Below are 576,716 nucleotides of genomic sequence, written 5' to 3'. Positions count from 1 at the left end.
GGCGTTGGCGTTTTTTCTGTTGCTGGCCTCCGGTAGAAATCAGAGACAATGAAAATGAGGTAGAGCGCCGACAGAAAGTGGAAATTTTTTATCGACCATTTCAAGCAAAAGTGTTTTTTCCCTTTTTCCATCGTTGGCTCTTTTTACGAAATACACCGATTCGAATCGTCCATCTGTCCCACGAATTTCACAAACATTGTTTCAACAGGAGAATCGATCTTCGACTTGGACCAGTTAGCTTTTCTGTCAGCTTGAAAGATACAGAATGATATCCTGGTACGGAATGAGGTCGGTTTGGTATATACTCGCGTGAAACGGGTAAACTCTTGAGCAACAAGTAGCGTACTCGAAGCTTCCATAGAGTCGATCCTTGTTCTAAATGCGACTCGTTGACGGATATTGAACCTATTAGTAACAATCGATCGCTTTCCATGCGACATGATACTCGCGTTATATCGTCAACAGAAAATCCCGCACTTTATCAGCAGGAATGCAAATTTGTAAAAAATGTTTCAAAACTATGCACTTGTGCACGTAATACGTAAATATATGCTATACATAATACAAATATCAAAACGATATGACGATAAATGCAAAACCACTTACATACGCATCATATTATAGACGCAATCGCGCTACTGATCGCTAGTAAAATATGTATTTTCAAAACAACGAACGAATCTCTGTGTATCGAGGAGCGCGGTATTTCCCCTTCTGATGGGTGACTAATCGATCACTGACGAGAGATTTTTAGTAATTGACGCGAATTTGGTGAGGTAGATAACGCGGTATATAGCGTACAGCGTGATTATCGAATAGCGAGTGACAATGAATTTAAATGTATGTACATAGAACGTTCATGAGCCAGTTTTCAGATAAATCAATCTCTGTTCGGTGTAAATCGCGTTCCGCCACCGCAAGTGTTTGTTTGCAATAACGAATAACGCGGAAACATCGATGGACTCGTATTTGTAGATGTAGGTACGCGTACACATAGATATAGTGGTTATTTTCCACGTTTAAATATTTATCCGTACATAAAATTTATTAGAAACCTCGCACGTATGATACGACGTGTTAATAATAATCGGAACGCTTTGATTTCGCACTGCGATTTCGTCGACCATCGATGGTAAATAATTCTGCGTGTTTAATTTCGTTCGTCCATGGTGCGCGAGAGTTTGGTAAACAACACAGGAATATAGTGTTCTCGGAGTTTCACCCAATCGATCGAGCAGGTGACGCGATACGCGGCAAGATCGTATCGAAGTCCCAGTTGTACCGGTGTTGTTGTATTATATACGAGACGTATGAGGATTAACCGGGACATCGATAAGGGAACGTATGCGTAGAAGTGTAGGCGTACGCGACTCGCATCCCCCTAGACTTCATCCTGTTAGGGACTTTATATAGAACTCTATTCCAGGTACGATAACAGTTGGCGATAGGCGCCCGGTTGCTCGTTGCTCGTTGCAAGGCGACGCGCATTTCCGTCTACGTCTACGGTCCGTGTTTTCATTCGGTAAATGGACGGGCGCATTGTTTCACGGTGCAACGGAGTGCAACGCGGAGCATCGCGGATGAATGGAGCCGCGAATCGTCTGAAAGCCCTTTTTTGTTTCGTGGCCCGCATACATGCATCTCGTGAACGCATCCTCCGTTTCAGATACCGGAGAACACAAACTCTTGGCCACTGTTGATTTTTCTCCGTTTTCTCTTTTATCCGTACTCGCCTGTTTCCATGAATTCCGGTTTAATTTTATACTGCCTCTCTGCACTACGTTATCTCATAGTCGCAACCAAACTTGAAACCCTTCATCCTCCTTCTTTACATACTCCTTTGCGAGTAATTTTCTTCAAAAAGAGAGCCGGCGTCTCGACTCTACGAACTAACAGGATGATTACGTGCGTGAGTAAGTGCCGTATATTAAATAAGAGGATACAGCTTCTGGCCAATGTTTATTTGTTGCTCGTTTTATTCGCGTTTCTCCTCTCTTTTCTCTTTAACGAAGTATATTCTTACGTATCCTATAGAGAAATCAACATCTTAGCAAATCTCCCTTTCGTTGTTACAGTTATTTCATTGTTACGCCATCGTACTCTTTTCTCATCGTTCTATCATCGTTCTCCTTCGGCGTTACTTCGCTTTCCTTTTGAGACTGCTTTTGCAGCTGCATCTCGAATCTCGACGTGTTAATAGAACGAGAAACGAAAGCAGTAGATGGATCTTCGGAGTTGATCGAAGCGTTGACGACGAAAAGGACTAACGTAGCGCCGATCGTAAGCGAAATTTATTTCAATGGTAGACGATATCAACTATTTTTAGACTGATATCGCGTTGATTTTTCGCCAACTAGAGAGTCTGAGAAAAATGCACCGTCAGGTTATATTAATCTATGTTCGTGTTTCGCTTTTTGTTTCCTCGTTGCTTCGTCATCGTGCTTCTCTGCCATCTCACCATTTCCTTCCTCCGACGCGGTCTAATTGCGCTTCCGTGCTACATGGTGCGAACGGGCTAAATGGGTCGAAAGAGAAGAATAGAATAGAAAGGAGCAGCTCGAACGGATTCGTCTAACTGGGAGAAATAAGCTAAATGTTAAACGAAGATACGAGAATGATAGCTTGGCCATCAACTGCCGCGTTTAAATAATTGATTACATTTCCCAGGTTGCAAAGTGCAAATGCGTTGTTCGGCTGAATAAAAATCGCCTAGGGGGAGGGGGGAGGGGCGATCGATTCCACTCGTTACTTTCAAAGCTTCCGCCACGGCTTCTGTATTATCGTCGGTCGTTACTATCGTCGATATCAATCTTTTTGTTGGTTTCCTTTGGAATGTGAAATTCTCATTGGTGCGGGCAATTCGACGAAAACAGGCCGAAAGTACCGGGAAGGAAAATTCCGATAAAGATGAAATATATCGTGATTCGCCGTAAAATACACGGCGGCGACTGCGAAGAATCTTTCTCTTTTCGTGGCCGGCGGAATGAATAAGCGTTACGAAAAAGGAAGCGGTTTTATCGTGCGCTGCGATACGTTTCGTTCACAGGCGCGGCTGAGAGACGAGAGAGAATATTCGTCGTTCTGACCAGCAGAGAGAAGAACCGCCAAAGGCGAACGTACGTAGTGGTCTTGTATAAAACAATCGCACGAGGACGTATGTCAAGCCACTCTCTGGTGTTCAACCGCTCTTTCTTTACCTCGATTATGGCGAGTAGACGAACTACCTCCCTCAAGCATTCTTTATCTTCCCGCTTCTTTCCTCTTTTCTTCGTGGTGCAAGGCTCAATTGCGGGGAACAGTACGCGATTCTCTATATCTAAAGAAGGGGTCGAACGAAAGAGAAAGAGCACAGCTGTTTTTAGTAGCGAGTCCTCCTTACCGCTTCCACTAATGCGTTTCTATATTGTACGAATAATAAAGCTGTATTACCACGGTAACCCTTAGCGTAACGATACTGCTGGGTAAAACGTGCCCAAGAAAGTAGATCTCTGATAAACGCGAACGTACAGGAGATTCAGAGTCTTTTCTATTTACGTTTCATCGAGCGTAGACGTAATCGAGCTTTGAAAACGAACATAAACGTTCGTTACACGGCTTTTAGCCACCTACAAATCGTTCCACTCTGCTGCTGTGAAATTTATTTTAATTTACCTCTTATCCAAGTTTGGAAGGCGAATAGAAAAAGAAAAAAGAAATATGGTAGAAAAAGATCGTTCGACCGTCTAACGATAGACAAACGGATAAGCAGAGATTATCTTTTTACCTTTCGTTTTGTCCAACCGAGAATCGTCTTTTTCCCTTACAATTAGTCCTAACCTCAGCGTTATCCAAATCCCAGAATCTGAGATCGAGGTTTTGTAGGAGAAGCGGGCGTCCATATATTCACTGGGATTGGCAATTATTAGCTCATTTAGGCAAATCGTTGGATCGTAGTCAAGTTTTTATCTGTCATAGTTCAGCTTCGTCTTTTCGGTTCTATGTCGTTTTTCAGTCGTTTGGATTATAAAGAACTAACAATCAATTTTAATTTATTCGTTTCATGCATTTACGGTTGCTGACCGTTTCCTGGAAGTTGGATAAAGCTAGTTAGAATCAAGCTGATTTTCGTTGCTAATGCCGGACTCGTCCGAGGCGTGGACCACTTAGCTTTACGATACCTTCGTCTAACGAAATTTCGCTATTAAGTTTTTCTGTTTCCCTGTTTCTCATCGGTAAACAATCGATACGAAATCGTGCTTGGAATATTGATACAGATAACGAATGCAAGAAGAGAACGGGAATAAATATCAGAAGAAAAGTAAATAAGGACAATTATCGTGGGGACGAGTGTATAATACCGACGTGGCAAGTTCGGTTCTCGCTGGTACGATAATCAGCTTATTGTTAGTATCGCATTTACGAAATCCCAGTAGATTTACGGTAAATTTATAAAACGAAATTCAATCGTTGGAATGAGAATTTAATTATGCAGGTATTTGAAACGTAAAACCTTCTATGATCAATGAACTTTTATATCCTTGTTAACGAGCGGTATGTACGCGAAACGGCATTCGCAACAAAGAACGATGCTGAAATGTTGCTAATATCGTTTCTCTTGTAATTCGATACTTTTCCGCTGAAGTATTCCACGCATCGAGTCACGAATCAAAGGGAAACTCGACTCGTCGACTCATGCGCGGATAAAGTTGTGCGAGGTTTGTATAAATCCCAAGAGTAGTTTGGTCTGTATGAAAGATATGTAGCTTGTCTGTTCGTTTACCATTCCATGGAGAATTTCGAGGTAACGACGATTTCCTGTCGATATCGTACGGTTACGGGCCGGGCATCGCAAACGAGCAAACAACTATCGAAGCACTGCTATCGATATTCTGTCGGCGAGAGAAAGGCACGCCAATATCCGGAGGATATTCCTCTAGCCAAGTCGCGCTCTTGGTGACGACGAAGCTTGATCTTCGCTTTGCGTGTTCGCATCGCGCTTTCACTCACGATACGAGTATACGTGCGAATTTCAACGAGAGGCGCGCGACGCTATCACGATACTGTAGCACTGTACGATGTTGTAACGAACGCCGCAGTTGATAAAGCTCCGTTACTAGAAAGCTTGCCGTGAATATCTCCTTACTTTACTCAGACGACCTTATTCAAGTTGGAAACTTTGACGGCTACGAGCAAAAATCGAACATCGTTAAAAAAGTCAAAGAGGAAACTCGAAAGTACAATCAATAGCTTTAGATACCGTAGTGTTGGGTTTGTCCTTATGTCGAACCTCGGTGCTTTTGTCCAGTCATATTAATTGTGACATACGATACGAGGCCTATGAAGTAGCAGGATAGATCGTATCGAGTTTCTAGTAAAAGCGATATCTTTCACCATCGAGCTTTCTCGTGTATCCCAGCAACGAAAAATGTTCGCCTCCTCGGTCTTTTAATAATCGACGACAGAACTACATCATGGCCCATTTATTCTTACTTCGTCATTACCATTTCATTTGGTTTTCGGTCGGCTAAAAATGTACGTCGGTCAGGGATCGACGAGATAACACGATTCAATGCGATAACCGTGTGATTCTAAATTATATCGAAGGTATTTAAATCGCGCAGAAAGGTGAGAATGGATAACTCCGATCGATTGGCGTACGTCGGTGGTCTAACGGTGCAGCAACCGCAGTGGCAATACCGACGATAATAGCAAATCCACGAATGCTCTGTATAGAGTGACCAGCAATGGCCGGTAGTAGCAGGAACCCTGGCACCAGCTTTATTGTTAGCAGGTCTATGTATGCGGCCGGGTTCCAGCCCCTCGGCTCTTGTCGCGTTTGCGGCAAAATGTACCCCCGTTGCTGTATTCGAGTCGACACGCTGGTTGTAAGCAGGCTGGCTACGCGCGGACGCGTGCATGTGACGTTATGTACACAACTGGATGCTAGTTTTTGTTCCTCCCTTGGTTTCGAAAAATATCTCGTACATGCTTGTAAACAATTTAGGAGGCAAGGACTGCTGAAAGCGATGTTGCGGCGATGTATCGGCGAAAGGAAAAATTATATCGTGAAAAGTTGAGGAAGAGCGAAAAACACGAGGAGTACGGGACATTGGTTGTCTAGCTACTTTTGCCAAGGGAGTCGGTCCAACTCGTGAAATTTTACATTCGACTCCCTCGAAGAGCCGGAACATCCAATCTCAGAATTGCACATGTTGATAAGCATCGAATCTTCATGGCGATGCTTGCGTTTTACGCGTAGTGGTTTCTCGTTGCACCGTGAGAATATATACATAGAATTAGTACAAATATTCTAAATGAAAAGTTTCATCCAACGATATATCCTTTTTGGTGCACATCAGATTTCGAACACAAATGTCATATCTGGCGGCAGCCAATTGAATGATGCGTGTCTTTCATTGATATGCCAGAGTGGAGAATGGGCATACGAAGAATTAAGAAGAACAGGGTAGTTGAGCCAATGAACGAGTACGCGGTTTCGTTTATTTGTCAATTTGAAACGGTTTTCTGTCGACAGTGCGGAATAATTTACCGTTGGCCGGTCTCGTGACATCGCCTTTTGCTCGTCGTTCTTTCCTTTCCTTCGGCGCATGTGTAAAAGCGAACGGATCGTAGTGCGACTTTTCGACATCGGTAATGATACGGATGTACCGGGTTCACACAAATACCATTGCTTAAGGTCCATTTCGATATCGAATGAAATCGATTGCGCGTATCGTTGGTGTACACGGGCATACCTTGGAATGAGAGCTGGCTTTATCGACGTAAAAGGCTCGGTATTAAATTTCACAAGACTCTGTCTAGAATTTAATGAGGTGTTTCTGCGCGATGCTCGAAGGCAGAAATTCGATGTAACGTGTATAATAGCGTATATACAGAGACGGACAAGAGAGTAGCGAGAAGAGGCAACCGTGTAAATACATAGTCGGACGAGGTGGTTCTAGCATGGAAGATCGAGAGGGGCTATCTTTTTGTTAGAGGACCGACCACTTTATCGATCTCCTGTCGAACCACACACAAGATCCCTCATTCTCGGCGAATCGAACGACTGCCGAGGGATTAGGAGGAGAAAGATGGAACAGGGTTGTGTTACGTGTCACGTGATCGTACGCGGAGAAGGCGGAGAGTCCAAGGTCTGCAAGAATGTTCGGAGGAAATAAGAAGGGACGAAGTAAAGGCACGAAACGAGAGTACCAAGAGAAGATTCATCGTTGGCAGGCTGCCGTAGTTTTTCTTTGCGGTGAGACTTCCTTGCTATCGGATATCCTTTCTGGTCTCCGTTTTGAAGCTCTTCCAATATCGGTCATGCCGCGTGAATCGAACTTTTTCACCGTCCGGACGATGGTTTCTCGTTCGCGATTTAATTGGTTTTCTTTCAATGGGCGTTCATCGATCGTTCCATCGATTTAACGACGGTAATTAGTTGATTCGATTACTCGTGTTTCGCTGTTACACTTAGGAAGCAGTTGGCGCGTCTCCGTACAGCACACGAATTTCTCCGGACCACGAAAGAGGATCGAAAATTCGAGCAGGTATTCGACAGATCGGTAGGACGCAAGTGTTTTCTGGAAGCGGTGAGGATCGGTAGATGGGAACGTAGAGTAGCGCGGCGTCGCGTCGCGTCGTCTCAAAACTACTTAGCAACTTCCGAAGGCTCTCTCGGTATCGACGTTGAAGAGTTAATTTTAACTTTATCTCGGTCGAGTTTGAGGCCTTCCCTCTTCGGAACCGCCACGGAATACGCCGTTATATATGTGCTGGCAGAAGTGGTGAATAGGAGAGCCAAGACAGTGTTCATAAGTTTCATATAATATCAGCTAGACCGTCCAAAAGAGATAAGTCATCGCAACGAAACGTGCCAGACGAAATAGTGGCCGAAAGGGAGGCCAGGCTTTTTTTTTAAGTTATTCAGGACATCGTTAAACATTTCGATATCCGATACTTTGATACGGGAAAGGACATTCGCACGTCACTCGAAGAGTCGTTGCGTGAATCTTTGAAGCTTGACTAGCGCGGCTAGTGTGAACATGCCAGTCGAAATCGTTTCGTTTCGTTTCCGAACGAAAGCGGATTTCAGCTTTTGACGCAAAATGTAATACGACACAGAGGAGTGTACCTTATGGAACGCAAACATTGGATTTACGCGTTTAGAAAACTTCGATTCAAATTTGTCATCGGATACAGTTTAGAAAAGTACAGCGCGAGAGGTTCGCGCAGATTTAACCAGCGTAGTTATAAAATATAGTTTAACTATAGAGTGTTATAGAGTTTTTATACAGTACATATACAGTACCACTGCGAAATACATGCAGATCTTCTCATATGCTTCGAGTAGAGAAATTGTAGATAGTGGTGTTACTGTTATAAAAAGAAAAATTCCTTAGAAGGAATGGGAACGGAGTTTATCGAAGGGAATGCGCATTTTCTATATGTGTGGGAAGGAAGGGGAACTGGAATATAGATGCAGAGAGAGGTCGCTAGCTGAGAATTCCAAATCTGTTGGCGGGAAGAGTGATTGATTGACGAAAATTACTGACAGATTGATGGAAATTAATGGAAACCGCCTGTGAAAATTAATGGCTCGACTCTCGTGGATCACGGGAAAGTTAAAATGCCACTCGATTCGCGTGCACGTATAAATCCACCACTCGGTTCGTATGACGCAGATATCAGTATGTGCGTGTAAGTATGATTAAATTTATGTGCGGCTGCAAAGTATCGGAGTTAACGATCCGCTGGTCAAAACGAAAATCTACCAGAATTTGCTCCCGATTAAAGTGCGTTTCCTCTGATATACCATGTCGCTATCGCTAGCATTATCGTTACGAATTAGTTCGTAATTCCTTTGAAACATCCAAATGTTGTCGTAATGACTCGTGCATCACGAGTTTTCGGCCCGGCGTCCATATACCTGCATATCGTGTTGTGATCAAGGGCAAGCGCTGATTTAGAAATTCATAACAGTTCGCGTAATTACGAAATACGTAGCTACGCGTTTCAAAATGAGAGAACACGGCATACTGCGAAATTAAATACGGTACGATGTATACCGATTCCCCGGTGTGTCGTCGTTTATACTTGTAAATTTATCGATGGAGTACACCGGTCTAAACGATCAGCAAATGCTTTTTCTAACTACGGCAACGATCTATTTCCCTGAGACTGTACGATTTTTTTTAATTTTTCACCGATTTAACATTTCGTATCAAATGATCGCGTAAAGTTCCAACTTTGGCAGCTGTAAAGTACGTCGCAAGAATGTTTCGCATGTGCCCTAATTTTACGATTATGTCTTTATCTTAAAATCGTGCGAAAGTGTTTCACAGGTGTCGCCTGGTTCGTTTTCATATTCTTCTGTTGTGAGTAAGAAGGACAATAATATTGAAATAACAATATTTAATCACGAAGGATTTCTGTCGTAAAAACATCTCGAAGTTATTCTTTAGAGTTATTGATTTTTCAAAGTCGAAAGTATCGGGAAATTAAAAAGTTCCTAGGAGACTTGTTCGTTTTCCATCTTCTCAATAAAGATCACCGAGGACAAAGCGCACCGACTTCTCGCCTTGTTGCCTGACTCGACCTTTGCGGATCAAGGTAAAGGGATGACGCGGCCAAAGTCTGAAAAGCGCGCTAATACCAACTAACGAAACGACTCGTTAACCGCTTGACTAAAAAAGAGGGATAAATGGCTATCCTATCTGGAAACGAGTAGAAGTAAGGGTCGAATTTCCCGATACGAGTGGGTGGATTTCCGATCATTCCGTCTCTTTTAATATTGCAATGGTCAGCATGATTTGACACAATACGCGCAAAATATTTTTCCAAATATTTTTATGCGTGCACGTTGTAAAGTTTGTCGATAACGAACCATTATATATGCTTCTATATATAAAAATTGGTACTGCGATACACGTGTATATAGGTCGAAATCAAGCTATTGCTCCGTTGCGCGTGCGTATCAATTCAGCGAGTTAAGTCAATTTGGTGATTTGTTCGCAAACAAGCAACCTTTTTAAATCGGATAAAGCGAGAACTTTCTGGTACAGAAATTCTCGATGGCTATAAATTTTTGAAACTATCGAATTTGAAATTAAACTGGCACGCCTCGGTACAGTATGGCGTAGGATGAATTAATTTTCACCGTGAGTTGGAAGACCAGGCTGGTTATACATATGTATAGTTGAGGGGACAGGCTGGTAGAGGCACTGGAGAAGTAGTAAGGGAGCATAACTTGAAAGGACTGGAACTACAACGGGAACGTCGAATGTCGCTCGGAATGAAAATTGGTATAGACGTCGTTCGCTTGCACTAGTCCATATTGTATGACACCGCGAAATTCAGATGATTTATTACGTAATATCACAGCTACGCTCGGAGATCCCGATTTCCTCCTCCGCAATTTCGCCGCCACAGCTTCGCTACGCTATATCCCCCTACCGTGATCTCGCAGATTCCTCTTCTCCCCTGGTCGTTCTACCTTTCTATCGGCATGGCGCTACACTTGGAGACCGTCCAATTGAAAATTTGACTTTAAAAAGGATTTATCGACTAGAACGAGATGCTCGCGCTTCTATTCGTATACGATCAACTTATCGCGATAGCTTCGAAAATAATTTAGAAACTGGCGTCTATCACGCGCCAGTTTCGTTTCTCATCGATTTAATTTCCTTGCGATATTATTGGGGAACTTGGAAAGCGCGAGGAAGATGGCTGGAGGCGTGGCGCACAGAGCTGCGCGAAACGTTAACGAGGATCGAGCGAGATCAAAGATTAGCAGAGTCGGTAGATTCGACTTGGAAACATTTCGTCAGGGTTGCAGCTGAAGCGAGATGTTCACCCGTTCGCACCAACGAAACTGAAGAACATCTTCCAATTTTCGTCTGGATGTGATGTAGGTCTTAGCCCTTGGAAGCTGGGATGCTCGATACGTGACGGCATTATAGATTTTGTGCGCGAAAAAGGTCGAGTACAGTTACGGAATGATAACATTTTCAACGACGGTCGATCTCAGGATTCTCTCTGTCCTTTTTTTGTTTTGGATATAGCGAGCCAGCAGTAGCAACGTGCTCGCAGCTGTTCGCTCACACTATAGTGGTTTACTTTTTCGCCTTCTGACGATTAGAGATGGACACGGTAGTGGGATGATTCGCCTTCTAATTTATAGATATATACGTACGTACGTATCAATCGTCTTCAGCGTCTTGTTACACAAAGGGTAATAAGAGTTCCGAATTAATTTGAGTAATAGTAAACATGCCATTTGCAAAGGAATATTTCATATTACGTTCTACTTGGAGAATATTAGAATATTGCGGTAGAATATTATTCCGAAGCAAACGGTTACGCAAATAGAAAGGAAAACGCATAGATTTCTTGTGTAAAGATGCGGAATTTTGTGCCAACGGTTTTCGCAGACCAGGTCGGCACGACCCTTGTGAAACATTTAAACTGCGACCTTCTGTTCCTTCAGTTGCGAGTTTCAAAGATTTCTTCAATTTCGCTGAGTGAAATCGGTAATTTTAATTTTTCTATAACTAAATTATAGAAAATTTATCGACGTCGCAAGTTAAGCTATATACACGTGTACTTTACTCGAGGGATAACGATAAATTGACGTCACGATGCATCAACTTTGTCGAGATTTTTTAAATTTTTGCTCGTATCGTGATCGCTTCAAAGTTAACGTATCACGATCCATCGAGTTTATTACCAAACCAAAATTGAAACCGTGTCGTATCGATTAAAAGCGAACTTCTCTTCTGTTTGTTTCGAACGTACGAATCCTGTCCGACAAACCTTCGCTTATTCTTCTGAAAATATTCGTCTTGGATAGCTTCGATCGTTGCGGTTCCATTTTGCGATATTTTTCATCGAGCTTAAATTTCAAACTCATTTAAGCGCCAATTAAAAATATTCAACGGACGTTTTTCTGGAAAATATTATGTCGCCCAGCTTTTCACAAATTAGATCTCGTGTTACAGTCTCGCACATTTCATTCTAGTTAAAACTAGGAAGATAATATGTATATGTACGTGTAAGTACAGGCACAGCTGTTTCTTATTATCTGTAAGTTAAGTCTCACCATAGCGGTACATTTCCAGAGTATCGTTAGTTACATATCAGCGGTTTAGGATTGCGGCCTTACATACTCTGCCGCATAGATTGCTTCGTAAAGTAATTTTACAGCTGTAACTATACGATGCAGCGGCGAAACAGACGTAGCTACTTGTCAGATGCAACGAAGATATGCAAACACAATATGGAATTGGAGTTACGGACGAAAAACAATAAAATTAAATAGAAGGTAATCGTATTTGCTACCGTTCTAGCTTTTACATTACTGGTAGAACGTACTCTTCGTTGTATCATCCCTGTTGGATAATTTGAAAAAGAGTGATTTGTTATTTATAAACCGAAGAAAGAAAAAATAACAGATTTATGTAATTGCCACTATAGAATGGCATTGCTGAAATTCAAAACGCTTAAATCGCTTCGCACTTACCTGAAGTACAATATGCCTCTGTGTAAACTATTCACGCGCAAATATATTGCACCACATCGTGACTTATACTTCATTTGCTAGGCTAAAGATTAACGGCCATTAGTCAATATTAGCTTTTAATTAGCATACGCTCCTGCTTCTTTAATTACGTTGCATTTTGATAGCAATTTCTTCGCTATCGCGAGCGCAAGCGTTTGCCTTGAAAATACGTTTTTTCAATTTTTATTCTATTACAGAATAGTAGCGACTGTAATTAAGCGGCAATGTTGTAATAACTTTGATTTATGTTCTTTTTTTGCGCGAGGGAAAGTTTTGAAGGAAACTTTTTGAATTTCGCATCGCAATCTATCCGGTCGAAGCGTGTTCGTGCTTTTAAATAGTAGAGTTAACGTATGGAGATGTAAAAAAATTCCTGCCAATTTGATTAAATTTCACGTTTTTTAAATTTCAAGTATCTCGCTCAAAAGTGAAAGCTAACAAGTTGGGATTAGCTTCGTTGAACGTCTTCTTCGTTGCCGCTGACATCTTCGATGAAACTCGAAAACTTTCTCAACGTCATTTACTTCGCTTCTATTCACGCTTCTAAAGTAATCAGCTAGATTACCGGGGCATCGTTCAATCCTCTGTCGAATTCCACGTCTTCTTTCTCCGACGACGTTTCATGGATTCCTGGTAACCGTAACTGACAGCATTAACGATCAACGTCATAGCGCATAAAATTCATCAATAGCGCGTCTCTGTTCTTAACTCGATAATCGAAACTGCTATTGTTAAGGGTGCCAGTATCGAGATCATTGGAATAAAAGGGAGCAATTGCGCGATATGTATAGAATCACATCTACCAAAGATCCGTAAATCGTATCGCAGTGGCAGGTGATCTCGCGTTTGCTGGAATTCGTTGTTGCGCAACGACGTGACGGTATGCTGGGCGAGAAGAATGTCGGCTCGTAGACAATGAGTCGGATCGAAAACAGAGCATCGTGTATTCTCAACGGTAAACTCGCGAAAAGGTTATACGTACGTGTTTTACCACGAGAGAAGCAACCGAACGTTGTCACAGAGAGATTTACTCGCGTGCCGTATGCCGCACAAGTTTTCTAATTAAGTATACCTAATGAGGAAACGCGCTGCTTCGCAGCTCGTGTAAATGGCAAAGACTGCATCCTCGACTCAGCTCGGCTGCGCGTTACACCACTGCATACAAACCGCCACCATTTGTGGCAATACTGGTGGAAACTGACGAACTTGTGTTTGCTTATGGCGCGAGCGACATGGCATGGCGTACCATCGAGATGAATGAGACAACGAAAGGGTAAGAAAGTGCTACAATGTCAGAGGAATGTAAGCTGTGTACGCAAAACTGACAATGTCAGATAGTGGTATACATGTATCATTATGGAGTGTGTATACAGATGGGTAACACGAGAACACACATACGGTGAAAATAATTTGTCAATGACGCAAAGAAAAATACATACATCGTGTAAAGTCTGAGTCGACCACGTTACATTGACGTTATGGGCAATTTTTTGGAAAGTGTAGTTTTACGAACGCAGGCTTGCTCGCGATAGAATTGAATTTCACAAGCTGCCAGAAAAGAAGTTCAGCGGAAAGGGAACTTCCTGAGATGATAGTATGCACAGCGATCTCCGCTGTTCTTTAGCTGTAAACGTTGCCAACGAAAACTTTATCTTTATTAACTCTCGCTCCAATCCACTCGCACTCTATTTTCGTTTAGTTGGATTTTCGGTTGTCCCGACATGTTTCTTAAACTAAGGGAATAACGTCGGGGATTAAACTTGATTATAACTTTGGAAAAAGGAACGAGACCAACAGCTTTTGATTGGCTCGAAGTTTCGCTAAAGGAAAGTCAATTTTGTCAGAACGTATATATTATATTATGTTCGGTAACATTACAAATTGCGTATGAGGCCCGTCTCTTGACGATGATAGTACACGCGTTCAAAGCCTGCACGACGCCCTTTTTCGTTCTAATTTTCGGGGAGTGTAGTTTTGCTTTCTTTAGATGGACGAGAATCGTGGTAATTCGTGCGGCTTATCGTTCGGTCTCGGTCGTTACGTAGAAAATCTCACAAGTTTGCTTGACGTTTCGTAGTTACCAAGCACGCGAGGACCGGTTATCGTTCGACGTGTTCCAACAATTGCGACTACAATTAAAGGCTGAATTTCACTGGTTTTCTGATCGTTAATCCAATACCCGGAACGCGACTGGGAAGCGGCCGATGAACATGTCGCGCTATATCGACGCATTTCGGGGTTTTATCGACAATTAAGATAAGGATCGTTGAGGTGCGCTATGTGTGTACATTTAACGATGTTCTATCATTTCATTCTGAACGCTCTCCGGTCCAATTAAAATGGCAATTCACCGAGCTACCCATTGCCTACAATGCCCATTGAGTCATCGTTTACCGATGGCTATGCTTCTATTGCTTTCCTTTCTTGTTATTTCTTTTTTTTTTTGAACATATTCTTAGAGCGTTTAATGGGAGAAGAGATTAGCCGGCGCGTGAAAGCAAGAAATCGATGTTTAACTCGGCTGGAAATTAATTACGCGTTTCGCCAATAACATTAGCGGTTTCCGTCAGGTACACGAACCACGTAAATAATGAAATTACGGCTGCTGCAAGCGTGAGTTGGAGATTTATAACGCGTCAGGGGTCGTAAATTTTCACGCAGGCAGAAGAAAGACACGATTTTGGCAAAGATTTCTCGGGATGAGGTCAAAGGTCAGAAAATTCTATCGATCCAAGACACTTCTGGTTTAAAAGTATTTGATGACGCGCGTTTTCAACTGCAATTGGAATCCGTCTGAAGGAACGTGAACATTGAAGAGATGAGGGCTTTGAGCGAAATGAAAAAAGTTTGTAACTAGATTACGTGCTTAACGAGGAGATTGACGCGTATTGTTCGCTCCATTAAGTTCATTCGGAGCGGTTTGTCGGATTTGTTAATTCTGTCCTCACGATGACAACCACTTCTTTGACTCGTCTTTCGCCCTTTAGCTTACTACCTCACGCCATTGCCACTGCCATTGTTACCGATTGCGTTTATCGAAGGAAACTAGATCATCAAGAATTCTACGAGTTTACTCGTATTTGACATTTAACCCGCGTAATTTGTGCAAGACTCATTTACAAGTTTAACGAGAGGAGGCTGCCTGGTGCGCGTGCAAAGACCGTCGAACTTCTCTTTGCCGTATTCTGTTGATTAGGAAAATTTGGCGTCCAAATTTCCTGGTTGTGGACCAAATTCCTTTGATCTCCCTTTCAACTGTCACGCGTGTTCTTTTTCATTTTTCTCGCGAATCGCAACTTGAAGCATGAGAAGCGAAGCTTCCGTCGAGTTGGAGGACGAGTTTATCGATCAAGAATAGTACTAAATAAATGATCAAAATTCTCTTCTTTATCTCGACGTCGACACAGCGTTGGACCGTAGATTTTTCGATTCAACGAAGCGCGTCGAAGTTTCTGGAAATCTCATTCGACGGACGGAGTTACGCGACATCTACGACGGATACTAGACTTCGACGTCTTATAATAAAAGTTACGTGTGTTCGTTTTGTACAGCGTCCACGTACGTGGGATCAGATCGACGAGGTTTCGTTGGTCGTAAGACGAGAAATTCTTTCGCCGTTAAAAACGTCGAAGTTTCCACTTCTCTTCATGGAAATCAACTTTACGCCTTATGCCTTTCCACGTCCACGTGTCTTGTCCAAATCATATTTCTATCTGCGTGGATAGCGATCCACTCTTCTTTTCATTATCTGGCATAAAAAACTTGGTTCATACTGAATTTAATTTCACTATGGGTCTCGCCATCGAGAAAGATGTGTCCATTTGTCGAGAAAAGGTACATATTTGACGTTTTACAGAAAGAACAGACTTCCGTGATAGGAGAGCAGATCGAAAAAAGATCTTTTCTCGATAGAAATTCTCGCGAACGTATTGTTCCACTTTCACTTTCGTTGGTTCATCTCGGTTTTCGTGGCTGCTTCTAATGCCAATTCCATCGAGGGTTGAGCTACGCCCCGACGATTCGAATAACGCCGAGTCTAGCGCGCATGGTTAGATTCGTGCCGATGGTGCTGACACTCGGCTGCACCATCGTGTCGGCAGTTCTCTATCCGGTTTAATTTCACCTTCGAACGAACAGATGGAAAAGAAGTCGATGAGAGGTGAGAAAAAAAGAAAGAGAAAGAGCCGAGAAAAGATAGACCGCGTATCCGAACTTACATGGCATGGCAGCCAGACAATGCACACACAGAGAACCTGTTTCACCCTGTTATTTCCCCGTAATTCTACCACTTATTTTGATAATGAGATGTCATCGAATGAACAATCACGACCGACTTTGAGTTTTCCTTTTTCCTTTGTAGGTGTTGAAAATCGTTGCTGTTACTTGACAGAATCGCTGCACGGTGTCGCAAGCTGGCGAGGAAAATATTTCTCCGTTGTATTCTCGGATCTCGTGAAATATAAATCCCTTTTATCCGCGGGCACATAAAGAAGTGTGTGTTTTTCACGAGTAAACGAAAGTTTGCCGTGGTACTCGGCTGCCGACAAGCGAAACCTTAATATTCGCCGGGACCGAAATTATATTCGCGATTGCAGCACATTCTCGGTCTTCTTCTGGTAAATTGCACAAGCTGCGCTGCGTGTCTCTCAATGGATAAAAACTAATTGGCTACGACCCTCTTGCTGTGCACGAGAGAACATTATTTTGGAAATTCAGCTTTCTGTCATGATTAAATGGGAAGTTAGACGTTTGTTTAACGAGATGGCCGGTGTTTCGATAAGTTGCTACGAAATTACGATCTCTCGGCGGAACCGTAAACACTCTGAGCTAAAAATTCCCACGAAACGGAATAACATGGAACGGTATAAAATGGAAAACAGGCAAGCTATCAAACTTTCGTTTGAGTTTCGGTTTAGTGGTCTTACTATGACGCCTGGACTAATGAGAATGCCAGAGCATTCGGAATGCAAGTACACATCGGCAAGATGGTCCATGTTCGCGTCGATTCGAAGCTTGTTTAGGTTCGGTAAACAAACGCGCAGTTACACCACGATTAAATCATCGCGCCAGATGCTTAAGCGGTGTCCACGCTACGTCCCTACGTCGCGCTCGGTCGCGCTGCACGAGCCCAGCAGCATCGATTTATCGATTTCCTCTCTTTCGAATCGTTTATGATGCGCTGTAACGAAAGGACAGCGAAAGAAATGTCGCATTTCGCTGTACTTTACTTTGATTATGGACGATCCTTTGTTTCTCATGAATGGCCGTCGTATTGGAAAGGAAAGCTGTCCGAACCTGAACGACCATTCAAATTATCCGCCGACAGTTTTACGGTCGTGTAATCGCATTAAATCGTTTATTCGTTTATTCGAAAAACGAATGCTTCTCGCTCCATGATTGTCGTCCGTGATACGAACAAGAGAACAAACACAACGCGATGTACAATTTCGAGAGAATGCATTAAACGTGCCAAGAAGAATATTCTCAACGATAGGAAACGTATGAAATGACGCGAAGAATACAAGGGCGCAGATATACAAGATTTATCAGAGAACTGCAACAAGTTGTTCATTGTGCCATTTGAACGAGCAGATTATATCTTCATCGTTGTTGTATTAATTTTTATAGCGTCAATTTAAAAACCTTTGATTATTCTTATCAAACCTTTGATCATCTTAGCTCACTTTATAACTTCTATTTCCGCTTTTGCATATCGTTGTAAATTCTAGTATTATGCTGCAAGGTATTTGTGTTACGTTATAAGATCGTAATTTGAAAGTAAAATCACGGAGTTTTGAAAGAAAACATTTGTTTAAAAGATAAGTAGTTAAGGGAAACATTTTGGTACATTGAATTTGATTTTACGAACGTTAAATTTAAACGTTAAATTTCGTCACACCGAGCTCCGGGCCTTTCTCGCATTATTCCGACACATAGAACCTTTCTTTTCTCGTTCCTTCACTCTCGCGAGGAGAAAGGGGCGTAGCGTCCGAGGTGGTCATTATACGACGGATATTTCGTTTCTTCTTTCAAAGAAGCAAGGAAGTGCATTAGTCAAAGGTTGCGAGACGGTTCGAGAGCTCGTTTCCTTTCAGCAAGCGCATTAATAACAATTAATAAGTTTCACGCATTATGTCCTTTTTTAGTAATTATGATCGCTAATTATCACCGTGTTAGCTTCTGTCTTATTCCCAAGAAGAAATGCGTATCATAGACGCGTCCAAATAACAAACAACGATAATAAAGCGTAAATTGTCAGATTTCAATATGCATTATTACGTATTATTACGCATGTATACGCGCATTTGCGATGCAAACGACGATACGAAATAATTCCCAGGCTTGGTTGTCATTAGAAGAAAGCGAATGAAACGAGACAAATTTAACGAATGTTACAAATAGTACGAATTTCAGTCCTTTATATGTCTCTTTGCGATGCAAAAGGATGCAATATACATAATTCGACACGGAATAAAATACTACAGAGTTATAAGAGTAAAAAATTCGTGTAAGAGGCCGCGTGTCGTAAAAAAAAGAGAGAAAGGAAACGGAGGGTTGCTATTTCTTTGACTCACGTTATAATTATTTCGCTCCATATTCGCCGTAGGCTACTTTCACGTTCCATCAGCACTTTCATGCAACTTGGGCCTTGAAGAAGATAATTTAGCAATGACACGAAGCGTCGACACGCAAAGAAACGGGTAAAGGGACATCACGCGAGAAGGTAAAGATAGATGCAAAGAGAGAGGAATTGATAAAATAGGGAAAAGGGAGTAAGTGCGAGGAAAAAGAAGATGGAAAAGGGAGAAAATAGTGAACGAACTGCGAACCTTGAAAAGCGAAGTAATTAGCAAGAATGCCCTAGTAAATGTTACTGCCTCTTGGAAACAGAAATTCTCGCTGCGAGCCAGAGCTTGTCCTTTTATCTTGTCTGTGAATATTCTAATGAATAGTCGGGGAATTTCTCCGATGCATTGCCAATCGATATTAACAGAGGTACTGGAAGATGGAACGCGAGAAATCTCGAGTATGATGGGTCGTGTTCGCTCGATCGAAATACTTCCGCCTTCGTATTTTCGATACCTCCGTAATATTTAATGCGCTTGTTCGAATAAATGGTAGTAGCTTTCGTTGTCTCGTGAGAGTACGCTTCAACTTCACCGCGCAAGACAAATTCAAATAATCATTCTGGCATGAAATGTTTCGTATTCCCTAGAAAAAAGATCGGAAGCCTGATGAGGAGGGGTTTATATTTGACAAGGTATTCGTATTCGCGAGATTGTTCTCCTAAAAGATTCAACGTTTCAAGCTGCGCACCAAAATCACGTGCACAGACGTTCGTCGGGTTAACTCGGTTTGTTGAATGTAGCCGAATGTATGAAATTTCAGAGACGCTCTCCAGTTCAAGAGATTGAATTGATTCTTGAAATTCGTAGAATTCTCAATAGAGATAGCATTGGAATGTCGATCAAATACTATTTTCAGCGGAGCAAATTGAATTTGTCGATAATCGAATTAGTAAGCTCGAAGTTAATCGAATCCAAAACGTATTGCCATTAGTAATTTGTCATCGAATACGAATCAATCTCGTTCGGTCAAAGCGAGAAGACGTAAGAAACGTTCCTTGTCGTGCATCAAAATGACAAAAACAATCGTTAAAAACGATCGTGGCAAACAATGAACTATAATTTTGTCTTCTACTTCGTGGTTTCGCTGGAACATCAAGACTACGAATAATTACGAAACTGGCGTTCTTCCTTCGCTAATTCGTAGGTAAAGGCATTGACCGAACAATAATGAACGCGCGAAGCTCTTTTCGATTTCCTTCAAACAGTTAGTTTATGGTCCTGCTTGTATGAGTTACTTCGTATACCTGCAAAGTTTCTTAAAGGATTTTTCTTTTACATTCGAGATTCCTGAATATTCGATTGAAATACTTACTAAACGAAAAATCAAATATATATAAATCCGAGATTTTCATACTGCTGTTACATAGCGCGGTAGAAAATTTATACGGAATAAACGGCTTAGATCGTAAAAAATATTAATGAATTCGCATTAATGAATTTATACGTGGTTTTGCGTTTGGTATGATTGTAATATGTAACGTGTCTTTCGCAGTGACGCATACGCTTATTATTACGTTGCCATGTGCAAACAATTATTTGCCACCAAATATTTGGCAGACCAACTTCACCTCGTTTCTTCCACAAGTGTACTTAAGCAAACACGTATTTACTTAAACGCATTAATTAACGCAAACACGTCATAATCATTCTGTGATATTACGTTGTTTAATTTTTGTCACGTCTTTTAAAGGAAAAAGTTTTCTTTTCGTCGACATATGCTGAAACGGTGGACCGAGGTAGAAATTACGTTCAAATCAATCTTTCTAAAATTGAACGGCAAATCGATTCGTATCTATATCGAATCAGCCAACACACTTGGAAAATTTGATAACAAGTAAAATTCGTAGATCAGAATGGTACACATAGTCATGACATAGTTGAACACTGATGCGAAGATAGATACAGCCCATTTAATTAAACGCCACGGTGATTGCCGGTTAATCGCAACGTCAATTTGAAGAGCGCATTGTTAAGATTATAATGACGAGGAAGCTGCGTGGTAGATGGAGTATGATTTCTATTCATCGCAGATTTCACACGTAATATTGAACAATACCATTATTCGTTAGGGGTTTCATGTATACTGCTATCATAAATCGTAACAGATAGTATATGCTTGGAAAGAAGCCGGTGGTTTTTAGATGTATCGCGGAAATGTTTTCTGTGGTGAATAACGGTTAACTGATTTTCGCAAACAGGATAGAAGGAGCAACGGTATGTTACGAGGAAGAATGAAAATGACATCGAAAATAAAGACGTTGCTCGTGCAACCTCGTACTCCCATTTCTCTGATCTCTTAACTGTCCGAACTTTCACGTAAATTTCTGCATTTTAGTATTTGCATTGGAAGCAACGCCTAATATATGTTAATATGTGTTTCACGAAAACATACAAAATCAGACGATTTTTACATAATGCTCAGCTGAAAAGGGAATGCGATGTGAATAAAACGCGGAGAATACGTCGGAGAATAAAAGCAGTTGCACAGGCTCGTCCTTTCTGGTTAAACGCGGTAGCAGCGGCTGCGTAGATACTAGTCGCAGTGACAATGCGGATTATGGTCGTGTATGTTGATTCGAATCCCTCGAATCGTATGGAAAGAGCAGTAATAATGCCGATTGGTTTTCTATCGTTGTCTCTCACTGTAGGCCTATGCTCGTACTTTTCTATGTAGTAGAAATGTCATATTGCGTGCGCTTCCGTATGCGTTTTTCCATTGGCTGAAAAAATTCGAAAGAAGGAAATCGTATTGTGGTAGCAACCCTATTAATTTGAATAAAAAGTCATTGGACCTGTGTGATCCATCGACGTCCTTCGTCGCGTTTCTAAAGAAGGACATAATACAATCCATATGACAATTTGGAATAATTAAAAACGTGAAAGATCAAAGTAACGCATGACGCAGGAAGCGTGTGAAGCCTTAGAATATTCCTGCAGGGATACGCGGTAAGAATATAGAAGGATAAAGATCCTTCTATATTCCGTAATTTGTTTTGAGTACCGTAATGTTGAAATTTTTATTCGACATAGCGATGAAAGTCGATAAAAATACTGCCGCAACGAAAAAGCGATTCTGAAAATTTGCATACTGTTGTTTACGGAACAAAAAGGGAGGAAGTCGTTAAAAATATTCGGGCATCCGCGTTCCAATAAAATATTGCAATATTGTACGGACAGAAATGAAAAATAATAGATCGCGAGACTGATAATCGTTCGAAAATTAATACATATATCAGATAATGAGAATCAGACAGCGAGAAACGGAACGTAACTTAAGATTTATTTATACTCTCGCTGGAACGTGCAAGATTTACGAATTGGATCTTGCATGTTGTTGCTTACAGATAGGATGGAGGAAAGTGCCGATTCCCTGAAATTAACGTATACCCGAGAGGCAACGATAAATCACGTTGTTGCATGGAACCTCTGTATCCTGAATCTCGGTGAGAATTATCTAGGGTATTTTAGCGTATTACTTAATACACTAACGAATTACAAAGCATTAGGTTTATTTGTAGTCTCGCCAGGCGATAGAAAGGTTCGAACTGTGTCGACAAGCGAATTGATAGAAATCCGAGAAGATAAGGATCCGAAAGATTAATCGTGGCTCTTCTGATGGACGTTAAAAAGCAAACGTATCGTCGTTTATCGCGCGATTAATAGGACGAGAGAATTGGAAACCAGGACGCAGAGGTGAATGATCATTGAACTGGCGCAAAAGCGGCCCAATCGACATATAGCGCGTCGCCGTAGCGAGATCGATGTATCTTCTTGCTCGCGTAATCCATCAATCGGCCGCTGAAGACAATGGACAGATACCCTTCGTATTAGCTTCCTATCTCCAATACGGCCCTTTCTTCGGTATTATAACGTCACTCAGGATTTCCGGGTCGTTTCATCGCTATCCGGTCGATGATAATCCTCACCCATTACGCATGCAGAGGTTCCTTTCAGTTCTATGTTGTGCTCTTTCTCTCTCTCTCTCTCTCTCTCTGTCTTCGTGTTTCAAACACCTGCTCGACTCTCAACGTCGACAAGTCTCTGTGTCTTCTATCTGTTCAGTATCCTCTTTGTTGTTTTCTCAAAGATTGCTGACGAGTTCCTATAGATGCGCACGTGTCTCTAAACCGATTCACTTTTACAGCCAGCCTGTACAATTATATTACGTATGCAACATTGCAATTTGCATCTGTTCTGCGCGTACAGTTTCTCGAGTAGAAATAGTCGGTACATGCTGAAGCAAGGAGAATACTTATCGGCACATGACCAACGACCGACCAGTTACGTTACTACAGACATTACGTTTCTTGTTAGCATTTGCACGCTTAACCTGCTAATCTCTTAGTCTATTACTTTATTCTCCACCTCTCTTAGACTTCTATTTTTTGCCTCTCTAGTTTTATGGCTTGCCTAAATTTTTTCTTCGTCATTCTTTACGCTTTAGGTTATTCGAGTGGTCTTTTGCTCTTTTAGCCAGCGCTCGCCATTACCGTCGGTTTTTTCTCGCCTTACAATGACTATTTAACAAGACATTTTCTCGAGTGTCGTTTGCCAGAGTATTTACCATCCTGAAGCTACCAGTTAAAACTTCCACTTAGAGAATATTCTTTTGCATGGCAGAGAGTTTGCACGGCAGAGATCTTCGAAACCAAACTCCGTCGTTGTAATCGCTTACACGAACACCACTTACAAACTCCAAACCATGAAGTCCTATGATGTACTCGTACGGGGTTAATCGTTGCGTGGTTAACAATACGTTTACCCGAAATGCCTTAGAGTCTATTTACTGGCAATGGGCTCGTATCATGAAATATTCCAAGAATGCTTTCGCTCTTATGGTTCAGGAAGGAGAGAGAGAATAGACGCAATCTAAGTTTGGACCAGCACGAGCTAAGGAAAAGTCCCCTGTTAACTGTTTGGCTTTACGAGAACGGTGTTGGCTCTTATCCGGAATTTCCGAGCGTTCATTCGATTTTTGGAAAACACTCGTTTCAAGCGTGTTAACAGCGAGTGTCGTGTTATAGTTAAAAATTGTTTCGACGGCAGTGAATCGCGAAACATCGCTAGCAATAGATCATCGATTCTTCGAGCCTGAATGTACAGGAATTTTGACTCGGTAATTCGATCTTAATTAGAAGCACGGTAGGGTGAGCATTTCCAAGCGATCATTCCGATGTCTGTCCTTTAAGCAATTTCTGTAATTAAATAATTCCAAGCGAGCTGTATGTCGAAGAGTAATAACCGGATTTCAAACGCTACTAATTATTAATTGAGCCACTGACAGCTAATTAACAACGTGTCGAATGATTCAACGATGTCAGTCTTAAATTCGACGATTAACTCCTCAATTTCCAAGAATTTCCTTGCGTAACTATCTGAGACAATCGGTGTAGCCGTAAAGCGAAAGAGCCGCTTGAAAACAGCCAAGAGGCGAAAGAGATGAAAAAGTAGTAGAATTCGTCACGGTAGACGCGCGTATACACGCGGCATGAATTCAGACGAATGAAATAGTGGACTCGTAATGTTGGCCACAGAACGAGGGAGCCTGAAATTACAACGTAGATTCGTTGTCGTTGCCTCGAAACGACTGGGGAGGCGGAAAAAGCGCTAAAGAATAAAGAGGAAAGGGAAGAAGGAGACACGACACCAGTTAGCTACTACGCGTACGTAAATGGTGTAGGAACAAGAAGCCGGTGTGACTGCAGCTAACCAGACGAAGAAAAAAAAGAAAGGAGAAGTGCAGAAGAGCTAAGCACTCCATTTAATCTACCGTGTTGCATAAATGCATAATCTCCGCAACCTCAAACCGGCAGGTAACAGATGCTTCTTCCCGCTTTGGTGTCTCGTTTCTGAACTTAGTCGTGTCTGCGGTTTACGTTGTTCAAAAGAAGATTCGTTAAAAGGCGAAGAGACCGTCAAAGAAATCTGCTTCATACGCCCCGTCACCTTTGTACGAAACGTCTGTCCCTGCTCCGTTTTTATATTCCACAGTGTAGTAACAGTTTAAAATATCTTTAATTTAAACGGTTTTAGAAATACTCCTGTCGTTATTTCAATAAAATTCATAAAACGATAAAGAACGTTATATCGTCGTCTTCCGTTATTTCGGCGACGAATTTCTGATTCACCCTTCGAGCTACGATTTCTCGCATGATATCTCGATAAGGTAATTCGCGTGAAACGTTATTATACCGAACTCCCAGCAGTCCATCGTACACCAGCAATGCTCGATGTCGATGCTGTTCACGTTGGACCGATTTCGAGTAATGACGCATTAAGTTCTCCCATTGTCAATAATTAGGACAATGCGCTCTGTGATAATCCAATAACGTTCACTCAATTACGCGCAAGATCCCTTAATCTACTATTTGTGGTTATCATGCGATCGCGACGAACACGAGAAACCGTCGATCTTCGATGGCTGCGAAATCTACTGCTCTTTGTGTTTATCTTTTGCATGCAGAACATCTTCTTAGTATAATACCCAAATAAATTGTAATTCGTATTTGGACGTGTAACGACTATACCAATTCTGCAACGAACATTATTGCGTTTGTGGATCTCCATCATTATCCTGAATCGTAACTAACTAAAGCACGGTGTTTCGTAGAATCGACGAGAGAGAGAGGGAGGGAGAGAGAGAGAGAGAGAGAGAAAGCGAGCGCACGCGAGATTGCGAGAAACCCGTACTGGGCTAGTTGCAGGTCAATTTAATCCTGGACGGTAGTTCGAGTCCACTTAAGCACCTGGTAAATAGATTCCGATCGAGTAGTACCTATCCTGGATCCCTGCAGACATTCGATTCTCTCCGCTCTACTCTCGACCACTCGCTCTTATACTCCCGCTATCCTTCTCTCTTCTCAAACTATCTATCTGGAATTGTCCGCCATCGGCCCTACCTCGCCGTCTCCTTTCTTTCGCGTTTATCCTGTACTCGTTAAAGACAAAACGAAGAGTATTTCGAGTACAGTCGAGTTAGCATTCAAATCAATATCCATTCATCCTCGCCGACTCGATAATTCTGCTCGGTTATCTGAAATAAAGTCGATATAATCACAGGGAGAAAAAGGGCTGATAGCTCAACGGCGTGATTCAGACGCGATTCGAAATGAAAGGAAATCGAGAAAACAGAGTGGTGGAACGTTGTACGGGGCGAGCACTAATGTCCGTCCTTCATGATTTAACTTGAGAGTATTTTTTCTTGTCCAATGTATGTGCGATTCGCGATCTTTTCAACAGCGCGCGCTCGTAAAAGATATTTCTATTTTGAAATAAATGTAACGACTAACCGGATATTCAGCGTAAACGCTAAGATGGATAAAGGATAACTTAGAAGTTAGTCGATGCTTTGATCTTTATTTATATAGGAATAAAGCAAGAGGGAGAAACAAAACATTGACCTATTCTCGTTGATTGAGAAAACCTTCATGGTAATTGCCATACGTGCAAGCGTGCAACTATTTAGAACCAAGTTGAATAATTTCTATAGAAATTTGCGACTTTCGTTAACATTTTAATTACTAATGAAAAGCTTTTAATTAATAGAGCTATTTGTACGGAACATTATTATTAATATTATTAGTTGAGCTTTTGTGGAAATTTGCGTAATCCGAATTACTTTTGCAGCTATTAATGCTTGCTCTGCGATGTTGAAAATTTTAACGAATACTTCTCTCGATGATAAATCGATGCGTGTTAGTTCTAGTGAAAACTTAATCGATATTTTACAACCGAGGAAATGTAGAACGACGTAGAACGAAGTAGAATTTACGAATGAGCGTTCATAAAAGAAATTGAGCGTAAGATAGAAAGAGTTCCGTGCTTTGGTGAAACGTCCGTCACCAGGACGGATAAAAATCTTGCGAACGAAAAGCGATGGCATGATTCGATTGGACGACAGCTGCCAGCCGACGCGACTTCTCTCTAACGATAATTACGTTTGCGTCAACGTGCGATTCTTTTTCGCGACGCGGTTCCCCCGAGGGTACGTCGATCGGGTGCGGTCGTGCCGTTGTCGTCGTCGTCTTCGTTCTCGTCGTCGTCGCGTCGTCGTCGTCAAAAATAGCCACGTAATTGACCGATTTCTCGTAAACTACTGACATGTCAAGCCTGAAGCATATTTTGCTATTTTCTGGTTCGTTACGTCCACCTCTCGATAAATTTTCGTGCAACACACGTGACTTTCATGGCTGTTAGTTTTTCGCTTCGATTCATTACTCCGATGAATAATGACGACGTTAGACAGATCAGTTCGCTGTTCTTTTTACAACACGTGTTCAAAGGATATCGACGTATTTCAAATCTGAAAAAGATTTCCTTGTAAACAGCTGTATCTGAAAGAGTTTATTTCTTTGACGTCGCTCCGAAGATGATCGGACATACACATATCGATTAGTGCACAGTGACTGCACATGCATTCACTGCCACGTAGGTGGCAGCCGCGCGATAATACAAAGGCGACATCTCCTTGATGACACGCCCATGTTGCGGCGACGACCACCGAAACTATCCAGAGGAATCGAAGGATTCGCAGAGTATCAGCAATCAAAAGTTTACTTACGGAGGGGTAACGCGAGGCTGCGGATAATCTCAACTTTCCTCGACAGGAAAAATTCTGAGATTAAAATTTAATTAACATCGTAACGCCTCGTCGGATCGTAGATGAAGCGTAATTAAAGAGCAACAATGGGACGAAACGGTCTACTGGCAAGTATTGCGAAATGGCAGTTTTAGAATGTCAAACGCATAATGAAAAGTACCTATTCTGCAACGAATTTAGCGAAACATTTGGAAGAACGTGACAAATACGAAAGCAATAGGGTTCTTTAAAAAAAGAAAGAACGTGAATGTATCTCGATACGGATTCCAGGAAGGAAAGGCAGGGGCGTTTAAACTCCACTTTGGGTTCTTTCGGTGACCCTTGGTGTGCTGCATCGAGTTAAAGCAAGGAAATCGTGAGAGTTACGATTGCCACGGATAAATAAATGCAACGGAGTGTCTGTGCACACGATGGACTTCGAAACGGAACTCCTTCCACCGATCCTACCGGTTTCTCCATTCCTTTGTTTCTCAGGCTTGTTTATCGAGACATTGGATGGCAGAGGGCCGACTCTCTAACTTTGCTTCTTTTCTATCCGTTTTTCTCTGACGCGGCGCAGCGCGCGGGAGGAATGTTTCTTCAGATCGTCGCATTTTTCTTCCGTCTCGGTTACATCGGTCGTGCTCTTCTCTCCTATCCTCCTCATTCCCTGTCTTTTTCCTTTTACGTTCCTTTCTCCGATTCCTATACACTCTTTGTTGTTTTCGTTGCACCGGATGTACCACAGTTCACAATCACTCTCCGACTTCTTTCATTCGTTCTCTGATTATTGATCTTACTCTTTCCACCTTCTTTCGTTCTGTTCACGAGACTCTGAGCCGAAGGTGTTCGCAACGAGTCACTATTTTTCACTTCTCGAGTCTTCTTTCGTCTGCTTCTGCTTTTCATATAATCAAATTAGATTCCAAAATAATGCAGGAATATTTCGGTTGCACGTTTCACAGGAAAAATGCAGCGCCAGCCAATCTCTTTCAACTGTGTTTCCGTATCTTATGAATTTCCGAAAAATTCTTGAACGAGTTTTCTATATTTTAAACTTACGAACTTCTAAAGGCAATACGACTTCGGTTAATTGCGAATTTCGTCGTATTATTTCATTGTCCGCGTTTGGGACAATCCGAGCATTCCAAATTTCTAAAGGCAATAGCTGTCAATCGCAGCCGCGTGTCTCTCGATCTATGAATACGGACGTAGCGAGGTAGCTCAATATTTGCGAAAATGTTCGCTCGGTATATTTTAGTTCGGCCGTGCGGTTTTGCACAAGAGGCTCGTAATCCCGTGCACACACATGCCTTACTGTCTTCAGCGAGGTACTCGCAAGTTCAATCGATATCAATGGAATCTTCACGGCCATCAAATATTCCGAATAATTGGATTAGGCGAGCCGAGAATCCTTGCGAAAAGATTCTTCCGTTTTGTCTCAAACGTTTATATGATGCACAGTGCTGTTCGTGCTAGCCGATTTCCATTGTAAATTGTCAGAGTGCTGAAAAGTTTTGCATACTTGACGAGCGATTCCTGCTTCCACCTGACACAATTTCGCTTATGGATATGTGTTCGATATGTGTGAACATCGAAAAAAAGAAAAAAATAGTAATAGTATACGAGTCTGCGATAGAACTTAGTCTTACGACAGGTGTTTTTATCGTAATTAATGCCTTGGAGTGCTGATACGTACAATCATTTTGATGTGTTTAATTATTAATTAGAGAGCCAGGATCATCTTTCATCTGGTCAAGCGTAGATACATTACGTCTGTCGTACTAATACTTGGCGCAATTTGATAAACGATCTCGATAAAGTTACTCGATCACTTCGAGATATCGCAGTTAGATAGACGGCTGGTTGAATTTATTCTACAGGTGGAAATAGATATATCACAAAAATATTCTTCCAGTTTCTTTCCGTGTTTCCAACACCCTCGTCCATCTTTCGTGCCCGTGCTTCATTTCATTCCCGCCTCAGATAGAAACGATAACGTGAATCACGACGATTGATGTTTCCTTTTGATGTTCCTTATAGTTTGCTCGAGCCGATCCCTATGCCAATTTTCGATGTCAATCTATTTATATTTCGGCGATAATGTAAAATATTTATATAGCCACAAGCACGCGATCTTCCCAATTCTTCTGCATATTCAAAAGTTTCATCAACGAAACTCGATAGCCTTGCTGAATTTACCGCACGAAAATCATCAAACTTTGCGTGTAGAAATTTATCTTCACCAAACGACGTAAATCCTATCCATCTGCTTTCGAGCTGAATAATTCTCGCTGACGCGTTTATAATTAGAAATCCTCACGAGAGAAACTAATCGGTCCTTTGATGTAAAGAATCCTTTTAAAACTTTAACGAACGCTAGCTGCGCTCCTTCAAATACGGCTACGAGCTAACGATTTATACTTCGATACTATGGGATTCGATATTCTTCGTTGACAAATCACCGGATCGGCCGAACTTTCCCAAACTCCGTTCAAGCAAACGAACGAGGACACTACTGGCACTGGTCAATTGGAAACTGATCTCGTACGTTGCTTCTTGTAGCTAGAAAGTAGGATCACGATTGATATAGGTATCTGTTTTAGAAAAAGTGGCTGCCTCGTTTTCTACCGAGAGTGTAAAAAGGCCCAAAACGGCAGAAGAAAGATAATTCTTTTTGTTCGATTTAATCAAATCCATGGAATAGTTTTTTTTTTTTTTACATCGGAGAATCGATAGTTTTATCAGAAAAGAGCCTTAACAATTGAATCGTGAGTAATGTAAAGACGTTGCGTTTAATAAGATATCAGAGACTGAGAGGAAACTAAACGCGAAAGCAGTAGAAAACACGGTAATAATTTTTGAAATAATACGTGCTTTTTCTTAGTCGAATGACAATTTGACAAGCTGTTTCGCGGTTTCGGTGTACTTATTCTCCGATTCTGTGGCTCTCGAACATGAGAATTTACGATTCTACGAATTTACGACCTTTCAATTTCTAACGTTTTACGTTTCTTATTCTAAATTCACGTTGTCCTGCACACTCGTTCGTCTCTTTCGTTATCTTTATTAATTAAAAGCCAGAAGGAAGATGTAACGGAAGAAAAGTCGAAAAGAAAAAAGGACCATTAAGGATCTAATATATAACAATAATAACGATGTAAACGAAACATCGGAAAAAGCAACCAGAGCTTCGCTCGAATTTCCATTCCGATTTGATTTATTTGCGACGTTGTTAGCAGAGAGACTAATATTGTGCAATGTACATATATGTTTTAAGTCTATCGACGAATTCTAGATAGTTTTTACGTATGCACGTTCGTTATTGATATTTTTTAGCGAAAACGCGGTGCTCGATGCTCCGATGATTCGTTTACGCAACAGGAAACAGAAAGCGTTGGAGATGGGTCGTTAGAGAAAGTTAACGAAAAAAGATCAATTTTTCATGCAGCACCGATTGTGCGTTGGAAATCCGGAACACCGTTTCACTGGACGCGATTTTCCTAATATCGTTGACGACAAACAGCTTTCCATCGTTTCGATCTTTCGTCTTGAGACATATTTACCTCGATACCTTTTTATTAATGTCGAAAATTGTTGGCTTTAATTGTTTGTATGAATCGTTGATTACGGCATTAGCGAGGCTCGCAAGGTACGAAAGCGTCTTTTGTCTATGAGAAGAAACGGGCAACGAACGAGAAGCAAATGGTTAGACTGTCGTCGCAGCAAGTGAAGTTGGCCGACAATGAATCGGTCTGCCTGAAAAACGGAATTACTTATTCACAAGACCGAGAAGCCCTTCCTTGAGACAAGAAATCGGTAGCAAGGTTGGTGGCAACGGTCCTGGGATAAAAGTCTCTCGGACCAAAGAGCAGCCAGCAGGAGAGCACTTGGCTCTCGTCCAATGTTTGTTGACTGGAAATTTAGCAGCCGGCGATTGTTTTGGCTAGGTGCCATTATATCGTACGTGGAACGCGAATCACGCGACAAGGAGTCGCGTAATGTGGCCACGCCGCCGTCGCGTCGTGCAACTGATGCGACGGAAAACCGGTTATTTACCATCTTCACCCGCCTTTAATAACGATTCAAGCGTTATCCTTGCAACGGCTTGGAATATCCTGACGTTGGTCAAACGCATTTTACGAAGCATAGATCTCAATAAGATCGAGATTCGTTCGTTCGGGAAAGAACGGAAGAGAAAATAGAAGAAACATCTTCGTTGTTAGCTTTATTTCTCTCTGATTCGATTGGAACTCGCTTGATCTCGTGCATCGTTTTCGATCGCTTTGTATTTGAACGATTATCATCGTTGGAACGGACATTGCGTCACGTTGAAGCGAAGCTCGTTCTTTCAGATCATTGTCTCTTTTTCCTCGCAGCTCGATGAATACCATGGGAGCGAGCTCGTACCGATGAATTTCACCATAAATAATAAGAACACTGGGGGAAGACGGCGTCTGTCGGTATTAGAGATCGTACGAGGCGAAGAATAATGGCGGGAAAGAATGGAGGAGAGTAGAAAATGAACGAGCGAGCTTATAGAAGTAGATGTAGGTGCGAAGAGGGGCAAGGGGAAGGTTCGCCCGTACTGATTTCTATTTGACTTGCCGCTTCGGTCCTTTTTACCGACCAGCCCTCCGTATACGTTGTGTGCCTTGCCTTTTGAACAAGAAACAGGGGAAAATAATTCGTTGGATGGATCTCTGCAAGTGCTCCCTTTGCACTTCTTGCGTGAACTCGCGATATCGTCACTTTTAATTACTTTCGTCTGCATTTGTTATCTTTTGCACGAACGCGTACCAACTCTAACGTCCTTTGTAGCGTCAGATTAAAATCACACCTTCTTCGCCTTTCATAAGACAATATCTTTCAGTTCCTTGTTCAAAGCGCCCTTTGCGCTCGCTATCGAGTTACCGAATGGTCCCTTTGGTAAATTGAAATCCATTAGTAATTTACCAAGGTTGTATGTGCTTCGCGTCACAAGCTTCGATGTAGCAAATCTTCATGAACTGGAGTTCTCTCGGATGTTGCTGGATGATTATACAAATAGTTGGGATAATGCAAGAGTAACAGTGGCAGAAGTAACACACGCAAGCGAATTGGAACAAAATCTCTCGTCGGCGCGGCATAGCGCGGTACGAGGGTGCGATTAAGCTTCGTCCTCGTTGGCGTGTAGCTACACATCTCGTCGATTCGCTTTACTGCGAGTTAACGTGTGCGAGCGGTACGTTCCAAGCAAATATTTACTTTTCGCGAGCGAGACGGAGAAAGAAGGGCTTGCTCGTTAAACAAACCAGTCGGTTGGTAATGAGTAGGTACGTTCCGCTTAAATTTTCGCGTAACATTTTTAACGAACGTCCAGTAAACGCGTCGTCTCTGGCGAAACATCGCGTCGTTCAGCTATTCGAGACGATCGATAGAAGATAGGCGAACGGTTCCGCTGGCTCGAGATCCTTTGTCAAAATTAGGGCATAGACAACTCACGAATGCAGTAAGACGACAATTATATCGAGCGAATATTCCGCAACATATTGGAGATTCCTGCTAATCCAATGCGCATGTTGGGACATACGTCAGTATCGGTTGATGTACCGTGACTGTTACTCCACGCGTATCCTCGCGTTTAGTCGTGTACATTTGTACACGCATGTACGGCGCGCGTGCCTACGTGGAACGCATCTGTGGCATTTCCGTTGTTCTCGTTACGCTGGTAGCAGTTGCTTGTAAATGTGCGTAACTACCGTTTGTACGGACCTGGTGTAACTGCCTTTCCATTAAGACGCGTTCCATCGAATATTTCGATGTGCACTTATTTTCATATAGGAGACTAGACTGTATACGATTTATTTAATAATTTATTTTTGGAATCTTCGGTTGCGCTGTAAATCGAACGTATTCTTATTATGATTATTATAATTCGTTGCGTGGAGAACAACAGAGTCCTTATTGCTTCTCTAACAATGAACAGTTAAGAATTATAAAAATACAGTAGCAAAATACTTAAAAGTTTTCAGAAGTTTTACATAAAAGAGGAACAACATTTACATAAGCGTGTGAGAAGTGGTCTACCTGAACAGGTCTGAATTGTAATATCAGACGTAGTAACGTTTATTGGTTAAACAAACAGATCCGTTTCGTTCGGGATAATGTTTGATCGTACAGTGGCCGTTGCTAAACCTTACACGTCGAACGTGGAATTGGAAATTTCGCGAGCCGTCGTGCTTTGTGCTGTTCCATAACGATCAATGGTACAGCATATCAATACGTAAATGGTGTAGCACTTACTGCACAGCGTACCACTTTTGAGACTCGGAATATATGCTTTTCTAATAATGAAGTCCCGTCGATGTTTCCAGAAAATTCAGGTCAATTGATAGCGTCCCTAGGATCGACTGAAATTTCCACTCCACTCCATTTTACGATTATTCCATTTCGTTCTGCCAAATGTACCAAGTATACAAGAGATCTTGGGATCTTTACGTTGCTTCGACTTTACGACGAAGTTTAAGAATTTACAGGACCTCGATATCGCCCGTTTTCATTTTGTAAATTGTATTCACCGACCATTATCAATTATCTAATAATCAAATTAATCGTTACGAAAGAATTTCGATTCGGCTGTCAGTTTCGCTTCTCAAATAGTAATTGCTTCGATTTATCGTCGTACGTTAGCAAATCAAGTGTAAAAGCACGCGATGCGACCTATAGAAACCATTTTTCCAACTTACATGAAAATCCTCGTTAAGCTCGATATCGCGTGACGTAAGTTATCGAGGAGGTCTTTGTCTTGCTACGTAAGAAACTTCAATGGTAAAAATAACGAAAGATTTTAGAAAAATTGTTGAAAAATAGAATGTAAACGGAAGTTCATAATGCGTTTCATATTGATCGTGTCATATTTTTATACAACCTGAAACTGCGGTAAGAAACAATACTTTAAATAACTTGCTTCTTAACATAGAATTTCTTTCGCACGAAGCTAACCTCGCGGGACGTATCTCTACTTTCCACCGATATGATGGAAATTGCCAGAAAAGTTTTTCCCTCCGGACAGACCTAAAACAGTCACGTTTTGACTACGCTATAAAATTATCAAATCGAAACAGATATCCACGTATATACGTATATTTGAAAAACTCGCTCGTTTTAGCGGATGGCGTTATTTGAAAAGTCAGCATATTCATTCAAATTTGTAATAAATTGTAAACTGCGTCAATTTACCAAATGTGATACTGAAGCGAACAGTGCTATATCAATTCGAAAAAGTTATTTTCGAGTGACGTTATATCACGCGTCAATATGAAATCAAATCGAATTAAAGCGATCGAATAGAGATATTTTTCGTTCCTCCTGAAATGATGCAGTGAAATGCACATACATAAATATTAATGTACGAGAGTAAACGAATCTTATGAAAACTAAATATCTATGCGCGTTATATCCAGAAATGTCGAAAGCACGAAAAACATCCATAAAAGCTGTGCCGAGAAAAACTACCGGTTTATTGATAGAAGATAACGAGGGCAAACGAGCTAGAAGGGGATAAAGTAAAAAGATTGCCGGAATACACGAAAAGACAAAATGATATACGAAAAACAAAAGGAACAGAAACACAGAATGCAGAGAAATAATATTCGCAATATATAAAGGATATTAATTCTATCTGGTCAGACATTAGGAGCGTAGCGTTGAACAAACACGAAACACCAACTGGATTAACATATCAATAATGTAACGGAGAATATTTGTATTGGAAAGTGGCGAATGACAACGAATGATTTTGGTTGAACTGAATTAAACTGTTTATTGTGAATTGAAGGCTTTACGCGTATTATGATTTGCAGAATGATGGGGGAATGGAAAGCCTATGGTGTGTGATTGTTACAGAATTGATAGAGTCGAACATTTTATATCTGTTATTGGTTTACAGAACGGTGGGAATGGAATGTGTGTTATGTGTGTGTCTGGTTACGATATTACAATGTTTAGTTAATTTAATTATGAAATTTGCGCGTAACGAAATTAACCATAAAATAGAAATTTCGTCAAACTACTTTCACGCCTCGTATACGTCTGTTAATGCTGTCATCTGCAGATAAATTTACCACTTTTGACATACTGTCCGACTGCTCGAGAAAGTTCCTTTAATTTCTGTACTTCTTCCATCCACTTTGAGAGTTACGGTATCGTTTCGCTCATGTTGCACCAAACTGATCGAGATTGACGTCGTGTTCGACGCGAGTTTTCGAGCACAGCTGTTACTGTAATAATTTTGGAGTTCAATGTTCGAACGTAGCGCGTCCGTGTTACGTCTTATTTTTTTTTTATCGTAGGACATGATACGACACCCGAGAAAATCTAGCAATATTGTAATTTCATGATTCAACATCGGATAACTTCTTTAAATTCGCTTCTAATTTCTACATTCGTTTCTGATCAACGCTTTCTGCCGTTGTTATGATTTTCTTAGCGAAAACTTTTCGATGTTTTCGTTTAATTAAATTAACTGCGATGAGAGTTAAGGAACGTTGATATCACAGTTAACCGAACACCGTGGTTGGTCATACCTCCACCAACTTGTTAAGGTTTCCTTAACCAGTTCTACATGATAGGGTTTAACAATTTATTAATATGTAGAAAGAAAAGGAGGTTAAAATAATATTGGAAATTTATCGTTGGTTAAGGGCGGTCCGGATTCGCCTTTATGCATACTCCTGATCCTAGGCTACACAGTGTTGGTATAAATCTTGAAAAAATTGCTAGTCGTAATGAAGCCACGGCGAAATCCCCTTTATAAAGATGATATTACAGAAGGACGATCTATGCAACTTTTCTAATCGAGTCTTTTCATACGTTCTCTTTCTTCGTGCGTGGGATAAGCGTATTTAATTCGGGCTAACCCTAGCCCCACCTCGGTCCGTATTGTATTTCAGAGAACACGAGGCTGGCTTGTGATAATATAAAGCTTGACGTCTCTGCCGTCGTGGTGCTTTCGCACACAAAGAGCTCTGGATTTACGTGGCAGCCTTGATTTACCTGATGGTCAGGAATAGAGGTACCGAGCCAATCACGTCGCGCTCTTATCGAGAAAAGCAAATTGCTACTGGTCGGTCCTACTCGCTATAGCGTACCTAATTATGGAACGTAATTACCTCCGGGTAAATCAATTAACATCCAGATCGGCAGATACCGCACCTATTCTTGACATATTTACGCAACAAGGGCCCCGGTTTTTTCCCTTCTCAATTTGTTAATGAATCACACCGATAAAACGAGAGGATCGTGCCTCCTCAAGCGGCCAATTATTTCTAACCTACATTTACTCGGTAATTATATGGATATGTACTGGCCTAAACTGGCTCATGCGTTTCTCATATGCATTCGGTATTAAAGACACTATCGTCTCTTCTTTGGTCGTTTTTCTTTTCGTTCGAATCACGGTGTAATTAATTTAGCCACTGCTCTGTCACTGCTGCGATTGTAACATGGTAAATAGAGGACATCGGAGAAATACTCCCATGGTGCGTAAACCGACGGTCTGTCAGCTGTCAGTTGTTGCTAACCAACGTTTGTCAACCGATGTCAACGGAATATCAGAGAAGAGCACCGACGAAATACATATGGTTTCTGGAACCTTGACAACTGAATCGTACGCATAGTATCCTTAGACTTGTTAACCTCGATTTATGGTTTTCAATATCACAATGAAGTGTATATATATATAATAGCTTGGAATCTCGAAGAACAATTATAGCGATGGTAACGGAACTAGGTCTTGAAGAAAATCTGCTTCCGACGTCTCCTTAATTAATGACTCGATGAATACAGATAAAGTAATGAACTTTCCACGACCGAGTTATTCTTTGGTACATCGTAGAAACGAGATTATTACCGTTTGACGTGGACAACGGTGTAACGTTTAATTGCAAAAATATTACGTAATACCAAGGACTCGGCGTAAGTTTCGAACGTTATCGTAATGGATACGGGTAGCACGAATTGGCTCGGCAAATTTCCCAGCAAATTAAGTTACACAGTTTTGGTAGAAACCGGTAGTTGCGCATTCCGTATGGAAATATCCTTTATCCATGGCACGATGGTGTTTTTACTATTAGCAGCTGCACTGGACACGGAAAGAATGGTGTACCACAACGAGACGTCGCTTCATACGACGATGCAGGACGAAAATCGTCGAGTGGCGTAGTCACCAATACATCCTTTCGGTCGGAAATGTCATTTCCCGCGGAAAAACATCTTTTCCGTAGCTAATGGGAGCTGCGACCGTGGCGACGGCATGATCTTGATGGCCGTTCGTGAAATGAGAAAAACGGCGGCCGGAGAAAAGGAAACTAGAACTACTGACCACGTAAAAAGCGTTCCTCTGAAAAATCAGTTTGCCAGTGCATGGAAAGTTAGGTTACTAAGAGTAATCTTGGATTTAATCGGCTAAATTTTTCATCAATTGGCTCAACTTTTGAGTAGATAAGACAACAGGATTGAAGAGGAACGGGCCGATCTGTCGAACAAATAGCAAGGGAAGTGAATGTAGCGTCCTTATCAATTAATTTCGTAGGAAAAGTGTAGCGTAGTAGCTACACAACTCGAGCTGTTGCGCTGTAAACGATCGTGTTAGAGAAATTCTCTTTATCTATATAAACGAGTAAATTTACATAATCCTGTCTATTGCACTTTCCTATCTAGATGATGCGTACCGGTAGAACAACACAAATCTTTTATTCGATTTGTTATTGTAGCTACGTGCGTGAACATTATTTTCAATATAACAGCGTTGTATGTGGCGTTAGTAACGATAAATGGACGCAAGTGAACGAAAGAGATTAAAATTGACGTTTTCCTAATAAATTCTTCGATCGAATTTATCGATGCTCTTGCGAGCACCGAGCTTTCGCGGTTCACCGAAACAGTATGGTACCTACGTGTAACGTCGATTGACTTTCTTGCAATTTCTTTGAAATTTTCTCGATACGTTGATTTTTGCCCACACGCGATTAAATGTTTAGAACGCCTAGCTTTACCGAAATGGAGATATTCATCTTCAAAGTTGAAAGTTTTAACACGTTCACTGCGATACGAGACATATAGACCCCGTAATGAACCTTTCTTCTGCGTGGCCTCCTTTTCACTGAACTTTCTCTATTTGCGAATCTGATATTTCCATCATTTTTTTTTCACATCTCTCAACGAAATAAACACTAATTGAGTCTTTGTAGGCTAAAGTAGCGCAACACGGTGAAAATCCTACGGTATTTATTTGTCCCCTAGTGTTACGAGAATGTAACGATTTGTTACGCGGTCTTTATCTGTCTCGTATCGCTAAGAATGAAACAGTGCTACCAGTTATAAATTCATTATTCCGACTGCAGAAAAAGACCATTGTATACCTGTTACATTTATTAATTGGTTTGAAATAAACATCATATATTTCGCAAATCTTTCAAATACGAAAGTGCAATGTGAAATATACGTCGAGATGAATACGGGGTTCCGCTAATCCCGTGCTGCCAAATAGGAAAGTACAATACGATTGAACAACCAAAATTGCTACGGGACACTGTCGCCCCAAGTAGGAAACTTCATCACGGAATTTATTTGTCCCGTACTGTCAAATAGAAAGACGCTGATCAAATGACCTTTTGATTAATTAGAGGAGAATCGTTCCTACAAAGCTGTTTCAAAGCTAGTACGTTGTGTAGAGTGGCTAAAATAGTCCTTTCTTTCTACAGAATTCAACTCTGATCTTATTGCTCCTGAATAAAAGTAACGCGAAACGTGTAATATCGGTGTCCAAAAAATGTATGGCAGTACGTTCTAATGTAAAGTTGCCGGTGTTTCCATTTCTGAATTTGTTAGTGTTACTTTTTTCGTTAGTGTGCGCGCGTAGGAAGTACAATCAAGTTTCTTCCTAAAGAGAGAGAGAGAGTCTCAAACATACGCGAAGAATATGGTTTTCGAGTCTCAGCACGGTTTCCTTCTGAAAGATATCTTCGCGCTATGAATACGTCAACGGCATCGTGGGACAGTACCGGGGTGAAAATAAATTAAGTGAAAATTCGTCGTGAGAACTATTAACTCTTGTTAATCCTTGGTAGAATTACTCCGGTTCGGAATTCGAAAGTTGCGCGTGTTAGGTGTAGAGAGCGTCGAAGCTGCTCGATATTTCCAAGTATAATTTATTGCCTTCCGGCAAAACTACCGGTGGCCTCGTTTCCTGCCGTGCTCACGATAAGGGACAAAAATTATTCAAATCCCAAACGGATTTTGTTCCAGCCCCGTGGCCGCCAAGAGACTGCTTCACCCCGAGTGTAACTTGATACGCGTCGCTGTGATGCTCGTTTGTTCCCTTATAATATTTATCAATCACCCTACGGTCATTTTCTCATGGATTTATCTTTTTCTGACTGTTACCCACCGAACTAACGTCGCGTATTCCGCGATTTATTTAATGTCCATTAAACACGGATTAATAATTGCGCTGGCTGGGAATCATTTTGTAAACGAGGCTGCGTGTTGTGTCCATTGTGAGATACTGCGACAGAGGATCTCGTTGAAATAACTATACGACAAAAAAGGATGATCCTTGTCTAAACTTTTTGATCGATGAAATGTAATCGTTGACCATGAACCTCGTCTCGTTTATCTCAATTTCGTAGCCACTTCCTTTTAATTACCGCTTCATTTTCGTCGCGTTTTTAATTATAACTTCGTCTAAACCGGGAACTCGAGTTATAGCGAGTTAAAAGTTTTCGTACCGCTTTTTTCATAATTTCGTTTGTTCGTTATTTCCTGTTTAATGAGTTCGCTTATTGTTGAAACACGTTAATGACTTTAAGGTTGTATTTGGCGAGAATAATTCGTCTGTGAGTATTAGCGTGCTTTACGATGCATCGTATTTTTGGGTAAAAATTTTTTCGCGAGCTTCCGCAAGTGACGTTGAAAACTATAATGTTTTTCACATTTATTCATGGTTATTCCGAAAACAATGAAAATTGGATTATGATGGACGCTGATCCTGTACGATACACAACCTGCTGTACTGATATAGCTATCGTGTACAAACGGTCAATCGAAAATCAAACGGCTTTGAGTCTGCCACTGAAATATCGATGCGTGTGTTTCGAGCACAATCTTTTTTTGCTATTGATTACGATCGAACTTTGATTTTTTCGAAGCTGTTGCATAAATTTGATCGCTAAAGTCCTGTTATCAACGCTTTACGTTTCGATATGTTTTAAAACAATTAGATTAAAACAATTGGTTCGTTTTTATAAAACGATTAAGTCACCATGAATAAAGATAAAAATAACCAGCTTGTACTGTAGTTGAAATTTAGTAAAATATGTGCATTGCAAAGAAGTAAAGAGAAAGATCCTACATTTGGATAGAATCGAAGGAGATAGAGAGCGTGAAAGAAAAAAGAAAATTCAGCAATTCACTCTTTTAATTAATGCATTTTAAAGATAAAACTTTCGACGAACAAAGATATTCTCAAACAGTTTCACGTCGCGTGGCAACACTCGACTGGAAGATTTTCCGCTTAAGGCAAAGGGTTTTGCGCTTACATAAGGTGACACGGTTGCTCGTCCGTCTGATCTTCTCTCCCGCTTTTCTCAGGGTTATGTAGCCCCAAGAAGTTTGCCGGCAATTAACAAACGATCATTGCGTTGTTAACGTGAACGCGTGACAACGAAGTCCCCTCTTACGCGTGGCTGGTAATTATCATTATCATTGATAACATCGAGTTGGTCAAACAAAACGCGAATTATAGATAAGAGGTATTTACTGTCAAAATTTACACACAGAAATCCTATGAATGCAATAACATCACACTCGTACATGTAACGTAAATTTGGTACGGTCTATATTAAATAAAGGATAAGGATAACAAGGGGAGGAATGTGTAAAAAATGAATAAGTAAATTAACATCGCATGATTTTAGATGTAAAATTTAAATATATTACATTAATATATACTAATGAATATTATTATGATAATAGCGATATTATTCTAAAAAAAAGGTATGATTTACTCGAGTTAAAGTTAGGTTGGATCGAGCCAGTGTTTCGTTTCTATGGAGGTCTAAATAATCTGTTGATGATCGAGGTTGCCCAATAATGAAAATCTATCCAGTAGTTGTTATAATTGCATATTAATCTATTGTAATTAAAAGCTCTATAAGCATGGTAGATGGTCGATATATCAGAATCAGGGAATTTAGTTATATGAACGATTCAGGGGGTTGCAGATTTGGGCAATTTTAGTTGAAGTATAAATGAGAAACAACTATTTGAGAGAATGTATTTCGAACATTTATTTTAAATACTGTTATTTGAAAATAAAAGCACTATCGATTCGTTCGAAATAGTAGCAATTTCAGATAATGAATTATTTCATTGTTTTTTTATTTTAAATTTCATAAGAGAAATAATGCTCAGAATATGTAACAAAAATATTTTATTTTCAGAAATCTTTGCAGTAATTTGCTTTACGCAAAACTCTCTCTTCAAAAAAAGCTCGCACGTGAGAGGTTCTTGCCTCAGTCCGTCTAATATTGTCGCGAAAGAAAATAATATCGTCCCACTGGTGCGGAAGATGGAAGAGAGGAGTTATTTTTCAGAAAAATGTCTCCTATTATCGGATAATCATTTAACGTGGACAAAACGGTACTTTTATCTTGCAAAAATGTTAATGCATTTATTTCCTCTTGTCCTTGAATAATAAACGTGGAATTGATTGCTGTCTCATCTTCGACAAATTCGAAATCGTCATGTATCTGCGATTATTGAGTAGAATTGGTAATTTCTTCGTGTTAATGCTTTGCTGCCATGATCTTATTAATGAAAATTATGCGTAGTAAAGCTCTGTTTTTCATTTACCACTTCTGATAGCCAACGCCCTTTAAACCTAGAATTGGTTTCGAAAAACAGAAACTTTCTGAATCTTTCATTCTTGTGCTAGGTGCGTCTAAAATTGGATAAGTTTGCCGAATTGAATAATTGTTTTGAAATTTTAATTTATTAATTTATTGGTGAAGATATAGAAGACATGGGATTAAATATTTATAATACATGTCTAGTATTTTCAGCCTGAACTTTATCTAGAGCAGTCGAAAGAGGACACAAAGGAATTGATAATTCATCCAAGTGAAATAAATCTCTCTTTGTGAATTTATATAAGGTATCTAATGTTTCATATAACAAAAGAATGTTCTCCTTATTAGCTACTATTTGAGATAATCAATCGTCCAATACCATCTTGTTGCTCTTGGTCGGCTAAATATTATTCCCGTTTTCTCTTTAATAATGTCACAAGTTTTAGAACGAAATAACAAATTCCAAAGTTGAACACATTTTTCTAGTACGCCACACAGTACATGGAAATTCTTGAAATTGGAATAATTTCTTGTTTGAAAAAATTCGCGTCAGTCGCTATTGTAACAGTTTTAGAAAAAATCTTGTTATATAAAACGCGAATTTCTTGCAATTTCTGAGCGATACGATCAAACAAACGCGTGCTTTTGATGCGACGGCATGACAAAGCCAATGATCTTCTTTCATATGTATCCTCGTCAATCCAATGAGCTGGGATTCCGAAAAATCGCCAATGTTTCGAAGATCAAATATCAATTGTAGTACAAACGTATCCTACGTTGTGCAATGCTTTTGTAACATTAGTAACTGGTACGTTACGTACATCTATTGTCTTCCAGAACAATGTTCTACGACTGAAGATCGAACTGAGATTCATATTTTTAAATATGGTTCAGAAATTTTTCATTTTCTATAATATCCAAAGACAGAAAAGAGTCAATAATAGAATCTACGATGTCCTGTTCGAACTCTTGTCGACAATATGATAGTTTACGAGAAGACGTAGAAACAATATTTTTAGATGTAGAGGAGGATGTGTTTACTCCGTCAACTGTTTCCTTTGAGGATTTTAGTTCTTGATATTCAATAAAATTATTGAGTTCCTCTCCTCCACGTACTCTTTTTGAGTGGGACCAAAAAGATCTCTTAACTTTCATTCCTTTTCTTGTACACTTTTTACAAATAGCAGTTACAGTTCCATTTATGTTTGTTTCTTCGGGTATTACTTGAAAAGATGTTCCGTCTACAAGAGGCTGCCGTTCTGCCACGCGTGTTATTTCATACAGATGAGAATCTGATTCATCCTCTAGAGGAAGAGTGTTTTCCACTAAAAGAAAAGAAGTTTCCTTCTTCTTGAATTTTATTTGATATAACACGTATTACACATAGACCGTCTTAAATTAGTGTACAAATTATTACAATTGATTGTTCCATAGTTATGATTCAACAACTGAATTCAACTGATTCAACAATTTCAGACATTACAATAATATTGTAAGTAAGTAAGCAAAAGTAACTGAAATTGCAAAACCGGGGTTTGCAGCATTGTATGGAGCGAACAAGAAACCAAAGAGTGTGAATGTACGAGATGTTCGGCTACAGGTGTCAGGGAATTTAAGGGGTGATTCTTAAAATCGAAATAAGGCGAAAATCAAGATTATTATCGTCAATTAAAAATCGGTCAAAATACTCTTGCACACTAGCGAACCTCCTTACATAAACGAAAGGAGGTCAGCCTAAGTGGTGGGGCGCATTGTGATCGTCAATTCGAACGACAGATGGTCGGCAGCTTACCTCGTACAAGTCATAGAAAAGAAGACCATGGTATTCATAGACGTAAACGACCCCGCACGACGTTTTGCAAAAGAAATGGTAGAATGAATATTAAACCTGCTTACTCATGGAAATCCATAAGAGATTTGGATGGAATTTTTTAATTCTGGAATACTCCATTCTTATTTATACTTTACTAAATACCAAAAGTACTCGTTAATTGATTACACTTCTAAATTAATATCCGAATTATATTTCACTAATGTAATATACTATAAATACATTGATATTAACACCTAGTCAGGATCGGAGCCAATTAGCTCATATTACTTGCCATATAATTAATAATTACACCGATTACATCGAATTATTACCGATTACACAGTTAATTGCTTTACTGTATAGTGATACAATTAGTAATTATATTTCAAATAATGCCTATTGTCCAGGTCTCACCACGAGGAGGTGCTGCGAATGGAGACCCACCCTATCCGCGACCCATCCATCCTCCTTTTACGCAAAAAGTTTAAAATTTATTTATCATCAAATAAATACTCTTTTTGATGTTTGTTTGCATAATGTTCAAAGCAAACAGCAAAAGGAGCTTTACGAAGAAAAACCGACGCAAAAGCTAGAAACCTGACTAGGCTTTATGAAAATTTGAAATCTAAAAATTAAACTAAATATTAATCTAATTGTAATTCTACAATTACCTAACCCCAACCTAATCTCAACCTCATCCCCAATCTAATTGTAATTCTACAATTAAATTAAGATTTAGCGGGGCACTTCTTTATATATGGATTAAAATTTTCGACTTTTACTGTCGTGTAAGCGAAGACTAATTGATTATGATATAAAATTGTATGGAGTACGAGTTCTCCTGCCCTGATGCCACAAAAGACCGCGAAACAAATTCAATCTGCGAATGCTTAAAATTCTATAAAATATGTATAATTACTCCCTGATTGGTATAAGGTTCAAACATTATTTCGTAATATTAGCTTCTTTCTTTTGTTCACTTGCATCATTTCTCTCATTACTATGGAGCATGTATATTTAAAATGCTCCAATATATAACTGAAATGTATTTTCTGTAAATTGATAAATCTGAAACAAACTCATTTACTGGATTTGGTATATATGAAATAAACAGGCATCTCTAAAGCGAGAACATTTTATACATGAAAAATAAACTAGTAATAACGGTCAATTATATATCAAATTACTATTGATATCAAATTATTATTAATTAAATTTTAGCAAAAATAGAGAATCATTTGTGTGTTTTTAATCGAAACTAAGGTTACTTTGAAAACAAGAATTTTCAGTAATTGATTTTAAAGTGAATTAAAGCTTGAAAATTTCATTTGAAATAACTAAGATGAGAGAAGACTCGATTATTATAAAATCACTTGCTTTGTCTTTTAATTTTTAACAGTATCCGTTATTTCCTACAACAACATAATGACTTGTAACATAGTGAACCGAAAGATATGCGCATAAATCATTTTTTGCAGAATTTTTGCTACAAACATGACGATGATCGCGAATGAACTTTTGTTTCATGCAAATGAAATTCGAATATTTTTAAAATTCTACATCACTGTTAAAAGATTGAAGTGAAAATATCGCGGTCGAAAAAATTCTAAAAGTTATGGTTCTAAGAACGAACAATCACCAGCACTAATTCCAATTGCAATGAATTAAATTTTAAAAAATACTTCAAGCCTTCATAGCAACATTAAGATATTTCATTATAATACTTTGTTGCGCATGAAATCGCTCACAATTTCATACATGTATATATATATATATATTATACATTCGTAACAAAGTTCTGTATTTTAGCAATAATGGTAACGTTAACGTTGGCAAAGGAATATGTTTTATAGCAGTATTTTCAATAATAAACGTAGTAAAAAGGGGTGCATTAATAAGGGGCGTATTAATAAGGGGGCCTGAAAATGAAACAAAGCGGTAGTCAGAAGGGCTACTAAAATTCAATCGTCTTCCACTCTATATAAACCAGATCAACAAACCGTGAGTGGAACGGAATATTCTTGTTTCGCAACGCTAATTTACTACTAATATTTATGAAGCAAAAAGTTCTCAAAATAAAACGCGACGAGTGCTTCGTTATATGCGATATCAATTAATCTACTATCGAAAAAAAAGAAAAGTCTTGAAAATTCCCGAAATTTGATACGCAACGCTGATGCACTCGTATTTAAGCAAGACGCAACACTCATAGCGAGAGATCGAAGTGCAACCATTTAAGAGGTTGCTGATGAACGATCACACTTGTACAGCTCTTGCAGCTGTATCGTGTGATCTAGGAACAGTGTCCGACAAATACAGTCGGAGGGGTTGAGGATTTCGTAAACGCAACTCTACTTAACAAAATGCGATCATTCACTAGCGCAACGCTAAAGGGAGAAATTAGTAGAAATCTCGATGGAATAATATCGCAACGCTAGTTTTTACAGTGAATTCAATGAAAATTGCTTTTTACTATATGAAAAAGTTACTTTAAATATTCTGGTATTGCTACTTGCAATATTATAAAATTAATTAAAAGCTAACATTTTTATAATCTAATTTTAAACAATAGAAGGCAGGATAAATATGTCTGATATGTATAGTTCTATACAGAATTTTAAAACTTCGTAATTAAAATTGCAAAAGACAATCGCGATAGAGTAATTCGCAACTCTAAAGCAAACGCGATTATCATTTTATCGCAACTCTAATTCAAATCGTAATCATTTTCTCGCCGCACTAACGAAAAGCCGCGATGTTATTTCGCAACTCTAATACAACCAGTAATCAATCTGTCGCAACACTAAGAAGAAAAATCGCGATTTTCCCATTGGGACGATGGACCGATATATACATCGGTTAAAAAAACAAAAACTACTACTACTACTACCTAAACTACTAAAAGTGAGCATAGTGACAAAATAGTAACAATAATGGCTTCCTATGCTCTGGATGACCCAGAAGATGGAAAGCCATTAGTAGTTGCCCTCTTGAGTAACAACAGTGATCGTTGCTCACTCGCATGTGCGTTCTAGAGCAATAAACGTTCGTTCCGAGCCCAATCGCGATCGCGATCGCGAAATTCGAAAAATTGAAAGTCAAAACCAGAGACCAGATAGTTTTATTGTATTTTAATGTTAAGACTTTAAGACTTTATTTCAATTAAAAAGAACATTTACAGCTTTCTAAATTATCAATCATTCTTATTTTATAATTAACAATATTTCAAACAAAATATAATAAATAGAACAAATTGAAATACAGTATATAAAACTATTTTCATTCTTGAACTTCTGGAGAGGCTTTATCCTCTTGAAGGAGGCACTGACTACAATACCGAAATTCAAATTTGAATTTTCAAATTTGAATATTCAAATTTTCAAATCTTCAAAAATTCAAATTTTCAAATTTTCAAAAATTCAAATTTTCAAATTTTCAAAAATTCAAATTTTCAAATTTGAATTTTCAAATCTTCAAATTTTTAAATTTGAATTTTCATATTTGAATTTTCAAATTTTCAAATTTTCAAATATGAATTTTCAAAATTTCAAATTTGAATTTTCAAATTTGAATTTTCAAATTTTCAAATATGAATTTTCAAATTTTCAAATTTGAATTTTCAAATTTTCAAATTTGAATTTTCAAATTTTCAAATTTGAATTTTCAAATTTTCAAATTTGAATTTTCAAATTTGAATTTTCAAATTTTCAAATTTGAATTTTCAAATTTTCAAATTTGAATTTTCAAATTTTCAAATTTGAATTTTCAAATTTTCAAATTTGAATTTTCAAATTTTCAAATTTGAATTTTCAAATTTGAATTTTCAAATTTGAATTTTCAAATTTTCAAATTTGAATTTTCAAATTTGAATTTTCAAATTTTCAAATTTGAATTTTCACATTTTCAAATTTGAATTTTCAAATTTTCAAATTTGAATTTTCACATTTTCAAATTTGAATTTTCAAATTTTCAAATTTGAATTTTCAAATTTCCAAACTTTCAAATTTGAATTTTCAAATTTGAATATTCAAATTTTCAAATTTGAATTTTGAAATTTGAATTTCTAAATTTTCAAATTTGAATTTTCAAATTTTCAAATTTTCAAATTTTCAAAAATTCAAATTTTCAAAAATAATAGACTACGTTACCACCACCGCTTACGTTATGATCGACGAACAAGGACTCTAATATCGCGTACAAATTTAATTGATAAAATTTCATTACTTTCCCGTGTGATTATTCGATCTGATTCGATCAAAAATATCGAGATTTTAAAATATTGAAATGAAACTATTGCGTAGCAAACACTGACTCTACAACCGCATTGCGTGCGGTCACAAATATTCCCTGAAAATAAAGCTGTTCAGAGGTGGCGGTGGGGAGGGGTGGAAAAGAAGCGAAACGTCGTTCCGACAACTTTCTTCTTTTTCCTATCGAACTTTTATTTAGAAAATACTGCTATTCTTTTACACTTAAAAATTATCATTAAGAAATTGGAACAAGTTTGAAAAATATCATTTATTTGAAAATTGTGAGATATTTCTCGATCAAATGCGAGCGAACAAATGCTTACGAATACTGTGAATGTTATGTAATCGTTTGCAAGAATTACACTGCACGCAATTAGAATATATACTGCGAATTTTCGCTATTCGAAAACGAAATATACATTCCATTCATACACTATAGTCGCGTGTTATAAATATTGGAAAATATTTGCATCCAAAATTCTGTTCGCGGCATTTGGAGATACAAACCGGACTGCTGCGTAGTTCTTAGCTTGGTATCGTTTTCCAAAAAATAATCAGATGATTAATCTTTGGTAAACGATGCCAATTACCAGGTCTCACCACGGGGAGGTGACTACGCAAGAGACCCGCCCATGGCTTATTTAACATTACACATTGTTCTCGACATTCAACCTATTGGCAGAATGTCGAGTTCCGACTCTACTTGACCATGGGCCTGCGTATAGAAATAGTTGTTTCGTAGCCTAACTGCGAAACACATATCTCCAACGCAGCACTTACATGAATCTCTACAAACGTAGAACGAAACATACATAACGCGACATCTATCTCCCACACAACGATTACATAGATCCGTACAAATATTGTACAATAATTGGCATCCCTATTGGCAGCATTCGGTATCAAAGACACATTTATCTAACTTGGAACGAATGAAAGAAAATAAAGCTAACGAACGAACTAACAAACTTACGCGATGTACCCCCGTGCAGCGGATAACCCGAAGGATTAGCGGAAAGCCCAAGTATTGACCATAACTCGATTCCTGTTTCGCCGTTCGAAACTTATACGAGTCGCGGTCGATGCCGCCGACCGATGATGCCAGTGATCCGCTGGTGATCCAGCCGTGGATCCAGCACAGGCCGGCAACTTAACACACTCCAACTGAACATGTGGAACCCGGGGAGGGGCCACTGAACAGGATTACGAAGGCAGAGGCCTCAACTGAACAGTGGGGCCCACCCCTGTGGAGGGGCCGCTGAACAGGATTACGAAGGCATGATCTTCAACTGAACAGTGGGGCCCACCCCCGCGGGCCCGAACAGGATTACGGAGGACGTGAAATTACAGGTCCCTGCCCGAGTACCGAAGTACCAATCGGACAGGAGTGCAGATCCACGACTGAATCCCCCACAGATTCGCAAGCATCAGCGGCGCGACGACAACTCCCGCGATTCGGTGCGAACGTCGAGCAGTCGTCGAACAGTCACCAAGACTGAGGTGTGCTTGGGCCGCCTTACGAATCCGAAGAGTTGTCCAGTGCACGTTGACCCGCACGTACCCGGAATACGCGCGAGCGAGTACGTCACGCGACAGTTTGAAACAACTGAGCGATCGCGAACTGACAAATCGCGGGTACAATTTTTCGTTCCAAGATGGATAGGTATCGTTGTACAGAATGAGCTAACAATGCATTTAACATAGATATCTATCTTAAGATTAATTAAGCCTAAAACGCACGCATCCCACGGTGTCCAACGTTGTCCAACGTCGTCCAACGTTGTCCAACGGTGTCCAACGGTGTCCAACGGTGTCCAACGGTGTCCAACGGTGACCTACGGTGCAGCCCAGTCTGGATCATCCAAAATTCTGTTCGCGGCATTTGGAGATACAAACCGGACTGCTGCGTAGTTCTTAGCTTGGTATCGTTTTCCAAAAAATAATCAGATGATTAATCTTTGGTAAACGATGCCAATTACCAGGTCTCACCACGGGGAGGTGACTACGCAAGAGACCCGCCCATGGCTTATTTAACATTACACATTGTTCTCGACATTCAACCTATTGGCAGAATGTCGAGTTCCGACTCTACTTGACCATGGGCCTGCGTATAGAAATAGTTGTTTCGTAGCCTAACTGCGAAACACATATCTCCAACGCAGCACTTACATGAATCTTTACAAACGTAGAACGAAACATACATAACGCGACATCTATCTCCCACACAACGATTACATAGATCCGTACAAATATTGTACAATAATTGGCATCCCTATTGGCAGCATTCGGTATCAAAGACACATTTATCTAACTTGGAACGAATGAAAGAAAATAAAGCTAACGAACGAACTAACAAACTTACGCGATGTACCCCCGTGCAGCGGATAACCCGAAGGATTAGCGGAAAGCCCAAGTATTGACCATAACTCGATTCCTGTTTCGCCGTTCGAAACTTATACGAGTCGCGGTCGATGCCGCCGACCGATGATGCCAGTGATCCGCTGGTGATCCAGCCGTGGATCCAGCACAGGCCGGCAACTTAACACACTCCAACTGAACATGTGGAACCCGGGGAGGGGCCACTGAACAGGATTACGAAGGCAGAGGCCTCAACTGAACAGTGGGGCCCACCCCTGTGGAGGGGCCGCTGAACAGGATTACGAAGGCATGATCTTCAACTGAACAGTGGGGCCCACCCCCGCGGGCCCGAACAGGATTACGGAGGACGTGAAATTACAGGTCCCTGCCCGAGTACCGAAGTACCAATCGGACAGGAGTGCAGATCCACGACTGAATCCCCCACAGATTCGCAAGCATCAGCGGCGCGACGACAACTCCCGCGATTCGGTGCGAACGTCGAGCAGTCGTCGAACAGTCACCAAGACTGAGGTGTGCTTGGGCCGCCTTACGAATCCGAAGAGTTGTCCAGTGCACGTTGACCCGCACGTACCCGGAATACGCGCGAGCGAGTACGTCACGCGACAGTTTGAAACAACTGAGCGATCGCGAACTGACAAATCGCGGGTACAATTTTTCGTTCCAAGATGGATAGGTATCGTTGTACAGAATGAGCTAACAATGCATTTAACATAGATATCTATCTTAAGATTAATTAAGCCTAAAACGCACGCATCCCACGGTGTCCAACGTTGTCCAACGTCGTCCAACGTTGTCCAACGGTGTCCAACGGTGTCCAACGGTGTCCAACGGTGTCCAACGGTGACCTACGGTGCAGCCCAGTCTGGATCATCCAAAATTCTGTTCGCGGCATTTGGAGATACAAACCGGACTGCTGCGTAGTTCTTAGCTTGGTATCGTTTTCCAAAAAATAATCAGATGATTAATCTTTGGTAAACGATGCCAATTACCAGGTCTCACCACGGGGAGGTGACTACGCAAGAGACCCGCCCATGGCTTATTTAACATTACACATTGTTCTCGACATTCAACCTATTGGCAGAATGTCGAGTTCCGACTCTACTTGACCATGGGCCTGCGTATAGAAATAGTTGTTTCGTAGCCTAACTGCGAAACACATATCTCCAACGCAGCACTTACATGAATCTTTACAAACGTAGAACGAAACATACATAACGCGACATCTATCTCCCACACAACGATTACATAGATCCGTACAAATATTGTACAATAATTGGCATCCCTATTGGCAGCATTCGGTATCAAAGACACATTTATCTAACTTGGAACGAATGAAAGAAAATAAAGCTAACGAACGAACTAACAAACTTACGCGATGTACCCCCGTGCAGCGGATAACCCGAAGGATTAGCGGAAAGCCCAAGTATTGACCATAACTCGATTCCTGTTTCGCCGTTCGAAACTTATACGAGTCGCGGTCGATGCCGCCGACCGATGATGCCAGTGATCCGCTGGTGATCCAGCCGTGGATCCAGCACAGGCCGGCAACTTAACACACTCCAACTGAACATGTGGAACCCGGGGAGGGGCCACTGAACAGGATTACGAAGGCAGAGGCCTCAACTGAACAGTGGGGCCCACCCCTGTGGAGGGGCCGCTGAACAGGATTACGAAGGCATGATCTTCAACTGAACAGTGGGGCCCACCCCCGCGGGCCCGAACAGGATTACGGAGGACGTGAAATTACAGGTCCCTGCCCGAGTACCGAAGTACCAATCGGACAGGAGTGCAGATCCACGACTGAATCCCCCACAGATTCGCAAGCATCAGCGGCGCGACGACAACTCCCGCGATTCGGTGCGAACGTCGAGCAGTCGTCGAACAGTCACCAAGACTGAGGTGTGCTTGGGCCGCCTTACGAATCCGAAGAGTTGTCCAGTGCACGTTGACCCGCACGTACCCGGAATACGCGCGAGCGAGTACGTCACGCGACAGTTTGAAACAACTGAGCGATCGCGAACTGACAAATCGCGGGTACAATTTTTCGTTCCAAGATGGATAGGTATCGTTGTACAGAATGAGCTAACAATGCATTTAACATAGATATCTATCTTAAGATTAATTAAGCCTAAAACGCACGCATCCCACGGTGTCCAACGTTGTCCAACGTCGTCCAACGTTGTCCAACGGTGTCCAACGGTGTCCAACGGTGTCCAACGGTGTCCAACGGTGACCTACGGTGCAGCCCAGTCTGGATCATCCAAAATTCTGTTCGCGGCATTTGGAGATACAAACCGGACTGCTGCGTAGTTCTTAGCTTGGTATCGTTTTCCAAAAAATAATCAGATGATTAATCTTTGGTAAACGATGCCAATTACCAGGTCTCACCACGGGGAGGTGACTACGCAAGAGACCCGCCCATGGCTTATTTAACATTACACATTGTTCTCGACATTCAACCTATTGGCAGAATGTCGAGTTCCGACTCTACTTGACCATGGGCCTGCGTATAGAAATAGTTGTTTCGTAGCCTAACTGCGAAACACATATCTCCAACGCAGCACTTACATGAATCTTTACAAACGTAGAACGAAACATACATAACGCGACATCTATCTCCCACACAACGATTACATAGATCCGTACAAATATTGTACAATAATTGGCATCCCTATTGGCAGCATTCGGTATCAAAGACACATTTATCTAACTTGGAACGAATGAAAGAAAATAAAGCTAACGAACGAACTAACAAACTTACGCGATGTACCCCCGTGCAGCGGATAACCCGAAGGATTAGCGGAAAGCCCAAGTATTGACCATAACTCGATTCCTGTTTCGCCGTTCGAAACTTATACGAGTCGCGGTCGATGCCGCCGACCGATGATGCCAGTGATCCGCTGGTGATCCAGCCGTGGATCCAGCACAGGCCGGCAACTTAACACACTCCAACTGAACATGTGGAACCCGGGGAGGGGCCACTGAACAGGATTACGAAGGCAGAGGCCTCAACTGAACAGTGGGGCCCACCCCTGTGGAGGGGCCGCTGAACAGGATTACGAAGGCATGATCTTCAACTGAACAGTGGGGCCCACCCCCGCGGGCCCGAACAGGATTACGGAGGACGTGAAATTACAGGTCCCTGCCCGAGTACCGAAGTACCAATCGGACAGGAGTGCAGATCCACGACTGAATCCCCCACAGATTCGCAAGCATCAGCGGCGCGACGACAACTCCCGCGATTCGGTGCGAACGTCGAGCAGTCGTCGAACAGTCACCAAGACTGAGGTGTGCTTGGGCCGCCTTACGAATCCGAAGAGTTGTCCAGTGCACGTTGACCCGCACGTACCCGGAATACGCGCGAGCGAGTACGTCACGCGACAGTTTGAAACAACTGAGCGATCGCGAACTGACAAATCGCGGGTACAATTTTTCGTTCCAAGATGGATAGGTATCGTTGTACAGAATGAGCTAACAATGCATTTAACATAGATATCTATCTTAAGATTAATTAAGCCTAAAACGCACGCATCCCACGGTGTCCAACGTTGTCCAACGTCGTCCAACGTTGTCCAACGGTGTCCAACGGTGTCCAACGGTGTCCAACGGTGTCCAACGGTGACCTACGGTGCAGCCCAGTCTGGATCATCCAAAATTCTGTTCGCGGCATTTGGAGATACAAACCGGACTGCTGCGTAGTTCTTAGCTTGGTATCGTTTTCCAAAAAATAATCAGATGATTAATCTTTGGTAAACGATGCCAATTACCAGGTCTCACCACGGGGAGGTGACTACGCAAGAGACCCGCCCATGGCTTATTTAACATTACACATTGTTCTCGACATTCAACCTATTGGCAGAATGTCGAGTTCCGACTCTACTTGACCATGGGCCTGCGTATAGAAATAGTTGTTTCGTAGCCTAACTGCGAAACACATATCTCCAACGCAGCACTTACATGAATCTTTACAAACGTAGAACGAAACATACATAACGCGACATCTATCTCCCACACAACGATTACATAGATCCGTACAAATATTGTACAATAATTGGCATCCCTATTGGCAGCATTCGGTATCAAAGACACATTTATCTAACTTGGAACGAATGAAAGAAAATAAAGCTAACGAACGAACTAACAAACTTACGCGATGTACCCCCGTGCAGCGGATAACCCGAAGGATTAGCGGAAAGCCCAAGTATTGACCATAACTCGATTCCTGTTTCGCCGTTCGAAACTTATACGAGTCGCGGTCGATGCCGCCGACCGATGATGCCAGTGATCCGCTGGTGATCCAGCCGTGGATCCAGCACAGGCCGGCAACTTAACACACTCCAACTGAACATGTGGAACCCGGGGAGGGGCCACTGAACAGGATTACGAAGGCAGAGGCCTCAACTGAACAGTGGGGCCCACCCCTGTGGAGGGGCCGCTGAACAGGATTACGAAGGCATGATCTTCAACTGAACAGTGGGGCCCACCCCCGCGGGCCCGAACAGGATTACGGAGGACGTGAAATTACAGGTCCCTGCCCGAGTACCGAAGTACCAATCGGACAGGAGTGCAGATCCACGACTGAATCCCCCACAGATTCGCAAGCATCAGCGGCGCGACGACAACTCCCGCGATTCGGTGCGAACGTCGAGCAGTCGTCGAACAGTCACCAAGACTGAGGTGTGCTTGGGCCGCCTTACGAATCCGAAGAGTTGTCCAGTGCACGTTGACCCGCACGTACCCGGAATACGCGCGAGCGAGTACGTCACGCGACAGTTTGAAACAACTGAGCGATCGCGAACTGACAAATCGCGGGTACAATTTTTCGTTCCAAGATGGATAGGTATCGTTGTACAGAATGAGCTAACAATGCATTTAACATAGATATCTATCTTAAGATTAATTAAGCCTAAAACGCACGCATCCCACGGTGTCCAACGTTGTCCAACGTCGTCCAACGTTGTCCAACGGTGTCCAACGGTGTCCAACGGTGTCCAACGGTGTCCAACGGTGACCTACGGTGCAGCCCAGTCTGGATCATCCAAAATTCTGTTCGCGGCATTTGGAGATACAAACCGGACTGCTGCGTAGTTCTTAGCTTGGTATCGTTTTCCAAAAAATAATCAGATGATTAATCTTTGGTAAACGATGCCAATTACCAGGTCTCACCACGGGGAGGTGACTACGCAAGAGACCCGCCCATGGCTTATTTAACATTACACATTGTTCTCGACATTCAACCTATTGGCAGAATGTCGAGTTCCGACTCTACTTGACCATGGGCCTGCGTATAGAAATAGTTGTTTCGTAGCCTAACTGCGAAACACATATCTCCAACGCAGCACTTACATGAATCTTTACAAACGTAGAACGAAACATACATAACGCGACATCTATCTCCCACACAACGATTACATAGATCCGTACAAATATTGTACAATAATTGGCATCCCTATTGGCAGCATTCGGTATCAAAGACACATTTATCTAACTTGGAACGAATGAAAGAAAATAAAGCTAACGAACGAACTAACAAACTTACGCGATGTACCCCCGTGCAGCGGATAACCCGAAGGATTAGCGGAAAGCCCAAGTATTGACCATAACTCGATTCCTGTTTCGCCGTTCGAAACTTATACGAGTCGCGGTCGATGCCGCCGACCGATGATGCCAGTGATCCGCTGGTGATCCAGCCGTGGATCCAGCACAGGCCGGCAACTTAACACACTCCAACTGAACATGTGGAACCCGGGGAGGGGCCACTGAACAGGATTACGAAGGCAGAGGCCTCAACTGAACAGTGGGGCCCACCCCTGTGGAGGGGCCGCTGAACAGGATTACGAAGGCATGATCTTCAACTGAACAGTGGGGCCCACCCCCGCGGGCCCGAACAGGATTACGGAGGACGTGAAATTACAGGTCCCTGCCCGAGTACCGAAGTACCAATCGGACAGGAGTGCAGATCCACGACTGAATCCCCCACAGATTCGCAAGCATCAGCGGCGCGACGACAACTCCCGCGATTCGGTGCGAACGTCGAGCAGTCGTCGAACAGTCACCAAGACTGAGGTGTGCTTGGGCCGCCTTACGAATCCGAAGAGTTGTCCAGTGCACGTTGACCCGCACGTACCCGGAATACGCGCGAGCGAGTACGTCACGCGACAGTTTGAAACAACTGAGCGATCGCGAACTGACAAATCGCGGGTACAATTTTTCGTTCCAAGATGGATAGGTATCGTTGTACGGAATGAGCTAACAATGCATTTAACATAGATATCTATCTTAAGATTAATTAAGCCTAAAACGCACGCATCCCACGGTGTCCAACGTTGTCCAACGTCGTCCAACGTTGTCCAACGGTGTCCAACGGTGTCCAACGGTGTCCAACGGTGTCCAACGGTGACCTACGGTGCAGCCCAGTCTGGATCATCCAAAATTCTGTTCGCGGCATTTGGAGATACAAACCGGACTGCTGCGTAGTTCTTAGCTTGGTATCGTTTTCCAAAAAATAATCAGATGATTAATCTTTGGTAAACGATGCCAATTACCAGGTCTCACCACGGGGAGGTGACTACGCAAGAGACCCGCCCATGGCTTATTTAACATTACACATTGTTCTCGACATTCAACCTATTGGCAGAATGTCGAGTTCCGACTCTACTTGACCATGGGCCTGCGTATAGAAATAGTTGTTTCGTAGCCTAACTGCGAAACACATATCTCCAACGCAGCACTTACATGAATCTTTACAAACGTAGAACGAAACATACATAACGCGACATCTATCTCCCACACAACGATTACATAGATCCGTACAAATATTGTACAATAATTGGCATCCCTATTGGCAGCATTCGGTATCAAAGACACATTTATCTAACTTGGAACGAATGAAAGAAAATAAAGCTAACGAACGAACTAACAAACTTACGCGATGTACCCCCGTGCAGCGGATAACCCGAAGGATTAGCGGAAAGCCCAAGTATTGACCATAACTCGATTCCTGTTTCGCCGTTCGAAACTTATACGAGTCGCGGTCGATGCCGCCGACCGATGATGCCAGTGATCCGCTGGTGATCCAGCCGTGGATCCAGCACAGGCCGGCAACTTAACACACTCCAACTGAACATGTGGAACCCGGGGAGGGGCCACTGAACAGGATTACGAAGGCAGAGGCCTCAACTGAACAGTGGGGCCCACCCCTGTGGAGGGGCCGCTGAACAGGATTACGAAGGCATGATCTTCAACTGAACAGTGGGGCCCACCCCCGCGGGCCCGAACAGGATTACGGAGGACGTGAAATTACAGGTCCCTGCCCGAGTACCGAAGTACCAATCGGACAGGAGTGCAGATCCACGACTGAATCCCCCACAGATTCGCAAGCATCAGCGGCGCGACGACAACTCCCGCGATTCGGTGCGAACGTCGAGCAGTCGTCGAACAGTCACCAAGACTGAGGTGTGCTTGGGCCGCCTTACGAATCCGAAGAGTTGTCCAGTGCACGTTGACCCGCACGTACCCGGAATACGCGCGAGCGAGTACGTCACGCGACAGTTTGAAACAATTGAGCGATCGCGAACTGACAAATCGCGGGTACAATTTTTCGTTCCAAGATGGATAGGTATCGTTGTACAGAATGAGCTAACAATGCATTTAACATAGATATCTATCTTAAGATTAATTAAGCCTAAAACGCACGCATCCCACGGTGTCCAACGTTGTCCAACGTCGTCCAACGTTGTCCAACGGTGTCCAACGGTGTCCAACGGTGTCCAACGGTGTCCAACGGTGACCTACGGTGCAGCCCAGTCTGGATCATCCAAAATTCTGTTCGCGGCATTTGGAGATACAAACCGGACTGCTGCGTAGTTCTTAGCTTGGTATCGTTTTCCAAAAAATAATCAGATGATTAATCTTTGGTAAACGATGCCAATTACCAGTTCTCACCACGGGGAGGTGACTACGCAAGAGACCCGCCCATGGCTTATTTAACATTACACATTGTTCTCGACATTCAACCTATTGGCAGAATGTCGAGTTCCGACTCTACTTGACCATGGGCCTGCGTATAGAAATAGTTGTTTCGTAGCCTAACTGCGAAACACATATCTCCAACGCAGCACTTACATGAATCTTTACAAACGTAGAACGAAACATACATAACGCGACATCTATCTCCCACACAACGATTACATAGATCCGTACAAATATTGTACAATAATTGGCATCCCTATTGGCAGCATTCGGTATCAAAGACACATTTATCTAACTTGGAACGAATGAAAGAAAATAAAGCTAACGAACGAACTAACAAACTTACGCGATGTACCCCCGTGCAGCGGATAACCCGAAGGATTAGCGGAAAGCCCAAGTATTGACCATAACTCGATTCCTGTTTCGCCGTTCGAAACTTATACGAGTCGCGGTCGATGCCGCCGACCGATGATGCCAGTGATCCGCTGGTGATCCAGCCGTGGATCCAGCACAGGCCGGCAACTTAACACACTCCAACTGAACATGTGGAACCCGGGGAGGGGCCACTGAACAGGATTACGAAGGCAGAGGCCTCAACTGAACAGTGGGGCCCACCCCTGTGGAGGGGCCGCTGAACAGGATTACGAAGGCATGATCTTCAACTGAACAGTGGGGCCCACCCCCGCGGGCCCGAACAGGATTACGGAGGACGTGAAATTACAGGACCCTGCCCGAGTACCGAAGTACCAATCGGACAGGAGTGCAGATCCACGACTGAATCCCCCACAGATTCGCAAGCATCAGCGGCGCGACGACAACTCCCGCGATTCGGTGCGAACGTCGAGCAGTCGTCGAACAGTCACCAAGACTGAGGTGTGCTTGGGCCGCCTTACGAATCCGAAGAGTTGTCCAGTGCACGTTGACCCGCACGTACCCGGAATACGCGCGAGCGAGTACGTCACGCGACAGTTTGAAACAACTGAGCGATCGCGAACTGACAAATCGCGGGTACAATTTTTCGTTCCAAGATGGATAGGTATCGTTGTACAGAATGAGCTAACAATGCATTTAACATAGATATCTATCTTAAGATTAATTAAGCCTAAAACGCACGCATCCCACGGTGTCCAACGTTGTCCAACGTCGTCCAACGTTGTCCAACGGTGTCCAACGGTGTCCAACGGTGTCCAACGGTGTCCAACGGTGACCTACGGTGCAGCCCAGTCTGGATCATCCAAAATTCTGTTCGCGGCATTTGGAGATACAAACCGGACTGCTGCGTAGTTCTTAGCTTGGTATCGTTTTCCAAAAAATAATCAGATGATTAATCTTTGGTAAACGATGCCAATTACCAGGTCTCACCACGGGGAGGTGACTACGCAAGAGACCCGCCCATGGCTTATTTAACATTACACATTGTTCTCGACATTCAACCTATTGGCAGAATGTCGAGTTCCGACTCTACTTGACCATGGGCCTGCGTATAGAAATAGTTGTTTCGTAGCCTAACTGCGAAACACATATCTCCAACGCAGCACTTACATGAATCTTTACAAACGTAGAACGAAACATACATAACGCGACATCTATCTCCCACACAACGATTACATAGATCCGTACAAATATTGTACAATAATTGGCATCCCTATTGGCAGCATTCGGTATCAAAGACACATTTATCTAACTTGGAACGAATGAAAGAAAATAAAGCTAACGAACGAACTAACAAACTTACGCGATGTACCCCCGTGCAGCGGATAACCCGAAGGATTAGCGGAAAGCCCAAGTATTGACCATAACTCGATTCCTGTTTCGCCGTTCGAAACTTATACGAGTCGCGGTCGATGCCGCCGACCGATGATGCCAGTGATCCGCTGGTGATCCAGCCGTGGATCCAGCACAGGCCGGCAACTTAACACACTCCAACTGAACATGTGGAACCCGGGGAGGGGCCACTGAACAGGATTACGAAGGCAGAGGCCTCAACTGAACAGTGGGGCCCACCCCTGTGGAGGGGCCGCTGAACAGGATTACGAAGGCATGATCTTCAACTGAACAGTGGGGCCCACCCCCGCGGGCCCGAACAGGATTACGGAGGACGTGAAATTACAGGTCCCTGCCCGAGTACCGAAGTACCAATCGGACAGGAGTGCAGATCCACGACTGAATCCCCCACAGATTCGCAAGCATCAGCGGCGCGACGACAACTCCCGCGATTCGGTGCGAACGTCGAGCAGTCGTCGAACAGTCACCAAGACTGAGGTGTGCTTGGGCCGCCTTACGAATCCGAAGAGTTGTCCAGTGCACGTTGACCCGCACGTACCCGGAATACGCGCGAGCGAGTACGTCACGCGACAGTTTGAAACAACTGAGCGATCGCGAACTGACAAATCGCGGGTACAATTTTTCGTTCCAAGATGGATAGGTATCGTTGTACAGAATGAGCTAACAATGCATTTAACATAGATATCTATCTTAAGATTAATTAAGCCTAAAACGCACGCATCCCACGGTGTCCAACGTTGTCCAACGTCGTCCAACGTTGTCCAACGGTGTCCAACGGTGTCCAACGGTGTCCAACGGTGTCCAACGGTGACCTACGGTGCAGCCCAGTCTGGATCATCCAAAATTCTGTTCGCGGCATTTGGAGATACAAACCGGACTGCTGCGTAGTTCTTAGCTTGGTATCGTTTTCCAAAAAATAATCAGATGATTAATCTTTGGTAAACGATGCCAATTACCAGGTCTCACCACGGGGAGGTGACTACGCAAGAGACCCGCCCATGGCTTATTTAACATTACACATTGTTCTCGACATTCAACCTATTGGCAGAATGTCGAGTTCCGACTCTACTTGACCATGGGCCTGCGTATAGAAATAGTTGTTTCGTAGCCTAACTGCGAAACACATATCTCCAACGCAGCACTTACATGAATCTTTACAAACGTAGAACGAAACATACATAACGCGACATCTATCTCCCACACAACGATTACATAGATCCGTACAAATATTGTACAATAATTGGCATCCCTATTGGCAGCATTCGGTATCAAAGACACATTTATCTAACTTGGAACGAATGAAAGAAAATAAAGCTAACGAACGAACTAACAAACTTACGCGATGTACCCCCGTGCAGCGGATAACCCGAAGGATTAGCGGAAAGCCCAAGTATTGACCATAACTCGATTCCTGTTTCGCCGTTCGAAACTTATACGAGTCGCGGTCGATGCCGCCGACCGATGATGCCAGTGATCCGCTGGTGATCCAGCCGTGGATCCAGCACAGGCCGGCAACTTAACACACTCCAACTGAACATGTGGAACCCGGGGAGGGGCCACTGAACAGGATTACGAAGGCAGAGGCCTCAACTGAACAGTGGGGCCCACCCCTGTGGAGGGGCCGCTGAACAGGATTACGAAGGCATGATCTTCAACTGAACAGTGGGGCCCACCCCCGCGGGCCCGAACAGGATTACGGAGGACGTGAAATTACAGGTCCCTGCCCGAGTACCGAAGTACCAATCGGACAGGAGTGCAGATCCACGACTGAATCCCCCACAGATTCGCAAGCATCAGCGGCGCGACGACAACTCCCGCGATTCGGTGCGAACGTCGAGCAGTCGTCGAACAGTCACCAAGACTGAGGTGTGCTTGGGCCGCCTTACGAATCCGAAGAGTTGTCCAGTGCACGTTGACCCGCACGTACCCGGAATACGCGCGAGCGAGTACGTCACGCGACAGTTTGAAACAACTGAGCGATCGCGAACTGACAAATCGCGGGTACAATTTTTCGTTCCAAGATGGATAGGTATCGTTGTACAGAATGAGCTAACAATGCATTTAACATAGATATCTATCTTAAGATTAATTAAGCCTAAAACGCACGCATCCCACGGTGTCCAACGTTGTCCAACGTCGTCCAACGTTGTCCAACGGTGTCCAACGGTGTCCAACGGTGTCCAACGGTGTCCAACGGTGACCTACGGTGCAGCCCAGTCTGGATCATCCAAAATTCTGTTCGCGGCATTTGGAGATACAAACCGGACTGCTGCGTAGTTCTTAGCTTGGTATCGTTTTCCAAAAAATAATCAGATGATTAATCTTTGGTAAACGATGCCAATTACCAGGTCTCACCACGGGGAGGTGACTACGCAAGAGACCCGCCCATGGCTTATTTAACATTACACATTGTTCTCGACATTCAACCTATTGGCAGAATGTCGAGTTCCGACTCTACTTGACCATGGGCCTGCGTATAGAAATAGTTGTTTCGTAGCCTAACTGCGAAACACATATCTCCAACGCAGCACTTACATGAATCTTTACAAACGTAGAACGAAACATACATAACGCGACATCTATCTCCCACACAACGATTACATAGATCCGTACAAATATTGTACAATAATTGGCATCCCTATTGGCAGCATTCGGTATCAAAGACACATTTATCTAACTTGGAACGAATGAAAGAAAATAAAGCTAACGAACGAACTAACAAACTTACGCGATGTACCCCCGTGCAGCGGATAACCCGAAGGATTAGCGGAAAGCCCAAGTATTGACCATAACTCGATTCCTGTTTCGCCGTTCGAAACTTATACGAGTCGCGGTCGATGCCGCCGACCGATGATGTCAGTGATCCGCTGGTGATCCAGCCGTGGATCCAGCACAGGCCGGCAACTTAACACACTCCAACTGAACATGTGGAACCCGGGGAGGGGCCACTGAACAGGATTACGAAGGCAGAGGCCTCAACTGAACAGTGGGGCCCACCCCTGTGGAGGGGCCGCTGAACAGGATTACGAAGGCATGATCTTCAACTGAACAGTGGGGCCCACCCCCGCGGGCCCGAACAGGATTACGGAGGACGTGAAATTACAGGTCCCTGCCCGAGTACCGAAGTACCAATCGGACAGGAGTGCAGATCCACGACTGAATCCCCCACAGATTCGCAAGCATCAGCGGCGCGACGACAACTCCCGCGATTCGGTGCGAACGTCGAGCAGTCGTCGAACAGTCACCAAGACTGAGGTGTGCTTGGGCCGCCTTACGAATCCGAAGAGTTGTCCAGTGCACGTTGACCCGCACGTACCCGGAATACGCGCGAGCGAGTACGTCACGCGACAGTTTGAAACAACTGAGCGATCGCGAACTGACAAATCGCGGGTACAATTTTTCGTTCCAAGATGGATAGGTATCGTTGTACAGAATGAGCTAACAATGCATTTAACATAGATATCTATCTTAAGATTAATTAAGCCTAAAACGCACGCATCCCACGGTGTCCAACGTTGTCCAACGTCGTCCAACGTTGTCCAACGGTGTCCAACGGTGTCCAACGGTGTCCAACGGTGACCTACGGTGCAGCCCAGTCTGGATCATCCAAAATTCTGTTCGCGGCATTTGGAGATACAAACCGGACTGCTGCGTAGTTCTTAGCTTGGTATCGTTTTCCAAAAAATAATCAGATGATTAATCTTTGGTAAACGATGCCAATTACCAGGTCTCACCACGGGGAGGTGACTACGCAAGAGACCCGCCCATGGCTTATTTAACATTACACATTGTTCTCGACATTCAACCTATTGGCAGAATGTCGAGTTCCGACTCTACTTGACCATGGGCCTGCGTATAGAAATAGTTGTTTCGTAGCCTAACTGCGAAACACATATTTCCAACGCAGCACTTACATGAATCTTTACAAACGTAGAACGAAACATACATAACGCGACATCTATCTCCCACACAACGATTACATAGATCCGTACAAATATTGTACAATAATTGGCATCCCTATTGGCAGCATTCGGTATCAAAGACACATTTATCTAACTTGGAACGAATGAAAGAAAATAAAGCTAACGAACGAACTAACAAACTTACGCGATGTACCCCCGTGCAGCGGATAACCCGAAGGATTAGCGGAAAGCCCAAGTATTGACCATAACTCGATTCCTGTTTCGCCGTTCGAAACTTATACGAGTCGCGGTCGATGCCGCCGACCGATGATGCCAGTGATCCGCTGGTGATCCAGCCGTGGATCCAGCACAGGCCGGCAACTTAACACACTCCAACTGAACATGTGGAACCCGGGGAGGGGCCACTGAACAGGATTACGAAGGCAGAGGCCTCAACTGAACAGTGGGGCCCACCCCTGTGGAGGGGCCGCTGAACAGGATTACGAAGGCATGATCTTCAACTGAACAGTGGGGCCCACCCCCGCGGGCCCGAACAGGATTACGGAGGACGTGAAATTACAGGTCCCTGCCCGAGTACCGAAGTACCAATCGGACAGGAGTGCAGATCCACGACTGAATCCCCCACAGATTCGCAAGCATCAGCGGCGCGACGACAACTCCCGCGATTCGGTGCGAACGTCGAGCAGTCGTCGAACAGTCACCAAGACTGAGGTGTGCTTGGGCCGCCTTACGAATCCGAAGAGTTGTCCAGTGCACGTTGACCCGCACGTACCCGGAATACGCGCGAGCGAGTACGTCACGCGACAGTTTGAAACAACTGAGCGATCGCGAACTGACAAATCGCGGGTACAATTTTTCGTTCCAAGATGGATAGGTATCGTTGTACAGAATGAGCTAACAATGCATTTAACATAGATATCTATCTTAAGATTAATTAAGCCTAAAACGCACGCATCCCACGGTGTCCAACGTCGTCCAACGTTGTCCAATGGTGTCCAACGGTGTCCAACGGTGTCCAACGGTGTCCAACGGTGACCTACGGTGCAGCCCAGTCTGGATCATCCAAAATTCTGTTCGCGGCATTTGGAGATACAAACCGGACTGCTGCGTAGTTCTTAGCTTGGTATCGTTTTCCAAAAAATAATCAGATGATTAATCTTTGGTAAACGATGCCAATTACCAGGTCTCACCACGGGGAGGTGACTACGCAAGAGACCCGCCCATGGCTTATTTAACATTACACATTGTTCTCGACATTCTGCCAATAGGTTGAATGTCGAGTTCCGACTCTACTTGACCATGGGCCTGCGTATAGAAATAGTTGTTTCGTAGCCTAACTGCGAAACACATATCTCCAACGCAGCACTTACATGAATCTTTACAAACGTAGAACGAAACATACATAACGCGACATCTATCTCCCACACAACGATTACATAGATCCGTACAAATATTGTACAATAATTGGCATCCCTATTGGCAGCATTCGGTATCAAAGACACATTTATCTAACTTGGAACGAATGAAAGAAAATAAAGCTAACGAACGAACTAACAAACTTACGCGATGTACCCCCGTGCAGCGGATAACCCGAAGGATTAGCGGAAAGCCCAAGTATTGACCATAACTCGATTCCTGTTTCGCCGTTCGAAACTTATACGAGTCGCGGTCGATGCCGCCGACCGATGATGCCAGTGATCCGCTGGTGATCCAGCCGTGGATCCAGCACAGGCCGGCAACTTAACACACTCCAACTGAACATGTGGAACCCGGGGAGGGGCCACTGAACAGGATTACGAAGGCAGAGGCCTCAACTGAACAGTGGGGCCCACCCCTGTGGAGGGGCCGCTGAACAGGATTACGAAGGCATGATCTTCAACTGAACAGTGGGGCCCACCCCCGCGGGCCCGAACAGGATTACGGAGGACGTGAAATTACAGGTCCCTGCCCGAGTACCGAAGTACCAATCGGACAGGAGTGCAGATCCACGACTGAATCCCCCACAGATTCGCAAGCATCAGCGGCGCGACGACAACTCCCGCGATTCGGTGCGAACGTCGAGCAGTCGTCGAACAGTCACCAAGACTGAGGTGTGCTTGGGCCGCCTTACGAATCCGAAGAGTTGTCCAGTGCACGTTGACCCGCACGTACCCGGAATACGCGCGAGCGAGTACGTCACGCGACAGTTTGAAACAACTGAGCGATCGCGAACTGACAAATCGCGGGTACAATTTTTCGTTCCAAGATGGATAGGTATCGTTGTACAGAATGAGCTAACAATGCATTTAACATAGATATCTATCTTAAGATTAATTAAGCCTAAAACGCACGCATCCCACGGTGTCCAACGTTGTCCCACGTTGTCCCACGTTGTCCCACGTTGTCCCACGTTGTCCCACGTTGTCCCACGTTGTCCCACGTTGTCCCACGTTGTCCCACGTTGTCCCACGTTGTCCCACGTTGTCCCACGTTGTCCCACGTTGTCCCACGTTGTCGCACGTTGTCCCACGTTGTCCCACGTTGTCGCACGTTGTCGCACGTTGTCCCACGTTGTCCCACGTTGTCCCACGTTGTCGCACGTTGTCGCACGTTGTCCCACGTTGTCCCACGTTGTCCCACGTTGTCCCACGTTGTCCCACGTTGTCCCACGTTGTCCCACGTTGTCCCACGTTGTCCCACGTTGTCCCACGTTGTCCCACGTTGTCGCACGTTGTCGCACGTTGTCCCACGTTGTCCCACGTTGTCCCACGTTGTCCCACGTTGTCCCACGTTGTCCCACGTTGTCCCACGTTGTCCCACGTTGTCCCACGTTGTCCCACGTTGTCCCACGTTGTCCCACGTTGTCCCACGTTGTCGCACGTTGTCGCACGTTGTCGCACGTTGTCCCACGTTGTCCCACGTTGTCCCACGTTGTCCCACGTTGTCCCACGTTGTCCCACGTTGTCGCACGTTGTCCCACGTTGTCCCACGTTGTCCCACGTTGTCCCACGTTGTCCCACGTTTCCCACGTTTCCCACGTTGTCCAACGTTGTCCCACGGTGTCCAGCGATGTCCAACGGTGCAGCCCAGTCTGGATCATCCAAAATTCTTTTCGCGGCTTTTGGAGATCCACACTGAACCAATGGTGTCCCACGTTGCAGTCCAGTGTAGACCATCCAAAATTCTTTTCGCGTCTTTTGGTGATCTACACTGGACCAACGGTGTTCCACGATTTCCAACGGCGTCCCACGGTGTCCAACGGCGTCCCACGGTGTCCAACGCCGTCCAACGGTGTCCAACGGCGTCCCACGGTGTCCAACGGCGTCCACGGTGTCCAACGGCGTCCACGGTGTCCAACGGCGTCCCACGGTGTCCAACGGCGTTCTACGTTGCAGTCCAGTTTAGATTATCCAAAATTCTCTTCGTGGCTTTTCGTAATCCAAAGTGGACTGTATTAGCGTGATTCTGAGCTTGGTATCGAATTATTGTGCAATGTTTGTATTTATCAATGTAGTCGTTTTCTAAAAATTAATCAACTGATTAATCTGCGAAAACAATTACATCGATCAGTACAAACATCGTACAATAATTTGCATCCGTACTGGCAACATTCGGTATCAAAGATACATTTGTCTAACTTGGAACGGATGAAGGAATCTGAAACTATTGACACTCCATATACATTGGAGTCTCGCAAAAGGGACATACGACTCGTTGTACTAAACTTATGAAGATATCGAAAAAGTTATATACTCCAACGTGTCCACAATATGCTTCTTTTAAACATGGGAAAACAGGAAGAAGCCTGAACAATCAGACTCGTTGTACTAAACTTATGAAGATATCGAAAAAGTTATATACTCCAACGTGTCCACAATATGCTTCTTTTAAAAATGGGAAAACAGGAAGAAGCCTGAACAATCAGACAATAAAAAAAAATCATTTGGGTATCTAGCATGGATATTTAATATGCTGTGAAATGTTCATATATGTAATTGAAATGTATTTTCTGTAAATTGATAATTCTGAAATAAACTCATTTACTGGATTTGGTATATGAGAGAAACAGGCATGTTTAAAACGAGAACATTTTATACATGAAAAATGAACTACTAATAATGGTCAATTATAAATCAAATTACTATTAATTAAATTTTAGCAAATATACAGAATCATTTGTATCTTTTTAATCGAAACTAGGGTTACTTTGAAAACAAGTATTTTAAGTAATTGAATTTAAATTGAATTAAAAATTGAAAAATTCATTTGGAATAACTAAGATGAGAGAAGCCCCGATTATTATAAAATCACTTGCTTTGTTTTTTAACTTTTAACAGTATCTGTTATTTTCTTCAACAACGTAGTGACTTGCAACATAGTGAACCGAAAGATACGCACATAAATCATTTTGTGTAGAATTTTTGTTACAAACGAACAACGATCGAATGAACTTTTGTTTCATGCAAATGAAATTCGAATATTTATAAATTTCTACATTACTGTTAAAAGATTGAAGTGAAAATATCGCGGTCGAAAAAATTCTAAAAGTTATGGTTCTAAGAACGAACAATCACCAGCACTAATTCCAATTGCAATGAATTAAATTTTAAAAAATACTTCAAGCCTTCATAGCAACATTAAGATATTTCATTATAATACTTTGTTGCGCATGAAATCGCTCACAATTTCATACATGTATATATATATATATATTATACATTCGTAATAAAGTTCTGTATTTTAGCAGGCATGGTAACGTTAACGCTGACAAAGGAATATGTCTTATAGCAGTATTTTCAGTAATAAACGTAGTAATAAGGGGCGCATTAATAAGGGGCGCTGAAAAAGAAACAAAGCAGTAGCCAGAAGGGCTACTAAAATTCAATCGTCTTCCACTCTATATAAACCCGATCAACACGCCGAGAGTGGAACTGAATATTCTTGTTTCGCAACACTAATTTACTACTAATATTTATGAAGCAGAAAATTCTCAAAATCAAACGCGACGAGTGCTTCGTTATATCTGCAATATCAATTAATCTACCATTAAAAAAAAAAAAGAAAAATCTGAAAATTCCCGATATCTGATACGCAACGCTAATAAGTATAAATCTACGCACTCGTATTTAAGCAAGACGCAACACTCATAGCGAGAGATCGCAGTGCAACCATTTAGGAGGTTGCAGATGAACGATCACACTTGTACAGCTCTTTAGGCCGTACGTGTGATCCAGTAGCAGTGTCCGACAAATGCAGTCGGAGGGTTTGGGCAGTTTGTGAACGCAACTCTACTTAACAAAACGCGATCATTCATTATCGCAACGCTAACAGGAAAAATAAATAGAACTCGCGATGGAACAATGTCGCAACGCTAATTATTAAAGTGAATTTAATGAAAATTACTATTTACTATTTGAAAAAGCTACTTTAAATATCCTAGTATCGCTACTTAAACAGAAAAACAGAAAAAATTCTAAAAATTGCAAAAGACAATCGCGATATCGTAATTCGCAACTCTAAAACAAACGCGATTATCATTTTATCGCAACTCTAATTCAAACCGTAATCATTCTCTCGCCACACTAATGAAAAATAGCAATATTATTTCGTAACTCTAATACAACCCGTAATTAACTTGTCGCAACACTAATAAGAAAAATCGCGATTTGCCCAATGGGACGATGGACCGATATATACATCGGCCAAAAAAACAAAGACTACTACTACTACTACTACTACTACTACTACTACTACTAATACTAAAATCGAGCATAGTGACAAAGTAGTAACAATAATGACTTCCCATGCTCTGGATGACCCAGAGGATGGGGAGCCATTAGTAGTTGCCCTCTTGAGTGGCAGTTTGCCGGGCCTCTTCAGCATATAGCCTCTTCTTTCTTCAGGCGCAATGCCCGCTGAAACTTAAATCTAAGCTCGAGACTTCTAAATCGCAAACAAAAAAAAAAAACTTATAAAATAAAAATATAAACCGCGGAAGCTGATGGAAGTGCATATGGACTGACCAACGATCACAACAGTGATCGTTGCTCACTCGCATGTGCGTGCTCGAGCAATAAACGTTCGTTTCGAGCCCATTCGCGACCGCGACCGCGAAATTCGAAAAATTGAAAGGCAAAACCAGAGACGAGTGCATGCTCTACTCGTGCCAGTTTCACCGTCGATTTTTCAAATTAGATTTCCAGAAACAGGTTGGTCACACGAAAACGCGCCTACCCGACCAGAGACTGTGCCAACCTGCCCGGCCCTACCTACTTATAATTAACAGACATACCAGAAAGTATACTACCTATCCTACCTAGCGCTATATTTAAAAAATGGCAAAACAGGCACACCAACACACTCACTCCACGGTTCTCACACATAACACCCGGGCGCAAAGGTCCTACACTAGAGAGGACGTCCCGGGACGCCTCCGACACCCGAGCTTAATACAACATGCACACTCTAAGGTACGTACCTTTTTCCTGAAATCGACTGACGAAGGCTAGTGACCATTGCGTAAAACGTGATAAAACACGTCTGAGGAAATGATATCGTTAAAATAAATGTAAGTAAACTTGGAATTATAATTGTAATTTACGGCAATATTAAAAGCGTGGTTACACTTAATCGCGTGGATCATATTATCACAAATTGTGATTGTATCGAGACGATTGAATCGATATATGTCTCGACATTTTTAATATTTGAAGTTTTAACGAATGAGAAAAAGCGACGCAATTCCACGGCCTAACAACACACACACATAATGTGGAAAATACGTCGTGCACGATACACTAACACATCGTCAGTCGCTGAGAAATGATTACATTACTTAATTCTAGACCATCGTGCCCAATGTCTTTTTCCCATTCAAGTAGCACCTGGGCACGTGAATGAGATCCTGACAATGGGCACGGAAAGGGTTAAACCTGAAAATCCTGATCTAAAAAGATGATTAGTTGGTGTAATTTTTATTTAACGGACTAACGTTCTTTGAGTTTATATTTTACTACTTTGCATCTGATTAAATTTACTTTATTAATTTAATAGTAACTAAGTAACTCTACTTTATTAATTTAATAAATTAGAACAACATTTTAATATTGCAAAAAAGGTAGCGTTAATAGAAAAGAGATTAAGATTCAATCAAATGGAACAATTGACTCTAAATATATTGCTAAGAAAGAAATACTCTCAGGCGATCTCTTTATCAAAGCATATACTCGAAAGTGCAGAAGTAATGTTCAAAATTATTGCTTTGATTAAAAAATCTGCCTGTCGCGAAGTGTCTTCTTGCACGTAAAATTTCGCACATTTTTGTACGGGAAAAAATGAATTTTGACTCATATTTTAAATTCTAACCGAAATGAAATAAACGAACGTGACTTAATATTGTCACGATTAATTCATTGCTTAAGATCAAGTATATTTATATCAAACAGGTATATTCGTGTAGATATTTGCCATTTGCAAATATTCATACAAAATATTAACATGCACATTTATAAATAACACGAATATATTCTCAAGTGTATATGTTTAAAGTAATTATTAAAAAACTAATTATTATAATCGCGCTGTACAAGAAGACCTATCCTAAACTAATAAATTTAAAAAAACAGTGTTACTACTCACGGGTATAAAAAATACCCGCGGTCACTATGCTCGCAAAAATTTCTACGTAGTACAACCGGTCACCCGTGCCGATTCGGACCTTTCATCCTACGACATGATTGAGTGACCGGAGGAACAAAAATGCATGCGACTCACCGTTCGAAGCGGAGAAACAGAAGACGTACCATGGATGCTGCGGATAATCAGGGAGACTAACATCAGGCAGGAATCGTGTAAGGTCCAGTGTTGGAAATGGAGGTTGCGAACAATCTGTTACAGAACAAAACACGATGAGTGATTGCTGATTATTTAAAAAGTTGAAGATAATGAAAAATGAAGGTTTATTAACTTTAGTAACATTAGTAGTAATAAAGATTGAAATTCTAATAAACTTTGATAAGTATAAAGACTAAAACTCTAATATGAAAGTCTAAAATATAAAAATCAAGAATCTAATGATTTTTTAAATATGTTAGTCATTTGTTTCATAATTCGGTATTAAGATTTTAACTCTTATTTTACTTCAATGAAAGAATAACCTGAGAAAATGCTAAACTCCCAAATTTTCAATCGGATTGTGTCTATTAATTGTTAGTCGTTAAAGAAAAATATACAGAATAGACATAATTGAAGTACGATATGCAAAGTTACTTACATTTTTGGCTTTTGAGTGACCATTGGTGCATTCCCAAAGAAGACAAAGAAGTTGAAGCTGTGATATGTCTATAACAAAACATAAAATATCATTAATATCGTTAATACACAATAAAAAACATGGAACTTTAGCAATTCAGTGATTTTTTATACGTATCGGACAGCTTTATTGCACTTTAACGTTAAGACTTTAAGACTTTATTTCAATTAAAGAGAACATTTACAGCTTTTTAAATTATCAATCATTCTTATTTTATAATTAACAATATTTCAAACAAAATATAATAAATAGAACAAATTGAAATACAATATATAAAACTACTTACATTCTTGAGTTCCAGGAGAGGCTTTATCCTCTTGAGGGAGGCACTGACTCTAATACCGAAAACGAATATTCGAAACAATAAATATAAAAAAAAAAATAAAAAAATAAAAGACTACGTTACCACGACCGCTTAAATTATGATCGACGAACAAGGACTCTAATATCGCGTACAAATTTAATTGATAAAATTTTATTACTTTCGCGTGTGATTATTTGATCGAATTTAATAAAAAATATCGTGATTTTAAAAAATTGAAAAGAGACTATTGCGTAGCAAACACTGACTCTACAACCGCATTGCGCGCGGTCACAAATATTCTCTGAAAATAAAATTGTTTAAGGGCGGGGGGTAGGGTGGGGTGGAAAAGAAGCGAAACGTCGTTTCGACAATTTCCTTCTTTTTCCTATCGAACGTTTATTTAGAAAATACTGCTATTCTTTTACACTTAAAAATTATTATTAAGAAATTGGAACAAGTTTGAAAAATATTATTTATTTGAAAATTGTGAGATATTTCTCGATCAAATGCGAGCGAACAAATGCTTACGAATACAGTGAATGCAATGCAATCGTTTGCAAGAGTTATACTGTACGCAATTAGAATATATACTGTGAATTTTCGTTATTAGAATACGAAATATATATTCTACTAATACATTATAGTCGCGTGTTATAAATATTGGAAAATATTTGCAAGAATTCAAAAGTTCGCCACTAAATATATTTAAAGAATATTGCACAAACGCTCGCGAAACCTTGTTTCGAGGTATTTCAATCTAACAGTAACTATTACTAATTTATTTAATCGTCTTTACGTTAATCTTAGTACTCCAAATAATTAAGAAATTATCTATTATGAAATATGTATCAAATATATTTTAAAATAAATATAAATTGTATATCAAATAAATTCATCGGATTGATCATTTAATTGACCATACAAATTTATCGAATTGATCATTAATAGTCTTTGCGTACATATGTTAATTTTCCTGTTACTTTTATATTATCTCTATTATCGATAAATAACTTGCAAAAAAATAACTAGAATTTAGAACAAATGCAGTATCGTTCGCGATCTTTCAAAAGAATCAATGGACTCACGCGACGCACTCCTGTGCACAAAATAACTGCAATATTCAAAGGAAAAGAATAGGTTTTTATATCTCGTTCCAAGTCAGATAAGTATCATTGTACAGAATGGGCTCAGAATGGATTCGACATAGTCAAGACATATCCCACGGTGTCCCACGGCGTCCCACGGCGTCCCACGGTGTCCAACGGTGTCCCACGGTGCAGTCCAGTCTGGATCATCCAAAATTCTTTTGACGGCTTTTGGAGATCCAAACCGGACTGGTGCGTAGTTCTTAGCTTGGTATCGTTTTCCAAAGATTAATCAACTGATCAATTTTTGGAAAACGATACCAATTACCAGGTCTCACCACGAGGAGGTGACTACGCAAGAGACCCTCCGATGAGTTATTGAACATTACACATTGATCTCAACGTTCAACCTATTTTCAAGAATGTCGAATTCTGACTTTATTTGTCCATAGGCCTGCGTAAAGAGATAGTTATTTCATAGCCTAACCGCGAAACACCTATCTCCTACGCAGCAGTTACACGAATCTTTACAAACGTAAAAGAAAGTATACACAACGCAACATCCATCTCCCACACAACGATTACATTGATCAGTACAAACATCGTACAATAATTCGTAACTTTACTGGGGCAGCATTTGGTATCAAAGACGTATTTGTCTAACTTGGAACGAGAGCAAGAAAATGAAGCTACTGACACTGCATATACCATTTCTTGTCTTGTAAAAAGGATATGCGAGTCGTTGTACGAAGCTGTTTAACATTCTATTTTCGCGAGATTAAATATTTGAAGATATCGAAGAGAAACTCTAATATGACCGCAATGAGCTTCCCTTAAAAATGGGTAAAGAAGAAGAAGCCTGAACAGTCAGACGATGAAAGAAAAATCGCGACGTGCCCGGAACGAACGAGATCGCGATCTCTCGAAGAACGAACAAACCTACACGACGAATCACAGTCGATGGCACCGGCCGATGATGCCAGTGATCCAGCATCTAGGCTTGGAACTTAACACAATCCAACTGAACAAGCAGCGCCCGGGGTGGGACCGCTGAACAGAATTACGAAGGCAAAGCTCCACTAAAGAGTGGGGTTCACCCCCGCGGGGCCACTCGAACAGAATTACGAAGGACGCGAAATTGCAGGTCCCTGTCCGAGTACCGAAGTACCAATCGGACAGGACTGCAGATTCGCAAGCATCACCGGTGTGACGACAACTCCCGCGATCCGACGCAAACGTCGAGCAGTCGTCGAGCTATCATAGAACAGTCACGAAGGCAGAGGTGTCCCTGGGGAGACTTACGAATCCAAAGAGTTGTCCAGTGCATGTTGACCTTCACACACCCGGAATACGCGCGAACGAGTACGCCACGTGACAGTTTGAAAGAACTGAGCGGTCGCGAACCGATAAATCGCGAGGACAATTTTTCATGTGTGGTAAACGAGGGAATCAAGAGAGAAGAAATTTTCATTTTTCGTTCCAAGATGGTTATGTGTTGTTGTACAGAATGGGTTTATAATGCACTTAATTTATCTTACGACTAATTAAGGCTAAAATGCACGGATCCCACGGTGTCCCACGGTGTCTCACGGTGCCCCCGTAAGGGGTATTAGTCCTATCTATATCACCAAACAGTTTTGAATAATCCAGACTAGACTATATTAAAGTAGTTTTTAGCTTGATATAATTTTTTAAATAGTAATACTCGGAAATATTAATATATATAGTTTTCCATTAGCAATCTAATCCTAATATTAAAATTAACGTTACATTAATTTTCTAATATTCAGAATAGTGTTTGTGTATCATTATCTAGAAAAATGATACCAATTATCGGGACTCACCACGGGGAGGTAACTGCGCTCAGGTACCATTTACGTAAAGAGTTTTTAAACATCGGGAGCAGAAAACGTAAAATTATTTTATAGCAAAGAAGTAGCGTGTATTGAAATTTATTAATTACAATAGGTATAATATATGAATCCATATAATCATATTTGAGCATTAAACTTACCATCGAAGGAACCAAATCACGCTATTTAGCAATTGTAGCACGCATGCATGATGAGATCTCGTTACCTTCGATCAAATTGCAATTGCTTCCTTAATTCCATGAATACGGTGATGATTCGGCTTTGAGCGGACACGAAGAATTATATTCCATCCATAGACGCTCGACAGATACACTTTGCGTTGCCACTGACTTTATCTCAAATTGTTAAATAGAAAATTAAATACTGTATTTAAAATTAAAAAATAAGATTGAATAGAATTAAAATACCATCTCACAGACTTCAAGCATTTCGTTAATACGACATAAAATAAAATAAATCATTAATTCAATCGTTACGAATTGATGGCATTGATTTAAATGTATAGTAGAATTCCTTCTGACTAATGGTATAATTGTTAAAAATTAATGAAGTAATTCTTTTACCATAATAATAGATTGTTATAAATGAATAGCATAACTATTATGAATTATCAGTTTATTTGTTATAAATTAATGGTTTAAATGTTATAATGTAATAGTTTAACTATTGTAGATTAATGGCTTAAATGTTACAAATTACAAGCTCAAATGTTGTCAATTAATAGTTTAATTGTAGTTAATTAATAATTTAAATGTTATAAATTAACGGCTTAAATGTTATAAAGTAGTAGTTTAAATATTGTTTATTAATAGCTTAAATGTTGTTAATTAATAATTTAAATGTTGTTAATTAGTAGTTTAAATATTGTTATATAATAGTTTAAATGTTGTTGATTAATAGTATAAACATTGTTAATTAAGAGCATAAATGTTGTTAATTAATAATTTAAATGTTGTTGATTAATAGCTTAAACATTGTTAATTAATAGTTTGATTGCTGTTAATTAAGAGCATAAATGTTGTTGATCAATAGTTTAAACATTGTTAGTTAACAGTTAAATTGTTGTTAATTAATAACTTTGATGTTATAAATAAGTATTTTAAATGTTGTAGGTTAATGGTTTAAACGTTATAAATTAATATTTCAAATGTTGCCAATTAATAGTTTAAATATTGTTAATTAAGAGCTTAGATGTTGTTGATTAAAAGCTTAAATATTGTTAATTAATAGTTTAATTGTTGTTAATTAATAATTTAAATGTTATAAATTAACGGCTTAAATGTTATAAAGTAGTAGTTTAAATATTGTTTATTAATAGCTTAAATGTAGTTAATTAATAATTTAAATGTTGTTAATTAGTAGTTTAAATATTATTATATAATAGTTTAAATGTTGTTGATTAATAGTATAAACATTGTTATTAAGAGCATAAATGTTGTTAATTAATAATTTAAATGTTGTTGATTAATAGTGTAAACATTGTTAATTAATAGTTTAATGGTTGTTAATTAAGAGCATAAATGTTGTTGGTTAATAGTTTAAACATTGTTAGTTAACAATTTAATTGTTGTTAATTAATAATTTTAATGTTATAAAGTGGTATTTTAAATGATGTAGGTTAATGGTTTAAACGTTATAAATTAATATTTCAAATGTTGCCAATTAATAGTTTAAATATTGTTAATTAAGAGCTTAGATGTTATTGATTAATAGCTTAAATATTGTTAATTAATAGTTTAATTGTAGGTAATTAATAATTCAAATGTTATAAATTAACGGCTTAAATATTATAAAGTAGTAATGTAAATATTGTTAATTAAGAGCATAAATGTTGTTAATTAGTAATTTAAATGTTGTTGATTAATAGCTTAAATATTGTTAATTAATAGTTTAATTGTAGTTAATTAATAATTTAAATGTTATAAATTAACGGCTTAAATGTTATAAAGTAGTAGTTTAAATATTGTTTATTAATAGTTTAAATGTTGTTAATTAATAATTTAAATGTTATTAATTAGTAGTTTAAATATTGTTAAATAATTGTTTAATTGTTGTTAATTAATAGTTTAAATTTTGTTAATTAATAATCTAAATGTTGTTGATTAATAGTTTTATTGTTATTAAGTAATAATTTAAATGTTATAAAGTGATACCTTGAATGTTGTAAGTTATTGGTTTAAACGTAATAATTTAATTCGTAAAAGTTTTTTCTCGATCTTCACAGTACCAGGGACCACGCACAAATGAGCTCGCGCGCGAGTTCTGTGTTCTTTATATACCTGATGGCATGCACTTGACAAGGTGATGGAAGGTGAATCGAACGGTAACGGTTTGCTGGTGTCATCTTTTTCATTATAACGTAACCAAATTTATTAATTTTATAATTTTTATTATAAATTGACGCCTTCAACAATTTATTACAATAAACATTTCTATAATTGTAATAGTTTTTACAAGCTAAATCTAAATTCACACTACCGTGATACTAGTTTTTCATTTAGTACTATATTAATTAATTAATATTAATAATAATCTAATTAATTAAAGTCGAAAAGGTCTATTTAAACTTTTCGGTATATGTCCAGTTTTCAACAGTTTCCTACAAAGAATCGAACATCTATTGTAATTTATTGTATCTTTTGTGGACATTTGCGGAGTGGACAATCGCAGTTCTCTTCGTTCGTGTAAAGAGGTTTGCTCGTGTACAGTTATATTTAGACCAAGTTTTAATAACCAAAATCCAAAGCCGAAAACACAATTCTTTTATTCTTGATTTTCGTCTTATTTCGGTGTGAAGAATCACTTTTTAAATTACGTTGAAACAGTAGCTAAACACGCTGTATAATCGAAACTCAGACTTGCTTATCCGATATAATTTCGAAGAACAATTTCACAATTATTTCAAATAATTCTGAAATAAAATGACGTTATTCGAAATAATATTGCAGGTTTAAGAATGAAATTAAATAATGTGTTATCTGTAAAGAACTTCCCAGATCTTGGTCCAATAATTCCGAGTCAACTTCGGCATGAATAAGTCAATGCATATCAATTCTGCCATATTGTATAAGGTTTGATTGCTTATATACTTTTTTATAGGAGAAGAGATGATCCTATGTCCGTTTAGGTATGCTCTCGAAAATTTCCTCTTGAATACTCTTATACGTTCCATGAAGCTAGATGGAGCATTATAGCAAGCAAGGAAAGCGTAAGATATGATAGATCTTATAAGCATCTTATAACGAAATAGTATAACCTTTTTGTTTGAGTTTCTGACGTGAAACTATCTTTTATTTGCAGAGAATGCTTTTTTCGGCTTTATCTAGCTGTGTTTTAATATCGTTAGAAAAATTTAAATTGAAATTCGCATAAAATCCGAAGTAAGCAAACACAAATTACATTCTTTCTACCGCCAGCAAAAATGATTATTTCACGTTACCAGATGAAATTGGAGACAGTGTTTGCGTCTGTTTGAATTTCAAGCCTTCCCATGTGATATCGTACTCGTACTTTGCGAAACCGTGCGTTTCTGCGACGTACAAACACGGCAGCGTGACGGTTTATTCGAGCGGCTTTGCGAGGTACGCGTGGATATGCTACGATTTACGTAAGCATGCATTTTCCAGAATTCATTCGAACAGCAATGCCATTTCATCTTCATTTACTTCCCTGTAAATTAGTTGCAACTTGAGAAGTCGAAGATCCTTCTCAAAGATTTTCATGGACTGGAAGCTTGAACGAGCAGAGTACACAATGGAACGAGAAACACGAGTAAATATACTTCTTCTTCGTTTCCCGAGTATATGTCGTATTTTCGAAAACTTCAGCAGCACAAATTTCCAGACGTTTTATTTAAGATCTCTTAAAATATTCTTCTTCTTCGCTTAATCGAATTCTAATACGTTACAGTCGTTCCGCGAGAACCCTTACATGAATGAAGTTATTAGAGGGAAGGTAAGGGTTACCCGAATAGAAGAATTTGCTCGATTTAACGATTGTAATGTTCCCTTTACAACGGCAAAGAGACTTGTTTCGTATCCGAATTAATATTGAATAAAGCTATGTCTTTTAATGGCGATGATGGAGGTAGGAGGTTTAGCTTGATCGTATCTATGCTTGTGTGATTCGCAGCGTAGAAAATAAATGTTGAAGAAGAAATCGTTTGATATGCAATTTGATTGCAGAAGAAAAAGTACAATGGTATTGGGAAGAAAAATAACAACTACATTCCAGACGACTGAACTAAAGAGCGAAGCAGCAAAGTTTTAAAGCAACAAATTTCAACATTTTTTCGGCAAATATATTTTTAATAAATCCTCCATTCTAAATCACGTTTACGCTGTTTTCAGATCGGTAATTTTACAGACTTTCTTTATAAAAATGCATCACGCGTGTAACTACGGTGATAGAAAGTTTATCATTGAGTCGTACGTGATAAATGAGAAACTTATACGTGTCTCTAACTCGCCTAGAGAAGGCTAATGATAGGTAGCGGATTCTACGATTACAAGGCAAGAACTGGCTTATACTCGACCGCAATTGTCTTTTATAGAAACAAGGTCGATGAAACTCGGGTCTTTGAAGCTTTTTTCGATCAAGCTTTTTCTCGTTGGAAGGAATTATTTATTTCTTTGATAATGAACTAGATACGGATGATGTACATCTTATAAACAATTTCTGTAGCGGAACTTCGACTTCGGGGAAATTAAGATTGCAACTGATATCGATTTATTTAAACGAATACTCGAACGCTTCGTTCGAAGGAGCGACGATTTCGTCTCTAGAGCTCTGTATACGGTTCGGTAACGTCTGTTTTATGTAACGATTTCATCGACATAGAAAATCCGTGGCGTCGTAGAAGTCGCCGTATTTCAAAGAGCCAGCCAAACGGTGTTACGATTCGTAACTTCGTCGTCCCTTACCAGAACGAGATATATATGTTTTAAGTGTCATCATTCTCGTATTACTTTCCGATATGTAGCAGCGAAACAACGAACTTCTGTCAAAACCATCACAGGAATGAACATCTTCAATATCGTATAGCTCAGTTAACTTTTTGCTGCAGCTAATTTGCATCGACGTTAATGCACAGAGTGTTGCAGTATTGGTAGGGTAACTGCATTAGCTTGCATTTTGGAAATACGATACAATTGCATGGAAATACAAGGGAAATACGATACGATACTCGAGTGACTTGTAATGATTTTTGAATTATTCGCGGTCCCTTTGCAGGGGCAGTTCTATAAAAGTTATCGAAATCGAGCGCAGAGATTTTCGAATATAGAATGACCGTAATAATGACCATTGTTCCGCGATGTATTAATATGGAAAATCAATTCGTTGGACAATATCGATGACGAGCATTGATGAACGAACGAAAGAAAGATCCGTGATACGAATGGATTTATGATTCGATACTTTATCTAACTTAATCGTGACATTTATGAAGCGAATGACGTTTCTCTTTAAATGAATCGCATGCTCGACACCTCTAACACCAGTTGCCATCAGGTGGAACTGGTGACACTCTTTATTTTTGCTAATTTTCCGCGAAATGTTACGACCGAGTCATTCCCGAGCCAGATCCTTAATCCTGATAAATGGAAAAATGACCTCGCTGTGTCTCGAGCGGGCTCGTTTTTCCGACTGTTGCAGACCCGTTAATAAATTTGTGTTTACGATGTCTGACCAGTCGCGGGCTCGGGTATTTTTGTCTCTGGCTATCTCACAGTTACCCTTTGGTTACCCCTCTGAAACACATAAATATTCCGCTGCCGGGGTTACGGTCTCGGTATTAACCAATCTCTGCGTTCCACGCAATCTCGAGCCACGTGTTCCACGGATTAGGACAGCCTAATCGCATTTCCGAATAATATATTACGTACCTTTAAACAAGCAGCGTCTGTACGTGAAACGAATATTCTCCTTCATTCTTGCCCTAGTACATCATCCCCTATCGCGAAAAAAGAGAATTCTTCTTCTCTAATTTTTTATCTGCCGGACATACGGGAAATCAAACTATTTTCTACGGAGCGGATACAGAAGTAAAGATTTGTCCATCCAGGTGACACTTCTATTCTATTTCGTAGAGGAATCATCGAAATGAGGATGACGTAGGGATATAAATTCGTATCTGATTCGCGCGGGTTCGATCAGGAAACGATCGCCTTCGTTTCGCTTTGATACAAAGACACGGATATGATAAAGAATGGCTTCCATCCGACGACGTGCTGTGGAAGATCGATCAAAGCTAAGCAGATGAAATTTTTCATCGATGTCTTCTGAATACGAAAACGAGGTCGAAATCATGGGTCCACCGAAGAAGCTTTGTTACGTTTATTTTATCGTTTGCTCTCCCAATCATTCTTCTTTAACGATCCTTCTTCCTTATTCTCTCTATTTTAAATTCCATCCTCTGGTGTAACACGCGCAACACTATTCACTGATCCGTTATCCGTGCTTGTTACCAAGAGAAGCAACCTTATTCTTTATCTTTTATATACGAATTTATACATTATATACATTAGTTCGTAACATTCCCTCAGCCAGAAGTTCCACAACATATTTCAAACACGCTAGATCCTCTTCGATGAAATACAATTACACGATTCCTTTAAATTCCTTTAAAAAGAAAGATAAATACACGAGTACTATACGTACAAATACGATTAATAGAGTGTGGTATGGCAATGCGAATATTTCGGTATATGCGTATGTACGAAAGCCTGGTAGGAACGCTTCTCAACGTAATGTAGGGACAAATCGCGCAACTGTACGTCTACCACGAGGTTGCCGCGCTACCATTGTAATCTGAAGTTGTGCACGAGGGTGGAGACGACGATGGGGACTAGACGTCTCGTATTAACCCACCAACAATGCAAGGGATACGAATGGTTAGCGTAATTTGCTAGTGTCGAAATTCGCGACTGTACAGTCTCTAGGCGTTTTACCCTTCCTTTCTGTCCCGTCGAGAACCGCTACCACTACAGACCCAACGATACGGTTTCCCTTTCGATTTTCGCATGCTCGTGTCTCGTTTCGTACAACGTGATTCAACCCTACCGTGCTAACGTACGATCTTCTATCGGTGCATATAGAAGGCAAGACACTGGTACGGTGAATTAAATTTCGCACGTGAGTTGGAATGTTCGCGGTCGTGTAAAATATCCATCGCACGGAAAAGAAGCAAGAGGCTAATTTAAAATGCGGTTGTAATATTTAATCGTGCGACGCGCTCAGTGGTCTCTGACGATACTCGCAACCATTGTAATTCGAAATCCTTCAAGCTAAACTCTGCGCTTCGCATTAACTGTCAAGCCTTAGGGCTGAGTAGTTGCAGCAATTTCGTACTGCAGGAATTTGCAGCAGCTTCTACCGCGAGATACTCGCGTAGAATATCCGTTAAGTTTTCGAGGAATTTGAATTATCCACAGGATATCCTGGCTGTGGATACCAACTTTTCGATTCCTGTAATTATATGGCATCGAAGCTTCCCCTTTGTACAGCGACTCCGGCAGCTTTCCGACCACAACTGTTTTGTTATCCCCGGTTCTATCATTCGAACACTTTTCAACTTTTCTCGATATACAGGAATACGTGGAAATTCACCAGGTATTACGTAGTTTTGTTAAACGTTACACGAGCAGGTTTAAGCGAAAGCGATGCGACCGGGAACGTTGGTGAACTCGTTAATTTTAATCCACGATATCTGATTTAGAGGCTTATGTGAATAAACGCTGTCATCTGATTTAAATACGTTCCGGGAATGCTTCAACGGCGTCAAAGAAACATTGCTATACATATATCGCTTAAATGTCCACGTTTATATTCCGACTCGCATCATCCGCTTCTTCTTGATCCTAATGCATTTACTACCTATTTTCTCTTTTCTAGACCACGTGCTACCTAATTTATCGAACTATAACTCTTCTTCTACTTCGTTTTCGTTATTAACTCATTTATTACTTTTCTCTTTTACTTTCTCTTTTGCCACATTACTCTATGACTTTGTACGATTGGTTTTATCTATTTTTATATTATTTTATTATGTTGTTTGTATGTTAAACTGAATTAAATTAGCTGGACAAAGTTGCGGTAAACGCTAATTACGTTGAAATCAAAAAGTAAGTGGACTGTAATGTCGTCTACGTAATTTTACTTAGTCGCAGCTCTGAAAACTTTCGTTGAAACGATCACGCCTGCTGGAGAGTCAATTAAAAGTCAACAAGATAGCGGGGAAAAGTTTCTTTAGGTATTTCTCAAACACGAACCGATAAGCGTCGCACGACGAGCAGACACGGATCGTAATTTTGTCATGGATTTAACACGTTGCTTCCGCGTAGAAAATGTCGAAAGGAAAACAGATTGTCCGGTTTAATAAAATTAAAAATTATACTTATCGTCGAAATACGTAATCGAAATACGTTGTTAGTGTAACTGCATAAACGACCGACGATAGATTAGAAAAGAAAGTATCGAAAACCATACCTTGTTACCATTTCCATTCAAACACGTGGGAATTGTCTCAAGTGACAAATAAAGTTCCGGCGAACGCTTAAAGCTTTTAGGAAGAGAAAACAAAACGCCGGTATAACCGAGAAGTTGTTCGGTAGTACCGGAACTTATCAAGGCAATAACCGAAGCGAAAGGAGTACGTGTTTGGTTTACACTCGCACGAATGTAGTAAAAAGTGTTTCTCGCGATCCTCCTTGCTTTTACTCCTTCGACTCTCGAAAAGAAACAACACCGGATTGTGAACTATCGCTACGTCTTTCCTCGAGGTTGGCTGAACTTTGACGGAATGCGATATAACTCCAACGACGATCATGAACGTGAACACGCACCAGGTCTTTTCTTCCTTTATTTAACCGAAAATGGTCGATAACACCTTCTCCAGAAGCTTTTGGATTTGGCAAACGAGCGCGTTTACTATCGTTAAGGTGAATGCCATGGGGTGATTTATCCTCTTTACTTTGTCACGACACCGACCAAATCTCTCGTGGGTGGGAGGCCAGGAACCGACAAGAAACGGAGTAAAACGAATCGTCCGCCTTACAGGATCCTCTTATCCTTAGCAGCAGTGCGAGGACAGATTGAAAAGTTCTCGTTGGCAGAGTTTATCCCTCTCTTGCTCTGTCGTTGGCACGAAAATTCGTCGCGCCGATCGAATTGATTACCGCGTATCTTCCCTTAATCGCATTAGACATTATTCCTTCCTGGGTTAACGAGTTAGGTGAGAGCGATCAGAGGATGAGAAGGAAGTCTCGGGGAAACGCATCGAAATCTCTAGAAAGATTTATTTCAGCAACTCGGCACGCGATTGTCGTTGTTGCGATAATAACGAGACAACCCCGGATCTTGGCCAGGACAAAGCTACAGCGACAAGAACCATTAAATACACCGGCCACCAGGTAACCGACTAAAGAGTAAAAGTACAATAGATAGGCGACAATTTTATGTAAAGAGTGGTTTAACGAATGGCATTGTTATCATTTCGAGATGAAAAATTGTGGAAGCTCTCAAAGCGAATAGTGGTTCGGGGGAGTGGAGCGGGGTGAGAAACCGTGGGACAGAAATGAAAAGCGTGAGAAGAAGCGGGCACCTGCTGTGTGGGTAAATCAATAGCTTCTTCGCAAAGAATGGAGAAAAAGATGTCTGAATAAGTACTCGTGGTTTCTTTGTCCGCTCGATTATTCGTCCAGCGTCGATTCAATGGAACGCGACTTTAATAAACCGATCTTGAAGATTCTTGAATTAATACTTCTCGCCTCGTTTTAATCTTTAGATCGAGCCTTTCCCTGTCGAGTTTGCTCTCTCGTTTTACATACTTAGTAAAATCAAACCTCGTAAAAACGTCCAATACGAGTGAAATGTAAAAAGGTTTGCTCGTTCGTTCGATTCATTGTTTTATTTCTGGTATTTTTCTCGTGCCAGATAAGCCGAATATTAATGAATTTATATTTTTCCTATTTCAAAGGAGGAAATGTTTCAAGTTAAACACGCGTATTTTAAACACTTTAGTAAATTGCTGATGCGTAACTATGGAATATTTTTCTACGGTGCAGTAACTTTTACGAAATTATTATTATGCGTGCTGCTTTTAGTTTCGAATAAAATCGAGTACGATATTTAGAACGTACAAATTTATTCATTTCTGTTTTTAGCAACCCTAAATAACGAATAAGGTTAACAAAAATATTCTAGCGAACAACGTTTTGCAAACGCATAAACCATTTAAAAATTGTTATCTGGTATGCACACTATCACTGCTACACGATGAAAAAGATCGTCGTATCAAATCTCGATCGTATATTATAAATATCGGTATTTTTCCACCAAAATCTGACGCGCGACCGATACTGTTTTTTTTATAATTTATAGCGTGTTCCATTCGTTTTATTCGCGTTGCTCCTTTCCTTTGAAGACTACGAATCGAAAAAGAAAAAAAAAGGAATTGGTGAGTGGATATTCAAATTCGATTTGTTTGTATTATATCATATTTCCCTCCGATGAATCGTTTCAGTCGCTTTGAGTCGTTTAATTATAATATAGATTTCTTGATTATCGTTTATTATCGTTGATATTCTTCTAACTTAATCGAAACCAAAGGAAACGTTGTCTTTAATAATTTGTTGTAATTCTTGAATTTTATCATTGTGAAAAGATAACAGACTATTCGACTAGAGTATATACAAATTCTTCAGAAACATTTTCTTCGATTTATTTGTTAGTGTTGTTATTAAACCCTTTTTACGAAGCCCTTTTTTGCGTTTATGTTAGTACGGTGTAACTTACCATGCGATCTACTCTCTGTTATTTATCGCGGGAAGAAACAAGAAACGTAAATTGGAAGGGTTCACTCGATTCGAGGAAAAACTCCATGTGCCTTTTCCAAGGAAATGTTTATGCGTGTTTTTTTTTTTTTTTTTTTTTTTTTTAATGAGCGAACAACGTTCGCGTAGAATATTCCAAAATGTGGTTTGAGAAAGAAGCAAAGAATAATTTGTGTAACGTTGGTTATGCCACGCGATATGGAGCTATATAGGTACATATTTCGAATGAAAAAGTGCAATATTTTGCTGGATAACGTCGCCATCATTTGTACCTGTTGAAGCAATTTCGTGTACACCGAACGTTACCAGGACAGCGCTTACGATTGCTAGCCATTTCTATTGTCTTAAACTTCGACTTTTACTGCGACTTTATGTCTCTCGCTGGAAGACGTTCCGTTGTCGGAAGAATTTTTAACGATGTCACTTATATCCTAAAATAACAGAAAGGTAGGACAAGAGTTTGATAGTGACATCCGTCACTTTGTTTTTTAATGGTCCCTTTTTTATAGGACGAGTAACGATCAAGCACGAAATAAGCAATAACGCCGATATCAACATCGAGAATTCTAGTCGAAGAGAAATAGCGGCACCTCGTTGAAACCAGGCAAAAAGGAGGATGCAGAAAAAGGACGGAGAATAGAAAGAAGAGAAAGGTCCAAGCGAGAGGGTAAAAGGAGAAAAAGGTAAAAAAAAAGTATAAAAGGAAGTCGAAGGCAGAGGAAAGGAGAGAGAAGAAGGGCGGATAAAGAGAGCATAGGGAAGAGGGGTTTCACAGGCATCTCGTCAAAAAAGATGAAGTCACCGTGGTTTTGGGGCGGCACTGAGAAGAGGGGTGGGTGAGTTCTTTAAGGTAGGAGGCATGCGCGGCGTCCGGGGGTGCAGGACGCCGTCAGGGGGTTAGTCGCTTGCCAACAACACGACGCGCCGCTCGTGTATCGCGATCGTTCGACTCCATTTGCCGCGCACTGTCCTTTCGGCTTCTCCTTTGCTCGCGTCTCCTCGCTTTCGCGCATTCATCGACGCGTCGAGCGTTGTACGTGATCGCGGTACACTCGAACGCGGGATCTCCAGTTCCGCGCTCGTCCTTTTCCATCATCTTACGTGAAACAGCCAGTCGAAAGTTTGCTTCGAGTGCACAGACATTAAGGAAAAGTTTCCATTCGATAGTGCTAGGTGTTCTCTGTCGTCCGCTGTATTCTCTCACGTAGCGAGATACTCTTTATCGTTTCTTCGAAAGTGTTCCTGTAACAGTTACGAGTTTCTTAGGAGGTATTATGTGAAGATGAGAATCCAGATGGAAAGGTCGAGGACTTTGGGAACAGATATCCGTTACGAAGTACGGGAGCTTGCTTTTCCTTGAACTTGTGCTTCTGAAAAGCGTAGCCACCGTCAACGAACGTTGGCAATTGTTTGACACAATGCGCGGATCGAGGTGAACTTTCGCGGGAAGAAAGTGCGAGTGGACTAAGGTGGTTGCGGAATTTTGTCGAAATCTTTCCGGTCGAGGATCAAGTTTTATGGTTTTACACGGCGCCGATGCGCTTTTCTGCCCAATAAAACAGTGCTGTGATACAAGTGGCCTAAACCTTGCCACAAGAGTACTGCAACGTGTTACCGCCACTGCAGTGAATGACGCGAAAAAGTGTACGTAACTCCGATCGGCCTCGTGTAAGATAGCATCTCGTTGCTTTTTGGATCTTACACGTTACCAACGAGCAAGATAAACCAGGTATCTCTTTTTCTATTTCTAATTCAACCGAATACTACTATACTTGTACTTGTAATTTGATGTTTCTCGTTATATTCGTATTAGGAGAATCAGCGATGAAAGCGTCGCAACACGTTGATAATTTGTTAAGTATATTCAACGGTTTGATAGATCGTTGAAATTGAAACCCTTTAATACAATTCAAATGACAGCTATTTCCTCGAAAGGACAGGAATTGATTTAAGTGATTTCATCCAAAGGAGATTGAAATCGTATCGCGATGCGAACAACTTAACTGAGTAGTTATATACAAGGGTATACGCACGTAATAGGTTAGTAATACGTTCGTTATAAAGCGAATATACCATGGATACTTATACGCGCGGCTAACTCGTGCAAATGCATTATGTAATACAGGCATACATTGAAACTAATTAGATAACTTTGTTTTCCGTTTAACAATGAAATTGCTATATTACCTAGTAGAACGTGTGCTGCACACGGAACATCGATGCATGGGTTAAGCTCGTTGGTTTTGTAATTTAATTTCGAAATCCCGCTCCAGGCTAGGATACTAAAGCACAACTAGAGAAACGGAGATAACGTTTCTACATAGAAAACATAAGGCAAGTTATCAGAGATTCTACACGAATTTTCACGCTGAATAAGCAATTCGTCCTATTCGCTGAATAAGCAGAACTTTTGGAAATTTACGCATATAAATATCCGAGGGAATTTCTTTAACGGCGAAATTGGCGAAAATTCGAAAAACGGGAAATGTCGAAAAACGACTTGCTTGCGAGTTCTTGCAATTTTCCAGCGATGGATAATATTTGCGTTACGTCAAAAATATAAAATCGGGGCTTCAACGATTTCGTTAAAAATGCAAAAAAATTGATAACGTGTCGAGAGATAATTGTTTTTATTTTTCGCATCGTGCAACAGTGTCCATCAACGTTGATATCGATATCAGCAGGCATCGTGCGTCTTCTTTCTCGCTCGGATTAAATGAGTGACATTCCGTGCATTTAGTGCCCGATTTAATTGAAATTGAAACGGTATTTCGTACATCGTATTGTGCTTACATGGCGATGTGCTTTCCGTAATGGTCGATTTTATTTCGGCATGGCCGATAAATACTATAATTTCGGGCCCTGCCGCCGCAATTACCGTGAAACGTTAGGAGGAACACTCACGATACAATTTCGTACGAAATGTTGCCGTAATTCTTCGTTGAAGTAATTGGAGAGGGGAGTTGGCAGTTTCTAAGGGAAAGATTCATTTGATACCGGCATTCCGCAGCATCACCGGTATTATAATTTTGGAAGAAAAACGACAACCACATACAGAAGATTTTGAATAACAACGATTCATCTTCATTCCTGAAGTATAATTTTGGCAATTGCTTTTTATCGATCGGCCAGGTCAGATTACTTCGAAATACATGCTATGTCCACGTTGGCGAACATTGGAGATACTGTTTCGTGCTATGTACTGGTTCATGCAATAGCTAAAGAACGGATTAGGCCGATCGGTGTACGGCCACTTCAGAACCGATCAATCATGGAGGATTTTTATCGTTTGCCTATCTGAAGTTTTGTCGTTCGAATCATTATGCAAATACGATTTTCTTCGCGCGTGCATTGCCGTGGAATTTAATTAATAAACACGAAACTATTTCGTATTGGTCGGATGAGCTCGTTCGTTTTATTGGATCATCGCTTCTGCTAGAATATTAATACCCTATCTATGACTACTTTCATGACGTAAAAATTTTTTTACGCTGAGAGAGATTTTTTAACATCGATTCTATCGTTTGGCTTATGTTACGGGACATAAAATATTTCCTTTTTTGATACTTGATTTTTACAGCGTTGAATAATCAACGTATCGACGATCGATCGTATTAATGAATGTACATACATCGCTCTGAATAATTGTTCGTTAATTACTGCATTCCTGTGCCATGCAATATTAATGTAGCTATTACTGTAGAAACGTTTCGGTAAAGGTTGACTCGTTGCTCTTTCATTCGGAAAAATTCATCGAACAATTTAAATGAAGTTGTCAACGAAATGACAATAACTGCTATTGTGTGGCTAGCATGCAATTAACGTATTAATTAAATGTAGAAATTGCTGGGACGTTTAATAATTGCCACTTCTGTATTATTATCGGCTGGATAATAATCGTACGAAATTTTGCAACGTAACTACGTCCAAATGAAATTAATATAACAGATGATACGTAAAACTTTGCGAAAGCAATGTGAAAAGCGAGATGACGGAATAAAAGCAAGGAAAACGGATACTTAGTCATCTCCGATGATGTCGATGTCGGAACTCGTGTCGACGTGATTGAGGGAGAAAGCGATGGACGTTGGATAATTAATTACTTTGATTGCTATTAGAGAAGAGAATCACGTAGGCTGCTGCTTCATTCAGCAAACCGATCGTCCTATGCATTTGGTCACGTTGTTAATTGCCATTTCATTTATGTGTGGTTTCATCGGGATTTCCGCAAAAAGAAGGAAGAAGGAACCTTGTGGATAATAGTCGTCCGAAAGACTTCGTTGATAAGAAGGTTAAAGTTTCCATTAGAAAAATGTTTTCATCGTGAATGACTCGACCGGCAGGGCCATTTGTTAAAGAGGCGTAATAAAAAGACGATGTTTTTCATTTTCTTTTTGGTTCTGATCGTGAGTGCTGTTTTGTCACGAGAACGCGATCCGGAGGTGTCGATCGTAACAAAAAATTCGATTTCATCCGACGTTGACACCTGAGAGCCGATAATGATAGATGATTCCCTTCGGTCGGCTCTTCTTTCATCCATGAAAATACTAGCAGACGTTCAGCCAGCGCAGCCATCTAATGGAGATCGGCTGACAGGAATTTTTCTAATGGCTTTTCTTTTTTTATACATACCTTGCGAAAATTACGGTTGAACACTGATATCATCGTGTTTCCCCTGTTTTAGCCAGCAAATTTGTCGGACGTATGGAATTACGTTATTCCTAATAGGTCACCGAGTTTTATCCGGTTTTGTGGATATTCGGCTGGTCGTGTAATTGGACACAGATGCCGTGGTGGCTTTCTGAAAACGTAGATACGCGCAATATGTACATACGTATAGATAGGAATGTACACATGAGCCGGAATAATCAAGCGAGCTTTGCGTTTTATTTTGCCCGCTGTAACATGCGCGAGGCGTATCGAGGCGCCGCGCCACGCCGGATAAAAATTATTCTCTATTAATAGTAATAGTGTTCGGATATACAGCCGCCGGAGAAATCCCTGATAATGGAAAAATACAGAGACGCAGCGGCTGAACCCTTTGGTAATGTCACGCCATGCCACGCCACACCGACATCAGGTCAACTTTCGAATTAGGTCATAGATAGAAGAGGATGCTCGGTATCACTTTCGAGAGTGAATTTGAATATGTATGTAAATTTAAATCAATTAACCTACAATAATATATCGAAAATGCGAGCAATATCGCAAGAATATGTTTGCCATTGTACACGACAAGTGGTGACGTACGTACATAGTTTAATAAAACCTGACACTGTTAATCTACGTTAAATGATCTGTGTGCTCGTAAAAATAAAGATACAAAAATTATTGGTCCATTGTCAGAAAGATTGATAAAAAATGGCGCTATCGAGGGATTCGGAAAAACGTTCGATGCTTAAATTTAAATCGCAAGTGGCTCGTCGACGTTAATTTATTAAACCGTTACTCTGCGCACATTGATTTCGCGTGAACTATTACGTTGTGCGCTACTTTCGCATTAACTCATTTATTATAAACGCATCGTTAACCGTGTCACGATATAACTATGTTGAAAGGTAATTAGTGCATCGTACAGCAATATGTTGCATTTAGCGATATAATACGTCGCTCCATTCGCCGAATAAATTACTTCCTGTCGGTTTAGATAAGCTTCTGACTACTGGACGCATCATAAATTTCATAGGAAAAAATTCTTTGTTCTACATCGCGGTTAATCTAGGAAGTGGTCGAGTAATTATTCTACATCCGCTTTATCCCTAGCAACTTTCTTTAATTCGGCCCACCCCGTTTCCTGGAACAAATCAACCATAGATTTGACAAGCATACCTAAATTACATTACAAAGTCTCGATGACGAAGTACAAGCAGCTGCAGTAGATTAGTTCCCGTAACTAACTATAATTGCATCTGTCGCGGTACCGACTCCTCCGCTCGGTGTTTCTTCTCGAGTGCTCTTTGATAATTAGGGGAAAGTTAGAGTCCAGCTAACGAACTACGGATCGTTGTTACCTACGGTCTTGGACAGAACAAAAGGTGTAACGGTAATAAAGGTCGTACAACGATTGTAATAAATGAAAATGACGCAGGAAACCACGATACAAGTAAGATATAGAACATGACGAAACAAAGATGTAAATAACAACGGGGTAACAATTCGAAATAAAGCTACGAAAAATGGTAAAAAATAGAGGTGGTAGATGATATTATGCAAAGAGGAATTTCAACTTTGAGAAAAGATAAAAAGCGATAGCGGTAGAACGAGAGACATTTGAACGTTCTATGTTCAGAGCGCTTGATCCAATGAGTCGGCTATAAATAATGTATTTTTGATACTTATTGCTCGCGATATACTTACTTAGACTCGACGGGTGCAATTGGGCTGTGTGTTCTTGGCTCGCGAGCCAAAGACGCTTAATTATTCAAAGACAAGAGCAGTGTCGTTAGGTGACACGACCGCCGCTATTACCTCTATTTCCGTCATTCTCTTCACGTGGTTTATTAGTTTATTGTATGGGCGAATTTACTCGTTCATAAACGTCACCTTTATCCTTTGCATTAGCAGTAATCTTACTTGTTAAGTGGCGCTTTGCGCACGAGTTTCTGCACGTAGTATACAGGGCACTCGAATTCTCTTCTATTCGACTTTCTACGTCGACAAACTTGTGCCTTTGTTGTGCGCATCTACAGTGTTGAAAAACAATCGTACTCTAAATTTAACAGTGCATAAATGTACATAATAAATATTTAGAGAAGCAGATATACAAAGAAAAAAGGAAATGGTAATTCCGTCTGGAGTAGAAAGCACTTCGCGGCTTTAAAAAACGTTGCGCATATTGGTCTCGCACGACTTGCTTTGCTTCGATAAAGCTGGGTGATTAAAAAAAATAAATAAAATGCTTAAACGAATAGGAATATGCAGAGATCGTAACATTTCGTAGTTCATTCGTTGCTATTTTAATGGGATTACACGGACGATAAAGGCTGTAAAAATTGCCTCAAGAATTTCGTTATTATCGCAACCAAATTGCACGTTGGAAAACAAAGATCGAGATGTAAGCGAGAATTTGCACGCGAATCAAGTATAAGCGAAGATTAAATGGCCAAGAATTTATTGTGTCCGGACAGCTGGAATTGGCAGCAACGTTAATAACGACTAACAAAATCACAGTGACAAGTTCCGGAAAGTGGCCACCTCTTAATTACGATAGATTATCTTTGTTCGCAATGTGCGACGTTGATAATAATTTTATGACACGACGCGGAAACGAAACTGCTCGTTAAAACGACTGTAAACTAGCGGTAATTCTCCTCTGTGACGTTGGTTTGAAATTGAATCCTTTATGGCTTGATTGTTGAACCTTTCTGTGAATAAAAAAAACTGTTACTCTTAACGAGCACCTTTGTTCTCAGCTTTATTTTCATCAATGGAATACAAAAGATTTTCTGGCATTGACGTCACGGGCAAATTTATTTCCAACTTCGATCCAGGTATAATTACGTCAGAGGGAGAACCAAATTTCCCCACTTTTCGCCAATTCATTCTGCGAGACTTACCCAAGAAGGGACGAATATAGAACACACGGAAGAAAGAATTTCGAAACAAAAAAGTCACTACAATACGTCGCTATGAAGTCAAGTTCGACGCGATGAATATCGAGGGAACGATACTCACGCCGACGGCTACCACTTTTCTCGATGCATCGATGCGATTCTCCTTTTAAACAAAGCGGCGATCTTAACCCGCATTGCAGAACCTCTTTTATTTCCTTGTTTTCAAGCCGATATCTGAACGAATCTCGAAGTTCCTTCCCAACTTATTCATCTCTTCCCAATTCATTGTCAAAGAAACTTAAAATCTCCCTCGAACTTGTACTTTGCTTCCGATATTTCATTTTCTGAATTTAACTTTCTACAGGCGAACGATTTTTGTATTTTTCCTTATCGATGGTCTTTATAATTCGATATCGTTGTATCAGGTGTTGTCGTGATTTCACGTTGGCTCGTTTTTTGACGAAACCGTACGAAGAAAATGCGAAGGGTTGCTCCTGGCTCGAGATAGGATCTACTCACCAGGTGGAATAGGTGGACGTAAACGAAAGTGAAAGGATAAAAAGAAAGAGATAGGGGATAAAGTGGCATCCGTAAGGTTGACCTCATGATATACGATGACCATTACGAGGATCCTGAGGAACGAGAGAAGCAAGAAGACACCAGCTTTTGTACACGTATGTCAATTTCCTGGCCTACTGGGAAAATGTATTATTGTATTTTTATGTGTAAAGGTTATTATCTAAATTTGTCGGAAAATTATCTGCCAAACTTCTAGCCCCGTATACTCCGTATGCTGGTTGGATTTTCACCTCGCTACATCGAATTCTGTTCGATCTATGCAAACTAAATTAGCATCTGCCGTGACTCGTTGCCCGGTTCGTGCTATTTACGAAAAATAGATAGGTACATCATTTCAGCCACTGGATAATGCGAATAACTCGATTTTACCTTGGAAAGTATTTAGGTACGTACATACGTACATCAGGATGAATGCGCGGGCGAATTTTTTCTCTATCGATGCAGCGGCAATGCAATGCGATGCTCGAACCATTCGAACATTTGCTCGCAAGTGGTTGTTCGTGAATGTGTCTAAATAGACGTTCCATTCACTTTTCGTTGATTCATGAAAAATTATTAGTCGGATGAAACGGTTATCGGATCGAAAAAACGGGCCAAATTGCAATTTTTCTCGAACACGAAGTGACCTCCTGAGAGAAAGCAGATGGCGTGACGAATATCGTGTTCGACTGGTAATTACCAGCTGGAGGGTATACCATGGGTAATCAGACGATCAGACGTTGCCGTTCCCAGCGGAAAACCAACCCTTCGTGCCACCTTGCGTCTACATATACATCCTGTCTTGAAACCAGCGAGAAGACTTATCGGATCTCGCTAAATATGTCAGACCTACGTCTTCCGGTATCCGGGAAACCTCATCGAAAGTGACTTTATTCGATATCGATTTGCTGTTCGTTCCCCTTTCACCGATCGAACAAATTGTTTTCATACTGTTTGCGGAAAGAGGCCGAACTTCCGAAAGGCCTCGTTGTTAATAAGATTCATAGGTCGTTCTAACTCGTCTATATTACGTCTAGATTACCAATCTAAGTCATAAAGAATGCAATCTGGTTATTTTTGAAGCAAATCACCGATGTATTATTTGCTCTGTCATCGAGACATATATGTCTGGTTTCTGGGTTTAGATCGTTCATGACAGGTAACCGTAACGTTGGAAGATCGATACGAAAGTTGGACTCGTAAGAATATCTCCTTTTTTGAAACGTGAATAACGTGACAGGATCGATAGGCAAAGGCAAACGTCGAACCAAACCGAATAAACTTTCAAAAGTGTACAATAACTGCGCCGATGGTGGGACTCTGAACGAATCTTTTTCCAACTTCGTAGAATGTCGACAGACAGAATCGTTGATCGAATGAGTTGTCGCAGTGTTATGAATTAAATTGAAAAGTCGATGAAAGGCAGGTTTCTAGGTAATTTGTTTATATTATGTACATCATAGCGTTTCGCTTTCTTAAATATTTCAAATCTCTGAGCTCGTCTGCATTACATTAACGACCGCGGAAATTGCACTTGACGCACGAAAGAAATCCAGATTCTCGCTCTTGCAACGAATAATCTAAAGCAGTCGCGCACACCTTTCACACCTTCCATCTTGCAATTTCTTCTGGAAACAAACAACAGGGCCAGTGAAAAAACTGGTGAAGTACTTACTCTATGTCGCAGGTATTTTATGGATTTGGTTAGTCTTGTTTTTAATTAATGACAGATAGACGAAGATAATGCGCGAAGATAAACGATTTTTTTTCTTGAATCGTTAAAAGTAATTTCTTTTGGCGTTCGCCTTTCGTTGGTCGAAGCACGAGGTTAATTGGCAACGGGAACGGTGATCAACGTGCCATGATTAGTGAAACGCGCATGATGTTGAAATTAATGAAAATTTGTGAGCTGAACCGGTTAAACGCGAACACAGGCTGGTAAACCGATAGGCTTTGGCCGACTTACGCTTGGTCGGAACAAATAAAAGAATAAAAATTACCATGTTTCACGAACGTTAGGCAGGAACGAGTCGTTATATCGCAGAGGTTTGAAATATTCGATGAGTCAGCGCGCTTCTATGGGTTCCCTTTAAAACGCCATAGCCTTTCGCGGTTAAATATAAATATAACCGGCTAAACCCGGGTGAATAGCCCCTGCTCCAGTTTGAGGTTAACGTAAGTCGTTAATCCACGGTCGTAATCCAACGCGCGATATGTAATATTCTTTTGCACGGATTTGCGATGTAATTTGACGAACGATGTAATCTATGGAATTAATCCAAGACGGTCTGGAGCAACGTGTATAGGATCAGATTATGCGGAATTACGACCTCGAGGAGGGAGAAATCGTTTGCGAACAGCCCGGTCGAATAAAACATGCAAGATGAGATCGGATATACGTAGGGGATGATCCGTTGACGCATCTGTCGTGCTTATAAGGGATGTTCCCTGTTGTAGGCCCCATGAGACAGTGAAACACGACCCACATCGAACCGCGGTTAGTCACGCGTGTCAAATGAGCAAACTTAAACAGATTATATGCCGATTGCTGGATATTTTGGCTGAACCACGTCGTCGTGAAGGGAGCCTGACTTTTGCGATTTCGTCGACAGATGTGCCGGCTAATTTCGTGTCCCTTCTCCCTTTTTATCGTCCCTGTTTTACGATGCCGAACACGGTGTGCGTTTAATAGCATATTACAGGAAGAGAATTCCACTCTCATTTTTACTTCACGACTGTCTGCATTAGTATCGGGAATTGGTTTTATCGAACTTTTAAGAACCTAGGAATTTGTCGTTGCAGCAAGCGAAACAAATACGTTACAAGAGAAGTTTCGTAAATGAAAAACTTTGATAAAAACAACAAAACGATACGTAATGTGGGTTTACTTGTTTTAAAGTCTAGTCACGAAATAAACACGGTATATATGTTATCAGAAATGGTGCAGGTTTAATAGAATGTGTATAATATTTGGCGAACTTCTGTCTGACAAACCGGGCCGGATGCGAATAATGAAGTTTGTTCAATATGATAAAGGAGCAAGTTGCATTGTCTTCGTCGAATATTTCGAGAACGCCGCGTTATTTGCTCGTTTCGAGATGGATGAAACTGATGTATAAGTGGTGAAAGCACGAACTCCTTTCATTAAATAATTATTTTCAACCGCCACACGTGTATACATTTTCAACGGGATAAAACGAGAAAACCGACGATACGTTTAAAAGTATAGGAGCAACTATTTTGCCGAATTTTCCTTGATTCACAAACGGAATACATAAGACTGAGAGAAAAATGTACGGTTCGAAGTACGCTTCATATTCTATTCCCTTTTCCTTTCGTCTGATCCTTTAAAGCTGGTAACTCGATAGTTTGAGCGATACTTATATGCCCAAGGAAAATGACTCGCTGCCTAAGATCAAACGAGCATCGTGAGAACTAACGAACTGGATGGGTAGTAACACCACGACGGCACAGAAGTGTCTCTCTCGAATTCAAGAGACTTGGATTTTCCGTTTAATTAGCCTCAGGTCAAAATCAACGTAACTTATTATCCGAAGAACAGTGTCGGAAAGTTAGATCGATAATGGCAACTAATTTCAATTTATCCGTTCAATTTATGGTTACTTTTTCCAGTGGCCTGTAAAGCAATCCTCGTGATAGACGAATACATCAACGGTGGAAGTCCGCATGAGCGTGTCGATTCTTTTGATTTACCGAGTACGCTGAGATTGCCTGGCAAAAGTTTGAGTTCAATCCAGACTTCGTTGGCTCACGTTGCGCTTTGATTAATAGAGAAACGCAAGCCTACGCTTGGAAAATGTATGGTAAAAACGTTGATGAAGTTGCAGCGCGGTCAACGATCGTTCCACTGAACGCATCGACCGATATAAATTATTCGATGGTTATAACAAAGTAACGCAAGGATAACCTTTGACATAGGATGGTTTGGAATCGAAACCGAAGTGCCGGAACGACTGCAATTAAAACTGAATGGAACCGGCGCGATCCCACAGCCGATGCTATCAAACAAACAGCCATTAAATGAGAATTCGGATTCGATGTACCCAGACGTGTCACGAGAAGTTGGAGCGAGCGCAGCACAGAATTCGCAGGCTGCACTCCTTTCACGGTACTTGGAACGTAGTCTGAACGTGATTCGATTCGGTACACTTCGCCGGATGACGTTCAAGAGCCAGCAAGGGCTTGAAAGATTGCGATAAAATCCAATGATTAAATTTTAGTCGGCTGTGAAGAGAAATGCTACGTTTCGATTTTGGATTACGCGTAACAGAGATGAATGATCGTTCGTTAAAGTAATTCAGTACAGAGAATAACGGGTTTAACGGTAGAATGAAAGTTCTGAAAGAATGCGTCGTTTTAATTCCCGGCGAAGCAATTCAGCGAATGCACGCGCGTTCACGGAAGAAATGCCTGAACCTTCTATTATTGCCCTTTCTTTCATTTCGCATAGCTTAGCCAGCCGTGAACAGAACGATATTAACTTTCAACGGGTCGGTACTTTGATTATTATATACGATTCCCAACGTTTAACATAGTATAACATTATACCAAAAGAAGAAAGAAGAGAAAAGAAAATAAATGTTTGATACGGATTTACTGGAAGATATTCACAAACCCCAGAAGCTTAAAAGATAGTCCACGAGTTTACCGAGCGAACCTTCCAATCTCGATTTTTAAATTCTCTTCAAAGTTACCTCCTATCGCGAGCTGGAATAAACCAAACAATGAAAAAGACAATACATACTGCAAAAATAAATCGAACAAGATGAGGAATTTTTCCGAAGATTTCGTTCGAGCTTGAGATCTCTGAAGGGATTTTCTGCACATGGTAGTGAGGTAGATAGATCGTGGTGATAGTGCTGCTGCTGGTGTATAGGTGTCGCTGTGAGGTACCGCTGCTTTCTTCTCATTTAGGTGTCGCGGAAGAAAAATCGGTCTACGGGTGCCGGGATTTGAACCGTGAGCAACCCCTAGCCAGGCGTGGTCTAGGAATTGTATCAGTGGATCGCAATGTGCGTTCGAAATATCGATGTTCATGTGTCCTGCAGTTCACACGTTGACGGGCAATTAGCTGCGTTCTTCATCGACCCACGAGTCAAGTGACCCACTGTTCAGGGTAATAATCGTCTACAACATGCGTATGGGGCACACGGGCCACCGCGCCTCTAACTCAATCAAAGCCAAGTTAAAAAAAAAGCATACCAAGTACAAAATATCCCCTCCTGATCTTTGATTGCCAGTAGACCAGTAGATGAGTATTACATTTGTATGTTGTTCACAATAAACAATAAACTTTTGGTTTAAACAAAAGTACAGATACGTGACGGTACGGCATAGCCATACAATGTTTTGTGTGTCGAAATTACATTTTTTAGCTTACTATTTTTAAATTAGATTTAAATCCCTGTAGAGCGGTACTTATATACGATATTGTTTTTTTCTTCCTATCTCTGTCCTGAAAATCTGATCGCAAAAAGAGGACAGTGCGCTAACCACTGCTTTGCCGTCGCCCGGTGGTAGTTTTGCTGTCGAGTGCCACTATAGTAGTGTTACGCTACGAGGCTTACTATAGGCCGTGCCCCTAACCGTCGCTCGTAATACTACAGTGTCGCAAACAGATCGTCTTATAGGATCGGCGAAATATACACAATGTAGCGACAAGCGCATAGTTGTCATCAAGCAGCGAGTTCTAGAAATGTCGATTTGCCTTGGGTCTGTTATTGTATCGACACAAAGAAGGTGGCATACGTGACCATAGGCGCGAACGGTGGCGTGACTCGAGCGTGGTGTGGGTCGTCTCCCAGAGAAGACAAAGAAAAATTCGAAGGGGAAATCAGTATTATTTGAGGATTCAAACGGAATGCATCGAGAGGTTTGGACGAGTAAAATCCAGGTCGCTTAATCTGACGAATACATCGAGAAATATCATAAAGTCGAGTCGAATTACTGTAACAAACTAATTGTATTCATCGTTAAATCATTTGTGACGTGTTCATTATAATATTAAATATTGTTAAATATACAAGTTTATATTAACCCTGTTAATTCAGTGTTAAAATCATTTGAACTACCTCTGTTATCCTAATCGAAACAGGGGATCGACTAAATCGCGGCGTCGATTGTCAGAATCGTAGCGAGAACTTATGCCTCTCGCTAACGCGTTTTCCTCGCGATTACGTCTCTCCGCGAACGGTCGTAACAAGTAGTTCTACATTAAAGGAGCAACAATTACATAAAAAATTCATGTAAACAATGACCGTGAATCTATTTGTACGCGTATATGAGCTAAGACGAATGATTCGAATGATATGTGATCGAAGACTGAGGGAATGTTGATGTTAAAGTATCGGTTATCGAGTAAAGAACGATTCTCGAAATGCAAAGAGATTTGAGAATGCATAATGTCACTGTGACATGTCAATGTGAAAACTTGATCACGCGTTGCACGACTACGTATTATGCGTATGAAGCCCTTAAGGATGGAACGTAATCAACAAGGTGTTAGAGTTATAGCGTTGTTAAGAATAGTGCAAATCATTTGTTGCTTGAATCTATCAACCTTACGAATGAAATTTAGATCAAAAGCATTTTTTAGTATGCGTGCAAAAAAATTTGCTTTAGTTAATTAATAATTAAAATACGGTAGTATGTATCACCGAGTAACTAATCGCCTTTATGATCGATTAATTTTCTCTATTTAAAGTTCTATTGTTCGTAATATAATACGATAGAATAATTTGCGTTCGTGTGAAGAGCAAGAAGCATCATTATCGGTTTGTACAATTTAATACAGCCTTTATGATCGATTAATTTTCTCTATTTAAAGTTCTATTGTTCGTAATATAACAAATACGATAGAATAATTTGCGTTCATGTGAAGAGCAAGAAGTGTCATTATCGGTTTGTACAATTTAATACAGTGGTTAGGAAGCAAGTGGTGTGACCAATTATCTAATCATCGAGAGACCAATCCTGATTTATACAAGTGCTATTAATTTGTAGTTAGAGTCGCGTTTCGAAATTGTTACGAATTTCGAATTAATCGGGAGATACCGAATTTTATTATGCAACGCAATCGATTTGTTAATCACGTTTCTCTTCACATTTTTACGAACTAGTAGTCATTTTTTCGTTTTTCGGAAGCAACAGGAAAATCTGATACGCGGTCTCGTTAAAAAATGAAACTGTTTATGAAGGCTGTTAATGAACGATATGCGCTAAGAGTATACTGCATATCAATTATAATGGTTTAATGAATTATGGTGACGAGATTTAATTGAAGAGCGTTTGAGAACTCTGTCATAATAGCATAGCTATTAGTCCAATTCGGTGAATCACCGAAGGATTAACGCGAAAGGACCCTGAACGCCGTCCCGAGTAATCTTGTTCGGTTTGATTTCACCTGCACACCGAGATCTTACGAGACATGGTATGTAGTTCAGAATCCTGCTTCCATCCCATGGCTTATACCGTGACAAATGGCTAGGTTTCCAGATAACGGCTAGAAGATCCAGGATTCGTATCTCTGCCAATCGATTGGTTTCAATTCGAGTTCTTGATACGTGACATTCTTTGTTTCTTGTTCTGGCAAATGCAATTTGAATTTCTGTGTACTCATGCACGTCACATGCGTCATGTACGTGCGCGTATATTGAAAAATTCGATGCATCGAAGAAGATCAACCTAAACGTTTGTTTGCTGACTGCACAGCAGATAGAAAAAAATTGAATCTCTAAATATCTTTTTCCATCGTTTGTTTCTTTATTCTAACGATTTAAGAGTATCACTAGTGGCATACTTGCCAAAATTATTTTCGTTCGCGCGTTCCTACTCGGTCGCATCTGCATGTTAAAATATTAGATGTTTGCCTTACTCTAAGAACGATCCTTGCGTTGTCTCGTACGATTAATTTGGCACAATTTTTCTTCAAATTAACGTGGCCTGGTCAATGTAAATGTACAAGCCCAGTTATTAGACTTCCAGTAAATTACCTGTCTTGCACAGTGTAATTCAAAAAGCCTTCTCGATCCTTAGCAGCGAAGATTCTATGCTTCTTTGCAGTCTCGATAACATCGGAACATCTTAAAGGAATTCTGCTGATAATACGTATTGTTTCGACGCTATTCCTTCGTAGCTATCATATGCCAAAGTACCGCCATATTATCGTGACGTAATTTTCCATCCAGACTAGAAATTTCTCTACCCTTCTCGTTTATTCCTCGCTTATTCTCGATGTTTCTCTGCCAGCCACATTTTCTGTCGGGAATTTCTTTGATATCTGCCTGGTTTCGAATACACTGGAGAAAGCATGTTAACAGAAAAACGAAAGATTTCCGCGAAGCAATTATAATTTTTCCATAAAGGATCGTATACGTATACTTCGCTGTTGAGCGGTATTTGTGCGGAAAAGGTAATTTCCAGTGAATATTTATTCCCCTTACTCTTCTGCAACGCGCGCCACTGATTTTCATATTCTTTCAACTGATTTCACACTGGCGGAAAGGAGTATTGACCTGGAATGAAGCTTGGGACAGGTATCATTAATTATGTATCCACGTAGCATGTATTATATCGGAATATTGGAAAATACACGAACGAATTTCGTAATTAATGTTACTTCATGTACACTTAGCGAACGATAATTTATTAGTCCTCGTTGAAAATCTCGACGGTATCTTCCTTCAATTATAACAATTCGACGTGAAGTTTACGTTGTTTCTTTGTGATCGTATAAAATTTTACTGAAACGCCATACATATTTATATTTGCTTTGTTGGAGGTAATAGTATGTTGTTGGAATATTCGATTTACCGACTGTTTGGTTGTTTACGATTATTTGACGCTTAATTGATTAAAATGCCAACAAGTTCAATCGTCCGGGGAATGTTCTTTCGATCGACCGTATTCAAATTTATAACCGTCGGGTAACACCACCAAATTCGACAGGGTTCTTTATCGTATTTGAGCGAAAGAGATAGAACCGAAGAGAAACGAATGATAATAAGAATTCCGATTTCCACTCGTTTCACTTCGGGTTCAGCGAGATGATCCGTCTTGAAATTGTGAATGCTGGCAGACCGTTTTTTCGATAGTTCGATGAAATGGCTTGGCTAAAAAAAAAAAGAAAAAAAGCGGGGAAAAAAAGAAAGGAATGGATGAAGTTCGAAGATTCGTGTAGAATCCAAAGTGACCGTCAGAATTGATAATAGGCAAGGGATAAATGTAATTTATCCGAGGTGTTTGGATCTTATGAGACGATGGTGTTGCAAATATTACGACATTTTTGAAAAAAAAGCTGCTTTTCTACCGGTGCTTTTTATCGGATATGTCGATACAGGTACAAAGTAATTTCATAGCTCGATTAATCGAAGACCAATTTTCAACGGGACACGTACGATCCATTAATCACGTTGGCATTATATTTAACTTGGACTCTCGAAACGTTTTGATTCGAGGGTAAAGGGGATCAATCCGCTGCAATTGAAATCTTCTCTGCTGTATAGCTGGAATTCTCCGCGTCGTTCTCGCTAATTGAAAATAAAGAACATGATTGAAGCTTTCGGGAAAAGTGGAATCGCCGCATATCGATTCGAAAAGCGATCATTGACGTTTAATTACGATAAGAATTTTTTCTACGCTCCTATTACCTACACCGTAATTGACAGGCATATTTACGATAAGACAGATTTTTAACGGAACTCGACAAGTTCTAAAAGACATATAAAATTAAACTAAGAAGGTAGAATATATAAACAATTTCATAGTTAGCCGTTCGTTAATTACTTATTTGTTTGTCTGTAAATATTCAAAGGATTAGGTTATTTAACGGTAACAAAGTTAATGAAGCTAGTAAGAAACATCAGATTTAAGTTGCACAGTTCCCGTGGGATGGTGTGTCCGCGCGGCAACTACCACGTTAAGCAGGTGCACTGTACATAGATCGCGCGGCATCGACCTTCTAGACGTACATACATATATACCTATATACATATTTCGTGTCTATAATGGATGATGCTTCGTCGAAACCGATGCGAGACTATTCTCAAAGTTCGAACTTATCTTTTGAACCATTTCTCTTTTCACTTCTATTTAGATTCGAAGAATCTTGTCTGTTATTTGAAAAACGTTCTAAAAGCAGACGAGTACTATGAAAATCATTACTAGCCTACGATACGCACGACTGTCTCACAGACCGAATCGGTACGTAGTATTGCCGAGGAAACGGTGATTAATAACCACATAGGAGTGGTCTATTGTGCGGGTTTGCAATCACCGATAGTTCGGTTCCCCATTTTCGCGTATCAGCCGAGCAATAAAACACGTTAGCCCTTTCATCGGTGGTTGTACATTCATGGTGTCGTCCTATCCAGACGTCAGGACGCGTTCTGTCGCAGCATCTCTATTCTAGTTCCGTGTTGACCGGTCGATTAACTAGGCGGCCAGCCTTTGCCAAGGCGATAAAGTCAGCCGGGAACATGATTTATTCCTGATGGAGAACAGAACCGTGAGGTATTGAACTCCGGCGAATCATTGAATTATCGAGAATTTCGAAGAGTAGAATGCTCATGGTTGGTTAAGTTGGACGGAAAGGCAATCGAACTTCGTTAGATCGCAACGTTTACAGTCGGAAAATGGCGGGGCGGAGAGGGGAGGGCGAATGTTCGTCGGAACGACGAGAAGAGATGTAATAAATTACAGGTTAAACGAGCCCGCCGTTGATAAAAATAAGTCGGTAGTCGCGGTCGGTAATAATTTCCGCTTTCACACGGAGAGGGAGAGAAGGCGAATTGAACGAGAAATAGAGAGAAAGAGACAGAGCGGAGTTCAATCGACGGCCGGTGCAACGTCAATTTCGACGTACATTTACTCGGCTCTCGAGCCGCCGGTTTTGAAATGTAAATTTGCCGTGGGTAACAAGTGCGCGCGGCTCTGCGGCTCATAACGAGCCGACGAGAAATTAGGCCGGCGCAATGGAACCGCATAGCCACGCGGTCGGAAAAACGGCCAGGGTTCGTTACGTTCTTTCTCCTTCACCTGGCTTCGCTTAGCTACTTTCTCCTGAAAAAGAAATTAGCGGGCTGGACCAATTTCCCAGCGACCCATTCTTTCGCAGACATAAAAATGGAGCGAGCTATTCGATTAGTTGCCGCGAATCGTATGATCTTAAGTGCGTTCACTGGTATTTGGATGATGGGCATCGCGGAACTCACGCGATCGAGCACGCGATCAAGCACGCGATCGGACACGCGATCTAGCACACGATCGAGCACGCGATCGAGCTCATGATCTCTTCTTCGACTTGCGGATAGTTATCGGATTACGAGAGCCAGTATGTCACTGACTGCCCTAACGGACAAGTCAGTCGAGTCTGGACCATGTACGAGACTCAACTTTCGTGCAATTGAATTTTAAATCGGTAATCTTGCACGGAAATGATATTCGACTCGCGAGTAAGATAGCCGGTCAACCGCGTTTGCGTTGCATAAACTTTGATTAAATCTCCTCATTGCGATCCTTTCGGAGCCATCATAGGACGGAGTTGTTTATTGTTATAAACAGCAGGTAATTTTCTATCTTTAATTAGGAGAAAGAGAATCGTCGTCGTGTTTATCGTCGTAATTAATAAGAGCAAAGATATTTCCATATTGCGTAACTGTAACAAAGCATAATTCTAATGAAGGTCCTAACATTTCTGCAGAATGTGACACAGTCGCTTGGTAATAGACAAGGCGGGAGGTAATCTCTAATGTTATTCAAAGTCAACTCCCAGTGTAAGTAGCTTCAGGTGTCACCGTCACGTGTAAAGTCGTACATATCTGATACTAACAATTTTACGATCTCATAAAGTGGAATTCTCGCTGTACGATGAATTTCATTAGTAAGGCGTGCGTAGCGGTGCTCGCGTGTAAACTCATCACCGGTAAAATTTATCCCGCGTGTACCTTATTAAAACGCAACCCCTTTTAATATTTGGCACGACTCGGTTGCTAGTTAATTTGCCCCTCTGAGACGGACTGCGAGATAACGGTTAACGTTATTCGAGAAATTTACTTATTTTGCGATTCAACGCCGTTCTCAAAGCGAATACGGGGCAGGATTTAACTTGACGAAACTGTTTGGAACCTGGTTCCTCTCGCAACGTTTGGATTTCGGCCTTTCCATACAGTTCACTTTAGATACGATGAAAATTAAATTACTTTCCTTAAAAGGATCTCTTGCTCGAAGCTTTATAGAACGCTTTCTGTTGCTTTACGAATTTATAATCAAATTCATTAACCGATAAATTCAAAATCAGGAAAAGAAAAATGTTTAAACAAACCGTTCATATACTCTAATATCTTAGTGCGTAGCTCGATAATAAAAAGATGCAATCGTTAAGATATATTACGATGTAATTGGCCGTATTTCTAAAAGTTCTTCTTTACCGCAAGTGCCAACACGATAATCCCGAAAGAGCTACAAACTGCGGACGCAATACCACCAACGATCGGTTTTTTTGCTTCAATGGATAGGTGGAACTATAAAGGAAAGTTGCGACATTCGGTGGAGGAAGATAAACAATTTACTATATATCGTTCGGCACGCTTAAACTCATCGATTTTACGGACTTAGCGGTCCGTTTTATTTGTCGATGTTGTACGATGTAGTAATGTAGATTAGTTTTCTCTTTTCTGGTTCTTTTCTTTTTGTATGTCAAAGAGCAGGTCAGTTCTAGTGAATTAACGGCGTTGCAATTAACAATCCACGAGAAAAATGTAGCGCCCAGCGCAAATTAAATGAGGTGATTGGATATTTGATTTGGCTTGATCGTTCGTAAAAGTTGTGCCCCGTTTCAACGAATCGCGTAACGAATGTAAAGATCTGCTATTGATACAGCGCCTGGTGCAAAAGAGTTTCTATCGTAATTCGAAGTTTCACCTTCAGTTTGTTCGCACGAACTTTTTTCTTCCTCGATGCTGTCCTGGCCGGTATTTATGCGAAAAATGCGACGAAAGATTTTCACCAGTGAGCGGAAGTTATTTGGGTATTCTCATTTCCTGTGTGCATCCGCGTACGCGAGTACGTCGTTCTTCGAGTACTAGCAAGATGTTCCGCAGGTATTCCGGATATAATAAGAATATTCTGGAATTTTAGCGGTAGATTATCTCTCGACCGAATTTCATTCGGATTTCACCGCGAAATACATCTCTTGAAATTCGTTGAACAATCTCGGAAGGGAATAAACTTGCCTTTCTAGTATATTTTCTATTGATTTTAACTTCGGTTGTTTACTCATCTCTTTCTGTTGCCCGATCTCGAGACGAGCTGCTTCGCTTTTATTAAATAATCTTTTAAGACGATTAATGAGGTTTTTCATTAGCTTGTTTAAATAAACTTGTTGTATTTATAGGCAGATTCCGAACGTAGTCTAATTTCATCTGAAAACATTTGCATACGAAACAATTTCTGTTCTTGACTCGATCTTGAGTTCTGACGTTAAATTTTACTTAAACTTCGGAAGTAGGGTAATGCGTTTGCAGAGCAGTAGTTCAATAAGAAAATAAAAATAGGGGAAAGCAATTTCGTTTCTAACAAATTTTCAGGAGAATCTTACGAAGTCTGTATCGCAAACTTTTCTTAGAAAATTCATCGAGCCTAGAAGTGGATTTTAGAGCAAGTGGCTGGCAGACACGGCCCTTCGTGCTGTTTGTGTATTTTACTATATACGGATACTATTCAACTAGTTGATTTGACGTGTCCAAATTCTTTCTCCCTACCTCTCCACTTTTCTTTCCTTCCTTTTTGTATTATTAATTTCAACGCTACACGAAAAATATATCGGCGGAACGAATTTTAGTCGTTCTTCTCACGCAAAATGATTTTTGCTTGATGAAAAAATAGTTTACAAACTTTATTTTCATCTTTAAACTATCTAAACTTTATTTTCTCAATTCTGGCAACAAAGTCTATTTCGAAGCTGTACACTCGTGGAAACAAATTCTTTGATACGCGAATCCCTAGAGTAAAGAGAATTTTAAAGAAACGATTGATCGTTTTCGTATACGCAGAGAGTAAGGATAAGTTCTCTTTTCCTTCGATGGTCGATCTGAGGTAAAGAAAGCCAATGTAGCGCGGCATTCGTAACACCACGCGCTATCTAAGAACGAAATGGTCGATTGCGGAGAAATTGCTTCTCTTGCTTGTGAACTTACGATCATCTCAATTTTGTCCGTGGACTGCTGGCTGACTTTCTGGGTTAATTCGTTGATTCCATCTACCGTAATACTGCTATTATATATTTTGTAATCTTATCCCTTGACTCGATATAATTAAGATATGAATAAATAACGTTAAGTACTTCTCTAATAGAAAACGGAAGGATACTCGAATAAAACAAATATGCTTGTCTCTCTAATCACGATTTAGCACGAGTTAAAATCACCAGTTAAAGATAATGTCTGACATTCATATAATGAAATAACCAAATTTTTAAATAGGACGACATTTTTCCCAGCTTCCATTTCTCTACTTGTAATATATTTAAGAAAATAGTAAACAGTAATTTTTCGCATTTGATTTGCAATTCCTGCCAAATTTGCATTACGTCCAAGGTATCTTTTAACGTTTAACGTATGTCGAACTGCTTAAAATAAAGAAAGATAAAAAGCAGAAGGATAGGAATAGAGAAACAGTGAAACGATACGTAATAGGAAGAAGTGACTTGAAATCGGAAAGTTTCTGCCTTCGATTCGGTGCATTTCGTTTTCGGAGAATTCCGGTGAACTCGTCCCTTTAATTACAGGGATATCGACGAAAGACGAATCGGACGAGAAGTTGTCCAATTCTAAAATCGTGAAAATCAACCCTGGCTTCATCAACTAAAGATTAATAGTCCTCTCCGCTTGTTTTACTTCTCCGTTTCCTTACAACCGATAAACTTTTTCCATGATTAATCGTGGCAGCACGAGGCGACGCGGTGACCTATGTACTTATTTTAAGCCCAGGGTTGATCTCCGGATCTATACATTCTTCTTCTATCTCGATTAAGGGACAGGATAGTTGCTTCGCGAAAATTGTGTGCAAAAAAGATAACGAATCGTCAAGTCGTACAATCTGTTAGTAAAGTCTAATTGGACAGCTTTTACTCATCGAAGAGTGTTTCGGATTTCGAATTTTCATATAAGAAATTTTTATTCTATTTAACATTGATACTAAAAATTATCTCGCAAGTATGTAATTTAAATGTTAACGATTAAATGGATATTCTTTCTTTATGAACTTTGAATTTGCTTTGCGATTTTAAACACTTTTATATTACCTAGTCACGGCTTATGAGATAAATAATCGATAATTAACTTTTCTTCTTAGCTAACGATACTATTCTTTCGTGCCAAAACACGTTGAAATATGCACGAGCAACGCGATTTTCTCATTTTCTACATAATTTTCGTTCGTTCAATTACTTCACGATGCCATTGAACGATCTTGTTTTCCTTTTGAATTCTTGTTTAAATATTTAGAAAAATGAGGACAAGAAATAAAAAAAAGAATGTAAGATGTCTTTTACCGTAGCCAGCGAATAAGAATAGCAATTTTCCCAGAAAATTAACATTTTTGTGTAGTTGGTATTTGGTGTACGTTTACTTGCAATGATTATACGTATGTTAAAGAACAAGACTTGCTAACCGAGAGATGCTCAGCCAGACAAAGTAATATAGCCTAATGGAAATTTCGAGTTTAGAAAAGGTTTCATTAAAAATTTGTAACTTCCTGTGAGGTAAAAGAGAATTCATGTTGTATACACCGTTGAAACCATCTTAACGTTTTTAACAAATAGAAAAAGCTTGTGCAAATTTAATTAGTTGGAAAGAAGTAGTTGCGAGGACTGGGCTTATCTTTGTTACATAGAATATTCGCTTTAAGCGAATGTTACTTCAAATTATAGTCTTTTTCATACAAATCACTCGAAAATGGGAATGCTACTATTAACGAAGAGGAAATGTGGTAGCTATGACGCGAAAATATTGTCAATGCGTGGAAACCACACAAAAACTGTACTGATCTCCGTTCGGGAGGTGGACAAGAGATTAAGGTAATCCCACCTAACCGATGACGTTCGTTGCAAAGGTTTCAACAGATTAATCGGTAGATCGATCGTCACTTGCAACTAGCGCTATGAAAAAGAGTCATGATTTTGCAATACAAGAGATGAAAATCATTCTACGAAATAATAAATGCTAACGTTCAATATAAATGTGTTATAACTGTCGAGAGACATTAATGAGGTAAAATAAATAATTACTACAGACATTGCAATTTTGATGTTAATCCAAAATAATATATTTTCAAATAGAAATATGATACAAAATATTGAACGTTTGTAATGGTATCGAATACGTATGTCATATATTTACCTTTATTAAATATTACCATCTGTCAATTTTAGCCAAAAATCGATTTTTAGATAGATCGATTTATATATAAAATAAATATCGGCACAGTACATCCTTCGAACATGCTTTAAATTATAGATTAAGTTGTATCATAGAATTTTAATTGACTTCAACGGGAGCAACGCAGTCGATCAAATCTTAATGCGCTTGTTTCAAACTCATATTAAATTAAACATGACTGATGTAAGTTACGTGAAGTATACCTCTGAGATACTGATTAAAATTGGCATAAATTTATACAGTTATTATTATATTACCGAGATTCTATTTAGAGAATTTATTTTGTTGAAGACGTCAAAGTTTTAAAAAACAAACTAAAAGGTCGTTTTTATTCAGCATCGGTAGGAATCTTCATTTCGCTTGTATACTCGGACCTCTAATAAAACTTTTCGGTCGTGTTATTTTAAATTAATGCTACTATACTGGATATTGAAACCAGTTTCACCAACGATTAAATCCAGTAATTAATACGCGCAAATCCAATGATACCGAATAACGCAGAGCTCTACTGATATAGATCAGTGACAGTTTTTGGCAAAAGAAAACGTTTGCTCGTACGCCCTGTAATTAAAAATACAGTACTCAACAAATATCCTACGCACATTTATCATTTATTGTGCATAGAAGCGAACATTACGAAATCTATCATAGTGATAGAAGATACGAGATTGATCGTACAATAAGGCCTTATATAAATTCTGGTGCACACGTTGTGTTTGTAATCGCCTCTTTCTATGAACGTCATGTATTTCCGGTATATTTTTCAGTTGGATAAATCGCGCGGATATTAAATTTGTTAATACTTTAAAACGTTTCCATGCAAGCTTTGAAAAGACCTGGCAATTTATGTAATCCTTACACGATTAAACAATGCACATTTTTTGGGTTGTTACTCTTAATCTTCGTTATCGCTGTGTGATATAGCCAAAGGGAGGTGCAAGGGAGGGTAATTCTGCAACTAGCTCGTGTATGAAGTACACCGTTTTAGACATTAAAAGGGATAAGAGTGCAGCGTATTGGTAATGAACTGTAAACGTAACATTGAAGGTCGAACGCTTTGCATACCTTGTTCAAGAGAAAAGAATCACGGCTAGATACGAGTTTACGCCGAAGTCATTCAAATAAGTATCGACATGCAAGTTTTGACGTTTCCTATGAGTTTGTGGCACTGTATTTGCGGTTTCTAGGAAGTCTTTAACGCTCGAGGTTGTCTGCCTCCGAGTGAGAACTTGTTTCATTTAAGCGCGATAAGTTGTACGGCAAGCTTGAATACAGTGTACGAACGAACCATTTCAATTTACTAAAGGACACGGGCTATTCGGTAAACAGGAGATCTTTCGACTACACGGCCATTTGTTTCTACATACAACGCGTTGAGTTACGAACCCTCCTTTTCAAAATACTTTCACTCGGAACCAGTTTTCATTATGGATAGGATTCATCGTTTTGTTGAAACACGAGTGTGGGTATAAACGCATAGTCCATTTAAATTATTCAACGATATTATTCAACAATAAAAGGAGCATTAATCTGCGGTGGGAGAAGCACGAAACGTGCGCTCATTTAAGACGAATGAAACCGGTATACTTGTTAACCTGAAATCGGCTTAATGTCTTTACACCGCATCGCTGCCCTTTTACGTTCCTTCCATTCGTTATCGTTTCAACTTCCTTCCTCTCGTTTCGCATATTTTACACGCGTACAATTTCAACTCTCGGCGACGATCCTGCCGCGATTGCTCGTATATCTACACCACGAGCTGATTACACAAACTTTTACACCGATGTTCATATCAGTATGTAAATAAGTGTACTGGCTATCATCATGAAACCGTATGACCGAGATCATTACCATGGATCCCGTTCCTTCCTTTCAGCTCCTCCATATCCCTTTGCATTTTGCAGTATATATATTTTGCCTACACGTTCGCTTACCAATGTATACGTGTATTACGTACTCTATACACTTAACTTCACACGAAGCTAAATTAGTAGCGTGGTTGCTCATGCGCTGGATTCTGCTTTACCAGAAACATTCATTGTTTCACAGCAAGGCAAAATGACGCTTGCTTTCGTGTGTTATACCATTGCGATTATCTATCATTTAAATCAGTTTGAAGTTAGTGAATAATAGCCTGTACAACGCGTGCAAGCTGCGCCATATACCGGAACGAACAGGAGAAGAAAAATTTGTATAATTAACGTGCAGTTTGTCTGCGGCAAGTCGAAATTGTCGTACATCGGTCGATTTCATATAGGCGCGAACAAGGTGAATCGGCAACGAAACACGCGAAGGCCAGTCAACCGAGGAACAATTGATTCCGTGAATCTCATTAAAGCGAGTAATAGCGAGGCGAGTTCAAGTCACACGCTTTTGCAATGGAAAAAGTGACAGGGCGTCGTCGCCAATTAAATAACTTTCGTTTCATTGAATCGGTGGAATTTCTAATGGAATGTTTCAACTGGTTTTACCAGCTATGAATATCGAGATGAAAGAAAAAAGATTCGAGACGAGTGGCGAGGAACGAGAAACAAGAGGTACGAGAAACGAGAGACACGAGAAACGAAAAGCACGAGGAGAGTGAACAGAAATTGCGACCTGCTTAAAAAGCAGGAAACGAGAATGAAAATGTTCCATGAATTGTCGCAGCTCCGTTGAAGGGATGTCAGTTTCATTGTTAAAGTTATTACGCGATAGTGACGATAATAATCGGACATGGGCAGCAGCCAACATGTGCGAGCTACAGAACGTAGCCAACTAGAAATAATGATGGGCTATGTTCAAAAGTTCGTCGAGTTGGCGTACGAACAGCTTGCGGTACGTTTGAACTGTTAAGAGCGGGTAAACATGGGAATAAATTGAAACGAGAATGTACGCCGTTTCGCGAGAACTATCGCGATGATGTAAATGCTGATAAACGGGTGATATTCGGTTGTTCTCTCTTTTTATTCCAACGATATTTTTTCGCACGTTGAGTTATTAAATATTGCCGCACGATTGTTTCGTGTACATAAAAATCCTGGTACCAATTCAGCAGAAGAGATCGTTTGTTAGAAATAGAAGGCGTGCAAAATCTGATTGGATGTTACGAAAGATAGAAAAATTCATATTGGTGTTCCTGTTTTAATTTTCCATTTATCATCGCCTGTAACGTTGTATTTACATTCCAGAAGAGGAAATGGTTGTCGATGTATGGCTGGTGTCGCACGTTTAACAAACGATGAAATGAAAGAAGCAAGATATTCGGGAGCAAAGGAGTTTGTAAGGGAATAAAAAACTGGAGAATACAATGAAAGTGGATATAAACCGAAGGTCAAACGTGTCTGATATTCTGTACGATAAGCGTACGATAAATGCAGTGAAAGACTGTACGTGATAAATCGATGCTAAATTTCGGTAGACGTTTCTATTTGTGTACATCATGCGCGATAGAACTTTCTCCAAATGGAAACTTATCGAATTTTTCTGGATCTCTCTTAGCTGTATTGCCGGCGTAACTAAACAGATGTCAGAATAAAGGAAACCATCTGTACAAATTCTAGAGTGACAGTATTTACGGCCATTTTACGTTTATAAATTCCGTAAACGAGAATGGAGTTGGGAGGCAAATAATATTGTTCGGTAACTTACTTGAACGAACAATATTTCATAAGATGGATCATTTCGCTCGTCCGTTTTCTTCGAAAAGAACTCGCGAATAATAAAAATATTTACGATTTCCTATATCGTATAAGACCATAAAGTATCGAAAATCTTTTGTCCAAGAAAAACTTTTGTGATCCATTTTTACGTCCTCTTTTCTTTTGTCGAATATACTTGACGAAGGTGAGCCACTTACAGCGAAAGATTGAAGCTGAACGAGAAAAGACTAAGGGTCACAGCCCTCTACTTGAATCCATATCGATTACAGGAGATGTGAATATTGTCGTGCTTGTGTATAACATGGGCAAAATGACGGAGACAGTGTATCGCTGACAACAGTCGTGCTGTACATTATATTTCGTGCAATGATACTCACAAGAGAAATCCGGTGACTAATACACGGCGATTTTGTTGAAACTTCGCACAAGGGATCTACCTAAGAATTTGGCCATAACCCGTGGCCATTTTTTACTTCTAAGAAAGAAAGCAACCCTTTTATCAGAGTCGGCTCTTGTATGTAAGTGGCTATAAATCGTAACCGACACAAGATATCAAAAAATGGTTGAAATAAAAGCTATAACGCGTCTTGAGACTTATAAATCTGTGCGAGAAATTTTTTGGACAAATGATTTCTTTACGAAAATGACGTAAAAGTAAAACGTCGTCTCACTTTATCTTCTTTTTCTTGTTACAGACAAGTATGATGAATGTCTAAAGTAAGGACGTTGTAAATTAGTTGTCACCATGAGAACACTTCTGATCATACTGAGCACTTTCTTGGAAATACAACTTTATTTCACTGGTAAGTGTCAAAATACATCAAACGATTTTTGTTAAAAAAAAAAAAACGAGATAATCAAACGTGTCTAAATCATCACGAAAAGCATTGCGAAATCCTCTATTTTCTCAAAGATATTAATTTGCACCATCGATTGTGACATCGTAAGTTACGGACTTAGTTCTAACATGCACTGTATCGTATTAATTTAAGTTTAACTTAATCGCGTTGTATTCTACTGTAATTATACTGTATATGATGTATGTTCAAAATGTATAGGAATTATTATTTAACTTTTCTGTAACTTACTTTATTATATTTTACACTTCGCTTTCGGTATATTATTGTTACGTATTTTGTTAATCGAGCTTGCTAAGGATCATAAAATACGGTTGACGCGACTTTAAGTAAAATAAATAATAATAATAATAAGATCGGAAATATATAATTATAATAAGATAGTCAAAATTATGTTAGTTTATTAGCAGTTATATATATTATATGATATGTAAGAAATTAGAGTTATATTTCATAAATCGTTGTCGTTCGAATCGAAGGAATTTTGGATGTGTGCTTATATAGCAGAAGCTCTTCCGCATTTGCATTTCACCGAGTCATTTTCGTGCTGACACAGAAAACACTTAATTCACCATGCTAGTTGATGGCTGACAAGTAATATCCGGTTATCGTGCTCTTGATGACCGCGCAAAGTTTTGGCTCGTTAGCGTTGGTAGAAACTTTCCGCTGGCAATAAACTATTCGTTCCTCGATCGAAGAAATCACTACCTTGCTAAGAATTTATTCGTATCTGTTTTGTCGATGAAATTTTTAGTTATGGTTCGGTTTTGTCTGTCGACCGACTCTGACAAATAGATTTGAAATATCGTTGTAAAAACAGCCCGTACCTATTGTCTAGAATTGCATAAGGCACTTACGTTGTAGATAAGGAATTTAATCGGAGGTTTAATTAAACGAACAGTAATCCTTATTGTGCCTGCGTTTTACGAGTCCTAATTGGCCGATCTTTGTAAAGTTGCTCGAAATTAATCGTGAACCGTTTTACCTTTTCGTTATCTTCGTAAAGTTTTTATGTCGACGGACTTTTATGAAATCGGTGAATCGTATTCGCTTGCGTTTTAACGCGAAGTTGTGCACAATTTTTTTTTTATGGTGCTTCTTGAAAAAAAAGGCAAATAATTTTTTATCTTATTCTAAAAATCAATACAGACTATCTCTTTTAGGATGATAGATTGGTTTCTTAGTGGTCAACAGAACGTAGCTAGGATGTGTATCAAACATCGCGTATTGTCCTTTCACACGTACGGCTACAAAATAGGTTGCATCTCCCACGCGGCAATACTTCGTCGTTATCGCTGTGTATTTTATAAAAGACCGGTAAAGCCAAAGGAGAAAGCGTCTCTAGTAATAACAAAACTCGCAACGCGGCAAGACAAGTCGACGATAAACATTGTTTGGAAAATGCTTTTATCTGCAAAAATATTATACCGATTATTGCTGTGTGTTGCTGTACACTGTCGATTATTCTATCGCGTCGATATAAATTGAATGAAAATTCTGAATGGCTATATACTTCGTCGTTGACGTAATTTAATAGAAATCCCTTTAAAGGTATTTCTCCGGGTACAATCGCTCGCAAAAGAATAGAACGCGTGAGAGCGTAGCACGCGCGGGATAGAAAGAAACTTTTTGGGAAAACTGAACGCGATATTTCAGCCCCTTAGGTAGACACTTCATCGAATCACATACGTTGTATTTCTTTACTTGGGAAACGATACCGCTAGGCACCTCCATGCTTCAATATGAGATTTCTTACACGGTTTAACATCATATATTAGTCCTTTTGTGAGTTTCTAAGAAGATTTTCGCTGTAATAGATGAAAATGTCATCCCGGCGATGACTTGATACAGGGATTACGTGTTAAATATGAAAACTTTGAGGATCAATATCTTGACTTCGGTACCGTTAAGTTTCCTTAAATTTTAACTACACGTACATCGTGTCTCTTAACACGTAACTAAAATTCGATGAAATCCCTAAGAAATTCATTTTTTCGGAGGAATATCTTTCAACGGCGAAGAATATGAAAGAATGTTAGGCAAATGAGAGGAGAAACGCGTAGAGCGAAGCGACGTTAAGCGTCAGTGTTCGTTTTAACTTTGGACGCGCGTTTCTGATAGAATCACAGAAAATTACAGGATAGGACGAAGAAAATGGCGGAAATAAAAAGGTAATAAATCGTAGCGACTTCCGGGTAAATCGGAAATCTAGGCCGTACTGTCGGGAGAAAGAACGAAGCCGTCTGGTAACGAAGCTGGTAAGAAAATCGACGAGTCGGAGAGTCGGGTCGATCTATGATCGCGTGCACGCGTGCCATTTCCTTGGCCACATGCGATTTCATGCCTGTCACATGACGAGATCTCCTTTCGAGTCTTTGGTGTTTGGGAGCAGGACGATTCGTGGACTCAGGAAAACGGGTCAGGTTTAACGAACCGTCGAACGAGTCTCGAGCAAGGTAACGAGAGCTAATTGCCGACGTTTTCATCGTGTACACGAGTCAAGTACGCGAACTAAATAGAGGCTCGTTATACTTCGGGGCTAAACGGTCGCGTATGCGTTTAGGGAATTCTTATCGTATGTCGCGTGAATTTCGTATGTGTACGAACGTTATGTGGCGTTATAACGCGCACGGTAAATGTAGATTTCGATGTTCAAGAACCTTATAAACGTGGAAGATCAGTGCGACGAATATAGAAAGTGTTTGAATTAGATTCGTTTAGGCATAGAAGCCGAACTGTGTGCGAGTTATGTGAATGAAAACGCAATTAAAGAGTACGAAGAAACCGCGTGGGACAGTTAAGTGTTTTCGAAGTGAATTTCAAGGAAAACCCGGTAGATTTGTAATAGCTCTGCTGCTGCAAACGCGAAGCAATGCTTCGTAATTGTCGTGACTAAGTTATTCACTTAAGCCACTTACGCTGCACCGGGGTTATGCGTTATCGTAGCAACGGTGGCTGCATTAATCTCGAAGCGAGAGAGAATTTCGTCTCGTTTTCCTCTCTAGCTCGGTACCACGCTCGCTGACGCTATTGTACCCCTTGCCAACGAAGTAGCGTGAAAATCGTCCTTAATCTCCGATGGTATCTTCCCTTAGGCCTTTGAGCTTTTAAGCTTTTGCAACTTCGATGTTCGCATTATAGTTTTATACTGCTCGAGCTTTCCCCGAAAATGAATCTAGGTTAATAGAAATTTTTTTCCATTTCAATTACCTTGCCGGAATTTTCTCACATAAACTACACTCGAGAATAAATTCTATTGTTTCATTACCTATGCTACGACGTAGACACGATACCGGAGATAGGATTGCAGAAGAAGAATAAAATCATGAGGCGAAGTTTGCGATTAAATATCTCTAATAACGATTCGACTTGTCTCGCTCTCTCCTTTAGTTCTCTGTCTTTTTCCCGAAGGTAAAGAATTACTGCCCATAAAACTCGGAGCAATTTCCTAAGAAATGGGCTATAAGAATCGCATATAGTAACATCCACGACGATACAGCGATAATTACGAATTAAATCGTATAATTATTTTTCGATTATTTACGATGTAACGTGTGTTAAAGATTATAATCCGTAACGTGGTTGTAATTTTTCCAGGGAGCCGGGCGGAGCAGCAACAATCGTTAAGGGTCAGCAACGAATTGGTGTCATTAAACAGCTCCGAGGATAAAAGCGAAGATGTCGTCGAAGGTCCCATCAGGGAAGTTCTTGCACAAAGCGGAAGCACCGCGAATTTGCCCTGCAAAATTACCGAACCTGGCGCTGGAACCGTAAATGTCGTTACGTAATACAAGTTAGCTTGTAGACGATTGACCCAGAAAAGTATTTCCAAGATACGCGGCCCTCCTAGCGTGATGTAATTCATGCAGGGTCGAAATTAGTTTCATGCCGATACACGACACCACCAGAGGCGAGGACGCGAGTGCTCTACATCCGCGAAATATTTTCCTCGCAACAACGTGCTCGCGACTCGCTTTGCTTTCCACTCGTTGCTATTTTCGTAGCAGTATCGGTTTTTATACATTTGCCTAGAATTTTCGATGCTCGAGAATAGCACATCGAGACCAGTAGCGTTCCTTTTCACATTTATTAATAATTTTAACCTGAAAAATTTATCTACAGCTTCGAGCTTCCTATCAGCTATTTTACGATTCGATGCTTTCTTTTTCTCGTTCCTATTTTTATGCTACCTTTTATTCTATATCGGCACTTCGTTAGATACTTTCTTTCTCGCCATATTCGCGACCGTTCAATTTTCATTTGCCGCCAGAGCAGCGAGTTGAGTGATATTCATTTAATCTCCGTTTGCGAGGTGGCATACACGAAGCAATCGAGGGAAAGAGAATTCATGACTGAATAATACAACGATTCATTGAATTTTAAAAAACTGGAGGAATCGTTTTATACATATATAACGATTCTTTGAATGTTTGTAACCCTAGAAGAGGGACTGAAGGGAATGTAATTCTTTTGAGACGCACGACCCACGTAAAGTCTCAAAAGCGTTGCTAGGATCAGGAAGATGAACGCGTACAAGTGCTTGTCTTCTAAAATAAACTGTTAGGTTAGATAAAGCGAAGGGGAATAAATATCAAACATCAAGAACAAAGCAAACTTTCATGTAATGTTGTTCAATGGACTACAGAGAAAAACAGACCAGAGCCTTCTAAACTGATCTTGTTAGAACTTCCCAATCTATTTTCAAAGTTACTCTCCTTTTGTACTGTGAATTCAATTTCTGCGCAAGCTTTGCACTGTAATTGAATCACGGTTAAACGAGCGAAGAATCTTCAGTTGCATTGCTAATTGACTCGAAGAAATGTTCGCGAGTTGTTTAATCGATTTCTGTCAAACCATATTTGATTAAAAACTATTTCCGGTATATCGGCAAAATATTTTCGGTATACCGATATAAAATAAAATATCAAATTTGACACGATCGCACTTTTTACACGTTAAAATATCGGAATATTTTTTGAAACAATAGTAGCAACCGTGATAGGCGCGGAGTTACCTCTTTCTATAAAAACTGTAAATTAAATAATCGCATCTTTGCGCATACTGTATCGCGGGCCTGTGACCTAATTAATTCTATAAAGTTCGACGTGTTTTTGTATCACCCATATGCGTATAATGCAAAAAACTGCTACCTGTTTGGAGGCGTACTTTGCTTCAAACTAGTTCAATTGATACATTTGTTCACATATATAAATATCGCTGCTAGTAGAACATAATATGTGTTCCCGTTATTCGGAGTATAATACAGAAAAATTTTTCGAATTTCTATATAAAGTTTAAAATTCAAATTTTCAAACTCAATAAATCCTTTTGAATATGTGAATTACATTTTTAATACTCTTGCTTATCGTACGAACTGATTTTTTTTTTAAACGACGAATTTCTATTTAATCCTTGATGCTACTAAATCTAACTATCAGCAAGACTGTTTGTAGAAGTGGCGCGCGTCGGTTTGGGCTGGGAAGCATTATTGCCACCTTGATAACAAATAGCTCGGCCACAGCTCTCTCTAATTTTCTTTCTTCCTCCTTGAACTTTTAGACAAATTACCCGTTTCTCCTTCTCTGCCGATCCTTTCTCCCCCATTTTTTCTCTCCGCTTTAAATTTCTCCCCTTGTGGGTTACTCGTGAAATTCTTTAAATCGACGGATCTCGTTAAGTATACGGAAATCCTGAAAAGGCATTCGTTGCTTTTTATTCGGTATTTTTCTGAATGGCTTTTCGTAATTTTCGGTCGAAGCACAGTCTCTTCCAACAATAATTTGCCTCTCACGTATCGATTCGCTGTAAATTCGCCTTCCTTCGGTTTGGTTCACGATCATGACGAAGGTACGCCTTGAATTCTGTGCGTCGAACGTGATAACGCGGTCCTTCCAATTGATTCTCACATTTTAAATCTCATATTTTCTCCTAGCAGCTCGAGTCGACCTTTTCTCCTTATTTCCTTGTTCGTTTCTTTTTCACGTATCTCGTGCTTCCTTCCTTTTCCGATCGCATTTCTCTTGCCTTCTCTCGAACATCGGTAGCCACGGTGCAGGAATATTTCAGAATATTTTACGAGATTCCACCGTTAAACCGATACCGTAGCAGGTGCTCCGTTCAAGTTCTCAGAGGAAAAAAAGCGAAGGAGGAAAGGAATGACAGAAAATCTAGGTTGTGTACACGAAGCATTGAGAAGCGGGAAAGTCTCCCTCGATACTCGTGGCGACGAAAGCCAGATGTCGAAATCGAATTCCATTCGACGTCGCGGCAACGAACGATTTTCTCATAGAACAGATCAGGTGGAGCGGATTTTCGAGGAATCTTTATATGCAAGATACATACACGTACATGCATATTCAAGGAAACACTTGGTAAACTTTCATAGAGAGAAAGAGAGAAATAGAGGGAGAGACATTTTTATCAAATGAATAACTAATCCCTTGGTCACGTATTTTACAAGTTTTAAGTGTTTACTCACTAAGAAAAATTCCACGACGTGCTATTCTATGCTATTTCCACGCACAAGTTGTATTTTGTTCGTGGCACGTTTCAGAATAATAATTGTCCATTAGAATACAAAACCATCCAATGCTTTTTCCTTCGTTTCATTGCTGCAATTTATCCTTGCATTTCTGCTATCCCACGAGCAAGATTTATTTTACTTGTAGCAACTTTAAGAATGATAATTATCAGCTGAAGTACAATGCTTTATGCTACTTCAAACCTAACGTTTCGCTATATACCGACACGTTCTACTGTGCGAGCAGCATTTACGCTTCTATTCCTCGCATGATCTACTCGACCAGTTCAGACTTATCATTTTAATCTGTCGATTCTGCGATCGGATAAATAAATTAGGATGCATAGAGAAAGTTGGAAGCGTGTTTCAGGGAACGTGTTATTCACGCGTACTTTAAAAATTGGAAGAGTCCTAATCCACTTACAGGAAAAATGTTGCGTATCGTTGGTTTCCGTATTGGGAACAGTCTTGCATAACTTGGTGCTTGATAAATTAAGGTAGAACGTCAGGAAGACGATAATACTTCTAACCGTGTGACTAACTTAAACCTAACTTTTCCGTATCACCGATTCATTTGCAAAAGTTTGTTTATGAAATTTCATCTTAGTTCGGCGCAGGACATGTTTATTGAGCTATCTAAACATTATAGAAGTATATTAAAGCGCTACTTTACTTTCTATAATGTCATATTCTCTCGATGAACGAGTCGTATCTTTGGCTTGCTTATCGTGCATTACGAATGCGAAGTACTCTTATCATGAAAAATAAGAAGACAGCTGGTAAACCTACGGGCACTTATGTAAAGTACTCTGTCCACGGACAGAAAGCAAATAACACTGTTGGGAGGATCTTATATCGACGAAGAACATGAATAAAAGATAATTCATCTACGTGGTATGTACGAGAGGGAGAAACAGGCCTTGTTGCTTTAAAAGCCTAGTCGTTCGATCGAGGGTACGAGGAAGACTGAAAGAAGCGAGGAGCGACAGTGGCAAGAAAGAGTGCTTCCGTTAAGGGATATCAATTTTGGAAATATCTTTCGACCAACTTTTCCTCTTTCGAGTGTGTACCTCTACAACAATGAGGAAAACACCACTCGTGGAAATTGAAAACAACTTGTCACGATAGGTGGGCAACGCGAAGCAGGTATATTCAAAGAAAGGAAAGAAAGAGTTGGATTGTCTGTGAAATATAATTTCCAAAGTCTATTTGCGTCGTCGGTGAGCGGCGGACTACGAACTGGGTCCTGATACGTGTTGTTTCAAGGATGAACTTTGCGTGATCGAAAAATAGAAAGAATAACAAAATCGACGATCTTCCTCGAAGATATCGATAGTATTACTCCGTTTGCGAATGCGTACTTCTCTCGAATATCGTTCTATTCGAATCTTTGTTGTCTAATTGCTTAACAAGTTATTTAATCGCCATTGATATCGAACTGCTTTATTGGGTAATTTTATTAACTAGACAAATGGGTGTTCCATTCATATAGTTGACGAACACAACATCTCGAGGCTACGGATAGGAATTAATTTGCTTGATCGCGGGAAATCCATGGGCGGATTTCCGAAGGGAATTTCCAGGAACAGGCACCTTAAGTGGGTTCCGGTCAAAGTAACGTTGATTAATGTTGTTCCAGCGAACTACTATTCGCGTTTGAGAGAACGCTGAAACTCTATGCTCCGTGCTTATCCAATTCGTTATCCAGTAAACTTTGAGGAAGTCTTTTTCCGAATTAGTTTGGAACTGCTTTGCTTTCATAACAACGGTTTAAAGTACATCAAATTATTGTACCATGAATCCCGTTTATTAAATCGGCCAAACTTTTCGTTTCCCTTCAAACGTTACGGCAGATGGAAATTTCCTTCCTTTCTCAAAGAAAATTAGAATTCTGTTTAACATACGCACATCCCAGATCCCAGATACAGTATTTATGTCTATTACATTCGACAGTGTGGAGGCACTATCGGGTGTGTTTGATCAAGGTATTGTTATCGGTCCACGTGAGAATAAAAATTGATTCATCCAGGCAGTATTCAATAACACCCATGCTATTCTTGTTTGCTTTACGGTATCCACGGAAAAATCAACGGGTACCGAGAAATATGCGTGTTGCAATAAATTTCTAGGAACTAACAGGATGAACAGCAAAATGAATAATATCGAAAATTGATGCATCAGAGACGATTCAATCGACCGGCGAGTAAAAAATGCCAGTTTTTACGTGTTTTATGCAAAAACAACTTTTACTGTCCCATAAATCTGTCGTTACTTATTCAGTGTACAGTTAAAGTCGTCGATTTACGGTAAAACCGCGAAACGAGGGGTCGACACGATGTCAATGGAGGTAAATCACGCGTTAAGTGCTGAACCATGTGCAGTAAAGATCATAACTGTCACCTGTCGTTACAACACCTTCGCATTTTACGTTGTCAGTGTATTCCAGACTTTGTCATCGTTATATAGAAGGAGGGAACACAATGCAACGAGTACCGTAGAATACCGGTATTATCTTGTACACCGCTTCCTACCTCCTCCCTCTCAAATTAAACTATTAAACGTGGGAAACGATTATGCCGAGGATATTAAGAAGTACGAACAAAGATGCAAACTAGCGAACCTTTCAAAAGGAGAAAACCCAAAGGAACAAAGTAATCGAGCGCGGAGCTTTCGGAGATACGTAAACGTTTTATTCTCGACAAATATTTCCTTCCCGATTACCATCCCACAAAGACTGCTTTATGCAATCACTCTTCGTCAAGTACTTATTAGGCCAATTGTACCAAACTTTAAGAAGAAAGCGCTTTGGAAACTGAAACTTTCGGTACTTTAGACAATTACGATTGTCTCTTTTTTCGGCGTAGCTTGCTTGCTCCTTGCCATTTCTATGAAAGCGTTTCCCTTCTATCGAAGAATATTTCGGCTCATTACTGAAACCACGGTAATCGCACGATTAGCCTACGTTCCCCATCGCTGGAACACGTAGTTGACATCGAGCTGATATTTGATTTCTCAATAGCAGGCGAGGAAAGTTGGCTCGTCGAGGGAATACTTTTGAAATCGCTTCTCTGATAACCAGAACGAGCTTTTAACGTTGATCTCGGTGAATCACGTAGCATACACAGGGTTGCGATAGTAATTATGCCAGCGTAATTGGAACCGTTTTATTTTACGCCTGGTTCGTAAATCACATTAAAGCATTAGAGGCTTTATCCATCGCGAATCTATTGAATTTAAAATTGAAAATATAATCAACGACGCGCGTAATTCTACGAAAAGATATTAATGGATTTGTCATGCGTATAATGTTTTATCATATCCACTCTAGGTTGATATAAAAATAAATGATTTATGCTTTAAGATCATGTATAATAAGCAAGTCTATATAATTCAGCTGGGACGTAATTTCGGTGACGTTTTCGCCAAGTGTAATGGTTCCCCGAACGAGCTTTTGCCTCAGAGATCTGGTTTGTTAAGATTTTGTCAGGATACGAAACGAGACCACAACGTTATCCACTGATCGTAGAAAGGACATCCTTCAAGGTTCACGGCAATTCCCATTTGGGAGATTAAGAATAGGGTATAAGGCTGCTGCTGTGGATAGTCGTTTTCAATTAAGCTTTTGCCAGTATTGGTGGGACTCTACTTGAAAAGCTCCATGGGTTCGTGGATCTATATCTGAGCACGTACCCTTCTTTCTTGCCTACGCCTGCTTTAATAGCTTCCCTCGGGAATTCTCGAAACATCCGTTATCCAATTCGCATCTGCGAAGAGCGATGGTTGAAACAATGTCAAAGGAAATTAAGAGTCGTGTAATGAAGTCGTCGTTCGAACGTAATGTACAATTTGCATTTTGTCGAGGAGAATAATCAATTTTAATGGTACGGTCGATCTCGTCGAGCGTTATATTACGTTCACTGAATTAGACCAGTTAACCGGAATAATCGTAATTAATTCGGTACAAAAGGGTGTGTGCGGTTAATTATGGTTAAACAAAATTACGAATTCATATCACGTTAGGTGCAGATGTGGCGGACAGAAGTAAGTCCTCTTTCAGTGGAATCCAGGATTACGGGGAACATCCTGGATTAGGGGCAGTCGATGGTTTCAGTAATGTCATATCCCCGAGAATTGGTTTCCTACGGATGTATTTGATGGAGTCGTGGTGGTAATCACCTACGCGTCGACTAAGCATTAGAACGGGTTATTGGAAGGTCCATTCAACCAAGATTGAATCGATCGATAGCGATTGTCTTTCGATCGAATCGTTAATTATATAATTTCTACGAATGTTCTCAAACGACCAACTCTTATTCTTTCATCGTTATTTTTACAATGTATTTATTTATCATTTTGAAATAGTTAATTATTTTCTTGGAAGATGTGTTCCAGCGAGTGATACGCATCATTTAGATTGTAAATTTACAATGCGACCGGGTGAAACACTTACAACATGAGCAGAAATGAAAATTATGCGTCGTATCTTTAATGAGATTAACGAATGCAGCTGACGCGTGTACGCGTGTTACCAAAGTGCGACTCGTTTAGAAATGCATCGCGAGTTTGCAAACGTTCGTACGATATTTTTTCATATTTACAGTTGAGCTACATCCGCTTCAGAGGAAGCTCGTTACTAACTACCACATTATGAGGAGTAGCATACATTTCTACCTGTAGACGAGCTTTTGGCAGATTAGTACAAACCATTTCCAACTCTCAGGTTTGTCCAATCTGTTTGAAAGTCAATTTCCTCGTTTCTCATTTTTCCACTCACCTTGTGCCCACGTAACAAGTAATTTGAAAGCCGGCAATCTGTTTTCCCCGAAGCAATTTTCAAGTTCTTGTTCGGTCGTACAAAGCACGGGACAGGCGGGAGTAATGGGAATTGATACGCGATCGATCGCAATGATAAATTTTGACAAATTATCATGAACGAAAAGGGACAATTTTTGGAAGCAGGGAGAACAGAGAGGCAGCGAAGCGGCGTGGCGCGGCGTGACAGTTATCGAACAAATTGAGTAAGTTTCGTGGTCAACACGGTCAAGAATGAAAATTACCCTGAAATTAGGGTACACTAATGGCCATCGTAATTGATATTGGACGCAAGCGTGGCTTACTCTCCCTCTCTCATTGCCTGATATGATACACGCTGTTTCCTATACATTGTTACCGTAAATGACCTAAATGCTTTTAACGCCTATCCTACTACCACCACTTGTTTTCATCCCTGAATTATTTTGAGCTTCCTCCATGATGGAAATCCTTCGTATGTATTATCCGATTAACATACATGTATTGATATATTTATTGATACAAACGACGTTCTTTCTTTATTTTATATTTATTTAAATCAACCTACAAAATGGGTCAGTCGCCTGTAACAAACATGGGCTTAATAAACAAAGCTTGCGATAAATAAAATTAAATAAATATCGAACGCGCATATACTTCATGACAATTTTTCATTGCAGATTACATGGATGAAGCGTAAAAACAGACGGTTGTTAACTGTTGGCACGAGTACCCACTCAGTCGACAAACGATTTGTCGTGATGCATTCGAGTACTGATTGGTTACTTCAAATACGAGCAGTTACTCTCCAGGACGAGGGTATATACGAATGTCAGGTATACTTGGCGATGTATCTATGTGTAATAAAAGGCACGTTTCTTCTTCAGTACGATAGTGCTTCACTCTGTTGCGACGTTGCAACATGCATATCATCTATTTCAACATAAAACGGGCGTCATATTTTAAATTTACGGCAACGCATTACAGTAACTCTCCTGGAACGTCTCTTTCCGTGTACGTAACAGGACAAAACAAAACGAAAGGATATTTCAATGATAAAAGACACGTAACAATTTTAGTTCGTCCGCGCTATGGTCGTTTAGTTGCGTTACCAGACGAAATTAGAGCTTTTTCTAAACGTCATACGTTAAATACCATCCGAAAAGTCAGTGTAAGGTCAGTTAAGGTTATCGTAGCCTTTAATCCGAAGCTCGGTTTACAGCGTTAAATGTTAGCCGCAAATTGTCGCGAGAGTGAAACACACCTTGATATTTTATTTATGAATCCATGAAATATTCGAAAGATTCTTTCGCAAAGTTTCCTAGGAATAGTACATTTTGCCAGAACGTTTATCGAAGATCGTTCCTAAAACGATGTAGAAATTTCCACTTGACAGATAAGAGGCGATAATCGAACTCGATTTATCCACGAAGCGACTATTGGCGTTGAAATTTCAGGTTACGTCGCATCCAGTGCAACGGAATTTCGTGCTCCTGAAGGTCACAGAAGCGTACTCGATCATACCAGGGGCGCCTGATTTACACGTGAAGCAAGGTTCCAGTCTTCGGTTGGAGTGTCAACTGAAGGCAGCTGCGGAATCGCCCCTCTACGTCTTCTGGTATCGTCAGGGACATATGATCAACTACGACGAGGAGCTAGGCGTGAAAGTTGAACTGACCAAGAACGGATCGATTCTAATGGTCAATAAGACGAAACCGTCGCACGGCGGTAATTATACGTGTTCACCGAGCAATGCTAAATCGGCTTACGTGATGGTTCACGTGATCGAAGGTGAGCAAATTAAGTTTACCAAACGTAAGGCCGATCCGTATTCAGTTTGTCTCGAAAAATCATTTAGCGAGAAATAATCAGGATCGAGATTTCGTTCGAGGCAAAGGTAGAAGCTTAACTAACGTCGGACCAGATTCGTGGCATACAGGATAAAGCGAAACGTTTCGTCTTACGATCGAGTATCGATATTTCAAAAGTTCTATAGAAATCCAGATAGGAGCAAAATTTGACAAAGCCTTAAGCATCTCTTAGACGCGCGCCAGTGTTCCGGAGATCGTTGCGCGCGTGATCAGACTACGAAGGCGAACTTTGCACAAGGGACTAAGAAGTCAGAAAAAGAGACGAGGTTCGTCTCGTCTGGGGCTTTAGCTTTCAGTGTCCAACCGGTCGAGCTCGTTTAAAACGTCGTAGTCACCCTCAGGGGTATTTTACCGCTCCTCCACGAAAGTGTCCTTTCTCCTTCTCCCTCTATGAGATTGGGGTGGTCTTGTCTGGCGACGCGCTTTCTCTCATTCTAGCTCGGCCATTTTCGCGAGGAAAGGTTTCTTTTTGCAGCTATCGAGTCAGAGTTTCTAATCTCGTTTCAGAGGAAGAGAAACCGGCGGCAATGCACGGAGGAGACAGAAGGAACCTTAGTCCAGCAATTTTAGCGAGTAACTTTCTGGTGTCCCTCTTGGCGGCCGTCAGCTGGAGGATACCGAGTTTCACCAGCCTTTACCCGACATGAATCACCGGTGAACTTATGGGAACGACTGGTGTTAGTCGTGGCCGCGCTACCGCAACTCGGTTCATCTCTCCTATCGCAAGGACGACTCTGACCATCGGTCGACCATTCGGGATTCGTCTTTTCAACTGTAACTCCAATCAGCCCCGCAAGAACGATATCCTTGCATTGGTGTTAAAACCGGAATATCGTCGAGTGTATCGATTCACGTATGAATATACGGACCCGCCGCCACTTTCGGACCGACCCTTTTACCTGTAGCGCGATTCTTTTCAGAGATTCGTGCTCCCTCATCGAGGGGAACCGCGTCCGATCGTAAGAGCAGCAGAACTGTACCCACCGACAAATCCTTTTGTTTTATTCCCTTCTGTCTTTTGACCCTCTTGTCCCTCGTCCCCTGTGTTCCGTCTCCTTCCACCCCGTTCCTTTATTATGTACCAAGCAATTTCTTTGTCTGGAAAAACGTGTGCGTGGTCGGAGTAACGATTATTCTGCTGGTTTTAGAATCGATATAGAAAGTATGTGGTGCAAGATGTGTCTCATTTTTAACGTTGGGAAATAGAACGACACGCGACGAAAGGTTCCTCTTTTATTCTCTTTTCTGTTGCGAGACGGTAGGAACCTGTCGATTCGAGCATGATCTTTTACTTACTAGTATCCGTCATTGTGCGCGATGAGTGAACCGTTTTCTTCGTACGTGCATTATATATACATATGTAAATGTACACATACATAAAGAAACGCGAATACATACACATTCCTTATACACGCGGGGTACATACACATACATACGCATACCTATACGTATACACATACGTAGTATGTAAGCGACACCGTGGACTCGAGATGAACAAGCGCCTTTACGTTTCGTGACGTCGAAATCGTTCTTCTTCCACTCCTTCTTCGAATCTTGGATAGCATGTGTGTGTGTTAGAGATTTATTGAGACGGAATGCGAGGAAAGTGAAAGCCTCCGTTGAATCCGAGGAGAATCAAGAGTACAGTGGATCGATCAGGCTGCGGATAAACTCGTTATCGGAAATTCGTGACAGACATTCACGCGATTCCGCGCGTTGCCGCGTGTTCATGTCGGGATAAATGGAATCAATGTAAATATAACGCTCTAATCATACATTCAATAAAACATTAATCGTAAAGCTGCGATCGATAATTTACTCACGAGTCCTTTGTGTTTCGTTGGATCGAGGCACGATGCGATGCGACGCCGTAAGAAACTTTGTCGAGGCAACTTTGCCATTTGTTTTCGTTGTTCGATAGGTAAACGATGAGGCAGGAAATTGAAGGTAAAGTAGCACGATCACCGTGAAATAAACGACGCGAAGGAAAAGTTATTTCACGAAACTCCGAAGGAAAGTTGTGGAATAGCTCCGAAGGAAATGTGTGTGAATAGCTCCGGCCGATAAATGTGCACGTTCGCCTCGCGTTATCTATCTCTCGAAGTCTTCGAACTTTACGCGAGCTTTAACACGCCAGTGGCAAACGTTATTACGAGAGCCTTCGTTATCTTAGCTTGGAATCCTGTTAAAACGGATTAATTCAACCGCAAATTCGGTTGGAGAAATATCGAAATCCGCTAGGGGCTGGATAACGACGACCACTAACATTACTGTAGCCGCGAAACGAGCTTCTAAGAGCGCGGTTCTAGACACGATTAATCGATAAGACTATCGAACGTGTGAAACCTTTCACGTTTACTCACAGGGACGCCGATTCCCCTTGTTATCGACGCGCACGAACTTTCCCACCATTCGATATCGCGACAATTTTTAAAAGATCATCCGATGCCGATGAAGACGACGATGATTCGCGCCATGGTGGAAGATATCGCATGCAATTAACACGATAGCAAGTTGATTTAGGTTGTAAGCGTTAACCCATATAACGCGGCCTGATACCTAGTCTGTGCCACGTCACGGGAGGGTACCGCGTATCGTTTTTTCCCCCCCGTTCGACTTCGATCCCGCCACCCCCGTCCTTTAACCTCGTTTTGTTTGACCCGGCGCGGCGCGGCCCTGCTTTCTTCTCTTATTTTCTATCTGGCCGCACAGAACTTTCGCGATAAAAGCACCGAAACTCTTTTAACGGGTGCTAAATTGAAACACTACTGCAATAAAGGGATACGGCGCAGTGACTTCTACAAAGAGCATTCTTCCTTCGCTTGTCCAGTTCGAACCTTCATACGTCTTTACTTCCGAACCGAAGAACGAGAAGAAAACCCTTCTTTCAAAACAGGAGGAACAAAAATCACGAGAGAACAAACGACGGATTGCTGTATCGATGAAATCGTTTCCAACCGTGTCGATGCGAATGAACATATCGATCTTTGTAATAAACATACGCTACTGCCGATAAATAACAAGAGAATGAATGTGTCGATACAGTGACAACGCTGCGGTCCGGCAATTTGGTATGTAATTCGTTTCAGCGTAATAAATGGATGGCGTTAATTATGCTTGTATAATATTCAAACGTTTAGCGTGTCCTTTTTAATAGTTTCTATTTAACGTATTTCTCTAGTTTTCTATTTTTCTGTCTATCTGGATGGATTTTTTCTTTTCCTTTTTTTTTACTGGAAAACCGAATTTCAATTTTCACCTTTCTTCTTCGTTATTTTTACCACGATTCGGTTACGAGAATTTTAGTAAAAATTGTAGCGCGATATCGTTGTTTCGCGCAATGCAATTTTACAGAATTTTCAACGTAATAAGGATGGCAACGAGAACAGCGGATGTAGTGCGGTGATTCGTTGCTATTGAATATCTCGAATACGAATGAAATTCGGAGACCCTGATCCACGATAAGACTCGTTGCATTGAATCGGCGGTAAGCTGTTTCTAGATATGCTATGCATAGAAGAAGCACAAGCGCAAGCGCAACGAGGACGAGAAGAAATAAAAGAGACGATGGAATGTCCCGGTTGTGGAGCCTCGGCTTTACCCAACTTTCTTTGCAGATAACACGAAAGAAACTGGGAGAGAGGCGTACTGAGACAGAAAATGAGAGAATGCTCGAAGAGTAGGAGAGAACAGAGTTAGAGGTGTTTGAGAAAGTTTGCAATTCCTTCAAACAAGAAGCGCAAGAGTGCTCCCATCTCAGCAAGCATGCACAGGTAATAGGGTAATTCCAAGAATACAGTGCTCTTCTATTCTTCGAGTATTCGTTGTGGACTAAAAATGACACATCATAACGTAATCTGTTTGTCTCCATTTTGACTATTGCGTCGCGTTAACCCTACAGCAACAATAACCCTAAAAAATTCCGCCTAATTAAAACGTTTATCCTTTGTCTAATTACTCTGAAGCGCGGTATATCGAACATGTATATTCATATCCCGCAGACGATAGTTTTACGAGAACTTTTATCATTATCTGCGATTAGTCATAGATGTTAGTTTCATTTAATGGAAAATATTCATCGACGAAGTGTCGATAGATTTTACTGTAAACCTCGAGAAATAGAACGGTCTTGTGCATATACTTAGGCACACGTTTCTGCAAGTATAAACATCGCTATGCACGTAACTGGTGAACGAAACAAAGTCGATCTTGGTAAAACAGTTTCGTGTTGCTGACGATCTAACCCTGCCGCCTCTACTAACACGGATGCTAGCTTGAAATAGCGATAAAATCACTAAGCAAGTTGCGTGACAATATGCAAGAGTTCGAGAAAAATGTAGTTCATTTGCGTTCAAATGTGTGCGTCGATGTTAAAAAGTGACCAAGACCGAGATTAAAATTACGTTCGAGGTACTTCATCGCGCGGAAAAGAGAGAAAGTGCTGGTGATATTTTTCTCTTTTCATAATTATGATTCTGTTATATAGCTTCGTTTTTTACGTTTTATTTGTTACTTTGTACTTCTTACAATTTATTCCCTTCGCTATATCGTTAAACTTTGCACGCTGCGCCATGCAAAAAGCGTTTCCGGAGAGAAACGTGCAAATAATAAATTACGCGCGTGTTCGCGTTTCTCGGTATAATTACATTATTTACAAAGTTACACGTCAAGCAACAACGACAAAAGTTCATGTCGATAGTTTATGTTGAATACACTGGCGTCGCAGGAATTAAGCAATTTGTATAATCGTTCCGAAACAAAGTAATTTCAATTAGAATTTATTTCACTGGGTGAGAAGAAACGACAAGATAACAAGTTAGTAACAGAGAACACGATTTTAACAATGGGAACGGTCCAATGTACGTATTGCGTAATTGTATTTGACTGGCATAATAATCGAATGTGTTCCAATATACGATAATACCTTCGGAAATAATGTTTCGCGTTCTAAACCCGTGCACAATCGAAGAACATTTCAATCAATAAAATAAGGGAATTCGCAAGCGATTTCATTTTCGGACCAGATAGATAAGAATAGTATTGGAATTTTGAAAATTTTGCTTGCATTCAACGAAATTGGAAAGCAGCGAAAATTATCAGGAAGTAATACACGGGCGCTATACGGAGTATTTTGCGACGATTCCATTTTCATTTCTCGAAGCGATAGCAGGTTTTAAAGTAAAGACCTTAGTTAGTAAAAATATATAATAACTATTGCAAGAATGAAATGAACATCGCGACATGTACATTCAAATATTAGTTCTACAATTTTGTATGAAGTTATACGAATACTCGTACAACGACGCTTTAAAATGGCAGATCCATTAACAGCTGTTGTTCTTTTATGCAGCGTACTTGATCCGACCAGTAACATTCCGGTACCAGTATGAGTAGATTCGGTGTGTAAGTATGAAAGCCTCGTGGGAAAGTTCATGAAAGTGTTTGGGATGGATGTTGTACGGTGTTTTACATGACTGTAGTATGGAACTGATGGTGCTTTCGCAGATTGGTTTGTAAATAGAACAGAATTCGTCGCTTCTGTCGCGATGTTCGTACTTTATTACGGCCCCAGCTTCAGTCCTATTCGAACGAAACATATTTTCACCGTCCGCACGTACACATCTCCGCGGGTGAACGTCGCGTTAATGCACGTACTTCGTACTTTCTTCATCGCCGTTTCCATTACTCGTAAATATTATAGAAGGTGATTATTAGAAAATTAAATTAAAGTGAAAAGCGTTACTTTGGTACGTTATAATGCGCAAAGCGTCTGCAAAATCAATCAAGTTTATTGACAATACGAAAGGCTACGTAAATGGAAGTGAAACGTCTTTGATCGGAATTGTTCTCCTCCAAAAGGAGGACTTCGATGGGCGATGTTACGTGCGAAAAGTTGAACTAGAACGCATTGTCGAAAACTAAAGAAAGCGATATTGAACGATAAATCCTGCTGATCCAAAACAGTAGCTTCACAATTGAGAAGCGTCGAGTTGACGAGAAAAGAAGAGGAAGAATAGAGCGGTAAATTGCGCCAATTTTTGAGTTATCGTAGACAGGATCGTGCACGGGCCAATTAAATTTTCAACGCACGCTATTCGTCATCGTTCTGGTTGTGTCGTTTTTGTTCAATCTGGCTGTATTCGGTATTTCGAACGTCAATGTTATTGGCGTATCTCGAACAGACTTGGATGCGACGCAATATTCCAGACAGAACATCCGCTGGTGCCTGTGCGATAGTTTCTCGACTGCCAGCTTTTGCCGAGCTTTCACTTTTCGCCTACAGCCAGCCATCCAGTTAGTTTTACGAGTTCCCGTGCCATCCACTGTAATGCAGTTCATCGTTCTCATGGGAATTCTCCGTTTTTAAATGTTTCATTGATCGATTAGTTTGCCATTTTTCCTCGCTGTTTCAAACTTCGCTACGATGCTCGCGGCGAACGAAACCAACAAACAATTTATCGAACGCCTTGGGTCCGCTATAAATCGCTGTCCGTAAATCTTTTAGTTTTCGAATATTGTAAGTGGAATTTTCCTTCGTGTCCTTTCGCGCTCGATCGAAATTGAAAAGCGTCGTATCTGCAAACGTTACGCTTTATACAGGTAAACGTAAATGCCAAGAGATGCCGAGCGCTCGTGGAATAACTGATCACTTTGTTATTATTGTTACACAAGCGGCGTGCATAGTTATCGATCGTTAGACTGCAGTTGTATAATATATGGAACTGCCGGAGATTCATAAGTACAGCCTGTAACGTCACAAAGAGAATACTTTAACTTTGTTGAAACGCAGATGTACACAACAGGAAATTATTAGGCTGCTGCTAGTCGAACGTTCTTGCAATTTTCATTGCGTATTCGTCGCACAATTTCGATAATCGAGTTCTCGTTCCATTTAACGTATCGTTGTTCAAAGTTTGCCGGTGCTATCTATCTCAGAATTCAGCTCAAATTTCCAGGTGCTTTTGTCGTTCCATGCCGAAATAGAACCGTTTGAAATTTCTATTTTCAGTTATACCTATATTGTTTTATCAAAGACAAATTAGAATACGATTGCACTCTGTTTAACGCGCGGACAATTTTGTCGTTGATTTCTCGCCATTGATATAGGCATTGTGGAAGAGAGAAAGAAACAGAACGGACAAAAGTAGAAGATCCTCGTTGTTACAAACGAACAAATCAATTGCGAACAAGGTAACATAAATAGCGACGCTCGACGGTGTTCTGTAGACATATTTGTCCTGAATGAGCAGCATGCAACGCGGCCCCGTTTTATGCTGAAAGATGTTCCCCATTACCGGACTGCCAAGTCGACTCACAGTTGGAAATACAGTAAATGGAGAGAAATACACTAGGGTTTTGTCAGTAGGACGCCTTAAGACCATCGTTAAGACTACACGCTGTACGTGTATTCCTACAACGTGTTTTTCCCTTCTTGCGATTTTTACTGAAATTTATGAACATGTTACATAGAAAACGCGTATATACACGAACCACGATATTTCCAACGTTCCTTGTGACAGATTTCATTTACCTGCAAATCGAAAGTGAATTATTTTATCGGACGGCTGAATTACGTAATTACACGTTCCTCTATCTGTTGGGATATCGGCCGTGGGAGACTACGATTGCTCGTTTATCGAGGAAATTAAGAACAAAGGTGACACGTGTGCGAACGAAGCTGAAAGACGAGGAAAAAAGTAGGTTAACGCGCACCACATTCCATTGTAATTATGACGACGATGATGTTGTCAGCGTCGTTAAAAAATGAACGACACCCACACACAGATGGTTCCAGCAGATAACGCGCGTATTCGATATCAATTTCTGTCAACCGTGACTGGCGTTTGGCAAGTAACAAGAGATTTACTAAACCATTGCTTGGTAACTGGAGTGCGTAAGCAAAAACGATGGAAGTTGTAGAGGTGAAAATCGTTAGCGTCTGCGAGATCAAATGGGTAGACGAAGTGCGCTTGAAAAAAGAAAAGAAAGTGGTGGAAGTTGATCGAAGGGAAAGAGAAATCCAAGCGGAAAGAAAGCTGTAACAACTTGGTTTCGAACACTTTTCCTCGGTGAAACTTCGTCTTTGTGCGAATTTCCGGGAAGTAACGAAGGGTAGCTTTTTCGCGACGACCTTCTTATTTAATTAGCAAGCAACGGAGACAATGGGAAAGAAAGTCATTTTCGCACTTGGCTTAATATCAGCTGGGAGTAAAGTATTTCATGTGACGAGGTCAAAAAGTTGTCAGCGTGTAAGTTTCTTCCTTTCTTCGTTTCGAGTTTGGAAAGTATATCTCCTGGTTGTGGGTGCTTGTAACCGCAGCTAAGAAATCGGCAACACGATGTGACCCGACGGTACGTTTAATATTCATGGTATTTCCGAATAAAATGGGCTTTCTCAGTAGTAATATAAATGATAATTACTCGCCATTGTTCGCAGCGGTAGGTTGGTCGCATTAACAATCGTCAACTACCGACTAGAACTTACTGGCGAACTTCGATTTCCAGCAACCGCTACCTGTCAGCCTCAGGGCTGCATAATTTCTCGGTGAAAATTTAGAACGATGTTCACAGTGTGAAAAACTGCAGCGAACGGACACGTAACCTTAAAGTTTCAGTCGCAAGTTTTTCGTGTCTCGCGAGCAAGTTATCAAATCGTAATTGGAACGTCGTAACACAGTAAGCCGAAACACACTAAGTTTTCCAACGTCTATGCGGATCGTGAACTCGAATAAACATCGAGATACTTTTATCGCCATATTTTTATCTTTTCCTTTTTCTTTTTTACCGCACAAATTTTAATCCTGGGTGATAGAAAATACAACATACTGTGGCGCCTCGTTGAAATTGCCCGAACATCTGCGGAATCCTGAGAGGAATCGATAAAAATTCGTTCACCTCGGTGCAATTGTGTAAGTAGAGAAGCAAGCTCTCGACGTTGAAAACAATTTGTTCCAATTCTAGGGAAGTTAATCCTTTTGGATTAGGGCGCATTATATCGAAAGCTTAAGGAAATAGTTCTGTCGGTCTGCAATGGTGTTTAGGTTGCAAAGACATGGAGCGTACGAGGATTCCGGAAGATCCTTGCGGATTACCCACGTGATTGTACGATGGCGACGTCACACGGCCATTGTTTCAGTGATAATATACGAGCAAGCGTAATCCTCAAATTACGTTCTCGTGACGCTTTCATCTATCCGTTTGCATCAGTTGGCTACACGTGCACACGCGATAATAATTTCATACGTAATAGATTACTAATGACGCTTCCGCTATCATACGTCTTGAAATTTAAAGTATAGGTGTTCGTGTCAACGACCGAAATCTTTTATTATATCTGCCAGGGGATTAACCACCGTTTTTATGATCGAACAATTTAAATTGAATATTTGACGCTGTGCTTTCTCAGAGGAATGGCGTAAACGTCAAGGTAATCGGACAGCTGTTTCGTTCGAAAACGCATGAAAGAATACGTGACATTTTCGTTGACGAGGTTTGCAGAACAACCGCGATGGAAGGCCATTTTCTAATAAGAATTTTCATATATAATAGGATATAACAAGTGCGGAATGTAATAAGTCGATCGTTTAGGTATCGCCACATATCCTCATCAGGAAGAGAACATGTTTTTCGATACTTAGGATTCGGTTGATTGAAACGTACATTCGCTACGAACCAAGGAAATGATTAGATATGAGCTCAATCGACTGAAATTCACGCCAATATTTCAACAGATCAGAATTATTTCGATTGTCAATAGAGACAGTCAAAAATTGGCAGAAGTACAACGTTTATTTAATAGACATTGAAAAGAGGCTACTTAAAGAAATCTAAGTTCAAATTCATTGTATTTAATCAGATGGATCGTATAAGATTAATAGATAAGATTGAATAACATTTGGAAAATAGTGTGTCCTCGATTCGCGTGGACAAAGGCGTATCGGAAATGTCCGCGTCTAACTTGCTTGATATTTTGTTCCTGGAAACTCGTGGAAACTGATGGTCGAAGGCAAGCCTTGTAATTAAAAGGCAATTGCAAGCAACAAAATGAAGATGCAGCGTGTTCTCGGTAGGATTTGCCGACAAAGGGAACGAGAGAAGCAACGTAATGCGATTCAATTTGGTTTCGAAGCACTCGATGCGTTTGTTCGTTATATGTAGGTATTCGCGTTCTCATTTTCCAAAGGAGTAACCACTACGGATCTCATGTTTCACGGAGACAGCTATTCTGCTCGACTTGGCAGTAGTAACCTGTGAAATGTTTCGTCATTGGTACGTAATGGGACGTCTATGTCTTAGGTTGGCTCAGGACATCGAGCAAAAGTAATTTGGATAGACGAGAAGCTTGAACGCGATGGATTCTGGTCTCCCTTGGATTTTTCAATTACAGGATTCCATGGAAAAATGGAACTCGGTTGCGAGAGATTTACGCGAAGAAATTACATTACAACGAGGTTCATGCTTAAAACACGAAGAAACCGCAATCTGTAATTAAACTTTCAAAACGTTTTCTTCTTCAATATCGGTCAAACATACTACCGATATTAATCGTCGGACAAAAACTTTCTTTCGTCGTCGGTATTTCAGGTCACATGTTACGGGATTTGTGGTAACAAAAATCAGATAGGTAAAAATCACTTTTATGGAAATCGAATATAAATACTTTCGACGATATCGAAGCTACATTCATAAAAATTTTTGACCCTTTTTGATATTGCGTGTGGGAACGACTCAGAAGTTTTGGACATTGCGTCAAAACATATGTAATTTTCTTTTATCGCGTCTACCACGTAAACGACTAAAATTAACTCTATGCACGCCACTTCTCGTCAAATCGATGACTATTGCTTGTTATCTTTAAATTGTAGCTTCTATGAGCAAATAGATTGTGGATATTTCAACCGTTAGCTTCTTTGTTTATGGTCTGTGCACAATATACGTATAGATGAAACCTTTTCAGGATCGGCGAGGTCCTGTAACTACGTTATTTCGATATATGTATTTACTTTTGCAGTATTTCGATATTACATATTATCTACGTTATTCGTTTAAAATACATGGAACTAGATATTGCAGTATTCTACGATACCTTCAGCTGGAGAAACGTTACCGTTTATCGATTTCACAGCGTATTATCAATCGTAGGAATCTCGATATCGCGTAGCAGGTAAGCTCGCGATTGTCTGTAACGAATCATTATCAACCGAGTTCCAAACGTATTTGTAAAAATGCTATTCGTAAAACAGCAGTCAAGAACATGTCTTATATGTACAATATAAATGTCATAATGTTAATATTTGCATCGCCACTTTAATATTCCACTTATTATAAAACAAACAAATAAAATTGATCAGTGTTCGCTATTCAATATTCGATGTATTAAAATTTATACGAATATTATGATAATTTGGTTAAGTAGATAAGAAATAGTCAGAGAAGTTATATTGCCCTTAAGGTAAGCATATAATGCATGGGATAGCTTTTGTTATGCGAGCAAACAGTACGCGGAGTAAGTCGGAAGTACTTGGTAAGTCGTAACACGTTATCGGCAGATCTTATAATACCCTGGTGGAGGAAGATGCGCTTTCCTTCCATTAGCGTCTCAGAAAAGCGCGATAATCAGCATATTCATGAATAACAGGCTAGCCAGGCTTAGTCGGTTGGACAGGAAATATTTCAAAGTAAAATGAGTAGACGCGCGATTCTCGTGGAAGCCCTCCATAAATATCGGATCCGCAAATTTCATTAAAGTTCGACTGGTAACACGTCAAGGCGCGTGTTGGCGGTTTTCAGCTGATTCTACTTTTATACTCGGATCCATGGGCAAAAAGAGGGCTCCCCCTTTAATCCCGGAATCTTCCGCGCGGTTAAAGAGGAAATTGAAAGGACGTTTCACGCTTCTCGCAACGCGACTGGATCGAGCGCAAGCGACGTTTCGCGCCCTCGCGTATTCAATCTCAGATTAAAGAAGCCCTATTGCGTATCTAAGCGTATTCATCGCTGCTTCGAATTCACAGTGATTACATTTAAATGCGTATCTTGGCCACGTTATAGCGTCATCGTCGACCGGCCGATATGTCCGTAACATGGAAGATCACTCGAGATTTATCGCGCTTAAATCAATTCGATTTATTTCGCTTTTTCTTTTTCTTTGTTATATTTTACATGCAAGTGTTCCACCTCGCAAAATATTCTGTTCAGTTGTTTTCGTAAACCTTCTTTCGAATACGTTTCTTTCACGCACCGTTTTCGATTGAAACCATTTCATTCGGATGCGAATCATTGGATATAATCCGCAATCTTCCGTGACGGCAATGCGACGTGTTTCAGATAGAAATATTCCGATCTGGAAAATCGCATTGACCATAACATGGATTATTTATTTTCTGCTATGTCTGTCATACGGTTTGCTACGTACAGCACGGGATCAATGTAACGATAACTAGTAATATTCGAACGAAACTCGATCCGACTGGAATAACGTCGATTCGGTGCACGAAATCATCGGAATGTTGGGATTATTTACGTATATATCACGCGTTTCATTACTTTACGTGTCGTCATTGTTAGCGTTGACGGATAATCGTATTTTCATTGGTAAAGGTTCGGTTGTTTCGTTTGTGTTGCATTATTTCGTCCATCAATATTATCCGTGCTTGTTCTACGTCGAACGGTAATTTTCTCGTCAAGATACGGCCTTTGTTGGAATTTATTGGGTCAAATTAAAACCGCGGAGACGTTGCATCTGATTACGCGAATTTGTACACTAACTTGTCACGAAACGACTATTTATATCAAGGTTCAAATAAATTTTCATTACGCTTTGCTCGTCAATCGTCGTTATTCTCGATTATAAAGCGTTTTATAGGATCAATTGATGCGTCGATCACTGTTATCATCACGGCAATCGAATCGCGTATTGTACGTTATCCTTTCGCAAGTGATTCAACCAGAAGAGGGTATAAAACGTTAAATGAAAGGTTTTTTCCCAAGGTTTTGCCGACAATCTCTCATAGCTACGTATCTCGTACGAGTTTGCTAAAGTTCAAACGTTAATTTGATTTCACTTAACATTTTCTACAAAATTATCGTCGATTTTCATGTTATAGAAGTTACTGATTGTTCGAGATGGTATTAAACGAAACTTGTAATCACGCGACACGATTACGCGATTATGAAGACAACGAGTAAGAAAATCGTAAAGATACGCACCTTATATTTCCAATAAATATCGTAATTCTTTCGTTCTCGTTCGTGGCAAGTATCATAAAACCAGATTACGAGGAACCCTGAACTTTCTTATAGCAAGAATTCGCTGCCAAGAACTTGCTGTCAAGTATTTGCAGAGGAATTTTCGTGGTCTCAGCGGTTACGAACCCTTTAAAACTTTTGGATTTTGATGAATGGATTTCCAAGGTGATATGAAAATTTTTTATAAATGGAAATCTCACCCCCCATGACAGCTGAAAATCTCTGAAACTTCGATCAATTTCACGGTCATAAAGAACGCCGTGCACTATTATCGGTTTTACGCGATCCCTCGTATCCTCGCATTTCCCGGACTTGAGAAGCGTTGAGGAGTATTATCGGAAATCGGTTGATTTCCAACGTGAAAATCAAGGAAATGCAATTAATATTCGAAAGCTTTTTCGGTTCTAATTTATCGCAGCTTTTCGTGGCGAAAGAAATTAAAAAAAGAGAAAGACAAAATATAAGAAAAAGAGAAAGAAGAAAAGGGCGAGTTCGCTTCAAAGACTAATCGATAATAAGTAGTACGAGTCGGTGCATGGTCAGGCGTAGGTATCCGCTAATCAACGAGAAACTGTTCGAGAATATTTTTCCAGATTAATTGCAAGTTCGAGGGAATAAATTCCGGATTATTCGATAGTGGAAGAGATTAAAGCTTACCATCGTACGGTTTAAAGCGCTTCATCCATTTTACCTGCTCATTTGTTTAATGTATCCAAATACCCGAAATATGCTGATTTCTCTACAGTAGTGTCATCGACTTTGAAGACGCATGGAATTATCGAAGACAGTTCTTACTATTTTAGCACGGATAAAGAAATAAAAGAAATATTGTTTAATTCGCGTTATTTTTAAATTAAAAATAATTGGAGTAAAAAAGCGTACAATTGGCTATTGCACATAGCTACATCGTGTAAAGCCACTCGTAAATTTCCGTGTTGCAATAAGGACCATATCGAAATAGCGAAGATGCCGATGCTATTCGTGTCTCCTTATATGGAGAAATTCGAGAGGAATGTAGAGCAATCGCGTGCCAAGCGACTCGTAAGTAGGCATTCACCACCTCGTACAAGTCAAAGGATGAAGTAAGAAAAAATAGTTACAAAGAAACGATAGCAATCGCGACTTTCCTTTTCTACGCGAATGCCCCGTAAAGTTTAGACAAATAGAAAGCGTGATGGAGGTGCATACAACGAAAATTCATTTTTCTATTGTACGATTTACGTTCGAGTACGATTCAAGTGATTTTTGAATGGGTGGATATTAAAACTAAGTAACATTTATTCATCCAAGACTCAGTCCACGTACTGTAACTATGACTACGTACCTGCTTGTTACTATGTTTGCATGCGACTATATAACTTGTTCGCACGTTGCGAATAGCGGACCAGAATATCGAAATTGTCGATCGTACAATTGTCTTGATGCTTGACTTTACCTTTACCCTGATTCGGGCCATGTATTTATAGTGTTGGTGTTGTTGGTATAGTTGGTATAATACGTGGTTCTGTCTCTGAATGCCGTGACATTATTCTTTGTCTCGAATCAGTGCGCGTGTAGAAACCGCGCATGTAAACCTCCATGTGCAATCTGCACGTAGAGTCCGCGCGTGCAGGAAAATCCTCTTCGGTGGAAGATGTTCCTGGAAGCTACGGCATCTCTGTCTGCCAGGCAATGTTCCAGATAATGTAAGACACACGTAGCGGGAACAAACTGGAAGATGCGACTCGCTTGTAATTGAGCAGCCCAGTGAAGAACAGGTACATGCCACCGTTTTATAATTTTAGGAAGAGGCAAGTTAAAGGAAAAGTTATATTCATAGGAAATGCGATGTGAAATTGTAACTATTTTAAACGATGCTTGGATGATAAATAAAGACTGCTATTAAGATATGCCACGTGTCCTTAAAGGATCGGGTAACATGGACGCACTTTTTCATTGCCCGTTTGCGTTTTCTCTGCGTGAAAAGTGTAATACGACGAAACGTACGTGTCATTGTACAATATTAGTAGATTGTAGAATGTATTAGGTTGTCCGAAAAGTTTCTTTCGTTTTATGAGGAAATAACAGACGCACAATGATTTTTTGTTTTATATTAGTTTATTGAATTATGCACGTACATAATAACAGAAATATAACGAAACGGATCATACCTAATTCAATAAAATAATATAAAGCAGAAATTATTGTTCATCTATTATCATCTTATAAAACGAAAGAAACTTTTCGGACAACCTAATACACTACACTGCGGAAAAAAATTAATGGTATAAAAAAGAAAAAAAAAGACAAAAGTTTATACATACGTGAGATGTGCCTGTTTCCCATTGAGCCTCTCAATTTTCGATCTCGATTTCTATATATATCATTCATTTATCACTTATTCATTTACACAGATCGAGCGAATGTTCGCTATAAATTGAAATTTAATAGAGTAAATTGAATGACGACATAAGTGAATTTTTTATCAGAGTCGAATATTCACCAAACCAATATTTAAACGATTGCGTCGTTGTCTGGTGCTTCGTGGTAGAAATGAATAGTTCGAAATAACAGTAGTTAACGATGCAGCCGTTTGGCCCGCGAGCGATTCTCTCGTATCTGCGGACATCGACCAACTACCGAGGCAGTTCGTTTGCGTTTCTCTACGTCGAATTGTTATCGAGCAAATGTTTCTCGAAGTTAAAATCCATGGATATATTATACAACTATCTGCCAGTGAAGTTGCTTATTCTTGAATTTCAGACGAGTTTGCATCCATGAACGTACCGGTTATAGGTGTCGGAATGTATCAACATTATTCGGTACGGTGTTTTCTTAAGGTTCGTACGGACCACCGGTCGTCAGAAATGCGTTGATCGTTGCCACTGAAACTGGATAGTCGACATATATGATATGGAAGCAAAAGTTCATTTAAAACAGAGAGATAGGTATCCGGGTAATTCAGGTGTTTCAGACACGTTATTGCGATAAGAGCATAAATGGAACGATATTACGAAAAGAATTTCAAAGTAACGTAGTCATTTCCAGCAGAAAATTCAACGATAGGAAAAATATCGCTATACCGGATCTTATCGAAAGGAGCGATGGTTCGCAGTCGAATGGCTGTCTCATTGAGAAGTTCGATGTCTTGGTCGCATCAAAATGTACGGTTCACTGGCGATCTTTCGTCTTCATCGTAACATAAAAGAAAAGAGCAGGCGCAAGCACCGACAAGGATACGTTGTAAAACTGTTTTATGAGGCACGGCTGAAAGGATACCACGAAGCTGTAATCATAGCTCCTAATTTGCCGTGGAAGAACGCGTTGACTCGTGACTTTGCCAGTGGATTTACTGTACGGTCTGTCGGATTCAGGGCCGTATCTAGAACGGTGGCCCTTATTTAATTACAAAAAGATCGACGGATACGTTTTATTAGTTTTTGAAAAAAAATTGCACGTTTCACTGGCTAAGTGTAGTACGAGTTTTGTCGGCAGCGCCTTCAATGATAAACCTTACACGTTCCTAATTATTTTTCCGATACTTATGGAGGACGAACGACGACAGTTTTTGTAATTAACGTTGAGAAATGAACGCTAACGCGTACGATGCTGTTTCGCATTTCGTTTAAGGGGAAACTATGTTGTGAAATAATAAACGTCGATCTATCTCGTAGTTAGGATACTGACCATTTTCGCGATGAAAATATGACCGTAGTTGATGTTTATTAACGAAGAGGTACATCTATCTTAGAACGAGACTGACGTGTTTGTGCCACCGAATAATAAAGTATCCTTTGAAAATTTAAAACGCTTCGCAGAGGATATGTTGTAGCTGGTTTGCAACTTTGTTACGTAGGTGTTCATCTACGTAAATCAGTCGATGTAAATGTTAACGATGTCCCGTCATCGCGTTACACTTCGTAAATGAATCTCGTAATTGCGAAACCGCTACTCTTACCGTTTAAATTGTAATTCGAATTTCTTCGAACATGCAACTAACGCGAACTAAGCGAAGTAATGCTTTTGGATACGTTCCCGAGTATTTTTGCCGCATCGTATAACCGATAAATCGTTAAATAATAATTACTAGCGATGATAATAATACGCAACGTATTTCCATTACTGTGGAACAAACAAAATTTTAATATCGTTCAATCGATCCAAATGCTTATATCGGATTAAATGGTGAATTCCCAGTAGATTCCCGATGTTTGCTGGTATCTTGCCGTGGAAGTGGCCACTCGTGCAACCTGTAAGATTCACTAACGCGATCGAAATTAATCATAGATTCAAAATACAACGGTCATCGCGCAAATTTCTCCAGTAATTTTCACCTGGCATAATTCTCAATTGATCGAACAACGTATTTTTTGTATTCAATTTTCCAATAGCGTGCGAACGTTTAGCGCGGGGCAGAATTTTTACAAACTCGCTGCTGGATGTGTCTTTAGACGTTTTCTACTGACAACCAGCCTGAATAAAATAAATCGACTTCGCCCGTGAAATAAAACTCTACCTCGGTGAAGCCTGTTTCTCGAGCTGCTCGTTTCATCGTTTTACCTCGTTATTTCGTATCTTCGTAGCCGCGACATTTGCTGAGCTCTCTTAGCTAACGGACGAATAGTTCTTTCCTCGCAGAGATCAAACTCCGAGCGCGCAGCGTGTCGATGTCGATGGGGATGATAAATCACGAAGTTGGTAATTGGCGTAAGAAGCAACACTTTTTGTCTCAACAGGGGGTTGAAAGAGCGTATTGTGTATCGCGCTAGAGCATGTCACATCGGAACAATCGCAACAGTTAGAAATTGCTCCAACTTTAAGGATCATTCTTACTTTTCGGTGGTTGCGACAGACGGAAAATTAGAAACTATAAATTTCTCTGCTTTCATAGATTTTGGCATCCCAGGAAGATACATCTTAATTTGCTTGATCAATGAATGACAAGGGAAACGGGAGGTCTGTAGAAAATATTGCTTATATCGTTACCGATAGATAATCATAGTCAGATTGTCGTCAATAGCATGACGGTTTTAATTAAAAGCGGTGACAAAGTTTTGATAATATAGAAGCTATGTCGGAAGGAAACTTAATAATGGTATGGAATTTGCCGATCCAGCAAATTTTACACTTCTTTGCGATGAGAGGAAAAAGCGCGAGGAAAACAGAGGAAAAGGAAGAGATGATGAAGGAAAATCAAAAAGGGGAAAGAAGCGGTGGAAGAAGGAAAAGGAAAAAGCTGGTAGTGGGGTAGGGTTGCGAATTAAGGGTTGGTGACGAGAGCAGCGTGTGCGCGTAGGGTTGAAGAGAGAGGAATAGGCCGCCGGGCAACCCCCTCCAACGTTTCTCCCTCCCCGACCTAACACGAACGTGCGAGCTTCGGGATTCGAGGCGGTGTGGAAACTCGGACGGACAGGCAGTCGCTCGCCGTTCGTTCAACAACGTGGCTCGAAAGTGCTGCCTCGGCGATTCAGATAAGCGACCAAGACCAAGAGGAAGACGACGAGGACGATCACGGCGACAGCGATGCCACCCCTCGTCGTTCGATCTTGGCCAACGTGGTCCGCCTAGGTTTCTCAGGGCCAACGATAAAAGATGACACTTCGATTGCGATCGTTGATCCCAGACACGGAGGAATCCACAGGTATCTCAGCGGTATCCTCCTTCGTCGTGATCTATTACGACCAACAACTACGCCCGTCGATATTCCAATTGTTCTCGTCGTGAACCATTCAGTTTCCTCAGTGAACCTGATAATCGAATCGATCGTTCTTTGACGCGTGTGAATACCAAGAGTGCATTTGTGAAAGAATCTACTCGATTTGTTTAGTTCGATGTTTCGCGATTGACTAGTTCGAGCGGATATAGAGCGTGAGGGAAGAAGAATCGCAATGATAGTAAAAAGTGCGAAGTGTGTCGAGATGTCGATACGATCGAATGACGCGGCCGATGGCAAAGAAGAGTATCTGGTAATTGCCGTCGATTGTGCGTGGTCAAATGGAAATCACGCCGAGTGTTCATGGATCCCGTTTGACCAAAGGATTCTCTGCAATCAGCATTAGAGGGCTGAATTTCCTGCTGGGAAATTTAACGATCGGTTGGTCGAGGGTCGACTGGTCCAGTACCAGCAGATCGTTGCCGATTAGAGCAATGTCTTGTATCGTCGTTTAAACCAATAGAGATCGCTTAATCGGCAGATCGAAGCCGAGAAGGACCAACGTAAGAAGACCGACGGGAAGTTCGATGAAAAGGATTTTTCTACCGTACACGAATTCGCATTGCGGGAAACGTAATAAACCAAGGCAGTACAATGCCGCCGCTTTAGATCGAATATAAAGCCGTGCGACGTTTTTGATCTCGTTGCAAAATATTGAATCGATCTACCAGCGGTAGGTGAATGGCGGAGCTTAGTACGACTATCGTGTATTCTATGGTGCCGAGGATCATCCCCCTGATATATACATACAGACAGAGAGGCACACTCGATACATGGATCTTGCGCAGAATATGGGGAAGACACGAGGCGAACTTGGCGATGAACGCGTGACAGCACGAGGAAATTCTCCAACGAATCGACGTCGCATCCAGATCAAGCTTTGAACCACTGGATTTTTGCCTGTTGAACAACACCGCGTGTTTATTTGACACGGTCACGCAGTATATCGCTGTGATCGGCAAGGACGTTTACTACTCCTGACCATGACGATACTATGTTTGCGTTAGTCGATCGACTCGTTAGAAATTCAAAGAGAACGGACTGGCATGGATGAACGTTGCTAAGACGACGCAAAAGTGACACAGGTGTGATCAATGGTAAGTAACGGTTTAATCGTTGCTAAATTTTCTCCAGTTTCCTACTTAAGATTCTCTTGACCGAGAAATGCCTGAACGTGTAGGTCAAGGGTGTAGGTACGAGCAATTTGAATTGCTAAGTGGATCTTAGTCGTTATTAATTAAAACGCGATTTGACGGCGAGCGAAGAAAGGAAACTTGTTTCGGGGGGGGGGTGAAAGATGGTCGAATTAAAGGAATTACAAATAAGAGATGACAGCGAAGAGGAAAGTAAGTACATGCGGCGATATGCGCGCGGAATATGAAACGGAAATATGTGTCTCATTTTATTCGGTGCATTAAGAGCACACGCGAAATTTTGTGTAGAAGGTATTCGTTGTATTTCAGTCCTTATAAAGCGTAAGTATTCGCGATAAACGAACCAGCGAAATTAATGTTCGCGTAATATTAATCCGATTAAACTAATTTCATGCAGACACAATTTCAACGGGCAACCGGATGCACTTTCAGATTATCACGCGTTCTATTTCTTTCATACAGTTTTGAAAATTATGGAACAGCGAAGACGTTATTAAACTTGCTTAAAGTCGAACTCGAACGTGATAGTTGTTTCTACTATAATTGCCCCGGCGTCAACGCCATTCTTATACTCAGATGGAGAGGTAAAGTTAGATAATACGACTAAAGTAAGAGACATTTGTAATCTCGCGGATTAAAAACGTTTTAAATTAGCGCATATTTTGGAATATTTCGAGGAATAGGATTAACCGCAAGAATAATGGCTATCGAATTTTGTGCTGCTCTTTATTACGATCCATTCTACTGCCAGCCTTAATGCGTGCTTTTACTACTTAACACGATAAGGATATCATTATATCCTAATAATCTTCCCAAGTATTTCAAGAATGTACTGCTTCGGCTATGGACATATCAATTAGATTAATATCCTTGAACTATATGAGGAGCTACAAGCCGTAAATATACCATGGCAGGCAAAGATGCGATTAATTTATTTTTGCTATCAAATTGCACAAAATAACATATACATTACCTGTTGCAATCTACATTTCACGTAATCACGCATTTTTAATATCTCAGGAAATTATCGCCTCATTAAACGCATCGCACTTTTTATTTCTCGAATATTTAATACGAATACGAACACTCTTGATATTTCATACGTTACTTACATTTAAGTAATTGCGAATCTCGAGTTGGAACATTCTGGTGTCAGTGGAATTTCTTGTCAATCGTATATAATTAATTATGCTATCATTTCGCTAATTAATCTAAGTCAAGATTACCACGACGTAGGCATCATTTTTTCTTTATGCATCGCACAGTTGTGCCTTTCTCTCGCAGTTGTAGGTAAGCTGCAAGAACAATCAATCTTAAACGTCACGATTTCATTTCTTGCAAGACAGAAACCTTCGCTATCCGAAATGAATTGCGTATTATATTTTCGTTGAAAACGGTTCCTTCCCCTCGCTAGTGGATTACCTTTGCGCAATTGTCTGTGCATCTGCAATTTTATAAAATTCGTGGAAATAGCGTTGAGATTAATGTCCGAAATATTTCTCCTAAATAAAACGAAATGTAATACACCCGCGGAACGTATTTGAGAATAGAGTTTTGGTAAATTATCCAAAATTGTAGAATTGCCATTTTTGCTTCCTTGGACGATATATAACGAGGTAGACGATTCTTCGTACGAATTTGTTCACTTGAATAACACGGCTTTTCTATATAGCTTTTGTTCGAACGAGGGGGCGAAGCATAAAATTCTGTTTTATGTCGTGCGTATTCGTCATATCATTGTTTGTGGCGTGACCTCATAATTCTGGCTTGTCTCTCGAATTTTACACTTGTTTGCTTTCGTTGATTTTCTAATTTGTACAATACACGAGGCGTTCTACCAATCATGTAAAAAAAAAAAAAAAAAAAAGAATTGTCGCATAACGTAAATGGAAACGATGATGCGTGAACAATCGAAAACTTAGCCGAGGCTGAAGTTCTACGCGCCCGCAAATATTTTTGGAGACGCGAATTTCTCTAATACGGCAATTGTTATTAAGCAAGAAGTTTCAGAGACTTAATACTGTAGAGACTTAAAGAAAGTTTAGAAATACAACTTTTGTAGTCCAAGATATATGTAAATTACATGTACGCGCTCGGCTATATCGACGAATGTCCCTTCTTAAAACTTTTTATTTGCGACCGTGTTACGTCGTTTCCATCTAGTATACATCTTCGTAAACAGGTTGTTTTCCTTTCTATTCCTACCATCCTTGTCATGCCATTCTATACATTTACTTTTGATATAATTTTCACGTGAACTGGGTTGCTTCAAATGCAATATTTTCAAAAGCCTTGGATATAATCAGATTTTATATGTGTACGAATGTTTTCATTTTAATCGGAAAGAATTGGGATGCATGGTGTAGTTCTTCGCATCATACGATACAAATTAATGCTTTGAAACGTGTTAACGTTTTATGGGTGTGTTAAATAATCCTTTCGTTGGTGAATTTTTGAATACCATTGTACGATATAGTCGGCCGACCGACCATATTATATTTAATATTATATTTAAACATTGTCTGTGCAAGTTTACTTCGTTATATAGAATAAATTGAAACTAAATTGGAGTGCTCCTAATTTCTGTACAATTAAAGAGTAATGTATATAATTGCATAAAGAATTCAAAGAAAAACAGTGAAAGACAATGGAAAAGGGAGGAGACAAGAGGGAAATGACACAGTTACCATTGAGAACAAAATTCAAGTTAGTACATATATTTCACTCAGAATTATAACGTTGCTTTGCATATTTACATATTCAAATATCACCGTGTCGTTAGCGACCCGATGAAAGAGCAGCATCTGAAGAAACTGCATATTATTTTGCCGCAATTAATTATAAGGATTATAACAGCCTCTTATGACGATCTCAATGAAACCAATTTTTTGTGAGGCACTGCTCATGGCAATTTGTGATGATATACCGTGTACTTACTTCTATCTCTGTTGATTAAAAACACGGAATACAATATACGGAAGTGACATTTCCTATAAAATTTCGCATAAAGTTTTATATAAAACTTCGCATCGTGGTACTCGTTTTAATCGACATCATTATTTTCCTGACATTTAGCGCCAACGTCTGGAATAGCAACATTCTCCGTGGTATATTTTTCTTTCGGAATGGAGAGACACACGAGTAAGCATCCGACACGTAAGTTTAAGGGACGCGTGTTCAGAATAGAAAGCGTGCTTAAATAGAAAAGGAAGAAAATACATGCAGGCATATTCCTTTCGAGCGATTTACAGTTCAAAATATAACGACTACCGATACACTTGATTCGGCTTGCTTAGTGTATGTAGAACAGGGAAATGGTAGGCCCTAAGAGATAAGGAGATGATTTCTGCCCTTAAGAGGGTCCTTGGAGTTCCCTTGGCTGCCGGCTTCGAGCAGTTCGAGAGGATCTCTCCTCTTTCCCTCTTTCACGCCGTTCACGTCGAAAGGCAAGAGAAACACTATAATGTCTGTCCATCTGTCAATCCACCCCTCCTACGTGCGTGCTTTCGATTCCTTCTACCCCGGAAGAGAGGTTCGTTCCTCTGCAAAAACTAAGCCAGGAAAACCGCTTGAGAGAAGTCCTGAGTTTTCTTTTAATTTTGAGATTGCGTTGCGACATTCGTTTCGAACGGACAAGCTCTATCTGATTCATAGACCTTTCGTCCTCTTTTTAAGAGAAAAGAAGAAGATAGGCAGATCGCGTAACTTGATGCTAACAATAAAAGAATAAAAATACAATTTCCTTTGTCGCGTTGCAAATTTGGACGTTCAAAGGATCACGGGGATAAATATGTTTATATTTGTGAGACTACGTGAAGCCACGTTCGACCGAACGAAACGAAAAATCTAAAACACAAATTGCTCGTTTCTAGCTGCTTCGTTAACCAGATGAAAATCTCTCGTTACTTTCGCAACCATCTGACCTGTATTAATATTTAATCTGTTATTCAGTTCCAAGGAAGTCCTTCGAAATTCATTATATCGCGGTAGTTACCGTCTACGGTTTTAATTTAATTAAATTTCCTTAATCCTTCTTCCGCCTTTATTTCCGTGGCGTTCGTGTAACGCGTTTTACCGCGGAAATAAAACTAAGGTACAAACTCGAGCGAAAATAGATTGAATTATCTAACACGCAACTACGACGCCGAACATTACGCTTTTATTTTACAATGTAAGGATAGGTGTAAAATGTAAGGCAAGGGAAGAAGGTACTGACCGTGGTTCTTCTTTCTATTACAGAGATTCTCGACGAGGGATTTCAATGATACGCCGCTAAGGTTGGGGCGATTGTGGTGATTGGTGAGAGGATAGTCCAGACGCAGCACCTCGTTTCTTGCGTGCACGGACGATCGAGAATGTTATCGCACAAGGAACGCCGCACATCACCAACGTAAGGGAAACGAAACGCTTAGCCGGTGAACACTTAGATAACGGTCACGAGGATGCCAGACAAAATTAAAGTACCGACGCGTTTCAAAATCTCGTGATCAACATCGGCGTCCAGTATTCACGAGTAGAGAAATTTGAAATGGGGACGAACACGAACAACCAGCCTCTGGTTAAGTCCATCGTGAGCAATCTGTCGTTAGACCATACGCAACGACTAACCGATCTGTTTTCTGGTAACGGAACCAAGGACACCGTCACCATACACGACGAAACCGTCTTAAACGACGTTTTCTCAAGAAGCGAAAAAGATGCGTCAACCAGTGGCATCGAGTTAAGTTGGTTCAATGATTCGACAACGATAGGTACAACGCCTTCCGGTTCCTCGTTCAGTGTGTCATCGTCGTTCTTTTCCTCGGTATCACCGTCGTCGCCTAGCTCCGACAATTACACCGGCATATCGGATCTGTTCGTCTTCGAAGACTTAAACGATTACATCAATCGATTGAATTACAGCGCTTTCGTTAATTTGACGGCCTATTACGATGGAGGGGCTAACCTGAACCTGAACGGAAGCGTGAACTGCACGTCGTCGATAGTCGCGGGCACCGCAGCTGGTGTTAGAGCGGGTGAGTGCGGGCCGACAGCAGACGTCGATGAAAAGACGAATGCCAACAGCTGGTGGGCTCTGATCCTGGTGATCGTGCCTTGTTTAACGCTATTCGGCAACGTATTGGTTATCCTCGCTGTAGTTCGAGAAAGAGCTTTACAGACGGTCACGAATTATTTCATCGTGAGCCTGGCCGTCGCTGATCTGCTCGTTGCTGTGCTCGTCATGCCCTTTGCTGTCTACGTTTTGGTGAGTCCGCTTTTTCTTCCACGTATTACAATGGCTTTTAAAACGGACGGCGACGGATTAAAAGAATTCATTAATTACGCTTCGCACCTTACCCTTTATCTCGATAAAAATAATTATCGTGTCGGCTATTATTCCGATGTGCTAGAAGTGGATGTTAATTCGAAATATAAACTTTTTGAAATTCGCTCAGACTTTAGTTCCGGCGTGTAAAAGACAACGATGCCTTTTTCACTGACTCGTTTGCAAGTTCATCGTGACATTTATGACTGCCAAATCGGTATGTTCTTCGTATCGTCGGTCCGGTTGTTTTGCCATCGCATTTGCGCGATGTTTATAACCTGATTTAATTAAAGCAATTCAATGGAAATCAGTTAGCATCCCTATTATTGTATCGGGAAACTGAATTTTCATAGATCTATATTTATCGAACAAACGATGATTTTGTTCGAATGTCGATGGTTCCGCAGTTCGGATACGTATACCAATCAAATGAAATAGGATTAGTTAATTAAAGCAATTTGAGTAATTCTTCAAGTGACAGCTCCTGAATTCCGTGATAGCGATGACCTACTTCCGTTCGAAATGCTCCTACCGTGTCATAGTGCGGATGTCAAACGAGCGCTGCCAGCGAAAGCATTCTTTTATGCGTGCAGTATTTATTTAACTGCCGTTTTATTTACGTTCTGGAATAAATTTCAATCTTACGCGAAATAAATTTCTGACGGATTTATCTTGTTTCATTACATTTTAGGACGATTTAGGACCTATGTACATTTTACGATCCCATTTGTTCTTATTAATTTAAAGGATAAAACTGTCTGGCGTCAAGGTATTATAATTTCATTTTGCACCATTAAATGCGCAAAATTTATGTTGCCCTGAATAATTACCGTAACGAATATGTTTTTACCTTAACACGTAAAGCTAATTGCAGAAAATTTATGTTACTTCGATGAGAGACTTTTCTATATTTCCGCAACTCGATAAGCAATATTCCACGATATCAGTAGAAGATGATAATTTTACGAGAATCGAGGTGGAGTTAGGTTCTGAACCCTTCTTCAGAACGAATATTAATTATGAATTGCACAGGGCCTATAAAAATGCTATTAATTTATTAGAGTTGAATTTTCGATCGAAAATCGTCAATATTCCATTATCCTCGCCTTAACCGAACGTTCATCGTGTCGAATCGTTCGGGATAGTTCCTGGGAAAATTTGAATATATTTTTGTCCAAAGTTACGTGTAATTATTATAATATCTTCGTCAACAAGACGTGTATTTGCGATCGGCAATTTAATTAATTGTACAACATTGTACGTATAATCAGGGATTGTTCTATAATTGCAACGCGGAATTTACGTATTTACGAGTTATTACGTGATTCGCTGTTTCATATTCGCTTCTCTAATCAGCACGCTACGCAATAGCAATAATTCAAAATGATTTTGCGTCTGATATTTGAGTCCTTACTAATCTGGCAAAATTTTTCTGTGTTTTATAGAGTGCGTGATAGCTTGAATTATTTTGGTACGAGATTATGTCGCGTAAACACGATAGGAGCCATCCTTTTCACGCACAAAGTATACGTGGATCAAAGTGGCGCTCGTACACGCGACATTTGCGTTCGTTTGTACTAATGAACATTTCGTAAAAGCAACAGTGTTTAAGTTTAATTTATAGGGGAATGTGAGTGATTTATTCCACGCGGCCGACATGAAACCTAATGACCAGTAAAGATGTACCTTTTGGAATATGCATGAGGGTGCCCGAATTCGATGGCACGTCAAAGAAATAACGAAATTAAATGTCGCGTTTGCAGGAAATGAAAGTATCACAAGCTAATTACGGATAAAATGATTCCCGCAAGATTCTATGGCATGCAAATTGAACGAGTTCGAGAATGGAAAACGTAAGATTTTATCACCGAATTAACTTCTAGGAAATTTCCAATAATCTGATAAAGTTCAGTCGGTATTAAGCAATTACGTTGGCCATCCGAACAGATTTTGATATCCTAGAAAAAATCTATAATCGTTTATCGTCGCACGAACGAAGAATTTAAGATTCGTTCTCGTCGTTTTCGTCGTTCTATCTTCATCGTTTCTTCCATAATTTTTTTCACGTCGAACTGACCAATACAGTGAGCGGCATGTTCCAACCTCTATCGGGTTGACCGAGACGTCCCGGGCTGGATATTAACACGGTGCAGCGTACTAAAATCCCTCGTCGACCGCTTAAATGATCGTTCGCGAGTTTCACATTAAACAGTTTAGCGACGCGTGTGTGCGCACCTATAATGCGTCGCAACGATAATGTCGCGACTCGAGTGTCGTGCTACGATCGAAGCACTTTAATCGGTTGCCAGCGCGAACTCGCGTTCTACGATTCGCAGTTTCGCGAAACGTCGTGAAACTGTGCTGTTTGTCAGCCCGCGTTCGTGATATGCAATCTTATCAAATACTGGCCTTCAATTTGAAGAAAAGAAAATAATAAAACAGGCCAATGAACGAAAAGCTACATGTTTAATCATATCGTGGAGATCTTCCTCGGGACGGAGAGATTAATAATATCCACTTAATTCCGTTTCGGTTTTAAGAGGAGCTTTGAAGTAGGTATTCTCGAAGGAATACCTGGTCAGAATATTCTTCTTCGTAACTTAACGCTGATTGGTAATTCGCTTTTATCGGCTCTCTGGTAGTTCCAAGCTTTTATGGTTACTTGTATTATGAGGTTCAGAAATTTTTGAAGTCTTTGCTGTGACGTTATACGGGCTATCGCTTGTATCTTTAGCGGAGAAATTTTAATTCCTTTTTCAATTTTCTCGACACAATCCTCTTCTGACAACAAGAAGATCAAGAATAAAGAAAAATGCACGTTATTTCGTGTAATTTTCATTATTTCCTTTTTCTATGTTATCATACTTATAATCGCTCGCATCGGTGTAGTTTCTCATCTAAATTGCTCGCTTATTAGAATTTCAATTTCTATTCCTCGTTATGCCATACAATCTTCATTATCATCGCCGTAATTCGTCGAGCGTTTCGTTGTAACGGAATGATTACTAGAAGAATAGGCTAACTAGCGAGGAAAGCTTGATACATTTACCACGCTGACTTTGATAGATCTGTCTTTTATTTCTGCAAATGTAGCTTGACCGTTACATTTAGTGCACTCTGTGTGCTGAACGCACATATTACCTTGTAACGACAAGCCAAGCCGTGGTTTGCAGTCACGTCGCTATGCCACGAGAGATTTCCGGTTCACGCAAAAGTTATTCTCTTATTATTGCACTTTTCTGGACACGGCAGAAACAGCTGTGTAGTTTGCTCCAGTATCTCCGCTACTACTTTCTACTGCTGCTGTCACCGTAAATCTTTTCGCGAATTTATGTAGGTTAACAATCGTTTACTCTCACCAATATATTTATAGTCACGTTTCGTTTCTGCGAATCGCAGGAGAGACGCAGCCGTTCGAAACGACATCGGTTATAATTGAAGTCTAAATTAATCAATTCATTTTACGACGTTCCCGTACATTCACTTCTTCTAATTGATGCATCATTACTTGCGCGATAGTATCGATATTCCAATAATTTATAAGGTGGACGGTGTCTTTGTGATCCTTCTGTGTATGTGTATGACACTTTTCGAATCTCTTCGTAGTACTTCCGTAATTTCTTTTCCTCAATGATGTCTCTATTGTTCTTTCTTTGTTAGTGTCTGACGTCTCAACGTAATGTGAAAACCGCGTGCTCTACACGTGCACAGGCGAAATTGAGCATCCTTGACCAATTATTGGAATTATGGTAAAATATCCGCGTACAAAGAACAACCGGATTCGGTGGAACGAAAAATTGTGAAAGATGGTCAGAAAATTGGAAAGGATAAGGGCACGTGAAAGGCGTAAAAGAGAAGGACAGAGCTAAAAAGGTGGAACAGTCGGTATTAGGTTCTGTCGAGTGGGTGCTGGCGTGACCACGAGCAATTTCGATCCGTTTTCCTTCGCCTGCCTCCATAATCCCTCGATTCGTAGGTAGCCTCACCACTCAACCGGTTTACGGAGTGGAATAACACGGTGGATCGCCAGCTGGGACAAGGTCTATGTTAATAACACAGATCGCTTCATCGCATGCATGCTTATTACTTGGTCGATTCAACCCAGTTTTGATTCGAGCTGTGTACACAGAGGTTAAACCATTCGTTGTCCCGCTAATATGAATATTAATGTTCATGCCGAAGGAACCGACCACTTTTCTTCTGGGAATAGAACACGGAATCGTTTGGCCTTGCCGGCTCGTCTAAACACGAGTTATCTCTTCCGAACGATCCCTCTCTATAAGCAACATATCTCTACAACGTTTCTTTCCTTCCCCTTGCGTCAACATGGCGCCTGAATTTCAAAGTGATTCATTCTGATTGTTTTCGGCGCCAATATTATTCGCGTCTCCACATATGATTGCAAACGTTCGAAAGGGAAACCTAACAGAAGTATAATAAAAGCAACCGTTTCAATGGTTTTATAAACAAGATGAAAAAGATAAATGGTCCGGTAGATGTACGTTCGCCTAGTCAGTTTCATTTGTACGGTTGATCGCCCTTCACGAAGTTAACAGCTAAACGATGAAAAAAGGCTCAATTCGAATGCTATTGTCCTAGATATCGTCTTTCTCGTCATTTCGAGATTGATCGTGGCGAAACACGTGCAACACAAGCACGTCAAGCGATACAAAATTTCACAGGGTGAATAGAGATGTTCGGTGGAACGTCAACGCGCGTCATGCGTCAAGGTCGAGTAGCTACGTAAAATGGAAAAAAAGCTGTTGGAGTACCGGGGATTTCGTTAGAGTTTGGCATGTAAAAATTTGAGGTAACGAAATTCATGGCACGAATGTACTGCAGTTATTGTTATTTTTCGGCGAATGTTCAAGCATGAAACTAGTCACGGTAGAAAATTGCTTCACGCAGATCAAATGTATCGAGTATCAGAGATTTTATAAAAATACTCTCTGATTTTCATTCACGTGCACAGAGAATCAACGAATTAAACACAAGCCGTGAACGATCGTAATAAATTACGAGACACGTTTATAAACCTATGGTACGATAAATTCTTGATAGAGCGCAATTTATATTTGTCGAAAGTTTTACGAAATACGTTGACATTTAACGCATCTTTGCCAGACAGATTCGTGATATTCCATGTAACCGCTGTAATTTCGAAACACGCGCGGCTCGTTCATAATTTTCAACTACCTTTATTCTATTCCTTCGTTCCGGTATAATGGCTTCCTGTGAAAGCAGATCTCGTACAAGAATGGGACAAATGTGACGCGAGCGCGCACCAGCACATATAACAGTTGATCATATTGTGTTGTTGAGCGTAATGTAACGTATTTCATCTTCCTTAAGATAGTTTGTTTAAGCGCTAAGCACTCGATCTCTTGGGCTAAATATAGCTGTGAAGCGAAAGGTAAGCGATGCGAACTTCAAAGCCGTTTTCACTCCAAGCTCGTCTTGATTATCTCCTAAATCAAACACAAATACTATGGAATATAATTAGCGAGGAATAAAATCTTCCTTTTTGTTTCCATTCTTCCAAGCTAATCAATCTTAGCCAACTTTTAATGCAAAACGGTTACAAGAAATTATTGATTGTGAAGCGCGCACAATTTAGCGGGGCGCATGATAAGAACGCACGGGTAAGAAACGGAACTACGTGTTTTAGAGCGATCGTAAGGTATTACTTACAAACTTAATAGTTCGCTATCCTCGAGCAAACATTTTACAGATGAATATTCCAGTAACTCTCTCGCATTTACAATCTTATGAATTTCTTCAAACTCAAATAAGTTTATCGTCCGCATGGCAGTGTATTATTTTCACGATTTTCCTTGAACGCGTACTTTTATACTTGTTGTAAATCGATTAGATCCAATAACGGGAAAATTTGCCACCGAAGAAACCATAAAATCCAGCGTATCGAAAATCACTTTTCACCCAGTGCTGGAAAGCTAGATGCAATATACATATAAAGTTAACAGATCGACCTCAGGTAGTTGGAGTATCCATTTTTCATATGCGTTTAGATGTCAGCCGATAAAATCTCGATCGTTCTTCTGAACATCGTCGGAAGGAAAAAATGGTATGACGTGAAAGAAACCGTTACTCTTGTATAAGCAAACGCCAGATTGCTGCATCGTCATCGGATTCAGAAAGAGATTGGGAAACATACAACTGAGAAGGACAGAGGTGATCGTTCTACTTGTGCTAAACCAGACGTGACGTCCTGTTTTGTGTAATTCTCAGTTACATTTTCTTGTGAGCTTTTATTGGGTCCTGTTAATAATTAATATTTTTCTTGAAACGTTTAAATTAATGTACGAGATGTACCGCAAGAGAGAAAGAAAGGGAAAGTTATTCAAAGGTTCGCAGCATAATTGAATGCTTCGCTGCGATAGCGACTGCGATAAAGTCCTTCCTCGACAATCAGAATTCCACGAATCATTCGTCAAAGAATCTATTTCTTCCATTTACCATGTTTCCAGAGGCGTGAGCAATGGAGGGTTCTTTCGTAGATGTTAAATAGACGACATCCTATTTTTCTCGAAGGACAGCAGAGAGCGTAGATTCACCATCCCTCTGTGTCACCGTAATTCGACTTGATCGTGGCACGACAATCGTATTCGTTATAACGTGACCTAAAAAGTTCTGATTGAGCAGAAAGTTTCATAAATTATTGGTGTATTAAGTTCGCGACTTTTCAATCGATAGCCTCGGTATCGGTAAGTCATCGATTAACGCGATAAAAACGCGTTACCATAAACTGGCAAGAATTATAATGAACGAAAATGATGCGATTGATGTTTGGTAATGCGAATTGATACTACTTTTACGCTGTCGACTCGATCTCAGTAGACTAAGTCCGTCTAAGGTCAGACGTGACGTTAGGAAATCACGCGAATACGGTGGCGTTTTACGATGTGGAAACGTACAACTTATGATTTAAATAATTTGATCCGACGATATTTTTAACCAAATAAACCGAAACTTCGCCCTTAAGATTATATACAACTTTTTTAAGAGCCTCCGTAAGTATTAATAATTTAACTGATAAAGAGCATGTTTAGGAAAGCAAGGCATATCGATTAAAAAGTTGTTTGTTCTCGACGGTTATACACTTAGTCTCTAATCAACTGTGAGATAGTTATTTTATGGTAGTTGCACGCGCGTCTATCGATTGGTGTATTACGTACGAATAAGCGCAATCTCTGGAAACGTTAGCTTGTTTCAAAAGCGTCGAGGCAGGAACGATATTGAGCGTACGGTGTATATGAACTGCATATTTTTCAAAAGATCACAGACTAATTAACGCTACAGGGAACGGATGTAGGCAAAGAGCAGGTGTAAAACCAGGAAATGGGAATCGCGCATGTAGTTACGCGTTGCAACGAAACATTAACATTCATTATAGAGGCACCGATGGAAAAATATTTTCATAGAACCGAACTGTTTCACACAAAAACGAAATGTTACTCTGGCTACATAACATCGGTATTCCCTTTGATTTTGCGGTATCAAGCTGTCTTACAATTTATACATAATTATTAAATTAAACGTAATCATCGTTGCTGCGATATGATTCCTTATAGAAGAAATTAGATCGATGTACAAAGATAGAATCAACATGTGAGTGACAATCTTGCGATTCTAATTGGTCTTAATTAAGGTTTGATGTAGCAAAGTTCTATAGAAAGGAAATAGAAGGTACAAATGGTGGGATGGATACGAACGTTTTTCCTATCTTAAGTATTTCTGCAAGTATTCCTGCACAATTACAGTACGTCTATTCGTCAATCTCCCCATGAACGATCTCGCTCTCAATCGACAAGGCGCCTGCGGAGCGAGTAATTTCCCAGAAAATTTCCTCGTCGCATTTAGAATCGCATTTACTTCTCTCATTGAAGGGAAAAGGTATGTCTTATGCAGAACGAAGATCTGTTAGCGGTACGGTCTTATTTCTACGACTAGATCGATCAGAGGCATTGTAAGCACGTTTCGAATTGTTACGTTTCTTCGACGGATTAATTTTTATTCGTATATTCATTGTCATATTTCAATGAAACTTATCGATCGTACGACCAATAGGTTTCGATTTCTATCCATGTTGTGTAATATCAGTTATTTTCCCCTGATGTTTTTTTGTTTGGCATCGAATTTTGAAGTGAAAAACAGTGAAATTGAACCGAACTATAACGTAAAGCCTCGTTCAAGAAGCGAACAAGTATAATGTTTATCGACATCGTTAGCAGCAATTTAAAACACGGCCATTTCAGCTTCCAACTACGTTTAGAGTAAAAGACGCTTACGGCCTGGTTCAAACTTAATCCATTTCAGTCAGCGTCTCAATTTCTGGGATGTTATCGAACCGAGCCGTCGAACGCTGAGGAAATCGTTGTGTCGTAATGTTTGGCCAACTAAATGTTCCGGCATAAAATCGATCGGAGGGACAGACTTTTCTCATGGAGTTCGCTACGAATCTGGTTTCTTGATTGATCGTAAATTATTTGAATCGATGTTGGAACGAAGGGCCACCAGGCTCAGAGATACGTTTCCCCGAAATCGATTACTATTGTCCGTTCCTCGACATCAAGTACAATTCAGTAGTTGCTTCTAGGACGATAACAGCAAATTGTGCCCATATAGAGTATAGATCGGAATTCATTTAAACAGAAATATTACATGTTTGAACGTTGTACCAGAAACATCGAATTCGAATTACAAATGAATAATATTTGTGTAGACATTTCTCATATGTAAAAAATCTCTATACACACGGACAAACTGACAAACGCTGAAAATTGTGAACTACTTAAAATAAATTTACAAACGTGTTAAGGATAAAAATTCTAGTAGAAGAGTAGAAAAGAAGGAAAGTGTAACGAGAATAAAATATATCATACATGTCATACGTGTATGTAGGTATTTTTCGTATCTTTCACACGTATCTATTTCACGTATCTTTCACAACAGAGAGAATATTAATATCTTAAATATTCGAGATCCTATTCTTTGCAGGGTTAATGTATGGCTTCTCATTTGCGCGGCACCAGCGTGGTTATTACTTCGTTGCAAAAATGTTCGTAACGTATGCAAGAGACATTAATCGATTTTCTGGAATGTCTATAATTAATTGCTATAAAATAGCGTAGATCAGCATATCGATAAAAGTTGCTGACATAATTCTTTTTACGTAATGGAAGCGCTGTGAAGGTGAAGATTTGTATGTTGACTGACTATACAGGAAGAGAGGTTTAGCGTGCAACGACCGAGAACGTAATAGGGTGGCACCAGTAATCAAAGCTGCTAGCAGGAATCTATTACCGACGTTATAGGTCTCTCGGCAAATGCGAGATTGTTTGGTCATGATTACGAGCACACCTGCAAGCTGTTGTAATTTCAGTATTGTAACTGTGAATCGTTTATGATCAAATAGTTTAAATGGCATAGCAATTCAGTCTTGGTACTTACGTGTAGTAAGGCCGACAAATTTATTGCGATCAAATGAAGTTACCGTTATACAACTACGTTGCATCTAGAACTGCGTTAATCGAGCGAAGTTTGCTCAACCGTAATATCATAAACGTATATAACAGTATTACTTGGCTTCTACTCAATCTGGCAATACTTTTTCCAAATTCTTTGCAGTCTTTCACGTTTTAAACTCGTAGATGGTTGTACATAGTCAGAATGCAGCTTGATAATGAGAGATATTCAACTTGAGCGAAAGAAATGTTTTATGATCGTCTTAGTTTCCTTCGGGAAAGTTTCTTCTGTTCCATCAGTTAGAAATTTTTCGCGACGGATCACGCTTTCTCTTTATCGATGACTGCTATGAAAATAAACAGTTTGCTCAAGCTTTTCTAACACGAGTAATTCTAAAATTTATATTCGTTTTAGAGTCGTTCATCTGTTATAGTAGATTGTTATAATTAAGACGAATAGCATTAGCAGACTGTGTTCCACTTAACCAAATCAACAAGAAAGCAACAACGTGGTTTGTCCTTTAAATATTCTTCTTCCTATCTACAATTAATGGCATCGATTTATTTAATACCATGCAGAATGAATTCTGTTTACTCCTTTTATATGAGAAGAATAGCGTTGTAGCGTGGATGCAGAAAATTAGTTCTCGTTGGTTGTGCAAGTCCTCTTTCTCTTTTTCATTTTTATTTAGTCTTGCATAGAAAAATATATACGTTATGAGCTAAAAAAAAGTCGCGCAAAATTTCTATAGGATGATGAACAAAAGATCGAAAATATCGCTCTTCTTACCAGCTCTTTCTCCGATCGAAAAGCCATGTCACACGTGTTAATCGTCTCACGAATTTCTCTATTTCGTTCTGAGCGGTCATGTCGTTCTCGTTCCCTTTGATCCAACTTGGACCCGACGTGGCTTTTCAGTTCTCTCAACTTGTACTTTTCTTTACTTTTCAGTTCTCTCCAATCTTATATCGCATTCTGTTGACACGTCATTTTTAAGTATTTTGCTTCTGTTTCGATTCTTTTGCAGTCTGTTTCCACTTTGATGTTTACTCGATAGTTCGCCACACGCTTGTTCGCACGAAGAATTTGTAGGTATAGTAGCCCCTCATAGCGAGTATTTTAGAGTTCAATTTATATCGCGCGACAATTCCCACTTCTTCCAAAACTTGTCTTTTATCACTGAATGACAAGCCCGATTTCTTTTCGTAGCAACTTTCATGAAACAACTTGGTGAGCGCGTATCTTTGAAACCTGCGTCAGCGACAAACGTATCTCAGATATTTATTTCTGAAATTGTGATTCCGTAGTTGCTTACCAGGAAACGGAACTTTCGGATCGTTTCTGGATCGTAGATGAGAGTCGGAAGAATCTTTTCATTCGAATATTGCAAATCGGAGCCGACGTCGCTAAGTAGAGATGAAATATCCAATAGAATGTTTTGCGCTACATTTTGGCCGCTGTCCAAGTCAAAGACAACGATAACGATGTACTCAGACCATTGGATCGCGTAGCATTGGAAAAGTGGGTCAGAGTGGACTCTGAAATATTATTGTCAAAACTCCCTTCGTTCATTCATTGTTACTAAGATAACTTTTAATTACGACTATCGTCTGTGTATAGTGAATTTCACGGTTATTCGATAAAAAAGCACATCGAGAAATCGATCGGCTTCAACGATGCGATGTTGTCGCATTGCTATCGTTTTTGGCGCATGACTTTTGCGATTAGAAATCGCGATTCCAAGAGGCTGTTTCATGAAAAAACTCATAAGTCAGAGTCGTATAATTAACATTTTTAGTTTGCGTGAAAACAATCGTTAAAATGCGATTTCTATTTTCCTTTGTATCGTGTTTGGCGAAATATATTTTCATCTAGCGGTATTCAACGAAGGACTTGACCGAAACAAACAATGGTGTTCCCGTAAAAACGAGCGCCCTACTTCCAGACTGCTGTTATTCGTTATTCCATCGCAGTGTCCGCTGTTTTTCTGTGCTGCTCGCCAGTTTGATCGCTCAACCACGTTCATTCGAAACGATCTTTCAGAAAACTTGTCGACTATGCCGCGCTTGGAATTCGCGCGATCCACAGCGATTTAATCACCCGCCTCCTCGAAGCGGCGAGGGAGCTAAATTTCATCTGATAGCTCGAGCTTGTGGTAACTAATACTTCTCTGTTCCTGCCCGATAAACCGCTATGCTGGAAAATAGAAAATGAACGACCGAAACTCGATATCGGTGTAGGCACGCCGCGCAACCATTGCTTCGTATTTGCTCTTCGCTTATGTGTGTAAGCGTTGGCAGATTTATGCAGAATTCTGTTCGCTTCCAAGCCAATGATGATATTGCATTTTTTATTGGCTTTTTGGAAAATTTGGTATTTTATACGACGAATAATCTAGTAGGATATGGAATATAGAATATCTATTTAATATATGTATGGAATATAGGATATCTCTGTAGGAATTTCGTACGGTAAGGATTTTTTACTCGTTCATTCCGAGTTTCGACGAAAATGTGACGGTCTGTTCGATACGTTTGATAGCATTTTATAACGTTTACGTCAAATGATTAATAATAGTCATTACGATAACTGCGATGTAATGCGAATTCCTGACTTTGGGGATAATAACTACCATGGCTACCTAAATGTTCATTAATCCTCTTGGCCACAAGCTACTACGGCGTTAGCTAAAATCATGAATATCCGCGTACTAAATAGGACTCGGTGATGAGGTCGGAACAAACTTCGAAATGTGACAGACGGAAAACCACGGGACACGAACGCTCGTTTACTTGAAAGTACGCCAGACAAATACAGTCGATTAAATGGTAACCGCGATTCGCGACAGTTTATCCTGTACCAGATTTCGTTATCGTTAATTTAATAGGTAAAAGATAACGAAGAGAATTTTGTTCGAAGGAAATACAAAAAAAAAAAAAAAAAAAGAAAAGAACAAACTTTAATCCCATATCGAGTATCTATGCGTCGATGCACTTTATCGAAAATTTGATAGGACCCAGCTGTGAGATGGAAGCATATTTCAGAGAATGACTAGGGGAATCAATATTGAATGTTTGTAATCTTAGTGAGAATAATCTAGGAGGAGGGGCAGAAGAATGAGATATGAAAGATAGCTTTACGTATCACGAACGACGTGATACCCTTCGGGTTGTGGTACCTCGCATAAATCAACAAAATTCATGACTATCCTATACCTGCTTGTTGCGATATTCGCGATCGAGTCTCTCGACCATATCTGAGCAAACATTTTTGACAAAACAAGGTAAATTATGTTAAAAAGTCACTCGGTATTTATTCGATCAGAGATGTTGCCGAATTTTCTGCTTTAAAATGGATTGCTTCTGTAGTGCAGGAAAAACATATTCACCGTAAAAGTACTGTACGCGGTCTCTTACGGTTCGTCGAGCAACCGGATGAAATTTGAATTTATTTCGTTCCACTCTACTTTTTATTATGTTTCATTCGTACAGCGGAAAGATTGTATCTTGCACGGAACGTGTGAAAATATGCAACTTAATTACATTTGAAATTCCCGCTCCCGCTGGTTTCATGCGAAATTTGCGTTTATATTATATTTTGCGATCTTGTGAAACATTTACCTCCTTCGACGAACATCGAAGAACAAACAGCCTTCAAGCTGGTACTTTTATCTCCAGATTTTTGGATCGCGTGATCGGGGGGAGGATGATTTGACTCGTCGTTTACGCGTTAAATCTAGCGATCAATCGAAAGACGTTAGCGTGATTAAGGACAGAAAAATGTGCAACAAAATGGCTAGTAGTGAGCGTTAGATGCATGCGAAGAAATTGGAGATACGTCGGGAAGGTATGTGAAGATGTAGCGAAATTGCAAGGTTGTTCCAATAGTACGTATGCCACTCACGTTTCAAAACGTTTTAGAGGAAATCGCTTGTATTTCATAAATCTCCGGTTGGTAGGTGGTGCTTGGATCGTAGTCTTAGCCGCATGAGGGTTCTAGCAGAAAAGTTGAAGATCCCAAGGGATCGCGAAATTCGAGTGACTTTCATCCTGCGGTTCGTTACGCGTTATGAAAGGCCAACTTCGCACTGTTTCGCTATGAGAAAATTTTTGCCAGCACCGGATCGAGAATAATCGAGAGGAAATATTATGCGACAAAGAAGTAATTACATTGTAATACATAAAGGGTTTACTCGTGATTATTTGTACATAAACCGGTAACAGTCGGAGAAGTATTTAACTTAAACCAAACAATAATTCGATGAGTACACGGTGTAAAATAAATTACACGTTTCATAGTTCGTAAAGTTTGTTCTCTGCTTTGCCTTGCCTTCTCACATAATAAATTCATAGAATATCTTATCCTGGATGAAATGTCTCGTCCAAGAGTTTATTGTACAATTAGAAGGAGAAACTAGAGAGTAATTTACAGAACCTATAATTAATGTACATTCATCTAGCTTCTTAACGGTGCCTGGAGAGAATCGATAAGCGCTCGAGAACGGTACGAGCTGTAGTGAAAAACGTCACGCGATTCACAGACAGATGGGTAACCAGAAGTACTAGTACTACGGTTGAAAAGTACACAAGCCATAAATGTTGATCGTGTCCGTTGTATTTTTGCGACAACGTCAAAAATAATACCTAATGACCATCGCGTGTTCATCTTTGTATCTGGTTTTACCGTTCCTCACTACGCTATATCTTTCCATCAATTTACTTATACAACGGAGCGAATATGTATATGTATAGTATATTTGTTCGTCGACCGACTCGTTCACCTGTTGATGGATGTTCCGCCTACGGGATCAAAAGGATTTTGCGAGGTTGCCAGAAGGGATGTTCGCAGCTTTCATAAGGTATCTGCCGAAAGCGAGTAGCCAGCCTTCCCAAAGGGTGTCTTTCTTATACAAGAATTTCAGAAGCTCGAGGAATTTCGTTAGCCCTCGAGAATGCAGCTGCTTTGCGCGAACGAGTCAGAGGAAACGAGAAAGGGACAAGGGAACTTCCGCTTCAGGAAATACGATACATTAGCCAGAAAATCCTTTAGCGTTTGGAAGTCGCTAGTTCGAAGGGTATTTTCTTTCGTGTCGAACGTTTTCCACCCTCGCTGAATTAATTTCGGTTCTATGAACCCTAGTACCTCGAAACAATAATCTCCTATGTTACATAGTGACGTTACTTCTAAAGCTTCTTTACGATTGACTAGTAATTGGATGCATCTCCGTGCATCGACTATTTCAAATGCGAAAATAAGAGAAGCCAGAAGGACGACGATCAAAATCGAATCACTGATGTTCCGTTGTTTCTATTTCCCGTGCGTCATAATTACGTACACGTGTATATATATAGAAAGATATTAATTCGTAAAAGTTTGATTTGTTCGCTTGGTAGTTCGAAAGAACAATAGCTAGTTAATCAACAGCGAATTAGTACAAGGCTCGGCTAATGTCGAAGGTCGACGTCGCGACGTTTTCACTTTAAAACGACAGTTCTAGTCTCGCGAACTTTTCGATAAAACGAGCAGTTTGCCGAGTTGACGCCAGGAGGTTAGCGATCACGCGATCCCGTTTCTCCTCTTGATCTGCTTCTGTTAGAAGTTTTCGTCGCGTAACTTGCCGTTCTATTTTTTCTTCTTTTTTTTTTTTTTCTTTTTTAAGAAGAACTTGACTGGTATGGACGTTTAGGTTAGCGTGAGCAACGTTAATTAATAGTCGGGGGAAATCTGTTTCCTTGAGCTGGCACGTATCGATTGCATCTCGTGCATCGAGTGTCATGCACAACGTGAACGTGTTTCGTATCGGAAATGAGATTCGTACAAGCGATAGATGCAATCTAACGAAACTTGATGTTCGACGTCAGACCTAACATACCAATTGACAACATTCTCGCGTGAATTCCACGCGTTTTCCCATATCCTCGGTTAATTTCGACGCAATTATCTTGCTGGGAATCGAATTTCATTCAAATTACGTTTGCGAGCGTTCCGCAGTTTAGCTTTAAAGTGTATTGTATTTTGTTTCCATCGTATATTACATTGAAATTCTAGACCGCGAATAAACTCCTCGATATTTGCAAACTCGTAAACCCAAGAATATCTCGTTATCGATACAACGCTCACTCAGCCTCATTATATACATTATTCATTATACATTTCGTGATATTTTCGCTTAGCCTTAAAATTCTTAAAGCATATCGAAAGACCCTGACCCATTGATCTTTGATCAGACCATGTTGATCATTAATGTCACCTACAGTAGCGCTATTTAAGTATTCTTTAGAGCATAGAATTTTCTGTCGGTCACGCCCAACAATTTTCACTGTATTTTCCTTTACAGGAGGAGAAGCGAGAGCACTAGTTCGTGAAAATCGAGTCAATAGTTCATACGTTCAAAATCACATTCCTTTAAAGTTATACGCGCTTGTTCGCCAACTATTTTGCGCCCGATGGAATTGTATGCTTCAAATGCTATCAACAAGAATATCGAATCTCGCGGATTTCTCTGATAAATAACTGGTTTAATAAAATCAACGAGGATATCGTTAGAGCGCGATAGAACGTTGGCACGAGACAGGGGCAACATCGAAAGGGCTGAAGCTCGCTACGGTCACGGAAGAAAGTTCAGAAATTTTCGCCGAAATTGAATTGGCGCGTGCAGAGTGAAATTTAATGTTACCTTCCAATGCTGGTATTCGACCGGCTGCTTTTGACGACCGTTTCAAAAGTTTTAGTCTGCGATGCGCCAAAGAAATTTCCTTTTTTATCGCTTTGAATTCACATTCATCGTTGTCCCCCAATGGAGAGACATTGGCGAACAGTATAGTCGATTTTAAAATAAAAGTTGCGAGGCAATAATTTTAACGCTTTGAAGTAGATGCCCGAGCGAATCCTCACCGGTGACTACCGCTTTCTTCGCGATAGTATAAGCGAGTTGCAAGCCCTTGAAGAAGTCCCAATTGCTCCGCCCTCGTTTCCTCGCCCTTCGATAAGAGCCACTTTTATCAGGTGACTTCTTATAAAAAGGCTTCGCAGTAAAAAGACGAGCCAAGTCGATCGAGATGCGATAGAAAAAGAAATGGAACGTATTGTTCCAGCACTGCCACTTCTTCTTCGTGGGTATTTCGATTTCTAGTTGGTTGAAGGATAGCTCGAATTTATTTGCATCAAAGGACTGTCTTTCAGCAAGGGGCAGATACAGGAAGGATACACGGTCGGTAAAGCTTGCATGGGTAGTTTACAAAGTATACACATTTGTATGCGCATAAACGGTCGGGTGTCATTCGGGAAAGTTGTCGGATCTTCTTTGATTCTTCGCCCGATACATCCCAGATGAATATCGTTAAACTTGAATCTCTAAAATTCCTCGAATTATTACGAATCCACTCACCATAAAACTTGCAGTGTAGATCGAATGAGTAATGGTTACATATTCTTCTGCGAATAAAGTTTTGTTTCTTATTACCGATCCCAATCACGCGTAAACTCGTGGAAAACGAAATTCAGGAACGCTTGTCAGAAATATCTTTAAAGAGTATATACCAAGAGAGCAATGCGTCTGCCGCGTATAACGTATTGGAATTTCACGTCTTAAATACTACACGAAATAACGTAGCGATAAAACTGTCTAGAAAATTGGAGCGAAAGATTTTTAACGTTGGCTGCATGTTCCTTATACAACAAGGAAGGTACAGAGAAGAAATTTCTAGAATTTGCTTAAAGAATTTCTATCTCGCCGTAAAATTAATTACTTTCGGAATGAAACTGTAACAGCAGGTAATTATCGAATATTGGACGTATTATTCAAACGGATGACATTTAACGGGAATTTCAATGTTATCGAGAGAATTGTGACGGACAACGGTTCGACGTCGGTGGAAATGTAAAAACGGAATATATGTAAAATATTGGAGAAACGAAAGAAATTGTACGACCAGAAATGGTGCGATGATCATCGGCAAGCGTCGAAACGAAATTTTCTAACTTAGTTTTGACCGGCGTTCGCCGCTCGTTTTTATTACGAGGCTCGATAACGAAATTGGACTTGAACATTTCAATCATGGACGCGCATATGTAGTAGGTATGAAGAAGGAAAGAAGTCACACATAGTGTTGCGCATTTTTTAAGTCGAAGTAAAACCACTTTTCGTGCGGTTTCTGTTAAGTTCACTCGTTCTCTCAACTCTGTCGGTAATTCAATCATATTAATTACTCGTAATGGTATGCCTTCTGGTGTCTCTTGAGGCGTGACTCCAGGAAGACACCCTGATGAGCTTATTTAATGTCCCTTCAGGGTTTCCAGTGAATTTTCCAGCAGCGTGTAAAAATGAAAGTACAGCTATAAGATTTAAATAGACCCCCATACCACGACGTATTATTAGTACGCTGGACTTGCGCGATAAAAGCCGCGTGCATAACAATTTTATAACGTAAAAATTTGTCTTTGAACGATCTATGCCCAACTATGTTTCTTGTTCTTGCGATACGATAATCATTTATTTGTGTAATTTACTATATTCGCTGACAGTTATTATCGCGATGGTTTCGAAGGAAGTCCCGGAATAATTACGAGAAATGCAGTATTTGCTCATTATTTTTCAGCGCAAATGCGTCGATTTGTTTCCACGTCAAAGAGTAAAATCCAAAATGTCGTCCTAATTAATTCCTTTCTCATTCGAATCATCGTACATTGCTTAAAGACTTTTGCGAGTTTTGAGATTAGCCTCGAAGCCCTGGAAGTATTTTTAACTATGGTATTTCGATTGCTTAAAGAACAATGTCATTATCTCTATATTATTCTATGTGACTACGAATTTCGATGAAATTTCGTTTTTGAAATACGTAGAATTCGTAGGCTGGCTTTATTTAAGTCCCATAAAGGCGATATGTCGCTTCGTCAAGTAGAATAAGTCGTTATACAATCAGACGCTATTAAGAAGCAGTCTCATGTTGATTTTAGCTGTTATCAGCTATGAAAAGCATAAAAGTCTGCCACTTTCGCTCTATATTTAAGAGATAATGTATCCCATCTTCCTTTCAAAACATCTAAATTTCATGGTACATACTCTCAGACAAACGCTGCGTTAAAGTTGCCATTAGTGGAATCCTAGGGCACTGTTAAGTAAAACGGACTCTTTCAACGGATAGTTTACTGCTGTAGACTTGGTCCGATTTTTAATCGCTTCCTTCTTGTTTTAATCCTTTCCTTCTTGTTTTATTTAGTCGAACTGAACATAATTTTCCCCTAAATTTAGATTCGCTAATTTTCCTTTGCTAAAATCCCCTGAATTTTAGTGTCGAGAACATTATTTTTCATACCTTGTTTTATTTATTTAATTTTGTTTATTTAACACAAATGGTATTATTACATTATACATTTAGTTATATGGTAGATTATATACTTCAGTTAATAGCTTGCAAAATTTCATAATTCTTGCAGAAGTTGAATAATAGACTTTCTATGTCGCGATTTTTATATCACACGAATCGTCGTGGATATCGTTGTTATATTACTTACAAGACCTTGGAGATTAAAACGAGAAAATTTGCAGCTAGTAATGTTAGCCATCTGAAAAAATTTGTTCACGAATAGTTAGGTACTACCATACGCGGTCAGTGAATTCTACTGTTATTAATTAATCTAGTATTATTTGTTATTTTAATATTATTTATTGTTTATTACGAACTTGTTCGTTTCCATATTGTTGCTTGCAGTTTGCGAGAGATTTATGTTAGCGCAGGTTAAACGATTGGTTCGAGAAGAATGAATATCGCAGGATCAGGAACAGGATTTACGGTGCTATTTTCAAGAGTCCGGATTCTCCAGCCACGGAACAAAGGGTCCAGTAATTACGGTCATGTTTTCGAGCTTGTTCCCTCCTTCTCGGACGTTGAATCTCTTGACCATCTTTTCTCTTTACCCAATCCACACTTTCTACCTTCCAACCCTCTTTACGATTTCTCTATTTTTTTATTTTCAATATAATGTCACTCGGTACGTCGTGGATCATACAATCCGCAATCCATTGTCCATGCGCCCTCACTCTCCGAAACAAGCTTTCGTGTTTTTAACTTGTTTGCTGGAAACACAGGAAATCTGTAGCGTGCATGAAGCAAATTCCAGAATAAGAAAGATAAAATATCTAAAGTACCGAGGTATCGTTAAAGGCATAGAACGGATGCATTAGTTGAAGATAACTACAGGAGAAGGGAAATACGTAATAGGTGCCTTAGTGATTACGCTCGTTATCTCATAATTATCTATGTGAAATCTTGCGTGGCATTACGCGATCGACTATTACACTGCTATGATTGTAACAAGAGATTGTTTAACCGAGAAATGTGTATAGCACCTGACTATAATTCGACGCCATGTTGTGCTATCGGGTACCGTTTATCGATCACCTGTGCAGACGATTGAGCGTAGCCTTTCTAAACAGGCCGATCGAAAGGCAGAGTCGTCTGCGGTCCCTTGTTTCATCGTCTGTGAACCTACTCGCGAAAGCTCGAAAGGTCTTTTATGCGCAGCAATGCCTCGAAAAATAACGCTCTCAAGGGCTGAAAGAGATTGGAAAACTGAGAAAAATGTTATGGAAGGAAATTCGAAGCTGTTCGATCCTCGGAAATAGGAAAGGGAGCAGGAACTGCGCGTTCCGCGAGCACGGTGTCGAATAAACCGTGGCAACGTAAAAGTTTCGATTGCATTTGAAAATGGAAAAACCACGTGTGTAATGTATCGCAAAGTTCTTGTAAGCTATTCCTATATGCCTGGTAACCAAACGTGTTCGTTTGTACTGGCAGCCATTAAAAATAATGGGTTTAAGTTATCATGGAATGAAAACTGACGTAACAACGCGATTCAGAGATATTTCAGCCGAGTTTTTTAACCTCTCCAACCAAAAAGAACAAATTTACGTTCCTTTGGTACAAACGGTGCGTATGTAAAAAGATTGAAACGAGAAACCTTTTTACACGGCGAAAGATGTCATATAACGAAGACGCAAAGCAGATTTTGCTTTACGATCTAAGCGTGAGCGTGCAATACGCGCACTGTTGCACACGATGTGAATAATAACTACTTTCCTCGGTTAATTGGATACAACAGCGACGCGGATCTTTACAGTTTCACATAAGCAAGCAGAGAATTGAACGACGTCGCATTTCAAGTCGCATTCATTTCGTTTATCACTGTCGTAATGTTTTCCGGGCATCTACGTTTACAAAAGCTTGATTTACAAAGTTGAGTTATCAGAGGTTTAGTTCGATCTTTGATTCATCCTTTACGGTGACACGTGCGAAATATCTCATTAATATCTAATTAATATCGTCACTAATATCTCAAACGACGACGGTTGATCACACCGTGTCGCAAATTACGGACTAATAATAATCATGCCGGTATGGACAAAATGATAGCCAAATAGTTTCAGAACTATAATCAGAAACCGAGTGCTGTTAACTTACGACTTATCCAAACGGTTAATGGCAGCGACAAGCTAATTACTGAGCGTTAACGACGAGACTAATGCTTTTGTAAAAATTATTTGCGAACTCAACATCGATGTAATATTTCAGAAGCTATGACTTTATAAGAGCACAAACCGGATCAGTCATCATCACAGTTTATTACCGGAAAGTTCCAAAACTTTTACTGATACAGGAGAACGTTTACTTAGCAAGTTTTGTAATTGCGCTATGAAACTGTTATCGAGATATACCACATAAACATTTACATACCCTACGAATTCAAGTAAAAATATTCAAATTTTATAATTCTAATTTAAAAAAGAATAGACGATTCTTCCAAATTCTGGGAATTGTTTTAAGGTTTAAAATATGTAGGAATATCATACATTTTCTAGCAGCATAATATCTAGCCTTTCTTTTTCATTTTTCTTTGTCGTTGGACCGGAATACGAATTGGAATCGCTAGAAACTGGAATAATATCCGACCTGGCCTGCACCTTCGTTATCTTTGCTACGAGACTGTTTGCCTCACATTCCTCTCGAACGAAAGAATTTTATATATAAATTATAGGTACCATCGTTCGAACTTTGTTACTTCGATTTTCGATTTTCCTCGTGTATTTGCCGTGTAGTTTTGAAAATTGGACTATCTACGGATAAATTCGATGAGCGTAATACCCTGCATAAATTTCGACGGAATTTCGTCGATGTTAAATTTTCAACGACCGTGTATAAAAACTATCCAGTTAAGCTAGCAATTGACCATTAAAGCGAAACGCAGGTCGTTTCGCTATATAGTCTGATGGCCGCAGGATATACAGCCAGATATTTAAAGGTCGTTCCTAAAAATATCATTGAAAATGCTCTGCAACTTTTATGCGACTGACGTAAAGCTCGATATTCCATTGTATCTTTTCGAAATTAGATATTAATTTACTATTCGATCGTAAATAATAAAATGACGGATATGTGTTTTAGTCGATTGTTTTATGGTGCAGTATCCACTATTCCGAGTGTCTGCATTATACTTTTTCGAGTGTCGAAGAAAGACGCATTAGGAAAAAGCACTTTCGTTCCAATTTGTTACGAAAGAAGACGAAAGCCTACTTCAGGCTGAGCCTGAACAGCCACTTTTAAATGTTTTGCCGAGAAAAACGTTGCACTTGTTGCGCTTACATTCAATCTCGCTAGCATATTTTTTGCATCGTTAATTATTCCTTATTTCTATGGCAATTATTAAACATTATACAGTTACTAGATAAGACTTGCAACGCTATAAAAAGTTGCATCATTCGCAATTACTTGCACCCCATATTTCACTTTACAGGAGAGGAGCTTAAATTCTCTTCGAATATTGCACCTTGAGAAGTTAAAAAATCAAAGAAGTTAAAATGATCAAAGTTACGCGGAGTATGTAACTTGTTAAACTAAGTGGATTATTACGTATAACAGGTTCTTAGAAAAATGACGGTAAGATGTAACGTTTACAATAAAAGGGTCGTACTTTTGTGAAATATATTGTCTGTGTGAAAACAAAGAAGAAAGTAGAATATCGAGAAACATTTAAAGATTGTCAACACGATTCTTAAAACGCTCGAAAGATTTACATTTCGCATTTGGTTAATTTCAATCTCTTCGCGAGGAAAAAAGCTTTCCCAGTTGTCGGCGTATTTGAATGCTTTTATTGCGGGTCAGTAGATTTTTCGGTTCGAATAACTCGGAGAAAAAAAATGTGAGAGATTAATGTTTGTCATTTTATAGTTGGTAAACCCTCCTCGTACGTTTATGATCACGAGGATACCGGACTGTTTTCCAATTGCGAGCTTTTGCAACGCTAACGTAGATGTAATCGATCCCAAATATATATGGCGCGTGCTTGCGATCGTGGCGAGTTTCGTAAACGGAACGAGAGGAAATAATTTACGAAAGGGGCTAAAATACGGTGACCGTAACGCGATTGGCATGAACAATGCAAGACGCAATTATGGTTATTGCTGGCAATCGTGAATCGTTACAGAGTTTGCGGAGTCCACAGATCGAACTTGATTTACATGACGTTCGGTTACATTACTTAGCTCTGTGTTTGACTTAATTCAGATTTTAATGTTGCACACATCGAATTTCTCGGTTCTCTTTGCATAGATACGCGAAATCCTGCTTCCTTCGTAAATCTTTAAATTTAAATATTTGGGAGATTGCATGTTCTCCAGTCCACTTTCTACATAGTTGAATTCGCATGGAGAAATTGACAGAGAACCCAATATCTTGGGCTGCTTTCCGCATTCGTCTTGCCGGTAACTCGCCCTTAACCAACGGAGTTTCAGTCTTCGATCGGCCCGTGTACTAGCATTTTTTCATTTTCTTCTTTTTTCTTCTTTGGTTCCTCGAAAAGTATTTCGAAGTATTTTACCTTGAAGCGAGTGGCTTGTGCCACTAAGGTGGCAGACAGTTTATGGGCGACCGCTTTAGTTTCCGATCAACTTCGCAATAGCGTTTTTAAAGATTACCTGTTTCTTCGAAAACGCTTTATCCAGCTAAAAACTTGCCCAGAAAAATTCTGCTCGTTATTTATGCATTTTGCAACATTTAAACTAATTACTTTCCTGCGAATTGCCAAACATAAAGAAACATGGTGTTTTTGCAGAAACAAACATTTATTCCTACATTTCCTATTTTGTACATTTATTTGCCATTGCTTTGTTATTTCTTTCTGATACCATTCAGATATACCTTTCTACATTACCATATATTTGACTTTTTTGTTACTCCTAGCACCATTTACGTGCTATTCGTGACGCTGCCTCGTATGTGCATGTTACTAAAAATTTATTTAAAATTCTCTTTGCAGATCGTTGAAATTACTAGAATTTTCCATGTCCGTCGGCGCGAGTCATTTTCAAGATTTGCTTTAAATAAAAAGCGAGGTACACTAAACGTTTTGACGTGTATGGAAAATGTTTTACCGCTGTGGATATTCTAGCAATACGAAAGATCGTCTCAGCTTTTCAATTTTGCAGGTTGAAGCGAGATCATGAAAATTGCCATCGAGCTCGTGTCGTTTTGTAGCAAAAGGTCGACCATGAAGAGGCGAATAAACCTGACAAGATACAAATCCTTCTTCGGTAACTGAAATATACTGGCATGGAGGGATGGTGAATGTCGTTCGGTCTGCAGCAACACGATGAAATATGAAGCATCGGGGAAAATGGGACGAATGGAAGCGTGTTGCTTCGTGATTTGTAATGTTGCGAGCGTGACGAACGATGTTGCGGTCTTAATAAATCGACGGGCTTTCATCGAAAACATTTAAAACGAGACAAACTGTTGACTTTGTACTGAGAAACGAAATCTATGAGTTCTATAAGAATCAAATCGTTAACGGGCTTACATTCGCTGAAAACAATAAAAAGTCAATAGGTAAGTCCACGATCATTTCATCAAGATCATCAAGTTCTACGATCATTTAAATCTCGTTGCTGAAATGTCACGTACTCTTAGTCGATAATAAGCCTTGCAAAGCTAGCGATATCGGAATATAAAAATACCTATACGATTTTACGAGTAAACTGAACTCACGCAGATTTCCCTCCGTATACATCAGGAATTTTTGGAACGGTAAGTGCATCAAACGTGGCCCGAATTTGGCTGTGGCGATGGCGGTAGAAAGAAAATACGAGGATACCGGGAATGGAAAAACCAGTGAGCGTAACACAAGACTCGAAATGGAGCGAATAGTTTGATTTTGCACGTACGACCGTTCGGCATCGTAGCTGGTACCATTCGTTTACTCTTACACAAGAATCATGTTGCTGCATATTGGACGAGCGAGTGAAAATAAAAGACGGCGAAGAACAATCGTTTCGAGCCGCATAATTCTCCATATCGGATTTGTCTTTCTTTTCAACGATTTTGCTACTCTCCATTAAAATCTATTGGATTGGATCGATCACACCGTTGAACGAATTTTACCAAATACGGTATTCTATATCACCAAACAACATACTCTTCTTCGTAAACACAATAAGCTAACTTGTTTGTTAATATCAATGGCTATATACACAGAGACTTTCAAAACTATTGCAATACGTTTTGAAACCGAATAACTTTTTTAAAATTGGTCCAAACAACTGCGGTTCTTTTTAGGAATTAGGAAGGGAATAGTTAGTTCACTGGGTGAGGTATAAAAAAAATTTTAACGAAAGTTGCAATTGGTCGGTATCGCGAAGCAAAAAGTAAATTTCGCATTTTTCAACTTTTTCATCTTAGTTTGCAGTAAAAATTTAAACAACACGTTTTGAACATTTATGGCGGTTATATATACATGCTGAAAATTTTATCGAAATGGGTTGATGCGAAAACAAGCGACAGGCATCGAAAGATTGGAGATTTCAGACCGAAAATCCTGAAAACCTTGATTTTCGCCATCTTTAAACGTCTGTGGCTCATAACAACGTCAACCGATTTCGATGAAATTTTCAGCATATTTATAAGTAATTTAGGTATTCAAATTATGTTATTTAAAGTTTCATTAGAAGTTTCCAGATTAAAAAAGTTGGAAAATTCGACCTTTACTTTTTTCTTCGCGCATCCGACCAATTTGTAAATTTTGTTAAAATTTTTTTTGTATGTCACCCAGTGACTAATCCTTCGAACTCCTAAAAGGAACCGCAGTCGTTTGAACCAATTTTAAAAAAGTTATTCAGTTTCAAAGCGTGTTGCAATGGCTTTGGGCATCGCTATATATGTACATGTATATTCGAACGTAAATTATTACAGTGTAATAGAATAGAAGGCTTTCATTTTTTCCAATTTCCTTCGACTTTCGTTTAGGAAAGAGAAACCGCGATAAGCTCAATCTCTTTGTGGCTGTAAGTTAAAGTCTTTTTTATCTTCCGTTACTGTAGGAGCAATCCTTTCGAAATCGATCTCATTTCAGTGGATAGCTATTTTCCAGTAACCAGATTGATGTCCGAACAGGCGATAATAGCAATTTGTTGAAGCAGCAGCTATACAAACAAAGCTGATAGTAACGTGACAATGTAAGTATTATCGCGAATCAATTTATTTGATACTTCACAATATGATCCCATCTTCGTCGATATTCCAATTGAGGTAATGAGTCGGAAACGAAAGCTTTGATACTAGCAAAGTGTATTTGTTGGCGAGATCGACTGAAAGTGAGAAAATGAAATTGATCGTTTACAGTTCGAATAATACGATGTTGAAACGGTGAATAATTTTCACAATTAGAATATTGTGAATCAATCCATTATCAACGAAGCGTTACTCATATGGATAATGTGTAATCTCGTTTTACGAGTTTGAAACACGTACTGACGTTTAATTAACGGTGATTCGATATCTAGCATATTTCCCAGAAGAAAATGTCAGTTTGATATAAAAATATGAAAATTTATAGTCATCGTGAATTTTTCTTCGATGTTATTGAATAATAGATATTTGTTAAATATAATATATATATAGAGAGAGTAACTAATAATGGATATTGATTAACGCGTCTGAAACAATGCTCGCGACGACGTAGGAGAATGAAAAAGTCGATTCGTAAAGGAAGGGGGGATTCTCTTTAATAGTTTGAAACCTCTCAATTTTCAACTCGCCAAATAACGTCGAAGCAGACGCCGTCGTGCAATTTCTTTTATTCGTGGCGTGCAACTTTTCAACATATACCAGCAACGAGGCGACGAAGTGATGGAAACTTTGCCTGGAACGACAAGTTTCAAGCGATATCCAAACAAGAAGAGAGGAATCGGTCGCTCTTGGCATTTAAACAGGCAAAAGCCACGATTTCGCGCGCTCCTCTTATTTGCTTTGCCATCAGGAAAACTTAGAGAGCATATCTACCAACGTTTCACGCGCTACCTGTGCTTCGATCGATCTTCTCTGATTTCGTAGTCGAGACGTTGTCTTAACTCTGACTGATGTTAACCTGGCACGAGACGATATGCGCGTTGACCTCAAGATTAATGTTCCCATAGATTAGCGCCAGCGATACTCTTGATACGCGATGAATAGAAAAACTCACTCGCGATTGGATTTTTATCATGCGTACTCTTCTTATATAGCTGCCGCTTAACCCTTTCGGATATCGCGTTGTAAAGTACCATTTAAAGGGAAAATCAGCCGGCGAACGCCTCGAGATTGATTTCTGATTTCAAGCCTTGATTCCGGCCGTAACTTTGGTAGACCGGTTTGCTTCTACGTTTCTCATTCTCGGGAGGAATAGAATTGGAATATCTTAAAGAAAAAGATTTGCCTTCGGTCTACCAAGCGATCCTTTGTAATTCCAATTAGGGTTACGATCGAGAATGAGAATAGGGATGATAAGGATCGAGCCTAAGTCGAGCACGAGGGTGTTACCACGCGTAAAATTTTAACGCATTCATAGGTGAAAGGTTTATGCTGGGACGGTTGAAAAATAAATTACGGGGTGTGCGATAAACGGAATTACTCGTGCAATTTTCTGCGGTCGCGTGGGCAAGAGTAAGTGTAGCAGCAGTAAATCCAACGGCGGCACTTAAACGCACTAGCAGCTTCTAAATAGAAAATTACAGTCCTATTCGAGCAATTCGAGTAAATTAACGTCAACGATGCTTCGTTCCGATCTACGCTTTGAGCCTGTACTTGGAATTTATTCATTCGCGTCCATGCTCGGAAGAATCGTTCGAATTGTTTTTACTTCTATAAATTTCCAACCGTTTCGTTCCATTTGCCTGGCATACCATTGTAACTCGATGATTAGGCTCCACTTCAATTTTACTAAGGGACTCGATCGATACTTTATCTCCCAGCAAACCTTCCTAATGCAGGGGGAAAGCCGGATGGAACGACGCGTCGTTGGCCCGTACATGTGGGACTTTATATTCCAATTTATCACATACTACATACCGAAATTCACGCACGTTCATTTATTTATTTAAGATAGGAACTGTGCTAATATTAAAAATTTACCAGCTATATTCGCTTGAAAAAATAATACCTTGGATTTATATCGTTGGCCTCCTAAGTAACGGCACTCGTCTTTCATTTTTAATGCTCTCTGGGTTATGTGTGCATGTAGTTACTGCGATTAAGCATTAAATATTTGCATCCTCTGTAATATTTAGGTGGCAAAAGTTACGGCAGTACTAATGTCTCGAATTTAATTAAACGTTTCTAATGAAACGTTCTGTAAACGGCAACGCGAAGTTCCATTAAAAGTGATGGAGAAGAAAGACGTCGTGCGAAGTAACATATGGGCGAAATAAACGTATCACGTTAAGACGAAAATGATTTTAAGAAAGCTCCGTGCTTTTCTTACTTTGCCTTGTAATAAATATCCAGAGATCCACGTGGTGACGATGTTGCTAGCATACTTGAACTTCATGCAAATTCGCTAAGTCGTTTACGTCGACATCTCTCATTGCTTCAGTAATACACGATCGTTAAAAATTCACTCAGTATTTGAACAATAGCTATAAGTTTGGCATTTCAATCCCTTATTTTCTCGAAGGGTAAAATTGCAAACTAGTTCACGTATTACAATTGAGAAATTGTTTCATCTTGAATAAAACGCGTGTTTTCACCGTGAATCCAGCTATCCTTGATCCTTTCTAGGAAGAAGTCAGAAGTTTGAAATGTTCTCTTGTTCTTGTTCTTAAACAAAGAGTGATCTGTGCGGATAATTAATTACGAATAACAATACCTACGCTTCATAATCGGGAAATGTACACGTTAATCTCTTGGTTTCATGGACGTAATCGTCGCAGCAAATTTATCGCCGATTAAAGTTCTAACCCGCGAAACACGATTCTTTGGCTCGCTCCTTTGACTTGTCCGCTTTTTTTAATTAACGATATTTCATCATAAAACTCTACTATAAATGCTTTTACACTCCGCAAGCGTGTAATTTGATTTTCATGAAGCTCGTGCATTTAGTTTAAAATTAAAGCAGACTACTGACCGAGCTTGTGATATAACGAAATTGCAGAAACAACGTGCGAAAAATTCCACCAGCCAAGAATTACACTGTCGAATGCACTAGCAAGTATGTAATTAGTTTTGCGTCAATTTTTCATTTTCCGCAACAAGCTTTAATAACACTGACAGGACACGTTTTCCGCACCAATGCGAATTACGGTAAAATCATATTCGTTATACGCGAACGAAATTGCCATAGCGTAAACAATATTATCGAGCCAAGCGAAATTTCTACGGTGCCAGGTTTCGAGATTATCCTATCGCGGCTCGGTGTCCACGTTTAAACGATTCGAAATTAAATCACCTTCTCCTTGGGAATATCGTTAATGTTATCGCGAGTCATAAACAAAACGAGAAGCGTAATTTAAGGAGTTCGTTTAACGGTATGCTACACCATCGGATATTTTCCGTAGAATAGACTTTGGCTGGGTAAGGAGCGTCGAAGCGAGGCGGGATAAAGGCTCTTAATTGGCTTCTAATCACTGCCTCTGGGTAACAGGCATAGCCATTAATCTTACTGGGTTGCTAGTTCCGTTCCGTGGCTCCGCTTCTCTTCCTCTTTTCGCGTCGATTTTGACAAGATGGACTATGTTACCCAGGCTCTAGAAATCGGAAAGTTAATCTCGCCACGGAAATAGACAAGCAGAGAGTAGGGATTGCATACAAGAACATTCAATTTTCCTATGATAATTACTGGGACAGTGATCACGACGTCACGAGTGCACACGGTGCTTCAACGCTGCCGTTATGCCGTTATACTTTTCACAAATTTAAATCATGGGAATTGGGGACGAGCGAGAAGCACGACGATGAAAAGCAGCGATCTAGGAAGTTCGTTGGTAGATTTGCTGGAAAACAGGTTAGCCGCTAGTCGATCTGAAACAGAAAATTAATGACTACTTTCCTGTTTTCATGCCCTCTCCTTCAGAGAATCCAGGATGGATAGTCTAGTCAGAGCCAATTCATTTATCTTATTTCCGCGTATTTAAGAAATTCGACGTACTGGAAACAGCGAGAGGCAATGGTGTAGCCTCTGAAAGTCATTGGAAATTCGAGAACGATGAGCGATAAGGGTATCACTTGTAAAATAGGAAAATTTGGTAGCGTTTACTTCCGTTGGCAATTACATTTCGAATTACCTTCCAAATTGAGCAGCGTAATTGCTCCCTCGAGATGCAATTAAACCGATAGCTGTTTTCGTGGGTCACCAGAAGAGTCATGTTACTTCCGCTTCAACATTCTACCGATCTTTGAACCGATCTACATCGCATCGATGTTTAAAGTTTACACGCGCTTATTAACGGCATTGAAGCAAAGAAATCCGGTGCCTTTTGAAAGAAAGGTGGGTCAAAACAATCGGCGTTGCTAAATTGGATATCTTACATTTGTTTGGACACTTTTTAAAACGATAAAAAGCTAAACATGTTCCCGCAACGTGGAAAGTGAAAGACTATTTTTACGGACAGAGAGAACAATAACTAGAAGAAATAGGAGGAATTTATTTCCGGGGATAAAGGGAGGAGATGGGCAAGACAATAGGGACTTTTGTACTACGCACTCGAGAATTTCTTCTTTCGTCCGCCTCTGCTTGCATGTTTTATTCTTATTCGTCGGACGTGGTTAATATTTTGCTTCTCAACGAGACGCCGTGCCAGCGCTTTTTTCGTAGACGGAAAAACGGGAGCAATGCAAATAGAACAGAAACTGAATATTTCGCGTGAAAATTGTGCAAACGACGAGCGTGCTAAGTGGCAGAAGTATCCTGTTCTTTTCGACGTTGATTCACCGAAATGCTGGTAGTTGTATCACGATGTCGAGCTCGTAGCTTTTTCCCTATGCAGCTTTTAGACGATCCGGTTGAAACGGGTAAAATGTACACTTCGCTCTCCGATACTGTGAGAAACGTGAAAAATGTTACGGTTGATGTCTATGACAAGAGTGATGGTATGAAAAGTCTAAAAGGCTTCACGCCATTCCCAGTGTCCTTCCAATGACCGTGCGCAACGCGAAAGAGTGTGAAACAAAAATGTCATGGGACAGAATCGATAGTACATGTGAGCACGAGGATAAAGATTTCTAACAAGTAGGCTTAAGATGACGAATCAAGTTGAGAAACTAAAGTGAGTTATAGGAACGTGACGAGAAAACTGAAAACGGAAGAATGGTAACGAAGAATTTTACGTTTAGAGGGAAAAGGTAAAAGCATTTTTTTGTTTTCAGTCGATGGAAACAACTGAGTTGAAAGATATTGTCTACAAGAATATAGTACTGGAAGCATCATGATATAAAAGCATTAAGACGAGTATGAGATCGATTTTTACTTTCGTTCAGTATTTTCCTGTCCGATTTTTTACTTAATTTCGAATATTTATTTAAAAAATTGCAAAGATTATTACATTTTAGTGAAAGATACGCCGTACTATTTTATAATTTCGAACTTGTACAGTTGAACGCAACTAAAATCTTACCTCGGAGGGACGGAGGATGAAACAGAGAAACACAGAAACCTACTCTCTGGGATAACAGGCAGAAATTGGCTGATATTATGCAAGTTATGTTTCTCTGCGCATTGTTCAGCATCCAATTCGACCCTTACGCTGTGCTTAGGATCAGTTTATAGTACCAGTGGTGCTCGTCTTCGATATACCGTTACTGATTGCGCATATCCTTCATCGCTTATCTTAGACATCAATGTGAAGTGTGTGTATGTCCTTGCGAGGTATTTTATCGAGTATATGTATTCTTAGAATACAAAGTTTTTAACGGATAAGCGCAAGAATAAGAAAGATAAAGATTATAAGTGATAATGGACCATTTATGGCCAGAAGGTCTTTCACGAACACTGTAACATGTCTCTTTTTTCACGACATAACTTACTTAACAACTTGACAACTTAACTTAACTTGTTGCAGCGGTGGTAGTGAAACACTCTCTGTATGCGTCAATCGAATATCTATACATAGACGACCTCTTCGTTCCATAGTGATTACATTTGTGGGCAGCCAATCGAACTATTGGCAATACGGTCAATTAGAGTAGCTTGATCATCGTGCTACTATGCACACGAGTCATTAAGTAACTTCTAGTCAAAGCGACGTTATCCGTACGTTATAAAAAAAAAAAAAAAAAAAAAAATAGATGCGATAACGCAACACTGTATAATGAAAATTGTGTAACTTCAGTGAACAATGCAATCTTTCAAGGTGAACATTACGACCTACAATTAAGACGGGAAAAGGAAAAGATATCTACGCGGTTGAGTGGATAAGAGGATGATGGATCTCTTCTGGTAGCGAGTAACGCTTCTTTCTCGAGTAGAGTAGATCGAAAAGAGAGCCTAACCCTGCAAGCTATCGAACGATGAACAGTAGAAGCTGCTCGAAGCTGGTCGATCGTTCTGTAAAAACGGTGCTGTTCAAGGTATAAAAGAGATGAAAAGTAGCTGAAAAACCACGAACTACGTGTAAACAGTAAACAATTTTCTAGCGAATGCTGTAGTTCCAAATAAATGTTAAAGAGGCTTTTAGAAGATGAAAGTATATTACTTTATGAAATCAATTTTCATTGTTTCCCGGAAAGTCACAAGTTGGACGTGACAACCAAATAGAAGAACGTAATAACTCTTATGTGTCTCGAGCATTTGTGAAAAATATTAGCGAGAAAGGAAAATATTGAGAAATGAGAGAGATAACAAAATAAGAATATTGTTTTTACGATCGACATTTGTATTGTTACGAAGAAATAAGGAAAGGAAGGAGGCGAAGGCAGGAGATGGGAAAACTTTTCCCCGCTGTCACCACCGTACGTTAGAAGTCATAAATTATGCGACCTTAGGACTTTTTCGGATACGTGTCTCTGCTTTACTTTGGCTTCCTTATCGAATTTTTCTGGTTTTCCATCCAGTATGTATACAACGTGTCGCGATCATCTTATATGTTAATTCGAGAAAACGTCGCACTTAAAAGTATGAACTTATTCGAATAAAGTTCCTTCGGTCTCTTCGTTTTATATATTCTCGAAAAAGTTAATATAAATATAGTGATCTGCAGTATCTCTATAAACAAACAAAATATCTTCATATCCTTGGAAGAAACTGTACTATCTAGAAAAAAAGTAATCATTCGTGTTTGGATTTCGGAATGTGTAAAATTATGCTAAAACATGTTACTCGGTAGTCGATCATACCTGTCTATCCATTCGAAACTCTGTAAAATGTTTCGAAGCAATCCATTCGTAAAATCTTTTACCAACTACCCTTAACGTGCTAGTGCAACTATAAATTGTTTCGTATCGGGTTTCGCTACCTGCGAAGAAGAATTGCAGTCCGCTTTGGAGCGACGATAAGGCGATACAACCGATGAAACTTGTATCGGCAAAAGAACGTTGCAAAGTTATTAGACAGCGAGATATGGTTCATGTAAAACGTTAATTGGCACGCGTTAATTAAAAAATCAAAACGCAGGGGAATTGACCGACAGATCGATAACGCGGTTGGATTACATTTTCCTTCGCGTTATCGTGCTCTTGCATAAAGCAAATATTAGTTCGATAATGGAGGGCATTTTAAGTTCACGACCTTGCTCTCCGTTAAAATTGCAAATAACATGTAATTATGCTTAATTACTAAATTGGCTCGTTTAGCTAACTACTGGGCTACTGTGGTAATTGCGAAAGTTTACACGTCTGACCTTTAACCAGTTTAATTTTTATGATAATACGAACACAGCAAATTTCGATATTAAATGGTATGTTTACGAGATTGAGATAACATGCTGATATAACCTTCAAGCAACACTTCTTTAGGGATAAAGAACCACCTAAGAACACAGATCGTAAGAACTCGTTGCATATTTGACTACGAAATTTTATATGGTCGAATTTTTTTTCCCTAAACTTTTACCACCTGTTTTACATTCCGCAACACGATACGTATTTGTCTGATTATTCTTCCGATCCGGATTTATTCAACGTGTTTTCACGTCAATCATTGTCAATTAAATAACCGTCGATAATTATAATTTATATGGACGCATGAAACGCGTGAAGAACGAAAGGTGTAAGTTATCGACACGTTTATCAGATTTACTTTCCACCGAATGTTTGTTCCGCAAAACAGCCTGGATATGAAATCTAAAAGCAAACAAATATAATGGTCCATTTTCATTTATTGCACCGTAATGGTGGGAAAGAGAAAAACTCCTGCGATGAGAATCACTTGAAAGATTATAACGATCCATCAAGTTGATATATCATCTTCTGATTAGAGGATCAAAGTCGTCCAACAAGATTTTGCCATATTATTTCTACGCTCAGAACATTTCTATCGAACCATAAAAACCGCGAAAAATGGTTCTTCGGATTTCGTGTTCACGCATTAAGTCACTGCTGTGGATGGTTGAGTGACGCATGTGACCAAACGATATGGACTTCGATTCTATTAGAATCAATGGGAACTATAAATCGTCGCGGGTCGTTCCGAATTGGGTTAAGTAGATTTCGTCACTGAATATGGACAGGCGTGGTAAATTTTAGAGATAATTCGAGCCCCGTTCTAGACGTTTGGGAAAAATAATGGATTACGTGCCCCGTCCGTTGCAACATTTTCACTTACTCCATTTCTATGCCTACGAAGAAATTGGACTTTTCAGTTCTTGATATCGATTAAAAATTCCTTAAACGAAACTGCTATAAAGTTGTTTCTGTGCCTACGAAGAAATTTGACTTTCCAGTTCTTGATATCGATTAAAAATTCCTTAAACGAAAATGCTATAAAGTTATTCCGTAATCTCTACGATTATATCATAAATTGCTAGATCCAGAAAAATATATTTTATGAAATTCGGCCCTCGTTCTACACGGTTGGCTTTCTGCTCTATTTTCGTGGCTCTTTATTCTGGCACCAAATAATCCTCTAATTTCATACACGTCCCCCATAAACGTTTCTCATTGTACCAGTTACCGAGTCAATAGCATTAAGTTGCAGGTCAAGGGAAATGCTTTTGGCAACGTCGTGAGTTAATAAAAGTAGGAGAAAAGTAAATTCATTAACAGCACCTACGACGATAAAGGGATCACGGCATTTTACGCGTCTCTGCATCGAATAGAATCTGATCTTTGGAAAGAGGAAGCGAGACGATTTTAATATGTATATAGCAATTAATGTAATAATAGGGTGTTAGCAGATAGAAAATGGGAAAAGTCGGAATTGAATCCGGTTGGCTACCTGTAGAATGAAAAACTAAGGTGAGTTCAGGTATCGTATTCTGGTAGACAGAAAAAGTCGATTTAAACACGGACAATTCTCGAATTCGGAGGAAGAAGAAGAAGAAAAGGAATCCTATTAAGGAAAAAACGAGATCAAGGCAGGAAAGGAGAAGGATAAAATGTAGGAAAATTGTAACAGAGAATCTGAGGGTTTGAACGGACAGCGAAAAACGATTTGGCCGGAATCCAAATGCTGTATAAAGAGAAATTACGATAAAACTGAATGCGCTAGAGCTTGTTGCGTATATTCGCCAATTCTCACATGATACACTACTAAAACGCAGTTAAATAGTTGAGGTAACTGTACGGCCATGGTTTCGTAAATTAATAACGTCTGCAAGAGCGAAAAATAAAACGAGATACAGTAATATGAATAAAAGGAACGAGAGGATGGTTGGGTATGAATGGGACGTTAAAATGCAACGAAAGAGAAAAGAGCTTCCTTGGTGACTGAGTTATATCCCTTGAGAATCGATGAAGAACATAGCGTAGATCAGCAGTAAATTCAATTTGCAATGGGATGCGAGGTCAGCAGAATAGCAGAATATAGAGAAGAACAAGTTCATTTAACGATTCAATTACTTATTCATGTGGAACTAGAAAAATGACTAATACGAGTTTAATGCAACTAAGAGAATAGCTAAGCCGATCGATTTTTAAAAACGATTTTGGGATATTTAGTTTTAAATCACGGATCTAGAGAACACCAACGAAACATCGAAGCTACGATCGCGACAATATTAATGCTGAATCGTAGATTGCAGGCAAAATCGAGAAGAAATAACGGTGGTTGTTTGATAGGACAAGGACTTCGAATAAAAAGAAAAGAACAAGTCATAGTAAGAGGTACAGTAAAAGATTGCTATATAATATATTCCCGATAATCAATCGGTGCATCCAATTTTCTCCTCCTTTTGCCACAGCTCCAACCCTTTCTTCTTCTGCTTCTTCTTCTTCTTTTTTATCGCTTCTTTCACGCACTTATCTGAACGTGGTCGTTCCGCGAAATACCTGTTCGAGCAAACTGAACGAGCTGCGAAATACCGCATAAGTCTAATATCCACACACTTTGCGGTCTATTTCTCAGTTAACATGTAAGCCGTATTAAACTGATTACGATTTACGACTGAGCGTCGACGACCCTATCGCGCCGCATTAAACCGCGTTGCAGAGAAATTTATCGTTCAAAGAAAACCAACCTCCGAGCTTTCGGTGACGCGTCGTTCTGTGCCGTCGCGTGAATCAGCTTCACAACGAAATGATTTTCGGTACGAGATTGTTCCATAACGAACAAGAGCTTAGTACAACGCGAGTAAAGTGCAAACTATCTTATGTTGGAAAGGTTTCCTATCCAAACTGAAAGTTTACTTAAAATTTGTCGCAAAAGAATTCTTTGTTGTCGTTTTGCTGTCGTGCTTGACGGGATCCTAAAGGAAAATAAGATTTAATTCAGAGCCCAAGCCGAAACGTTTGCGCTAGTTAGTTACGCCAAAAGACGTCTACGCTTTACTTGGCAACAATTGAAATTTATACCGGTTCGTTCGTGATTATGATTTACGGTTGTACCAATGGAGAGCCTGTTGCGCCACGCTAAAGCACTTTGGGGAGAACCCCGTTTGCTTGGTTGGTAGTGGTTAAGTGCAAGAAATCCTAAATTAGACCGTCGGCCAAGATGTGCATTTCATGTTTCCGAGAGATAGGACGACGCATTTCGACGATCTAATTTCCACGAAAACTTGATTTTCGAAGAATGTACGTCATCCGAGGAAGGTTTGTATTATCGGATAGTTAACGCTGCGTGAAATGTAACAATGTCGCGTGAAATGAGAAAGGTAATGGTGCTGAAACACGTCGTGATTCTCCACGTTCGACGAACAATACCGTAATTATTTATGGGAAATAAAACGATGAAACGAAACGTCTCGTATCTTGACGGTATAATTGAGTCTGACGATTTTCGTTTAACGTTTAGACGTAAGTTCTTGAGTAGGATTATTGATTAACGTGGCGATACAACGACGTTGTAACGGCTCTTGCAAATCGTTAGTGAACACGGCCCGTAATGTTTACTTCGTCTTAGTGGTGCCGATGCTACGACTAGTCCAAAAGTTTTCGGTCACGCTGCACCTCTAGGGAAATTAACAATATGCTGCGCAACTTCCCCAGGATACGACCGAAATTCTGTGGTATCTCGAGTGTACTATTGGCTCTCAATTTCTCGCTACTTTAATTTTTAATCGATGGCGCGAGAAAGAGTCTGATGTAATTAGAGGCACTCGCTATGAACAGTAAGTGTCGATCAAGTTATCAGATGACATACGATTTAATGACCCTTAAATATTACATGTTGATTGCGTCCAGATTGCGAACAAAACGGTTATGAATGCGTGACAGCATCTGCCGCGTTGTTGATGCGATTCTTTCTCCGATAAACTGCCTACACCGCTTCTCGATTGATCTATTGTAACGTGACGTTCACGTTAACATCTACGTTAACGTCTACGTGCAATAACCTGTATCGAATTATTATAGGCTTTATGCCCGCGGCAAACAATAAATATATCAGAGAGGACATTTCACGTACGTCAGATTTCAAGCACGCGAATCTAATCGAAAAACAACAGGCGATACGAAATAAAGGATAGTTTATGTATAGCCTGTAGAAAGTGTAAGCACTCAACTGAATGGGCGTCCGAGTTATAGTCGTAAAGCAACTCGTTATTAATTAACGGTGCAAACAATGGCAAGTAACTGCACAAGAGGTTGGTAATGGGAAAATATAAGGCAGCATGTGAAAAGAGGAAAATATTTCCTCGTTGCACGCTGAGCGAGAAGTAACTAGCTTACCTAGGGACGAACTAGCTGCCTTGCGATAACGAGGCTTCCGCTAAAAGTGAAACAGGATGATCGGCTTTTCTCCCTGTGAAATTTAAATGTTGCTAATTGAACGCCGTTCCTTGAAGCAGCGCGCGTATACATCTGTTAATCTTTAGAAAAAAATGTAGAGTGCCGCGTAATGGTTTATAAAAATGTAGCAAGGAAAGGTATTACGATGGCATGTTTATTTAAAAGTACGTCAATTTTATTAATGAGCCGCGTGTACGAGTTACCAAGTACCACGAATTATATCGTTGTAGCGATGGCGAGCCACGTTCACCCGGATCCAGTTACAATTGCGGTAAATTTAACTGAGCGAATCGGAACGTCCAGGTAACAACGCATCCAGGTGTGACCACAGCCCAAACTCGCTACAATTTACGCGAACCACCAGTCACCTCTATATCCATGTTGACCGTGTGATAAATGGTGATCAAATCTTGAATATACCTCATAGACGTATCACGACCAGTTGCTCTCGCGTAAATTCCATTATCGAAGAAGCGAATTGATCTTTCTGATAAAGTCCTAACGATGGTTGCCGTTTCATTGACTGTGGACATTCGGCAATCGACTGGAAACACAGTTCCGAATCATCGAAAAGGGACAAGACTAGGGGAATAGACAGCACGCTAATGGGCCAATACACTCGCGATTAATTAATAGCGCGGCTAGAATGTATATACACGAGAGGTAATCGATAAGCGATGAGAGCTTAATGGATCTTATTAACTTTCCAATGGAGGTAATCAATTTGCCAAATGCAAAGGGTAGAATTTTTAAATTGCAGATGTTGAACTATTTACGATTTTTGGAATAACTAGGTGGATGAACGTGGATGAAACTGAACTTTTGCCTGGCAGCGAGAATACTAGTTCGTTTAAAGTAGTGGTAATCGGAATGCGTTCACGTTTTTTCTCGATATGTATAATGGAAGCACGTTTCGAACGATTTTCAAAAGGTTTCGATTTCTTCGAAAAGTTTCTTGGTACTCGATCGACGCAGTCACTCTCCTGGATTTCGACTATAATTCTATTATGTCGAATTCATGTAGGGCTGAGGCATTGATGCGTCGTACTGTAACGTGAAGTTGACACATTCTCGATCAATCAACCGTCACACGCAGCTGCTTTTAGGTCCCCGTGTGTATGCTGTTAATTCTGTGCCGCCACCGAGCCACCCCCTCCTACCTTCATCCCCCTACGTAGGTGTTAAGTGGCGACCGATCAAAAATAGCCTCGGTACATTGGCACGATGTTCGTCGTGACTCGACTTCCGATGAGCCTTGTAATTGAAAAAAGGGTAGGGAAAAAAAGTACTTTTTTTCATACTGGCCATGTCGCTAATAAAAAATTTATACAGAGGTCGGTCTTGTGAAAAGTTTTGCAGGTAGAAGAAAGATGCTCTCTAAAAGTACAGTAACGCGTCAAAGTTACGGGAAACGATAGATTGACTGGAATGTTTGAGACCTTTTAATGCAAGTTTCAATAACGAGATGCGTCGATGCCTGTATTTCCGCGCGTAGTTCTCTCCTTCCGACACATCCAGAACTTTTAACATTATTTCGTCGAGATATAGGGATTATAATTTCATTATGATTTTAATTTCTCTTTTTCCGCGAATGTACTTTTTTCGCCCTCTAAGTACCTCTTTGCACTCGTTTAATGGAAAGAAAGAACGTGAAAAACAAAGGCGAGGGTGCCCGGCTTACTGGCGTGGGGATTTCTTTTATGACATAAGTTTGCCTATGAATAAAATATCAAGCGACTTTTCTATGGACTATCTTTTCGACCGACTTACCTTGAAAGGAACATAGACTACCGTGGCCAATGCGATAGCTGCCGCATCAGCTTCCGAAAGATTTTCCTGTGCAATCAATATCACTCTGGTCGGTATTCGACTCAGTTCTAAAGAAAATTCACTTATTTACATAACTCAACGTCACTCCCTTTGAAACCGGGAACGACTCGTTGCCGATACGACCGAATAAATATGACAGGATCGAAGTACGTGTTTGAAAAGTAAAAAATATTCTCCTTTTAAAATTTACACTGTCAATATCAGGCAAAGCTCGATTCTCATCAAACTGTATAACCTACGATTCAAAGCTCCCCTGTCTAAATACTAAGCATTCACAAAAAATTGATTAAGCTAGCTATCGACTTATACATATATGTATCAAGATATTACTTGATAAAAGTAGACTGAATATAACTTAAATCTTTTCCTTTAATCCGTCTTATGCTAAAGGCCTTTGTTTTCAACATTCACACGTTTACCACGTTTACACTTTAAAGGTAGGTTCACGCTCTATACGTTTTACACTTGAGAAGTTTCAAGAATGTTATGAAAGTTCCTCCTGTCTCTTCAAAAGAAAAAGGAGGAAATTTCTCACGTGGGCAGCTGTTCGCTAGATTGCTGTACAGACTTGTTTCTGTCGAAAGATTTAACGTCGTTCAGACGATTACTTGTAAGTCTGCTACTTTCAAATGCCTTTCTCTTTCGGTAGCCCTATCGAGTTAATTAAAACGATCGATCATCTTACAAAGCTGACTTCCTTCGCACGATGATGTAGCACAAAAGATGAAAACTCGCACGTCAAATGGTAAATATTTGCTGTTTTAAACGTAATTGAGAGTTAACAACGAGAAAAATCCATTAATGTTTTGTAAATAATAGCAGATGTTATTAACAGTAAATGATAAGCAACAAATTGATATATTTAGTAAAAAAATTGATTAAGTAATATTACAAACTATATTTCGTTATTAATATTTCACGATATGTAGGACTTTTTAAATTCTGTATTTCGAATTTTTAATTTTTATTCATTCAGCGAAACACCGCGCGACCAGTCAACAACAGTCGAGGGAATTGAAAATATGCTCTAAAAATTTAACGCGATATCATCGCATACGGTAGTGAAGCATGAAGCAATATAAATGCATCGAAATTACGTATGAAGCAATAAACTGCATCTTTGCACATTTTCATTAAGAGAATAATAATAACCGATTCTATGTTGTCAAGTTCTAGAATCCAATATTATTGCAATACTCGTGGAACTTGTATCATTAAAAGAGTTTATATCTATAACGAAATGCGATTTTATTGAGTAACAAAAATCCAAGGGATCTTAAACGGTTTGCTAATATTGAGATAAAACGTACATTCAGGAAGACATCGCAATGTTACTTGGAATTATTTCATTTGACCCTTGCAGCGACGATCGGAAGATTTTCAGCTAAACTAGTGAGGGTATTACGTTCACGAAGCTCTAAGCCGTTCAAAGGCAAAAGTGTAGACCGGATTTAAATATCAACACAGAAACAAAGCTACTGCACTTACGAGAAACTAGATGGCATGCTTTGCACGAACGTATATCGATCCTCTGATTGTATCCATCTATTTTTAATCTTGTATCAACATTGTATTATTTTTACAAAAAAGATTACAGCTTCGCTTAAAATGTACTATACTGAGTAATTATCAACGATGAATCTTCCGCCGGATACATATCCATCGAAACACCGATGAATAATTTAAGATCTTACTAACGGTAGACATTGCAGAGTTTCTGCAAAGTTTTCTCAAACCCTTGCAAGTGCTATGCATTTCTGTAACGAAGAACACGATGTTCTAGCTTCTCGAATTATTCATATGTTCATCATTACGTAGACGACATTTCGTATGACGTTTCACCGATATTAAATATTCACGAAACATGCGACAGCTGTGCGAAAAATACGAGGAGTTTAATTACATTTGTAATTAATAGAATGACTGCAATGTGTGCAGCAACATATTGAAACAATGCTGTAATTAAATGGGACACAACACTCGAAAGGGTAGCAGGGATCATTGAATAATGTTTAATTCGTGCTATGAATTTTGTTGGCACAAGGCAATGGGCACCGCCTTAAGTCAGTTAAACATCTCGGAAATTGATTCGAGTCTGTGAGATGAAATAAAAATGAAATCTGGTTTACAATTTAATTAACATTTCATCTGTTGACGCAAGAAGAAAATATAGGTAATTCGTAGCGAGTTCCTCGAACTTCACAAGATAGAGTTGCAATTCCCTCTCCTTTCAATTGGATTTGCGCAAACGAAGTATTACCACTCGGTGAATATTTTTAACTGACGCAACTCGCTTCTAGACTCGTAACATTCAGACACTGCTGCGAAACTTTCCTCGCGACAACTGTCATAAAAGATTCGTAATTACGCAACTTTTTATCATTTCCAGTCAAAATTAAATCTGTCGCTAAGATATTACCACTATTGACGAGGAAACGAACGTACTGTTTATTACTTGTTGTTTCAGTCGTTATCTACTGTTGCAGCAAAGGGAGTTGAAAGTATCTTTATAAGCGTGATCATAGAGAGACATATCGTGATTGGAACGCCAGGATTAATTTGTTGCGTATAATCAGAAACATCTAAATTCAAAGGCTGATCTACCATAGGTTACACTACTGAAAGTGGAAATGCCAGTCTGGTTGTCGACGAACGACGAGTAATACAGTCCCTTTCTAGTTTATTGGTTCGAGGTAACTGTGAATCGGTGATATCGATTGGTTCTGGAGTGAATAGAACTACAACAAAATAATCTTACGTCGTTAAAAAAGATCTCCATTATTGCGCGAGACCATTAACGCTGCTATCATCAATAAAAATCAATTTTACTCAACGTCCATATTCGGATGGTTTAACTGTAAAATTTTAAACGCAACTATCGGTTACCTATGGGTAAACGCAATAAGTAATCCAGTGTAATTCGAGACTGATGTTACTCAGTCTGCTGCTCCTTCACTATTACCAAAACGCTGACCTAGAAACAGCGAGCGTCGACAGACGGCAGTCAACAAGGGGTGATACGATCCCTCTACCATTTGCTGTCTGAAACTGATTGTGCCGTTAGTCTAGGCAATAATTTCTGAGCTAGGACAAATGGATCGTAAGGACAAATCCGAAGTCGGATTATGGAAACGGTATCTTTAAAGAATCAATTCGATATAGTTAGGTTGGAAGGATTTCTTTCAACCGAAATTCGTAACGAAGACATCGCATTACGATTCTACAGTAGTTTCTTAATTAATTCTGTATTAAGTAAGTTAGAGACTAGCGCATTATTCGTCATAACTGTCACAAGTCTGAAGTTGAAATTGGATTTGCATACAAAATATCGAGAAATCTTGAGACGAAAGCGGATTTTACAAGATATTCAAAACGATTTCGGACGAGTTCTTGGCCAAAATAATAGTTCCAGCATATAATTCGTATTTAATTTGAAACTTCGAATTTATGTCGTTGATGTCCTGTCGAAAATACGCCATAGCGCATCGCGATTTGTATTCCGAACGAGTCACATTTCTATCACATTTCTGGAACAGTTGAACACGCGTAGAGCATGATCAAAATGTTGGCAGGTAGCCAGGACACGCGAAAACTCGCACAATTTCCGAGATACAACGTGAAATTCTTTCCACCGTTAAATTCCACTTGCGTAAACGAGTGTCGGAGAGGCTGCAGTTCCTAATTTCTCCGAGTCGGTGAAACGGTGGTGAAGTAAGGAATGAAAATTTTCCAGAAAATATCGCATCTTGTTCGCGAGGAGGAAGAGATTTCTCTGGAGTTGCACTGTCTCGGCTGCGTACATTCGATATTCGTCCCGGTGCCCACGGGACACGATTTTCGTCGTGAAGCTGGTGGACCGGAAATTTGCGTGCACACGTTGAAAGTACAGAAATCACGATTTCATGTTGGAAGAAAGAGACGGAACGCGTGGCTCGATAAAAAGACAAAGCGAGCAACGATGTTCCTTTCTCTGCGTCGACGTGTCACTCCTGTATTCTTCATTCGATCTGCGTTTCTAAATCGTGGAAACCAGAAAGGAAATCCAATTTTGCGATAGATTCGCGTGTGTGCTGGGATCCAAAGAGGACGACAGCACGGAAAGAGTCATAGTGAGGAGAAGCGCCCTTTAGAAAATACAGATTCGCTGCAGAACGCGTCGGAACTGATTGAGATCCAAATCGGTTGCCTCTCAGATTTCTATTCAGGCCAGTGTATGCATAATCGAACGTAGTTCCTTGTAAGGCGGATTTTTCTTGATCCTTCTTTTATCTTCCAAAGCTACAGTATTTTTCTAATATCTTTGATCCTTTTTGATAAAACACACTCGAACTATCGATATGATTGCTCGTTTGATATTTCGAATAACGTTTCCATCGATTTATCTACCAAATGGATACCACTAGGAAAGTCAATTCGTTAGAAAGATTAATTTCAATAAACACGGATTAAAAGCCTCCTAAATCAGAGAGGAAAAATAAGCAAGTGGGATATAAAATGATATCGTACTAATTAGTTGTTCCTCTTACAGTTAAGCTTAAAAACGATTCGTTTCGTTAATCATCTCGCTTAATCTCAACCTTTCGCCCCGGGTAATTCTCCTAATACGTCGATAAGTTACAAGGGGGAGCTCCCCGCCAAAAGAATCAACGTTAATCAGTAAAGTAAATGAAATTTTGAAGGTCATTCTTAAAAATGCAACTTAAGATTTTTACTTTATTATCAGAAATCTGTGATTTGATTTTCAAGCGAATATCCGAGGCATAAGCGTAGTTCGTCACCGAGTAACTTGAGTTGAAGTAACACTTCCTTTCGCAATACGTGAATTATTGCTTTCAATCTTAGAGATTAAATAATTACGGGAATATCGAGGAAATGGTGTTTGCATCATAAACTTCCTGTGAAACGATAAAGCTTCGATAGCTGAAAGAGATGGTGTTAAGTCGATTTTATCGACTACAGTGAGCGATTGATTTTCACACAATCAACTTACTGAAATAAAACTTCGCAACAAAAAGGCTATTTACTTTTAGAAAGTGGTCACTTCATTTGAAGAGACACTTCCCCTTTCCTCCGTGAGTAGTCTCAAGGATTAACGTCGATAACGCTCTCAATCCTTACGTTAGTTTCCAATACTGAGAATAAAAATGGTTCTTGATAAAACTACTCGAAAACTCTGACCATTAAAGAGGATGACTGCGACTCTCGTAAAAGGTTCTGAAAGAAGCTGGCAACATACCATTGACCCAACATTTAAAAACAGTACGTTGAAACAGTGCATCTGTTATACTTTAAAAAAGCGAATATTATAGAACTTGTATCGCATTATCTTGGTTACGCGACGTGTAAGGTTCGTTGCGTTCAACTTGCTGGAAATGGTAAAAAGTTTCTTATATACCAAGCCCCTTTCTGTCTTCTCTTGTCGCTACCCAAGCATTTCGTCGTTCGTCTTGGCCGAGTGCCGACAGTCGAGAAAGGAACCTTAGCAACAGCTGCTACGTGAAAAGGGTCCGGTAGTAGAACTAAAGGACACCGGAAACTACAGTCTGGTCACGTAGTATTTCGTTTCTCGGTTCGAGTACGATCGAAAGTTTCGAGATCTCGAATGTGATAGGAGGTTGCTATGACTGTACTTTCGAAAAATCAATACAATCAACAAGAAAATCAAATGTTTGTCATCCAATCAGTGTTCTATCGTTCGGATTACAAATTGCAACAGAGGCCTGCCATTGAACAATCGAAAGACAAAGTAAAAAGAGAAAAAAATATAGAGTGGAAAATAAAATTACTCCAAAACCACCAAATAGTGGCTTTCAACGAAAAAGAAAAAAAAGAAAAAAAGGAAAAGAAAGAAGAAACAGTAATTCCTTTGGATATTGAAAACTAAGAAAAGTCTTTTAGTTCTCACTTTCCTGTGCAATACCGTATTAATCATGAAGTTTTTATTGGCGAGGATTTAACACAGCCAGCCATAACGCGGGTCATTGAGAATTTTATCGCGTTCCTTTCCTTGCTTTCGTAAGTATTTTCCACTGCGAATGAACACGGAAATCGAATTAAAGCTATAGCATAGTGACCTTTTCTCAAATACATTGTTATAATCGTGAACCCGAATTCGCGGAATAAAGCTCGTTTTTTGATGAATAAATTTCTCTCTGTTCACGCCGAAACATGACGCGAACGTTGGTTTTATCTTTTTCGTTGTCATCTTTCCCAGAATCTTCATGTTTAACAATGTTCATGTCGCATGTCTTTAAGTTAAGATCGGGGTGTTGAAAATTCGATTAAAATTGTTTTGAAACATTAAAGCAAAGTCGCTTGTAACATTCTGACTCGATGCTTTTGTTTTACAGCTTCGAAAATGTTCAAAATTCAAAATGTTTTGAACTTTGTGGATTCACTTTAAGTTTCGTGAGAAATTTGCAAAAATTTCAATGAGCTACGAGCAAGTATTGCGCGTTGATGAAAGTGCTGCATAAAAGATTACAAACAAGTAGTACGGTAGAAAATACGAAAATAAACAATGTTGTATAAGCTTTTAAGAGGCTGTCCATCTAGTCAGCTATCTACCAAAGTACAGTTTTCACAAACTAAGTTAATTTAAGAAACAACCCACTGTATTTAACGATCGTACTGCTGAAATAGTAGTAATGTTGCTTCAAAATTCTCGAAGTTTGTAATCTTAAAATATTTTCTCAGTGATAAACAATATCTCCATAAAACGATATTGATAAATTCGAAACTGTGATTAACTTAACGGTTATGCTTTGGTATATCGTTTTACTTTTTTTCTTTGCTTCTTTCTTAATTGCCTGGTCTATCTATTGACGTATATTATGTCATTTATTTCGACAGAATATACTCGTACATCGTAAGATTTTTTACGACCGAAATCCAAAAAGATTAAGCCTCGTTTCATTAATTTTCTTTTCTTTCCTTTCTTTTTTGTTCAAACTTCACTTAACCAGCATATCTACGTGCGCTTCTTCTGGCTGCGAAGCTTTTTTATGAACACGTAACCTTACGACACATAGAGGAAATTGCCCGCTAAGATAACCGCAATATCGTAACTGAATTAGGGGCCAGCCAATAATTCACCGTAGACGCTCATTTATTGCGTATGTGCTACCGTAAATCTGGATGATATGGATTTTAAAAGAATTACGCACAGCTTTAACAGCATTCTATAATGTTTCTTAGAAAACTGAAAGCGTTTCGCCGGACTTTATCGCAAATTGATTTCCGAAGGATTTATACACCTGCGCAGTTTACGATAGACAACGTGGTAAAAGTTTTTAGTACAAGCCTATAATAAAATACATCGATTTCGTTAAGCTTTCAATATCTTTTTCGATACTAATGTGACATCCATAATCGGTATCGATTGAAAGGGCGGGTGTTAAAAAAAAAAGCAAATAATCGCGCGATTTAAGAGGAATTACGGAGCTTTACTTACTAAAGAAGATATCGTACGACTAATTGCGGAACTCTAAAGCTGCAAGAACATTTAGAATTAGTTCGTACCGGCTGTGAGAACGAGGTTAACGCCGAGCACCACGTGTAAAATTGGATACGAGTAGTTAGTTGATATTTATCGCGTGTCTAGCAAAGCGGCTCACGACAACGTCTAATCTCTTAAAAGTATTCTCGACTCATCTTATTCGGGGCAACGCTGTTTTCCCTTACGTTGAGGGCGGAAGTTGTGCTAATTTCACGCGTCGTTTCCGGATTCCGTCGTTAAATTCACTGTTACGTGAACCGTGTAAAAAGTATAGTGTAACTAACTTAATTAGTGCAAAATCAGATAATAATCCGCAATTGTTGCAGAAAGGATTTAAAGATAACGGCTAGGAGAGTCCGATGCGATGGCACAAATCCCTTCGATTTAAGTGAAACGGCAGTGACGGTGGAAAGATGAAATTGAAAATAATACTACTTTATCGGATAGAATACGAAGTCTTAACCTTAATCCTTTCTATTCGCTCGCACCGACTAAATTTCGCATTCTATGATTGCGCTTTGATTCGATCTTTCTGCGAAAGTTATTTCGAACTGGTCTCTTGAAGCTGAAGAAGCAGGTCCGCGTACATCGATGATTCCCATCATGACTTCTACTAACTCGTGTTTCTTCGCAAAGAGAAAAAGCATAGTATGGTTGTTTAATCGAGACGGATAGCACGATAAAGAGAAGAGATATAAAACACCTTAAAGCTTTCAAACAATGATGTTTATCGTTTATCTCTTCAAAAGAAGCAATTTTCTAGCTAAATTGATCTGTGAACAATTATTAAAGAATTGCTTTTTCTCTTCGTTACACGCTATCGTGCTAAAGATAGTCGTAATATCGTCGTATTACTCCTCTTCAATTTAATTATTTATCCCGAAATGATTATATTTCATATATTTTACGTTGTACGAGGAAATGAAAGATTGAGTATTTCTTTTGAATTATTTACAAATTAAATTAGAAAAGTTTGTTTTGAAAAGCGATGAATCCGATTTCTATCGAAGGGACCTTCTTCCACCAGCAATGGTAAAAGGGAGAGAAATATCTCATTTCGTTCAGCTATTCGTAATTGTTGCTCGCAGCGATAAAGTATTGCTTTAAATCATAGTGTTACCATATATGTTGCATTGTGGACGATCGTTTTTTGTGTCGCTGTGAATAAGCAATTCTCTGCTGCGGCATTCTGCGCTTTCCATCGTTCCTCTGCTTTGTCATTCCACCGTTTCCTCCCTTTTCTATTTTTTCGCTTGGTATCGGTATTCTGAATAATGGTGTACCTAAAGCACCAATATTTTTGTCGTTTCCCACGTCGGATGTAATTGCTGTTATTTCTAAAATATATATATATATAAAAAAAAAAAAAAAAGAACGGGAAAAGATCTGAACACCGTCATGGATTTATAATTCGATCCGAAGATTAGCAAGTTGTTCACACGGATATTAAACTCTGTAATCGAAAATTCCAATTAATTTTAAACGTGGGAATTGTTGCCAGTGTCATTAGTAGAGAAATGCGTACCATGACGAACCAGCGAAACCAATTAAAATAATGTAATTCATTCAGTTTACTCGTCCTCGAAATTCGTTTGGTGTTGTTGCGGATTCCATTGCTGTGAAACAATAACATGTTTGCGCCTCCCAGCCTTTGTGATAGCCTTCTGTAATTCTTTTTGTGTTAATTCTCTTTCATTGCGTTGTCCAATTCTGGTACAGGAAAATTAACGATTTTTCGAGACGGCTCATCCAACTGATTATCAGCGAAATGTATTATTCTACTCTTCCATTGACTTCTCTTGCTTCTGGGTCCTATAGCCGGGTCCTGGAAATTCTGCATATAACGTTTCGTTGTCTCAAAGTGCTCGTTACCATATGCTACTTTCTGTGCGTTCAGGTTGTTCAAGAAGTTCTTTAATATATTATTAATGGAAGCAGATGTCGTTCTAGTTTTCAAAGGCATTGCATTTGACGCTGCAGTAGAAATATTCTCATAGCCATAGCACACGTGCTATATTGTTTTTAGCATTAACGATTCACTTCGTTAAATAAACATGCTATGTCTCGTTGGTCCTTCCGTTTGCGGCGTTTTCTTTTGCGGAAATTCCCTAACGAATCTTTATGAATAGTAATAACGAAAACAGCTATCTGTGGATTTATCTAATTATCTTGATTTTAAGGCTATCGATCAGATAAATTTCGTTCAAGCACGTTAATGTTACGGTATAATACATTAACATTTGCATTAATAACGATGTGGTGATATCGAAGTATCGTTTCCCAAATTCGAGATGGAATTACAGGGAAGTCAAATGTACGCATCCTCTTCCATTCCATTCTACGAGTCTCAAATTTCTCTCGTGCTTGTCACCCAACGACGGCGTTCTTCCGCGTTTCAACACCGATCATTGATTATCTACGAAAGCATAAATTCCTCGCGTGAATTCAGGCCAAGACAATCTACCGACGCATAAATCCACAAACCTGAGTGGAATTGGCTGACACCGAGAAAATATTGCGCCGAAGTATTCGCCCAATGTCGGCAAAATGCTTGTTCGTGACTTTTTCTTTTCTTCTTAGTAAAAATTACAAAAAACTCAATGAGCTTTCAACTGAAACCGAAACGTCTTGTACGTACTCGAAATTACTCGAAATTACACGAAATAAACTCGAGTAAAGGACAGTGCATGTTCCCCTGAGCGGCGACTTTGAATGATAAAAAAAAAAAATTAATCGCGAAATACCTTAAGTCGAGAATGCAAAAAGATTTTGTTTCGAGCGGTATTTTCATGGATAAATGAAACTAACATTAAAGTGAAGAAGAAAAAACGAAAAAGGGGGAAGCATTTTATCAGACAGCGTAGCTTTTATTTTCGGTCGTAGAGGTTTTTACGAGCAAGGAAAAACGCTGAAGGATTCGGTGGAAAAGGTCCACGGTGATCGATGGTAATCTGGCAACACATAAATTTCCACGTGCTTCATGGTGTTTTAAATGGCAACGAGGAACCCGAAAACGTTCGAAGCAGCTCGAAGACTTTTACCCATCCCCTTTTTACATTTCTTTGATTACTCGAACGCCTATACTATAGTTGCAACGACTTTCTGAATGCGCGTGAGCGCGGAAGCCACCGTAGGAGAAATTCGAGAAAAGGAAATAGAAGCATAAAATTGGCAGCACTGATGGATCGTCGCTTATCTTCTTCAATAGCGATCGAACCAAAGCTAACCGAGCTTTCAGGTTCTTAGACTTTTATATACATACACACCTACAATATATACATATATTTCGATATTTAATTTTCATTCGTCCTCAGGAAACCAAGTTTTTCAAAAAAGGAATAAAAAAGAAGAAACAGAATTTAGAACAAAATTAGAAAAAGAAATGTAACGTATTTAACGCAATGCGCAACTTCGAAGTGAAACACGAAGTCTTCGCCAACGTTTACTTTAATTAAAAACTTGTTCGACAGATTAATCGTAGTTCGAAGTATCCGATTTCGTAGATCGTCTCGAAAGTGACAACTTTTTTGCAGTAACGAGATCGCACTAGATAAATTCGTTAAAACCCGTTCGTCTAAGTGGAACAGGATGAACCGTTGCAGTATTTTACCAACGCTCAACAGCGTTAAAATAATCTGGCGATCATGATTAAACGTAGCTTAAAGGAGTTACGTTGGTTCCTTATTCAACCAGTTTGGTAAATTAAACATTTGTAATTTAATTTCTATTTTACAAGATATTCTTTAAAATAAATTTTGATACAATTGTTTATAGTAACATGTTAATTACATTTCCAGTCATACTGGAATTGCCAAATATTGGCGCTCCAGGTAATGCCATTGTGCCTAGTTAGTTGCAATTAGATACAATCTGCATTACAGCCTGTGTTTGTGACTCGACATGATATTAGGAATGGTCTTACGTACGTCAATGTTCGCTGGACCATCAGTATTTCCCGAAATTCCGAGAACGTTAGCGAATCCTGGTAATCCGTCACAGCGTTTGCTCAAAGTCACGTTATATTAACGTATATTAATACATGGTTCATACCGATAGTGCATCGAGTTCGACTAAATTTGCCTGAATTCAATATTAACTCGTTCCGTGTCTCGATAGTATCAAAAGTACCCCAATAGTACATGTTTCGATATATCTATACTCTTATTGGGATGAAAGATATCAATCGTTCTCTATTTAAATTAGCTCTTTATTTTCTAACTATGTCAACGCAATGACCTATGACACGGCAAAGATGTATACCAAGACGTAGCGAAAGAGTTAAAATTGCAGCTAAATATCGTGTCATTTATGAAACATGTAGCGAACAATTATGTTACAGGTATTATAAAGAGTGGTTAATTATATGCTATCTATATATCTGAAAACCTTTTGCGGTCTTCTATTGTTATGTCTAACCTCGCGTAACGGTACGTCGCTACATGAAACGCAGCAAGGGTAACCTGCTTGGTGTGACGTTCGTGCGGTTTATCGCAACCACAAGTCGCGATGCATCGCAAATAGACACGTGACCCCTATTCGAACTGATTGACACAATATAGATCCTTTTGACTGTGGAAATTTTGCATGCAACGTTAAAAGTCGAAAGAATAATAAAAATCCTGGTACGGTGGAGTAGTTGTAACGATAGAGAGAATTCCAGACTTTTCGTAATAGTCATCGTTCTGTTTCATTCAGTCGCATCGTCTACAATGTAGACTTTAAACGGTGAATGTCACGTTCGACTGTCTCGAATAGTTTCGCTTCCTCCTTACTCCCTATATACTCTATGCTGCGTGCCTTCCATATGGGTACGTATTAGTACGGACGGAACTGCTGTTAGACGGTTATCAGGATTTCACTGTGTCACATATACATATACGCACGTGCGCTTCAATCTGTACTGTCACCTAGAGATCTGGTAATACGCTTTTGGAATGCTTTCTCAGTAAGAGCTTGATATTCCATGTTTTATGACTCGGCATATATGAGATATCTATTTGTAGCCGATTCTTATCAGAATTAATCTTATAGTGTTATTAATATTCTCCAATTTTTCATCGAATTGTGACGCAGACGGATCTCTTTTACTAAAGCTCTTTGCTTTTTTTTCAATTCTGAAGCCGAATAAATTAATCACTTTCGATGTAAATTATTGAAGTAATCAATTTGATCTTGCTGGTATCTTTCATCATTTCTCTCTTGTCAGCATTTCAACATGTAACATGCGCCAGGATGTCTGCGAATCAGATTGCTAAAAGTTATCCGATATAGAACGTAACTGTTTCGGAAACGATTTAATTTTACTATTCTATTTACGCTTTGCGACAAACACAGTATTTCAATGGTCAATTCCATGCCCAAGCACCTGTGTCAATTATCTGATATACGTATACAGAACGACACACGATTCACGATCGCAAAGATACTTTCGGTTGATGCTTAAAACGTAATCTAAACCTGATCGCATGAGATTGTGAGAAGATACAGCAAAATTTTCTATTACTAGGAGAATGATGGAACTTGCTCGATACTCGTTTATTACCTACAAGCTTATGGAGATAGCTTATGACTATTAAACAGTGAGAAATGAATGTTTACGAGGTGTATGTTCTTTTTTTAGCGTACTACACATTTAACATGAAGTAACTGTATTATTTTTGCATAAAATAAATTTATGCGATGTAACTCCATTGATCAATTTATTATTAACTTAATCAATACACGCGCATTCCATTATTTATACAATATAAATTTATTAACAATATTATCAACCACCTATATTAAGCTCTCCTGGGCATGACTACCAGAGTATAAAATAAATGTAATTAAACGATTTTCCAGATTTCGAACCCGATAATTATTTTGATAATGAAGTATCTACTATTCATCTATTCTCTCTGTTACATGACGTTCGCACGCTGCTATGATGCATTATGCTATGAGGAAATATGAACTTATTTACATTTAAATGAATTTTGTTCTAGTACTATAATATTATATTATTTTGGTTTCTTATTATACACCGATATATATTGTTTGCACGTGCGTTGATAATAGCCGTGGCCTTGTTCTTCGCTCTGTTTAGCGAAAAAGATGCGCCGCTATATTATCGCGATCAATACCTATTCTTTCTGATTTATTCTATTCGACGTATTTTAAATATTAACTGTCACACGCAACGAACATTAATTTCATGATGTCCAGGAGCAAGCTATTCTTTCCGCAGCCTAAATTGTCATAGACATAAGAAAAATGGTTTGCACAGACTGCACGATATTTTTCATAAATTCATCCATAGGATGAAACAGGATATAGGAAGGAACGGAACATCGACACAATGTGTATTATATTCTTTGGTATCTTACTTAGTGTGCAATCTTCTTTCGTTTTTCTCTTTTAAACTAATCGCCGAGTTAACACCACTATTCCCTGGTTTGTGAAACATCCTGTACGTATACGTTGCTCGGAACACGAAATCGAATTTTTCCTTACTGTCTTCGACAAGCTGCCTTTAATTTCCTGCGATTCTCGGCTTTTCCAATCGAACGAGCTTCGATGGAACAATACCACCGTTCACCCTTCCTTTCTCTTCGAAATAATTCGAGTAAAGGGAATCGGCAAGACCGAAGGTTCTTGAACGAAGGCTCAAAGTTCCCAGAATCGTGTATTTGTAAGTAATAGGTGTTGGCGTTTGCCGTTTAACTTTGTGTGCTCTGAACGAAGGATAAAATGAAACGTCTCAAAAGTCGTCAAACAATCGAAAACGGGAAAGACAGTTTCGCACCACTGGCAATATGTACGTTGTACAGTACCGACTCGAAGTAGTACACGTTTTTATGGAACCTTCACGTTGAACGTTCATTTTATTATTATCGACATATATCATGGAAATCTGACATCTATAAACTAACTTGTAGCTAATAATATTTCTGGACTCTTTACTTTTAAAACTCCGCGTTCTTACGTTCATCCGTTCGGACAAGTCGAAGGATTTTTCGACCTACACGTGCATGTCGAGTTATTTCCAGGATGATATTCAGAAATCGAACATAGTGATAAAATTAACAGAATTTTCCATCGAAGGCTAACGGATTAACGGGTATTTAGCAATTAAAGGACGTTCTGACGACCGTATTCACGACGATGAGTTGATTATAGCCTTTGGAATGGAGTAAAAAAAAAAAAAAAAAAAAAAAAAAACAGCAAAATTAAATCCATATTTGGAACGAAATATTCCATATCGAAGGATCTAGTCGAATCCAGGAATTTCAACCTCGCCGTAATGTAATCGCTGAATGATAATTGCCGCTTAAGCTGAATACACACTTGCCTGAAGCTTCTATCGAGCCATGCTACATAGATAAAAGCTACATAGATAATTAATTAATTGCGGGCGAATTTAAAAAAAAAACTAATTTATCAGTTCCGCGGAAGCTCCGAGATATCTCAAATCATGCGGCTAAACGAAGAGGGACTGAAAATGAACGATGAGACGAGAGCAGAGCAATTTCCATGCATTTTTAAGGAAAATAAAGGACTAGGAATAAAAAAATGAAGGAAAGGAAAAAGGAATGGAGAAGTAGGGATTTGTTCCAGCGGCGAAATTTCAACTGACGGACACAACGTTCAACCTTAATTAACTTTTGCTAATGAACCAGTTAGAAGATCGTATCGATAAGAAAACGTGATACCGAAGATAAGGACGCCGATGCCATTAATTAAGATATACGAAAACTCGTTTCATTCATACACTGTGGTATACTGAAATCGATGCAACCCAATTTTCTACTCGGGTGTAAAATCAGAGATCGGAATGTTCACCTAGGATCCATTAATTAACAGCTCGTCATCTTAGCGAAGTAACGTAGAGAAGTAACGAAATGAAATTAGCTTTGGCCGTTCGAGCGTCGCGTAATCGCGTCGTGTTTGAAAATAGTACCAAATTCCTTGCGATTATTCAGACTGGACCCACGTCGAATTATTCGCGGTGATAGAGTCCCATTTAGCCGGACAAAATAAGCAAACTGGGCCGATATGTTGAGCACGAACGACTAGGAAAGTAAGCCTCGCGTTGATGCTACTGGCTTCAACGTACGTTAATTAAACGCGGAGATAGCTCTCGTCGTTGCACCTACTTTCCCGTCCGTGGCTTTCACAATAATGGTACAGACGCTTCTGCAGAGAACTTCCACCTACTAATCGAGTTTTGTGTAAAATACTCTGCGGCAATTTCGCGTTCCTCCCTATAGCTCTTCGAGAACACCCGTTAATATTAAATTGAACCGGACTGCGTCGGTTTTTATTAACATTTGATTCAGTCGATAGCTTCCTCTCTTAATCTTCTATAACTTCCTCTACTGTAAAACTTTCAATTTGGTTTGCACCGCTTCGATTGTTTATAACATTTACTACAGAGCAGAGGATACTCCGTGTTACGGTGTATCTCGTGTAAACAATTAAGGCTGGGGAACGTTAGTCGTAAAATAAAGAGAAAATCATATATTTCCATGGTCGCATACGTAATTTTGTTGGAAGAGGAAATCGAGCTATAATATTAGTAGCAATTAATAACAGGGAAAGTTTTCGAATTTAACCAGTTCTGTGTACGGGGAAACTCAAGCTTCACGATGTTATTAAATTCCGTGGCATGTCTGGTGTCGAAACTTGCACTTGTTTCATGTATGTTATTTGTCCAACTCGTTATATCGTGTTACTGCTTTATTTCGATAAACTATTCATTGCGAATATAGATATACCATTGCTCTGTAGTTTTCAGTCGGCACCTTCCTCTCTTAATTTTCTACACTTTCTTAAAGTATAGAAAATCAGACTGGAACTTAGGTTTTTCAAACTCGATATATCGTCAACTTCTTTGATCAACGTGTCTTCTCTTTAAATAATTAAATTGATAATATGATAAATTTGTTTGATATCACGCATAGTTATAAATCATGTGCACAATGTGCAAATGTTGCAAATATACCAGTTAATAGTCAAGTAAAATCAACAATATTTTAATCGACTGCGATTTTTAATATTCACAGTTTTCATCTATTGATAACCTTAGTTAATATACGATATCTGTGCAACCCTCTCTTCGAATATCAATACGTTTAAGACGATACATCTTGAAAGAAAACTGTTAGAATTCTTCGGTATCTTGAGACGGCAAAAATAGAAGTAATTGCTTTCTCAGACTCAGTTCGTTATACAAAGAAATGCTTTTCATTATCCTGCAAAGCGAGAAGTTGTTACGAAAGAATACAGCTATGTGTATAGAGAATTTTTAATTAAAGACTTATGTGTCCTGGATTCACGGTAATTTCTTTGTTCACAGCCGGCGTTCATTCGCTTCACAAAAACACTACGTTCACATTCAAATTACAAGTTGCTATATAATAAAAGAACAATTGTCCGTAATAATCCGCAGTTTTAATAATTTGAAAATCGCATATAAAAAGAAACCGGTAAAATGATATTATCGTTTTCATACATGTAAGTACGTATTCAACTCTGGATATACTTACTTGTATAAAAATGATAATATCATTTTCTGCGTGCCATATCATTTTTCTAGGATTTTAAACACGTCGAATTCGTACGTGGTACGTGCATGTTCAATAGTAAAATATACTTGGTGGCCTTCAGGGAATATTTCACCATTTAAATATAAAATACTGCTCAAAGAAAAATGGCTTTCGTTCCATCAATTCGATCGAATATTTTAACGATAATAGCGCGAGTCCTATGTAAATAGCGCGTAACTATGTAAAAGGTTACATTTTTGAGGAAGGTACTAGGATAAGTAGTCGTATCCCAAAAGATACCGTGTAATATATTCTACCGGCAATGTTGCACATATCAAATTTGGTAATTGAGTGTTCTTTTGTCAAGCGACATAACTTTCGGAAGTTACAGGAAATTGCATCAAGTTCTTGGCTCAACGGATAAATAAGTAGATAACGAAAAAGGTAGAGAGAGAAAATAGTTCAGGCTCGAGTATCACAAAGTATCGCAGGTGAACTTATGCCTTGCCTCTTTTCCTATTACCTGCTATTTCGACATAGTCGTTTGGGAATTCCTTTTCTCTCATATTCCTATATTAGGAGTTGATATATTGTATATTCTTCTATTAGGAGTTGATTATTGAACTTCAATTTCTCGAAATTTTCGAATTTATTATAGCGTACATCATACAATGAGTGTTTAGTCTTTGCATCGATAATAATTGTATTTCTGAAATTATCTTTCGGCTGATACTATCGATTCCGCAACATCGCATTACTGATATATCGGTACAACGTCTACATTTATTTTGAGATTACTATTACAACGTTGTACGCTTATGCTCCACCGGATATAGGAAAAGTTTTGTATGTTGTTACTTTTATGGATTCCCTTGGAATCGTATATACGTATCTTCTCTGCTTTATACATATATACCGACTTACTCTTATCGCTATAAAACGAATAAGTAATCTCAGCCGGAACGGAAATGTAATCTCCTAACGGGATAAGTAAAGTACTTAGACATAACAGTATGTATTTCGAGCCAGTGTGTATCTCGATAATACAACTGAATTGTTCTCTTCTTTATATACCATCTTGTTGAAAATAACTTTTTAAATATATCAAGCCATTTTATGCTAGATAAAACTAAAAGATTACTTCTTCGCAATCAATCAGCGATAAATTTTCTCGCATCTTTTAATAATCCACTGTCTGTTTCTATTAACTTTCCTATTTTAATTTTTTTAAACTCCGATGGCAACAACTCTTATTCTTTTAAGCTTAACTCTCAGAAAAGCAGCATTACTTACGGAATCGGTGATTTAATTAAATTATAAATTACAATTATTTAATTAAATTATAACTTACGGAGACAATACCAAGCTAATCATATTTTATGAAATTTCCTAGTATGTATATTAACAATAGAATAACGTATGTTCGGCAAACGCGATCTCGTTGTCTTATATCTCGGCGCACCGTGACACGAGCTTCCTATTGACGCTTCGGTTTAACGGGAAGCATCGTACGTTGGTTCACGTGTCGCTGTTGTCTTCGGTGAAAAAAGGTGATTGAAAAATTGGGGGGCTCACACGTTGATTGACGAGGCATCCTGTAAACCAGCATAATCGATTCCGGTATTTCGGGTTAGTCGATCGGGGCTAGCTGCGATCGGATCGAATTCACGCGCGGGCGCGTGTAGGCGGAAAAGCCGCGTTAGATGCGACAGCCTGGTTGCCACGTAAATGGCACGTAATTGCCAGCACGGTGAACGGCCTGAATAAAGGAAAAAATATTCGAGCTCTGTGAAAGGTCTACTAGCCTTCCCATTTGTGCCCCTGTCTCACTTCCGTTCGCTACTTTGCTCCGAAAATATATGTAGATGCGTCTGCGTGCCAGGCTAGATTAGATTTAAATTGAGAAAATTACGTAGCCCGATTGGAGATCCCATCTCTATTTTTCTTCGCTTCCCGCGCCGCTGTGCATTTGCGTTTTCATCGCAAATAGACATATACCGACGCGACGGCCCACTGTAATTCAATCGACAGGAAGGAAGAAAAATTTGTTTGGAAAATGGATACATTTGGTCCAGCTCGTTTTACAACTCGTTTGATAAAGAGAATAAAGAAGAACTTTTGTGGAATATACCCAGTCATCGCCGTTACTTTATTTTAATTATGAAGATTCTGAAAAAGATCTTTGAAGGAGATGCGCATCACGATCTGAAAGTTGTGCAACAAATTAAAATCTCCTTAAAAAACGCGTGAGCGTGAAAACGTTGCCTCTCTGAAAAACGACCGCGACCTTTAATTAAAACTTAGTCCTTCCGCCTGTGTAAAGCTAGTCTGTTTTCAAAGTAAAGAACGCGGTCTTTACGCTTCAGCTTTGAAGCCATGCTGTGACGTACGAAGAAAGGAAATAGCCTCTAAGTCAGAAGCTTCTGGACGAACTCGACTTAATCGACAAATATTACAATTCTTTCTTGAACAAATTTTCTCTATCGTGCCGTCAGCTACTCCTAGATTGCTTCCGATCTTTCAAGAATCCGGGAAATTATTCTTTCTAGACGAAAAGTTTGTATACCAAGTTCTTTCTTCTCGGGTCGATTGCAGTTGAAACGACCAACCGTTTGCTATATTAATTCGCCTGCAATTCACAGTTGCAACATGCCAAGTTCTGCAGTAGTTGGAAAGTTTGCTGCAAACATTCCTTATACGATGCTGTTCGTGCTTTCTCTTTTCTTCGGTATACGTATAACACCCTATTATATAGATAGATATATGTATATACTTACATAGAACTTATTTCAGCAGGTTTGATGTTTCGAGTTCTTATCGCCTCAAACTTCTGTTAATTCGCTGGTAAATGAACGTTTTCAAAGTAACTTGTTTGAAGCGTTCGTTTATCGGCAAGTTGAACGAGTTACATCAACGGAATGGGAATAAAATTTCACTCGAGTGTGTTATTACTTCCGTGAAATATCTGAAAATGAACGGGAGGTGAGACGAACGTTGAGATTGCTGATGAAACGATAACGAAATAGTGTTGGTTTACAAGCGTTACGCCAACCACATTATCCTATCTACGATATAATGTAATACATATTAACACGACTTCCGTTGTCCCGTCTTCCCGTGATATCACACCAACGAAGAAAAGGAAGGGCTAGACAAGGCTAAAATGTAATTTTCTATGTGTATAAAGGAAATCTGATTTATCGTCTTCAGGTAATTATCTTTGGTCGCTGTGTCAAATATAAAACAAAGTATGTAGAGTATCAATAAGATATTGCGAGCGTACACGTACTAGCGTATGCTGTATTGGCAGGTGACTTACAGCCATAACATTACACATATATGTACTGAAACAAAGGTTAATTGTTGATTGATATCCATATTGGTACAATTATTAATATTAATGGCATTAGTTTAGAGCATTTGGAATTTACGTAACAAAGTACCATTGTAATATCGTATAAAATAATTTCATAATATTCTCCAATTATTTGTTTAACAAAATGTCTCTATTTTCTTTCTAGAATATTCCGAGAAGGGGCGAAATGCACACTAGAATTGTGGGTACTTCCGTTTCTTACTTTTCGTTATAAGATCGGTCGGTGCCTGGGGATCCGTGAATTTCTCTCTGTTTGGGAGACGTCCAGGCCAGAGAAATATATACCTTGATTCGATGCCAGAGCTTCAAAGGAAACGCATGGAGCTCACAGCCCAAGACTACGGAGAATAATTAACTTGAATTATCGCTGAAAGCAGATTAGACTCCAGATACGTCCTACTCACAACGGTCGTTATCGCTTCGATTCTACGTGGAGATAATTTCCAGTTCTGTTAATCTCGGCTAAATTACGTCTCATCATTACGAGGAACAACTCAAAAGCAACTGGGTAGGTCTGTTGAAAGAAAAAAAGGATTATCGGACAATAGAAAAGATGGAGGAAACATGTGGTTACGATACTCGTAAACGAAACCTATTCGTCCAGTAGCAACCCACTTTGATCATCGATTTCAGCCGTTAGGCTTAGGAAAGCTCACGAAATTATTAGACCATAGATACATTTTTCATCCATGGAACACCCTATAGGGTTGCCGTTCCATTTATTATATTATAGGTCTACTAGTTCACGGGGTAACAATGTGGCTTCAATATGATGTTCTATACACGCATTTAAGATCCAGATATTAGAATCCCGTCAGCATTGTCCCATTCATAAGAGATTTAACATAATATTTGCCATTGAAGACCTACTTGGACTATTCAGCAGCCCGTTATAATCCGTTCGGAAAAATTGAAACTCCTCCGTCGATTTTCCTTTCTTCACTTCATGCTCTCATAACTTTCTGCTCGTTACCTTCACGATTTCCCATATGAAACTGGCGCTACATGAGAATTTCTCAGACATTCTATGCATCCAAGGACTTTTTAATTTTACCGTTGCGTTGGAGATCTCTTTTAATGCACAAGCACATCGAATAAAGTGTTTGGATGCTGCATTCCCAATTTTTCGACTACGCGCAACACAGTTTTAAATAAAATAAACTGCTTTAGGGATAGCTTAAAAAATGTATTCGGAGATTAGTATTAGGGGAATGAGATGTGTAAGGAAGTGGCACGCGAATTCTCTCTCCAAACGGTTCTTATGATACGACAACTTTTTCGAAAATATTTTGAAATTGAACTTGTGAACCAGTGAGAATCTTTGGCCCATAATTAGGGATTTGTATTACGAAAAAGGTGGACGACAAAATGGAAAAATAGGAGGTAAAGGACAATAACTATCCAAACCAATATATGTAATCTTTCAAGTTTATCTCTTTTACAATTAAATTCACACCTACCGGGAGATATCGAAATAACGCGAAAAAATGAAAATCGAAGAAACTTAACTCATAAAGATACTTAAACAAATGTGCTCCTGGTCTATTCTGTAGTTTCATTTTTGTTATATTATGATGTAAGCTGTTAGGCTTAGCTCGGAGAACGCGAGCGACGGAGAAATCAAAGAAAGGTGCCAGTTTCGGCCCCATCTTTCTGTGATTCCCTTTCTTTCATATCCAAGATATTGGATAACTTTGGAACAGTTTCCCCTCTTTCCACGATCTTTTCTTGCAACTGCTGTTGCTGGTACTTTCTGTGCTTTTTTTGCGGTTTTCATTTCAGAATATGGGAGGATAGTAAAATAGCATATAGGAGAAATTTAATAAATTTCTTCAATTTTTTTTTTTTGAATTATAATTTTTGTAACAAGTTTCTTTCATTGTTCGCGTCGTTTTTCTACTGAATTCTCTATCGCTTGTTATCATTGAATGATCAGCCTAACCGATCATTTCGGTCTATTAGTCATCTAACACGTTTTAATGTGTTCAATGATATGTAATTACTCGCGATGGATGATGATATTAAGTTATGATGGAAGATTATGCCGTTTGCGATGACATTAATAGCAACCATGACTCTTAATTTCAGAGTAACGGATGGTTTCTCTATACAGAATGGAAAGTACATAACCGAAATGTATCGGTACATCAAACATTGACCATTACCTCACAGATTCCAGTAGATACTCTGGTTATGTTGTTCCAGGACAAGTTCCACATAGGCAGCCGTTTAACAAATCGCTTCACTTTCGTTCGAGTAATTAGTGTCACACGTTGAATTGCTTGTTTCACTGATTTCGACGTGGGGACAAACGTGGCGAAATTGTCCCAATGCACTTCCATCGAAGCTAGCCACACGTACGTTTCAACACAATTTTGTTATATAGCCTTGTAAAAAAGAAAAAATAACGCACACTTTTTTTATGAGCTACTTTTTCGTTTCATTTTTTCAAGCAGTATTGGCTAACGCCGTTGCAGTGAATTTAAACTGGACGATCTTTTCATAGCACTTTATCAACATCGATCGACTTGGAAACAATTAAATCTATTCGTTCGCTTTTTTGTATCCGCGTGGAGAATTATTACATGACCTTTCGTACGTAGGAATCCTGTGTCGAACGATTGACTAGAATCGCTCGAACACCTGCACTTTTTACGATCCTTTATTCAGCTCCTACAGAGCACGCGATTATAGCCAATTCCTCGGATTATCGTATAGAGGACAATTAACCGCGCGGCTTCAAAAAAGTGACCCGTGATATTTCATAATAATCACGATGCTACAAAAAGTTATACCTACTCGGTATACGTAGATAGAGCCACGCGATACTAGCGGTTGATCGTAATAGAGATTTTGCCGCATGCAATGTCCTAAGAGATTTATAGAGGAAAATTTTAGAAAATTACATTATAATTTATGAAATCGTTTTTCGTTCAGTTGTTACTATACCCGTAAATATCAATTACCTTCAACTCTCGCAGAGTCGTCGATTCAATTTATTGTGCTAGGAGCTATTTTCTCGCGCCCTTATTTAACTTCGACGTTGTAGTTGCGCCATAGAGTTTTTCATTTGTTCGATCAGAATGATCGATTACGAACAAAATTTCGTTTAGCACTCTGAAACGCAATATCAGCGAAGAGGCGCGAAGGTATGTACTTCAGTATCCATTCTTCGAGTTTGAACGAACGAGTTTGCAAAAGTCACGAACCAAAGTAAATCGAACTTCCGTTTCTCGCTCGAATATAATCCTTGCGAGATTGTATGAAAATTTTAACGAATTCAAAAATAAATGTGACTGAACGACGGAATATCGGGATAACAGAGCGCAAACAGCGTAAATCTTGTTGATTTACGATGCACGTAGTTGGTTGTATTATTCCAAGTTGCTACTTATTTTGAAAAGTATCGTCAAATTGCTATGCGATATTTTATAACAGTATTCTAGAGCCACAGTTGGAACTCGAATTCCCGGTTTCGATCATCGTAACCATTTATTATTCAATTTCCAACGACGTTTTTGCGATTCAATGGACCGAGCAATATAACTCGGAATTTAGCAAAACAAATTGACCAAAACACAGCCAACGATATTATCATTGGCAACAATGTTAATTGATCGTTCAAGTGACTTTATGCCGGGTAATTACTCGCACTCGTGCGTGTACGTCGTCGTCATTATTCTCTCATTTTGTCTTCTATAGGCGTCGTAAATTTATGCAGAAATATTTCAAGCTCGGCTGTCATATTGCACAATAGCGGCGCGGAGGACGATGTCAAATGAACCGTAATCAGCGTTAATTCGATTGGCAACGGTGACGCCAGCAAAGCACATTTTCAGTGTACCAGCCAATCAACTATACACACATGCGCCCGAACATACGCATCTCTAACTTCGTGAACCGTGTGGATTACAACTTGAAGCGGTGCAATTTAATGATACCAGGCTAGTTCGCTACTCATTCTTTGGGGATATTAACGAACTAAATCACAGTCACGTATGTATATCTCGCTATCTGTGTACGTACTTCCATCGCATAAACCAACTGTCGTTTGATTTCCGCTTTAACCGAGAGATTGATTTTGATTCGTTCTCATCAAGTTCTGTGGTAATAGTTAGTGTTTATCGGTAATGCACATCTGTGCGACGAACTTGTTCTCGAGAAGCAGTAAAATCAATCAATTCGGTGCACGTATATCCCACGGGGAAGGGAAACCGATATCTGAGAGACATAGATTGGGACTTTTCAGCGAATTGACCACTCGAGTTGTTTTGGGACTACGTCAACTACGTGAGAAAAGATCGAAGCAACTTCCTGCTGCGCTGCGTTGCAACTTTTCCATGGAGTTACCTGATCAGCCGTTGCAATACCCAGGACGATCTCACTATGTTGTGTTACATCATCGACTATGTTCCTTTTTTTTTCTCCCAGCGAAGACGAAATATTTTTTCAAATATTCCATTTTTTCTCACTATTTTACTTTGCAAGGCAGATTATCATATCAAAAACTGATCCACTTTGTAATGAGAAATGTTAAACGTAGGATTATTCCGAAGTAGATCGCGTTCGTAATTTCACAGGGAGTTGGAATAATCTTAACGGATCTTGTCCAAGAGTAACGCGAAATTCTTACTTCCCCGTGTTCAAATATACTGCATACATACATATGTATGTTTCTCTTCGTTAGATCATACATATGTTCATGAGCTGAACTGGGAAAAAGTCCGATCTTCCTCTCTTTATGCGAGAATCATGAGGAAACTTGAAATCGATAGGAAACAAGACAAATGTATAAAGTTTGTCTCAAGTATCGCATGAAATAAAGTGAAATCCAAACGATTCGTGGAACGCAAGCGTAAAGTATCGGTGATTTATTTTATTCGTTATAAATGACAGACGCAAACCGATATTGTATCGATGATTATACAGTTGCATTTATTAGATTGTGAAACTACACCAACGAAACGCAGGTGTGATGTGTAACATATTTTGCGTGTCATGTTTCATGTTTTATTTATGTACTCATCAGTTATTTTTTGAATACCCGATCGGTCATATTTCAATTTTTCAAAGTTGTGTTTCACATGCTCCAACTCCATAGCTACAAACAATTTATAACGCGTATAATTTTTTAAGACGGTTTATTTTTATACAAAAAGGGGAGAAAGTGATAACAATCTACCATATTTCTACAAAAAGATTATGAATAATCATCAATTGATCAAATACATGTACAGATGGCGACTGATCTTTGTCAAACATCGGAGTACCCATGTCAACGTTCATCGCTAGATTATATTCTCGTTCCATCCCTGATTCTCCATTTCCGATAAGAGAAAATGAGATCACATTTCTTACTCGAGTAAAATTCCGCGCGAATGAATTATCTAGAACAATCGAGCCGCGTGCCCAAGGAAACAATGGTTTTTGTTATACTTGGTTTATAATCTGTTGAAAAGACAGGAATAATTTCCAATAGCTCCGTTTCCTATATCTCATCGTTGTTTGCAAAGAGTAGCTGTTAACGAAACAAAATATCCAAATGAATTTCGTACATTCCGATGTGCATCGTATCGCTGTGCTTGTTTCATTCGCTGATAAAATTGCTTTTTTAAAACGACCGTCTGACATAAAATAGCATGCATCATGTTTTATACTGACGTCAAAGCGACTCGATCTCATATCTTTGCATTTGGTTTCTTCCAATTTGAGTAGATATTATTCTCAGACCGAGTAATTCATAATTCCAAGAAATGATAACCTATCTGAAAATGTGAATAAAAGATAAATAAGAAATATATCGAGGAGAATGAATGCCATTGTGATGAAAATGTCGTGTTGGTGGCAAACAATCGTATCGTGCCGTATCGCGACGAAACCAACTTAATGAAATGACTATAGTGTTATAGAAAGTAAACACTCGAGGAAAGTTTCATTATTAAACTGCTTTAAGAAAGTTGTAACCCCGCTGTGGACGTTGCAGTGTCTCGAGAATGCGATTGGTAAAGTTGGAATCTCCATGATTGTGGATCATTTGTCCCTCTCAGGGCAAAAGGTCGTTCGAAAGTTTTCTGATTTACCGCATTGTTTTCCTTCTTCTTGGATACGTTGTCGACGTGTTTTGAATAAAAGTGGTTACACATCTGAATAAACGCTATCCCTGCACGGGTTTCTATTGTTTGCCCTTTACACATTAAATGGGATGAATTGCATGGGAGTTAACGGAAATATCTATTTAATTTATGGATATGAAGCCTCCTTTGCAAGAGATGATGCGTAATTCGCAGAATACCCGTTGCTACAATCGGAGATTACGGGATCTGGAATCGTGTTCATTGCAGCATGTCTCACATGATAAACGCTTCTGCACGATGCGTTGTATTGTCTTGTTAATACTCTGTTACCACACTACGTTTGATAAAATTAAAACCTCGTGCCATCCAAATTATAACAATGGCGAACGGTAATTTTACACGCGTGTACATTTTCCCGTGAATTGTACTTGTTTCGTATTTTTAGACCATCCTTCCTGGAAATTAAAAGAGGAGTAATTAGGAAGAAGGAGATTAGACTGCTATTGAATCGCGATTAATGGATAAACTTCGAACCCAGCACAGAAACAGAAGAAACAAAGCACAGCGTTAAATACGATTTAAAAACAGAATCAATTAAAATTCTCGTAAAGTTCAACAAAGCGCAAAGAAACAACTTATGGTCGTGAATTAAACTTGATAAAGGGAATTCGACATTAGACGACAGGGGTTACGGATCTCGCTAGCTGAATCCGATATCTCGCTCGAACTTTTACGACGATCTTCCGTTCTTTCATTCGTCCTGACCCCCTTTGCCCAACTTTCTCTCCGCGAGTCACTCTTAATGACTCGATTCCATAGGGGCGCGCAAGATTCGTTTCCCTCGTTCTTTCGAAACTTTTCGACAAAGGGGTCATTAGGATCTCGTTTCCAAGATCATTAAGAGCTTGTACTACGAGAAACGGTGCTTTCTACAACCTCGTCGCGTAATTCCCTATCTGCGAGATTATACGGCATATTCATGAGCATGCAAAATTTTAAACGAAATTCGAATTGAACTAATCCGCGTAACGTTCATCTTGCTACTCCATGAATATGATAAGGCATACATTATTGCAATTTTCACAAAGAACGTCGCGATAACGAACGAAATACTACGATTACTGGCATCGATTAATTAAAATTGATTTGTACCTATTCGAACGAAGCTCTTTATCCATCGCGCATTATACGCAATACTCGCGTTCGTTAATTTGCTAAAACTTCTTCGATTCTATCAATAGAGATAAAATATAATCGACGCTTTAACATTGTCAATTTTCATGGAATAGAAGTTGCGTCTCCTACGACGACGACCGAACAGTGAAGTTTAAGCGCGATGAAGGTGTCTAGTTTCAGGAAGAATAGAAGTGCTACGAAACAACTATAATAGCAGCCAGATTCGAATGCATAGAAGTTCGGTAATTCCTACTCGTCATGCTGGTAGCTAACTTTACTGGTTTCAATCAACGTGCTTAATGTATACCGCTTGCTAACGTGCATATTCGTTAATTCGCACAGCGTCTTCCATTCAAAATTAGAAAAAATGTACTTCCAACGGTTAGTATGATAATCGTCGACGATGAAGCGTTAATTGGGAGGAATGGGAACAAAGCTAGCGTACATACAGCTACGTCGCATGCGTTTCAGATTTCGACACGGTGCGAGGTGGAACGGGTATTATCAGCAAAGACCTTCGCTAACGACTCTCAGGAGTTGGTAACAGAGTAACAGGATCTATAGACAACGTTCGAGAATCTGATGTTCACATCCTCCTTCTGTATCCTCCCTCTCTGCTATTATCGATGCTTGATCGTCAAAAACAACAGAGAAAATAGTATTCTATAAAATATATGAGTGAGTCATTTTGTTTCTAGCTAACCGTAGTTAAAATCGTAGAAAGTGCCGCTTTATTCCAATTAACGTTGTCTGTTTCAAAGGCTCGAATGATTTAAGCGATTTCGTTTGAATAATTAGCGTGGTAAGTATCAAAGTTTATGGGTTAGGAAGTTGTGGCTCCCTAATTAAACTCCCGAAGCGTTTAACTTTTGGCCCCCTTCATCAGAACAGCTTTCGATTTTCAATTTTCGTAACGTGAAATGCTTCCAAATTGATTGATGATTCTTCCTCGAGTAAAATGTGACAAACTTCGGTTCTCCTGCCGGTGTTTTTACGCAACTTACGCGTTATTAAAAAGTTGAAATTCGAAAGGTTTTCTATGAAATAAAACTCGTGCTGGCAAACTATTTTGCGATGTACGGTGGGGGGGGGGGGGTAACACGCATTCAAAGAAGAGGGGCTATTATGGAACGCAATATCCGTCAACCTGTCGGCCAAATTGACAAAGGTTTTTGTTTCTGGACAGAACAGACGCTTAACATAGTATGTTACTCGCATTAAAATATATTCGCCGTTTCGCTGTTATATCATTATACACACTTACTTTGCTCCAACGTGTTTTAATTATTTTCACAGGAAATACTTTGATTCGAAATGCTTAAATTAATATGTTAATCCATTTAAATGGACTCGAATACCATTTATGAAAATCAGTGAAAATCAGTGAAAATGATTGATTCAGTCAGTATCGATAGAAAGTAACATGACATGCTCCAAAATTAAAACACGATTCTAATATTACGCCCGAAACTGTATCAACTATTTGTATTCTATTACAATCAATACTTAGTCATTGCTGTTACTTTTGATTTCGTTATTAAATATATCAATTATACATTAACCATTTTTTCTCTTACGGTACTTTGAATCATGCTCTACCGTACATTATATAATTAATTAATTGCCTTTCAACTTGGGAATTTATTTTAATTGAAATTTCTTGTGTTCGGTTTATTTTGTATGTTTATTTCTCTTGTTTCTGAAATTACTTGCGATTCCTTATATAATGTATGAACTAAGAATAGAAAATCCTTCGATCCTGTAATTAGTTTGACACGAAAGGTGAAAATTTTAATAATATCGAAATATACGGGAAATAAGGAAGAAACCATCGGTTATTCAACTTATAATGCCAAACTGTGACCAAATAACAGTTGGTATATTCCTGTTATCGATACAAATTTTCGTCAGACTCGGTGATATAGCCAGTTTCAAGGCAGCCGTTAGAATGGACTTCGTGACCATCCGAATTAATTCAAGTTAACTCGGATGTTTCCAGCAAGTTCCTTTATGTTGTCCTCCGGTTCTCTTCTCGTAGACACCGTGCTGCCACGTTAGAAGGCTAGGTAAATTCAATCTGATCCCCGACTAAGTCGTAACTACGTGTCCGAAACCTGGAACAGTCCCGCGCCAACGCTGGACCACCTTGCCGCCTCGCCCCCTCGACATCCATGGAAGCGTCTGCCGAGTGAATTACCTCAACTACTCTGCCTTCCCTTACACGCGACAACGAGGATTACCAAGTGATTTCTTGTTTACTCGTCTCGTCGACGAGTAAATATTAGAATACAGGCAATGATTATTCTCTGCTGATTCTCCACTGTAAAAGCACAATTTACGTAAACTCTCCAAGGAAAAGTTAGATGAACGTAGAAAGTTGTGTTATTACGTTCGTGTCGCGATCCATCTGGAGAAAGTAAAGAAAGAGCGGGTCTAAAAGCGAGGAGAGAAAAGTCCGGAGGAGAGGGTCTTGGACAAATGGATAAGTTTCAAGGTGAGAGTGTCAGAAGGAAGAGAATCGTTTGGACACTTTTTCCGCAAGGAAAGCCGTGGAAACTTTTGACCTGAATTATAATCCAGCGTATCCACGGAGATATAGCTGAATGCGTGTCTCTTATTTATAGCACGATTTCGCTCACGAGTCCCATCTGTTTAAGCGATCTTGCACAGCTTTGACGATTTATTCATTTTTCTCTGCACAGATAAACACGGATAGATAGGTTCGACCAGTGATACGAAACACGCGAAAAATAAGAGAGTTAAGGAAACAGGTTCAACGCCTCGAAGAAACATATCAAAAACGAGTGATAATACTCCGTATCTGGTCAGTCGTAACGTCGCGTCGGAAGCAATATCGCTCTTGATTCTATCTGCAATAAAATCTCGGGAACAGATATTGCGACCGAGTGTGTCATATCCATTTTCAAAATACGACTTTTTCTCCAGTCGATGCAAGAAACGTTATTACTTCGGGGCAACCGTTTATTTCGTTGTTGAGAAACTATTTCAAAATTGATTACCGGATAACTTCTGGTCGACTGAATCTGTTTTGTTATTGAATTCTTTGAGTATAGTTTGAGTAGGTACGATACTCCTTTCTACGCGAGAAAAATAGTTGGAACGGGACGTTACATGAAATATTATTATCAACTACCAAATTATTCCTTGTTCGTGATAATCGTGACAATTTTGCGCATACGTCCGTGTAATAGCTTCAAAATAGAATCGATATTTTCGTCGCGAACGGTATGTTGTACGACGTTCTTTCTTCGCTTTGCTGTCGAAAATTTTCACAGCGACGAGACATACTGTTTGCAAATCGCAAACCGGAATCCATAGTGTGCCTGAAGAGCGTCGACTTTGGAGTATTTGACTTTTACAAATTTATACGGTTTTTACTATTTCCAGAAACGAATGCCCTTACTTCCCAACGAACGTCGCCGGATGTTAGAGCCTCGAGCACTCGGTGTTTCTTGCAATCGTTGGCACGAGCGCATTTCTCAAGTTCGATACATTAAGTCGACGACACGAACATGCTTCGTATATTTTGGATGTCGTATACGATACCAGCCTGAAGAGGAACACGTAGAAAGCTTGTATCAAAAGTCGAAAGATTGATGCATTTCATAAACAAATGATATTCCTTTTGAGAACTTTGAAGATTCGATCTCAATCGAGCTCGATACGAGAAAACATCGAGTATTGGTCACTGCTTTACTTGCAGCCGGTGAAATACAAAATGCAGAAGGACGGATGAAACACGATAACGAAATCGTCCTATCTCTGAAGAACGAAAGTCATTATGAGAATTGACTTTAACCTCGAAGCATCATCAGACGTTGTAAAAAACTAACTTGATCCAACAAGTCGTCGGTTAAAAAATCGCTAGCCACAGAATCCTACATTAGCTGTCTTAATGGCTTTTTAATGTCGCTTTGGAATTTCTAAAGATAGACGATTATCCGACGGTCGATTTGCAGAACGTCACTAGGAATTTTTATAGTCCCAGCAGGAGCCGTCAGATTCTTCCAAGTTTGAGGCGAAACCATGCCAAGTAATCGCCTAGATAAAATATTTCCATCGTACATCCAACCGCTTTTTCGAAAGCACGACGTGCTCAAATCTCTCGAGATATACACATGCATATTATGGCGTTCGTTTAAATTCGTAACGATATTCTTACTATTCTTACAAGTTACGCATTTTTCTACGAATGAGTAGCAGAGTTTCTTATAATATATCTGTAGTTGGTACTGATCGAAAACTCGATGAGGAAAAGCTTTAAAAAGCAATTATCCAGCTAGCAAGACGATTGAAAAGCCAAGACTTAGCGCTTGACTCGCTTTGATCGATTACGTCCTGCAGCACAAACGTCTGGATCAAGAGATTGTGTAGCAAAATTCTTCTTATTGTATACGTAAAACATCGAGCTGTCACTACTAGCTCTTGAAATTTCACTGAAACAGGAAACTCCTGGATTTGCTCCTATGTAGGTAGGTAGATACGGTTAACGTTTGAGAAATACCAGTTTCGTTTTTCGTTGTACGGGATCCCATGAATTGAATAGCGTCGAATTGATTACGCTTTGCAAATAATTCTCGATTCAGTCTTTGCCCGTAATGCTCGGATTTCTAGTTTCTCTTACTATCCCCTATCAGCCCGTTCAACCCGTTTCCACAATCTCTGGCCACGATTGAGTCCTAGAGTGCTTTCTCCGACTCTCTTGTAAGAGCGTCTCGCGTTTAACTTCACGGGCGAAATCCATCTCCTTCTCTTTTCCCCAATTCGCTCTCCTCTATCCATCCATCTCTTTCGTTTGCCATTCTGTTCCTTGCAATCTGCCTTCGCACGATTCGTCTAGCGATATATTCATCTAGCTATCTCGTTCTCTCTGTCGGCTTACCTTTAGTGATTATATCAATTCTAAATCAATTTTAGCAACGGCCTTCGTATCGGTCGCGCACCCTCGTCTCCGCAACCCTCTGCCGCGTGTCATTGAATTACGATGGGTGAATCGCTTGGAGTACTGCAGCCGCTCGATACGAGAATTAATAGGGACGCCGTTACCCATTTAAGCGGCCGACATGATACCCAACGTAGCCGACACGTCGATGGAAAATACAGTCACCATGCCGCTTCTGCTTTCTCTCGCGCTCACTCGCGTGTCTACAAATTTATGACGAATTTATATATCTATGGTAGTATAAAAATGAAAACAGACATTCGATTCACTTTGTCCACCAGATACATGAATTACGACCCGTATCGAGTGTAAAACACGGGCGTCACTAGGAAAATTGAAATATTAAATACCGCGAGAGTAATTCGAGTTCATATAGTCGTGGGATCACGTCGATGGACAGCTACCATCAGTACGCATGCAGCTTCAATGCGGAAAATATTTTCCATCAAATGTAGTGAGCAGAAACGCGATCGCTCGGTTTAAATATCGCTGCCCTGAAAGAAAGGAAGTGAATATTCAGGTAAATAAAAACTCGGGTCGCTACTACAAACGAACCTGACAACGAGTTAATATTCAGTAGTTTAATACGAATGTGCCAAACGAACCGTTTGCATGTGTAATCCACAAATCCATTTATTGAGCTCCGCGATCAAAACGTGCCACAAAAATATCAATTTACCCGTTGCAAAATTAAGTTTTTTCTTGGTAAAAGGGATTTTGTAAGTTGAAACCTATACGCATTATTACTATAATACTTGTGTATGATTCAAGAGTGACTGTGATAGTCATTTGTTTTAATGAGAACGAGGAAAAGCTTTATCATCAAATATTCCATTTCGTAATCGATCTAGTTTAAACAGACGATGTGTGAGAATGATGTATGAGAGACGAAACGAAGTAAATTTTTCTAAATTTCAATTGAAAGTATATGATTTACGCAATCTCTCGTCTGCGACATCGTGCTTACCGTCAGATTGATACGTAAATACTCATTGTTTTCCCCTGGAACTTTTACGGCTTCATTTTCCAAACAGCCATCAAGCAACGAGGTTCGCAGCTGTTCTCAGCACGATGAATTTACAGCAGCCATAGGTGGACGCGTGAAATAGAATGGTCAGTTAAAGCTGGAGAATTCTGGTTAACTCTTGCAAATAATGTACAAAAGGACAACGTTTTCTATTGTTCCGTACGTTCGACTATTCTATCACGGAGCTGCAACGAAGGAAATTCTGCTTTTGTCGAACATTCGTATGGGAATAATTTCTTTGACGCTGCACGGTGTCGAAGGTTTCGCTAGATTGATTATGTTTGTGCAATCAGACGATGCGAATGCATTTTACAGAAAATTAACAACACCATTGTCTCTTGAACTCTCGATATCGATGCTCGACAATGTGGAGTGTTACCGTGTCCTTCATGTCCTCTGCAACCAGTCAAGCGCAGTGCATATATGTTCTGTAGATTTGCATTATACACGACAATTGAGTACATTATATAGAGTATGCCGAAGTAAGCGTACTATAAAACGTAACTTTTAGCCACAATTTACGTTTACTCAGCTTAAAATTTTTTAATCGGAGACCTTGGGATTTCCGATTCTTGAACTATTTAACATCGACTGGACTGCATTACTAAAACGATCGAAATATCCGAAGCAATGATCAATTAATCTCTTTATATACGCGACTGAAATGATTACGATCCCCTAATTAGTTGGCACAATCCGTAATTTAATAACAAAGTCAGTCAAAAGATGGAGAACGTCGTCGACGTAAGGCATAGCAAATGATTGCTCGTTTATTAGTTTCCCCCCAGTATCCCTCTCGTTAAGGTCGCTGGAATAAGGCAAGGTTGACTGGCTCGCCTTCCCTTGGTTTCTAATTATAACTCTCTATACATTAGCTATAAATGCCGCGATTATATACGTATTGCGAAGAGACTTACATCGACCGGAAGTGTCGCTTTACCTTGGCCTTCCCTAGATTTACTCAGAATATTGTCAGCAGTTCCGTACAATTCCAACAAAAAGACAAACTTTCGATATCGAAAATCAAAAGGCAATACTGTTCGTTATAACGCTTTTACGAAATGTACTATCTACCAACGTCCTGTGTTCCACATTCTTGTACCTATACGTTGCAGATGCAGCTAGTACCGTTGCAATTAACCAGTGAGCTGGGACGTGACAAATTTCGAGAGACGTTGTTTTACCATTCGGTCGATATCGCGTCAATGCTGGTCTTTTTACGTATAGTTATTCGGTAGTTTTCGTACGGCATTTACGCGAGTTAAGTAGCTGGTTACGTGCCGGTTATTTATTCGATGTATTCACGATTAATTATCTGGTGTAGTTGGCGCAACGGAAAGTGGCTTCTCCAGCAAGTTGGCTCGCGTCTATTTAGAAAGCGCGTCGACGTGAATCCCCTCTTGACAGGGGAGACGCGTTACCGAGCAACACGCAACAGAGTTATGGCTCATTTAACCTGCTACTGGGGAGCTGGATGAAGGGCTTCGAATGCAAAGGTACGGTTAGGATAAAGTACCGGCTGAAAGATATAAAATACACTTCTTTTGCATTTAGAAACGGGGTATGACAGAATCTTTTATTCAGCAGTTATTAGCATCGGTTAAAGGCGTAACGTGTATCCTACGAAGCAAATCTAGAAAGAATAGAACAGTGGTCTTACTTAACACTTTTTTTCATTTCTTACATTTCTTCACAGTTCTTCTGTGTCATATTTCTATTCTAATTTACCTTATCCTACTCTTACATTCGGGTATCATTTACGAGTAATTTCGATATCACGTAATTTATCACGCAATATAAGACATATAATTATTTATCAAGGAAAATTAGTAACCGCGATAATAATCTACGTTTAGTAGGTTGAAAGGGGTAAATCGTGTTTCAGACGAATTTTGCATATTTTGCGTTAGAAGTAATAGGGCTAACATGGAGATAGAACAACGTGGCGCGTTGCGGATAACAAGTCTGGTTCAAGCAGGGAGAGAACTATAACTAATGCTGGATGCGCGCACGTCGCTCTTAAATTACTTCGTCCTAAATACTTCATTGGCATTTTGGCCAAGACTCAGCATCAGATAAAGACACATTACAACGATGCTTACCCGTATTCAGACCATGCTGGGATTTAGACTGTACCAGTTTTGTAATTAACGATACGTCGTCGCAAATCTACGTGATCAACTCGTCTGTTTGCAATCCGGGAATGTTCGACAGAACTAATAACAAAGAGCAGATCTATATTTTAAGCCATCGACATAGCGAACGTTTTCAATTTTTGGAAAATATGATTGCTGTTGGTAAATTTAAAAAATTCCGACGTTGTTACGTCGGAAACGATAAGGGAGGGGGAAAAAAAAAGGAAAAATTCACAATTTCGTGAAAAGCGAATATTTGCAAATTTGTTTTATCAAGTTGCGAGACAAGTGCCGTGCCGCGCGTGATTTGTGTAAATTTACTTCACATCCGAATTTAAAAATGAAATTCATTCTTTCCAATTCCTTTCTAAATGAAGTGTTCATTTACGAAAATACTTAAAAGCATAACAAAAGCACGAAAGTTAGTTTTATTCCAGACGCTCGTTACTTCTATGTATCACTGCTTTCATAGTATTTCTGCGTTCTTTTGTTCTTGCGATGCTACTTTTGGTGCTCGAGTTTTCTTTGAGATACCAAAGCATCTCATTTAATAGCATCTCAGTGGAAACGAATAGATACATGTATATGAACCTGTCTTTGAAATAAGAGTAAAGGGAGCTGTCGGTCGAGTATAAATAAATAAAATGTCTTGGGAAAAAGAAGATACTTTTGAGTATGAAATTGTGAAAAAGGTATACGGGAAAAATCGTGACGGTACGGCTGGCAAAGCATCAAGGTGGTTTAAAAGTGAGCTGCAAAATTGCTGATGTGAAAATGTGATATTACATAGTAATTATACAAATATAACCGGTAATGACATTTCGATGTCGTTGACGAAACATCGCCGTTTCTATTAGAATTTAATTAAAAAATATATTTTCTAAATGTGAATCATATCGAAAGGATCATAAATAAAACAAAATAGTAATAAAACAGAATTTTATTTAGAGGCTATTTCGGTTATTTGCATGTACATGCATTTCCAGGCACAAATTTTTCGTTGCTTTACCGTTTTTGCTAATTTACGACTTTTAGTTGTTCACTACGTGGTTAAAACAGTGAGCTTTGATCGTATTAAAGCTCTACGCTTTATGTTCTTTGTTACGTTTTCATGATTTTTTTGACGTTTTCTGATATTTGAAAAGTATCATAAAAATTTGAACGAAGATATGATAGTTTCGAATTATAAATTAAAAGATTCAAAAAGCAAACATTGTATCATATATGTACCGCGTATATTTTCATGATGTAACAGTATTATAAGGTATCGGCAAGTTGGTTGTGTTACACTCTGCTTGTATACACATGCAAAATATAGTAGTTCGATCAATATGATACTGAACTACGAGCTACGCATTTTAATGCTATCTTCTAAAGCCTTTACAAGTAATCATAGTTCGTGCTGCAGAATGTGATGAATATCGAGAAAACTGAGCGGCTTACGATTTATTCCGAGATTTCTCTAGATACGAAGGCGCAAATGAAATTGGAATGAAAAGCGAATAGGGATCTAATCTTGTAATCGTTACAATCTCGTCTTGTAATCATTAATAAAAATATATAAAAATCAGATAACGAAAAGAAATATTGAGCAATTAGAGGTCGCAAGTATCGAACAATTAACTGAGAATATCTTCCTATGCTTACGGCGAATAACACGGAGAGGAAATTCAACACTGCGAAATTCGCCAGTTTAACAGAAAATGGAGACAAGCGTGTACGCATAGCCGGCGGTGATAGACGCATTTCGACGGTGCAACGCCCGATTTTGTACTTACTGGAGGCACGGTTGTTTCAAATAAATCGCACAACAGGCTTCGCTCGGTATAGGTGCGTTCGATTCAACCGTGTCAGTGTTTTCGAAAATAAAAAGATGAATCAGACGAATGCACCAAAACGGAAAAATGGTATACGGTGGGTGAAATGGGAAAGAGGAAAGATAAAATTCGTTTCTTGATTTGGTCAAAATAATCCTTGATTTCTACAGAAAGATTTTTCCAAATAAATATATCTGACCCGTTTTCAGAGTCATAACAATTCCCAAGAATTAAACAATCGGAGAGATTCGTTGGAAGAAACGAAGAATCGAAAACGCATGAACTATGATGCATTTTATGCGAGTCTGTATTTTTATCTTTCCATTCGCGATAAATTTGAGAAATTCGCTCAGCATCTTTTATATACGTATGTATCGCTTTCCCTCGCGTGTCTTCTCGAATAAATGAAATGCTCCATGAGTCAGTAAATCGGTAATTTACATTGAAACAATAGCCGACCATAGAGCAATGAAAGCTAATTCAACTGGCACGGTTCGTGGTGAGCTTTGATCTTCACAGTTTGTTCGTTCATTTTCCAGGTAAACGGATCGTGGAGCCTGCCTGGCTTTGTCTGTGACTTTTACATCGCAATGGACGTCACGTGCAGTACCAGTTCCATCTTCAATCTCGTAGCAATCTCGATAGACAGGTGAGCGTTCTTTTTCGCAGAAGAGCAAGAAATAGTTCGACCCTAATTCTTTTACCCTAGCGAATTCCACGATCGATCTTCGATGCTTTGTTAGCTAAACGCTACAACGCTAGAAAGTCTTATTTTACCGCGCTCAAACAATGTAACGAAAGTCAAATCGCAACTCGTATGCATAAATCGAATTAATTTACGAAACGTTACGAATTGCTCGTCGTTTAGCGTCAAGAGAAAAGGAAGAAAGAAAAGAAAAAGTAAACGCAAGAATAAACAGAGATATTAATCGTAATTTGTAACGCTCTTTCAATGTAAAATACGATTTGCTTGCATTGCATTTGTTTCACACCATTGCAGGAAAATTGCGCAACCGCGATTGCTGAAAAAGCATCGAAACTCGTGAAAAAGGAAGTTGCTGATTTAACCAGTTTACGTGACACGAATAACAGACCAAAGACGGAAGAGGAGGAACTGAGATTTGTTCCGTGATGCTCGAAATGAGTTGGAGCCGGGAGAGTCGGAGTTAATTTCTATTAATCAAATTTCGACAAGACATCGAAATAACTATCGTCGGGTCGACGAAGAGGTCGAAATGATCGATCGAGTAGTTTTCGCTGTTCTAAGAAATTTACGTTTTAAGATATAGTAACACGACTGCGTTTACGTTTTATGATCGAAAATGTATGTATAAACCCGATCAGTTTTGTTAAGTTACGAAAAAGCTTATATTTATTATAGAACTTATCAAAATTCGTAGATATCAAAGTCACGAAACGATATGAATTACATTTTCCTTGTTTCTTTCCTCTTTGTCGCATCTTGGTGTGAAACAGTATTAAAAGCTAAATCATAAATTCCGATCATTCAGACCGAAAAGAATTTCGCGGGGCCGCGTCGTAAAGAGTCTAAATGGAAGCACATTCGTCTAGAAATAGTACAGCCAAATGATTAATACGAAGGTTTTTCGCATTTGCATGTTAAAATATACGTGTCGTGGTGCAGAAAAATGGCTGCACTTTATTAAAAACCTTTCGACGATTTCCATAAACTCGCAAAGTCTGAATCTATCTATCGCCTGTCATCCTCTTCCGGATGAATTCCCCAAAACAAGCGACAATTTAGCGATTTAATTAATCGTTTTCTACCGACATGTCCACGCGACAGAATTTGATTTATCCTCGTTGCGGAAGAACCGTAAGCGTCTAAAAAGTATAGTTTTTTCTGAGATAGAATTATTCTGATACAAATACATCAATCAGAATCGAAATAATAAATTGGACAATGCTGTCAGGCGGATGCACAATGTTAGTGGATCCACGTTGATTTGCGGCAACGTAATGCCCATCAAGCAGGGGACACTGTACGATACACGAAATGAATTTGAATTGCAGATACATAGCAGTGACCCAGCCGATAAAGTACGCCAAGCACAAGAACAATAGAAGAGTGTGGTTGACGATACTGTTGGTCTGGGCGATATCTGCCGCGATCGGCAGCCCGATTGTTCTCGGCTTGAATAACACCCCCGACCGAATACCGGACCAATGCCTCTTCTACAATGCAGACTTTATCATCTACTCGAGCCTATCCAGCTTCTACATACCTTGCATCATCATGGTGTTTCTCTACTACAACATATTCAAGGTAAATATTATTGTCAGCAGTTGGTTTAAAAATAATCGATAGCAGAAATAGATAAGGCCCGATCGGTGTTGCTCGAAAATTGAGTAAGAATCAAGAACTGTCAGGATGAATGCAAAATCGTTTATTTGGTCAATTAACCATAACGTATAATATTGTCGGCCGTAACAAGTAAAACTCACCAAATTACGTAGATATTAATTTTAACGCCATATGGAGCAAAGTGTTCCGCAGATACGCTGGCTTTTGCGATTACGTTGCGGTTAATCATAAATACGGCTGCTTCGCTATTCTACGCAAACCGGAATACATAAACAATTTTGTTTGCATGATTGCTTCCATTCGTTACGATATTAATTTCCGATGACGTGAAATATCGCGATAATAATTGCGTAAAACAAATTTCAAATTCAACACTTTATAATTCTACATTCTGAGAGCCTCGGCTGACCGAAGGCTTTGTACGACCGAGATTTATTATTTCTCAGTGGAGCCGATAAACAATGATATTTCAACAAACAGTGTATTGATTTCATAACAAAGAATAGTAAAAAGAAAAGCGAAGAAAAGAAAGGAGGAATAGAAGGAAGAGGGATATTTTCATTGCAATTCGAAGAACAACGTATCGTTTGTTTGTTTCTTATGGGGTTGCAAGACATTCGGCATGAATATATGTATACATGTATAGTCATAATGAATTTAACATCGGAGAAGAAAACGATACGCTACGAAACGCCGATATAAAATACGTACCTCTTATGTTCAGTTATAATGCATCCATAAAAAGTTCTGTTTCTCAACTTTCGTCTAGCAACTGCGAGTAAAATTGTCTAATACGCGTACATTATGATGCTGTGTATCCATGTGAGGAATATTTCTTATATTTCTTATATCTTAGATACAAGCGTCGCGATAAATCTCGCTGTTTTAATATGTATAGTTGATAACAGGTGTCATGCATTACCTGTCTTATACGCCATAGGAAGATTTATTTCACGCGTTTGTATCGATTACCAAATTTATGTTGAAACAGTGATTTTACTTTACCGTTTCCAGGCACTGAGGAACAGGGCGAGAAAAGCAAGGGCCAATAGAAAGCCTAACTTGGGTGACATAAAACCGGGCAGCATAATCGAGAACATCGCGCATACACGCAGGTAAGCCGACACATTCGCTTCGACCGTTAACGTTGGCATTCTTCACGAATATACCAAGAATTTTCTAGGAATTCCAGTCGAACCGCCGCTGGTTAAGGGAGAAAATGGATGTAAATTCTTTTGTTAAATTTCTGAAATTAGCAAGAACATACGACCGTCTTATACGCTTGAAAGCTTAAAGAATTTTTATTATTTCTCATGTTAATTACTGCAAAAAACAGAGGAGATTTTAATAAACGATCAATTACGTTCGAAAATCGTGTTTAAATTCGTGGAAAAGATCGGGGGAGAATCGAAGCCGATACTTCGTTGATAATTTCTTGATCATTCCATAGCATGTATTTCATTTGCATGTATCACTCTGTTGCACGTCCTATCGTACAGAGATAAATGGTGAAGTTGCGGTTTCATAAGTCATACTTGCATTTGCAACCACGTCCTTACCAATTTGTAGAACGTCCCCTGTGCACGTTGCACGAACGTGCAATTTCGAACAAAGGAGTGGCGAACGTAAATAAGAATTCCCTTTAGAAAGGGGGAACGATTATTTGACAAAGGGGCGATAGCATCGAACCAGTGCTGCCTTTTAATAGTTTTCAACGATGTTCACGGTAAACAAGACGTCTGTTGGTAGGCTGCTAACGTCTCAATGAGTAGTTGAATGTGTGTAATTTCTCGGCGAGGCACGGATATAACGAATCGATATTCAATTTCTACGATTTCGCGCGTCAGAAGATCAAAGAAGGCTGTTTAAATAGAACGAATAGCTACATATATTCGCGAAGGTGTCGCAGAGCGATAGTCGGTCGTCGCGTCGCGAACAGACAAACTGGCTTCATTTTGAATGTGTCGCGTGTTCCTCGCGCGAGTCATTTTTTTCAATTTCCCGCGTATAACTGCTGCATTCCAACGAGAGACGATTTCTCGCGAAGATTGGCCGCGCTGGCGAGAATATGTCACTAAAGAAGGAAAGATGGCGGTGAAAAGAAAGGCGTGTAGAAAGGGGAAGAGCTAAGGCGTAGTTGAGCCTGGAGCATCTCCGTATAATACGCTTTTCCCGCGCGCAGGCTTCATTTCCGTTGTCCCGGGGTCGGCGTACTTGCCTTGAATAGCCAACAAGTTCGCCTCGATTTAATTGCCGGCTTTTGTACTCACCTCTTCCTAAGTGTCGTACATTTGTTCATCGATGAGAACCGTACAGAAGGAACCGTTGTCTTCCTTTGCCAGCGGACTGAAAGGCACGTAGTCTTGTTTTCCGGTGAAGATGATTTAATACCTACTTCGCCGTTTTTCCTTTCTTCGAAAGGAAAATACCGGAGTGGAATCCATCTTCCGAACGAGTGGCGAAAGATCGCGACTTAACTTCTGCCGCCGCGCTTTGACTTATACTTTCAACTATACTTCAGAGCTGTATGTCGCTCACCAATGGAGCAACAAAAGCAAGAAGGATTTTCGAGTTAAACATTTCGAATTAATCGGATTAAAAAGTTTGAATCCACATAAAGGGTATATATATATATATATATACTTATATTCAAACGCAACTAGGTAGGTAATTTGCAATGGTATTAAAGATGTGACACATCGGTTGCCTAATTATTATTTATAGGCTCCTTCCAGGTTCCTACGGTTGCATAATACCCTGTACAAACACCATCGATAAGTTAGACTTACAATTAGATGTTTATAACAACAGTTACACAGTTTGGCTATACGACCGTATCTTTTCCCCTGAGTCCCATGCATTCAGCGTAATCTCAGGCCTGTATTCAAAATTCGCCCGATACTCCACCCTTCCCATACGCTCTTCTACTCCTGTAGATTTTACCCCCGTATCGTTAACATTAGCGTCGACATATCTTTGTACTCGTCCTGATTACAAGATACAAGTAGTTCCTTTTCTTATTATCCTACGTAATCAACGTAGATTACTACAGTCAATGACTATATTAAAACAAGCAGTCGAGGATTCGATTGTTTATAAATTTAGCTTAATTCGGAATATATCAAAGCGTGAAAACTTTCCAATTCGTCTGTTTGTTACTCAGAGGGATTTCGGAGAATAGAATTAATTATCTCTTCTTCTCGTTAAATTTTTTTAAGACGTCATATCGAACATATCGATAAGGATAAGGGCGAAAGTTTCGAGCAAACAAACGCGACGAAGTTGGTGGAACTATCGTTTAGATGGAACTGTGAATCGCCAATCCAAGTTTTAACGATATCGAATCCCCATAATCCGATTATTCGGAGTACGCGGCCGGTTGCGAATGTTCATATTAATTCACGGCATGAAATTACTTAATAAGTTTAACTTGTAACCACGCAGTGTGCTCGCGATAATGGATTAGAAGTTACTCGTAATTCGTTTCGAAGCGTACCGCAAGATCGAACAGGTAAACGTCTGCCGCAAAAGTAATTCTAAATTGCTCTCTTTCGATAATTGTATTATCGGGCGGATCGATCGAAAGCGAGCCAGTTGAAATATCAAAGGTTCGAGCTTTTCCCTCGTCAGAAAAGAATTACTTTCCGACTTTCATTTTAGCTGAAACGCAGCCGAGAATCCCTGTGAATCGCGAAGGGCACATTCAACGAAGTAAAAGCTAGGTTCTTTGTTCGTGGCAAAGTTCCGAACGAAGTCGCGAGCGCAAGCGTAGTCGCTTTGTGCATGATAGATTAACTTTTCCCCTTTGCCGGATTAACGCCGCGCGTCGCCGAGGAATACTAAAAGCATGCTAAGTGTAGAAGCTTTTTTTTAGAGGCTTTTGACTAAGATCACGTAGTGGGTATTCTGTGGCAAGGTTTGCGGAGACGGCGTTGGGAGCGGCGGCTTTCGTGGCTCCTGGCATGGAAGAGCCGACGAACACCGCGTCCGGGAGCAACGAAGACGAGGACGAGACACCTCTTGATCCTGTTGTGGTCATCTCGAACGATAAGAGCACCGAATTCTTTTTGGCCACTGTCGTCGAGGAAGCAGCGTAAGAATCAAATAAAATTTTTCGATCGTCCGTAGTGCAGACGAACGTTCGCGTCGCACAACAACGCGCTGTTTCGTAAGCTTCCCTTCCCTTTTCCCAACAACTCGTAATTAATAAGTTTTACTGTACGGCAAGCAATAAAAAAGATATGTATAACAAGTAGTAGTAGTATAGGACGGAGCATAAATATTTTTAGGAGATGGTAGAAAAAACACAACAGCGAACAGTCGAGGTTCCACCTCCCTTACAGAATGAAGAGCGGGGGCGTTAAAAGTTACTCGAGCAAATTAACGAGGCTAAAAACAATGGTGCGAGAACAAAGCATGAACCGACTAAAATCAATTAGCATTCAAAACCAACGACGTAGAACGAACAAAGGAAAAATACTATTTTACTGTTCATTGGAGGGAATGAATTTTCTTTTACTTCGAGAGACGAGAGTCGATCTAAAGTTACATCTTAATTGATTAGTTAATTTGCGAATTAAGATAGTATCGTACCTTATATGGCATTGTTTTCCGCCCAAGCATCGCCTTTTTCTTTTATAATTCCTCCGGCTGGCTACTTTATCTTCGGTCAAACGGGATCAGCGATCTTGTCTGAGAAGAACGAGCGGTAAAAGATAGGGACTGAATTGTATTTTCCGCGTAAGAGTCGGATGAAAGGATGCTTGAATTTTTTATATTGCCTACGAGTCGATAATTCATTGGCGTAAAGAATTACTCACCGACACATTCGATAAAAATAGGAACAAAACACCGATAAACTCGGTCCACTGTGAAATCGATTCGTTTGTTTGTGGAGTGTCCACTGGTCCAGCAAGTTGGAGTAGTAACTGTATTGATTGAACGCGGAAGACGCGGTTTCGATCGATACATTCGTTTGCGGTAACAAAACGTAAGTAAAAAAGAAAAAAGGCGGGCAATCGCGATCGGCACAATGCAATAGGTAACGAGTAGATAGGAAGGACGATAGATGATTCGATTTCTTCGTTTGGTCGTGCTGAATGCGGCACGCTGAAACCATATGTATCGCGTAGGTATATCTATGCAGGGTTTTCGACTCTCGTACAAGGATCTGGTTACGATATACGTCCGATGGAAATTCGTAATAATTCTGTGATACACCGACTAATGGTAAGATCGATATGTACCTATCGATCAATATACACGGGAATCATGCTCCATGCACCAATGTCTTTCGAAACTAATCGCCGAGAGCGACTGCATCCACGGTGCAGCAAGTTTAATTACATAGACAGATTCGTTGTCAGCCGTACATGTAGCCGCGTGGATAGCGCGTTAATACACGGGCGTGCATTGTTCGAGCAGTCGAACATTTCGAACGAGATGCCATTACAAGAAGTAATTTCTCGTTCGTGTTTCGTTTTCGGCGATAAAGGCGAACGTTCGTCCCTATAATCATGGTACACGAAATGCTTTCACTCGTAGGTTCAGAATTGCAAGCTGTGCCGGGATATGCTAAACCTGTATCGTTGGAATGCTACTGATACTCGAATTGCAGTTGTCGTTTCAGCGCAGTGGCTCAAGCTCAACTGGGTGGAACGCAGAACGTCAGAAAGGATTCTGGATATGACGGTGCAGCGAGCAGCACGGTGATTCACGAACCGTTAGAAACGAATTCCAGTCCCAGCCCGAACCCACGAATCACCTCAGCTCCGTCGTCCTCCACTTCTTCGTCGCCGCCTCCGAAAAGTGCGGCGACGAGCCAAGCTTCGCAACCCAAGAAGAACGGCGCTGAAACGAACAAGCAGGAATTAAAGAGGCTCAAGAGCGCCGGTTCCCTTCTCCCTCTTCAACTTGGACGAACGCCAAGCGTCTTGTCTAGCTCGTCTACCTGTAAGAAGGACAAGAAAAATGCCGTTTCTGGCTCCCGGTTTACAATATACAAAGCCAACAAGGCGAGCAAGAAGAAACGAGAGAAAAGCTCCGCGAAAAAGGAGCGTAAAGCTACGAAAACGTTGGCTATTGTGTTAGGTACGTCCGGTCGATTATTCTTCTTTCCTATCGTCCGACAAAAAGGAAATCTATTCTCTTTTACAGGTGTCTTTTTAATTTGTTGGCTGCCGTTCTTTACCTGCAACATCATGGACGCGATTTGCACGAAGTTGACAGCGAACTGTCAACCGGGTGTCACTGCTTTCATCGTGACCTCTTGGCTAGGCTACATGAACAGCTTCGTAAATCCCGTGATTTATACTGTGTTCAATCCTGAATTTCGCAAAGCCTTCCATAAATTGGTCAGCTTCTAGACAAATTACAGCATTTAAAGTCGCGTTTATCTTGAAAGCAGGAACAACGAGACATCGGACAATCGAACAGCTCAACATTTGTTCCAGCTAAAGGTATTTATCGTATTCGCAGACCTCTTTCGTAGTCGCGCCGTTTTTCGTAGGTAGACGTTTAAAAACCAATAACTTCCTGTGGCTCGTTCTACTGAATCGTGTTTAAATTTCGCGACGGACTTGAAAAACATTAGCCGCGCCGTCACAAATTGCAACGTAACGAAACTAAATCGAAGCTTTTTACGAGTGAGAACGGAATTACATCGCGTACTTTTTACTCGTTGTTTATCGGAAGTGCAGATCATCGTTAGTATTCTCAGCACTCTCACACCCAACTATCGCGCGATTTCATTGGTCGATATCCCGGCGATATCACACCGGAGGCAACGTGCATCGATGTTAGGGCTGAATTACCAAATAAATATTTAAGCTAACGATAAGTAGTCGAATAAATGATACACGAAGTAATCGGAAACGAGCGTCGGGGTGTTAGAAACACAACGACGTGGTTTATGCGTTGAACGCGTTCAAATTCGCGTTATCCTACCATTTCAAGTAATCTAGTTGCATAAATAACAGAAGCACGAAGAGGAAAGAAGGAAATTCCAGTAGATATATTAAGACGATAAACATCAGGTCAAAACGTGAAATCAATGGAATGCGTGTTTGAGCGAAAACACATTATACGTATATGTACTTTGTCGGATATTAAATATACCGTGGCAGTATTATCGTAGCTCCTAAGGTGTAGCAATATTTTCTGGCTCAAAGCAAAGGAACCGAATTGTCAGTTCCACGACAAACTTACGCGTTCTGTACACCTGCGCGTCTAATCGAACGTCTTTGTACTATGTACGATTATTCGAACGAAGTACCATTTCCTTCGTATCGTTTCGAAATTCTTCCGTCGCGCCGTTTCGTTTGTCTTTCTAGCATGCGAGAAAATCGAAGAACAAGCTTCCGAAATTCTTGCATCGCGAGTCATGAATTATACGCGAATTTTATAAATCTACGAAAAGGACGATGGTTGTGCAAGCTTTGGGATCGTGTTTTTCGATTCTCCAAAATTCATTCGTGCAGAATGGGAAAAGAATTCGAGTAAGTCTGTCGAACGTGTTCGATGCATACCGTACCATCTCTACTTCCGGATCTATTTTATCATTTAACACCTCGACGAGAGAATTACCATATTTTTGAACTATTTACATATCAAACTATATACTCGGTTACAGGATTTAAAGTTTATATGATATTCCGCTCACGAGAGGTTCTCGAAGATCCGTTTCTCGTTGCAGTCACTTTCCTTCGATTCCCTCCGGCGTTTCTTCAAAGTGAATTGTTTGAAACACGTTGAAATTATTCGCACATGTTCTTTTTTCTGTGGAACATTTTCACGTTACGACGTCATTTGTTCCAACTCTAATAAAAAGTTTATGTATTATCTTCGGTGTGTTAACCGCGTGGAACGTTCGCGTTCAACTCTACGGAAACGAAAATCGATAGCGGAAGGCGTCCGCTTGTTTTTGCCTCTCCCCTGGCTTCGAGAGCCCAAAGGAATTCCTCGTAAAGATGGCCATTGTATGCTCATGACGCGTTCGATAGAATCGAAGAAATAACGAAACACAGTCGATGCATGCAGAAACACCTGCATCGGCTTCGCTTCGTGTTCCATTTCCGCAAACGTTTTTAAAGTTCCCGGCGTCCGAATTTTCAAACATATCAATACAAGTACGAAGCATGATATCTAACCGTATACTGGCATCCGAGACACGCTTATCGAGCATGTGTATGTGTGTTAAATGGGCTACGCGAAACGGAAGATACCAAATACTAGCGAACGTAAAACGTTATCGTAAAAAGCACTTGTTTCGCGGGACTCGCGATCCTGCAATAACGTCTACAATCAGAGCTTTTTACTCTATGAGTTCTACGAATACGTCGTATCACGTAACTTTAAATTTCCAATGTATATTTGTACATAATTAGTAGAAATTAGTAACGAATTATTCGAACTGTGCAATCGGTTGTAAGGCGATACGCGTCCCTATGTACTCGATCGCCTGCTAAAACCTAGAAACACTGCAATTACTAAACACTAAGAGTAACGATAGTGTGTATCGCTAAATGCTAGGCAAACATTTAGGGAAACTCTTGTCGATGAATTGTGATAAAGCTAGGTTTTGTTACGTACATTTTACCTGGTAAACTGTTTCGAGATATTATACAATTCTTCGATAATAATTTATCGTGCCGAACGAATCGTTCGTAAATCAAGTGTTTTATCTTCCAACGTTTTCGTTATTCGTCGAACTGATCGTAATCGACCGAGAGAAACGAAGTTTGCATCGGATTAGTGAGTGAAATACAGGGTTAAAATATTATACCGCTTCATTTTCGCGCGAACCTCTTAATTCACGTACCTCAAACTTAAATCTTTTAAACCGGTAGCTACGTACATCCGTTTCGTTATAGAGAATCCTCGCCAACAGACTGAGAACTTTATGCCCTTTCATAATGGCGTAACGAACTTTTCACCTAGTTATTGGGGCCGGTGAAATTTAAACGAGTGCCGATTCGCGACAGATCGTGCCACGTGGCATTTTACGCCACCGCAAGATAAAAGGTGCTTCCGCACACAACGGTAGATTATTAATTGGCAAAGTTCCCGTCCTTCGCTCTCGGTCGTTAACGACAGTATAACAGCGAAACTTTGGATCAGCGATCTCCGAATACCTGAAAACCAGTCGCAGATTTTTTTTTCATTCGCGAGAGAATTATCTTCGAGAAGAAGCACCGACCAAAGCTTTTTCCTTAATCACTTTGCGATTAACCACGACAACAGACAGAAACTCGAACTGTATTTCCACGCTGAACGAAAATCAACAAGCCTAGCATTTTCTTTTAACGCAACGCACTTGGAAATGCATTATAAAGTTTCTTACAATCCTGCTAAGATCGCTGTATTTTTCTAACCCGATACATTCCCTTCTCTGTATATAAATGTGTATGTATTATACATGATATACGTACGCGACATAGTGTATCTGTATTGTACCAAGAGAACATGAGGATAGCGCTGTGCATCTATGTAAATATATATCTAATAGACAAAGAACGCGAGCGTATACCAACTGACTGCGAAAGGATCGATAACGTTTCCAGGGGATTCTAATTGAACTTGAATCACGGAAATTCTCGAGAACTCGTAGCAGGCCAGTTTCTACTTCCTCGAGGCGCGAGACACTAAAAATAAACACAAAACGAATATAAGTCAAGTGGAATGTCTTCTAAATGTCCATCGAAAAACGTGTCGCTTTGGTGACAGAGAACTGCATTTTTCCTATGACTTTCTTAATAATTATTACGAATGGTCTATACAGGGCATAGATGTAAGAGATAAATCTTTAATTTGCCGAGACTAAATATAAGCATAACGAATCAAATGGAAAAGAAATGAATATTCAGAACGCTGTATGTACCGATGGCAATACCTATACATATTCACACGCGAATGGAACACATGGGACACATACATACACGATTAATCAGAGATAAGACAAATCGAATACACGGACACTTGTCGAAATTAATAAAATATAGTATAAATTGAAGACGAGTTTTCATTTTACAAGTTCTAGCTTTACGAAGGAAGAATATAGCGGAAGGTAAGTGGCAAGATATTAAATTCATTTTCGTATCTTTGCAGTGTAGAAAACACTTGCCTCTGCAGATTTTTAGAGATCGATAGAAGACGAAAAGTCGGCTGTCCTCGTGGTATTTGTTCGAGTCAGTGCAATTCACGGTGAGAATGGTCCATGGGCCAGTGAGTACGAACGTTGGCCAAATTGAATCTACAACGAAATCGGTTCGGGCTGACTTTTACGAATATCCCTCAAACAGTGAATGCTTCCTATAGTGGTAAGAAGAAAGATATGGGCCGGTGATCTCTGAAATAGCCTGCCTGAAAAAGTACGATGGATCGAATAATGTCAATAACCCAGATAACGCACGATGTGTTAATAGTATTATGTCAGAGTCAATATTGAATGATGATAAAAAGGATTATACGTATAGGCAATGGATTATACAGGATTAATCAAATTGGACGGATGAAGTTGACGGAAATTGATTGAGAAGAAACGCTGATAATCTTACTATTTCTATTAACAAATATTTATTTCTATTATAATAGTAAATTAAATTATATAGAGATAATATTTACGGAATAACACTATGAAATATTTCTCGGCGTAACCTAGAGTTTCTTAAACTTTGGCAACTTGCTAGAATATTTTGTAACGCTATAAATAAACACGTGGTTTTGTACCGATTGGTCCAGTTAGCTTCTACGTTCACCACAAGCGTTGACCCAATTTTATCTACAATAAAAACGTTACATACACGATATAGTAAAATCATTTCGCTACATTCGTAAATAACCGCATAATTCTCATGCCGAAGTTCGCAATTAAAGCACATTATGAACCCTATTTACGATAACGCTGTAACAGCATCGAATGGCTTTGTATCGCGTTCATGTTCGTATGCATATGTATTTGCCGATAGAAAAAATTCCAGCAGGTCGATAAGTTTTCGCGACTATCAGTTAATCCGTAAGTTTGGAAACATTTAAAAAGTCACTCTGTTAAAATGCAACAATCGATGCACGGTTTAAAATTTCTACGTGGTATAGTCAGCTATTACCAGCGAACTTCCATCGTGAATACGTAACTCGTGTTACAAGTATTTGAAACAAAATACGTTCTCGCATGCTGATGGGAAAATTTTCTTGTAAAACGAGCCACCGAACTCGAATGCACCAACTTCCCCCATACGCGTATCATGCATGTTAGAACGTATCCGCTGCACTGGAATAGGTTTACCAATTTCTCGAGCTTCATATTGTATAAGGTAACAGGCGCAAGAAATTCCATGTTGGAAAAAATTTAACACCGCAAACAAGGTGGAAATTTCATTCGAGTAAGGACTTTCAACATTCTTCAGGCTAACTGCTCTCCTAAATCCGCGCAGCTATTTGTCGAAACTTTACCTTAGAGAAAGCAGGAAGTTGATATCGCGGCAATTCTGGCAAACTTAATCCCAATTTTCCAATGTCGAGGTTCGTGGAACGTAAAGTAGGACTAGTTGAACGCAACGTGTAATCTATCCCTCCGAAGCCGCCTAATTGTAACTGTAACCCTGTACAAACCACACGCGTTCTACGAATTAGGCTTTGAACGCTTGGAAAAATAAAGCGGAAATGTCGTGTTCACGAATCCGTGACGGGACAACCGCGTAATTACGTACAATCGATATACCTGTGGAATATGAGTGAGTCCTCGCCGGTTCAAACGGTCGCAATTGCCCTCCATATTGGAAATTTTCGCCAAAGTTCAAAGTTGATACACCAGTGGGAACTTCCGATGAGAGACTGTTGGGTATTCCTGCCGATATGTCGGTGTTTATTCTACCAGGTAGACTGTTGAATGTGGTGCCGATATGATTACTCAATATGTTCGAGGGTAAGCCAGAAGACAGAGACGTACCTGCAGAGAAAACACGTGAATCATGGAGAAGCAATTACATAATTTCGGTTGACAAAGAGTCTTCCATGAAATTGCGTATGTTGGCCGCATATTAAATTGCTTGTCACGCTCGTAGAGAGAATCGCTACGAATTTAGTAACTTGGAAAATACGGTCAACTAATTTTAAACTTCCCTAACCGAAAGCGATGTAATAGCAAAGAAGTGAAAAGATGGACGTTTATCTCGTATGCGGATTATTTTGCCGGTGATGAAAAGAAATCTATCGAAGTTGAAGACCCACGAGAGAGAACGAGTGGATGGAATTTTGAGAATTATAACTGAACTCGAGGCGAAAGCATTGAGCAGAAAGTGGGCTTCCCAATAAAGTTGACCACGATTCGCGGCTCTTTCGCACTGGGATCTGGCAATAAAAGAGTCGAAAGATTAAATTTCTCTTAACGACGGAATCCCTGGGGGCGAGTCCCTCTTGGTCATCGAAGAACGATTTGGTCTGAACCTTATCGATTCGTACGAAGTGGCTATACCTAACGAGAGGCCAGAAGATGTGGACGAATCTTGAGGCACGAAAGCAGACACTCTTGGCGGTGTTATTGGAATGTAGTTTATCGTCTGCATTGGCCGAGAAACCGCTGACAAAGTTGCAATCGGTATACTTGGGAGTGTCATCGTTGGCCTCTCGACTATCGTGGTTAATGGAACATGATTCGCAGTTTCCGATAGAGATGATTGTTGGAAAGGTAGACCATGGTTCGATTCCTGCTGCAGCAGATAGCTCAACAGAGAACTCTGCAAATTGTTCTTCAGAACGCCCTTTGATTCTTCTGGAAGTATGTAATTCAATACCATGCTAGGAATCTTGTTGTTTAGGCTGTTGTTCGACGTATCTGGAAGTGCTTGGTTCAGCGGCAGAATTTTCACGTTGCTTTTGATACCATCTTTCGCCTGTTGGGATAGCAGATAATCAAGCATGGACTGCTGGAACTTGTCCTTTAACTCATTGGAGAGATAATAGGGCGTCGGTGAAGTGAACGTAGTCGGTTGAAATACAATTGGAGGTACGGTTCTGCAAGAAGAACAGAAACAGAATGCATAGAATTCGGAAAAATGAATGCTAATTCAATCGTACAGGATGTCAGCTCGAAGTTCCGTGGCACGTAATGTTCTAATAACGTTAGTTTCAGAAATACACCCTGAACACGGTACGATAGTGGCGGAGGAAAAATCACGATCGATCATACAAGTAATGAATCTTGACAGTGCTATTACATACTGTCGTCCGAAAGATATGATTGGAGATTCCGTGTCCATGACAGGTAAGCTAGCTTCAGTGGTCGGTAAACGAGCCAAGTTCGAAGACTGTTTCGTGGTAACCATAGAGGTTGGTATCGTAGAAATCGTTGAAGCGGATACGCTCGTGGTAGCAGCGTCAGCCAGCTGAAAGCAATTACTAACTTGCATTGGACCTTTTAAGATTCGCGGTCGTTACTTCGCTCGTACGGATTCAGTTGGGAAATTGTAAAGAGGTTACTGTAAATGTTGATTAAAAGTTCTTCAAGCAAAAGTTCTTCGGATTAAACTTCATTTATTACTGTTACAAAGAAATAACGAACGAGCCAGCAAAGTGATCGGTAAATTGTATAGATATAAAGACTGAGCGGAAATGTTACTAAAATGGGCACTGCGCTGTGCAGTACCGCTAAAATTGAATACGATGTCATGATGTACGAAAAGTATATTTCGCTCACCGTATCGGATTTCACGGTTGGCATTGTCACCGTATTCGAGTGCGAATCCATTTCCAGCTCGGAAGTTGTAGATGTATGAACTTGGGTGGTAGCTGAAGTTGCGGAGGAGACAGTAGACAGTTGCCATGGTTTGTGGGTGGTTGTCGGAGCCATTGAGGGTGTCATCGTCGTGGATGCTTCCTCGCTCAATGGCAGAATGTTTCCATACGGCGAAATGGGTGGCACAGACACATATCCAAGACCATGGTTACCTATATCAAAAAAATTTTTTCTTATAACGCGAACTTTCCAAACATCTCTGTTCGAAGTATCTTTGATTCAAAGGATACGATAAAAACTCTTAGTAAATGACATCAATTACAGCCTTTCTTTTGATTAAAGTACTTACCATGCTTCAAATACTCCGAATCTCTACCAACTGAATCGACCTGTTGCTGTCCTGATTGTCCTTTGTAAAAGTCAATTGGTTTATCGTACAGGTCCGCAAATCGAAAATCATCGCGGAAAGATTGCCGGTAAGAGGAATATCGATCGTCTTGATATTCGGGTCGCTGTTCGTTTCCAGAAACCGTCTGATCTTTGTTTTGTTGATTCCTAAACGGTGTTCCATTCGTAAAGACCGAATATTGTCTATGGAAGTCCGGAGCATTCTTAAAAGACGAACTGTTATCGTAAAATAGTCGATTTCTTAATAATTCGTAATCTCGCAACAACAATCGGTTCTTGAGAGGCAGTTGCTCCGGAAAAGAATCCAAATCCTGTCTATATGGTCGATGTCGATAAGATTGGTAGTATTGCGTTTTAAACAATGGCTCTCGAAATGAATGATGTTGCCCGTGAGAAGAAGATGGATGCCAACCAGTCTCTTGATAAGGCGGAAACTCTTCCAAGGCACTGTATCTTCTTCCTTTCTTATACGCAGCGACAACCACAACCATCAACACGAATACGATCTGAGGGAATAAATTTACAGGTAATTTTGATTATTTATATTGTCATCACTGATTAAAATTTGTTGTTAAGCGTCGACTGATCGGTATAAAAGACAGACGACTCACCAGTTTCTTCATTTGATCTTTTTGCACGTTTCGAAGTGCGAGAAAGAAATTGTAAGTATAACCACGCGCAAAGATAGTCTGCGGTCGATCACTGCCATCAACTTTCTTATATAGTTAGGAAGCGGGAGAAAAGCTGTAACTCGCATCTTTTCCACTGCTCCTGGTTTTGTACGTCTTCCAGATCAGGTACGAAACTGGATCTGGTAAATCATGTAGATGGACGCCTTTCTCTTTCTATGACAGGTTCATTGCCAGATATACGATGAATCTGATATATTTTCACACGTGTAACGGCAAACTTAGGAGTTTGAGTGAAACTTTGTATTTTACTTTGCGACAAAATTAAAGATCTGAACGAGCTGTTTGTTTCACCGAAGAAGCAAGAAATTTATCATTTTTACGACGTGTTTAATGAATAACGCGTCCTTTAGGCTTTCAATAATTTACACTCGCTGTAAAATTTCCTCCTTCTGCTTTATGTTTCATAACTTTTCTTAGTAATTGTCGACATCCATTCATTTTATCTGGAACCATTCGACCTTCGATGAACGCTTTGAAACGGAGGAGTTCGCAATCGTAGGATATAAGGGTATTATAAGGTTTGTAGCAAAACCATAAAAGGTGTACGTTCGTTGACTTTTAAAGAGGCAATAGAGATGGTAATAAAAATTATATGTCGACCACACTTATATATGTTCGACCTTCAATTCCGTATAAAAGTGTCGATAACTTGAAGTATAAATCCTGTTCGTTCATCTAGCCGACTAGACTAATAATTTTATCAGTTTCTATTCAGGCACTGATCAATTGATTATGAGTTAGCTTTGAATGTATTAGTGTAGTTAGCCGATTCAATTAATTCAGTGTATTCGAATATTAGCTATTAAATATTTATTATTACGTAATGGCAGTGGATTTTCAGCGCAAATGTGCGGCACTGTGTGTGTAAACGTGTCAGTGAAAATTAAATGTAAATTGCAAGTAATTTACGGAAATTCATTTTGCGAGATCCAAGAGTGTACTTATTCATCAAGACATTGTTTTCATTCCAAATATTTGTCACAGGAATCTCAGTTAGTTTTCAGAGAGAATCCATTAATGAATTATTATAAATGATAATGTTGAACGAGCAAATGATCTCGGTGCAATTAGGGAATATCATTTATAGAAATGTACAGTACGTAACGCGCCCTATAATTTATGGAAGATGAACGGCGAACGTACTTAGTAAAATCTCTTACATCTTCTTCGATCTTTGCAGTTCGTTAATGCTAAGGTTGCGAAGCATTAAGTCGGGATTTTATTCGACGAGAAACTATTTCTCTTATCTTCGACACTCAAGCGCCGACCAAAATTAGCAAATATTACCTTCGAATATGCAATTAATCTTATTCCTTTAAAACTTTAAATCACTTTCTGTCTGAGTAGCGAAAGCTATTTATTTGAAATCTAAATGGAAGTCTTTAAATCCCTTCAATAGATTAAACAAATATTTATCATCGTATTACAAATCGATTGTGAAAAAGATTATCTTCTAGAGGGATAATAAAATTAGATAACGTTAGATAAAGTCAATCATAAAAATGGTAATTGGGATTATCTGTTGTACGCGAACGCGAGTGTTTGATAGATAACGATAGATATACAATAATTAATAGTAAATTATCGTGAATGGTAGAAGGTCATTCAAAGATAATCAAAAGTCCATTGTTTAAACGTCGTTGATGTTTATGTTAAAAGCAAGTAAAACAAGTAAAAATGGTAATGGAAGAGTTACGTTCATTTAAAGCAACGGATATTAAAACCACAACGATGTTTGAAATGATTCAATATACATATTAAACTTGCGCGATTGTTTTTTATTTACGAACTTCATCATATGAAAGCGAGATAATTAAATACGCTCAGAATGCAACCACATGAACATTTCATTGCAATACGGCCTAGTTTGTTTGATTAATTTTTCTCATTTTCTCACTCTATAATCATGCTATATCAGAAAAAGTCTTTTATTATTACATATCTAAAATTACGATACAAATACGTATAATTAAATTCGTGGAAAAGTAACAAGGAATTCAATAGGTTTGATTAATAGATAGCAATCTTTACATAACCATCAATCGATTATAAAAAGATCGTAAAATATACACATCTTTGCAGATAGAAATTTTCATGTTACGGATAGCTACTACTTAACTAATAATTTATAAATTTCTGATAAAATTTCTAACAATATCATTTCATTGATATTACGATGAAGAGTCCAATGAATAATATTTAATTAATCTACAACAAAAAAGGAAGAAGTTAACCTAGTTCCTTGAAACTTCCAGGTCAAATACATATTAGGAGACCAAACATTACCGAGTAGAAAGAATTATAAGTATTATTAGCATTAGTTAACGCGATCGTCCAATATAAATTGCGAATTTCACTTTGATCGCGAACAAAGTTGATCAGAGTGACCATTGTCATCGACGAGAAAGACCTTTTATTGTTACAAACCTATTGTCCCTGCTAATTAACAGTTGGTACTGTTGCAGCATACGATTATACCTAATTAACCATGGCTATCTTTGAAAAACCAATATTCAGTTAAATCGTAATATCAGCTTCTAAAAGTCTATTATATTGTTTCTCTCGAATTTCCTTGGATTTCCTCGGTTTTCATTTTATTGGTAAGTAGAAAACTTCAACGTTGCGTTCCGACTGGATATGTATTCTACAATAATCATACACATGAAAACTTAGACATTCCGGTAGAAACACATATTTTTTTGTTCATATTTTTCCCAAATCATCTTTCTATTCTCATGGATAGATATTAAATGGATGAGTAGAACGACATTTTCCCTGAAAAGGATCCGGCTTAGTAGCGTTAATTAATCAGTGGCTGGATTACAACTCGTAATCGTTATCGGTGCTGTTATTAATCCAATGTCGAGTAGTCGATATTGAAAATATCAACGCCTACATTATATCGTTTCATTCATCTGCAGTACTTATATATCGATGGTTATCTCGTTTTTATTACTTTCATATAAAACTGCATTCTCCAACTTTTCGTCATCTTTATATAGTTCTCATGTTCCATTTTAAAATGTCAACGTTCGAACTCGACACCCTGACTCTATTAATTTTATCGTGTTCGCATCATGTTTACTGCCCTTTTTATAGTTTCATTTCATCTGTATTTATCGGTTACATAGGATGGCTCGATTTAATCGATCCGTACAAATATCTCGTAAACTATAGTTTATTCGGAAATATGAGTCAAATGAAACTTACTTTGTTTCGATGAGGGTATCTTGCGGTGGTAACAAATCTCATCTAAATGGATGTGTGTTTGTTCTTTTTTTTTTTTTAGTGAAACTATTCTTCTTTCTTTATACATTATTCGATATATTTTTTAATCTCCTTGAATCTTGTAAAATTTATCGTATAAAAAACAAGGAAAGATAACGTAGAAAGCTTTCATATTTGTGTGTCCATTGTCTTTCATGCACACAGTTTGACGAAATTAACATTGAAATCTTTTAAACTAGGCATTTTCAGATACCAATGCTTTAATACCTTTTTGTAAAGATCAAAAGCTACATCGAATGATGTATAGAAAATAATGTGTAGTTCCATTTAAGAAAACAGGGATCACCTTGAGATATGCATAAATTTACAGACATCTCGAAGAATTACCAGAAAACGTTCTCCTTGAAACAACAAGTTTTGTTTGAAATATTCAGTATATATGAAATAAATATATAAGAAATATTTGCTTGGATCAATTAAAATAATGCAACCTGCATAATTCTTCGTCCTTTAAAACATATCTTCTTACGCAAAAGTCATATAAATTACACAATCAAGAATAGTTAATCAATATTCTTCCTCTCTTCAGATTTTATTACACAAAGGGATAATAAAATTCAAATTCTTATTTCAACTTCTCAACATTGGTACAATAAAAATATGGATCGCCTGTAATTTTTATTTATAGTACCTCGTAGAATTACCACGTGTTTGTCCTATATCCGATATCAAAATCTTGGCGGTTTTTTACGTAACATTTATGATATTTTTTTCAAATCACGGTTATGTTTCATGCTCGATGGGAACCAACAGTGTGTCACAGCTGTCCAAATATTCCCAGAGTTTACGCGTAAATACGGTATTTTATTTCTAGAGTATTTTTTTATTTTTTATTTCTCGATATAATTCTGGCGCGCTCATCTGAGCCAGATATGGGCTGTACTGTTCTCGCTATTTTTTTTTCTCTCTCTTTGAGACGCCAAAGAGACATTCATCTCACACCCCATTAAGAGCTAAAAAGGCTCTCAGATCAAGTACATTCTTCAACTAGATTTTCTCCTCTTTCGAGGTGCATGGACTTAGAACTCCGTACGCGTCAGACAGGAAGAAAGGTAGGAGGAAAGGAATTAATTTGTTGCCAAGGAGGTATTTGTAGCATATTTTTTATCGCCTACTCTACTAGATTTTCATGAAACAAGTTCGAGATCGTTCAAGTTCGGTCGCCTCGCCAAACTAGGAACAGCCGGTTTTGCGGTCGTCACATTCGTTTCAACCGGTGGCCTTCAGGAATCGATGTTCCGTCGATTATTGAAAAAAGCAATAATGGCTATTGTCGTTCAGCGAAAACACTTTTTTTGCTATACCGGTCGCGGTTGATTAGTTAATTACTCAATGAAAGAGTGTTACATATAGCGTGCAGATCACGTTCTTTGCGAAATTGTTAGAGTAACTTTTACTTGTTACAGCAACTGGAGTGAGAAGATCACATTGGTCAATTTTGCGGATCGAACCAATTTTATCGCGGTTATGTATCACTAAAAATGTCAGGTGCTCGTTAAAATGCCTGCACCTCGACATAAGGTCATGTAACCGTGAAATTCGTTTGCTCGTGAATGACATTTTTTTACATTTTCTCACAATTTCGGAGAGGGTCACCGTTCCATCCGGGAACAGAGAAAATTTGCGGCTAAAATTTTCGTACGGGCGAATAAATCGAATTTACAGTAACTGGATGAGACTAATTACATTCGACGCAAAGATTCGCGCAGTGTTATCCATATTGATCATCGATCCTTCCTTTTAAAAATTTTTATCGACGTCTTTCGCGACATATTCGACAGGGCGATTTATCTTCGTTCACGATATTGACAAGCTTACTAGAAAGCATATTCCTTACAAAACAAGAAAGAAGCGTTGGAAATTTAAATGGCGAGCGATTTGCTTAATCTAAAACCGACCGGAATTCGAACGGGCGAAGATCGAACCTGAAATTTCAAGAAACTCGAGGATGTGATAATGCGAATGTTAAAATGAAAGTCACGGGCAGGTTAAAATTTAAATGAAATAGAGGAGGACGCATTCATAAAAGTAATAGAACGAGGATGTCGAGCAGAAGACGCGACAGACTTGAGGATAAAATTGCACGCTGTCTCCGCCATTATATAGCAGCATCGTACTACGAAAGTTAAAACGATGAAAATAAAGAAAACGAGGAGAGAAGTTTGTGTAGCAAAAAGTTTTTCCATTTATATATTTTCTTAATCCGTTGCGGTCACGCAAACTGGTTTCCGATATTCCTAAAAACTTGCAATCACGCTACGCATATCGAATTAAATGGAAGTTTAACCTGCATGTGATTTCAATTCGTATCAATCGTATTCGTATAGATGAAAAGTTATTACGTAGAACGTATTTCTCGCGCAACTTAGTTGATCACGGGCGATCCGATATTAGCCTTTTAGATGTATGCATAACGATGGTTTGTCACATTTAAATTGATCGCATCGAACCACGCGTCATATTCAGCCCTACGATATTTCGATCATCCATTTACTCAATAGGTGGCTCGGGATATTTGTTGGAATGCAAATTCCACAGGGACGTTTCTAGTAAAATAAATAGCAAACGATGAAATTGTAAACGGACCAGGACAAATTCCATCAAGGCCACGGACCGTATCACAAAATGATGGAAAAACGGTAGATATCCGAAGAATCATCCGACAATATTTAGACAACGTTAGGGAAAATTTTCACGGTGTTTATCAGAGGTTCGTCCGTGGTAGATGCATCTCATGATCCATTCGGTAAGAGAATTTCCTGTGGGGCCGTGTTGCTCCGCCGCTGTTAACTTCGCCTCTGGGGAACGAATTTCTGTATGATGTGCCATGTATGCGTCCAATTTAAACAGCTACCGGTTACACATCTGTACGACGCGCGTCGTTGCCTTTCTTACGCGTCAGCCAACGAGGGTGCTTGCGCAATATCTAACGTTTAATAACGAATTAAATTCCGCAAACGAACGCTGTCGTCCTACCCATGGGGCCATTTTAGAAAAACATCGAATATCGATGAAAGCAGCGAGTGAAGACGCATTCGATCCGATCTTTCATTATCATCAGCGATGGCGTGAAACGACAGAAAAAATAGTGGCAGCTGAATAAAATCACCATGGTAATATATTCGCCAGGGATTTGTTCCGAAACGTGGCTGCATGTAATATAATATTCGATACAATAGAGTTAAACTGCTGTGAGTTCGATTCGTTCGTTCGTATTCGAGTCGAACAATACGTCTTCATCGAAGATTAAATTTGCTACTGACGGGTATGCATGTAACGTTATGAAAATAGTAGGACGGCGAGCAGAACAGCCATCACAATTTGTCGATTTAACTTTGAAATTGATCGACAAAAGTTACAAGTAATCGCGAATACCGTGCAGTTGCGTCGGTTTTTTAAAAAATTGTACGATTACTCGAAGCCCGTTCTCGGGTGAAATAGCAAATTAAAAGAAAGAAATGCTTTTACTTTGTCACGGTTGCACAAGTGTTTCCATTTTCCTTTACACCGACCCATTGCAAGATGCTAGTAATTACAAACGAAGGTATCGTGTCGTAGAATGAAGGAAGAAAGCAATTAAGTTAATACAGTAAATCCGATGATTAAACGAATGCGCCATCACTTACATGGTAGTAGTTAGTAGCTGGTCTAAATGACTCATTACACGTAGTAATAATTTTCTAAGGCTCATTTCGCGTGTCGCAGAAAGCCTGGGAGGTGTAGAACTTAATACGTTCAATCTTCTGTACTTAATGTCACGCTCAAGACAAGCGGAGCACGGACAATCCGATTTCGTCGTACTTTACTTTTTATTCTTCTCGGCTCCATTAAAAGGTAATTTTGAAGCAAATAGTATAGTTGGCCATTGGCGGTGTGGATCGATCGAAACGTGAAACGTTTCTATTAAAGTATTCAGAGAAATAATCGAATCGAAAGTTCTAAGGTTTGCAGAAGTCTCGAAACTGACATAAGTCACTGGTTCATATCAGGAATGAACAGGTCACTCGGTTTTACTCTCGGATCGAGTCATCAAGGAAGCAAAGCAATTACGAAATAGCTTCGTCTCCTTCCGAAACACGTTCCTCGAGGAAATGTACATGCGGATGCCAATGCAATGCATGTAACACGTGCACGTTACACGACGACACATGTCACTGGCAATGTGTCTCTACAAATTACGATTCTTAAACACACAGGTTAAACAAACAATATTATTTGTTGAATTAAAAGTCAAGCAAAATTGATAACGTTTCAAAAAGTAAAATATATGTGCATATCGAGAATAAACTTATGGTCGAATGTGAGCTTGGCGAATTCTCTTACGTCTCGATCTCTTAAATAACCATTTCTGCTTGTTTTTGTGCTGACGTCCAAGCATCACGCGCGCGCGCGCGGATGTACGAATCCTCCGAAATTCTACATGCATATTTTGTAGTCGTATAATTCGCGTCACTCGCGCATACTCTACACCAGCGGTTGTTAACGTTCTTTTGTCTACCACGGACCTCCTTTGAATAATCTTTTTTTGCCACGGACCCTTAGGACTTGACACGAAATTAAAATTCGTAATGTGCCAAATATGTGTGTTTAAAACTACTCAACGATATCTTCTCACGGAGGTTGAAACTGCATTAATAAATGAAGAAAATGCTCATCGACAATCTTTAAATTTTGAGAGAAGAGATTTACCAAAACATAAATAAGTAAATAAATACACGTACTAAATATTTTTTATTCAAATAATATAGTAATAACTTGCGTGCGTAAGGACTTTGTAACTCCCCGGAGGACCATGATCCCAGCAAGAACCGCTGTTTCATATCGTTTAAAAATAACGCTTAAGGCTGAGAAGATTTGTCTACAGGTGTAAACGAATCGTGTAAGAATTGATAAAGGAATGTATCGTTAATCCAGTAAGTGAATACAAGTGTACCGAATTTAATACATATACATGCATGCGCACAGTTGCACCGCAAACATAGACGATGGTCAGTGACACTTTGTGTAACATCAAAGGGAGCTCGGAATGCGAGTTAATTTTGTAGCAGGGGAGGCCGGAATGAGGGTTAAGAGAAATAGACGAGAAGGAAGAGAGAGCGAGTCGAGTAGAATGAGCGAGCGAGTGAGAGAAACGAGAGACGGTACCGAAAAAGGGAACTGCCATCCATATTCAAAACGAGGGCTTACACCCTGCGGTCTGCCGAGTTAGCCGGTTTGTCTAAAAAAAGAAGCATGCTTATTTCTCAACGGTAGCGATGGTATGCTCACTCCTGCGATTTGCTTTCCATGTTACTCTCTCTTTCAAAACCGGTTTCTCCTCTATTTATTTCCAAATTTGGAAAATGTATTTCTAGACGATACGTTCTTCTTCACCTAAGACGAGTATGGTTAATTTGTCAGACACGCGGTAAAAAAAGGTTTTTTTAAATAAATAAATATTTTCAAACATATAGATCACAAGCTGTATCGAAGAAAAATAATCGTTACGCGATACACTACATGTCTGTATGTCGCTGGAAACTCGGCATAAGTAAGGAAGGAAAGAAAGAGAAGCAGGGGAAGATGGGTGAAAAATGAGAAAAAGGTGGAACACTTTTTGCATCTGCCTTTGGTCCTGTGCCTGACAGAGTTCATGCAGGAATGATCTAACACCTGCGTTAAATAGCAACATTTTTCATGCATCTCTGAGATACGTCGTGACCTACGACTGAATTTTTATGGCAACGACTTTCGCGGGATTAAACGCGTTTCCACGTCAGCCGGAATAAAATTTGTCAGCGCGCAAAGTTAACGAAGCACGTAGGAAGATCTTATTAGGATACTAATCGGACCGCGCACGTCACACAGAACAGGAGTTTCTTGAGTGTATGGATCTTGATCGTATATTCGGTCGCGCGTACGTGAGATTCCTATTGTTCTAGAACGAAATTTCCTACAGTTGAAAAGCGGATTCAGATTTATGCGAAAACGTTTCTGAGTTACCGCGAATTCCTAGAGTGCCTAAATCGTTCGTTTGCTTCGAGATTAACCGAGTAACATCGATACACGATGTCTTTATGGAAAAATGAATTACGAGAGGATTGTCTTACAATCTGTAGTAAGTTATTTAGACGCCGTATAAAAACATCATTGAGTCCTTCTGCCGTTTAATTCGCTCTGGGATTACGGACACTGCACTTGAGCGTACTTCCTCCGCAGGAAAAGGTACATCCTCAACAGGAAAAAGCTGCTACCTAACATTGGTTTATTTTTCAAGACTGCAACCGTTTCTCGTATCTAGCTTCGTTGCATGAAATTTCTGCGCGACTGAGAAACTGATTACTAGCCAGTCGTACTGCAAACAAACGCATCGATAAGAGACATATTGATCAAAACGTGCAAAGAAGGTGATTTGTCATTCTATTTGACGTATGGACTCTTCCCGGACAAATAGGAATGGTCCATCGAAAGAAATTGTCCGAACCTGTATCGACCTCTAAAGTGAGAACGAGCAAGTAAAAGATTCCTCGACGTCATCGTCCAAAGCGATCAAAGGGATTTTCGGTCGACCAAACCAATACGAATCGTAAAGCCAAGTCCATTCATCTTCGTATACGGGACGATCGATGTTGGACATTTCTCGTCGTTACCGCGCTGATACGATATCTCGTTTCATAATTCACGTGAATTCGTTCTTATCGACGCCTGATTTCTGATACCGAATACCGACGTTTACTCGCGCCAAGCTTCACAGAGAGCGCGCCAATGTTATCCAGCAGCAATTGCGGGTTTTCGTCGTTTTCCAGCGTACACTCGCCCGATAACCGTTGTAATTGCTTTTCACCTTTCGTCGGTTTATCCATCGCGTCTCGTCGTCTTAACTCGATGCGATTCGATACAACTTTGACTCGCTGACTAGGTAACGAGGATTAAGGATAGTTTCGTATATAGGGCTAAAAGGTTTTAGTAACAAAGTTTCCCCTTCTATTAAGGTACACGATGAAGCACGTCGAAGCATTCTGCTGTACGTCAAAAAATTAGGAAACGCGAAGTTAGTTTCTCCAGTAAACAGATTTTCGTTTGAACGAACAAAGTTGCGTCGTTCCAGTACAAGTAGCAAGTTTTAGCTTTGTTAATGAACGAAATTGGTATTCGAGATGTCAACTTTCTCGATAACTGTGTATATAATCCGCAATGAAAGAAGAAGAAATGCTGGATCGATATACGACGACCGATCGTCATAATTGATTGGAAAAACGAGACACGCGTATAATCGGTTAACTAATTGTCTCGTAACAATTACGCATATTTTTGGATGCTACTACTCGAAGAATATGCTTCCAAACGCGTAATTGAGAAAGCAACATTTCAGTGACAATCAGTTACAAATTATCAGTGACAAAAGAGAAGGTGAAAAGTAAGCATTTGATCTTTCGCTCCAGATACTTGGTTAATATAATACAACGCGTTCCTATTTTATTTCTGTTACAGTGGCTGTAGATCAGAGTGGCAGGTATATTTACATATGATCTGTCTCCAGGTATAGATAGCTGTCTTCGTTTTATTCACCAGGAAGATATTTATATCTTCTGATTCACACTCCCATTATTTGCTGGAATATATTTGAGGATATTATAGAAACGTAAAATATATAATGTGAAGATCTTTCGCGCCCGAACGAATGTTTCACGGTAGCCTTGCAAATTTATATAACGCCATTCAATTTTGATAATAAGAAAAAATACTTGACCTGTAAAACCGCAAGATCTTTATACACAGAGATCCTAATTCCGATTAACCGTGGCCCGAATCCGAACGCAGAAATCCATGAAATTAAATAAGAAGCTTATTCGATTTTAAATAATTTCGAATATTAATTTTCCAATAAACCAACTTGTATGCTTTCTCGCTTTCCAATTAGAATTATACAAATATTCAGACTAATCAATCGTTATTCACACGCAGATTCTATATACATTTCAAAAAGTGCTTCCATTCAAACGTATTTCACGATTTCAGTTTCCCTGCCTCGAAGTAGAATCGCACCGTTCCTACTCGGACACAAATACATTTACTTATTCACCGATGTGATAACAGTAGCAACGAAATCGAATATTTCTTGGGCGTAATGCGATACCAGCGGAATCGCTACTTTCATTTCATTTCGTGACAATTTATTGCACGAAATAGTTGCCGTGCAATTCGAAAGGCAGGTACCGTTTTTACTAACCGAGTAAAAGCGAAGACAGAGCGGCAAGCTGTGTCACGGCGGCACATGCGCGCAGGAGAAAAGGACGGTATCGAGCCAGGCTAGTGGCTTGCCCGTCAACAGACGGTGTCGCACCGTCAGTTTCTTCCGCCGCGCCTGAAAGGCGTTCAGTGTCGAGTCGAAGAAACGCGCGCTTCTTCTGTAAAGTTCGTTCGTTTTTTTTTTTATTTTTTCGTGAGTAGAGAAGTCGAGTGCGTGGACACTCGAGTGTGCAGATCGGCGCAAGAGGAATCGTGATAGAATGTAATCGAATCGCCATGGGACTGTTGCCATCAGTCAGCCGGTAATTTCGCACACGGTAAGGCAAGACACCTTACAGAAATTTCGTTCACAGCATAGTACGCCCATGTGTGATTGTGAACACTCGCGCGCGCGCCTCTGTATATGTGTGTGCGCGCGCTCGACATCGTACACGACCGTTCATGGTTACTGCACGTCACAGGCACATTGCGTTTCATCCGGAACCTTGGACGCTTGCTAACCGTATAAACTATCGGTCGACGTTTTATAAATTTATGTGGAATCGAATGTTAGAGAATCGTCGAGCGTGGCATAGACGTAATTGACAATTCACAGACCTAGATGCGTATTCGATTTCGGAGCGAACGAACGTGTCGAATTTGTATGGAAGCTGTATACGATTCGATCAACTCGTTTCGTTCATTTCGCTCGAGACGTAATTGAAACGTTGTCCCAATAAACGGGATTTTGTCAATTGGATAACCGCTAACACAGAGCGTCATTTACGAGATACACGCGCGTTCGTCAACCGCCAGTTGTCTAAAACTATATACTTTCTTTTCTTTCTTCTTTCCTCTTCCTTTCTTCTTTTTTTTTTTTTTTTGTTTCTAATCACCTCATCTCTCCCGTTTCCTATTGCTCTCTTCATCTGAACGCTCCTCTGTCTCCCTTCCTCCTTCTTTTCGCCATCGGTCCTGCTTCTGTTTGTCTTCTCCGTGCGTTTGCGTACCGCTCATGCGTGCTGACCCACGAGCATTACATTCCGTGCGTTTCGCTTGTGTGACTTGTTTCGTGAGCGCACATTCCTAGAAAGCAAAACACATAGTCAGATAAACGTATCGTAGCAAGTGGCAAGCGTGACGAGTGCACGATTTGCTAATTGATAGCTGCGTCGTGCGACCAACGTACGATAAGACGTTAGGTAAGAATGTAAAAGAGGAAAAACGGCAAAGACTCGCACGACCCTGATTGTAGATTTCCGGAGGGATTTTCGAGGTCAAGGGAATCAGAAGCGTGATAGAGAAATGGTTAGGCAAATGCACAACCTTCCATGGAATGAGTTTGCCGAGAAACATCACATCCATTACAAGATATTGCCTCCTAGTCGGTCCCTTCGGCCACCTTACCATCCTCGATATTAGCTTGTCACCCACCATCAAGCACTTTATCTGCTTCTCTCCCCCTTCCTGCTCCTTTTTTCCTGACTTCTGACCTTCTCGCTGGAGGGGATTGGGCTTTACACGAGCATAGAAAATAGCAGCTTCGGATATTACGCTTGTTAGGCGCGAGGAAATGTAATTGCCGTCCTTCGCGGATATCTTCGTCGTGACCGATACCTCAGCTTCGCGTTCTTTTCGCAGATAATCGCGTCATAGTTTATCGAGGTCTTTTATTCTATTGTTTGGAAGTGTTTGGTTTATAAATATCCACGTGATATCGACCGTACTTGTTAACGAAACACAAACGAGTAGCATCGTTGACGAAGACTATAGACGATTAAAGATCCTACAACTTGTAAATAATTATACAATAACTTTTCGAGAAAAAATTCTAAATTTCACGAGACCCTTAAACTTCGCAATAACTTGCTAATGAATCATAGAGTTTTCTACGTAGAAATAACCAAATTAAAATTGTGTATTGACGAGTTTATGAGGTACCAGCGTCTACGACGGATAAACTGCGAAATAGTTGGAATTGAAGGCTGAAAGAATCGCGAGATCTCTTCCATTACTCTCGCTCAATACGGGTCATGACCCTCATTTATTTCCATTCTTCTTGAGGAGACCGGCCAACGTATTAAGCGATTGAGCGGTCAATGTCGCGCCTGCTCAACTCATCCTTCACCGGAAGTTATGTAATTACCGATCCACAAGCGGTAATTGAACCACGGTCACTCGTCGATTAATCTGGGGCGTGAAGAAATTCTCGCTGGCCATTCTCTGGGTAATCGCCTATGCTCCAAATTCAAGTAACACCGGTATTCATCGGCTGTGCAAATATTTTTTCACCATATTCCACTTATCAAAGTGCAAACGTTTACCTTATATTTACGAACGTGTGTACGTAACATGTAATGGCTAGTTCAGAGATAATGCTGTATTTTAAAAGCCTGTCGTGAAAAGCCGAGAGATGAAGCCGAGGAAACATCAAACTGATAGAACACACGCGTCTAGTCTGTTGCTTCCGATTTCTATTCATTCGTAGGAAGCTTTTATCGTACAATAATTTCATTCAGTGTGCGCGAGTTCAGGGTGAAGGCGTTACGTGATATTGCATAAGCGTGTAACGCACATAACTTGGATCTTTCATGATTCAACGAGATTGCTCGCACGATACATAACTTGTTTAATGGTTTTCGTTCGTGCGCCTCTTAAAATTAACACTCGCAGATTGTAATAAAACAATGTTATTTATATCAGCAATACCACTTCGCTCCACAGAAGGTTGAAGTTTCCATCGTCTTGAATAACTTTAATCGTGTTTGCTCATTATCTTTTTAAATACACTTAAAACTGAACGATGGACTTGGTATTATCGGAAGAATGGGATTATTAGAGTTAACAGGCTTGCACGTAGTTGAATGTTTAAACCTGTAAATGATATGTTAATCAAATACAATGAAAAAGTTACTATGGAGAAGTTTTACGATCGGCCGTTTCAGCAATGCCGTAGACTATCAACAAAGACACAAGATATTACGGCATTCTACGTTCTTCCGCTTCCACGACCAAAATACTCGATCACCACTTACCATTAAGTAAACTGAAGAGAATCGCGCGCTTATGATACTACGTTACATCTGCCCCTTCCTTGGAATTCGTTTACTGTCAGGCGCCAGAAACGTTTTCATCGTGCCAAGGAAAAGAAGCCCGGCACGAGCCGCACTCCTACATTATTTTCGTAACGCTCCTCTGTTTACGCACCGTCTTCGTATATATGTACTACAACCGGTTTATACAGAGATATACCGTGTAGTGGTGAGTCGAGCGTGGGGGAAATAAAATAAAACAACTACGACTATAACTATACGAACGAATTCGCTGTGTCGGTTCGCGTAATTTCTACAAATTTCATCGATTAAACCTTCGATGAATTATTACTTCTTAGAAATTACATTGCAATTACGAAACGTTCAACGTATTTTTTTTTATGTATAATTAATGACTAACGATGTGACGATGAATATATGAGTAAGTGTTATTCCTCTAACGACATGGACAGAAACCAGCATCAGCTTTGGCCTTTCTTTGAATATTTATAGCCAAGTATATCGTTTTTATTCCAAGTAGGGTCAGACTAGAGAACGTTCTGAAAATTCTAACACTCGGATATTTAGTTACGTTTCTTTACAGTCTTCTTCGCTTCTATTTTCTTTCGTGTTTCGCCGATCTTTGTTATACTCACGTTTGGTTTCATTCTACGCAGTCATTGTTCCTTCTTCTTAGAGGTATGTAAAGAATGTCTAGAGATTTAGGGTTAAGCTTTATTTTTAAACGAATACAGAGCTACGGAGGAATAATATACAAACGAATCGCGAAGGCATTTTTGTACGCATAGTACTCAATATAAATGCCAGACGTCATTAGCTGACTTTTACAAAGCTTCCTTTTGCGTCAATTAAGATAATGTTCGATAAAACGGGGCGGGATATCCGTAGACGATAGAGACATTGATAGGTGCTCGACCTTTCTCGTTCGCGAATGATAAATCCAGTTACCGAATGATAGTCAGTGTTGCACGAACGATAAACGTTTTATTAATTGCACTTCGTTAGCACTGCGTTTCTGTAACATTCATCGTCAACATCGGAGTTTTACGCGACAATAGCGATAGTAAATCACGATATATCGTTAAGCATTGCATCGCGTTATGGATAGTAAGTAGCGACTACCTGCGATTTTTCTTCTCCCAGGCAAAACTAAAATTCAGATGAGATATCGTATGTTGCATTTAATTTAGTATCGAGCGATGTTAGTTCAACTTTCGTCCATAAATACTTCGCACGTTTCCAAGAATCTGATGTATCAAAGATCGAATGGAACATGCACAGCTTTGTATTGACCGGAAACAGTGTAACAGTTAAAGAAAAACGATGTTTGACAGCGGCGTGAAATATCCACCAAAGTTTGATTATAAAGTTCCGTGAAATCAATTTGTATACCGATTGCTATGTATAGAATCTTAGACTTTGACTCTTTCCTTGAAATGTGCGAAACTGCATTTACCAAATTTATTCGATTTTTCTTGTCGTAGGTGTAGCGGAAAACTAAGATGTGCAAGCCAGCCAGGAAGAAACGTTCTTAACATCGTAAGTGATCTATATCGTCTTATTGCGTTGTTTGTTCCGTGCTTCGATGTCGTCCACAAAAGATAAAACTTTAGTATTCATTTATAGCGGGTTCTTTTGTATCGCCCGGGTGCTAGCAAACATGAATTTTAATCACCTAGAAGATAATAAGAGCCATCTCTGAACTCGTGAAACATAGCCAATCGTTCAGGATACATTTCCTGATACAGAGGCCGTGGTGTATTCTAGTATCGTTCTATTTTCACCTAGCCGTTTCTGTCTATGGTTCGTCCTACTTTGTAGCCAGGGAATAAAGGTCAATCAGTGCAACGATGCCAGTAAATCCTTTGCGCTTCGATACAATATCGACCGTTCGAAAAAACAGAAAACCTCACGGTTATGTAGCGTAACTTGTGCCGTGATTTCAAAAGCGGTCCATTTCGAATGGCCTTTGCTAAACGATCTAACATCCTCTATCCGAGCTATCGGTTCGACCGATCCGATCGTATTTCATTCCATCGTGAGAAGAACAAAGAAGACGTTCCCGAACAGATGCTGGTAATATAAATGCATAAGATGCAAGTTTTCCAATGTACATACAAGAAAAATGGGTTGAGAAATTCGGTTAACTCTGTCCCTTGAGAGAGCAGCCGGCATTCGAAGCTGAGAAAATAGCGTTAAAGTTGCCATGAATCGTGTTTCCGAAGCCGATAGTAACAAAACTGATGTTCTCGTAGATTTTGCGGTGTCGCGATGCTCGATTTGTCCGCAAAGATGATTCCCTATCAAACGAGATTTCGCCATTAGAAAGCCAACTAACGTTGGATGTTTCGCGTTGAACGGAGCTTCCCGTAACCAGATCAACGTTTAATTGGATTTTGATGCAGGTAAAAGGGGCCAAAGCACGTATTGCGTTCATTCTCTCGGAGGTTAACACTCAATTGAGGTTGGGAGAATACTATTAAGGCAAGGGGCACACTACGTATACGCGAGTTAATCGAACCAACGTATCGATTGGCGCTCCATGTGTAATGCCGCACGTTTTAAATAAATGAACAGCATCAAAGAGTAACCGCACAGATCGTTTCGTATTCCACGGCGCGCGGCCGACTTTCGTAATCTTTGGAAGCTTTCGTAATCTTTGGAAGCTTTCGTAACCTTTCGGAATCGGTAATGAGCTAGTGCGATGGAAACGACACGACGGACCTTGCAGTTTGTTAAAATTACCGCGATTAGTAATTTCAGGAAATTTCGTACCGAAGTCCACGTGGCTAGACGAACTTAATAGTAATTTAATAATTACATTGGGTGAACAAAATCTATAGATCTGTTACACTCGAAAAGTGGTTCATCTCTTGCGAGTAGATACGATCGGGAAATCTTTCTTTCGAGGCTTGCAAACGAATGAAACGTAGGATGGTGATAAGCGGTGTTACAATTTCAGAATTGTTTAATAAAACTGTTTAAACCGTTGATAGGAATTGGACGAAACCTGACGTGTGTGCGACTTGACACGGTCAAATTGGTGCAAAAAAGATGACGAAAAGGTTCGAGTTCAATTGGCAGATCGAGGTACCGCTAGCGCTTCGTCAGGGATGCGTGTTCGATCGGTGGTCAGAAGAAAAGGACAACACGGAGCTCGAATTAAACTGCATGTTTAAGGTCGATGAATATGGGTTTTTTATCTATTGGCAAAGCGAAGGAAAGGTGAGTGCACTTTCTTCTTACATCCGATTCTCAGCGTCCGCTTGAAAAGAGACTGTATCTCTTTCGTTGCAACGCGTCGTATAGAAAATTGAAATGCGAGTATATTATCTAATTATTCAAGTGAGTCATATTTTATTTCATGTATAGGACGGAGATGTGATAGAGTTGTGCCAAGTGAGCGATATACGCGCCGGTGGATTACCAAAGGTAAGAATGTCTTTTCCTTTGAGCAACGCGAATGATATGAGACAAAAAAAAAAAAAAAGAAAAGAAAGAAATTGTAGCATATCTGGATTTTTATAAATTTATTTGACGAGTGCAACTGCATGTAGCAATCGATGCACTAGTGGTGCGAACGTTTGCGTTTCATTTCAAGGGTTTACAAGTGTTTTGATATTTCGATATTTGGGGTGTTCCACATGGAAACACGTTTGGTACGATGTCCTATTAAGAAAAAGCAACAATGGGATACTTGATCGACGATATATGCGTTTTTTCCTTTTTCTTTTTTTTTTGATATTTTATTTAAGCTCTAAACCGAGTAAACTATTTGAAGACCATTCTCTAATTTTATTCAGGATCCAAAATTGTACGACAAGCTTCTCACGAAACACGGAGAGCAGTTAGAGGAGAAATGTTTAACCATCTGTTCAGGCGTAGATTATACCAATATTAATTACCAGCATGTCGTCTGTCCGGATCCAGCGACGGCTAAGGTAAATTTACTCGATATATAATCTCAACTGTTTGATTATTCTTCTGAAAAATTAGTAAACGAAGTAAATCGACCTGTAAATTATCGAATACTTGGTAGTGATAAGATTACTCCGGGCGACATTCGTCAAATTAGAAAAAAAGGGCGTATTTAAATGGATCATGAAAAAAAACTTTCCAATCCATTGGTTAAGCAATTATTATCATAATCAATAAGCCCACGTGTTTGCTGTGTCCTATGACAGATATGGCTGGATGGCGTACGATCGATTACGCACAACGTGAAAGCCAACAACGTTTGCCCGCTTACATGCTTGAAGAAACAGTGAGTTTACTAATGCAATTACACCTACACAATTGATCGTAAATATGATCGCTATGAAATAATTAGCCAGGGACAATTTCCGGTGGCAGACTATTTATTCGCGGTATTGATTTTAGACTTTTCCATCCCAAGTTCCACCGTGAAAACTTTTGTTATATCCGACTTTGCATGTTGAAACTTACATTGCGTAAGAGAGCGTAAACGCGAGATATTCTTACTCCGAGAAAAGAAAACGTTTCGTGATTTCGTGCTTTTTCGAATATAAACGAGAAAGTTAAGCGGAACATTGTTGAAAAGTAAAGCGTTGCTTGCCATGTTCCAGCTGGATGCGGCTTAGAATGTTGATCGATCCAAATGGAAAAGTTCCGGTGAAAGTGGTCGCAAGAACTTTCGCATCTGGAAAAACGGAAAAGCTTGTTTATCAGTGCCTCGCCGATTTAGGCCTATCTAGCGGGAAGGTATTTACAAACAAATGACTTGCACACAGCGTGCAAAAAATCCTGTGGTACGTTTATTAAAACTCTGATTACGACTTCGTAGAACGATGTCATCGAGCCAGAGGATTTCACGTTCGACGCATTCTACGCGCTCTACCACAAAATTTGCCCGAGGAATGACATAGAGGAATTGTTTCAATCCATGTAAGTGCAGGAAGTATAATTTTCGTACGTCATATTTCCGCTATTCGAGATTGATTCGTTAATATACGCAGAAACGATGGTTTATTTGCATTGAATATTCTCAGCACCCAGGGCAAAGCGGACACAATCAATTTGGAACAACTGGTCACGTTTCTAAACGAGAAGCAACGGGATCCAACTTTGAACGAGATCTTATATCCGCTGTACGACGAGAAGAGGGCGTCAGAGATTATAAACGATTACGAACAAAACGAAATAGCGCGAAATCAAAGTAAGATTTTTACTCGATGCGTCGTATCTTGCTTTCCAAATTTCGTGGCCTTCTCCGCTAAATTTTAATCGTCGATCGGCTACGTGTTCGAGTTAGTTTGTACCTGCGAAATGCCATCCTTTCAGAAGCAATCACGTCCTTTCAGAAACGATGACGAAAGATGGTTTTATAAGGTATCTGATGTCCGATGAGAACGCGCCTGTTTTCTTGGACAGGCTGGACGTCTACATGGATATGGACCAACCATTGGCTCATTATTACATTAACTCGAGTCACAATACGTATTTGAGTGGACGACAATTTGGTGGCAAAAGCAGCGTTGAGATGTACAGACAAGTGTTGTTAGCTGGTTGTAGGTAAGTTTAACGAGAGTAAAAGTTGCTCCACCCAGATATATTAGAACGTAGCGTTGTTCCTCTCCAAGGTGCGTCGAATTGGATTGTTGGGATGGCAAAGGAGAGGACGAGGAACCGATAATTACACACGGCAAAGCTATGTGTACGGACATTCTCTTCAGAGATGTTATTTACGCAGTTCGAGACACTGCGTTCGTCACGTCGGAATATCCGGTCATTCTTAGCTTCGAAAACCACTGCAGCAAGAAGCAACAATACAAACTGGCGAAGTACTGCGACGAAATTCTAGGAGACCTGCTTCTCAAGGAGCCTCTCAAAGAATTTCCCGTGAGTTTTGCTCGTCGGTCTCCAATGTCTTACGATAGTTGCTTCGACGGCGAAATGTTTCATCGTATCTCGTGATAGAAAATTAAATACGTCAATCGAAATCGCGAATTCTATCGATAGACAAGAATAACGCGATCCCACTCGTTGTTATCGGAGGTTATCTCTGCTACTCGGTACAATATGTTCGAGTACTCGTGATTAAATTACATAGGCATGTTTTAAGAGATAGAAACTACACACGCGAGATCAGATATGGAACCAGAAAGAGATATTATATATTGATATATGGTTTGATAAAACAGCTAGAACCAGGGATGCCCCTACCACCGCCCAGCATGCTCAAACGTAAAATTCTTATAAAGAATAAACGTTTGAAACCCGAGGTGGAGAAGCACGAGTTGGAATTATTTCGGCAAGGTCAATTTGTCATCGAGGACGAGGTCAAAGAAGATGCGAGCGCACCACCGTCTGTGGCAGCGGTCGTCGAGCAACAAACGGTAAAGGTAATTTCAACAACCTTGACAAAATTATCAGCATGTAACTTGCAACATCCTCCTTCTATGTCGAGTCGAACGAAATGGTTTGCCGAAAGAAAAATCGCTTATTTTTCAGGAAGAGGTCTCGACAGCTGAGTCCGTGGCGTCATCGACGACTGGTAACCAACAACAATCTAGTTCTAGCACAGGTTTGGGCGACACGCTGGAATTAGCGGTGGTTCAGCCGTATACCGGAAGTACAACAAATGTTCACCCATGGTTATCCTCTATGGTCAACTATGCTCAACCTATAAAATTCCCGGGCTTCGATATTGCCGAACGTAAGGCAAAGCTTTCCCTCAGTAACGCGCTTAAAAGAGAGAAAAGATTGATGTACGTGCCCTCTTGTACAGAAAAGAATATTCATCACAATATGTCTTCCTTCGCGGAAACCGCTGGCCTGAATTACTTGAAGACGCAAGCCATCGAGTTCGTCAATTATAACAAGCGTCAAATGAGCCGCATTTATCCGAAAGGCACTCGAGCGGATTCATCGAATTATATGCCACAGGTAATTTTTGCAACAAATAGATCGCGAACACAGATGGCCTTTTCACGTATCGTCCCAACGATCGATCATTGAAAATAGGTCTTCTGGAACGCTGGCTGTCAAATGGTGTCGTTAAATTTCCAAACCGCGGACTTGCCGATGCAGCTGAATCAGGGAAAATTCGAGTATAACGGTTCCTCTGGTTATCTACTGAAACCGGATTTCATGAGACGAGCCGATCGAAGTTTCGATCCTTTCGCGGAGAGCCCCGTGGATGGTGTAATAGCTACACAATGTAGCGTCCAGGTATTTCGCAATTCCATTCGTGTTGTAATTCGAAAACATTCGTGGTAATTTGCATTCGTGTTGGCAGGTAATCGCGGGTCAATTTTTATCCGATAAGAAAGTCGGAACGTACGTGGAAGTAGAAATGTACGGTCTACCGACAGATACGATTCGTAAAGAATTTCGGACAAGAGTAGTTCCAGCGAATGGCCTGAATCCCGTGTACAATGAAGAACCTTTTCTCTTTCGAAAAGTCGTCCTTCCCGATTTAGCAGCCTTGCGATTCGCGGTTTACGACGAATCCAACGGCAAGCTGCTAGGTCAAAGAATCGTCCCATTAGACGGTCTGCAATCAGGATATCGACATATATCTCTGCGAACCGAGGCAAACTTTCCCATGTCCTTGCCAATGCTGTTCTGTAATATCGAAATCAAGATTTACGTACCGGATGGCTACGAAGGTGAGCTTCGATGACGCTATCAGTCGTTGAGCAGGTGATTTCATTCGAGTTTAATTTCACAGGATTTATGGACGCGCTCACGGCACCACGGGCCTACAAGAAACCTGAAAATGCGTCGCAAAATAAAATGCGTGGCCTTGGAATAGAAGAGAGCGACAGTAAAGGACATTCTGATTCCATGCCTGCTCATCACCGCGAAGTACCTAAACCGCGAGGTAAACGATTCGGACGATCCACGTTGAACACACGTATTTACAGGCTCGTTTTTTTTTCTCAGAGGAAATGAAATTCAACCCCATAACGGTGGAATTGTTGCGACAAGAAAAGGGATACCAAAAAGTACTGAGGAAACAGCAAAAGGAATTGGAATCCCTGAAGAAGAGGCACCAGAAAGAGAAACTCGCCGTCCAGAAACAACATTGCGCTGCGATAGAGAAGATCATCAAAGGAAAAAAGTATGAGCAATTTTTAGCGCTACCGGGCACGTTCGGACGAGAGATTCAGCTTTCTTCGTTTTCTTTGTTTCTTGTTTCAATAGCAAAGCGGAACTTTCGAGAGACCCGACCGTTCGTCGCGAGGTTTCCGAACAAACTGTTCAATGGTCTCGATTGGCGGATAGGCAACGACGCGAGGAACGTGACCTGGTACGTTCTCATTTGGAGGAACGACGGAATAGCTTGCGAAAATTATGCGTGGCTGCTCAAGTGGCCCAGCAAAAGCAACTTACTGCACGACACGAGCGCGAGATCAAAGAGATGAACGCGAGACAAGCGAGACTCTCGGTAGAAAGTATGAGGGAAGTGATGAACGATAAAACGTTGAAGACTCGGGGAATCAAGGAGGGTCGGCTTAGAGAAAAACAGCAGAACAACACGAAAAAATTTATGGAAGAGAGAAGAATCGCACAACTGATTCAAAATAGGGAAAAAGAGAAGTTGAAACTCATTCATGAAAAACAACTAGAGGAATTGCAGAAAGACATGAATGCGGTAAATGAAATATCCTTTGCGTTGTACTAGTCCAGAAAATGCCATCACGTAAATTATATTAAGTATATATTTGAATAACGTATTTTAGGTTATGGATATGTACAACAACGAGGAAATGGAATACGAGTTGGGTCCTAAAACCGAATGCTACGTGTGATGGCCGATAGATTGACCAAGAAAGTTAGGAAAAAGCTGAGGTGCTGCTGTACTCGGAGAATCCGCTCTTAACGTTAATTACAACTGGAATTGGGATCAAGCCTCGTTAGCTATCGTTCTCAGTATCCTGAGAACCGGAAGCAACAGACAAACCGCGTTATTCGTACTCTAGTTCATTCTCCTGAATATTTTTTTATAAGAGAAACATCTTGTAACTTCATACTCTCCGTCGTCGCACGAGCAAGTACCTAGACTAAATAAGGGAGTCAATAAAAACTAAAATGATCTAGTCAAGTTCTTATATTAATAAGTATATATATTATATATATATTATATATTTATTATACATATTATAAGATATAAATGAGAAACGGATCACACAGGTCGAGCGTGTCGTGTGATTCGTCGATTTCAATATTTTTCGATTGTTAACGCTATTATTGAATTCTATCGTACCGGGTGCGTGAGGAAAGTGAGCGACTGTACGAGCGCGTGTATTTCATGCCTAATGCCAAAAGGAATTTGCCACCACCGTGACGATTCTTTCGCTATATTTTACTCCAAACAATGCTTTTACGGTCGGACATAGTCAGATTATACGCCAGTGGTGGTGTCACTGGTGTCATCCGCCGCGATTAGAGTATTAGCGTCCCAACTATCGAATGATCTTGATTCATGATCGAGCAGGTACTCGTTTTTTGGAGGATACGTTCATTTTCTCCTATCTCGAAGGAGTATCCTCGTATGTATGGTCCAAAGTCGTAACGTCATGAGCCAAAATAGTATTGTACATAAAAGAAAAGAAAATCGAACAAAAGAAGAGCCTAGCATAATAATTACCCCGTCGTTGTTTTCATTCTGATAATGTTATTTACACAAATTATTATATTAACCTATATTATCCTATATATCGTTCAATATATATTATATATATATTGAATATAAAGGAACAAGGAGAAATAAAGAGATTGCTAGCTCGATCCGTTTGCAGCATTAATTATATTCGATATACATCAGATCAACGTAAACTTGATAAAACTTTTAGAACTGATAATCGTAATTAATAGCATGGTTAAATCGATCATAATGCCGAGGAATTGCGTCTCGGCCTCTAAATTCTTCGAATGGAACTGAAACACGAAAGATTTACTAATAACTTTGGAAATGATTAACAATACTCTCTCGTTACCTCTTGTGAGATGATGAACAAAATTTGCTCGGCCACCGATGGGAGTTCGATGATCGTGAAACTCGTTTCCTATACCTGCGTTCCCTTCATGCGCCCTATAGTTTCCAAAAAATGGCCCATCATCGTGGTTATTCACTGACTCAGTTTGATAATTACGGTTCGGATAAATGTCTTGAAAATTCGGAAAATAGGGTTGCTCGGTTACTCTGGGTATTCTTGCCGCTTCGCAAACGACAACGATCGCGAGACACAACTGCAACAGAGAAGACACGCTTCTAACGAATCAAATTTTATCCAAGTCACGAAACTAATATCACTCGTCTTACTTACGTAGTATCTCATACTGTATGTCATAGCGACGTCTTAGAACTATCCTACGATCTTCAACAGTTTTACTAAAGAATCTGCTTGTAAACATTCGTTTTATATGCGACATTGGTTAAGAATTTCGACAAACCGTGTAAATAAGAAAGTTGGAAAATTACACCCCCGTACGTTGTCGGTTACAAAAACCGCGCTGTGACTTGCGTAATAGGATTGCCCGTTGTGGCGAACGGGTGTGGAAATAGCAATTCTTCGAAATAATCGGGGATCGATTGGAAAGCTCGCCGCAATTGGCTCGTAATTAATTCCTTACTTAGACCAAGGCGAACATCGATCTGGCGCAATCGAACGGTCTAACAGAAGGCGCAGATATGACGGAACATGTCGTTTGCGTTGAATCGCGCAGCTTCTTCGTTTTCCGATGTAATTTATAATAATTAAGGAGGAAATCTGAATACATAGATGCAGTACATAATAGTAGCACGGTAAACTACCATAAAGGGAGATAACAAGTTTGACGGTATACTGCGCCTAATTTGTAATATCGCCGACGAAATCAGTAGAAAACGAGTTTTATTGCGTGTAACGAATTCCAAAGTTTGTTTGTCGAAAACCGGCGTCTACGAATCGATGAAGGAGCAAAAGCAGATAATACGCGATCTTAAGAGCAATGATAATGCTATTCGGTTTGCCGGAATAATCGAGGAAACTTTCATGAGAAAATGAGTTTCCACGGGTCGACGGATTAAGATCTCGAGAAAGGCAATCTCAGTGCGGGAGATATCTGCAGACTCCCGTAATCCCGTGTTGCAGAAAGGACGTTGGTCTGTTATGAAATTCTAGGTCAGCATTGTACTGGCGAATGAAAAGGTTGGCAAAGTTTTGCGAAAATTAGCCGGCTATCGAAACTTTACGTTTGGAACAGGTCTACATGGTGTAGGGCGAGGGTTTAAGCTTTTAACGAGTTTCAATCGGGTCGTAGTCGAGTTAAGAGCTCTTATTTCGCGATATTGAAGAAGAGTTGCCGCTGGGATTACGAAATGGCTGGAAAGGGGAAAGTTGGAGGACGAACGGATAGGGTGAGCACATTCAACAGCAAGATTGATAGTTCCTTCGTTTTTATTGTACAATTTGCGAAACGGATATTTCGCTAAATTACGCTTGACTACGCTGATAGTTATGGCAGATTAAGGCTATCGCGACATGATCGTTTCAATGGGCGAAAAGTTTCTCGGAAACGCCGAATTATCTTTCGATTTTCCGGAACGTTCTCAAAAGACCTAAGCGATCGATCGACTCGATCGTTGCAATCGCACCGTGACATTTGTCCATGAATTTTTCTTAAGGGCAGTACGGTTTTATGGACGACTGGTAAATAGGCTGGGTATGAACGATGGGTTGTGCGAGTTTCACCAAATTGATCTGTGGCGCCGGGATCTGTACCACTTTCGGCTGATGGTACTGAATGGGATATGAGATCTGAGGCTTCTGAATCACTTGAGTAATCGGTAGTTCGTATTTCTTCAAGTACACCTTAGGTGCCTGATACATCAATTTCTGATACATAGGCGCGTAATAGATGGGTTTTTGATAGATTGGCGCATACGAGATCATTGGTTTCTGATAGATCGGGTAAACCACTTTTTCTTGAACGATCGGCTTTACGATTACCGGGGCTGGTTTCACAACGACCGGTGGTGGAGATGGTTTCACGTAGGTGATCATCGGTTTCGGAATGTACTGTATCGGCGCTGGTTGCACGTACGGTTTCACGTAAATTTGTGGTGGTGGCGAGTACGAGATAGGATGCGAGTAAGTCGGAGGGCACGGGTTATAATACGACTCCCTTTTCATAGCCGCTTTGTCTTCCATCATGCCATCCGGCATGTGCATGTGCATGTCCACTGCGGTTTCCGAGCGGACGCTTGACAGCCATATCAGGCACGGTATCTGGAGATCACATAAATATTTTAGAATGTACAAGTACCGCGAAACGTTAGAAACTCGCTTATCATTTCTTTATCCCGTACATGAAAGAACAACTAGATACGTGCTATTCTGTTCCTAAATTGAGATGTAACAATCAGTGAATATCACGAAATTGGAAAAGTGGAAAGTGTCGAGGTTTCTTCTATTTGTTTGCTTACCAACAATCTGAACATGATTTCGGTGTCGGTTGAACGATCTTCTCGATAAACGTCGGCACTAAAGTCCCGGGCAAAACTAAAAGCGCGCTGTGCGTGGTCTCTGGTTTTATAAACTTTTGCTACACTTAAGCAGGGCAAGTTTCTTGCGGACCAAAGACGAATGTGATTCCCTTAAGCGGCGTAAAAAGCGGTCGACAGCCAAGCCTATGATGCAAGTGGTCGCGCCCCGGTATTTCCTGAATAAATTCTGCACCTCGGGCGAACAGCCCTGTTATGTCGCTGTCGTTAGGTTGGCGTTCGTCATTTACCACACCGTCGCCAGTCATTGGCTGGTTTGTGATTCGAGAAAACCGGAGGGCAAGCCTCGTAACACATTGCATCGCTCCGGGTATTGCCTACAGAAATTCGCAAAAAGGTAAAACAGTTTGTTCGGCTGAAATATATCCTACGGTTTTATCCACAGAGTGTATATATATATATGTGTCTCCGTTTCCATCATAGTGACAGTAAATTACGTTCGTGATTGATTTGTGATTACGAACTATGTATCGTTCAAGGCGCATAATGCCTCGTGAATAGATTCATGGTAGTTAATTACTAATGATTCGAACGCGGAAAGTACTCGCCAGGTTCGTATCGTTAAGACCGATAGAATTACAACGGGGTAGAGATCCTCGTAATATGGTCGATTTTTACTTACTTTTTCTTACTCACTTCGGGTCAGAAAGTAATTATTTTTTTAGAATCGTAGCAGCAATTAAGTTAAAAGAACTCTCTCGACTAGGAGGTAGTCTCCGGATTGATAAAATCATTGTCATACCTTTACCGACCTGGTTGAGAAATACTGTGAAACAAGAAAAAGCTAACGTATAGAGTTATTTATTTAGGTGGTCAGTGTTACTTTGACGGTACGTTACTTCGACTGAACTACACGCTTTCGAAACTTTCCAATTGCTCCGATGAATCGATGTTCTATCGAAGGGAGAGGAACGATTAAACGATTATTATGAAAACAAAAACAATTTATTTAAACAATACAAAAATAGTATAATTACAACAATAGTGAACTATGTACAAGTGTCATAATGTCAAGAAACTATAATTTTCGGTTTGGTGTGCATATATAAATACATATATATATATATTTTTTTTTGCCTAATTGTCTGAAATTTGGAAAGACGACTCTCAAGATCAGTGCTTCCAACCGTGTCCCTTGCTTTGATGATGGAATACGTGCTTGTAGACAGGTACGTGGACCGGGTATGGTTTCGGAACAGGCACCGGGAAGTGCTTTTCAACTGTCACTGGATATGGCCTCTCAACAACGTATGGTACCTGCGCGATATTAACATTCTAGTAATTCCTATACGTTCGAATTGCAATAGCTATGTACGTGCAACGAGGTCAGAGCGTAAATAACTTTATATTAAATTTCATGAGAATGAAATTATATTTACATTTCATAACAATAATATATTGGAATAATTAAACAGTGCGTTCATATCTCTAACGATAATTATTGTAACTGTTTTGCGAGGAATAATATTAATATTTGTTTTGCTCATCATATTCGTACAATGCTCGAGCATTTCTACCAACCATTAAGCAATTAAATGTAATATAAAGCAAAAAATGTTGCGTTTCATCGTACCTTTTTCTCCACCACATAGGGCTCAGGTTTTTCTACTGGAATTTCAACGTGCTTCACTACTTCTACGGGCACTGGATGCGGCACTGGAACTTCGACTTGATAAGGTTGCGGAATAGGGACTTTAATTTGTTGTGGAATTGGAACTGGAACTGGATGTGGAATTGGTATAGCGTATTTTTTGTAAATTGGAATTTCCACGGGTTTCGATGTCTCATGATAGGTGGAACTGCCATGATCCTCTTCGTAGGAGGCACATACTAAGGTAATTAAAGCGGTGAATACCTATAATCAATAATCGTGCCTGTCGATTCATACAGATTAAGAAAATAGTACTTTGACGCTTGACATCTTGTGCAACGAAAATAATTCAATGACGAGATGGTTAGCAGAAAAATCGATGATCAGAAACTTACTAGAGTTCTCATGATTTCCACACCAGAGCGAATCCTCGGCAACCTGTCGTGTTAACTCGCCACGATCACTTTGATGCTTTCAAAGTCATGGCCAAGTGCTTATATACCAACGTCACTTTCTCCCTTCTCTTTATTACGTTTACTCTTTCTGCTCGTCGCAGAGTACTATCTCTATGATTGTCTGCACAGATATATCACATTTGTATATGGCTGAGTTAAATTCTTCCTGTTATTTGCATACCATTACAATTTTTTCTATTCCGGCTATGGAAGTTTTTGAAGAGGAAAATCGAACTCGTCATATTGAAGATCTAAATTAATCGAGATTGTTGTCTCGTGCGTTTTTATCCGGTCAATTATTAAACGAGCAAGCGGAAGATATTTAAGGAATTTGCAGATACCGATTCCAAGGATAGCAAACGCAGTCGCACTTTCGATTTTCATCATTTATGGAAATAACGATACATTGTTCGTGGACAAATAGTTACAGTGAAAGGAAACTCCTTGTCTCGATTAAATTCCTCGATATCGAGTACAGTTGAATATTTATTGGTTTCAATCCGTTTCTCGATAAAGACAGTAAACGATAAATTTTTGGCGATCGCGTTACGTTTAAATATAGCAGCAAAATATATATCTTTGCAGTAAACAACCGAGAATGAGGTTAGTCAACCAAGACAAATACAACTCGGTCACGGTCTAGTTCGCACGCTTAACAATTTGTAAATTACTGTCAGACTATCGAGTAGCATAGATCGAGATGGTGCACCATGTAATTTACAAACAATTTTTTTTCGTTATAATTTTTATGCAGAGAGTGCGCTTGAGAGGGGAATACGCTTCGTTCCTCCAGGGATTAATCAAAGTACAATTATGTGAATCTTAACGGAGCCGGCTTTCTCTAATCCTAGGGCATTAAGATCAGTGTCAGACAACACCTGTAACCCAATCATTTATACCTATATATATACCGTACCTAGGGTAATTGTGTAATGTATCGAATCTCCATCGATCATCCCGGTGCATGTAAATCAAGTAAATCAAACTTTCGAATAGAGCGTCACGTTCTCATCTCTCGACAGCTGCACACGTATAACTAGCGAGTGAAAACGAGAGTCGAGCGAATTTCATTCATTGCCCATGGCGTAAATTGTAAAAGGGTGTAAAATGAAATAGAGATATTATATTTATTAGTAATACAAATCGCTATGAGAAGGAGGTAACTACCTGGGGTGTGGTCATGGGAGAGAAGCTGCCTGGAAGATTCGAATTGTACACGATACTCTCTGTATCAGCGAGCGGAACAGTGAAAGTGTATCCCAAGTAAAAGTGGTTTTGCACCACGATGTAGGAACGCGTCTGTTGTCGGGCTCATTATGGCGAATCAAGATCGCATAGAATTCCTATCGGTGACTGGTTGGTTTCTAGTAGATTCGTAACACCGGATGACGAAGAAACGAAACTTATGGTTACGTGTTTCCTTTTTATTCTTTGTGTAGCCGCGAACAGGAAGAGACGAACGAACTATCGCTTTACCGAGATCGCTACCTGCGAGATCATTGCTGCAGTTCAACTTCATTGCTATACATTTAACACGCCGATTCGATCGACAGGAATTAAACAAAAAAGAAATGGTACTTTTCAAATAGGCTTTATTAACAAGCACGTATTAATCGGTAGAAAAGGAAAACTTAACAAGTGTATAAAATTCGTAACAAAAATATTGGCAACATTAACATCAGTGTTGAGATCCGAATATCGTGTCTCTTTTTGTTGACATTAGGTTTCACAGTAATCCAAACGATGAACAGTATGTTCGTTGAATTAAATAAGTTTAGGATATCAGGTGACAGGAAGCTCTCCCGTAAAACGATCAGTCGCAGGAAGAACAATTCCCAAGTGTTCAGTAGCGAGCGAATCAGTCTAGTGCCATCCTTTGCCCTTTGAAGTGTAATGGAATACGTGCTTGTAAACTGGCACATGAACTGGATACGGCTTTGCGACTGGAATGGGAAATTTCTTTTCGACGTACACTGGATACGGCTTCTCCACCACAAAAGGTACCTAGATGGACACGATTACATATGATATAGTGACACGTGATACAGTTATTGCGATACGAAGTTTTACAACGGTGACTTCACCATTGTTCGATAATTAGATACTTTTACTTACGTGTTTTTCTACGATAACAGGCTCTGGCTTTTCGATAGGGATTTCCACGTGTTTCACAACTTCGACTGGATAGGGGTGTGGAATTTCAACGGGAACTTGTTGAGGTTGAGGAATTGGTATTTCTATCTTTTGAGGAATTTCGACTGGTACAGGATGAGGGATTGGAATTGCTGTAATTACACAACGAGTAAATATTATTGTGTCTTGAAAGATTCTTAGTTTTTTTTTATATGTGTATAGATATTTACCATATTTTTTGTAAATTGGGATTTCTACTGGTTTCGTCTTTTCCTCGTAGGTGGAGCTTCCATGGTCTTCTTCGATGTGGCCCGCAGAAACGATCCCGGCGATCATCGCCAGACCAAATAGAGCAATCTACAAACATTCGATTGATAATCATCGATTCTGTGTATGGATACGTTACGTCTTGTAATCTCCGTTCTTATTCAGCCGTTAATCGAATCAAAGAACATATCAGGTAATTAGGCTTAATTTTTCTGTCGGCGATACAATTACATTTTCGATCAATTTAAGGAAATTACTATTACGTAATTCATCTATCATCTTTCAAGTTTTTATGCAGTTGTTGTATAAATCTTACAATTTGGTTCATAGTTGTAGGTTTCCCGAAAAGGTGTTTATCGTTAAAACACAAAACGTTGAGTGTCTACGGCAATGGAATACCGAGTTTATATACTAACATCGATTCCACCACCTTTCACTGATTTCATGCACTACAGTTCCGACCCTTTCCAGGATATATCAAACTACATCTTACCATCGACCAACCTTCGCAACTCTATACACCACCAATGAGTATGAAAGGTTCTTGTTTTATTTTTCACGCGGCTCATTGACCGTTCTCCGTCTATGACTGACCGGAAGTTAAGATTACGTGTATTTACGGACGCGGGAAGTGCACAGCGTAAAAGTATCCCATCGTTGGTATTACGCTTTCTTTTTAATGGATAATATTGCGCTTGAATGAAAAAAGCGTGTCGGTAGTTTTCTTACAAGCAAATATTTATACGTTATAATTGTCAACGATGAAACAAAATATCATAATCCTGACTCGAAGATTTACGAACTTGGCACGTTATATTTATTAGCAGTAACAATTCGAATAGAATCAGCATTAGAAACACAAAAATTAAGCACCTGCATGTAGAAAAATCGTATCTGATGACTTGCGGAGCAACGATCGGTGAAGCGGAAAATCAAACCCGACTCCCGATGCAACCGCAACACGGTCGCTACACTTACCGGAAGCGAATGCCTGGTGCGATCAAGAAAATTTCCAGAGATGATTCGAATGGGTTCGATGAGCAACGAGGAGAGAACGGTTCATTATGTATTTAAGATGAAATATTTGAAATGGTTGTCGCGATGAAGCTCGTTAAATTTTTATAGACATAAATTATACTCGTTTTCTTGGAGCGATCTAGCCTGTGCCTTGTTGATCAAAATTTGATTTCTTTTTTGATGTCAATCAACAATTTTCTGAAATATGCCGGAAGTGAAGGTGAGGAACGATCTCTTGTGCAAAAGGCACTCGAAGCAGATCAAAGTTTTCGGACCGACAAAATGAAAGTCCAAGCACGTTCGCTATGTGAAAGGAATCTTGGTGAAAAAACCGATCGGACACGCCGATCTTTGTTCCTGTAAAAGTAAATTTCTGTTTTATCACAGAGTTGAGATAGGCAGATTAAGAGACGGGAGCAGAAAGTGTATCTGTTGCCCTCTTCGTTTTATACTTTTCGCTACGCCCAAGAGAAATGCCAAAACATTTTTAATTCGCTTTTCTTCATCACATCGTTCGACGTGCATATTAAACAGGTATATTAATCCCAGATTCTTAGAGATAAGAGAGATTAAGAGATAATTGCAATCACGTTATGAATTTAATACGAATGCATGCCATATATAATACGATGATATCTCTATATGAGAGATAGTGTACCAATGCGCTGTCATTTCACGGTGGAAAGTTTGTCTCGGATTTCGGTTGGATTTACGAGTGTATACTGCTTCCTCTGTGCAAATTTCCGTCGCCCCAAATATAGAGACAGCTTTCGCATTAAACTCGGAAGTTACAATTTGCTTCCCGTCTTATTAAATTTGTTCGGCGAAATTAATTAAGTCGAGGTAAAATCTTCTCGAAAGCGAAAGCGATATGACCAGCCTTTTAACGGTTTCATTTATTTGTTTATTTATCACGAACACGGATGCTGTTTTAAGCGGAGCGCAATCTCATTAATGAGTGTGGCACGCGATGCATGTCACATCAAATGTCGAACCTTCGCTGTCGATTGCTTGAACAGATCCCATGTACGCAGAAACGAGGTTCACCATAGAAATCTAACGGTGTTCAAAGTTCAAACACGATTCAAGAACACTCAACCTCTCCGAAGAGGCGAAAGTAGCATTTCTACCCGTTTTTGTTCCAATTTATCTATTAAAAGTCGAAGAGTCGTTTAGTCTACGCAGCAGGTGTACTTGAGGAGGAAAGCTTGTGCGTTCAACCCTTCCTCGTATCTTTCTGTTCCTCTTACATGGAAAGTACGCTGGAGCGCGTACTGACGAGTATATAGCTCAAGGTAAACGTTCGATCACTTCCCAGATCGCAAGCGAGTAACATTGTCAATGTTTTTCCTTTGGATTTAAGACATTGTTCCAACCAAAAAGCGTTCGTTTAACAGACGTGATCGACGTTCGTTACATAAGACAAGACAGCGATTTCTCTTTGATTAGAAATTTGAAGGACAATAGAACGTTTGATGTACAATAGAAGCGTGTCTATGCTTCTTAAAAACCGTTACGCATAGATCACATTTTACTTTTACCGAAGAACTTTTTCCTGTAACAACCATTTCTTTCACTGTTTCTTTTAATCTTGCTTCTAACACGTCAAATAGCTACAATGAATTATGCTCGTTATCGACTACCGGAAGAGATGGTTGAGAGAGGTGTACGCGAAAGGAATCGTGAGAGGAAGTCCTGCACTTTTTTCTATACTTCTATGCGGCTAATTAAGTCTACCGTTTCCGAATATTTTTTCAGAGTAATTTAATCGATTGTTACAAACGAGCAATGAGAATCATAATAAAGTAGCATCGTGCTTAGATGTATAAAGAACAGCAAAGTATAAGTATATATATAAAAATATAAAATTTAAATCTTCAAATTGTCTCGACATCGAGGAATTATTAACGAATTCTTTTTTCTTTCCCGGATATTAAACTTTCTTCTGAATAATCTTTTTATGTCATTCCCCCGCCTCTTCTGTTGCATCGTACAAATGAAATCCAACTTGAATATTCGTAAAAATGGAAATGTCAGCCAGGGTATATTAACGAGTTTCTACGGAGGAGGTCAATAATCTCCTACAGTACAGTTTCTCATACCTACACGATGTATTTTAGCAGCTGTTCTCCCTTCTTTTACAATCTCCTGATTGCCAAGATCAACAGAACGGTAGATCATTTTATGCTTTACTTTCGCCTTAGTTTTCTTCCGCATCGCGGTTTTTCTTCCAACATTCTTTTTCAGCTCTTTTTATCGTGACCACGTTACTATGCTAATGCACCTTTGTCAGATAGAGGGACGATGCGCTCGTTCGTTACAAGTACTCCGACGGTTAGATCATTATGAGTTATTATCTTCCTCTTAATGTCGACTTCGCGTTATTCCGCAAGGAGAGTGAAAGTATTCTTTGAATTTGCTTTCTTATTTTTCGGTAAAACTTCATCATCTGACATCTAAGAATTTCGTACATTTCCTTTTCGCGAATTCTTTCTGTGCCGCCGCAGTCGAATTTACGAAGGTCAATGACAGAGGAAGACGATTATTATGATGGCTTTCGCTACGAATGCCTCGGACGTACCACATTCTCCTTTCTCCTCCGTGCCTTCCATCTCCATTGTGAAATGCAGACCAATAATTGTAACATTCCGTTAACGTAATATCACGTAAATCTTTCTGTATCTGTTCTTATAGACGAAAAGAACAGCCTAGACGATTCAATATGATTCTTATACAATTTAATTGACAACATTAAAAAATAAAATAAAATAGCTTAGCTAATAAATAAATTGAACAATGTAAATAATAATTGAAAAAGCGAGAACTAACTTTACTGTTTAACAGGTGTAAATAAGTGTGGACGATGCATTTGTAATTAATATAATTACATTTATTAATAAATAATTTTAACGCACGAAACTATTAAGTACCATGTATAACAAAACAATATAAATATAAAACACGTAGAAACTGTAATTTCAACGACGCACTTCTGCCGCAACGATTAAAACAAGAACAATCAACAACGCCAATTTCACTGACTTAATGGCTCTTGGAGCTGTGCACTACTGTTTTGTAAATTGGAATCTTAATTGGAATAGGCTTCGCCACTGGAACAGGAATATGTTTCACTATAGTGAATGGAACGGGCTTCTCAATTTTCACTGGAATGATTTTTTCGACGGGCGTGGGTACTTTCTTCTCCACCTTCGAAAATACTTGCTTCTCCACCTAAAATAAACGAATAATATTTTGACAGGTTAAATATTTAAAAAACACTTCAAGGAATGATGAAATTTTAATCGAGAGTATTTACCGGATATGGAACAGGTTTCTGTACGAACACTGGAACTGGATAACTCTGTGGAATATGTTGAACCTGCAGTTGAGGTATCAGCAGAGGAACCTTCTTAGGGACTGGTATTCCTATTGCAATTAAACAAAATGTGATGTGAGTTTCTATGTTTAATTGATACTAATTCACATACCAATTGTTTTCACAGAGGGTATGAAGTGTCCACCTTCTCCGTGACCTCCTAGACCGATCTCGTGCTCTGAACCACCTGACATAAAATAAAACATGGTTTCGTCGTTTATACGGTGTTCAAGCGTAGCCCTTTTACTAGTAATAATATTTATAACGTTTACGAATAATATTGATATGTTGACCAAACCTAATTCACCTAAATCTAAACCAATTTCTTCTTCGCCGTGGCCCACGGCAATTTCCCCCAAACTTAATCCATGATCGCCAAATCCTAATTCCCCAGCGCAGGAGGAGGAAACGATCGTTAAAATTACAATCTGTAAAAGATAAATCTTGAACGAGTCTACAAGCACAGAAGAACATTGTCGATTCAATTACGTATGAACCACATGACACTTTCGTTATTGATTACTAGCATAAGTATCTATATAGATGTCACATTAAATTGACGTACGATTTTTTCCATGTCCCCTTGTTCGGTGTATACGAGTACGTGTCGAATAAAAGACCAACTCGAGAGAAATTCTTAGCGTAGACACTTTATATACTGTTCTACAAGGGACAAGCAACCCCACTATCACGCGAAATCCTATTCGACACCTTCACTATCGGGTTACATTTCTCTATTCCTGCAAATACCGTATATGCTTGATGAAACGGTTACGTAATACAGGATTTCCATTCTATTCTAACCCGGACAACGCGCTGCTTTATTTCGATGCAATTCCTTGGTCTCATTAACTGACTTAATTGCATATCTTTCTACCACTCATTTGAATGCGCTTGAAATCAAAACACCACGGTCAAACGTATATGCAATCACGGAATACTTCCTGCTTCCTACTTCCTGATAGCGATTAGTCGCCTGATACATTAATTATACTTGAAATATGCTGAGGGATGCTAAAATGTTTCAGATAATAATCATAAGAGTAAAATGTAAAGCCAGGATGAGGAAAATGAACATTAGATGGCACTGAGATGCGTATACACGAATGATAAAAGATCGATAAGGATACGTATACTTACATCTTATATTTCGATATTGTACGTACATTGTACAGTGTATCGACGAACTATAAAATATCTGAACATCTTCGTTATTTCCAACAATACGGGAAAATGTTAGCAACGAAAGTTGTAGGATTTAAAGAAATACATGATATGGCAATGATTTTTTGACAGGTGGATGCGTAGTGGGGACAGACAAATTTTTTCTTTTTTCGATGGGATGACCAACTTTTTATGCTTTTTTTCGAAAGAATAGCGAATTTCGAGTGTAAAAGTATTTGCATACATTTGTTCCAATATTTATCGTTTCTGAGATATTCGACCTTGCTCGTTCTATTATTCTCGTTATGTAAATTGTTCCAAGTGTCAACCATGTGCATCGACACAACGTTGTAATCTTTGAATCGTTGCACTCCTTACTTCTTTTATCGTTCCAGTCTATCGTAACACATACAGCAATAATCCGTTGCACATGGTCGACACTTTGAATAACGAAAGTAATAGGATGAACAAAGTCAAATATCTCAGAAATGGTAGGTTTCGGGATAAACGTACCGCAGCACTTTTATCTTGAGGATTCGCCATTCTATCAAAATCAAGCATGAAAAATTAAACATCTTATTTTGAATAAACAAAATTCATCCCCATATCTTCGCTACTCCACTATTTGTTAAGTAGCCATTATTACCATATTATGTATTTCTTTGAATCCAACGACAGTTTGTGGAATATTACAAAATCACGTAATTATTTATAGGTTTATGAATGGAAAGATTAATCCCAATTTATTTAGAAATGTCTTTTTCATTATGCTAGCTATTAATACACAGACGTGATATCGCTTGTTTAATTTTATGATTACCTATTGATTGTCTTAAGTACAGAGGAAAGCCATGACCATGCTACTTCCTCTAAATTTCGTTTAATCAGGTATAAAGTAATAACCAGGTAAAGACCACTCATTTGTAACCTTGCTGGACTTCCTCTGTCTTTGTGGTTCATTTGCTGATCAAGTGCTCTTTTCCATCCTGAACTGGTGGATATACATGTACATTCACTTTCCATAGAATCTGTAGCTGATGCATCGAAAATACTAGTGAAAGTTTTGATTATGATCTTGAGTGCGTTAAAGTACAATGACCGCATCTATCTACTATGTAAAAATTCATTCCGTCTAATCCTACGTGGAAAGTTGCCTCGATTTGCTTATTCGATTTCTCTCGAAAAGTATGTGTTCATATTTTTTTGAAACAGAGAAGCTCGTTCGCAATGTAAAGCTACGGCTAACCATAAGTAGCACTCGCTCGATATATCAATCTCATCTTTGCAATTAAACATCGATCCGAGGAAACATTAATCACGTTTGACGTACGACAGTACAGACAATGAGGAAATTGTTTCAAAGTTGTCGGAGATTAAATTTCTCGCTCGAAAAACAGAAGCTGTGCATATTATTTTCAACGTTTTTATTGAAAAACAAAAACAGTAACATTTATAAAATTAAAAAAAAAATAAACAGCGATAACATTGTTTCGTGTATATACAGGATAAAAACAAAATTTAGTCGGCCATAAATCTAGCCAGCCTCAACAATCAAATTCACCGCGATTCCATCATGGTTGTTCGATCTGGAACCGAACCGTGAGCAAAAGCGATGAACGTGTGTGCAGTCGTTTTAATATCAGTCGGATGGATCGTTCTGTAACGAGTCGCTAAAGTTTAGTGCTTCTTCGCGTGATGGTAGATCGTTTTGTACACGGGTATTTTTATGGGATATGGTTTGATGACTGGCACTGGCACGTGCTTCTCGATCGTAATAGGAATGGGCTTTTCTACTGGTACTGGAATATGCTTCTCAACCGGGAATGGAACCTTCTTCTCCACTGGCACCGCGACGGTCTTTATCACTTGTACAGGAACCAATTTTGGAACTGGATGAGCTACCGGGTACTGTTGAGGAACACCGACTGGTACTGGGTGGGGTACGCCTATCTTCAAGATCTGAGGAACCGGTACCCCTGAAAGCAAAGTATTTGTGAAATATATTACAGGTAGTGATGTTGTTAGGAAAAGTTTTTACAAAGAATCGTAATTATAACTTACCGATGTGTTTAACCACCTTGACCGGTACGGGTTTCGTTACCTCAACATGCTCGGACACGGGAACACTTTGCACTACACTGTGACCTCCGTCAAGGGAAACTCCACCATCGTCTCCACCTTCGTATCCACCTCCTAGAGAGGAGTAGTCGGAGCCCAAGTGGTCACCGCCAGACTCCAAATGTCCGCCGGAAGATCCCTCGAGGCCTCCACCGTGACCGCCGCCAAAGTCACCACCGCCAAAGCCACCGCCGTAACTACCACCGTATTCTCCTCCACTATAGCTACCGCCACTATAGCTACCACCACTGTAGTCACCGCCACCGTAGCTACCGCCACCGTAGCTACCGCCATAATCACTGCCGTAACTTCCACTTGAGGAAGTGCCGAGACCTTCCTGATCAGACCTTTCTAGCGGCTGAAAACCTCCGTGTAATTGAGGCTGAAATTCATTTTGATTCTGTTGCACGATCACCGGCACGCTCGCGGCCAAGGACACCAGGGAAAGTAGCACCTACGTTGAAGGTAAAGTTCACGTTAGCGAATGTACGTTTGAATGTCGACTGACTGAAATAGAATGTGCTTTGAAAGAAAATGTATCGTTTCTTTGCGAGTAAATATAGTGGCAATATTGAACGCGATGATCTTTCCTTAAATAATAGAATTGTGATTACTGGTTGCCAAATGAAACGTCTTTATGTGGCGTGGAAAATTATTGATAAACGATGTTTGAATTGCTCGCCCTTTTATTATTAATTAATGTCACCGTGACAAGGAGTCGGAAGAAATACGGAAAGTGAGAAATGAAAAGGCGAACGCTTTTTCAGATTATTAGCGAGTGACGGTGAAAAAATACATTGGAAAAGTACGAGCAATTTCTTTAATCGATTAATTGTTAAGAAACTTTGTTGTTCGATTCGTAAATGTACGAGTCGCGTGGATACAGGAATTTTCCGAATTCTTTACTCACGATTTTGTTCATGTTTAGGCGCATGCAAGTATACACCTGACTGCTAGTTGTAGAAGTTTCTTCGGCGACTGATACATCTTTGCTCATTGCTCGTCTTAATATACCACTGGGCCTTTCACTGTCGACGATGTAGTTTAGTCCTGCTCGCTATAATAAATCGCTATTTCTCAGGTATCGGTGCGGCGAACGCGTCGTAAGTATTGGCCATTTTTGTGATTCCGCCAGCACCGTGTGAATTAGACATTTTCTGCTCTATTCATAGGCGAGTGCTCGCGTACATTCACAATTTTCATCGACTGTCACTGACCGGTGCTCCCACCGTTAAGTCGATACATATTCAAAAGTAACGGAACTATTTAGACTCGTGAATGCACATTGCCGATATGGCTTGGACACTTTGAACACAATGCTTCTTTTCTTTATCGTTCTCTCAATTTTTTCTGAATTCAACGTAATTAACGAGATCGAACGATTTTCTTATTAAGTAATTACGACTCTTTTCCTTTAAAGTTTCGTAGAAAATACGGTTTAGCGTATCGTGATTCCCACGCGCCCGCGAGGATTTCTAATACTTAACGCGTCCTGTGTGCATCGCACGATATTCCTCGCGACGTAGGCAATTGTTCGCTTTATTGTACGCGAATACATCCAATCCGAAGAGAAGGGGCTCTAAACGAACAAATAAAACGTAAACAAACAATCTGGAAAATATAAATAAAAGATGTAAAATGTGGAAATAGGTGGTTTTATAACATATGCGCAAAAAAGCATTAAGAGCCTCTAATGTATAGATCGATTTCCGATTACCATGTTATTTGCTTCGCATTAATTCGACAAGCTAAAACTATTTCGCTAATAAAGCCAGAACATCGTTGTTAGAAACTTTCGCGTCAGTTATGTGTCTGCAATGATATAGAAAATGCTCATGCTATGTGACAAATTGACGATGATCGCGTACAACGATATCTGATACACGTGTCCAGCTCACGTAGCTTTGAATTTATCCGAGCTTGTGGAGAGAGCATAACGAACCGTCTTGAGATCATCTAGACACGAACTGTGCTATCTGTCCGTTGTTATCCATAAAATTATAATAATAATTAGAGGGCGGGTGAGATATAACGGAATTCGTGACTTCAGTTCTTATCATGTTTCTCCTGTATATCAACGTGATTTAACGAAGCGACCATGCGTTATATGAAAAGTGCCGAAATTTCGCGATCTATCCAAATTAATGGGAAAGGTATAATTTGCCCAGCCTATTGATAACATCTGATTACTTGTCAGATTACGAGTAATTATTCCGACGGATCAGGGAACACGTGCGCTCATATTAAAATAGCTGTCTGCGACTACACTGTAACTATCCTGCAACGATTGCGACCTACCGTTAGCTAAGCTCGTTAATAATAGAATTAGTCGAGAGAAGGTAATAAATGGAGTTTTCCACGTGTTGGAAATAACGGCTAACTATCTATTATTTTTAATTCTGATGGATGGCGAAAGAGATCTGCCAACGTACGCACGTAATCGATCAAATAACGTTAATTTACAGCGAGTAGAGGACAAACAGAGGCTGGGTTCAATTAAAAATTAATTTTTTATTTGATAACACAGCAACAAAACAAACAACCATAAATACAAACAGCATTGGAGACGTTTTAGACTCCTGGATAGATGGCTCGTTGATTTCTTCGATCTATACAACAATGTGTGCCCGATCGAAGACGAAGAGCCTTCTTTGTGATCATTCGAGGAAGAGAATCGCAATCTTCTGCCGTATAGACTAGCTGATACACACGCAGAAGTTACGCTCGCTTGCTGTTACGGCCATATGTGTAAATCTGCATATATCTTCAGAGTATCATGTTGTAACGTTTAATGACTCCATCCGTGACCATGAGACTTCACCCTGTGGAATACGTGTTTGTAAACCGGCACGTGAATGGGGTATGGTTTTTCCACCGGCACTGGTATGTGTTTCTCCACCGGTACAGGCACGTGTTTCTCTACTGGGACCGGTATCACCTTTTCCACGGGAAATGGAACCTTCTTCTCGACTGGAACGGCCACGGTCTTCACCACGGGAATTGCAACTGGCTTTGCAACCGGTACGTGAACTGGATAGGGCTGTGGTACTCCTACGGCGACTGGATGTGGAACTCCTATGGCCACTGGTTGAGCAACCGGTACTCCTGTAGTAGTGTAAAAAGTTTTTTAATTAAGCAATTATTCGAAGAAATTTTGCGACGATGAATTAGATTTCAGGATGTTCATTTGGTTTGCGTTAACTATCGTATATTATATATACGTATAATCGAGGATGAGAGTTTGATCAAATTGTGAATTTTAGTCGAGAGTATAAGGCTGATCGAACACTTCGTAAATTTAAGATTGTAGTTTAACGCTTATCTAGTTTCACGATGGCAATTAACGTCAACATTTTAATCGATGAGGCAAACTTACCAACGTTTTTGACGACAGGTACTGGCACGGGCCTGGTAATTTCCACGTGCTCGCTCACCGGTACAGCTTCAGCGTAATGAACTTGTCCTCCGTGCAATCCATGATCCAGTCCACCACCGCCATAGGAACCGTAACTGGACAGGCCACCTAATTCTAAGCCGTGTCCTGATCCATAATCGTTGCCTGCTGATATTCTATTAATTACAAACGATCCGATTTAGGCGAATGCTTCGATTTACGAGATATATGGAAAACAGACCTAAATAATCTCTTACCCCTGCCAACCTCCGGGACTACCTTCGATGCTAGCCATTACGTATTTCGCGAATATGATTGTTACCCATACCTGAAACAATCGATAGTTAGATTCAAGGTCCACGAGAACGATATCGGGCTTCTAGTCTTTTTGTCGATCAAGTATGAGCACGGACAAGTAGGGTACAGACGAGAGAAATCAGTCGCGTCGTGTTCGAAGTTCTGTTGTTCGCAGCTGGCACTTTCTAAACTCGGTCAACTGGTGCTAGTAAATCACATATTCGCAATGATATATCCACAGAGTGCGATCGTAACTCCGTTTCGAGGTATGAATATAAAGCGCGGGATGAATAGGGGCCACGATGTTACCGGCTTTACGAGCCATCGCCATCGCAAATACGTAAGTGCGTATAGAAGAAAGTATGCAAATACCAATATTCACTTTTCACCGGCATTGTTTGCGCTATGAGCGGAACTTGCAAAGGATGTGTAACATTCGGTCACGATTCACTGTTTCCCCCGAGATTCGAGATCCTCTCGTTCGCGTGCCTACGTGTGTGTCCATCAGATCGATCGTATCCATCCTCTTTTCTTTCTTTTTTTTTTTCGGATACTTACAAAAGACCAAGAAATCATTTTTCGATTACTAATGGGACAGTAGATGAAGAAACGAATACGTATACTGCGAGTGCTTGACGATGGACCAATCCTTTTTATACGCTTTCTCCCTCTCCCTTTCCCAGACGCGTGGATAATCTTTCTCTCTTGAAAACCGGACTTGCATGCTCGCATTTATATCCCAGACTACGCTAAACTGTAGGAAATACTTACATCCATATCAGTTTGCATTGAAACTAGACGCCGTTGCATCCAAGCGAGAATTAATTTTTTGCGTCACCGTGGCGGAATCAAAGATTCCAAAAGGTAAGCGATCACGATCGGAAGAAATTAGAAGTTTAGACTGTAATCTTTGTAATAGATCTTTGATTCATTCAAGCGAGCTTTCACCGCTACGTGCGTAATTTAATTTCATTCTTAATTACGGAAATATCGATTCGTCTGTGCCATACCTATATACATAGTATAAGTATAATTAGTGGACGCGGTCCATCGAGACTAAGATTTCTCAGCTCGTATAGCTTTTGGACAAGCTTTCTCTCGACAAAACACCGTTGTATCTACTTCGTTCAGAGTACTTCGACGAAATGCACCGTCAGATTTTCCAAGTAACGTAGAACGCGGTGAGCGTGGTGAACGCCTATGCGGACCGTCCGTGATCCTCTCCACCGATCCAGCGTTGAAATCGATTTCTTTTCCTACTCTCTTTCTTCCGTTTTGCCTTATTTTGCGATGTCACCAGCGTGAAATTCTCGCATGAAAGTCAACCATGTCGTTCCAAAGAAATTAAATCGAGCGCTACGGAAATTGTGCTGTATCTCGCATCGATGTTATTATTGCAATATCGCAACGTGTGCAAAATAGGACAACCGCGATTCGCTAGACAAGTTAATAATTCGCAGCTATTTGTTGGCAATTAACGACTTTAACTTTTTCAAACGAATATAGAATGGAACGCTTTCATGACACCGATTGTTACAAAAATCGAGTTACGGCTAGTTTCACTGGCAGTAAGGCGATCTTTCACGCAATAAGAAAGCAAAGCAAATAAAACTGGGTGAGGTAAAAGGCAAAAAGCGAGTAAATCCGAAAAAGCGGTATAGATGAAAGTGTTGGACAGTTCGACGTGAAAGGAGGCGTGTTTGTTCGTTATAATAGTTGTATCAACCCGAAGTTATACAAGGTGACTATCGCCATTGTTCAGACAAGGCAGGGTAAGTCTTGGATAACTATAGAACCGTTGATAAGCGCTAATACCTTTTATCGCTTGCGCGACACATCTAGAAACTTAAATCTCGAGAACGAAAGGGTATAACTTTTAAGACCCTTTTCTATGAAAACATCGAAACGAATCCAAATTGCCATTAGGTTCGCCAAACTAAACGATGATTACAAGGATACATCGGTGGATTCCTTTCGTTTCCTTTCTATGGCGCTGACAGAAAGGGCCATTATCGAGGTGAATGGTCACAGAACGAGTATAGAAGACATCGGGCAAAGAAAGAGTGACTTTGATCGAACGACTTTCTTCCCACGTAATTACTCCTGATTCGTAGAAGCAGAGCAGCTCGACAGGATCGCGGAGACCGTAACGGGGAGAAAGGGAGTATTACGGATGGTCAAGAAAGAGAGGTGAGTGAAAGGATTCCGGTAGGGATACGCTGGTAGATTCGACGCAGAGAGTTTATCTAACTCGGTCGTTCTCCTGCTGTGGCTGCTGGGCGTTGTGTTGCACGTAACTAGATATTGCATTCTTTGACTATCGATACCGTCTTCCTGCGGAACGAATCACCCTGCCCACCGTCACTTTCACTACCACTTCCCACGAACACGCGGTAAACTGCTACACTATTGTCTTACGCCGGATCAGGAAATGGCAATTTTCAAAGGATCCTGACCACCTTGTTTAACGCCAGAGTTTCTCGAGAAAGGAAGCAACATTGTTCCAGCATGATTATTTTTAACGATCCAGTTACCACGATGATCGACCGATGAGTGCGTCACGATCACGCGTTGTTAGATAATGTTTTACCGATGTGACGCTAAAACGTTCGTTCGATGGCATAAGAAGAGATAGCTTCTTTCCGCTCAGAGCGATTAAACGTAATGCCCAATAATAATGATAATACATATAGCCGCATATATTCTCGGAGACTTATGGTACAATATATTTGTCGGTGAAAGCACACGTCGCACTTTCTATTCACAATATGCCGATTGAAGTAATCGATAAGTTTTGCAGAAAACAAACTTTATTTGTAACGAGAATAAGAAATCAGATAAACCACCACCGTAACTATAACAGAGAATAGAAGAAAAACATTCGTGGTTATTTCACGTGGAAAGCGTTTAACGACCCCAAGGATGATGCGTCGATTTTCCTAATGACGCGAGTCGTACAGCATTTGCAACAGCTTCCTCCTTGGCAGCGATTATATCTTTCTCCTGTAAATTAACAACAGTTCGATACACCAACTGCCTCCGTTCAAACTCGTGTAAACTAATTGACGATTTGTCACCTTCGCTTCCTGCTCGCTTTGACTGATCTGTTTGTCAACGTCCTGTTTCTGTAACTCAGCAGCCGTCGCAGCAGCGTTTCTCTGAATGGCAGCAGCCGCAGCTGCTTCCCTTGCTGCGGCAACCCGCTGTGCAGCTGCAACCGCATCCTTCAATGACGCCAATCTTTGTTGCAAAGCTACTAACTGTTTTGCGCTCGATTTAGCTTCAGCTTCGGCAGCAGACGAAATTTCTTGCGATCTGTACATGTAAATAGTCGACGAACGTATTAAACTAATTAATTTCGCTCTTTGGAAAATATCTCGTGAAATGCATGCATTTACCTCGCCATAGCTTCCCTTGCCGCAGCTTCCTTAGCCAGAGCAACCTTCTGCTGAACAATGGCAGCTTGTTTAGCTTCTGCTACCTTATGCTGCGCCCGATTTACATTTTGATTTGCTTCCTTCGCCTGTTGAATAGCTTTCAGCACATCCGGAGGATATGCAACGCTGGGTGTGCCACTAGGTGGTTCCCTTAACGTCTGAGATTAACGAGAAACCACGGTGTGAAGCAAAGTGCGGACTTTCTTAATTAAAAGGGATGCAAATTAGTCTGCCATACCTGAAGAGCGACGTCATGCGTTGCTTGGACCTGAACTTGCCGTAAGGGAATATCTGGAACCTTTACAGCATTCCAGGGAGTTGGTCCAAAACTAGTTGGAGGCCATGAATCGGTAGAAAAGATTGGCTCGATTCCAAGAAAGTCATAACCAGATGGTCCTAATATAGTTACGCTTCTTTCCTTTCTTTTTGGTGGCAATTTTGGCTCCGCGATACTGACCAAAGCGAATGCAACAACGATCTGAAAAATTTTCTTCGTTTTCTTAATATCACTGCCTCGATAACAGCGACTAAGAAAAAGATTTCAAGGCTTAAAATGCTTATTACCATGTAGGTGATCTTCATGCTGAAAGAGTTGTATGTCACGATGTTATCGATGATACTGAGTTCTCCAACTCGTGGAACGAGTATATATACAGATTGCAATTCGTAAGAGAACGCTCCATCGACATCGATGTAATGACAAAATTAATTGATGCTATTAAGAGAAAATGTAAAAATAGGAATACCGCGGGAAAATTATAAGCCTTTGTTGCTTAATGACGATTGGTCGTGATGTCGTTGCTGTACAATTAGTCGCCGGAAGACTGGTTATTCGTTCGGAAATTGATGAATCGAAGTGGCTATGTTATATTTATATCAAGAAACATATCAAGAAATAACTACGTCTCGCACACTTCCGGTAGGCCATATTCTTCGCGCGAGAAGGTCAACTTATTTGATCGATATCGCAATATCCTGCTGATATGTTTTTACGAAGAGGTATTTTTTCCCATGGAAATGAAATAATCCAATATCTAACATTGTTTTAGTTACGACAAAAGTTTATGTTCAATATATTATATACAAACAAACATAACAATATAAATAACATATCAAAACTTTAGATAAATTATATGCACTGAGCTCAGTATAGAGCATAATTGGATTGTAAATACTAACATATTTTGGTAAATCATGAGGTCATTCGCGTATTTAAGATGCCGCGTTTCTTTTAGGTATTTTGTAGCCAAAAGATCCTCCGTACGTCGTTTCGGGCAGCAAGATGAAGCTTTTTACAATATCAGAATTAAATCCTTCGGAGTCTTTGAGATCATGGAAATTTTTGAAATATCTAAAATTCCTAAAACTTCCTTCGCCCGAAGGATCCTCGTAATCATTTCCGTTTCCTTTCGACGAGCTCGATCCATATTCTACTTCTGGAACTTCTTTCAGGTGGATGTACTCTACGATTATGCGCTGGTTCATTGCTTGTTCTTTCCTTCAAAGAACGATATTTAATTAAAGAACACTTACCTTGTCTTGGCAATTTCTTTCTGTACAGTGTTTCAAACTCTTCGTCGATGTTCTTGTCAAGGTATTTAGATGCGTTCGCATCATCGGACGTTTCTTCAGTCTTTTGTCTTTCATAACCACGTCTATCGTCGTTTTCTTCATCCTCTTGCCTACTGTAAAAACTTTTTGTTGGCGCGCGATCCGAGTTATATTTAGTCGATGGCGCTTGCTCGTCGTCACCCTCGTCGTTCGACGAAGAATAATCATGATATTTGGGCTTCTTATCACCTTCCGCGTTACGATTCTGACTCGAATATTTGCCAAATTTTTCGTCGTATTGCTTGAAGGGAAACGAGGTCGATGGCTTAAAGTTACCTTCCGTTGCTGGCGCCTTAAAGTATTTTCCAGACCTAGTTTCGTAGTCGTCGTCTTCCTCTGAATTTCCCCCGTATTGTTTCTCACGAGGTACATAATCTGCACAACGAAGTCGCTCATTAAATTAGAATTGTACTCTGGTAAAAATTATATTGCTGTATACCTTCGTCGTTATCGGCGTCGTCCTCGTCGTCGTCGGTTTTAGGCGGAGGTGCAGGCTTCTTTTTGTCAATGATCTCCACGTCAGATCGAATTTCTTGCGCTGGCGTAGCATGACGTACATTGTCAACAGATTGCACACGTTGAACGTTATCGTGTGCAAAATGCAATCGCGACTGAGGTTGGATAGGCTGATAAGCCATCGGTGAGAAGCTACTGACAGTTGGGTATACGTCTACCGCGGCGCCTTTGTATTGCGGAAATTGCGCGTTGTTATCTACGGTGGAAATTGGCACCACTTGACCCTGAAAACTGGAAAGCGGCGACAGGAAAGGTGTACTCAGTTGTACGCTGTTTAGCTTCGGCGTTCTGACTGCGAAATTGAACTGTTGATCTACAGGATTCAACACGAGTGGTTGTTGGCCTTGCGTACTGGGCAAGTACTGAGGTAACTCTCGACTCTTTTGTACTTGAAGCATCGGTAACGAAGCTTTCTCGTTTTGGAACATAGGCGTGTAACTCTGCGATTCTGAGATTTTTGGCAACAGGTAATCAGTCTTATACACGGGAACTTGGAGATTTGTATCTGCAAAGAGAGAAATCGATCGGAAGGATTAACGTTAGTTGAAATAATTGATTGTTGTACCTGTTGCTGCATTTTGGTTAAACTTTGGTTGGCGGTGCGTACCGGCTTGTTTCAGCGGTTTAACAAAATCGTCACCTGTAGTTTTATAACCAGTTGACATGGTAAATAAATTATCAGAGTATGGCAATAATCGTTCGTTGTTTCGAGATTCGAAGGAATAAACGGACAATGGCGAAGTAGCATACGGCGGTGATTGTTTAAAGGTATCGCTGTACGCTAGTGGAATGCCACCTCCGACCAACGGAGATTCTTTCACAATTTGAACGTTTTTATAATGCGATGGAGATCTTGCATTACTCGATCCAATGCTTCGCATATTTGGCCCGTTCGATTGAATTTGATGAGATTTATAATCTGGAAGAACATTGTGACCACTTTCGACCGCCCCTCTTTTTGATCTCGCGAAGCTCGAAGACAAAAATTGATGTTCTACTCCTGTAGCCGAATTCAGCGTCGATACGATTAAAGCGGTAAAAAATACCTGCAATATATTCAACCATTCAGACACATATTACGTTAACAATCGATCGTCTAACGATTATTTCCTCACAAAATTCACTAATATAACTATCGTAAATAAAACAGATCACAGAAGACGTACCAACATGGCACCAGCTTAATCGACAACGACTTAATAGATGCCGACGTTTCTTCTTAACTGGCTGCAACGCAGGCTTCGAGATCTTTTATATTCAGGGATTAGCGATACGATACAGTCGAATGGATTTGACTTTTCTATAATTGACAAAAAGCGTGTCGAGAAAAACTGAATTATATCTCCGTGACTCTCTCTGATTGTCGATGCTTAGCAAGCGTGTCAACGACCTAACTCCTTGCTAATTGATATTTCCTCGATTGCGTGCCTGCGATGCAGTGAATAATTATTGCCTTCGCCGTGACTGCTGTCTCCCTAATAATAACGTTCCGAGAAAAAAGTAAATTAAACCTTTCATTTAATAAAATTAATTTGATACTCTGATGCTTGCAGTCTACTAATTGCAAATCCGCTAAGACAATACGTACCGCAGTATTCTTGAATAATGCACGCAGTGCATTAAGTACCTTACACATGATTAAAGGTATGTTAAAATGACTTTAGAAAAACAACTTTGTTAATAAATTTAATACGAACGTGTTCCAACGTACAATACAGCCATGGAATTCACCGGAAGTACAATTAGCTGACCAATATTCGTTGTTCATAGTTCCCATGAAACTACTCAAGCATATCATTCTTAGGTTGTAGACTGAAAGAACCGTAAAAAATTTCTTTCTAATTGCTTTCCAGCTATATTTTCTAGTGAAAGTTACAGCCTATCGCGGTAAATATACATTCTAGAATTGATGCATGAACTCTGTCACAAATTGAATCTATCACAGCTGGCGCAACGCGTGTATGAAACCAAAAGAGGAATCAGTATGTCGGTAATTGTAAAAAAAAAAAAAAAAAAAAAAGGAAAAGAAAGAACAAAACCATGTAAGGATAAGGTCAATTACGCTATATACAAGTTTTTCTTCGGCTAATCGATAATTATGTTGCTATCGGACAATCACGGTGCAATTACCATCCTTTTATAGACCAAGTTGTAACTCTTCGATCTAATGGAGTAAAGTTAGAAATCCGGATACTTTTCAAATATCATAGCGATTAAGGGAAACACTCTTCACACTTTCCTGCCCGCCTCGTACGGCAAGTGAAAATAATTCAAGAACCATGTAAAATTCTTTTCCAACAAAGTAGTTTCACGTCGGTGACGTTGAATGCAAGACGTTTGCTATGTTCTCTTCGTCGCTTATGACAAATTAATGATGCTTTGAACAACGACTAACACCGAAAAATTAGAAAAATTGGAGCTTTGAATTGTAATTTAAGTTTCGTGCTTTTTTATGATTAGCACTGTGCCATAAGATTTATTTATTTCAATCGACAATAATCAAGTAGATGCATAGAGTAGGAGGCTAAAATCAAAGACAACTATTACTTATTATAATTCAATTTTGCAACTTTACATAACATTATCGAGGGATTTTTACAAGAATTATACAGCGAAGGTACCAGGAAATTGTGTTGAATAAAAAAATATAAAGTGAATCGATATTTTTCATTTGTAATTAATATATATATATACAACAATCTCTAGTACCTTGAAAACAAACAATTGAAACTTTCTCTTTAGTCTCCATTCGTTTAAACTGTTGTAACTCTTCCAATATTATGTAAGATAATGTTTAAGTGAGTTGTCGATAAATGTCATTCGTAATCACGCGAGTGATTTCTATTCGACGACGAAAAAAAAATAAAAAAATAAAAAAATAAAAGAAAATGGATGATCGTTTTACAAAACATAACACTCGTTCGTCTACTTTTTATTTTTGTTCATTTATCTATGCTATTTTTAAATTTCGTACTGCTATTAAAAATATTTCATAATACGAATTTTCATATATCTTGATTTTATAGAACCTTTTGTTAATGTTTCAATCGGCTTGCTTTATAAGATTAACGAAAAGAATCGGTTCACATTGTTAATTGAAATTCAGACTTAAACGGTTCTCTTTTCCGACAAAGATCTTCGAGCGCTGGAATCGGTCTGCCCCAAATTGGAATACAACATACCATCGGTCATTTTCTGATAATAATCCTTCAAAGTATCATCGTAAAATTGCTGCTGCGTCCGCAGTTTTTCATTTTCGAAAAATTTATTCAACTGATTTTTGTCGCGAAAGTAGTTCGGCGTGGCTCCGTTGGGTAACTGTTTGTTTTTCATCAATAAACCAAGGAAATTATGCACCTTAGGATGATTGTAAGCGTTCTCTTTACTATCTTTGTGCTGTTTGGGCGGTTTAGGGAAATTAATTGTCTCGCGAGACAACGTGGAGGGCGAAGCGTGTGAATCAAATGGGGAGCCTTTTCTAAATTGCTTCGAATCTTGCGTGTTGTCGTGTTTCGGCGAGCCATCTGTGTGAACTGGATCGATATTTGATCCGGAAGAGTCAATGGTTGCCGATTTATGGGACAAATTACTTCTAGAATGTGATCTTGGCCCATGGTGATGATTATGTTTATGATTATGATTATGGTTATTGAATCTGCTTGGTCCTGGTCTCTTTTTCCCTGGCTTTCCACGTAAATGACTTTTTGTACGATGCGAATTTAACTGCGGTGGTGTCAGGAAATCTCTGACATGTTTCGTATCTCTGAAGTCATTGTTCGATCCAAAATTATATTTGTCTTGATCCTGAGGCCTGCGCTGTCGATACGGTTTGTTATTTCCATGGGAGGAGCGCAAAGAATTCTTTGGATTTTTCTTTAGCATTTGTTCCAACGCGGCCATCATCTCTTCCGGCTTCTTACCAGGTAATTCGGTTGTTCGTACCTTTGTTTCGCTATGATGCGCTTCCAGTTGATCTTTGTTTTGCCTTGAATCGAACAGCGAAGCTTTCAATCGTTGCAGCTCGTTCTTCAGTTTCGCAATGTCCGACAAGTCGGTAGCGTTATTACGATTGTTGCCTGGTTTCCGATCGTTGTTCCACTTCTGAGAATTATAAATAGTCTTCAGAGATTCCTTGAACATTTGCTCCGCGTAGTTCTTCAGATCTAAAGTTAATTTCGGTTTTACCAAGAGTTCGCTTTGCGCAGAAAAAGAAGGTTTAAAGAAATTACCTCCAGGCAGCAATGGGACTAGATTTAGATTTTGTTGAAGCGGTTCATTGGCCTGCAGCTTGTTGTTCAACGCATTTTGATTTTTTACGACATCCATGTTTGGTACGAAATTGATCGGATTAAACATAGGTTTGTCCTGTGACTGGTACCCCTTCAGATCGTTGCCGATGCCTTGATTATTGTTCGAGCTTACATCCGTAAATGCATTCATCACATTCTGCACGTTCGTGGATTCGGTAGTCGAAAATATGGCTGGTTTAGCCGTAACGAAGCTGGTTGTGGAGAACATAGGAATTGAGGTGGTTAAAACAGCAGTCGGGTAATTCATCGACTCGTAGGAATTTATGATCGTGGTATCTATCGGGTTCGGTTTGATATTCGGATTGACAATTTCGACGTTTCTCGTGCCAACGTGCGGTAAATGGGCATTCCCGATGATTCCTGAAACACTTGGTGACGCATTTAACGTATTAATATTATCGGTACTATGACTAGCCGTGTTATCGATCATTTGATACGCGAGCGATGGAAGCTTGATGTTTTTCAACGTTGACGCGCTATTATCGAAACCGGTATTTTGTCTCAAGTATTGCTGGCCCTGATCTTGAGATTGTTGCAACAGAAAATTCGTTCCTTGAATGTTCTGCTGTTCGGAAAGTATTTGCGGAGTACTGGCCGATAACGTTGTGAACGTTGGCATAGGATTGAAGACCGCTGGTAGCAGATGCGTCGTTTGGAGATAGGTTTTCGTTTTCGGTGCTACGTTAATGTTTTTCAACGACTGTTGATATAGATTGTCCTGTACCTGGGGCTTAACTCCTTGAGAATTGGAATTTTCCAAATAATAAGGATTACCATTGAGTGTTTGCCCTTGATCGTCATGGCCGACAGCAAAGCTTGCCGAGGCCAAGAAATTCGTGCTTGTACCGGGAAGCATGGTCTTCTTGTTCTGCGATTCAGAGGTTATTAAGTTGATCTTCGTAACTGGTATAGTTTGTGGCGTCGGTGTAATCGTGGGCATCGTTGGAAGCGGTTGCACCTGCAAATTACCGTGACTAATAGGATTTTGACCGTGTATCCCGTGAGGATTCACCTGGATATAATCCGAGCCGATGACTGGCGTCTGCATCAACGTTGAGATAGTCTGAAAAGTTGGCTGCGGGAGTATTAGCTGCGGCATATGGTTCGCCGACATTTGATTCGAGGTAGTGACGACTGCTGGCCGAGATGTAGCCGTGCCTTGGGCATCTTGAGCCGAGATGCTCTGCAAGTTATGGTTTAAGCTCGGAGTAACCGCAAAAACTGGAGCGACTGTATTCGATACGTATTGGGGTTTAAGGTTCGCGTGCATCGAATTGTGGAAGTTATTCTGGCCAACGATAATATCTGGCAGGGGCGTGGATACTCTTATCTTTACATCGTTGCCGATCACATTTTCGCCGGTGCTTATCTCAGGAGCGGATGTGCTTACCGCGCTAAGTGGCGTGGCTGAAACGATATTGTGCAAGATTGCATTAGAGACGTCGAAGCCTTGACTGTTACCGATCGCTGTTGCGTGATCAAAGTTTGCCACTGGTACCAAGTTCACTTTGACCGGCACGATGAGTTTCGGTTTCTCAAGTTGGCCGATTTCAATACCACTCGAATGAGAAATCTCAAGGTTCGGAGAGATCTGGTTCCAGCTACTGCTCGGCTTGAAATTAGACTTCTGTGATTTCACGTGCCTCATTTCCGAGGCCGAAAATCTACCATCGTACCTCGTGTCTTCGTAGCTATCGTCTTGATCTTGATGCCGATCGTCGTCTGCCCATGAATTGCCCCTTACTTTCTGACGATGCGACTTCGATCTCGACGAATGATGTCTCTTACCCTGGCTTTCCTGCTCCGCGCTATCGAGATTCCCTCGATGTTCTTTCGGGAGACGCTTCGAGCTGTTGCTAGGTCGTCTTCTGCTCTTCTGAACTCTCCTAGGCCTCTCCGTGTACTCCCCGTAATCACCTTCATCCGACACGTCTCTCGAGTCCTCGTCGCTTCGAAATCTTCCATCTCTGTTGTTCATCGTGTAACGATGCGACACTTCGGAGCTCACCGAATCGATTATCCTCGAAGTTTGGTGATTATCGAAAGAGGATATACTGGACGGCTGATGAAATTTGTAATTTGGTTCAGCAACCACGACAGGATGGGAAAATTTGTGATTCTTCGGAACTTGAGGGGACGAAGGCGCGATGCTGTAAGAATCACCGCCGTTCTTCGCGTTGGTCTTCAAAAAGACACTAACCTCGTCGTTCAACCTTGGGAAGGACGACACAGCTGGCTCGTTTTGTCTAGCTGCGCTTTGTCCGTGACCGTCGTAACTGAGAACATTTTGCTGTTGATAATTGTTGCCAACTTTCTCTTGATCGCGACTCTTCTTCCCTGTATCCTTCGCTGAATTAGGAGAATAGTAATAGCTATGCGAATTATCTTCGTTGTTATTTTCGGACACAATTGTTCCATAATTTCCCATATAATCTTCCACTTTCTGCCTGTTCCCTTGAGTTTTATGTTTCGACGTAGATCGCGTTTTTTCGTCTCCGTTTTCGTTGATATCCAACGCTTCCCCGTATAAATCTGTATAAGTAGCAACCACCGGTGTGTCGTTCCTAACTTTAAGCAGCTCGAAATTGTTCTGGTCCCCTTGATACTCGAACGATCTACGATTTGCGCTCAAATTAGGAAAGTTTAAAAATATTCTCGCTTCCGTGGAATAAACAGGATCGTCCTCGAGGTTATCCGTTTCTTGTGGAACCATCTGTTCGTTGGTGTTATCGGTGTTGGCCGGATTTACTCGCTCGTTTAAAAAGTTATTCCAAGTAACGTTAATTGATTCTTTCTCTTTTCTCAACGACGTAGCATCCGGTTGCCCGAATAGATCAGACGGTGATGGCGATGAAGATACTAAAATAGGTACAAACCCATTTGAATTTTCATAGTGTACGGTGGTATCTATCATAGATGTTATCAACTGGTTTCGAAACTCCGGTTTCTGTTCTGGCTTCTCCGCATTTTGCGCCACGTTCTCCGACGCAGTTGCGATCTGATCAAACGCCGCTTCATCCCGCGGGTGCGTGTTTCCTGTTCCTATTACGTGCGGCCAGCTCAAAGACAAGAGTACAACCTGCACCGAATACAAAGTTATTAACAATAAGTTAAGAAAACGATTATTTCCATTTAATTCGCGTACTTTATAATTAAGTTTTCTCGTATCAGCCGCAATTTGATCATACCATGTACAAGTGATCGAACAAAAACTCGATCGTGATCGAAGTACGTTAAGTAAAATTACGTTTCACTGGCCGATAAAGTTCGCAGCCCTGTGCATCGTGTAACATCGATCAAATTGAAACGCACAGGAGATGCGTTTTAAACCGATTTATCGAATGCTTTTAACTAAAACGTTAACTGGTTTGAAGAAAGTCGACGCACCGGTGGTCGAAAGAAGAAAGCGCTCCGATTATCACGAATTTAAGATAATACCAAAATTAAACGGAATGACCGGTGAAAATAAATGGCAGTCATTGGGCTGACCTAGAAAAAAGAAACATACTAGAAAAGTAAAATGCGAGGGGCATGCGTGTGTACTGTGACAGTGAAGGACTGAATGTGCACGGAAGCAAATCCTCAAGAACTTTCTCACCGATTCGCAAAAGCTGGATGTTAATTGAATCTCTTGGAATTTGGACGATTTTCAATTTAAGAATAAAATATAGCACGAAGAAGAAATATTTCAGCGGAAAAGGTTATTAATGGAAATCGCCAGTAGAGGGTAGCGATTCAAATTAAAGTGGAACGTTCCTGTTTGACATTCGACGGAGATAATTGGGATATAAAGTGAAATAATCATAGCTAATAATGAATTACCTCGGACAGAATAAAATTGCATTTAATTGCCAGAGAATAATACCATTCCCGACTAATAAGTGGACGTTAACCACATAGCAATAAATTTCGTTCTACTTTCGGGCAGACCAAAATAATCCGGCACACGAGATTCCAGTGGCCCGAGTGTTCAAAGAAAGTAAGATCTTTCCTTTGACGTTTAATTGGCTAACACGTACACGAAGCAAATTAGGGAAAACACCAACGTCGAAATATGAAGAAAGAAAGTGCTCCAATTACGCGGATCTGTGTGCGTGTTTAGATACACTCTATAAACCTTTATCGGCATTTTATGTTTAATTTTTCGGATATATACGAGACGGCGTTAGATTCTGCTTTTATATCGTGATTTAATTTATCCGGTAGCTTATCGTGATTTTCATCTTCTTACGGCATTAAAAAACGGCGGAACAAAAGACATTACGATCTCCGATTTAACGTAGCGTAAAAGTACGAATCTCTTTTCATCGCGATTCGAACAGGCCGATCTATTACGAAAAAATATTTCGTCGTCGACACAAGAATTAGCGTATCGACGTTTAAGAGAACTACACTCGTTCACGAAATTCTGACTGTTCATGATCCGATCGTCACAATTCACACAGAATCGAATCGGCACTTTTTGTCGAAAGTTTGGTATCACGTACTTACGAGACAAAAGAACATTTTCTTAGCCGGAGCAGGAGCACCGTTTACCCTCTAAAACAGAAACCACGATTAAGATGGGCCGAGTGTCACCGAGCTTCGCGTTGAACACATTGATTGCAACACGGTTTTTTCTCAGAATTTCTATTGTATAATCCAAAAGATCTTGCGAGTTGGACCTCCACGCGAGAACTGAGCCACATAGTAGACACGCGATTTTCTTTATACACTCTGGTAGCCAAGTGAAAAATATCGTTCTAAATATTATCCTATAGTCCACCAGTCGGAGGATACTTTCATTCGCGACACGCGACCATCGCTGAGAAATTGTTGTCTCTAATAACTGCAGGATGCGACCACGCATCATTATCGTGCACACCACGCCAATTTGCTGGAAGAAGAAAAGTAACTTAGGTTGACTGATCGCGCTACGCCTTGAGATTCACAAATATTTCATATCATAATTAACGATAGTTTATCGATTAATAATATGTAACGCGTTAATCTTTCGTATCCCTCTTATCATATCTCTGCGTTCTGCTTATAAGCTTCGTTGTTCGATGTAATAATTAGTAGACTCAGAATTAATATATTTCGAACATCATTTTTCGGTGGAATCGATACTATCGGATACAAAGAAATTCCAATTAGATATAAAACTATCGCAAACTATAAAAGAATCACCTTAGATGGTCAGTAGTTTTCCGACTGGATTTTATGCGCTCTAAAACACACGCATTATGCGCAGCGCGCTTACTCCTCCCGATGCAACCAGTCTTACACGATAGAAACGTTGGTTGATGTCGGTGTACCATGATAGTACCACGCTCGACCATTCTTTGCTGTGTAAGACCGCACTCGCAATCGCTACAGTTTAATGCCTTGTGTCTAATTGCCGTGCTTTGCAGATAGGCGGAGATATTATCGTTGCCTTTCGTTGTGAAAACGTGGCATTAACTGCGCCCTACGGCCATCGCAGCTTCAGTTTGTTCATCTGCACTTAACAAATAATTAATGCTAATTACCTTCCTCTCCCAACCGTTTCACGTACATTTGTCCTTTCTTCTTTGGCTATTTTTTTTTTTTTTTTGTTCTTCTTTTCGATGAGAGGAGGGGCAGCTGAGGAAAATTCTGCTGATGCTGTGCACAATTTAGATTTGATCTATACTTGGAGGCAACTTCGATGTTGATGTCGGCGTCAACGTTGCGTAGAATGCGTTCTAAGCTTCTCGGGTATCGGCGATGTTTGCATATATGTACAAATGTATGCTAAATTCGCATCTTTCACTAGGTGAATCGTTAAACGAAGAAAAAACATTAGAAATTTCCTGCGGGATTTTACTTTTCTTGAATTTTCTACATTAATTAGTTCTAGAGTTTATGTTGAATAGATAATAATGCTAAGTGTCATTAATCAGACCGATCAGATTGATAACGGGAATTATCGAAAACATTTCGTGTGGAGACTGGGGATGGTAGAAGGGGAATCGAAAGTAACAAAAATTAAAAAGACTGTGTTTAAGCAGCGCGTGCAAATAACATCGTGCAGTGCGATAAATATCGCTAATGATCTCATTAAACTAAATTTAGAGGAAATGAAAGACTCGTTCGCTTAAGTACGAATTTTATTTAATTAGATAGATATGTATACAGGGGCGTAAATGTACGCTTTATACCAGATCCTTACGAACTAAGTTTATAAGGTACCTTCATGAAGTAAAAAATTTGGTCAATCATAGGTTCAATTTCAAAGCGTTGATCCACTTTGAGCACGACTAATTCTTCGAAAATTAAAAACGTTCAGAAATTACTCCGCAACTCTCGAAGAAGCAGCGACCGCGGTAGATACAGTCGCGAAACTTTATTGCACAATCCCGTATTAAATACTATCGAATCACTGTCTTTAATAAATCGTATTCTCTTCAAGTTCAATGGCACAAAGCGTCTTACAAAATAATAGTAGATGTGCCAGACACGTCGCTTTCGCTTCAGCCTTGATTGCCCTCTTTCCTTTTTCTATGGGCCATTAGTTGTTGACCTTGTAATTGGTATATCTTGGATCTTCTAAAATTTGAACGCTTTTAGTTTTCTGCCGACCACTTGACCCTTGGACGTAACGACTATTCGAATCATCTAAATTGCTAGCTTCGTAACTCGATTTCCCAACGTACGAATTTGAGCTGTAAGTCGGTGATTGCGCATCGTCTTGCGTCAATCGAATCAGATCTAGAACGGGGCTCTTATTAGTCCCAATCGTCGAATGCTTGGAAAAGGATTCCGACCCGAGATTGTACGTTGACGGTTGTGCCAGTTGTTGAATGCTCTTAGCATACTGAAGCAAGTATTGTTGAAGCAGAGCCTTCAGATTGATGTTCTGCGTGTCTTTAGTCTGAATAGGAGAAGCACCATCGACTCTCAGTATAATGACCGGTATCAGAGAGTTTCCAGCTTGCACGAAAGTCGGACGAACGTTCAAAATAGACGAAGGATTTCTAATATATTCAGAGATGGACGGATTATAGTTCAATAAGTCCGAGTACTGTAGGTTAGAATAATCGTTTAAATCGTTGTTGCTGAAACTTTGTTTCTGCGATTCCCTATTTTCTGCAAGTATCGTATCCAGATAGTTCTGTATTTTCGGATTGTACTTGGGTGTAGTTCGAGAAGAATGTACGGTGGACGAACTGAAGAAAGAGTTGACAGGTGTTGTGCCGTTAGTAGTCGGTTCCGTCGTATATTCTGGATTCGGGCTATTCACCATGTATCTTGATAAAGTTTGCTGATTACGCGAACTATAATTGATTTTGGGTCTGGTCAAGCTAGGCTTCATCTTCTCCCGTGAAGTTGACGAAACGGGGGGAAAAGAATAGGTGTTTGCTAGGTTGCCGTTGGGTTGGCGCTGTTGCCCCAGGTTTACATTTTGCCTCTGGCTCACTAAATTCTGATAGCCGAGTCGATACACTTGTTGCAGTGGCAAACTCGCCGACAAGGATTCCGCAGAAACGAATGGATTTGGCTCTCGTCCGGTTTGCTCGGATATCGTAGGAAATTGCACCGGCCCCTGCGATAAAATATTATTTTCCGTAGAGCTATTTTCATAAATGGAATAAGGTTCCTGGGTTTTTGTGGGTTGCTGCCCCAACGGGTGCGAATATTCAACGTAAGTAGAAGGCGGAACGTCGGAGACCCTGCCGTCCGGATATTTCCAAAAGACTTTGTTCTCGTAGCGGATTCCATTCTCCATGGTGTACTTGGGACTGTTTGAGTGTGGCGAACCAACCATTGGAAAATGAGGATCGTAGTTCAGTGGAGCGATCGTAGAGGAGCCGATATTTTGAGAAACGGAACCGAAGCTATGGGAATTGATATTGGATTGAATATTCTGTTTCTGGCTTGTGTAAGTTTGCGCGTTCCCGTTATGGGAGAAAGGATCTACGGTAACATAGTTGAACGAATCGCTCTGTGAACTCGCAAAGTTCGCAGCACCAGGAGTTACATATTTGAGTGTCTCCGTGACGCCAACAGGCAAAGGTGATTGTGTCGTAGTTGGCAAATTATTATTCCTGTATCCGGAATTTTGAATTGCAAATGAGCTGACTGGAGGTTTCGATGTTGTAAAGAAGTTTCGATGCGATTCGGAACTAGAACTTGCTGCGGCTTTTTGCGGCTTCGTTCGTAATCCGAACACGGACTCGGGTTTCATAGTCCGATGAAAATTCAAATATCGGAGATTCGCTTGACTCTGGCTATTAATCTCGGAGAATGATGTAGCGAAAGAGTTCTGTTGCGTACTAAAATGTCCTTTTTGATTGCTTGGCTGTACCCTTTCGATTATCGTCTTTGGTAGGAAAGGACTAATCGATTCCTCGATGCTCACCGTGGTCCCTGATTTTCCGGCTGGAAAATAGTAGTTGTATTTTCTCATTTGGATGGAGTTCGTGTCGAGACCGTAACCGAGGCCGCTGTTCACCGTACGCTTCGATTTCTCCTCGGAAGTGACATTTCCATCCTCTGTATCGTTGGCGAAATCCAGTAGTATTATTGGTGGTAAAATCGGTAAGTCATCCGACTGATTCTCTTCATCCTTTGAATCAGATTTTTTCGAAACGGCATCGTCGATATCCTCTAGAGGGGAGCTAGCGGTAGACTCGTATTCTTGATCGTCATCCGCTTCGGAAGTTAGAGGCTTCCCAACGACGTTCGACGAGCAGAAACCAATTATGAGAAGAACCATAGGAATCTGAAAGCGACGAAAAGCGTATGAGGTATGAACGGACGTGTACAATAACGAGAAGGTAATTATGGATCTTACAGCTCGATACTCCAGTAATGATAATTTTACTTTCACTTCCCTTCCCTTAGCTTTATCGTAGAATGTCATACGTTTTTGTTCATAAGATGGACGAACGTTTATCAAACAAAGTTATAATTAACAAAGGGAAATCGATGCATTTTTTGCGCGATAAATATTACGAGGTCGACTTTAACAGGAAAAAGTGGGAATTTTTACAAGGTCACAGTTAAGGCCAAGTATCCGGTTGGCAAGTAAAGAGAACGAGTTTCGTACTGTGCACACTTGTGATTTTCACCGCTTTCTTCGCTAACTGTATACCACCGCTGATATTCCTGTATTTCGAATTGAAGTTTTGCTCCGGATTTCAAAATAAAAATATCGCAAACTTGAAAGATCGTTTTGAAACAGTCGTAAACAGGTTGCATTTGTATCTAAGCGTGCTGTTGTGAATCTTAATTTTCTCTAAGAGACGCCATTAATAATCTCCAAGTGACAGGTAAGAAAGTTACTCGAAAGGCATAGACATTATCGCGTTATACTCTTTTGCACTCAGAACGATTACCATAGAAATTATTTAATTTTGAAATCGCTCAACCTACTGGCTGAACGCTACTGCGTTTCGTAACAGAGAATGATTATTCGGTAAATGGAGCGTCGCACCATTTTCACCAAGGTTTATCTTTCGACCAGGTAGAAAATCAACCGTTACCTAATAACGAATAACCCGAATAGATTTTATGACAGCCGAGAACCGCTGTTCCTGTAGTACCTTCAAGGACTTTCACTGACTTGCTCAAGAGCATCTGCCACGGTTACTTTGCCGGACCTGCGCGACCGTAGATGGAAGAAAATAAGAAACACTTTCTCCATAATGACCGATTCAGAAAAATCTCGTCGACAGAAAGAATTTAATTCTATCAACGAAACGATGAATTATTTTGAGTTGATATCGTTGGCGAAAATGATATTAAATAAATCGGTGTAGCTAACAGTCAGTCATATCTATGTGATCTATAAGTTACTAGATCTTGTACGAAATATGGCGAGATAAGCGAAGAAACGTACGTTGGAACGCATACAAATAACGTCATTCGTATTATCATTCTGAGCATTCCGAAAAACTAATAAGGGTGATCCTTCATAAACGAGATAAGGTAAAAGTCATATTCCGTGCACGTAAAACTATTATTCGTTTGTCCTGCCCCTTCACTTCACAATTTGTATCTTTTAAACATGAAACGAGTAGTATGTGCGTAATACAAATCATTTTGAAATTTCGTTGTTGCTGTAACGAAACACGATGATCTCGATTATATCGATGAAAGTTGAAACTCTAAAGAATCCTGTATAACATACACGTAGTATACCTAAAAGAATTTTCTACGATAAATGTTCACATATTTGCATCGGTCACTTAATGTATCCATTTTGCCGTTTTATAGTAATTGCGTATAGAGATGTTAAATGCCGAATCGATCAGCTGGCAGGTACGACGCGTGAAATTTCCGAAATATAAAAATGAAACGTTTAAGAAAATGTCAAAGCTGAAGCGAGAAATCGGTGTACTTACGTGTATCACGAGAATCTTCATGATGACGGTCGACCTTAAACCTGTACGCTTGACTCTTGGTCTTCTCGCGTGTATTTGGAACTGATGAAGCAGTGGCGGCTACATCCCACCTTATATGCCTTCGCTTGAACCGCGAGAGGGACACCACGATTATAGTTTCACCGCTGTAACACACTGACATTCTTTATTCGATATGTATGGAAAGACATCTGCCAGTAGCGTAGCGACACCGCTATGGCAGTGTGCTCATCCTTGGTCAATATTTCAACACGAAGAAAGCTAATGTCACGATATACATATTCGTAGTTATGATCGCGACAACGAGATTAAAGCGACAATTAATTACCGTCCAAGGTGACACGTGCTTTTTCATGGCTAATTGAGTCGTGCAAAAGATCAGCCGAAACTCGATAAATTATTACAATTACGCAAATCCTTAATGCTGCGTCATTTGCTAACCGTTGATTAAAAATGATATGACTGTAAAACAAATTTTTATTGCTGCGCAACGTTTATACCGTTGTGATATTTTTCTTAATTAGTATACAGCGTGTTAATAAAAAAAAGAAAAATTAAAATGTTCGCCTAGCTGAAATTTTTGGCAAATAATATCAAAAGCCTGCACCATTGGTTCTTTCCCCAGGATCCGCTTTCTCATTTTGGCACACGGCGCCGGCATCCGCGTAAATAGCTAAGTGGCTGTGTCTCTGCCTCGTGTCAACAGCTCTCTATTCGAATACGTAATGTGATGGCGATGCTTTTATCATAGTTACACTAACGCCATAATCGGAGAAATGGGCCAATAAATTATTCAACTTCAAAGAAGATGGAATATTGAAGGTTTCAGATACTTTTAATTCATAAATTTGAATATATTCGTTACGATTTCCGTGACAAAATATTTGACGATATTTTTTGCTTTCTATCTTTTACAATTTAGAAAATGCTCAATTTACAACATGTAGCCAAAAAAATATACTAATTCCTTTGAAACTTTCAATCACTGAACTGTTTCATCGGATGTAAAAATTTCACCTAATATAGTACAATGATAGTAAGTGTAGGACAACGTTCCTTTTAATAAGAGTTTATTAAAAAATTGTAAACGTACACCCACAGGTATATATAAAAAAAAAAAAACGAAAGATCAACAAAGTTAAACATAAGTACGACGTTTACGCTTGTAATTGAAGGATCTTCGATAAAAGACTAGATGCGACGCCTTTTATTGTCGGCGGTATATCTTCACTCGCTTCTCAACTGCAATGAACGTCGAAGTTTCTATTAACAGTATCTACTGACCATCATACTCGACGATCGCCAATTATCAGATAAAGAAAACGCTCAATGGATTAGTCAATCTTGCGTTTCTTGTATAAGAAATTTTCTTTCGATGGAAGAAAACCTCTTTCCAGCTTTATCGGCCTCTCTTGATATCTGTAACGAATATTTATTTTAGCAAACGTATCTAGGAAACTGGCGGACTAGGAAGATTTTATCCACATATATAGCTCGTTATAAATAATAATTTCTTACTTGGAAGAATCTTGGGCTGCGATCAAATTGCTTGGAACGTACGAGTCTAGCAATGATCTAGGCTCGGACGAGCCTGCGTAATTTTGTTCTGGAACAGGTTCTTCGTCGTGCGACGAAACGGGCGTCAAAGACGTGGCACTAGATTTGAAATCCTGTGCTGGTATTTGAGGTGGTACTAGATCGGTATTTGGTTCTTCCGGATCCTGTTACGATAAGTATATTTATGCAGCAGAATCTTTTAATCAAAAGGAATTTCGTTGCCTTCCTATTACAAATTCCATTTACTTCCTCGCATCGCTACGAACCTTGACGTAATTCTGAGTCACGCTCTGACTGTTTTGTTGCCCCAGACCTTGATTCGGCAGCTCATCAGCAATTGATGCCGCGGAATGGAACTCTTCAAGCGGCGCGGTGTATTTCACGCTGCCTTGCAAAGAATTATCTTGATCGTAGCTAGGTGGACGAGCGTAAACGTCACTGTAAACTGGCGTGGCATGCATATAAACCGTTGCCGGTTGAGTGTACACTAGCTGGGAAACGTACTGTGGCTGGGACGGAGCAATGTACGCTTGTGTATATAGAAGTTGCCTTCCTTGGGCATACGTTTGATCCGATGGTGCGTAAGTTGGCACGCTGAATAACGCAGAGCTAGAGAATTTCTTTGAGTTGACGGGAGTTGTATAAATCGCACTCTTCGTAACCTGAAACGACGAATGCTTCTATTTAGTTCTAGTATCGTTTCCAAAATTCTACAAATACTATGAAAATTATACTTTCTAATAATTATTTCTCCAGATACTAACCTTGGTCGAAGAAGCAGCAGGTGCGCTATTATATTTTGGTGCGTACTGTATTTGGTAAGTTTGCTTCCCGGCTACTATTGGCTTTTGATTTAGCGTTGACGTATAGAAAGGGATAGATATATGATTGGTCGTTGCTGTGGTTAATCGCGGTACCAATAATCCGGTTTTACCAGAACTTACGTCTAAATTCGGGTAATAAGTCAGAAGATGCATCGTGGGTATGTCGATGTATACCGGTTCTGTAAAAATTTCATTAAAGGTTAAATTAAGTTCGGGCCGACCTTAAATGTTGCGTTCGCCTTTCACATTGTCGAGACCTTTATTCACATTTCTCGCGAAGTTCGCCGAAACTGTTTTTTGTTGTGCAGCCTGCAACTGATTGCCAATATTCACTTCCGGTTGATAAGTCAATTCTTCCGACTCATAGGCATTTGACGTGATTCCTTTTGGGGCTAATGACGGCTGCTGTTGGTATTCGTTGTAATATCGCTGTGGTAATATTTGTTGCGGCGAGATGTTGTTCTGCTGCTGATAAACTTGTTCTTTCGCCGCGTACTTGTTAGGGTGAACGTACGTTTCTGGCTGGAACTAAGTAAACATGAATTGAGTTAATCTCCGATTATATGATTTAACATGATTTGTGACATTTACAACGTTTGTTTTACATTTTGCACTGGAGGTGGGGTTACGTACGTAACCGATGAACTAGTCGGTGGTCCATGATATTGATTCGGTACTTGGTAGTGTTGTTGGCTAAATTCTGGCTTTGTAAGGAATTTTGATTGCTCGGTCCGTGTAATGCCGGATTTCGATATACCTTCCACTTTTAAATTATCCCTTTCTATGTCCTCCAAGTTGATCTTCTTTTCTCCATTCGCACCGATGCACAGCAAGCCCAGCATCAAATAAAATTTCTGCAAAATAAATAGCAAAGTATCGCGTAACTAAGAAACTGGAAATCGTTTCTATTCAAATATAATATTACTAAAATAAAGTAAGTCAAATTTGAAATGCAATACAACTATACGCGATAGCGTAGATTGCAACAAACGATAGCCATTATTTATATTTGGTCATATATTTGCTTCTTAACCATTGCGTTTGCTGGTAAGAAATGAACTTGCATCGGAATATACTTTCACTGATCACAAAGTTCTGGGTCAAATATCCGGTATGGAGCACTCTTTTATACACTGCACCTGGATGCAATCTCTCTGGGGGAGGGCTACTCCCGTAAGCGAGTGCATCGCATGTATCGTCGATACAAAAGTAAAAGTTTATGGTTCTCGTATTAATTGCGATACAGATACTATCAAAGTGGCATAGCCGAAATTTTCTCTTTCCATAATTTATCGGTATATTAAGAAATTTTATTTCCGCATACCAAGATAAGACGTTGTACAGATTTCCAACGTAACAAGGGGCCACTGGTAATTAAGATATTATGAGACGACTAGAAGAGCACTTACCATGTTGCTTTAATTTCAGAAAGTATGACCGCGACCCGAAGATTCTAGCTCTACTACAAAACCAATGTAGATTCACCTTCTCTTATATAGCCTTTACCCCTACCAGCAGTATGTATGTATATCTTGACGGGGCACATTTCACTCGTGTATCATAGCGTCTTTAGTGGCCCTCCTGGACCACGTGATAGGAATACCTGCTTCACTCAGGTACAAGTGAAGGGACCGAACATCCCTTTCATTATTAAAAATCATAGAACGTGCGATGTTACGTGCACGAGGAAAAAGGAGCATGCCAAAACTTGATCATATATAATACGATCGCTATATATACAGTATCGCTAATAGCAGGCTGTACGATAATATGCTAATACAACTTGGTACTACACTTCGCACGATTAAAAAATCAGTACACATCGAGTATCTGTCCTGAGAGATATTAGTTTTCTAATTTCTAGCTCCTCGTCGGACGCTATGTATTTCCCACGATATACCAACCACGATAATTAGCCGCGTTTAATTCAAGAAAAACAAGCAGTTTAGTAGACGTTTAGCTGTGAGAACGTATCGTGAAAAGTGAATAGAAAGAAGGATATACTCCGTGGGGATCGGAAGCCGATCATTAAATAGATCTTTCTAATTTCCATTGCCAAATGCATCGTCAATGTAAGATGTGCGCCAAACGTGGTACAATAGAAAGTAATCTGCTTGTAAATCGTCTCGCGTTTCCCAGTACAAAGATTTAATAATTAATTTATCGGTCAATCGGCACATCGATCTGTGTACTTATCCTGCATTCGACAGCTTCTATAATATAACACTGGAAATATAATCAATTTGAATCTGTTTTACAAATACGTATATTCCGTATGTACATAAATAAGTAGTCTATAGGCGGAAGTAGATACAATGCTGGAGAATTTACGAATAAAAGTATCTAAGTATAGTCTCTTACAATATTCGCGATGATTAAAAATACAAGAAATAAAGTCGCTATGAATACTTGACTCGAACAATTGAAGGGTGTGCTCAATATATTCAGAGAGAGACTTAATGATCGTCAAATTTAATGGCGACCGAGCCTGAAACCATTGTCTCGTGCGTTATTTCAAGAAGAAAATTTCAATGGGACATTCGCCATGCTTAAAGCAAAAAATTCACGCGATTTATTAACACAGAATAAAATAAAAATGACAAGTATGCCTGGACGCTTTTAACGTTCAGGAAAATCTTTCTCGCGTATGAGTGAAATTTACAGGAAGACGAGGCGAAATATATCTACGCGCGAAAGAAACTTGGAAGAAAAAGAGGCAGGTTACTTTTCACTCTCAAAGGCCTTCGAAAAATTTATTTGAAATTAACGGAAGGAAAGGAGATCTTGTAGAGTCCATCATTTTCTTCGTCGCTCCTTGTTCGTGTGTAGCGCGTTTCGCCAGCGATGTTCGCGTTTCCGCGAACCCTTTCCTCCGGCTATGAATACAAGTACGAGTACACACGCTCGTCAAACCAGGAGAAAAAAACACTTTCTATCCGCATTCTGGGTGTGGAAGCAGGGAGAATGATCTAATAAACGATGACCGGCTCGCTTGTACCTTCAGTCGAATTATCTTCAATTAAGCCGAGGAACTTTCTCGACCATACTGCGGTAACGATTGCAGCTTGACAGTTTCAGGATCATGATCTTGTCACGAGGCAACGGATACTATGAAAGGGAGAGAAGACGCTCATTCTTTCGGGCGGGTCACTTTCTCGGCTACAACTCCATAGACGATTGTAAAATTAATAGAAATTTTACGCCCGACCTCCTACATAAATCATAATATGAAACTCTTTTGATCGCTGTAATTTACATTATGTCAAAGTTATCGCATCTATTGCTTTAAAGAAGGAAATTTATTACACACACCAGCGAGAGAGAAATTTAATTTTATGCAGATTTAAAATTGAAGATGTTTAGATTCGAGTGAGCAATTATGGTATCAAAGAGCTGTACGATTTTTCAAACAGAATCCGAAATGATTGCCTTCAAAGGGAACGTAATTGAAAGACCGCGTATGATCAAAGTTTCGCAAACTAATATAAACTAAAATAAACCGAGATATTGTAAACACGAACCAATGAAAATGCTGTCAAAAAAGTGATGCCATCGAGTTTTCAGATCACCGTGTATATAAGGGATCGAGATCAAACCCAACCACGAGAAAGTAAGAGGCTCGGCTCGTTCGATTTTATTTTCGACCACCGACATACTCGCTGGGAATGTGAGAAATAAAACAAAACACTGGTACTCGCCACTCTCTCTCACCTGCCACGATGTACGGTTCGGGTGATTCCGGTGAATCGCAATCTCACTTCCCCTTTCCATTACCGCGCCCAAACGATCGACCGGATGCTGCCGAGATCCGCATCGTTTCCTTTCATTTGCCTTCCCGCGTACATCCCCAAAAGGTCGAAAATTGCCGATCGGATTAAAATACGTTCACCTATCGTACATTGACCCGCGTTTACGATACGTCACTCGACACGAGCGCAAAATATTCATCCAGATGATATTTAAATAGAAAGGACTCTCGAACAAGTTGGTATTTCGCAAAATGATCGTGAGATTTGGCAAATAAGACGCGTACGATGTGAATGTAAAGAAGGAAGAACGAAAGTCACGCGTGGAACAACAACAATATTTTATTATTAACAATGACAAAATGGGTACAGAATTTGCATAAGCGTAGGACGTAGAAGTCTAATAAATATCATTACGATATGCCATAGGTGAGAAAGATCGTGACATCGGAATTCCTTCGAAGTAAAAAACGAATAAAAGTGGTACGTTGTAACGTGAAGATCGTATATCGTGTTATAGAATATGCTACGAGGTACGGTATCTTGTGCGATCTGTCAGAAAAACGCATGATTCTTTTTTTAAATTGACCTTTATATTGAAAACACGCTGATGAGAATCGTTGTAGAAATGAGAGAAGAACGCATAATTAAATTATAAATATCGTATCGATGCTAATCTTATTCAACTACTGATATAAAAATAAAACTCTGAAACAAGAAATTATAACACCATACCAGCGGGACTTCTTCTATTTCTCTTTCACTTTTTTAATCTCCGGAAATTTACGCCTTTTTCGTTTTAACGCCGAAATTTGTATTGTCCAAATTATTCTGGTACTGCTGCGATTGCCGCTGAGAGGTCGTTTGCGATGGGTTATAGCTGGTATACTGGTAATTGTACCCACGAGGCGTTTGCCTCGTGACATAATTTTGATTCTGATAAGACTGGACCGGATTTATATCGTAATTCTGCTGCTGTTTATCAGACGCGTAATCGTCTTGGATATCTTGAGAGGACGACTTCTCGTAATTTTCGTATTTCTCGTTGGACTCGGTTTGATCTTCTTCGGGCTTCTCGATCCCTGTGTACACATCTGGGGCTAAGGATGAATACTTTATGTTTTTCAATTGAGATTTCGCTGTCTGTGCGATTTGAGCAGTTGCTTCTCCAACGTTCAATTTCCTAAGAACCGTAGGATTTACGACGTAACTTAAACCAGTCTTAGCGATTATATTAGAAACAGGAACGTAACGTGTATTTTTGCTTCGTTCGTTTTGATTCAAGCGTTGTGAATCGTTGTCTTGATCATCGTACGTAATGATCGCGCTATTTTTGGTCGATTCACGTGCAGGATATTCAGGGACATGTTGCAAATTTTGAGCCAATAGCTTGACCAAATCGTGATGATTCATAAGCTGTTCCATTTGCTGAGCATTCACGTAAGATGCTGGCAAAGGATAATCAGGACCTACCGGTTGTCCCGCAACGCTGATTACTCTGTAGGTGGTTTTCGGTAATGGAATTGGAATATTTTTAATCAGGATGCTGTTCGTTTGTTCCAACTGATTCTGGAAACTGCTCGTTTTCTGCGTGCTTGAATGACTATCGAGATCCTTCGAATTTGCGGAAATGTAGTTGGCTCCATCGACAAATTGAACGTCGTTGATCCTGTAGTTGTTATCACCGCCGAGTTTCTTGTCTTTATTTCTGCCGTTAGATTCCATATCGGAATACTTCTCGCCAGAGTAATCGATAGCAGGTGGTGGTAATGGTGGTGGCGGAAATAATGGCCGGTTATAGTAATCGGCATAATAATAGGGAGATTGGTAATAATAATTAGGATAGGTGGACGAGTAAGGCATTGTTGAATAAGAGGACGGAGGTACCGTGTACGGGGACGAGTAGGGATTATATGTGTTGTAAGGACTTGTTGGGTATGTATATGGACCGTAGTATGCGTAAGTAGATGACGAAGGAATCTTGGTATATGGGTTGTAATTAGAATTGTAAGGATCTCGAGGGTGATTAGCGCTGAAGCTGACGCTATAAGAGTCCTTGGCATCGACTTTGGGCGCGTATAATTCCGGAGATGGCTGCGTAACGGTGTCTTTCTCGATTCCTCTTTTAATTAATTTAGGACTGTAGGGATAGACCGGATATATCGGTAGAAAGGGCTCGTCATTTGGATCGTTGTTCTTTTCGTATCCTTGAACGTAAGTCGACGTAATCGTCGACGACAGTAGAAAGAATAGCTGAAATTCGAAGTATAAATCAAGCTATCGGTTCGATACACGTTCGACACATATATATAAAGGAAAATAATACTGAAAATAATACTGAAATATAAAGGAAAATTTATACTGACCAACAAGTCCATATTAATCAACCGTCGCTATCGCCTGCCAATGATTAACAGGATTTGATCGATGCGTTAGTTTCTCCGCGTTATCTCATTCGCTTGTCTCGTTCACCGTTCACTACCGTCCGACCGGAATACTTGGGATCGAACAGATCGAATCGGCACGCCGGCGCGATGTCTAATGACGTATCGGTCGACATTGAATTTCTCCTTTATACTCGGCCGGCTGAAAAATCGTGAAAACTAGTTTAACGTTTCTCCGTTCTTATATGTAGATCCGAGCGTAGCCGGTGCACACCCGGTTCAACGAGACCGGCTAGTAAAACACCTCCCGGTCTCGTTGCCAGTGTAAGGTATGTTACGGTAAACTGGTCTAAGGTGAAGCGGGTGGGATAAATCCATCTTGTCACGAAGGAAATAAAGACAACGACCGACCGAGGCGAAGCGTGAAAGCTCTCGTTCACGGCGGACAAGATAAGCCCGTTCGGAGTTTAAACGGACGGTAAATAATTATCGCTACGATGTTCTCGTGGTCGCAGCAAATGGCCAGTAGCAGAGAAACGGAGAGTGTCTTGCTTAGCACGCGAACCTCTAAACACAATCGGGTCGATCTCTTTCGTCCGAGAAGTTGAAAAAAGGTAGGAGAGTAAATTGTTCGGAAGATCGTGGTGTGATCGCGGAAGTAAAACGTTTCACGATGCTCTCGGAAGAATCTTTTCAGTTCCGGTTGTGCAAACGCTTCTTAAGGCGCATGTTTTTTCGAATCAATTCGCGGGCGGTCCACTCGTGTCCATCTGTTCGACTAACTTTACTTTCACCGGCACTATGTTCGTTCGTTGCATCGATCTCGTACGAATCTTCGCTACGAGCACCACGCCTTCGATGACCACGCGATTGGTGTAACCCGCGGTGATAAATAGAGAGAGACCATCTTTCGAGTAGATCTATTCGCTGGTGAAATGATAGCCAATTGCTACGATACGTCGAATACGTATTGCTTGAGAAAGTATCCCTTTCCAATGCGAGGGGAATCGAATGAAAGGAATCGTATATCGTATATCTAAAGTATATTTTAATATTCTATGATTAACTGATGAATATAATCTTCGCGCGAGATTCATCGAACAAATTACACGAATCACGATAGCGATTCTAATCATTAAGAAGAAGAGTAAGAGCTGAGTTTTCCCTGTTTTCGCTCCAGGCACGTCATTGGCACCGATCTAAGAGTGAAGTGCAAGTATGTCGCTCGCAAAACCAGTTGGGAAATAGTGAAATGTGACTTTCCTATCGTCTAGCCGATGCACCGATTCTACGTTTGTCTCGACCGGCCCAAGGATCCTACGAGCATCTTCATCCATGTCATTTTCGAGAATGCGTGTTTATTCGTCCGTGCGCACGTGCGATCGTTGAAAAGTGGGTCATGCTTGTACGAGATTGGTACCGAGAGAATACTGCACCGACGCATTTCTGCACTTTCTTCTATGTGGGTGTTGCTTTACACTGCAAATTCAACAAAGGATAGTAGGCGAAGAGAAAAGAGTAGGAAAAGGAACGATACGCGAAAAGAACATGTAAATATGGATAATAAATAAGTACAAAAATTTGACAGAAGTTAGGTAGATAACAAGTGTTTTCAAAGAATTTTTCCTCCAATATTTCGTATAGAAATATAAAACTGTACTTCTCTTGGAAAGCTTAACGAGTAAACGAAGTTTTCAAGCTTCGCCGCGTTTCCAGTTGCTTCGATACAGCTCTTGGGTTACTTTAATCCTTCGATGCACGTTCTCGTTCGAAAAGTACCGGATTAACTTAGACTTTAAACAAAATTACAAGACTCTCCGGCTAATTTAAACTGAAACTCTCAAATTATTTCGCTACGATGCTTTTAATCAAGCCGAATGGAAGATATGCAATTGGTTCTTTGCTTAAGTATTTTTGTAAGCTTAGCTTTCTTCGGACAAAATATCGTTATATTATACCGGTAATCTAAGAAGTCCCGTTACTGTCATAGAAATAAGGGCAGTGGCAAAAGAACAGTTTCCTTATACATCGTATTAAACCGGTCTGCAGACGAGTAGTGACCGGCTTGCAGTGTATACACCTCGTCGGGTACTTTCCCAAAAAGAACAAAAGTTTAGAAAGGAATTTGCTCATTTCGCCAGAGCTGGCCTTGGAGTAAAAGTGATCTTCTTTTTACGCTTTGACACTGTTTCTTGTCCTCATCTTTATAATATATAACGAACCTTCTCTTCTACCTTTCTTGCTGCCAATACTTTCACCGTGAAAGATGAACAAATAAAAAATCTTTCCATCGTGAGTTTTAAGTATGGACGATCAATAAAAAAAATAACGTTAACGAAGACGACCACCAAAAGGACTAATTAAAATATAGAAAATTATTTTGTACTTAAACATCTTTCGTCCGTCAAGTAAAAAGAGAAACGTTCGAGTATTTTAGTAAAACAGAGTAATACCTAACAAATGTTTGTCTCTTAATCGAAAACGTTAGCCATATTAACGAACATGTACATTAAGCGCAACATGTCAGACAAGTATTAAATTTGCGCTCCGCTTAGAGGAGTGTGAAATAATCAACTGGTTATAAAAAGAATCGTTTTATTATAAACAGTACGTATAAAACTATGAAACAAACATCACAATAACGATGTTACGCAACATATACAACGGTACTCGAAGCAAACAACAGAAATATAAATACGCAACGGCGTTTTAAATAAAATAATTATGCTAAAAGCGTAAGTATAAATTAGTAAAATATCCTACGACCCTTGGACGTTTCGCTCGTACATTCACGATCGATTTATCTAAGAATGGTCCACGATTGGTCATCTATTAAAGAGTACGTTTCTCGCGGGATCGTTTGACGATTCTATAATTTAATACTTTCCACTTGGACTGGAGTACGAAATCGTATCGTATTTGTTACTGCCGGAATTCAAACCATCGTAGCCTTTTGAACTGGAGTATGCAATGTATCTAGGACTGAGATTCGAATAGGAACCATGGGACTCTACAGGGGTGCCGTACGAGGTGGAAGGAGATGAATAACTGGAGCTAGGACTGGAATAGCTGACGCTAGGGCTGGAGTAGCTGGCACCAGGGCTCGAGTAGCTAGAAACTGATCCGGAATAGCTGGAACCGGAACTGGAATAACTGGACGAGGGACTCGAATAACTGGAACTTCCACCCGATGAATATGACACGTCGGAGGAAGATGGTATGTAATTAGAATGCGATGATCCAGATGCATAAGATCCAGAAGAAACAGGCAAAGAATAACTAGAACTGTCGGAAGATCCACTGGAAAGGCTTATGTGACCGCTGGATGATCCAGAAGAAATTGGTAAGGAGTAACTGGCAGATCCACCAGAACTGGAAGAGAGGCTAGATATTCCGTGAGATCCCGAGGACGTTGGGAGAGAGTAACTGCTGGAACTTCCATGAGAGGAAGACACAGGGAGGCTGTAACTGGAGGATCCTTTTCCAAGCGAACTCGAATCAATTACTAAACCTCCGCTCACCGAATGGTAGGACGAACTCGGGGCGATAGATTGGAGTGACAGGCCATGGCCCGAAGAACTACCTAGCGAACTCAGCGACGCTGTCGGCAAACTGTACGAGGAGGTATGCCCGGATCCTAACATCGCTGGAAGGCTAATACTGCTCGAAGCACCACCGCCGTACGACGACAGCCCATGAATTCCCGTTGCGTAGGCTGGCGCCGAGTAACTGCTAGAACTGGAACTGCCTGAAGAGATACCGCCTCCGTGAATGCCAAAAGTAACTGGTCCATTCTTCAACGATGAACTGAGTAAACTGATACTTCCTCCTCCTCCTCCACTGATGGAATTTAGGCTCGGTCCCGCGTACGAAGATTGTCCAAAGTGTCCTCCTAGACTGATTCCTTGAAGACCCGCGCCATGACTCAATCCAGAACCCAGGCTGAGTCCTCCAGATCCCAAAGAATATCCCGTAGAACCATGTCCCAAAGAACTACCTCCTAAACTTTGGATACCTGCCGAATGTCCTAAATAAGATCCGCCGCTATATCCGGAACTTATAAGGGGAGAATTGTAGGATGATCCACCGGACGAATAGCCTCCGGAATATTCAACGATGCCACGCTTGCCCTTTGGGGGAGGTCTCAATGGTCGGTTATCTCCCTTCGTTTCTCGACAGGAAACGCTTATAATAGCAGTGACTACGAGGACCAAAAGTGCCTGTAAAATGTTCGATCAAATAATCTTTCATAAATTTTATGTGGCAGTAATAAAATAGAAATTTAATTACCACCGAATGTTAATTTGTAATATATAGAAAATAATTGAGCTCAATTTTACCGTGATACACTTACTAATGATCTCATGTTGATCCTAAGCGAGATTATTCTGTATGTTACTTCTCGTGGTCAAGTGACAACCGAGTATGTAAGCGAAATTGTGGTTTCTGATGCCATAGCTACCCAGAAGAGAGCTTTTATATACAAATCCCCTCTTGCATGGTGAAAGAAAGGTCTAGGTGAAGGTGAGTCTCTCCGTGCTGGTGCTAGTACACCTCCACCTCCACAGAAACGTGTTTCAGAAGATTGTAGTCTAATCTATCATGAAATGGTAAAATTTGCAAATGAGAATGTCGTGGATGGTAAAAGTTCTCAAATTGATATTTATCGGTCATTGTTTCTAACGATCTTAACCAGACATTTCCTTTCGGCGAAGTCGATGTACTCCTATAAATAAAGAGAAAGAAAATGATTTCCTTCCTGAGATTACATTCATAGCGACAGACACGAAAGTAATTGGAACGTAAGCGTAAAATTTTTCTTCAGATTTTCCACTTAAAAGTGAAATAGAAGCTTTATCAAAACGCAATACGAATGCGTCCTGTTACACCGACGAGTCTACGTAGTCCTGTATTCATAAAACTTCGGTATAGATTCTTGTTGGCCGGTTTGAAATATCAGGTTTCTCATTAATTAATTTTTAGGTAATTTAAGAATTCTTCTTGATAGATAATTGACGTCGAGAAGGTATAGCTATTACAAATTTCTGTGAAATTTACCACGTTGTATGGTAAATGTTATTCGTATCCTTTTTCTTCCATACAAAACGCTCAATTTGTGGTATAATTCTACAAAAGAATACATATAATTTTGAAAAAATAAAAGCATGACATACTCGATTTGCTACTACGGTGCATATTATAAAATACAACATGCCAAGATCTTTTATATCTTGTTTTACTGAAGAAGCTTCGTGAAGAAAACATTAATTTTCCGCCTTTTGTGGGCGCAATTGCGATGTGTCACAATATGAAAGGAACAGCGAAGGTGTGGTTCATGTAGCAAACATGCTCCGCCTTCGGAAGCTACTGAAAGTAATTTCGATGTTGGAAAGTGAAATGCGCAGATAGTCGGCAAAAAAATGACGTACGTTTAGGTGTTCTTGCGCTGTTATTTTCGCGCGGGATAATCATATCGTTGACAGAGATGCTGATAGTGGCGTTGAAAGAAGGTAACTGCAAAAAGACGGTAGCGACGAATAAAATACGAAGTAGCGGCCAACGTCTTCCATCCGCTGTGTCCACAAACTATAACAGTTGAAAACGCCGATTGATTTCGTTTTACTTTCACTCGTGGGATGAAGGAAGCTGACCGTCTTTATTGGCTGTAGGCTTCTCGAATGAAACCCAATAACAATCAGAACTACGAATTCTTTGCCAATGGAATCGTTCGTTGAGTCAATTTATGCTGCTTCGGCGTAAATTATGATAAAAAGAAATTGAAAACATCTTTAGCTTCTTATAGCGAAAGAGTATCTTAAGACGTATATTAATGACACAAAATGAAATATAATTAAATAAATGGGCTATGAATAATAATATTAATCAATAATTATAAGATATAATAAATATTGTTCGCATACAAAGTTAGTAATCCAATTAAATATATATAAATACAAACACTTTTGAGATGTCCATTTTCTTCGAAATGGCAGTATTAAAACACAATATGTTTCGGTCTCAACGAAAATCGTGAAACATTTTCTTGACGTTTATATAGTCACATATATATACATCATTTGCATGGGAAATAAATTATAATTGACAATCTCGTGGTTACGTTTTCTGCCAACATGTTGTACCGTGTATGTGGCCGTTTTAAATAACTCAAACATTCAGAAATTGTTAATGTCCACAAAAAATGACGAGGTTCGATACGCTTTCTTACATTATAATCGATTCATTATCTCCTGATAATATATAGCGAATAAAGTGAATAAAAAGCGAATACCGTTCCTTCCTATATTTTCTATACGTGCATAAACACGTAAAAAAATGTAAATGACTTCAGGTAACGGAAAAAATTTGAAGTTTGCTAGATCTGTTAACTGTCCGTGTAAGAGATTAAGTCTGTTTATTTTATGCTCATCCAATTTCTAGATTTCTCAAGATATAAATAGTTTTTTGGAAAAGAAATCCCGACTGGACAAGTTCGAAGTAAAACGGTAAAAGTGCACGAGGTGCACTAAAACAAGAAATAGAATGAGATTCAGGTCAGTCGCGGAAAGTGAGTTGACAACAAGTTTCCTATGTGAATTGTGAAGTAGTAGCATCTATCTAAGTCGTTCCTTTGTAACTGTTGCCCTTTTCTTTGTGTAAGACCGCGGCTTGCGGAAAATGAAATGACTATCTACTTCGAAAGCAATTGCACCTGTTCTGTATTTGTAGAAATCTAGTACGTTTAGCGGTATAATCACGTAAGTAACTCGGCCACACGATTCTTTGATAGACTTTGCGCCTGCATTGCGCCACAACATAACGTCACTCCCTTTCCGAAGTACGACTCGCTTATCGTCCACCATCGAGTTAAGAAACCAGTCTAGCTCTAAACTATAAAACAATCTGAGCGTAACTGTAAAACTATACAATATAAATAAACAAAGAGGACATGCACATATATATGTTAAAAGTGTATAAGAGCGGCGGGAAAATAAGAATATTGGCGAAGAGTCTGTTATACGTATATGCTTAGGATTATCCGAATAATCTGTTCAACGATAAACCGATCGTGATTAGAATTATCGAACCACTTTTGAGGTCACGATGAGCCATGACAGATCGGTCGGACGGCCATTAAGCCTTCGGTGAGAGTTCCTTGGTGTAGGTTTACGGGCCGGAAATGGAGACAGTTGGTTTTCTAGGGTGTACTTACTTTCTTTAGCAGTGAAACGGGTACACCGCCTGTGAATTGAATTTTTTTGAGCGGAGACGTTCGATTTAGAGTCGATCTTATAAAGTTTCTGCTCTCTTTGTTTTATATACGGTCAATAAAAATAGGATTTCTTCGAAGGTAGAAAAATATTTATTTGAGGTAATAAATAAAACTGGTATATACATCATTCGATCGAAAAATCGTACGCAGTTAACAAAAAAAAAGGCAAACATATCGAAAATGTTAATTCGATGTGGCATGTTAATGGCATGTCGATGCTGCGAATAAAAATGTATGAAATCGCATTAACCTATATAAATATAAAGTAGTATAAAAGCACGAATAGTTGCCCGTTTATCCCACCTCGTGTGAAAAGTAAAACCTCGACTATCTTTATACGTATAACATTGGAAATACCTTTTACCAATAATACCAAAGATTCATAAATTGAAAAGAAAAAAAGCAAAAAATTAGTAACATTTAGAATACTTCTGACAACCGAAGAAAGTCCAACTTGCCAACTCTACATTCATACAACTAATTATTGAAAAGATAGAAAGATCGATGTCGTACAACATAGAATTAAAATTTACGGTTACACGAAGCGCAGTTCATCACATATACGAAGACGTCGTATTTCGTTATTCTTGAACTATGTTAGTGCGATCTCGATACGATGTCATGGCCCCTTACTTCACCAACTTCTCGGGTTCTCTTTTCCGCGTGGGTAAACAGTCAGTCTCGATACGAAAAAGCAAGCTACGATTAACCCGCGAAGAACAAGATCAACGTCATTTCCATATTTGGGTCGGTTTCGTTTGAGCATAGGTCGGCGCGTAGCTCCACGGATAAGTTGGTAACGTCGGCTTAGGTACCTGATATGCGACATTCGGGTAATAGTAGAACGGATAGACCGGTTTGATGGGCTTGTATAGAAGTGAATTGATTACCGCCGTTTGCAATCCGTAAGACGGATGTGTCGTTGACGGAGTTTGTACTGGATGCACGTGTGTCGACGTTGGAGGGAGCACCGGTTGCAAAGGATTTACTGGATGAAGAGGAGTTACCACTGGATGAAGCGGAGTTGCAACAGGATGTATAGGAAGTGGCGCGGTACTAACCGGTGGAGGTGAAGGAGCATTAGGTTGATTCATCGAAGAAGGTGACGGAGTTGTAGAAACCGTGGATGGTTTCGTTCCAGGTTTCTGACTAGGATCTGTGGGAATGGGTAGTCCAAAATGTGTAGGGAAAGATCCTGATGGTTGAACGGATGCGATGGCCCCGGGTGCAAAGAAAGTAGGACCGTAAGTTGGTACGTTCGATGCGAAAGCCGCACCGGCGATTAAAGTAGGAACAAATCCACCGTAAACGGGAACTCCTGGACTGGATGGCGATAGGGTTGGCGCAGGTACGGAAGAACCGACTTGCGAGGTTCCATCGCCTTTAGCAGCCTGAGGAGGCTGCACGGTTGTGGTCGTTGTCGTTGTAGTGGTAGTTGGAGGCTGAATAGTTGTCGACAGTCCGTAGCTAAGCGGAAACCCCGGACTGATTGCTGTCCCTGGCAAAAAAGGTGATTGATTGAAAGCTGTATTTCCAGAGCCCAAGTTTACGGTATTCTGTTGTGTATTTAAACCGTGAATCTTCATTCGCTGTCCAAGGGAAGCCAGAAGATCTTGATTCTGAACGAAGCTCGGCTGATTTTGAGCGTACCTTCCTGCTGCATCTGCATTTTGGGCCTGAGTCTGAGTTACGAGCGCTCGCTGTAATTGAGCAATCAATCTGTCCTTTTCGAGAGATTGTATTTGCTCTAGAGTTTCTTGGGCGCTAAGAGTTCCAGACGCATATGACGGCAGAGGTCCTGAGAAACTCTGCGGACTTTGCAAATTGCTCTCGAAATTTTGAAACTGACCATTCGGATTTTGAACTTGATTGTTGTGACCTAAGAATTGATCGGTGTGTGGTGCAAAGTCTTGTTCGTTCGGGGGCGCACCATAAAGTTGTTGTATCGCTTGAGCATTTTGCGTTAAGAACAGTGTCGCATCCGAGATCTGTCCTTGCGGTTGCACGATGCTCTGACTTTGGACGTTTAATGACTGACCTTGACCACCACCTTTAGAATTCTGTGCTGCTTGGAACGGGGAAAAAGCTTGCGGTGCGGAATAACCAGGTAACCTTTGATTCTGCGGCGGTAAGTAATTGGCCGAGTGAGTCGCGAAAGGTTCATCATTTTGAGTGGATATTGGATTCGGTTCGACGAAATCGACCTGTCTAATTGGACTCGGTACTTCTTGTTCCAGCAAACCACTAGGACGACCATCAAAGTTGTTCGAATGTTGTTGACTGAAATGACCCTGGAATTGCAATTTATCTCGATGCTGTTGACTGTGTGATGCCGGTCTTATTGGAGATGAATTCTGATAACCCGGTGGTCCGTATTTGGTAATAGGTCTATTTATTTGTGCAGGATGTCTATTAACGATACGTCCTCTGTGGCCAGATTGCCCGACTTGGAAACGGGCTCTCGAAGCTAATGCAAAACTGTCCGGTCTCCTATAGGAATATCCCGAATCCCTCTTTTTTTGAACTTCCGACTCTTTGGTTTCGGCATCGCTATCCCCCTCGCCAAGATCTACTAACTCCAATTTCGTAATTTCTGTTTTTTCTTCAGTATCTTCGGTTTCAGTTTTCGCTGTGACACATAATAAGCTCGTAACCAGTAGACACGTTATCTAAAATAATATAACAATTAGCGCATTAACTATATAAATCACGAAACTGTGTCACATCACTTACACATATAGGAACGTAATTGCTGAAAATTTGGTTTGTGTTTACAAATGCAGTATACTTACTAAAAGGAACTTCATGTTTGTAATTCAATTGCACTTATCACTACACTAATCGGATGTTCCTACGCTAGAATTGTAATTGCCGCAGGTTCCTTCGACATGTAATCAGAGTACTTTAAGTAAAACTAATTTCTTCAAGGATGGACAGGCTCGCACCGACTAAGACCACAGCCATACCTGCACATGTATAAATACAGTCGGGTCGCGACCATCCACGAATTACAATAGACTTTCTTGCTGGCTTTCATCGATCGCACTTAGGCAATGCTGTTACGGATTGGTGATGTTACACATATCGATGTAGAGTATTGTCTTCTCCTGACTATTCAAATATTTGATCGGCTTAACATACTTTTCTGCAAAGAAACGCCTCAAGTTAAACAACGAACGCAAAGTAAGGCTCATGAAAGAAAAATTGAATCGCTTAAGAACAATTTTATGCAACTAACGACAAAATCAGTTTCGTGAAATCTATATTCGAGATCGTTAGCGAGAACTATACAAGTGAGAAAGACGCACGAGCTTCCGTCGTGTCTTAAGGGTTCTGATACACGATTCTGATACTATTTAGTACGAACAATTCAACCTTAGCCGTATCTTCGTTTCAGACTTTCTTGCATAAATCTTACGCTGTCTTTGCTATGCTGTCTCTAAATCTAAATGCTGTTTTTGCAGAAAGGAAACGCGACGTCGCTCCAACTTCCGTTCGCTCCCTCAAAAATATACTTATGGAGAATAACGCTCGTATGTATCATTCCCATCACGTTCTTATTCTCCGAAGCGTTCGAAGCCTTCATAGCCTTAGTGAAAGTACTTAAAACCGTCAAGTCCCAAAGAATACGGAATAAGTATTCGTTTATCGTGATATATTCGTATTGTGTAATTCCTGATTATACGTAAGTCACGCGTGCTCGAATTCTTTGAAATGTTTCAAACGTCGCTTGCAGTTACCCATTTTGATTTATCAAAAGTATCTCGATTAGATAACACGATCTGTGTACTACAGAGTATCATAGATTCACGAATTTTTGGTTTCCAAGATTCATCCTTAAAATTCATCGCGTCCCATCTTTATCAATTTGCATAATATTTATCGACCATCGAAGGAATCGCGATATGGCGCATTCTTTATACATGCACTCGTTTATTAGTAATAGACGGAAACAATGTGCCGACGGCAACATCGGGCATAGCTTCGTTTCGCTATTCTAATGACTTCATAACTATCCCTGCATAACTATGACTGCATAACTATAACTGCATAACTATCCCAAATGACGATCAAATTGCAACGCCAAACTGCATCCGATGATGTCATTTGTTGCTACTTGCTACGTTGTTCCCTGTGACAGGAAGTCTACTGTGTGACAATGCACCAACGTAACGACAATGTAACATGCATTTTTATATTAGAGATGAAGCCTTAGGTGCATATTTAATAAGATCCTATTATGAATCATATACTGCCATAGGATGCATTGTGTTTATATTAAAAGCAGAATTTAAATCATCGATTCCTTATAGATTCGATCGAATATTATTTTCCACGTACATTCGTTAATACAGTTCCAGTAACTTTAGTTAGATGATTCGCTATTATACTAAATATATGGGGAAAATAATGCTGAACATGTATAAATTGAATTGTATTCTGTATTTAACATTGTAACATACAACAAAGTATCGTATTTAACATGAGTATGCCGAAACACGTGTACATTGAAAATTACATCCAAAAATAGTGGTGAGCGCACTGAATGTTAACATCGGAACAAATTTTGTTTAGCTTTTATTCTGGGCTTACTTAAACTAATGTAGCGTAAACGATTCAGTTAAAAATCCTTGCAATTGCCATTATCGTTTCCTTAGTCTTAATTACGAACATCCCATGGTGCTAGCTTTAAGACATGTGATTTAACCCAGATAGTAAGAGTTGTAGTAGTAAGGGTACGAGCGGTAGGCATAGGGCAGGCTGTAACTAGCACTGTAGGTAATTGGTGCCGCAGCATAAGAAGTGTATGCAACTGGTGCAACTGGTGCAACTGGTGCAGTGTAGCTCAGCAATAGGCCTCTCTTGTCTCTTGGTGCCTCCGCAGCTTCTGCGTTTGACAGCTGTTCAATCTTTTCAGGTTCTGCTGGTTTCTCTGCAGCGAATGCTACAGCGAACAGAGCCAAGAGAACGATAGCCTGAAAATAAATAGTAATAATTTAGTATTTATATCGATTTAGTATTTCCTTCGCGAATATGCAATTTCAGTTGATAAGTGAATGAAAAGTGGAAGAAAATCTCATGTACGACTCTATGATATTTTATTTAATTATATCTTATTTTCTGTTTTAGTAATCAAAAGTTTTAATAGATCGGTATTGTCATTATGTTTATAAGAGCAATTGAATTATATGCGTTATCGAATGATCGGAAATTATACATTTTCCATAGAATATATTTAATTTTCCAGCTACTAGGATACCTATATTTTGTCAAACCACGGCGCGGTCATAATTTCAATTCACGACACATGTCTTTTGCTGTCTTTGCAAAGCAGCAAACGTTGAATAAAGAGAAATTAAATTATACAATGCTTTTATAAACGTTTGTTATGTAGAAGCGTAATTATTTTACTTACAACGAAGCACTTCATTGTTGATAGGTTTGGTAGATCTTTGGAGATCAGCTCGTGTGTTGAACTGGGAGTGAATGATGCTCTTGCTTTTTGGTGGATACCTTTATATACCTGACGAGCGGATTGTCCTATGCGCGTCACTCACCGATTGATCAATGTACGAGGACACGCGTATCGTACGTGTATCAAGCGTGTGTGCGTGAGCTGGTGGATGTTGCACGGGGTTGTTACACGTCCTATTGTTTACGGAGTCACATACGTAACCTGTGTAAGTACGTGTGCTGTCAACGTTGTCGGAGACGACGAGGTCTGCTAAGGAATCTCGTTCACGTATTCCCGAAGCAATCCCGTGTAAGTACAACCTCTGATGCACGGCACGCGGGTGAAGCAAGGGACCTTGGCAATCGGCCAAATACGAACGAAAGTGTTTTACGTTTACCTCATACGACGTAATAACTCTTCTTTACGTCGTGATATAATTGTAACAAGTTCTCTGAACTTTAACGATTGTAATACGTGACTTTGAATAAAACTAGAAAAAGAATGAGAAAGTTTCTTTTCGATATTGAGAGTACCGGTCAACTATACCGTAATAAGAATGATGTCAATACATTTTATTTGTCAACGATTTTAGGAAAAATATTGATAAATAAGTTCTTTCTGCAACATTTGGTTAATAAAAACAATAAATCATATGAAAGAAAAACGACATTATCTGGTACATGGAATATTTATGATGCACAACCATCGCCTTCATGACTGGTAAAGAACATTTTGGTTACGATTTTGCACGATATTGAGATTATAGATATGTTTAATTGAAATGTCTAATTTTTATATGCTATTCCTGCAAAAAAATGAAGATTGTAAATGTTTTGTTAAAAAGTAGAGTTTAGACTGGATTATATAGTCTGACATTAGATCCAGAAATGAAGAATTGATTATAATAGATATCGTAAAGATCGAATTCAAAATCAAACGCACCTCACGATCGAAGGGCATGCCCTTGACGATTTGAATTTAAATTTCGGGGGAAATCCCGGTCATTGCCTAACGTCCTCTACGACGCATGCGTATTGCCAGGCTTTGCTAAATCGGTGGGTGACCGTTTGCATACCGATTCCACCAGTATTTTGAATTCATCTGTATTTTCTGCGAATAGTGATTCCGCCGACCATTTTTTTTATCTGTTTCCACTCAAATCTGGTAGAGACAAAAAATCCCATTTCGGGAACCTAAATTGGTAAAAAACGTCATGTTCTCATAATATTGGATCCGGTTCTCTGGTCGACCTGATTGCATATGCACAAACATAATTATAAGAAATGTAAAATTATACGTGTTTACGTATAGAGCAACACTTTTTTCAAATAAACTATTATAATTTAACGATGTGATAGTTGACTGCGAATTAAAATTTCAAGGCCAAAAAAGTGAAAATAGTCCTCATCAATCTCTTATCAGATTTCTTTTAGAAAGGCAGATATTTGTGTTCATTTTATTATTTTAAATATTACATTTAGAAAGATTACCTTTGTCTGCGTATGCGTGTACAAAAATAATTCATTCGATAAATTTAGTAATAATTATTTGTACATATATGTATTTGTAATATTTGACGGGGATGCTTTGTATTGTACTAAAAAATGTTGTAATTTACATTCATCATTTTAAACGCTTACACGAATGAAGGAAATGGGAACGCGGCACGTTTTTGCTTAATTAATAATCTCGGTGCAATTTATTCGTCTCTGCGGCTTCGCTTTCAAATCCTTCTTGGGAACACGATATCGATACCTTGCTAATATTTTCTCATGAATTTTAATGTAAAGAATTTAATTACAGCTAAGAACCTATTATAGGTATTTCATAGAAGAATAGATGTATGATAAAGGGTGCAAATAAAAATAATAATTCAATTACATAGCTTTATTTATTATGTATTATATACGTAAGTTTACATATATTAATAACATAGGTGTATTTTATATTACATTTCCATAGTAATATCCCTCTTGATAATCTGTAACATAAAAAGGTATTGTTTTAATATCCTCTTTTTATTTTAAAGATCAACAGATACATATTAGACACTTTCAGATAGAGCTAATGGTTTTCAATCATTAAAATCATATCAATTTTATTCATCATTAAAATGACATAGTTGAAAAGTTATGTATTTTTTAAATTAAATATTTACCTATATTTCAAGATCTGTAGATTCATCCAAATTTTCTTGTTTGAGGTACAAAGCACTTTCTGTAAAAAGGAAACTTTCTTATTTTTTTTCAGAGGACAAATAATATATTTAAAAATATCTTTTGTTCTCAGAGGTAGTGACGAAATATGTATATTCATATCATAAAAAATCAAAAACACCTGCATAGATACATCATTGAAATGGGAAATTAATATTTATATCAAAAGTTATATAAGAAACACTCACTGGTTTATGAAACGCAAATATCCCGATACTTCAAAAACATTTATGACTAATTACATTCAACTCTTATTAATTGCAGATCCAGCAATTAACATTCTGTAACAAAAAGAAAAAGAACATTACAATAAAATCGGTATTTATTACATTGCACATTTAATATCGTCAAAAAGTTATCAGATAGGAGCGAAAGACATATAAGTAATTCTACATTCTAGATCAGTTGAACTATGAACTCATCACAAATTTTATTTATTCTGAATCAAAATATTTTTAATATTTCACATTCTACAGAAAAAAATATAATGTGGTCATAATTTTGGAGGTGACGTCTGATGCATAACACATTCTACATGAAACTTCTATATCTCTTTTTCTTGATCTCCAATTTTTTATTTAATTCACTAATATGAATTTACTTTATCGCACAATTAATTTTACAATCATTACATTTCATCTAAGTAAAAGAAAAATGCTACTACTTACAGGTGCCATATTGCGTAATCACTTTCATTGAGTCATACAACCACTCTGAAACAAAACAAATATATAATGATTTAAAAACTTTCAAGCAATAAGATATTTTATATATTTAGTCTGAAATTATCAGATAGGAGCGAAAGACATTTAAATAACTCTTCATTCTAAATCGGTTGAACTATAAACTCATCATAAATTTTTAGTCTGAATCGAAATATTCTTAACATTTTACATTCTATAGAAAACATATATTGTCGCAATTTTAGAAGGGATACAGATTAGTGTATAATAAATTCAATGTAATTCTATCTCCTAAACGTCCATATCTCTTTTCCAGAACTTACCATCTTTCATTTAACTCACTCAAAATATGTTTACATCATTACATAATTAATTTTACAATCACATGACATTTCACGCAGACAAAAGAAATTACTACTTACATATGCAATATTGTGTAGTTACATCCATTCAACCATATAGCTGCTCTGAAACACAAAGAAGACATATATTGATATGAAAATTCTTAAGCAAGTAAATATTTTATTTATTTCCCATGGAGTTATCAGATAGGAGCGAAAGACATTTAAGTAACTCTTCATTCTAAATCAGTTGAACTATGAATTCATCATTTGTACATTAATGATAGTCCTTTTTAATAACCAATGAGGCACATACCATTATTATTAAAACTTCTCAAATTTTCCTTGAACAAAAATTCTTGGTACATCTATTTTTTCTTTCAAATTTATAGTACGTCTTTGTACGTAATTGCATGATAAAACTTTAAAGCCAATTGATTCAAATAAGTTTAATACTTCTTCCACTGAAAAATAATACGTCCTGAAATGAGATATTGGCATCAACTTTGTTATCGAACGTGATATATTTTGAACTTAACATTAATTCGTGATATGTTGAAAAATGTAAATAAATTTTACCTAGTTCCATCTTGTCGCATATATAGATTTTCACTGATTTTGTGACCAGGTTTAAATCTTAATTGAGCCATATCATACAGACCATAGTCTCTAAAAAGCACAATCCCTCCAATATCAAGAATGTTATACAAGTTTTTCACAACTCTAAAATATTATAATTTTTAATAAATCGGCAACAATTGCCGTAAAGTAAAAAATTACACAAAGTATAGCTTACGTTCTAAAATTTGTTGGATTAATAGCCGATAATACAAATATTAATGTTACTATATTCACAGAGTAATCCACCTCGCAAAAACAATTTTCTGTCGTAATATCAGTTTGGAAAACCTTTATATTTTTTGGATTATATAATATATGTTTCTGCAAAGAATAAAAGTGTAAGGCACTTAACCGTACAGACACATTAATTAAAGCATTAATAAATATATACCTTTGTTAACTCCACGGCTCTAGGAGAAAGATCACAGGCAAATATCATTTTAAACTTCAATCCATCTTCGATCAATGGATATATGAAATTTCCAACACCGCATCCGACTTCTAGAAGGATCTTTTGATCGTCTTCCGTACCCAAGCCTAGCAATTCATGGAACTCTCTGGTAGTCCAGTGTCTATCTTTAAAGAATCTAGTATCGTTTCGTTTATAAAACAAGTCCCAATGCTTTTTAGCATCTTTTTCCAGTTGATTAGCCCGAAATTCAGAAACTAATCGCGAATTTTGCGCCTGCATTTTCTCGATTTCCTCTTGAGTGAGTTTCTTCGCCACGTGGCCTACATATTCACTATTTTCTACAGACTCAGCCATTTTCCCAAACTTTGCCGTAATAAAAATTTTCTGAATTGAAATGCAGTGTAAATTTCTTAAAAACCTTTTTGAATTTACAAGTGTACCTTGTCGTAATTAGATGAAACATCTACGCGGGTATAAAGAAACGGTTATCGAAGCCGAAGAATCACTCAATAAAACAACCTCCCACCTTCGAGTCCCAAAAGGAAATGAACGAAAAACGTGCCAGTGCTGAACATGCGTAACATGGATATCTCCCCACCACGTCACGCGCTAGAATAATCTGCCTAGACTAGTGACATCAGGGTGGCCATCTTATATACTAGGGAAATTTATACACTAAAGCATATACATTATACACTTAAGCACTGTCATTCTTTTGCAAGAAAGGGGATATTAGTACAATACGATTATAATGCACACGATAATTGCAGAATTAGGAAAAACGTATCATTATTGTGCTAAACAGCTTTTATACCATTTCCTGAATATATTATTATATTACCCTATTATTAATATTTTCCTGATATTACGTATTCATCAAAATTTTAATATCTCGCAATGTTTTATTCGAATAATACCACCTAATTAATGTAACATTGATCTCGTTGTTTTAGTTTCTTGAGTTTAATTTAACTTTATAAGACAATGAACATCATTAGTATGAATTCCACGCATGAACTTATTCGATAAATTAATATTCGGTCGCCGTACGAAACGAATATTTTCTGACTGCGTACAGCATTGTCACACGATGACACAGTGCTGAAAGGGGTTAATCGTGACTGAAATTTATACGATGATTGTACTATTTCGTTTAAGATTTATAATTACTCTATAAAATTCATCGTAGATAAGAAATATCAAATGTTTATGTACGACAAAGATAATCATCATCAGATACGTATTTATACAAATTTCATTGCTGTGGATAGCATCGAAAGTGCATGCGATAAAATAAGATATTTTATTAACAATAATGCCATTTACTGTACCAACCCTTCCAATAGCAATTGTTATCTTCGTGAAATTAATAATAAACTCTCTAATACTCTGTTAATTCTATAATTTAGATCTTCCATTATTATATTTCCGTTGTTGCTTCATCATTTATCGTATTACGATTTACAAATACCTCATAATTTGCAAAAAGAACGAGGTCAAAGGAAAATTAATCGATCAAGTGGTATGTAGGTCATTGCGGACCAGAATTTTGTAGAGGGCTTGACGGAAGATATGACGATAGATTAACCGAATGAAATGAAAAACACGTTCCGCAACTCGTAGTCGTTAGTGCTTCTTCGAATAATGCATTTGGTGGCTTCTATAAATTTAGAAATAATTGATATCTTTTTTTAAGAGGACGCCTCAGAGATGTTTAAAGCTGTTAACACGTCGAGGAATATTGCAAGAAATGTACAAGTTAAGAATGATTAAAGAAAAAAGTATTATTTCGCTATAAAAGGGATCAAGATATTAAGCGAATCTTTTTTGCCGATGCTGCATATTACGCTTCTCTGATCCACGTAATTTCAAATCCTACCGACGCGACATTCTCATTAAGCTACCAGTAAGCCATCATTTTTTCCCCACAAAATTGATTACGTGACCATGTCTTCAGAAATCCTGTCGCCACATTCTATTTTATTTTGTGCGGGGAAAACGAGTAAAAGACGATCCACTATATCTGCGTGGCAATAAAAAAGAAAAGTCGTAAACCTGCTTTGCTTTAAACAAATTAAAATTAATTTTTTCCTAAATCGCTAAAATCCTTTGCCGTAAATTCAGGTATTCCGTATTTCAGCATAAGCGGAACAAGTGTTTTTACGTAATATAAAGAAATTTCTCCGCGTTCGTCACTTTCCTTCACAGTGAAACACGGAATTAACATCAAATAAGTAATAATTCAGTCATTTTCAAACTATTTGAAAAACTCGTGATTTATTTGAAGAAAATTCGAGGCATGTTAAACAGCCTGTTCTTTAGAAATTAACATTGACGGAGGTGTAGGCAATTGAAAGTCGAAGAGCATTGAGGAGCGATAGACACGGACACATAATTGTAGGCGCGGCGAAGATGCTTCGACCGTGCCTTTTCCATTTGTCGAGACAGCCAACGTCGAAGCATCTTATACCGTTCGTCCTCGTGGGCATTCCAAGCGGGAATTCTCGAAAGCCAGTTGTGCCGTAGAAACACGCGTCGGGGCCTGGCGCTCGCCGGTACTTTCGAGTGCTCGTAAATTCGCTGTTTTCTCGCTTTGTGTTGTTTTCGAGTGTGCCGAATTTTCTTGACAAGAGACCATCGAATACCAAAGTGACGTGACTAAGTACTTGACCTCGACGTCCACAATTCTTCTGTCAAATTCAAGTAAGTGAATTCAAGTGCTTTTGACTCAATATCTTTATTATTATTTTTTATTGAGAATATTGCCACTTAATAAGAAGAAATATTTATGCTAAACCGCAATAATCAACTAGATTTATCTTTCCGTATACTTCTTTATGGTATCTATCCAGTGACATATTCAGATTTCAAGGAAATATATCCATGTATATGATCGTATCTGTTTCGCATATTTAAGAGCTTTAACGAGCAAACCTATCGTCGAACACAGTTATTAAAATTAGTCTTAAATGTATCAAACGTGGTGAGAACGGCTCAATAAAGATTTTACGATTAATATTATACTCATCGCATCTACAATTGCAATGAAGCGATAAATTGATTAAGGGTGAAGCAGAGCGTGAATCGAGAAACCGAGTGGCGCGTAACATGTAAAAAATTATATAGTAAAACATGGACATTAAACGATCATTGTAAGCCGTTCTTTGTGCGTTCGGGCAAAAATATTGTAAGCGATATATGTACATATTATTAACTTATCTTGTTTTTCGAAAGTCGAGCGAGACCATCTGTTGGGTGTCTCTTTCGAAATCTTTTATTTTTACTTATTTTTTAGTAACATAGTTTCTTTTTTTTTACAAAAAATTATAAATCTTCTGAACTCTTGTAAATGTTGCAACTATTTACATTGTTGATCGACCAAACATCTTAGCAACCGTCTCGTTCCGTTGACATGGTTCGCCAGCAACGATAATCGGAGGTTTCGAAGCGGAAGCAACGATCTTCGCTTAACAGCTAATCGAAACAAAGAGTTGTTCGTGCAACGCTGCAACGATACTTTCGTTCGTAGAAGCTTACAGAATTCTCATTGAATTCGCATGAAGGTGTAGAATCCGATAAATGTTGGCGCAGAAATATGCAAGCTTAAACAGATTCGTGTTTGTTTTAACGATTACGATAAGAAAATTTCAGTCGTTGGAAATTTATGCATACAAAAAAGGGAACTACAGTGCCACGTAATTTTTATCGTTTCTCGATGGCCAAATCGTATTCAGCTTTCCAATTAACTGCAGGAAAAGTGCTTGGCCTAAACTTTCTAAGCGGGTATCGTGGCATGTGGTCGCTAATATATGAATGAGATGTCTGTATGTACACATACCCGAGGTGCGAGCTCGTAAATGCGAGCTCATAAAATAAAGTTCCAAGGATTCGCGATATCGTTATATAATTGCCACGGCCGACGTCACGTATCGGTTTAGTTAGACTACTTGCGTAACCAATAACTTAATCTATTTAGGCTTTTTCACTACTTTTGCACGGGCAATTTAACGTCGGGAAACTTTTTCTTCAATTGATCTTCAGCTATAAGCATTCCATAGTTACGTAACATATACGGAAAAGCAATGCCACGTAAACACTGCGATGATTATCATGCAAATAGCAACCGAATGATATTTGCGGACCGCAAGCATTTAACTTTTCCACGCGGTCACTCGCGGTCAACATGGAGTACCGTTGCACGTTTATCTGTACTGTTGGATGTATCTACGCAACTGTTAGTTGCCGCTGCTTACACGGCGATGTACGGTTTCAGCGCTGCGAATGCCAGTCCTTCGCTAATATTTCTTACGATCATAAAGAAAAGAGCCGCCTGGTTGCCCAGCAAACTCCGTTAAATCGCGCGCTAAGCTTCGTGCTTTCCTCGAACGATTCGGACACAGACTAGGTTAATTCTCTAGCGGGATTCAACCGCCTACATAAAAATAGCGGGAACCACGATGCATATGTACATATTAATTTGAATATTTCATGCTTGGAAGACGAGAGAATATTCCGATTCCGCAATCGCCAAGTTTTAATAACCGCATATAACTTTCGACATATTCGAGTGTTTTCATTGGAATTATTTTAGTAAGATTTCTATCGGTCAGGTAATGGAACGTTGCAATGTTCCATCGCGCGGGCGCAGAGAGCCCAGGATTGTTGGGCAAGATTCTAGATCAGAAGGAGCACACGGAGGAGAGGCCAAGCCTCTAATCGATATTTCTACATTCCCATCGAAATTAGTACGAGCGAATAAACTCCTGCAATTCGATAATGCGACCACGAAATGTGATTCGTCCGTACATACCGTAGATACGAAGGTCCAGGCCCATTCTGACCGTCTCGATACTTGTGTATTGCCGCTTCTAAACGCGTGTCTAGAACACCCATATACGTATAATTCGTGTAACTCCCAACATTCCAGCTGGTGCATAACTCACGCAGCATTAGCGATTAATAGACATGACATAGCAGCTTATTGGCATGACATCATGATCGTAGTTGCTGTTTGATAAGGAAGGTAGCAAAGTAGGTGTCCTTTTTTTAAGCTTCAGCTCACAATTGATGTTATCTTTTTTATATCCATCTCGATTTCGATGCAGAACGAAAGGTGTAAATAATTTCGTTTCAGTGTAACAGCGATAAAGCAATGAAACAGTTTTTCTCGATAACGAAAGTATTTTATGGATCTACCGAACGAGCTAATTTGCAAATAAATGTCAGCTCAACTTGCCTTTTACTTCGTTTCGCTCGAATGAAATTGTGGGAGCGTATAATTATTAATGATACTGCTAATTTATAATATTAAGTCAAAAGAAGAAGAATAATTTATTTTACGAACCTTGAATTTTATCTACCTTTCTAGATAAAATGTATACGATGTCTGTGCATCCCTGCAAATTCCTATCATTTATGCAGCACGCGAGTTTAAATATTGACACTTGCTTTCTCTCTTAAATCGAAAATATCCTCCATACTATTTTCACGCGTATAATGTTTTCTTTTAGTTACAAGTTTCGAATGCTACGCATACTTTCCTGCTTATCTTCTGCTCTGTATAAAATGATGAATAAAATAACGCGAACAATTATTTTAGCGACTTAATAAGGTTTGAACTCTGCGATAACTGATTGATAAATTAATTAAGAAAAAATAGAAAGGAAATAAAAACTGAACGTTTCACCGAGAGTTAGGTTGTAAAAAAATAGATGCGGTATTTCAGAGATCTTGGATAAGCTTCCATAATTTCGTAGCACCTGTCTTTCAGGCAGGTTTCTTTCTGTACCTGCATTCCAGAGAAAGTTAACCGCCATGATTTGGCACGCAATCGAGGCGCACAAACAAACTTGTTCGTGCGTATATGTATTTCCATTGCCTTCTCATCTGGTGCTCTGTATACACGAAGATTCTTTAAAAAATCGCAGGTGTTTATAAACTAAAGACAGTTTCTCTTTTCAATTTCAGATTAAGATATTCATGCATCCATAAGTTATTCGTAAAAGCGGAATACGCGCAATTTTATAGCAAATGTATCAATTTTAAATGTATTCGGACTTTTCATTACTACCACAGCGACGCGCGATCACATGTAACATGTAAAAATAATGCATCAGTTGCAATCAATGGTACCAATGGAAGCGTTCGAAAGTATTAACTCTGGTCACATGGTATTTCCGTTAGCTTTTAGATGACAAAAATATAATTTATCATGTGTAATCGCCACGCACTTTCCTCAAATAATTTGCATCAGCCAGTGAACTCTCATATTCCGTTTGAAATCGAAGCTTATCATTGAAAACCAAATCTCTCTGAATACTCCGAGCATCAGCTGAGTGTAATTTTCAACGATACGCTTTCTAGGTATATTGTTCGATACAAGAGGTGAGCATTTGCGGCTACTCGCGCGCGGAAACTCGAGATTTTTACGAGCCCTAGAGGAGAGACAATTCCGATATGTGACCATTTTCATGAATAACTGACACGAAAATCGACCGACAATTCAAATCGGTTTTAGTCCAAATAAATTATGCTCGCAAATTACTTCAAGAAATTACTTGTGATCTTCAATTGAAAATCGCAATTATCATACGTCCGTACTTGCAATCGTACTTTACAGCGTCTAGTTTTTCGAATAGCCTTTGATCGTTGCTCAAACTGTCACGATACTTAAAATCAATATCTTGAAATATCTTTTTGCAAAAATCGATGAATATTTGATCAGTGATTCTCATGATTGTGAAATTTGAAAGTGACTTATGTTCAACTTTACGAATCAAAACAAAGTTTGTTGCAACGATGACGATCGATGGTCAGCTGTGAAGAAAAATAGAAGCGGCTTTAAACCACGCCTCGCTGAACTCAGATACACTTTAGAAAGGCGAGTCATTGCGTTGAGCAAAAACCTTTCCATCGCCCTTCACTTTTCGCGGGAAAAACAGAATTTGCGATGTGTTTCGCCGTGATACCCTCGCGTAGACACGTTCCCGACGTTATTGAATCATTACAATTTATTGCATTATATTTCAAATACGAGTTCTTCCTTTCTATGATTTCGTTCGCGAAAGCTTCCTTGATTTTACGGTTAGAAATCTCTCCAACTAACTAAGGTACCTTTTCATGAATAATTTGAGGAAAAATTATTTATAAACGACTTACTGCAATTATTTCGTCGCAAATAAGTGAAATCTCCGTTTTCTATTTTCTGTATTATTAACCGTATAATGGAAACAAAAGGTATCTTTAATTGAATTCCATCCAACGTGTATATACCTGTTAGTTAAAAAGGCTTTTAGTATTGGGAAACTTCACAACATTTTGCACCATATTGAAAAAAATATTGCCGTGAAATCTTTTTGATAAAATTTTCTAGAATATCGTTATATCGTCAAATTGTTATCAAAGAATTCAATTACAGAGTGAAACATGAAAATAGACTTTCTAAAAGAAAAAGAAATTCAAGTTCTTCGTTGTTCTGAAAATATGGAAGTTAACGAGAAAAATTATATTCTTTGCATAGCAATGCATCGGAGAATTGATTTCTAATTTATTTACTTTCACGTTGTTATTGTAAAATGACATTACTCTCGACTACATTAAGACGTAGTGGAGAAATATATTTTATCTCAGGAGATAGTTAGACTACATAATGTCTCACCGGTATGAAATACTACTGCGAGATGTCAGTAATCGATGAACACACCGAAGCCATCAGCAATTCTTTATGGAATGAAATAACACGATCGGTTGACAATACGCGTGAAAATCTTTGATTTGTTGTATCGTCGCTGTCCGACCATTTCGCAGCAATTTCGTTGTCGCGGGTCTAGGTTAAATATACTATGCCTTATGGCATCATTATTGATTGATCGGCTGTCAATGGCATTCGTGCACAGAATTACGTTTCGCGGTGGATTTATACGGGTTGCGTGCCGCTATCGAAAACGTTGATACAAATAATATCGATGTGTACGGAGTAAATTCATCGTAGAAAGATATTGTGCAATGAGATTGAAATTTTAGCATCATGAAATCGAAGGGAGTAAATTTATAAAATTTCGTAAACATTATGGATAGTAAGAGACGCGGATGTCATCCACGTTCTCATTAAGTTCGATGACTTTAAGTCCATAGGTTTGTTAATTAATGTTGCAGATGTGAGAAAAAACTGATGTAATTTTCCCTAGCATATTTATCCTTGGACTACGTATTCAGACGTAGTTAATACATAGTATGTTTCGAATGATGCAAAGTGGTGAAATCGAGGTTGTAAATATATTAGTATGTGAAACTGCAATATGAAATTTAGCGCTAAGTTGTACCATAACAGCTATGAGAAACTATTTCGACGCATTGCGGAAGTGGAATGATCCGTATGATCTGGCTTGAATTGTACCGTAATAGAGATGTAACTTCTGCTTTGCAGATTGAATATTACTTGGCAGGATGGATGCTGAGACTGGGGCCATTTTGGCCCTACAAATATTAGCTCTCTGTTCGATAGCCGCTGCCCTGTTGGCCTACCTAATGCGGCAATCGAGGAACGCCACCGATGAGTACGAGACTCGTAACAAACTCCATGTACTCGTGACCAGCTGCGATACATCCGTAGGCCTGCAGATCGCCCTTGCACTTTACGAAGCTGGTTACAAGGTAATACCCGTTGTGTTTCCGTACTTTGCGCGATCATTTTTCTTTCTAAAGAAATTAACGACGATATTACATAGAAATATTCTTTTTGTAAGCTCGATCAATTGTCGCATAGGTATTTGCTGGTCTACTGGATCCTTCTGGAAATTCACCATCAATGAAAATCGTAAGGGCGATAGAACAACAGAAAGAAAGGGAGGAGGATCCGACGAACACAGTTCAAGGGAACACACAAGATCCGGAAATACGTGCTCGCGGTCGAATCGTACCATTGGAGTTGGACTCAACGAGGGAGGACAGTTTACGTGCTTGTTTGGATGCAGTTAGGGCGAAACTTCCGGCTGGCGAAGATGGCAAGCGATTGTTGATTTAATGCGAAGATAGAACACGCTCCGTTCTTTATTCGATCCCGGTCATTTTTTCATAGTTCTATTCGTTATAATCTCAATTACAAAGTACTGAACTCGAAACTATCGACGAGAATGAGTCATATTTCGAAAGAAAAGTTGAAGACCCTGTAACGAATATCTCTAGCCGATGTCGAATGAACAGGTGGGATACTTAATTAACCAAAAATCGTGTTATCTTGAAGGAAAGTTAATTAAGTTTTGCACGGTGTTCGAGTTTTGTTTCAGAAACTTTTCGCACTACCGTTCATCAATGGCCAGCTGTGTGCTCCAGGCTATTCATTTCGACTTTAAGTCGCTACCGTGTTATTTAATTATACGAATCTAAAGGCGCGTGCGAAATTTTATACAGAATATTTAAGTTGTGCTAAAATTTTAAATTGAAATTGTAGCCTGAGACGTAAATAATAACATCGACGTAGGATCGAAAATTGCTTTCGCAATGATTTCGGTTAGTTATCCATCTCGATATAACACTCATCGAGTTCCATCGTATAGTTAGGACACGAAGAAAACGGATCACATATAGCGGAGATGCATGGAATAGAGCTTTCAAATTTACTAACCGCAAAGATTTGATAGCTATCAAATTTTTCGATTTCCTAGAAAGTGCTTGGTTAAAAAGAACAAATCCAAGCTACGGCTACTAGCAACCGCCCGTCGAAGGAAATGAATCAATTTCAATTCATATTTCTTGCTTTCCATATCTTCGCAAACATCGGTTTATAACGCAATTATATTGGACTTTATACTTCGTTATGTATCGTTTCTCCTGTTTTTTCAGTATCCTTTCTCTAGCAAATTCTTGAAGCAGATTGTAGTTCTCATTGCTAAGGTCCCATTAGCGTTCAACATCTGTATTAGACCTGGTAAAAATTTCGTAAGGACGCACTTCCATCTTCGCTGTGTCTGTCGCGTTGTCCAAACTCTTCACTTTACACTAATGTACCAACTTTGTTCGACTGCAGGTCTCTGGGCAATCGTGTACACTGGCGGTTTGGCCCTATCAGGTGCCATAGAGAGACAACCGAGTTCCGCGTGGGAATCGATGTTACGACATAACTTAGTGGCGCCACTTAGGACTGCGAGAATGTTCATTCCTCTTTTGCGCGTAAAAAGAGGTTTGTTTCAATTTTAAAGTTGAAAACATACACGTAAGATCTTCTATCCCATGGTAAGTTCTAAAAAACGTTTTTTTTTTCGAAGGACGTATCATTCTCTTGGGCGATTCCACGACAAGCTACGGTACCAAAATTGGAACAGGACTGGTAGCGTACAGCGCGTCCAGGAAAGCCGTAGAAGGAGCTGCAGAAGCATTAAAAAGCGAACTGCAATCCTCCGGGGTTGACGTCGTTCTCCTTAGACCGCCACCCGTGAATCCTCTTATTCTTTACAATTCACCTGTTCTCAAGACGTAAGATCCCAAATGTTATATCATAGTAACTTGTAATTCTCCAATATAACGGTACAACGTGCACTTTGACATCGAAGTTTTCAATTTCGACAGTCGATATTTTTAAAGTTAAAATAAGAAATGCTTTTATTTTCAGCTCCGACGTAGAGTCTGGAATAATATCTTCCGAGGGAACATGGACCGCGCCTGTATCTACACATGCCATTCAAAACTCATTAATCCCTGCACTAACGTCACCTTGTCCACGTATTTCTTACGACATGGTTGTCAAGACGAGGCTCTTCTGTAGATAAACCAATTTTCAATTAGTGGATGTTAACGTATACGCAAACTTTAATTAGTATTACGTCAAATTAAGTATCAGTCACTAATACCTTGTAAGACTAATGTTTGTTATCTTAACGTCGGTAAATTTTACACTAGATTCATTTTAACCTTTTAATTTTAAATCATCTTGTTGGATGTATCGATGCGCGAGAGGCTTACGTTTTCAAGAATATGTACAGTTTTGTAATTAATACAATGTTAACAAAAACTTGTAATTAATTTCAAAGTCTCCTTTGTTGTCTCCTTCTGATTATAATTTCAAACATTGACATTACAGATGCAGAAAGTTTCCCCAGTCAATAAACTGAAATCAAATAACTTCTGTTCAAATATATGTACATGGCACGTTGGTATTGTAAATTATTTAGTTCCTATTACATAGTTGGTAATCACCAGAAACTATGTATGTATATTAGTTTCGGTAACGATAGTACCCATCGCGAGTTTCACGGGTAATTCGCAAGCGTCTGAATTAATAACGAATTTGCTTGTAACTGATGTGCAACTTTGAATTCGTGTAAGCGATAAATATCATATCCGCAACACGGAAATTTAAATGAACAATTTGCATTGTCAAGCCACAGATTAATACTGTTGAATTTCTAAAGTTCATTGAGTAAAGGCGTACGCGCAGTTCCTTTGAGTTGCGCAATTTTGACGGTTAAAAGAAACATTACTCAATTTCTTTGTCGCTTGTTCCGAAAACCTGTTTCGTAAATCATCGAGTTATTGCCGAATCGTGTGAGAATTAGCTAAAACGCTATTTGAGCAAAACTATATTTAAAAAATATGCCCCACGAAGATATGCACTCTGCAGAAAATAATATAAAGTTGAGTATTATTGTCGCATGAAACCCTATCCTAATTAATCATCAGACCGTGCATAATCTTTTTCCGATACCGGAAACAAAAAAGGTACATGAAAGGCTGACGAATTAGAAAACTGTAGCTTCATCTGCGTTCCTAAAATACATTTACATAATGGCATGGGATTTTCAATAAACGTAACGTTAATGCAACTTCGATGATAAATTCATTAATAATTCATAAGGCAATTCGTCAAAAATATTTCATTGACCAACATATATTAGCAACATACAACGGTGATAATCATTAAATCAAAGAGATATATTCCTAGAGAGAGGGGAGAAAGGAGGAGAGGGTATTTGACTTTACATCGAATCGATAGATTACAATTCAGTCAGGAATGAATGTATCATACGAGCGAATGCTGTGCGGAAATGCAATAAATTCAACAATAAACTGTATTGCCATGCTGGGATGCGGCTATTCAGGCGACATATTGACACTCGTTCGCTCTATCGTCGAAAACACGCAATTTATTACTCATTAATCTTGACAGTCTAATTTACGTTATTGATCGAATATATGATAGGACGATTTCTTCAATGAAATTGAGCAGAGTCAACGTGGGAATAATAGTAGCCCTATAATTCTAGAATTATCGCAGATTTTCGTGTTGATTAAATCTACTAAAGTATCGGTAATGCATTTGCGTATACTTGAATTTGGATAATAACGAGCGCAACTTCAAATTAAAGTTCAAGTTTATATACGGCACGCGTAGATATCATCGATTGGATCGAGTGATTCAAGTTTCAAGCGAAAAATTTGCGTTTCGTTAGCAGATCGTTTCAATCGATTTTTTGTATATCCGGACCGTGAAATCGCCTCTGCAAAGGTATTTTGAAACAGGAAACCTGAATTTCTTGGTTCGCCAAGTGTTTCGAAATGCATTTTTGTCAAGCTTTTACATCACAATATAATTTCGATGTCAATCCGTGGCTGGCTATGACGAAAACTAGAACTGTAACGGCAACTTTTAAAAAATATTCGGTCCAGCGAGCAATACTAGCTTTGCCTCTCACTCTATTGAAATCACTGACAAGCTATGACAAATAAATTAATGCTTTAATGACTTCTTTCTTTCGTGAGCTGAACGCTCTTATAAAATAGGATTTTTGCGATCCAATAATCAGTCTATTCGTGATCCTCCAAAGGAACAAATATGGCGTTGATACAGGTGAATACAGAGGATACAAGTGTTGGAAAGTAGCGGTGAACGCATTACGTCTTACTTGAGATTATTGGTGAAAGTTAGCGTTGCGATTATTGACACGTTTACTTGATACAAATTCGTTGAGAAACAATTAAGCAAGGATTACAACGCAGGCAACTTGAACAGTTCGTCGAACGAAGGAATGCTGGCAGACGGGTCTAATGCGATCGATCGTTCCAATTTCAAGTTTCACCGATGTTATTGATTAAAGAGTGGGGCGACGTTCCGTAAAACGGATCACGGGATCCGTGACAAAGTATTACAAAGTCGTAATCGTAAAGTAAAAACGCAGCATGTTCTAGAAGTCTTTATGCGATCGGGAAAATCGCCTCTGTGAGTCTGTTCCGCTTATCATCCATATTTCTGAGAAAGAATAACGGGTTCTCCTTTTGCAATTTTCTACCCAGAATGCGCGACCTTTTATGATTAAAATGAATTTCTGTCGTGTTCTTCCAGCGTTCGATTTTCACGATTAATTTTCGAGATATTTTTGCCACGACTTTCCACCCAACCGCACGCTCTACGTCAGAAGGCAGATTAAAAATTGACAATTCTTTTCTTGTCTTATTCGCTTTCAGAACTTAGTTGTTTTTGCTCTGATCTCGATCACCTTTGCTAGTGCTCAACTAAAAATGTTTCACGAAGGTATGACATCGGTCAAATATTCTACTAATGTTGAAATTTAAAAATAAGGTTACTGCATTTAATTTTAGACGACGAAGACACTGGTAGCGTAGATAGAGCCGGACACAGTGGGGGTGGAGGTCATAGTCATGCGTATTCCTTTCATCACTTTTCTGGACCCGTGGTGGGCCATCACGAAGAGATCATTTGGAAGGACAAACACGGCCATCATCATCACGATTACAAAGCCCATCCTAAGTATAAGTTCGCCTATGGTGTGGATGATAAACACACTAAGGACTACCATGGACAGAAGGAGCATCGCGACGGTACGTATACTGCCAAGCTCAAAACATTGATCGAGCGTCGACAAGAAAGTGTACCGAGACTTGATTTCGTGCTCTTAATTAGAACCTTGAATTAATTGGACAGTGGAACTTCCTCTTAATTAGAACTAGTTGCGAGTTTGTTTGTCGACCAGTCCCGAGTTCTAGGACTTTTTTCCAATTTACAACGAAAAGAATAATAATATGACACTGACGTAAGGATATTTTGTGTCTTTGAATCGTTAATACGAATATTCGAGTGAACGCGTGCCTCTCAGAGAATTATTGATAAAAATATTGTAAATCGCAGGGAAAGAAGTCGAAGGAGAGTACCATATTCACGAACCTGGTGGCAACATGAGGAGCGTAAAATATCATTCTCATCCCCATGGAGGTTTCTTCGCGGAAGTTCATAATTATGGAGGAAATGATCATTCTGGTGGTACTTATGGTGGACATAACCATAGATAAATTACACGATATCTTTTATTTATCTCAATATCGTTGTTATTGAATTCATATTGTTACTGTTACTGTTACACGCACAATGTATTTATTATTATTATATAGACTACAATTTTGTTCTTATTGTTGTCACGTTGAAGAATATTAAGCAGAAAATACATTAAAAAGCAAATCAAACGTTAGATTGATTTAACTAAATATCCGAGAACTCATAAAAAATTAACATTCAATACGGCTATAATCATGTTAAGAAAATTTATATGGAAATATGTATATACGATTCATATGTTTCAATAATTTTTATCAACGTTGCGTAGGAACTACAATTTCTTGTCAGTTCGAAGTTTCACGAATGCAAATCATAACAATGTACCTAATTCTTCCTTTTTTCATAGATAGAGCAATTAAAATAAAATATGCATTGCTTTCAAATATTTCTTCTTTAAATTAAAGCTCTGAGTAAATTTTTCATAACGCAAACAGAGGAAGTAACTTCTGTAATTAAATTAACCAAATTTACCCAAGTTATCTCAAACTTTCTTTCATCCAGACGTCGTTCAAAAAGGAAGATTCAAATTCTAGCAGCGATAAAATTTCATGAAACTTATTCAGGAATACAAACGCATTATTCCGCTTCCAAAAATACGGGGACGTACAATCCTCTTGCTTCTGCAGCGATGTGTAGGATGTGTAACACCTTCTAGTTCTGGTCCTCTATATCGCATCGCCGACTATATTTTCGCGTCGCCGACTCTTGCGATGATCAAATGCCACTTGAAACTCGTTAAAGTAATTAGCTGACAGAGTTTGCCACCGTTTCCATCCTTTACGTATCACTTGGAAAAATATTTTGTCTACTGAAAAGAACATAACATATTTTTCATTTAATATTTATAGTAAATCTTAGTAAGTAAATCTTAGCGAGTAAATCTTTCTTTTTAATATAGTTTTCAATGTACTGACAGAGGTTGAATCATTTTATGAAGATTATGTGTATCCACTCCATATTGTAGGAGGTTTTGGATTTTGCATTGCAACTGATAATACAATATTAATATTTTATTAAACGACTGGCCCATGAAAATGATCTGAATCAGAAATTCATCGCAACCAACCTACTCCCTATGTACTCACGCACAAATGACGCATATTCATTCCGTATACGAATGCGCGCTGCAACGCGCAGCGCAGATCGATACAGTCCTTACTAAAGTAAACGGATGGATTACGAGTAGACTACGTGAAATAAGCTTTCCTCGCAAAAGAAATATGTCGACAAAGTGGACGGAGTTAGCTTGTTCCACTTATATAATCTCACGCCTCTTGCTATCCTCTTACGCTTCCATCTCTTTCAGAATGGATACATTTATTTATCTAATCCTGCGGAAATCGTGAATCCAACAATTCTGTTACAGAAATGCATTTGAATGATTTTAATATTGCATGAAAACTTTATTAAAATATATACAATCTACGTTATGGAGCAAAGTATTCGTATTTCCCTGCGAGATAGTGAGAGATGCACATTCATTGAAATATTGAAACATCTTTCTATGCATATGATCTCCCGGGTGAAAAGATGTGTTTATTGTTTAATATATCTTTTCTCGAGTCACTCTGTTTCAATTTTTTAATTCCGAGTCGTTAACAACGATTAATTATTAAATATGTAAGTTTAATATATTTTCACACACGTAACTCTGTTTTGTCTTCTAATGCAAGATTACGTTAAAGTATTTTGTTACTTCAATTATTAATTTAATTACTTACGTTATTTTATTCACTAATATCTTTGATTTGTATTTAATATATGGTAGAATTTTCTTTCATTAAACCTATTATGAGACAAATAGTTTATATAAAAAGATCATACTGATTCTTCTTATTACCTAAGGTTTTTCATTCATATAACAGTAATTCGTATTCAAATACATAAATCGAATTACCAGAAGTTTATTTAATCGAGCTTTAACTAAAACTTTGTTTAAATAAACGGCGTACCATGTTGTAAATTGTAGATGGCGTAATAAAATTTCTCAATAGTCGGTATTACAGAACTTGTGTTTTCGAACAGGATGTATAATAGAAGAACTATTTTTTATATATATAATAGAAATTATTTAGGGGGGGGGGGGTAAAATCATTTAGATGTGAAGGGATATTACGGCATAACGAACTACCAAATTAAATTCATTAAGTTAATATAACTTAAAATTGACACTTAAAATTAGAATACATTTATTTGATTTAAATCAAATTTAAAAAAATAAAATTACAGATATTTTTCTAAGTCAATTATATTATTTAATAGGCGAGGAGGATAAAAGAATGGAGTTTTTTATTTTTTGTTCCAAGTTAGACAATGTATCTCTGTACGAAATGCGCGCGCAATATTCTTATATTTGGTAGAGATAACAGCGCCAATGAAACGGCAAAATATGCAATTATATATCGCAATGTTCAATCGCAATCGATATAAATTTCTCGCGATCGATATATCATATTGGTGGGCAACAGAACTGTAGAAGTGTTAGTCTTGGACGAGAAGCACAGCAAGAAGATTCGAGAACGGTTCATTTAGGAGTTGTCAGGTAAATATATAGTTTTTAGATTTATTTTTGTATTGTCGAATTCATCTGCAATTTAGAATAATGAGTAATATTTAGAAGAGTTATTACATATACATATCCAACTAATCCGATTACTGAAGGTGATTAAGAGTGAATATATACATATATATGTACTTATTGTATTTCTACATACAGTAATTCACAAAAGTATTTCAATATTTACTATAGGAAACTTTTATATATGTTATATGTATAATGTAAAACATTTTGTATTAGCATTGTAATGAGGCATGTTTACGTGTATGATATAAAATATTTCGCATTAGCATTGTAACGAGAAATGACCATTTGTATCGTATAAAACATTTTGTATTAACATTCTAATAAGATATGACTATTGTGATTATGTTGTCAAATTTGAGACCAATCTGAAGATAAACACGTATAGAAACTACAAGAAATTTACTGTAAACATCAATGTATCTAGTAGCGACGTATCTAATAGAAAAAATTTGTTTCTGTAGGATATCAACCGAATTCTATTCGTGTGTGTTGGTAGCCCCACCCCACCGAATTACGTAGCTTGCGACGCGAACCTGTTGCGCGGGGGTTTATTCTATTGTCGAAAATCGAGGCGTTAAGATGTATCACCCGAACATGGCGTTTGTTAACTGCGTAATACCTTCGTCGTCATCCTTTCAGCGTTTATCTTCATCATTTATTCATTTTTATATAATCTGTTCCCTTTATACATTTATTTGATAGTGTTGATTCGTTTTCGTACAGGTTAGTTGATTGCGAGAGAAACATCGAAGCATTAGGAGGACGCCATGATGTTTAACGATATTCGTTCTATGCAATATTCAATCCGCTAACTTCTCGCAGAAATATGGTAACATTTGATTTATTCTCATTAGGGCAAACGTATTTTTACGTTGTTTCATCTTTTTATAAGATAGCTGTCATGTTTATTTAGTATTCAATTGATGCAACTACATTCCTTACAAATAATTCACGATACTAATATAATTAATATGTACGTAATATGATATTTTGTATAATTTTACGGATTATTACGAAGACTAAGGTGAAAATATGTGAGATTAAACGAATCACTATTTTTAATTCGAATATGTTAAATTACTTTTTCATTTCAATGAAATTAAACGAATTTTTTAACATTAATTCAACTTACATTCTCTAGACTTTGTTGAAGAATTGAAATAACTTTTGCATTTTGTTTCGTTATCGTCAATTGTCTGTGATAATATTATCATTTCACGTTTTTCTTTCTTTCATTCGTATTAATTAAAAAATAAAATCTGTTGAAAATTTAAACACTTCAAATTGTTTTAAAACTTTCAAATAATCAATATTATTTTTGAGAACAAATTACAGTATTCCACGTTTTGTTACAGATTTCTTCGAGTTTTCCCTTTTTCAGGGGATTTTTGTGGATCTTATTTGATGGGCTTCCCAATAGCTACTCTTGGGTCATCGACATCGAGCAGCGTTCTTCGTATCTAATGGTGAGTCGCAGGCATTTTTGTTCCTCTGGTCACTCAATCATGTCGTAGGATGAAAGGTCCGAATCGGCACGGATGACTGGTTGTATTACGTAGAATTTTTGTCGAGCATAGTGACCGCGAATATTTAATATATATTCGTGAGTAGTAACGTTTCTTATCTGTGTTTTATTTATTAGTTCAGGATAGGTTTTCTTGTACATCGTGTTTTTGTATTTCAATATAAAGGATTGACATGAATAATGCAATGTTTTGATAATTAATATATGTATCTATGTTTCAAAATCGTATAATATAGAATTATTTATAAAATCAAAGTTTATATGATTATATAGAAGGATTAAATGCCCGGACATTGAATATTTATTAATAAATAAAACATGAATATTGTAATAAATAACGAAACAACTTCATTTAGTTATATCGTAGTGGAAAAGTCGAATACCCTCAGGCTTCGTTATTATGAGAGATTTCAATTACATATGACTAAAATTATTATAGTGTTAATGAGTTTCCATGAATAATATTTAATTTTATCTTCTGTTTCATTATAATGTGGAACAATTTTATTATTTGATTTCCATATTTAGTGAAATTTGACATGTGAAATATATTAAAAACAAAAGATTCCAAATTGTAATCTTGTCCGTCCAAGAATATATTAAATTTCCACGTGCAAGAAGACACTTCGCGACAGGCAGATTTCAGAATCAAAACAAGTATCAAGCACTTTTTTATGTTTATGTTTTCAAAGATGTGTTTTGACAAAGGAATCTCCTGAGGATATTTCATTGTTATTTATTGATATAAATACCATTTGTATCGAATCTTCATCTGTTCTTTAAGAAATATATTTTTTATTAACTTTTTTTCATTTTTGTGTAGTAGTTTAGTAATTCATTGAAGTGATGAGATAAAGTAGAATATAAAGCTGTTAAAATTGGAAATAAAATTGAACTACAAAGTCGAGAAATATTAGGCCGTTAGATACAAAATATACGAAATATTGCAATTGATCATATTTCAGCCTAGGATTTTCAGGTTTAATCTCTTCCATATTTATTGCTAGAACCTCACTCACGTGTCCAGATGCTACTTAGGTAGGAGACAGGTAGTAGACAAGGTGATTATAAACCTAATACCTAATTTCTCAGCGACTGACGTTGCGTTAGTATATCATGCACGACGTATTTTCCACAATGTATGTATGTGTGTGTGTGTGTGTGTGTGCGTAGCTAGGCTGTGGAATTGCGTCGTTTTTGCTATTTATTATAATTTTCAAACACTTAGAAATTTCAGAAGTATGATTGCAATTTACAATAACAGTGTTATTAGATATGTACAGCAGATTATTAATCTTGCCTTTGCATTACAATGATATCAGACTGTGTATCAGCTATTTAATAATATTATTTCTTTAGATAATATACATATAGTCACGCACAATTATGTATATTTAATTAAGATTGGAATTCAAATATGCTTCAAATTAATTCTAATTAAAATCAAAATATGCAAAAAATTTGTATGCAACGGTCGGTAGCCAACGTCAGTCGATTTCAGGAAAATGGTATGTAAATTAGAGCGTGAAGGTTGTGTGCCAAACTCGGGTGTCGGAGGCGTCCCGGGACGTTTCTCTAGTGTAGGCTCTTGCGCCCGGGTTATGTGTGAGAACCGTGGAGCGGGTGTGTTGGTGTGCCTGTTTTGTCATTTTTTAAATATAGGGCTAGATAGGATAGGTAGCATACTTTCTGGTGTGAATGTTAATTATAAGTAGGTAGGGTCGGGCAGGTTGGCACAGTCTCTGGTCGGGTAGGCGCGTTTTCGCGTGTCCAACCTGTTTCAGGAAAATTGATTTGAAAAATCGATGGCGAGGCTGGCACCGCGAGTGAAGCATACCATTCGTCTCTGCTCTCGTCCATCAATTTCTCGAATTTCGTGGTCGTGGTCGCGAGTAGGTTTCGAAACGGACAGCGATCACTATGATCGTTGGTTTCAGCGGGTATTGCGCCCGAAGAAAGAAGAGGCTACGAGCCGAAGAGGCCCGGCAAATTGCCATAGAAGAGGGCAACTACTAATGGTTTTCCATCCTCTGGATCACCCAGAGCATGGAAAATCATTCTCGTTATTACTTTGTCACTATGCTCGCTTTTAGTATCTGTAGTTATCTCCTTTTTCTTTTTTTGTCGATGTATATGTGGGCTGACCAACAGATTAATTACGGTTAAATTAGAGTTGCGAAAAAGTTTTGTATTTTTAAGCTTTTTAGTATCGCGAAAGACTGATTACGGTTTCAATTAGAGTTGCGAAGAAATGATAATCGTGTTTGCTTTAGCGTTGCTAGTGAAGCTTTCGGCTGGTGTTTCTTTTTAACGACTTTCAATGAATCTCAAGTTAAACTCGTTCTTATTGTAACGAGAAATCCGTTGCATGTAATTGGTGTCGTTACTACATAATCTCCGAAACTGTTCGTCATTATCATTAATTTGACTTTGTTTGAATACTCAAATGACACAATTACTTACAAAGATACAAGCGGAGTTCCCACGGGATATATAAATGGATGGATTTCGTGCATATAGGGTTAACTTAATAAAGGTGAGGGTTGTTCTAAGCCCTGCTCGACATATTGGGTCACGTATTCCAGCTAGAGGATGCTGTGACGATGTCTGTCTACAGTGAAAGCCGATAGAAATTAATTTTCATTCGTGACGACAGGACATAGTCCCGTATCACCTTTTGTTTGTTAAGTGTACATAAAAAGAATTAAAATGCTCTGTTATATCTTATGAGAGTATCTTCAGATTAGACTAAACGTACTTGTATATATGATATGGTATGGGTCTGTCGGAAAAATTCAAGTGTGTAACTATTAAATGCCTAGATATTAAAGGATTAAATCGTAATAAGTATGTAATCGTTTATCGAGTTGGATAGGGTGGTACCAACAAGCAAGGTAGAATATTTATTTCTGGAGCAAGATTTAAATTGGAATGGCGAGGAGGATGCTGTAATATCTGCTAATCTCTTGCTAAATTACGTAATAAATTTTCAAATTATTACATTCTATCAGGGTTTGCGAAGTTTCCAGTTAGAGATATTAGATCCGTAATTGCTTTCTGAGCGAAACGTTTACAGATACTGAACAGTATTAGCGCAAACTGCTGACAATTTATACAAACATTCTCCTTGTATAATTGCATTCAACAATTTACAATAATAATTTGCTACTATTTAACTCTGAATAATATTCGAACCTGAATTTAATTGCTCGTTGTCTTCAATGAATGTTCTGTAAAGAAAAGATCGAATTCTTAAAACACGTTACACAGTAGATGTTCGATACACATTACATACCACTTAAAAGAGCTATAAAAATGGTACCATGCACGCTTTTATCCACCTTTTCACATAATGAAGCTGATTTGTCAGTTTGCCGTCAAATTACAAAATTGTTGCCAACTTACATTCGGTTACGGGAAAAGTTTCTAACTCGGCTCTTTGTTCGGTCAAGTTAAGAAATGAAATTCTTCAAACCTTTCTGCTAAAAGAAACAGACAATTTCGACAATCGACCAGACAAGGTAATTTTATCGAGGGAGTGCGTTATTCCTGCGGGCGTGTGGTCTGCTTCTTTTGCTGAATTGGGGGTGGAAAAGTTGTGGAGTAACCGGAAGATACGTACACCATCGCGAACAGTAGTACCAAAGGCAACACCTACCGGGATGGGTCTGTCAAGCGTGGCCACAATCAGGCGTAGACCAACGGCGGGGACGAGTTGTCGGAAACAGGCGGCGGCAATAATGCGCGATGGACGTGATAGGGTGCGATCGATTTTCTCGATCTCGAGAGAATGGAGTCCTTATTATTCCGGCGAGAAGGCAGCAGACCGAGGGTAGCTCCGTTATTCGATTCGAAGCAGCGGTCGCCTCGAATCTACCGCTATCCCTTCAACTCACGCTCCGACTCTTTTATACTCGCTTTTCTCTTCTCTTTTCTTCTTTTTCGCAGCCTACTTCCTTGTTGGTAAAAATCCAATTCGTGCCGGCGCATTGCATGGAAAATAAGAGGACGGGACATTGAATTGCTGCTATGTAATGGTGCTACGTAACGAAGCTACTTGTGCCGCGGGCTATCGGACTTTAGCGAAACGCGATAATCGAAAGACGCGAACGCGTGCTGCTGTTGTCTTCGATTCATCGAACAAAATATACTGAAAATAAACGGTATTTTTTAAAACGTTCGCGCAAACTCGAGGTACTAATAATATTCTACTAATTACAATGTACCATAATTGGAAGCAGAATCTTCCGTTATAGTCTGTAACAGCTCGAGTGTCATATCGTGGTCGTAGAAATGATTCGTTTTGAACGATCGATTCCCGGCCAATTGAAAATCAGTTCAACACCAGCGATCGGCCACCGTATGAATCGTGGCCCGTTAATTCTCAATGACCGCTTCGTTGTATTTTACTTAATTCAACGTTCAATTTTGCTTTACCTATCTTTAGAGATGGAGATGAGTTGACACTCCCAAAGATAACTAAAGTTGAGAGTATTTCGAACGGTTAATGATTTAATAATAGTCTTTTTGCTCGATTACATTGGATCTACAGGATTTCTACTTTTTCAGTCGCCAAAGTCATCGGCAGTGATTCGGAGATCTTTTTCTTCTTACATTAGGAATCGCAGCTAAGATCGATTCGCGCAAACAATTTGTCTGATCGCTTGAAAAAAGAAAATCCTACTGCGAGAGAAGCTCAAAATCTCGTTAACCGATCGTTATCCTCTACAGTCGAACAAAGTGTATTCGTGACGCAGGGGTAGTCGTTTATTCGCTCGAAAAGCTTTTCTCTGGTAAACATATTTGCATGGAAGCAGAATGAAAGCTTCGACTATGTTTTTCGTGTCTGTGACACGTCAGATTTACAAGTAGTAAACTCACAGGTTCTAAAACACTTTCAGCACAGGATGGTTTAAGTTAGCCGTTCGTGTTCCACTTTAATTGACGTCAAAATAATTCGATAAACGTTCAAGAAACCAGCGTGTTAGTTCTGTATTTCACGTAACGTCTATTATTTCAGGGAAGTTAGGTTACACGCAGCCGACTTCTCGTCAAGTTACTCGTAATTTTATTTGTCGGAAAACATGTAAACTGTATGGAACGACAACGTTCTGTACTTGCTCTTTCGATGTTCTAATCGTGCCACGTTACGTCGCGTCGTCTTTTAGTCGGTAGTTCTTTTACTGGCTTTTATAAGGTTTTCCCATCAGGAGATTCACACACAATGGTACGTCATTATCGACATGATTCAGGAAGCAGCCGAGACTCAGAGCTTATCGTCTGTTGCCAGCCTAACTCGTTCTCATTTAACTTTTGCAATACTCATCGTCTCGCTGCGCTGGTGGAAGTGTTCCAATCGTTTGCCAACTTTTCCTGAACCGTAACTGACTTGGACTGTAATTCCTCTTAATATTACCACTTGCTCGCTCGAATCTGAATATTCTCGAAGAATCGACCCGCAGTCCTATTACCTATCTAGTATTATTCGCTGATAATTTTCAAAACTTCTTCCGTTCGTGCTAACCTCTTGCGTACATCGTTTTGAATCGATCGTTTGTTGCTTTTAGTGGAGGCGAAAGAAATCTCCACGGAAATCGAATCTAAAGATATTTCTCTTTTTTTTCTTTTTCATGAACATCGATTCGCGTCGAGTATTTTTCTCTGGTGGATTCTACGGCTATTAAACGTCAAGAACGTCTAAAACGATCGATCATAGGAAAACAAAGTGGTTGGCAGGCAACATTGAGACGTGTTAACGAAAAATTGGAATGGAAAAGTTTTGAGAAAGCAATCGAAGAAGCGGTATACACAGATTGATAAATTCTATATTGACGAGTGAGTTTTTCGTTCGCGATAAAAGATGGTTTCCTACTTCTTCGAGATCACAACCCGTTTATTCACCTTCGAAAGATCGCCAGTAACAGTTTCTTTTATCTTCGGTTGCTCCCTCAGGAGAGAAAAATAGTTGAATCTCGTGAGACGATTAAGACTCTGACATGGTAAAACTTTCGAAACGGCTCTGGTAAGGAGACAACGGGAAGGACAATAACATAATGAAAGCATGCGCAAGGTAGAAGAAAGAAGTAGGACAGAGGGCCAAAACGTGGGAAACAGTGTAAGCTGGAACGTCTTGAAAATTGTATATCGTAAACGAGTATACTCACGGTGAAACTTAAACAGTAAGAAACTCGTTTATGGTAGTCGCTTCATTTATTTAATTGCAACATCCATGTCCATTCTTTCGAACATTTCACAGTTAGAATAATAATAGAACATTTCACAGTTAACGATATCGACGAAATACGACCGCAAATAAAATTCTAATAAACTGGAAAATTATCGACGTTCCAAAACGAAGCTGCTCTACCAACGAGTATAGCTCTTTGCGCATTGTACGAGATTACCGCGAGAAAGGTGACGGAAGAAACAAAATAGGAAGTTAGTCGGTTTTCTCTGTCGACACCAGCTAGACGCTTGGCAAGCTGCTATTAAGCACTAAATTCTTGAGTAACGATAATTTCGCGATACCTTACTTGCCGTTCGTCTACAACCGGTTCTCTTCGTTGCCGGATAACATTAGAGCTTTGGTATCGTGCCAAGATACATCTGCCAGCACTCACTGAACCTAGGTACACGTTCGTGGTATACGCTTATATATCTGGAAGCACGCTACTTTCGGTTGGAACTTCATGTTTCAGTCCGAAAACGAAAACCAGCCTGGTCGTAGGTTCGATGTTCCTCTTCTTTTCCAGCCTGGCCATTCTACTTCATCGATCTGCTTGTCGTCCGCACAACGTCATACGCGTAGCACAATCGATTGTCCATCCATTTCAGCTCGATTTCCGCCTTAGGTGTACAGCCTTTCACAGCGACACGAAAGAACGCCATGTTATTTATGAGTGACACTCGCCATGTGTCGCCGAAATTAAATTCTCCCGTTTTTCACGATGGATATTCTTCAAAGGGACGCTTTACCGATCTACTTTTTCTCAGAATCCTGCAATCCTGCGGTGCTGCGTGGTTTTTCACGGTTGAAACTGTGAAACGTGCCGGAAAGCTGAGCACGATTCCTTACTTTGTTATGCCGAGATAGGTGGTTTATTTTGTCAAAGTTCATGCGTCCAGGAAAACGTGGCTAGAGGAGAATATTCGACAACGTGATAAAATTTCTATAAAGTGAACTTTCTAAATATATTGCCAATACGAATTTGGTATTACATAGTTTTGGATTTGTTCAGTTGTGATATGAAAGTTATTAAAAACGGTATATTCGATGGAAGCTGTAGTGAACCTGCGTTTTGAATATAATCAATACGTTTTGTATGAAAGCGGAGATAGGAATGCAGATAATATTCGACGCATTTTTTCAGTGCGTCTATTGTCAATTGACTTTGTTTATACGTAGTGACATTACTCGACGCGTATTCACGGAGTCGCAATCTTAAACGAATTCAGTCTCAGGTAATAACAACGAAATTCCATTTCATTTTTTATTATTTCAAACCTTTAAGTGCAGCGTATGCAGTATACACTTTTTTGCATTCAATCTGGAATGGAAATTCCATTGGACCATGGAATTTTAGAGTTAATTCATTCATAGAAATATAAGGGGTATGAATTAGTAAAATACTCGATTTATTTTTATTCCCTGCAACGCTTTACAGGGATTAAAAATATTTCTTGCGCTTAACCACGGCTTAGCGACACATTAATATTCATAAACGGAAGCCGTACCCATTTTGCTTCTCGTTGTTGTCGTTTTGTAACGTAGTAATCTTTAACTTTATTATAGTCGATCTTTCTCGTTCCAGCAAATTTCTTTTATCTTACGAGTTAATCTTTGATGCTCGAAAAACTAAGACGTACTATATATGATATTAGATATAAACGATCTATTCTCCGTATTTGATAATATTAGTCGTATGTTCGAAGCTATGTAAAAGAGTACGTACATGGCCGAAGTTGCACGCGTGGTAGGATAATTATCCAGAAACATTGGAGCGATTAAAACGAGAAACGCAAAGCAGCGCGTTCGATCACGCCAAACCGCGGAATCGATCACGCTAATGTGCTTGCAGGTTCGGTGTATTCGGCTGTGATACGGAACTTTAACAGACGTGACGTTCCACGGTATGATTAACCTGATGAAAACGCTGCTTTTTACCACGCTACCGACCGAATGAACCAAGTTCCTGAATGTGTTCGTGCCTTTTTATCCTCCTCGGCTCGCGAGTCTCTTTTTACCTTTGTCCCTCTTCATTCTCATTCTTTCTCCCTCTTTCGCTACAGATGTCAGGCCAGAAGGAAAAGGGGCTAGCGGGAAAGCGAAAAGTGAATACTGGAAAATGTGATTCGTGAACTACGGCCGTAGCAGTGTGGAGCTTTGCATTACCATTTTGGCCGTTGGCCAACCCCTGGCCTCTGAACCTGAGGAATCTCCGATAGAAGATAAGGCCTCGCCTCTTGCTCGCCCGTGGTTGAATTCTGCAGGCACACCCGCTAGATAAACACACCCGTGGGAGGGAAACCGACTCCTGTCGACTAGTCGAGATCGTCGGGACTGTTCCGGAATTTCCACAGATTTACAGGCTGGAATTCCTTATCGTAATCAACTGGCTATACGTTTCTTCGAGTTGAATCTAAGAAATCGACGGAAGGCCAATGTTAATCTCTTCAGATTTCCGCGTCAGACTTCTTCATAAATTGTTATTGCAACGGAAGAACCAAGTATTTGGTTTACTCGGATCCGGTAATGGATTTGTAGAAAATGATTTAAGTTTGATCTTAAAGCTGGATTTCAGCGGTTCGGTTTAAGCCGGTGGATGCGGAATGTAAAATAATTTGTGATCGAGAGTTCTGTTCTCGCGGTTCAATTTCGAAGGAATTCTCTGTAAACAGCTTTAATGTACTATAATTTGAATACGTTTATGTCGAAAACATTGATCAAAGGATTTACCAAAGTATTTTCAGAATTTTTATTCATTCGCTTGGATATCGTCGACAAGAAAATCTACGTTTTCCTTATTCTTCTTCGATCGCGTCTCAAACAATCGGCTATTCTTATGATTTACATACACCGCGGTACCAATCTCCCTCTTTCAATGACTCGAACGGAATTTGTGTGGGAGGAAACGACGAAAATATCTGTTCGACGTCAATTTTTCGCAATAGACGGATCTTTATACTCCGACTACGATCGCAGCGGCCTTTGCGTACGTGTCTATCAATTTCTCTCGTCTAGAAAACTTTGTATATGGCACGACTTTCTCATCTATGGAATGAGTTTACATTGAGTTTACTCGAAAAGAGATAGTTTACATATCGGCACCGTTTCTTCCCTCGCTCGTTCCTCTTTTCCTCGAAAACTTTTCCCAGCACCGAGACACATCCGACTAGATGCGCGACTACATCCACCTTTTCGAATTCCCGAAATCCGGTATTTATCTTTTCCTCCGTCGAATCACATCCACACCGCGAGTAAGAAATGTTTTTTAATTAGATCGTGGTCATTCGCAACTATTCGTAAGTTGCCAGTCGCACAAATATTTGCTGAGACTCGTCTGTTTTTTCAATGCTCCAGGAACGGTTACGTCAACATGGATAGAGTTCTCAGGGTAGAGAACCAAGTAAATAAGGAGGGACTCTCTGCCTCTGGAGAGAAGACGTTGATTTTTAATTTATAAATTTTATAAATTCCAGCTTTAAAAGCCACATTTTTCGCGTAACGTCAGGATGGATAAAAACCATCGTAACGACGATAATTTCTATTGAGCAAGGTGAAAGTATCACGGGAAAGCGAGGAGAACCTAGAGAAAATAATGCAAACACCTTCTTCCTCTTATTTTCGTATTTTGAAAGATAGCTCGAAATACTTTCATGGTTTCACGAGGACGTGGTTTCTTCCTTTTCCTCCATTTATTAGTTTCGTTCCTTTCCGAAATATGCGTCACCGAATAACGAAGGCGATGTACGATATCAACGAGCTACACAGCGTTACTCATCGTCCTTACTTTCATCTTTATTCGTTATACAATTTCGAGCGTCGATCTGCAAAAGCCTAGAGAAAGACGGTTTCCGTGGTTACCCGTTAGATGATCGAATAAAGTCTCCTTTCATATTTTTTACTGAAATCTAGCACCAGCTCGGCTCCGTGCCAACCTTAGTACTCGAGTTATCAATGTTATAATGGAAATGTAGATTCGTAAGTGGGAAACAGCTTCTCATCATAGAATTCATACTATATAGAGAGAATGCTCTGCCACCGATTTCTATGGATTCTCAATATCCTCTTGTGTTTATTTTTTATCCGGCTGCAGAGTATTTTAAACGAACAAAGCCAACCTGGAAGCTGATATTTCTTCTATTTTTTAATAGAACTTAGTTTGCTAAGATTAAATGCTATCGCAGTTGCTGTCGTGAAATAACAAAGCGTTGGAATAATGTAACGATTATTGATTCTAAAACTCGAAGCCACGTTCTTGTTGCTGATCGATGGTCGACTTTATCTCGAGCGAGTATCATCGTCGTTACGAGAACGTTCGAAGCTCGTGTGAAATTTAAATACGATTTGAACCCGAGTCAAATTATTCCTCTCCTAGTAAACTGGATCCTTCGCAAACACTGTTACCACAAACTACCATGAATCTTCGATTTATAGGAAACGGGACGTTTCTCGTTCCAGTGAAAGTAGCGATGCGTGAAACATCGGTAACGTGATAAAGTCATCGGTAAAACATTTCTCGAGTCTTATCGACTATGCTTTAAAATTACATCTTGATTATCGTTCGAACGTTTTTGCTTCTACAGAAGACAAAAGCAATTCTTATTGTTAGTCTGCGACCCCAGTTCTTTTACGGTGCTGTACGAAAAACAATATTGTTTTGTGAACATAATGAAAACGTATTTGTTTGCCAGCTCGCCTAAATTACGTTTCAAAATAAATATCAAGGAGACGTAGCGAGTGGCGCGTTTATTTTCGCGCGTTATAACAATTGCGCGCGATAGCAGAAATACAGACAGCGGTGGTGCTTTGCTATCTTTTTCTCGGTCGGTCTTACGAAGAGTGAAAGGAGCGCCGAGGTTCTCCCGCGCCTATTTATTTTATTACGCCTCGACGCGGTCTCTTCGCGCGAAACGATCTTTGTGTTTCGTTCTACGCTACCCTTGCTCGACCTTAATATATAGGGATGGCTTCCGTTCCTTCTCGACATCAGGATGCTTGTACGGCTTTGTTACCGTAAGATTAACGAGGTCTCTTGCGAAGCGTTTGTTTGTTCGTCGTACACGAATTTAATGGTAGCATAACGAGATGTGTTCGGTGCTCCGTACGTAAGATCCAGCCTTCTCGTAGAGCGCGTAGGAAAAGCGTGAGCAAACTATTATAAAGACTCATAAAGCGTACGTCAATCCGTCTAAACTGCCAGAGTACGTACATCGCGAGTATTCTTTGCGCAGCTCGCGAATAAATATTTCATTTTTCTGCGCGGAAACACTTCGACCGTGAGTTGTTTGCACGTGCGTAAAGTTAATTCGTTCCGCTCACCGAAACAGCCGGAAACATGTAAATTTATTATACAGCTGCTCGGAGCATATAACTAGACATGTCGAATCTCTTTCCCAGAATGAACTGCGAGCATCTAGGCGTACAGTTGTCTGAAAAAAAACTGTAATATCACGCAGGAAAAAATTGAAATACCGTTGCAACGAAAAGAGATGGTGCGAAGGTGTCGCCGGATTAGCGCACCGTTTACGATGCTTCAAATTGTATCACGAGCACGATATCTTGTAAAACGAGTCATGCCGCGTGATATACCTAACTACATGTCATACTTTAATATCGGTCCGTTAACATAGGTGTTGGCCGTGTATGTACGCGTCACACGGTCGTATGCACAGCAATACACGAGCGTGTACAGATTCAGGATGACTGGCGTGGCGACGGACCGTGCTGTTCTCTCGTGTATCGAGAAAAATTATCATATCATGCAAATCTGTGCACGGTCGGTAACACTTCCGGCCAAAGGTTCCCGTATAACGATATTCGTTCGCTGTCTGGAAAAAGGGAGCGGAAAAGCTGTGGACTTTCGGACGAGAGCCGTTCGATCGTAACGCATCTGCGTGCCCAACACGTAATTCGATGAAACGACAATACCATGCATTCGTTGGCCCTCGATACCCGCAAACGAGAAGCGGAAAACGATATGCGTACGAACTATTTCTAGTGGGAATCGTTCGAACGATTTATTGTACGTTCGATACTTTACTTCGAAAAAAGTTTGCAAATTGTTCCTCTGAAAAATTGATAAAAATCTACGATATTTTTGGTGGGAAATGTTTTAATAAGAGTAAGAAGAGGGACGGTACATAGCAAAACTGACTTTACAAAACATTTTTGACGTGTTTGCGTCTATCGTATCTTACGACGGCGATGCTTTCGAATTACGTGAAAAAGTTTCATCAAAGTTCCATTATTCTAGAATCTCCTATTCCTCTTGAGCAGGCTCTAGAGGAAAGATTACAAGGTGGTTCGATCGAAAGCACGGTAAAAAGGAAGGTAACCATATACCGCGGACAGAAGGGAAACGTTGCTCCGCAAATTTGAAGCATCTTCGTGAATCACGGTCTTCTGAACCATCATCCACATTCCCGACGTTCTTATACGGGATGCCATTCGTTCTACGCGAATGTCTGCTGTATTTTGGAGATCTGCCAGAGACGTACGAGTTACGGAAGAAATTTAATTGTTCGGGACTTCGGATTACTGCTCTCTCCAACTGTAATCCGATTACGGGTTTTCCCTGCTTCAATTCTCTGCTCTTAGTAAGATGTAATTGTATCAAAGTCTGCCCTCCATTATAATTGTCGTCAATGAAATGAAATATATCATGTCGGTTACATAGTTGCAGAGACAAGCCTTTAACTTGACGCGACCAATTAATTCTCGACTGTTTGTAATTCGATCGTTTTCAATTATTTTTGGAAAATGAACGAAAGAAATTTTCAAATAATTCAGCAAGTCGAACCAATTAGGATGATTTACAGGATGCAAACCGTGACATTAACGCTTTCGATCGACACCAACGGTTCGTAGACATTTCGGGCGCCAGATGCATGCAGATTGGCTGTATTGAATATCGGGATTAAATCTGACTACGACTTCCCCAATAACAGGAGTTCCCAGTAGGAATTTCAGTGAGAAATCTCAGTGGTTCGGAGTAGCGTAATAAATTTACGTTATACCGTCTAACAACGTCTACACACGACTCTTGTGTGTTTCAGTAACTCTTTGATTATACATTAGCGAAGCTTTAACTACTAATTTGGATGAAACTGCAATCAGCGATGCAAATTGTGAAGATACACCAAATAAGATAACGTTAATTAGGAATTTCTGCTAATTCCTCTCGTTAGACGAAACGTGAAAAATCAGTTGGCACTTGGAACGCGAATTCCGTTGCTAGACGAATTCGATAAATTTTCTTGCCAAATAATTAACTTCTTCTTTGTCCAAGATATTATTTGTTTCGACGTGAGAATTCCGATTGCGGTAAGAAAGGCGTCGTACGTCACGTTCCTAAAAGTACAACAAACGCAACCGGAAATTTAACTGGATGGCGAAAGAGATGGAGGGAAGAGCAGATTTTAGCAGAGTAGAAAGTCGAACTGCTGCATTTTTCTAATAGCGTGCCGACTTTTCTTGTGTTTGTCGAGGTGTGCAACCGCGAGTAAGATGATGAAGAAGGAGCGACTGTGCCGCCTGTGCCGCCTGTGCACACGGCTTGCTGCCTATACGCGCCGTCTTGTAAAAGTTTCAAGTTTGGAAACTTACTAAAGAGTAAATGGTGACGCCGGTTGCGGTAGCATTCGCGAAACACCGCAACGTCTCGTGACCGCGTTGTACATTAAAACTTACCAACTATAGCTTTTAAGGATTTTCGGTAGTGTCGGTGTTTCTTTTCGATATGTCAAAAATTCAGATTTGCTGTTAAAATACACGAAGTAGAGGCTGCGATAGCCATCGGCTTTCAAATTAGGATCGAAAAGTTTTTTAATCAGTATCGTTTCCGATAGGAAATCGAACGTTCTTTGACACAAAGCAGGACGAATCGTTTATAGCCGGAAAACTGGAGAAAAACTGTTACAAGTTGGACGGAAAAATTGGTGAGAATCTGTCGGCGACGGAATGAGATACATAAATCGAGTCGCGAAGTAAAACGCAGTAAAAGCCAGAGGAACGATTTTCTCGAGAATGTGATCTAGTGAAATTCATCTAGTTCGAAGTTGATGCATAAGAGAAGGAGAGGGAAATCGGTAGCACTTGAACGAGGAAATCGCAGTTAGTTCCAACAAGTATCCACAAAGTACGATTACGATTTAAAAGCAATTCTATCGTCACGGGTTATCACGTTTTTCGCGGTTGATTTAAGTTCGTATGGTCAAATTAAAGTTCTGGATAATAAAATCTGAAATATTGGTTTCATTGTGATTCGAGTCGTATTTCTGGCAATAAAAATCCGTAAGATTCCAGTTGTTATCGTAATACACAGCTTAATACCATTTCAATCGTTTCGAATAAATCTAGTGACAGAAAGAACGGACGTGCATGTTTCTTACATCTGCGATGTTTCAACATTCGGAAGTATGACGAATGATATCCAGCTACGTCGTTGGCACATTCGATATCAAATTCCGGAGATAACGCAGAAGGGAAGCGGGCATAGGTTGAAATATGTATGTTCATGTTAGCCATTCGATCGAAGCGAACATCCATCTTCTCGTTGATAGTCCATAGAAGCTGCTTTGTTCACCGACATCAGTTTCTCACATGGGTTATTCTTCCGGTGAGGAACATCATTTCGCCTCGTCTTCTGATTTTCCATTCAATTTGAAGACGACCAATATCCCGATACGTTAGGAAAATCGACAGATCGATGGAAACTGATACAGAGAATTTTAAAATCATTTACGTGTCACACAAAGCCAATTGTTAAGAAAATGTGAGAATGTAACGCAAACGAGAGAGAGAGAGAGAGAGAGAGAGAGGGAGAGGGAGAGGACAGATAGGCAGGAAGAAATTAAAAAGATGCAGGAAGTTGCGAATTCAACGAGACACGCCCTCGCTTCGTTTCTCCGTGAAGAGCTGCAAGGCGCGACTCCGTTAAGAACCTCGAACCTCGTACTTTTTAGTTGGTGGTTCGAGAGTTTTCGAGGCTTTTCCAGGGCCAGTGGACATTTCGACTTCCACGTGAACGCGTTAAGAGCTTCGACTTCTAGCTGTGTCGTCAGCATGAAAAATCGACGCAGGAGTTTATCGTCGAAGCCATATCCACAGTATCCTTCATTGTCGCCGTTCGTATCTTCGGTTGACACACTGCTACCATGTATATCGTTGAGAAATATTACCATCGATCCTGTCCAATACTCGTTCAGAATAACGATTATCGATCGAAAGGATGTAACGTTCGCTTGTCGATTAATATTTGTTCAATTGCAATAAATATTAGTAGACATAAGAGGATGCCCAGGAAGTTGTATATCAAAAAAGAAAAAAAAGAAAAAAAAGAAAAAGGGACGTGCAGAAATTGCCTTCACACTTGCAAACGTTAGTTAATGCTATTAGCAGATGAGACGTGGAACCAAAATGCATTCGATACATATGTACAACGAGTCACGGGAAAACAACATCCACAAAATAGAACTATTTTTCACGGAACAGCAAACCTATGTAACCGGAAGAACTTCCAGTGAAAAATTTAACGTGCTCGGCCTGAAACTGCAGTTTCACAGTTTTGATCGAAACGCAGCGATAACTCACGCCGGATTTACAATCCGTACTTGTTTCACGGTGGCGAGTCGAACGGCGACAGGGTCACGGAAAAAACTTCGGTCATCCTGAATGCATCCGGGGTCCATTCGAAACGAAACTAATCGAACAACGTTTCATCATGCGAAACCGTTTTTCTCCCGAAAGCGTTTGAAGAAGATGGAACGATCTCGTATCTATCATAAAGCACGATAAATACTCGTCTCTTGACGAAATCGAGGATACCTTTCCCTTTCTCACGCTTTCCCTTTTCCTTTCTTCGCCTTTCTTTGTCCGGGCAACAGAGCTTGTACAGTATATTAGGCAAATGTAGCCTTCGATCAAACAACGAAATCTGCTAGTTCGTGTAAGAGAATCCAATAGAGTCATAAAGAAATCAGGTAGGTTTACATCGCCTTAGAAACGAAAGAAGACCATTTGGTTGCGATAAATCATGCAGTTGATTACCCACGACAAATCCACTTTGATAAAGACTTCTCTCTGTTCGAGATCCTCGATTCCTCGATTCCCCAGTCAACGTTGTATGACTGGGCAACTAGGGTTGAATGAAAGCATAACATTGAGATATATACCGTCATTGGGTGAATAGAATTTAATAACTTTCCAGACTTGTGTCAGAGGGTATCGAATAGATGATCCCTTTGTCCATTTCAGAATAGCAAGTGATTATGCTGAATTTAGAAACGAAATACGTGCGCCCGTACGGTACGAGGATTTCTGCGGATTTTCTCGTCTCGTAAAGGCAAAGCAAGTAAAACTCATTCTGGTAGAATTAATCAATGGTACGTACGAGGATACCCCGTTTTTTCGTCTTGTAGGTAGCTATAGACATAGATATAATACAAATTAGTAGAAATTCGAATAGAATTTTCCTACCAGTTCTCTTTGACTAGTGGCAGCGATACGTTCGTTATACGAAGCGGTCAGTTAAAAGGACACTCGAAACTGCTGGGTTGGGTGCAAATTTTTTGGTATAATTAGTGTTGGCTGAAAAACCAAGGGAACATGCGGCTCACGTCGCCGAGACGAACCTGACGTTGAAGGAAAGAAAACGCGATTTTCATTTCGGACTGACTCGTTTAGATCGTTATCAGTCGGAAGCTAGCTTTGAACAAAGTAAGTGAGACGATGAAATTTATAATCTACCACTTCTGTTCAAAATCTAATCGCTTCAAACATACCTTTCAACACATATTTTCGATGATGAAACGGAACTCCACATCTTCCTCGCTCTCACCCCATCCCATTCTCTCTCTTTCTCTCTCAGGACGAAGAGTTTCCTCGCTTGGGTACATCGTTGGGAGATCTCTTCTCATGAAGGAGGGAATCTCTGCTGGACTAAGGATGTTTGTTCGTTTGAATCTACACTTTTGCAAATTACATCTATCGCGGTATGAAGATAAATTGTTTTCAAAGGAAACCGCTTGTCACTCGGTAGATAACCGAAAGAAAATGTAACGTAGATTGTTGCAGTTCCTTTTTTTTTCGTTCTCGATGTCAAAGAATGGATCAATTCTACTCTGTTTGTCTTTGAACACGATGGGAATTTATAGTGGTAGCGAGTATGCTCGAATCGATCTCGGTCTCCTCGTAGCAGATAGTTGCAGCACGACGTTAAGATAAGACAGAAACAAATTCTCAAAGCGAAGAGGATTGTGCATGGCGGTGAGGATGGAACCGAGGACACGAACTACAGGGACGTGAAAATTCGTCGAGACAAAGACTGATGTGGCGTAAAGGTTGTCTTGCAACGACGACCTCGTTCACCCACCTTTTTAACGCTTCTTAACCGGCCGAACAGGATTATCCCTCTTACACTATTCAGGAACTATTTAACAAGATTTATCATCAAAAAGGTTTCGAAGAATTAAACTCGCTACACCTACGACACGTGCTAGGAGAATAATGTAAATTAGGAATAATCAAAAGAGACTGGTTGATCGAAACACTTGACGAAAGAATATTAATCGCGTCTACGTCGCTCATCAATTTCGAAGCTCGCTCCGTTGATTCTCTCTCATCCTTCAAAATTGCGCGCTACTCATAACGAGATAGGCTTGCGAGATAATTTTTCGCAACGATCCCGTGCCGAAGGTTCACAGCCAGAGAAGTAACCCGGTGGCGCGTTTCCATTAGCATCGGTTAAAAGTGCTTTCCATTAGCGTCGACAGCCCACGGGAACAAAGGGGTTTGAGTACGAAAGGCGAGTGAGCGCAGCGTGGAACGAGGATGATGCCGGCCGAGAAAGACGGGGCGGGACCAAAGCAGAGGACAGGAACGCGAAGGGAGAGAGGTCGGAGGGCAAAAGGACCGATAGATAATGGGGCTTGCTCAGGGCTGCTGCCTAGGTGTGCGCCAACTCAAAATAATATCACAGTGCGATAGGCCCTCATCAATCACGCGCCCTAATGAAAAGCCTAGCGTTGAAACTGCGCTGTGAATAAGCCAGCCAGGCTAACCGAACTCTCCGCTAACGATACGCAATACCACTAACCCCTTCGGCGATTCTCCGCCTAAATACAATTACTTTCCGACCGTTTATTCAACGGGAAAGAAAGACCTAGAAATAAGAATCCTCTCTATCGGTCATTGGTCGATATAATCGATTAATCTAATTTCTCGCATTAATATTTTTCTCTTTTTCTACAATGATTTTCGTGGTTATTAACGAATATCAAGTATAACCGAAACAATGGTTTCTCGTCGACGTGTCTTTCGCGTCTCGACGACTTTGCCACGACTTAAGGTTTCCCTTTTGTGCTCTTCCGCTTTAGTTCCTCGTCGACAACGCTCTTTCCCTGCCCTGGCCTTTTTTCTCGCTCGACACACCTGTCAACACTCTGTTAATATACGGGCCACTTGGCTGTCGCTGAATGGCCCTCGAAATCTTTATTTTGCGGAGGTTACGCGAGACTTGTAAACGACCTTCCGACACGGGGAAATCATCTTCCCGTAGTTTTCCACTCTCCCTTTGTAGTCGCCGCTTGTTTCTTGCCCCTTTGCTGCTACTTTTTGTCGCTAAATGCCGCGTCCTCCGCGTCGCTGATGATGTTACCACCTTCGAGGTAAGCGATTCTCGGAATTCTTCTTCTCGATGCTATTGATAGAACGTTGATCGTGAAAACGCAAAAATTTTTGCGAAAACCATACCTTCGAAGGATAGTCGGTTGTTTTAAACAATTCTAAGCGATACAATTCGCTCCTGCTTTGCCGTGCTTCTTCTTTTTGCACCGTTTAAGTTCCTTCCCTTCTTTCTTTATTGCATGCCACTTTCTCTAACAGACATCTCGTCGTGACGATATTGGGTTAACGGTGCACCGAACTAAGTTTACAGATAGCAAAAAGAAATCCTTCACAGGAGCTCGGAACGCGATGTCTCGTTCCTTGTTCTCTTCCCTTTTACTTGTTTCTTACCTGTATACAAGATACCTGTCGACTTTATGTTAATGCATACCATTGTTTCCAAGTAACTTTACAAGTGTATACCTTCCGTTTCTAGATTTCTGACTAATATCGAAGCGACGATCAAGAAACAGGAACGAGACGAATAACGCAAAGGTATTCGCTCGTATAATTAAACGATGCATCAAGTATAGTGGGTTTTGTCAATACCGAAGGCAAATGTCTCTCCAAATACGCTGTTATGTTCTTTCTTTTTCTACTCGTTTGATTCAGACTCTCTTCTTCTTCTCTTCTACTCGAAATCTTTGCACACGTGGAACCTTGTGAATCGACTGAATCGCAAATAGCTCAGATATAACGCACCCTTTAATTCCATTATTATTTCTTGATTTCAACAAAAGTTATATATATATATATATGTGCTTGTATTTTACGCTACTATAAGGACTTGGTAAAGATTGATAAAATATTAAACGAGCCGCGGCTATTCACGGTATTTTCCTTTGTATAAGAATTTTTCCTTCGCCGTTCTATTGGTATAGTTTCCACTTGTACAGAAACCTTTTCTATCGATCTAAAAGATTACTTGGAACGACCAAGATATAATAACGTGTGCTGGTTCACGCGAAATTCGAGTTCACTTTTAAAAATTGTGCAGCGACTAATTAGCTCGATACAATAATGCCAGTTTATTATAAATAAATTCGCCTTCGCCTAATTGTTTCTCGCCTGAGCAACCTTTCTGGCAAATAATTTGAATGGACATGTTAATAAAGGCCAGTATAGCTTAGTAACGTTAATTCTACAAACTTATGCAGCTAGTCAAACGAGGCACAAAATCCCTGTACAGTTTATGTCGGTAGTTGCACGGTCCAGACACGTTAGACTGGCAGGCTATAAAAATTGTACAAAAACATGTCTCTCGTATGCGCACATTTATTGCAGGCTTTTTGTTTTTTCCAGCGCACACATACGCATCGGTACAACTCGAATTATTTCAGAGAATTTCAGAGAATTTTTAAGAGGATTTTCAGCGCACCGCGTTTGCAAGTGTACGCATACATGGTTATAAACTCGAGCTACCTTTGACAGAAATACAACACGAGAATTATTTCACGTACATTCACGGTTCTTTATGCCATATATCTGGTTACTGTAAGAATATACTTTTTGGTAATTTCACAGCTTTAAATCTCCCCGATTAATCGAACCTGTTTTATCTATATCATTAGACGTTAGAATTCATTTGGTTTTCGTTGTTGAGATTTTTACTATGTGTTTGGGGTATCGTTCTTATTCCTAAAATTTGAATCCTTTGTCATGTTTCCAATAAAATTGTTACCTTTTGCTGCAATTCCTGTTAAAGAAAAACGTATGTTATAATTTACTTGTATCCTTTGACATATTTTTCGTGAATATTATGTATATAGTATACACGTGTACACCAAATACAAACTGATTGTTCGAAAATAGGTAAAACAAGATTCGACAAGCCGGCTTGACCTTTATATGAAAACAGGCTTTCTGCGTACATCTCGTTGTACAACACCCACGCCGAATTACCTGCTGAACAGCATTGTTTTCGCGGACAATGCAAACAACCCTTGGAGGTTCGCGCGACAAGCACCCGCCAACAGCGGTGCTCAAATTTCTATTGTTAAGGTTGACTCGTGTATCATTAGGTTTAGCAAATTGTTTTATAGAACAATGTTTCTCCGATATTTACTGGAGAAAGAGAAACGATTAACGACCTTCCAAATTCTCGCTTAACTCTTAGCTTTCGATTTTAAAATAAACATCACAGGAGAAAATAACATAGGACGTAAATTGACAGCATACAAAATTTAAAAAATTGCTCCTGTAGAAAATAGAAAACGTAACTTTGTCTCCTGTGACTTCTGTACCCTTCGCTTACAATTAAGAGAAGAAATTGATAAATATTAGAAAAAACTATAATGAAATTAAGATAGCATATATTTTTACGTTATAGTCGACACACTAAGCATATATCTTTTACAAAGGAAAAAGATCGTCAAAATTAGAAAGATGTGGATCGATCGATATCGAAGATCCGTTGAAAGTAAAACGAAATCAAACGGTCGCTCAACAGAAAGCTCTAGGTCGTCATCTCACGTTCGATTAAACATTTTTAATTGCTTTCGACCGATTAGCGAGTCGAGCGAACACCAGACGTAGCTTCTGTGCCAAATTTCGTCTCGCCCTGCTAACCGCTTCAAAATCATTCGCCTATCTATCGCGCTTTTGCCTATCCGATGCGGTGCCCCTTTTTCTTTCCAATCGACGGATTATTGGAGTTAATCCAGCATCGCCGACAACCCCCGTCGCCAACCGATTTCTGATTGACTTTTCGCCCTATCGACTATCCTGCACATTTTTCCGACCCCATTCTCCATACGGCTTACGATCGACACCATAAAACTGGACGACTATTGCCTATAATGAAATAGGGAACTACCGTGTCCACTTCGGCGGTAATTAACGGCAATTAGCACGTTCATTCGGCTGACGTTACCGGCTAATATCGCGAGGAATCAGGTTCGTTAGAATTTCAACGAGATGCATGGAGAATCGAGTTATCTTTTACTACAAGCATGTACGTTGTAAAGCAATTTGATTAAAATTTTCCTCGCCCCTTAGTTTTTAACTCATTTTATAACAAGCGTTGTACGTTTCATCGTTCAAGTAACTTTAGTTTAAATAAAAGGTAACGAGAAGATTAGATCCATGATATTATATCTAATAATCTCGAGGTAAATTCATTTGGTTCTATGGGAATCGAAATACCGAGAGCAATCGAATAGTACGAATCGTACGATACAGTCAATAAAGAACGTATTACAGTTCCTCGTGTATTTTATTAAACGCTACTTGCTCACAGTGCAATGATATGCCAGCAACCAGGTGCTACTTGAGGTAAAACATCGATCGTCGAGTTTCATGAAAAGAGATGGCTCATTGATTGTGCATTTTTCACCAGAGTTCTAATTAGTTCCCGTGCCTTCGATTCTCGTATGTGCTCAGATATACGAAACTATTTTACATTATGAATCTACCTCTTGGCCAACTATCTCTGTATCAAGTATCGGCCAAGTATAAAATAGACCGGATATTCGATGCTTTTGTGCGTCTCACGTTTTAGAGGTCATCCCATCTCCTTACCATTGTCACGTCTTCGACCATTTGGCTAACTCGCCCGCTTAATTCAAGCTATACAGTAATTTCACACCACATGACGCCAGATGTAGTTGTTGGAGGAACGTGATGGGAAGAGAATTGAATGTGGAAGTCGTAGGAAGCCGCGTGATGCATAATTATCAACTATGCTCGAAATTGTCTTTGTTCCCACTGAGTGCACATATCGTGCGTTATACTCATTATCCTCATAATCGATTCTGATATCGTCGAATTTTCTAAACCCTTGGAGAACGAAGCCTTCGAGCGTGGAAATATCGTGGGGACGAACAAAGAAAGGTAAAGCAAAACAAAAGAAAAGTTTCTCGAGGGAGTGTACGTCGGTCGATGCGTTACGAGTATCTTAAACAAACTCGGGAAAGAAGAGAAAGGAAGTTCATTTCACGAGAGCACAACTGACACTGTCATCCTAACCGAACGGTCGAGAAAATAGCGGAGCATCGTAGAAGGTAGAGGTTGAAAAAACATAGACAAGGATGAAGACTGGAAAAGAAGCGAAGAAGGAGGGAACGGTGATGGATGAAAAGGCATGATTCAGTTTAAATCGATCGGTAAGATCAAAAATTATGGGAAAGTAAAAGGTTTAATGTAAACGGGAGAAGAGAAAACCAATTTCGAATTAAATTAGCCTCGATGGATTTTCTTCTCATTCGCTTTCCTGTGCTTTACTCCTTGTTTGCCTACTTCCTCTATTATTACTTCGTGCTATAAGCTTTTCTCTTTGTACGATTATATCCTAGCGGATTTAACGCGTGACAAGACAAACAATAACAAAGTAATTGAAGTTATTAGGAAGATGGAGGCCGCTGATCGATTTCGTGTGAGGAAAATCGTGAACTTGATCGCGAGCGAATAAGTCGATATGATTTCGCGTAATAATCGATATTTTGAATTTTATAGACAAAGTTCGTGGCACGAATAGGAACACACAGGGCAAAAGTATTGAGAAAAGTGGAGAAAGGAATTGAGAAAAAGGCAAACGCTGGGGGGTGGAAAATGAAGGAACGCGTGCATAATTTTACAATATGCCTTACAATCTTTTAGCGACACAAAGTTTCGATGGATATCAGAGCTCTACGTAAAATTTGTTCAGTGTTGGTAACGGTTGTCGTCGTTACCGAAGAGCAGTGTGTAATCACCAATTATCCCCGAGGATGGTCGTAAAATAGCCGATCCTCGTGGACGATGTAGAAGGGATGGGTACGTGAAATAATAGCTCGTAAATCCACGAACTGTCGGTACACAGAAGTTCCAACTAGTCACCCAATATAACGCGCAGAAATCAATTTCACCTACGCATGTTGTATTCGTATAATACTTATAAAACTATATGCTGAAAGGATAAAGGGATTCGAGAAAAATAATATGTTAAACGTATGAAATGCATCGGGCGCGTCGTAGCTTCCTTAAGGGGATTTGCAGCGAATCTTTAAGGCTATCGATAAGAGAATCTATTGATTCTGATATTTAAAGGCCCTTTCTTTACACAGATTTTACCGTAACTTTTTCATTTATCCTGGAAATTTATCCAGGAATTGTGGATGAAGCGAAAGATAGGAGGAATCGTAACACCTTCCTTACGATACATATCTTATCTTGTCGAGTTTTACGAGCAGCTTCGAATTTTAAGAGTTCGCTCATATGCATAGAGAACGATTCTTTTTTAAATATCGCGTAGCTTTAAATAGCTGATAAACTTCAAACACATCGCCGCCAATGCAATGGAGCTCCATGGGTGTGTGCTTTGTTTAAAATTTTTTCTCTGCGTACTACATATTTAACGGAATTTTAAGGAATTAAGTTGTGAAACTGTTTCAACTGAGGAATTAATAATTAGAGCACATTCTGGCACGTAGTATCGGTGTACCAGTATATCGAGCATATAAAATAGGAATAATTCAATTAACATTGGAAATTTAATTCTGCGAAAGAAACTGTTTCGTTCTATCTATAAACGAGTGCGTCACACAGTAGCTGTTACGTTATACCTTTTTCAATTGTTTCGTGTTCTCCGAGTAACTTTATGAACGTTAAATATTTCTGGGTTTAGCAACGAATCTCACACTTAGCACCTAATATCGTATACCACATCAGTTTCGCAATTAACTGAGGTCAACTGTTGTCGGAATGTTCAATCGAAAGGCGGAGCGCAGACTAAATGACGCGATTACGAGGAAGTCGGAGCTTGGGATTAGCGAGAACTGTTACTCAGCCTTAGACGGGTTCGCAGGATGCATTTGTGTCCCCAAGAGCGGACACCTGCGACCCAACCTGAGTCCTCTCACTATGCACGAGCTGCTAACACACTTAAGATTCATCTCGTTGCGTACGAAATTTAATCGCGTGAAAGTCCGTGTTTGCGGTGAGTACTTTATGAACAATTTCGTTCGCAATCTATCGCCAATTCTTAGACAGGATAGGAATAAATTGAGCCGAGATTGAAACTAAAACTCGCTTTCCTGTCGAAATACTCTACCGTTTGCAAGCTGACAATTTTCGAAGGAACGATTAGTTGCCTTTTTGCTAGAAAAAATGTTGAGATTATTTCAAACAACGAGGATAACTGTCAGAAAATGAAAACGATCTTATCGTGGTAACTTGGAAACATAAAGAGAGGATTTAGAATTAATATGCGCTCGAAATAGATAGACACAAGTATCAAAGGTATGACAAGTGCAAGAATAATCAAAACGACGGCGTCTCTTCGTTGCATGCTGATTGTAAGTGAAAAATAACGTACTATCTCAACCTACTGCATAAACAATGCGAACCTTTCCCATCGCATCGACCGCTGAGAGGACGTTGCTGAATTTTACATCGCTACTTAGAAGCATATATTGGGCACATTTGTCTCTTTGAATCGTTTTCTATGTACATATTTAAACCTTTGTTTCTACCCTTTCCAAGATGATGTCGTTTCTCGCTTCAGAAAATTTTAATCTGCCTCCACGAAGAACTATTTCATAGAGAACTTTATGCTACGTTATAGTCCATACGTTCGCGTACTATGTAAATGAAAAATCTGATTTCGTTTAAACAAAAGTGAAATCAAATTTTATCAAAGCTGTTCCTTTATTTCGGTATATTTTCTTATTTATTTGAAAAATATTAGGCACCAACGAGATTATCGTTTTATATGGCAGAGTTCGTGTAATTGGAAATTCACTGATTCATAGTCTGCATGACATTAGAACTTTAATACGTACTCTACGTACGTATTAAAGTTGGTTGAATTCGTTTCGTAAATCGCGTGCGCATCGAATAAGAAATATCGGTCGGACATGTAATTTAATTAACGAACTAAACGGTTAATTTTGCGGCGTCACGTTAAGGAAGTCGACAAATCGTCATTTATATCGTATTAATATGTTCGATGCCAAGGGAATTAAATAAACTTTAAAAACGATTTTGTATCTTTCAGAGACTTTTGTAATTATTAGCAAACTCGTTTGCTCAAAGCGCGTGGGCACTAATGCTTGGTGTAAACGTTCCTTGTCACAGCTGATGCAGCAGGACCGTAGTTTCTTAATTATCTTGTAAATTAGGAGAGAATGTTGGCAGGCGTTTGTTTGCAAGTGTTCGTTCGCAAGCTACGACACCAGCGGTTCTATACGATAAAGGGGTAGGAAGTCCTCTTCCGAATTTCACCAACCCTCAAACTTTTGAATAGAAATTGCCTTCGGGACAATAAGCATCGTTCACAGCGTTGAACGGAAACCGCGCTGTTTCCGCAGCATTATCTCGACGCATTTTGTACAATGTGTACAGAAGGGAACTACTTCTTCAAGCGTTAATTGCGCAATTATCGAGTTAACAATCGCGGTTCTGAGTCATCCTAATATTACATTGGAAATTAATCGCAGCTTGTTATTCCTCGATTCTCGTTCGAGGAATAGATGTAATCAACGGCGTCGGTTAAGTACATATAACAGTGGAAACGAGAAAATTCCTCCTACGCTGGTAACCTAGGTGACTCGAAACGTTTGTCAAATGTTTCCTTTTCTGGGTTTATTCGAGGAAATGGAAGGGTCTAACAAAGAAACGCGAACATCCTATGAAGTAGTTGACTCAGTTGTTTGCCATTGTGGCATTTCCTTCGGTGCGTACAAGGTTGGTTGACGATAGCGATTGAGCGATCGAACTCGAGCGTATAGCAAGGTAGCAAGTCTCCGAGTGGTCGGAGTATCGACCTTCTTCGTCCAGATTGGATAATGTCCATGCCACTGGTTTTCCCATGGCGGAGGTAAGATTATAACGCAATAAAAGCGCAAAGACTCTTCTTCCTCTTCCTGACCAAGTACCTAGCCGCAGTCTTCCAGCAATTTTCCACGATGTTCTGGGTCATCCTCCTCTTCGAGATTTCGCCTTTCAATTTCCTTCGACCGAAATTCGATTTAAGGCTAGGTATCGTGGCTCGGGACTCCGGACACAACGAGGCCGCCGGATAGTTGGTCGTTACAGCTCGAGTATATGAACGTTCGCACACTTCAGAGATTGAGGAGAAATATCGCTGAAGTGACCTGAGAATCTTCGAAATTATAATGTAGTGCCTCAACGTTACATTTTTCTACCTCGCTCGAGCTATTTTTTCATTTGCTCTTGGAAATAACACGATGGAATAATTGTGGCAAAAGTTACGAGATATCTAACATATCAATAATCGTATAATAAATTTATAAAATTTCTAAAAATCGAAATTTATCCTATAACATTAAAACAGTTCTTTGTCCTATGTTCTCTACAGAGAGGATTTTCGTCAGTCAAATAAGATTATTCTTTCCTGTATTTGTTTTGTATCTTTCGCGATATCCACTATATACACTCGGTGTTAAATTCGTGGTACAAACGAAGTTAAGAAGATTGTATTCTAGTTCGAAAGAAAAATGAGGAAACTGCGTTGGCGGGGCCCGATTTTTCAAGAAAATCAGGTTTATTATTTGTATATACAGAGAGATTAAATAGACAGGTATTGGTTGGTAGAATGTACGATATAAAATTAGATAAACATAATTACTTGCATCATGAAAAACGACGACAGCTAAGCGTTTAAATGTTTCTCGAATGAAAAGTCAGATGTTCACAATGTGCAGTTGCGATCCATTTTCTGCTGGCATCTTTTATCTTGATGTTCGTGATCCGATTGAGATTTACGAGAATTCTTAGCTGATCTCTGAAAGACCGATCCTCTATGGGGAAAAAGCGTGGATCTTGAACGAATGATACGTTGAGGAAACCAAAGTAACTGAACTTTAAGAACGCGGCTAGAGCTATAAGCACTTTTTGTTTTTATTACGAGAGACAGATAGTAATCCAACGAAAGAAATTTCCTCTTGCTCGATAGCTTGGATATCTTTAATACTTATAAATCGACTCTTTTCTTACAGGTAAGATACAATAATTTCTGCGGGTATGTCTTTCAAGGATAATTGCATTATAACTATAATGTTATTTCCCTCTAGATTGGAGAACCTTTATCCTATATATTGACTGTGATATAAATGAAAGTCTTTCATTCGAGTATCGTATAGTCTATATAGATACGAAGAAGGAAAAATCGAACGACGTCGACAGAAAATTATAAGCTTTTCGCGTTTAATTACACGGATGATGTCAGATTCAACACGAGGCGGTATACGAGTGTAGATGTTTGTTACTCTAATTAACTTTCGCATTAATGTACGACGTTGCGTTGCTTACGTTAATTTTCTGCCCACTTGACGAACAATTATATGTAATCGAGTTAGCCGCAGTAAATAATTAGCAAGCATAAAAAGCCGTATGTTCGCGTGGCCACGTCGTAACATTTCTGAGTGTTGAAGTAATTACTTCAAGAAAAACTCTACGCATTTTTCTTTTGTATACCCGTGACTTGAAGACCGCTGTTATGAAGAGAATAGAATTTTTTAGTGAACAAAATTCAAAATAAGCAGAGGTCCACATATTATTTTGCCCTTGAATATAATTGTTGTTTTGGGTTACAAGATCTAAAAACAAAAAAGCTATAAGTAGATTTCTATTGCTGTTTTTTGTAACCTTCAGCTAGAGTTACACACCAATGTTAACTTTTTGGTAATGTCCTTTGTTGTAAATATATGACATGCTCCCTATCATACCTTCTTCTTATGTATTGTAACAATGAAAGGGCGAGGATCTGAGTCAGCATACACTATACCTGTACTTATACCTATATTTATTTCAATATATTTCTCTATTACAAATTCATCCACTCGTTTCTCTATCAGTCAACCTCAACACTGAGCTACATTTATATTAAAAAATGTACACTATTTGATAACTATAGGAACGTACTATCTCAATTCGTGAGGGGTATTTAATAATTTGTTCTCGATTTGTGACTCTCCTATACGACGTTGTATAATCGAATACAATTTACACAGTAAGTAGATTGTACATTAGGATGTTCAACAAACAAGTCGCATCATCAATGCTGCATCGACCTTGAGAGGCTGGATTTCAGCGACGGCCTACTTTGCTTCGGGAAATTAGCAGCTAAAACGGGTTGCTGTCGTGAAAGTGCTCGATGATATCGGGTCATCCTTTAGAATGCACAGTGAAGTAGGGGCGGCTTTAATAATAATTTCATCCCCTTTGTACGTGAGACGCGGCTGAGTATGGCGCGCATACCAAGGTAATGTATGGTAATTGGACATTAAAGAGCGGATTATACCGTTTAACACGCTCGAAGCGGTTTATAGTTCCGCAAACAATGTATTTTTGCTTCATCGCGTTGTATACGCAGACAACTAAGAACAGGCGCGATTAAGGAGAACGATGACGGTATGGGGTCACAAATGTAAAGCATTTTCGGATGAAATTTGCGTAATACGGACAACAATGTCCGGAGATTTCTTGGTTTAACACGTATCTGGTACGTAACGATGGTTTCCTCAACGGTGTCATAACAAACTATAATACTTTTGTTTAGCCACATTTCTTTTACAAAACCTTAGATAAGATAAGATAAATAAGATAAAATAAGATAAATTGCACCGAAAAATCTCATCTACTATTCGATTAGCTTGAATTCCAAGTCTGCCGCAAAGAGAGAGTATCGTTAATTTATAAATATACTGGAACAGAAACGATTTAAACCAGCATTGACGATTTTTTTTTAGATGTCTTTTCTAGAAATTGAATGGATACGTTTAAATCGTGGTACGAACAAATATCGTTTCTATCGACATTCTCCGAAACAATTGCCTTGAATCCTATCGATTTCAAAGCGATCGCTAGAGTACAGATAAATCACGATGCATATTGTTGGTATAGCGATAAAATCTGACTTAAAAACGGCCGCGTCCGTATAGATTGACACGTATAGCCGTATTTGAAAATGTAAGAGGTTGCCTCTCGGTTACTAATTCTGTACGATTGAATCGGCCGAAATTTGACGGTGGATAAAACACGTTTAAGCTGCGTGAAATACGAGGATCCTGAGTAAATGCAGAAATAGTGGAAAAATATTCGTAAGTTGCAGAAGAAGCAAGGAAGTTTAATACTGTAGATATAATACTTGTGAAACAAGCGCGCGGTAATTATTATTGCCTCGCTATCAATTTCATTAAAATTCAAGACCTATATTGTGGCCGAAATTTCCATAAAACCACTATGTTTTTTGATAGAATCTTATAATTATTCCATTCTAACGACAAGTTTGTGTATGATACCACTTTGGTAAAATTAGGATAGCGACATACATCTAGAATGGAATATTTATAAGACTTTATGGAAATTTCGTGCACTGTACGTTTTCTTTTATATGTATAAAGAAACTTTGCTTCCCAAAGTATTATATAAAGATATCTATCGAGTCGATTTGTTTGCTTCTAATCCTCATTAGGCAGTTGATAACGTTTTACGAAGATCTACGATGATCGATTCGCCATACCATAATCGATATTGACCAATTATAAATGACTCTTCCTCTCGAGGACCTTCATCAGAGATTGACACCGGCTTTTCTGAAATAGTTCAAATAATGGAATAATGTAATAATGTTTAAACCGTGATTGGTATCCTACTTTTGTCTCAAGCGTGTAAAAATCCAAATAACTCTTGTAAGTTTGCAAGAAGAGTTTTACAAGAGGAAATACATCTATATATATAGCTAAATTAATGGTAAATTAGAATGCATTATCAGAGTCGATAGGAAAGTTAAGAAACGAGGTATCACAGCCTGCTATGGACAGGCATTTCCTTTCTCCCGGGGATGCTACAGTTTAAGCGCACGCTTCTATCTCCTGAGAACTATCTCGCTGCAGACGTGATAAGACACGATCGGGTGTTTCGAATTTGTTTGAAATTTTCCTACTTAGAGGAAGAAAGTTCTAACAGGAAATTCGCAACAGATGCCATTGGTATTCTTGTCGCTACGAAATTGACATAGTATCGTTTCCTTCTCGATACAACGAAATTTCCGTATTTATTCTTCTATAGAATCGTAATTCAAGTAATCCATGAAAACGTCGAATTTTTCTTGTTAATCCAAATTATCGATATATAGCGTGTCACCGTGAAATCGTTGGCGAACGAGTTACTGCACAGTGAGGCGGGCAGCAAGGACCGGAAAGTGCGATAAAAGGGGTCAAGCAATTTGAACTGGGCTTTATAAAAGTAGTTAACGCGGTTTTTGTAAGTGGCCAGCTACACAGAAAAAGTATAGTGGCATAGTGACGCGCATGGGAAAATCACTCACGCGTTCCGTTTGACGACAGTTCCCAGTCGAGAGACCGGTTATCGACAAGCTCAAAAAACATACGGAAACGCGACCGGATTTTCCGGAGAGACCGTAAAGAGTCGTTCAGTGAAATTCAACCAGCTAGGGCGGACTCGAGCGTGTGGCTGAAGGCAACACTAAAGCGAATTCGGGCGCGGACCACGTCGACAACTTTTATGGGACAAGACTATAAGCCAGGATACCTCCAACTTTCGAAATCGCTCCGCGAATTACCTCTGCCAAAGGAAGGATGATATTATGCGATTTTCATACAGCTCCTATCTCGTCGCCTGCTGCTATTCCAAATTTCTCTATGTTTCATTGGCCTCGCGTCTCCGATGAGACAGAAAAAAGAATTGAAGCACATCTGCGAACCTTCTCTATGTTAGTATTGCGGCGCGATTGTCGAGATTTTAAAGATACAATTGTGTTTCGTCTTGGAAGATTTATTGGGGGATTTGCGAAATGCTGGAACGATAAAATCGCGTACACGTTCTTTCGACTAAGTATATTACCGACTAATTTGACTATCGTAAACTAAAATTTCATGCTGTATTTCGAACGAAGAGTTTCCCATTTTGAACGAATTCACAAATTTGACAGCTTTTTTTGAAATTGTAATTAAATTTTGCTTCATGCGTTATTTTTCATCAATAATTTCTCTGGGAAAACGGAGCGTAGAAAACACGAGCATCATGTTTGAAATATACAAAACGGTAAACGAATAGCATTAAACGTCAAATAAACGAATTTCTCTATTGGCCGTGTGTGTTTTTCCACCAGTTTTAGCGTAGTATCGCAAACGCCACGTCGGTGGACAATATTAAGCATCATTAGAGCGAACGTATAATTTGTTACGTATATCGTATTTTCATTCTGTTTCTCAATTCGCACCGGATTTTCTACAAAAGGACCCCATAATATTGTGCATTCGTGACTGGTTAAATTCGATCGCTCATTAATTTCAGACATTCGATCGGTCAGCTGTGAATCTATCTGACGACGGATACGCGCTAAATATGAAAGGAAAGACGTTATGATACGTACGTCTGTATGAAATGGAAATGACGAGGATATATGAAATTTAATATTTCGTCGAACGAATTGAAACAAAGTAGCTTCAGCTCGTGCATATCTGCCAGAAATCCGTGCACGAGTAGACGAGCGTACGTACCTGCCGCGATAGTACCGTGGAAATGAAAGTCAAGCTACCCTCATTTCTGTAGCAGGTATGATATCAGTAGGAAAGACTGTCTCACGCCTAAGTGACGCAATAAGTGACTCTGCTAGCACAATAATGGAAGCTTCTCGGGAAAAGCGCAGAGATTGATAAAGGCAGGCTTCTTGCCGCTTTTTGTCGACACTCGAATCTTGGCGCAAATGCCTTTATTTAAAAGGAAATAAAGAGTATGCTACGAGAAACGGCAGTCTTCCGAGTAAAAGCTAAGCGGCTTAACCGCTTTTGCCTGCTTAATCATACTGCAACGGTGCAGTTTCGTTCGTAAAAATAATTGCGAAGACTGCGACGTGTAAATGTGCTTTTCTCGTTACTCACAACAGGCTATTTCATATACGGGAATGGTGTAATACGTATAACGTATTTATAGGGCGAAAGAATTACTTTAATTTGCCGAGAACAATACGCCGCGTTATTTGACAAATGATATTAAGTCGAATAAATGATATTCGGTTCCTCATCGTGCCAATTATAAACGTATCTAATTAATTTTGGATGGATGATTCAAAGATACAGATGGGGGGTTTGAAAAATGTTCTCGCGATGTTCTCGCGAAATGTTTTCTGAACGAGTAACTGATAGGTCTAGCCTTTGAAACGCCATTCGATGTTTTTCTTCGATGTGTATCTTCACGAGAAGATGACTTCTTTCTCGTTCTGAAATTTTGCGGAAGGGTAGTTTATACATTTGGAGAACGCATCATGTGATAGTTCGTCCTTTTGAGAAAGAGCTTGATACATGTTCTGGAAGCGGATTGTTTGTTTTTGAACTACATCTGTTTGTTATCAAGACTTCATAGTTATGAATGAAAACGTCATTCGTATCTGCCATCTCGGTTACGTATACGAAATTCGTCCCACTTCGGTCTGTTGGTGGTCTGTGAAGAAAATTGCTCCAGAAAAAAGATAGAATAAAGTGCTTTTGAAGAATGTACGTACGAACAAATGGAGAGGTTATGTGTCACTGTCAAAATGCGTTCAACAAAGGATTCACTCGTACGTTTGAAATATCTCTATGTTTGTATCGATAAATGTTGGAACAGTTAGATATGTGGAAATATTTGAGATACGTGATAAGTATTATTTACATGAGTATCCGTAAATCCATTGACTCGATTATGCATTGTATATGCACCGAAAAAATACAATTTTGAAACAATATTTATGTGTTTACCACATATGGAAACACGTGTCGTTTTATCACGTGCCAACAATAGTCGCACTACGTACGAGAATAATAACAGCAACGCAATGCGTTTCAAGGTAGCTGTAATACATCGTTAAAAATGGGATGGTTTAATTGTAAAAACTGTGCCAAAAAATTGCGTGGATTCTCTGAAATTTTGCGAGAAGATCTTCATTTTTATCGATCGATTTCTTTTTTGGAAAAGAAAGAACCGTGAAAGCTCGATAGGCGAACGTTCCACGAGGATCTCCGAGTGGACATCGATGACAGTAAAACGGCAGAAATTTCCATGACAGTGTAAAAGATAAAAGTGTAGAGTGGATGTAAGTTACTGGCGTGTTTCAGTTTAGGATTGCCTCATCTTATCATCCCACGATGAAAGAGAGAAAACGAGGCGCGATGCCGTATGCTTCCGAATGATACTCGTTTGCGGTTGTTAGAAACGAGTGACGAATTTACAGTGACCGCAGAACGCACGCCGATGGTCGACTCGTGTGGTCAACCCGAAACTACAGAGCTTGGGACGTCACGTCGAGGACTCGCCTCGTGTGCGGCTTTTCATTGAAATTCATTGAGGAGAAAAAACAGCGTAACCGCGAACACTGTTCACGCTTTTGCCACGCCGCCAGCTATGCGCTATGAATTCGTTGAATACGAAGCATCAAGATATTTTAGTCAAACATTAATGAAATAATCGATTTGGTTACGCTGTTTACACCTATCTGGATTTATTGCATGGACGATGATTTCGAAAGAAGCGTTCTCGCTTAGAAAAAAATCGATACACCCATTGAAGAGAGACCGACGAAAATTCCAGGAAGAAAGTTTTAAAGACTGGCGTACGTGTTGGTGCAATGCGACAGAACGATGATTCTCACTCTTTGGAACAGGGTAATCTGTCCCTCTCAAATATTTACGGAGAGAATTCGTGCGACCGTGATTTCCCGAAAGAAAGCGGTCTGCGGAACGAGATAGGGCTTTGACGAATTGCTCGCGATCCGCGTGACAAAGCTCGTTAACGTAACGTGGCTCGGCAGTTTTTATTGTATTAGTCGACGATATCGTCGATTCGTTCGTAAATCGTTTACGCGGTACTCGCATTTCTTTGCCCACTTGTCGTCGCTTTTGTCCGTCGTTTAAACGGTATTGGAAGAACTGAGATCGATAGAATCGATATTTAGAGGACGAGTGTCGAAGATATACATTGGAAATTCTTTCCCGACTTCGTCTATCCGCGGTAACCGGCATTCCGACCGTCGTTATCCCGACGCGGCGTAATCCGAAACCGGGCTGGCGATAGAGTCAGCCATTTTCCTATCAGACATTGGAAAAACATGTCTATCGAATTGGAATATATAACACGGCCGATGTTGGAAGAGATCCGGGGGAAGGATACGATCGTACACGTATCATCTTCCTCATCCACTGCTTCTGCCGCCCGATTCAACGGGCTTGCGAGCCTCCATTTTTCTCACTCGTTTCTGCACACATTGTCAGAGAATATTTCTTCTTATCGACAAGTTGCAATAGCAACCTGGATCTCAGCAATAGTCGCCCATTTAAAATGAGATCTTTAGCGAAGAGGTAGATTGAATGGCAGTTGGTCACGCACACTTCTTTCGTCGTTTCTCTCCTGACTAATTAGTTTATCACTGTTAGCGGAGATCCGTCCCTTTAAATCATCCTTGTCTCGGTTTCAAAAAAGCGATTCTTCTTGGGCAGGAAAGAGACGCCGGAATACGCGCTCAAGTTTCTTCCACCATTGCTTTTTTCCCTTTTTTCTCGGAGCTAACTTTGATGAGACGACTGAAATTTGCGAAAAACTTTTATTAATCGGAATACTTATCATCCAACTTTACGGTCGCTTTTTATCTCGTTACAAGTTTTTAAGCGCCGTCCGCAAGACGATACTTCTCCGTTATCTGTACAAACAGGGGCTCCTCATTGTTAAGACGTGTACGATCGTCACGTAATCATTATTTCCTCACCTTTCACCAAATAAATTTCCTTGAATAGATTTTTCATTGTTTATTTTGTTAATAAAATATTCGATCACAGGTCGCATTCTCTGTAAAATACATCTACTTTGGAATCGAATAAACGAATACAAGCTGTTTACACGATGATAAGCATCAAAGGCTGTTTGGATAACCGAAGCAACTGATTCATAGTAAACGTTTGCTGCTACAACGTTAAAAGCAGTCGGATGTCAGCAAGTTACACAAATTTACTTGAAAAAATTAAACTTTCGATGTTGAACACAGCCGGGAAAAAGTATGACAAAATGAAACATCTAGAAAGACTAAGTGAATTTAAAGATGGAGGGAAAATACTTTATCAGGAGGGAGATTACTTCTTTTGCGGATGAATTTGTTCAACGTACGTCCCATGCGATGGATATAGATACGTATACGCGAAAGAAATTTTTGCGCAGTGTAAAATTGAGAAAAATTATCTGGGATATAAAAATACTCGGTGATCTAATCTAGATAAATTCTCCAAGTATTTAAAGCCTAAGACTAATCCAGCTTTGCATTCTCCTCTTTTTGTTGTAGCCTATTAAGAAAGACCAAATATACGAGTAGGTATTTACGTAAACCAAAAAGCATAGTCGGCTGCGAAATAAATTCTCCGGCTAGTAAATCGCCAATGCCGTCATTCTATTCACCGTCGCTCGCGAAAGGAAAGAAACGATTTCTGAGTCGTGACTGTCGCGTCGCTCAATTTCATGTTCCGTTTGGAAGCGATACGCTAGTTTCCTCGTCGATAAAATATTTCTCTTCATCGAGAAATCGCAATAACGTCACGGAAGAAAAGATACTTATAGTTGAGACGGAGGATTGGAGACAGTAATCCCTTTGACAAAGGAGAATTTATGGAGGTGGATGCGAATCACGGCATCGTGCGACGTAATCCTGATTTTTCCTGTTTCCTCGATCGGGCACAAACAATCGGCCAAGATGCAACACGACGTGCATTGATTGTCCTGCGGACCGGCAGATTATGCGATCGATCTTTGCTGTCCAACGGGTCACTAGCTGGAATAATTCCCCGCGTGTCGACCCGTATCTGATCCTGGAACGTTGACCAGAGTCTCAACCATGCCGACGTTTGCTCCACGAGTTCTCTGTCACTGCGATTAGTCAGAGGGAATAGTTGCTTAGGCAGGAATGTTTAGACGGCAACGTGTACGCGAACTATCGTGGCTCGACAAACGGTTCGCTTGAAATTAATCGGTTTGTCTGTCGTCCAGCGAGACGTGTGTGTAATGACTTCGAACTCTTAGTTTGTTACTTGGTGAGTTCTGCCCTAACACGCCAATGATTAATAGCCTTTAATAAATGCCGCACTATGCAACGGAATTTTATTAACGGTAACGAGAACTCGTCGATCACGAAAAGAAAGGCGTTAGCCAGGAGAAACGTGAAATTCACCGTGTTACGATCAATGAAACAAGAAAATAGTGGAAGCGGAAGAAAATATTTTGTGTTTCTTTCTGATAATGCGTTGGCTGATTACATTTATTGGAACGTTTTCACAGTAACGCCGACCACGTTGAAAATTTAATCAATTAGAAACAGCCTTCGATTTCGTTCTTTATTCTTCGGTAGACCGCAGGGCTTTTTCCAGGGGATGCTATTTTTCACGCAAAGGGAATGCTACATATCGCGGTTAACCGTGGAAAATATGGCGCTATTTAAACGAGAAATATATGCTCTGACGGTAATGCATCGCTTTTTCAATTCTTTTCACGAAACGCTAGTAAAAACAAGATTTTCGAATCTACGCGATAAAACGACCAACTGAAAGTGTTCGTCACCGAAACTCGATTTCGAAGTATCAAGCGATCACCTTAATTGCATCGCAGGGATCGTGATAAGGATCTTTCACTCGGGTAAAAAATGGCAACGCAATTTGCTCTTTCCCGACGAATGGTGAAACTCTGCGACACGATGACGTTGCTTTCAGCGAAATCGAGCCTCCTACGGTACAAGCAAGAAAAGCCGGCGAACGGAAGTAAATAGATTGCCTACGATCAAAAAGTAGTTGAAAACGCGTCAACGTCGCGTCGTCTTGAACCTTGTCACGGGTAAATGGAAACTAAAGCAAACTTTTCATTTGACGGACAATTACGAACTTCTTATCCATATTCGAGCGACTAGACTATCCGGCGCATATACAAACTTTCCATTAAGCAAATGACGTCTTGCGAATAACGATTCTCGTAATTTTTGCTTGTAAACAGGGGAAAAAAGCAACGCACAAGAGAAAAATAAAGTGAAAATAATCCAGGACGCGCTTCGTTTAAACTCGCCAGTTCATCGAGTTTGCCAGGTAACGATGGGTGAAAATGGCCAGGAACCGTTCGTGTCCTCTTTTCCAGGCGATTCAGGAGCGTGTAACAGGATTAGCTGTGCAACGCCCTCCGTGCATCGCACGAAGCTGTGAATGTTAATTTATGGATAAGATTTTAATGCTCGACCAAGGAAGAAAATAACCGTTATTTAAATCGTATCTTGCAGCGTGCAATGATGTTTCTACTGTAATTAAAACGAGCAACTTCAAATCTGAACTTTATTCAAGCATAAACGCTATTGTTATGCATCGGTGTGATTCAACTAAATAGCTATATCGTAAATCGTGCAACTACTCCGTGGTAGGAGGTTCGTTAAAGCGGAATATGAAACAGCTTGTTCATTCGGAAGCATACTCGTTAATAAATATTAGACGTATCGCAAGTATGAATCAGCCAGTGCACATAGAAACGGACGTGGAATGCGTTCGCACGTAGACGTGCATATGTAAAACGATAACGACGAGGCCAAGGGGGTTGTCGAGGATAGTTAGAGACGTTGGCGTCAGTGGTGGTATCGGTGGTGGTGTCGGTGGTGGTGTCGGTGGCGGTGTCGGTGGCGGTGTCGGTGACGGTGTCGGTGCTGGTGTCGGTGCCATTGTCGGTGACGGTGTTTGTAAAATACACAAGTATTATATAGCAAGACGGTAGCCCGACCCCCACTTTTGTTTGCGTTTCTGCATTATTCATGAGCATACTTATAAGGTAGTATTGCGTCGCGTTGCATCTCCTCCGTTTTCGAGAGGTTACGAAGCCAGCCAACAAGGAGGAGAACGAGAAAAAGCGAGTGGAGACCACGTAGTCGAAAACGCGAACGAAAAATCGACTTCTAGCATGAACTCACGAACCGTAACGAAAACTTTATCTGAGCGGAGCCACGCGGTTAAGCTCGAATCCGGCTTTAGTCGGTATCGGCTTTACTATGGCTAGGCTACTTTTAGAACCGCTGAAACCGCTGTTCGACAAAGATTACGCGCTTACTAAGACTCGCGTAACGGCACTATCCCTCATTTCTTCTCCGTAAGAAATTCATTTGAATCACAATCCCAGCTTTAGAATCTTCGAGTGTTCTACTCGACGGGGGAACGACCAATTTGATTAATCGGATTGATAAGGTGCATAGAGGGATTGTTCGGGTGGACGTTATTCACACGCAAAAATTCGCTATGAAAATAGCTGAAACGGAGCATTAATTAACGAATCAATGGTTTCTCCGCGAAAGCAACATAACGAGAGGTTGAATAACGCTTCCGACTCTCCGAGAATCCGGATTAACCCCGCGGCGGGGGAAGTTGCACGACTTGCAAGAATCGAAAGTCGATGCGATGCTCGAATGATTCATGCGGAATATTCTCTCCATTTGCCGAGAAAGTATGGATTTCACCTGACGTAACAACCAAGTCGTATTCGTGTATCCCGGCTTCAATTTTTGATCAACAACGAAACAACATTCTCTGTTCGAGTATTTGCTCGTTTAGTATAAATTATTAATCAAAATGACATTTGCAAACAGACAATCACAGGATACTACAAAGCTTATGAAAAATAAATTCTGCAAAGTGTTTTTATCAAATATACACAGCGGCTGAATACTGTGTTGATAATCCGGATTTCGACTCTATATCTTACCTTTACGAGCTATAGGAGACAGGTAATGCAAAACCAATGTAAGCAAATCTTCTGGTAGCATACCAGCGGAGTGACTACATCGACGAAAAATAAGAAGGCTCGTTCGACTTTCCAGCATCGATTCTATGACGCGGTACGAATATTAGATATTCCATATCGTTGTGGCGAGAATAACTCTCTGTTCTCGTTTAGTCGCTTTGAGACGCGCTATTTTACCGATAATTAGAATACCCGATTACGCTACGTTTTAGAAGATGCTGAAAATAAGGCTCCTTTCGTATTAAAAAAAATACAGACGATTTTTAGATTCGGCAACGGTATCGCTTGCCGATTGTCTCCACAAAAGGAATAATTAGCATAGACTACAAAAAAAAAACAAATTTTGAAGTACACGGTATATTCCTGTAGTGATTTCTCAAAATATACGCGAAGCAATTGCAAACATTTACCTTGTTTATAAACGTAACAATGGAATTTCCCTCGATTGTTGTACAAACAACGAAGGACTAGCTTTCTTTGAGCAAACGGTGACACACAGAGAAAAGAGACAGGACGTCTTTCGTCCAAAGACAATCAACTGTTATGTGTCCGCTGTTTCCAGATTCCAAGTTATAGAAATACAGTATTATTTCTATATTCAATTCTATTCAGAGCAGGACTTTTTAAACAGTTATTTACTTACATTACTTTGCCTTTGAAGGGGGCTTACTCCTCCCACCTTACTATGAATTCATACGTAATTAGAAACTCAGTGTTAATTTATAACAAATGTACCTTACTACGAGATTCTGTTATCACGACGTTAGAAGGTAATCGGAGAAGCTTGAATGAGAGGAAACGTAGCATTCCCTTAATCGATTGACTTAATCACTGTTAAATAAAAGATATAAAAGCAACAGTTCTAAGCGTTATTCAGATGCATGGGACTCGTTTCTTTCACTTGTCTCCGTTTTGCATCGCTAAGCTTCTACACGTCGCTTCACTTGCTTTAATATTCATACTATTTAAATATGTAAATTCTACATACACGCGCAGCCGCGTATCACCTTCATTCCAGCAGAAACCCATCTCTGTGAAGATCGATTCAAGCGTATGTATCCTAAAGAAGAAGCTTCGCGAGCATATATTCTTCGAGCCGTATTCGGCTTCGATTAAATTTCCGTTGGGGTTTAGATTTAAGTTCGACCGTGTTCGGTTAGTTCACACATTGTTCAAGTTTTTTATTGATCAGCGTTTCAGTTTCATACGGATAGATCGAAACATTACGCTTTTCGAAGGTCTTGCAGAAGTAAATCCTGTAGTCATTTTATGAGTTGAAAAGTCTGGAACCGTCAGAAACGCGATGCGAACGTCGCACTGCGGGAGAAGGATGGCTCGTTTCTCTCGTTTCGTTCGATTTCAATCGCGAAATAGCTGTGGTGCGGTTACATGGACGAGGGAAAGTATCTTCGATCCACGAAAGCAAACCGCGCTAGGCGAACCTTGTTTTATTTGCACACCAATATCGCCGTGAATGTCGTTCGATAATTTATTTGCCGTTTCGGCATTTGAAGATGCACGCTTTGCTTCGGAAGCATTTAAATTCGATTAATTCCGACATATCTTTATTCCCGTTTGATCGAATCGCCGCATGAAAGGAAGGGAAACAGCTGCAACTTGTCTAAACGCGGGTTACGAATAACTCACAACCGACAGATACGTATAAGACAGCGATGTCATTCTGCACGCTAAATACGACAGGTTTTCGTGACATTAAATCATGTTGCGAGTATACGATAATGTACGAAATAACAAGATGTAAAAGAAGTGAAACGTTTTATTAGTTAGTAGCGAGATCGGGACGCTGATATTCGTTAGGTGTACCAACGTAGCCTGCGTTTCTATTTGACCATAGTCATATAACGTTACGAGAATGCGTGCTTTCCAGCGAGATATGAAAACACGGACAATTCAAAGAATTTCGAGTTGGCATATTTCACGAAGGGACGTTGAATATTACCTGGGAAAAATAGAAAAAACGACAAACAGAAATCGTCGTTCTTTTGACTGAATAGAAGAGAAGATATGTGTCGACGCAGAGAGACTTGTCCCGATATGCCAGTTTCATTATGGCTTCCTGCGAGACAACAAATATCCCTTTAGAGACAGGGTTGTGGAAATTAACCGTTTTCACCACGAACAGCCGCTAATCCTCGGTCCAGCAGCATCGCGATAAAAACTGTAGAAACTTACGTGATGTGTGTCACAGCCATAACTCGCGACAAACTTGTCGGCAAAGTTGTTACCCGTGCGATTAGCCAACGAAAAACGTCCACAAATCGTCTGTTTTCTATGCAAACCTATCATGGATGTTGTGGCTGCGACTGACAAGCGTTTCAAGCTGGTTAAAAGGATCGACTATGTATTCATGAATTTATCTCGAGGAATATTCGCTAGTTCACGTAACAGATTCAAACAATGTGCATAGGCTTTTCGTCGGCAGGATAAATTCAATTGAAGTAATGGTACTTGCGAGGAAAGATCTAAAGAAGGGTCAGAGATTTTGGATAAAAATCGAGGGAACAGGATCATGCGAATATTCGCACCTTAAAACCTCGTAATTACACAATTCGATGTACGACGTTTGTAGGAGGAAGAGAAAGCGAGCGCATACTACGCGCAGATTTGCCAGTGTGAGGTCGGGGCGGAAAAACGTACGACTCCGACTATATCGTGGATACGCGGTAAATTAACAGCTTGTCCAAGAGGACAACGAATAAAAACGACTTCTGCGAAAGCTGGTTGTACGAGGGTTCTAGGATAAACCGGGGGATTGCGTGCTCGCGTAGGGAGAGAGAGGAAGGACCGATAAAAAGCCGACTAAAAGTTGAACTCATGATGCACCCTCGTCGTTATCACGAGCTCGCGCTGAAACTGGATAACGAAAAGTTTCCTTAAAAGGCTTCGAGTCCAACGCTCTCGTCGCGTTCTCGTAGATATCGTTCTGCGCGATGCTTTTGTCGGCCGTTTTTAATGACAGCCATTCACGATGCCAGTCTATTAGTTCTCGACTAGTCTTTTTTCTTCTTTATAGTACGATAATATGAATTTCGTGTAACAGACCCAGTTGAAAAATACTGTAAAAGCTTTCGAACGAGAGTCTGCTATCGAGGACTGTGTTCCTGGTAAATGTTAAGTTGCCATGGCTGAACCACTTGGTGTATTTGCGTTGATGTTCCATCAGAATTTGATTTGAAAATGTGTGATTGGTTTTTGTTACGTTTCTTCTATATCAAAAAAAAGAACGAAATTTTTACGTTGACGTAACACAGGTGGACATATTGGTATCGATAGCAAGGGAATGCATTGTTCTGAATATTGAGATGAAAGGACTCCGAAATGCATCGAAACTCGAGGTCCATTGAATGTGCATCCTGCTGACCGTGTGTCCTATTTTACAGAGAAATCCGAGCTTAGAGAGGAGTTTCTTGAAAGTGGACGTCGTCAACTGTAAAATAATTAGGTGAGTTTTAGATTGATCAATATACGATAGAGATCGTTCCATCCAAATTGAATTTCGATGAAAGAGCCATTTTCCGTTCATGCAGATCGTGATATTTACGTTGGTCCAGGCATCACGAGTGGATTAATATGCAAGTGGCTGCGCAGGTGTGTCATAGGAGGGTAAATTCGTATTAGAATTTTGCCGTAAATCGATCGATCGATAAATCAGCTAAATTAATTGGGAATAGAGTAGTTTGACGCGTGCATGTACCTACAACAAACGCGGTTCTCATTATCGAGGTAAGCTCGACGAGAGTCAATTATGATACAGTCTTTTCAGTTAAACGATTTCTATATCGAGAGAACTATCGATTTAATTACAATTTAACGAGCCCATGGTCCAAGTTCGAACTATAAACCTTTGAAATCGAATAGAATGGGATATCTCTTGTCGCGAAAACCAATATATTACTCGATGAAAGCCTGTTAGCCTCGAACTTCGTTGAAATATATTTCTTGGTGCAAACTTGTTGACAAAGTGTGTGTGTGAACAGGCTGGTGCATTTATCTCGCGTATCTTTGTGTTTCCATCTTTTTTACCGTCAGGGAAAAAACTATCGGGTCAAGAAACTGTTTGCCCTAAAAAATGAAGCCGCGACGCGAAAGAACGGATTCGGTATTCTCACGAATAAAATCGAAACGATACTAGGTCGTCACAAAATTTCCGAAACGCTCGTTTCATAGAAATAAGAAATGCAGTTTTCCTTACAATATCCCTTTTCCACTGAGCAAACAAGAAGCAAACTGGTAGGAATTTCGCTGTCGAGGCAATCGAGCGATCTTTTCGCGAGTGTAATAAGTAAAACAGATCCGCGATGAAATCGTATCAAGTGGAGGTAATCGCATAGTTAAGCTACGAATCAGAATGGGAATGACAAACACAGTAGTGCAAATACAACAATGGAACAAATGGATACAAGCGTATCCTCGACGCGTATGTTCGCTTCGCGAGTATTCACACGCGCTGTACATGGTCGGTTTGCCAAGTGTAGAGAGCTTTAGAGCTCCTGTCCTGTGTCCCAGGAACACGGTCAGAACGAGAGACAAGGCTTTTGGTCTGTATCGTACGTTCATAGAAGTACTTGGAAGGTAGCTACGCCCTGGCAGACCACTGTGTTTCCGGAGTTGCAGCTACAACGCGCCGTTCGACCATCCATGCTCGTTGCAAACATCATCCGTGTCCATTGGGAAGAGCTTTACTGTAAAATACTGGTCCAGCAGAATCCTTCTGTTTTTTACTTTACGTGATCAGACTGCGCCGTAGCCTAGAGATTTCCGTTCTTTCGAGCATCTCTGGATATTGGACAACGAAAAATATATATAAGAGGCCTCTTACCCCGAATCAACTGATAATAAATACACAGCGAACGCACAGTATTTCGAAGAAACAAGGAAATTCGATAGCATTTGTCGTGATCGAAAATAAATATGAATGTAGTGAAGATAATGGAGTTCTTGGTTCCGGGGTTAAACCTTCCTAGATTCGGCACGTAAAAGGTCACGCTACTCGAATCAGTGCGCGAATCTAGCAAGCCGAGCTTTTTAAGAATTCCGTCAAGGTACGAATCAAAGGAACGGGAAAAGAGGATCAAGGAAAGAGGGAGAAAAGATTCCACGAAATTGCGTGGGTCATCCTTTTCCCTTCCTATTCGACGCCGCCAAGAATCGTAACGAGAAGACACGTACCCACTTGGATCTCGTCGTTCTCGCCTACACGCGGAAGGTTAAAACAAACCGTACAACATCCGGCGTTAATATTCACCGAGTTGCACCGACGTTGAAAACCGGTTCCGTCGATTCTCATTTTCCGCCGTGTTATGCAATTTTCAGGCCACCTTTTTACTCAGCCTTAAATTTCTGCTACGTTAAATGAGAGAAACGTGCGAAGAAATCTTGCAAAGGTTTCTTTGTTTTGTCGGAAAGATGGTAAAAACCCGGAGCTAGTTTAAAACTTGGTGTCTTATAGAAAGCCAAGCTGAAAGCTGACGCAGAAAATTGTAAAGGATAAAAAGATCGTTCGAGCTTGAAGGAACTAAATCCAACATATCCCGTGTAGGAAAGAAGCATGCGTGTTTGCAAAGTAGAAAATGTTCGAGATAAACTAGTCTGAGATTTTAATGCAACGGGATAAGACACCGTTGTTTCGTTGTTAAGAATTCGCGGTGGTGTTGGAAAATAACGCGCAATTAGCCGGCAGAAGCTGCTCGCAAAACGAGACTAGAGCGATATGAAAGCGAGTACGATCGCTAGGAAATTTCTTCGGTCAGTCGTTTCGCGTCGGAGAAAGGAATTTCCCCGCAACAAAGACAACGCGAGAAGAATCGATTCGCGTCGATAGGACTCTCACACGATAAGCTGGTTCATTTTGATCGCATACTAGTGTATCGGTTGGCGCGCTTTGAATCCAATCTTCCGTGGCTGTCCTCCTTTTGCACTTTAATCTGGTAAACTCAGATAAACGAAGGAAAGGAACACCGACGCTCGCGTATCCTAATCGATTCGACGTCGTATAGATGCGAATTACGGAGAAGCCAATCGTGAAAATTTCCGTTCGACGAACACCAGTTGGATATTACTGAGGAAATGAACGTAAAAAAGAATAAGCTTCTTCTGTGAAAGCAAAATCGTGCTTATTAGGATGTATCAACTCTAAAAGGAAGAGGGCAGTTATTAAAATTAATCGCAATATTCAGGCGAATGCTTTCATGGATGTCCGAAGGAGAAGCAAGCGTAAAAGAAAAATCCTTGCGCCATTTTTCCAAGCAAGCTTCATTTCCCGTGATTAACGAAGAGCAACGAGCTCGTGTAACGTAATCAAAGCTATTCGTCCATTGTCTCTACAATACCGCCGAAACATTTTGGCACTGTTTCTGAATCAGCGCGATTACAAACAGAATCACAACCACGGAACACGATTGTTTAGCAAGCGCGTTTCTGATGCGGTGCATCATTAGCACGACTATACCTACCTACGCGATGGTTATTTCGCGGCCCGTTTCCACTAAATCATCCACTTCTCATGTGGAAATAAAGTTCATCTAGCGATATTCTTTCGTGCGTGCTCTCTCCGCATCGTCGTGACAAAGATTAAGAGACTCTTTATTTCCAAGCAACACGGAATCTCCGTTTATTCGCGATTTTACTTATCGCACTTTTATTTTTCCTTCTGTTCTCGCGTCTGACAAATGCAATGGCTACGATAGAACTCGATTTGCTTGGAATCCGTGTAAGTCGACGATTTGCAACGCGACAGTTGAAGCTACGTGCCCTAGCGATCTAACGACGGAACGAGTAACGAAGGTAGGAATCCTTAATATCCCGTCGTATTTTGTCGGGACGTCGCACAACGTTGGCGTGACGATGCCTTTTACCCCGCATGTAATCGATTGGCCGTGCATTCGGCGAGACTACCTGCCGGGACGCATCGCGCGAGTTTATTGTTGGAAGCAGCCTCGATTCACATGAATATTTCAATAGGGTCGCTCTGACCAGATAAATGGACAGTTAGCGAGCTTTATTTTCGTTGCTCGTGCTTGGACAAGGGACGCGATAATTTAACCGGGTAGAATAAAGGATCGCGTAGAAAAATTAGCATTCCGACCTAAAATTTCCACATGCGATTCATTTTATACAATTCATATATCACAGTTATCCTTTCGCCTGTTTTCTGCATTTTTTCTTTCTCTCTCTCTCTCTCTCTTTCTCTCCGTCTCTCTCTTGCCTACTTACGTTTGATTCTAGTCCAGAAATAAGTCGCGGAGAAGTCGGTGTACCGGCGATCGATATCGAATATAGCTTGTAATAGCCAATCGCGATAAAAACGGCATCGCGGCGGCAGAATGAATAATGAATCAGAAGGAGTCCGCGCATATTTAAGAGTGGACGTAACGATACGCTCGTGACAAATACACGACCGAGTGTAAAGTGACAATATAGCTTGTTTATGCACGCAAACGTTGATGCCGCAAACCTAGAAACTCATTGCATAGATAGGTCCGTGAACAGAGTGGCCATGGCTGTACAAGTATAGTTTAAAAATAGAGAAAAATTTATTGTAATTTAAGCTTCATACTGATGAACGAGTTTTGTCGCGCCAGCGTCTTAAGGACTTTGTCACGCTATGTTAAGAACTTTGACTTTAGCTTTATCTGCCATCGTTTGAATACCAACACACAGATTCCCGTGCAACTTCTATACTTGTAGCAGAACGTCTCTATTATCCTTCCAGAGAAACGTATAGTTTTTTAAAGTTTGCAATAACAGAATTGTTTCCCCTCTATTTGGTGACGTTGCGTATCGTCACGGAAACGCTATGAAGAATCGTCCGTCTATACAGAGCTTTAGTATATAATAACCGAGCAACCGTACCTGACATATAATATTACGCTGGTCGTAACATGAAAATAATAAGAAAAAGAGAAACGCGTGAATTTCCCTTGTTATTTATTTGTAGAATAATCCGACGGTAGTTTTGGTTTTATTAGCTAGGGATGTTGGCCTTACTTTCGTACGAAACCAAAGCAATTTCTCGACCTTCCCTATGAATTTCCCACGATACGGAAGACACTTGACCCAACACCTTCGTAAAACGAGCCGTAAAGAAGATTTACAACGTTGTTATTTTGCGAACGTTGGCACGCTGCTGTATGACAACAATTAGATCAACCCCAGCTGTGGCCTTTATTAGAACATCAAGCGATAACACGACCAACAACAGTGACAATGGTGTCACTGAGAAACTTTCATCTTACCAGATTTCATCTTGGAGGAAATTAATCTAAAGAGAGTCCTGATCGTCAATTTGTTGGCGTTATAAATGAACTGGTTCTATCGCCTTAGTCTAACCTGGCGATTAAAACGTGATCAGACATCGGTGATCGAAAGTCCGTTTTTTGTGCGAATCGATGCTGCTCGCTCGATCGACGTCCGGGTGAAACAAGATTAGAGAAGAGTTTAAAGCGCGCGACGACCGTTTCTTCCAGACGTGCCGACTCAATTTTCACCGATCTAATTTCGTTGCAGATACTGGCTAAGCTGGCATTGCTAACCTCGTAGCTAGAAACAATTAAAGGGTCGTTAAAACTAAACGATTCGTTAATGATTGCTCCCATTAATGACCAGAAGAATCGATAAGATTTTAAAGGTCGATAATCGTTTCTTGCCAGGGACCTGTTCGCTCCTATTGTTCAAGGAAACTATCAACTCGTTATGTCTTTTTCACATTCGTCATTTTCTAGTCTATGAAACGAAGGTAATCCTTCAATAATCCGCGCGGTTCAGGAAACGTCGACTTACCTGAAACTTACGAATTTCCAGACGTGCATTAACCACGTAAATCGCATAGGCGATAATTAGATTCGATCTTAATGAGTTTCGAGTCTTACGACTGATCGATGAAAACTTCGGAACCGTACGCGGATTAGCACGACCAACTTGAACTTACGGGAATCGTAAACTCGAGCTCGTAAATAATACAGGAAAACTGTTCCCGAAGAATATAATTAAATATTCCCCGCCGTTGACACTAAACTTCGCGTCTTTAATTTTGTTCAACTTCCTGTCGTATGAGTGATTTATAGATCGCAAAGGTTTGAGATTATAGTTGGCCTGTCATCGGTGAAGCCTTTCGAAGGGAAGGTAATTCAGTTTTTCCTTGGAAAAATATCTACATACATTAGCATCGATCGTGAAAATGATGTCTTCTTTTGTCATATGTGTTCAGGCACAGACACGATAAACGAATCATCGAATAAACGAATATAAAATAAAAAATATAATTATATTTATCTTGTCATTGCGTGATAGACGACAAATATCGAAATATGTGGCAGAGAAAACCATCTAAGGTTAAGCGAATTACAACGTAAAATCGTTTAATAATACAGTAGCTGATCTCTGGGTGCACAGGTAGATCCTGTAAGGTTGCGTTTCGCAATAATGACAATGCAGTAACATCAGGGGACGCTATTGTTTCCAACTGTGAAAACGTAACACGAAATTAAGCTGAATACAATTACGTTATAATGAATGGTCGTAATAGCCCAATTATGTCACATTCTCAGGAATGTACAAGAGTGTGCGGATTGCGCGGTAAGCCAAGAATTGCTCGTACGCTGTTGTAATTCATGAGGCGACAACTTCTAATTACGCCATCACAATACATCATCGTGACAAATTAGTAATCCTGTGAGATCCACTTGACGATCTGGCTGGTTCTAGAATTCTGTTTCGCTAGACGGCTAATTACAGCAAGTTGCTGTCCGGCGGAATTACTAAACACGCGCGAGTCAATCGAGCCAGCAATGTGGAGCGTCGAGCTTTTTGCTCGATTTTATTAGCGTCACGGGACACGTCGATCTTGTCGAAAGTAAATTTCCCCAAATGCTTTTACCCCAGGAAACATTCGTGCTGCTCTCCTCTTTGAAAATACTAGAATTTCAGAGCGCCCATTGTGTCCAGCGATATAACGCGTCCCCTTTCGGTCATCCGAAAGTTTCCTAGATCTCCCTATTCAGACGAAGAAACAAGGACAAGGGGAAAACGAATGCCGCTATAATTTCACGAAATCTTGAAAGGTTATCCGGAAGTTTCACCCAACGAGATAACTTCGTTTCCTCGGTAAAAATTCCATGGCTGACTCGCACGACCGTTTTCTACTTTTCTTCGCGTCGCGTTGTCGGAGAGTAACCGAGAGACGTTTACCATCGGCAAGATTAAGAAAGTTCGGTGCGTTTCCTTTGGCCAAGACCAAGCTTCATGGAAACTTGCCTGTTGCCTTTGGCAAGGTATCACAAGCCATGCATCTTTGACGAAAGTTTCACGCAGAAATGACAGAATAATTAAGGAAAGAAAAAGATCGATATAAAATACCGGAATAGAAGAAGTTTTTTATACTATACGAGCGAAGTTGGACCAAGTCACGTGTTCGAAACCTAGCCAACAAGAAAATGTAACGAACTCGTAAATTTTTCCTTCCGATAGACCGAATAAGAAAGTAATAAACGTTGTAGTTCTAGTATGCGCACAATTTATGATAATGTTTCATGGTCACGTGTGCAGTGCAAAGGATATAACTTGAAAAATAACGGAAACAACAACGTAAAAATTTTGTGCTATATTCGTTTAGAGTCTAGAGTAATTATTTTCTAAATGCTGCCAATATCGATTCGATTCCAAAAGTTTAGATTGCAACCCAAAAAACCGAATAATTTTAAGCACAAACGATTCTTTCTATTATTTCATTTACGTGCAATTGTGTCCTGATAATGTATTATACCGAATTATACTCTACATAATCAAATATATAGTCCTTTGTCCGTTGATGAAATTACCAATAGAATGTTGAAATGGTTTTCAACCTTAATTTCCTTCGCATAATTATCTCGGCGAGTATTTCTTCTATAAAGGATCATTCGAATGAAATCTATCGTCATATTATGAGTCATATTATGAGAAGAATGTAATAATGTACGTACGATTTCCCAAAATATCGATGAATATATTTAATTATACAAGATTTCGAATTGATTATTACTGACCGTAATCGTATTATATCGAACAGTGAATTTACATTCGATCCAACTGAAAACTCTAGGAGAGATAAAATAATGGGAACAGTTTGAGGAGATAAGGTTAACGACGATAGCGGAGGTTACAAACTTAATAAGGGATATTCATCTAGATACGAAATTAAAGACGATCTTATCAAGTGTCTTGTATATAGAGACTATAAGTATAATAGAGTAATATATGCATGAACAATAATAATTAAGTAGAGGCAACAAAAATATCGTAAGTTTCGAAAAATTTTTAATTTACTTGATACATTGAAAGCTGTTGAGGGAAATTTCATTAGTATAACATGTAGCCACTTCTAGAGTGATTCTGTCCGGTTATCAGGTTTTTATACTATTATTTTACGTAAGCGACTTTTAATACAATTATCAATTTATGTCACTAATACAGTTTTAAAATCTCTTTACTTTATAAAACGGTACTCAAAAGGTTTCTCTAACACCGAAGCTATTAAAACAATTTACTCATTAGTTAGATCACACTTAGAGTATGCTTCAGTACTGTAATCTCCTATATTTAACAAGAATAAATGATTACTAGAAAGTGGATAAAGTAAATTTGTAAGGTTCACAGCTAATAAATTGGGTCTGAGTATGTTACATTACGATCATAACTATAATCCGATTAGAACAACTTGGAACGAAAATACTGGAAAGTCGTAGGAAGATATTCGATCTGTCCTACTTCTATGGGATTATTAAGCGATCAAGCGAATTGTTCCGATCTGCTTAGTGTAATTGGAGTTTATATACCTTCAAGATATATCAGGGAAAGATTTCTGTTTGATACGTTAGTTTTTAAAATTAGCCATAGACATTCCATGGATAGAATTATGAAACTAGCTAATTCGTATAGCATTTTGTTCTACTTCTGTTTTGATTCTCCAAATTCTTTTAAGCATAAGCCGTCAAATTACGTTACGTAAGTGTGAAAGTATTTTTAATTCCCATTCTCTCTGTATTCTTGTAATTTTATTTTGCGTCAGACACATCTAATGCTTAAAAATGAATGTAACAATAATAATTGTATTATTGAACTATAACCGCGAACAATAATAATAATAAATCGAACAACAGGTATCAGGATATGGATAGGAAAGAAGATATTTGGATCATAGACAGTGAAAAAGAAAAAAATTATAAATATTATCAATATCATTATGGTTATAGTAAATATAGTACACACCAGTATAAGAAACAATGGGAAAAAGTATGACGAGCGTAACCATAGCGTTTGTAGCAGTAGATGCAAAGACAACGAGTATATGCAATAACATAACATAGTCTTGACCATGACCATAACGAAGGAGTTGGTGACAACGGACCGTATTATCACTATGGCTATAGTCAAAGCGATAGTAATTACGGTAAAGGTTATCCTGGTTTCGCAAGTGGCCACCATTATCATCACCATGAGCTAAATCATGATTACGCTGACCATCATCATGGGTTGGTTGGTCGCAATTAATGGAACAACTACAATACACATTACAACTTGTTTCATAATACGTTACATAATTTTCATATTTACGGCTAATCAGCGATCATAACGGACCTCCGTGGGGAATAGCGAGTAATTAATTAAAGAAAGTAACTTCCTGTAAACATAAAATTTGCAAAGTATACTTTTAAAATCCGCGTGTACGTGCTGTTTACAAGCGTGTCGCATAGCGTTAACGTAATAGTCTACGAATGATTTCTATGACAATTTTACGGAAACTTTCATTAAAGAGAGAGCTGTATGTTACGCAAAATAAAGAAACAAGACTAGTTTACTCGGTGTGGATATGAATTTTGTCATATTTTACTTCTTGCTTACGAATTGCGATTGGACAAAAAGCATTCGTTTTAGTATAGAGGTATGGAATATGGACTTAATAACCTCTATAAATTCAGCATCAAGATATCTTACTTCGTATCATATTGTAGATACGTATACGAACAGAAATAACGTATGGTCAAAGTTGAGAAACATTCGTTATAATTATTTTCTCTGGAATTATAAAAAAATGTAACGTTTAATTTTATATTGTTATTACGGAAATAGTCGAGAAACAAAACTATAGAAACATCGAAGGTTGGATAATCAAAGATTGATGCCAACACCTGCCGTGCTTCGTGCAATATCAGTCAGACTTGGGTGATTGATCGGAACATCCGTACCGTAGACAGATCGTCTAAAAATCCCCAAGGTTATGACGTTACGCGAAGAAAAAGTGAAACGAAGGGAAGGCGTTTTTTCTGTGTTCGTCCTGACAACCCTTATTTTGTCCTCTGTATAGTAGAACGAAATTTGTAGTTGATCGAAGCAAATCGATAAGTCCGCCTATTACTTTCTCATTTTTGCGATAAGAACAGTCAACGAATAACGAAGCCGAAATGCAGCTGCATCGGTGCATTAACCAACGCGTTGATTAATTAAAACGTCGGCTTCGAATAATCGATTTCGCGGAGAAGAGTAGCAAACATATTCCGCGATAATTAAAATCCAACCGATATCGTTGTTAATGCTCTTCTTTTTTGTTACGGTCCAGAGCAGAGACCGTTTCGCATTATTCCATGCTATATTTATTCAACGATAAACTGAGTACAATATTTGAGCGGATTTCACACGAATTCGCGATAAGTTTAATTATATGCAAAATTCTTTCTCTCAGGATGAGTTTTGACTACCCCAGTACCATAATAGATTAATGATCTTCTACCGATATTCCAGCATCTCTTGATCTCTATTATATCGTATCGAGTTGGCTGAACCTATCTGAAGTTTAATTAGACTTTGAATCTCTGCTCATATCGGTTCATGGCCGGGTTCCTACGCGATCCAGCTGCGATGTGATCGCAAATTGATTACTTTTTGCCCACCTGATTGTCGTTACCGGTCAACGATAATCGCTAATTAAGGGTTTAACGCAATGATATATGAATCGATAACCCCTTTGTACTCGCGTTCAAATATTCTCGATTACGATGTTTACGAAGGCAGATAAATATACTTTGCATATAGAGATACAAATTAGTGGAAGATACGTTCGAGGGGCTAAACATTTACGGGGAAAGTCACTTTATTAAAAGGAGATTGTTAAGAGAAAAAATAATTTCAGCAGTAGATGTAATTGAATGGTGGAAAAGCAAACAGGAAAGCTCTTAAGATTTAATCAGGATCGTTCGATCTCTACGAGGACTGACCTTTCGCTTAGCTTTCCGTCTGCTTGGGCTTTCGAAAAGTGCGCAGCCCCTTCAGGCAGCTGCTGATTGCTTCTGGTCATTACGTTGCGTTCGCTGGATCGTCACCAATCAGAAGTTTAATTAAACGGGAAACTCTGCAGGAACCCTTTGGGCGATACATCACGCGGTTTCGGCGCATAAGAGGGCTGATAACACGAGGAACTAATATTACAACTTGCCTATAATTCGTGCTTCTATATATTCGCTTGGTCATAATTTCCACGGTTTGCGTGTAGGTACGTCATGATTCATTTATAACCAGTGCTTTACCGTTCAATCCACACTGCCAGACATATATGCACGACAGAGATGAAAATAGTTGCTCGAAGGTATCCTTTGATCGATATTTCCCCGCAATATTAATCTGTGAATATACAAAGAGCATTGTTATTTGGAAGATCCTTAAGAGAATTGCTTTGGGGTTACACCCTCAAACTGTTGTCGATATCGTGCTCGGATTTGAACGAGATCGTCGACGCTAATAATACCGCGAAAATTAATCCTAGTTATAGTCTTCGGCATCGTAATCGTGGCAACGATTTACGAAATACTTGGTAAACGTTACACCTCAACAGGCGATGCGGTTAAATACTCCGCTTAATTATTATGTGTGTAGATAGATACGCGTTTAAGAGGGAACACTATTCGTAAGATAGAACATTTACGTTTCACAAACACGTTATCCGTTAGAAAGAAAAGCGGTCGAGTGAATTTCTCACTTTTAATTTTCTGTATTGTTAGAAAATTCGATGGAGGATTAGTTCGAGCATGCAATTAAATCAAACATTTATTGATACTGTTTTGGTAACCCTAGAGGGATTTCGATAGAAACTCGCTGTGTACACGAAATACACATTCACGGGTGACACGTTCGAAGTGCTTTCACGTTGCGTCCTATAGAATTACAAAGGCTTTGATCCCTGACTTCAACATAGTGCTTACTGCTGCTAGTAGGATTACCGCAACCGCTGTGGACGAGCCACCAATAACGCGAGTCGTTCGAATGCATTAAAACTCTGAGATATGTCGCACTTTGGTCGCACTTTGTCGATATATTTCATCGTCCGACATTGACAAACCCATGGCAGTTTAAACGACTGTTACTCGTCAAATTAATACGAAGTAGACGTGAAACGGAAGAAACTGCCGCGTTTCACGTTTAATCAACGCTCAAGGACCGACTCTGGCAAGAAAATCTATCGATATCTCGAGAATAGAAGCCGGATTGCAATCTACTATCGACAAAGCATCTTTCTAATTGCAAATCAGCGATACCTAACGACTTCCTCGCGGGCGTTTCCACTTAATTAAACGTGAAATCGAGAATCTTTCGCTCATCATTGATAGACGTTGGTTTTGCTATGGAATAAGCAAAAAATTATAATTTTCTGCTAGCGGAAACAAATCCAATTAAGATGGTAGTTTAATCAGAGAAGAAATAGACGGTTTATCGCGTTAGAAAAAAATGCAATTTCATCGTTGCGTCATTCTGTCGAAATCTGTACGAGATAAGAGATCGAAGAGCAAGCGCTATTCGCGTCGTTAACGACTCGTCCTGAAAACTTGTTACTCTCGATGAACGCATAATGGCCAATCCACGTCACATGTGTTGTCCAGCTGGTAGCATGGTTCGAGGATTAGTTAGGCACCAGCAAATTGACATACGTGTGTTCGGTAACGTGTGCACCTCGCCACGAAACGTGTGAACGACATTGTCCGCTGACAAGGAACTCGATTGTGCTCGATCAACAGGTTTAAGATCGCAGCTAGGAGTGAGAGAAAGTGTCGCGCTTGGCTGCGCAACCGTGATAAGTGCAAGTAAATTGGTATCTTGAACTTTGATTTACGCGTCGACGCGACATCTACCTATACACGTTCTCCCTTGACAACTTGTTAACGCGTTAATCTCTGATCGTGACGTGTCACATTTGCACCGAGTCGCCGTGCCTCCACCGATGCTTCTGAATCGCCCATTATCACTCGTCCTATCAGAAACCAACAGAAACTAACAGTGGACGTTCCTCGAACTGTCACAGATTTCTCTTCCGTGAATTTTAGCGGTTGTTTAAATAAAAGCGATTTCACTGTGTTTAACTAACGAAACGATAGATCGCATAATCTTGTAATCCATTTGCATAAACTTCGATCTACCAACGAAAATGTTTTGCAAATGATTTTTAAAAGCATTGGAGATTTATTAACTGAATCGCGACTCTTTCATATAAATAAAATTTCTTTTACTCGTGCTATAGATAGGAACAATGCCTAATTTATCTTTTTATACGATGTAGCGGTAATTAGGTAGCAGAGAATGAAGATTGATTAACTGTACGCTTAGTAACGTTGTTAGAACCTCGACGTTTTTATATCGTATACCGTCGCAAGCATCGGTTGCGTTTTTGTATCGAGTTTTTGGTTGTTTGTTGGCTGCGTTGGCTGCAAGTGATATATTTCGAAAGACAATCGTCGGAAATGCATCGACAATGCATCGAAAATACATCGGAAATGCATAGTACCAGTTCGGTATTTTCGACGCGTAATTGCCTTCGAACGTATCTACGGAAAAGGGAATAAGGAGGAACCGTTGGCAGACACCGACCACTTCCGTATTTTAATAATAGAAAGACGGTAGCGTGGATGCAAATGAAACGGTATCCTGGCACATTGGCCCTTAATAGCCCGCATTTTTAACGTTTCATTGCCTTGCTGTGCTTGGTGAGTCACGCTCTGGAAACGCCTGACACAACCGCAATAACGCGAAAAGAATGGTTGGAATTGCGTTTCCTTATCATTACCCGTTTTAACCTTTCTTGGCTAACTGTTTCCCAGAAAAAATGAGTCGGTAAAATTCCGTTTGTCGTACGACTTCGCGGATAGCCGGTCGCGAGAACCAAGCGCCCCGGCTAAATGAGAAATTTTACTAAGAATTTTAATTGAGTCAGCCGACAGCCTGGCCCTTTAACGTTGTACCGCCTCTGTTTCGTTTTACTTTTCTGACTTCTAACAACTATGAAATCTTATACAATCGTTGCTCTTAAATTGGATTTTATCAATTATACGTACGTAACGCTTCACCGGAATCGATCGAAGAATTAAAAAATACGCACCATGCGCGTAGAAATAAATAATACAGTAAGTCGAATAAAGAATAAAATTGATAATAATAAAGTTAATGATATAGGTCTTCTTGTTTCGGATTTCATATATCGCGAGAAAGAATTCAAGCATGGATGCAATATGAAGTCGGTGAAGAAGCTCGAGGCAATAGAACGGTACGCTGTCACCGGACCGCGCCGCAACGAGGGAATCTGTTCCTCTCGAACTTGGTGCATTCATTTAATCGTGAAACAGCCGACGGTACCAGTTGTCTCGCGCATCGGCTTGACCTAGATCGGATGTCTGCCGCAATTTGCACTCAATGCGCTTTACCGAAGCTTTCCGGAGTATGAAAGCAGAAGAAGTAGCTTCGAAGGAATCCGCCTAGTCATCGTTTCTCTTTCACGTCCTAGGCGCCCTGTCAATTACGCTGTTCATTCGTCCACGAAGGGTTAGAGTCTTAGGATTCCTCTCGATTTCAGAAGTCTATCCATTCATCGAACCATTCGAACGAAAATATTTTAGCCAATCCTTTCCCTTTGACATTTATTTCGACGTGTAATTTATATCATACAGATACCGAAACTATTACAATTTTACTAGTCGAACTCGTATGCACATAATCTCGCGAATTATTTAGATCGTAGCACCAACATTGTCGTTGTTCTAACTTGCTTTTAACCTCGTGGATTTTAACCCACCATATATATTCCGTAGGAACTTTTAATAAAGAAGGAACATATATTCGTACAAAATTTAAGGATCTGTTCTCGGAGCGATCCACCCAAGATGCTCCGTGCGTTACTAAAATTTTCACAAAATTTCGTAGAAAATCCTCACGGGGAATGAAACTCGTTTCTTCTGATTAAAAGATTAATCTACAGTCTGCGACACGGCCGAAAGAATTTGAAATAAATAAATGGTGTATTTATTGCATCGGAAGAACGATTACAATAAAATTTTCTCGTTTCGACAAAAGAACGAGGAAATATTGAAACACCGTTTTTCCATTTAACCACATTTATTTGATCGTATTCTAAATTTTATCACGGTTATGATCCTTTTACCTTCATCCGCATACCATATTACCCTCTAGAATGGATCAGATAAAAAGACCCTGCTTTTAAGATATACGTATAGCGGCAACGTGGCTGATATACATTAGTCCGTTTTTCCGCACTTCCGCAAGAAATAAAAGCATTTATTATCCTTCCACTCTGAGAACCATCGAAATGGTTGGATACAAAGGTTTTCGTTTATCCGTACCCTTCGTTCGCTAAACCTGTTCGTTTCGCTTGGCCAAATTTCATCCTCTTCTTTTTTTTTTTTTTCGAGGAACAGGATAAGAAAAAAAATATGCGTCAATGATACAAAGCTACCCATCTTTGCTGCAACGATGCATTGTTCATCGCCATCGTACGTTCACCTAGCAATTTCGCGTCAAAGATTTTGTTCCCGAGACGAAACGGCTCGAGCATGAGAATCCGCGTATCTGCGTCAAAGAGAGATTTTTCTTTGAAGCAGGAAGTTTGGTCTCGTTTTCTTGTCTTTGTTTTTCGGATGAAGCACGCAGAAGCACTTCAATTAGCATCGGTAGTGGCACTTGTATCGGACTGCGAGAATATAATTGTTACGGGCAAAGGATTAATTTCGAGTTAAGATACGTGTTGTAATTGGTCTTCGGCAGATGAAACGATCCTATGTCGAATCGCAAGGAATAACGACGCATAGAGCAAATACGAATAATGCACGGTGTTTGTGTAGAACAAATGATCGTTTGATGCAGAGATGCCGACACCAACCACATATATATGCCGCTACAATTGAATATATTTATATTTGCCATGGGCACATTATTGCGCTTGAACGTGTTTTATCCGATGTTTATAATGTTTTTAAATCCACGCTGACCGAACTGCTTACAAAGCGAATTAATTAGCAGTCGACAATAACGAACAACAAGCACGTTATCGCTTTGTACGTTATCGTTATACCGTCGGTTCTTATTTGAAGCGTACTCGTTCGTAAAATATTACCACTTATGTTGCCGACGTTAGATGAGAAAAATACTTTTTGCTCGTAAAACCGATGGTTTATGCGTAAAAGTATTCAGCAATTTTTACCGGCAATGAGAAAAGCGCGGAGAGAAAAGATTTCTTTGGAATGCTAGCCAACTTCCGGTTGGCTTCGTTTCGTGAAAGCAGAATCTTTTATGTACTTCACCTGAACGGTCATACGGTCTGTACGTCAACTATCTGGCATCGATCGGTATACTTTGTTGTGTAGAATAACTTGAAATCAACTTGGATAGTTCTGATAAACGCAACATCATCTTGCGACGTAACAAAGACGAAATTCTTACTCTGATCTTCCGTTCAGTGACTCAACCTTTGAAGAACGTCCACGAGAACCGAAACACGCTCGAACATAGCATGTTGCTTTTCCGATTTCCAACGAAATCGCAATCCACTGACGGCTCTCTGTAGCTTGTCTCGTCGAAGCAACACATACGATTCGTCAAAGAGACGGCCAAACGTAAATCGTAATGAGACATCGACAAACTGTGGTTACTGGCAAACGACAGTGCTACTCGACTCGTGTCCCGATACCTTTCGAATAAAGCAATAGCGTCACGAACATTAATCGACGCGCATAAACATAATAGAGGATTTTCAATTTGTAAATTGAAAACAGCAGAACTAGAACGGAAAGGAAGAAATTCAATCGTTCAAGTGTAAAAGACCAAACGCTGACAGCACGGAGCACAGAGGTCTTGGAGTAGAACTTGTTATTTTTCTGATCAACCGTTCCCTTTTCGATGACGTTGACATTTTCTTATTTTCTCATTGCTTCAAAGTAGCTTCTGTAAACATCCACGGACGAATACGTCTATATATCCTTTACACTCGCGTCTCGCTTCTTTTTCGTTTGTCCATGTTTTCCGGTCTACCTGTTAGATGCAGCGAATCTAGGAAATCAAGGCTTTTGATGTTTGACTTCAAACACGTCGCACGAAGAAGCTCCGCCGAATTATACTTCCGTTTGATACATTGCCACTCGTTGCGCTTGACTACGAATAATCGAAGTCGATAATCAAACTGACGCTGATTAGCACCGGTGATCTCGTTTCGATGTATATCTCGGTCGAGTAAATCGTCGAAGCGTTTGTTAAATAATTCGAAAGCAGCGGATTCGGAAGATTAGCGCAATGGCAGTTTGAGAGACGTAAGCTCGTTGTTCGAGCCCGCGAAGGTATTTGGAGCTGGAACAAACAGCCCAATAAAGGAATTAAACTGCGCTATTAAACGAACGAGACAACCAGCTTCTCAAGTAGGGAGGAAAAACTGTCGGAGATCGAGGCATTTAAAGTAGATCCGACGCGATTCAATCCAAGCACCGAATCTCCCAGGGGGTTAAGAATCCAAATAAATCCTGGCTCGAACGGAATAAGCGGATTATTCGACCCTAGTGTCGTCCAGCGACGCGACGCGAGGCTTCGTGCTGACGAAAAGGAAGCCATTGAGTGGCGTCTTCGAAAATGTAAGGAAGCCACCGTAACCAGGATTGATCGATAATATTAAACGCAAATCTATTAATAACTGGTTACACGTTACTGAAGTCGAAGCGTTATTAGAACAAAATTGCTATTCGTAGGAAGGTAAGATCGTTTGTGCCAATTAGAGCACGATTAATCGGTTGTATGATCGGACGATCCTTACGATCGTCTGATGAAGTTTCTAATACCGATTCAATAGAAAAGAGAAACGTCGTTCCTATCTTGGAGTATAGAAGCGGCGAAGTCGTCAGAGGCTGGTGACAAACAGTTCCGTTACAGCGGTTTCGTACGTGAAAGGTCGCGAAGCGGAGACGAAGAGAGGGCCAGACTGACCATGTTCGAGCGAAATTCACCAACGTGTACGCACGTATCGCACACGCATGCGATGTCCAACGTAACTGGCAGATTCACATCTGTTTACGAGCGTCGTGTATAAACAGAATGTGCATTGCCATGGTATAAAAGGCTAGAAAATACGTTGGAAAGTTGCAGTTCTCACTTGACCGCCTTATATACCATGAGATACGAGGGAGACACGAGGATCAAGGTACGGTATCGACGAAGAAATCGAATCGTGAATCGGAGAAAAGCGGGGCACGAGAAATCAAGCAGGAGCAAACGATCAGAGACAAGAAAAATACCGGAGCGTGAGAGAGAGAGAGAGAGTTCTAGTCGGAATTTATTTTCGAAAGTACGTGCAAAGGAAAATTTGAGAAAACCGAGCGCGAAAGAAGACGACCTTCTTAGATGTCGTTTCGATTCGTCTCATTACTTTATAAAAATATACTTAGTTCATATATATGTATAGAAGAGCATATTTCTCGATAAGAAAAAGCATCGTGCGAGACAAGCGAAGATATTGCAGAATACGCTATTATGATTTCGAGAGTCGTATAATCGTGTCGCATATGAGATACCGGACTGGACTGCTTATTATTCCGGGTTTGTGTCGGGTAATTAAAACCAACTGGCATTTTTTATACCGTGATTCTGCTCGTTCGTGTTTGACAAGCTTCAACACTTGTTACAACATTACGAATGAGATGTAATTGAAAGCTGCGTGTAACCATGCTAAAAATTATATTAGATCGCGTCGATTTGCGTCATTTTTACCTCCGTTTGTTGGATAATCTTATCGATATTTCGCGGCGATGGGTATTCGGTAATTTTATTTGTCATGATAAACGAGCAAACAAAGCGAAACGCGTACAAATGAAACGAAGAGAATCGAATTTCAATCCACGATGAAACGCGAAACTTTTATTGGTTTGTATAATCGACGAGTCGAGACTGTTTTCGACGCGATAGTCAACGTTTGTGCGCTGACAATCGACGTAGTAATTGAAAATGGGACGTCTCAGATCGACGTTTTCGTTTCTCCTCTCTTTTTCGCTCTCTTTGTGCATCTGTCTCTGAGATTCAATTGATCGTTATAAGTGCAGCATGTATTCGATTGCTTTCATCACGGTGCAACCCGCTTTGACACGATTCTATACACAGCTCACAATTAAGGAATCGAATCGTACCTCGTTCCTGACAATATCGAATTCCTCGCAATCGTACGATTTAAATTCGTTGTCCGTGATTTACTATAGCGACTCGTTTTTCATTTGCAACGCGATCAATATCTTCAAATTAGTTCAATCTGCGATGCGTGAATAGTTATACGTAAAAAAATAAAAGAGATCGACGGCAGAATCACGTACCAATCCCGTGGTCGCTGAAAAATCAACCCGTTAAACGTCACCTTTTCTCACGTCGATCACGCGTAAATCTCCCAACGACTGATGTACCAGATCCGATCGAAGAAAAACGTCAGGTTACAAGGTACTTTCGACGAAGGTGACTTTTTATTCCACAGGTCAGTATCGCCTTGACCATCACGTTGGCGCTCGGCCATCGATCACGAGCCGGCGTGATATCCCTCGAAGCGGAGGCTTTACACGGACAACAGGATCCAGTGCAGCACAGTTCACTGGCCAACTCGTACCTGCAGTTTCACGGGCCCGTCGAGGGGCCAGTGTTTGAGGTGAAAGTACCGTACGCGGAGAATCACGAGGACAGCTCGAACAATTTACACGGACACGAGCAACAGGAACACGGTTACGAGTTTGACTATGTCGCGCATCCGAAGTACGAGTTCTCGTACGGCGTCGAGGATCATCAGACTGGCGATTTCCATGCTCAGAAAGAAACGCGAGATGGTGAGAGAGAGAGAGAGAAAGAGAGAGAGAGAGAGAGAGAGAGAGAGAGAGAGAAGCAACTGTTCGAGATTCGATATTCCTTTTCTCGTCTCCTTCATGTTTGTTCATGCGAGTTTTGACACGAAAACTCCAACACGATTAATAGAGGCGGAAGTAATTCGATCGCGAGAGTAATTTTCTCGTACATGCGTCATGAATATGTGGGAGGGATACGAATACCGGATAAATAAGTAAGGAGGACAGGCTCCGCGCGGTTTGGCTCGCGATCCCTACTGTATCCGCGCGGTCGAGTTATTCCTCGGCGTTGTTATGCTAATAGAGTTATTTCAGGCGAAATTTCTCTGGCATTCAATTACGTTTCGTTACAAGTTCAACAATTGGTTTCGCGGCTTCCGTTCATCCGCGACCGTTCCTTTCCGCAGGAAGCAGCGTGTCCGGCCAGTACAGCGTGAAGGAACCAGGTGGTAGCATTCGTGTGGTCAGCTACCGCGCCGACAAGGATGGATTTCATGCCGTGGTGCACACTTCCGGCAAGAACGACCACTCGGCTGATATCTACGTCGGTCAAGGCCAGCTTCCAGTTCACGATCACCAAACTGCGGCGCAACAGGAACAAGACATCCAAGATTACGTCGCCTCGTACACCACCAACGAAGGATATTGATCCTTTCGTGATCGATCGATCGTTTATCGTTTTGTACCTGTTTGTTACGCTTCGCTGTTTCATGTTTTCACTGTACCAAAGGCTTTCATCGTTGCTTATCATCCTGTAGATTGCCGCGGAGAACGATTATATTGTAAATATAGAACATTCCTTTTAATAAAACACCACCGTATCAGAGTGGAACGTTTTGAAACCAACTCTCTTCGCGTTTAATCCGCGCGTCACGGTATGCTCCATCAGGCATCATTTATCCTGACATAAAATACAAGATGTCAAATGGATAAAGCGTTACGTAATTATTTGCGATCGAAAGGAAGGATAGTCGTCGCGAAAGGAGGTCGATCGTCGATGAAACGCAACTCGGCTACACCCGAGCACAGTCATACGCGGCACGTCGTTAAGGCGCGTCTCGTCTGATCAATTTGATACCAACGGAACGTCGTTATCGCGAGTGGATAAAGACAAAAGGAGAAAAGGAGCGAAATAGGGCGAGGGTGGTAGAACGGCCTGAGCGAATAACAGCAGAGAAGATAAAAGGAAGGCTCGTCCGCGCGCTAACAATGCCTCGAATGCATGCCGATAGAGGCAGAGGAGAGTGGAAACAAAAAGAACAGCGAACAGGCCGGCGAGTAGATAAGGGCTGGTAAGAGGCCGGTGCCGCGCTATGTCACCTTCTCTTGCGACCATGTTACATCGTTAAATCGCTAACGATCGAATTAACACCAAATATTTGGCACAGCCAAGTCCAAGACGAAAGAATGAAATCTTCGCGCGTAATCGCCCGGATGACGTTAGAGTCGCGTTAACAACCGTACAAACAGTCATATGGATTGCGGGATAAATTGGATAATTCGATAACGTGGTTGTTTCTTGCGCAACTAGGCAGCTACTAATTACCCACGGTATCGTCGTACCGCAATCATCCGATGAGTCGCTGCCGGTGATCGAACATCGTCACACGATTTCGCTACGATGACGCGCAAAATACCAACTTCCTTTAACGTTGCATCGTGTTAACAAATTGCGGGAGTGGGGAGGGAGAAGGGGAGACGCTCGCGTGTCGCTCCTTCGTAGCACCGATGCGGTTAATGAAGTGTCAATGTACCACGGAGCTCTCTCTTGCTCAACGGCAAACGTTATCTCCGGACCGAAAACTACGACGTCGTTCGCTCGCTCTGTTAGATTATCGCCTTAAATTTGAGCAAACTTTGACCGCTATTCGGCAAACAGGACATCAGGACAATATATCGTAATTTTAACGAGACCCAGATCCCAATGATTAGTTGAAAATAGTGGCTCCTGATCGACGGCAGTTCGGATCTGCTTTGATGAAATCGCTCGATCTAGGAGTTTGGACAAATTTTGATTCATACCGCGTTGTCTACATCCGATTGGTAATGCTACATTGTAAATTACTATTTTTAGCCGACGAATCAATTTGACGCGATAAAGCAAGAAAGAAGAGGGTTCGAACTAGAGTAAATTTGCTAACTTTCCGCTATGAAGCTAGTGTAAATTTGCTAACTTTTCGCCAAAATCAACGAAACGGATCGACGCAAATCTCTATAATTTTTGAAAAGTGAATATATGTACTTACATAGTATTCCCACACCGTGTATGTAAGTAGATAGTTCCGAATTTCCTCTCCGACGGTATCCGGTTATCGACGATAATCGTTATCCTGGAATACATCCGTCGACTAAGTTCTGGTAGATTCCAATTGAAACATCGGGCAACATTTGTACGATTCGACATACATATATATCGACAATTTTTCAAACCGACACACGTGGAGTCGTTCTGTTGCAGGGTTCATTATTCCGTGTCATTGTTCCGAATAAAATTCGTGGCCGGTCGAATCGATAATCGTGCACACCAGTCGCGTGAAGCGCTTTCATGTTTGCAGAACCTCGATTAACGTAAGGCTCGTTTTTTTTCACGTGGTTCGCTAGCAAACTAACGAAAACAATGTGCGATCTGTTGAGTATCTTGAATTTACATTCGCGAACGAGATTACGCAGGGCGACAATGGCGAATTGGCGGTGATTTTCGGCGATAACGGTGCCAATATTCCAACGTAAATATTCGCCATGGCAAAACATGGTCGTCTCATGTTTCCGTAATAAATTTGACGACGCGCCACAGTGTGTTTAATCGCAGAGGAGGAATGTGGGTCAGCAGGAAGGCGATGCGACTGCCTGAAAAATCGTATAAATATATTATTCATAACCTTTTCATTGGCTCGGTTTATATGCTCACCGATCAAACCATGAAGTTAATCGAAAAACATTGTGAGCCCTGTGCGACATACATTGCGTATGTTCTAGATTGTTCGCTACCAGAAAATAATTAATAAGAAAATCGAGTATTATTACGACTACTGACGACCGATAATTCTGATATATTCATCGCGTAGAGCCGAACGAGTACACGACTCTGCAATTTATTACTACATTTGTACACATTTAGTAAATATGTTAGCTTGCCAAATGGTCGGTTACTGTTCCATTTGTTTAACATACGGGGATTGAAATAAATAATGTTTTACGTTGTGAGGGTAGGTATACATTCGATTCTCTCTTTCAGACAATTTAACGTGTTTTAGAGAAAACTTATAATCCTATCTTTACATGATATAGTTCGAATTAACACGACTCAAACGTCACTCCTAAGGAAAATTCTATTTGAATTGAACTCCTTGTACTCGAAGCTTTCTTTTACGCTCCAAGTTTGAATTATACTTTTCTGGGATCTAGTTATCGGCTGTCTTTTTTTTCTTTTATTTTATTCTCTGTTTTTGAGTCAATTATATACAATCTGATCTTCGTAATTTTGTAAGTGATAAATAAAAGATTAAATAAGTACTAAACTAAGATCTTGATATAATACGTTCCATAATTCGAAAGTGGTTTGATAATTGTACCGGTTTTCATCTTCTATTTCTTCCACGTGCAGTGTATTTTCCTTACACGGTTCTCTGTGCACGATATTTTCCAGTATTTCGCGTGAAAACAGAACCAAGTGCACGAATAGTTTTTCCACTACGCGAACGAATATTCTCATTTTCGATTGATCGATGCTCTGGAATTACCAACGAGAAAGAAAATTGAAATAAGGTGACACGCGAGTCGATGGCTCGTAACCGAAGCCGAGGTTAGAGGGCAAGCGGAACGCCGCGATGTGGACACCGGTCTCCCATTTCGACGCTGCAATTATAATGAATCAGCCAGCAAATGGACAGCGCGGTAGGAACGCGAGCGGATAATCAATAGGTTTGCCATTGGAAGCATAGAATGGCTGGACGGTCGTACGGCTGAGTGGTGTATTTCAATCGACCGGAAACGTTAGGAAGCCGTGGTCTGTGGCAATTTTGCGTTTCGTCTACCGTGCCCGCCGGTGACACTGTTAATTTGTTAACTGTTAATTTGTTCGGGCCGCGGCCAATCACATTTCGTCGAAGTGGTTGCAAAAACTTTGGCTCGCTGTAACGGTCGGTCTTTGTCATTCGGTACGATAACGGCAATTATTTTTGGCCGGCTTGTTTCTGGCTCGTTTGCTTGACCAGTGACGAATGAATTTACCGTTGGCGACGCGATTGCCTTCTGCACTACTATGCCGCAGAAGTAACACGTTAATTCCACTGCTATCGCGTGCGACTAGTTACGTTTAGTTCCGGAGTTTGTTCGAAAGTAAGTACCGTTTGCATTGCTGATATTACATCGGAATGCACGGAACTGGATTGTGTACCTACCACGAACCAGGGTTCGGTAACAACGAGCTTCGCAAAAACACGCTGTCGAAACGGAATAGGATGAATTTTACTCACAATTTCACGGTATTACTCGCTTTCAACCAGCATCTCCGTTTCCGGATGCAAGTTACATACATTTTTAAAGCGAAGTCTCAAAGGCAAGCTGCTTGTTGTTTTTTGTTCACTAGAAAATATTGAAGCGTACGAAGTAGCTGCGGGTTGTAATTAAAGGAAAAGAACCGCGAAACAGCAAACACAACGACACGAATACGAGTAAGAAGACGACAGCGTGATGTCGCTTCTCTCTGTCAAAATGAGAATAATGATGAATGTAGCCCGGAGTCACATCGAAAAGAACATAGCTCTGGCGACTAATCGCAACTTTCTCTCACGACAGAAAAGACACCAAAGAGGATGGATTTCAAATGTCAGACGCTGAAAGCATCCCTCCTTCACTGGATCCAACCCAGAGGGCAACAACGTCGTCGATCTTTCGAGCTCTGCCTACTAAGCTCCTTATAATGGAAGACGAATGTTATTTTTGGACCTGACGATCAAATACGTTGATATGATTATGGTATTTGACAAACGTTGAATGCGGGCACCGATCTTGATTGTAAGTTAAAAAAGTAGGTAAAAGGAAAGAAGTAAGTGTTGTACCTACGGTTCGTAGTACGTGCTATAATTTCCAATCAAATACGTAATTCCTGAGGCACACGTAACCCAATAGTGTGCAGTAGGATCGACTTTGGAGCACCCATGGAATTTATTTATGAAAAATGCATATGCGCCGACAACGAGAGTACCGCAACCGAGTGTCGATGCAATAATATATTGTATACCGTATACCTTCCACTGGGGAACGAACACTGTGGAAGGAAAACGATGAGAGAGCAACCAGAAAGAACTGGCGAGCAAAAAAGATAGAGAAGGAAAAAGGGATCACGGTATGACCTATATTTGGCCTACGGGTCGTAGTGCTATTGATTCAGTTCGCTCTTAAACACAGCCTCCGTTTCATTTCGTTCCAACTCTTTTGCTATTTCGCGATTACCGTTCCGTTTGCTACTCTTCCTCTCTCTCTTTCTCTCTCTTACTCTTTTTTCATTCTCCTCAAGTTTATTTATTAAACGGCTTGTTGCGGCAATGTTATACGTCGTGTATTTTCTTCGACATCGACGATGTCAGAACGTATACAGTTGTTGGTTTGGGCAGTCTAGTAAAAAGCGAAACGACACGGAAGACAAAACCAACGAAAAATTGCTCAGTTTTAAACGGGGCGCCGTTTAAACACCTTGCGATCGTCACGTTCTTAACTGGCTGAAACTGTACGAATTTAGTCGGCAACTTGGCAAACAGCACAAGTACTGTTTATAGTCATTAAAAGGCAGTGGTGATAAAAAGGTTAAGTCTTTAGAACTATATATTATTCCGTAAAATAACGGGCTTTCGCTTTTTACGTTTTTCTCGTTTTTAATGCGACTAACATACATAGGAATTGTAACGAATCAGTTAAGACTTTTATACCGAACGAATGTCAGAATGGTAAACACTTTGGCCGCACTTTTCGCATTTCAAATTATATCGTTGAAACGACTCTACTGCATTTCATTTAGTTAAACTTAGAAACTCCTCGGTGCGGCATTATTTTCGCTTCGTGTTAACGTTAATGAATATTTTGCAGCTCAAATTACTTGGAGACTTGGGAATCAAATTCACGAATAATACAATATATAGTTTTCCTTCTTTTCTTGTGACATAGAAAACGGTGTCCGGCCTCGAAGTTAAGGAGCAATTGCCAAATAAATCCAAGAAAATCACTTAACATCCCCTTGTATCCTTGGTGTATTATTGAAGGATCTGGCAGCGAGTATAGCTGTACGTGGCGCGTGACGACGCATATTTATCGACATTTCTATCGCTTTCTGTCCTTTACTTCTCACCGCTTTCTTTCGTCTAATCTTCTTGCGTCGTCTTACGGCCAGTTTTTACGTTTCTCTATCGAGAGCCGCCCCAGAGTTTGTTTTTGGACACGCGTCGAGTTGCGAACACTTGTTGTTGAGAGGGCACCCTTGCGAAACTTTTTCTTCGGATATTTTACGGTCGAACACTTTCTCTTCACGTAAAGGAAACTAAAAGTAAGCTTCAATGCCTGGAGGGTGGAACGACGACTGACTGGAAATTTGTTCATCCCTAGGAATAATTTTTCTCTTTAGAAACACCCCTAGACAGAAATTCTTAATTTCTTTTAGCAACTAACACCACAAGGTATATGGTGATGTTTAATTTCATCGAAATTTATATTTAGATATTAGATATTGTTGCTTTTAATTCGATATAAATCGACAATTAGTGATATCGAACTTCAGAGCCTGGTCCGTGTATATTCGAGGCAATTCGATTCGAGTTAAGTTTGTTTATCCAGCAATGTCGAAAACAAGCTAATATCTCACGTTCTCGACTAATGAAATAAAAAATAACAAGTGTGTTTGCGCTTCGTTATAACAACATAACGTGGAAAATGCTATAATGCTCGAGCGGGATCGCGGTAGTGTATCGTCGTTACAAAGAATAACCGGTAAAGAGGATACACGGTGCATATCAGTACGAGTATACGGTGCACAGAGCGACGAAGCAATGCACGAATGCGTCGAGAAAATTGGGAATCGTTACTGTTGCGAGTAACGCAACATCTCACGTTCGCGGAATCGGACTGAAAATAATAGTCGTAGGAAGAAAAACCGAAATCGGCAACGCGGCGTGCAGTATTCGTCTTTTCGACTTGGAAATCGGCCAACTTCTGTCTGGTCTAGATAGGTGAGCTAGCGAAGTATTCTCCTTTTTCCAGGAGCAATTGAATTTTTATATCTGCCGAGTGAGAAATCAGCCGGTAAAAAATGTCGAATGACTCTGAAAGCGGAGTAGGGATAGAAGGTATAAGACGGAACGGAGACGCGTCATGCGTCTTGCACGCTTGACGTTTACGACAAAGATTTCTCTTCTTTTCTCTGCTTTCTTCTCGCCTTACTCGTATTCGCTGGTAACCACCTCGGTCTGCGTAAAAGAAACAAAGATGGAAATATATTATAATAAAATCGGGAAGCGTAAAGTAGAAAGAGTCATAACGGGTAAAGAGGTTGGTTTCTCTTGTTTGCATTTGCTTAATTAATTTCGTCTGTCTCGTGTATTTTTCATCGTATAAACAATTCACCGACCAAAGACTATTTACCGAACAGAAAAATGCGTCTTTCGGTGAGAAAATGCGAGTATTCAATGATAAAACGTGAACGTACAATGAATTTTAAAAAGGAAACGAGCACAGAAGCGACAATGTTAAAAGGTTGGTACAATGAGACGTATTAGTGGAGTGTAAAAATAACACCTGTCTGATAAAGTGATCATTTGAAAAAGAATCTCGTGTCCCCTTTTTTCTTCGCTCATTCAGTTTTCATTCTTTTTCTCTTTACATTTGCCTTGCTTACCTAGTCGTATATTTTCCTGGAACAAGCGAACAATTATTGCGCGAAAGTCCATTTATCAAAGCGTCTCCGCACTTGGACATATTACAGGAAAAATTTCGCTGCTTTAACCGCCTATTGCAGTGTTTTTCGACACCTTATTTTTTATACCTGTACAGTCCGACGTATCTCAGCGTTTCGTATTTGCACCGATTAACAATTCGATAGCCCTTTAGAAGATGTAATTGAGTTTACGGTACGGTCATCGATTTTATTCGCCACAAGATGCAAGGCATCCTGAGAAACGCGACACTCGAACAACAATTTAAAAAAGAAGCATTCAAGCTTGATAGCTCGCTACTAGATTCAAGGGTTCTTTTCTTGAAATAAATGTTGTTCGAATCGAAAATCTCGGTGAAGTGCTCGCGCAAAGGAATTAAATCTCTCGTTTTACTTTCTTCAAACACGAAATCAGGTTCGAATCTGATGGTACGAAAGATCGAAGCGGCTCTCCACGATCCGACCGTCGCGTTGGTTGCATGAATTATTAATAGAGAGCGGCGCGTTTATTGCGGCAACAAAACCGGCTTAATTCTACTCCTAGAGATGCGTCAAGTGGCGCGAAAATCCATGCAGCCCAGTGTGTTTTATAGTCCCGTCTCAGCGTAACTTTATCTTCACACTTACGTGCCATAAAGCGGCAAGTCTTTGAGTTTGCGGCTGTGGCCAAAGTTTCTCTCGGAGTAAATAAATTAGAAACTCGCTAACGCACGACCAACAGATGCTTCTGTAGTTAAGTACCTGATGGCTCGGCTGATAATAGCACGAATGCTCGATCGTATCTGCTCGCAAATGAACTGTGCCTGCTCGCTGGTACTCGATTGATCGCCGCGGTTAATAGGCGATCGTCGAGTTACGGTCATCCTTCGTCTAGAGACACGACGATTAATCGACGGCAACAACCTCTACCAGATTTCTAGCCGCGATACTATTTATTGGTCGGAATAGAAATTTACGAGAGATAGTCGTATCGCGTATTGTAACGTTTCGCGATTGCAACGTTACGAAGTCAACGCGCTTCCCAAGTTGGCCGTACTATTTCAGCGGTGAAACCGCGAATAAAGGCAGAAGACCGAAAGCAGTCCCATAGAAGAGCTCCGATCCGATATCGCGAATCCCTCGGCGAATATAGACGAGACGATGGTGTACATAGATTCGCACAGGGAGAAATGTATGCTGGTACAAGGATGAGGATTCGTACACGTTACATCGTGCCGCTCGTGTACACACGAACGCGCCACTCAAACATACGGCTTGGCATTGTATTCAGCCGCTTGCGGTGGAAGATTTGCGGAATTTCTAATCCGGCAAACTAGTCGCTGGTATGGTTGACAGTAGTTTGAGCGATCCGGCAGGTTCACTGTGTCTCATTAGGAGACGTACACAACATCGACCAAGTTGAAGTAGGGAGACGAAACCAGCGACAGACACAAATTGGACCGTTCTGTATTGGGAATTGAAACCTCGTGCCGCATAACAAAGCCAATTTTGTCGCCAGGAAAGGCGCGACTGCGAAGGAATGATAAAAAGGGCGAAAGGGCTTGCGCAATTCATTCTCGAAATAGGGGTCGAAGAGGGAAAGAAAGTCGAAAGGGGAAAACGAAACGTGTACGACGTTGTCACGCTTAAAGTTTATGGCTGTCTGTCGTCTTCGCAATATCGCGTGATAACTTAGAATCAAAAATTAATTTTGCTCGTGATCCGATCAAAAGTTTTACCGCGATCAGCACTGGAGCGTCAACTTTATAAATTCGCTATCTTTAAGGGGAAAGTTTGTGCACACAGAGCGAAGTTAAACAACCCGAAAGCACCATATAGAATCGATCGTGTTGCAATTAATGCAGCGAAGTTCCTGCGCAATACGAATAACAATAATGCGGACAATGGCGAAATAAGCACGGCGTAGGTCAGCGATACAATTGTTGATTTTGTAAAGCAAGCATCCCCTTGAAAAGTTATTCGCCAGTACACGCCTTTCGCGATACGTTGCTGACTTCCGTTTACTTTATCTCGATATGATTGCCGGTTGGTCGGCAATTAATCGACAACTGTACGAGTTCGTACAACGATACTCGATTCTGCATGCTTAAAGTAAATTCGAAAAGTAAAAGGAGCGAAACGCGAACGAATGGCTCGAACGATACAATTTACGAAACGGGACAGCTTCCCCCGAGCGCGGACCGAATCGCGAATAAGATCGACCGACATGCTTCCCATTTCGAAATCCGAAATTCCCGGAAATTCTTATGCGTTCGCGTTACATTACGGGATTGAATCGTTCTTTGACTGCCTTTTCGAATGTTGCGCGTAGTTCGTTCATAAATTGTCTGTTCGACTGGCAAAGTACTAGTGCGTACCGACCATTATTTTACGACGTTCCTATCTGTAATTTGACCGACCACAATTAATTATTCGATTTAAAGTGGTATCTGTTTCGCGATCTAGCCGTACAAAATTACTACCTCGAGCGTTCGTTTCCCCTGTAGAATTCGTTTTCGAAACGAGCCGGACGCTTATGTAATTCCGTGTCGGCCATCACGGAAACGAAGTTAAATCTTTCTTTCCCGAGTGGTTTGCATCTCGGGCTATATTACGAGATAACGATCGTGCGCCGTTTATTACACGGCCAGTGGCATTGCAAAATATCAGACTACGTGAAATATGGCACGCAATTGTTGTTCTCCGATAAGCAGGAATTAATTTGCCATGAAACATACTCGACGAACGAAAGACCAGAAATTTATCGAATCAATAATCGCGTCCGCGACGACCTGCTTGATTTATAGTCGATTAATACTATCGTTTGCTCGATACGTGCTATTATCTTGAGTAAATAATTAGAAACATACGGCCACGATGCATTTTGTAGGGGCTCGGCATGCTTCTGTAATTTTATCATTGCGATAAAAATAGATTATACGGCATATGCAGACGCGATCACGCGAACGCGTATTTCGTAGCTATCCCGGGGGACAACGCCTCGTCAAAGTCGATGCATACCGCTCGAAACTTCCTCAACACGTTTTAATTATCCTAACTAATTCTATTTCAGGCTATTTCAGGTTGTAAGTAGTATTACCGTACGATGTACGACGCGATAGAGACGCGTCGGATCGAGTGGTGTTGAAACGATGTGAAGAATTTTCAAGGTGTTGGGGAAATTCGAGCGATTCGAAAGTTTACATAACCCTTTGTCGGATGTTCGGTTTGCGGAGGAAAACCAGGTTATACGGCGACACCGACGGGGCGTCGAACCACCCGATCGGCCAGAATATAAAGCACACTGGACGATAATAATTTGGCGCGGTACCAAAGTTGGGGATTCTGTTAGCCGGCCCGTACTGTCATCGTGGAAAAAATACGGTCACCAAACATACGAGGAAATCCGAACGTCGCGCCAGCCGCTATTCACCGCAACTTCCAGCTCCGTGTTTTCGCACTGAAGGTTGGATTTTTGTTCCCTCGTCCCTCCTTTCTTGAACGTCCGTGAATCGGCTTGTCCTGTCGAATAAAGACCACGGTACTATCGTTGCAACAAAAAATGGGGCACAAGTGCATTCGGCCCTACTATTAGAAGATTTTTCATTTTTCGAAGCTTTCACGGCCAAAGGATCGGACGTGTTAAGCTTCCGAATAATTAATAAATTTGCCAGAATAAATATTTAATATTTAATGAAACGGCTGAGTGTACGTATGATCGAAGTAGAGAAGGATGGGTAGTGGAGCGGAGAACGAAGGAAAATCCGCGTAATCCTCGTAAGGATTGAAATAGTATGTATAGCTGCTTCCCCATAGGGATGGAGGAGGACATTGGTTTACGGAAACGGATTTTCGTTATCGGCATAACGGCCCAGAGTTCGACCTGCAGGGTTATCTTATTCGAGGTTGCCGAAGCCTCCAACTCTTGCGTTTCCATATCGCATAAAATGCGAGAGCATTACTTGGTTGGAATCCCGGGCAATAGACAGTAACGAAGATCAGTGGAACATTAACGGTGACTAGGAAAATATTTGAGGGTTTTCGCGATCGAAAACTGTACGCGGTAACTCGGTATTCGATATCTTCCAAATAAAATCTTTGCCGCGATATATTCGTTTCGAAGTATGACACACGCACTCTGTGTATATTTTTTTTAGAACCGTTTAGTACACGATATATATTTAAAAGTGATCACTTTTCGTTTGTTAGGAGTAAAAAAAATTATTTGAAATTCACGCGAATATGTCATTTTTATACGATAACATTGCTTCATAGGGAAATATACGTATACGTATAACGATAATCGTACTGTAACGTAAACAAACCCTGGGAAACATTCGCGATCAATAAAGTATTAATCTGCACGATGTAAAATGACTTTTGCAATTTTTTCCTTTTTTTTTTATTTTGCTCGCAGCACTCTGCAAATTTCATACGAGCGGCATCGTTCGATTTGTCGCGTTATTTTTCCCAGTGCCGGTCTTATTTTTTCGTTTCACGCAGGACCAGATGCACGGTTTTAAACTGTTATAAAAATCCGCGTATTTCGCTTGTCATGGCGCACGCATGCATATCTCGTGGTTACGAATGGGAATGTGAACATGCAAATATGGATCACAAATATCGAAGCATACCAACGCCTGTATTTAAATTTCACCTGACAATATTCGACATACCGTTACTAACTTTTTATATGGCGAATACATTAGCTGACATTTAAAGGGAAATTACTGGGCTATCGCAGAAAGAGCAGCTTTCGAGCTAACGTGGAGGCTCAGTACTCATAAAAGCTACTACGTTCGATACTATAAAATGTGAATATATACCTAACAAAAGAATATTGGAACGAAAATTATGATCGCCGCGCAAGCTTCGTAAAACGTGCGCAGCTTTACCACGGCGTGTGACACGCTTATTCATGGCATTGCATAAACTGTATACGTTCGTAGCCGTAAAGAATGCGTCTAGTTCTACCGTAATCTACGGCAACGTTTCTCGTCGTTGCGAACAACTTTTCTGCCGGGCGGAAATGAAATCATGGCCTATTATGCGCATGGTAAAATACTCTTTCGTATTCACAACTGTTTCCTCGCTTTCAATTACTCTGTCCCGTAGTATAAAACGTTTCGCGTTTCAAAGGGAAACAAATTGCACGACGATGATCGCAACATCCGTGGCCAGTGGCATCACAGATTTATACAACGTGCAACTTTCTTCCTCGCTTCGAAACTTGTCTCGATTTCGGCGAACAAACATCTTTAATTTTCTTTCGCTAATGAGGAAAAAGCGGAGCAACAGATCAACACGGTTTATCAAGGTCCGTGCGAAAAGTTTGACATTTTTGCTCGAGTTGTCGGGAGCTTGATCTAAAGTCTGAGATAATATCGGTGGAGCTTCAAGGTGGAATTGGACTCCAGGGGTATGCCGGAGTAGATTCCAACGAACCGTCGCGGCATGATGGCACGCCCGCAATGTCTAATCAGTGCCAACTCAATTTCCTGGCGCGTCTATTGTCACTTGATTCCAGGCGCGTCTCATTGCCCTTTGTATGCGTGCGTGCGCTGGCGCCCTTTGTTAACGATGCACTCGAAACGCCTCGAATCGTTGGGCACATACGTCGAAAGTTTTAAAATTTTGTAATCGCTGGAAATTGAAGTTTTACAAGAACTTGCAGACGTTCCTTCGTCTCGAATGTATCTCGATAAATCTCGAGTTCCTTCGCATGATCGATTTCTCTGGTCTCGAACGCTCGAATTTCTCGAGAGCTATTCGAACTATCGATTTCCAAGGAACCATGTGTTTGAGATCCTTAAAAAGTTTCGAGTTTTTGCACACAGTTTGACATTCGCTAAAAAGTTGATCGATCTTTCCCAAGACCCGATCTCTCTTTCACGAGTCTCTTGCTGAATTTGAAAAACGTCTTGGTAGACGTTCAAACTTCCACTGAAAAGGATCAAATGTTTATTAATATCTCTTTGCGCGCGCGGCTACCTATCCGCTTCTCCAAACTAAGTTTTCCTAGTCATCTTACGCCTAGCTCTTTGGGGTTTCAAGAATGCACGAAGTTCGTAGCGAATGCATAAACTTGCGTCGAGTACCGTATTCATTTAGACCGTTAAGCTGATGAATTCACGGATAGTCGAGATTCTTGGACACGTGCTTCCGATTTATTCATGTACATGTTACGTGACGAGTAAAAGTTTTCGGCTACTTATGGGAACGTCGTTTGTTCGCTGAATCGACTAAATTAGCGACTGGTTTGTATTTTACTTCAATATGATGTATCTATAAATAGTAGATAATAATAGCAGTAATAATAATAGTAATAACAGTAGATAAATAATAAATAAATGTATCTTTCGTTTTATGAGGAAATAGTAGACGAACAACGTTCTTTGTTTTATATTATTTTATCGAATTACGTACGATCCATTTTGTCCTGTTCGGATGAACACCGCGACATTTCACAGACTTGGTTTCACGTTTGTACGAAGGTACACTGCTGTTTGCGAAAGAAAGACACTTTTCGGACAACCTAATATTTGAATTTTTATAGAAATATTTGCCTTATTTTCCTGTAATACACGTATTTCCGAGATAACAATTAATGATAGCGTATCAGCGCTTTAGCCGAGCTCGTTAACTAGTTTTTCCTAGAAAATTATATTTAATGGAGATAAGAGGACTCGCGAGATGGTCGCGTACTTTCTACCGGAAAACGTATTCAGCAGGTCGTACCGTAGCAATATTTTTTTTTAATGCAACGTTGATAGCGAACCATCCCGATTATCCCTTTTCTTCTCGGATCAATGTCACTGTTCTTTACTCTCTAACGTTTAATTACTCCAGATTCGATTTCACGGGAAGACTGTCATAATATTTAATCGGTTCCGACTCAATTTTCCGGCTATGTGTCTATTATCGGGTAATTTTAACAGGGTCCGTGCGTCTTTTACGCGAGCGCTTCTAACCATGAGCGTTGCGTGAGTACGGACAGTCGAGGGTGAGTTTGCGCTGCTACCGTTGAAGGGACATCGACTATCCGGGATAACTTGGTCATTTCTAGCCCCTGAGTGTCTTGAGCAAGCGTTACAATGCCACCCGATATCTTCGAAAAGCTGTCCGAAGGCCGCAGAAAAGGGTCGCTGGATTACGCGTGTCATCGGTTATTTATGATTTCCAGGAGGAATATTTCCTTCAGCCCTGTTCGAATGGATCTCGCAAGCCGCAGGTCGTTCTTTTTTTATCAAATTTGGAATCTCCGACGGACCATCGTGTCGGATAACAATAAAAGTACCATTGGTTTTTTTTATGTATGGCGTAAGACTCGAAGAAGCTTCTCAATTTCGAAGGAGAGACACGAGAATTATAAGTAACGTAAAACTTCTCAATTTTCTCTGAAATTCTTTCTCGAAATTAGATGGCAAATTTTGAATTTTCAAATATATTTTTTCATCCACAGCTTGTTGATATGGAGGACGTGTGAAAAACCATGTCACGATCAAACTCTATTTCAGATTGGAATAATACATTATTCAGAGACTTAACGGGAATCACCGTGCTCCGCGCAAGAGCAACAGCCAGATACGATGTGGCGACGTGTATCGTGTTCTATCTATCGCGTGCAAAAGAATTGATAAAACACGCAAACATCGTAATTTTAAATGAAGAAGCGGGATTAAGGTCAAGGGTGGTGATTGGTGTCGTGCCGATAGAAAGCCGCTACGAGAGGAGAAACGAAATTGCGAAGATTACTTTTCCGCTTGCTTGACCCTCGTTGCTCTCGGACATTCTACCTAAGGTACATCTCTGAATAATATAGCGATATCTTATCGGTAAGCTCGGCATCCATGAAGGATAAAGGCGAAAAGTCTCTACACCGAGAAATTGTACATTTCTACATGACGAGTGCGAAACAATTTTTTATCGAGTTTGCGATCTGCAATTAATTGGTTTAATCGATTTTGAGAAATTTCTGTTTACTATGTGAAAAGGAAAATTCATATGCGCAACAGCTTACGTCGTATCCTGAGTCTACCCGACAAACTTAATCGGCTGTGCGTCCTCCATACGGTCGACCATAAATTCCAATGGTACTACGTACATCGTACTCGATCCACGTCGTTAAATCGATACGCAGCCTCCGTTTATAATGCACGACCAGCTCGTATCTTTGTCGACAACGTCGCGGCAGACTAGTAGTCACTGACTTCGAAAGCCGTGTATAAAAGTTCGATGAGGCGCCTACAATTTTCGTTATCTTGCATCTACTCTCGATGGATTATTGATCGCTCGGTTGTTACACGACGGCGTTACACTCAGCTCTATGTAACGCTCTTGACAATGTGGAGTGAGACATAACCGTCCTGCTGTCCTTAGAATAGAAGCAAGTTTTCGCATCGAAACGATTAATAATTTAATTTCTGTGTGAAAGAACTTTGCGAGCGGCTCTAACTTCTCGTTATTCTTTTCCTATAACTTGTCGTATGAACAAATGTATCTTTATTGATTGAACGAAAGTAGAGAATTCTCACGAGAGAATCGAATCCATTTTTCGATAGATCCAGCAGTTAGTCCTTTTCGAAGGAAAATGTCGACTAACAAAATATTATTTACGAGAGGCCAGTCCGATAAGCATCCACAGGCTTTACTCGATTTCCATAGAACGGTAGAAGTAACTTCTGAATCATACAGCGACTGTTATATTTGGTAGCTTTAGCGTAGTCTCGGAGGATTGCGAGTGAATTGAACGCGATTGAACGTCCCTCGAGCGAAAGCGAGACGCGTTCACAAAAATACGAAGACAACCGCTGACAGGCGGCGATCTGCTGAAAATAATGACGTAGAAACGATCGTTTATCAACGCGAAACGTCAGGCGAGACGTATGACAAACGTGGATCGCGAATGAAATACCGCGGCTCGATGGAGGAAGCACGAAATTACGCGAAATTACCCAATATTACCGAGGAACACGCTAAGCAGTGGCCGTCCCGACCGAGTCTACACCGTATACCGTACCACCTGCCAGGTGTGCCTAACATCCAAGTGTTTTCCTGCGTGGTCGGAAGCACGGGGCCTTAAATCAGCTCGATTATCGCGTATAGGATATTGTAGCTGGCGCTAGATCCTAGCCTCCCGGCTACGTCCAGCCATTAGAGAAGCAGGAAGTCGGCCATTACGTTATCGTGCAGTTCGTTCACGGAGAACCAAAAAGAAAAGAGGCTTGGCTCCAATCTTTCTTCTAGATTGTTGTGCTACACCGACATCGTAATATTATCAATATTATATTTTAGAACTATTAATCATATACATTCTCTGCGTTCAGATACTTATTTATCTAAAGGAATTTACGAGGCAAATGTCTCGAAGCTAATATTATTCTATAGAATATTCTGAGAAAAATGATAGCCTCTGACGTATAGCAAAGTTCCATATTAAAGTATCACGTAGCAGAGCTGATGGACGAATTGTATGGTGTTTAAGTTTGATAAGTCGATTAACGACTTAAATAGTTCAAATTTTCCGAACACAAGAAGACTTTTTTTTTACTCTCAGGGATAAAATTCAATCTCGGAAAAGTTTGAAAACATTCGACAAATTTAAGTACGCTCGTACTTTTGAGAAGTCAATCGTGGAAAATGCATCGAAGGAACAGCTTCAATTTTAAAGGAGATCGACGCTCGCTGGTAGTTTTGACTGAACTCGATAAACACGGCCCGGACGAGCGATCATTTTTTTCCTGATGAAAGAACGTGGATAATCTTAAGAGAGGATCATAATTACAGTCGCATAGAGAAATACTTTCCCGGAACAATTGTCCCGGCGTCAAGACTTAATCGACTTTGCCTTCTTTTGTTTGTCGAACGTCGATTGAGATTTCTGTAGGAAGTGGGACGATGAAATCCCCTTGGATAATGTCGTGGCCGATTAAAAAGAGTCGAGCGTAAAGTGTACCCTGCCGCAGGGATGGATTTTTTACTTGTTAACTAACTGACCTCGATTCCCGCGTATATCTTGTATCATTTCGCTCGCGTTGATAAACGATATCTTTCGCGAAACGAGAGAATGCTACAATCTTTTTGACAAGTACGCTTGTTTGGGCGAGACGTGTTTCGTTCGTTTTATACGAAAAACTTGTCAAGAGAGCGCGATCAGTTTTGTAAAACAACGCGGCACCAGTTACCCACTTTATTTACAAAAATTCCGCTGCGATTGCCACGGGGGAATAAAGCAAAGAAACTGACACGTACGACAATTTGCAAATTCGCGCGTTATTTTGTATCCGTCGCATAATAGCTTTACCCACCGCGTCAAACTCCGTGTTCCGTGTAATCGGTTGGAAACAAAAGTACGTGTATACCGGGCGATCTAAAATATCGGAAGTATATATTTGTAGAATTTCCAATTCTAGGAATAAGGCGAATTTTCGATATAGTAGAGTTTGAGTTCTCAAAGTACAACGTAAATTGACGGCAACAGTGAACAAGATTAATAGAACAAACAAGAAACGTATCCTTATGCGTGGAAATGTCTAATACCGTCTTATTACCGCTATGTAATTCAAGTATTTGTCATTCATTATACATTCCCCTTGATAACAACTGCCTTTCCGTTCCGTCGTCTCACAGTCGAAAACTCGCTGAACAATCTTAGAAATGCAACGTTATGTCAGAGTTTGTGTAATGAGTTAATAAGAAGTCTTAACAACTTAAAGGTACGAGTACGCGTAACACGTACTAACGGTAATTAGATGCAACTCGAACTTGTGTATATCCTGTGGATTAGTCGTTGGTTTGAAGTTTAAACGAATGCGCCGCCTAATGTTTAATTTATTTCCATCCTTCTATCGGGTCTCTGAGAGACCGTTCGCCTTGCGATACTATACGAGATGCATAATCAGGGAACGCTTTATAGACATATAACAGCAACGATTTTTTCCTGCACACGTTGCAAGACTTCCGAACGATATCTGAATTTAGTTCACCGACAACGATGCAATTCCTCGTAAAAGATAACACGAGAATAAAATCCGAAATTGTACCATCATAAATTACGGTCCACCACGTCGAGTGAAAAATTTAAACACGAAGAACCGTTTCAATGTGGCTGGTTCTTTTCGCACGGAGTGTAGTTAAATCCTCATGTCGAAACTCCCGAACACGTTACAGTCTCGGCAAAAATATTTAACAGCTTTCTTTTGTACCTCTATGGATCTTTTTTACAGCCAGTCAGACATTCGCCAAGTTCCGGCGCACAGAGTAATCCGTACGTGTTGCGTTTAGATGTGCGCGGCTAATTGCAAGCTTCACGTACATTTTTTCAGTCAAGGAAACATCCTGCGGCGGTAGTTAGGTCAGAGCGTGAAGAGCGCAGACCGGTCGGTCCTGGTGGTTGTATCGCGGAACAGTTTTTGTTCAACGTACAACTCGAGTTCGAAAAACATGAAATTCCCCGTTCCCGTGAGAAAGCAGCTCGTTTCACGGAGAGCGCGTGTCCACTAGCGTATTAGCAGACAGAACGTACTAAAATTCTTTCGGTATCCTCGCTGCGATGGTGATTCTCAGGCGGCAGCCGCGAAAAGAGTGCATTCATGTTTCATTTCCATCTCCATCTGGGACGCTGGCGCGAACCACCATCTCGTGAAAGGTTACATTTTTCGAGCGTAAGTTTTATAATTTTTATTCGCAGTTGCTGTGCAAAATCGTATTTATGATCTTACGAATTAAAATTTATAGAGGCTCTCGCGACGGACCATGTTTTTATAAATATCTATAAAAATTAGCTCTCTAATATCCCAGAACTTTCACCGAAATGTCAATCAGGGAACGAAGAATCGGTTAAAGTACTTTGCCATCTCGTGTTTCCTAGACCACAGGAAATTCGATAAACTCGATCGCTCGCGAAAAGATAGAACATTCATCGAGTAGCCGGAAGCGTCTCGACGATCAGACATCCTGGCGACGGTACTTTCTTCCCTCCCGTATACTCCCCGATTATTTCGAGCCGCAGTGTTATCCTCGGTCCTGTAAAGCTGCACTCGTGAACAACGGGTAGCGCTTTTGTTAATCGTAGTTCCGAACTGACGTCTAGTGGCGAGGCATACGGCAGATGTTGTGTTGCTACGTCGTTACGAAATGTCCACGCTGATTAATCGCGAACGACGAGGACCCTTTGCGTCCGTAACTGTCGGCTGCAATCGGTTCTACATGCTCGTTGGCGCAGACGCGATATTCCGGTCGTCGTGCTGGCGATAAATTAAACGATTGTATTTTGCTGTCTCTCTCTTCCTAAAACTTGTCGAATCTGGTGCTGAATTCTTCCGAGAAAAAATGCTTTTGATGCATGTTGTTTACGATCCTCTGCAATAAACGAAATATGAAACGAAAGACACGCAAATAGGGGCTTCGTAATTGTAATTTCGATAACGTGTATGTTTCGAAAGCTAAACACATCGTGTAAACAGCCGGCATCTCGATGAATTTTAATTTGCAGTAAAAAATCTCGAGCAAACGGTTTCCATTTGGTGTACGCCATTGATAAAGACATAAAAGAATTATTAACGAAGTAAACCGAATAGTTTATTAAACTTGAACACAGAGGTGCAAGCAAATACAGAGAGACAGAGCTCTACGAGGTTCAGAGAATACCAGACCCTATCCTTTCTATTTTCTACTTATTCGTTCATCGTGTGTTTGCGTTTCACAGTATCGTGGCTATACCGTCGTCGTAGAGAAACGCAAGAAGAACAAGGAACAAAATGAAAAAAACGAGAGATTTCTTCGCTATTGGGAAGCTTTGCGAAACGAAGAAAGTTGGCGAAACGCATCAACGGTTTTCAGAAGCTATATGTTATAGTTTTATCGTTTTGCGAGCAACGAGTTGAACTCGATTCTCTTTTAACGGTGCTAACGAATAAACGAAGCGTATAAATCGTTGCCTTTAATCACTCCCCAGCGAAATACTTAAGAGAAAGAAGAGAGCTGCACCACATAACTGCGGCTCTTCCGGCAGAATAGATGGCAGCCATATTGCAAGACAGTAAAGTTGATATAGTGGTCGGGTCCAACTGAGGCTCGCGTTACAAAGGATAACACGAAAGCGAACAAAAGTTTGGAAAATGCTCGGAGAAAATTATGGCTCTATTTCTCCCAACGCTAGCATCCTTGCGAAATGATAATTCAAGTCAAAGAAAAAATTCTGCTTCCGTTGTTTCTACACGAACTGAAAACTTTTTACGACACAAATGAGCGAAATGAAGTTATTATTACTGGAAAGACAAGGGAAATTTCTTCCCTTTGTACTTCAGCGTAAAAGTTCAACTATGCGATACGCACAGTCGTCGTCGTTTGGTTCCGCGCGTCTCGCTATAACGTGAAATTTTTACGTAGCGCAGCAAGACCTAGTCGTCCATCGGCTATGATTCATCGGCTACCTCGGGTTCGTTCTCTCAAGGTTGTCGACGTAACTCATTAGCGGAATAAAACGGCGGCAAATACAGAAGAGAGGACTGATCGTTTAAAACGCAACGTAAACACGGTCCAATCAAAGGTTATGGGCCATTAGGCAAGAGAGAAAATTGCGCTGCGTATGCAGGCGCACGCGTCCGTTTGCTAATCGGTCGCGCGAGCCAGCTCACGTGCTCGTCCGACCGTGAAATCTTTTCGCGTCATTGGTCGCTAAACGCGTATAAATCACTGGCGTTGGTCGTCGACAGCGCTTTCCACTAAGTTACCTGAAAATTACACGGATCGTTTCCACGGTGTATCGCGCAACGTTGGCGCCGCTGGCTGTCAGAAAAAATGCCAACCATGCTGAAAAATATACCGTATCGGAGACGAGCGCTGTCAAGAGAAAGGGTTTCCGCTTGGCCTTTACCGAACCACTGATCGGGTTCTATGAGAACGAAGGATACGTCTTTAATAGCAAAGCATACAAAATTAAGTATGATCGCACAGGATGTTCGAATGAAATTTGAAACTGAGTCTTTCATCCTCATAACCGAAGTTATTCAGGCGAGTCGATGAATTGCTGTTTTCTAAAGCTGTATGCTTCAAATACCCAATTCACGTAATCGCGTATTCAGTTGGTCCATAACGATTTTGCAATAGCTTTCCTATTTATCACTATCGGATAAAGTTTCAAATTGTGTCGTGGCATTTAGCGCCTCTCATTAACTAGCATGGAAAAAGTTGTCTCTCTTTCTTTGTCACTGGGATCAAGCTTCTCGTTGTTCATTTCGATCCATTCCTTCTACCCTTATAACGGTATCCCCGAGACGAAGGAGATTGGTAGCTGGTAATAATGAAAAGTCATAAATAAAAATTACAAAGAGATCCTCTCAGCGAGCAAGCTGCATAGTAAGCGTCATAAGAAAAAAGGCAGGTGAAAAAATAGACTCTGTATCAAGCAAACTTTGTTACTTTGCCCGTTAGTTCGTCTTGCGACTCCCTACTTCCTCTCTCTCTCTTTCTCTCTCTCTCTCTCTCTCTCTCTCTCTCTCTCTCTCTGTTTCCTCGCTTCTTCGTTTAAACAACGACTCTGCCCATCTCCTCTGTTCGCGTTCCCCCGTCTCTTCCACCAGCAACCGGTTCCACTGCCATCGTGGGAACTTGTTAGCCATGTATTCTACCCTAGAACTTTGCACTTCGTGGCAACGTGCACGACCTGTATGCATCCTCAAAACTTCTCGCGATGAATCGATGAACAACGGACAATGGAGAACTTGCAAAGCTGGAAATCAACTTTCAATTATCGTATACAACTATAAAAATGTGAAACTCGAGACGGTAGAAACTTGCATTAGACCTGAAAAGTTATACGATGAAACATTTTGTGTACGTCATTCGATCACGATGTTTGTCATGGAATTTTCCTGTTATCGACTGTACATATTATGCTTTGTTAAGCTCTTTAAGTCAAAGTCTAACAAACGTAAATTCTTGTGCTAATTGTTTCTACTTTGTGTTCCCTTAACAAACAACCTGGGATGGCGAAGAAATAAAAAAAGAACAGCTTTGTGGAATTAGTTTGACTACGAGAAAAAGTTCATATAAAAAGCGGATAGACAGGAATTTCTGTTCAGTCCGATGGTTTTACCTCGACAGATGATCCAAAAGCGACACGTTTGATCAAACCGTGAGTTTCACGCACGTCCAATTAAGGTCGCGCGCAGACGTCGTGGACGCAGGATAAATAAACGAGAATACAAGGCGAGCGACGAGCTGCGGACGTAGGGGTGGAGTAACGGTGAAGCAAGGGGACAGAGAAGTGGCGAGGACCGTGTATTTACAGGATTTCATACGGCCATTAAATTCCCATTTGCCCATCGATCGGTATTTTCTACCGTGGGACCATAATTCGCGCTCCAACGTATCCGTATATATCCGTGACGACAGCGGCGTCGACAATCCTTGGAATTACGCTAATTGAATTATCACCGGCAAGATTGCATTTCCAGGACTATCTGCAACTATTGCGCGCGTTACGAGAAGGTTTCTGGCACTTGTGACGTCTCTTGCGTCTCTATTATCCGATATAAACCATGTACCGAAACGTCATTGAAAATTTATGAAATCAATGTCGGCTGGAAAAATTTCTTCCCTTGCGGAACCGCGAGAAAAAAAGACGGAAGGAAAAAGTCACTTTCTCGCGGAAAGATGTAATGACGTGCTGATATCTACCGGTAGTATATCATGCCTAGTCGCAAATTATAGTGGCCCGTGCTGCGTTTGATAGATGACCGCAATTCAGTTTAATAATGGCCCTAGTAACGCCTTCCAAGTAGCTGGATTACTGTAACTTCGAAAAATAAGTAGTGGGCCCCTATCGTCGCGGTTCTTTCGACTAACATTACCACCTGCGTGTAATGTTAACCCCTTTTAAGCGGTTGGGTTAAAAAGTACGCGAGCTCGTAAAAGTATACCCTTTTTTTTCCCTCAAATTATGTAAATTAATATCGCCCGGCATGATACGCTCGTGTGCTCGTACAGTTGATTAGGTACACGAAGAAATTATACACGTCTGTTGACTCTGAGACTCAAATCGTTCGATAATTAAATCAGGTAATTCATTGCACGACTGAAATGTAACAAAATTCAGTATATGTCAACTCATCGAACACAGGAAATCATGACGTACAATCACTTATGTTTTAATAATAATGCCAATCATCGGTACGTATAATTATTATAACGTCATGATCGACAAATGTGACGCGCTATTTTTGTGATCGACGAGCCTTCGCGATAATAACGAGAAATAATCAAATTTCATTTATAGCCGATCGCGCGAGATCGTCCATCATACAGTACCGGTTACACACGCGACTATTAAACCGAAATTCGCTCTCCAGGTTATAATCGTAAACAGTCCGTTTGACTGTGGATGTGAAACTACCTCACGGTTCACTGAATTTCCTTCAACCGGTATTATTTGAAGAGTACGTGTATGTATAGGTCGAGAATTTCTCTGTTTGTTATCAGCGTGCACCTGAATTTCTGCATGCATTCGTTGCGCCGAATAATCATAATGGTCCACTTGATAACGATAAAGTAGAACCGTCTATTGTTCGCACGCGTTATTATACGATTTCGAACGTACCGTTGTATTTGTCAAAATTCTATCAATTACGAATTGCACGAATCATATATAACGATATAGAATAACGACTAAATAGAAAAGTCGAATAATCGGAGACAGAGTTGAAATTACAAAATAGTGCCAACACTCACATATCCTGATTACGTGATAATCTGATAAATCTTTCATAGTAATTTAATAGCGAAGAACGTACATTATATTACATATAAACAATTCAAAATATTAAGAAACGTAATTGAAATAAAATGCGAGTAACGATATAAAAAGAACAAATTATTTTGCACGTATATTTCCTGCCGTGTAAAGAGAGATTCGCACCAATCCGAATTGTTCAATCAATCTCTATATAATACCACACAACAAATATATACATACCGTGTGAATGATAAGTCATGTGCAATGCTGCGTTGCGAATCGCATTCGTGTACGATTAAATGCAAATGTGTGTATACTCGAAAGGTTGGAAACGGTTGGAAAATGCGAACGATGGTGGATACGGTGTGGCGGGTACCATGTAACATATATGGTTGGGATGCATGGAGAGAGTTGGATAGGGGAAGGTGGTTACGTTCGCAGAGTACGCCGTTTTGACAGCTGCCACTCTGCAGTTAATCGAGTTTTCATGTTAATGGGCTGGTCAACGGTAACGAATTGAGGCCGATTTTCAACGGTGAACGTAGATACAATGCGAAGCAAAAGACAATGTAAGCAGAGATATGCATCGTAACCGTATGCCGCAAAAACGGTAATGCGAGTAGAATATTAAATACAACGTGGTCTGTGAATGAATAATGGCGAGCTTGCAAATGCGGTCTTCATTCACTTTTGTAATACGTACTTTTAGTACTCTTGAAACCACCGCTTTGATCAAGTAGGCGGATTCAAATCTTTACAGGATGTTAAGAGCGTTGATCCGCCTCCTAAGCTCGTAGGAGGATCGTGCTCGAGATCCGAAGACTTATTGATATCACCATACAGAGATATATCGCGTAATCGCTTTGTACGGTCAAGAGTTCCAGTGACGTGTTTTGATTCTGAGAATCGATCGTGGATGCCGATATCTTGGTGCAACGATTCGATAACACCACAACATACAATGGATATTACGCGCGACGACGTAATCAGCGTCTATCGCTAATGAATTAATCGGGTTATCGGTGAAGGAGAGATGCCTGCAGGGAGACAACTGCCGCTGAGATGTCGCATGGACACAGCCTCTCACTCATCTCTGATTACGAATTCGACGTAGGATCGACTCTGGGATACCGATTGCTCGATGACCAAATGGCCGATGTTCGCGCGATAATTTCTGTCGCTATCTGCGTGCTAGACATTTGCAACGTCGCATTGTCGTGAATCGATATTTTCTCATTGCATTGCATAGCTGCTGCTAGACGTAGTAAACCTTAAAAATGTTAAGATAATTATCGCGTTAACGTAGGTGATTAGCCGCCTTTTAACACGCTTGATTTCATGCGACGACAAAATCTTTTGATGAATTTATCGAGCAGCTTCTGAACCTCTCCGCAATGATTCGTAAATAAAAATTATAAAGTCTCGTGTGTCACGAAGTATTTCGTGCGAAGAAAGAAGTATTCTTGGCCTCGTCGTTGAACCGCGAAACATCGGTCCCGTTTAATACATGCAGCACACGACCTTTACCACGGTTTCTATTCATCTTGATTATTAGTAGGGTAGAAGGAAATTATGTCTATAATTACGGCTTGAGTAAAAATATTCCTAACGCGATATCGTATATAAGAGCAAGCACGGACATACATACTTCTTTTGTTCTATCGATTCGCGCCTCGACCAGCACAATTTATAAATACCTTGTAAAGCCCGTGTACACGTGCTGCGCGTTAACATGCGACCGACCCGCGTAACCCCTTGTTTCTACGCTGCGTGGGAATCTGCAATGTAAAAATATCCTCTACAGCCCAGGAATTTCCCGCTGTTCTTTACTTCCCGCCTCTTCTATTTTAACAACCGCGTTTTAGAATATGCAAATGCAAATTTAGAATAGATGTTGCGTGTCGCAGTCGGACTTTGTCGTATAATTTTCGCGCGCTTTTATTGCCATTCGAAATAAGAAAGAAGACAACGAAAGACTGAAACGTTCGTTGCCAAGGCACAATCGGAGCTTAACGATGGTGTACACTGAAGAAAAAACGAGCGTATAGGGGAAACTTAATGACTTTCGTACTATTTTTGTTTTATTTGTTCGTCACTCGTCGTATGTAATTCTGATGCTATTGAAGAAGAGAATTCGCGTGTTCGTACGTGACCGATCGACATAGCCTCGTAAAGTCGCACACGTCAGACCGTTTCCGAACAGAAGTGTATCAATTCGACGCACTGAGCAAATGCCACTTAGCATTACACGGTCGGTCGCCTATATGCCATACGAAGTTATGGCTTTCTACGTTCGATGCACTCTGGTGCGACGCCAGCCCAAAATTAGTTGGCTAAACGCGATAATTGCGAGCGTCTATTAATTATGTCGTGGTCTTTAAATGACCAGCTATAACCGTGGTCGAAACTTATCTCGACGTGGCCCCTCCTATAAGGTAGTGTGCGCTCGACATGCTATAACATCGTTGCTCCATAGGAAATTGGTCAACGGCCTCGTTTATTGCAGCTCGTACAACTTTTATCGTTTCGTCGTCAAACTTTATACTCGTGGAATCCGTTACAGGAGAACGCGGACATGTTGGATTTGTATGGTGTGCATTGGACGCGGCTCAATCTTTGCGACTATTTTGCATGCAAAATTATTCGCTAGCGCGTGAGTTCGTTCGTTTGTCCGAATAGTTTTAGCACGTCTGACATCTCCTTGATTTCTCTACTGACTGTTCGCCTCGAATTCGTCCTCGTGTTTCTGTGTAGCTTTGTTCTTAACGTCACTCGAACGTCTAATATACGTCGTCGTTATCGCGATCGATTCACAGACAGAGCGATGGGAAATCCGCGGATATACTTTTTTGTCTGGCCGTGAGAGCAACAGCCTGCAGGGCTGCGATTAAGGTTTTTAATTTACACGCTTTGTTCTTGCTGACAAATGGCGAGTAAACAAAGTACGTTGCCGCGTATTGATAAAAGTTTAGAGGAACCGTGCTGTACGGCAGTTGTGTAACTTCGTTCCTCGTGGTTCGCGCATTTAATCTCCAGCGTGTTTTTACCTGCTGGAAAATCACATTGTAAAATATATTTCATAGAACTGGACGCGCTCATAGTTATACTACGAAATGAGCCATGAATAAGAAGATTGCTTATCGTAATTGCAATTCAGGACTGCGAACGAAACAAACGAAGACCTGCGGCTCGACGAGAATAATTTCGGCGATATATTACCGTTTCCCAGGCTTCAATAACGCTCGGTTGTCGCGCGTCTGGCTGATCCGAACCGCTCACCGAAGCGAATTCGTCTCAAAGCGTGATCCCGGCCGATTCGTCTCGCTGATCGTGACTATTATCTATTCCGCCGCGCTGTTCCATGCAAACGACGGAATCGGTCGAATTCAGCCATGCACGAACAGACGACCGAGCATGCTACGCGAAAGGCAACTATTACTTTTCAGGCAAACCACATAAATAGACGACAGCCCCACGCATAAATAGTTTCCCTCGGTCTGGCTTTCGAGAGATGGGACGCAATTGCGCGGATCATGATTGGCATCGATAATTTCAATTTTGTTCTCCTGTTCTCTGCTTCCTTCTCCACACCTCTCCTATGCTCCAACGTCCGACCTTTATCCGAATCTAGGCGACGCGTTGCAGCGTTGCATCGATGATTCGCGCGATCACATAATTTATCGTTGGAGAACAATAATCTATACCGAGGGAAATGGAACGTTTGGCCCCCGTAATGCTGGAAGGGAAATGGGAATCGGAAATACATATCCCTTAAATAATCTACCAAATATGCCCACGTATTCTCGTTGAGAACGATGATCGTCGACGACGATGACGATGATTCGGAAACGGTCGAACAGTTGCTCGTTGAAACTTTCTTTTCTTCGCGGAAAACGTTACGTAAATCGTTTCGTATTTATTTTCGTATCAACATCGTATTAACGACGTCAAGCTGATAATTGCCGTTGATAACCGTTACGGTTTCCAGATCGTATCGAGAGCTATCGCGAACACTAGCGAAATCGATGGTAAACGCGCGTGAACCCACGCTGTTCTATTTTCGAAAATACTACAACTTACGTTTCTCGTAATAGCTTTGTTTCTATCGTTCAGAAAGCAGTGTTATGGATATGCGGTCGAATGACGGAAGCAATAATCGTCGTCGTGTTAAAATGGCTGAAAATTGTCGAAGCGATCAGCTATTTACCTCTGATAGAACAGAAATTTCAACAAATGTGATACGATACCGTAATACAATAACGATGAATAGCGATAAATCATTATACAATTTGTGAATATTTCGCTAGAAACTTGGTAGTGGATAAAAAACATATTTACGACCATTCTTTTTTAATATTCATATTCGATCACAGAGGCATACATTATAAATGAATTCATTCGATGAACGTCCTCTTTATTCAAGTGTCCCGGCCGATATAGTATCTTATTTTATTTCTCTTTCTATTGGCTCGTTTTATTTTCTCTTTTACGGCTCTCTACTGGCGTATAATTTACCAACACGAATCGTCAATAAAACATAGACGGTCGAAAATGATGGTTGAAATGATTTTGTACGAAAATGAACGAATATCGTGCATTCAATGGAAGCGATTAATTTGTGAGCAATTCGATTCGCAGAAATATTATGAATGATTTGCGTAAAGTGCGTAGCTAAAATTCAATGTTAATGCCGTGTGTGACGAAAAGTGCCACGAAATCGGCACGCTTAGGTAATTTGCTTTTTATGCAGATTCAACCGACGTACACAATGCATCGTCGAACATCATTTGCTTGACAGTATAGTAGAAATACACGACAAGCATAAAATCTGTGATAATTCAAAGAGCCATTTTCACGATCCTGTACGAGAAGTATATTAACGCAACGTTTTTACTATAGAACTAAATGGGAATAATATATCAACAGCGTATTGTAGATTCCGTTGGAAGCCATTGAAAAGATTATTTTTGAATAACGCGTGAAGAAATTCTTATCATTAACGATAAAATCAATTATTACTCTCGGATTCGTAATCCCGTAGATGCCTATTTTCATTTAATCCCGGGGGAAAAAATTTTTAATTTTAAAAGTCGTCGTTAACGTCTTTCTTTTACTTGTGTACGCTATAGTCTCTTCTTTACGGTCCTTCCCTTTGCTATTTTTTATCTTTCGATTAGCAGACTTTAGTATATTTCGCAAAGCTTCGCAGCCTTTGATCAAAGCGTTTAAGACGGAGCTTATTTTACAACGGAGATTGCGAGCTTAACTCGAAAGTTACGAGTATAATCAATGATAATAACTGAGGTTCCTTTTAAAGCCGTCGGTATTAATGTATTCAAAGTGTTCTTAGGAATTCAGTAACGGAAGGTTCTCTTTCCTTATGGAAGCTAAGTAGCCCGAATTTTCCTTTTTCGCTGCCCCGTAAGATTTATAACGACTAACAAACGAAAGATATCCCGTCTTAATTTAGCTGCGAATCTAATTGGCATGTGGATAGGAATGTTTAATCAGCCAACTTCAAACTTTGAATATCGAAAACCAATATTATTTTTAATAACGTGTCGAAGAATGTTTTAATTCAACTTGTTCGTTCAACGAACGGAATGTAATTAGCGAAAGAACCGATCGACGCGATTGTATATTTCTCTACGGTCCGATAGAACGGTTCGCGCCTAGTCGTAAGAATCAAGCAGCCGCTTTTAAAAAAATACCTCCGGCGAATCGAATTTTATTTTCACTGACAGTACAACGAACGATTCTAAACAAGTAAAACCGGGCTTGTTTCTGAAGCAGGTCGAAAGCTTCGCGGTCGAAGCCGAAACCGTGGAAATTCGAACAAAGAACGAAGCACGAATTCAAGGAAATTTGCCTAATACGCAGAAAGAAGGAAAAGTGGTTATAGGTGAAGCGGTGGCTCGGGTAGATAGACGTGGAGGCAGCGAGGCAGACAGACAAGCAGACAGTGCGAAAGACGAAGGAAAATGAGAGACCCTGAGGGAAAAGCGGGAAAAGCCGCGGGTGCTCTGGCCCGGCAGAGATTTGCAATGCTAACCAGGGACTGCATTAAACGGGAATTAATTTCTTGCTAACCGTCTGGAGTAGCTGTGCCCCCGGAGTGTTCTCTTTCTCTTTCTTCGATCCTCGTTCGAGCTCGTTGCAACCACCGGGCTACTGCCGCTACGGATAATCCTGCCGCGTTTACTGAACTCCCTCGGGTGACCATGCTGGAAAACGAAGAACGTATTCGTGTACTCTTCGCGAATCCTCCTGGTCTCCTTGCAGAGCTACTTCCCCAGGGATACTCAGACGGGACACGTTCGCACGCGACCAACCACCGTTCACCGTTGCTTCTTTTCGAAGAAACGTCCTCGTAAATTTACTTCCGGCCAGCTATTACTATTGTACATCTTGAGATCTTTCCCGTCGGTGGAAAAAATAAAAAAATACAGCCGACAAAAGGAAAGGTGTATGGGATTTTCTCAGTAAATCTCAATTTAGAGGTTAATCGAGAACGTATCTTCTCGAGAACTTGGCCGTGTTTCACGCTTTGTACCGTAGGGAGGCGGACGATCGCTGTTTAACCGAGGATTTTAAAGATACAACGTACCTTTTGCTAATCTCCTGACACGTTACTTAAAAGTGGAACGTTTAAAAGTGGAAAGTTTAAAGCTTTTTCTCTTTTCGCTCGTGTTCAGAATATCCGTGTAAATTCAACGTTACACGCGTATGGTGCAACTATAGCCATATGTTTAAACTGTAATTGGTTGATCGATATTAATAACGGAGATTGTTTGTAACGATAGTAGGATTTACGCGCTGTAGAAACAGGTTTACGGGTTTCGCGAGATCGCATCATGAGAATTCTACAACACGATCGCCTGTGGATGTTCACGAACACGTAGCGTAATTACGGTGGCGACAAATTGAAGACTGATTAACGCTCGACTGCCGCTGACAATCGTTTCACGTGCGAGACAAGAGGGTGCTCGCAGCGACAACGGAGCTGCAATTCATCCACGTATCGAACTTCGATACTTCCGCCAGTCGCGACAGCTCTCGAGTGCTCGAGCGTCAAGGAGTTGAATCACGAAGAAAGAGAGTTTCATTACACACGTTGTTCAATAATTCTCGCGTGCTCGTTTATCTCTACGTATCACTGTCTATCTGTGAATATCGCGGTTTCACGTGCACCACGATAAAACTAATGATTCGACCTTTTAATGGAGTTTCTCTCGAGATTCTCGAGAGAACCTAAAACGTATCAGCGTGTTATAAATGTGTATTATTTCGTCGTGATTTATCTCGTAAACAGGAACCGGATAAACTGTCATAAACAAATTTTTAATCATCGAAGATTATCCCTGAAATTTAACGATAACGTTTACGTTTGCTTTGGCTGAATTCCAAAACGTTTTCAAAGCGATGGATTTTAATGCCAAAAATATTTTAATCGGTCTCATTAGCATCGTCGATTAAAAGCGTCTATTAATTCCAGAGGATTTATTTAATTAACAAAAATTACTCGTACCGAGCGACGCCATGATCCAAAGCCAATCGATGAAACGATCGATCGAATCGATCAATTTGCCAATTAATCAGTCGTTTGCTATGAATTACCAGAAAGATATCTGCCGGGAAATTAGCAACAATCCGCGTGCTAACGCCAGAGCTGATACCTTTATAATCGTCGTATAAATAACAATTTTATGGAAAAGAGAAATTGCGATAGTTCGCAAATTTGATTTTTCCCCCTTTATTCTATTTTGCTTTCTAAGAAAATTTACTTGTCGGAAATATTTTATTTCGAAATCTCCTACTAGGAGCGCATTTCGGGATTTATGATACACTGCGTACGCGAGAGGGAAGAGCTGACAGTAAAGGATCTGCGAAAATCGCAGCGTATAAAACTTCACCGCAGCGAGACAGTGGTGCTGCAAAATTTGTTTAAATCAGACTACTCGTGTTCTTGTTACACGCATCATGGAGAATGACGTTTATACGGGCAGGATGAAAGCAAACACTTTAAATTCTCTGCTTTACATATCGGCGAGAAAAACTCTGCTGTTTTTAATTATCTTCGGGAAAATTTAAAAAAACGACCGAAGATAAATAGCGCGTTATTTTGAAAAGCAACGAAGGAATAGAAACGCAAGGGAAACGAGGCTATGTGTCGGTGGCTTACGTCCGCGCAAACAGATACGTGGTACTGGTGTCGAGAGAAGAACGATGTAAACAGGCGGTGGACGAGCGAGGACGAAGGAATATCGGTGTCGAGAATCGAGCGGGGTGGAGCGTGTGCAGAGAAGCGTGTCTTGTGCAGAAATCTACCCCGTTCGTAGCGGCCGAAGCAGCGGGGATTGGGGAAGCCCCTGGTGGTCGATACGTGGGTCAGCAACATGCTTCACTGGCAGTGCCAATGGGGCGGTTTGCGAAATCCTCGAGCGGTACAATCCGTCTACGAAATATCGCAGGTGTTTGGCAAACGAGCTATAGAATCCACCGAATGCCGCGATAAAGACCTCCACGATGACTATTATTAATAACGGTTATCTATCATTGGAGCTAAGATAATCAAATCTAATCCTTGCCGTAAGATTCTCCGAATTACATTCCCATGAATTAGAAATTTCGAGAGACCGTTGGAATTTCGAGCGGAAACCTCGCTATCATCCTATCATTTGATAGACGTCTTGCACCGTTTCTAAGATGTACGAACGTTGCGATCAAATGGTCTGTAAATTATTGAAACAAATGGACCTTTTTCAAACAACGATAGATATTAATACCTATGCGTCAAACTTTTGACCAAGACGGTACAATTCTATGGTACTTGTCTCCGTAATCCGCAATCCGATCTTAGATTTATCCGACTTTACTGTTCGACAACATCGATCCATCGAAGCCATCGCGAGATGAAGCTTGATGTAGCCTGTCATTATTAATAACCACTTCGTTCGCATTATTATCGGTGACACAGTCGTAATTCACGCAAGTGTCGCCTGTCTGTTTTAATATTCGCGCGTAATTTCCACGTTGTAAGATTTCTGTTTGCGATGATAACGGTTAATCTTAAAGTAGAATTTCTATTTTGCATACGAAAGATCGCGAAAGAAGGATTAAAACGGAGTATTTGAAGATTGACACCTAATTATCACGTAGCTTTTAAATTCCGCGTCTTCGCTCGTTAGTTTGATTCACAGTTTTCTTAAGTTGCTACTTCGCTCATTTTCTTTTGTTTTGAAATCCAGTCACGACAATAGCCGTTCGCGTTTGTCATTTACTCAATTAGCCAAAGATTCGATCTATTCACTGGGTGACGTATTATATCAACTTTGAGATTAATGAGAGCTTACTTTGCAAACAAATATTTTTCATACGATCTCAATTACTCGACCAAGTACGATCAAGCTACCGAATCCATTAAACAGATTGCAGCGGTGCATTTTTTAAAAGTCCCATGCCGCTTGTTTCGATTAGATCCCCGCGCCACGCTCTCTTGTTTCACTTCGCGTAACTGTTTTCAAATTGTACGCGAATCGTTTATTTCTATTTCGTTTTATTTTTCGCCAATTTTTTTACCTATTTTTTTTTTATTTTTCAATTTTTATATTAATACACAATAAATAATTGCGTACATAATTTTTGTATGATTTAACAGTGTACGTAACCGATTCATTAGATGAAACAGCACGCGTTTAATCTCGAGAAATTTGAATGAACCTTTGCTTAGGAATTCTACTTGATCGTTGGTTTTTATTAATTCACTTCTTCCTAAACGTAAGGAAAACACCGATTCAAGTTTGGTGGCGTCGAGAGATGAGGGCCATTTTTTTTTTTTTAATTAATTCGTTCATTTTATTTTTTGTAGCTTTGCAAAGCCAGCAGCTCTCTCTTTTAGTTTTTCATCTGTAGCACACTCGACGCGTTTGATCTTTGTTAAAGCTTACTTTGTTTGTAGTTTACTCCAATTGATTTAAAGGGTATTCGTGTCGATCGATACGAATCGATGGAATAAATTCGCTTTAAAAAAATATTTTTAGACAGATTTTTGTTTGTGACTTTGAAGCGGCTCGACATTGCAGTGATATTGTCGTTAGTGACATCGAGTTTCCTCGTCGCTATAATTGTTAAGGAGGTTAGCTCTTGGTCCATTAGGAAAATTGAAACTCATGTTACCACGAAAGTTGTCCGAAGATCCACTTTTGTTGGATTCTTTTAAATGCGAAGTCACTTTGTCCATTTTTCACTTTGCGAGTCGTCAGAGCTTCTTATCTCTTTCTCTTCCTGTATTTCCTTTCCTTCACCGTTACCCATCTTTATCTCTTTCGTCTCGAATCTACAGTCTTGCATTCTTGAAATCGAAGCACAGTTCGAAGTAGATGAAAGGTATGTTAGCCATCGAATCGGTTCTTTCGATACATAAAATTGCAATGGACAGTCATGACTCCGTGTTATCTATCGATGCCTTTGGCAAATATACAATCCTGTCTTTGACATCCTAACGTTACGAGAGAAAAAGAGAATTAATCCAAACTAATTTTAAAATGTTTGCATTATCCAGACATTGTTAAAATTTCCGTCCTTTGGTGTTCTTCAATTCGGAAGCTAGCGATTTTCCGCTCCGAGGGCCACGAAACTTTTCCATCCTTTATTTTCCACGTCTCCTTGCTTCTATTCGAAAGCTCGATGAATTTACATTTCGGCCGTGCGCCTTTTCAAAACTTTTATCCTGGCAACTTGAGTGGAGCAGATTAAGAACAATAGCGACGCATCGCGTCTCGCGTTACCAGGCCAGCATGTGTACAAGTCCTCAATTTTCCTCGAGGAAACAGCGGCTCGAAGCCAGATCTTGGAATATTTACCACCGTGGGCTCGAGAGAGCCCGAGGCCGGGCAGTCCATTTTCCACTTTTCGACTCGGCAAATCCTCCTATCTTCTTCCTTGTACTCTTTCTTCCTCGCGAGTGTCCCATCTTATCTGGTTCGTGCCGAGTCAACAGCGGAGATCCTGGCCGCGGGCGATTGGAAATCGATTCCCGACGCGAAAGTAATTCGTAAGGAGACACCGAGTTCCGGTAGCGGCGAATAAACGTCCCTTTGTCTCGTTACAAACGGCCTCGTTGAAAAGCGACTTTCCTCTGACTTATTCTGAAATGGAAACTGTTGGCACACTCCTGGGGCCGGATATGTGTTCCAATGCGCCGAATAAAAATCGGTTTCCCGCTGAAAGCTGACTTATTTCTAGTTTCGCATTTGCCTCTCGAGAGGAGAGTAAAAAAGCGTTTAGAAAACGTTTCGAGTTACTCTCTAGACATTTCCAAGGATTACGGACCGAGTAAAATGAAAGAACGCCTCTCAAGCTATTTTTACGTTTAAATTTACCATTCGTCGAATGCATTTTACAAGGGCGAAGATAGAAATTGCGCGTTAGAAGTCAATGGAAAAGGAGAAACTGTTATCGAGTCGGATAAGGAATTTCGCGGCTGCACAGCTTTACCCTATTGCAATCGACTCTGCTTTCATTCTCCTGGAAGAAGAATCTTCATCCACCTTCGTGTAATTTTATAAAGGCAGCTGTATAATTTTACTGCAAAGCTGATGCTAGATAGCAGAGAAAACTGTTTAGACCGTAAATTGCACTTTGCGTTTTCACGTGCTCCGCTTGCAAATTATTTTCATGATTCAGTCGTCGAGGTAAACGAGCTTCGTTACGAAACGAAACTCTTTGTTCATTGCCTTTCGATTCTCAACACATTTTATCTCTCTAGAATAACTGTCCTGTCAATCAGTCACACGATTGCTTCCGAATTGCTGGTTCAATAGAGTTAATCAGCAGTTAGCATTAATGCCTTGGCATTCGGTCGATCAACGATCGAATCTTTTCTCTGTGTCGCATTCTCTCATGCACAATATGGTTCACTGTAGATGTAAACCGGGGTCTCCCGTTGAAACTGCGGCAGTTTCAACATCGCTTGCAACCTAACCCACTCAGCTTGCAGTAGATACTACCGCCTAGAAACCATTGTATGTGTTTCTGGTGCAGCTGCAAATACAATGGAGTTTCACGGCGAATGAGCGTTGCTGCCCTTCACGGAAGATGTACAGAAAATAAAGATAGATCTACGTGGTGTTGCTTTTACTCTGGCAACCTGCAGCGACAATGTTTTACTTTCTCTCTGCATTTTCAAAACCAACGACAAGTGCATTCAATCACGACTGGTTATAGCATTGTAATAAATAACCAGAGAGTATATTTCACGAAATTTTAAATTTATTATATTAATTCGAAAGCACGTACAGTGATATTAATCTATCTATATATTTTGCTTCCCCTTTGACACAGATACCTGGCTACGTACGCTTTTATTATACTTGTCCAGGCATATAGATATTTTAGCGTTCGCCTGTCTGACTACGTACGTGCTTGATTCTACTTTGTCGAGCACACTATTATTAGGATACGTTAAATGTTACGACTCTCTATGTTTTGCTACTACTCGAATTCAACGATGGCTTTTTTTTTTTAAAAACTGGTCAACCCTCTAATTAAGTAGAAACGGTTCACAGCCGCGCAACTGACCTCAGGTTATTTTTAATGACGTTACTATGATCGGAGAAGGATAATGGCTATTGATTACTTGCTTACTTAAACGGGATACAAATAGAATCAATGTACGCTCAGACGTAGCACGCGCGAAATTTTATAGCGTGCAATGTGTTTCTAATTTGTCGTTGGCTGAAAAACGTGTCCGTCAAAGAATAATTAAAAATATTTTCATACTGTAAACGGAACTACCAGTTTCGATCATATACTCGTTGTTGTATACAATAACGTTCGCAGGTATCGTTAAAATTCGTTTATTCCTTCTGTGACGAACGGACGCTTTGAAAGGGAAGTGAACTGGAGTTGAAATGGTCGCAAAGACGTCCACTAAATTACCGTTCGCTTCCGTAATTTTGGATACGCCTCTCAATTTAATTACATTCGCTTCTTTTCAGCGTACTTTTCTCAAACCTGTTAACCTCTGTTTGCGAAGCCGGCTTAACTTTCAGAAACAACTCGAGAGCAATGTTCACCTTCTCTGACGCTCTACGTATATTTATATATTCTACACTCCTTCATTTGTCAATTTTTCCCTTTACGTTATATCCGCTACAGTTATAATCCTTAAGCTGAACGAGCTTTTTCGTTGCGACGCTCGCGACGTCTCCATTGTTCATGACTAATTCGGCATCGACGAAATTAGAACATTTTTGCAAATTAGTAGCGTCGGTAAATTGTGTCAAGACGCAGTTTCAAAGAACGATACGACATTATGTTGGAAACGTACGTAAACGCGTTATGAACGCGAATAATGCCATTGTAAAATATGAATTCGTCAACCTAAATATGAAAATGTACCTTTTCAACCATGCTCGAAGCAACTTGTTAACATCGCAACGGAATAATGTTATCGAATGAAAAGCCGGCGCGTGACTAACGGATATTCATAGAATGAGTAAGTTGGTTTTCCTTTTTGCGGATCGTGAGGCTCGACGAATGGCTCCAGCGTATTCCGCTTGGTACACGTCTAAAGAACATGTAAAACTTTATGCCGCTGTTATAAATTTCATTACTTTCAATTAGCGACGGTAAACAGGCCGCTGAACAGATTGCAGCGTATGCGTCCGCATTAACTAATTGGCTTATCGATAATTACTGATAAATTTATCCCTAATCTTGTGTTAGAGCAATATCCAATCGCAATACCTGTTATTAGATGTTGCTGCTATTGTGCCATTCGTTTGTAATAACTGATTCGACTAGTCGAATACGGCCCTGCACAAATTATCCGTGAAATTACCAGAATAGCGTAGTATCGTGGACAGATTGTCTAAGAAATATCGGGTGAACCATAAATAATGTTAAGAGAAAGCCGACAGGTCAAAAGGGTCTGGAAACTTCAATGGGCTGAGCGGCCCACCAATGTGTCGTCGGTTCTTCAGTCGAATAGTTAGGCGGAAAAAAGGCTTACGTGGCCGTGGTCGCGGAACACGTACGTAGTGGAGCTATGAGAAAACACAAAGGGGCGAACACAAAACACTTAAGGGAGAAAGACGAATTAACAGGCAGTCGTGAGTCGAGAAGTCAGAGTGTTGTCAGCGTTATCGAAGAGGATGTTCCGCGTGAAATAAAGCGTTGGAACCGTGGTGACGAGAGTTGTGAATTAACTATTTAATTGTCTTAGTTATAGCACATTACTGTATTTAGTTCACGTTAAATAATCGTGGTTTCTTGTTTAATTCATTGTAAGTAGATCTATGGATCAATAAAATTAACATATAGGATAGAAATTATTGGAAACCCTAATTTCTAATATTTCTAAATAAATAAAAAAATCCTACAATAGGATTTACATATGTACGTCAGTAAGCATTGGGCTGCCTTTCAGCAAAGAATTATTTCCTTCGATGTTACGTTTACTGGCGAGCCTGATGAAAATTTCATCGCGTCTATCCTGAAATGTACCCCAGAGTTTCTTGAATATGGGGTAAACATCGAAACGCGATCAAAGACTAATGCCTCGTTTCAACCGACATCCTTCGGACTGAATTTTTATTCCACGTCACGAAACGACGCGGAACATTCAGTGAGATCGTATATCGGTAGGTACTATTGCGAGGCCTAGAAACCCCCTAAAAGGATTAAACTGTGATAAAGATTTTACGATTGTCCATCTACAGGAAATAAGGCGCTCGTTCGTGAAATTTTTCGTAGAAGATTGTAAAGTATAACGAGAGTGAACTTAGACTCGTGTGGTCACAAAGAAAGTCGTCTGTAATTCGTAAATAAATAAATAAATACATAAATAAATTCGTAATTCGTTGGTTCAAACATAGATGGATCGGAATCGATCTCCTATAGCTTTCTACCTAAGGAGTCATACACGTTTCCATACGTTTCATAAATTTATAGAGAGAATCGTATCGTGAAGTATCCGATGTGTAGTGAGACGAGGTTCGTTCTTCCAAGCTTTTTACATTCGTGTTTTTGTTTGTCGACCTGGCTAAATTTCTAGGAAGCGTAGACGAACTTGTCAAAGTACAACTTGCAAGTGAGAATTACATAGTGACAATTAAATTAAGCAAGTTCAAGTTACGAGGAACGAAGGATTAGTCAATTATAGGTTCCGGTAAATTGCTATTCGAGGCAACGAGCTATGTCCGACTAACTACGAGAATTAATCTACTTTCTCGACAATCTCACAATCAGCATCCGTGTGTTTCGCGTTTCCCCATGGGTATCATTGGTCCAGATTCTCGAATTTACGACGGAGTGTACGTCGATGACAAATTAGGTTCCCGTATCACGTCCTGTCGTAAATAAAATTGCACGATCGATGAAAACGGTAATCTTGTGGGTCGGAAAAGTTGGAGATCGATGGAGACGTCGCATTGCCTCGGAACAAAAATTCCTCGGCCAGAGTCGCAATCGCACGGACAAGAACAACAAGCTTTGAAATTCCGCGCGCAGTCACGGCGATGAGTTAGCAGCGCTTTACAAGCACGACGTTATGCTTGCTTGTAGTAAGAGCATACCTTCAACTTTGGGTTATAAAACCGTTTACGGGATATACAGAGTTTCGTGTATCGCGTGACGGTCCCGGTTCCCATAGGAAGAAATATGAATACGTGTTTTATATAGGAGGTTTAAACGGTCCGTGTAGATAATACCTGCCTATAGAGATCGCGAGCCACCAGGCAGCGTATTTACGTCGGTTGGTCGTTATCCGTCTTCGTCTTTTACAGCCGCGATACCACGCACCGCAATGGCATCTCTATATTACGCTCCGGTTTTATTTCACCAGGAGCGCTTCTGGATCGAAAATCAACCGATAATCGACGGATGACGCTTGAGGAATTCCCTATCCCGAAAGAGATCCCAGCCATGGATCGAATAGCGATGCAGAGAAAATATCTTGCCGCCGCGCCTCGCCATCGTTACAGCCTTTCGCTCTTTTCTCGACTTATTTAGCGATGCGTTTAATACTTTGCCGGCGCATCGCGACCAGATTATCGTTCCACGCTAACCATTAGCCCGATATCAAATTAGCAACTTTGCGCTCCTCCGTTCCAGGCATTAAACGTCATCCTTAAGCGCTGCACGGGCTTCTTCGATGATAATTTTTTAAACGATAGTTTCTATAATCAAGGTAACATTTTATACGTACTTATAACACGATACAGCCGTTACAAATTATTTTCGCTACTACTCGTCTGGAAAGCGTTAATCTCTTATAGAAAACGATTATTTCGCCGATGTAATTGAAATGTTTTTAAATTTATTCGCTCTTTCACGGAACGTTCTTAAAACACAGCGAAAGGTGCGTCGGTGTTAGCTCGTTGCCGCTAGAAAGTCTCAATTTAGGTCAGCGTTCTTTCACTGTAACAAACAAAGTTGTCGATTAAATCAACACCGGAACAAGTCTACTTTTAATCGCATCCTATTTCTTTGACGTACTCGGCTCTGTACCTCCGTACCGCGTATCTCCTGTACTTTGTATCGTCGTGTTGATTGTTCCTTCAGACTTTGACAGGAAAAATCTGCATAGACGATTACGTACGAAATAAAAGGAAACCAATGGACGAGCCAAAACGACGTCGGTTCAGTCGCGGATACGTTAAAGAGCATATCTCGAACGATTCGTATCCGTTTCATCTTCTCCGAATCGAAGGTTCCGAGCGTTCTCCACAAATAGTCGTCGCAAAGCGAATAGAAGAGAAAGAATGGGGATAAAACGCGGTTAAGGAACCGGGAAGGAAGAGTAAAGGGAAACGGAACGAGCGTTAACTTCCAACTGCAGCTAACCTAGTAGTCTCGGTCTCTCGGCCAACGAGATTTATATGTTTACGCGCTTTCTATTTTCTGGGAGTCGCGACTATCCTCGTTTTATTTTATCCCGTCGACCCCTATCCCGTGTCCTGTTTCCATCCGCGCGCGTCTTCCGCGATTCAGGTTCGCTCGGCGTTTTCGACCGGTAGCGTGCACACGGTAGCCGCGAGAGGTTCGTTTGGCAAATGGCCAACGCCAGTCACCGGCCGAAAACTGTTTTCGACAGAACCACCTAAGCGATATCTTTCCGTTTCTAATGTTGCCGAACTATGGCGCGTTCCCATACCGTTTCTCGTTCATTTCGAGTGCGTGTCTCCATTCTCATATTTCTTGTCGACCTTTTCCATCCTTTTGCCGCATCCATCGTCCGTTCCCGAGAAGCGCCGATTCAAATTTCCCAGCTCCGTGTTTGCGACTTCCGTAGTTCTCGCTTATTTCCGTTCTTCTATTTCATTTTTGTTTCCAAATGTACGAGGAAACGAGGAAAAACACCAGAGTGCAAACTAAACTGCGCTGACTGCACAACTCGTTCAGGCTGGCCTGGCCCTCTTTTCTAGCCGGTGAAGCACCCACTGAGACTCATCGTTTCTCTTATGCGAGCCCTCCGAGCTAACCTTTCCGTTGCAGAGTACTCGAGGCGCCTTAAGCGTCTTCAATAGACCGAACCTGCCGTTATTCGGTCTCTAATCGAAACGCAATAAATTCCAGGTCGGTCGACTTGCATCCTATAATCTACGAGAGTCCCGTCCTCTGTTGTTCGCACTGCGCTTCGACCGATTTAGACGATTCCATACGATGAACAGGCATTGCATCCTCGAGTGGTATTTAGCACGACCTACGATCTGGTTGCATTTTCTACTCGTGGTACGGGTTCGCGTTTCCGTGGCAGTTTAATACTATCCTTGATTCGGTTGACACCGATTACGCCTCTCCATGGAAGACGAATCACGATTTAATCCAACTTCGATGCGACAGAGCGTGCACAGCACTCGACCCAAGTTTATGTTATAGGTTTCGGTATCGAGTTTCGCTGGTCGAGTATTAATTCACGCATTGGCGATGTTTGAATCAAAGCTCGTGAAGATCTAATGAAATTGCCGCGAGTATCGACCATCGGTGACTTAACCGTCGATGCTACCCTGTTGCAGACAGTTTCTCTATTTACCAACACACGCTTGTCTCTTTTCCTTTTCTCACGCACGCGCCCACGCACACACACACACACATACACACACACACACACACACACTCACTCTCTCTCTCCTCGTTTTGGAATTCTGGATATGGAGCATTCTCTCGAGGTGATACCATTATTGAATTTCTCGCAAGGATTTCATGGCCGAGAACGCCGACAGTTTACTCGGTTACCGCAACCATTTTCGGTTATAACGTGCAGACTCTGATTTTTCAAGAGAAAGTCCGAAAATGTGTGGAAATGCGACGAAGAAGAGACAAGCGACGACAAAATCGCGTAGTAACGAAAGAAGAAACATCTTTCAAAAATTTGACAATTTTTCGTTGCATATGTATTTTTTTTTTTTTTAAGAATTCACTTTGGAGATCCCTGAGATGGTGTGGCGAATGTTCGTATCCCTCTCTCTCTATCTATCAATCCTTTGCTGCTACCGATAAATCGTATTACAACAATAAAATCTATCGATTGAAGGGAAACTCGTCAGTTTGCCTTGTGAAAGTTTGATCAAAAGCCGACCGATGAATGCTGGAAGCGCGTTTCATTATTTTTCCAAAGGATGCAAAGACCGAGGCGAATCAACTGCGTAACTACGTTCGTCAAACAAACGATTTTATCTTTTCCGTATTACGGTCATTTTTCCAACAACAGAGGCACCGCACCGCAATGAACGTATGAACCGGTAAACTAGGAATATCGAATAATCCTCTTTGAGACGAGAGGATATGGGAGTGGAAACGGGAGCGGGAACGATAGGGATACAAGGGCCGCACATCACGGGACTTGCATTATCAACACGAGAACACATAAGCTGCGGTTTTCTCGTAACCATCGTGCAATTACCGGTAGCTGAAACGCGGACGCCGCGCGTAGGATGAACGCATACATCGGTACACGCGTGTGCGTGGCGCGCGTTCATTGAAATTTTGGCCGCACAATTCTCCTTTAAAAAGCACAAAGCTAACGGCGAGAATTCGTTGCATTTCAAAGGTACTCGCGCACGCAAATTTCGAGGCTGTTTTGTGTGAGACTGCAGCGAGGCAACGTCGAGGGCGACAACGAAAAAAAAAAAAAAAGGAATAGTTAGAGGAGTGGGAGGAAAGACGCGGGCTGCTGTTTTGTTCCGTGTAATTGCGACACGTACGGAAGCGTCAAAGGGTTTTGTATTCGTCTCACAGTTGGGTAGCGTTAGGTGGATTACTCTTCACTGTTCTTTTATGCACGCGTTTTTCCTTAATTGGTGGTCAGGCGAATCGACGCTTACGAAACGAGAACGTCTTTGTCTGGAACGCGTGTCGTACCACTTTCGTTCTTACGCTTCTGGCTGTCGCTCCCTATAGGGTAGGCGTAGGTAATTTGGTGAATTAACGGAGGCGTCGACGAAAAGGATCGCTTGCCTGTTTTTTTTCCTTCGTTTTTATACTCCCTCGGCGTCTGCGAATGGATCCCCTCGTTCGCTAACTGTACGGAAACATTCTCATTGGTAAAACTGTATACCGTGTAGTATGCTTTTTGTCGAGTTTATGTTAAACATCGTGGCAACTATTTCCCGAAATTTCCCGTGGTATTTCCCGTCGCTTGCTCGAACCGTTACGACGTCTATATTTTGATCCAGCTTTATATATTTTCGATATGTTTCGATGATTCGAAATGCTTACCGTAATTCAGACAAGAGTCTCGTGTATATTTTGTTCTACGAATTTCAGGTTATTAATGCATTCTAAATTAGATCGATTACCGCGTTGCTTGAATCTGCTAGTATTATTAACTCTTCTCGTAAATGTATCGATCGAACGATTCTTAATTCTCTATACAATCCTTGTTTTCGATTCAGCGCATAGTAGTCGCTTGATTTATTGTTATGCTGCATATAATGTTAATGCTTGGTTAATTCGATCAGAGTTTGCTTATGTAAAATTGTATCCTTCTTTCGACGAGCAGCAATTAACGAAACATTTACACTGTATACTGTTTGCAGTGAAAAATTGGTTTTTCATCGTGGAACAAATTTAACGACCACCTAGTTGGTAATTAAAAGACAAAGCGATTGAAGAACTGCATTCGAAAATATGCTCGCGTACACACAAGGAGGAGAAGCAAAAGAAAAGAAATAAAGTAGCCTATATAACGGTACAGAATTACAATATTCCAGGATAACGTGGAAGGAAGACCGACGGAAAGTTGCTTGAAATGGAGAAAAGAAAGAGGAAAACTGCCAGCACATAGAAAAGGAGTGTAAATGCACATATCATAGAAACTGGAAGAGAAAACTCTTTCGAACACGTTGCACGGATTCTTTTATGTCTCTGCATTTCGTGTTCGTGTCTCTTGCCGAATAATAAGGGAATTACACTGTAAAAATCTTACTCTAATTCCAGGAAGCTGTAGCCCAGAAATACGATCCTCTGGGAAACGAGAATTTACGAAAATGGGCCGTGAAATGATCGTAACGCTGGAACGAACTTGTCTTTCAGGTCGAAGATTTATAAAATGTAGTAGCTGAATTCGGAGCAAAGTCTTTTCTCGGTGACTGGCAATTGTCACGTTCACTAACAACACTATTATTGTTTGGTAAAGTGAACGTAGAACGCAATGGTATCGGTAATCCGTACTTACTTTGGAGTATCACGTACTAATTACCTGCCGGACTCTAATTGCATTTCCAACATTTTGAGGGCTAAGCGAATACAATACTGGCTTATTACGTTTCCTGCATCGAGAGAACAATTAGCGATTAGGCTTGCTTTGAGCGAGCTTCGCCAAATATACTTCTACTACAAACACCCTGTACAGCGGCATCATTTTCGCTAGCCAAACGCTGGTCTCCAATCATGATCTTCATCACTTGCGATATATACCGTTGCGGGTTAATCGCCACGCATCTATTTGAAAAACGATCGCTTTGGTCGTCATAAGTAGTCAATTGCGATGTGATTAAGCAACATAAGATTGAAACGCGAAAGAGCAGACGAATAAGAGACGTGCACTGGAACCATATCAGATTATAATTCCTTAGAGCGATATAAAGCTCGGGATTAAAGCTCGAGAGAGAAGGATGAAAAGAAACAGCCGTGCTAGATTTAAATCTATTCTTCGTTATGCAATCCGCATTCGTCGGCAATCAGTAGTCCACCCGCCGCTACTATTCTTCCTCCATCGTCTGTACTTTTCTTCCACGATTTCAGCAACAAACTTGAGCGTTGGTTAGATCGACAGACCAACGGCAACCACCACACGCCGTGGTGATTTTAACCATGCGATGGAAAATCGCATTATTTACGAGTGTCGGAGTTGCACGATTCTTCGAGGCGAGAACAGCTTCCGGATTCGTTTTGCTTTTTTGCTTGCAAAGCGAAATCGCTTTTCCCCTTTTGTTTTCTACTGTCATTCGCCTCTTGTTTCCGGTATCGCGCGTAATTCTAGCATTAAGCAAAACCGTTGAGTGCCGTCGCTTGGACCAGACTGCATATTAATTTAATTTTGCTTACGTAAGGTAGGCCCCGAGGCTTCTGGTTAAGACACTAATTGCGATTTTTAATTAAGGCACTGATTCAATTACGTCCTTTTATCCACTCTAATTATTAATATCTGGCATACAGACGACCAGCTTACCTTCTCCTGCGATGGAAACTGATGAATGGACTATAATTTCCAAAAAGGACACGTTCGTTTCACGAATAACGTTGCAATTCCGTTTACGTGGATTTAATTGATTGCGTCTCGTTGCGACCCCGATTTTAATCACTCCCTCAATCGAATTACGTTCACCATCGTTTTAATGAAATTACCAGATTTCGTCTTGAGGCAGCGATTAATTTTTCAACATTTTTCCACGCCGTAGATGTTCTATATTCTTTATTTTTTGAAGAAATGGGACAAGTACTTTAGAGACGTGTATTGTTAAGGCATGTCGATCGAAGTCTTCGTATATTGTTGTTCTTCTTCTTAAGGTTGTATATTCATTTAAGCGTTCGTATACAGACGCATAAACGGCATAGTAAATCTCCTTATTGCTTTTAAATTCTACGTAAGCACTAATCGCTGCGTCTTTTGTACATCTTCTAGTATCACGAATATTGAAGTTAGTTTCTTCCAATTCAAGTTCAGTTAAATCAAGTTTGTCAATTTTCGACGAAATAAATAATTCGATTTAAAACTTCGCTCTGTCGTAAAAATTTTCATCGTTCTTCAGGTATATAACATATATGAATATAAAAGAAGATGAATTCGTACGATTACAGTCGGAAGACTATATGTTTGACGATTATCGAATTGGAAAACAATTTGAACGCAAACGTTTCTTCTTTGTCAGGTATCTAAGTGCTTAGACCAGCGAGGAGAAGGTAAGATGAGTGGAGTATCGAGGGAAAAAAATCCAAGAAACGTCGAGACGAAGTGGAGCTAGTCGACGAATACGAGGAGCTATCGCGGTATAGGATCGCAATAAATATAGGCCCTCGTCGAAACACTGTCGGACAAGTGGTCGAGAGATCAACCGAAAGGATAAAACAGGGGAAGGCGTAGGACGGATCGATAAATAAATTTGTCGTTCGTGGGAATTCTGTCGTCTAATACCGGTTGAAAGCTTTAAGGTATTCAGCGACCAGTCGCCCGAAAGACTTGAGACGAAAAACACGACTTCGGTGATACAAGGTAGAGAATACGAGGGAATGTTGTTCGTCGCTGTAAAAAGCATCGGTGGAATGTAATTAAGTCATTCAAGGCGATTATACGACGATAATTGTATTTTACCATAAAGTTTAAGAGTAACGATAAAAAGATATCGATCGCGCGATTTTTCTGAGTTTCGGGGTTGTTTCCTTTGTAACAGACAACGTAACGCGACAAGGGAAGAAAGACGAAAAGTTTAAAAAAAGAGCGAGTCGGCAGCAAATTCGTAAAATGATAAATTCACGAGAAGGTTGAGTAGCTGAAAGAGCAGCCGGGAAATGGGCAGAGGACTGGAAGAAAAATGCGGCCGCGGACGAGGGGTGGGTGACGGCTGGGCGGATATATTTGTCGTGTTCCAGCGGATCCAGATGCCTGTAGAAAATTAATCAAAGGATGCGACTTTAGGCAAAGGAAGAAAGGAATGTTGTACATCTCTGACTAGAGATTTTTTAGCGAGGTCGCGAGCGGATAAGGAAACGTTTCCATTCGCAAGAAATATTGCACAAACGTTCCTTAGAGAAACGAATCCTGAATTCAACGCTCCGTCACCGCTGATTATTGTATCGTTTAAAAAGATTCTTTCGTTTTGCCGATGATGCTTTTTAAAACGTATTGTTTTTGAACGGAACGTTCCCTGGAGCAGAATAAAATTCGCAGCGTGGCCGGAGCTGGCGATTCCGCTGCGTTGATTTCGTTTCGTTTATTAGAACATCCTTGCCAATTCGAGATAAAACGTGCTCGAGAAATTGCTGAAACAATAAAAATTTCGACCAGAAGGATAACATTGGAAATAAAGGTGAACGCATGGCCAAGCCGCTTGACCCGCAATAAACATTGTCGCAACTGGTTCAAACAAGAGACGAATGCTGAAGGGAAGAGGAAGAGACAAAGAAGGAGATCCGCGTATTTGTTTCCCAAACATTTGCGATTTGTTAATATTCGGAATCTCCATTTATTCGAATATCATCGGGAGAAAGCAACATTTTTTCCCAGCGATATCTATATTAGCGTGCTTTCGTGTACCAGAAGGCCGACGAATTAATATACACGCGAGTTCATTAGTACCGCGGATTATATTGACATTCGGAACAGTGTGCACTGTCGTCGTGTGACAACTTGATGATTAATGGTTTACGCGAACACGGTGTTTCGTGACGAATGCCGATATACTGCATTGTACAAGTATATAGAATACTTTGCACTGCCATTCAGTGAGAATCGATCAGCCATTCCATAGTACATGTTTGTGAAACCACGTAAATTTGTTCGACGTAAATTCGCGTTACGTCGCGAACATCGAATTACGACCTAGTTCCTCAGCGAAGGATTTCGAAGGACCTTCGAGGTAATTAGCCGCGTTCGTTCGGGTGAAACTAGACGTACGTATACATATGCTGCTCAAAAGCTCGAAATTGTCCCATATTCGACGCTAATACCGTACGAGACATCTGCGACGCGGCTCGACAACATCGCGTTGCACCGTTCTCAAAATCTTAACGCGACAGATCAGCCTCTTTCCATTTCGCCGTTTATCCGGACGGGCGAGAAATATCGGCAACGATGCGTCCAAGTTCGGAAGCTCGTTACGTTTCTAACGAAATGATAAGCTCTCGCTCGCGGGATGAGCTATTCGCCGTGAGCTTCGAGCAAACTTTATCTTCGCGAGCGCTTATCGCCAATCCACTGAAAATTGTTGGAGAACTTGAAACCTGAAACAATTTCCCCGCGTTTAAACCCTGTTCAACTTTGCGCTGCCGAGCCAACAGGTGCGATGATAATTCGTTAATTCTCGAAAACTACCATTCAACCGGCGCGGCGAGGAAATTATTTCGCGTTTATCCCTCCCTCTTTGTCGCGTCAAACTTTAACTAACGCCACGCTCTCACCCGCTTCAATTATTCTCGTGAGAGTTCTTGTAAAAGCGGACCTAGAGATATCGGCCGTTCGTGCTTCTGATCCAAGAAACTCCGACGAGAAGTTGAACGTCGGCAAGAATGGCCGGTGGAATTTCATGAAAGAAATATCGCGCGACTGAATTGCAGGCTCGCCCGAGAGATCGGAATAGACGTTCGTTTTGGAATGTTATCTGGTAACTGGGCCGTGGAATGGGCGACGGAACAGACCGACGACCGTCCGAAATCTATGCGTAACGACCTCTGACTACGTAAATTCTCGTCGGCTTTAAAGGTTTCGCTGGCACGTTAATTTTCAGTTAGCTTACAGTTCGCGGCCTCCAGGTACTCAACGAGCACGAGCCTCTCCTAGGGCCAAGTACCATCGTGTCGGAATAACAGCAAAGGTTGTTAAGTCGGGGCTTACGGCAAGCCGGAAGCTAAGTGCATTATCTTTTAGGGGAACACGAATATAAAAAATGATAACTCTCTGAGTCACGGCGTTGCAGAGAAAAGTTGCTGGAATTTTCATTACCCTTACCTTGAAACTTCGATATAATCTGTGTTACAGATAATTTAGCCTTCCTATTCACCTCTTTTTTATTCTACGTTGGACGTGGTTTTTCTTTTTAAATTACGACGAAAGTATAGTTTGCCTGACACTATCCGAACTCCAGTGTATTATTAACTTCGTAGAAACTAGACTACATTTTGATCGCGCTCTCCTCCGGTAAGAGAGCCGTCTCGAGTTTCCCGACGTCGAGAAGTTTCGTATTGAAACGTTTTCCGTTTCCAGTTCCTGTCAGCATACCGACGAAAATCTTGCCGGAAAAGCCGCGCTTTTCGAAAGCCATCGAACTTCGGATACTTAAAAGTTGGCCGACTCGGTTAATACAATTCCCGTGTTTAACGCAAACGACGAATTGATTATACAAAGTAACGTGCAGATAAACTTTTTTGTTTAAAGAGAACCGGAGGCTGGATTAATTCAATATGACGGGGTAATTCTTGGAAAATATCCAGATCCTGCTACGAACCAAACCTTCCAGTATACATATACGTATACTTCAAAATTCCATTTACGTTTTGTAATGTAAAATACATGGTAGATAAGATGCTTGTATCGCGCAGAGATCTATAAAAATACGAGTAATCCAAGGTGAGGTACAGAGAAGGGAGAGGTAACGGCGGATTAGGACAGTGACGTGATAAAGGAGATCGATAATCTAAAGAAGCGAATCTACACGGAATTCTAGGTAAACTGCTGGTAAAGTTTGCTGATTGGGTAACGAGCTGTATAATAGCCGTGTAACCCTTCTCGATTGTCATCCAGTCAAGAAAGGAAACGAGAGACGGACTGCGAGAATTCAAACGGCGAAACTCACCGGATTCGACTTCTCCGATATTGGCCGTCCTTTGACCGTGCGACATTCGGGAAGTTGCGTCCTCCGACATACTAATAGATACACGTGCATGGAACAAATCTATCGAAATGTAACTTTGCTATTAACCGAGACACGCTCGCCCTGGTCTATTTGATTTTAACTTGTTTGATTGATTAACAAGAACTCTGTCGCGCCACTCGATGGGGACGTCTCTGCACGAGATACCGTGTTTAGCATTACGGTTATGGCTCGTTGAAAGATAAAGATAAACCGAATGCATGTTGGCAGACGGCACGAAAGAGAAAAGTTATAATTGTTTCTGCGACTGTGTTATAAACTGTTATAAAGTTCCTACGCCAGCCGTGAACAATAAGACTGTTATTTTACTAACGCGACACGTTGCACAAAAGGTAATAAGTATTGATGAAGATCGTAAACTAAATACGCTTCCCTCTGAAACAAACGTTCAAGGCATTTGTAATTTTCGGTGGAAAAATGCGTTTGGATCTCGGCCAGGATACAAAATTTCCTATACACACTGGCTACAGCGGTACGTAACTATAAAGTACGAATATCGGTGTCCACGATGATAACTGGTACAATGCTTCATAGAAATTTCCTCGAGGAATGTTTATCACCGCATAAACTGTATTTTGCGTGCTCGCTACAAATGCTGGGACAACGATGTAATGTTTTCATCGTGCGCGGCATTACCAACTCTATGGATTTTATTTAAAGATATAGATCTGCTTATAGAGCTGTGCAATTAACGGGACCGCTCGTAGGTAGAATTTACGCTTTTCCGACACACTTGTGCAACGTTTCGCCACGATTTCCTTCGAGAATCAATTCCATTATTAGCAAACCAATTTCACATCTTATCGGGATAACGCTCGAAACAGAAACACGTTTGCCTTTGTTCCGGACTGGCCGCGTTCGGTGCAGCTTTTACATTCGTTACGAACTCCCTGTGGATTCGCCAAGTCTTGCGAGTAGCTCAAGGCGCCTTCGTTTCGGTCATAAACGCGACTTGACCAGACGGCGGCTCCGTTTGGAACTCACGGCGAGTTATGAAATCGTTTAGCACACCACAGGCCGGGGATACTCTCGAGCGGATTTCAATTTGGAATTCGCCCCGGAGAAATGTGCAAACGCGGAAAGAAACTCGTAAGCTATCGGGTAGCAAGAATTCATGGCTGACGTATTCTCTCAGCGGAACGCGGTGTTTTTCAATTTCGTGCGGAAATGTTCGTGCGTAGCACCGATAAAATAACAGGGAAACAAGAACGCCCGGTAGACGTCGGGGACTAGCGAGAGCTTGTTATCGGCATCAATTTCGAAATATCGAAAATCTTAGCGTGTTGCAGTCGTGTTCAAGGGATCGCGCGTCACGGAAAAAGGAGGTCGACGCCTTCTACGTGGAGACAAACGTTTACTTGGCTGCCATGCAGCTCGACACCCCCAATCTGCCTCTTGCTTGCTTCCTTCGAATTTCGTGTGCACACATGCCGACATCGTTATCGGCGGATTTATCGTGCCGTGCTAGAAACTTATGCAGCCCGAGTCACAGCCGCGAGTTTTACTGCCTCTAATCGTTGGTTGGCCGATACGGTCGCACGTCTCGAAATTAGCAGCTGCTGTCTTCTTACGAACGATTATAGGCGTTCGGAAAGTAACCGCTTCGCTGTGAAACGATCTCTGCGCGAGATCGTCGCCCATATTTCTACCAAGTAACCGCTTTTATGCGCCGTTTTATCGTCGCGTTAATTTGCGATGCGTGGCGTGCCGATCAATGTTACGAAATACTGACGAAATACAGTGCGGCGGAAATAGGAAACAGGTCAGGCAAAATGTAGCTGGTATCGCTTGTTTCGTCTTTACGCACGCGCAGAATATTTCGACGCGTCGAACAAATTGTAAAAAAATGCGACAGAGAGGAGGCGCGGACGAGTCGGAGTTTTTATGCGACAATTTCGAATTTAAGCAAGAACGAAAGGTGGCTCCGATAATTTTGTTTATCTTCAATTTCTTTCCCGTGCCTGACAACAGAACGAGGCTGTTAAACGAGCCGATGGAACCACGAGATCGAGACGAGGCGACTGATCCGCGGTACATTCGACAGCCGCCCCTTTCATCGACCGATCGAATCTGCCGGTAGGGTGTCGTTATCGGTAGGTTCACGTGCTAGGCGTTGCTGATGAATGGTCCCGCGTGTGCAAAGGCACGGCCGTCACGCAAAACGTTATTTATAACTTTGGCTTGGAATCTTGTACGGTTAGTCAGTGCAATTTTTTTTTCAATGGACGTCTTGCAGTTCGCACCGTGGAACGAGATTTCAAACACGAAACCACAGCTTTCGTTAATTTGCAAGCTCTCGCGTCACTTAGAAGAATTTTTAAACGGTTAAATAGAAATTGGATCAAACTGAAATTGGATCAATGGAACGCAATGAGCAGCCACTCTCCGTTATGCACAAACGCTGGCGAAAGTTCAGTCAACGTTTTTCTTTGAGAAATGATTTAGGAATTTACTATCCGTCCAAATGAATTATACCGACATTGGCTCGTAATTCTCGTCCTTAACTCGTGCAAGCTTGCACGAACGGAGAACGTGTATTCATTGCGTGAAAGCAGAAGTTATTATATCAGTGTCCCATATGCGCAAAATTTCACTGCAAATATTTCAGAAACCGAGGATTATAAAGTAGATTTCATCAAACTTTGCTAGATAGTTGTTAAGCTTGAGGTATATGTAACACGAGTTCCACTAACGTCATTTGTTTCACGATGTCGTCGAAATATTACGACCATGAGATGTAAGCGCCAATGTTCGACGATGTCGTAAACGCGAGTACTAATCATATCTGATTGCACGTGACACGCGGAAAATTAGGATTACGAGCGGATTTTTCAACTTGTCGCTCGTCATAGTCCTTCGCATTCTTTTCATCGTGTTACGCGATAGCCATTTTCGTTACAAACGTGCAACTCGTTTCGATTTTAATCTTGCAATGTGCTTTCGAAATAATATCGGAACCCCTTTACTGCGCGTTTACGTCTACCACAATTCCCAGCCCTCTCTACCGACAGACAAGGTTCTGTGCGTGACGTTTTCCTGACGTATTATAATATTCATCGATCTTACGTTGATATCGTGCGACAACCACTCAACAATCGAATCGACAAACGAAACGAACATATACGGGATACTTGCGTATCCACCGTGTAACACCGTGAAATTATTCTTATAGCCGATAGACAGTGGAGTACAGCTAATCGCTAGCGGTTTCCGGTGGTTGGCGCGGGTTATCGCGTGTACCCCCTGTCATTATACACTCGCGTGATCACGCACACGTGGTTCGTCTAATAACATGCATCGATAGCGTGCTCGATAATCATGGAAACAGATTTATACGATGGAAAACAAAAACAGCCTGTTATAAGCGCCACGTTGAGAGACGCTGCTCTTCAAGTTCCTTAAGCATACGTCGAATACGCAAGCGTCTGCCGAAAGAAGCACGATGTTTCACGTTTTTGCTACTCGAAGTAATCAATCTCGATGACGAGAGCGGAAACTTGGAGCGAGTTCGTTAAAAATGCTTTAACCAGAAGTCTTTCGAGCGAAGCAACGTTTACCTCGATCGAGACTTTTCGTTGCGCCTAACTATCGACCTTCGCCTCAGCTCACCGCTCAAATTCACAGCCTGGCAAAGAGGAAAAGAACACGAGGCGAGTCCGAAGTAGCACATGTCGACGCGGTATCCCGATAACCGGCAACCACGTAATTAGGTCGCTTTCCTTATTATTGCAGTGTTATCGTATACAAGGCGCATTAGCATATCGTTGGAATGGCGATGACGGTGATGGTAGCGGTACCGATGGCGATGACGACAGTGCAATGTATCCTCGTTGGAATCAACCAAAGGAAAGTACGTAGCAAGCAACGAGGTTACGTGCGATCTCTCGCAGTGGGTAACCGGTAAGATTGGCGGTCAGGCTGACAGGCGAAATGGACACGCAGCTGAATCTCAAAGCCTATCGCGCGCCTCTAAAGAGTATCGTAGATTTCGTACCTCGATTCTGTACTCCTTGCACGCCCTGCCACACTTTCTGTCCGTGACACACAGTGCCGTACGTCGTGACCGACGCGAGCTACCCTTAACACTACACCTACGCTGACCCAGCATCGTGTCGGTGAGGTTCGCTCGCATCCGTGGCATCATACGTGTGTTTCGAAGCTCGGTGTGTCGAGAGAAGTTTACGTGTGCGCGGACCTTGTTCGTGGACCCTCTGCGCGTTTCCACCATCACAGGAGGTGGATCAGAAGCGCGCATGCTCCTACGGCCAAGAATCACCCCAGTCAGGGTAAATCTGCCACCGAATCAAGACGTGGTGCGTGTCGCGTCGTCCTATATACCATGTCGCGCATATATTTTTCGCGAAATTTTTCTCGAGAAAATTAATATTTTGTTTCGCGAATCGAACCCCTCGTGAAAATGAAGAGAAATCGCGTGGCAATCGCCATCGGAACGTACCTTCGCGTTTACTCGTCGTGTGAACAATGTGAATCGTGTGTAGTAAAGTTTTGATCGGACGAAAAACGAAATATTGCTGCGATACTATCGTAAACAGGCACGTGCGACGATGTTAAGATCATTCTTCAAGGAACGTTACATTATACTCCGGTTATTTTAGGCCCTAAACGGGGCCAGTTCGCGAGAAGAATCTTTCCGCCGTTTTCATGACGCTTTTGACCGAGATACACGGAGATATCAAGTGCATCGAACTTTCGGTCGGTTAACACCGAAAACGGCGATAAAGCCGCAAAATCGAGAAGATACGTTGTGAAGCATGGTTAACGACATTCTTCGTTCCCGTGGATAGAGTGATAAATGGCGTTCTCGTTTAATAGAAACGCGAGAACTCTTCGAAGGAATTACGTCCGCGAGCACATCACGGCCTAGCTCCCTCATCATGGAATAAACATTGAATTTTCGACTTTTATCTTAGCTCGGCAATCGCCGGAATCTTCCTTCCTTGACGCGTTTTCGGGGCAAAGAACTATTTCAAGAATCGATATCCCCGATTGGAAGCTGCCTGGTGTCCAGTTGCCAGGTGTAGATCGAAGCAGAAACAGATCGAAGCGTGCAACGTATATTCGAGGATCGTTGAAATAATTCGACCGCCGCGTCCCAACAAGTTTTCCGCGATACGATCACGGGAAAAGTTTCCACGAAACGTTTCGGACGCGCGTTTTCTTTTTTTCTATCGTGACGAGTGAAAGGTGGTAGTGTTGGAACTATAGCATCGACCGCCGGCCAGGAGAGTGTGTGTGTATTTATTTTCGACTTATTTCCGCGCAATCATCGAAAACGTCCTATGGGAAAGGTGAACGAAAACACTGGGCGTCAGGAGAATTGGTCGAGCAAACGAGTCGTGGTGTCGGAACGAATGAAATTGAACTAATCTCGCGTGACCCTCGGGTCACCGAATCTCGTGGCGTTTATTGGACGTCAAGAGTATACACCGTTTTCGTGGAATGTCAACACGACCGCGATAGGAATTTGTCGCGTGGTGCTAGCATGACAGTGGATGGACGATGTGCTGTCATCCAATGAAGAGGATGTGAATCGCTTTAATATCAAAGTGAACGCGTCATCAAATAGTCGCGGACATGGCTTTGAGGTGGCAGGCGAGGCTGTCCATTGCTGCCATACTCTTTATGTGTACAGAAGGTAATTATCAATTAATCTAAACGGTATTCTGAATACTAGATACGATTACGTTGCTCCGTTTAGATGGAAGTCGGGCAGCGTGGGTTGCGGTATACCTTGGACTGATTCGCGTCGAGATTTGACCACCTGATCTAACGGACGAGTAGAAGTTATTCGATTGAAAACGTAACAGCTATAGAGCGGCAAAATGGTACAGCTAATGGAATTACCGGCGTGCATGCGTGCGTGCGACGCGAATTTATCGTATGCATTATTCATAAGTCTGTGGCCCTGCCTTGGGAATGATACGCTCGGAGAGAGATAGCCTTTTCTTTCCGGCGTGAAACGCAACACGGCCGTCGTCGACTACACGATTCCTGTTAATATCGATCACGTAAACTAATTACGCAAAGTGGCGCGACGCGGCGCGCTTCAGAAACGTATTATGCATATAGAACACGCGCGCGATCCTTTTCAAAATCGAACCTGACTACTTTTCTCAACCGTGCATTCGCGCGATGATTTCAATTCCGTGTCTCACACTCCGTTTACATTATCGCTTAGAGGTCCTTAGGTTCTAGACGAACGACTTCGGTAATTTGGCTCGATACTGTACCCGACCACGGCCAGACTTTGTTCACGGTATAATCCGCGCAAAGTTTAATCCAGTAAATTAAATGTTTGCCTGGTACTGTGTAAAGTTGAACCGCGAAAGTTTCGGGTAAGCTGCTAAAGATCGCGGGAAATGTTTCCCTGTGTTGAGGAGAAGTGGCAAGTACAGACGGTGCTCTAACAATTTTTTCATTTACAACGCTCTTTAAGGATACAGTTACCTCATTATTATTTATGGCTATTTCCTCGATCTTCCGATTGGGATTTGTTCGGAGATGTTTCGCTTTAATTGCGAGAATGCAACGATCAGCAAGTGTAGAGATACGCAACTTTCCGCTAATGCTAATGCGTTGGATAGCAACCTATTAATTCGTTGAAAATAACTGAAATTAAACCGCGCACATCCTTGGCTATGAAATGACTCCGCCGAGAGTAGCGAGCTTTCTCGTGGAGTTTGTCTTTCCTGTTTTTACCACCAATTATCATTTCTCAAAAGTATTTCCTCGTGAAATAAATTGCATCCTATATATTGTTTCAAGCTAGCGAACACATTTTTCCTTCACTCTTGACTTCCTGGATGTGAACGATATTTTTATCATAAATCCGGAAAAATGATTATCTCTAGGGTCAGTAAATCGACGACCTAGTAACACTTTTCGCATGGCTCTCGTTTTTATTATAAAATCTCACTTAACCGATTTCGTCGATCATTCCGTTCCGTTAATTCGATCGCTTTGTGGGTTCATTGACACGGTCATGATCAAGATTTGATTAAATTCACAGTCGAATTCGTTTTACGCGACTGGCTTTAATTACAATTAAAGCGAAATATTATATCGACAACCCTGCTTGTTAATTACGGCCGGTTATCTCATTTACTCGTTTCAACGATTGATACAAACGAGCCCGGAAAGTTATCAGCGACATTTCGCTGTCCAAATTTACTAGTAAGAATGTACTATTTTACGACAACGACGTTGCAATATAATTTATGCTAATAGCTGTAGTAAAATCCGATGCATTTTATGTATGTCGTTATTTTTACGTACACCAAGCTAACTGGCTCTAAACAATGCAAGTAAAATTCATCCGACGGATAATAGAATAGCTCTTCGCAAAAAACCTTCGCCCCTTTTCATTAGCATGATAAAACGAGAGAAACCGAAAAAAAGAAGAAAAAAAGAATATGTACTTGGAAAATTTCGCTAAAATACGGGATCGTGGAGTGCATAACATAGGTAATCGCAAAGCTACTACGATGTTAAAAAATCGGTACGGTTGATAAGATTTGTAAGGGGAAAATCGATTTGATTTCATTTTTTATTTCAATGAAAACTGCGCGTTGCGAAAAGCTTGGATTTCCCGATACTCAGAACCATCACAAATGGGAATTGAAAACTGAGCTTTGATCAGCAAGTTTCCTCGTAGTTCTGTATTAATGAAATCATTCGTCTGTATTCGCCAAAGTTCAACTATTGGTTCGTTATAAAAATTTCAATTATCGTTAACCTCGATTTTCAACGTTAAAAAAATTGGAATTTATTTTCTCGTGCGAACAAAATTAAGGACGGTTGAATTAGAAGAAAAAAAAAGGGGGGAGGGAAGAAGAGAAGAGTAAGGCACGGAAATGTGACTTTCGACAAGAAATTGTAACTTATTTTATACAGAAGAAATGGTACTTCTTCTAATCGCAGCCTTTGTATTTATCGGTCGCGTGCGTCGTCGTGTCTCCGCACAATTCCGTTGGTGGCTATTTCTTTTCACACGGGCATCCCGGCCAAACTTTTGGAAATCTTATCTTATTGTCTCGCTTCGTCGCCGCCGAGTTTTGTAGGTTTCGGTGGATGCTTTCGAACTCGGTCGACGGAGGAACCATTGTGATTCCTTTATCTGGATGATAAATTGGACTATCCTCCTTTCTCTGCGAGTTTAAGGAAACCGATCGTGACTGCCGTTTTGTGGCAGAACGATTTGTTATAATTTTTGAGCGTTCAAATGATCGTAAAGAAAATTCATTTACAAAACAGGCGATGATACGTTACGTCTTGGGTTTGCTTGCTCGATTGCTCACGGAAAGAGTAAATCTACGGTGAAGAATGATTTTCATTCGCGCGTAGTTGAGAGGGAAAAAAGGTCGTTTACGGGGATTAGCGAAATTGAAACTGCAAGGAGTTCGTCTCATTTTCTCGGCATCCGTTATAAAAACGGTAGAATCTTCCTTCTTAATTCCTCCGAGATGCACTGTTTTTCTTTTTATAATTCTCGCTCGTGGAAACTTTTCAGTGTTGCCAAAGCGAACGACAAAGTTCGAAAACACGAAGTCAAATGGTAGCAAATTGACATTTACGTAATTCGATCTCCGAGCAAGTAAATTATAAATCCGTCTATGGGGACATTGCGGATGTCGAACATCGTGGTTTGTAGTAAAAAGCAGTTCCGTCGCTAACTTTTTCTGGAAAAACCATTTCGCGTGCGCCAATGATTTCTCATTATCGCGCTAATTTTATATTCGACAATCCGATTCGATGAAAGTTTCAATGGTCTGCCCGATCGGGAAGTATAGTATTACTTTGAAATAACGTTTCTTGGTAGTTGGCAGGTGCTCTGTCAATTGGCGAAGTTGCTTCGGTCGCAGAAGCCCCCTTGGAGGGAGCAAGAAACTTCGTTTCCTCGGAATCGCTTTATCTCGCTACTACGAAACCCGGAAAGAATGACGAACCTTGAAATAACTTTTCGCAATAATAAAACGCCGCTTCCAGAGTAAGAGTTTGTCTGGAGTCGATCTCGTAGCCTGGGGCGCTGCTCGTTACTCGGCCGGATTTTCTTCCGGTCTTTCCTGCGCTTCGAAGGAGACGCGACCGACCAATGGGAAAATAAAGTAGCTGGTAATTATTTTCACACCTTGCGAGATTCAGCAGCTTTCGCTTTGTTCGTCTTAATCACGAAGAAAGAACCTCCAAACTTTCAGTTCATCGCGTCAGCGCTTTTCGTGTAATTTACACTGAATATTTCTTCGCTGATGAAACTCGTGTTTATTTTGCATACAATACGATATTACTTCCGTAGAAAATTGTCAAAATTTCGGACATCTTGGAAAGATTTGGCGATACGTACGTAGACGCGCGGCACACTGCGTGCATGGTGTCGCGGCCTTGTTAATTCAAAGCCCTTGTAAAGTAGGAAACATTAAGTTCCGGCGTGTTTTAATTACGAGCCTAAGCGCGAGTACCCTCGACCCGTTTAAGCGTGGGAGTCTGCACTAGTCTCCTGCTGCATTTCCGCGTCACGTGACGGCTGACGATAAACTCACAAAATCATGGCCGTTCCATTATTTCGCGACGTGGCCCACTTGTCCTATAATGGATACGTCGTGTCGTCGGCTCGTGTTCATGGTAGATGGGCAAAATCGACCTTTGCACACTGCATTTACACGAGAAAAGAGAGAATAGACAGATAGTAGCTCCAGACGAAGCTGTGTGGAGCGTGGGGTGGATGCGAGACAAAAAAAATGGAGGGACGCTTCGAGCCTTAATTAATCGCTTTTATCTCCTGCTACTCTCTTGAAACGTTCTCCTTTTTCCTTGTCCTCCTCTCTTCCTTCATCCTTCTTGTATTTTTTTCTTCTCTTCTCTTTTCTCCGTTTCGGTGACGGGGCACGAGAGAGAGAGAGGCGATGCAGCTCGTCGCAGCGGAATGAAGTAATGAAATCTGATCTGAGATCGTTAACGGCTCTAATAGGTCTGATACGGCGATAGATTGCAAGGATGTGCATTGGAAAGCTAGCTCCTTAACCTTCCGCGGCGACACGGCAATTTATTATCCTTTCGGAAGAAAATTTGTTCACACGCTGCATATTACACCCCGTACTACCTATAGTTTTAATTTTGCGTCGATTACAGATTTTACTTTCTCGCGATCATTTTCTCGTTAAAATTCTGCGAGGTTTTTCCAAGTACAAATTGTACTCCTTTCTCCCTGCGAACAATAATTCTCTGAAGAATAACTTGTCATTTAATTTGTAACCATAACTCACGATCAATATATCGTTGTTTTACAAGGCAGGACTTTTTATCTTTGAATTTTATTTTTTTTAAATTAGCCATCTACCATCGTTGCAACGGTGAATGTTTATTTGTTGTAGCTATAATTGCCCGACCAGCGGAAGTTTAAAACGTCAACGGAACAAATAACGCGGCTAAAAATTGCGTAGTGATGGTTCAACCATATAAATTACAAAAGCTCGGCGTCATTGTTATTTAAATTTTTCAGTTGATTTTTCCTTCCCAATGGTGGAACGGATGGATTTAGTTGGCATTTTCTACGAATGTATTTACAATTGTATTATTGTGTAAATATAATTCGCGGTTTTATCCTTTTGTGAAATTTATTTCCATTCTGTGAATTCGATATCATTTCTGTTAATCTCCGTTAATAAATAAATCATATTCTTAAACTAGTATTCATTAAAAAATACATCCAATTGTCCTATAATTCTTTCGTTGCGATCGTAACAGCTGCAATCGTAACCAGAATATTTCAGTGACACGTTAATTCTTCGTTACTCCAAGACAACCGTATAACATACGCGTACGTCGTTAACCTCCTTCGTATGTATAATGATATTACTGTAAACGACACAGTTGTGATAATTTAAACTAATGTTATCTGGACCATAATCACTGCTTGCGAGAAAGTTCAAACTCTCTCTCGAATTTTCCCCTTATATCCGCATGCTGTTTGTCTCGAACGCCACACAAACACAAATATCGATTTTTATCTAATAAATATCCGTGATAATGAGAAAGGCAACATAAATGGGACGAGAGTGGTTGGAAACTGCGCGAATCTTGTTCGAGCGCTCGAACTAGTGACTGGAACTTATCGCGACGCATATATCAATATTCCCGTCGTTTTACTCGCGTCTTGCTTCCACCTACAAATCATCTCTGCAGCGGCATGCGAAAGTTATGCCGACAAACCACGTACGCGTATACCGCGCTATTTATTTCTCGCAATCTGTGACGACGGAGGAAAAAAATAACTAAAGCAGCCTGACCGCATAGCATCGCGCAACGCGCGCCGAGAGACAAATCTGTGACGTGTCACGCGACCAGGTCCGCGTGATTAAATTACATTGCCTATTTAAAAGATAAGGAGAACTCTGTTATCGAACTTATTTATCGGACCCTGTGGGCTTAACGGGTTGGCCATTCGAGGGAGACCGATGTGCCGCCTTACGATTTCACCCAACCCCATTTAATTCCCTGAGTTACACTAAATACGCACGTGACTTGGCGGAATAATTTACCGCGTCCTGAAAAGAACAGCTTGTACTCATTTTTCCCGAGCGCGCGTCCCAGTGGCTGATTAACCTCACGAATTCCTCTATTGCATAAATTAATTCAATTCGCGTGGGGCAATTGTATTTTTACTGGCACGCAGGCCGATGAAGTTTGAGGTGAAATTGCGCCGGATAATTCTTTCACGGGGGTTTTCATGCAACTCGGAGAATTGGAATCTCGCGATGATCCACCGTGAAATAACTCGATGAAGACCCGTTCGTTCAGAGCCCTTGTGGAATAGATGCGTTTTTCTCGCCTCCCTTTTCTATCGTATTTTCCGACAATAATGTATTTTTCGGTCGATTGTCAACCACGGTATTTTTGTTGGATTTCAACCGTTGTGCCGTGATTATTCCGAGTGTCTTCTCGCGTACGTAAGTACCGTACGAGTGTACATAAATATACATAAATCTCGTACAGCGCATTTTATTCGATTCGAAGTTAATCGGCAACGTAACCGGAAAGTACAAGTTGCGGAAGTCGAAATAAGACGATAACTCCGTGGAGAACGATCTTTCTCCCGAGTGGGACAGACCGATCTAAATATTCAGATTGCCGTCGACGAAACCTGGAATTCCCTCTCAGTATTTTCCTGCTTGAAAATTGTGGCGAAATACGGATAGAATCAGACCGGCAGCATACTAGAAATCTCTTAAACATCTTAATCTCCTCAATGTGATTCACGCGCGGATCGTCTGCACCGAAATATAGCAAATACCTTGCTAAATCGGGAATTTTAGTTGAAACCGGTGTAGATCTTAAATACACGTCGCTCTATCTCTAATTACGATTTTTCTATGGATAGACAAATTTGTGTATACGTTATATACATCGTTTCCAACGATACAACGTGCTTCATTAGGAAGCGGATTTACATTCCCAAATGTCGGCTTACGTTCAGAGAACTAGCCTAGAAGTTCTGTCATCGTTTAGAACATACACAGTGGTGTTAACGTTTAACTTGCAAACAAGGCACATTTAGAGCTCGCACCAAACTATAATAGATCTTGCGGAGTTAATCCACAGACGCAGTATCTATTATTCCTATTATTACGACACAGTGTAGTCGTTACGTAGTATTCTTTAAACGGCTGTGCATTAAGTTATAACCATTGGACGCATCGGAGGAGGACACACGGAACGATAAAGCCTACCGTCATTCGATCCATGAAGTTTCAATATTCGTGAAATATCGTTATGCGTCCTCTCTATTGCCGCACATTTTATGGCAGCGCAATAATCGCGACATGCAATATCTATCCGCACTTTCCTGTCAACCGTTTCGCCGCTATCCGGCCGTTTCTTTTCCCTTGTGAAACGTTTGGGTCATTTCTCTTCCAGACGAATAGTAGATACTTTTCTTCCTTGACGTCTGCCTTGCTAGCTCCAGGCTTGATCCTACGGCTTACTCGACTAATTAAAACGCTCGAATTCCTAGGTAGCTCGACGTCGACCGTGATAATAGCCGCTTTTTGCGCACAAGCGTTTAATGCGCTGAAACAACGGCTGTAATATTCGTTTTTAGTCGACGATGAGGATAACTGCGTCGCATAATACGAGTCACCGTTCACATCAAACGGCAACGAATGACGACGGGTCCAGTTACCAGAAGTCAGCGTAAGGGAAAAAAGGCACTCGGTAGTACAGGGATGAGTGCAACCGACGAATCCGGTTTTTTCTCACCTGGCTGAAAATGAATGGGTCGCAATTTGTCGCACTAGCGCTCGTCCATAAGTCATTGAAAATTGTCATTGCAATTTATCACGAACCCCACGAGTGTAATTTTATTTTCACCGGATGGAACTTTCAACGAGATCCATCGTTATTTTCCATTAAGCGCGATTTGCCGGCGATAAGGAATGCTAACCGCGTTCAATCATTCTGGCAATTACGGTCATCTCGCTGCTGAGTTTCTTTGTAAACTCGAGGGAATACCGGGAACTTTGCTGCCTGAATGAAATATCTTCGCAGAGTGTACATTCGCATGACCAACCACGTAGGGAAGCATTCGTTCGTCCGGCTATTTGAAATAGCGCGAATCACAGATATACCAGCCACTTGAACGAAAGAATATATGTATTCGTATCGCGGCAGCTTTAGCGAAGCGATTTTCGGTATCTCGCAGTGCGGCTGCAGTTGCTTGAAAATATTCGTGACAATTTCTCGGGATCAGGTTACCAATTGTAATTCAAACGAGAACCCCAATCTCATATTTATGATCGCGGTGCACAAGAAATTTCTATCGTCATGAAATACGTGCATCGATTACCGTATCAACCGCTACTCGATGCAATCGATATACGATCCTCCCTATAAAGTCAGAGTACATTTATTTATTTTACAGTGTGAATTTTATTAATTGCCATATATCATCTACGTACTCATATACGTGCTTGAATAGATCATGATATTATATAGCTGTCGTATGTCTATAAATATTCATAAGCTGCTAAAATAAAGTCCATTAACACGTGTACATCGAGATAAATGGAAGTATAGCGAGTAAATTGTACGTGCCGGAAAGAAAAACTGCGCCCTTTGCCGTGTCCTGAAAGCTTTCGAACAAGATTCAACGTTTCACGTTATTCTATGAATACTGATCGTTCTATCTCACGAAAGGCGAACGTGTCGACAAATTCTCATCGCCCTTTCTTCATTTTGTTTATGTGGTAGGTCTGACAACGACCAAGCTACGCGTAATAATGTGTTAGTGACACATTGCTAGAAAGTCGGTGTGGGAAGCGGCCTCGCACACACGAGGGAGACAAAGAGAGAGAAACTGGGAAAGTCGGGGAGGTGACCTCCGGAGTGCACGGAAAAGCTCGTTATAAGCTCTTGGAGCTTAGTTGTTGCTACAGAATTAATTAAAACCGGCACGTGGTAAATCACATAAAATATCTACGAGTAGAAACGTGCCCCCGACTATGTACACGACGGATTTAATATATCGCTATTCTACTGATCACTCGATACGGATAATTGTACAGACAAAGAATAACTAATATCGTTAAACGTTCCTCGTCGATAATTTGCACGTCTTTGGATATAGTAATCGAAGATTGTAATTAAAATTCGAATTAATAACCGATAGTAAGTTTATATGTAGAGGTAAGTTATATCGATAGCGTTGGTACATAGATAAAACGTTACGCAACAGACTAAAGGAAAATTCGTTTTTTTTTTCACGCTAGGCAATTGAAAAAGTAAGTTACGCAGGAATGCACGTCGAGAAATTAACATAGCTGGAGGGGCGAATCGGGGGTCGGCTGTTGTTCATGTATATTAATAAACCACGTTATCGCAAACGCGTTTCAAGCGGTTGGACGACTGTATCGGACTTTTCTTCCCCATGATGGATTACGAGAAAAACAACGTTGAACGATACAACCCCTGCGATCTAGAGGAGGCCTTTCCCTTCGCCGTTCTCAGCCAACTCATTCTCCATCTAATTCACTCTAAAGCCAAAGTGTAATGAGCTCTGATCTAATCTAATTCCGTCTAATCTCCCTCCGAGTATAGATATAACAAACGGCTATTATGTTTCTCCAAGCAGTGAACTATGGAGTCTTATATGCGTTTTCCTATTAAAAGTACCCCTATTCTTGTATTCGCGTGGAACAGCTTATTTAAGTACAGACTGGCGTAATAGTTTTCCGTTATCTTCCGTTTAAAATGTTCCTACTCCTTATTCCTCGTTAATTCGACTAAAGAACAACGGCGAATGAAAGCGTCGCTTGCGCATACACCTTGTTTCGCAAAATTAGGTATTCAACAGATGCGATAAATTCATTCGTCTTTTAACGAACAACTTTGGCTGGCTTTCTTTATCTGGTGAAACGATTAACGGTAGCTCGTGGTGTCATTTATTGCTTGTAAATTTTTAGTCGATCTTTATTAGCCAATCTCGTAGAAGCGTGCGCGCCAATTTAATGCAGGGAACGACCGCGGTAACGATTACCATGGAAATACAGAATTAAAGGAACATTAATATTCGATCATTTTAATAGATAATTCAATAATCAGGAATTACGATTTACCAATGTTCGGACTTTCGGAGAAATTTAGGAGTTGGTATTTATGTTTTCATAAACATTTTAACCATGGTATCGAAAGACGAAACAAATTTAATACACGAGACTCGAATGCGAAATCTGATTTTCGACAACCGCGCAATAACAGAGCAATTTGACCTGTTACTCTTCATCACCGTGAAATAACAGAAACATGGGTATGTATGTCGGTTTAAAGTCAATTATTCGATATGCTCGCGGACAATGTTATTGGGCGTTAAGACCAGAAATGATTGCATTTTTCCCCACGGTGTCCGTTAAAACGTTCGTGCCATTGTTTTTACGAACGTCCACCGGCGTCAGAAATATTACCAAAAAAAAGGACGATTGATCGAGCAATTTTTCTTTATTGTTACAGATACACTCAGTTTAGGAGATCGTACGATAGACAACATGGATCGACACGCGGGTCAAAATAGACCGCGAAACCAGTTGCTGGCAGATCCTTCCGGGCTGAAATCAAAGGTGGAACCTACGTTCGACCACTCGCAGAACACCAACGTGACAGCACTAATAGGAAAGACCGCTTATCTCACGTGTAGAGTTCGCAACTTGGGCGACAAAACCGTAAGACCCTTTGCTACATTGATCATCTTTGATTCCGATCTCTATTGTCCGTTGACGTTACGAAAGGATTCGTGCTCTTCCATCGGGGCAATTTTCAATCGATACCGAACATTTATTTCCATTCGAGAGTTGTTTCTAACTTGCAATGCTGGCATAACGCGGAAAATTGCTAGAGACAGCTTAATGTCCCAGAAAAATGCTCGCTCGTATACTCTCCACGTTATTCCACGGAATTTCGACAAATTTGTGGCAGAAAGGTAATCACGACAAAGGCCGGTGCACCGTTCGCTGAACAAGAGAGGAAACCTGATCTTCGTAAGGACCTTAGGAAAGCGATTTGCAGGAAATAATCGAGTTGCTCGGGCTCGATTGGACGCTAATCGACCTTTAAGGCAACTGGAAACTCAATTTTATCGCAGCTCGCGGTTCCGACGTTGCAGGTATTGGTCGATCGAAAGTAATGCGCAGGTATTCGCGATATTCGAGTTATAACGCAGCGATCATGGTCTCGAATTATTATATGGCACGTGTACCTCGATGCGAGGCTTCACCTCTGAAACTCTGTTACCAAGTAAGTATCTCGTTTGTACTAGCTAGCAGATGTTACGTCACGATAAAGCTAAGAGGATTCTGGACAAGGAGTTTCTTAGTGTCAGCTTCTAACATTGAAACAACATTTTACATATTCGATGTTCACGCTATCGCGTATAAACATACTTGCATGGATAGGATTTTAGGAAGGTAATGAGTATCGTTTCTGTGATAGTTTATCGTTCGTAATTTTATAAAATAGCAGCTAAAATCTCGGAAAATAGTCGTTTCGTCGAATTAAGTTGTCTATTTCTTTCGAAAGAGAAATCGCGCTATCTTCTAGTTATTAAATCTTCTACTTCCGTTTCTCCAGCAAGTTTCATAGCTGCGAACACATTGCAGCTCGTAGACACAAGCTCGAGCTTGATTAGTAGCAAATATACGAATAAAATTACGCCGAAAGAACAAGTGCAACGAAGATCGGGCTAAAAGGGACGAGATCGTAGCTGCAAATACGGGTGCAGCGCGGAAACAAGGCCGTTCAATTTCGGTATTTCGGGGTGTGTAAACCGTATTAAGTAAATTCATTATACAGTCGAGGGCCGACGTACCTTAATTTCATTCGTTGTTCCGCGTCAGCCGTGAAATTCCATTTGCCCCACGTCCGAATTGCTAGGTCATACGGATTTCCTCGATACGTGATTCTCATCACTTCGCTCGCTACCCAGACGCTTTGATTCTTTCGTATTATTCATCAGTAAACGCAACGCTACCCTTTTTATCGACCTCGTAGCGTTTTTAAATATCAGAGTGGAAGAGGATGCGAGAGTTCATTTTCAATTGCCTACGTGACAATTTTATTTTATATTCTTCCATATCCATAATTTTGAACGTACTATCGTAGTTTTGGTTACCTTGGTGTCACGGTGTATCGTCGTTTCGATGGCTAAGTTCGAAAACGTTAAACCGTTTCTGTTCCCTTATGTGAGATACAAGGGAGAAATAGCAGCTTCTTAGACGCTGTCAAACCTAAACTTCTTCGACCAGATACGCTAAGTAGTGGTAACACGGACTTGTCCTCGTAGAGTTCGTATGCGAATTCAGAGTCGCCGGAGGCAGCTGCCTTTCCCGGTTTACATTGAGGGATAAATTACGGAAGATGTATCGGTGAACGTGCGAGACCGAAGATTCATAAGCTTTCTCACGCAAATGACCTGCGCTTTGTGCACCAACTTTCAGTGCCGATTATTAATGTTCTCGCCGTTGTTGCGACGGCTATTGTACAGGCGTTTTGTTAGGAACCGAGTACACGGTAGGTCGACGAACTAATAAAATTCATTGTTCGTATCTGCGCGTGATACTCTTGATTTTACTGTTCAAATTTTCTACCAGGCATCGATCGTTTAACAAGCGTTACAGACATAATAAAAATAACTATCTTCGGTAGGGTTAAAAGTATTCAAAATTAATAATACGAATCTTTCACATTTGCCAGGATATTTATCAATTTAAACGAACGAGTTAACGGGTGAACAAATTTTCGTCGCGTCTTTTAAAGCGATCAGTCTTCATTTGGGGCATAATCGAAGGAGTTTCAATCCACGAGGTCACGGTACTGGAGGTCGTAGACAGAAAAATCGTCGAGACTTTTATTAATGTTGAATTAAACACGAACATCGAAGTCGTGCTTCGGTCTGGCGCGTTTCAAGCGATTCAGATTGCCCAGCTGAATGAATCGGTTATCCGATTACCTTTTCCCTTTTGCGCTGCTAATAGTTCTTCGGCGGAAAAGTCAATTTCTCGCGCCAATAGGCTACAAAATAATTTCTACGACACGATATCCGTCCCTGACTTTCATTGCAATTCGTCAAAGCGAGGTACCTTGACTGGCCACTGACGATTATCTACAACCATGCTGCGAAGCAAACAATTCTAATTAAAAGATGAGAGACGAGGGGAATCTCGGCAATTTTTCTGAATCATTCTCTTAACGTCGTTACCTTTGAGGAAGAGCCCGAATCGAATGCCAGTTGTAAAGTATGGTAGATAGAATTGTTGCGTTTCAAAGCTAGTTGCTACTCAGTGTGCGTTTCTGAAAATTGCAATTCTACTTACCAGACGTGCTTCTTGTGAGAGCTTTCTTTTGCGCGACTTACATTGACGTAGTCTTCGAGAGATTCGAATGAAATTCTACGTATTCGTTCGCCTAAGTCTCGCTAAAGTGTACGTAGATGGCTTTTGGTTTACCGTGAAAGTAGAAGCGGATGAATACCGGTCGATTGGATTCGTCCGTTTTCGGATTTTGGTATATTCGCGTCTGCACGACGAAAGTTACTTTACCGAGGCAGACTTCTCCGAAGTTTACTGGATTACTTTCTCGGTAGAGGTGAGCACATATATGGCTGATGAAATTATCGTCGTCCCCGAAGACGTGAAAGTTCAACAGGAGCCGAAGTTTAAATGTCCCTATCGTCGGAACAAATTATGTATTATACGCCAGCCGCAAAATATTTGCAGATAACGGAAGCGCAGCCATATTGAAGTTTCTGACCTCTCACCCCGGATTCTTGAAATATTTAGTGGCGCGACATGACGAAACGAATGTGAAATATTGATCAGGCGACAACGTTCATCGTCACTCTGCGCGATTTACAAGAAATTTTTAAAAAATTTTCCAAAGTTGTTCCGTCAGTTGCGATATTCGGTAGCTTAATTCTGTCTTGACTTAATGCGTGTGTCATGCATAAACAATTTATGCGACGTAAGTTTTATCGTGATTTCCGCGTCTTTCATCCAGCGAATAGTATCGGAGTCAAATCGTTTGAACTTTGATAGAAATTGTATATTGTTATCAGCGAATTCGCTTAACGATCGGTCGCGTCTATTCAAAGCAGTCTGCTCGATCTTCCTCGATTACCATCATTGAACCCACTTTGAAATTCCGTTTGCAAAGGTATCCTGGGTGAGGCACAGAGATATTCACATTTTAACGGCAGGGGCGTATACCTACACGAGCGATCAGCGATTCCAAGCGCTTCACAGACAAAATACAGGCCAAAATAGCGAATGGTCTGAATGGACTCTTTGCATAAAGTGGGCGCAAGAGAGAGACCAAGGGCTCTACGAATGTCAGATCTCCACTATTCCCGTCAAGTCGCACCAATTTCGCTTAAACGTTGTCGGTAAGTTTATCTCATCCGTTACATTATGCGCTACTTATACCGTTGCAGAGTTCGTAAAATAATTTTCAAACTCTGTCACGTTCTCGAATTAGAATCTCTATACGTAATCTATATGTATGGCGACTGTAACGAAACTACCGGTTTTTATTACGTTTCGCATCGGTTTCTCGGGATTTCCAACGAGGGTATGGAATACGCTCGTTACCTTGAAATCGCGCTCTTCTCGCACAGACATTTCATAAATTAATGATCCAGATGTATTAACGTCGCCGAGGGAGAAACTTTTGAACCTAATTTTGGAGAGTGCGATACGACCGAAGCGGGTCTCGTTATTTCAATTACAATGACCTTGGCTTTCGATGAAAAGCTTTGGCTCGTTAGTTCTCGCGAATCAGCAAAGTACTCTCGTTCTCTCGGCTCGGTGAATATCGTCTCCGAGAGGTCACTCTCGCGAGAATAGTTCCGTCGACTCGTGAATCTTCGTATCGCGTAGGCGTAGAGCAGTAAGGATAATACGAATGATCGAAACGATCGAGGGAAATACCGTGAGTGAAAAAAAAGGAAGTCGTTCTTTATCACAGTACCGACAGCGACGATACTCGGAGGTCCAGATCTGTACGTTGGCGCAGGCAGCACGATAAACTTGACGTGCGCCATACACTTCAGCTCGGAGCCACCAGCCTTCATCTTTTGGTACTACAATGAGAACGTTTTGAGCTATGACAGTCCCAGGGGCGGCGTCTCGGTGATAACCGAAAAGGGTAGCGACGTCACCACCTCTTGGCTTCTTATCCAGACGGCGCAACCCTCGGACTCTGGGGAGTACAGCTGCAAACCCAGCAACGCCAATACGGCGTCCATCAAAGTTCATGTCCTAAATGGTAAGTGTTTACACGCACGATTACGTAATCTTAGGATCCGCAACGATCGTCGAGCGTAGTGTTAACTCGGATATCAATTTAGTTTTCTCGAATCTCCCGTTACAAAGTAAATATCGGTGGATTTGTAAATATTTATACAGATCCGAATGTAAAAGCGAATTACTGAATTTTTATACCTTCGTTAGTATATCTGGGAATAAAAAAAAGAACAAATAAATATTTTCTATCGATCCGATTTTATACAGCTCTTCCTAACAAAACAATGTTTCTCAGACAAACGGCTCCGGCTTTCATAACGTACAGATTTATTTATGGTCGGAAAGTTCGTTCCACTGGTCCGAGCTCCGCGAAATAGTATATATTCGCAACGATTTGCCAACGAGTCGTAAAAACGGGAGGAAATTATTTTAGCACTGTCCAGTGAAACCGTCGTTAACGATAGTAGTAAGTAAAACTCTGTCCGTTGTCCGAAACGAGTTTCACAGCTGATTCGAGCATTTGAAACGACCGTGTCCGCGAACTCTGGATGGTGTAACACGAACCGTTGCATCGACCAACCGAACAGAAATTTCGCGGGGGACGTTCGCTTTTGCATAAACCATCCCGTTAAAGTGTTCGCTTAACCCGTTAATATTGTCGCGAACCTGGCTCGTGGGTGTGTTAATTCGCACGTTTATTTCCGTTCGTCGGCAGCTGGAAAATTTCGGCGAGTATCGCTTGCACCTGTCCTCTCCCAGATTTCCTCGGCGTCTGGGTCCTCGCAATCAGCCTATCAGAACTTGGCAATTACGCAATCGCCAAGTTTTGCATGTTTATTCAGTGACGCTCTCACGGAGCAAAACGAGTTTCAGCGTAGCGAGAATGTTTGCCATGGTGTTCGCCGTTTCTCGATGAAACACGTCTCGAGAGATAGTTGCGTTAATGCAAGTTTAAACAAAATTTTCGGTATTTCCGTTGGTTGCGTACTGCCGTCCCTGCCTTTCGGTATTTTTAATAAACACTGTTATTTCCAATATGCTGTTTCCTGCTATTTCCATTCTCTCAGTGATCGCGATCTATCGTATTTTCTTTATACGTTTTCACGGAATTACGAATACGTAATTACATCGATCACGAAGCAAGTTATCGATACAGAAAATTTTTCGCCAGAGATAAATCGTTGTCGTACAATTCTTGCGAAGGTAAGTCGTTCCATGGTGGACAATAAGAGGCGTGTCGATCGCAGCCGACAAATTTCAGTCCGTGTAAATTACGCGGATTCCAACGTCCGCAGGTCAAGGAATTCTTAGGAAGTGGCACGAACCGGACCAAAATCGAGCGGAAATTGCATTTCAATCCGTCGCATAAAATACTCTGGTTGCCGTGGGCGTCGTTTAACGAAGAAAGGAGCAACGAACGGAACTTCGACACCGTTTCCAGTCTTTCAAAACTGTGCTGCCAGTCAAAGTACCATTGAGAAATATCACGGAGAAAAAATTCACGGAAACGTTGAAAAGATATTTTTGCGAAACCACCCGTCCTAATTCTCGAAACCTGTTCTCTCTCTGTCTCTCTCTTTCTCTTTCTTCCTCTCCCTCTCTCTTTACGCATTCATTTCGACGAATCTTTTCTTGGAAGATGCCTTGAGCTTTGATTAAAACGTCTCGATACCATTCCACTGACTAGTATGAATGATTTAGGTTACTCTTTGCTACGTTCACCTATATTTTTTCACGAGCAACGCAAATAATCTCGCTGTCTTTTACGCTTAAAACACCTCGTTTATCGTGAAAAACTTATTTTCCCTTCTTAGAATTTGCTGGCTTCTTTAAAGTCGAGAAACCGAGGTGTACCGTTGTACATTAATGCGACATTCACGAATAGAAATTATGAATAATATAATTGGGGAAAGGAGGAACATCTCGCTGTTGATACAATTTAACACTCAGTTCTCTTAACTATTGCAATGAAATTTTCTCGTGGAACAGATACGCGTAATTTGTTTCTAATAAGATGTATTGAAGCGCGTGTAACCGAGCTGTCCGTCATGTTTAGGCGTAATCAAAGCCGTTTGATCTTTGAACCTCATTCGCCACAAGCTGACTTCCAGGAATCCCACAACTTCCAATATTAATTTAATAGAAGACCGATGAAGGACCGGTCACGCGAGAAAGTCGAACAAAGGGTTCTGCGTGCGACTATGTGCAGTAACGATAATAGGGAAATTGTTTAATTCTGACGAAAGAGAATGGAAGCGTGTTAGGCGAAGATGAGAACGAGTGAATTGTTTGTTGCAGGCGAGCGACCAGAAGCGATGCAGACCGGAACGGCGGGACCTATTTTATCCTCCAGCTGTCTTTTGGTGTCTCTGATCATTTTGTACATATCGTCGATGTAAATGAACGTCGAATGAAACTAATCGCCGTCACTGCTACCACTCGTACGATTAAGCGGGCAAGACACTGTAACGACATACAAAAATACATATTAGGGGGAAAATTTGGGAATTTTTACGAAGCAAATGACGGGAGTAAATCAATTTATAGTTTATCGCGGTTACTATGTATACGTTCGAACAAATTTCTCCATCCATTTTTTGCGTATTCCATTTCAAGGTGTTCGCTGCGACATCGATGCATCCACCTTGGCGACGTTATGCGGTTAATAAGTTGCAGAGAAAACAAAAATATTTAGAAAGTATAAGCCTTCGTTTATAGCTCCATGTAGGTGAAAAATAACAAAATAGCAGCATGGTGAAAGAAATGTTGAACTTCTGCGAAAAAATTGAACGACTTCGCTGAGGAAAGGAACTATAATCAAAAGAAGCCGTGCGTGGGGCCATAGACGATAGGTTTTTCCTGCGATAATTTTCGTACGTATAGTTTCATAATTTTCCACGTATAGTTTCTTCTTATAGTCGAAACATAGAATATCGATATTTTTACAGCGTCCCCTTACAGTGTCTTCTGCCCCTTAAACAGAGCTCGAGTTTGTCAGGCCACAGTCGCGTTGAGATCGCGCTACTGTTTGCAAAAATCAATGGGACTGGGAACGAATCGATCTACGAATTTCGCGTGTCTATTTAATAGCATCGTGCTCGAGATATGGAATATCACAAACGCAATGTAACTATTCGCACTGGCGAGTACTCCGACATAGTTTACAACTTTCACGTTCGATCGTATGTTTGTACCTGTCAGTGAGTCGCATTGGCGCTAATTTTGGTCATCCAGTTCTGGTCAACAACAGCTACAAAGGTTTCCCGTCGTCTCGTTGTAAATGCAAGAATAAATGTCGCGGAACGAGCACAGATCTTCCCGAACGGCGTCGCGGTCGTCACAATCGTTCGTATTTCATCTCGTTGGTTACCACTGATAGCGTGCGATCCGTATACGATCGCAACGAGGGAACGATGGAACAAGTAACGTGGAGAAAACGCCGCGTTACACGTTCCCCGATAATCGGCGTATCGAGATTTAATGTGTTTGTATCTGCCGAGAATGCTGGAATATATTGTATGTTGGTCGAAAAGCGTATAGTTAGAAGAACGTCGACGCTAATACCGAAGGTAAAGATGCTATGCCAAGGAAAAGTTGGTTCCGTTGGAAAGGAAACAAAGGGGATTCGATAAGCCACAGTGAGAGAAATCGATTTACGAGAGGTGTAAAACCGAGAAACAACCATCCCGCGGCACGCTCCACGACTGGTCGAATCTACGAAATGCAGGATGCGCGAGACAGCATTCACGAGGAAATAAAACGTGACTCGATTGCAAGATCTCGTGCTTCCCCTTTTCGAGGATCGAGGACGCACGGCTATCCAGTTGACGAAAGTAATACAGGAGAAATGGAGCAGCGGTCTCGAAAACCGTTGATTAATCGATGAGACGGATTCGCCTTTTCGTCGCGTCACATAGAACCACAAGTGAGACAGGTAACACGCGTTATACGTCGAATCGTCTGGTGATTTTTAACGAGCTGCCGCGTACCCAGCAAGTATAAATGTTAAAATTCGAGGAGAAAATATCGTCGTTCCGCGTGACAGCTACACGCGTGATACGAATGTTAATATATCTCGGGGCGAGCGCATTACGGCTACCGCGGCTGAACGTGAATCATTGTGGCGTGTCGGACGAAAAACGCTCGCAAATCCCTTCCAGCCGATTAACAGTCAGAAACGCAAACATTTCTCGATTGAAAACAATTACGGGGAATTATTGTTATCGATCCAGTCGAAATAATCGTTGCGCTTTGAGCTAGCGGAATTCACGACGACCAGTCGCGTTCTAATTTCCAAACGTTTACGATGTTCGTTTATAAAGCTTATCGATTCGTGTCAACCGGGGAATATTCGATGAATTAACCGGATGATTTTTAGCTCGCCCTGTACAAACGGATTCCAGCTTTTAAACGATTTTGTTCGTGCCTCTGTGATTATCCGTTGACCAATTTTACTTCGAACGCAAACTTGTTTAAAATTATACGAAACATTTTACTCCGACAATAGACTCGTAAACGAAGGACAAGTTTTGTAAGCAAAAGTCGAATAAACAAGATGCGTTTCGTTCCGAGAAATTATTAGGCGTTATTCGTATCGAAAGCGCTCGACGACGATAGTTTCGGAAGCGATCGTAGCGAAACCAGGAGTCGGACGCAAGAAATTCTGCGACGTTTGATCGATCTGTCTTTACGGTCGTTACACGTCGTAACGACGTCGTCTGGACAAACGCGAGCGGAAAGCGAAAGACAGTGGTTCTCCGGATGCGACTACACGGAACATAGCTGGACGTTCGGATTGAAAGCTAACACAGCTGGCAAACTACGACGCGACGGACGATGTCGCTCGCTGGATCTGTCTGTTTGCCGTTGGTTGAACGGGTATTAGCGTCGACGACCAAACACGAGAACCTGTACATAGCGTCTGTATTATAAATTGTGGCCGGGTGATGATAGTTACACGCCGACGACGCGAGCGTAAATGCGTGCACACGCGTTGCGTGCCACGCGGTATTCTGCCTCGTCACGGCGCTCCGACTCTCTCTCTCGTCTGAACACCGGTGTGCTGGATCTAGTAATCGCGTTTACCGCGTGAAAATCGAGTTTCGCGGCCGAAGTGGTTCCGTGTGAACGACCCACAAACTGTACGTGCGAACCTGCGTCAGGTTTCGTCGGTGTGGCTTAATTATCGGACGCCAGATCATCGCTAATATTAGGATTTTACTCGCGAATCGTCGAGAATGGCGCACGAAAAAGCGAACTATCGAAAGCAATAAGTCGAATTTTTGAAAGTAAGCGGTGATCTTGCTTCGTTTTCCACGCAATCGAAGAGTTTCGTTAGACTATTCCGTCGTTCATCCTGATCGATGATCTGCAAACTCTGTATGTATGTATCCCGAACTTTTAGACGACTTTCCCCCCTAAGACCTATGAATCTTTTTACTACTGTGTACATTTTTCCTTCCTTTCAAAGGCTTCCCGTCGACTCTGCCTACGTGACACCGTAAAATTGCTCTGTCGTCTACACACGTAATTATAAGCAGCCGCGTTGGGATTGACGGATCATCGTTCTGGATCTACTTCGTTCGCGAAATAAAACGACAATTTTCACTTTCTATTTGTGTGTGTTTCCATGTGATATCCTCGCAGATACCCGATGAAAGTATCGCGCGGATCGTTCCTCGCGTCCAACACGAATCGAATCTCCCTCACATTTTTCTGTTCCTACCACGGTGGCGATTCTTTCCTCCAACTTGGATTAGATGCGCGCGAATGGTCGAAAAAGTCGAAAGGGGTCGAAGCGAAGAGAGGGAACGAGGGACGGCTAGAGCTGAAACTCTAGTCAACGATCCGGAAGTTTTTCGAGGGTGAAATGGAAGTTCCAGTCGATACACGTGCGGCCGACGAAACGGAATGTGGCCTCGTTCGCGTACACTCGAGAGAATAATTGCGTGGACCTTAGGGGGAGCAAAAGTTTCGGGATTTTTCTTCGCCTTTAGCGGAAACTACGTGAAACGGATAGGTCGCGGTCCATTAAGCAGCATCGTAGACTCGATCTCACCTCGCGAATTGCGTTTACCTCTTGCGCGTTCGCGAGCAACCCAACCATACGTTATTTTATTTTCGTTCTCGTCTTTTCTTTATTTGTCCTATTGTTAATAGCGTTTCGAAGTTAACTTACGAAATTCTATTACGCGCTGGCCGATGTACTCGACCGGTTGTTTCTAAAACGAGAAACACGTTGAGACGTTGCTGATAATCTCGTCCGGTAATTTCCTTCGCTTATGTCGCGCTGTCACTTCTGCGATAAATCGTTTTAGAGTTTTGGAAAGGAAAGAATTTTATTTCGTTCCGAATCGTTGCAGGCTATAGTAATTGATAGTCGTATAAAAAGATAAAAGTTCTCGGGGGACGACTTAGAGTCAGCGTTTTAAAGGAAATCGATGAACGGTGAAAGAAGGCACTTCGAGGTCAGTCCGCGCATCGATGTTCCGCGAGTTTCTCGAAGTCGAAATGTCGCGCTTTGCGTAGCATATGAAACGTGAAACGAGGTAAACGCTGCATTCCGCCGGGACAAACGGGAAACGAAAAGAAAGAGAAACGCGTCGAAACAAACTGCGGATTCTGTTCGTTCCGACTGGACAGGCTCGTCGCGAATTGAATTGCGCCTGCGAATAGAATTCGATTTGGGGGGTTGTCACATTCCGCTGGTCGGCTTCGATTTTGCTCCCCTGACTGTGTACAAATTGCTTTACCCTTGTGCCGGCCACTTTGTTCCGGTATTCGCGGTCTTCTCATCGCTCCTCAGAGAAAAAGTGATATCGCGATGCTAGCATAAACTGCGGAAAAAGGACAAAATACGAAAGGACGGTGGTAGCGACCGCGGTTCTGCGAAAACGCCGCACTTGATTCTTCCCCGATTCTCTTTCGACGCGATTCGACTCGTTTCGAGATGCACGCGTTACCGCGACGAACGACGCCGTGTACTTTGCGTGTCTTCGACACGACAGACTAGCCGATTAAACGAAAAATTCACAAGCGAACAATTCGCTACATACAGCGAAATTCGGCGGTGCAAGCGATTACCAAAAATAAAGAAGAAAAAATGAAGAAACGAAAACGGCGCGTCGTAGACACACTTGGCAGCCTGTAGATTTTAATCGACGATACTAAACGAGAGCGTATGACGCAAATGCGAACGAATTAAACAGAGGGAGAAGATAAACCCTGGAAGAATCTGTAATCGCAGTGATATCGTTAGATTAGATAGGTATATTATTGTACATACTATAATATTACGATGTTTAATAAATAAAAACGTTGAAAGGAAGGGGACAAGAGATGTTTCGCGGCTTTTTTCCGCAGCCATGCTGCCAGTTGCCTGTGTTTCCTTGCTTTCGTAGATTCAAGAACCGGTTTCTTCGAGCCACAGCACTCTTCCTTTGTCGCAATTTCTATCTTTCAGGTCGTTCCGTGAAAACGAACGGATCCCGGAAGACAGACGGTAGCTTTTTCAGCGCACGCCCTTCTTCAGGAGTCTTTATTCGGACTTATTCCGAGCCGTCTATGATCCTTTATCGCCGACACGCTCCCTTTGCCGATGATAAGTAACTAAGGAGTATCAAAGGACCTCGTTGGCATCGGTGACACCTTTTCACACTGCATTAATGTCACGCCGATGCATTCTTCGCGTTTCTGTTAACGGCACCGTAATCACAACGAACCGGTAAACATCGAAACGAGCTAATGCACCAACTATCGGGTTCCCGCAATTATCTAATTTCTGGCGTTCGTTTTTCATGAAAAAAGAAAAAGAAACATTTCCACGTTGCGATCCATTTTGGTCTCGTTAATGGAAACTTTTACAACGGGGCGGCGCAACAACTAGAAAAACTTGGGACTTTCATTAGCTCGTACAGCACTAGTTACGTGACTGACTTGTAGTTCGCCAATTAAAGACTCGAGCATTTCGACGAAGAAAGGCGCGCAACGTTTATAGTTATCCTGATTAAGCGGCCAACACGTCATGCCACTTTTTAACGCGATTTCTCATCGTAACGACCGATCAATGGAGGCATATTTTGCATGTGCTTCGATAATATATTGTCTTGAAGCGAACCTATTTTAATTGAATCACGATGAAACGCAACAAGTACAAAACGCGTCCGTGAACGTTAAATATTGGCACATGTTTCAATTTCATATATTGTACGAGTATACATAGCGGGGAAGAATAGCGATTGTAACGAAAATAAGAATATGGAAGATCGTTTTTGATAGAAAAGGAAGCGTAGAAAATACTAACAATGTTGTTCAAATTGTTTTCTGAAATTTTAGTGCCGTGAGAATATTTTTTGTACCATTGAACGATGATATTGGAGAAGAAGCACACGTAGAAAAATATTCGTAATACAGAGTTGCGAACGCGTGACTTGACAACACTATGAAAATTGAAACTTTAAACGTCGCGGATACGGTCCGTCGGTTCTTAATAACCGCGAACTGGCCGTGCTCCAAATTAAGTCTAACTGGCCGGGAACAAGACATCTTTTTCCAAGTTTTACCGAGGCTGAAATTCGCTGTTCGCGACGTGCTGTTCTCATCGGAACAGGCGGGAAGATTGTGAAAAAGCAGAGAGAACCGTGTTTTCGAGCCAGTCGAAAGGAAGGAAAATTGATGGACGAACAAAAGAATGGTAAGTACTAACGAGCCAGCAGAGTTAACGCGCATCGAACCGGGTGGAAAAAAATTTCATGACGCGTTCAATTCGGGTCGCGTTTCAAACTTTTGCTCAATTTCCCCAAGCGATTTTTCCCGGACACGTGCAAAAACGTGCTTGTGTATAGGTTACACACTTTGCATCTCAAATTATACGCACTTTCAACTTTGCATCTCTATTAAAAATAATTGCAAACTTCGATCCAACGCGAAGAAAAAGAAGTAAAATCATCCACTACCGAAACTCGATGCATTTTTCTTGTCGGTGGAATTTCTAATTATCCGTGAAATTAATTGCCGGCCGTTGTGCAAGCCACCCTATCATCGCGTTCCCCTTGAGTTCTATATTTGTAATGGGCATCTTTTTTCTCTTAAAAGAAGGTGAACAAAACGAAACGGCAGCCGGGAGGGAAGAAAATTCCGCGTACAGACTCGTGTTTGCGTCGACCGGCTTATGGGGAGTCAACGTTACGAACGAACTGTGCCTAGCAAACTCGCAAGGTAAGTTTAACACGAGTCATCGTCGCCAACGGGGTTACACGACTGTCACGGGTGATTCATTCTACGTGCAGCAGTTACTGCGAGAACACAACGGAGGTAAGTTGTGTACGATAAAACATGTCGAGCCATATGCGTATTTTTACCAAATAATATTTCCTTAGGTTTCCATTTTCATTAGATCGAGATGGATAAACGCATCTGCTTTTTCATTATCTGCATATCGGGGTTAATAAAAACAATTATGTTTTTATGATCATGCTGTATGATCATCCCATTTTAAAATTACGTTTCCCTATCGTCGTTCGGTACGAAGTAATTCGGACTAAAAAGATTTACGAAAACCTGATGTACGTCCCAGAAGTTATCGAAATGCGGGAAACGTTACGTTCTGGTAAAAAAAAAAAACATTTCTTCGTTCTTCTCTCTTCTTTTTCATTGTTAAAATAATTGGGAGCCATTTCTACTTTTTCCAGAAAAAGCAAATGAGTTTTCTTCGAACTCCATTTCGAAAATAGAACTCCATATGAAACCTCAATGATCGCCAACAAGAACGTTTGCCATGGAAAACCGATCGAGGAAAAAAAATATTTAATTTTGAAAAAACGAACGAATGTTACGTTCAACTTCTATCGTGATTCTTCTCGTCGTACCATACAAACCTTTTTTTGTTCGTATTGCTTGATTATTTCCATCGACCGACGCGAGCAACGACGGTGAAACGACATGGTTGGCTCTTCGGCCTAAATAAAATTTTCAACCTGGCGAAAGTATCGCGACCATAAACGTTTTCTGAATATATCTTCTACTTGCGCGTCCAACTTTACGGTACACGTGTGAGGCGATGAAGGGTGAAGGATACCACCCAAAGAGTCGTGGGTAGAGGGATCGGGAGAGAGTAGAAGGGGTGAAACATGGTAGAAAAAGCATCGGACGAGCTAACGTTGCTGTGAAACGACACGTTCGAACTGGATGCTGGTTAAGGCAAAAAGATAGAGAGACTGAAGATCGAGAGAAGCGAAAAGACGAAGACCGCAGATAAAGAAGGGGTAAAGCGGACAGCGTTTTATAGTCTCAGCTAGATGATCTGGAACGTGGCGTGGTAGGGAAATAAAAAGACCTCTGGTAGAACAGAGTAGAGGGAAACGGGGTATATTGGACACGTTACAGATACGCTTTTTCCATTAACCCTTTCTTGACACCGACGAATTTACTGTTCTCGAAGAGTAATGTGTTAACGAACAACCGAGGATTCCTTTTTTTTGTGTTGCTCGAACGTGTCTTTCAAACGCTGAGAAATTATATTATTTAAAGAGAATCGTGTTTACGAAAGAGTTTTCTGTCCTTTCGTTGAAACTGCACTTAAATAGAAAGTTCCGTGCGGATCGTTAACGCTACAGAGCAGCTCGTTACGACGTTTGGTGCAGACATGTCCCTGTAAATTACCCAATTTATACAGACAGAGGCAAGGTAATAGAGAAATCCGGATAACATACGTACCAATAAATAACACGTGGGTGGGCTTAACGCGCGAGTTCAGGTCTTAATCGATGATAAAGCACGTTTGAGAAGATCCCACTAATGACGAACCGGTTATTGCTGAACCACCACTGTCTCGGCTTGCTTTGCAGGCACGATAAATTATCCTTTCGAAACCGATCGGCCTGTTTCGAAACTCCAATTATGTCGCGAGCTTTGAGAGTTTCCGGTGACGTATGGTAGACACGGCGATATACCTGCTTCTGCGTCTCTCCAATACCATGCCGGAAACGGTTCTTTCGGGCTCTTGACTGAACTGCTTTTAGCTTTCTCGGTAACGAATCGGAGAAGTGAGAGATCGTTAGAATCTAATACCCTCCTGACTGAATCCTATAAGTTCGCGTCCTAACGAGATATCGTGATGCGCAGATGTGTTACCATGTAAATATATATGTATTTCCTTCGTCCAACGCTAACGTCAACGGTTTAGCTGTCAGAGAGTGAAGGCGAGATTTCAGCGTGTCGACCCAATTTTTGAAATTCCAGCAAGTCTCGTCGTGTGCGATTAATTCGATTAAAATCGTTACGGCGTTGCATTACGATTACGGCGGAGATTGTATTCTCGCGATGCAATTTTTCCTTCTTTTAATCATAACAGTAGAGTTCGGAAAGTCGGCTAAAGTACGGATTACAGAGAGTGGCAGCGCGTCCAGCGGATTAGAAATGTAAACAGTTATCATTCTTCGACGAAAATTCAATTTCCAGCATGCTCGTGGGTATGACGTAACTCGCGTCGAGAGCACAGGCTATTCGTTTTATCGGTGCACTTACAAAATTTACATATTACCGCGGTAGCCTTTAAAAGTAACGCTCATGATATTATGTGCCAGCGCGGCGTGCTGCGCACCGTTCACTCAAGGAAATTGGTTATTTCTCTGGAAAGGAAAAAAGTTCTGAAGAAAAAGCAAAAAGGAAGAGAAAGGACGAGATCTATCCAGTTAGCTAATAATAATTTCACTTCCATTTAGCTCGCGTGATAGGACGTGGTAGAAGATGGGGCGTTGGACGACACCGAGAGTTATAACTTGACGCGATCTCAGTGGGTTTCGCGTGGTAGAATTTCGGACTAAATGGCAAAGTCATTTCCCGGAGAAGGTGACAATTATGCGGACAGTAATTAACTGTGGATAATAGCAGGAGGAAAGGTAGCCGCGATAGGAGAACACGGAGATGGTTTTGCGATTAAGTTGTACATGTACAGGCCGTTTGCACAGACACAGAGAACTCTGCTAGGCGACGTGCAGCAACGACGATAAGCGCTTCCAATTAACGATTCAAATCAACCGTGAGAAATTGGCTGGAAGCTGAAATTTCCACAGGCAACGAGCGACGATCTTGAATCGATCGAGGAAGCTTGAGTAGAAAAGAAAGAGAAGTCACCGGAGCAGTGGTTGTTTGCGAAATTTGTCTCAGGTTTATATCGTAACGTTGCCGCCACCAACGAATAGAATCGCGATCGAGCAACTTAAATTACGGATTAAGTTCGAACGCAGGCTTAACGCGGTACGCAGGTCTTGAAAATTTATTCGTTTGGAAGATCGCCATTGGCGACGCAGCTTTCCACGATCTTGCAAGATTATTCGCCTCCAGTGGAGAATCACTTTGTCGCCTATCTCCGACCTCTTTGTTTGCCAATATTTGCATTTTAAACAATCGATCCAACACCAAGGCTATGCCCGAATCTTATGAACGCTAGGTTAGCGACGCTACGTTGTTAAGGTAATGAAAGTACCGCTTTTAATGCACTGTTACGCGGGTAGTCTGTGAATTCATTTCGCTGCCTATTATCAGATTACACGGAAATATAATTCGAGATGTACCTCGAACTTTTCCAACATCGATTATAACGTTTGGTACGTGTATTACGTTCGGCTAAATTCCCGTTACCTAGACCAGCACTGGAAAATTGATATTGAAATGAGAATGAAATTGAAATCCTTAGCCACGGTTGTCGCAAGTAATCCGATCAAGTTGTTTCTTCCCGATATAATTCGTTTACGTTTCCACGATAATGATATTATATAGTTTGCGATACAATGAAAAAAATCAATTCGTTACCGAGCTAAGCTCGATTGTTAAATATAAAATAAAACAAATTTATTTTCACGACAACCGTATTTCTTTGTGTTACACGCTTATTACTTTATAATATCGATACAGTGGTATTAGTATAGAAACGCAATTAACAAAAAAAGCGAATATCAATCGCAAGTATGGATATATAGTTGAAAAACTACATATCAGATTTGACACTTTCAGTGTTTTTAATTGAAATCCATTTTAATTGAAATAGCAAACCAATTACAGGGTCGGTGTTAAAATCCATAACGAAACTCTAGGAGGAAAACGCGCGGAATATTTTAACACAGGCCGACAGTTTGTTAGCTTTGCTACTCGTTTCAAACAACCGCTCTTTCACGGGTCGAGAAAAATCCTTCGATTTTGACAATTTATCGAACAAATTAATGCTATATCGCGTATGTGCTTGTCAGCACACGTATGGTATGTTACAATTTTAAAAATATCAATGTATTTTACAACAAGAAATGAAGGAAAAACCTTTTGAACAAATGGATTCAAGAGTATTCTGTAATAAAATTTCATCAGAAATTTTAGAAATATAGTTCATATATTAGTGTATTTATATCTATCACAATTACGAGATCTAACTATTCAGTATTAAAATAGCATTTGACAAAATTTCATACATTCGTTTCATACGTAGTAGATAAATAATACTTGATTTACATATATCAGCTGTTTCTGTGATATGGAGATAAAATGTTTATATAGCACGTAATACGGAAATAACGTAAGGAATAAAATGACGTAGAAAGTACAATCCACAAAACGAATGGCTTGCTATCGCATTAGATTGGCTGCGAGTAGTACATCCATATGTTGTACGCGACGTCATTTTCCGAGTTTATATTTGCTTCTATAGGAGATATTTTATTCGAAGGTACACAAATACTACATTGTGCGATTCCGTAACTTTTTCGGCTATCGTAGTTCGCGCATATATCTGTCTGCGATTTACCAACCAAACCAATGCGTAACACTCGAATGAGAGGTAGAGCAAGGAAGAAACTAGGATCGCTGGCACGGCACGAAACTATATAATAATTCGATAACAGAAAGTTCGGTAATGCGAAGGAGGCGAACGAGCGTGAATTATTTGATGGAATCGCGAGGCAGTTCGCGGCTTCGCGAGGTAAATGCTTCATCGAAGATGAAATGAAGCGAGGTGTGGAAAGCAAAGTGGAGGGGCGAGCACGCCACTGTCGTAGTCTCTTAAATGGGCCGTGCATAACCGCATGAGAAATGGCATTGTTTTGATAACCGACTGAGCGACCGACCGCGATTCGAACCTCGCCGACTACCATTGCTTACGTTCGCACCTAAATCCACGACCTAACGTGCAAATAGCTTCGTACACACGCGCATCGTCTGCAGACGACTGCGCGACAACTCGACAACGCGTAATTGTTTCGTCGTATCAGCGACTGCGAAGCTGAACGCCTCCTGAACACCACAGCACGTTGAAGGATTGCACCAGTACGAAATCGCAGCCAGGGCGGGTAACTCGTGTGCGTTTCCGAGACAGCAAGTACTGTACATAATTCTAAGGTGAAAAGCAATTGGCGAACAACGTCCTCTAATATTAGATCAAAGGAGAGAATGCGCGAAAACATCGGTCGAACAGCAACGTACGAGCACGAGCAGACGCTTGTAAGCGTGTAAACAGAATGTCAGTGTATGGGAAAAGGTGTAGCTATTGGCATCGCAACGAACTTCGGAGGCAAATGGGACAGAGGTTTGTGCGTGTGTGGATGCTGCACCCAACGACTTTAACAGAAAAGTTTGTTCACCAAGTGGAACATCAAGCGGCATTCTATCGCGTATGTTGTTTACAGGGTGTGTACGCGTCCCATGTAAATGCACAGTTCACGGAGCACTCGGTGCAATTACAATCGCTGCCGTGTCAGCGCGTTTTATCGTACAGATTTCAGATTTATGGGGCTGTAGCTTACTCGCTGTCGAGGTATTTCTGGATCTATCGGCGAAACGAGGGAATCAACACCCATTCCACCACCTTTCTGAATTCTTCCTCTTCTTCCCGTCATTCACGGGATACAAAACGAAAAAGTTGTTCACAGTTTCGAGACGGCAGAGGATCCGGACGACGATCGCATGCATTCTTTGTTTGCAATTCACCGAGAATGTCACGACTTATAGAGATATTTCTTTTAATCTTTTTCTTCCCTTCTTTTCTTCGTTCCGTTTTATTCTACCATACTTTGCTATCTAATTTTATACTCGCTTTTATATTATACTATTATCATTATTTTTATTACTACCATTATTCCGTACAGCATCGTTATTCTCATTATAACAGTCAATCGGACGGCATTCTTATTACATTTAATTAATCTTGCAGTTTTATTAGTCTAAATAGCTTCAAGAATTTATTTCTCTGCTTTTCTCTCTGTTATATTTTAATTTTTATGTATGAATGCTGTTTCGTATTTTTCGTAACAAGAGCTCTACCCCGTTGTCATATATGTTAATTATTAAATATAGATGTCTGCGATTTCTAGAGAGGACGCTTTTCATCGAACGTGAAAATTATATCAGTTTTGTTATTCCCTCTTCTCTCTCTCTCTCTCTCTCTCTCTCTGTGATTTGCGACCGTCATTATAAACAGATATCCGGCTGGTGCAATTTAAATCGAGATTGAAATTTAAGTAAACATCGATAAATCGACCATTCAGATTTATCGCGCACACAAAAGGCTGTAATCAGAGCATGTTGGCATAGCACAGGGGACACAGTCACGGTGCATATTTTCCACTTTACTGCGATCGGTTCCATGCAACGTCCGGAATATACATGACGTTTTTTTAACCTGGCTTATCGATAGCCATAACCGAACGAAATAGGATATGGAATGCGAGGTGTGAGGTGTAAGGTGCAAGGTATGTGGCGTGTGCCGCGCGGCGTGTGACGAATTTTCGACACACGCGATTCCGTGCATCGAATTCTGTTGCCGATGTTCGACCTCGCGAGAGTAATTTCGTTTTCAGCCTGTTAATCGCGTAATTGGACGCGCATGACTTTCGGTCGATGATCGAATTGGTTTCGGAGCATAATTTATGAGGGCAATTCTGCTATGCGCGCGTCTTCCATGAACGTTGCGCGGTTTAGCCTCGATAAACGGAATCATGATCGAGTCATTCGAGCTAACAAATCGCAATTACTGGTTAATTTTCTTTCCAATTAGTATTATTCTACTAATATCTTTCGGTTTAGGTACGTGACGACACGTTCACGTATTAAACTATCGGTGTTAGACATAGTTGGAATAATCACGTCATCTTTCTCATCGTTAGACATTTTCTCTTCGTTTATTTGCGTACTTTTCATTCGTACGACAGAAGCCCATTTATCTGAACGATATTTTAATTAATGCTCGATTAACTCAGCATTTACTGGTTAAATTAATTTATGTAAAACTGTGTCCCTATTATATCAACGAAAAATAATAGGTAGTAGGGGATAATTGGTGAGCTCCCGTTGTACGTACGAACTCCAATTATATAAACTGTTTGGCCCCGACAAGTTCAGATAAATGGAGCTGTACTACGCTCGCGTGATTCCGCAATTGTTTTATTAATTCCTCGTTTATTTGTTCATTGACGAATTCATGGTATCGTCTTCGTTAACATATGCCGTGCTACGGACAAAATATAACTATAAATAAACCTCATCGGCAAATATACATAAATAAACTATTTAAATGCGAATAAGCTTAAATAACGACGTATATGCTTTTCCATTTTTCATTTACTCGTTATATAAACGTTTAACCCATTCACTACCAACTACGAGATATCTCGTAGTTTACGGAGTCAGGATACAGAAATTTTATTCAGTGATGCCAGCTATGAGTTTTAGTATATTTTAGTACTATATCTACGACTAATAGAATTTACCTGGCAATGAATGGGTTAATACATTAACTTAGAATCATTAATCACAGTTAATACACAATTCAGTCGCGATAATTCTCCGTGTTTCGCTTCACAGATTTTTTGCAAGGACAAGGAACATTGTCTACGACGTTGATACACATATTTATTCGTTGCACGAGCCGTTCTTTTGCCAGAAGTTCATACATTACGGATGCTATTGCTGCATCGAACGGATAGGTGAGCACAGAGTGTATTTCTTTCGGTCACAAAATTTTTCTTCCTTCCTTTTCTCTTTTCTCTCGTCTCTTTTCTCTGGAACTCCAACCATCGTCTATAAACTTTTGACCAGCGGCTACATCTTTTAAGTTGCAACAGCAACTTCACGGAATTTTGAAAAACCTTGCTCGAGGTTAAAAGTTTATCACGAACAACGAAAACGACCAGACGGAGAATGCTAATTCCGCTGTACCTTTTAGGTGGTATACGCTGTTCTCCAACAATAACATGTAGAGAGTCTGAAAAGACTCTTTGTTCTCCCGAAAGAAATATCTAAGTATAGTTTTATCTAAGTATAGTTTTAGAAATATCTAAATATAAGTTTTATTTTCTTTAAAGATAAAATATAAAATCGAGGTAAAATTATTCATAAGCTTAGCACAATGTCATTCGTAAATCAAACGAATTTTTCAGTAGATCGAATATATCACGATCGCCAAATCGACACGATATTTGCATATTAACCAAACGTTCGATGATTTATAAATAAAATCGCAGTGGAATAAACGAATGACACGCTTTCTCGTATCAGACGATGTTTCTGCTGTTGACATAGCGCTTCCATGTGCTTAAAGCTCCAATATCTTTCATTATACGCGACTATTGACACTAATGGAATGATATTAATTTTAATTAAACCGCAAGTAGTATTCTACGCATCGTTTTGCTGGAATCTTGATTAAATAGTCGGTTTAGCGTTTAGTCGGGCAGTAGAATAGGAACGTGTGTCGTGATTTCGATTCGCGTTCGGAATTTTGAGTGACCGTCCGTTTATGCAACGGACAGGCCCATTCTCTTCTTTAGGAAATTTCGAATGACATGTCCTCCCCGAGCTGTAAACCTAATGACTCCGAGGTCAGGTAAAAAAGGGAAAAGCCGGAAAGGCACGATGGACAGACGAAATCCAACGACTGGTAGGGAGAATCAGCAACATAGGAGGACAGTTCATCATCAGACATCGTACGGTGCGGATGAAATACTTCACTTCCAACAAGATCTTACCACCGCCGTGTTCATAACATCACACTTTACTTTTATACAACAAGTGCAAATACAGTGATAGATTATTCTAACACTCGATCTATTAAACCTTCTCTATCTTGAGCGTCGAGTCATTCGAGGTACGCGGTATCGACCGATCGGTTTGACCTTTAATCGCGAATTCGCAACAATTCGGTAATACGGAAAACAAACGTAACGGACAACAAAACGCTACGCGATATTGATACAGTGCAAAAAAGTCCTTCTCGAAATATCGAACGATCGGAACATAATAACTAGTATAATCATTATCCTGCCAATGGTAGTTTTGATGGAAATACGACTCGTTGTTACGACCTCGGTCTGAATGGAAATCGAGATTAGCTCGATACAGATCGATTTAATCGATAACGGATTTTATTTCGTTCTTGTCAGTATCTGTATTCCGCAACTCTATTGCTGCTCGCAACTCGATATTCCATCACGTTTTTATCCCATTTTGTGACGTTGCCGATACTTGGCCACCGTGTATCGTTACCAGCGGTGAAATCATGAAGATACACATTCGTTTGAACGCGCACCACCCGTGACCCCGACATTATTGGCCTGCTCTGCCATTGGGTCTTCGATGCTTCGTGCGAAATTCAATTTCTTCGAGCGCAATCAGCCAGCTCTATCCGACACTTCGTATTATTCCATTGCAAAACTGTGACTATCACGGTGCGCCGCTGTTCTGTCTGCTCTCGCCCGTTCCTCTGCGACCGTTGTCAAACCGATGAACGATATATTCTGTTCTGATTGTTGCGAGCGAGGTCTATCTACGGAAAGAAACTACGGGAGTTCCGCTTTTACCCGACCTTTCACTCCGAAAATTCAATCGTATCTTTAAGCTGGTTTCGTTCGATCGGCCCAGACGATACGATACGACACGAACTTCGAGATTGATAGAACCATAGATTTTTCACTGGACAATTTTTTACCGGATTATCAAGTCCAAATTATTATTTATTAGTAAATTAATATATATTATTGACGTTTTTTTTTTTTTTTTAGAATAAGGATGAGAATGTATCAGATGTTCCAATTAGAAGGGGAAATTCTTGGAAGGCAAGATTCGAGAACAAATTTCGTTGCTGATAAAGTCGCAATATTCTCGAAAGCTTCCTTACCCCAGTAATATATCACCGTTGTGTATCGAGCTAATCGGCCTTGTCCTAACATCATCACGCATTCTCCAAGCAAGATTCAACGAACGCAGATTAAACGATTTATTGAATTTTGCGAGGATGTGGGTACGGACCACTCGGGCTATGTATATCACATAGGATGGCACGTTATTGTTCCGAATCCATAAATTACTTTTTGGGGAACCGGTAGATATATATCGTACAGAAGAGAGAAAGAGAGAACCGCCAGCGAGCCAGTAATAATTCCTCCTGAAATCACGAGAAGAAAAATATCCTCCGCTCGGAGAAGCTTGTCGCGGCACGATGCCCCTAAACGGCCGCACGAAACTTTCGGCCAGGAAAGTGGGTCGTGAGAGAAGAAACTTTCGAAAATTCTATTCTATTCTATATCACAGCCAAGTATTCGCCCTTCTCTCCTTTTCCCTTTTTTTCTCTTTTTGGCGTGCTCCTCCTTAAGCTGTCTCGGCGAAAATGCGTTTACGTAACGAACCTCCGATTTCATGGAATTCAAGTCTGATTTATGTAATTGTCAAGCAAGAAGAATTCACAAAAGGAGCCTAGTCACTGCGATTGCATATTCGATCTCGTAATTATCATCCTCATGGTCGGACGTTGGTACAGCGAATTGCTTTTCGGCGATTCGGTGAATTCTGGTTGTGTAATTTCGCCGCTTTCGATCGAACAATTGACCGCGAAAATAACCTTCTAATTACGCGCGTCGCGGCTTTATTCACGAGCGATTAATCGCCGCGGAACGTTATCCACGAACGAGACTCGTTGCTCTGCTTTGGAAATGTTTCAAAGTCTGATATAATTTGACCCGACGCGGCGTTTGCGATGTGAATGATAAGGCTGTCGTACGGACTTCAAACGACCTAAACTCACGGCGAGATAACAGATCTGTTGTATATTATCGCGCGATCTTTGTGTGCGACAAGCTCGTTAAAATTTTCATTGCCTAACTGGGAATCGAATTCTTTGTACGAAGTGCCGCTAACATCGAGACCGACTTTCGTCCTTTTGGTTAGAAACGCAGAACGTTTGTGTAGGAGTTTGCTTCTTGAACAGCAGAAAGATCGAAACATTTTTATAGTCGTCTGTTTATGAAATGCAGTTCGCAACGAAGTATTTCTCTTGGTATTTGAAAGAATAATAATGTTCAAAGTATAAAGCGCAGAAATACACAAAATTTCACCGAGACGTTTGTTGTTACCTAAAGTTGGTAGCTTTATCGAATAGATATACCAACCGGGAACGTTGGGTCAGATCGTTACGATAAAAAGAAGCTCGCATACAAAGTGGAAACGTTGATATGCGCTTTTTGGAGTTCTGGTAACGCGTAGAGCAACGAGTGTACTGTAAAACTTCACTATGGCCGTTCTTAAAAGCGGCCAAGTTATCGTTTGAAAGAAAGTTGGTTTCAAATAACTTAGACGCTAAGACAATCGAACAGTGCAAACGGAACAACGTACGAGCTCGAGAACTATGGCATATTATTACTTTCTTATTTACTCTCCATTGGTCTTTGCTTCTTGAATTTCTGTTTTTGATCTCTCTTCTCGCTTTCCTTGTTCAATTTCCAGTACCAACTTTTATCATTTTTTCTTCTTATAAATAAAAAAAAAAAATGTTTCAGAAATAAATAGGTGGTGGTTCGATAGAAGATAGGACTTCGGTTCTGTTCAAATCTCGAGATATCCAATTCTTGAGATCTGAGTTATCTGCGTGTTTTTTGTCATACGAAAACACCGAACTCGTATGCACACGTACGCGTACGCGTGCAAAACCATTCTTTCGACTGATATTGAACCTAGCCACGATCCCCAATAACACGCAAACGTTTGAAAAGGACACTTCAGAACGTTATTGCGAGCTTTTCCTCGTTTGATTTTTCGGTTACTTTTTCCCACGTGCCACGATTCTCGTTTAGTTCAACACTTCGCTTGAGCACACACAAAGAGAAGTGGACAATCAGAAACGAAGAAAGACGCGTATACGGGTTCCTGTATTGGTTTATATCAATTTATTGCCTTCAGTGGGTGTATTTATCCTGTCAATATAACCGATCGAAGAACCCTTTCAGATATAGTCGTAAGTAAGTAACGACCGCTCTATGGTTCTCCCACGGTCCACTTTAGTTTCTGGAACCGGAACTAACCCCGTTCGAACGCTTAAGATTCAATTCGGACCACTAATATCCGTAGGTCAAACGAACGATCTCCAACAGTCGGATACTTAGCGCATTCCGGAGAAAAGTTCCCCGTCGTTGAAATTCGACTGGATAGTTTATAGATCCGAAAGGTGTTTCAAACAATAGCACCCTGGAGAATGGTTTAGCTGGAGTGTGTTCCACTTGTTACAGGCGCGCTAGCTAACCTGGAAAGCGAAAGATGCGAGCGCACCCCCGAGATTCGGCCAAAGTTCCTAGCGTCCAAGTCAGCACGTCACGGAAGATTAAGCTTCTTAAAGCTTGCAGTGTCTACAAACTGAAAAACAGGCTGGAAGTTTCGCTACCTCTGCTCCAAATGTTTCCACGAATGCGACAAAGTGCAGGTTAATTCGTCTTGTTTAATTTATCGCTAATATCGTCGAACAGTGGTAGGAAAAGCGTTATATTCTGGTTTCTACGCCAACAAGTTTGTAACTTTACGACAGTGGACAGGATTCTTCGTGTTTCGGCGAAGGAGTCGAGTCCTGTCAACGGTCGCAGCTACTGGAAGAGTAGAGCGTTTCGTTTAGCAGAGATTGCTCTAAGGAAGGGGAAAAAAGTTTAAAAGGAAAATTCGTGAGATAAAAGGCTCGGGAGCACGACAAGGGCGACCACAATCGTCGACCAGGGACAGGAAATCCAATTTCATCCTTAACTCCGGTCGGAGGCAGCGTTTGCATCGACCTTAATAGAACCAAGTCGAAGACAGAAAAATCGCGTTGCACCTTTTGTTCGGACCTTTCTCGAGCATCGTTTGAAGTTGAATGCAAACTGAAGATCCGTTTGAAGTGATATCCGTGCACGGGCAATTCGCGATTCCGTTTAATTGCGATAAATTAACATTAACGATCGATCAGAAGCGTTGGCGTCTCGTTGACCACAGCGTGCAGTTCAACCAACATGTTTAGTCGACAATGTCGTTTAAGCGATACAATTTTCAGCGATTTTCATTTGCGATATTTATCGATTTAATAAGCTACGTTTCAATTGCCAGTTTGGACGACGTTCGTCAGGCTGAAGAAGCGCAATTTACGTCCAATCTTTCGTCGTGAAACGTTCCACGGCAATATTCCGTCGAATACAATGACAGTACTTGACGAATATCTCGAGGGAGCGTTAATACGACTCAAAGTAAGCGTAATTATTCATTCTTAATGTCTCCCGCGAGCAGTTAGAACGCGAACACAAAGTAACCGGTCTATAGTGCACTTATCGAAAATTACAGAAACGCTGTAAGTCTCGTCTAACAGCCAACAATCCCATTTATATGCCGCCCTTACCACTTTGCCGAAATTGGTTTCAATTAAATTCGAAACTTACTTATCGGAATAACGCCACTGCCTAAAGACGCTGCATCGTAACGAGAAATAGCAGAGGTGTGCGCAAAACGTAGCCTCTTGCAAGCAGTTAAAAGTCCTAGATTAATCCTGAAGATTATTTGGCTGGATTGCTTAAGCGAATTAACCGGGCATGAAGCAAATTTAACGAAGAAAGGGTTTAAACCTGCGAAAGGATACGACCGGATATACGTTCATCGGTTAAATTCGTCTTCGGTGACTGCGGAAGCGGTATAGAATTCTGGCTTAGCTTAATAGATCTGGGAAGACCGCAAAGCACAGTTCACCGTTTACACGGATGCTCGAGACCATTGACATAAACCGACACTTTCCGAAACTTTTGAATTGATCGGCAGAGTTTGAACGCTACACAGGAGAGGTATTAGTTGAGAAGAGGCGCCGGTTACAACGTAACTATGTGTAATCGTTTACACGTATACGTACGTATCTTCTACAAATGCCAAGCAAATTGAGGATTTCCTTAATCCTATTTACGACTGTTCTTTATACGATATTTGCGTATGTCGTACCGTGTTTCTTCTTGTTTCTGCTTCATAATTTCATATATTAGAGACATTCTGGAACAACAGCTGCCCTAATAACACTCGTTCGAATATGGCATCGAGTTTATAAACTCGCACGCGACCTGATGAGCGTTTGCAAAGTTCTATTCCAGCGCATGGTGGTAAATGCCAGCTCTTAGGTATTCCCTCGTCAAACAGTCTGCGACGCACAGAACGTTTTCGTAGAATTTAATGGAATTAAACCTGTCGCAACGGTGAATTGCATCGCGTCACGTCGAGAGGATAGCGAGATTGGCATAAACTTAAATTCGTACACGGTCGCCATAAGCATTTCCGCTTCATATCGAAGTATGTATACCTTCGAGGCATCGAATTTTCCGCTGGCCACCGAAAAAGCGAATCCCATTTTTGGGACGAGCAATCGCCTTTCGTTCTCTCGTCCAAGAACTTTGCCCCGGTTTTCGACCATCGTCGTAGTATATATCCGATAGCCAAAGTGAAAAAAAACTGCAGCGATACCTTCCAGTTTATGGAAATAATATTTTTCCCGATTGCCGTCAGTCGACCCAGAAGCTTTTCACTGAAAATATTTGGAAGTTCCTTGAATATTTTCCTTGCTACTTGCATTTCTGTTGAAAAAATACGATTGAATAAATAAATGTGAACGGTTCTTTAACCGTTCGTTTGACCAACGAATTCGGAGAAAGTTTTTCGGAGGAAGACGAACGTCAAAATGTAGAGTAAAGAATTTTTATGTTTAATTTCAACTATAAAATTTTCGAAAATTCGTTGATCACCGGGTCCGTTCGTCTTGTCTCGAAACGATGGTTAAATATCTCATTAACAAGAGTCAGTTAGTAACGCGATTCACTTCCTAACTATCCTACGAACGCACTGACTCGCGAATAATTAATCAAAAAATGCTTCGGGAAACCCGCATGCAAGCACGGATAGTGGATTCAACGAGGACCAATAAGGACGGGTACGAACGTGATTTAATTTAATTCAAGCTGTTGGTCTGTCTCGTCGCGATCTGATTAACCTGGATATTTTAATTTCGTTCGCGATGTAATTTTTCTAGTTAAGTGCATTCAGAAGTTAATTTCCTTCGAAACGATGGAAGATTACGTCTAAGCTTGTAATTCACAGCGCGTTAAAAACAAGTAAAATCCGTCGATAGTTACGGTGAAAGGGTAGTCGATATCCATCCGTATACTCCCGTAAAATTGAGGACAAGAGTAGAACGAGACGCGAATCGAACATGAACGCTAAATCGACGATGGCCTTAAAAGCAACCAAAAGTCTCTTAGTTTCTTCCATATCGTCTTTTTTCGCAAACTTTCGACGATACGCATTTAGGTCGATGAAAACCAAAGGAGAGTGCCATCGTTCGATCTTCCAAGCTGCTGGAAGAACTTCGTTAGTCTCGGTTGGAAAGACACGATAGAGAATCGTTACCTTATCGTGATATAGGAAACATTTCTACACAGGAGTTTGACGTGCTGTTCAACGAGTTCCATTTCCCGCTGTTTTATGTTTATGCCAGGAATAGGTCATCGAATTAGAAGTACGTATATTTTATCTAATCTATTTCGTCGGCACTTTTCCCGATAACTTTCGGCACATCGAATCTTTCATTTAACGTAATAATAGAATTGCGACGAAAGATCGGTTTACGATCTTTCTTCTCTATTACAATTATACAAAATTCTAGCGTTCTGTGCGTCTAACACTTTACGATTTTTCTTTTCCCACGTTCTTTCAAATTGTAGTAACAGTTCGTGCAACCATGCTGTTCGTTCCGATCAGAATTTTTTTACATCCCGATCCAATTCGATCTGTAATATCTTTAGTGAATTCAGGTCGGCCGAGCGAGATCAACAATCCATGTACCGTGTGACTCCCACCTCCTTCGTTTTTAAATAATCCCACCGCATAACTGTGACACGTTGCACGGTTCAGTGGTTTATGTAGTTTCAATACGCGAGGCGTTAGCTGGAAGAGGTAAATTTCCATATCCGTGCGCACACCTTTTCCTCCTAGAGCTAGCAGCTTGTGTACCATCGACATGTGTCGACGAACAAAAAACATTATACAGCTTGAATAGAGGGCAAACATCGCATTTCAATTGCGACGTATCGATTGTTCTGCAAAACGAGCGTGCTGCACCGAGCGTAACGCGATACATCCGCGGGCTCGCGAAGATCGAAACAAACAAGTGCCGTATCCCGTGCCGGACGCGCTACGTTGCTGAATTTATGTTTCATCTGGCCACGTCTGTCTGCTCCTTTTTAATACTGTTTTTCTTTCGTTCCGTCAGCGATGTAAACACGCTTTTTTCCAACTAACTACATCGTTCTTTAGGAATAAATCGGTCTCAGCCACTTTCCTGCTGCTTGCGATTCGGCGTTTCATTAAGAACAGCACGAAAATTGCTTTCTCTTACTTTCCTCCAACTAATTTCTCATCTCTAAGTGGAGAAGTTTTCTGGATACTTGCTGGTCCATGAGAAATGTCAATATTTCACTAGCTATGTGTAACATTCTGTGTCACGGAAAGTTAAGCACGTGTGTCTAATTGTACCACTTTGTAGAGTTTATTTGACCGATCAATCTATCGCTTGCAATGATCCACCAATATTTATTACTCGATTAAAAGAGCAGCCGTACTTTTATCGATAAGAAATGTCAGGATTAACGTGGAATACCGTTACGTTACGCAGTTGGAGAAATGTTCGCAGTGCTAATTTAATCTCTTTTGAAAGCAATTTCCCGTTCAAACAACTTGTTGGCAGATTACCTGCAGAAATAACGTGGGTGGATAATTATACTTTTGTATTAGCGAAAATCTCCGTAATTGTAGTACTGTCGGATAACGTATTGTCATATTTGGTAGTCGAATCGTTGAAGTAACAAAGATGGAAGTGAGTTTGTAAGTTTTTAATGGAAACGGTAATACGGTTCATAGGTTCACGGATATTTAATGACATAGCCGGTCCGATATTTTTTACGAGGATACAAGAACAAAATAGAACGGAATCGAAAGTAGACGAACATTTTTTTGTTGCTTCGGCATAGAGTTGCATCGAATCGCCATTTTCCTCGTTTGGACGATCGCAAAATCAAGAGTGTAACCGAAGAGACCCTTTTGTCTCGCCAAACCCTTTGTTCTCGATCGCTTCCTTTGCGGCCCTTCGTTCGTACCACAATTCGTTCTTCAGCAACCCTTTTCTCATTCTATGATCTCACCTCTTCATCACCGGCCGACTCGACTCGACTCGACTCGACTTTACTCGCTCCATACCCACCCTTGCCCCTCTCGCCCTTCTCCAGGGTGAATACACTTTGGCCAACAAAAAAACTCTTAATTGCTGTGCAGCGTATTACGAGAAGTCGTTAAGACCGAATAGCAGAATCCGTGAGAAGCTGCTACGGGATTCTTCGCATCATAATAGACGGGCCCCCAGGCTCTTTGTTGTTTCGTATAATTTCGCTAGAATATTATGATGTTTTTAGGGGGCGAATTATTTTCGAGAGAATGATTTCTAGTCAATGAGACTAAGCCACTTTAAACTACCTGCACAAAAAGTACAGAATCGAAGGGAAATTAAATTTCATCGAAGTGCTATTATTTTTATATTGTTTGCGTTGGAAGAGAAAAGAAGAAATATTCGATTTGATAAAATAGACATCGTTTGTTTGAGGGGATTGGCTGGAAAGTTCGATTGACTACAGAGATATTTTCAGAGGTAGATGATCAACGAGAGTGAAATTGATCGTACGGTACAACGAAATAAATTGGCAAGTTTCCTTGCCTTGACACTCCCCGCTTTGTGCTTTGCCCTGTAATCGTAGTAGCTAGGAGATGGAAAGAACAATTGATAAACGTTTATTGATATAAATGATACAACTGATATTGTTTCACGATTATTAGTAATGGCTCTAAATTTACGAATGTCCATAATCGAGTGGTATCATCCAGCCTGATCGAGTTTAATCGGATTTTAATTCATGTATATTACCAGCTAATTACCATAACAATTTTCACAGGAAATTCTGTCGATTCGAGTATTCATCCGATTCGAGGATTGAGTCTGAATAAAAAAGTATGCATAAATCTTCAGCCCTCGTTAAAGCTATTCGACAGCCAATTACGTTACCGCTGTCGAGGGTTTTTGTGGATGTACTTTACTCATGGAAGCGTTCCAAAACCAATTCTCGAAGGAAATTTACGGGTCACATGGTATAACGTATTCAAAGGAAGATCGTTCATCGTCGATGACGCCACTTTGCAACCGTCCATACACGCCGATACTCGATAAATTATTGCCGCGTTATTGCCAGTCTTCTGCTCGACTTTAATCTACCAGAGGTTGTGTACAGTTTCCTTCATCGAACTTACGTGCGTCGTGTGCGAAAAGAATGATTGCATATCGACAGTGACAGCCGATGTTTGATGCGCGACACGTTGATAAGTTGTTTCAGAGATTGGCCTTGGTTTTCTACAAGTTATTAAATGTTTATTCGACCATTCACGGAGAGACGCGATCGCGAGAAAGTACGTCAACGAGAGCCGTAAATTCCCCTTACGATTAAACAATCGACGCCACGAAATGATCGATTCCTTTATTTCTGTTAAGATAATAGGGGGTGATCAATTGAGTTTACACCGAATTAACAGGTACGAATTAATGTTTATTCCAAAAACTTTGTAAAGAAGATAGTTACACTGATGCGTATGTACAAGTTAAGTATGTGATTGATCTAAGGGTAGAAACCCGGTAAAGATATGTTGACTATTCTAACAATGAGATAAGTGAAGTTTAGCGACGATGCTGTGGCGGAGGAAAGTTAGTGATGGGTGTGTCTAACGCACGGGACCATCGGATTTATCGATGACAATTTTGGTTAGGAAAGGGAGGGCAATAGACATTGCTTCTGATTGGATAATAAAAAGGTTGGTGGAGCAGGAAGGGTCTTAGCCACCCTCCATAGAAAGTTGCTAGTGGGAAGCATCGTACGTGAAAAAACTAACTTTCTTGTATCTTCCCGTAGTAAACAATAAATGTAGAGAACCCTTGAAATAAAAAGATCTTTGTTCGGTCTGATGGACCTTAGCTGGGAAATTCCTGAAATTTATGGTAGGTCCTTAAGGCTATTGAGGGTACGCAGTAAGGATGCGTAGACATCTGGTTGCCACCTTACCCGCGGTGTGTGGCCTGGTTTAGATAAAGAGTCGTCCGACGTAACATTAAATCAATTATGGTATGATCTTGACGATTCGTGAGGGTTCGCGTCGGAAACAGCGCTTCGCTCTTTAAATACGACAAGATTAATTTTGTAAGCAACCAATATTCTCGCAATAGCCGCAGCATCCTTTCGAAGAAAGCTTTCCGTTTAAAAGCAACAAGTCTACTTAAAAGTCGGTTTCGTGGCAGCCCTTTAACAAACCAATTCTTCAAAAGTAACGTCTCAATTAGTTAGGTATCTGATGTGCATTCGTTCGCTCGTTCTATTCACGTATATCGACCTGGATAAGTACTTCATAAGTCGCTGAACGCATCCGAGGTAGACAAGTCACCGGTGAAAAGACGAAAGGTCGCGAGATGCTCGGGCACGCGGACGTATCGCGGTGAATGAACCCTCTCTCGCTAACGACTTTTGCTCTCGTCCCTTCAATTTATTCATTTTCTTTACCGGTGAAACAATACTGGCCGCTCTAAAGGCGAGAAAACAGAGAACGGGCTACAAGTTGGCTACTCGTAAATTTCGCCCTGCTACTTAAATCGTTCGCTAGGTTAATTAATTAAATTCACTACCTTTGCGCCAACTTGTTAAATGCGCTGGCAGGCAACTTTGCCTTTGCTCGCTGTCCCTAAACATCGAATCTGTTTCATTAAAATGTTCGAGCAGATCGTTTTTCAAGGAAATTTATAACAGCAGCTGCAATTAATCGATCGATTTCTGAAAATACTGTTACGCGTTCAGGCTACAAATTGCAAGAACTCCAGCCCGACGCCGAAATCTTGCGATAATTTTCCGTTTAACGACATGAAGTTTAAAAGGGAACGAAATTGAAGGAAGAACAGAAAAGTTCAATGCGACGATGTGTAACTGAAATATTTGTTTAAGGAAGGGACGAAGAAACTGTGATAGCAGTGAAAACTGTGTGAGGACGCGGTGAAAGGAAACGGAAGATGCGAAAACGAATAAAATTATATCCAGAAAAGAGTACTTTTTAAGTCATTATACCGGCAACCATAACAGGGTCCGTTTTACGGCTTAATATTTCTTAATGTTTCCTCAGCCGACATAATTAATTTATGCCTCGAGTCCCGGAACTTTCTAATTAAACTTCACTCACATTTCGCTTCAGCAAATGAAACATGGAATTTCCAGCGATCGCTATTGCTTCTATTCAATTAATAGTATCTTAAATTAATCTGCTGTTACGTTCATTCCAAGCTCCGAGGCTACCTTTGTTTTATTCTTTACCTTCAGTCGTATAGTCGCGTAATATTTCATCGACATGTAATTAAAAACAACAAACAAAACCGCTTCAGGAGTTGTTCAGAGGGTCGTCAAACTTGTGAATTCTACGCTGTCGCTAGGATATCGTAGTTACCTCGTTATATGACACGAAATCTACAAGAACGATGAAATTGTACGAACTATTTAGCTAATTAGAACTAAATTTATTCCTATAGAAAATATTTTAACTTTTCGATTGACAATTAATCTTAATTAATCTAATCGACTTATTACGTGAAATATTGCGAGATACCGCGATTCATACGGGACTTCTATTTGCAAGGAAAATATCGTTTTCATATTTTTCAAGTGAAATTCAAATAATCGAAACATCGTTGTTGCATTGAAAATAGAGATTGCGGTCGAGAGTTCTTTCAAATGTTTCTAGCTTGTTCGTAACGAGCTTAATTATAGGGCAGCAGCATGGATGCGCGTTAAACGCGATGTGGCATCGCTAATAGACTTATTAATACATTAACTAGACTGCAAGCGGTAATTCATTTTCGGGGATCCGGCTTCGTATTTTCACACTGGCCATTTATTATAATACTTTTGCGTGAAACTCGCTGAGACACAATTAACTTGTGCGAATGTTAGCCCGATACCGTAGATAATTAAATCATCAAAATGAAGGGAGCGCGGTCACGATGCATTTAAACCTTATTATTAAATTTCCAAGGTTGTCGATTACATTAGAGTCTGATGCGATAAAGTACGAAATTAACACGATGAATATTGTATTAAAACGTTTCCAAACAAATATGCATTTTCTGCGTTGGCAGGTTAACCGACGGATTCGCCCAACTGTAGATAATTAAATAATCAGTTGATTAAAAAAATACTATCAATACAGAGAATGCATTGGAAGAAATCGAATTAATACGCAGGCTAATTAAACAGATAAAGATTTCTAGTCTAGGATATTGACATTTGCTCAAGAAATATTTCTATCCGCGATATATTTTTCGCTAATTTACTCACTAATTCGGTCTTCGCTAAGTTAGCATTTTTTCAACGATTCGCGTTGATGCGAGAGAAGCGTCGTTTACGACGATATTTCGATCGATAATCGCCTATAAGAGAGGATACGTATCTCAATCGATAGTAAAGCCATGGATACGATACAGTTTTAAACGCTGTATGTTTATGAGAGGTACGCGATAACGGGTTGCTATTGAACCCCAGTTGATCGCAGTACCGTAAAAAGTGTAATTCGAACAGGGGCAATTAAAACGAAGATCGATAAAAATATAGGGACGAATTTTATCGGATCGTGAATAGTAAATAGCATTATGTTCGAGTGAGACTTCAAGGAGGTGGGATTTACGATTTAATCGGATAAAAGATAGTTGGAAAAATCATTTATCCGTCTATTCCAAATAGACCTTCGACGTCGATGTTTGATTGCGTTATCCAAATAAATCGATAAATAACATTAATTCTCGAGAGAAAAACACAGGCCAAGTGCCAACTGGGGCGTCACAATATGAATACAAGGATTTCTCGAAAAATATCGCGTAACTGGCTGATACGAGACTCGCAGGAGCGCCGAACATTATGCAGGTACAATGACTAATTATACGAGTAACGCTGGCAAAGCAAATGATCTACTGAAAACAGAGATACTGAAACGTGTCACTATCAGCAGCGAAAGTATCCTTCAATGATTGATTGACAGACAATGGCCGGCGCTTATTCCCATGGCAGAATATGACCATTCGCAGCGTCGATAATCGTCATCAGGTTTTTTTTCTCATCGATAATCGATGCCGATTGGTTCGCAGCAACCGAGCAATGCCGAGGAAACGCGAGCGGCAGGTTGTGCAGAGAGGTCGGTAAGGGTGGAGGAGGCGGTGCAGGTGTCGATCCGGCATCGTATATTTGCGAAAGGCAACCAGAAAACTGGAGCACGGTTTAAATTACGAAGCGGTAAGCGATTAGCGATCCACGGATTCGAAATCGAGGCTCGCCGTCTCGATTGGTAAGTGCGACGTAGTAAATGGCGCGATGGCCTGCCGGCAGATTGGCTTTGCACGGAGAAAAGTTTTGTTTGATGTTTCGATAGCCGCGCATCCAATTGGCCCTCTCGTGCCAGGAACTCGCACACGTACATCGGCCTTCGTTGCATCGAGTAATTTCGTTTCGAGTGGACTCGTGTGACGAGCCCGAGCCTGGAGGTCGAGAGAAACGACCAGAGAGGAAAAGGGAGAATGCAGAAGGAAAAGAGAGAATGCCGGTGCACGGTGGAAAAGAGGGCAGAGGGAGGATGCTCTCTCGAGTAGTAAAACTCCATCCAACGCGACTAAACAGAGAAACAGAGAAAGAGAGTCCATATCGATCCTATTGCTTCGTGGAGTGGAAACGGTGGAATATATAAAATTTTCTCGGCCCAAGAGGGTGACAAGGCAAGGAAGAGAATATCGTCGACATGGACGATATCGTTGGTATACGTAAAAGGAAGCGCGAAAGCATTGATATCCATCGCGGAGAGATTCATATCCGAAATAGGGCGTAGACGTCAATAGCCGTGAGGGGACTAGCGATGTAAGCTCGAAGCACTCGTTACTCTCCCTATCTATATCTGTCGCTATAAATATGTTTCAAATGATTTGTCCGCTAACTACGTACATATATAACCCCAATTTTCGACAAACACTCGCGCGTTCTCCTTAATCTCACTTTGCACGTTCGTTACCGCAACATGAATTTTGCTCATTGATCATCGATCGCGGCAAAACAAAACAATAGAAACGCGTGAAATTCGACTACACGGCATCGTATCATGCAATGGTCGTATTTTACAGCTTAACCGATATTTGTTTAATATCTTTCTAGTTGATTGGTCGTATTAAATATCAGAGAACTTGGTCTTATTTGTGTCCGATCGAACAAATTGAACGGAGTTATCGCTTATGAATTAGAGTTGACCCTATCGGTAGCTGTGTGAAAAGGTTATTGTCTCGTAACATCGGTTGTAAAAATAAACAATCTCATGCATGCATTTGCACAATGCTATAAAGTACGATACGAAAATTTCAAAAATATCAGCGACTGAAATGGCAGACATAAAACATACATCGGTAGCGTAACGAGAAAGTCATGGAAACAAACACCGTGCGCGTTAAATCGCGATAAATAGCGATACAGCGATAGACATCGACATTTTGTTTCGTCGAAATTATTGGATTAATAAATTGGTACCCAAAATGTGATACGAGTGTGAACACAGAACAAGATAAACGCGCTTGAATGAACATATTCTGACATTGTGGGTTTGTATCGTCCCGTCGGATTCATTTAATATCGTCTCCTCGGTGTCTATAGCGAAACGTATGACATCACACATTCCCGTATTTAAAGAATGGCGTACTGAAAAATGATATCAAATTCTTGGAATGGAATAGCGTACATTGTAAACGAGCGACCGACCTTGGAACTAACAAATCGCGTTCACAATTTTCGCTCCTGATGGGCAATGGCTCGCAAAAGGCATCGAGTCAGGGAGCAGAATAAGAAGAGGCAAATCGGAAACGAAGAGACGTACCGCGAGTTGGCAGACGCTGTGTTTAATAGCGATCGTAAAAGCCTTTAATCGCCTTCTTCTATCGGAATCTATTTCGCTGCGAAGTGATCTCGTAATTCGAGTGCAAAACGATTTAATTAAGGAAATTGATCGAGGTCGAGTCGATTGCTGGTTGGGTGCGAGTGTATAACGCTTTCTCCCTTAAACAGCTAGAACCGGACACAGCAAAATGACGAAGAAATCGTTTCGTTAGCATCGATTGGAACTCTTCAAAATTGTACAGTTTGCAATAGCTTGTCCCTCATTCATCTACCCATTAACAATTTCCCATTCCCATTCCTGTGAACCAAATCATTGCTGGCTTAAGCTTCGTCAATCGTTTCAAAATATGCTTAATATTATCAAGAAGATTACCTTGATCAAGAATCTCTCGATATCGCGTTAAGTCGGTTCATTTTTGTTCGGCCTTTATAACGGGTCGACCATACATTCAGAAAGGAATCGAAATTCTGCGAGAAAGGAGAACATTTTGTAGAAAGATTTTGCAACGATTTTGTATTCCATCATATCGCGGTATACACGCGTGTCTTTTTACACATAATAATTCTTAATTATTCCACCAATATTCGGCTAAGTTGAATGTTCGTCGTGCACTTGAAGTACCCATACTTGAAGCGCAACAAAATGCTGCGACAAGCGAAACATCGAGCCCGCGCAGACACAAGCGGTAGAAAGTGTATGCAAAATCGATGCTGTCATTCCCGAAATGGATTTCAAAGACGTTTTAAAGTCGCATAAGGATCCTTCATTCTAGTTACCTCTTCTTCTTTCAATCCGGCGAAGGTATAAGAGAAAAAGTTACAGAAGTAAAATATTGTAATGCACGGTGGGCCTTTCAAAGTGAAAAGAAAATGAAAAGGTAGGGTAGTTAAATGTGAGTACATTTCAAGTGGCAGAAGAGAAACGGGAAAGAGAATAAAAAGAGCTCGTCTCGTGTCACTGTCGATTCTGGGATTACAGTCTCTCGCTTGACGACCCTTTTCACCTTTTCAAAGTTCAAAAGAGGGGTCAACCCCTGAAGCTTCCTAGGGGTCATCGAATTCGTCTCCACGGTCATGAGTTAAAGCTGCGGTTTCAGAACTTGAGCTTCCATCATGTTCAATGGAATCTTGAGAGTTTTCATAACGAATGGCATACTCATTTGTTGGTACATTGAAACTGTATCTTTTGATTCAGTTACGATAACGTTTGACGCTACTTGAACGTATGAACAGACGAATATCAATCGACGAGTAGCATCACGATCCGGAGGACATCGAACTTGAAATTGAAAAGAAAAAGTACGTCTTCCTTCGTCTCCCTTCATTGCTTTCTTCGTTTCCGAAAAAATAAATTAGTTACGAGTATCTCTGCAAAAGAGTCTAGCAATATCAGGGAGCAACGAATATACAGTGTAGTATATACGCATAAAGCACATGTATAATATATGGCATATGGATTAATAGGGTTACTATATATCTTGTTTCAACTGTCGTCCATGTACAGTAAGATCTACATCCTCCTTCCTTTACATGATTTAAATTTCATCCAAAATCGCGTCGTAGATATTGTTCTATCGTAACATTGTATCTGTTAGATTGATATATGTCTCATATTATACCTTCGTGATGTTGGGATGGCAATAATTTTGACAACAATTTACAACGATTGAAAATTGATGGTGAATTTTCGCGGAACATGGGTCAGCGTTGCTCGCGCAAATAGTTTCTACGCGTTGTCTCGCGAGATTGTCCTTGGAAAATTAATTTCGTGTCAGCAAGAACGAAGAGCGCGTCACAACTCACGACCAGGATAACGGGGACAACAGCAGGAAGCGGCACGTAACGCTCGGGCTCGCCTTCCACCCAGAGGAATTCGTATTCGTGAGATATTTCAATTTAACCTAAAGCCATATTAAGACTCGGCACTTTCTTCTTGATTTTCAGCCTGTCACACAGTCCATTTGCATTTTTTTTTTTTTTTACATCACCGTCCGTATTACTTGAATCGTTTAAATTATTTAAGAAATGTGAGATGGAAGACAAATGTAGCCGAGTTACTTGGAAAACGAAGGAGTGTTTGAAATAGCTTTGGACCTAAGAGGAGAACGCGTGCTGTGAACAGCGTGTCAAGATCGATAGGAAGTTCCAACAACAACCGTTCGAATTAGCGAAGGAGCAACAGGAAACGATCTCACGGTAACCCGCTAAACCGACCAAGAGCTAGCAAATGCACAACGCTGAAACTTTGTTGACACCTAGGTGGCGGTTTAGCCGGCGCTCACGTAACCCTAGCCAATTCCTGAGATTCTCGGAGTGCTTGGCTACCAAAAGTCCATGACTAAAGACCACTCGGCTAGCTGGAACGTCGCTTCTCTGCCGGTCGAAAGAGCCAGAGTGGCAAACGTTTCGAACGCTCTTTCACCAACCTTCGTCATCGCGTCACATTCACGCGAACGTTCCCGAAGTAGTTAATTCGACTCCTTGTGATTTGTGTGGAGGGATAAAACAAGAGCGTCGCGACGAGAGGCTAGAGTAAAGCAGTTTCGGCGACAGAAAGCGAGAAAGAGGAAGATTGAAAGAGAAAGAGAAAGAGAGAGAGAGAGAGAGAGAGAGAGAAAGGGATAGAAGGTAAAGGGTAGGTGGAGAGGAGACGTAACGGGGCGTGTGCTGGCGTAGAACTGGGCGCGAAATCACAAGTTGCCAAGAGGCATGTAATGTCGTTGGATTTGCAATTCCATTACCGGCTGCCAGCGTATAGGTAAAGGGCGAAAACGGTGACGACGCCGAGATTCTCGTTCCGATTCTCGCGCTCTCTCGCTTCGGATCGTTTCTCTTTCCCTTTCCAGTGGCTTTCGCCTCTCTTCCCCTCGTTTCCTCCTGTACCTCATTCTCCTGTACTTCTTCTCTCATTTACTTCACGCTCTGCGAGCTTGGGTTCGTTCCCCAGTACCGATCTTGATTCGCTCTTCAACCTCTTCACCCACTTTGCCGTACATTTTGGTTTTCACTGGACGATGCTATACATTAGTCATTATATCGATTATGCTGCCGGCTATGAAACCCCTGTTTCTTTCAACGGTGATTACGATGTCCAGAGTATCGGTTATCCGATGTCCTGAGTATCGGTTATCCGATGTCCAGAGTATCTCTGGACATGGTGGGCGGAGGTGAACGCCGAGCGATTTCATTGCTTTACTTTGACCATGATATCTATTCCCCGGTGTAAAGAAATACGTGATCCAGTTTTTTATGGTGGTCAACATACTTGTCACTTCGCGTTGCCTTTTTACGAATTAGATCACGAACTACCGCTTCCTACCAATTAATAATGTACGAAAGACGGACGTCGAACACGGTGAAATAACGAGCCGTAATTCAGTGAGTTGAAGTTAGCTCGACGTTTCGCGAGCGGCAGCCCATTTAAGCAAATCTATTATCCAGGCTATCAATCGTTATATGCTGGACGCGATAATAATTTACTTTGTGTTCCTAACAGTTTGAAACGTTTTAAACCTTTCGATATAGCGTTACGTGAATGTGGCCGACGATAGCGGGTCAGTTTAGAGCAGCTTTTTTGATAAAAAATGAATATCAAAATATCATATAGCGTTCTCCCTTAATCATAGAAGGCGCAATACTTAAACGATCTTCTGAAATTTAACGTGGGAAAATTTGGGTTTTCGATTTCCAGTTAATTATAACTGGCACGCTAAGCAAGTAGATCGATTACGTCTAAATATTTCATGGTATCCGTCGCAGCACGGTTAACCTTGGTGGAATAGAGAATCAAGTTTCTACACAGTGTACGAATGTACAACAACGCCTTAGTCTATACATCAAACCCACGGATCAGTTTTCAGTCATTTTGAATCGGTTTGACAGGGTTGATGTGTAGTTACGTGATCGTGACGAACCAGGATTTCCAAAGCAAGTAGCTACGGCGTGCAGTCTCAGTTGAACAAGGACAAGCGTAACTCCGCTAGACGCTAGTTGAGAGAGGGTTAATTTAACCCCCTTAGGGTCGTAGGGAGGTGTGGGAAGTCAGGGGTGAGCACCGGTGTCACGGATGTATGCTAATGGAGACCTCGGGAGATGTCTAACATCCACCATCCTGAATTGCTTATATGCAACTAACTGCGTTTCCATGTGTGTAACCACACCAACGCGATCCTCGATCCGTAATGGAATTTGGTCGCGTTTCAAATCGCCAGTTCCAAATTTATTGAGTCCATTAGAAGTTCGAACGTTTCGTCCAATCATCGAATGAACTAGTTGATTAAATTTTATAATTCTCCGATTCAACAATAGTTCGATAAAGTTAAGAATAGAAACGCGAATGTATACTGGATGACTTCGCTTTCTATCGTACAGATTTGTTATCATTGCGTTTATTACGTGATATAATAATTATTCGCTGAATTTGGGAGAGCGTAGATATATCATAGTATTTTCACCTTCTCCATCCTTCAGTAACAAATACACTGTCTTAAACGTCATAGTTTCTAGAAGTCACGCCACCATGACCGATCGCCTAACTGTTCCTGAAACTTTTCACAGGGTTCACCGAACTGTCGTCCACTCTTGTAACAGAGTACCTCTATTCCCGTTCCAGAGTCACCCAGAATAGAATTAGAAACGGGATCGAGAGGGAGGAAGTCTTAAAAGTCCTCAGCATAGAATTTTCGAATAGAATCTCAAGCCGATATTCAAAATTGTATCGACAAGTTCTTAATAGAACAGGGTTTAGCTGAATTTCAATATAATCGCAGAGATTAACATAAGAGAGTTTTTAAATGACATAACAAAATATCCGAGTAGCAATAGAAGAATTTCAAAACAGTAACAGAGAAAATAGAAGACTCATCGGATAGAATTTAATAAAATAGCGATGAACAAATATTTGTCACCAGCGCTCGTCATTTATTCACAGTCCCAGGTTCATCGTTCTAGCTGGTCTTTTACGTTAGTAGATGACAACGATAGTATATTCGATATTCAAGAACGATATATAACACTAACAGGTTTTACTGTAATTAATTTCGAAAAGACGGAGAAAAGCACATCTAAGAAATTCATTCGGTGTATTCGTCCAGAAAAAATGGCGCTGGTGACGTGAAGTTCAGAAGAACTGGTAGCTTGGTACAGCATAATGGAGAAGAAGCCTTTGAAAGGAGGATCTAAAAGGGCCACCGTTAATAATGAAATTACGTCTCTCGTAAAAGGAATATATACCGTGAAGGGACATAGTAGGAACTACGGACTGGCGCGAATACCACAAAATAAAACTGCATCTTAAGAAATAATAAAATGCGAATAAACTGTTGCGGTAAAATTAAGTTATATCTGAAAGAATGACTGCTCTTACGAGTCTTGGCCAACCACTGTGTATATAATGGCTATTAAAGCGTACCGTAAAGCCTATGAATTTTCCTATTCAACGTTCCGAATATCCTGCTCGTTGTTACGTTCTTTTAGCGCGTAAAGACATTTATCCTATGAACATTTATTCTAGTTCCTTGATTGTCGTCAGATTCGTTGGCCGCGAAATTAAGCAACTTATTTTCTTGAATTTGCTCCAGGAGAAGATAAAGAAGAGATAAGGAGAAACAAGGTATTAGACAAAATGGAAGTAAATCGCAGTATCTTAGAATTACGTCTCTGAACTATTTACGATAATATTTAGCAAACATTAACGAGTAGAGAAGATTATATGTACTACGCTACTTTCAACTTTCGACGCATTGGGTCTAGTTTCCAGCAAACGTAGTCACGACATGACGTTCCATTTTGTAAATGAAAGACAATATGATACACCGATGCTTATCTGGAACCTACGGTAATTTGTACGTTAACAGTTTGCAATAATGTGATACAGTTTTAAATGAGCGCATTTTATCGTCGAGCCAGGTTCTATTTCGAAATCGTGAATCATCTTGAATGAATGCGCGATGAACTGACAACCAGGGATAATGCGATTTTGGAAAAATCGCTGATCCACGTAACTAGCCCCAGTGCCGGCTACGTGCTCAAAATATCAGCGAACCCGAAAAAGATGGTAAAGAAAACCTACGAAATTTTGCTTTCGGTCGTTCGACGTCCCCTGAAACCCACTCAATGCGAAGGAAATTCAATTGTTAGCTATCTCTCGGCTACTCTCCTCGGAAAGGAGAAAATCTGGAAAGTAGTCGTTAGCATGATTGTTAAGTATTTTATCGGAATTTAATTTACACTCCGAAGTTTGAATATCATCTGATCGATTTTTCATCACTGTTTGAAAGCAAAACTGTAGTTTAAGTTTCATATTTCGATGTTTTTACTGCCTCGTCTGTTCTATTACTTTCATAAACGCAGAATGCGCTGAAATGGATTGTGTTATATTGAAAATGAGCATAAAACATTTGCCTTTTATACCTTTCTACAATCCGCGCCATCAAAACTTTGTCAAATGACCTGAAAATTCTTCGAAAATTTCACAAATTCGCTCGCTCGCTCGATTTTACCGTACAGCTATGAAGATTTATTGATATTATTTCGCCAATATTTTTGTTCATTGTCGCAATACCTTTGTTTCGTTTCAAATGCATTTTCATATTCGTCCTAACGATTTACGTCGGCGAATAATTTGCGAAATATTATGAAATATCATATTCGGTCTGTGCAGTCTCAGACTCTCTAAAGGAAGAAAAACGAACGTATCGACTGAAAAAGAATCGAGTTTATAATAAGTATTCCCGCTATTTTTAAATGTTTCCCGAATTACCATATCGCACGGGATTTGCATCGCATTTACATTTTACGACCCGCGCGACCAGGTATCGCAATTACATAGTACCTTACAAAGTTATTACTGAATTTTCAAAACGCGAACGCAAGGAAACCTCTCGGAACCGGCGCGGTACATTGCGGCATCGTGTTCGATTCTTTACATTCGCGGTTCGAAAGTCTGCATCGATAATCAGGAATATCGGAAACATTCTATTTTAAATTACCTTCGCTTCCAGACAGAATATTCTCAACGCTTTGTTGACAGTATTCTAAAGAAACAAAGAAGATAGGAAGTGAGATAGAAATAAATCAGATTTCTCATCGTTTGTTAGCCGATATTAACCTCGCTTGTCAAGATCAATTTATTTACTTACTCGAAATATTACGTATACATTTTTCAGGCAAAATAAATTATTTCTTTAAACTTGTGAATTTTTAACTCGGCACTCTGCATACAAAGTATTACTATTATGTGATGTTTTCTTTTAACAGGAGAACCTTTTTTTTATCTGACGCGAAAGGATGTTAGCTGAAACTGAAAAGTCAACACCAAACACAATAACACCTGTCTGTCATTAATAACTTGATACATGAGCCACACTGGAAAAACGGAAACAGGTCACAAGGTGCCAATGTCCCGCGATCAGTGAATTTAATGGAATCGAGGTCACTCTATTGAATTTGAAATTCGTGCATGTTCTCGCCGTGATCCGCATGCTTTTGAATGGCGCGGAGATATGGGCATCAAAGGACGATGATTGGAGTTATATGAAAGCCAGAAAGGGGTTGCGTTCTACGCAAAGAGTCGTAGCATTGCTGAATACGTGGACAACCACATTATATGCATGCATTTTTTAAAGAATAGAATTTAATATCAAAGTGTTGTCTCTAATTGAAAAAAAAAAAGAGAAAGGATGGGATAAGCTTAAGTAGAATTTCGACGTCGACCATTCCAAAAGATAAATCCATTCGGGTATCATAAATATGTATTATTTTATTAATTAAATTAAATTGGAAATATTGATGGTTAGTGGATGAATATTGAAAAATTCTGACTAAGTTGCAATTCGTATGAGGAAGAGCTTTCGTTTCGTGGTGTAATTCCGTTGACTTGGTTAAGTAGAGGTATGCTGCAAAATTGAATTCAAATTCTGTGTATCGCATCGCGGTCGTGGCTCGTATCCTCTGAAAGTACGTGCATACATACGTTCGCCTCGGGAGGTTTCAAATAAGTTTAATGAAAGGGAAGCTCGGCCTCTGCCGAAGAGAGTCGAAATATCCCCAACAACCATTCAACGAGAACAGCGGCCATGGAATTTCACGAAAATTCCACGAACGATATCGTATTCCACGAATGGTGACGTCATTCGAAAAGTAACGCTAAAAGAAACGAACGTACGGGACGCCTGAATTAACTGTCACGCGAGAGAAGGATATTTTTTACAGCAGAGCTTTCGGTATAATAAAATATTCGATACAATACGAAAGAGAAGGTCGAATGGAATCTTGTTTCACTGCTTCGATAAAAATGTAAAATTTTCCGAATAATTGGCGTGTAAAATTAAAGGAAATATACCGACGGTCGCATTGAAAATCTCTAGCTTGCAAGCATCCTCTGCCATCTCATCAACAGCTGTTTAGGCATACACGTTAAAACATTGCGGTTGCAGTTATAGAGTAGGTAAAGAGATAGAAATGAAGGTTTACCGAAAGAGATGGTAACGAGGGCAGCCGGTGGTGTTAGAAAGGTCGACCTGGAGTCGATGGAGGGGGTTGCCAGCTGAAACGGGTATACCAACTTTATGATGTTTTTTGATGCGACAGTACGAGGCCAAGAGTGGAACGGAAATGAACTCGAGAGTGCAGCTTCCTATCTGCTTTTCAGCCTTGCAATGAAATGGACACAGAAGCACTTTCGTACTCTGTAAAACTAGGAAATACGCGCATACTATTTTCATAGGAACCGACTACATTATGAATCGACCGCCTTCATCTCGTTTTGCTGATCACTCAGTGGTTGCACAGCGTTGTACGCTTCTGCACCTCACGGATTGAAATACCACGAATAAACGGACTGCCGTCGTATTTCCATGCCTCGCGTACGACCGCCTTTGCTTCTTAACGAATTATTTCCTGCAAACGTGTCTCTCTTCTACTTCCTCTGACTACCGTTTCATAAATAATCCTAACAAGGTAATTGCTTCAAGCCTTATGGGACGTTCTCGTTACTTTGAACACATAATTTTAATGTAGCTCTAAAATTTCGAATGAACTACTCTTCTTGAAGGTAGTTTGTGACGCAATTTTACGTGTTTTGGTAACTCGCTGTAAAAGGTGCCTTCTCGAGGGAACAAAGCAATCGTTATCGTATAACACACAAAAGTGCGAATCATTCGCGAATATTATAATATTTATGTACAACGTTCATCGAAATAAATGTCTCTGAACATGAGTTTATTTTAATAAAACGAGAGAAAAATTCCAATGATATGTGCAGTACTAAGTTACAAAAATTTTGTTTATAATTGTGCTTCGGTTTTATTGCGAAGTAAAATAAGAGAAAAAGAAAGAAGGAAATATCGAATTACTTAAAGGTTAAGTCAACACGAAACTTGTGTCTATATTCTACATTTTGTCAATAAAAAGGATAGCATACTTAATTTTTTACTGGAACTAGCACGTATCTCGTGACGTTCGATCTAAAATATTCCCGTCGAATTTATATTCCGCGGAAAAAATTTAAATTTGAACCCAGCGGAATGTCAACAATCGTGACTGGTGGTTACGCAGGAAAGTAAAAAGTCAATGAGAAAATGCCAGTTCCTTTCAACGTAAGGAATTATCCGTGGCAGATCGCAAATTATGCAATCGCAAAATATTAATGGGAAATACCAGCGGCGTAGGACATATAAAAATTTTATACGTCGGTGAAAAAGTTTCCGGAATTCCTGACGATGAAAGATTACGCTTTACGAGATTGCTGCGTATTTTCCCGGAACTGGTTAAATTATTTTATACAGCGAAATCTTTACTTTTGACGAAACGATAAAAAGAGGTAACTTTATAACAGGGAAAGTTCTGAAAGAAATCTTATGAATTCATTAAATTACATTTATGTATTCATGCCGAAAACAAGGGGGAGAATCGCGCAACATTTTAAGAAACGGAGAATTTTGAAGGTTGAAGGCGAACCCTTGATTTGTTCAGATTTGAAATTAATTCTACATGTATGTTATCACTGAAATAAACGCGAAAATTTCTTGTCTTTTTGGTCTTTAATGTCGATAGAATTGCTAAAAAAAACTTATTACATTGTAAGTCGTACTGTAAATTTATTAATTATACGCTATTTATATGGACATAGAAACTTGCGAAAAAATTTGCATTGAAAATTCAGTAACTGGCATGGCCAGCTTTTTCCAGTCTGAGTATGATTTGACTGAACCCTTTGAGTGCTTGTATCTAGCAAATCCGAAAATCCGATTTACTGTGGCAGGTAGCCCAGAACAAGGGCGACCGAAAATGCAATTTTGCGAGCTTTTATCTAATATTACGACCACGTACTCGTGCCTAGCGTATTTCCAGAAAATATGGAAAGACGAGTTTCCATATCCCCTCTGTATAACTTCACGCTGCGAGATATAACTACAGATCCAACGGACACTCTGAAATATGCTTATCGTAAGAAACGTTGAACAGCATAGATTATAATCATGGACGATAGAACTGATTCGTTACGTTTTTTCGCGGCGAAGGAGAAAGGTGGAAAAATATTAAACCTGTAGCTGGTCTCGAGTCACTTGGGATTCGTAATACGTTCGTATGAGATCTGCAAGGGCAGAGAAAAGATGGAGATACGTCGAGAGAGGGGTGGAACTAGATTTCACGAGACAGAGAATTTCCCGATTCATTTTTTACAACGTCCTGACGTTACGATGCGTTCTTGATAAAGCTAAAGCGTGTCAATCGCAGAAGTAATATCCGAAAGTGGGGTTAGATACAGATGGGTGAAAAAGGTGAGAACAGGATAGTGTCCGGGTAATCTAAATGAAAAATTTTCCATTTCGTCGTTACAGCTATTGAAGACGGGTCAGTAAAACGTATTGATATATGGAAACGAAGAATTCGTTTTCGAGAAAGCATTACGCTTACTCGCTGCTGAATTATAATATATTCGTATGCACAAAAGGGGAGAATTTTGTAAAACAGGCCGAAAGTATCAACGTATTGACGCGATTAAATTTTTCTCTTCTTTTTACATATCTTTGTACGTGATGGAAATTTTCTAACTAATTTTACGTTCTCGTACGAGCTTCTATTCGAAGATTAGCTCGGAGAATTGGAAATTCGAACACGTTGCTTGGTTATAAATTTTCAGTACGTAGATTAACTGTCGTTATGTTTTATAGGTTTTCTATGAAATAACAGTTTGATGGAAGTAATGCATGAAATTCACGGTTGCTTGGCTATCGTGATATCGATACAGGGAAAAAGTGGAGCGTCGTTTATTAAATTGCTGCGAGGTCGCTCGACTATATTTGTTCGGCAGTAAAACCAAGGTTTTGGACTTGCCACTAAGCAGATGGGGCGGCCTGGATAGACGAAATGAAGTGGAATTTAACGTTTCGGGGAACGAAAAACAAGGAATGTGAATCAATTTCACGGAAAGTCCTAACAAACCATCAAACATTGAGCTAAGTGAAATTCACCACCAACCTGATATAAATATATCAAGCTTACCGTCCTAAAAAGATTGGTAAGTTATGTTAAGAAGCTGAGATCAGAAAAGATCGAAAGCAGTTGGAGACTTTCGCGGACTTTCGATATTATAGAAGGTAACAAAACGAAAATCCAAACATAAATTTTGTCGAGACAGCTAAATGATCTAGCCCCATAGCAACGAACATTTTGTTTATTTGTCACGTTTTTTTCTTCTCGACAGAACGATTTTGATTGATGCTAGCTGAATGGTGAACGTACCGTGTCGCAGGATACGTCTACGGTATTATATACTGTACATACCGACGTGTAAGGCCTTTTGAATAGAAAAATATGAGAGATACTTGCCCACCTATCGTCCCTAGTTTCGCATTCAAGACGGGCGCCACGAAATTAAATTGAAGCTGTTTACGAATGAAGTTTATCTCTCGCTTCTCTCGCTCCTCTCCCTCTTGCTTCTTTGTACCACTTATTTGTTCGCCTGCTTTTGAAGGATAATCTTTTGATCTCTGGCTGACGTTTTCTTCCCGACTCTCTTTCATTGTCCATGCAAACGTTATCAAGCGTCTTTGGATCGCAAAGTCCCGCTTTCGCGACCAGACACCGCGCGATCGTTCCAACTTCGACCAACTGTCATTGAAAGTTAGCGCTCTGTAATAGGGAGGAAACAAGCAGCGGAGAACGATAACGATCCCGTTGGTAGAAAATGAGCCCAACCCAATTCGATATGTCTCGCGAGTAACTTGGGATGTTCTTTAACCGCGATACATACTACATCACCGATCGTGTATAATTCACGTATATCGTGCCACTTCTGTCTCTGGCATATTTTCTTATGGATACGTTACACGTTCTTGCGATCTGATGTTACTTTTGCTACTTCTTGTAACGTTGTATTTTATTTATAACAAAGATATACTCCAGAATTCCTGCGTCGCTTCCCTTATCGCTAGGATTCTGCCTTGGCGACTTTATTCTAACACCTTATTTTAATTTCTTTGACGCGTATTACTATTTTTTGAATTTCTTATTAAAATCATTGCGCTGCCTTTCACCGCGGGATAATTTATACCTTTATGTATAATATCTTTATAATACCCTTTTGGTATTCTTTCGTTGCTTGGATTTCTTCAGAAATCCAGATCTCAATTCAGATTTCCTATTCTTCGTAGTAGAATTATCTTTGCAAATGTGAATATCTTTCGATCCTTTTGTGCTCGATATTTTCATAAAATTCATGGAAACCAAGCATACGGAATGTTATTAAAAATTCGTCGCACCTTGCTTTGCTACGTTTAGCGACCGTGAAACGATATTTAAATAACCAGTTTAATATGTGAATCCGTGCTATTTAATGCGTTTATCACGCTAGACTAAAATATTCATCAGGATTCTATTTTTTATTTGTATGGCTTATAGTCGGAGTAATTTTTGTTATAAATTTCTCGTGACAATGTTTATCGAATAAAAAACGTAACGTTTTATAGATGTTAAATATAATGCAGCTAACAGAGAGGATTATTCATTCGTGGAATTTGCACAAAAATGTTGATCGAGAGATTAGAATTTTTTTGTATAAACGGTTTTTGCGTTCGATCATCATTGACCGAATCGTTGATTTTCATTGGTTTCTCTGTACGATTATTAGAGCGTAAATGCCGTTCAAATATTATTCATCATTGCGAAAAACCAATGTTAACAAGAACGATATTATTGGAAAATCCTATACACTTTTACGAATAATACGAGCAAAAAATTCGAGTATAAAATACTCCTCTTTTTTCCCATTGTTCTTTCGCTGCTTTTTGTAACTTGTAATGATTATGAATGGAGGAAACTCGTCAGAGTTTGAAACCGATGAAACGGGACAACAAGTAACACAGGCCAATACGAAGTGATTGCGCAAACGCATTAATCAATAAAACGTCTATCGAGGACAATTGTGACTACTTTCGTTCGTGTGTTTCTCACAGTTTCGTAATCGAATCGCCCTCGGTGGATCGGCAACGACACGGGTCGTAAAAAAAATTGGCACCACCAGTGTAAAATTGCCAGAATCGTGGTCCCGATGCGACCAAAACGACGCAATATTTGCTCGGACAAACGATATCTTGTTTAATAAATACGGTACATTCGCGATGGCCTAACCTACTCTTCACTCGATCGCAGGATATAACGCCAGGCGATAACTTCGCCAAACCTGACTATTAATTACCTTAACGGCCATGCTTATATGCTTATCCAGTTCTCCTTCCTCTTAGCTTTCCCTGGAGACCGTGTGTACCGACCGATACGCGCCGTATTTGGTACGATTTCTCCGTATCGACCCTCCTTAGACATATGATTATACGGTATCCCTCGAAACGACCGACTCCATTCTCTTGTAATTCCTTGGTCTTATGCGCGCGTCGCGATACAATGACAATGTTGAATCTGACAAGGCTTTTAACGAACATTACTTAACGGGTCGCGATAAATAAAGCGAGCGTGAAGAAGATTTATGCTCTACCTTGTAGAAGCATCGTTGCACGATGTGAAATCTTTGTTAGCCAGTGGTTCTTTACGTAACGGAGAAACGATTTGCGTCGCTTGAATGTGGTATTACAACGCAATATGTTACATCGCGTCTTTTGTCTTAGCCGTGTAGCAACGAATGGCTTGGTTTATATCAGCTGAAATAGGAAACCGACCTCGACAAACCAATATTACCAGACAGAAAAGAAATAGCCAATCCCTTTGCTTCTCGTATCGCCATTAATTTCAATTTAAATCGAAATACTCTTTCCCATCTTTCCTCAGAAAAAGCAAGCAAAGGCGAAACCTCTATCGTTGACGATATGTTATAGCGATGATACAGTTGCAGCGATAAACACGAAGAGAAACGTATATATATATACTGTATAGTATGGCGATATTCTTGTGCGTTTACATGCGAAATCGGAGGAAAAGTCAGTGAGATACAACGTGATCGGCAGATGAGCCTTCGGCTACGTAGAACAAGTACCAAATGCCATGATAGAAGATATTTGAATACCAGGGCACAAACCAACCGCTTTTATCAATAGCCTCCGGCTTGCAGATCGTACCTGCGCCCTACGGCTAAACCTTCTCAACGATTTATGCACAGCCTAAAAGAAGCACTTTATGTACTTTTACTGACACGTTCGAAACCGAATACCTTGCCTGCTCGAAGGATTTTTGTACGAACCGCGTTAATCGTGTTGTTCTTTCAGATATACAAATTGAAATTCCATTTGATTGTACATACAAGTTGAATGAACTAATTTGATAATAGGTCCTGTTCATCCCCGAGTCTGTGTTGGCTCGACGATAAACCAGGCTAGAAATGAATCAAATTGTGGAAGCGATGGCGTCGAGCGTTCTCGTTACAAGCTACATCAAAACTTGAGTTTGCCCACGCGCTTCGTTTAACGAGAAACAGAGGACCGTTTCCGAAGTTGTCAAGGCTTTCAAGGTTACTGTGAGTAGGATGCTCCAAGGTTTACTTTAATCCTAATTGCAGGACTTTAGTCCCATCCGCGTTCATCTTGCACTTCTGTAGAACCGTATTGTTCGCGAAGTTCTCGATAGATTACCTGCCACGAATGTGCATGGTTTAAAAGCATATGAAATTTACACGCGAACTTTACTCCATGCCCTAGTGGAGCTTAATCCATTTGAATCGGTGCATGAAAGTTCTTGCTGCTGCGAAGACGTTTCGGCTGCGGATAACGCTAGCCGATCTGTCGTATGCCCGAGATAATCTATGCAGCGTCGCACTCGTTTATCTATGACTAACAAACACTGGAAACATTTTACGCACAGCATTAAGGAACTGAGGATAAACGAGCTCCTGCTGATACTGCCTTCCATTATGCAACGCAAACGAGTCATTGTTGTCAAATTCTCTCGGGGGATTCCTGTGACCTCGTTCGTCAACGTGAAAGAGAATTTTTTAGAAAGGAAGAAACAATTGTCCGACAACGCGGCCGCACTTTTATTATATGCCCGATTGTCTCATGGAGAAGTTTTTAGACATAGTCAACCAGTATCATCCGATTTAGAACAAAAACAGCGTTTTGTTGAAAGATTTTTTTCCATTCTCCGCCATCTAGACAGTCATTCTTGCGATCATCCTTTTGAACGACAACCGTGTACGATCTTCGTTAACGAACGATTGCATTAATCGAGACTCACGGTAGAATTCCCAGTCCTGGAAACAAACGAGAGAAGCGAATAGATTGCAATAGCCAGGCACAACCTACCAATAGCAGCCGTCGAGTGCTATGTCAGCAAAGCGTGAGGGTGAGGACGGTGAACAGCCACAGTGCAAGAACGATTCGTAGGTGACCTTATCGACGTGATTTAAGCGTGGAACGGGTGGAATGATATCGATTGACACTTGGTTCTTTTTTTCTCCGTTCCTCCCTTCTTTCTTCCCCTGTCGTCCCGTCTCGCCGTCACTTTCGTCGCAGCGGCAGCTGCCAACTCTTCGAATATCGATGCCAGGACACATTTCGATATTCGGTAAACCCGGGAATGCACGTCAGCAAGCCGACTTCCACGCATTGTCTCCTCATTGTTCCACTTTGATATCGTTACGACAGGCCAGGGAAAACGTCTGAAAAGTGAAGACAGCAAGGCGAGTGGTTCGTTTCTTGGACGATAGGGAGTAACGTGGTAGCCAGAGATAGCCGAAATGAAAGACCCGCGTTTCTCTACATATTAGACCACGAATTCTGCGCAAGAAGTTCTACAGATGGACATTTATTTTATCCAGCAGAAGATAAACAACATTGTTACAGCTCCAACGAAGGAGATTCCTTGGTTGCAATCTCGTTAAGTGGCGACGATGCTGGCGTGCAGCTATTAAGACGTAATGATCTCTAAATGGATTTCTTGAAAAGTGGAACAACTTGGAATATTGGCGTCCAGTGATTGATGCGCGAGAAATGGAGCACAATGTAGGTTTTCCTTTTCTATTTTATCGCTACGCCTGTAAAACCGACTATACGATTATTTCTCCTTTGAATAATCGATGAAACTACCAGAGAGGTCACCGGCTTTTTAACGTATGAAAGTATACGACAACGAAATTACGAAAACAATTACACGAACGTTGTCTTTGCAGAATAATTTTAAACGGTGGAAGTGGTTTCTCTTTTTAATTATTCAAGGGACGCTGTGCGTTCGTGAATTTGCCGGCAACCACGGTTCATGCGAAGCTTGACGCTAATTGTATTAATGCTCTCATGGAGCAGACGCTTTAAATTAATAAGCGTAGATCGTAACAAAAAGGATCAACATTGGCTTAGAAAAGTTTAAAAACGTGACGAGCTGTCCCTTTTCCTTCGTTTCTACTCGTACGACCAACCAGTCCCGAACAATGTTATTCGATCAGGATACATATCCTTATCGATCTTTCCTTATCCATCTATGTACTTGTTGGTTTACCGGTTGTTTTCTCGCGTGCCTACGTTCTAGTGATTTTACTCGCTTGGGAAGCGACCATCGCTCTGCGACAGTGAGATCTACGGGATTACACGCCATCGTTGCTTTTCTACAAGCATTTCGCCAACTTCTCCGTGTTTATGACGTCACGTTAAAAAACCTAGCAGATCTAGATAACGATACAGAGTGCGAGTCGTGTGTTCGGTTCACAGGTTTTGACGTGTGAATCGTTTCTTGCCTGTTCCTATTTCAAAATGTCAGCAAGTCGCGTCGCGCGTCATCTCCGCTGAATTTCTGTTGTGTAAATTTAAATAAAGAAGAAACGGCGGTCTGTTATCAGAAGGCGGATAACGTGATCTTCTGCAAACACACATAGACAGTTATCAGTGGCGAGCTCGGACATAACAACAACGCACGATGTTTCCCATTTGTCTGCATCATACGTCAACGCGTATCACAATCGTACATGTTATGTGTGAAAGCGTCTCACTGAAGACATAAGTACATGTGTATACAAGTTATTTCGTAATATGTATGTGGGACACCTTTTACGAGCAATAAAAGTAGCGGGAATAAATTCATACGTTGTCGAGGAAACGTGATAGCAGTCGATGGAAGAGATACCGAGAATATCGAGTGCAATGAATTTCCTGTCGTGGAAAAGAAATCGCATTGGACGTACATGTGTACGGAATCTAGTTTAACAAGAAGAAAAATTTCTACGGGAGGAAGCAATTCCTTGTGACGACAACAAGCCAACGAGGATTCTCGATTCGGGGACAAAATACGTATTTGAAGTGTAAAGTTTACTTAAGCAATGGAAATAATGTGTCGGTGTGTTCACTGTGTTCGAAATTTACGTAAGACAACGTGGATCGAGAGGAATTGGATTGCAACATATTGATAGAAATTGTGTCGGATGAAATGACGCTGAAAAGAAATAACGCGGAATACTTCGAATATCGCTCCACGAATGTTTCTTAATTCGAGCCATCCTTCCTTTCCTACGTACACGTTTCACGTGCAAGTTGCTTTTATTTTAAGCTTAACAATGAACCTCCAGTCAATGAGATGCAAATCAAAATGAAGCAAGAGAAAATCTGCCGATGTAATTGGAAATGCGATATACCTATAGCGGTGTTATGAATACATGAATGCTCAATACGGTTGACAGAATATTAATCAGAACAGTATTTGATGCGCCATATTTATCGGATGATTACTGATTTGAACGAAAGTTTGCGCGTGTATGAACCTGATGTTTAAAATACCTTCGTTGACAATGAATCAACAGCGTCCTAAAAAGTTATAAATGCTGATTTTAGAGCGTAACTAACTTACATTTTAGCAATGGGAATTTTTCATTCGATAAATTTTTCTTGATTAATCCAGGGACGAAGTTTAAAGTTTCGGTTCTTGACCCTAGAAAATATTATAATTAACGTTAAAATGTTTAAGAAACTTACCACCAGAGAATAATCACATTATACGTAAATTCGCATGCCTGCTGTACTTTTCATCGATCTTTTACTTCGTACCGCTATCTTCCAACGTGAAATAACATTTTACAGGATCCTGTATAATCTGTATTGCAGCGGTTTTATCTCTTACCAAACGGGATTCTTGAAGTTGGTTTCATCATGGAAAATTTAATTAACTTTTGTATCATCAAGATTCACTCGTGGACGATTGCTTTGAATATCCATATAAGCATAGTTGTTAAAGTAAAGTTGTAAAAAACTCAGAAGAAAGAGAGAGGGAAATATTTTCTGTATGATATCTAAACACTGTAATTTACTGTTTCTGCCGCATTGTTATCTCCGTTAGATTATTCCCGAAGGGAATACTTTCCTTCTAGGTTAGACTTGACGTTGCGCTTAGAGCACTATGTTGCTCGTTTGTTTACTTTTATATGTATGCATACTTTGAAGAATATAAGATAAGACCGAGTACAATACTGTCTGTTTTCTCGGTCACCTAGTTTACTTTGAAACGAATTAAATTCCGCACGTTCTTTCGAGAAATTATAACACAGCGAAAGACGAAAGAATATCTTAACATTGTCAGCCAATAAATCACGACATAACTGTTCGTTCTAACGTAGCGCTTTCAGGAGCAGTCAAAACCATTATGCCCAGCGAGAAAATCCAATAATGGTACTTGGTTTCTGGGTAACGCGGGAAATCTATACACCGATTCTCCAAAAAAATATTCAACTCTTCCATCCTGGTACATTTATCGAGGACGAGCGATCGATCCTTAAAAAGCAACAGAAATCCATTAAACGATAAAACAGTTTCTTGGATTGTGAGATATTGACGCGAGCAACGATGTATCCGGCATTAAGTGGAAGCCGAGTTAAATGGCCTGTAAGGGAAGGCGAATTGAAAAGAAAGCGGGCAAGTGGACGCAATTGTTGTGTCGACTGTGCAGATTTCAAGCAAGCACTGTAACTCGAGGAGAGATGCGTTAAGTAATTTAGATGAATCAGAGACATTGCATGGAAATTGTTTCTCGTTTGTTCGATATTTTTCACGGTAGATTTTGCCCGTTAAGAGCGAACGATAATGACCTAGGAACGCCGAGAAACAATGCTACGAGCGGTATTTCATTGTTCTGGTTTTCGCGACGTCGGCTTTTACCCCGAGAACAATTTACTGCTTTGTACGTTGAAAGACGTTCGTCTGTCTCCTTTAGCGAGTACCGTTGTTTCTTCCATTTGATGGACGTCGTTAGTTGCTATGACACTAATAACGTTGCGTCGAGGGAACGATATTACGCGAAGTGTCACATTGTGAGTTATCGTTGACTGAATGCCGGTTCATTCTGCTTTAATCATCCTCGATTATAATAGCTGAAAACAATGTACAATTTATCGTAGTTGCGTTCGTATTAATCTCCTCGCGTGCTAATAAACGCAACGAAAGAATCTTTGCTCTAGAGGAATATCAAGTGGTAGTATGTTCGTAAAAATATACGAGTAGAACACTCGTGACAGGCGAGTCAACGGCCCGTTAGGAATCGTCGGCGTCGGCGTCGCCTCAACGTCGAGCTCGGCTCGTCAGAATTTTTCCCGTTTCCCAGTGCCATCATACTCGACGAAACATCTGAAATAACGTCGACCTCATTATCCGCGCGTGCGGTTAATTAATTTTCCACTTTGGCCGTCCGCGAAGCTCAACACGTAGACCGAAATATATTCCAGCTGTTGCAATAATAATTATTGTAACCGTATTTAGGACCGCGACACGTGAAACGTCACATGGGAAATCTGAAACTGCCCGTTGAAACTGCCGTCCCCATTATAAATTTATTTATCAGTAGATACGAATTTTGCACGGTTCTGTTGGCAATTAAATCTAACTTCTGCCTGACGTACACGTTTCGTTCTATGTCTCGTAGAATAAATAACGCGTTAGCTGAGAAGAGAAACCGAAAGGACCGATCGAAAGGCCTGCTGCTTCTAACAGATAATAACTTTCGGTTTTCCTGCCCCTTTCTGCCTGGTAGCATTCGGCCATCTTCCATGAAACTTCCGCGGAACTTTGTCCTCGAATCCTTCCACGACTACGTAGGTCGTAGGTGTACGCAGAAGTTGGCGAGGGCATGAATCCCCAGTGAAAGAACGAATTGGGTATCTCCCTGGAGAGACCTACTTTAGCGTCCTTTGTTGCCGGCAGTCATCTAAGATTTTCTTACTTGTCCAGCTTTTCATTAGTGGTCTTACGCTTCGAAGGAACGACCGTGGAGACAGCTTCGTATCGGAAAAACTGGTATTCCTGTCATTCTAATTTGTTCAACGTTTTCTTTATCTTTTCGGAAATCTTAGCACTTTCTTCGGAACTGACCGATAATTAAAATTACAAGGACTTTATTCCGCGCTGAAAATAAAACAAATCATCGTGTCTGCTCTTGTCGGCAAAATTCCCATAGCTCTAATTCCATTTTTAAAAACGAACAATTCTCTCGATACCGAATGTATCTCAAGTACATCAAATTAATTTATGTTTCCGTTGCCTATCCAGGGACTTCGGAGAGAACTGGAGCAAGCTCCGGTCGAGAAATTTAGGTTTACTACTCGCACGGCTATCAATTTTTATTTCCTTCCGAAAATCTTTTTACGAAAATCCAGAGGAGCTTTTTTATAGTGGTCTTCGTGTAGTTAAAAGTTTGATGATTCACACGGAAACCGGATTATCAAAAGCCAAATACGGCAGCTTCTTAAAACTCATCGAAATGTTATAGCGCATTGTGGAGAATAGGTGTTCCGTTTTGTATCGTGTATTCCCTGTTCGTGGTTTTATTGAACGATGTAACAAGGACGTAAACCAACGCTGGGAAAAGATTTATCTTTCTACTCGAAGTTCAGCGATTAAAGTAAACTTGTTTTATCCGTCTCCAGCTGGCACATTTTTCTTTCACGAACCCAGCTTGTTCCTCCCTCTCCTCTTCGGTTTAGATCTGTCTTTCCGACGTTTACGCCAATCTTCCTTAGATCGTGAGCAATGATCAGGTATCTTGGAAAACACTGTTTCAAAGGACACTAACAGAATTACTACAAGGCGATACGGGCATGTCTTCCTGAAAATATATTTAATAAATTTAGAATAAATGGCGAAACAACAGTCTCAAGATTGCAACATCAGACCTGCGCATCTTGTAGTTTGCCATAATGTATTATATTATGAACGATATCGAAATTATTCCAAAACTTGGATTATAAGAATAAATCTTGTCTATGTATTGTCTTTCATAATTTGATTTCTTCATGATGCAGAAAAAGTCCTCCCTCCTTCACATCTAGCCATTACATAACTGAAGGTAAATACAAATAGTTTTGTAGGATGCAACGTTCAAGCAATTTAACGAGCGTCCAACGGAATACGAAGACGAAAGGAATTCCGGTATTTGCCCTGGTAAAACTCCGTAATGATGTGCATTTTCAGGGCTAAAATGGACGAGAGAACGCGTGGAATGCGGGTCTTGTGCGCCGTGTATCGCGATCTCGGGATACCAGGTACGGATACTTCTTCGAAACGAGTTGAGATTCGCGAGGATGAGGAACGGTGTTATTCGCAAGGAAGAATCGCAAATCAAGAAACCGACGTGTCGTGGGTGGTTCTATCGCTCCAGTGTTTGACAGTCCCTCGCTGGGAAACGACTTTATACCGAGAACGGCGGAACTTTTTGCAATTCTGGCGGCCGGCCAATTTTCACAGAGAAATTAACGCCAGATTTACGAGGTGTTACGCAAATAGGATTTACGTATTTGTTAGCTAACGTTTGGCGCAATGTTTCAATCCCCCATCGACAAGGTTGTCCTGACACTTCTTGTGCTAGAAATCTGGAACAGCGTCTGTACTTTAGAAAATAATTGCTAAAATACGAACTGCTTCGGCGAATGGTTTAATCGGTGGAACTGAAGATATTTTCCCAATCGAAAGCTGAAACATCCTTTACAATCTTACAGCCTTCGACGAAAATCACGAGCTACTGTAAATTGCGTTAAAAATGCCGTGCGTTGCTTTCAGGATCCAATGAGTCAGGCGAATCTTTCCTTTGCTTGCGGTAGGATATTTTAATATTTAAACGGCATAGCTCTTGCAAGCAGTCTCATTAGCAACGTTTTAAGAAATTAAGCTTGCGGTAAATCCTTGTTACGCTACGTCCTGGACGGGTCAGAAGTTGGCGAATTTATCGTACTAGTTCGTATAGCGTTGTATAGTTCGTTATCTTGTATTTACCTATGATATTGCAAGCCTTGAAGCGAGGTCGTGTAAATTTCTCCTACTTAATCGTAATACACGTTTGGACCGACGCGTTAAACAGAATCAAATATATTGCCGCTTGGAGCTATGTGTTAATATCGGAGATTACACCATTGCAAGCGAACTTAATATCCATACGATATTTATACGCGGAAATAATATTACCTTATGATATGGGGAAACTCGGCAAATCCTTTTGAATCGTGCCAAAATATGACGAACTTTTAAATTATGCGGTTAGCTTTGATTATGATAATTCTCATTTTCTCTCTCTCTCTCTCTGCCCCCCCCCCCCCACACACACTTTCTCTTTCTCCCTTATATTTTGTGCATGTTACATACATACTTTCAAACATGAAATTATCAGTATTCCTGATGTTTAGACAAAAGCTATGACGCATCTGTGTTCGCGAGGAGCAATCGATTTCATCGTATGTACCTGTGCTTCGCTCATGCATTATGAAGATTACGCAAATTACGAGGACGCGCCGCTTTGGTCTGCGCTTTCGTCTCTTTCCTTCGATCCAATGCTGTCAGCATTTTTGCGCCATTATTCGTAGATTCCGTAATCTACTTACGGACGTCGCGTCGTTTACCGAATCAGAGCGAATCCAATGATTTAACGTTCCCTCGTCGAACTGGAGACAGAGATACGAGGAACTTTGACCTTTCATTTGCTTCAAGAGCCTCCTTGACGAGAAATAATGTCCATTTGTTTTCCGGAAGTTTTTGCAGTTTAGGATTTCGCTCGTTTATTCGCGGATTCTGTTTTTCTAGAACGGATTGTTATTCAGTTATTCGCAAGCAGAGTCGATGATTACGTTCCATTCGCAGCGTAAACCAGCTCTACGTTTAGAGCTGTGTCGTGAATGAAATTTCATCGCGTGTCGCGATCCTATTTCGCGCGGCAGACGAGATGAAAACAAATAAGACCGAAAGGAGCCGTTACGGTAGGGAAATTCGCGCATCGCGATTTTTCCAGCGTTGATCGAGGGCCGGGAACGATGAAAGGGAGCTTTATTTTGCTTCTCGTTATCCGAGAGGAGTCACAGCCAGTCCAGACTGCGAGTCGAAGGCGAATTCAGGTCGTTCTCGACGAGCTGGAACCCGAATCGAAATGCCTGATATTCGCTCGCCCTCCGAGGCGGTTCCGTATCCGGTAAATCTCCGTGAGCGTAGAATCGACCGTAATGAATTCCTGAATAGGCGGAATATATACGCGGAAGTAAGCCGATTCACGTTCGCGTACGGCACACAGACTCTATGTCGGATATTAGACCAGTACCTACCTAGCCTGTTGACAGTCTGAATAAACAGCGTCTCGACGATCAACAACGTCGCACCGAACTGATTCATGGTCAACCCTAGCAAATAGAAGGACAATAAATATCGGGCTGGCTTTGAAATCCTAGTACATCCGTTCCATACCGATCGCCACTCCAGTCGATCACGTCCGAATATTCCAATGGTTTATGTCCTTGATAGACGACTCCCACCACTGTTACGAAAAACTGCTTTTGCGAGAAACAATGTTTTCTATCAATTCAAACGTGTTGCATATAGAAGATATGTTTGTAGGATTTATCAACTGATTAATAACGAGACTCTAAACTCAGGCATTGTGGATAACTATTATTTTAATAAATGGCTTACGTCAACATACGAGCGCATCGTGCGTGTTGTAATTGAATGTTAGTATAATTAAATTCCCAAAGGGGGCAGAAGCGTAACACGCACTTCGTTGGAACAATAGGGATTCGGAGAGCCGTTTGTGCGACAATGGAATTTATCTCGAAACGATAGGGATTTGAAGAAAATGTTTAATATTTACTTGTCTCTAATATCAATTACAAACTCCGATTAAATAGTTAACTTGGAACGTGCTTTTAAATTATTTCAGGAAAAACGCGTTAAGAGGTATTACTAGGTATGTGCTCGTTTGGAACGTAAGATAATTGAAATAACAATGCAGCGAGGAGACAATTCTCGAAACAGTTGTAACTCGTATGTACCCTCAGCTGACGGTGTGCATGTTTCTGAACCCGGTAAATTACGGTGAAAATGTTGCAACGAGTATAATAGCATGTTGCATGTTACGGCATGACGTGGGTGTATCTGAACATATGCGGCTGAGTAGTGGTAATAATCGTTAAATGAAATTGTCGCTAAGCTTGCCACGTTGAAAGCGCTTACGCCTGAATTAATATCATCGCCCTCGGTTTCTTACATTTCTTCCGTTGTTCTCGCATTTTATCCTGCGAAGAGTTCATTGTTTCCCACCCGCAATTGTTTTCTTCCCTTTATATCGAACAGAGTAAAACAAACGCGGCTCGTGTTGTAAAATTCAATCCATTCCCGGTGTAATTGGTGTCGTCCTTTTCATCTCGACCGCCCTCCATTTTGTCTCTTCCTGCATTCACCGTTCGCTTTTACCGTAGAAAATTCATCAAAGAGCGGAAGCGACGAGCGAGCGCGCGTGCTCTGTGGACGTAACATTGTTCATGGTCATGGAGCGCATTAAAGCTAGATGATCCCTGGTGGACGACTAATTAATAATTATTATTCTATAATTACTTCATGCCTTGCACGGTTTCGGGACCAATTGACATAATATGTTTCACGTGCGAACGTTGCCGCCCATTTATACTCATTAAACATGCTGGATAGCATTTACTAATGCTTCGTTTAGTCGCATAAACCGACTAATGCGTTGCTTGCTTGCTCGCAATTAAAGGATTGCAGATGCGTTTTACCTTTGTTCCCTATACTATGGCTGTGTGAAACGATATTTTTGTAAGTGTAAGAAAATCAAAGTTAGCAATTAATTTCTTGATCGTAGATGTAACGAAAATTACGTCAAGGGCCTCGTGAAACGATTTGCCTGTGAGTAACGAGATGAACGAGAGTTTATTCGAGCAATTAAGTAATAACGAAATCAATTTTAACGTAAAAGCATCGTAAAGACGGAGCAAATTTGCATCCCCACGCTTCCGAGAGCAAGCCGATTCACGATCAAGCTTACGATGAAACTTTAATTGCTACTTTGTGCATTCGCGGTTACTTGGACGTGAAAGACGCCTACATACGCAAAATTCTCGATGGTGCAATAAAGATTCGCTCGAGACAGTAAGCCCTTCGACCTTCGATAAAAAGCATCACGAAGGGGAGAATGATTCATTATGAATAGCCTTGAAGTTCGAGAGGTTAAAGATTCAAAGGATCATCCTTGCTTTAACGACACGACACGACAAGTACGTCATTTACATCTATTTTCACCGTAATGGCAAGTCTCTACGATGCTTGACAATTATAATATTCGAGTTGTTGTTAGCGCAATATTTGTCAATGGAGAATCTCGTAAACAAGGTCTTCTCGACAATATTCGACGTAAAAGAATTCTAAGGAGAAACATGTTCATCGTTGGAAGTATTTCAAAGCGATAGCGAAATAGGCTTGTGGGAAGAATGCAATAAAACGGACGCGTTCAAGGGAAATATTCCTTTCTAACAGCTGATAAATTTCAACAGCGATAAATTTCGTCTCTACCCGACGATTCGACGAGCCGAGAACAAACATCGAATCCTTTTCGATATAAGTGGTAGTTCCAGCAAGACCTGATCGTCGATAAAGGTGTCGTTACAAGAAAGAAGGATATTCCGGAAGAGTGATCTCGCGACCTTTCCGAAACACGAAGATGTTGCTGGTAGTAACACGAGTAAATGAAGTTAACAACGAGAAAAAGCAATAGTAGTCGAACAAAGACGTAGAACAAAGGCGAAGACCTTTGGTAAAAATGGCTGGCGGTTGAACTTTTTACTTTTGTTTACGAACCTAAATGGATGCGGTCCATCGAAGCTTCTCCCGATTCAAGAAGCGCTTCAATCTCAGCGTACTCGTTTTCTTCAAACCAGCGGCTGGTATTCACATATTTCGAGTATTCACGATCTTCAGCGCAGGTTATATTGAAATTTATGCCACGAGGATTCATCTTCTTTTAAGTAACTCGAGAGCCACATTTCTTATCGAAGCCTCACGGTACCTCGCCATCTAGGATCCGGTTATTTTTGGGAATGAGAAAACAAACGTCTACGAGCGTTCGATGGTTGGCGGAGAACGAAAAGGATCGGCCCTCTTGTCATTGATTCCATAAGAATTTCCCTTGGGCCAGGAGTCACGAGTGGCGTCGTTTTTAGTTTACGAAGCGGTTCGAAGCGGGTCAGAGTGACTTTCTCGTGGCAGTAAGTTCAATCGTCGTTACCGCGTCCGTTGCGAAAACGATTTACGTTCCGTATGTGCCACTTCTATGGAGTGTCGTCGAATCACCAGTAAAGGAAAGAGCATCGTGATTTTACGGTTAGGTTTTACTACACTTTTCCGGAAGAGCAATGCGACAAAAGTAGCTTTCTAACAGCACTTCTGAAGGGATTTTTTTGCTTTTATAAACTACACGCTGCGCGCATCTAATGTTCCGTAGCTTTTTATTTACTCCGGCGCCTACTACGTCTGCTATTACGAACTTCCCCTTTCGTAACAGCATGAACTTGGCTGGCGAAAAAGGTCCGCGTATTTACAGACAGTTGGATCGTCGAACGTGTATCAAAGTTGTATTCGCTTAATCGCTCTTAATAACTTTGAGATCTTTTGATTTAAAAAACATTCGTATTATTCGTTAATTAATAAAATAAATGATTGGCCAACATGATCTTACGTGCTAGTAAAGTCCATGGAGTAAATATCAGGATGAAGAAGGCGAAGAAGATGAAGAAAGATTAAAAAGACCCACGGTATTAGAAACGACGCGACAACTGGAATCTTTTCCCCTCGCCATGGGCATCGTTAAGATCGATAAAAAACCCGTTTGATTGAAGATACGTCAGGCTGCCGTTTTTCTATTTTTCACACCTATTCCACGGTCTGTCAGTCGGTCGAGCGCCAGTGCCATTAAATTCTTCTCAATAGACACTCCTTCACAACCGTCCGGTGTACAAGCGGTGGCAGCTGCCAAAATGTTTAATCGTTTCGATCGAATTTAGGCCGCGTGAAATATCGGGGACGTTACAGTGACACGAAATCGATCGTTGTGCACATTAACCAGTCGAAATGAAATTCGTGTTTCTCGAGGTGTTAACAGAAATAGAACCGCGGTCACCAAACTTTCTCGTTTCACGTTAATTCAGTGACTTTTACACCGAATATCGCGTCATCGTTGGCGTTGCATTAAATTTAATTAAATGCTCTCTGTGTACAGCCATTCCGAACGTTTCATCTAATTAGACAGGAGCAGCGAAGAAGTCGTAGAACGGCTTTGGCAACTTAAAACTTCTGTGTAACTTCGATGCTGACAAGTAAACTGACTCGATAACTCGTTTGTCGTCGCGCCACGCAGTTGAAATGAGGGAATATTATTCCGATGTGAGCTTCCACCGAGTTAGAAAATATTTTTACCACGGCAACAGCTTCGTGACGAGGTAAACGAGCGTATTGGAAGAAGAAGGAGCACCGAATGTACTCGAATGTACAGCGTACAGACAGGCAAACCTACTCGACCAAGTTTACCAGAATTGACGTTTGACTTAAATACAGTTTGCGAATCAACCATATAACTTTTCTACCCATTGCCTTACGTTCGCCTAACGCATCGCTTAGCCATTCTAACAAACTTTGCGAAACCGCTTGCGTAATTCGGAAAAACATCTTTCTCCCTCGCAACTTTCGTTTATTCCCCCATCTACGTATTTACCAAAATAACAACGGATACAATTCGTGTTTCATTTGATCAGCTCGTGAAATCGAAATGAGAATTCTTATCGTATATTCGAAATAGGATGTATCGAATGCGGGGAAATAATGACCGATTATTTACGTCACAAGATATTAATAAACTGGCATGAAAGCAAACGAGTTTCAACAGCGGTAGATGATCGAAAATTATTCTTAGTTCCGGATTGGTCGAGGGAAGGGCTGGCCGCATCCGGTAGTCGAATGTTTCCGTTCTCGGATGGAAATCATAACGATCGGACCATTTCGGGTGCTCCTGTTGGTTGGTGTGGTCGACGGCAACATGGTCGTTCCATTTCATTAGTAGTTCGTTAATTGTTAATGAATTATAATGCGGTGTTTCGTGCCTGGCGCGTTACGTACGCAGAGAACGAGCGTCATCTCCGACGCGGCCGCGTATATTAATTGTTTCACATTGCGGTGCGCGAAAGTGGCTGCTAGCCCGTTTCATTCAATTTCCCCGTGAAACTTTATTGTCTGCTGGAAAACTGCGACGAACAATTTGACTTCTCGTTAATCTTTCTACGATTCTCTGCAGTTTTCGATTGCGGTGCCAATCGATCACAATCCGAAAGAAAATGATGTTTCTATTTTCTCGAAATACGTTTTCATCAGCAATTATCGAGAAACGATAATTCGCTTTGTACGCGCGCTCTATGCAATTTAATTGCCTGTATCGAGCAATAAAGTTAACAGATCATCGTACGAATGGACTAATTTCGGTTTACTAGGACGTAATCTACGGCCAGGCAACCGATCAAAAAGAAGTTTATTTCCCGCATTTGACTTCCTGTCGAGTGGGAAAAACAGAAAATGAAATAAAACGGCGGGACTTGCCGCAAGCTGGCAGGTGAGGTAGGCATATTGGATTTCAATTACCCGATGCGACGAGAGGTAGGTTGCTCCGATCATACATGAGGAACGTTCCGAATAATGTAATGCTTAGACTAGAGAAAACCCGGAGAAATGGGAGAAAATGACAAAGAGACCGGAGGCAAAGTGGAATATCCGCTTTATTACCACCATTTTTTCCATCCTCGCTCGATATCAATATTACCATAACTTTACATTCATAATTGGTTGGCGTCTTGCCAACGTGACTTAACCGACCGTCTCCCTTTATCCTTTCTTTCTCCTTTTCTCTATCTTACGATAGACGTTGAATTTTTTCTTTATGTCTTCCATTTCCTTTTATTCTATGTGCTTTTTATATCTCTAATAAACAGAATCATAAATTTCATTACGATTAGAGTGGTATTTTACAAAAATTCATATATACTGATCGTCGTGTAAATTCACCAATAACTGTTATGCGAGGATTTCTAATCTGTGACCTGTATAACTTCTAAAGTCACAGTTGCAGAAAGAGGGATTCGCAAGTTCGGGAATTGCCGTGTCTGTCGAAAGAAAATCAAATCCTCTTGATCCCCACCCCCACCTCCGACACTTGCTCGTTTTTTCTCGATCTTGCAACTTCGCTCTTCAACCGAGTCGTTTCCCCTAACCCCATGCGAGTCAACCCGCTCATTTTTCGTCTTTGTTCGCGAATAAAGGTATTGTTCGGTGAACAATCGTCGCGTCCGGCTTCCGTGTCCAATGACTATCAGCGACTGGCAAGATACGTGAGACAAATGCTTAAGTACGGCCACTTGGATTGCATGGAACGCGTACGAGAACGTTTCGAGGGCGCTAAAAAGAACAGCATCCCTCGTTCGAGAATCATCCTTCGAGGGCTCTCACGTATCTGCCAAGAATAACGATCTTTTTCTTCACGGGGCAGGAAGCGCTTCGTGACGAGCACCTACTCCAACTTAAATGGTAGGCAGCCAATAAATGCCTGTACACCGACTATGGTACGCGATAGCGACGAGACATTTATTTCTCTTGCGTCGAATAGATGAATCGTATGCCTGTGCGAAATTAACAGAAACAAGGGAAAGAGGCGGTAGTGCGAAATGGGAAATAACAGGGAGCAATTATCGTGAATAATAATTAGGCTTCGTGTCTACGGCCCGATTTCAGCTACTAATGGCAAACAAGAGTTAATTTGAACGGCACGGTGCGGCGTTGGAATGAAGGTAAACACTAAAGTTAAATATAGATACTGTAAACGTTAACTTTTGCGTATGCATTGACGTCAATTTAATGATTTCTAGCTATTTGATCTCCTTTAGTCTCGCTATTTGTTAAAGAATTGTCGAGGTGTCGAATAAAACGTTGAAAAATCTCGTTAATCTTGTTTGTTGAAAGAGAGCTTTCACGTTTTTAATTCACTAAGAATCTTTTATCGAGGAAACTTTATTTTGTTGAATCTCGGACAGCTGGATGCTTTTACTCCTCTTAAGAATAGAAACAGAAATCAAACGCCACTGTGTAATTAAGCTTCTCCTCGTTAAATAACTGATTGCGAGACTAGTTCGATGGAGTCGAAAATTGATGGTGATCGATCGAATTTACAGAGAAAAAAGCGAACCGAAGTAAGGATTCGATTCAATTCCCTGCAATACTGAATCTTTCAGTAGGTCTTTCACAGTTTCAAGGGGAACCGCGCCTTAATGGGAAGAATTGCAACCGATTGGAATTGGAAAGTTTACGAAACATTGCCACGTATTTCGTAAATTCAGGTTACTCACAGTTCGCCGCTGTAGGGCGTGAAAATCACAGAGCTATATTCTCTTTTAATCAAATACTTACAAATATTTATCATGCATTTATACCAATCTCTTTGACGAGGCTGCTTGTACGACATTAATTGATCGCGTATCGTCACTGGAATATTTGTACTTCGCTCAGTGACAAATTGCCAGTTAAATTTCTACTGGTCCGCGATATTTATTCGCAAAAATTTTGTAGAAATAACATGACAAGTTTTGCGATTTGCATCATATATCAATGAAAGTTTCATCGAGCGAACTGTGTAAATGAAATAAACAAAATTTATTTACGGTTACAGAGCTACGTTAACAAAAACAAACTCGTTTGACGGAATAATTTAATTTAGTGACGTACACAGGTCTCCTTTAACCGTATATATGCGAAATACATTCAAATAACAAAGGAGAAACGCATTAAATATCGTTGAAATATGTATGACGATACGATACATCTTTGTGTTTCTTTTTCGTTGTATGCAAAAAAGGATTGATATGGGAGAGAATCAGTCGGTATGACTATCAGTGTTGGAAATAGAAACCAATCTATAACCGCATAAACCGATATGATGTTTTGATGCGGCCGTTCAGCTAGGATCAACCGAAAGTTGATCCGTCGTGGTTCCCAGCAAGAGTGAAATTCGAGGGCGCATCTCTTTGATTAGAAATCGGATTGCACTTTAATATATCGGGTAGTTGTGAATATTTATGCGATTCGAAGAATATTTATGCAGATAAATATGTTTCCGATTCTCGAACATTTATCTAAATATACGAACGTTGAGGAATTGAATTCTATCGTTCGCAAACCTTATATTTCCAACTGTACACTTGTTGATAAATTTCACAAACGTGTCATGAAATCCCATAAATAATTAATTACGGATGTTGGAAAAATAATCCTATATTGGACGTTGAAGTGTAGAATAATGTAAATCGAAGTAATTCAAATACACGTTTCGCATTTCATTTAAAGCGTCCGAGGTTTCATTATATTTAACATATTTTTGATGAGATTAAGTGAGCTAGTGAGCTCCCCCACCCACTTTCCATTCGCTAATAAATTTAAAATCCTTTCGATGTATTCCGCGTTAACCACGCGCGATTCCATTCCGTTGTCATGTATTTTTCAGACAAGATTTAACGCGCGAACTGTCTGCTCGTTTCCCATTTAACAACAAATTTTTAATCCTTCAAACATATTTCCCTGCATCTATTTCACTTTTTTTTCGTTAATACGATTAAGGTTGTTAGTCCTCAAAGCATACTTCGCGCCTCTTAATATCCTCTGCAGCTGCTTGATAAAAATTGAAATACCTTTCAGAACTAGGTAACAACGATATCTCTATCTCTGCTTTTTCCATATTTACAGAAGTGGAATTAGGAAAGTAGTCTTAGATGAGAAAGTTGTATCGCTGTTGTAGCTATTTCGTCGATCGTCAACGGATTTCCTCTCAACTTGATACAACCTGATAGGAATATCCGCTCTATCGCTGCATCCTTTCGCGAAAAGGATGAGTTTCCTCCCACGGATAAAGACTGGAGCAGCAGTTTCCTACGATGGACGCAAATTCGGCAAACGGCGGAAGGTATTTTGCCGGCGCAAGCTCAAATCCCGGACGAGTAGATATCTTGACCTCGGTGTTTGCCAGTGCCGGTAGCGGAAACTCAATTTCGAGTGGCCCTCCCGCCAGAGCCTTCGGCGTTTCAGTTCCACTTCCACCCACTTTCCTTGCCTATGCTTCTGAGCATTGTCGAGATGATATCCAAAGGAAACGGTCGGCATCGACGGTGTCTCGTTTCGAACGGATCTGCTAAATCTTTCCTCTGCACCATCTGTTAGGCGGTAGCTTACTGAAATCATCTCGAAGACACTGAGCCGATCCGAAGAAAAAGCTCAAAAACAGATTTGTATCGTGCATCGTAGAAATTTCTTTCCTTTCTCAGGGATTTCCATGAAAATGCACGTATACGTATATCCATAACGAAGATAGGGTCGTTGAACGATAAACGTCGAAACGAAGCGTTGCTTTAATCTAAAATTTACGCACTCATATGCGAATTGCAACAACGAGAACAACCCGGAGCCTAAGTTACAGCAGTTGTCACATTGTTGGCTCTAGTGCTGGTGGAAAATGTAAGGATGAATCTTGCTGGATAGGTTATAAGTGCATTCGATTGAATAATGTGACCGAGTAACGCGATTTCCTCCATAAACAACGTGTGAGAAGATAAAGTCATGTCGCAAATTCACCGAATACAGGCGATAATTAACTGTTGTTTAGCGAAATTTCACGGCAACTTTGTGTTCGCTGCCAACATCCATTCTACTACATACAAAATATGTATAAATCACAGGCAACTGGTGCAGCATAACGTTTCTGCGCACTTGCTCATATCAACAGTACGTCCGATTGGAGCGGAAATCGCCGTTCATTCTCGTTACAATCTCGAATACAATTGGGTGCCTCGGGACCGATTTTTAATGCATTTGAATCGTGTAACGGGAATCGAAGCAATTTGAATAGGTTGCCGTAGAAGTCTTGTGGTAATCTCTATTGGCGATATTTCTTCGAAGAATTGTGCAATATTATGTAGTAGGGCGAGATGAGAAGTCTTAAGGATCAGATTTAAATGCAGGTAGAATACATCCAAGCGAAACACCGCCTTGGCTCTTGAATCAGTAAACGGCTCGACCGTAGATAAGACCTCTCGAGAATGAAACGGAAGGAGCCTCGACAATCGAGCTCGGGACACTGATCGTTTTGAAGTCATTCAAAGATCAGGAAACGAAGAAGCGAAAGTTTTCAAGCTAGGCCGATCTCTACCTGACCATAGTATGGGTGGATGGTTTCGAAACTCGAAACAAATATGTTTATGATTGTAAGAGATGTCTGATTACACACATCAAGTGCTCGATAATGTTCATTTTTCACACGAGGAAACGACAGAAATGTTACACAATTGTTTTGCATACACTGAATATTCTGAATTTCCTGTGTTTCTTTTTTATTATTCAAATGTTACCTTGACTGTGCGTTTATTTTTTCAGAATACTATTCAAGAAGAAAGTCTAGGTTAGCTATATGTAAATAAATTATGTACGGTCGAAGTAAAACTAGCATTTTCCTAATGAATATTTAAAGTTTTATTCACCGTGTCCTTTTGTTCTTTCTATATTTAAATAAACTAGGGTAAAGTAAAAATAACAGGCAGCCGTGAATTCCTCTTTATTTGCTCCAGGCTTATCCTACTGCGAACCTTGTAAAACGGAATTCGAAGGATTATCGAACGAAACAATTTGTAAATACGATACAGAGCTACCGATGATACTTCGATTTTATTCTTAACAGCAGCTAATTTGTGTTCGTAAAAAATAAAATCAAATTTTATTTGTAGTCTAGCAAACAAGATCCATAATTTCTTACGTATTTTATGAAACGTTTTCCTTATTTCAGATTCCTTAAATCTGTTCCAAGCATCAAATATATTATATACAAATACTCGACAGAGGCGAGAAACAAGATAGATGCAGTTTGCTCATTGATCGGAAGGAATTAGGACAAGAACGGTGGTGAAGATCCAGAATTAGAACATCACGAAATAAATGCATCTTCTGCAACATTGGTATATGTAGTTTGTTGTCTCGATGATAAACGAAGACGATTTTTCTATGAAAGAGACAATTAATTATACTATATAAAGACTGTTGTCTTGCCTTGGAAGACCAATGTTCAGATCCATTACGGCACGCTTCTCAAACCAACGATTAAAGAGAGTGTACGTATCGACAAAGTTTCTAGTTCCTGAAAAGTTTGTTTCTCCCAGTTTGTTACGCAGTAGAATCAAGGGGGTCAGGGAAACGCCAATCGACAGGTTAACTGGCCTCAAACAAGATAGCCGATTCGAAGGAAGCAAAGTTAACGCTAGCCGAAGGCGTTCTTTAAAAATTGTCGGTACAATTATATTTAGTAGATCGTGCGGTACACGGATTATACGTCGTGTGAAAAATGCCGGAAGAGCTAGCTGCCTCTAATTGTGATACATAGTAACGGCAGGGAGTGTGGCGGTAGCATGTACTACAGTACTGACAAATAATTCAACCGGGCAGCGGTGTGTTATAAAAGCAATATCGATCGTCCGGCGAACGAATATTGCAAAGGGGGCGTAGAAAAACTGGGTGAAAGAGAAAATGAATCGGACAGGGAAATGCGAGCAGCGGAGTGACAATAAAGCACAAATCATTGTTTTATGAATATTCAGGACCGACCGCGAAAATAACGTCGTTGGAAGAGATCGATCGGCATTTCCTTCCTTCCTTCGTCCTTATGCCGACGTTTCAAGCTCGCCTTATGCAAATGCACCTGCTATGTCACACCCCTTCGCATCTCCTCCGTTTACGTCTCCCTTAACCGCACCTTTCAGCTCCTTCCACTTTCTCGAGAAAATCCTGTCCGACGTCGGAACACGCATGCACGCTCGCGATACTTCGCAATCTTCTTACTAAATGAATCCAGACAGGTTGTCGACTAAAGCTTCGCTGACACAATGCCGACTGAAGTTTATCTCTCTCGGATAACTTAATGTCGATGAACGTCATGATAAGATTGCGTTGCAGGAAATCGCGTTTACATTAAACGAAACATCACGAATGTTAAATTCGAAGGACATTGAAGGTAGATTGATATCGATAGCTTCGGTTCCTTGTAACAAATGGTTGGGCCAATAGACTATGCTGGTAATGCGAACCCGTAACAATTTATTTCGGAGCAACGTGAGTCGATATTCGATGTGTAATATCGATTCTTGATGAAAAAGAAAATCGAGCAAAGAAAAGTGGCAAGTAACGATCTCTTTGTGGCCAGCCGAATCAGACGAAGACCATGCTACGTACATACCTAGTAGCAGCAGGAGGAAAAGGAGGAGAGATGATTGTTGGCTTTTCCTCGATTTATCCGCCGGCTATAGGAAATGAAATTACGAGACTTCGTTGGAAACTTTATAAGAGAGAAAATAGATTTCTAGACCCACGTTCCAAGTGTCATCACATAGTTTTTTCAATTCTCTTCACCCGCAGAAATACGACGTATATATTACACCATTCACCAATGATTGTTCCCGTTTATAAATTACTTCGAGTAATCATTAAACTTTTAATAGAAAATGAGGTGGTTTTGTATAGGTACGATACTGAGTAAAGATTAGTTTTTTATTTTTAAAACAAAAAAGAAAAAAAATTGCAGCAAACTTATTCGCACGTTGTAAATAGCGGGTATTGACGATCAACACTCGTGACTCTCTGTTCCACGCACTTTTATCCTGATTTGGGAGTATATTTATGGTTTGGCGAATTTACACGTTGCGATTTGTTACTGGGTGCGATGGCATAATTCTTTGTTCCGAGAGAGCGCGCATGTAGATAGTGAACGCAGAAACATCCACCACCCGCCATCAAAACATCGAAAAATATATTAAATTAATTCGCAACAAATCTTTGATCAAATTTAATAAGAGAAATATTAGGGGCAAATGATTCCGAAAATTTCCTGTTCGATACTGAATCGTTCGCCGGAGGCAGGAATTAAATGTTCGGTCACATAGAAGTATCGCAGAAAAGACTTTTAGCAGTTTCAAGCCCTCGAAGAGTTTTAAGGTGTTCGGTAGTTGGGAAACCTGCGGGACTCCTAACACTTGCGAAAGTTTCCGGATTTTTCAATCTCGACAAAATTTAAACTGTTCTCCAAGCACCGCCAGTGTAAACGAATCGTTCATTAGGATTGATTTTAGAAAACTTTCAATCGGATTACGCAAAGCAACGATAAAGAGAGGACGGAGCAAAATTCGATGAAGTTAAAAACCTATAATCTTCGAATAATTTATGAGCGACAATGTAGGTCGTTTTTACGTGGTCGTTTGATTAATGATTCTTCAACGATATCGCTCTATCAACAGTAAATTCTTAGGCACGACTTAAAACTACCGCTTTCACGGGGTTATTAATCGACAACAGGTGCAGAATAGAAAGCTTGTTAATATGCTGCGCAATTCCCGTACGAGTCCAAGGATTGGCGCTTAATTTTTCGGTGAAAGTCTCGGGGGATATTCGAAACGATAGATATTTGCTAGGAATTTACAGTCTCTTTGATCGGGAGAGAATCTCGATATCGGAACAGATAAGATCGAAGAATCGATCCCTTTCAGTATCCCTGGAAGCTTCGAACAAACTTACGATATTCCTCGCATCCGCAGAGGTCACAGGTTAGGTAAATAATGCTCCTTATTTTGGACGGTAGCGGATAACCTCAGAAGCTACGAGACTCCATTCCTGTGTCAGCAGATTTTCGACCTGGAAGCTAAAACTGTCTGAGTTTCGGATATGAAATATCGGTGACGGAGCTTAACGTAGAACTCTCACAGCAACCAGGATATCGGATATCGTGCCACAAATGTCAGCCCCTCATTTTCCAAACGAAATCCTTCAAAACTACTTTTCTCGTGAACCGAAACAAACTCGGACAAATTGCCCTATATATACGGTTCGACTATTTTACCACGAACAAAGAGATTGTTAAATAACCAACGGAATTAATGGTTATAAATCAAGAATTTAAAATACCTGGCCGAAAGCAGAAAACGTATGAAACGTACAACGATACAAGAACGGAACGACGAGAGCGTTCCGAATACGAAAGTCAAATGTTTATTTAGCCTTCCCACGGGAAGTGAGTTTTCAGTTTGACCTTGAGCTTTCAATATCAAATATTTATTTAAGGAACTTTAAGTTTTCGACTTGACGTCGAAATTTCAAGGCTAAGCGCTTAGTTATTTGTGCTTTCTACGAGACAAAGTATTCAAACATACATTTCCGTTTTCTTCGTGAAAACCGTAATTATGCTATCATAGTTTGTATTTTCTACCTTGTGTTATATAATTTGTGGCTCCTGTATTCTTTGCTTTCTTTCGCGGATATTTCTTTTCGTCGGTTCATAAAAAAGTAGCAAAAACTTTTTCGATCAAAGTTACATTATACATGACAGGGTATGTTGCGAGGCCGACAGTGACAACTTAGTAACTGTACGTTTTATCATGAAATAGTGTCCAGGAACTTTCTGCTTTTCGCCTTCCTGTTTGTAACGCGGGTAGTTTGTTCGGTTGTATTGGTCCGACGAATACAGTATTTCTCACGGATCTGGTTACGTATTGTTATAAACATTTCTGTATATTTATTACTTTCCTAAGCCTAGTTTAAAGATTAGCCATATTGCAGTAGATATATTGCAATTAATCAGACATTCCGATGACATAGATAATAAGAAAAGAGAAGATTTCGTTATTTACTGTATTGGATTTTCCTGCATAATAAATGAGTAGTTCTCCGCTTTGTAATATTCAGTAATATGGTCGGGAATATTGTTGGGAATATTCTGCAATATTGCCTGTGCTCAGTACACTTTTTGTGATACTTGACAGAGTACAAAAACATGAGATATTAAAATTTATACCTACGAACGGCGTTTAGGTATGGCGATGAAGTACGAGCATGTTAGTTGCAAAGGATAAATACATGTTTCATTATTTTCAATGAGAGAGTTAAACTTGTGAGCGATTTTAATGCTTTTAGTTTTGAAGTAACCCGTATTACGTGAATTACAACTCTTTTTAATTCTAACAGTATTCCATTTGCTTTACCTTTATTTCTTTGAAAGAGGAAGAAAGGTTTGCATTTTTTAAATGAATAAAAATGTCTTTCTGCTCATATCGGGCACATATTATGCGCATAAATTAATTATAAGGAAGTCAGGAGGTGGAGTCAAATTAAATTATGTATACTTTTTCCTCGTATTCGCATAAGCTTGATCCTTTGTCGGCCAGCCTACGCATAGAAATAAACGAATCGGACATCTGCAAAGCAAACGTGTAAGAAGTTCACGCGTGGAAACTAGATTGCATAGAATTAAACTCGATATGAAGGAAGCTGTAACACGAAACTCACGGGATGACTACCAAACGTCAATTTCGACGGCGATCGATCGACGAAGCATCGAGCTTCGAAGCGACTTCTAGCGTTTATACCCTGCAGACCTGCTGGAAACTTGTTCAAAGAGAAGCTGCAACATCATTAAATGGTGCAAGAGAGCGACAATGGCCGTAGCGAGACGATAAAGGTGATCGTACATGGTGCTCTTTCAGTCTTCACCTCCCTTTCTTTCTTTTTGCGGTCGTCGTGAAGAGAAAAGGATGGCAGAGGAGAAGAGGCAGAATCGTTGGATGAAGCGCGTTCGCGGCGAGGGTGAGTATCAATTATACGGGTGCCTCCCGTTAAAGTTTTCCGGAAATTCGCGTAGTAAGTTAAGCCCAGGGACAGTGGAACTCCCTGGAGGGCGAACAATGCCCGGAGGTCGGTCGCTTTTGCATTTGCATATGAATTGGGGGAGCGCCCGACAGCCGTAGGTCGCCACCTCGACTACCACTCGCAGCAGCCGCAGAGCACAACCAGTCAACCTCTCTGCTCGCCTTCTCGTGCAAGCCATCGTGGCCGGGAGCGACGAAAATGAGCGTGTGCTACCATGAGGAGGTGAACAGTTGCCCACTGAATAGTTCGAATTATCCCAATGTTGTCAAACAGATACTTTGTTTAGCGGGTTGTTTCCTTTCCCGTTTGTATGTTGTTCTCGTTCGTTTTTGTTACGTTGTTGTGTCTATGGTTTTGAATTACGCCTGGTTCACGAAGCTAGGATCAAGATCATCGTTTTTCTTGTCACCTGAAATTGTCTTTGGGGAGGAAAAAAGAAAACCGCTCATTCAATATGATTCAGGACTACCAAGAAATTCAATTAGGGGAAATGTAAAGAGTAACGAGTCAGCGAAGATGGAAGAGCGGGTAGATTTATTACTTAGACGCGCGCGTACGTGTGTTTAAACGGAGAAATGTCAACGCCATCGCCCATTGAAATCTGTATAGAATACGATTGTAGAAAGCGTAGAGTAAGAGTTAACGATTCTATGTAGCCTTCAACGTTTACCGGAATGTGTGATAAATTTTATTGCTTGGCAACGGCTGTATTCATCGTTTTGGAACGCCTACTAAAATAGGCGAGTAATACTCCGTTGTAGTAAATACGCAATTTCGAGTGCTAGCTTGTTAGTAGCGAAACATAATATAGCTTTTCGATATATTCTCGCGCGGTACTATCGGAAAACGCAAATTCCCATAAAAAGGAAACACGAAAAGTCAGTACAGTTTTCTAAAAGTTTAATAGGTTACCACGGTTACAAACTTATACCACACGGCAGACTCATCGATTATCGTACTGTGTAATTTTATTCCAACGGCAGGACTGCACGGATAACGTAACCAGCAGAAGGTACGGCTAAGCGCCTTCATGCATATGTACCTTTCGTCAGCTCTCCGAATTGCACCAGCCATGGCGATGCACTTTAAAGACGATACACGCGCGCCTCGAGAGACGAACATCCGCAGAATATGCAGAGAAGAGTTTACCATTCATTATTCGAGCATGGTTCCGTAATATCCGTGGAATCCTGACAGTGATTACGCTAGCGTGCAACTTCCTGTTGTACCGTGTACCGGATGCGCCGGTTTATCGTGTTTTCGGATCGGCCAGAAGAAATGTATTCCAGAGATTGCTTTTTACATGATACGATATTGTAAGATCCACACGATATCTTGCCTCGAGATTGTTCTATTAAGCATTTCGGAAAATTACAATGCGTTCCCTTTTAGTTTTCTTCGAGGAAAACGTGTTCGCCTTAGGGAAGGTAAATTCGAAGCAATTAAGTGCTAACCGCGCAAACAGGGTAACGATGAAAGTAAGTACGAGCGCGAGTGTTTCTTCCGAAACGAAAACCAAACTCCTGGCTCCTTCTGCGGCGTATCGTGGCGAGACCACTGTTTACAACCCGCGATAATCCGAGCCGGGTATTCGTAACTTCAGCGTTGCCATGAAAACCAATTAACCCGGCGACACCAGTGTGACCCAAGCGCCGGCTATCAGCTTGTAATCGGAACGCTTGGAAAATTAGCAAGGACCCGGAAAATGCTTCGGCTCGTTAGCGAAACCGACGCCGTGAGAGGTGTAAACCGAAATGTCCGAACCATACCCACCGGCAAAGATTCGCGTGAGAACGAAACGCTGGAACGCATCCAATTTGTTCCATTACACCTAAAGTACTAGCGGAAATCTTTCACGATTCTTTTTACTCTCTCGTATCAGCCAGTTTCTCTTCGTTTAATTTCCTAATCGTTTATTCGACAGAAAAAGGTTTGTTCTTCGATCTTCCAGAAGAATAATTAACAACATCGATGAAAGAAAAATGTATTGCTGTCATTTTCTGAAACTATGAATATTATATTGAGAAACAACTTCCTTCGGATTTCCCTAAAATCATCCGAAATCAGATGCATTCGTGCAAACACGGTGTATCAAAGTATTCTATGATCGTTGCATCAGAAGTCAGGACGGGTTTATCGAACGTCGTTGAAGCAGTAGCAAGCAGAGGGAGGATGGGATGCACGGTATCTTCGTTGTTTTGGAATTTCAAAGCGCAGATGGAGGTCAAGGAGGAATTCTGGATACCGCGTCCGTCTCAAAGGTACGGAATAGATCGTGACCTATAAACGAATAGAGGTTGTCGACGCCTTGGCAAGCGAGATCTCGGTGAGGATACCGCGTTCCTGATTTCTCGTGAAACCAAAAGAAACAGAGGCAAGAACGTCGACGGAACGAAGAACGAAAAGGAACGACGAAGAGGTTAGTGCACCTTGAAATTCGCGGGCAAACAGAACTATTCGTCTTTCTCTACCTAGAACTATCTGCTTGGAATTTGTTCCGAGGATACTCGAAGCGTAGTCATCATCTCGTGGAGGGTTCGTTACGATCAACTCTTGTGTATGCGACTGGGGATGAAAGAGCGTACCCACCGCGTTATGTAGACAACAGCCACGACGTTAATCTCGGGATTTACCCCTCGGCTTTCAGCCTCCTTCGCTACTATCTGTTCTCGTATAGCGATATTACCTGGTAATAATCATTGGTCTTATACATAGAAGAGAACATCCGCTCGCACACAACATAGCTAGGCTTCTACTTTCGATTCTCCTCTGTTTCGTTTCCGTCTCTTTCTTCACGATGTGCACATTTTACCGTGCAACTGCATGCCATGGTGCGCTCACAAGACAAAGGGTTCGTGCATCTGGAAGATGGTTAGGTACTTGCGCTTTCCAGCGCAATGCTGATCGCGTGACTCCACGTTGAGGCAGAGAATCACAGACTGCTTTACGACAGGAGGTCTTTAAATTGTTTGGCGATCGATCGATTTCGAATATTAATTAATATTGACTTTCCTGTGGAAGATAGGGATCGAGAACCATCGATGAGTACACGCTTGAAGAAAATTGAGCCTTTAGATAGACCTCGTTTAATTAAAATAGATCGGTTATATATGAAAAGTTTTAAGTGGAGGGTCGGCAAAGTCATCGAGCCTTCTGATCTCGATAAATTCTTTAATAGAATTCTCCCCTGATAAATAAGTAAAGAAAACCCGCGCGCAATACGCATGAACATCGTTGAAGCTGGAAATAAATAAGGTGGAAGTAAGGAATATCTGGAAATATACCTATCGCTCATAGAACGCTGTGATTTATTGTGTTAGCTGTGCCAATTTCTCGTTTGAGAACATAGGCAGGGAGCTGTATTCCAAGAGCTCGTCTCGTGGGATTGAAATATGAATACGATTCTAGCATCACGTGTTTGCGCGTGTAGTAGGAATTCAGAGGCACGTACGCGTCATATGTAGCATAAGACATGATCCAATGAAATTGACAGCTAAGCATCGTGTTTCACCAATAAAAAAAATTCTACGAGTTTCGACACACCGACGAATTACACGAAAATGAGTAATTAACCATCGTATGCAACGCAGCTCGAGTCGAAACTTGCCATCAAAATTACCTCAAAATTTAATGTTTACTCAATTATCGAAAATAGTCGAACATAGTCAAAGGCTATGATACCTTGTTAAACGTGATAGTACTGTTAAGTTGTAAACTGAAAAATAATAATCAAGGGAAAGAAAATTACCGTGTCGACGAAGCGATATCGAAGCAAAGTAAACCGTTGCTGCCTCTTGAGTCGGTTCGTTCGTTTTATATCGCTAGAGTGTCGTCGGCAAATCTTATTTAAGGCAGATTTATCGCTGGCCCAACCCTGAGATCGAGCTATGATATTACGCTGGACTCGGATGCGCTATTCACATCGCGACTCTTCGGCTCAAAAAGTGTCATAACTCAAAAGCCGAGCGCCTCTTCGAGCACTTCCGCCGCTCCAGCACATCGTGTGCCAAAATCCATCCTCTTCTCATCTCTCTGTCCCGTTTCTCCGTCGGCGAGAATCATCTCACTCCACGACAGACCAGATAGAATTCTGTAGTTTTTGTTAATAACGTAAGGATCGCTTACGGAAATAAAAAAATTCCCCTGCTTCCTGTGAACGTTATTTCTTCGAACTCTAATGCATTGACCACGAGTTTTTTGGGTAACGATATAACCCGTCGAACATGAGAACGGTAACTTTTTTGTTCGTGGATTTTGGCGTTAGTCTTCGAGAGTCGTAAAAGCTGTATCTTGGAACTTACTCCGCAGATATTTCGCCATACGAAGAATCTCGATTAACTCGAAACTTCTTTATCCTGATATACATTAAAAATAGAGATTTACCTGTATCTTTGCTGTAGTAAACCGAACTCGATTTGTGGTTCTATGTTGACGATTACGTTGAAACGTGTCTCGAATAAAGCCATGCTAGTCCGCGTATTTAAGAGGATGCATAATACGAAAGCACACGGAACCGATGGAGAAGCAGCTTCCGGAGCGCGACGTTGAGTTACGATATAATCGCATTTCTATACAATCTTGATGTAAGATGGAGTTTCAGCCGAAATGGAGCATGCGATCGCGGCAGAGAGCTGTTTCCACGAAGAAAGTCGTAAGGCAAACTCGTAACGCAATCTGTAGGATCTATCGTGCATGACGAGCAGGCGATGCCATGATCGATACGCGTGTGTCGCCTGGTTGAAGAAACAAATGCCTTTTGCCGGAGTTTCATTTTTTCGTACTCTTTCCCAACGAATTCCATTAGTGCGACCGGATTGGCTAATGTGCGCTCGAGCGAGCATCGAGCGACGCTTTTTGCGGCCACGGCCCGCTTGAATAATTGTGTTTTGCAACGTCTGCAGCGACAAAGTTCCGGGCATGGATCCAAAGAAGAATTAAGCTGAGGGAAACTTTTAAAGTGGACCTATAAAAGGAACAATATCATCGGACCGACCTATTCAGTTTTCGAACGATCGCGGAGGAATCGTATCGATCGTTCGATCTATTCTATCTGTTTACCGGAGTATAGCACGACCATTCGACAGTGATATGGCTTTTAAAGTGAGTGTGCATCGCGTGATTGACCATTCTTCATTTTTGTCTAATCGTGATAGGCAAACCCGGAATTGTGAAGTGGCGCTACCGATCAATCGTTTCGTACCATTTAATTATAGGTCGGGACGCTGGTACGCTAACAGAATTGTCCAGTCCTAGCCTACCGAAACTTCTATCGATTCCTCGTGACATTGGTTAATCACTTTGTAAATTGGAAATTCTTTCCAATATGGGAACGTTTCGTTCTTTCCGAGCATTTTCAAAATAATTCCTTTTCCACGCTTTGTTGAAATAGAACATGAACTGTATAGTGCCTTCACTCGATTTTCAATAAGAGAAAAAACAAATATTTTTGCATATAACTGATGCAAAATTAATTGTTTTCCAACAGATTTCTTTAACGGCAATTCTGATGCTGTTGGTTCTATTTCACGAGAGAGCCGACGCGGGCGGTCACGCGCACTCTTTTCAACATTTCCACGGACCCGTGATAGGCAATGCTCGAGAGGTGACTTGGAAAGACAAGCACGGTCACCACGATCACGATTACGTGGCACATCCGCACTACGAGTTCTCATACGGCGTCGAGGACCATCATACCGGCGATTATCATGGCCAAAAGGAGCATAGAGACGGTACGTCAAGCATAATATGGAAGAAAATTAATCTCTTTCGCCGTTGAAAGAACACTTGCGACCTGTACGCACAGTGAACGCAAAAAATAGTAATATAATCAAGTTATACCAAGTTACGTAGCGATAAATTGCGATGCAACGGCGAGAGGCAAGTCAACGAACGTATAACAAGCGGTAGAACGAATAGAGAAGCAAAAATAAAAGTGGTAACGCGATCTTTGACCGTGCGATGGAAATATCGAAAGAGACGTTTCGAAGCATCGCATTTTGTTTCCAAGCTGAAGTTTTCCCTCCGGTGTTCGTCCATGGAAAATTCTAGAATCCTTAGGTCGCGTATTTTAATTAGTTTACTGCGATTCGAAAAGCGTCCCGAGCTCATAGAACGCTTTGGAAAGTCGTCTTCGTTTGCACACTCTTTTGAACTCGAGAGTTTGTCAAGTTTTCTAACATCCACGACTTCTTCCACTTTCGTTTCTACGTAATCGGCCTAATTAAAGCCAGACGGTGGCCTACATTAATGACCCTCGAATGTCGAAAAGTCGAGGAGCTTGTTTCCAGCAGATAGTTTAATAGGTACCGAGCAGAGACACTGTCGAGTGACTTCGAGTGATTCTTAAATTCGGTGCGACGAAAAATTGATGAGAATATTTCCAACGTACATATATTTCGATACGTAGAAAATCGAAATATTTGTTTAACGATACGCACAAGAAAGCGACAAGTTTCCTCTTTCAGCGTATCTTCTTGGTACGACATGTCTTTAAAGTTTCTATGGTTTACGAATCTGTCATTAAGTAAACGCGGTCCTCTAATAGAGTTAACAAGATGGTAACATTATACGAGAGAAGTAATTACTTATCACGGATCTTGATTCTCAAGGCAACGTCTCTTAGTTTAATCATACTTGATTGCAGTACCACGTAAGGATTCATTCAGAGAGCTTTCAGGATCACTCGGCTGGAATACTCAAAGAAGAATATCAATATCGCGAGTTTGACGCTCCCGATCCCATCGCGACGGGAAGCACACGTGGCTTCATTAATTATTTGCAGAGAAGGGAATTTACGTTGAAAATAATCCGCGATACGATGTTACTGCTAACGAACCTATTCCGTTTTCACTTTGCCATATTAATTCGCTAACTAGCTAGACCTCAACTACGAATGATATCTCTGCGTGAGTTTGACATCTTTGTACTCTAGATACGCGCCTTAATGTTTCACAGGCAAATTTAAAGACAATACAACGAAACGGATGCGTCGAAGCGAAGTAATTCCAGCAACCAAAGATAACTGTGATAACTGTTAAGTAGCTCGATAATTCTCTCGTACTCAGCGTTCTTGCCATGCTTCTCGAGGAGCATTAAAATATTCACATTCCCTCGAGGGAATCGATTTTTCTTCTCGCTGGTGTCTTGTGTTTACATAAATTGTAATTAACCTTCTTGAAAGAATTAATTCTTCAGCTACTTTTACTCGAGAATAAACGAAAACTAATTTTCCATTTACTCGCTTTGGCAGTAGAGAGAACAGGCCGCGGGCGGTTGAGCGTAAAATTATTTATCGACTCTCACTACATGATATCTACTCGTTTGCATCCGATAATCATATTTTTTTGCTGGTGCTTTACAGGTAAAGAAGTAGTCGGTGAATACACAATAAAAGAGCCCGGCGGAAATATTAGAACGGTGAAATATCGCGCTGGAAAGGATGGATTTTTCGCTCACGTTCTTAACAGCAACGGTAACGACCACGACGTAGGACACCACCATTAAACGAAACGTTGTTTCATTCATTACCAAAGATTTCTTGTTACGTTGCGATTGTTGTTGTTATGCAACGTTGATTGTTTCGTTTTTTTGTTGTTGCACTGATTAAAAAAAGAGAGAGAGAAAAAAAGGTAAATCGAAACAGTTGCTAGTTTAATTTGTTCCAAATCACTTCCCCAATTAGCACCGGGAGGGTCCGATCGCAGAAATTCGGAGGCCGAATCGAAAACCGATGTGTGCGGAAACCAGTGAACGGTACTGTGATTCCACGGCGACCGATGTTTTTAACGGAAGTGACGTTTACTGATTGACAATCCGATCGTCACGGACATATGGATCTCCCCTGTGATTACGTATCTAGGCTTACCAGAAACAACGATCTGCTGCGATGGTTTCGCGTGCAAATCGATCGAACGCTTTTGGAAATTAATGAGTCTCTTGACTTCAGATACTATTACACCGTTACGATATACGATTAGTTTAATCAAACTAAAATTGAAAGAAAACGTTATTTTTTTTTCATATAAGTTTCGTGTAAAATATATTTTTGTAGAAAATTGAATGGTGTTTCTAAAAGGACAAAGTAGCGAAAATAACATCTAATTGTGGTTAAAGTCGTAGAACGGATTGACTTAGTTTGAAATACCACACATTAGCGACACGCGAAGTTAAATGCAGTAAATCGATTCGCAAGCAGCTGAATGAAACGCACTTAATTGCGTTTAAACACAATGCCTTTCGGCAACAATGTGTTTCGACTACATACATATGTTTGCGTACACGTTGTCACTGGCGGCGCACTAATTTCGTTCGTGAAAAACGATTGTGCCGTCCATCACGTTAGGATGAAATACGCGGCAAAAGAATTGCCGGAAGCTCTTACTATCGAACGAGTTCTCTCAATTTTTGTATTCAATGTTTTCCGACACAGAGGACGGCTACATATCCTCGTAAAAGAACCGGTTATGATGACTGCAACATGCGTTTTTCATAGTTTTCGCGGCTGCTGCGTGTCGCGTGCGTTCTCGTACTTAACATTTCCCGTACAGCGTTAATTAGATTACGTTTTGTGTAAATCCATCAGGCGGAACAACAATAATCTAGAACAGAGCAATAAAAATGTTTCTGCATAAATTGGCAATGGTCGATCGACGAAGGAACAATCTACGACGTAACTACACTCTGATATTCCTGATACATAGAAAGGTTGCTATTCAGCAGTGTAAGAATATTATCAACGTATTATTTTCTTATTATTAACATGTATTTTGCTCTATTTAGATCTTCCAATGGTGAAAGACGATGATAAAAATATAATGGACGTTTCTGAAATAGTAAAACATTTTCTTCTAATTATAAAGAGAAGAAGAGATTATGCAAATTCAATGTCGTTCGCTCTTTGAAGAGACAAAGTTACGAACAACTACGACGCTCATTGTGTTTCTGACTTTAGTCCCCGACTCTTGTTCTTCGTTTCAAAGTAACAAACAACTTTGTTATAATCTTTAAGATCCCAATTGCAATTGCAGTGTACGTTGGCTTCCGGAATCCTTAAATGATATCTTCGTTAATGAAAGGGATGATGGTAGAAATTGATATATATCTTCAAAACTGCTGCGCCATTGAGCAATTTCTTTGGTGCAATTAACAGAAAGCTTACCATTGCAATTAGTAGGGGATTACCGAAACGTTTGAGGAATACTCTGTATTGCTCGCAAACATACGCGTTTCGTTGATGCAACTCCCAACCTCTTTCGGTAGACAATGATATTATATCCCGCGAACGTGGTTATACTATAGAATACTAAAGGGGACGGATAATCTTACACCGGCATGGAGAAAGTCGGGAATTAACGTAAACTAAAAAATGTACGATCCTTGCTATTCAGCAAATTAAGAAACATGGATATAATAATCGTGGATGAAACCACTCGAGCTAATAAACGAATAATATTAATTTAATGATAAATCGCGTCGACAAAGTAACAATGAGATAATAGCGTTGTGACGATATTGTGGTGAAACAGCGATTCGTCGAATTAATTATTCATGCTGACTTAAACGTTATCCGATGTTACGTTGTAATTACGTCAAATGTCTCGTTTTCTCGTCACAAAGAATCCACGTTATAAAAGCAAAGAATATAAATTATGATCAAAAGGACGGGAATATTTTTGTCGTAATTTTTAGTTGAAATTTCTCTATTTGTTCGTTGGAATCGCGTCGCAATATTCCTATGATTTCAATAAACGCCCGACAAGATTAATGGACAATTGTTATCGGTAATTAATAGTGTTCATCCGTATTTGACGGTCTATTGAAATTAGTTATCATTGTTCCCCTGTTCTTTGTTTTATCGCTCCTTCGTGCACGGAATTTTCTTTGTTAAGGTATTCCGGAAAGCAAAGTTACCGAACAATTTTCAGTGGACTTTCTCGGACCAAGTAGAAAACCAATGAGATGGAAAACAGAAGAGAATGAATAGAATAAATATTCCTTGCATGTTGCGCTCTTACGAATCACTGTAATTGATTATCAGAGAAATCAATTTCTTCCGCCTCGTCAGAAACATAGCTGATATGAGCGTCAGTGTTTGTTCGGATTTTATTTAATTGTACATTTTAGCAGCTTTCCTTATGCAATTCGAATATCGTAATCTAAAAACAGTTTTTTCAATTTTATTTTATTTTAAAACTTGGTTACACTAGTTTGTCGAAGCAAACTCAACATGTTTTCGGAAAGAAGGAGAAAAAGAACGCTTGTCCTTTCGTCAAGATACCAGCCGCCTCGAGCTTCCCAAGAGGCAGTGAAATATTCGATATCAGCAAATGATGCAACCGATCAAGAATCTTTCACGACATGCCCCTGTATACTTCGCGTAACCTGTAAATCTTGCTTTTACATACGGATGAGCATTCACTTGAGAAGCGGAATACAAATTACCATAGAAACGGATGTTAGGAATTCATCGCACACGTTCGTAATTTATATTTTGCACCGGCTGATTCGAATCTTCGTTGAAAACTGGCTGATGACGGTAGCGCTTTACCCGTTGTTTCGTCTAACAAAAGGAAAAATTAAAATCAAAATATTCAGCTAGGCAAATTTATTCAGAAATACACCGCTCTTTCATTTAAATTACGAGATAATTCGTAGGGCAAGGTATTGTGTTCTTCTCTTTCATACGAGTCGCCGTAAAATTCGAACTTCATTCCAAGTTATTGTGTCGTGGTTTCTTCCAAGTTTAAAGCCCTCTTGATTTAGCGATTCTTTAGTTTTTCGAGCACGGCCGAGAAACAGCGGAATGAAGATTTGTTTGTAAAGGAATGAAACGCTTTACTGTTCTCGCTTCACGCGGTATGTTCGTACTATGAATCTTACACAAGTAAGCTACCCCTTCGTTGTCCATAATTCCTCTTCATCTCGCCCTAACTTCTTTACTAATTCCGTTTCTTCTATCTTACATTTTCGACGTACGTCGCGTTTTGTAAAACGCAACGAAAGGAAATAAGGGAGGAAAAGATATAAGAACGTCATACAACAGTGCGAAACAGCGCGCCGTAAAGTTTAGACGCGCGTTTCGCTCGTCAAATACCAGCATAGCTTTGAATGATCCAAGGAAGTACGACTTTCCCTTCAACTTCCGCTTTGTGAAGTTTTTTAAATTGTACCTTCTTCACTTTTTGCCACCAACAACCCACATACGAAAGTTTGATCTGAAATTTCTAAATGTCTTATCGCGAACGGTATCCTACACAAATGGCAAGTGCATAAACTTCTCGAAATAAAAATACTAATGGAACAACAGAGATAACGTACAGAAAGAGAAAGAAAAAGGAAGAGCACAACAGCGACTAGAACACAGTGGAAGAGTTAACAACTCGAAGAAAAAACATCCGGTCTATTTCATTTTTTAGGCGGAAACAAAGTAGAATTTTACCGAGCTAATTAACCGACAATCACAGGCTCAAGTCGCGCAACGCAAACAGAGCAGGCCCTTAAATCCGTGCTTGGCTACGTGAAACTGATTAATTTTAGCATTTCATTAAAAACTTCTATTCGACTGTCGCGTCGTGCGAAGAGACGAAACAAAAGCCTCGTTGCGAACATAAATATCGTCCTTCTAAACCTACATAGTTCCGTGTGAGCAGAACAAATTTTCATATTTCAAAAATGGCTTGAAACATCACCTGCGTGAAACAGACGGCATAGTTGCATATTCATTACTGTTTCGTCTATGTTTTTTTACACGTTTTACACGTTTTATGGATGTTCTTTCATTCGACGTTTCAACAGCACTGGTAGTTAAAATTCAAACACAAAGACCTGAAGCTTTTATGGTCTAACAATGTTGACCAATGTTGGCTAAGGTATTACATTACACGAGATAAAAGTACGGACGACGTAGCAAAATATTCCCTACCATTCGGCAACTCCATTATTCCTGTATCGTATCCATTTCCTTTTACATGATTTCTGTTACTTCTACATCGTAAAAATAGAAACAATAGAACCATTATAATTGCCAAAATTCCATTATCTCCAATGAAATTATGAAAACGAATTTATGGTTAATCGACATACTGTAATTACGATACAGCTAACGTGTAAGGTCTAATTAAACGTTTCGATGTATGCAATGTGTGTACGTCGATAGCTGCGAATCGTTCGTATTTCGTTCTCATACGTCAGGCATAATTATAGAAATGATAAAAGAAGAAGTCATTAAGATAAGTGGCGAGCTTAATGAGCGCCGGCGAAAGTTGAATTGATCGAATTGCTCGTGACAGGACGTGGCCCGTGATAACGAGCGCCACTAGAGATATCGCGTGGGATCGAATTTCCTAGGAATTGTATATATATAGTATATCAAGATCCAGCGCGCGAAGCTCGAAATATCGTTCCCGCTAATTGTCGGTTACTCTTTGGTACACGAACGGGTCAGTTCTAAATAAATTATGGCGGAACAGACGGAAAATCGATTCGGCTGGAGCGAAAGCTCATCGTTCGGATTCGGCTTCACAACCCTGTAGCTTGCCGTTTGCCGATTGATGGCTGCTTCTTCTGTAGCGTTTCGTCAGCCACGAGAAACGAAAGCGTCGCGAATAGACGGAATTGGATTCCGGTGTAGTGATTGCAAATGCGACTACACCCGCATCCTTGTGATGCTGTCGTGTTTCCCTGGTATTCACAGGGCACCTCGATTTTCAACTTATCGATCCGATTCGCTGGCGGGTTTAATTTTCTTCCAGCGTCATGCTTCTTCCTTCGCCTTGGCGTGCACCGCTGTCCAAGTACCCCATAAATATGTTACAGCTACACGGTCAAACACGTTTTTTCCCTGCTGACAGCCGTTCATTGATATTTCCGTGAGAAAGTCTAGCCTCGACGAGTACATTCACCGCTCACGATAATCTTCGTGCAACTGAGTTTCTACAAATAGGACGAGGAAGAATTTCAGAGCATGCGTTTCATTGCACTCTGTTAGGATTGCTTAATTATTATCTTCTTCTCTTCTTTTTTTATATGTGGGGAGATCCTCATG

At 40.3% G+C, this 576,716-nt stretch overlaps 26 protein-coding genes, 3 long non-coding RNA genes and 3 other non-coding genes across 57 annotated transcripts; 8 read left to right on the top strand and 24 right to left on the bottom strand.

Annotated features, from left to right (window-relative positions):
* Positions 1 to 88,055: 88,055 nt before the first annotated feature.
* LOC126920787 (zwei Ig domain protein zig-8-like) lies at positions 88,056 to 131,187 on the top strand. 4 transcript variants are annotated; one of them, XM_050731542.1, is made up of 6 exons: positions 88,056 to 88,871; positions 116,044 to 116,151; positions 119,803 to 119,975; positions 128,197 to 128,352; positions 128,974 to 129,307; positions 129,895 to 131,187. In XM_050731542.1, the coding sequence occupies exons 2-6, from the start codon at positions 116,094 to 116,096 to the stop codon at positions 130,032 to 130,034; spliced, it is 861 nt and encodes a 286-aa protein (XP_050587499.1). In that variant the 5' UTR covers positions 88,056 to 88,871; positions 116,044 to 116,093; the 3' UTR covers positions 130,035 to 131,187. The 4 variants fall into 4 exon arrangements, with proteins under 4 accessions (XP_050587499.1, XP_050587501.1, XP_050587502.1 ...); XM_050731544.1 differs by lacking the exon at positions 88,056 to 88,871 and adding an exon at positions 106,626 to 106,836; XM_050731545.1 differs by lacking the exon at positions 88,056 to 88,871 and adding an exon at positions 113,008 to 113,028.
* Positions 131,188 to 148,000: 16,813 nt separating this feature from the next.
* On the top strand, positions 148,001 to 244,643 carry LOC126920581 (dopamine D2-like receptor). Of its 3 annotated transcripts, none has more exons than XM_050731188.1 (8): positions 148,001 to 149,424; positions 153,721 to 154,726; positions 232,848 to 232,957; positions 234,343 to 234,595; positions 235,649 to 235,749; positions 238,551 to 238,727; positions 240,252 to 240,724; positions 240,791 to 244,643. In XM_050731188.1, the coding sequence occupies exons 2-8, from the start codon at positions 154,010 to 154,012 to the stop codon at positions 240,997 to 240,999; spliced, it is 2,040 nt and encodes a 679-aa protein (XP_050587145.1). In that variant the 5' UTR covers positions 148,001 to 149,424; positions 153,721 to 154,009; the 3' UTR covers positions 241,000 to 244,643. The 3 variants fall into 3 exon arrangements, with proteins under 3 accessions (XP_050587145.1, XP_050587143.1, XP_050587144.1); XM_050731186.1 differs by having other exon boundaries at positions 238,533 to 238,727; XM_050731187.1 differs by having other exon boundaries at positions 148,002 to 149,424; positions 238,533 to 238,727; positions 240,264 to 240,724.
* LOC126920590 (uncharacterized) lies at positions 213,785 to 215,428 on the bottom strand. The gene is made up of 3 exons (XR_007712011.1): positions 215,319 to 215,428; positions 214,518 to 214,705; positions 213,785 to 214,420 (listed from the first exon to the last, which is right to left on the bottom strand). It is a non-coding gene; the product is annotated as an uncharacterized LOC126920590 (long non-coding RNA).
* A 546-nt stretch (positions 244,644 to 245,189) lies between the features above and the next one.
* Positions 245,190 to 251,512, bottom strand: LOC126920582 (uncharacterized). The gene is made up of 8 exons (XM_050731189.1): positions 249,383 to 251,512; positions 248,713 to 249,277; positions 248,325 to 248,575; positions 247,850 to 248,013; positions 247,104 to 247,642; positions 246,351 to 246,578; positions 246,083 to 246,231; positions 245,190 to 245,411 (listed from the first exon to the last, which is right to left on the bottom strand). The coding sequence occupies exons 1-8, from the start codon at positions 249,392 to 249,394 to the stop codon at positions 245,385 to 245,387; spliced, it is 1,935 nt and encodes a 644-aa protein (XP_050587146.1). The 5' UTR covers positions 249,395 to 251,512; the 3' UTR covers positions 245,190 to 245,384.
* A 9,492-nt stretch (positions 251,513 to 261,004) lies between these two features.
* On the top strand, positions 261,005 to 273,077 carry LOC126920580 (1-phosphatidylinositol 4,5-bisphosphate phosphodiesterase-like). Of its 5 annotated transcripts, XM_050731185.1 has the most exons (20): positions 261,007 to 261,297; positions 265,497 to 265,551; positions 267,009 to 267,237; positions 267,385 to 267,444; positions 267,816 to 267,953; positions 268,197 to 268,276; positions 268,599 to 268,734; positions 268,817 to 268,917; positions 269,022 to 269,188; positions 269,334 to 269,544; positions 269,613 to 269,871; positions 270,174 to 270,374; positions 270,484 to 270,688; positions 270,761 to 270,918; positions 270,997 to 271,203; positions 271,271 to 271,643; positions 271,706 to 271,858; positions 271,921 to 272,098; positions 272,182 to 272,632; positions 272,721 to 273,077. In XM_050731185.1, the coding sequence occupies exons 3-20, from the start codon at positions 267,067 to 267,069 to the stop codon at positions 272,787 to 272,789; spliced, it is 3,318 nt and encodes a 1,105-aa protein (XP_050587142.1). In that variant the 5' UTR covers positions 261,007 to 261,297; positions 265,497 to 265,551; positions 267,009 to 267,066; the 3' UTR covers positions 272,790 to 273,077. The 5 variants fall into 5 exon arrangements, with proteins under 5 accessions (XP_050587137.1, XP_050587141.1, XP_050587142.1 ...); XM_050731180.1 differs by having other exon boundaries at positions 261,005 to 261,297; positions 270,484 to 270,918; XM_050731183.1 differs by lacking the exon at positions 261,007 to 261,297 and adding an exon at positions 264,672 to 264,690 and having other exon boundaries at positions 270,484 to 270,918.
* On the bottom strand, positions 261,120 to 264,156 carry LOC126920589 (uncharacterized). Of its 3 annotated transcripts, none has more exons than XR_007712008.1 (2): positions 263,995 to 264,156; positions 261,120 to 262,045 (listed from the first exon to the last, which is right to left on the bottom strand). It is a non-coding gene; the product is annotated as an uncharacterized LOC126920589 (long non-coding RNA). The 3 variants fall into 3 exon arrangements; XR_007712010.1 differs by lacking the exon at positions 263,995 to 264,156 and adding an exon at positions 262,149 to 263,099; XR_007712009.1 differs by lacking the exon at positions 263,995 to 264,156 and adding an exon at positions 262,286 to 263,099.
* Positions 273,078 to 273,768: 691 nt separating the features above from the next.
* On the bottom strand, positions 273,769 to 274,521 carry LOC126920588 (uncharacterized). Its single transcript, XM_050731196.1, has 3 exons — positions 274,308 to 274,521; positions 273,978 to 274,230; positions 273,769 to 273,918 (listed from the first exon to the last, which is right to left on the bottom strand). Exons 1-3 carry the CDS (start codon positions 274,329 to 274,331, stop codon positions 273,830 to 273,832), a joined length of 366 nt encoding a protein of 121 aa, XP_050587153.1. The 5' UTR covers positions 274,332 to 274,521; the 3' UTR covers positions 273,769 to 273,829.
* Positions 274,522 to 275,401: 880 nt separating this feature from the next.
* LOC126920583 (uncharacterized) lies at positions 275,402 to 276,578 on the bottom strand. Its single transcript, XM_050731190.1, has 2 exons — positions 276,449 to 276,578; positions 275,402 to 276,251 (listed from the first exon to the last, which is right to left on the bottom strand). The coding sequence occupies exons 1-2, from the start codon at positions 276,461 to 276,463 to the stop codon at positions 275,643 to 275,645; spliced, it is 624 nt and encodes a 207-aa protein (XP_050587147.1). The 5' UTR covers positions 276,464 to 276,578; the 3' UTR covers positions 275,402 to 275,642.
* Positions 276,579 to 277,363: 785 nt separating this feature from the next.
* LOC126920587 (uncharacterized) lies at positions 277,364 to 278,616 on the bottom strand. Its single transcript, XM_050731194.1, has 3 exons — positions 278,513 to 278,616; positions 278,100 to 278,381; positions 277,364 to 277,783 (listed from the first exon to the last, which is right to left on the bottom strand). The coding sequence occupies exons 1-3, from the start codon at positions 278,522 to 278,524 to the stop codon at positions 277,640 to 277,642; spliced, it is 438 nt and encodes a 145-aa protein (XP_050587151.1). The 5' UTR covers positions 278,525 to 278,616; the 3' UTR covers positions 277,364 to 277,639.
* Positions 278,617 to 280,031: 1,415 nt separating this feature from the next.
* LOC126920586 (MAGE-like protein 2) lies at positions 280,032 to 281,399 on the bottom strand. Its single transcript, XM_050731193.1, has 4 exons — positions 281,289 to 281,399; positions 280,936 to 281,062; positions 280,688 to 280,857; positions 280,032 to 280,576 (listed from the first exon to the last, which is right to left on the bottom strand). The coding sequence occupies exons 1-4, from the start codon at positions 281,298 to 281,300 to the stop codon at positions 280,436 to 280,438; spliced, it is 450 nt and encodes a 149-aa protein (XP_050587150.1). The 5' UTR covers positions 281,301 to 281,399; the 3' UTR covers positions 280,032 to 280,435.
* Positions 281,400 to 284,611: 3,212 nt separating this feature from the next.
* On the bottom strand, positions 284,612 to 286,246 carry LOC126920584 (uncharacterized). 2 transcript variants are annotated; one of them, XM_050731191.1, is made up of 5 exons: positions 285,931 to 286,246; positions 285,664 to 285,793; positions 285,478 to 285,552; positions 285,306 to 285,415; positions 284,612 to 285,220 (listed from the first exon to the last, which is right to left on the bottom strand). In XM_050731191.1, exons 1-5 carry the CDS (start codon positions 285,940 to 285,942, stop codon positions 285,032 to 285,034), a joined length of 516 nt encoding a protein of 171 aa, XP_050587148.1. In that variant the 5' UTR covers positions 285,943 to 286,246; the 3' UTR covers positions 284,612 to 285,031. The 2 variants fall into 2 exon arrangements, with proteins under 2 accessions (XP_050587148.1, XP_050587149.1); XM_050731192.1 differs by having other exon boundaries at positions 284,616 to 285,220; positions 285,673 to 285,793; positions 285,931 to 286,238.
* Positions 286,247 to 287,959: 1,713 nt separating this feature from the next.
* On the bottom strand, positions 287,960 to 289,623 carry LOC126920791 (uncharacterized). The gene is made up of 3 exons (XM_050731549.1): positions 289,558 to 289,623; positions 288,591 to 289,101; positions 287,960 to 288,505 (listed from the first exon to the last, which is right to left on the bottom strand). The coding sequence occupies exons 1-3, from the start codon at positions 289,579 to 289,581 to the stop codon at positions 288,207 to 288,209; spliced, it is 834 nt and encodes a 277-aa protein (XP_050587506.1). The 5' UTR covers positions 289,582 to 289,623; the 3' UTR covers positions 287,960 to 288,206.
* A 1,525-nt stretch (positions 289,624 to 291,148) lies between these two features.
* LOC126919996 (uncharacterized) lies at positions 291,149 to 293,146 on the bottom strand. Its single transcript, XM_050729779.1, has 4 exons — positions 292,897 to 293,146; positions 292,299 to 292,369; positions 292,024 to 292,217; positions 291,149 to 291,752 (listed from the first exon to the last, which is right to left on the bottom strand). Exons 1-4 carry the CDS (start codon positions 293,068 to 293,070, stop codon positions 291,436 to 291,438), a joined length of 756 nt encoding a protein of 251 aa, XP_050585736.1. The 5' UTR covers positions 293,071 to 293,146; the 3' UTR covers positions 291,149 to 291,435.
* A 1,796-nt stretch (positions 293,147 to 294,942) lies between these two features.
* Positions 294,943 to 296,493, bottom strand: LOC126919986 (uncharacterized). The gene is made up of 5 exons (XM_050729770.1): positions 296,340 to 296,493; positions 296,014 to 296,253; positions 295,737 to 295,933; positions 295,416 to 295,653; positions 294,943 to 295,341 (listed from the first exon to the last, which is right to left on the bottom strand). Exons 1-5 carry the CDS (start codon positions 296,355 to 296,357, stop codon positions 295,246 to 295,248), a joined length of 789 nt encoding a protein of 262 aa, XP_050585727.1. The 5' UTR covers positions 296,358 to 296,493; the 3' UTR covers positions 294,943 to 295,245.
* Positions 296,494 to 296,722: 229 nt separating this feature from the next.
* On the bottom strand, positions 296,723 to 300,409 carry LOC126919985 (uncharacterized). Its single transcript, XM_050729769.1, has 5 exons — positions 299,069 to 300,409; positions 298,468 to 298,948; positions 297,826 to 298,407; positions 297,309 to 297,761; positions 296,723 to 297,238 (listed from the first exon to the last, which is right to left on the bottom strand). Exons 1-5 carry the CDS (start codon positions 299,072 to 299,074, stop codon positions 296,988 to 296,990), a joined length of 1,773 nt encoding a protein of 590 aa, XP_050585726.1. The 5' UTR covers positions 299,075 to 300,409; the 3' UTR covers positions 296,723 to 296,987.
* Positions 300,410 to 300,914: 505 nt separating this feature from the next.
* On the bottom strand, positions 300,915 to 306,906 carry LOC126919984 (uncharacterized). Of its 2 annotated transcripts, XM_050729766.1 has the most exons (3): positions 306,704 to 306,906; positions 302,132 to 305,291; positions 300,915 to 302,065 (listed from the first exon to the last, which is right to left on the bottom strand). In XM_050729766.1, exons 1-3 carry the CDS (start codon positions 306,716 to 306,718, stop codon positions 301,011 to 301,013), a joined length of 4,230 nt encoding a protein of 1,409 aa, XP_050585723.1. In that variant the 5' UTR covers positions 306,719 to 306,906; the 3' UTR covers positions 300,915 to 301,010. The 2 variants fall into 2 exon arrangements, with proteins under 2 accessions (XP_050585723.1, XP_050585722.1); XM_050729765.1 differs by having other exon boundaries at positions 300,915 to 305,291.
* A 1,408-nt stretch (positions 306,907 to 308,314) lies between these two features.
* On the bottom strand, positions 308,315 to 312,711 carry LOC126919920 (uncharacterized). The gene is made up of 2 exons (XM_050729595.1): positions 312,562 to 312,711; positions 308,315 to 310,937 (listed from the first exon to the last, which is right to left on the bottom strand). The coding sequence occupies exons 1-2, from the start codon at positions 312,580 to 312,582 to the stop codon at positions 308,724 to 308,726; spliced, it is 2,235 nt and encodes a 744-aa protein (XP_050585552.1). The 5' UTR covers positions 312,583 to 312,711; the 3' UTR covers positions 308,315 to 308,723.
* A 921-nt stretch (positions 312,712 to 313,632) lies between these two features.
* On the bottom strand, positions 313,633 to 316,476 carry LOC126919994 (uncharacterized). 2 transcript variants are annotated; one of them, XM_050729776.1, is made up of 7 exons: positions 316,370 to 316,476; positions 315,566 to 315,814; positions 315,218 to 315,488; positions 314,901 to 315,139; positions 314,403 to 314,813; positions 314,098 to 314,300; positions 313,633 to 313,998 (listed from the first exon to the last, which is right to left on the bottom strand). In XM_050729776.1, the coding sequence occupies exons 1-7, from the start codon at positions 316,370 to 316,372 to the stop codon at positions 313,914 to 313,916; spliced, it is 1,461 nt and encodes a 486-aa protein (XP_050585733.1). In that variant the 5' UTR covers positions 316,373 to 316,476; the 3' UTR covers positions 313,633 to 313,913. The 2 variants fall into 2 exon arrangements, with proteins under 2 accessions (XP_050585733.1, XP_050585734.1); XM_050729777.1 differs by having other exon boundaries at positions 314,403 to 314,798.
* A 2,539-nt stretch (positions 316,477 to 319,015) lies between these two features.
* LOC126919995 (uncharacterized) lies at positions 319,016 to 321,273 on the bottom strand. The gene is made up of 2 exons (XM_050729778.1): positions 321,073 to 321,273; positions 319,016 to 320,959 (listed from the first exon to the last, which is right to left on the bottom strand). Exons 1-2 carry the CDS (start codon positions 321,082 to 321,084, stop codon positions 319,490 to 319,492), a joined length of 1,482 nt encoding a protein of 493 aa, XP_050585735.1. The 5' UTR covers positions 321,085 to 321,273; the 3' UTR covers positions 319,016 to 319,489.
* A 2,395-nt stretch (positions 321,274 to 323,668) lies between these two features.
* LOC126920275 (putative protein TPRXL) lies at positions 323,669 to 325,568 on the bottom strand. The gene is made up of 2 exons (XM_050730386.1): positions 325,445 to 325,568; positions 323,669 to 325,310 (listed from the first exon to the last, which is right to left on the bottom strand). Exons 1-2 carry the CDS (start codon positions 325,454 to 325,456, stop codon positions 323,967 to 323,969), a joined length of 1,356 nt encoding a protein of 451 aa, XP_050586343.1. The 5' UTR covers positions 325,457 to 325,568; the 3' UTR covers positions 323,669 to 323,966.
* Positions 325,569 to 328,439: 2,871 nt separating this feature from the next.
* LOC126920273 (mediator of RNA polymerase II transcription subunit 15-like) lies at positions 328,440 to 331,341 on the bottom strand. 2 transcript variants are annotated; one of them, XM_050730384.1, is made up of 3 exons: positions 331,153 to 331,341; positions 329,934 to 331,029; positions 328,440 to 329,858 (listed from the first exon to the last, which is right to left on the bottom strand). In XM_050730384.1, the coding sequence occupies exons 1-3, from the start codon at positions 331,165 to 331,167 to the stop codon at positions 329,092 to 329,094; spliced, it is 1,878 nt and encodes a 625-aa protein (XP_050586341.1). In that variant the 5' UTR covers positions 331,168 to 331,341; the 3' UTR covers positions 328,440 to 329,091. The 2 variants fall into 2 exon arrangements, with proteins under 2 accessions (XP_050586341.1, XP_050586340.1); XM_050730383.1 differs by having other exon boundaries at positions 328,441 to 331,029.
* Positions 331,342 to 332,784: 1,443 nt separating this feature from the next.
* On the bottom strand, positions 332,785 to 333,931 carry LOC126920288 (uncharacterized). The gene is made up of 2 exons (XM_050730409.1): positions 333,777 to 333,931; positions 332,785 to 333,336 (listed from the first exon to the last, which is right to left on the bottom strand). Exons 1-2 carry the CDS (start codon positions 333,789 to 333,791, stop codon positions 333,064 to 333,066), a joined length of 288 nt encoding a protein of 95 aa, XP_050586366.1. The 5' UTR covers positions 333,792 to 333,931; the 3' UTR covers positions 332,785 to 333,063.
* A 1,756-nt stretch (positions 333,932 to 335,687) lies between these two features.
* Positions 335,688 to 338,746, bottom strand: LOC126920282 (tRNA N(3)-methylcytidine methyltransferase METTL6). Of its 4 annotated transcripts, XM_050730402.1 has the most exons (10): positions 338,529 to 338,742; positions 338,068 to 338,472; positions 337,852 to 337,997; positions 337,635 to 337,778; positions 337,372 to 337,536; positions 337,137 to 337,181; positions 336,700 to 336,744; positions 336,220 to 336,312; positions 335,974 to 336,032; positions 335,688 to 335,796 (listed from the first exon to the last, which is right to left on the bottom strand). In XM_050730402.1, exons 2-5 carry the CDS (start codon positions 338,440 to 338,442, stop codon positions 337,380 to 337,382), a joined length of 822 nt encoding a protein of 273 aa, XP_050586359.1. In that variant the 5' UTR covers positions 338,443 to 338,472; positions 338,529 to 338,742; the 3' UTR covers positions 335,688 to 335,796; positions 335,974 to 336,032; positions 336,220 to 336,312; positions 336,700 to 336,744; positions 337,137 to 337,181; positions 337,372 to 337,379. The 4 variants fall into 4 exon arrangements, with proteins under 4 accessions (XP_050586359.1, XP_050586358.1, XP_050586357.1 ...); XM_050730401.1 differs by having other exon boundaries at positions 337,133 to 337,181; positions 338,068 to 338,742; XM_050730400.1 differs by having other exon boundaries at positions 338,068 to 338,741.
* Positions 336,382 to 336,464, bottom strand: LOC126920804 (small nucleolar RNA snR60/Z15/Z230/Z193/J17). Its single transcript, XR_007712110.1, has one exon. It is a non-coding gene; the product is annotated as a small nucleolar RNA snR60/Z15/Z230/Z193/J17 (small nucleolar RNA).
* On the bottom strand, positions 336,811 to 336,895 carry LOC126920802 (small nucleolar RNA snR60/Z15/Z230/Z193/J17). The gene has a single exon (XR_007712109.1). It is a non-coding gene; the product is annotated as a small nucleolar RNA snR60/Z15/Z230/Z193/J17 (small nucleolar RNA).
* On the bottom strand, positions 337,252 to 337,334 carry LOC126920798 (small nucleolar RNA snR60/Z15/Z230/Z193/J17). Its single transcript, XR_007712104.1, has one exon. It is a non-coding gene; the product is annotated as a small nucleolar RNA snR60/Z15/Z230/Z193/J17 (small nucleolar RNA).
* A 1,755-nt stretch (positions 338,747 to 340,501) lies between the features above and the next one.
* LOC126920280 (D-beta-hydroxybutyrate dehydrogenase, mitochondrial) lies at positions 340,502 to 349,104 on the top strand. The gene is made up of 6 exons (XM_050730398.1): positions 340,502 to 340,791; positions 346,514 to 346,740; positions 346,853 to 347,090; positions 348,113 to 348,265; positions 348,351 to 348,558; positions 348,695 to 349,104. Exons 2-6 carry the CDS (start codon positions 346,534 to 346,536, stop codon positions 348,849 to 348,851), a joined length of 963 nt encoding a protein of 320 aa, XP_050586355.1. The 5' UTR covers positions 340,502 to 340,791; positions 346,514 to 346,533; the 3' UTR covers positions 348,852 to 349,104.
* Positions 349,105 to 349,219: 115 nt separating this feature from the next.
* Positions 349,220 to 352,737, top strand: LOC126920286 (cuticle protein 7-like). Its single transcript, XM_050730406.1, has 3 exons — positions 349,220 to 351,610; positions 351,679 to 351,918; positions 352,226 to 352,737. The coding sequence occupies exons 1-3, from the start codon at positions 351,598 to 351,600 to the stop codon at positions 352,384 to 352,386; spliced, it is 414 nt and encodes a 137-aa protein (XP_050586363.1). The 5' UTR covers positions 349,220 to 351,597; the 3' UTR covers positions 352,387 to 352,737.
* A 2,923-nt stretch (positions 352,738 to 355,660) lies between these two features.
* On the bottom strand, positions 355,661 to 474,221 carry LOC126920294 (uncharacterized). 4 transcript variants are annotated; one of them, XR_007711927.1, is made up of 6 exons: positions 474,051 to 474,221; positions 450,057 to 450,190; positions 430,630 to 430,753; positions 360,197 to 360,494; positions 359,834 to 360,114; positions 355,661 to 359,768 (listed from the first exon to the last, which is right to left on the bottom strand). It is a non-coding gene; the product is annotated as an uncharacterized LOC126920294 (long non-coding RNA). The 4 variants fall into 4 exon arrangements; XR_007711926.1 differs by having other exon boundaries at positions 359,861 to 360,114; XR_007711925.1 differs by lacking the exons at positions 355,661 to 359,768; positions 430,630 to 430,753 and having other exon boundaries at positions 359,887 to 360,114.
* Positions 417,159 to 420,493, top strand: LOC126920285 (uncharacterized). Its single transcript, XM_050730405.1, has 3 exons — positions 417,159 to 417,662; positions 418,977 to 419,319; positions 419,742 to 420,493. Exons 1-3 carry the CDS (start codon positions 417,633 to 417,635, stop codon positions 419,981 to 419,983), a joined length of 615 nt encoding a protein of 204 aa, XP_050586362.1. The 5' UTR covers positions 417,159 to 417,632; the 3' UTR covers positions 419,984 to 420,493.
* Positions 474,222 to 474,340: 119 nt separating the features above from the next.
* LOC126920281 (cell adhesion molecule 2-like) lies at positions 474,341 to 559,432 on the top strand. Of its 5 annotated transcripts, none has more exons than XR_007711922.1 (8): positions 474,341 to 475,712; positions 475,776 to 475,902; positions 486,074 to 486,282; positions 489,767 to 489,995; positions 490,577 to 490,876; positions 498,317 to 499,546; positions 499,948 to 500,166; positions 558,780 to 559,432. XR_007711922.1 is itself a non-coding variant. In XM_050730399.1 (5 exons), the coding sequence occupies exons 1-5, from the start codon at positions 475,652 to 475,654 to the stop codon at positions 493,251 to 493,253; spliced, it is 900 nt and encodes a 299-aa protein (XP_050586356.1). In that variant the 5' UTR covers positions 474,348 to 475,651; the 3' UTR covers positions 493,254 to 498,181. The 5 variants fall into 5 exon arrangements, 1 of the variants encoding a protein (XP_050586356.1); XR_007711920.1 differs by lacking the exon at positions 475,776 to 475,902 and having other exon boundaries at positions 474,343 to 475,712; positions 498,317 to 498,577; positions 498,661 to 499,546; XR_007711919.1 differs by lacking the exon at positions 475,776 to 475,902 and having other exon boundaries at positions 474,343 to 475,712.
* Positions 559,433 to 567,895: 8,463 nt separating this feature from the next.
* Positions 567,896 to 571,313, top strand: LOC126920287 (cuticle protein 7-like). Its single transcript, XM_050730408.1, has 3 exons — positions 567,896 to 568,774; positions 569,160 to 569,403; positions 571,035 to 571,313. The coding sequence occupies exons 1-3, from the start codon at positions 568,763 to 568,765 to the stop codon at positions 571,175 to 571,177; spliced, it is 399 nt and encodes a 132-aa protein (XP_050586365.1). The 5' UTR covers positions 567,896 to 568,762; the 3' UTR covers positions 571,178 to 571,313.
* The last annotated feature ends 5,403 nt before the right edge of the window (positions 571,314 to 576,716 follow it).

The sequence above is a fragment of the Bombus affinis genome, chromosome 9 (assembly GCF_024516045.1).
Source record: "Bombus affinis isolate iyBomAffi1 chromosome 9, iyBomAffi1.2, whole genome shotgun sequence".
NCBI classification, from domain to species: Eukaryota; Metazoa; Arthropoda; class Insecta; order Hymenoptera; family Apidae; genus Bombus; species Bombus affinis.
The sequence above is the reverse complement of the archived record's forward strand: the minus strand, read 5'-3'. Positions and strand labels throughout refer to the sequence as shown.

Excerpts from the sequence above, each read along its gene's own strand:
- LOC126920791 (XM_050731549.1), bottom strand. The coding sequence starts at position 289,581 with ATGCGCCTAAACATGAACAAAATC. Across the intron at positions 289,102-289,557 it reads GCCTAAACATGAACAAAATC|GTGCTACTTTCCCTGGTGTC; the intron begins GTGAGTAAAGAA and ends CCTTCAACGTAG. Across the intron at positions 288,506-288,590 it reads CAAGGTGGTTAAACACATCG|GGGTACCGGTTCCTCAGATC; the intron begins GTAAGTTATAAT and ends CTTTGCTTTCAG.
- LOC126920586 (XM_050731193.1), bottom strand. Across the intron at positions 280,858-280,935 it reads CCCAATTTACAAAAAATATG|CAATTCCAATCCCTCATCCT; the intron begins GTAAATATCTAT and ends GTGTAATTACAG. Across the intron at positions 280,577-280,687 it reads CTGTTATCGTAGAAAAACAC|GTACCTTTTGTGGTGGAGAA; the intron begins GTAAGTAAAAGT and ends GTGTCCATCTAG.
- LOC126920582 (XM_050731189.1), bottom strand. Across the intron at positions 248,014-248,324 it reads CAACCGTGAAATCCGATACG|CTGGCTGACGCTGCTACCAC; the intron begins GTGAGCGAAATA and ends AATTGCTTTCAG. Across the intron at positions 247,643-247,849 it reads ATCATATCTTTCGGACGACA|AACCGTACCTCCAATTGTAT; the intron begins GTATGTAATAGC and ends TTCTTCTTGCAG.
- LOC126920282 (XM_050730401.1), bottom strand. The coding sequence starts at position 338,442 with ATGGCTGAGTCTGTAGAAAATAGTGAATATGTAGGCCACGTGGCGAAG. Across the intron at positions 337,998-338,067 it reads GAGCCGTGGAGTTAACAAAG|AAACATATATTATATAATCC; the intron begins GTATATATTTAT and ends TATTCTTTGCAG. Across the intron at positions 337,779-337,851 it reads AATCCAACAAATTTTAGAAC|AGTTGTGAAAAACTTGTATA; the intron begins GTAAGCTATACT and ends ATAATATTTTAG.
- LOC126920587 (XM_050731194.1), bottom strand. Across the intron at positions 277,784-278,099 it reads CCTATGTGGTGGAGAAAAAG|GTACCATACGTTGTTGAGAG; the intron begins GTACGATGAAAC and ends AATATCGCGCAG.
- LOC126920281 (XM_050730399.1), top strand. The coding sequence starts at position 475,652 with ATGGCTTTGAGGTGGCAGGCGAGGCTGTCCATTGCTGCCATACTCTTT. Across the intron at positions 475,713-486,073 it reads ACTCTTTATGTGTACAGAAG|ATACACTCAGTTTAGGAGAT; the intron begins GTAATTATCAAT and ends TTATTGTTACAG. Across the intron at positions 486,283-489,766 it reads GCAACTTGGGCGACAAAACC|GTATCCTGGGTGAGGCACAG; the intron begins GTAAGACCCTTT and ends CCGTTTGCAAAG.
- LOC126920286 (XM_050730406.1), top strand. Across the intron at positions 351,919-352,225 it reads ACAGAAGGAGCATCGCGACG|GGAAAGAAGTCGAAGGAGAG; the intron begins GTACGTATACTG and ends TGTAAATCGCAG.
- LOC126920588 (XM_050731196.1), bottom strand. The coding sequence starts at position 274,331 with ATGACATACAGTATGAGATACTAC. Across the intron at positions 274,231-274,307 it reads CATACAGTATGAGATACTAC|TTGTGTCTCGCGATCGTTGT; the intron begins GTAAGTAAGACG and ends TCTCTGTTGCAG. Across the intron at positions 273,919-273,977 it reads TGTTCATCATCTCACAAGAG|TTCCATTCGAAGAATTTAGA; the intron begins GTAACGAGAGAG and ends TTCGTGTTTCAG.
- LOC126920580 (XM_050731184.1), top strand. The coding sequence starts at position 267,067 with ATGACGAAAAGGTTCGAGTTCAATTGGCAGATCGAGGTACCGCTAGCG. Across the intron at positions 269,189-269,333 it reads CGAAATAGCGCGAAATCAAA|AAACGATGACGAAAGATGGT; the intron begins GTAAGATTTTTA and ends ACGTCCTTTCAG. Across the intron at positions 271,204-271,270 it reads CTACACAATGTAGCGTCCAG|GTAATCGCGGGTCAATTTTT; the intron begins GTATTTCGCAAT and ends TCGTGTTGGCAG.
- LOC126919920 (XM_050729595.1), bottom strand. The coding sequence starts at position 312,582 with ATGAAGATTCTCGTGATACAC. Across the intron at positions 310,938-312,561 it reads TGAAGATTCTCGTGATACAC|ATTCCTATGGTTCTTCTCAT; the intron begins GTAAGTACACCG and ends CGTCGCTTTCAG.
- LOC126920280 (XM_050730398.1), top strand. The coding sequence starts at position 346,534 with ATGGATGCTGAGACTGGGGCCATTTTGGCCCTACAAATATTAGCTCTC. Across the intron at positions 346,741-346,852 it reads TTTACGAAGCTGGTTACAAG|GTATTTGCTGGTCTACTGGA; the intron begins GTAATACCCGTT and ends ATTGTCGCATAG. Across the intron at positions 347,091-348,112 it reads ACTTCCGGCTGGCGAAGATG|GTCTCTGGGCAATCGTGTAC; the intron begins GCAAGCGATTGT and ends GTTCGACTGCAG.
- LOC126920584 (XM_050731191.1), bottom strand. Across the intron at positions 285,416-285,477 it reads ACCCTCTGTGAAAACAATTG|GAATACCAGTCCCTAAGAAG; the intron begins GTATGTGAATTA and ends TAATTGCAATAG. Across the intron at positions 285,221-285,305 it reads AGAAACCTGTTCCATATCCG|GTGGAGAAGCAAGTATTTTC; the intron begins GTAAATACTCTC and ends CGTTTATTTTAG.
- LOC126920581 (XM_050731186.1), top strand. The coding sequence starts at position 154,010 with ATGGGGACGAACACGAACAACCAGCCTCTGGTTAAGTCCATCGTGAGC. Across the intron at positions 154,727-232,847 it reads CCTTTGCTGTCTACGTTTTG|GTAAACGGATCGTGGAGCCT; the intron begins GTGAGTCCGCTT and ends TTCATTTTCCAG. Across the intron at positions 232,958-234,342 it reads GTAGCAATCTCGATAGACAG|ATACATAGCAGTGACCCAGC; the intron begins GTGAGCGTTCTT and ends TTTGAATTGCAG.
- LOC126920787 (XM_050731542.1), top strand. The coding sequence starts at position 116,094 with ATGAGAACACTTCTGATCATACTGAGCACTTTCTTGGAAATACAACTT. Across the intron at positions 116,152-119,802 it reads AATACAACTTTATTTCACTG|GGAGCCGGGCGGAGCAGCAA; the intron begins GTAAGTGTCAAA and ends TAATTTTTCCAG. Across the intron at positions 119,976-128,196 it reads CCGAACCTGGCGCTGGAACC|ATTACATGGATGAAGCGTAA; the intron begins GTAAATGTCGTT and ends TTTTCATTGCAG.
- LOC126919996 (XM_050729779.1), bottom strand. The coding sequence starts at position 293,070 with ATGCGAGCATGCAAGTCCGGTTTTCAAGAGAGAAAGATTATCCACGCG. Across the intron at positions 292,218-292,298 it reads AGTCCCGGAGGTTGGCAGGG|AATATCAGCAGGCAACGATT; the intron begins GTAAGAGATTAT and ends TGTAATTAATAG. Across the intron at positions 291,753-292,023 it reads ACCTGTCGTCAAAAACGTTG|GAGTACCGGTTGCTCAACCA; the intron begins GTAAGTTTGCCT and ends ACACTACTACAG.
- LOC126920285 (XM_050730405.1), top strand. The coding sequence starts at position 417,633 with ATGAGATACGAGGGAGACACGAGGATCAAG. Across the intron at positions 417,663-418,976 it reads AGGGAGACACGAGGATCAAG|GTCAGTATCGCCTTGACCAT; the intron begins GTACGGTATCGA and ends TTTATTCCACAG. Across the intron at positions 419,320-419,741 it reads TCAGAAAGAAACGCGAGATG|GAAGCAGCGTGTCCGGCCAG; the intron begins GTGAGAGAGAGA and ends TCCTTTCCGCAG.
- LOC126920287 (XM_050730408.1), top strand. Across the intron at positions 569,404-571,034 it reads CCAAAAGGAGCATAGAGACG|GTAAAGAAGTAGTCGGTGAA; the intron begins GTACGTCAAGCA and ends GGTGCTTTACAG.
- LOC126919994 (XM_050729776.1), bottom strand. Across the intron at positions 315,489-315,565 it reads CCCCACCTCCAGTGCAAAAT|TTCCAGCCAGAAACGTACGT; the intron begins GTAAAACAAACG and ends ATGTTTACTTAG. Across the intron at positions 314,814-314,900 it reads CTGCTGCTTCTTCGACCAAG|CATTCGTCGTTTCAGGTTAC; the intron begins GTTAGTATCTGG and ends ACTAAATAGAAG.
- LOC126919985 (XM_050729769.1), bottom strand. Across the intron at positions 298,408-298,467 it reads TAACCAAAATGCAGCAACAG|ATACAAATCTCCAAGTTCCC; the intron begins GTACAACAATCA and ends CTCTCTTTGCAG. Across the intron at positions 297,239-297,308 it reads AAAGAAATTGCCAAGACAAG|AGTACATCCACCTGAAAGAA; the intron begins GTAAGTGTTCTT and ends GCATAATCGTAG.
- LOC126919986 (XM_050729770.1), bottom strand. Across the intron at positions 295,934-296,013 it reads CGCATGACGTCGCTCTTCAG|ACGTTAAGGGAACCACCTAG; the intron begins GTATGGCAGACT and ends CGTTAATCTCAG. Across the intron at positions 295,654-295,736 it reads GCAAGGGAAGCTATGGCGAG|ATCGCAAGAAATTTCGTCTG; the intron begins GTAAATGCATGC and ends TTACATGTACAG.